A 553,650-nucleotide genomic window follows, 5' to 3' on the forward strand; every position below is an offset into this window, starting at 1 on the left:
GTTTATTTTAACACCATCTGGGAACCCTTTTTTCGATCATATAAGGGTGTATCAGAGATTCATTGATTATTTATACATCTTATTTGAAGGGAGGGAGCAAGCCGAACCCTTTATTCTATGGATGAATCAATTGGATGATAATATTAAGTTCACTGCACAATCTGACATCAATTGCATTAGTTTTTTAGATATAGTGACCTATCACACTGAGAACAATACGATTAGGGGTGAGACCCTTCAAAAAGATCACGGACAGAAATTCATATTTGGATTACAGGTCCTTTCACCCCCGTCATCTTAGACAAAACATCCCATTTGGGCAAATGCTAAGACTAAAAAGAAATTCTACAGCTGTGTCAGATTTCAAGAGAGAAAGTCGAGGATTAGAGAGAGCTTTTTTGGATAGGGATACCCACTGGATGTAATTAAAAGAGCTGAGCAGAGAGTGGAACAGACTTCTAGAAAGGGATTGTTTCATTCAGAGAGGAAACCAGTTGAGGAAAATATTCATTGTTCCCTGGAATACACGCCACTGGCATATGACATCAGATGGATTGTTAATAGACATTGGCACCTGGTCTCGAACATTGCGGGATGTGACAAACCGCCTAGGATTGGATTTAGGCGCACTAGAAATCTGAAGGATTTGCTAGTCCATACGAGGCACACGAGTATGGAGGGAACCAGTAATTTACCAAGAGGGCACTTCGCTTGTGGCCATTGCCGGGTGTGCCCCTTGGTGTGGCAAGGTCATGACATACTGGCAGGGGAAAATTCCATAAAGATACGTTTGTCTCATTATTCTACTTGTCAGACAGAATCCGTAGTATACCTGATAAGTTGCACTTGCAACAAATTGTACGTGGGCAGTACCACCCGGCCAGTACGTACTCGAATATTGGAACATCTATCGAGAATCAGGAATAGAGTCATGGAGGCACCTCTCACTGAACATTTTCTTAATCATCATAAAAACAAGACTGAACTTAAATTTACTGTTTTGTTTGTATCTCCAAGAGATTCCCAGTTCTCTAAACAGAGGGACCTTCTCAGACAGGAAGCTGAATGAATTCACAGATTGGGGTCCTTGCATCCAAGGGGTTTGAATTCGGACTTGAATTTATCTTGTTTTGTGTAAACTGTATGAAAGCCTGTGGGGTATTCTGGTAACAACTGTGTGTATTTGTGTATGGTACTGTTGCTTTAAATTTGATGTAACAATCATCTCTGTTGGAGCAAAACTATCACTTTAAAATTGTGTTGGCTACTATGTATTTAAGGTACTGTTGGGTGTGGTGGTTATACTGACCATCCTGAAGTGTGCTGAAAAGTATGCATGACAGACTGTTTTTGGTGATTCTTTGGTGAGTCATTGATTTCTCTGTTTACCAAGTGTGTTATTTTGTAACAATGAAATGGGAACAGTAATGTTTGTATTTTGAAAATATGTTTATTCGCAGAAAAGTGTTTCTATGGTGGAGTAACATCTGGCCCCTGAGGAAGTGGATAGAACACGAAACAAGCCGACTTTGCCAGCCGCTTGTAGGGCGGGGGGACCCCTTTGGGGGACCCATTACATCTTTTTGGTTCCACCAACCTGCAAAAGATGAGAAAACATACTTCAATAAGGATTTATCAAGGGTCACTACAACTGAATATACATACCTTTGATTGCTGGTTCCATCTGGTCAGTGGAGGACAGTTTTTGGCAAATTGTTTCCCTTTCTGGATACAGAGAATCAATTCCGGAAGTGGATATTTGTCAATATCTTCAGCGTCTTAGTGAAGTTTACACAGAACTTAGAGACTCTGCCTTGGAGGATGCTGTAGAATGAGCTGTTTGTTCTTCACATATGGTGAACTGAGCACTGATAGTGTTTATATTTATTCATCTACACTCGTGAATGCAATTGATAAAAATTTTGTATTTATATATATAATTTCTAGGTGATTGACTTTTCCTTCCCCATGTATTTTTTGTGTTTTGGCACTGTTGTCACTGGGGATAGCCTCTTTTGTTTTGCTGCATCATCCAGAGCCAGGCTGTGCTTTAAAAAAAGTTTCCATCTCTGGCTCTGTCATCTTCTCCCTTCTCTGCCTTGACTAGCTCAGGTGACCCATGAACAGACACTAAGGTTAGAGACATGAGGTAATGAGGAATCCACTGAAGAGACTTGCCCACTGGCAGGGACCTCATGGTCATTCATGCAGTAGAGAAGGCAGAAAGTCTAGATGGAAGCTCAGCTTAGACAGTGGATTATGTGGCTGCCCATTTGGAGCCCCTCCTTGCCCTTGAGTCATTAGAAAATCAAGCTCCACTATGAGGCTTCACAGGATACTGGACAGGGTCCTGCCATAAGTACCAGCAGAGTGTAGGCCACTGCTGCAGCTGCACGCACTATCTCCTGTAAACAGCCTCAGATTCGCTGGAGATGGATGGATCTGTGTTTCCTATGGCCTCCCTACTGTTTGAGGACTTTGGCCTGCTCTGGACCTCTTGGTACAATCAAGATAGACTGGATCTACAGGGAGCTTGGTTATCAGAAAAAAGGAGTGAGTACACTGGCGAAACGTCAGGAACTACAATGCCAAGACCACGGCTATACAGCCCGGAAAATCCACAACAACCATCATTCTCCAGCCATGAAAGCCTTCGACAATACAAAATCTATATTTTCAGTGGCTATGAGAACCATTATCTTTCAAAAATCAAACATTTGGTTGCATGTATGACATTTTAATTTCCCCTGCAAAAAAGATTATTACTTTATGTCATAAGTTATCATTGCAACATCTCTTGCCTAAAGGGTTCCCATAGTTACAGGTGCTGTTTTTGATTCCATAATGTAACACAACTGGCATTTACTGCACATTCAGAACCTCTAATTGATTTTTTACATTGAGAGGAAAAACAACTGCTCTAGCAATGTGTGCAAGTCACAAGGACAGAGCTTTTCAGATCAGTGTGATGCAAGTGTACATGGTACTTTAGTAGTCTTTATCGAAACGGCAAATAAATATGAGCTTATGAGAAAATCGTAAGATAATCTTATCAGCTGATGGCAGAGTTTCCAAAAGATAGCTATTGATGCAGTAGTTGTGCAGCTGAAATTGTTACCTGACAGACTCCGCAATGTATGCTGCCATTGTCAATTAGTTGTTCAAAAGCATTTGGTTAGTGGAAAGAACATCAAGTAGGAAAGCAATTGAGAGAAAAGGGAACTCTGGTTTGGTGTGATGGAAAATGCAAAGGGCAAAAAGGCAAAATTCAGAAATATATTTTGAAAACCATCTCTCAAGCAGAGAGATCCTCAAGAAGCAAGCGGTGTTGGAGTGGAGGAGATTTATATTTGATCACGGATTTGTGTTTGTTTTTGACTGGGGAAATATGCTGTATTCTAAAGTATTTTTAAATAAAAACATACTTCTGTTGTACTAATCTAAAGGAAAAATTAGATGATATAGGAGTAGGACATATATGTCAGGATGTGGTCCATACTGGTTTTCTATCTTGTACATAACGTTATTTCAAGGTCCTGTAATGTCCAGTCCTCTGGAATGGCTTGCCAGAGTTGGTATGTAGAGTGTTTCACTTCAGGAAGGTGTCTAAGAGTCAAACTATGCATGAAGGCAACCACGGAGATTTTAAAAAGGCTCACTAACACCTCTGAAATTTTCTCTTTTGAGATGTGTGAATTTCTATTTGTTTATCCCACATTCACATAGTTGTTTCCCGTGATAGCAAACTTTATCATCAACTTCTATCATGAAGGCAGGAAAAGGATCCCATCCACAAAGGAAGTCAGGGTTTCTGCATACTCTTGCTGACTCTCTAGGTTTGCTAGGATATATTAGTCTGACTCTGCGAAAACCCAAAATGGCCTGATAGGAACTAAACGTATTTATTGCCCTTGGAATATTGAGAGTTGATGAACAACAGTTTTAGAGGGAAGGGAAAAAAATGGAGTGAGATGGGATAATCGACCTGCTCAAGCCTCTGAGAGCTTGAAGTTTCCTAGAAAGGAAGACTTTGGGTTGGGGGGACAACAAAATTCTTAACTGTTGTCTTCCCTTCCCTTGTGATTCCTTGTGATCCCCCAGCTTCCAGTAATTAATAATCTCAAAAATGCCTACATTTTATAGGGTTTTCATGTTGCTTTTATGGTGCCCAACACTGCCTTGGAAAATGCCAGGAGATTTAGCAGTCGATACCTGGGGAGGTTGGAGTTGAGGAGGATATGATATCGTTTCTAGGTGATGCTGTAGGCCAGTGGTACTCTTTTTGGACCATGGAGAGCCACTTTTGCAACTCCCATCAACCACAAGAGCCACATTACTGTATGCCCTGTGCGCTACCCCAAACATGCACAAACAATAATTTATACTACAACCCTTTTAATTAACAGAGGGCCTCTAAGCATCTAGAGTTATCTTTCCCCACTATGGGGAGGGTTTTTTAAAAAGGGCTAGCATTCAATAGTGGTAGGCCACATTCCACCACATATTCAGCTCAAATACAAAACTCTTACACCTGTACAGCCTTGATATAATTGCCATGGACAAGTTCTATTGCATTTTTTAAAATAAAAGTTTTACCTTGGGCCCATAAGTATGTATGTGCCATCAAGTCATGACTGACTTATGGAGACCCAGCAAGGGCATTCAGGGCAAGAGAGAGGCAGGGGTTTGTGTCGTCCTATGTAGAGCCTTCCTTGGTAGTTCCCCATCCAAGTACCAAACCTGTTTAGCTTGTGAGAATCTGTGAGATCGGGCTAATACCATACCATTCTACATCCCCATCTTGGGCTCATAGTAATGATAAAATTATTCCAAATTCTAAAGAAATTGCTTACTTTCCTGGAACATGGGGCATATGCCATGGGGAACAATGCCCAGAAGTATAATGGTTGGTATGCCAAAGAGCCACATGTAACTCTGAGGCAACTAAGCTTCAATGATGTATCTACCTCCTCTAGTCTCTGTGGTCTTTACTATAGAAACTACAAGAAATTCTTAGACTGTCAATCTGTGGAAGCCATTTTTCTCCTGCTCCTCAATACCATGGGGGGGCAGAAAATTGGGGCTGGGTGTAGGTAATTCTGTGTCCTGGGCAGGTAAATATGAGATTTTGTTGTCTTACAAAATCCAGAATCTGAAGTATTTGTTGGAAAAATATATATGTTGCTTCTCCAGAGAGGAAGCTCACAAAATAAAATAATAACATAAAATAACCAAAATGCAAACATAAAGTTAGTTATTGTAGATTTTCTGCACTGTATGGCCGTGGTCTTGGCATTGTAGTTCCTGACGTTTTGCCAGCAGCTGTGACTGGCATCTTCAGGAATTCTCTCAGGGTCAATGTGTGAGGAAAATGTTAGCAGGTAATTTATATCTACTCAAGAAGATGGGTTTGGGCTGGGTCATCCTGTAAGAGTTTCCCAGGTTTTGGCATGCTAATGGGGGGAAGCTACATTGTATCCTGAGGAACTTCTTTTGCATATGGATTGGTGCTTGATATGCTAATCTTATCTGTAGGGCTATTGTAAGATGTCGGGTATTTTGTTAGTCTGGTATTTTTCAGGACTGGAAACCATGCCCTATTCATTCTTAAACTCTCTTCTTTCCTGTTGAAATTGTGCTTATGCTTATGAATTTCAATGGCTTCCCTGTGCAATCTGACAAAGTAGTTGGATGTGTTGTCCAGTATTTTAGTGTCCTGGAATAAGATACTGTGTCCTGTTTGAGTTAGGCTATGTTCAGCCACTGCTGATTTTTCAGATTGGCCAAGTCTGCAATGTCTTTCATGTTCTTTTATTCTTGTCCGGATGCTACACTGTGTGGTCCTGATGTAAACTTGTCCACAGCTGCACGGTATGCGGTATACTCCTGCAGAGGTGAAGGGATCTTTACTGTCCTTTGCTGATAGTAGCATCTGTTGTATTTTTCTGGTGGTCTGAATACTGTTTGTAGGTTGTGCTTTTTCATAAGTTTTCCCATCTGATCAGTGATTCCTTTGATATATGGCAAAAACACTTTTCCTGTGGGAGACTATTTTTCCTTAGTTTTTTTATTTATCCTTGGTTTAATCGCTCTTCTGATTTCATTTCTGGAGTAGCCATTTGCTTGAAGTGCGTGGTTCAGTTGATTAATTTCCTTGTTGGGAACGTGCGGTTCACATATCCGCCTTGCATGGTCTACTAATGTTTTTATTATGCCTCTTTTCTTTCAAGAGTGGTGATTGGAGTTTTTGAGTAAGTACCAATCCGTATGAGTTGGTTTCCTGTAGACCTTGTGACCTAATTGAAAATTTTCTTTGCGTATGACCAAGGTATCGAGAAATGAGAGTTTACCCTCGCTTTCTTTTTCCGTGGTGAATTGCATGGATATTGTTGAGGTGGTTTAAAAACTCCATCAATTCTTCCTCACCATGGCTCCATAAAGGTATCATCCACAAACCAGAACCAGACTGTAGGTTTGTGGGGTGCTGATCTAAAGCTGTTTTTTCAAAATGTTCCATGCAGAAGTTAGCTATAAGCAGGCTGAGAGGGCTTCCCATGGCTCTGAAGATGCCAGTCACAGCTGCTGGCAAAACATCAGGAACTACAATGCCAAGACCACGGCCATACAGCCCAGAAAATCTACAACTAACGTTCTCCGGCCATGAAAGCCTTCAACAATATATGCAAACATAAACATTATTATTCAACTGTAATGGTTTATTTCAGCTATGGTTTGTATGAAACCAGTCTTTAATTTTTAGACAATAGGGTGGATCCAATGCTCTGTTTCTGTGGATGCAAGGCACAAGAGTAGGATTTTAGGGACATTTGGAGTTGTGGTGGGAGGTGGGACACATGAAAGTCATGCTGTATGTATGAAAGTCCTTCCTTCTGGAGAATAGGATCCACCCCACCTCAAAAAACTGTCAGAGATCTAGCAAGAAATATAGACAGGCTGTTGCTGGCTTTGACTAAAAATATAGAAGCTTCTGCATGCCAGAGATGGCCTGGTACCAGAAGATACCTCTACAGATTGCACAAAGAATAAAGGATCCCAGATCAAAGGGGCATAGAGCTGAATAAAGAATGAGATTTCAGAAGAATGTAAATTTAAGTATTTTGTAAACAATGGGATCTACCCATCAATAATTAAATGAAATGCACAGTTATATCTTGAAACCGGGAGCAAGGAGCACTTGAATGTAATGAGACTAACCTTGCTGAGACAAAGGGATGGTACAATATGAAAGATGAAGTTACTACTTTTAGGCTAATAGATAATTATATATGTATTTCCTCTGGACAAGTGCAAAAAGCAGAGCCGTGGCAAACCCCAGAAATAACAGAGCTAGGTACCATAGCCTATAGAGTCATCACCATTATATCTGATGAGCAATTATATGTATGAGAAAATTGTAATTGCTAGTTCTGATATTCATAGCTATGATTGGAAGTAGCAACAATGTATTAACAAAACATTTCTATGATTTTAGCAGACACGTGTTCATAGATGATCTTGTATGTTGTTCCATAACTACATCTGATGAGCAATAATGATGGTGAGAGATGTTCTATGGGACTGTGACTGGTCTCAGTTGCACTGTCCTTTCATACACTGCCAATAGGAGCCCTATTCAGTCTTCCATGAGTTGCATCAGCGCGCAAGCTGGAGCATAAAAAACATTGGCTTATGAAGGCCAGCATGGTGTATAGCTAGCAGAGGGTAGTGCAGTGTTCTCCAGCCTTTCCAGAGCTGGGACCGACTGAGTTGCAAGCACGTGACAGCAGGTTATATGACATCAGTCATGTGACAGGAAGATGGAACAAAGTTATGACATTACCGCGGGCGGGGGACAGACAAGGAGAGCCAGGGACAGGAAGCACAAGCTAGACACCTAGAGGTGTACTGCAGTGAGGAAGAAGCCAATGCTCAGACCTATGGAGTAATTTTCATGCTGCCTCTTTCAGTGTATGGGCAAAGAGGCAGGAAGCCTAACTATGCATGTTCATTAGCAGCATGTTCTTCCCACAGCAGGCTTTACAGGAGTTTGTGACTAGAGGTGGGCACGATCCAAAAAAAAAATACCGATCAAGCTGATCATGGATCAGCGCCGGCGGCGATCCCGAATTAATGATCCACACCAATCATCTCCCATTTCTGATCCATGGATCGTGGATCGTGGAGGCAAAAGCGGAGGGGCGCCCCGCTGTTCTCAGCGATACAGGAACGGTGGCTGATGCCGGCGGCATCTGTGTTGCTGGCGCCTGAGTGTCTGGCTTCCCGATCCGAGCATGATCGCCCCAATCAAGCCCCGATCCAGCCCCCCTCCCAACCGCTGGATCATTGGCTGTGCCTGAGCACGATCCGCTGGGTCCCGATCGCACGATTGCCATTATCGTGGGGGTTTTTCGATCGTAATGCGTATCGTGCCCATCTCTATTTGTAACCCAGCAGATGGGACTCTGTGGTTTAAGATTGCTAGTGTAGTGCTTGGAGTGTTGGACTAGGATCTGGGAGTCCTGGGTTCAAATCACCACACTGCCACGAGGCTTGCTTGGGCCTATCACACACTCTCAAACTAATCAACCTCACAGGTTTGTTGTGAGGCTATACTGGCAAAGAGAGAACCATATATACCACTCTGTATTCCTTGGAAGAAAGGCAAGATGACAATGTACTCAGTTTTCTGCAGGGAGTTTTTGCTGCGGTCAGCTTTTTAACTGCATTGTGCCCCCCTCCCAGTGGGAGTTGTTGCTCTCCCATTTTTCCCCAAGTTTTTCCCAACTTTTTTTGAAACCACTGCAAAACTGATATGAGAAAGCACAGGAAAGACTTGACAAAAACCTTACACAAACTCAAGTTTAGTTGGAGGAAAACCCCAACCCATATCATGTTAAACATGTGACTGGAAGCTTACCTTTAAAAATGGGGTGGGGATGTAAATCATTTGCCGTGTGCATACAGAGACAGGAAGTGATTCTTCATCCCCTCCTTCCTGCCCCAAGCCCTTTAATTAATGAAGAAGGGCTGTGGGAGGAGGGCTATTTGCCTTATTTCCTGGTTCCACATGTCTGCTCAGGTTAGGGTTGCCAAATAGCCCTCCCAAAAATACTGAACAGGGGGGCCTGGAATTTATTCTTCTTTCTTTTTCAAGAAACCACTCCTGGGCCCAGTGTGATAACATCACTGAAAAGTGGCATCATTGCTGGCATGTAGAAGACCCAGTGGGCATTGTCCCAGTGCGCTGAAAGGCCAGATGTGCTAGCTGGCCACTTCCTGGATGCGCAGTGGGGAGGCCCAGTGGGCTGGCCGGCTGCTTCCTGTATGCACATGGAGACAGGAGGCCAGTCAGCTGCTTAGTCTGTCCTGTATTTTAATTCCCTTTCTCCCTGACAGTAAGGGGAAAAAATGAACTGTCCAGGAGACATTTGGACACCTGGCAATCCTAGCACTGGCATGATTAGATGATACAAGAAGATCCTTGGCAGATGTGTGGAGCTGTCACTAATACAACATTACTGTCAGTAATGCAAGTAGCTTTCCCCCATGTCCCTTCTCTGATAGTTAAAGGGTACAAAGTGGAAAGGAGGGGATGAAGAGGCACCTCCTGCTTCCACTCACGCACAAAAGATTATTTGTGCCCCCCCCATTTTAAAGGTAAGCTTCCAGTCACACATTAAACACAAGGTGGCTTGTGGTTTCCCCCCACCAAAATTCAAGTTTATGTAACCTGTAAAGAGGTCCCCAGCAACGACTAGCAAATGATACTGGGCCAGGGGCGGGGGAGGAGGACAATTCCATTAGGACTCCAAAGGCAACAAAAACTCAATGTGGAAAAGCCCAGGGTCAAAGAAGGTCCAGAGATGTGTTGTACATTTAAAAATCTGTAATTACGTCAAGATATATTTGGTCAGATGGCAAATTATTTTGGGATGTATGTCATAATATGTTCTTGTCAGTTTTCTGTCTATTTTCATTGGATATTTAGGATTATGATACAGAACTAACATTTGTCTTGAAGTTTCTGTAGTTATATAGGGGGAAGCAGTGAACATCAAGATCTCAGTAAAATTACCAATCTGCCAAACTCGAGCATTTATTTCTGAATTTTAAGAGTGTGAAAAGACTGGTATGGGAGAACAAGACAAAATGTTCCTTTGGAGAACAGCTAATCCTTAGATCAAAGAAGAGAGCAAATAAACTACAGTGAACAGTGCAATTTTCTCTTTATTCATTAAATTATCATTTCTATATAAACATTAGGACAGAAGTTCATGCATGAAATTGGGATCAAAGGATATCATATGTGTGCATATCACAACAAAACAGAGTAATGTGTCTTTAAAAAGAAAGAGCATATACTATTGGTATAGGAGGAAATACAGGTGGATAACTACAGGCGTAATAGTCTTCTTCTCACCTTTGGGGGGAAAAACAGTGTCAGAAAATCGACTAAGTACTTACAGTGATCTAGCATTACCAGTGAAGGAAATGACAAGAGAGCACCAGGAAGATGCTGTCTGGAAGCTCATATTATAAAAAATGGAAGAAATCCATTCCTAGAGGAAACAACACAACTATTCATGTTCTACATCAAAGGGGAGAAATTCAAAATGCTGGGGGAGGTGCTGTTACAAATGCCACCATGTCTCAGCCATTAAAGGTTACTAGCAACCACAGCCTGAACAAAACTCCAAACCACACGCACACCAACGAGCCAGAAACCACAAGAGAAGGTTAATCAGATTCCAAAACTAAGCTGAAAGTCGATCAAATCTCCTTATGGGATGAAAAATTTCAACGAAACAGTGTTAAAATGCTGGGTATGTTTAGTATTCTTATATTGTGCATCTTTTATTAGTTTTAAAGTACTACAATAAAATATACTTTTCTGTGTGTATTAAGAATATAAAAATACAGGTTCTTTCCCCCTCCTTGCTGCATTGCCTCTGGTGGCAATACATACCATTTATACCAATAGATACATTTAATAATTCAATACATTCCAAAATGTTGCAAATACTAAAAATATTTATTTTTTCAATGCAACAGCATTAGCCATCAGTTTATTATACAGTTTATTATAATATCCAAGTATGGAAAGCTGGTGTTTCCTCATTAATTCTTATTAGCCCTCCTCCCCATTTGTGTGTTCATATATAAATATTTTATATTAAGTTGTAGCGCAAATACTGTTTCAGTGTTTGAAATATTTTAAAGCTTTAAAGTTTGGAATGTTTTAATATTTGCCACATTGGGGACTCTGAGTTGGATGACGGGCAGCATAGAAATGTTTCAAATAAATCAATTCTTTCATCTTGTAAAGAGAAGTCCTAATTTTATGCTTGCTTGAACATATTTCCTATGCTGTTTCTGAGCCATGCTTTCCTGCAAAGCTACTATATGTCGGTGCCTCCTATGATAGCCTCAGCATCTGCCTCAAAGATGACATCAGCCCAAGCCCAGCAGAGATTATGGCCATTTCCACACGTACCGGCATAGCGCTAAGCTCTCGCAATGAGGGCGTCTTCCTAGCACGATTTCTGACGTCATCGCACCATGATCCTGTTTTCGTGGCGTGATGACATCAGAAATCACTCCAGGAAGACGCCCTCATTGCGAGAGTTTAGCACGATGCTGGGACATGTGGAAACAGCCTATGTCAGGCTCCAATGATTGTCACTTTTTTAAATGAAGAATTTCAGGGCATTTTCAGTTGCACGCTTTTATACATATCTTGCCAGCATGTGCTTCCCTCCCATGCCATTTCAGATCAGAAAAATGGTGCACAGAGAAGGCAGAAGCACCTCCCCACCATACCACGGTGGCAAAAATGCAAACTGGGCTCCACAATGCTCCTAAAAGCACAAAATAGAGGCACATCTCTAGGGTGAACCCAGGGGCAGCATCTTGTCTAGTTTGTCTTTAAGACTCTGGGGGGCTGCTGCCAGTAAAGAAGACAATATTGATCTTGATGAACCAGTGGTCTGATTCACTATAACACCACTTCATGGAGACACCTGAGACACTGTCATTGTACTGTGTGGGGGGGGGCTGTGAAAACTAATTGGAGGAGTTCAGGGAGACATGAGCTGCAGTGGGCTTGGAGGGTGGTAGTGGTAATGAGGGGCTGGAGACTTGTGAGGAGGAGGCCTTGCATCGTCCCTGCCTTTGCCCCCCCCCCGGTACCATTCCCTGTTACACTTTCCCTCTCTTCCACATAACTCCTCTCTCTTACTCTTTATTTACACCAACCAACCCTTTCCTGTTGTTCCTTACCTGTTGCTTCCCAGCCAGGCCTGCCATAGTGGTCGCAGTGGTGGCAGTCAGGCCTGGGAAAGGCAAGGCCTGCTCCCATCCCCCTGAACCTCCTTAGCTGCTGGCTTTTTGGAGCAGCCGAGTCAGGTAAGTGTGTCACTTCCTACATATCTATTTTTTTTTACTACAGATGAGTTGTTTGGAGCACCCTATCACCATGCAATTCCTGTGGGGCCATTTGGTTGGGCGCGGGGGGGGGGGGCAGGTCCTCCACTTGCCTGGCCTGCTAGTCCTCCTGCTCTCTTGGCTGCTGGAATAACAACCTGCCATGCACGTGTGCAGAGTGAGGTAAGTGGTTTTGCAGGGATTTAAAGCTCCCAAGGTGTTTTTATTGGGTTTCAATTTTTCCACAAACCCAGGGGAAGGCGATTTTGCAAGTCTGCAGAACTATCTTTTGTCCTCATATGGCTCCAATCCACAGTTTTAAGAATCTGCTTGTGGCGGATTAGTATATATAAATGATAACTGGCTTTTTGTCCTACTTGCCAGTTTTTATGTTCCATGATGTGCAAGAAAAAGAGACATACGCCTAAAGGTTAAAGCCAACCATCTATCCTTGCAGGCAGGCAGGCAGGCAGGCAGGCAGGCAGGCAGGCAGGCAGGCAGGCAGGCAGGCAGGCAGGCAGGCAGACAGACAGACAGACAGACAGACAGACAGATAGATAGATAGATAGATAGATAGATAGATAGATAGATAGATAGATAGATAGATAGATAGATAGATAGATAGATAGATAAGCCCTATCAAGTTTTTAACCATGATAAACTTCCATGTTTGGAAGCAGTATCCTCCAAGTTACTAGATGCTGTGAACAAACAGGGACTGGCCATATCTATCATTCCTGTGGCCATTCTATAGTCCATAGTCCCTCTCTCTTTACCAATGCATCTCTTTGAAACCATTTCCTTACAGTACAGCCCTCTTATCTGTGTAAAAAAGCCCTCCTGAATAATTCAGTTTTGCACAGTTTGCCGAAAACCAGGAAGGCGGGAGCCCCACAACCTCACCCATAAGGTGGGGGCCACAACAGAGAATGTGTGTCTATGGGCAGCTGTTGATTTTGCCCATTTGCAGGGTGGCACTTGCAGAAGGCCCTGTTCAGATGAGCGAAGCTGCCACGGCAGAGCATAGGAGGAAAGGCAGTCCTGTAGATAAGAAGGACCAAGTCCACAAATGTTTTGTATGTGATAGTGAAAACCTTGAATTGAGCCCAGCAGCGAATAGATAGTCAATGGAGTGACTGCAGAATGAGAGTAATATGCATGTTCCGACTAGCTCCTAATAATAATTGAGCTGTGGCATTCTGCTCCGAATGGAATCACCTTGTTGAATTTGAGGGGAAACAGTAGTCTTGTCTTGATGTTACTGTGTGTGGATCCAGGTGTATTCCAACTGTGTCAAGGTGGGAGGCCATTTTCCAGGTTAGTCGGAATTGGGGAAAGGCCTTTTTTGCAGCTTCATTACCTTACTTCTCTAGCAGCAGTGCTGGATTCAGCATAACCCCAGGCTCTTAAGTAAGTCTGCAAGGGTCAACTGAACCCCATCGGAAGTGGGAGCACAGTGTCCTTCAAGATCTCCACCTTCCCGACCAGGATCACTTCCATCTTGACTGGGTTCAGTTTGAGGTTAGACTGACAGTTACACATATGCTGTCCTGAGAATCTCATGGGAATGGATGGGGAAATAAGCTTTATGATACAGAATTTGCAACGTTTCTGCAAAAAAATGATGTTTTATATTTATAGGAAACATGGTCCCAGGAGTCTAAACCTTCCAGTTCTTCAGGGGTATTGCTTCTTTGCCATCCCAAAAGTTAAAATGTGTGCCTGAGGACAAAGCAATGGGAAATTAGTAATGGTCTCTTTTGACCTAAAGGCTGATATACAGATTCTGAACAGCAGGTCTCAGGATTTTATGAAGGTATGCTGATTCAAAGTTGATAGCTAGGTTATTTGTGTGTGTGTATGTTAATATCTATGTACAACCTAATATTTCTAAAACATTGAATCTATTGCTCGATTTTTCAGATGGAATTTTTCTCAGCAATCTGCACAGTACCAAACCTAGTAGATGGAATTCAAGGCAAAGAAGAATCAGGCAATCTGCTTGCTTACATGCTTGTTTTGCTCAGGCATAGATGACTGTGGTCTCTAAGGCTCTGTATCGAGAAGTAAGGATGGCAGGGACAGAAATATTTCAGCACCCCTCGGTAATCTCCTGAGGCAGAAGTTCCTACATTGTGTATGACTGGTTCTGTTCACAGGCACTCAGTCATGAAGTTCAGAATTATTTATTTATTTACTTATTTCATATATACACCACCTTTCTCCTCAATGGGGATCCAAAGCAGTTCACATTGTTCTCCTCTACTCCATATTAACCTTACAAAAACACTGTGAGTTAGGCTGAGAGTGTGTGACTGGCTCAAAATCACCCACGAAGCTTCCATGGCACAGTGTGGAACCAAGGTTTCCCAGATCCTAGACCAACACTCTAACCATTATGCATCACTGGCTCTCTTTAGAGGGAATTCTATACACACACATGCGCACACACACATTTGCAGATTAAATCTGTATGTCAACTTGATTGTTTACTGACTCCTTTCAGTTCTCCAAAAGCAATGGTAAACTTTTTTAAAAATCACTTGGTTTCACTGCCTTACGTCCCATATATCACAGACACCTAATTAAAGCAATAGAATAAGGTTTAAAGCAATATTGTTTAGAAATATTTTGAGTGTTTGAAAAATAATGCTTTGTTTATTGCTTTTATGCTATACACTAACAAACTAGTTTTCCAAAACGTTCCATTCTTAATTTAGCTTTTTCTCCCCATCAGTCAGTGTGAGGGCAGACAAGTGTGTACATGTGGATGCCCAGAATGCATTTCAACCAGTGAAACAAACAATGGGCAGGACAGTGGGTTCAGTTGAACAGGATGAGTTCCAAGATCACTGGAAGACAAGTTGTTGTGAGCCCAGAAAGCAGGGTCTGATTCAGAGATTATCTTGTTACACATGGCAAGACTGCAAGAACTCATTCACAGTAAGTAGAAGGACTGGAACATTAATGGCTTGTTTGCCGCAACTGCTAAAATATTTTTGACATAGTTGCTGTGATAATATTGGCTTAGATCCAAACTTTGTTTTCTGCTTGTGGAAGAACAATCCGGCCCACGGAGGAGAGGAGATTTTTGTTAATTCTACCCTCATATTGCTGGTCCCTCCAACGCACTCATTGTGCACAAAGAGGCATTGACTGGCAATTTTGGAGACACCCTACTACAAGTTAAATGGTTGGAAAAAATATTTAATGCCTTTATCCTTTTATGCATATATAAAAACTGACTTCAGACCTAACTCATTGTGTTGTGATGTGAAATTATATAAAAGTCTGTGTTTGGCCCTTAATCTGTGAATAATTTACACATACATTCAGACCATAAAGACCTGATTTCCTGAGAAAATGTGTCTACCAGTCTCTGAGTTTCATGCCCGAGACACTGGATCAAATTCCTTTAGTTGTGAAGGCAAATAAATTAAAACCCCACACAGAACCCTAGCCAAGCTGTTTAAAATTAGCAAGGCATGTGGAATAGCTTTCCTTTGCCTTGCGTTTATGAGATGGGAATGGAACTCTGTGCTGTGTGTAAGGCCTGTCCCACAGAAGAGAGGCAGGCACTTCCAAAAATGGGCATAAGCTGCTCTGCAGGCAGTTTAGGGATTTCCCTTGACTCCCTGGGGCAACCAAACCAGAATCTTGACAGAGATCTGTAAGGTATACCAATTTGAAAAAGGAGGGCTTATTTCTAGTAAGTTATTACTTAGTTTTTAACAGTGTTAAAAAAATACAAAGCAGGCTGGAATTAGTGCCTCTCCGCCCTTGCGGTTAAGATGTAAACACGATTTTTGTTTAAACAATATTGCTTTGAATATATTACCCTGCGGCTACAAGATAACTAAGATAAATCTAGATTACTGTTTATAGGAATGTTTCAAGATTTCTCCCCCCTCTGCAGCTCACAGCAAACAAACTTGACCCTTAGCATACTTATTCAGAAGCAGCTAAACTAGCGGGCCCCACTTCCATGCAAATGTTTCTGCACTGAACTAGAAACATACAAAAGCTACAGACTCTGCACAGAGCCCTGTAAATGCTTTGTCTTTCCAAGTGACAGAATTTTGGGAAGGCAGAGCTCAGCAATAGAGTTTTAGATTTTCAATCAAGTTCAGACTTTATCTTGTTACAAAGATCTCAAAAAGTGTATCTGTGAAAGAGCTCTTCCTAAAACATTGTAGAACTGCTGCCAGTCAGAATAGAAAATAGTGGTCTAGGTGGATCAGTCTAGGTGGATCAATAGTCTGACTTAGTATAAAGTTTATATCCTGTGAAAGTCATTTTAAAAATGGTTAAAGAACTGTGACACTCTGTCTGTGTGTTTGTACCATCAAGTTGCAATTGACTTACAGCAACCTCAGAAAGGGGCTGTCAAAACAAGTGAGAAGCAGAGGTGGTTTGCTGGTGCCTTCCTCTGCAGCATCTTCCTTTGTGGTTACCCATCCAAGAACTGACCATGCTGCCTTCCCTCCCTGTGATACTTTAAGAAGTAATACATTTATGATGATATAAGCTTTAATGCACAGAGAGCCAGTTTGGTGTAGTGGTTAAGAGCGGCAGGACTCTAATCTGAAGAACTGGGTTTGATTCCCCACTCCTTCGCTTGAAGCCAGCTGAGTGACCTTGGATTAATCAGAGGTCTCTCAGAGCTCTCTCAGTCCCACCCAGCTCACAGGGTGATGGTCGAGAGGATACTAATAATTTACTTTGTAGCCACTCTTGAGTGTGGCATTAAGTAGTCCTGTAGGGCAGTATATAAATAGAATGTTGTTGTTTTTGTTTTCAAGTATATCCATGATAGGTGCACATTGCTAATTTAGAAACAATTTGTTAGGACTCAGCTGCAACAATGGGTTTCTTCTCACTCTTAAAGGTTTAGCTTACTAAGGGCCAAGCTACACATGACGAATGACACTTGAACAGCAAGTGTATCTCTCCCTGTTCACTTGCCCTCCACTCAATCCACTTGCCGTTCAAGTGTCATTCGTCATGTGTAGCTTGGCCCCAAGACTCAGGTGATGCTGTTGTCAAAGTTAACTATGCCTTTCTTATAGGAATATGAGTTTTTCACAGGTTAACTTGCAGGTTAACTGACCTAGGCTTGCCAACCTCCAGGTGAAACCTGAAGATCTCCCAGAATTACAACTGATTTCCAGAAGACAAAGATCAGTTCTCCTGGAGAAAATGGCTGCTTTGGACTTTATGGCATTACATCCCACTAAGCATTACATCCCAGGCTCCACCCCTAAAATTCCAGGAGTTTCCCAGTACTGAGTTGGCAATCCTATTGCCATCACCAGAACCATTCCATGAGAATAGGAATTCTGAAAAAAATGTTCACACTGTGGTTAGTAGCTTCTTGTAGCCCTGGCAATACCCTAGTTCCTCCAGGGATTCCAACTGGATAAAGATGTTAGTGGACGTGTTGAAATCACAGATGTGAAAAACCCTATAGAGGAAGTCACAGGTCCAAATTTTGCATCCCAAATAAGAAGATATATTAAAGAAAATACAATTAATAAGCACATTACAAAAAAAAATACCTACTACATCTCTAGAGCTGGCAGAATTTATATGGAACCTGAGAGTTGCACCTCTGAGAACATTCCTGCAAGTGTGAGATGGCTAGGATAATCTAAAATTGATTGTTATTCAGGGAGTCTTGTTGCCGTACACGTATTCTAAGTTTATAGAACATTTTGACTTGGGATTATACAAGAAGGCATCTGAAGTCTTACAGCAGGGACTGGAAATGACAGTGTCTGGTCATTTATAACCCTCTTATTCTAGGATTGTTTTTAAAACCCTTATAATCTATTCTGCCTACTTCAGAATAGATTATATCTTCAGACAGGGGTCTTTAACAGACTTTTGATCTGCTGTGTTTTGCATTAAAACAGATGAATATTAATCACAATAACAACTACTTAAGTGAAATACCAAGGAACAAATATTTACATAGCTACGTATATTTCAGGCTACAAGCAGCATATCTTCCACTCTAAGATTATAAACTGTGACGTTGCTAATAGCCTCTTTTCCTCAGTGAAGCCCGGTGAATGATCATCACAGAAATTCCTTTCCCTTTGAACTGGTACCCATCTATTTTAAGACCAGGTATTGTTGTTAATTTGAAAAAGGTGGGGGTTGCTGACAGAGGCAGTTTGTTTAACTGACTGGAGGTTTATTTATTGTGAACAGGAATAAAGAAAAGCTGCTGTCGACAGGATCTGGCTAACAAAGCAAATGTTAGTCTTGTCCCCGGTGGGTCCCATTGTCACAAATGGAGTTTTGGAATTTGTTTTGATTTTTCCAGAATGTCCTCAGGTTTGTTTCTAAGATAAAATTCCCAGTCTGCACGTCCCCTTACCTTGCTTCTGAGATTGACTATGCATACCCTATTATTAAACACATTGGGAGAAAGCATGACGACTCTTTCATCCATTATCCGTGCATACGGATACCCTATTTACCTAAAAGATAGAGTAAATTTTTGTCTGAGGAGTACAGCCAAGACAAATAGGGGGTTATCTTAAATTTGCAGAGAAGTTTGGTATGGTATGTATGTATGGTAATAAAACAACTTTTTGCGTATAACCTTTTCGGGGGGGGTGTCATCTTCCTTTGAGTAAATATGGTATTCAGCATTCCACCGCCAAATCATTGAACACTGAGGTGAAGCAGTGAAACACAGTGTGTTCAAATGAAATCTTTACAACTTTGAATTGCAGTAAATATTGAATGAAAACACACAGTGTAATGAACTTTGCTTTACTGAATAGAACATATCCAAAAGTTTATTTAAAAGTTTATTTTTACATAGTTATCCACATTCCACTTCAACATGAGCCCCCACCTTTTCCCATATAGGTTATCAGGTTCCATTTCTTGCACAACTTGAGACTGTTCAGAGATACTTTTTTTTTTGCTGTGATAAACTTTCTGAGCTGTTTTACTGTATGCAAAACTCTATTATGTCATGTGACCCTATTTGGAAGCTATACTTATTCCAAGTTGTAAAAGTTGTGTGTGGACTCTCTGCACTTCTGTTGAAAAGCATTGTGTTTAAGATGATCCCAGAAGATCATCTTTGAGTGTGGAGTTTGGTCTGTGAGGATTGTTTCACATATTCCCATGAGCATTTGATGTTGTATTCCTCAAATTTTGAACACACCCTAAGTGACTCATAGCTAAACGTATGAACTGCCTCCGTTCAAAAATATTATTATTGGAATGATGTCTATCATATTTTTATTCTGCCCTTCCACCAAAAGGCACCATAGCTCTCCCTTTCTCTTCTATTCTCACATCAACTCAGTGAGTGAGGGCCAAGCTACACATGACGAATGACACTTGAACGGCAAGTGTATTTCTCCCTGTTCACTTGCCCTCCACTCAATCCACTTGCTGTTCAAGTGTCATTCGTCATGTGTAGCTTGGCCCTGAGGCTAGACTGAGAGCAACTGATTGGCCCAAGTCCACCCAGAAAGATTCATGGAGGAGTGGGGAATTTGAACTTGAGCCTCCGAAATACTAGCCTGACACTCTAAATGCTACATTACACAAGCTATTGTTACATAGATGTACTACGTCACCAAACATTTCTATTATCCTGTGATGATGAATGTGCATGTGCAAACTCACTCTAAGGGCCACATCACAAGTTTTTGTGTTCAGAGTCACATACTCAGTACAAAAACTGCATAGAGCGCATTAAGTATACAGGGCAAATGCCCCAAAACACTGTTCTGAAGCCAAAATTGCAAAATTGTTCTAAAAAGCACTACCATATAAACAATGTTTGTATTGGTGCATGTATATATTATTTTGTGCAGTTTTCTCAGATACATAAAAATTGAGGTCCTTGCTCATAAGTATTTTGGGAGGGAGAGTAATGGATAGGCACAATTCAAATTCAATATGATTGGCCTATACATGAATCTGGTCATCAGAGTGCAAACATAATGTGAGAAATGGCCCCAAGTCCTATTGATTGAAGTGGAACAAGTTTCCAGTAAGTGTCTTTTGAATTGGAACTGGAGTCTCCAGAAATGATTTCTCTGATGTGGGCTGTAAAAGAACCACAAGAAGCTTATTTTTTTCATTCTCATGAAATTGTCAGAATGCTTTCCTATTATTAGTGAGCCATCAGCCATGCTGAAGGTTGCAAATCAGCCAGTAAAGTTGTGTTCTGGCAGGTAACCAGCATCAAATCTAAAAATGCAGATTTTTTTTTAATGTTTATTCTTTATTATGTCCCAAACCTACAAGTTCTATTGATACCATGGTACATTCTACCAGAGTTCACCTACAACTAACCAGATACTGCCCAGCTTTTCCCATATCTGAACAGATTTCATCTGTTACCCAAAATATACTCATCAGATATTAGCCAATGACTTGTCATAATCTGTCAGAATAATCCATACCTCTTGCACATTAAAAAATCCCCTGCCCATTAAATCAATTGTTTGACACACATGTGAAGAGATGGGTTTCTATGCCCAAACACTCATACTATCTGCTATAGGGATTCTAGAGCACCTGCCAGCTCAGCTCTTTCCTGGCCATGGGGCATGAGCAGGGAACTGCCCCTTTGGTGGGTTGTTCAGCCACCTAAAGGGACCCAACTTTTTTTCTTAGGCTGGCCTTCCCCCTCTTCCACTGAGCCCTCCAAGCTTCTCCCACTCAGCATGGACCCCCTTACCCCACGACTCAGCTTTCAATCCCCTGCTCAGCTGCTGATGGCTGACCATAGCAAGGCAGGGAGGTGCAAGACTTAGCCCATGGGAAGTTGTGGCACTTGAGTGCATCATGTGCACCAGCTGAACATGATACAGCATCATCTGCTGTATACAGATCTAGAGCATCTCCTCTTTACCCTGGCCTTTTATGACCTTCGAGCAGCCATTAACAGTCCTGCTTAATAGGGTCTTCAACAGTACTTATTCTTGGACCCATGGCTTATTTTCTGCTCTGTGTTTCCAGTTTACTTTCTCCCTTAATCTGATGCCTTCCGTTCAGCTGTTGCTGTTTTTGAATTCAAATACAGCTGATAAGCTCAGGCAGTGGGAGAGGGTCTGACGGCAACTTGAACATAAGCAGATCTGGAATTTCATAACATGCAGTCAAAGGGATTTAAGAGAAAATAGACACACAGCGCTAAATCTCTCCACTTGGAAAAGTGTCAATGCAGTGAGAACTGAGTAAGTGGAAGGCTGCCTTTTGCTTTCCAACCATATTTGTTCATTTGTTTTTTGGCCATGATCCTTTGCACAGGACTGGTTTACATATCCCTGACTCTGGCAACGGCTGAACTCAAGCAAAAGGAAAACAGTTTTTAAAAGCTGTTTCCTACATTCAGATGAGAAGATGTTTAGAAAGCTAAAATACAGTCACCTTACTATATTTCAGTGTTCCTGCATTTGCCTTGTGAAATATGTTGACCTGTGAATTTGTTGTCATTTGAATGGTACTCCAGGAAGATTATCACTTGCGGAAGGAATTATCAAAAATTCCAGACTGAGTAATTTGTACTTGTTTTGGAATTTCAGGAAGAATATAGAACAGGAAAAAATATTTCTGTAGGAAGTTAGATAATGTTAATTCTGGATAGTTTGCTTTTTAAATCCAAAAGTTGGATTTCAGGCAGTGCCGATAGCTGTTTTGCATGTACAAAATATTTCGCAAATGCAAATCCATCTATGTCATTCCCCAGCATACCATTCTGCAGTTACAGTTATTCAGATAAGAGAAACATGGAATATCTCTAAAGAAATAAATTAGGCTTCTGTGTTCCACCCCTCTAATTTTTCCCAAGATAGAAAAAAAATACCCAGTGGCAATTTGCACTCAAAGAACAAAAGAAGAATGATCATGTAGCAGCAAACTGGGATGCTTACTTGGTTTAAACTAGCCTTCCTCAAAAGCAGAGCTGCTCATCAGCAAGGACCCCATCACACAGGAGGCAGGGCCGTGTGTACACATGCATAGATCCATGGGTAAGGAAGGCTCCATTCTATTGCTCGCAGCTCAGCCTTTCCTAGACAGCTATCTACAGCTGATGAAGAACTGCAGCAAATTATCAGGATAGGAAGGACCCCATTTCAGTCCTTTCCGCTTGCATAATTAGACAGGAGTAAATCGACAGGTGATCTGATTTAATACTCCATTATGTCTCCAACACACATCCAATGATTTAGTCCTGCCAGGAGGTCGAGCAGCACCAGTTTTTCTTTCTTTTCTGGGACACAGCTGGTCCAGACCTGCCTACTTTTTGGACATTACTTCAAAATATTTCTGCAAAGAGAAGGTTCAAATTACCACGTGTTGTTGCTAAAGATAACTTTGCTACTTAGAATTGGAGACATTGACAGCAGGAAGTAGATAAGAAGTGAAGGACTAAGTTGAAGAGACAAGGCTAAACCATACAAGATGAACATTTGCCAAAGTCTATCCTTTTAAAAAAAATAATTGAAACTGAGCAGCTGTCAGGGCTTCTCTCAGCCAGATACAATTGGCATCAATAATACAGAATCCTCAAAACATCCTGGAATTGTGCCTCCTCTGTGGACCAGGATCTTCTACCCTGTGAATCAAACTAATTGCATATACAGGATCCAGGCATTATTTTATCTACCCACCAGGTGCCTACAGCGCCTTTACTCTATTCCATCCTATGTTACTTCTCCTGCCTTTCATCTTCATATCTATTTCCAGACTGGAGCCATAATAGTCAGGAATAAAGATGGGCATGAACAACAATAGGAACTAAAAAAAGCCACGAACAGCCCAATCAGCTGTTCGCAAACAAGCTGTTTGTGAGGACCCCTTCTAAATGAACAGGTAGTCGTTGCAAGCCTCGTTCGTTGCTGTTCGTTGCTGTTCGTCAAGCCAGACAATCTGGCACCTGCAATCAATTCCCTTGGCAACCAGAGGCCGGGACTACCTGAACTCTGTCTGAACTCCTGCTGTTGCCCTGGAACCCCCAATCTAAGCCCAATTTAGCTTGATTGGCAGGTCTTCCTTTCAAGTGTGAAGCTCCAAATTTGTTACAAGGAAGCAAAGAGCAGGGGGGAGGGGGGCTCCCAGCTCTGGTTTTGCAGACAGTGAGGGAGAGACTGTTGCTGTTGGCATTTTGAGAGAGAGACAAGGAGAGTGCATTGGAGCTTGAATTTTCTTTGTGTGTGGTGGGATAGGGATCTACCTCTTCAAGTTCCAGGGCTGCTGCCAGGCTCTGAGCCAAGCTATTATTTATTACTGGTACCTTTCCTGCTGCCTGCTCAGGTAAGGTTTCTGGGAGTGGTGTGGTAGGGATCTACCCCTTCAGGTTCCAGGGCTGCTGCTAGGCTCTGGGGCCAAGCTATTATTTTTTATTGGTATATTTCCTGCTGTCTGCTCAGGTAGGGTTTCTGGGAGTGGCGTGATAGGGCTCTTGATGGTTGGAGGAGAGCCTGCTGGCCCGCATGAACAATGAACAATGAACATGTTTGTGAACAAGTCATGTTCGTCAACGTTCGTTGTTCATTGTTCGTGGATGGCAACGAACAACGAACACCATGTTGGGGGTTTTTCCTGTTTGTGCCCATGTCTAGTAAGGAATTCAGAATCTCATTCCTCCCTCTTGGGCATTCTAGGCAGCAACAATTCACTTTGGAGGAATATTGGGCCATGTGTGTTTATAGCGTTATTACCATCAGATAGTAAGAGCCCCATACCACAGAGTGGTAAGCTGCAGTACTGTAGCCCAAGCTCTGCTCACAACCTGAGTTTGATCCTGGTGGAAGCCGGGTTCAGGTAGCTGGCTCAAGGTTGACTCAGCCTTCCATCCTTCTGAGGTCAATAAAATGAGTACCCAGTTTCCTGGGGATAAAGTGTTGATGACTGAGGAAGGCAATGGCAAACCACCCCATACAAAGTCTGCCAAGAAAATGTGATATGATGTCCCCCCATGGGTCAGTAATGACTCGGTGCTTGCACACCTTTACCTTTTATCATCAGATGGAAAATCATCCACCTACCCAGTTCTTGTTTTTGGGGGTCCAGCCATCTCCACCCTCAGTTTGACAAACAATATGTTAATGTGAAGATGAATATCAAGGAGAGACTTAAGTATACCTGACCACAGTGATTCATACTTGTTAATAGTAAACCACCTCTGTTATACACCCCCATTCCATATACCTAGAAACTCATAGATATACACTTGGATGGATCAATTGACTAAAGGCAGAAGTAAACATTACCTCATTTAGTGCTGGAAAGACATTTGACTAACTTCTGACTTTCATACTCACAAAAGGAGAAATCAATTTTTTCCTTTGCTTTGTCTCAACAGTTTGGTGCATACTTGAAAACTTCTTTTGTATTGAACACCATCTAAATGAATTAATTTAGTCTGCAGAACATACTGTTTTCTATTTTAAGACTAAGATCGCAAACATTGGACTTCACCTCCATCACATATTTTCTCTTCCCCATGTTTTTTTTTTGTTTGAATAGCGAGCTTGTTATTAAAAGAGGTAATGATTTCATTGGGGCAACCATATTGGCACATTGCAGCAAAAATAAACAATTTTTCAGCACCTTAAAGAGTAGCTAGTTTTTTATTCCCATTTAAGCTGTGAAGGACTACAGACCATTAGATGTGTGTTGGTAGAACTGATACGCTTAAGTTTAAAAGTCAGCCTGATGAGCGATTACTTTTATATCTTTCATCTGACCAGAATCCTTATATTGCTAGTCAAGTTTAGGTATTTCCTAGCCACTATGAGGCTTCGTGATTTGATTGTGAATCATTTTGGATAATTTCTTTTTTCCTTTTTAAAAAAGTATTTCTAATACTATTTTATAAACCTTTCAAAACTCATGCACTGCTGAAATCATTAATTAGTTTTGCAGGCTAAGAAATCAAATCCCTTTTTGTTTAAATACATATTATTCTGCACAGAGAGTACAGCCTGAAAAGGTCAATGATATCATAAAGAGGTTAAAAAATAATAATAAACCCTTGACAGGGGTGGATTCCTTGCCAAGCTTTATAAAAAAAGTTCAGATGTGAGCTGATCTCTTTTAATAATAAACAACAGAATGTTATTCCCAATACATGCCAGAATAATTGATAGAATATTATCATTGGGTCTCCTTGAACTAGGATACAAGTAGGGTTCCCAGGTCGGTGCAGGAGATTCCCTGCTCCCAGTCCTCTCTGCCTCTTACCTGCCCAGTGGTGGGAAAAAGGTACACAGAAGGGGAATGTAATTCCTGGCACAACAATGAAGGCTCCATAGTAAGTTTCCCCCATATGCGCCCCACACAACCCCCAGGATGGGCCCCAGGGGACCTGACAACCCTAGATAAAAGTATTTTTACATCTGTTAGGGCTCAACTAACTATGGCACATTTTTTAAAATCTATTAATAGCAGCTGTGAGGGTCCCAATTCAGACTGGGGTTATGGCACAAGGGAGGAGGACCTGCCTCTTTCCCCTAGCCATTTTCAGTTTAACTTGTACTCCCTGACTGCAGTTGTGCTTTTAGGTATGCTGCTTGCTGTGTAGGGGAAAAAACTGAGCAGAAAAATATCTTGAAGAAATTTATGTGAGTGGAAAAGAAAGCCTGTAAGATTGAGGAAGACCATCTGCTCATCTCTGTCCTCCCCTGTGTTTGAGGCTCTGTAAGGATCTTTGCCTAGCAGTCTGTTGCTACCACTAGGGAAAGTGACCCTGTTGAGGCTGAGCAGAGCTGGTTGCCCAGCCCTGGCCTCCCCGTGTCCTTGGAGGCACTGAAAAAACTCAGCTGTGGGAGAAAGGACTGAGGGCCCCTTTAGATTATACTTTTCTGCACAGGCATACGCTGATTTTAATGTGCTTCCTACAGTCACTCAGCAGCTGCAGGGAACTGCTTGGAGTTTTTTTGTTTTTTTAAAAAGGAGAGCCCAAATGAGCCAGGAATGGCACTGCAGAAGGAGGAAAGGCTCCTGCCCTCCCCTAACACAGTTTTCTCACATGAAAACCATGGGGGGGGGGTTATTTTGCTCATTCTGCAGCTCCACGTGGAAAATTTGGGTATAGATTCTCCATTTTGAGCAGCATAATCAGCAATGTAATTCCCCTTGTCCAGTTTACACGAGATAACTGTGTTGGGGGGACGATTGGAGCCTTTCCTCCCCCATGGCATCATCACCAGCCTGTTTGGGTTTTCTTTATTTTTAAGGAGCAGTTCCCTGTGTCTGCTGTGTGACTTCAGGGAGCACGTTAAAACGAGTGCAGGTAATTGCAGAAAAGTATGCCCGAGAAGTGCCCTGTGATGCCTCACATGAGAGATGCTGCTTCAGTGTTCTGTCATGTCTGTTTAGAGTGACTGCTGTTGTACACTGGCTTGGGTACTGCTTCGTGAGAGAAAACCAAGGTAGGGTAAACAAGTTTGAAAATAAAATAAAAAATAATAATATCTTGGTAGTGGTAAAAGTATCTGCTTAGCTTCCAAGATCTGATGAGGTCCTGTTGCTAATATATAACTGGGTGTATACAAATGTGGGGTTTTTTCCATTTTGTTTTTATTTTTTTCATTTCAACAATTTCTTTCTTTTTGTTTCATTCATTACTGCATTAATTTGTTTTTGGTTTTGTTTCCCATATCCTATAGGTTTCAACGGAAACATATTTTTGGCTGTAATCTCTTTGCTTTCCATCCAAGCTGGATGACATTTCCAGAGTTTGTATTCCTCATCCAACAGATTTCACTTGCCAAATTTGAAAGAACTATGAGAACGGTATTAAAGGTCTCAGTAGGTGAATGCAAAACATGTTACCAGCTGCAGTACTTTCATTTTCTACCTACCTAAAGAACCTTACCTACCAAATTTCGGAAAGATAGTAAAAAGCGTTTCAGGTTTACAGACAATTAAATCCCCCCATGGCAGATCAATGAAAAGCATAAAATCATAGGGTTGGAAGGGATGTCCAGGATCATCTAGTCCAACCCCCTGCACAGTGCAGAAAATTCACAACTACCTCCTTTTCCCCTGCACACACCCAGTGACCCTTGCTCCATGCTAAGAAGATAGCAAAACACTGTCAGGATCCCTAGCCAAAGTGGCCTGGAGAAAATTCCTTCCTGACCCCAAAGTGGCAATTGGCATTGTCCTGGGCATGTAAAGGGGCCACAAGAACTAAGCATTGATGTAGCCCATTCTGCCCTCCCTCTCATGAGCTGCCTAGGTTCACAGAATCAGCATTACTGTCAGATGGCCATCTAGCCTCTGCTTAAAAACCTCCACAGAAGGACAGCCCACCACCTCCTGAGGAAGTCTGTTAACTGTCAGGAAGTTCTTTCTAATGTTTAGCTGAAAAGTCTTTTGATTTAATTTCAACCCATTGGTTCTGGCCCAACCTTCCAGGGCAATGGAAAACAACTCCATGCCATCCTTTATATGACAGCCCTTCAAGTATTTGGTTATCATATGACCTCTCAGTCGTCTCCTCTCCAGGCTGAACATACCAAGCTCCTTCAACTTTTCCTCATAGGACTTGGTCTCCAGACCTCTCACATCTTCATTGCTCTCCTCTGGACTCGCTCCAGCTTGTCTATATCCTTCTTTAGTTGTGGTGCCCAAAACTGAACGCAATACTCTAGGTGAGGTCTAACCAGAGCAGAGTAGAGTGATACCATCACTTCGCATGATCTGGACACTATACTTCTGTTGATACAGCCTAAAATCGCATTTGCCTTTTTAGCTACCACATCACACTGCTGACTCATGTTCAGTGTATGGTCTACTAAGACCCCTAGATCCTTTTTGCACATACTACTGCCAAGGCAAGTCTCTCCATTCCTATAACTATGCATTTAATTTTTCCTACCTAAATGGAGAACTTTACATTTATCTCTGTTGAAATTCATTTTATTTGTTTTAGCCCAGTTTTCCAGGCTGTCAAGATCATCCTGTATCCTGACTCTGTCTTCTACCATATTTGCTACCCCTCCCAATTTAGTATCATCTGCAAATTTAATAAGCATTCCTTGACGGGCTTCGGGATTCCTTGGAGGCGATTATAAACCTGTCCTTGAGCTCTGGGGTTTTTCCCAAGGCGCTGAAGGAAGCTGTGGTACGGCCTCTTCTGAAGAAATCATCATTAGATCCTGCTGACCTGCTCAATTACCGACCAGTTTCCAACCTTCCGTTTTTGGGGAAGGTGATTGAGCGGGCGGCAGAGAAGCAACTGCAGAATTTCCTGAAGGAGACCTCAGCCCTAGACCCCTTCCAGTCTGGTTTCCGCCCGGGACATGGGGTCGAGACATTGTTGGTCGCCCTCACAGACGATCTCCACAGACATCTGGATCAGGGCGGATCAGCACTGCTGATTTTGCTGGATCTGTCAGCAGCGTTTGATATGGTCGATCATGAGCTTTTGACCCACCGCCTTGCCAATGTGGGGATTCAGGGGACAGCACTGCAGTGGCTGGTCTCCTTTCTCCATGATCGGGGACAGAGGGTGGCACTCGGGGAGAGGGTGTCATCTCGTAGGCCACTGGTTTGTGGTGTGCCACAGGGAGCGATACTCTCTCCATTATTATTTAATATCTATATGCGCCCCCTCACCCAGCTGGTGCGGAGTTTCGGGCTTGGGTGTCACGAATACACGGATGACACCCAGCTTTATCTGTTGTTGGACGGGCAGCCTGGATTGGCTCCTGATGCCCTGGAGCGTGCTTTTGAGGCTGTGGCTGGTTGGTTGAGACAAAGTCGGCTGAAATTGAATCCCACGAAGATGGAGGTCCTGTATGTGGGTCGTGGGGAGATGGCTTTGGGACCTCGGCTTCCTGCACTTGATGGGGCAGCACTTACACTGGCCCCGAGGGTTAGGAGCCTGGGGGTGATTCTGGATTCCTCCTTGAAGATGGAGGACCAGATCACTGCAGTTGCCAGGTCTTCCTTTTATTATCTTCGTCAGGCCAGGCAGCTTGCCCCTTATTTGTCTCCCCGTGACATGACTACAGTGGTCCAAGCAATGGTCACCTCTAGGTTGGATTGCTGTAACGCGCTCTACGCTGGGCTTCCCATGGGCCTGATCCGGCGGTTACAGCTGGTACAGAATGCAGCAGCACGGGTCATTGCTGGAGCACCGGTGTGGGAGCATATTACACCAGTGCTACGCCAGCTGCATTGGCTGCCAGTGGAGTACCGAATCAGGTTCAAGGTTTTGGTGTTAACCTACAAAGCCCTACGCGGACTGGGACCGACGTATCTGAGGGACCGTCTCTCACCATATGAGCCCCGGAGGACTCTCCGTTCTGGTGGAAAACATCTTTTAAGTGTCCCTGGCCCTAGGGAGGCCCGCCTGGCGTCGACCAGGGCCAGGGCCTTTTCAGTCCTGGCCCCGACCTGGTGGAATGCTCTGTCTTGTGAGACAAGGGCCCGGCAAGATTTGCTTGCATTTCGCCGGGCCTGTAAGACAGAGCTATTCCACCAGGCATATGGCTAACACCGGGCAGTGCCCGCCCCCCCCCGTGAAGGGGGGGGTTAAACCATCACCCCTATGCAAACACAGAGGCATGTATGAACCACTATGCAGCATGAATTGTTATATTTAATGTTTTTAAATGTTTTTAAATGTATTATTTAATGTTTTTAAATGTTTTTAAACATGTTTGTATTTGTTATCCGCCCTGAGCCTGCGAAAGCGGGGAGGGCGGAATATAAATGTAATAAATTAAATTAAATTAAATTCTATTCCTTCATCCAAATCATTTATAAAAATATTGAACAGAACAGGTCCCAGGACTGATCCCTGAGGCACTCCACTTGTCACTCTTCTCCAAGAGGACGAGGAACCATTAACAAGCACTCTGTGGGTGTGATATGTCAACGAATTACAGATCCACCTAACAATAATAGGATCCAAACCACATTTTACCAACTTGTCAACAAGGATATTATGTGGAACTTTATCAAAAACCTTACTGAAATTGAGATACACTGTGTCTACAGCTTCTCCTGATCCAGCAAGGTAGTAACTTTCTCATTAAAAAAGGTTAGTTTGACATGACTTGTTCTTGAGAAACCCATGCTGGCTCTTAATAATCACAGCCATCCTTTCTAAATGCTCAAGGACTGACTGGTTGATGATTTGTTCTAAAACATTTCCAGGTATAGACATCAAGCTGACAGGTTGGTAGTTACCCGAATCCTCCTTTTTCCCCTTTTTGAAAATGGGGACAATATTTGCTAGCCTCCAATCTTCTGGCACCTCACCTGTTATCCAAGAATTCTCAAAAAAGATGGATAGAGGCTCAGAAATTACATCTGTGACTTCTTTCAGCACCCTTGGGTGGAATTCATCTGGCCCTGAGGATTTAATTTAATTTTAAAAACCTAGGTTTTTATGTACTACCCTATGCCAATCTTAGGTTTTTACTCCCTTCCTCCATCTTGTGTTCTGTTATTGCCATGTTTAGCACCATTTCCCTCACAGGAGAAGACTGAGGAAAAGAAGAAATTGAGCAGTTCTGCCCTCTTTTCATTGCCTGTTACAATTTCACTTCCCTGTTCCTACAATGAGCCTACCATGTCCTTGCTCTTTTTCTTTGAACATAAGCAAAGAACCTTTTTTTTGTTATTTTTAGCATCTCTTGCTAGCCTAAGCTCATACTGAGCTTTAGCTTCTCTAACACTTTCCCTACAAGCATTGGTTATATGTTAATATCCATCCTTGTTTACAAGGCCCTCCTTCCATTTCCTGAATGAGTCTTTTTTATTTCTCAACTCCATAGAAAGCTATTTATGGAGCCACCCTGGCTTTTTTTGGGCTCCTCCCACTTTTCCTTCTCATAGGAATCATTTGTGATTGTGCCTTTCTTAAAACTCCCTCACTTCTTGAACTCCCTTCTCCTTAAGCATTTCTGATCATGGGATTCTACCCAGCATAACTTTCAGTTTGTTAAAATTTGCTTTCCTGAAGTCCAACCTCTATGTCTGACTACGTACAGCTTTTCCCTTCCCCAAAAGTGTAAATTCCAAAATTACATGGTCACTGCTACCCAGGGTGCCCACTACTTTCACCTCGTCAACCAGTTCTTCCCTGTTGGTCTATTTATGTCATAGTCCCCTTCCTGTATTAGGACTTCAAGTTCTTCCTGCTTGTTTCCCATACTCTGTGCATTACAGACATTGGAAACTATGAGTTATATTCCAGGAGGTTTTCATTTCTGTGCTTACCTGTGAGTTAATGTTTCCTAGCATATGTTCCACCCGCCACAAATCTTCAGTGTTCTCATCTCCACTTACAGGCTTTGAATTTTTATCTCTCTCCCCCATAGGATTTAGTTTAAAGCCCTCCTTATCAGGTTTGCAAGACTCTTACCAAACACATTTTTTCCTAATCTTGTGAGGTGCAAAACACTTCTTGATAGAAGAGCTTCATCTCGAAAGTGTAAGCCATGATCCAAAAAACCAAACCTTTCCTGATGACACCCTGTACGTAGCCAGTCATTTATTTGCAGTATTCTTCTTTCCCTTCCTAAACCATGACCTTCAACAAGAAGAACTTGTTAAATAGTGGGTTCAGACACTGAGTGATTCAACAAGCTATTTATTCTATCAGAACATCAGTGAAAACCTAGGAGGCAAGCCGCACATATATACACAACTTTCATTTCCAAACCACGCCCCAACTATCTTAACATCCAATGAGAATATGCAGAACAGGAACCCTTCATTTGCATCAACTATATACATTATAACTTATTTACAGCTCAGTGATTGGTCTTTATCATGCCACCCTGATTGGCTGCTACCAGCAAAACACAACCAATGACAGTGGAGGATTCAGTACCCTTGTTTGAGCTAGAAGCTTGACCGATACATAATAGAACTGATGAAAACACAACCTGTGCTCCCAGGTCCTTCATTTTTTTACCCAGAGCAACATAATCACTTTTAATATGTTTTGGACTATGCAGGCAATATCATTTGTTCCCACATGGGTCAGCAAGAAGAGATAATAATCTGTGGGCTTGATGAGTCTTCCTACTCTTTCTGTCACATTCTGGATACCTCTTGAGACAACAAGTCTGGTCAGCACACTTTACCCTCTACTCCTCTCCATAGGGAACCCTCAATTACTAGCACATACCTTCTCCTGTATTGGAGAGTGGAAGCTCGAGTCCTCTCATCCACAGGTACCCGAGAAATTTCCTTCAAGGTTCGAGGACGCTGGAGGAGTAGCCCTTAATCCAGTGGTCCAGAATCAATATCTCTGGGGAGATCCTGGAACCGATTGCTTAGCATCAGAGGCTTAGAAAGTCTCCTTATTTTCCTCCTCCTGTGGGTTACTTTCTTCCATGCACTCAACTCCTGTATTGAACCCGGATCTTGCTCTTCTTCATATGCTATAGGTACACTCCAATGTCATGTGGAAATATAGATGTGTGTTTATTATTGTGGATTTCACCGGCATTTATACCTGCAATCCACTAGAGAGTATGAGGAAATGAATTGCTATTATACAGCAAGGTTTCAGCTCGATTCCAATTACAAACAATGCAGACAGAGTGAGCTCAAACCTTCCAAGTCCAACACTGTACCACACTATACCATGTTGTTGCTCCCTGACCATATCAGGAGTCTTTTTTTTAGACTGAAGCATTTGACTGTAAATTTGTTTTTTGGCTGGCATTTGTGGGAGTGTGGAAGCGGCCCTAAGCTAGTGAAACACTTTAGATATCTAAACTTTAGTTTCACTTTAGTGAAACACTTCACTATCTAAACTCCCCTCTGTCTGGAAATCAGGGGGTGGGGCCACCAGCCATATGATCATTTTCTCCGAGGGCAACCCACTGAATTCCACCACCTCTTTTCCCAGAAAAAAAGCCGTGGGTAAGACTAAGTTCTCTATAGAAAAATTCTTAACATATGCTGTAGCATATTGATTAAGCGGTCAGGAGAAGGATCGGCACTCTGTTGATCAGAATCCCTCTAGAGCCGTCAGCTCAGCAGGTAGCCGTAGGCAAGCCACTCCCCACAGTCCCAGCTCTCCAGCTGAATTGTGGAGATAATAATAGAACTGACTTTGTTCACTGCTCTGAGTGGGGCACTAATCAGTCTAGAAGGGCGATATATAAGCATAAGTTATTATTATTATATAGAAAAGTAGATGTCAGGAAATGGAGTTTTTCTAGCTTAACTTCTCTGTGTTAGATTTGACCTTGCAAGGTGTTTTGTTTGAAGCAATCAACCCCACATTTTCATTTTGAAGTGGTAAGTCCAGGAAGTTTTACCACCTTGTGTGCTATTTATGCAAACTACCTCATGGGTTTGATTCCCCACTCCTCCTCTTGAAGCCAGCTGGGTGACCTTGGGTGAGTCACAGCTCTTTCAAAGCTCTCTCAGCCCCACCCACTTCACAGGGTGATTGTTGTGAGGATAATCATAACACACTTTGTAGACCACTCTGAGTGGGTGTTAAGTTGTTCAGAAGAGCAGTATACAAATCAAATATTATTATTATTTCTGGATTTCTGTTCTACTGGTGGGTGGGGGAGCAGAATAACATTGCATTTATCACATTGTTGGAAACTACAGATGACCGCCTGCCCAGGCATTAAGCTTGTACGCAGGTAACCTTCTTTGTATCCCAGTAATCTGTAATCCCCTCCCCCACAGTTCAAGCAAGATGAGTAAGAACAATCTAGCCTTGAGGAGAAAAATGAAGAATGTTCCAAAGGAACAGCTGCATTTGGCCAACTGCCGGTCTTTCAAGAAAGAGCAAATACTATGCTAACATATGTTCACAAGAACACTGAGTATTACGAAGATGTTTTCAAGTGTCATAATGAACAAATGAGCCAGGAATAATAGAGGTTAGATAAACTGCCTTGTTGAAAAGTTGACTTTCTCTTCATATTCTGCTACAGTAAAATGAGAGAACCCAAATGACGAAGCATGAGAGCCACAAGGACAGAACATGTTAAAAAGGTGACTTAAGAGTTTGGCTCCTAGAAAAGTTAATGCATAAGGCAGGGAAACCAGGGGAGCAATGGTTCAATTTAATGCTATACAACCTCTCTCCAGTCTCATTCCAGACAGTTAAAATAGCAACCAGATGTCATACTTAACCTTACCAAATGAATATATATTACAAAAAAGTATCATAGAATAAGTGAAAGATAGAACATTAGAAAGCCAGGTATGTGTGCGGTGCATGTATGACTACTTACGTGCTGGGCAGAAGTCATGGATGTATGCTCTGTGGAATGAGTTCCACACTCTTGGAGAATATTCACTTAAAGCTAAGGGCCAACAAAATAAAATAGTGGGAGATCCATGCTCAAACATCCTTGGGTTTGTAAAAGCAGCCATGAGGAGGCACTTTCAAGTCAGGGCCAGTAGAGCAGGGGGCTTACACTTTTGCCTTTGATGCTTTCCCACTGCTGTTAAACCCATTTCAATCCCAGGAAGTGGAAACTTTTTAAATGTGACAACTGTTAAATGCATAGAACAAGAAGCATTGCTGAGGATAAATCAGCTTGGCTTCAACAAAAAGTTGTCTTGTCTTGGCTTACCAACCTTTTAAAATTCTTTAAATGCCAACAAATAGATGGAGGTGAACTAGTAAACATTATGTACCTGGATTTCCAAATAGAGCATGAAAGAGTTCCTTATCTAAGGTTCCCAAGTAATACTCATGGTATAAGAGAAATCATCCTCTTATGAATTAGTAACTGTTTGTTTATTTCTTTGTTTGTTTGTTTTCAATTTATATACCGCCCTCCCCACATTTCCAGCAGGCTCAGGGTGGATTACAGACACATACAATTAAAATATAAAAAACAATTATTATAAATTAGTAACCATAAAAACATCCAAAATTACTACACAAGTTAAAATATATATAAACATGAACATAGCAGCACAACTAACCAGCCTAAATCATCTCCAGAGCATCTTTGTAGTAAAAGGATGATTTAAATGGGGCATATTTGTGGTGGGGAGGGCCCAATCCACCATCAACCGGCCAGGGGGGCTCCGCCTAGCACCGCCCGTATGCCTGGTGGAACAGCTGTGTCTTGCAGGCCCAGAGAAAGGATAACAAGTTTAGAGAAGAAGAACATCAGTAAGCTTAAGAATAATGTCATAAATTTTAACTAAATACCTTCTCTTTTAACTTTAATTCTCTTTTTAATTTTAAGCCTTAAGATAAAACCAATTATGAAGGTAGAAGATTATGTGGTGCCTGTCTAGTGTATTGCATAGTGTCACACTGAGCAGAAGTTATGGGGAGAGGGGATGTGGTGCAATGAGCTCTTGGGTCTCAGGGATCAAGATTGTTCCCATGATGATGAGGAGGAAACTGACATGGAGAAGGCCGGGGTGTAAACAGATTTGTAGATGAAACCCTCAGGGACATCCCACTTTCATCCTGACATCTCTGCTGAAGTTGTCAGGGCAGGAACACGTCATCTGAAGGAAAAGAGAAATGATCCTTTAGAGCAGTGTTTCCCAAAGTTGTCTGGACCGTGACCCATCTAAAAAAAATTTCAAAGTTCGGGACCCACCTAATACAATAACCATATATAACGCACCCGTGCCTAACATGAAGAAAAAAAAAAGCAGCGTTATATTGCTGCTGCAGCATTTTCTCGTTAATACATATCGTAACTATGTGAAGGACTGTTCAATTAAGAAAAAAAGAAAAACATCCAGTTATAATTGAAATTTTTACTTACTAAACATAAGATGTGATATTTCAATGAGAAGGATGTATTTGTTTCCTATTTCTTGCCATTACAGCTTTAGCGTCGACTTCGATTTTAGTCACTTTTAATCGCAATGAATTCGTTACATCCAATTTATTTCGGTATTTAGTTTTAATATGAACCATGGCTGAAAATCCCACTTCACATAAGTATGAGGTAGTGAAGGGGAGGAGGACTTTCATGGCTTCATCAAACAGGCAGGGATAGGTGTCAGCAACTGAAAGCCAGAATTTCGTTAATTGATTGCGATTAAAAGTGTTTTTCAGCGATGTATCTTCTGATAAATCAATCAGTTCTTCACTTGCTTTTGTTGACATTACAGTTGGTATGTTGTCTTGAAACGGGTTACAAATCCAGCTCATCGTGTCAAACTTTTTTATCTCTTCCCCGAAGTAGGTGTCAAAGTTATTTTTCAACTCTGTTAAATGAGTGGAAATTGCAGACACTACATTGATATCTGGCTGCACTTCGTTTTCTATAATGAAAGTTTCAGATGTTTCAAAACAATCATACTTGCCTTCCTCGATACATCTCTTCCACAACATAAGTTTTTTCATGAACGCTCAAATTTTATCTTGAACTGCAAAAATGTTGGATCTGTCTGATCCTTGCAGGTACAAATTGAGTTCATTTAACTTTGAGAAAATATCCGCCATGTATGTGAGCTTGAGGATGAATTCTTCGTCCAGTAGAGATTCAAGATATTCATTTTTTCCTTCCAGGTAAACTGTAACTTCATTGCGTAATTCCACTAATCTTGTCAGTACTTTCCCTCTGGATAACCAACGTACCTCTGTATGCAGAAGAAGAGATTTATGGAGACTACCCATCTCTTCGCACAGCTTTTGAAATAAACGTGTTTGTAAGGGTCTTGTTTTAATATAATTTACAATTTTCACAGCGGTATTTAATACTGTTTTTAAATCATCAGGCAACAATTTTGAAACCAGTGCTTCTCTATGAAGGCTACAGTGTGTCCACGTTCAAGAACCCTCGTTCAAGAACCCTCGTGACCACACTGCTATTTTTGCCGCACATAGCTCGAGCTCCGTCAGAGCATATGCTGACACAGTTCTTCCAATCCAACCCTTTTTCTTTTGTATAAGAATCAATTTCTTTGAAAATTTAGTCGGCCGTTCCACGAATAATTGGTTTGCAGAACAAGATGTCTTCATGCATGTTGTTTTGCCATATATAACGCACGAAAACAAGTAACTGAGATAGGCTTTGCACATCGGTAGACTCATCCAGTTGTAGTGTAAAATATTTACTACCAACTACTCTATGGATTAACTCATCCTCTGCCCATTCGGACATCTCGTCAATTCTTCGTGCAACAGTATTATTGGAAAGTGGTATATGTTCGATTTCCTTTACTTCTTTTTCTCCAAACATCACTCCAACAGCATCTTTAATCGATGGCAACACTAAATTCTCTCCAATGGTATGTGGTTTACCTGCTCAGGTGATTCTTAAGCTAATAAGATATGAGGCATAAGTAGCATTTTCATTAATATTTATGAAATGTGAAACAATATTCTTTGAAGATTTCATATCCAATAATTTTCTTTGAAAAAAATCCACGGGCTTATTTTTTAAATGGGAATGTTTCATTTCTATATGATGTGTCAACTTACTTGGACGCATACTTTCATTCGCCAATATTTCGCAGCAAATAACGCATTGAGGGCATGGATCCACCATAACTTGATTCCACGTGACTCCTAGTTTCAAGTATTCGACATCATATTTTCTCACAACTTTTCGACGTTTTGTTTCATGTGAACTCGTAGAGGGAGCTAGTAGGTCAGGTTCAGTGTCACTTTTGTCATCCGAAATAATGTCTTCTATTTTTTCATTGCTCTGTACACAATCCGCTGCTGGTGGCATACTTTTTGCTATCCGTTTCAACCACTTGTCCATTATTTAGTTTTAAGAAGATAATACACACACAATATGCGACGATGAATACTACAGTGACGACTGACGCTCGGGCTCGCGAGTCGCCTTCGGCCGCCCCGCCCCGGCCCCATGCCCATGACGAACGATCACACTCCGCACCACGCCGCGAGAAATTAAATTATTAGTAACCGTTCAGCTGCTGGCCAAACAACACGGCCCGGCCAACATGTTGTGACTGTCACCCTATCAGTTTCAGGGCCCACCCAATATCCACTCACGACCCACCAGTGGGTCCCGACCCATACTTTGGGAAACAGCGCTTTAGAGGTATCCCATTCTTCAGGCCATCTAGGCAAACAGAACTTAGGAGTGGTTGAAGCAGTTAGAATGGAAAACTGTAGCAAGGAATGTAGAGACTGAGGTAGGAACCATACTTCAGGGAGGAAGCAAACCTGAAGATCCAAAGGGGTGGGGACTGGTGGTGATGAGTGGGGGTTGCCCTGGATCAGGCAGAGGGAAGAGAGACAAAGCAAGAGAGAGCTTACATGGGAGAAGGTCTGCATGACATGCACTTGAGCAGGGAACTAGAGGGGTGATCAAGCTAGACAGACATGGCAAAGAGAGAGAAGGCAAAGGACAGCTTTTGTGGGGAACGGAGGGAATGTCTTTGAACTAGACATGGGCACAAACCGGGGGGAAAACAAACCATGTGGTTCATGGTTCATTCAGTTTCATGGAACACAAACCACGAACTTTGCCAAACTTGTGCCAGTTCGCGAACTGGTTCACGGTTCGAGGTTCGAAGGAGCCCAGAATGGGCCCCTTCATGCTCACAGCCAAAATAAACAAGACCTTCCCAATGTCCAATACCCACCAAATTTGCAGGAGAGTTAGTCCTCACTGTACACTAAAGACCCCCCCCCAAGTTTCAGAGAGACTGAACCCCGGGAAAGGCATGATCCATGGGATCCCCCCTTTCCTATCATTTTCTCTTCACGGTAGCAAAAACTGGAGCGTCCGCTGGCAGCTACTTTGAGGGGCTACAAACTGACCTTCCCAATGTCCAATACCCACCAAATTTGTAGGGGTCATAGTCCTCACTGTCCTCTAAATACCCCCAAGTTTCAGAGAGATTGAACCTCGGGAAGGGCATGATCCATGGGATCCCCCTTTCCTGTCATTTTCTCTTCACTGTAGCAAAAACTGGAGTGTTTGCTGGCAGCTACTTTGAGGGGCTGGGCCTTTTCTTGGCTGAATAGGCCAGAATGAGAGCTCTCTAGTTGACAGGAACAGCTGCCAATCAAGCATGGAGGCCTCAGATTGGGGGCAACCAAAAGACTGCCACCGTTGCCTGGACGATGCATTGAATGGCGCTAAAGTCTTTTTTTTTTTTCAAAAAAAAAAAAAAAGAATGGCGCTAAAGTGTCTGGCTTCCCGAACTGGCAACAGAACACTAGGAAAATGTCCCATAAAAACATGGCCCTATGGAATGTGTGTTTCTTTGACTACGAACCAGTAGTTCTGTCTGGAATTTTGTTCCGTGGTTCGTTTCATGCCCATCTCTACTTTGAACCTTTGTGTGCTCAAAAAGAATCCTCCTCACCAAATGATCCCAGTTTGCTGTCCTGCAGTGTCTCTCGGCATGTGCACAAGGAGAGGTAAAAGGTGTGGTGATCATGCTGTCTATGCATGTGCACTCACATCAGGTCCTTCACAAAAAAGCTGCAAAAATGGCAGTTCCCTAGAGGCTCAAGTTCCCACAGGCTCTTTTTAGCCCATCTGAGGGTTGCGACTCATGGGCTGGATTCTGTGTAAAAATTCTGTTAAATAGAAGAGATTTTCATAAATTCCCTTTCCAGCTTCAGACCTGCAGCCCCCCATGCTGTTCCTGTGGGGAAGCTGTCTCCACAGGAGCAGCATTTCTGGGCCATTTGGGGATGCAGCTGGAGGGAGAGGTGAGGAAATCCCTGTCTGCTAACAGGAATCATTTCTGTCAGTGGAGTTTTACAAAGCTGCTGCACTGGAGAACCTTTATGACTAAATGATAGAACAATTTCTTTGGGAAAGCCTCACTCATCTTCATGTCAGATTTGTTTATTCTAGCAATGGGGGTGGGGTGAAGTTAGCTAAAACCAGAAAAGGAGGCTCTGGAGAGTCAGAGGCTTTTATCCCTTACCTATAAACTGCTGACTATCCCTAAACAATGCCACCGTTGAAATTCAGGCAATTGGAGCTGGGTGGATTTTAATATTCAAAGCAGTCGAAGTGATTTGTGGTAACGGGCAAATAGGCAAGGACGAAATCCTTTTCTGAGATTCTTTGCCTGTGTAAATAAGCAGGACTTGACTTTATTTGAAGTAACATCCACAAACAAACACCAGCCATCTTCATGATAATATACGAGACTCAGAACTCATACTATGATTCCTATTTCCTCTTCCATTTGTTTCCTATTTTTTTAAAATCTAAATTTTCCCAGATATCTCTGCTTTTATTTTTTTTGAGATTTTATTTTATGATATCTGTAGTCATGGTCACTTTTAAACTCTACTTAGGTTAAGGCAACTTTGAGATTTTTCATGAAACTGCCACTGTCCAATTAACATCCATCTGAATATCTTCCAAAATCAATCTTTTTGATATTTCAGTGTATTTTGTGATAGAACATGGTATGAATTCTGTCACCACAATTGCCATAACATGGGCTGTTGAAAGACATGGTTCAAAATATTTAATTTTGTTTTTAAATGCTACAATGCTTTAAATGTTGCTTCGAAAATGGAATAGCATATGATTAATGAAATGCTCTGAAAAGTGCTTTGAACTCGTATATAAAATATCTTGCACAAAAGTATGTGTTGGTTATGGTATACAGATAGTCAACAACATTTCTAACAAATGTTTAAAAACAGAAAACCTATTAATGTTTTTAAAAATAAATTGAAAAGCTTGAGATGCACAGCATAACCTAGTAATCCTTCAGTGAGCTCAGAGCAAGATACATGATTCTCCCTGCCTCCATGTTATCCTCACAACAACCCTAGTGAAGCTAAGAGCCAGACTACAAGTGACGCCTGATACAGGTTGGACACTTGTCAGCTTCGCTCAAGTTTTGATGGGAAATGTAGACAGCTTGGTGGAATGTTGGACAAGTGACAGTTGAAAAGTCCATTGGACAGCAGTCGGAGAGTCAAGCTGCAAGACTAGGACACCTACATTTCCCGTGAAAAGTTGAGGGAAGCTGACAAGTGTCCAACCTGTGTCAGGTGTCACTTGTAGCTTGGCTCTAAGAGGAGGTGGTTATACCCAGGTCTGCCACAAGAACTTTCAATCCTATATGAGGCCCAAGCTACACGTGACGAATGACACTTGAAGGGCAAGTGTATTCCTCCCTGTTGGACCTGAGTTGCATGTTCCTCTTCGGAACTCAACTGCCAGGTGCCTGGAGCCAAATCTGGATCATGATGACTGAGTGCAGGGAGATTGGGTTTAAGTTTCCCTTCCATTTTCCTGACTTGAAACAGCTCCAGGTGACGCTCTTTTCAGGGGGGGGAGGGGTGGATCCATGCATGCCAATGGGGTATATACAGATTTCCCCATACATTTGAAAATGGATCTCCTTCTGGGAATGTGTATATTGTGCTTTTGAAAGGCTAAAATTGATTGTTATTTATACCTATCTCCTGTCTCCAAATGGTAATTTTGGATACAAACAAGTCCTGATATTAAGAAGCTGCATCAAGTTTCCTTTCTAGAAACATTTTATATTTAGGCTGTTTCCACACACCCTTAGAGGTGTGGTTCGCCTTGGAACTGTGGCAGCTTTTCACCAAGCATGCACATGTTGTCATTTGCCAGCCATCTGCATATTGGGGTTTTCTGTGTATTTACCAGGACCATAATTGCTTTGATGTTTTCTTTTGTTGCAGGTTTCCGTTGTTGTTGTTGTTTTTTGCATGTTCTGGCATATGAATTTGAAGCATTTCTGAAGAAACCTCCTATTCTTTCTCAATCTCTGCCCAGTTCTTCCCCCAAAGCTCTTCCCCTTCCTTCTTCACATTTCTGTTCAGCCACAGAAGCCTGCTTGCAACAGTAGCTGCATATAGGGTTGCCAGGCCCCCACAATCTCCCGGTGGGGCGGACAGGGGCCTGGCACTTACCTTTGGGGAGAGGGGATGCGCATGCACTCCATGCGCACACGTGCCCCCACAGGCACGATGATGTCACTTTGGGGTGATGTCATCATGTGGCTGGGCGCTGCAGAATGCACCCAAAATGGGCCGTTCTGCCGCAGATCAGGCTCAGTTTTGAGGTGCTGTGGAGCGCAGGAGTGTTTCTGTGCTCCGTAGCACCTCAAAACAGGCCCAATCCATGGCAGAACGGGCCCGTTTTGTGCGCTGCAGAGCACAGAAGCGTTCCTGCACTTCACAGCTGCTGAAAACAGGCCTGATTTGCCGCAGATCGGGCCTGTTTTGAGTGCTGCGCAGAGACCCCGATCCGAGCCAAAACGGCCCGATCCCAGTGGCTGTGGTGCATGGGAGCGCGCCGCGAGGCAGAGGAGCATGCAAGGAATGTGAGCGCACCCCCACTGTTCAGGTAAGTGGGAGTGGGGTGTGGGGAGCGGGGGCAGGGGTGGGAGATCCCGTGCCCCCACCAGGGGTCTGGGATCCCTAGCTGCATGAGATTGCACATGTGCAAAGAAGAAGAAAAAATTTAAAGGGGTATGGGCGCTTTTAGTCTATGATGACCAAAGTGCCCAACCTCTCCTCCATAACTTTTTTTTGGGGGGAGGGGGGACTGTTTAGAGGTTTTGCTGCAATCTCACAACCAAAGGTAAGCACTTGTGGGTACTGCATGTGGAGGATGAGTTGTTGGGACAATGAAGCAAAACACAGACCTAAACCAGGGAAAAGGTGGGAACAATGGGCTGTGTGGAAACAGCCTTAATCAATAAAGAGAGATCAAGATATTTTATTTATTAGAAGATAAGAAGCAAAAAAAATGTTTGGGTGGGTTGCAAAGTAGCACATTACATCATGCCCTTGAAAGAGCAATCATAAAACCACTTCACAACAAAAATACCTTCCTCTGGCTGGTAAAAAATGTCCAGTCTTAATAGAAAAGAAGCCCTGTGCTTCTTTTGGCAATTCATTTGGCAATTTGTCCTTGAGAGCAATGAGTAACAAAACTTTGGCCTTAGATTCTGATTGAACATACAGGCCAGTTGGTGTACAGTCAGATTTTCTTGCATGGAAGTCCTATTCCTCACCCCAGTGCCCCATCATAATTTCTCCTTGGACTTGTTATTGCTTTTCTGCAGAGCAAGTTCAGAATCCATATACATGACAGAGGATAAAAATACATGTGCTAATTGCAGTCCACTGCGGAGAAGTTAGAGAAGAGGGATTCTCGCTCTGCCCAGCCTCTCATTTAATCTCATCTGGATTTATAATTCTATAAACCAGCAAGGAAGTCCTAACAAAGAATGCACAGTGACTATCCTTGAGGAAATAAACTGGATACCAATGTTGCTATTTACAAAATTAGGTAACTAAGTAATAAAATTAAAGATAGCACAACAAAATAACATATTTTCATCTCATGGAAATGACGTATCTAGACAGGATTTCTTAGCTTGCTATTCATTGTCATGCATTTAAAATAGTAATAAATTTACCGAAATATGTTCCCCACTGGGTTTTTCAAATGGAAAATATCAGGATCAAAGCAATAAGCCAGAAGTCGAAAAATTACAAGCAGAATGACAGTTTAGAAGATGAGAAAGATTTGAGGTGCAATCTAGACCAGCATCAATTTGACCTCAGAGACAATGGGGGGGGGGGGAAGGTAGCACAAGAGGGGCCAGTGATCATTACAGACACCAGTTAATATATTGGCAATGTGTTATCATGTGAGTAATTTTACATATAAACATTCAATATGTCTATACTTGACTGTAGGTGAACAGGGTTAAATAGACTGGCAGTACATAGGATTACATTTAAAAAGATCTCAAAGGCTCTTTCTTCTGCTGCAATATATACAATTAGCTGTTGCTTTAGTATTTTAACAATTTTACTACTCCTAGCAATATGATTCCCTTATAGTATGTATTATTTTTATATAGTGCCTTTTATTTACTGTTTCTTTGTAGCACATGTCTGATCAGGAATTGCAACAAATAAAACATTGAATTGAACTGAAAATTAGATCAAAACATCTAATTACAAGTGAAGTCTGGACAGGCTTGATGCAAAAATTCAGATAAAGGCTTCTATGTGTCTTCAAGGGTATTAGCAAGTTGCTTTCAACCGATCTTCTCTAATTTTAAACTAATGATATCACTGAGACTGTGGTTATCTCTTAATGATATTCTATTCTCATAATAAGCCATAAATCATCTCCTTTGATATGGATAAGAAGATAACAGGAAGCATCTGAGAGAATAACAGATGAACAAGTGCAAGATGACATTAAAAGAACTGTAGATACAGAATATGGATTATAGATTTCCTCGGGCATTAAGAATGCATTCTTTTTATCACTAACCAGAAGGCAAATACCAGTTTGCAGAAGATGCAAATTTACTAAAGGATAATTTCTGCTACTCCAGCCAAGATGTACTTTTGAAAGGAAAAGAAGGCAAACAGGAAGAGATCTTTGAGGGTAACAGATGAACTAGTATAAGATGACATTAACACGTTGTACATATGAATATGTATTATATTCATTTCTCCCCCTCAGCCATCTGGCGCTGCCCTTGCATGCAAGCATTCCTGTTTGTCTTTATTGTAGGGAGAGAGTCCCATGTTGAGGAGGGGCTGTAGTATAGTGGGCAAGAACATAAGCTATGAGTTGGAAGTCCCGGGTTCAAATTTTGGCTTAGATGTAAACTACTAGATGGCCTTAAACAAACCACTGTCATTTGCCTCAGCCATACCCCTATTATAGGAATTATTACCGGTATATTTTACAGATTTGTTGTTGGTATCGGTGATGTCACCACAGTTTGTAATTACATGATTCAAAATATAATGCTAGGCTGGGTTATGAAATGAGTGATGTTTCCCCCTAAAAGTTCTTTGACTTAAATCCTGATGATGTTCCATCAACATTCAGCAAACTAAATACCTCAACCCGAGCCACATGTGCAAAAGATCTGAATATTAAGCACCTTATTCTCAAATAAACTCCATTTGATTACCATGAAGTATGTGAACAGGGTACCCAGCTAAGAACTTAATTTGGTATCTTCCTTATCTGGATCAATTTTCCTGATTATTGTATGTGCCTGTTGTCTCCCAACCTATTATAAAACCCATACGTGTTCCTGGTGAGTTTGTTTTGACAAGAAAGCAGGGTTGAATTTCCACGCAGCCCTCTATTACAGGTGCTGCTGGAAATTATGAATCCTAGGAAACAACACAACAAAGCGTGGAAACATCTGTATGCAAGCACCGGTATTCCAAGATTTCAGTAGGGCTGTAGAAGAATTTCACACATATAGAAGTTCACTGCTAGTAGTGTACTGCTAGTCACCTTTTTTATAACCTGACTTCAGGTGATTGATCACTCTCTTGTTATGCTGATAACTCAGTCTGATTGGCTGAATGTTATAAATTAGGAGAGAAAAGCTCTAGGCTACAGGGATTCAACAGTTAGGAATTTCAACAGTTTGTTTTAAAAGAAAGCGCTTTACTGTCAGTGTGGGATTTTCTGTTCAGTCTTAATTACTTGCTGTCAACCGCATATGCATATTATTTGCAGGTTAATTTACAATCTGCAAACAAATGTATACATTATATGCATTTTATATATCAGGAGACATTACAGTCATGCGAGAAAGCACTGAATGCTGAAAGTGCAGATATAAAATGGGAACAAAGAGTAATTGGGTTATTTTATTTGACTAAAATATGGTGAAACAGGGAAGAATTTAGATGTCTTGTACATAGAAAAATCCTAAAAGGACTAGATAGGCAAAAAAAAAAGCAGGGTTGAGCTTCCGTAGCTGAGAGAAGACTCCCAGAAAACATATTATTTCCCAAATGCTCACTGAGAAAGCTTGCAGTTACCAAGGTGTTTCCAAATCTATATCAAGAGAGTTCATCTATCACATCTGAGATAATGTGTACATGTTCATCCCCTTAGGAGAAGTGCTATAGAAATAATGAGTATCATTGCTCTTTCCAGTCTCCCATCTACTGCCCAGAATGCAAGAATTTGGAAATGAGGACTAGCAGGATAGATTAAATTAAAAAGCAGAATTAGTAATCATGGATTTCATTGAGAAGGACATTTTTTAGGGTACACCTGTACTACTTTTAAGTACAATCTCTTGCACACATGCTAACTGAATGAGAAGGGTCTGTGCAGGCTGGTTTATTTTTTCACTTCCTTTTGGGAAAGAAAAAGAGAACTGAAAAACAAGCCAGCCTGCACAGACCCTTCTCATTCAAAGGGCCTCTCCAGTGAATTTTGCCATTCGAGTTAGAGGACCATCCTGACTGAATGGATATGTGTTTCTGTGCTTATGTTTTTATGTATTTATGAGTTTATACTATGTTTTATTTGATTACTTTAAATATAGTGTGTGTGTGTGTTTAACATTTAAAATGTTTTAATATTAATTGCCTTTGGAGCGCAGAATTGAGTGGAATGGTGGCATAGAAATGTTTAAAATAAAATAAATCAATATCCAGTATTATTCAGCCTGATCATCAAATACAATGCTGTGCAATATCACACTGAAAGAAGCTATAAAATGATGAGAACAACGCTGGCTGCAGAAAAGTTTTGACAGTATGCAGAAGTTGGTGACCTTCTGAGCAGTAGGTCACCTACTGCTGTGACCCAGTACTGCTGACCCAGTACTGGTCTGCTATTCTCTTCCTAGAAGTCCAAAGAAGTGCCACCGATACCATTGGCCACCCAATATGCACTGCTATCTTTCTGATTTAAGAAAAATGTAAAAAATACCTTCTTTAGTCAGGAAATCTGCCCATATAAAATACTTTGTTCAGGCCTAATACTAGAGCACTAAAACAGTAACAAGGAGAGCTACTTTAAAATAAACCACAAACGTGATATTTGTATAAGAATTACCTGCCAATAGGAAGAAGCTGTACATATGAAATGCCTGGTGGCAAAACATGGAATTTGTGGCTAAATATATAGTACAGCTATCATATCTGATACCTGTTTCCTGTAGCATAATTAGTCTCAAATAAAAACTCAGTATACATGGTAAAAAAATGACTATATCTGTTCAATATCAAAAAAATCAATTGACTCTAAACCCTCCACAAGTCAAAGATTATTGCTTTCATTTCGGTTATCTTTTGCTCCCTAACCCAAACAGGCGTCTTTGTGTCTAAGAGGGTTTCCAGTTTTTTACATGGAAGAAGCTGATTCCCCTTGCTGGAAGTACACAGATCTCCTTCTTCTGTAGAAATGAATAAGGAATCCGTGCCTCCTTGATAAATCCCTGAATTAAAATCTATCCCAAAAAGTCCAGAAGTGCCAAAAATCAATTGAAGTCAATAGGAGTTTTGTGTACAACTAACAGTACAATTCTAAGCAGAATTACTATGTTTCAATAGGCTTAGACTCTTCGTATAATTGCACTGTGTTTAAATCCCATTGATTTTTGGCTTCGTTAAACTTTTCTAGATTCCACTCAAGCCATCTAAAATCACTTGCACACTTTTAACATAGGCTCCAATTAGAACTTAAATAGAACTTCAATAAATTGAATCAATTTTCATCAAGAATATTATGTCCTAATTATAATTGTATCATTCACCTTTCAATTTAGTGAAGATATTAAAAGTAGTCCTTGGAGAGGATGGGGCAAATTACATGAACAAGCATTGCACTCTAAAAGAAGCCATTGCTTTAGAGGGCAAATTAAAAAATAATAAATGCATCAAATTAGTATTTGAGTTTACATCAGAAATTTTGTTTCCTTCTAGGCTATTATCAGTAAACATACAAAGGGCTTAATTTTAGTCAAGAATTCAGGTTAAAAGCTGGCATCTGACTGGAAAACCTTTCTCCCCAAACAGAAATGAGTTCTTTCATTTTCCAGATACCATTTCCTTGATATTGTCATTATTTATTTGTCTGTTTTAAAGATTTATTCAATCAGCTTCTCTCCCAGGAGGCTGGTTAAAACAAAGCTGTTTCTGGTGCAACTGGTATTTAGCTTTCTGGGAGAAAACAGGCAAGCAAGCTCTCTGGGGCAGCTGCGCTTTCTCTGGCTGATGGCTGGGATCAGGTTGGTCTTTCCCTAAGATCAAGAGCTGAAGCTGGGTATTGAAAACAGGCTCTGAGGCCAAAATGAACTATAAGTCATGCTAGATCCAGGGTTTAATGTTATATTTCAGAAATAGTCCTGATAGTATTTTCTGAGAGCCAGTGTGGTGCAGTGGTTATGGTGATGGGCAAGGACCAAGGAGGCTGCGGGGCAAATCCACCCTTGCCATGACATTTTTTAGGTGACCTTGAGTCAGTCACTCTCTCTCAGCCCACCTTTCCTCACACAGTTGTTGTAAGCAGGGGTCATTTCGTAGAAAAAGAGCTGGAGGAACTCATTAGCATATGCCATGCCCCTTGACACCACCGGAAATGTGTCATTAGCACAACTGATTTGCATATGTCACACCCCCTGACATCACCTATCTTGGCTGCTTTGGACCCAATCCTGGCCATTCAGGGCTGAAATTGAGTCCAAAATGGCAAAAAGGGGCTGAAAATGGCCAAAAAGGGGCCCAAAAAGGTCAGGATCGGGCCGCTGCTGAGCGGGAGAGTGATCCACCACCCATCAGAGGCCCGATCTGGGCTGTTTCAGCCCCAATCCAGGCCAAAACAGGCCCCAAATGGCCGAGAGTCGGGTGGGCAGGGCCACTTGACATGTGACCTCTTTGGGGAACTGCCAAAACTGCGTACCTGCACATTCGCACTCGAAATGAGCCCTGGCTGTAAGGACAAAACGGAGGAGGAGAGATCCATGTATGCCACTCTAGGCTCCTTTGAGGATGGGCAGAATAACAACACAGCAAATAAATAAAATATTGAAGTAAATAAATATTCCCTTAAATGTTAATTTGTATAGGAAGCAGTAATATACTGTGTGTCTAGTCCTTTTGCTTACCTATCTCTCTAAGGGGGTGGGAGGATCTACATTCTTCTCAATCTAAAACGTGTGTGATTGTTTTCTCAATTGCTTTGTATCTCACTCATTTGAATACCCTTGAGAATGCAGAGCACTGCCCCTTAGTTTCATTATATGAATGAACACAAAACTATTTTCTAACCTGTACCCCTTATGCCTGCAGTTATTCCACAGGCTTTCAGAAACCTTGAGGAAAGGTATAACTGAAGGCCGCCATGAACTGTCAAAAGAACGCATTATTCATCTGCCAGGGTTATGCAAATATTCTTTCACATTCGTTATTTTCTGATGAATACAAAGCAAGTTTGTGAATGTTTTATTTGTGCTAAAGCTCAAGATTTTATGCTTTTGAGCACTGTGTGAAGCTCAAACTGTGAAAACTGCGTGAAGCTCAAACATAAACAGCTCCTTGACTTTGCAACATAATTTTTTATCTAGTATTTTAACTTTCATGCTCTGATTTATTTTATTTTATTTTTTAAAATGCTGACTGGCCAGAAACATGGCTGACATCCAAAGTAAACTCTACTGAAGTCCACTCTTAGATAAGGAAGTACTACAGTTATCTGTCTTATCTTTCCATCCAGGATGAATATTCACAGCACTCCTTTGCCCAAAGAGTGGGAGCTAATGTGTGATGGAAAGTAAATATGTAAATAAAACAGTCAATTTAAGGGAAAAAACCCTCTACTGTATTCAGTTCACACTTAGCAAAGAACATAATTTCAGGTAAGGAACAGGTATAAAGTAAGGTTAAAGATGTATTTTGGAAGTATCCTAAGATTATAACATATTGGACACTATCACTTTAAAGACAGAACTGGGTGTGATTTATTCATTTACTTACCAAAGGGTGAACCAGAGGCAGGAAAGGACACTTGCTGGGGTAAGAAGCAGCCCCAAGTGGTGCCCCCCCCAGCCCTGGGTCTCCCTACCTAATTCCCCTGGAAGGAGAGAGGAAGAGGCAGGCAGACAGCAGGCTCTTTCCCTCTGGGTTCATGGAGGCCTGGAGCATGGTACCTCACCCAGCCTGCCTTTGCCTGCCTCACCCTACCACTGCTGAGGAGGAGAGGGAAGAAAAGTAGGCAGGTGCCAGCTCCACTGCTCTACCTCCCTCTGGCTTCCTGGAGACTCAGGTCACAGCGGTGCCCCTGTCCTCCCCCCCCCCTTTTTTTTAATAAAGAATTTTATTTAAAAGAAAAGAAAGTATAGTCAAGTAAGTGCATAGTAAAAAGATCATACAGATTCTAGATTAGGCATTAAATTGAGACTTATACAATGTTATACAAACAATAAGTATGTAAACAATACGTCTGTAATACTTTTGGGAGTTAAACAAACAATACTTTGAGCTAATAAAAAAGAACATTGCATATTTGAGTTCCCTTAGCCTAAATACATAACATTTCTCCTTCCCTATCCTTCCCTCCCTCCCTCTGAGCTTCTGTATCAATTAATTATACCTAAATAATCATTAAGATCCTTCCTTTTTTTACAGAATTCAGTTAACAGTCTATTATGGTAGTCGATTTGGCCATTGAAGCATTTTCACGAATCTTATCTCTCCACTCTGGAAGACCTGGACAGGCATCAGTTTTCTATTTTGCTGCAAATAGTACTTTCGCTGCCATCACTATATAACGGGAGAGATCTCCTTGTTCTTTTCTCACATTAATTGGTAAAATATTTAAGAGCATACTTTTTGGATTTAGTTCAAATCTGAGTTTGAGAATCTTTTCCATCTGTTCATGTATCTTTATCCAATATTTTCATGATTCCTTACAAGTCCATCACATATGGTAAAATGTTGCATCCAAATTCTGAGATTTCCAACAATGTCCACTGTAGCCCTTACTGATTCTCGCAATGTCTTTGGGAGTAATGTACATTAGATGGCTGGTCTGCCTTTCCATGACCCGCTCTACCCCCACAAAGGAGGACCAGAGGAACAGCAGGCCCAACACACTCCCTCCACCTGGCTTTGCAGCAGCTTAGCACTTACATCACACTTGGACTAAGGCAAGAGCATGTGTGCTGGGGGGGGGGCAAGAAGTATGCCACTAGCTGCTGGCCTAGAATGCCAAAAGCCCTGGGCTAGACCTGCATATTATTAGCTGCCACTGGCAAACGCATACAACAGGAGGATGTCATTACATGGAGTAAGTGGCCATGACATGTTAGTGGAGAAAGAGGGAATACCAAACATAGGAATTCATTTGAGGGAAGTAACCCCCTACCACACATAAGGGTTGTCCTGCCCTTAGATGAAGCTATTGTCCTACAGTGCAGAGGGGTTGAGGACTGTTGTTTCAAAACAGTAGAGTCCGGTAGCATCTTTAAGACCAGGGCTTTTTTTCAGCTGGAATGCGGTGGAACGAAGTTCTGGAACCTCTTGAAAATGGTCACATGGCTGGTGGCCCCGCCCCCTGATCTCCAGACAGAGGGGAGTTTAGATTGTCCTTCACGCTGCTCTGCCGCTGTTCAATCTAAACTCCCCTCTGTCTGGAGATCAGGGGGCGTGGCCACCAGCCATGTGACCATTTTCTCGGAGGGCAACCCACTGAGTTCCACCACCTCTTTTCCCAGAAAAAAAGCCCTGTTTAAGACTAACCAACTTTATTGTAGCATAAGCTTTTGAGAACCACAGCTATCTTCATCAGATGCTTTGTTTCAAGAAATCCACTGTATTTCATTTAGATTGCTTAATTTAGTTGACACTGATGAGAGATGAGAGCAATTAGCATCTTCTTTTTAAAAAAGCATCGGACTGCACACTACAAGACTGTGCACACTAACACATGTTGAGGTTTTCTATTATGCTGGGTTTGCCTCAGTTGCAGGGTGCATCAATAAATTAAGGCTTCCCTAAAACATTGTTTCTAGTGAACAAGAGTTGATACAAAAGCTTGCATTATTTAAAAGCAATGACATTTCTGATACGAAGCAACCACAGCACAAAAATGTGATTCAGCACAGAGGCCAGAAACTGTTGTTCCTTCTATTTCGGGAGATAACGTCAAGAGTATTTTTAGCTCACTGAAGTTCATTTTGCAATAGGTTTCTGAAACAAATATAATCAACTGTATAACAATCAAAGATTTAAAAAATTGAAAACAATACAAATGAAACAATACTTTCCTGTATCAAAAACCTGTGCCGCACAAAAGTTGCCTACAGAAAAAGACTTGTTAGAATTCATGATGAGAGCATTTCTCCCTGCCCATAACTCTAGAACTCAAGAATACTGAATGAAGTTGTTGGGCAATGGATTCAGGAGGAACAAAGGAAAACGCTCCTTTACTCCTCAAGTAATTACATTGTGGGATTCACTGCCCACAAGAGGACGTGATGACGGTCCTGAGCATAGACCATCTAGAAGGGGGTGTGTGCAAAAAAGCTAAAATTAAAAATAAAAATAAAAAAAAGCATTCTTGGCACAAGGGGGTAATTATAAAAAGAATTATTCTTTGTGATACAGGATGCACTCCAGAAGCAAAAAGGATAACAGAGCCTTCTGACAAAGGGAGCTCTGACTCTCAAAAGCTCATACCCTGGAAATTTTGTTGGTCTTTAAAGTGCTACTGAACCCATATCTTGCTCTTCTACTGCAGACCAACACAGCTATCCATTTGAAATGCCCTTCAAAGTGAGCCATCCTGCCAAAGAGTTCCATGCCTGAATTGTCAGCAGTTATGCATTTTATAAAATTCAGACTTTTTGATCTTATGTTTTGTAATCTTATTTATTCCTACCTCCAGTTGCTTTTGATGGATGAATGATTAGGTGTACTTGGCTTGTTTTTTATCTCTCCCCCCACCCGCCCCCAGTTTTTATAAGTCCAGTTTCTGTACAATAAAAGTACTCTGTGGAGGAGATAGGCATTTTAATGACATGTCAGTGAATATATCCACAGACAAGAGACATCTGACTCTTTTGTATTCATACATCTTCAACGGATAATTTGCATGTGATAGTTTTGCATGTGATTGTTTGGGGCTGTCTGTAAATAGAGTTTCTCCAAGGAGAAAGTGGACAACTGAAGGACGATTGAGATACAGGGACCTGAACTGCACACAGTATTCCAAATGAGGCTGCGCCTTAGCTTTATGCAAGGGCCTTACCATACTGGCCATTTTCAGTTCCTTTCCTAATAATTTCTAGCATGGAGTTTTGTCTCTTTCATGCTGCCACTTACTGGGTCAACATTTTCATGAGGCTTTCCACTACAACCCCCAAACTCTTTCAGTCTCAGTCTCAGCCAATTCAGACCTTCGGGTTTTCTGTATTTTTTTCCTTCTTGGTTCTAGCCTCATACTGTTTTGATTCATCCTCTGATTTCTGCATGCGTTTTTTTGCTTTTAGTTTTCGCTTCATTTTTTTTTGTTTTTCCCCAGGTTTTTTTCTGGTTCTTTTGAGACCACTTTTACCCTGGCCTCCACTCCCTAGCTCTTGGCCTGGGCTGGGATCTCTAACTTGGACTGTGGGGAGGGGAAATTAGGTAAAGGAGGTAGAGCTGCTCCTCTTTTAGGTTTCCCTGTGCAAAGACTTCCCCATGTATTTATTTTAGATTTTTTTTAAAAAAAACAGCCCTTATATCAATATAACATAATAAATATAGGCAAAAATTAAAAGGAGGTATGACTGTGACATCACCAATGATGCACTTTCACTTGAAAATCCTTTAAAAAACCAACTCTGCAACTGTAAAAATGCAAAGAGAGGGCAGATGTGCACAAGAACCATACCCAAACTGATTTCAGTGCTTGGGAATCGACGTCTGAAAAAATCAGGAATAAGTTGAATGTGCAGAAAAGCATCCCCATCAGCACATCTAAAATTAGGATTTTTTTCTTGTTCCAGTATGCATAACCTTACACTTACCATGCCAAGCTTCATTTGCCACCTTGTTTTCCACTATTCTATTAAGAGAGATCCATCTGTAGCTCTTTGTAATCCACCTTGGTTTTCACCATCCGGAATCATTCGGTATCATCTGCAAAATTGGCTACTATACTGTTCACCCCCCAATTCCAAATCCTTTACAAACAAATTAAATAGCACCAGTCCCAATACCCCACTTCTCACTTCCCTCCATTGTGAAAAATGTCCATTTATAAACATACTCAATGCTTCCTGACATGTAACCAACCTTTATTTGCTTATTTACACTATTTGTAGTTTGCCTTTTTGTCGTAATGTGTACAAGCAGCCTCTAGGGGACAGTTTTCTGCTTTGCCATCTTGCAGGTTGCCACCTGCCTAATCTCAGAAGGTAGGAGAACTGGAAGCAGGGCCTCTGAAGATGAACACAGTGGTCAGGCAGGTTCATAACAGAGTAGGTGGTCCTTCATCTATGTTGGTCACAACCCATATACGGCTTTAAATGTCAGCACTAGCACCTTGAATTGCACCCAGAAACAAATTGGGAGCCAGTGTAGATGAGGCAAGACTGGAGTGATATGTTCCCTGCGACCCATTCCAGTCAACACCCTGGTTGCAGTATTCTGTACCAACTGAAGTTTCTGAACACTTTTCAAGGGCAACCCCATGTAATGTGCATTGCAGTAATCTAACCTAGATGTAACCTGGGCATGTACCACAGTGGCCAGATCTTTTCTACCCATGAAAGGTCACAGCTGACTAAATAGTCAAAGCTGGTAAAAGTCACCCCTGGACACAGTTGCTACCTGCTTATCCAGCAATAGGCCTTGATCTAAGAGCACCCCAAAATTACAAACCTGTTTCTTCAAGCAGAGCACAACCCCATCCAGAACAGGTGACACTTTAAACCGTTCCATTAACCAGTAGCACTTCCATCTTGTCGAAATTAAGTTGTAGTTAAATTGTAGCACACATCCACTCCAAGTCTGCCTCCAGGCACCAGTTCAGCATTTCTATAGTCTCCCTGGGACCAGCTGGGAGTGTAAGAGAGAGCTGAGTGTCATCTTCATATTGGTGACAACCCAGCCCAAGTTTCCAGATGACTAGTGAGTGGATCTTTGACTCTCAAAAACGTAACCTAGGAAATCTTGTTCATCTTTAAGATGCTACTTGGACTCAACTCTTGCTCTCCTTGTGAGTAGGAAGAATTAGCATCAAGCAGGAGGTTATGCAAAAAGGGTGACAAACAGGATACTTCACCAATTGTTATCGGATCCCCACCCCAAGGAAACTAATGAGATGGGTTCTTCAAAAACAAAAGTAATTTTTATTTAAAGGGGAAAACTCACACATACAAGAAGTAACTCACAAGCACATAAGGTTCCTAGGAAAACAGTGGTGAAAACTGGAAACGATTTCAAGGGGGGTTGGGGCAATAATTACCTATCAGGAGAGCAGAGTCATCCATGGGAGAAGAGGGCTTCAAACAGCCAGCATTCTTGACTAGGAGAAGCTCAGAGAGGGATACTCTGAGGGTACAGCGCTCAGATCCAAAGAAGCGTGCACAATTTGAATGGGGCAAAGCCCAGGTTCTTATAGGGCAAATCAGCCCCCGGAACTGGAGAGCACTTTTGCCATTAAGACAAAAGATCTTAAAGATCACCTCCTGGGAATAACAAAGGTCTGAGTACCTTTGATTGGTGCTACCGGGGTGTGGGTGTCATGGCCCAGTCGGAGAGTGAGGTCTCCTCTGGAGGAGAGGAGCCTTGTGTAGCCAGCCAGGACTCCTCAGGAGAAGAGGAGCCCTGTGTAGCCAGCCCTAGCCCTGATTCAGCAGAAGCCAGCAATCAGGAGCAACAGCTGCTGGCTGATCAGAGCTTGCAGCCAGCAGCTGAGACACCAGCACCCTCTAGCTCCAATACCACAGGGGAAGCTCAGCCAGGGACTTCTACAGGTGCAGCGCAGCCAAGAGCCTCCACCCCCCCAGGTTCACCCACGCCCAAGGAACGCCGCAGGCAGCACCAGAGACTGCAACTGCAGGAGAGACGGCACAGTGCTCGTCTCTTGAGCCAATGCCAGCTGCTGGAGAGTGACGATGAGTAGCGTCAGGATGGAGCCCCAGCAGCTGGCTGAAAACCATGCCTGGCTATAAGAGCCAGTCTGGAGGAACTGCTGGGCGTGGAAGCAATGTGTTTAGTGCCTGCAACCACTCTGTGTTCTGTGAACCTTGCCCGTGCCTGCTTTTGGACCTGACGCTATCGGTGACTGATCTTGCTCTGTGCCTGACCTCGCTCTTGGACTCTGGACTCACTCCTGGCTTTATCTCATGCTCTGACCACCGGTTTGACTTGGCTTTTGCTCTTGGAACTCCCCTTTGACTTTGGCCTTAAGGTTTGGACTTGAACCACCCTGCTTGGGCTAGGCCAGCCCATGACAGAGACAAAGAAATCAGCTTGGGTGCTCCTGGTGCCTCACAAAGAAACAGCAATTAATTGAATGTTCCAAGAGCTTGGCTAATGAATTTAGAGTTTTGACTAGATATTCCCTGGAAGAATTTAAAACTTATCAGAGCTGACTGACGGCCCTCGATTGCAGGGTAGGGCGTAACCAATGAGAAGAGGGGAGTTTGGAATGTTCAGGGTGGTGATTCACAAGCACCTTTATTGTCAAAGATAGCACATTCTGCAGTGTGGGGAGGCAGGAGCTAATCACGCCCAGTCATTCGGCTTGCATTCACATTCCATTCATGACTTATTCTCCCAGATGGGATCTGGCAACACTTTGCTCAGCCGGCTGGTTTGCTAATGCAAATTAAGGTGCATTAGATTCCACTGGTTTATGATTTTTATATCACAAGCAGCTCTTAAAATGGTGGAGGCCAGGCTGACTGCTCACAGCTCATCTACTGCAGAACTTAAAGGTCTTTCACCTTCTGAATGACTCTCTGCCTAAAACCACCGAGAATGTAGCAATGTTTCTCTATATGGCTATAAAATTCCATCAGGAGTGGTTCCAGAAGCAACTTTGTTTTTCTCTTTCCTGTATTGTGTACATTGTGCCAACTACTACTGCAGACTAACACAACTACCCACCTGAAACTATGAGTTCTAATACTGTCTCCAGTTCTACCTTCTCCCAAGGGAAACCTCAAAGGTTTCCCAAGAGCAACCTATTTACTTTTCTATTTACAGCATTTTAGCATGCTATAAAGGCCTGTTGAAGTATCTATTACAAGTATCACTGTTCCTTAAAAGAAGTGTTGGGTGGCACACATAGTTCCCTCCTAACCATTTCATCCTCACAACAACCCTATAAGGTTGAGAAAGAAGGAGAGGGATTCACTGGGCCAAGGCCACTCAGGGCCAAGCTACAAATGACACTTGAACGGCAAGTGTATTTCTCCCTGTTCACTTGCCCTCCACTCAATCCACTTGCCAGGCAAGTGTCTTTCGTCATGTGTAGCTTGGCCCTTAGTGCGCTTAATGACTGAATAGGGATTTGAAGGGAGCATGTCTCACTCCCAGTCCAACATTCTAATAACTGTACCATGTTGGCATTCTTGTCAGTTTTCCAACAGTACCTACCTATGCTGGCTGTTTCAAAAGGACAGAACAGATGTGCAGACAGACTAACTGACTTGTAAATGTAGAATATTATATAGATGATGCTCTGGAAAATGTAACTCTTCACTTGTGAATGTATAGGTGTACATTAAATCTGCTGATTTTCTGTTCATAATGGTGAACATCTTACCACATTTTCAGGGCAGTTTAAAAAAAAAACCGACACTATTTTTTAAAACCTTGGTCACTTGGCTAAGAAAAGATACAGAAATCTCTTGAAAAGTAGTTGATGAACCATAATATCCTATGTCAAACACTTCCATTATTAGCTTTTCTTTTCAAAAAGGTGAGATAGGAAAACTTTATTAGCTTTGGGAAAAGAGGGGGAAAATAGGCCACCTCTTAATCACTGTTATGTTCTGTTTCCAAGGAGAGTGCTAACATTTCTCAGGTTTAAGTTTTCAAAGTTTGTTAAAAAGTGAAAATAAAGGACAAAAGTTGTCAAATATGTCTCAATGAAATGTGTCCATAATGTACGTATTGAAGCGTCCATCATAAACATATTTACCAAGAGATAAGCCCCACTGAACTCAATGGGACTTTCTTCTAAAACATGTCTAGAATTGGTCTATAATGTTCTTACTTTTATCTGTTCCATGCCAATATACAATTTAGTAGACATAGCTAACAAGCACTTTGTTAGCTATGTCCACATGAACATGATATGTCCATATGAAAACAAACAGCAATCAAGAAAGAAACTGGGATATATTTTAAAGTAATTATTAGACATGTCTGAGCCTTTCATAACTGAATACGTTTGACATGTATTTTTTATCTGGCTTTTGGTACCAAAATATGAAGCATCTTCATAAAAAGTGGCCCTTGGTTTTAAAGGTCACTGAGGTTTAGTCCACACAAAATAAAACAGTAGAAGTTTGAAGAGATAGAATGGATTGTACTGCTTCAGACTGTAGGTGAGGAGGTAACAGCTTTAAAGTTTCTCCATGTAAAAACATCCTACAAATAGAATATTAGCACATCAGGGAGAATAATGTGCAGCATAGTCTTTCAAATACTGTGATAGTTTTTCACTTAGAAGGAATTATTAATGTAGGAGAACTTTGAAAAATATAACTTCTCTCCTTGCAGTTTGAAGCAGTACAGTCCATTATCTCAGCACCAGGGGCAGTTTTAGTTATTCCAGGGCCCTGGGCAAAAGTTCAGGATGAGTCCTCACAATTGCTGCAACCTAGGGTTCCTGTTCCCCCAGTGAGGACAGGAGATCCCCCACTCCCAGCCTCCTTTCCCTGCCACCTCTCACCTGGCTGGTAGGGGGGGGGGCGCACAGGAACAGGCCCAGGGTACACTGCAGCGAACTCCCAAGAGCTCCAGAACACTTCCTCATCACATCAGGCATAATGTTATTCCCGGCACAATGTGGAAGTGACAGGTTGTGCATGGGCCAGACTTAATAAAAATCGGCCCCCAATCAAGTATTTGGAGCTGGTTTTTATTAAATTGGGCCCACGCACAACCTGTCACTTCAGCATTGTGCCAGGAATAACATCATTCCTGGTGTGACGAGGAAGTGCTCTGGAGCGCATATGTGTGATCGGCTCGGCATCTCCTGCTTTCAACTCTCAGGGACTTGGCAACCCTATTGCCCCCCAACCCCCACTAGCCTCCCTCCCACTGGGGCCATCCCCTCACAGACTGGTCCTGCAAAGGAGGACATGGCAACCATAGGTCTGTTCTGCAAGATAGGGGTATAGCTATCTCTAGCTTAAAGGACAAAGACAAATTCAAATAGAAATAACTGTACTGGAAATATATATCTTAAACACAATATTAAGTCAAAGCACAATATTAGGTTCTTCCCCTGACCATTTTTTCAGGACAAAGGAAAACTGTATTTTCCCATCTGGTTTTTGGTATCAGTTAATAAGATCTGAATTGTTCAGGGACTGATTTCTTTTTTCCGCTGTTTCCTGATTTTTGTCAATTGTAACATTACCCTTTGATAGTGATTTTATGCTGCTTTTATATTTTGACATAATGTTATATTATTTTATATGCTGTGACCAGCTTTGAAGGTTAATGAAGGTCAAAATTGGTGTAGATATTTTGCAAAAGCAAATCAATAAAAACATCAAGCAGACCCTTGCCAATGGCCAAACTGGAAATCTCTTTGCACACAGATTTGGAACTAGATTGCTATTAGTAATGTAACATGAATCGTTCTTTGTCTGTGTATGGACCTCATCACAAAGTCAATCGGTCCTATGGTAATTCTTCCTTCCTTTCCTATGAGAAGGTAAGGTAAACATTCTGCCCTGAATCACAGCCCTTCCTCAGCTGAAACATTACAGAAATTGAGTGGTATGTTTTCTGTGATGGATGGGTGTTTTTAGAAAAATGCACCTTCTATTTCAGCTCATCTCTAACATACATGGTGAAAAGTCATTTTTTTCTAATATTCATTTCCTAATTACTATTCAATCCCTCGATATTAACAAGATTTAGCTAATTAGCTACTAGCAGTGCAGTTATCCCTCAGCAATGTGAAGGTTTTACTATTTTTGTCTGTCTCTCAGTGGTTTTCCCCCCCGCCCTCTTTTTTTGTTCCTAAGGGATTAAGGTCGTAGGGCACATATTTGTTCACTAGAATTCTGACATCATTTTTTCCATTACTTGGTTTAGAGGGAGGAGTCGTGAGTTTGATGTTTACTTTCTGAGCGTATTTAAATGGAAATAAATCAGAAATAGCTATGCTGCTTCTTGTTTGTAATACAATTGCTTAGGTTTTCAAAATCTGTCCCAAAAATTCATTCTTTTTTATTCTGATCTCTTTTGTAAGCACAATGAAATTAAATGTAGTCCTGATTTATCCAAATTGCTATCAGAAACAGTTTTAATATATAAAGAAAATTAACGTTAACAAAAATGCCATTAATACCAAGTCATCATTTAGTTCCAAGAGGCAACAGGCAGAGCTTTAAGCTAAACCATGCATGGTTATAATATAAACAGCAGTATCCAGACGTGTTAAGAGAACAGTTCCAATAATGCTGCCTGGGGCCATTAAATGTGACAGCCTGTTTGCAAGAAAGCAGTCTGAACATAAGCCTGTGGCTGACCCCTCAAAACTACGACATTGGTTTACTAGCGAGAATGCAAAATTTCTCAAAATTTTAAAAGACTCCAATACAAGGAAAAATATTGAGATTTCAGTTTCATTCAGGAGTTCCAGGCTGATCTGATTTTCCCTTCATTGACGGGAATTGAAAAGAATGGATTCCAGATTCTATCCTACAGCTTGCCTTTGGACACATTTGCAAAGTAACTCCATAATACTTGCCCAACCCCTCCATAAATGCAAAGATATCACATCAGGAAGCCCCTCACCCTTTTTTGGCATTAATAAATATATAGCACTGTTGAGCAACAGGCTGTATTCCATGTTCCATATGCAGAGCCAAATCCAAATTTGTCTTTTAGGCAGCCACAAGTTCCTGATGACTATATTATCCAATGCAAACTGCATTTTATTTGCTATATACTTTTGTGGCACAGAGGTGCCAGCACAGGCCAGAGGAGGCCCAGACTACTAGGCTGCAGACAGCAGCTGTTCCAGGACAGTGTGGGGCACCTCCTGGAATGGCAGTAGCAGCATGATGGCCCCAGCAGGAATGAGGCTCAACCACTCACAGGAAATCCTTCTGTAACTATTGGAATAAAAGCCATTCAGCATGACTGTACACTGGTATGTGTGTTTGTGCTATTTTCCCCTTTACATTAGAAGCAGACTGTTTATTTGTGTGATGCCTTTATCCTCCTTTTCCTGTGCCCTTTCTCTCTCTCCCTCTCTCCTCCTGGTCTTTCAAGCAAGCTCTCCTGTGCAAGCTCACCAGAGGAACACCCATACTCCCACTTATGTGCAGACAGAATAGCTAACTAACTAAAGGGGGTCCCTCTGATATGCAAACTGTAAAGCTCAAGACAACTCGGAGGTAGTAATATTACTGCAATATGAAATATGAATTATGTTAAATTTAATAAAGTGCTAAGTGCAACCGTGTTGTGTCACAATCAATTAAAGCAATATCATAAATATTTCATATACCACATCTCATGAACAACATTCAAAAATGGTTAAGATACACAGAGCTAGCAGCAATATAGTCGTCTATGTAATTCATACAATGTCTACTCAGACAGTAGTTCATACAGTGTCTATACAGGCAGTAGTACAACCGGTGAAGAGTCCATAGTACATATGAAGAGGCAATGACGATGGAAGGCAACCTGGAACTGGAACTCTTATTTCGAGGACCATCATGAGTCAGTTGAATAGAGAATGACCTTGAGCTGAATCTCACACCAAGAACAGCCCTACGGGTCTAAGCTAGCAATTTCCAATCCGTTTCATGCTGGAACTTCCTCATGGGCACAGAGAACTCCAGGCCCTACTTTTAGGTTGGCAAACCTTCTGGTCAGGCTTGAGAAACCAACCCACAGCAGAGGCATAGTTCAGCACCCCCACTAAGGCTTTAAAGTAGGTGAGTGAATAAAGTATAAAGGTCTTGTACAAATATCTTGGGACTAAAGATGGGCACGAACCGGAAAAAAATGAATCATGTGGTTCATGTTTCGTCAAATTTCATGAACCACAAACCACGAATTTTCATGAACCTGCCCCTGGTTTGCAAACCGGTTCGTTTGGTTCATGAAAACGTCGCAGCCAAGTCAGAAAATCGTCACTTCTGGGTCAGCAGAAGGTCACTTCCAGGTCAGCAGAAGGTCTGCAGGAAGTCCATCCCCTGTTGCCTAGGAAACAGATTGATTGGCAACAGGCTGTCTGCAGTGACGAACCAAAAAACGAACCAAACAAACCAGCCTAAAAGTTCGTGACAGTTTGTCAGAAATGGGATCTGACGAACTGTGGTTCACGAACCATGAACCGGCCTGGTTCGTGCTTAATTTTGCGTCGTAATTCGTGCCCATCTCTACTTGGGACCTCTTTCCTGGCAATAAAGTGAGTCAGACCTCAGTTAGCCTCCAGTCTTTGCTGGAACAGTCTCTTTTGTTTGGTTGAACCCAGTCTTAGTGATTCTGCCCATGCTTGGTAGACTGTGGAGACCACCCTGTGGACCTCAGCCTAGATTAGAACACTATGCTGTGGGGGCTTGGCTTGATCAGACCACTTAGTTGACTTGGTTGAAAGCCTGTGCATGAAATATAAATCTTGTGTTGAATAAGAGACAGGCTAAGCTTTTCTGTTCCTCTGTGAGAAAATAACCATGGTCAAAGGGCAAAAGAGGTGAGGAGGAGGGAACACACCAGCATCTCCATCTTTTCCCTTTTCCTGCCACTAGGAGAAAAGCCCAACGCCTTGTCTTCCAGTTCACTCGGTTTCTCTTGCTCCATTTTAGCCTTGCGCCTTATATAGAACTGTCCTCATAAACCACTTTTGACACTCAACCCAGAATCTAAGAACCACTGCCCTACCACAGGGAGGGGAGCATGTCTCCTGTCCTTCCGTTTCCATTTTCCTACCATGATCTTACCACATTTCCTGTAGTCTCATCAACACTTTCACAGGCAAATAGGACAGTTATCAGTGCTGTTCATCAAGGACTTGAGGAGTTCATTTCTGCAGCCCACACTTGTAGTTCTGCTCTATGTACAATAGGTAAAGAATAATTTTGCATCAAAACTTTAAATGCTTTAATTGTTTTAAATATTTTAATTGTTGCTTATATGCCTTCATATGTTTTTAGGCCTTGTTTATAATGATGTGCTGCTGCTGTTGTTTTAAAATGTGATTTTATTATATGTTTTAATTTGTAAGCTGCCTTAGTGACCCTATGAGGGTAAAAAGGCAGGATATAAATGTTGTTAAATCAATAAAATCCGGATAGCATATAGCTCTTGAATTTCTCCCCAACTCCTCTCCTCATCAAGGAACAATGCATAAATAAATCTATCATGGAAATCTGGAACGGATTATAAATATTTCTGTGTTGATTGTGAGGTTTATGTTGTCAATTATAAACTCCCTTTTAAATTATAAAATGTTATACAAACGTCAGCTTCACTAAGAAAAGTTTATAATTGTCAGCTCTGATTCTCAGGCTCTGAATGGAAATTCATATCATTTGGATTTGCCAGTGGAAGTTTCTACTGCCTTCAATTCAGCAGCAACTGTACTTGGCAGAAATGGAAATGCTTACAGCTCTGAAAAAAGGAATAGAAAGATGATATATGTTGAACAACAAAGTTTCCATTCCATTTCATGCACACCTACACACACAGATACCGTGTTAAATTTTTAACAGCAAAATCAAGTAATAGAAATTATGCTGAAAGTCTTGTGTATTGCTAGTACTTTGATGCTGGGGCCATCTATAAGACTCAGCGCTGTAGACTGCTTCTGCTCGAGGCAATCTCAGGCTTTTTTTAATGGATAGGTACCAATAAATATTTCGGATACACAAATAAACCTGAGAATGTGTTGGCCTCTGTACAAGATGACGGGCAAAGAACATGAAATATTCTGTGTGGGGAAGCCAGTGCATTGTTAATTGGGGAGTGGAGGTGGGGGTGGGGTGGAGGTGGTTTGCATCTGTGACAGCTGTGACAGGAGTGGGCTGAGAGTAGCAACGATTTAAAATATATGTAGAACTTGAAGGTAAAGGATAGCACTTGGAACTGTTGTGGTTTGACAGCAGAACAGAGAAATATTTATTTCTCTATTAATTTCCCCTAGTTTATTTGCTTGGAAACCGTAAAAACAAACAGGGCAAGCAACCTAAACCTCATTCCGAAGTGTGAAAAAAACTTACACAAATTAGATAAGGGCTGCCCTCCCTAAGCCAAATTCCAATCCTAAATCTATAGGATATGCAGCACACTTTGTACATTTGATAACGTAAGCTCTGGCTCAGAAAAGCTTATGCTGGAATAACTTTTATTAGCCTTTAAGGTTCTATTGGACTCCTGCCAAATTCCAAGGTACTATGGAGCAGTAACATGTCCCCAAACAAAATCTATGTCTGTGGTGGCAGAAAGTGTGTTTCGTAACACCCGGAGCTTGTTTCAAACATTAATCATTATAGCATTTTCTACTCCAAGCACATATCTGTCCATTCTGAGGTAAATATAGTCCAGTGATGCCCAGTATTCATGCTAACCTACAGACACTGTAATGCTTGGTGGAGGTGCTTTTAGCTCAGTCCTACATTATCTGCTTTGCATGCAGAAGGTCCCATGTTCAATCCCTGTCACCTCCCCTTAAAAGAGTCATGTTATAGGTGAGAGTCCAGTAGCACCTTTAAGCCTAACCAACTTTATTGTAGCATTCACGAACCAAGAGAGCTGTGGTTCTTGAAAGCTTATGCTACAATAAAGTTGGTTAGTCTTAAAGGTGCTACTGGACTCTTTACTATTTTGCAACTACAGACTAACACGGCTAACTCCTCTGGATTTATGTTATAGGTGAGACTCTAGAGAGCTGTTGCCAGTCTGAATAGATAATACTAACCTTGATAGATCAAGTGTCTGATTTGGTGTAAGGCAGCTTCGTGGGTTCACTTCACTTAAATACTTTCCTGGTTCTTTTCCTTTGCAAAAATAATAGGACATTTCTTAACCCAATTTATTACTTTGACTGAGACAAAAAGCATTCCAGAGTCAAAATCAATAGCCTTGAGGCATTGTTTCAGTCCCCAGTTACTTTTCTGTTTACAGAAAGAAAACTCTAAGAGATAAGTGGCTGTCCTTTGGGAACATTGATTAGTTTAGTATTATCCAGGTGACAAAGTCCTAAAAGGATCAAGTTGTTGAGCCGTTTTCCTAGGCATTCTGCCATTAAAAGGTGTAACTTTTTATCCCAGAGTTTAAGCAATTTAGATTTATTCATACCTTGGGGAGTAAATGAGTATAAAACTGATATACACAAAACTGCTGATCCAGTGTTTTCAAAAGATAAATTAACTATTAGCATTAGAAGAGAAGACCAAAGGTTACTATGGACCAGACACATGATTATCAAGAACATGGGCATTGCTAGCTAGGGTAGGTATAGCAACAAGAATCACACACTTCACAGGAATCAGTAGCAACTGTTTACTTAGATCTAATAGGTTATATTAATATTTGCTTTTTCGTATGTGGTGATTTTTGTTTTCTCTCTTAATCCTCTAGATTTGAAAACTGAGAAGAGGGAGATTTCAGTGATCTACAAAGGAGGCAGTAATGATTCAGATCAATTATGCAACTGCTTTCCATTACCTTTGTATATTGTATTTCAAAGACAATGGCTGGGATTTTCCAGTAGCTAAGGTAGCCCTCTACAACTGCTCAGTTACATAATAAATAAGATAAATACATGGAGGAGCATGGCTACACGATTTCAAAGCTGGACTTAGGGTGGGGTGATAGTATTTCCATGTTCGTATGAAACTTACCGTAAGAAATGCCTTCCAGCCTAGAATTCACCCCTGTTCACAAGTGGGTGCCTGGCTGTAAACTCATTGCTGGTAGAAAGAAGTGGGAGGGGGGGGGTCAGGGAATCAGCCATTAAGCCCCAAACACAAAGTACTTTAATGCTTTCAGATGCTAATGGTGGTGGTGGAAAGTGCCATCAAATCATAGCTGTCTTATATAAGCCTCTACAGGGTTTTCCTAGGCAAGAGACTAACAGAGGTGGTTAGCCATTGCCTGCCTCTGCAACCCTGGTCTTCGTTGGAGATCTCCTATCCAATTACTAACCAAGGCCAACCCTGATTAATTTCTGAGATCTGATGAGATTAGGCTTGCCTGTGCTATCCAGGTCAGGGCACAAATGCTGATAGCTCTGACCAAAGTAGAATGATAGGTTTACCATCTCGCACCATGGTAGAATGTCACACCTCAGGGGACAGACGTGGACAGCCAAATAGCTTGATAGTTTTCTGTCAGGAAGACCAGAACAACACCAAAGCAAGGGTGGACTCTCAAAGGGGAGATTATAAATTCCCAGGACATGGAAAAGCTGGCAACCATCTTGAGCAGCTCTTCTAACTTGCTCTTCTCCTTGGATGGTCACAAGCCATGAAGGACTAAACCTTTACCTAGGAACTCTATCATAGCTATGTGGCAAGAGAAAATCCAGCTCTGATGGACATTTAAAGGCTGCAATTGCATGAAATATTAGCCTATCCAAATTAGACATAGTTTATTATAAGTACCCAGTATAGGATAAATGGAATGCATGTTTTCACCTTTCCTTTGTAAAAAATCCCTGGAGTATATCAACAATCTGAGTTGAGTGTTTGGGGAAGACACATTAGATTAGATTAGACACATGTAGGTTTTTTTTTACAGTGCCACAGAAGAACTGCTATATTGAAATGAGGAACTATGTGTGTTTGATCTTATAAACCCGTTGAGGAAGACTGTCAAAATGCATCAGAAACATTTAAAATATATCTTGGAGGGGCGGAGAGGAATTTCATATTTATAACATTTCTTCTCACCTTCTTCAGCTTTGCCTGTGCCTTCATTTCCATTTTGAAGCATTCTTTGCAGACCTGCAGCTCTCCCCTCATGCTGTTTCTGAGGGTCCTCTGAGGGTCCTCTGTCCCCAAAAGCTGCATTTTGGTTACAATGGGATGGGGGAGGAGAGAAAATCCCATTCTGCTGACATTAGTGGAAATTACAGCTGGATACAGCCCCTTTTCTCCCATATTTCTTCTTTCTCCAGGTCCATGTCTTTATTATTTCCTTAGGTCCCTATAGCTACTGTTTTCTTTTCCCTGCTTCCATTAGCTCTATCTACGTAGATGTTCTAAGTGGGGAGAACAAAAACACTGAGGTGGGGAAAAGAAAAAAATGGGAGCATAGCAACAAGCTTTGCCCTCATCTCATGTACACTTTTCCCCATGATTGAGAACCCTGCTTTTGCAGGATTCCAATTGAGTGAAGCCATATGTACAGACATGGGTACATGAATAGGTTCTGTACATATATTCCTACAAACATGCAGAATTAGAGCATGTTGTCACAGTCTCACTCCCAAAGGCACATGCGTTCATTCTCCTCACTTGGAAAGTTAAAAGGGCTTTTGTCCCTAATTAACTTCTCTCTCTTTATCTGTAGCTTCTTTTGAATTTATGCACTGTGAGGTTTTTTTTCCAGAGTTCCTCTTTTCTTTTCTAACTTGTTCCTCAAGAAAATTTCTCCACCTACTCCTTCCTTCTGATTTTCTTCCTTTGGCCATGGCCTAGTCTATACCCTTTCTTTAGTCTCTTCATTTCTGAATAGTCTTTAGCTTCCTATGTCCTGTGACCTGCTTACAAATCCTCAGATAATTTCTATGTGAAATTTTAGCCCCAGCCAAGATGACAACTTTCAGTTCCTTCACAGAAACTAGACTGGACTCTGCTTTGATTCCAGAGTAACTGAACATTCAAAACTACCTTAGCCAAATAATACCAGAGGCTTCACTGCTGCTACTGGAATACAATATTGTCAGAGACTCAAAGTAAATAGTTAAATAGCTTTTAATATTAGACAAGAAAATCTACAGTGAGCCAAATCCTGGAAAGAGAGAGAGAGAGTCCCTTTGGAAGAAAATAGGTTCACTTTGATTAAGGTGAGAAGAAAAGGTAAGGTGCCAGTAGAAAAAGCCAATTCGTGCAGGAAACAATTTGACAGAAGGAGTGTCAGATATCAACTTTTGTGTTTACCTTTCCTGTTAAAATTATTTGAGCTAGCCAATATATGAAAAACAGAAGGAGTTGCCAGAGGGTGATTCACTGAACAGTAAATATAAAAGAGCAAATATCAAAATTCATAGGATAGGTTTAAATTCATAGGACAAGCAAAAAAGAGACTAATAAATTATCACATAGAGACATTTGAAATGTAAATACAATGCAAAGTAGAGCCTGGAAAATGAATTTACATTAATCCTGACATTCTTAAGAGAAAGGCAAAGTAGTTGTCCATTAAGAAAACAAATAGCAAGCTTCTGCAGACAATGAAAATATATTGGCATATTAAACACAATAAAGATATTTGCCCGTTGTGGATCTATAAGCACACAACCCATAGACATGGCAGGAAAGAATCTTGGAAACTACTTCTTCCTAATGTTAAACTGTGTGCTTAGAGGGGAGAAGAGGAGTCAATAAATTCAAGCCAATAGAAAATGTTAGGTAGCCAAGGAAGTGTGGGGAAACTTGAGTTTTGTTTGATGAAAATCCAACCTACCTCATGTTTAATGTGTGTCTGGAACTTTACATCTCCTGTGTGTGTGTGGAGGCAGGAGAGAGTCTTCATCCCCTCCTTTCCACCCTGCATGCTTTAACTAGCAGAGAAAAACTGTGGACTGCAAGGGCTGTTTGCCTTATTCCTTGGTTCCACATACTTGCCCAGGCATAATTAGACGATAGGGGAAGATCCGTGGCAGATGTTTGGAACTATCCATATTGCAAATAGCTCTTTTGAGCTAATTAATGGGCACAGGATGGAAGGAAGGGCTGAAGAGGTACCTCCAGCCTCTGCAAATGCACAGGAGATATGCAACACCCACCCTTATTTTAAAAGTAAGCTTCCAGTCTCATGTTAAATACAAGGTGGTTTGGAGTTTTTCCCAAACCAAACTCAAGCCAGATTCATGCACACCATTAATTCTGATGGACCTACAAACACTTACGACATCCTTATGACCATTTGAAGAGGGCCTATATGTGCTAGATGGAATCCTGTTCAAAAGTACCAGATTGGTGGTTCCTAACTCTCTAAAGGAATAGATGCTTAATCGGGTGCATGAAGGACATTAGGCATGGAGAAATGCAAGCAGGGTGCTCAGAGCATCTTATATTGGCCAAACATGAATTCAGACATAGAAAAACTTATCCAGAAGTGTACAACATGTCAAAAATTCAAAGACTACCACCAAAAGTAACCCATACTGTTGATTCCAAATACCTGTGAACCATGGTCTAAACTGGCATTGATTTGTTCTTTTATGATGGACAAAACTATGTATTGTTTGTGGATTACTATTCCCATTTTCCAGAGATTGCATTGTTACACAACACTACTGCAAGCCATGTTATTTCATGTCTCAAATCCATTTTTGCAAGACATAGTGTACCTACTGTAGTCATGTCTGATAATGTGCCCCAGTTTGAGTTTTTGGCACATTACTTTAAGCCCCAGATATCCACAGTCTAACAGGCTGGTGGGAGAATGGTTTTAAAATTATCAAAAGAATGCTTACGAAAGCAGTGGATTCAAACACAGATCCTTATTTAGCTTTGCTAAATTATAGGGTTACACCTTTGAAAATGAGGGTATCTCTTGCTGAACAGTTGTTTGGGAGAAAACTGAGAACCAGATTGAATGATTATATGGACACACATTTTAAGCACAAAGATTTGGTAAATGTATTGAAAAATACAGAGAAAGCCGGACAGAAACTCTTATGACAGAAGTTCGTGTGACCTTAAACCTTTGCAGCTATAAGACAGTGTGCATATAGAAAGTGGCAAAATATGGTCTCGAAAGACTGTGGTCACTTGTGAAATAGCTCTTTGGTGACAACTGATGATGTTGAGCAAGTCTACAGGAGAAACAGGAGGAGAGATCTACAACTGATTCCTAAAGAGGAGGAGAAAAAAGAATTGGCTGCAGATACAGCAAGATTTGAATCAGAGAAGCTTGGCAGTGATCAGGCACATCAGATAACAGACATGGACAGAAATGACCAAAAGAAAGCAGAGGCTGTAATGCTGGTAATGCTCCGTAGATCTACAAGGCTGTGGAAGTCAACCTAGAGACTAATAGAGAATTGTTGAGTGATATATTATTTTCTTTTGTGGAAGGAAAAGATGTGAGGACACCGTGATTTTAAGTGGGTAGTGCTTAACAGGTGCTACATATCCCAGAGAGCTTTGCAAAATGAGCAGAGAAATCTGGTTGAAGTAGCAAGTTACTTGTTCTCTCTCTAGTTAATAAAAGTTAATCTTACATTACATACATATAAATAAAAGTTCATTTTACGTTACATGCATATAAATAAAATTACTATAAAATGCATTTTACCTAAAATGTAAACATTAAACAACATTAAAACCAAATGGTTTCTAGCAGCTTATAAGACAACAATCTATATCAGGTGTTTACTCTCCTGGTTACCACATTTGCCCTTATTTTCCTAGCAGCCAGGGCGTAGAGAGCCATCCTATTCGAAATAAAAGAGTCTGTATCTGAAAGTATAAAATTTAGTTTATCAAAGTCAGACAGAAGATGGAGACCAGATAAAATATTCATGAGAAATTTTCCCCTTGGTTCCTGGTATAAGGGGCAGTTTAAAACATAGTGTGGTAAGTCCTCAATTATGGTTTCACAGATACATATACGCTGATCAATGGGGTTTTTTTGGAATTGCCCAAGTAGCATCTCAGTTGGCATAGACTGGAAGCGTAATGACTTAATGCTACCCTAAGCTTATAGACTGTGATATCAGTCAGATAACGTGGTCTAGTATGGTCTTTTTTGATGTTTTTATACCATGGAGCAAATGTTGTTTTACTGATTAAAAATTGTCAATTAGGGCATCCTATTTGTATACCCATTCCCTTAAGTCAACATTGCTTCCTGAAGGTTGGAGTAATTTATCTGAGATGATATATCGAGTAGAGATGGGCATGAACAGAAAAAAAATGAACATGATGTTTGTTGTTCGTTGCCATCCACGAACAGGGACTCATGAACAACCACGAACATGGCCCTGTTCACAAACATGTTCGTGGTTGGCTGTTCGTGGGGACCAGCAGGCTCTCCTCCAGCCATCATCCAAGTTTGGTCAAGATCCCTACTGCACCACTCCTAGAAACCTGACCTGAACAGGCACCAGGAAAGGCACCAATAATACAATAGATGTAGCTAGTTCTGCAAAGTAGCAAGGGGAGGTGGTGACTTCACATGGTGGGTTTTGGAGGGTGCCAGTCTCTGTCCCACCACCACATTCCTGCCCCACTGCCATCACATCTCTGCTCTTCTTGCCAGTGTTCCAAGAGCTCGAACAACTAAGAATCCTTCACTTTTGGTTCTCTAACAGTGAAATCCTAAGGAGAGTTACTCCAGTTTAAGCCCATTGAAATCACTGGGCCTTAGGATTTCACTGCAAGGATCTTTAATGACAGCATGGTAAGCAATACATGCCAAATGAGGTTTCCTGAAGTCTCATGAAGTTCAAAAGTTCAGTAAATCCCATTGAACACATGTAATTTATTGTGCTCTCATTCAAGATGTACAGGGAACTGAGGGATGGTCTGTTGGCTCATGGATGGTGTCAAGAGCACAGGAAGAAAGTGAGATGGGTGAATGGTGATGATGAGGGCAGGGGGATGTGACAGGTTAGGGGAAATGAGATGAGAAAGCAACCACAGGCTTTGTAGAGCCTCCCTTGGAGCCATAGGTCTACAGAATGCAAAGATTACAACTGCATGTTTAAATTAGAGATGGGCACGAACAGAAAAAAAACTGAACGTGATGTTCGTTGCCATCCACGAACAGGGACTCATGAACAACCACGAACATGGCCCTGTTCATGAATATGTTCATGGTTGGCTGTTTGTAGGGGCCAGCAGACTCTCCTCCAGCCATCATCCAAGTTTGGTCAAGATCTCTGCTGCACCACTCCCAGAAACCTGACCTGAGCAGGCACCAGGAAAGGCACCAATAATAAATAATAGCTTGGCCTCATAATCTGGCAGCAGCCCTAGAACCTGAGGGTGGGTAGATCCCTACCGCACCACTCCCAGAAACCCTACCTGAGCAGGAAGCAGGAAAGGTACCAATAATAAATAATAGCTTGGCCCAGAGCATGGTAGCAGCCCTGGAACTTGAAGAGGTAGATCCCTATCCCACCACACACAAAGAAAATTCACGCTCCAATGCACTCTCGCTATCAAACTGCCAACAGCAACTGTCTCTCCCTCTCCACTGTCTGCAAAGTCGGAGCTGGGAGCCCCCCTCCCCCCTGCTCTTTGCTCCCTTGTAACAAATTTGGAGCTCCACACTTGAAAGGAAGACCTGCCTATCAAGCTAAATTGGGCTTAGATTTGGGTTTCCAGGGCAACAGCAGGAGTTCAGACAGAGTTCAGACAATCCCTGCCTAAATTGCCAAGGGAATTGCTTACAGGTGCCAGACTGTCTAGCTTGATGAACAGCAATGAACAAGGCTTGCAACGACCACCTGTTCATTTAGAATGGGGCCTCACAAACAGCTTGTTCGCGAACAGCAGATTGGGTTGTTCGTGGCTTTTTTTTGTTCGTATTGCTGTTTGTGCTTATCTCTAATATTGAGATGCAATGCCATTAAGGAAGGCCGACTGGGTTTTATCCTTGTTTTGCAGCTGGTGATAGCTCAAATAACTCAAATTACTGAAGGAACCCGGGTCCATTCATTGGTATTTTTTCTGCAATTTGAGAATCGCTAAGTGGACACGTGCTCTGATCGAAGTAATACGGAATGCTAAAGGGCTCACTTTTGCACCAATGTCAGAAAGTCCGAAGGTAAGGATTCTTAATCAGTGGATGAGTTTCAGAGGCCCAGTAAGGCAGATCAGCTTTGGGTCTACCCTTTCTCCTCTGCTATGCTGCACTATGAAATCTTGAAGGAAGAGGGCCGGATCAGACCCAGAGGCCATTCTGTCATCTGAACAAAAATCACTGCACTGAGTGGCAAATAACTTATTCTATATTACAGAAACACAAAAAGAAGAAATGCTTTGTGAGTGGCTTATTCCTTAACCTGCAGCTGCATTGAATATTTTTCAGTTTTGATTTTTGAGTACAGATCAGCTACGTTAGTTTTCCAGCCGTCCCGTCACCTAAATACCATTTTGATTTTGTGAATATTTACTTTTTTAATCTTATTAATCACAGTAGTTTCCTGTAGCTTCCTGTTCTAGCCCTTTCCTAGATTAGTTACGTTTAAGATCTCAATAAGGAACCACAGAGCTTGAGCAGCAAGACATTTTTAAAATGGATCAGAGACCATCAGATATGGCTATGTGATCATATTGAGTGCAAGCAGGGCTTTTTTTCAGGGGGAACACAGGGGAATGGAGTTCTGGAACCTCTTGAAAATGGTCACATGGCTGGTGGCCCCGCCCCCTGATCTCCAGACAGAGGAGTTTAGATTGATCAAACTCCCCACTGTCTGGAGATCAGGGGCGGGGCCACCAGCCATGTGACCATTTTCAAGTGGGCAACCCACTGAGTTCCACCACCTCTTTTCCCAGAAAAAAAGCCCTGAGTGCAACTGAAAGTAGCATAAATAAGTAAATGACGATTTTCACAAAGGACATCAAGACTGGTGAAGAACTCTTTCTGACATTGCTTCTTTGTGAAAAACCTATGAGTAGCTTTGGCTCCACTCTAGCTTATCCTGGCTCCATTTGAGAAAAATAATGGTTGTTTGCTGAAATTACATTCTTATAGTTACAGTTATGAAGGCTAGGTCTAGCAACAGCTGCTAGTCATAGTGACTAAAGGGAACCTCTGAATCCCAGTGCCAGAAAGCAATTTCAAGGGAAGGCCTCAGTTTTTGGTTCTCCATAGCAACTGGTTGGTCACTGTGTGGGACATAGAGTTGCCAGCTCTAGGTTGGGAAGTACCTGGAGATTGGGGGGGTGGAGCCTGGGGAGGGTGGGGTTTGTGAAGGGGAGGGGCTTCTGCAGGGTATAATACCATAGAGACCATCCTCCAAAGCAGCCATTTTCTCCAGGGGAACTGATCTCTGTCACCTGGAGATCAGTTGTAATTCCAGGAGATCTCCAGCCACCACATGGAGGCTAGCATCCCTAGACATGATGCTGGACTAGATGGACGACTGGTCCGATCCGGCAAAGCCATGCTTATGTTCTTAAATCAGTTTATATTTAGGAATGAGACAAAAGGGCTCTAAATTTTAGATTTCTGTTGCATGTCAAATCCTCCTTTTTCCTTGGAAAATTGTAATCCATTTTGCAAACTGTGCTACTTTTCATTCATGCGCACCATATGAGAGTACTGTAATATACCATTCAAATTGGTTTATGCACAGTGGTTAAGTGGTTTGGCTGCGAATCAGCACTTGGTTTGAATCCCACTACTGCCATGAGCTCAGTAGGTGGCACTCTGTCTCAGCCCCAGCTCCTCAGCTGTATTGTGGGGATAATAATAACACTAGCTTGTTCACCGCTCTGGGTGGGGCACTAATCTGTCTAGAAGAGCAGTATATAAGCACAGTTATTATTATTATTATCATGTGTCGCTGTTTAATCGTATTCTATTTGCTATATGATATCTGTCCAGAAACAGCCTATGGTAGTATCTTTGTAAAAGTGTTGTAAAAGGCAAGTTCCAAACATTCAGGTTTTTTTTTTCATATTTCCTGATTGTTTGGAGAAACCCTTACCTACACATGTATAGCTCTTCAAATGATCAGGCACCATGTAAAAGAAATGTTCCCAACCTGAGGAGAGAATACCCTCATATATAATGTTACTTGTAAGTAGGTGGTGGGGCCTGTTGACAGTTTCCTGCATGTTTACCCCTCCATACATGTTTAATCTCCATGGTCTGAAGGTCTGAAAGGCATAAAGTTTACCAGCACTAAAAAGTAACCAGTTTCTCACTAGAGAGCAAATGAAATGGCAACAAAAGGTTCTTGCTGTGTACTCTATGTGGCTATAGTTTTATTGCACAAGCATGAAATTTGGAAGCAAAAGTTTTTTTGAGAGCAGAATAAGCAAGTGGACAAATGAAAATTATGTATTAAGTGTATTTTGAAGAAGAAATCCAGAAGAAAAAAACCCAGGTTCCCATGGTATACAATCTATGCTTATATTTGACCCAAGACTGTATACTTTCTAAAATGGTTTTGCAGTGGTTTTGATCTAATAACACCAAAAATTCAGTGAAAACAGAGGGCAGAAAAATGGGGAAATGATTAATGCATCCATTTATTTCCAGATGAGCTTTCAGGACTGATATTGTATCCCATTGACTAACCCAAATAATAGCAGGGTCCATATGATGGCTTGGATCTACAGTGGCAGGTGACAAATCGTTCTTCGGAGATCTTAATGGGTTCTGTAGGCTCTAGGTATATGTAATACTTGGTTCCCAGAATGGTCTAAGAGAGAATAGGAGTTTATTAATAACTAGCTAAAAAAGAGGTTAGGGCCAGGACATATCTGAGAAAGTGAGCAATGACTCATGAAAGTTCATATTGAAATAAATATTAGTCTTTAAGGAACTACTGAACTTTTGTTTTATAGGACCAGGACTGCAAGTCAAATCTTGGTTTGGGATTACCCCATTTCCCCAAATGGAAGGCCCCCCCAAATGTTTCCTTTATCTCAGACTTGGAACTGTGTTTCTTTATCTCCCATCATCAACCATCTCCTGATGTTTTTTGGGGGAAACTTGGCAACATATTGTACAATCCCTTGCAACATTGGGACTGCTTTCAGAAGAATTCCCAGACCCAAGTCAAACTACTACACCTCATTGGTTCTCATATTTTTAAATGCTACAGTTTGGATTTCTTCATAATTCCCTGGCTATTCTCAGATGTGTGTTAACAGATAATTCCCATGTGAAGTCAAGGTGGGATATATCCAAGACGACAAAGTTGGAACTAAAGTAGGGGAAGACATCTGTGCCTGTGGATTTTCTTTTCTCTTTAACAAGATAATTTGTATTAGATGAAGTTTCAAAGCCATCTTCATCCCTACACAAAACACATTATAATAATCCAATCTGGATGTCATCAAGGCATGTAGAACAGTGGCTAGGTCACCTTTTTCCAGGAACGGCCACAGCTGCCACACCAGCCTAAACTGACAAGATGTACTCCCAGCCACCTCTGCTGTCTGTCTGCCTGGAGTCAGAGTCCTGGAGCCAGAGAAGAGTTAATGTACACCTACTGCTTTTTTTTCTTAGCGGTTCTGCCATGAACGGAAGCACACATTGTAAGAGTTCTGTCATTAGAGAGGACAGAGATTTGTGTGGTTCAGAGTGTAGAAAGTGCTGAAGCAGTATTTAGACTGTGCCGTTATAAATCAAGAGCAATTGGAGTTATTTGTTTCATGGTATATTTTTAATGAGTGGCTAGAGTACACAGAATCTCTTGGGTAGAGATCTTTTACATCACCTACTACCCAATCCTTTAAATGGAGATGCTAGAAATTGAACCTCAGACCTTCTGCATAGAAAGCAGATACTTTACGGCTGAGCCAGGGCCCTGGACCAAAGGCTTGTTCTTTGCAAGATGAAAAATGCCACGAGCAAATAATCTGGAGGTCTACCTGTGGCTGACTAACCTAATTATGGCTAGGTGTTTAGGAGCATCCTGCAGGCATTTTTGCTTTTCCATATCTTCCCTTTCAGCATAGTCATGAAGATCCAGTCATATGTTTTGAGGGTCCCCGGGCACAGACTGCTCAGGGAACCCATTCCTCTCCTCTGCCCATCACCAGCCCCCCTCCTTACACCTCCCTTCTTGCATTCCTACCACCCCCTCTTCACCTGCCTGTGCACTCTTCCCCTTCCTTCTCTCAGCCCCTCCCACTGCCCATACTCACATCATAGGCAGTGGGTGGTGTGTGCAGCTGGGAGTATCTCCACTGTAATTGTCCAGAGCACTACTTGCACCACCCGCATATCCTTCCTTGGTGGTGTTGGGCAGCCAGGAACATAGGAAGTGGAATGCTTGCAAGCAAGCGGGCAAGAGAAGGGCGTGCAGACAGATAGCAGAAGAGGTATGTGGATGGGGGTCATTGGCAGTGTGCCCTGGAAGAAACCCTGGCTGATGTCCCACCTCAGGGTATACTGATGCAACCCTACAGTCATACTCCTTTCACTTTCTCTTTCAGAGCTACTTATGGTTAGCTTACATCTGCCCTGATGTCAGTGGTAAATATAGGTTGTTAGATCTGTCGTTTGCAACCTCACCTCTAAAATGTGGTTGCAAACTATGGTTTGGCAAAATAACTATAGCTATCACTAACATAAATGCAGAGGTAATGCTAATCATAATAAGATCTGACATTGAAAGGAGGGATACCTATAGAAGAACGGAGGAGTCAAAGAGTCTGCACTGCATCTCTAATAGTCTAATCATGCTTAGGCAACAGAGAAGCATTATTTTTGCACCAGAGTCACTGCCGAAAGCCAGCAACTTACAAAAGAAGCAGATACACCCCAATTCCCTGTTTAGGGAGGCATTTTTTTCTCATTGACTAGAGCACATGATTTCCAGGTTCTGCCAGCTGTGTTATCAAAGGTTTGTATTGCTACCGTGCTTTGAAAACATCAAACAACTAGTTGTGTGATAACTTTGCTTGCATAAACGAGTTTCTGCCTACCTAGAAACCAAAGACAGGTGTGTGCACTTGCAGTTCTGCTGAAGTATGGTGAAATCAGCATACAATATCTTCTAAATCCAATGGAGATAAATGTATCCTGGATATGCCAATGCATAGCAACTGCAGGATAATCTAACAGGGTTGGCTTTTGCAACATGACTACAGCAATATTTCCATGCTAGAGAGCCTTCAACAAACAGAGTGTTTGGAGAGAGTTCTTGGCTTCTTTACAAGGGTAGGTATGTATGTCAAGTCAGTTGCAATGCAAAGGTCAGAAATGAGGGCAACAGATTAACACTTCATTGTGATGCTTCTTTCTTTCTCCAGGGTCAGTTCACCACTCAAATAACCCTTTGGGGTAACTGTAGCACCTTGGACTGTGGTGTATTCCATTAAGCTTTTTAAAATGCCTATGGCTTGTTTTTATGGCTTGTTTTATTACTAAAATTCTTACGTTTTATTTTTATGAATGTATTGTATTGTTTTTACTTTGGCAGCCATTTCAAGCAGTGACATATACATTTTCTCAATAAATATAATCCCCTGAGGGTGCCAACAATCTTGCTCCCAGGTGGTGTAGAAGGAAGTGAGGGTGTGGTTTCTGCCCATTGACTCCCCCGAGCCCTGTGGTACTGCTTCCTGGGTCAAGTGTCTCTGGAATGCTCCTCTGGGCTGCACCCACAGTAAAAGACTTTGAGCCGGCCGTGTCCTCAGCACAACTTTTCTGCAATCGCACCTCAAAGATTCCAAGTGGAAAACAGATGTGGAGAATTTTCTTTTTAAACAAAGTCAAACACTGGTGCATTGCGGCCTGTAACAAATCTGACTGAGGAAAGCCAAAGTCCCACTTTATCTTGTCTAACTCTAAACCCAGGCTAAACTGGCTTGCCCCAGTACATGCTTCTAGTTATCACCTGAGAATCAGTTTTTATCGTACAGTTTCAGAATTCAGCCAAACAACCTGTTTTGTGTAACAAGCAACAGTTTTCAATATACACATTTATTCAAAACTATTATAAAAATTGCTTTTCATCGTTAAGCAACAAAACAAAACAAGTTAATGATTTGTGGAAAAACTAGAGATGTAAGGCCAAGTTTCATTCCTATCATATTTTTCCCACTGCAGAAGCATTCTAAAGAAGGAGAAGAAGAGTTCTTGCTGGTCTTATGACGTATTCTGTGCAGTCCTCATGCAGTTTCTAGTCCAGGAGCAAGAGAACGAGAGAGAGAGAGAGAGAGAGAGAGAGAGAGAGAGAGAGAGAGAGAGAGAGAATGCTGTTTGTCAGTTTTACAAATTTCTAAAGTAGTCCTGAGGATGATTTAAAATTATAACAGACAGTTTCCTCCAGAGAACAAATATTGTATGGTGCAAGATGTCTGCCTGCCTTTCCAGCCCTTGGCAAGACAGGGCATAATAGAGTCTTTAGTTAGCCTATAATGGATGATGGGAGCAAATGGGATGTCTGAAGCATTTATTGACTGATTAGAAGACAAACAAATGTATTGCTCTGGTCTAGAAATGGCCTTTTCAGCTTCTGGAGGAATCATAATAAACCAACAGAATTTGAGTCACAGGCAGAAAGAATACTAGAAACTTGGTTTTACAGGACCCGTTTCTTTCCAAAAAAGATAAGCTGGGCATTGGAAAGGAAGCAAGCACCCTATCCCATTGCAGAGGATTTTAATGAGTGGCTTTTTAGCAGTTTGTTAATTTTAACCATTTGGGGGCTATTTTACGACTTACCTTTTCCCCTTTGTTTTATGATTACTTTGTACAATAGCTTTAAGCAGGTTCTCTGGAATGATGTTATATACATTTTCTAAATAAATAAAACAATAGGGCCATTGCTCTTTAATTAAAAAAATGTGCTTATATACAGCTCTTCTAGACAGATTAGTGCCTCACCCAGAGTGGTAAGCAAGTTAGTGTTATTATTATCCCCACAATACAGCTGGGGAGCTGGAGCTGAGAGGAGTTACCCAAGACCACCTACTGAACTTATGGCAATATTGGGATTCGAACCAGTAGAGTGCTGATTTAGCAGCTGAACTACTCAACCACTGTGCTAAAGCAGCTCTCCATCTGTTTCTGCTAGTTAAAAGGAAGCTTGAAAAAGATGGAACCTTCAGTTAAAAGCTTGGGTAAAAAGAAATGTTTTGGCCTGGACAGTCATGTAGGTGCCAAGCCAAAACATTGGTTGATTTCAGTGACTTCAGGTAAGCCAGAATTAGGGTTGAGCCAAATCGAGAGGGAATGTTTCACAAAAAATGAAAAACGAGCTCCCCTTTACTGATCAATTGAGAGATTTACTAAGGGAGAGAAAACGTCTGCATAACACTCCCTTTGGAATCCCATTCTTTTCATTAGTTCTCACTCCACAAATCATCATTTCCATACCTACCCACAGGGGCTTCCGGTATGGTAAAAAAGTCTCTTTGCATTCCTCATGGATACTGGTTTTTTTCTGTTTAGAATGATCATTCTTTCCATTCAGCAAAAAAAGTAAAGCTGTCATGAAGCCAGTACGATTTGCCTATATGCTGAAGTCACCAAGGGCAAATGAAACTAATGCAAAGTAAGGGAACCCTTTACTTCCCTTTGATGCGCAGATATTTCATGCCTATCTTTATGGTTGGCATTTTGGTTTATTGATTGATCATCAGCCAGCACTTCACATTTTGGGACCAATAAAGAATATTCATATGATGCTGCCTTATAGCAAGTAAGACTATTGTCCCCTCTAGCTCTGTATTGTATGTCTGGCATCAGCTTCAGTCAGGGAAAGTTTTTCCTGAAATCCTTTGACTGGAGATGCCAGGGGCTGAACCTAGGATATTTTGAATGCAAAGCAAATGCTCTACCAGTAAGCCACTCCCTGCTCCTCTTCTCTTTGGCAGCAGCTCATATGTAGTGGTGTACATTGTTAGTTTATTCCTGTATCATTCGGCACTAGAAGAAGATTTGATATAATGGTGCTGAATTACACATTGCCCTAGGCTGGGGTTGCCAGGGAAATTCCTGGAGATTTGGGGGGGGGGTGGAGCCTGAAGAAGGTGGGGTTGGGGAGGTGAGGGGCCTCAGTGGGGTATAATTCCATAGAGTTCACCCTTCAAAGCAGCCATTTTCTCCAGGGAAACTAATCCCTGTTGCCTGGAGATCAATTGTAATTCTGGGAGCTCTCCAGTTATCACCTGGAGGCTGGCAACCCTCCCCTAGTCACAGATCTCACACTATCAAAGTCACTTAATATCAGTACTTTTTTTCTTAAAAAAGAGGTGCCAATACTGTGATGCTCTTCCCTCTCAGCCCAAGTCCCAAATGCCTAAGAGGTGGAAGAACTTCCTAAAGATGTTTGGAATTCTGTTTCCCCTGAAAAATAAAAGCCCTGCTTAATATGAATTTTTAAATCTTAAATTAATGGGGAAGCTATTCATCATAATACTAGTATCAAGAGAGAAAACAACAATACACAAACACACCAGTGGCCACCTAAAACCCACAGAACTGCAAGAGGAAGTTACATGATACCAGTGTCATGTGATTGGAAGAAGTGGGTCTAGCTTTATGACTTTACCAAGTCCAGGACTGTGGGCAGCAGCAGACCACTAAAACACTAAACACTAAAATAAGGTATTTTGACTCTACAGAAGACCCCAAGAGAGTTGAAAAGATGAAATAAAAGCCAAGAGGTGATGTACTATACCGAAGAGTTAAAAAGAAATTATCTTCACTGCCAAGAGAGCTCACCTCTCTGTTCTGTTGTGCCTCTCATCAGAGGCATTTTACATCAATTTTTTAATCTCAATTTTTGGATTTTTTTATAAATGTCAGCTGCCTTTGAATTTTTTTAGAAAGGCTGGATATAAATATTTTACTAATAAATAAATTAACTGCCATATGTTTTTAAAATGTCCATTATTTGTTTGGTTTAGGTCACCCATGTTTATGCCATTTATTTGCTTGCCATTGTGTGAAGCAACTTCAGTATTTCCTGAACATGTTACTCAACTTTTCTGCTTGAACAGATATGCTTAGGTCTAAACATGCAAAAATAATGTGGCTCATTTCTCTTGCATTAAGTGCTATGTTTTATGGATAAGCTAATTCTCAGTAACCCACTCTGTAATGAAAGGTGTTCCATCCATACTTCTTATAGCTACTCCTGAGAACTAGCAAGGATATTCATTCACTGAAAGCATTTGAACTCATTACTTAGTATAAAAAACTAAACTGGCAGCGCCCCATGAATTGGACATAAAGGCTACCAGATCAAACTTTAAATAACTGGGAACATTTGAAATTACGAAGGGTCCAGTAGCACCTTTAAGACTAACCAACTTTATTGTAGCATAAGCTTTCAAGAATCACAGTTCTCTTCGTCAGATGCACAGTTTCAAGAACTGTGATTCTCGAAAGCTTATGCTACAATAAAGTTGGTTAGTCTTAAAGGTGCTACTGGATTCTTTTTGATTTTGCTACTACAGACTAACACGGCTAACTCCTCTGCATCTTTGAAATTATGGGGTTTGATTTGGAAATATGAACACAAGTCCTCCATTGTATTCTATTAGACTAAGATTTTCTGGGTTAAAGTAATAGATTTGGTTCAGATAAAAAGGAAAACCGTGGTTTATTTTAACTAAAGCTAAGGTAAAACCAGGATTCATCTTGCAAACAATGGCTCAACTCCTGGTTTGCCTTGACAGATACTGGCTTCATTGCTTCTAACCTTTTCCACACCTCCCTGGCAGAGACCCAGCTGATATACTTGGCCAGTTTTGTGGAAAAGGCAGCATTGGCAATTAGCCTGGATTGAGGCAAGCTGTCTTTATTCATATGACATATGAAAATGTTAGTTGATACTAATTGTGATTAATAAACCAACTTCATACATAGTTTCAGATTCCTGTCTGATGGAATTCCCAGATTCCTGCTGGGAGTTCCCGATCACCCACCCTATCCTTCACCCTGCTCATTAGCCATGCTGGTGACCTCTTGGACTTTGTACTGACTTTCCTAACCTGTGGGATACATTCTAACTGAGCCTCTGGTATTGAGGTTTCTGAGATATTTGAACCTCTTGACTGTTCCTTTCAACTCCCTTTTTACCAGATTCTTTATTTTAGAGAAGTTTCCTCTTTTGAAGTCAAATATGAACATGTTGGAGTTACTTGGTACTTTCCCACATATATATAAATTAAATTTGATGCCATTGTGGTCACTGTTACCAATTGGTTCTACCACATCCATATCTCATGCTATATCTCACACTATAATCACTGATGATTAAGTATCTCTGATCGATGCTGTGACCTGCTGATCTAGGGGACAGTCATTAGGGTATTCAGAAAATTTACCTCTTTGGTATGACTGGAATATGCATTTATCCAGTCAATATTAGGATAGTTAAAGTCACCCATTATTACAACTTCCTCTCTTTTGGATACCTCTCTGATTTCATTCTCCATCTCAAGATCACCTTGAACATTTTGGTCAGAGGGCCAATAGCCTGTTCCCAGTACAAAATTACTATTGGGGCCCAGCATTGTCCCCTACAGCGATTTTGTGGAGTCAGCTCTTTTAAAGGATTCTAGTTAGTTAGACACTATGCCCTTCTAGATATACATAGCAGCACCCCTTCCATTCAACAACATCCATTCCATTTCTATTTTATATTATATATGTACATTGTTGTTACGTTACGTTACGTTACGTTATGTTTCAATCCATTATGTAGGAGTGGCCTCTACCCTTTCTCTGAGCTAGGCATTTCCCATTCCTGAAGCCGATCTCTGTTCTCGAGTTGCCAATCACAAAGGTGAATCAAATGAAGTATAATTAAATCAAATTGTCAAGAAAATCAACCTTCTCCATTGTATTGTCGAAGGCATTGACTCCATTGACTGATAGCCCAATCAGGCCAATTTAACAATTTAATAGGCATAGCACAAAATGCTCGTAGAATACTTGTTGAAAGGAAGGTTTTTTTAATCTGAAGAACTACCAATTAGCCTCCACAAAAGAGAAAGAACCCATCTTCCAAAGCAATAAGGAGGTGAGTAATTAAGTGTGGGGACTTTGCAGCAAAGAGGATAGCATGCAAAACCCCTTACGTTTTGTCTTCACTCCCAAATTAACACCTCCCTAGGAGCCTTTAAACACATTCACTATGTGCAATTTTTTTTTAAAAAGTGAGATGCAATTTATAAGGAGATGGTATAGAAAAACATTTACAGTGCAGTCCCTAAGCAGAATTACAATGGGAATGCAGTCCTTAGCAGAAAAATTAATTGGCTTAGAAGGGTGGAACTCTGCTTAGGATTGTATTGTTAGAGATACATATAATCATAGCTTTATATGAAAGACTGTGCAGCCCCAATAAACTTGCAGTGAAAGAACAGAAAACATCCAACTCTCCACCACCTTACAACATGAGAGGTTAGAGCATACGAAGTGGGAATTAATCTGTAAGATGCACTTGGGAACATGCCTTGGGCAAAGGTCTGGTGAATGCAGGCACAATGAGAGTTCTGTGCTGCTGGCTGAAAGACAAACCTCATAGCTGGCTCTGATTTCTGTAGCTGTTTCCCTTAAGCTAACTGCTTTACTGAGCTATGTGACCTGTGACATTTATTGAAAAGGTAAGAAAATTCCAAGGAAACCAAGAAGGAAATCCCTATGAAATATGTCAGTTTAAGCAGTTATCGTATGGACTGCCCAATATACATAAGTCAGTTTCATCAACAGCTGAGTTGAAAACCTAACGACATCAGAACCTGAGAACATCAATGAACTCATCCCTAAAGGCCATAATAAGTCTTTCAGTACAGTTAACCATCACACTGGATTTAAGATTTCAGTGTGATACATTCCCATTTTTAGCCACTACTAAACAGCCTCCATGAAAGCTACTCTGTGAAATCATCAAAGATTTAAAAAAAGATAATGAAAGTAGTGTCAAACATGATTATGCTGGAACTGTACAATCAGTAAGAGAGTGTTTATTTTATTATCTCCTTAAAATGGGTTGGATGTTTTTTCCCCCTTTTGATGAGGAGTTATTTCCCAAATGCTTCTCTTTGAATCAGAGGCCAGCTGCACTGCAGCAACATTTTAACATTAGCAGCTCAATATGTTCCTGTGAAAATATGCAGGAAACACAGTTTGCAAAAGGGTGAAGATAAAAGACAAGGGCCACTGTTTGTTTCTTCACTGTAACTTTTCAGTGCTATGCTACTGAAGACTGAAATGGTGGTGTTTTAAAAAACAGAACGGGACTGTAATGATGCAAAGCACCTTACAATGGAACATGCTATCCTATTTGTCCTGTAATTCTACATAATAATAAAATACAATATAAAAATAATACAATCATTTCTATGAAAGCGCTGGAATTAATTTGAAAGACTGAAGGGTTGATGGTTTTGAATCAGATTAATTATTCATCACAAGATTTCTTAAGAATACTAAATAGAGACACAGAGTTATGATGAAAGCAATACCTTTGGAATATTCTCCTTTTTATGTACTAGTTCTATGACTGAATGGCTGTAACTGCCTTATACTGCAGGAGCATCTAATGAGATCTATGTAACTTTCAGATGTTTGTCAGTATAATCCTAAGAAGAGCTATTCTAGCCCAGGGGTCTCTAACCTTTCTGAGCCTGTGGGTGGGCACTTTTGGAATTCTCACACAAGATCGTGGGTTCAACCACAAAATGTCTGCTGCAAGAGGTGAAGCCAACCACAAAATAGCTGCCACAAGAGACAGAATCATCCACAAAATGTCATGTAGTGAGATCATGCATAATTCTAACTATACCACTTCCACATTTCAGGCAGAAGCTTTAATAGAATGCCTTTTAAAATAAACACGTTTAAAAATATTTCCTTGCATACAGCTTATCTTCAGTCATCCAGTGAATACGGCAGCTGCTGCTGAAACAACTTTTTAAAAATCTGCACAGCCAATCAGAAGTCCTGCTGGGCAAAAGCCCCACCTGGCCCTGCCTGCTTTCTAAAAACACCTGGCAGGCGCCAGGAAATGTATCAATGAGCATCATGGCACCCACAGTCACCATGTTGAACCCTGTTCTAGCCCATTAAAATCAATTGCTTTGGTGTAACTCTGCACTGTGTATTCCTTATCTGCCACTTGTTAGGAATGGGGATGAATGGATGCTCCTTGCTTCATTTCTTACAACTTTCCCAGCATTTTCAGTTTCTGTTTTTGTGATCTGTTCATATTATATATACATATTGTGTTTATATATACTGTATAAATACAAGGTACATCATTTATTTAGTATAATATATGTATAATTTTAGCACTGATTTATTGGCACACAAATAATGTTGAAAAATGCATAATTTTAATGGGGAAATTCAGTATGAGCAAACAGATTTGTGTTTGATTTGCACATGGTAGGATAAATCAAAATGGAGATTTCAGCTTAAAATAGAAGGGACGAAAACTTATCCCTAGGTAAGAATGTTTTCTGTGTCACAGACGGCATTTTAACATTAATATTCCACACAACCTTATTCTCACTGTCTTACCCAGAGGCTAGTCACTTTAAACACAGCAGTGATGTTAAATTTTCTAGGAAGCAGAATTCAGTTCTCACACCACCTCATATCAGTTGGCCTGCCTGCCTGCCTGCCTTCCTTCCATATAAAGACACCCTCCAAAGTGCTGTATGGCTTTTTGCTACACTGATGTAGTATAATTAACAGTGTAAAAGCACGGCCAAACCTGTAGGCTACTATTTGATGGTCTTGGGTTCTGCTGTGGTTTACTAAAGCTCCTTTCCCTAGCTAAGTGGTTAATTTCCCAGTCTTCACAGGTATTTCTTCCCCTCTCCTTATAGATAAAGCTCTGTCTTCGTTTTCAAAAAGCAAGAGTGGGACAAAGCAAAGTGTAAATTCAATCCTACTGTTCTACAATCCATTATCTAATTAGGGATGTCTAGTAATCAATATATTAATCAGCATCCGGGCTAAACAACATCTGTTCATTACTGATCATAGTTTATATGAATAAAATTATTTCCAGCTTGCCAGAGTGGTCAAGACTTGAGCCTTCCTGTCTGATGGTTGTTCTGGCACTTTGCTGTCTGGTTTGATTTCCTGGACAGTATGAAGGGCTGGGGCAGCAAGAGGAAAGAGTGACTCAGCATCAGCAGAAACACATATGAATGTGCTAGGGATGCTAAGAACTGGATCACCAGGACTGGAGTTTTTATGCTCAGTCATTCCACTTTCTGCCAATCATTGCACCAACTCACTGTTTTCAGGAACACTTTCTGATTCTATAGAAACAGGGGTCCTGCGTGCTTCAGCTATTGTGTGCCCTGGGACTATACACAGGCTAAGCAGACAGGCTTTTCTTGCACATGCTGTAAGGCAGTGAAGGGGCATGGCAGGAGGCACAGAGGCTTTGATTCTACCCTTCCAGTAGGAAAGCAACGCCATCCAGCCCACATGGCTTCAGGAGGCAAAGTGAAATACTTTGCTTGAACTAGCTGGTGGGCACGCAGGGATGCTGCACAGGAGAAGGATACAGGCAGGAGCCCAGACTTTACCCCCTCTATGATACCTTCCAGATAGACTAAGGAGGGAGTGGGAGCAGTAGAGGTTTAAGGCGTCACCTCATAACAGTAAACAAACACAGCAAGGTCAAAGATATGATAGCCATGATGAGGAAGGATAGGATGGCCTCTTTGTGTGACCCCCTGATTCGGAGCTGAGTTTCTAAATGTTTAAGTAGACATACCTTTTTTGTGACAAAAATTCCCTATTCAGCTGCTATAAAAACAGTTAGCTCCTCCTGTTTGCATGTACAAAATGCAAAAAAATGGAGGAGGAAAGGCCTGTTTTTATACAAAACTGTAATTTGCAGGATAAATTTATACTTCTCACCTAGGTTCAAACCTCCTTTGGACAAGGCAATTGTGCTGTAGGGCTAGACAAGAAAGATGACCGTGAAATTTTAAAACATCACCACACAGGCCAGCAGTCAAAACAGTTAGCAGCCATTGCTAAGCAAAGCTCAGGAAGAAATTTAGTGTGACCTCCTTTATGGACGGATACTTTGGGGCTCACATGCACATTTATTATTTAACATCTCACAGCACATTAAATGCGCTTTTAAGGTACAGGGTATGGAAATGATAGCTCTAGATGAGGAAGCCCACTTGATCTTTTCAAAATAATCACTTCTCTCTTTGGATAACTGCCACTTCTTTTGCAAGATGAAATGTATAGATCAACCACTATAGTTTTCTTCCAGGGCCAATACATAGAAACATAGAGCTGGAAGGGCCCCCCAAGGGTCATCTACTCCAATCTTTTGCACAATTCAGGAAATTCACAGCTACCTCCCCCCACTCTGTCACTGACTGCTGCTTTGTGCCCTAGGGAAGGCAAAAAACCTCCAGGATCCCTGGCCAATTTGGCCTGGAGGAAAATTCCTTTCTGACCCCAAAATGGCAATGGACAATACCCTGGGCTTATAAGAAATGGCTGCGGGAGCCTAGCATCAGCTCGTCCCTTCATGCCCTCCCTCTCCCGATCAGTGTATACTGATGCTGAGTCATAGAATCATCCTTGCTGTCAGGTGGCCATCTAGCTTCTTCTTAAATACCTTCAAGGAAGAAGAACCCACTATCTCCCAGGAATCCTGTTCCACTGAGGAATTGCTCTGTCAGGAAGTTTTTCCTAATTTTAGCCCCAAACTCTTTTGCCTTAATTTTAACCTGTTGTTTCCAGTCTGGCCCTCTGAGGCAACAGAAAACAACTCCTCTCCATCCTCTATCTGACAGCCCTTCAAATACCTTAAGGCAGCTATCATTTCACCTCTAAGTTGCCTCCTCTCTAGCTAAACATACCCAGTTCCTTCAACCTTTCCTCATAGGTCTTGGTCTCCTGACCCCTCACCATCTTTGTTGCCCTCCTTTGGACATGTTCCAACTTGTCAACATCCTTCTTAAACTGTGGTGCCCAAAATGGGACACAGTACTCCAAGTGAGGTCTAACTAGAGGAAAGTAAAGCAATACCACCTGGGCACTATACTTCTGTTGATGCAGCCTAAAATCACACTGCTGACATTTCCCTTCAATAACTAGTTCAAGAATTGAATGTGGATTCTCCATGGGTTTGCATCCCGAGCATCCTTACCTGGGAGACCAATGAAGACAATAGGATTTATTTCCAGTTAATCAATGGGATTTATTAAATAACTGGATTTATTTCCAGTTAATCAAGTTTAGGAATGGGGTGCCGTTTCCTTTTAATTTCAGCTTGTGATCTTATAACGGACCCAGCAAGCTTCCATAATTTCCACTGGCACACGAAAATATATGTACAGTTAATTATTTAATTAGTTAATATATAGTCAATTAGTCCCTGAATATTCACAGTGTCTGCAGTCATGTAATCCGTTCCTTGCTGAGCCGACAGAAAAGCGGATGTCTTAACTGTGGGCTCTGGAGGCAGTTTACTGGGTGTCCCAGCAGAATCTTCGTTTTCTAGCGTCGCAGACTTGAAAATGCTACGGCCAAACCACAACCTGTAACAATCATTGTTCTTTGTTTTTTGGGTGTGTGTGTGTGTGTAGATCTAACCGAGATGGAGGGAACCCTCGCCTCACACCTCTGTTCTAGAGGTTGTCTCCCAGTCCGGAATAAACCGAGGTAAGGGGAGGGGACACCGTTGTAGTGGGCTCTCGTCCGCACGAACCCAGCGCCGAAATCAAGACGCGGTAGGCAAGTGGCGCCTCAAGGACCAACGCCTTTATCTTTGCTAACTTTGGTGGCTAGTTTGCTTTTTGCTGCGCCAGCCTCCCGCTCTTCCGAGATCCTGCAAACTTCGGACTGCGCTCCCGGCCCCAAGCGCGCAGAGACGCGACTCTCTGCGGGCCCCCTCGGCTGGCTGGCTGCTTCGCTCGCCTCCCAGGGAGCGGCGTTGCCCTTTTAAGACGAACCGTGTCGGGCTCGTGACGTCAGGGGAGTGCAGAGCCCTAGTCGCCGCCACGGCCGCCTCTCTTCTGTTATTGCAGCCAGAAGCTGGGAAGCGCGCCGGATCTGCGAGGGGTGGGGGCGCTGCCGCCTGCATCGCCCCTTTCCCGGGGTGCCCCAGCAAGGAAGAGCGCCGCAGCCGCTCCCCCTTCTCCGTCCCTTCCCGCTGCAGAGATTTGATTTGCCATGTCCGGGGATCGGTCAGGAACGGCCGCCAGCAGCCGCGGCAGCAGCAGCAGGAGGAGGAACTTTGCAGGCAGGAACCGAATGGCTGCGAAGGGAGAAATCTAAGAGCAAAGTCTCTTCCCAGCCTGCCCAGGGCGAAGGCAGCGAGCGAGCGAGCCCAGGCGGGGAGCCGGCCCCCATGAGGCCAGGGGCTCGGCTCTGATGCGTCCCGCGTCCCTGCCCCGGCGGGAGGACTACGAGCGTGTCCTTCCTTCCCCCGGGGCGCCGCCAGCCGCCAAGCGTGTGTGAGCGGGCGCCAAAAGCAGCAGCAGCAGCGGCGGCGGCCCCGGAGGACTCCCCCAGCGGGGCTCTGAACTCCCCCTGACCCGGGACTCCCCGGCCAGCCGAGCGCGCCCTTGGCGCATTTTATGCCGTGTTGGGGGAAGCGCAGGGAGCGCGCGCCTCTTCTGCTTCGGAAGGAACTCCCCGGGGCCGAGATCATGGCGGGGAAGGGGGCTGCCGCCAGCACCGCGGTCTTGTTCGTGACAGCCAACGTGGGATCCCTCTTTGATGATGTAAGGAGCGCGGCTGGGGAGCGGAGTCCGGGTCTGGGGGGGTCGCACTCGCCCTGCGGATCCTGGCTGCCCCGGTGCGTGCCTCGGCGGGTGCCTGTGCCGCGCATCCCTGGCGGAGCGCTTGGGAAACGGGGAGCGCCCCTGCCGACTTCCTCGGTGCGCGTCGGGGAGAGGAGGGCTGGGCCGGGGCCGAGGTGGGTGGTGGGCTGCGCCTGGTCCTAGCGCGAGGCCGTTCCTCGCGGCTCCCTTGGCCGGGAGAGGCTCCCCGGTTCCGCCGCTGCCCGGGAGAGCCGGCGCGTGCCTGCCGGCCCTGGGGCTCGTCGCCAGCGGCGCCTTGGCGCGTCAGACGGGGATTCCCTTTGGGCGGCCCCGCGCCACCGGCCCAGGAGGTGAAGGCGCTCCACCTCCAAGAGCTCACCTAGGGCGGCCCCTCTGCCCTGCCTGCGGCTTCAGGAAGCCGGCCCACGCCCAGCCCCAGGGGGCATCGTAGCCCGCCCCGCTTTTGCGGAGAGTCCAGCGCCAGGGATGGTGCGCTTGAGCGGGGGGGGGGGTCGTCGCAGGGTCTCTCCCCTGCCCTTCGTTCCCACTTTGTCCGTAGGCAGAGGTTTTCTCGCTGTGTAGTCAAGGTGTCCATGTACTTAACTAGAGGACAGCAAGGCGACAGACTGCTTATTCGGTTTGCCAGGAGACTTCCCTAGGGCTGGTTGCCCTCAGGCACGTCTCTTGGAAGAATTGCATGTCTGAACAGGGATGTAAGGCTGCAGCGATTCCCGTGATGATGTGATCTGGAGAGAATTTTGCTGCGTTCAGGAGCGTTGCTGTTGCCCAGGATGTACATGGTGTTTCTCTAAGACCTGCTTAGCGCAAGCATGTACATTTCTTGATTTTGGTACATATGGGCATTGTGTGTTTGATGACAGGTGGCCGGCAGTGTTAGCTGGTTCCCTTGAAAAGCGTTTTGTTTAAGGTGGTGTAAGGAGGTAACTTTCATGTGTAAGTCCTTTTTTGATGCTCTACTAATCAAGGGAGCATGTACCTGTGAACCAGTCCACCCTATATAGTGAGTATGCCCCAGAATGTGTTAAAGAGTCCAGTAGCATCTTTAAGACTAACCAACTTTATTGCAGCATAAGCTTTTGAAAACCACAGTTCTCTTACATCTGATGAAGAGAGCTGTGGTTCTCAAAACCTTATGCAGCAGTAAAGTTGGTTAGTCTTAAAGATGCTACTGGACTCTTTACTATTTAGTGACTGCAGACTAACATGGTTAACTCATTTGGATCTATGACCAAGAACGTATTGTGTGGACTACCTTTTACTGGGGGATTCCCTGTCTTGTTAGGACTGACTAGCTTGTGTTTGAATATTTGGGGCACCAGAGATGTTGTGCTCACATGTTGCGTAAATATATATAGGCAATGTAAATGAAAAATGTGCATTTTGAATTACTGGGAAATGTTTATTCCCAGCATATTTGCATGCTTTGTATCTTGAAAAAGTTTTATGGGAGTGATAAAATTAAAAATGTCTTGATCTATCAGCTCAAGCATAGGCTTAAATGGTACTTTTGTTGTTAGTTGAAAATAGTTAAACACACACACAGTTTTTAGGGACGTATTTCAAATACAAGAGTCCAGAACTAAAAAGGAGGGAGAGAAGGAAAGGTGTATGTGGGGGCATAAATGTTCTTGATTTGGTAGGTTAATTAGCATTTGATGGCTCCTGCTTTTTTAATACGGAATTTGTAATATATGGCACAATCCTAAGGATGCTTTCCTGGGAGTAAGTCCAGTTAAATAGACCTGCCTAGGCTTCTGGGTAAATCTGCATAGCATGACACTAATAGTTTGTCCTGTCTAATCTTTGTAGCAATTTTGTTTTTGTTGAGGACAGCTGGGGCCAAAATCTCTGTCACTGGTGATGGGCGGGGTGGGGGAGGGGGGAATCAGTGCCTCCTACATGTTAGCAGTATTCGTATTTTTCGTTGCACAATGTGAACTCACAAAATATGAACGTTCCTCTGTACAATTGTTGAAATTCATGTTGGGCAAAGTACTGTTTGCATGACTCCGTATCATGCAAACACTACTATTCTGAAAATTAAGTGTGATGATAAAATATGGGTAAAATCTATATAGCTTCAAGAGTGAACCCCCATTTAAATTGCATTGTACATACCAATGCGCTTCTTGAAAATGTCCTGATACTGTGAGCTTCTGCTGAAGCTGGACTGTGCTGCTCATTTCACATGTTCTGCAGTAGCCTGACTAAATTGAGTCCTAGTCAGTGGAATATGGCTGTCTTGCCTGATCCTGCACATGTTCACTGAGAAGTCTCATTTGGTTCAATATAGTTTACAGGTGAGTAAAATGTATGTAGGATTGCAGTTTTCATTCTTAAATGACATTTTTCTCAGTTGAATTTAAGTTGTAGGATTAAGGTTTTTTTTTATGGTAAATACTTGTAATGAAAATATACTTTTAAAAAAAAATTAGGGACCTTAAACTTTTAGGATATTTTTGCTTTATTCCTAAAGTGCTCCTGTACTTCTGATACCAGGCATAATGGTTAGTATATTGGGCTAGGATTGGAGAAACCTGAGTTCGAATTCCCATTCAGCCATGAAGCTCACTGGATGACCTGGGGTGACCTTTGTGATGGGATGAGCTTTGGGATGTAGTCATGGTCTGTGGTAGAACATCTGCATGCAAAAGTTTCAGTTTCTTTACTTCATTTATACCCTGCCTTTATTCCCACTAGGGACCCACAGTGGTTCACGTTATTCTCCTCTCCTCCATTTTTATTCTCACAACAACCTTGTGAGGTAGTTTAGCCTGAGAGTGTGTGACTGGCTCAAGGTCACCCAGCAAGCTTCCATGGTAGAGTGGGGATTTGAACCTGCATCTCCCAGATCCTAGTCTGTAACCACTACACCCCACTGGCTGAATCCCCAGCATCTCCAGGATCAGGTCGCAAACAGATCAGGTAGTATCTGATGTGAAAGACTTCTGCAGAGGCAGGTTAGCCATTTAAGTCAAGGGAGGGCATGTCGCTCAGTGGCAGAGCATCTGCTTTGTTTGTTGAAGGTTCCAGAGTCAGTTCCTGACACCTCCAGTGAAAAGGATCAGGTAGAAAGTGATAGACCTCTGCCTGAGATCCAGAGTTGCTGCCAGTCTTGGTAGAAGGTATGGACGGACCTTAGTAGACTAAGAGTCTTATTCAGTATAAGGCACTTTGATGTGTGTACAGCCTAAATCTACTTCACAGGTTTGTTGTGATGATGATGGAAGGCAGAATCACGTATGGTGCCATTAACTCCTTGGAGGAAGGGAGGGATAAAATGTGATCTCTCGATAGAGCAGAAAATCGGCTACAAACCACAACTCGTTGCCTGCTGTGTTAGTCTGTTAAAATTGTGGGGCTGCTTTGCTAAGGTTCATAGCCTGCTGCAAAATCCCATGATTCATCGCAATAGTATAGACACACTGTACTGACTCCCTACACACCTTTTTCTCAAGCTGTCATGAAGTTCACTATAGGTTCAGTCAGACATTTCAAATGCTCTAGGGTCAGAAAAAAAGAAAGTTCCATTACCTCTATTTTTGTAGGGGAGAAAATAAAATGCTACTATAGAATATTCCTTTAAGCCACCCCTTAAACATTAAGAGTGTAAGAAGAACCCTGTTGGATCAGACCAAGGATCCAGCGTCTCTTTTTCAACAACAGCCAACCAGATGTAGGGTTGCAAGCCTCCAAGTGATGGCTGGAGATCTCCTGAGATTGCAACTTCTCTCCAGGTTGTAGAGATCAGTTGCCCTGGAGAAAATGGCTGCTTTGGAGGGTGGGCTCCATGGCATTCTACCCTGCTGAGGATCCTTCCCCTCTCTAAATCCCACCCTTTCCAGGCTCAACCAGGAAGTTTCAACCTGGAGCTGGCAGGCCTAGCCAGATGTCTTCAGGAAGCCTAAAAGTAGGGCATACAGTCAACAGCTCCCCCATGGTTGCCAACTCTGGATTGTGAAGTTCCTGGAGATTTGGGGAGGAGCCTGGGGAAGGTGGGGTTTGAGGAGCGAAGGGACCTCAGTGGGGATAATGCCATATCGCCCGACCTCCAAAGCTGCCATTTTCTCCAGGGGAATTGGTCTCTGTTGTTTGGAGATCAGTTATAACTCTGGGAGACCCCCCCCCTCAGGTCCCACCAGAAGGGTGGCCACGCTGCCCCCAGTGCCTGTTATTCAGAAGTATACTGTCTTGGATCCCAGAAGTTCCATTTAGCAGTTGTGACTAATAGTCATTGATAGCTCTCTCCTCTGTGAATTTAGTAACTCTTTAAAAGCCATCTGAACTAGTGGCCATTACCACATCCTGTGGCAATATAGTTTACGTTATCACTTACATATCCATCGTGTGAAACAGTACTTCCTTTTACCTGTTTGGAACCTCCTGCCGCTCAGTTGTATGCTATGTCTTTTTTTTATGCCCAAATCTATTCTCTGTAAATATTAGTAATATATTTTGCTGATAGGAATAGTGTTGTTGATTGGCCTGCCTGCTACGTTGGCATCAGAGGCTGTGCTCTCACTACCTGAAATGAGATGGGCAGTGGTGATCAGTGACGGGGCCTTTACTGTGCTGAGAAATGCCCATCCCACAGCTATTTGCCTGGCACCTGGTTTTTAAAAACATGTATTTAATTTTATTTTTTTAAAAACAATTGTATCCCACCTTTCTGCCCATTGAGGACCCTCATGGTGAAAATTTGGCTGTCTTCTCAATAATTTTGTTCTTTTGTTTTTGCAATTTGTGTTTGGCCTGGACTTTCCCTTAATTATAATTTAATTTTGTTTTCCCTGCCTGCTTGATGTTAATTTGCTGTGCTTCTGTGCTGCTGTTTTTATCACATCTGCTTTTACTGATCTTTCTTTGATTTTATTTTTTGTATTCTATTTTTATGCCTCTTTGGGTACATCTTGTGGAGAGGTGGATAAGAAATAAATAAATAGAAAAAGACTTATGGCTAAACTTGTTATCTCTTGGTATTTCTAAAAAGAAATAGTTCTGGGCTGCAATCCTCAGAGCACTTTCCTAGGCATAAGCCCCATTGAATGACATGACAATTATTTCTGAGTAGATTTGCTTAGGATTGCTCCCTTGGTTAGAGGACATAGGAGCACCCCAATATAGTGAAAATTAAGTAGCAAGCAATTTAAATACAACATAAACACTTGCTGCTTAACTTTCACTATATTAGGGAACCTCTGTGTTCTCCAACCAATTTCTTTTCTTGTTAGAAAATCCAAGGAGATTTACAGTGCAATCCTATGCAGAGTTACACCGGTCTAAGCCCATTGAAGTCAATGGCCTTAGACTGGAGTAACTCTCCATAGGATTGCACTGTAAGTTCTGGCTAACTTGTCCTTTTGATTGCAGTGTGGCTGTCAGTTTTTGGAATGGGACCAAGATACTTTAACAACCTGCTTTATATCACACAGTTCTGAAACAGCTGATATGTTGATGGTGGTATAAAAATGCAGTGTGTTCTGCGAGTAGATGTATGGGCCATAACTTGTAAAGTCACAATGCAATCAGTGGGAATGGAAAGGTACATAGCTTTGTGCTGAGTTTCAGTTTTTCTGCCCCCCCCCCCCCCCCCCGCTTTCATGTAAAACCATGCAAGTTTTTACATGATTGGATCCAGGTACATCATAGAAGGCCTGAGGTTCAGCAGATTTGTTTCTTACAGATCACTGAGGAATTATAACTGTGAACAAGACCCGGCAAAGATAAGTCTTGTTAAGTCCATTTGCTTTCAGCAGAATCCTGATTTGGATGGTCCAGGCTAGACTGATCTTGCCAGATTTCAGAAGCTAAGCTGAGTTGGCTCTGGTTAATTCTTGGATGAGAGACCACCAGGGAGGTCCAGGGTCGCTTTGCAGAGGCAGGCAATGGCAAACCACCTTTGTTTGTGGGGTTACCATAAGTCACTGTAACTTGATGACGCTTCACACACACACACGCACACACGCACACACACACACACGCACACAAAACTTGCTAAACACAAGGTGACTATATCCAGACTGAATGACTAACCTTTGTTCATTTATGTCTTGTATGAATGCATGTTGTTGCTGAGCTCATGCGCTCCCCTCCACGTGATTTAAACTTCTTGGTTTGGGATGTCTTTAATCAAGCATTGGGTTCTAAACCATGGTTGAAGCCCAGTTTAGAATTCTTGTTTGTGGGGACATAATAAACTCCGTTTGTCAAGGCTCTTATGTTTAGATGTTACAGCAAATTGGAGCTTGATTGCTGCTTTCCAAAACTGGAGATTTTAATTGCGCTTTGTGGGCAAGGGGAGGAATGAGTGCCTGGATATGTTCATGTCCATCATAGACAGAGGGGATGTCATGATATCAAGATGTGGTTGCCATTCTAGTAGTTGTCCTTTAGACTGGTTCCTTTATTTATTGATAGTTAGGCTTTAAATTATGAATAGCCATTTAGCAGATAAAAGTGAGGGGACTAAGGTCCTTCTTTAAATATAGGACTAAGGTCCTTGTCTAAAGCCTAGCTTTCACTGATTTTTTTTTGGAGTCATCCACTTCAGACTGCAGGTGAGGGCTTACATGAATCTGTGCTTCTTGATTTTTTAAAAAGCCCTAATGTAGAAAGGTAACATGTAGATTATAAAGCTAGTCTTGGAACCCTTCTCCATGATACCTAGTTTTCTATAGGGAGCAGTTTTGGATAAAGTTGAATTATGTGGAACCTCCTGCGTGCCCCCCCCCCCCCGAAGTCTGAAACAGTATAGCCCGGACACTGGTTTTCCGACTCTGTAACACTTACACCGAGGATGTACTTATTTATTTTAGATATTTATACCTTACTTTTCTCCCCAGTGGGAACCCAGAGTGGCTTACAGCATAAATCTACCAACCTCCATCTTATCCTCATAACCACCTTGTGAGACTGATGACTGGCTCACCGTCATCCGGTGAGCTTCCACAGCTGATTAGGTCTGTCATCTCCTAGTCCAATGTACCGTGCTAGCCTTTCGTGATACCCGGGATAAAAACTCATTTTGTTGGGGTGCCTCTTTGAGAATGGAATTGGGGGTTTCTGACAAAGGCCCGACATCTCAAAATAAATTCTCCAACACCTTTTCTAATTTATATCCTATGAATTCAGAGAACGTCATGCCCAGATCCTAGATATTCAGTGCATGGTTCCAAAGGAAATAGCCCTGATGACAAAGTGAAATATGACTGGTTTGTGAGTGTTTAGCTTCTTTAGTGGTGCCTGTAAATTGTCTAGAAAGTCTCATTGCTTGAGAACATACTGTTCCCATCATTATCTGGAAGCCTGGTAATTCCTGGTTTGCCGAACCCAATCAGAATGCTTCTAAAACACAGTCCCTGCTGGCTGTTCTTATGTGTCACTCCTCAGTGGCTCTTTGGTAATTCATAATTCCATAGTAGTGATTTAGAACCACTTTGTTCTCCCTAGTTGTGCAACCTGCATGTTGCACTAGAATTAGAGAGAACATGCTGTTTTGTTTTGTTTTCCTTCTAGCATACTAGTGGCCCTGCCCACTTGGAGTTAGCTCTTGTGGGTTGGAGGTAGTAATCTTGGCTCTCCCTATCTGAGGTGATTGAATTGACTTCTGATTTACTGACCAACTTGCGAATAACTTAAATCAGTTTCTAACATGAAAGTGTTTGTAGAAATCAGAGTCTTGGTGATTTCTGTTCACAGGGAAATTAGGCTGGGTCTGCAGGGAATGATAGAATGGATTATATCACTGTTGGGGAGGGATTGCATTTTTCAAAGTTTCCATGCATTAATAATATGTTGTAAGAAGGGCTAGGCTAGAAATACTATTATTTGCTGGAATCTTTATATGGGGAGAATTACATATTTGGACACCTCCCCCCACACACCTGTAGTCTGAAATGGTAGAGCTCATTTTATCTCTAATGCTGTTGCATATGTCCGTTTGACCTGAGTTCAGTCAGAGTTGGTGAAAACGTTTATGGTTGCTACTTACCTTTCCTTTTGCTTTTGAATATCATGGAAGCAGTGCCTGCTGTGAGAGGCAATGATTTCTAAGGTTGTAATCCTATATGTACTTACATGGGAGTAAATTCTGTTTAATTCAACGAGGTTTACTTCTGAGTAAGCATACATTGCATTGGGTTGCAGATCTCTTAGCAAGGCTTGTACAGATGAAAAAATGTTTTTTTATAGACGTGTTCATTTGATGAATTGTATAGCCCCCGAAGAGGATATTATCTCTGTCTTTGCAAATGCAAAGACGTTACTATAAGTTCAGGATGGGGAAAGACTGAGTGCTATTTTTTTTCAAGTGTTTTTTTTGAAAGTTTGTTGCTGTTGGAAGCCAGGCTGGAAATTGAGCGGTCAAAAATCTGGAGTTGGGACAATAATTAAAAAAAACTGTTTTATGAAGTGAGATATGGTTTGGTTTTTAGTCTTAAACTCTGGGGTTTGACATTTATAAACTAGCAGATGGTTGTCTTATTTGTTTCTTGCTACGTGGAGAGGAAGAAAAGGAGCTCTTGTATGTTTGACCCTGAGAGGATGTTAAATGATTACACTTACAAATGAGGGACTCCTGTTGGTGGACACAAACTAATAATTTACTATAATCTTAAAATGTAACCTGTGTAATATTTATTATAACGGTTAATCCAGAAGATGGTGGCTGTTTTTGTTGTGGTTTATCTCTGTTGATGATGCTTCCAGGTTCCAAAATTGTGATCTCTGGAATGAAAATTGTGCCTATTTGCATACATTTGGATGTTTGTAAAGTCAACAGCTGTTAATCTGTGCTAACTAAACTAACACAATTAAAGCAGGATTTGTAGCCTTGTAGTCGTTCTTTCTCATATACACGAGAGAGAATGAAAATTTGAGCCAGCCAGCTATTTGCATCTCTGTTCTGTGTGATTCTTCCATTGTTCATTAGCCCGGCAGGGATCTTATTGGCTTATGCAAGACTTTACATAGGACAGGGATGGGAAAATTTGCTCAAATCCATCATATTCACTGTATTCTGCTGAGAGGGTGTTTCCAACTAAAAGTCCAGGATCGTGTGTTTACATTCATCTTCTGGCCTTCATGTGTTTTGCAAATGTTTTGCTGTTTGAGCCCAAATGGCACATGCATATACAACACTTCCTCTCTGAAGGCTCTTCCTGAACGGTTACACGGCTTCCACACAGCCTAAATAAATTTCAACCGGTTAATGGCTGTCTCTGATTTGATGTTAGAAGGCAGTGAATTTAGTTTTGCCATTGCTCTGCCCACTTAGTCAGAGAGTGCTATAGTGCCCAGATAGTCTTGCGTTGAAGAATGTCAATTTTAGCCAAGAGGAATATGATTTTAGTGTTGTTGGGATGAGCCCTTTTTGCTCCTAAGGTATTTTGCTACTTCAGAAATGAGAATAATTTCTTTTTCTTCTTAATTAAACCAAAGAATTGTATCCTTTTTTCCCTCCGCTCTATTTTTAACTTGCTTTTTAATGATCTTGAAAAGCAGTTCTGACCATTAACAGTCATTAATGAAAGAGAGATTCTTTCATATGTAATATGATTTCCAGAGGGCGGTTCTTCCTTTGAAAATTTATCAAACAATTTACTCCAGAATGACCTTAGAGTGTTTCCATTGTCTTCAGAAAAACGGCTCCAGAAAAAGTAGCTTCAAGGTTTCCAGAACTGGAAAACACATTTTTGTAGCTATGTAAATACAGTTCTTCTGCTATCCTTTCTTGGGATGATGCTCCTTAAGTAGAAATACTGCTTGTTTTTTATCAGCTGGTGCTGTTGCTGAGAGTGAAAACTTGAATTGTTTATGGCCATTTCTGCAGCGCTTATCTGCCCTAGATTCAATATTGTTGGGAAACAGATTTTTTTCCTGTTTCCCTACAGAATTCTGGTGCATTTATTCACCCGCTGGGACTTTCCCAGCTTTTCTCTGGTCTTTCTGAAACCTGTTGTGCTCCGAAGTTTTGGGAAAGATCATAGTAAAACTTGGGTGGCTGCTGTGTGTATGTGTGTGGGGGGGTGAGATCTGGATTTCCTCACATATATTACAATTGTTCTCCCTGACCCTGTATCCATGGCAGCCCCCCCCAGTAGCTTTTTTATTTTTTAATATATCGGTACTGTAATATCATTATATTGATACACCATTGCAAGTATAAGTGTAACAGGTTCTCTGAATTCTTAACATTCATTATTTTAAAAGATTGTATCTATAACCTTCCCTTGTGGAGATATAAGAGGAAAGGCATATCTTCTCAGCTGAAGGGGCTAGAGACTTTTTAAAAAAATGAAAACTGGGAATTTGCAGAACCTGTTATTATTACAATGGTATATTGATAATAATAGGTACATTGATATAAGAATATTCTATTGCTGATTTTAAAGTAAATTCCAAAAACCCCGTGGCCCTAGGGAGGGGGTGTCCACTTCTGGGGGACTGGGACAAAGAAACTGCAGGGAAACCTGCCATGTGGAAGCCATATTGCCAGTGTGCTTTATTTGCAGCTGTACCAGCAAAGCCTTACAAGCCAGTCCCTGTGGAGAAACCACCTGTGTTTGTGCCATTGCTGTTTTTTTTTCTTTTGTGATTTTTTTCCTGGTTACACAGTTTACGTCTTGGGAAAGCTTTATATGGTTTTTTTTACTACAACGCTTCTGCATATATTCAAAATGCACTAAGAATACTTACTTCTGATTATTTGTCCCCTCACTCCACCCCAATTTCATTCTTTACTAATTTTGTGAGGCAGTTTTACTTCATCAAATACGAGTGAGATCCACGAGCACTAGAGTTGCCAACAACCTACAGGAAAAAATGTTCTGTTCCTTAATAGAGGCTTAATGTGCAAAAATAGACTGCTGAAGCTTTTATGGCATGGAGTTAAATAACATAACCTAGTAAATAACATCTCATTAAGCCTCTGTTAAAGGGACAATACTTTTTTTCTCCAGGCTGTTGGCAACCCTAGTGAGTACTGGAAGGGCAACTCTTTAAACAGTTGTAGCCAAAATCTACAGCACACAGTGTCCTTTGTAAGCCATATTAGGACATTGCTCTAGGGAGATGGGATGTTCAGGACTTACAAAGTAGGGAGATAAAGAGACCATTTAGTTAGAACTGACATTTTAACAATGGAGCTCCATTTTGTAACCTTATTACAATTGATTTATTATTTACATTTCTACCCTGCCTTTTTTCCAGAGCTCAGGAAAGTGTATGTTGTTTTCTTTTCATTTATCCTCACAGCAACCTTGCAAGGTAGTTAAGTAGCAAAAAGGTGATTTGCCCAGTAAGCTTCATGGCTGAGCAGGGAATTGAGCACAGGCCTGCTTAAATGTCGCTCTACTCTTTAAACTACATACTTTTACATAAAACAGTCATTTTCCACTCCTGCCTCCAATATACATAGTCTAAGATTAAGGTCTTTTTTCCTATAGGAGGTCATGAATATATTTCACACAAGCTTTCCTATTCTGGTATATGGCAATATTTGCTTCATTTCTATATTACCTTTAATAATTCTTCCCATGGTGTGAATATATCTTTCTGCTCTCCTTCTGAGTTTCAAAATATTTTAAAAGGAATGGTTCTTTAGAAATTTCTATCATATTCCTAGCTGGGTTGAGCGGAACAAGAAACATTGGCCAAATGGAGGAACAAACTCATTGGAGTGTTCTCTTGGAGTGTGTGGTTCCTGCATCTGGAGACAATGGAGCCATAAACTCTACCCCAGTATATCATTGGGCTTCTGAGCCGTTCCATTTTGATCTTTTTTAATGTTAGAGGGAAGAGATGGGGAAATCAAGCCTTTATCAGCATAGAGGATTCTTTTTATTTTGACCTTTATACTGTGCTTTTCTCTCAAATGGGGGCCCAAAGTGGCTTACATTATCCTCCTTTCTTTCATTTTATCCTTACAACCACCCTGTGAAATAGGTTGAGAGATTGATTAGTTTCGGGTCACTCAGCAAGCTTCCATGGTGGAGTGGGGGTTTGAACCTGGGTCTTCCAGATCCAAGTCTAACACCACGTAAACCATGCCGATTCCTTACTCACTTGAAGGAGAAAATCCGTGCTCCTTTGATTTTCTGATCCTGGAACTTCTTTACTGGTCTCCTATGGCATCCTTGGCTTCTCAAGCTAGTCTGTTTGTGTACCTGGTCATGGATCACAAGTCTTGGCATTACTATATGCATACATCTTGCCAGCTAAATGGTTGAGCATATCCGTGTCTGTGTACATTTTCTCAGCTGACATGCATGGAAGGATCACCCTGTCAGGCAACGTTTGGGGAGCACATAGAACAGGGTGCGATAGTCTCTTTTTTTTTTGAAAAATTTTTATTGGGTTAGGATCAATTATTTTCACATTACAATCAATTCTCCCATTTTCCGATTTCTAACCCCCTCCCTTTCCCCCCCTTTTTGTTGACTTCCAACAGTTTTCCAACCCTTTGTCCCATTTCCCTTACTCCTTTTAAATTCCTCTATCTAACAAATGTATATTCTCCCTCTATTCTAAGCAATACTTCTTTAACTATTTTTAAAACTCTGTACCCTAACTATAAGTTCTTATTTCCATATTGGACAAACAATTTATCCCATTTTTCATAGTTCAAATTTCAAATATTTCAATAGATCATAAACCATATAAATCATACATTCATATAAATCAAACAATTTGACTTATACTCTATGTGTTACTCATTCTATCTTCTTCTTTCTGTTTCAGTTATATTTAATTACATTAGTATTTCTATTCCCCTTCAATAGTAGATCTATATTACTGTCATTATATAATCAATCAACTTAACTCATATATATCTTCAGATACACATATTCAATTTGGTACATTATACAAATCTTACCAGAAAGAAAATATTATTAGTTAATCGGTCCTTATAGTTAACCCTTATGGTTAGTTATTTTCTATCGATATTCTATTTGTTAATCTATATATATATATATATGGGGTGCGATAGTCTCTAATGTCATTTGGATGTAATATATTTTGTTAATTATATTCTGGCTGACTCAGTCTTTGTTATTGATAGTCTAAGAATAGTATTAGCAAAACCAAATGCCTAGGTGACAGTTAGTTATATAAGGAAAAAGGAGTTCAGAATTCTTCATCTGGTTCTGAGATCAGTTTTTAGGACTTTTAAACTGTGCTTGTATGTTAAGGAGACGCTGCTACTCATCAGCTGTACCACATGGGCTGTCAGTGTAAGGAAAACTGTACGATGCACATTTTCATTCTGCATTTTATAACACTGAATTGGTTAGTAGGTCTCCATACTGAAATATTAATGCTTCCACTTAGCTCATTGGCTGTGGCCCAGTGGATGCTTAGGTGTTCAGAAGAGGAAGTAGGTAAATGCTTGCCTTCTCTTTGTTTTTTATAAGAAGTGCGTTCAGGTAAACCTGCAAGAAAATTTACAGATTTAAAGAAAAAGAGTCCAGTAGCACCTTTAAGACTAACCAATTTTATTTTAGCATAAGCTTTCGAGAATCAAGTGCTACTGGACTCTTTTTGATTTTGCTACCACAGACTAACACGGCTAACTTCTCTGCATCTATGACCAAAGAAAAAGAGGCATCTTTCTTCTGAGCACAGAAATTTGGAACACAAGTGCGAGGAGGAGGGCTAGGGAAAACGAACTTAAGTGGAATTGTTTGCCAAGCAAGGCCCTGTTTGCCTTCGACAAGCTGCTGTCCCTGAATTGCAGTCACACATCTGTGAAATGGGAACAATAGTGATCTTCGTCATATGGGCGTGGGGAAGGCAAATACAATAAAGTTTTGCTGCAGATGTGCAGAGTTATATACACCATACTTTTAAAACATACTCAACTGTCTAGTAATGCTGCGTTCTTGAACGTGTGAAGCTGCAATTTCAAGTTCGGTACTGTCTGCTCTGACTGGCAGAGTTCCTCCAGAGTCTCGAGCAAAGGTCTTTCACAGCACCTCCTACCTGATCCCTTGAACTGGAGGTGCTTGGAGTTGAACATGGGTCCTTTGGCCTGCCAGTCAGATACTACTGAGCCACTGTCCCTTCCTCTTCTGAGATCTTCTCAGCTTTTCTACAAATTTATCACTTTTCTGTATTTTATTCCAGTCCGTTTATTCTTGGTTTGTAAATTAAACACTATTTTAAATAAGTGTTGTTTAAGTTTACAAATAAGAAGATTATTGTACACATCTCAACTGCCCCTAATACTTGTTTGTATTATGGTTTAGATGCAATTACCTCGAAACACTTTTTAATGAATAACGGGATGCGTTTCAGGGCAGTGTCCATGTGTGGTCAGTGTTCATCAGGTTAGGCAATACCTAACCTGATGAACAGTGTAGATTCATGCCCAGAATGTGATTATTTTAACATCTTGCTTGATCCGGACACCAGAACTGCACTTCCTTCCTGAAAGCTGAAATTGATGTGAGGATTTTAGAAAAGTGACACTGTAAATTACAGACCGTTGGCCAGGCTCCCTGTGCAGTTCAGCAATCCATTTCCGTCATAAAATTATGGACAACTCAAAGGCAGGGCATTCCTTCCACAAATGTTGTCTTTTAATAAAAATGCACGAGCGTTTCACTATTGCTACATTTAAAACAAAGAGAGACAGATTTTTCCCTTCAGCTACCACCACTAAGTTGTGTTTTGTTAAAATACATTCACATCGTTTCTTAAAAATGTGTAACCAGACGAATACTTCATACTTCCTTTCGGTCTTTTATTTCTCTTCCTTGTTTTGTTGTGTGGTCTCTACACCTCCCAAAGCTTTTGTGCTCCTGATATATTTTTTAAATAATATAAGATCCTTCCCCCCCCCCTTACACATGCATCTTTCTGCTTGCAGGGAGAACTTTTTGGCTGTTCAACAGCTGCACAGGAACTTGAGGCCAAACTGAAGTGGGCAACAGTCCATCCTGATGACATTCTTAGCAAGGAGAGGTCAAAGTGAACTGTAAATTTTGCAAAGAAAATCGTAGTGGTGAAAAAAATCTGGGAGCTTTCAAAAGTTTATCTGGGCTGATTCTGATATCTTAAAAAACAACAGCAGCTTGATGTGATAGATCCCAAATTGCCCCCTTGGAGGAATTCACGTGGAGACCATAACTTAGGACATGGGCCTTGGATGAGTACAAGTGGCAATTTCTGCTTTTGTGACAGTATGTATTTAGGCCCTTTGTTCCTGGGAATCACTTTTGGGTAGCTGCAGTTGAATCCATGGAAGGCCCTAAGTCACCAGTTACATTTTGTTACATTATGTACATGAATGCTCTTTGAGTGACAGCTTGGCACATCATATGGAGAAGTTTTTTGGATGTCTGTGCTGGCCCTTAATGTGTGAAGATATATGTGGACAAAAGAGACTTAATTTAAAAAAGAATCCTGGCAGTTGTTTGTGTTTCTTCTGTTTTACCTTGTTTGGTATATAAAACATATTTCATCTTACATGGCAGTTGTTTACAACAAATCTGAAAAAGAATTTAAAGAGTGTATTGATTTCTTCTCTCCCTCCCCTTTAAAATCCAGTGAACTCAATGAGCCAAAAGATGCTAGTACTCTGATTTGCTTGATTACCCAACCTTTTCATGTAGCTTGTGGTCATGTTATGCAAACTAACTATCAAGTTACTTTCATTCCATTTCTTCCAGGGTGTTCTTAGCTATTTGGATACATGAAAAGTGTGCTGTGTAAAGAAATGTGGGGCATAAGTACTGGGATGTACTAGAGAGATTCTGGTCATTTCTTCTGATTAACCATAATAATGCGTTGGCAATCTGTCTAGATCCCAGTTGAACAGGATATTTATGTACATTTAATGCTTGCATGTAAAAAAAAAAAACTAGACAATTCTGTTTTCTGTGTCTTGTGTTTGGCTTTGAGTAAGTGGATATTCAACATTAGAGGTGGGCACGATCCAAAAAAAATTACCGATCAAGCTGATCGGGGATCAGCGCCGGCGATGACCCCAAATCACCAATCCACACCAGTCATCTCCCGTTTCCGATCCGTGGATTGGGGAGGCCAAAGCGGAGGGGCGCCCTGCTGTTCCCAGCTATGTGGGAAGGTGGGTGGTGGCGGCGACCGCCGGGTCCGGCGGGCACGGGAAGGAGACGACGAGCCACCTCCCCTCAGGGAGGGGACGTTCACACACACACACACACACACACACACACACACACACACACACACACACACACACACACACACACACACACACACACACACTTACTTAGAGCAGGGGGGAGTTTGTAACACGGCGACGAGCTGCCTCCCCTCAGGGAGGGGACGTTCACACACACTTAGAGCAGAGGGGGGAAAAGTTTTTAACCTGGCGACGAGCCGCCTCCCCTCAGGGAGGGGACATTCTCTCTCACACACACACACACAGAACAGGGGGGGGGGGAGTTTTTAACCCGTCCCTGCCTCTCCAAATAGAGAGAGAGAGACACCCCGTCAACATGTTTCAGCCAGCTTTTAAAAAAAACCAGGGACAGAATCCTCCATTCCTCCCCACCTGATTTTAAAAGCAAGCAGCCAGTCTTCCAAAAGCATATTTTAAACACACACACAGAGCCGTGAATGAGGTTTTCCCACAAAATACAGTGTTTTAAAAGCAGGTTAAAAACAGAGAGTGACAGACAGAAAAACAGCCATTCCTCCTACAAAGCCCATTTTTTAAAAAAGCAAAACAACGTTTGGAGTGCCCATGGCTACAGAACACCCCCTTCCCCCTCCCTCCCCTGACTGTCTTCCAACTGGTGAGTGCGTTGCTGCTCTGTGGTTGGAAGGAAGCCCTGCTGATCAAAGCAAGCTGGGCTTCCATTTGGGTTTCCAGGGTGACAGAAGGAGGGCAAACTCAGCTCAGGCATTCCCCTGGCTCCGTTGCCAGGGGAATAGATTACTGGCGCCAGAGTGACTGGATCTCCGATCAGATACCGATCGCCCCCGCTCAAACCCCAATGAAGCTCCCCCCCCCCGAACACTGAATCGGTCACCGTGGACGGCATCAATCTGCTGGGTTCTGATCGTGCGAATGCCATTATCGTGGGTATTTTTCTATCGTAATGCCGATCGTGCCCATCTCTGTTCAACATCCACTGTACGGGCAGCAAAAAATGTCCTTCAGTATGGATGGACACTTATGCTACTCTGCTGTGGAAGTTTGCGGTCAACTTGGTGCAAGTCATATTCTTTCAGCATAACCTATCTGTTGTGAGATAAAATAGTGGAGAGGAGATTAATAGAAGCTACTTTGTGCCACCATTGAGGAGAAATGTGGAGTGTAAATGTAAGTAATAACACATCATACAATATATAATGATTTTTCTCTGTTTCCCGTCCTTGCCAAAGAAGATGAGCAAGTGAAAGATGGGCAAATCTTGTTCCCACAATTCACTCTGAACATTGGTACCTTTTTGAAATTGGGATCGGATTTTTTTTAATGGTTTGCATAATGATAATGGGCAATTCTTGTACTACAGGAAGAAATTGTCTATGGTATTCATGATGTAGCATGTGACGGTTACTATTTATTTATCTAAAACATTTTTATGCCTCCTGTCCATAGGCAAACATTTGAACATTAAGGCAGCATTTAAAATAATATATAAAATAATTCAGTAAAAATATATACGTGCACAACGCCCAGGTTGATGTAGTAGTTAAGAGCGGCAGGACTCTAATATGAAGAACCAGATGTAATTCCCCACTCCTCCACTTGAAGCCAGCTGGGTGACCTTGGGTCACTCACAGCTCTTCCAGAGCTCTCTCAGCCCCACCTACCTCACAGGGAGATTGTTGTAGGAATAATAATAGCACACTTTGTAAACTGCTCTGAGTGTGGCATTGTTCTGAAGGGTGGTATATTTTGTTGTTACTATTGTTATTATTATGTGTTAGACTTTAAAGTACTACCAGTACAATCCTAAGTAGAGTTACACCCTTCTAAGCCTATTGATTTTAATCCTAAACTGTTTAGGATTGCAGCATGCATCACTTTGGGAACTATAGATGAAATACTAGTTCGTACATTCATGTTCACTGGGTGATAGTTCCTAACATCCAGTGATGACTGCACATGTAAATAGGTCATCACAAGGGTGGCCATTTTTTACCAGCTTCTTTTCAACAACTTGATATGTACGTATTAGCATATTCGTCTGATTTTTATATACTAAGTCGCTATTATGAGAATAGGAGAAAGTCATTCTGGTTTCTTTCTGTTGGCACCCCTTGTTATTGTCTCCTCGTTCCACAAATGTAAGACTCTTCAGTGGAGTCATCTGTTCGGAATCAAGTGATGAGTGAAGCCCAAGACTCAGCTCAGAGGTTCAGAAATGGGAATGGTCAAGGTCCCCATGTCATACTCTCTGTGTGCTGAAAATAGTAGGGGTTGGAACAAGACTGAAAGAAAGCCAGTGTGGTATAGTGGCTAGAGTGACAGACTAGGATCTGGGATACCCAGGTTCAAATCTCCACTCTGTGGGAAGTGGCAACCTCCCCCCCCCACACAGTGATCGCCTGCCACTGGCAGGCAACCTGGAAAACATGCACTGGGCGAGCTCCCAGGAGGTGTGATGATATCACTTTCTGAAGATAGCATGCTCCCATGCTTTGCTGGGGTCAATTTTAGCTCCAAACAGGCCAGAATTAGCCACACGGGAACATACCCATGCCTGGCATGATGATGTCACTTCCCAGAAATGATGTCATCAGACCTCTACAGGAGTGCATGCGTGTTTTGTATGCATGTGACGAGGCCTCAGATGGTAAGTCCTGAGTCCCCCACCTCCCACTAGGGAGCGACAGGGACTTGGGAACCCAACCACTCTGCCATGGAAGATTGCTGGGTGACCTTGGGCTAGTCACACCCTCTCAGCCTAACCTGCATCACAGGGTTTGTTGTGAGGGAAAAGACGAAGGAGAGGAGAATGATGTAAGCCACTTTGGTTCCCCTTTGGAAAGAATGGTGGGATATAAATGTTAAGTAATTTTTTAAAAGGGGCAACTTCCACCATTGCCTTCTTCCTGCTGCAAACCTTTCTTCATGTTGTTCCTCAGGGTCCTCTGTCCTCAAGGAGCTGCATTTCATTGAGATCTATTGGCTGCTGTGGGAGAGGGGAGGCAGGAAAAATTCATTCTTTTATTTGACAATTTGAACTAGCAGATCTTTCAGATTTTGTTCCTTGTGAAAATTGTCATTTCATAAATGAAATACTGATACAGTCACACTTATCTTTGTGAGCTGGAAGCAATTTGCAGTGCAATGGTAAGTAAAATTGCACCCTTCTAAGCCCATTGAGTTTGGTGGATTTGGAAGAGCGTAACTCTGTTTAGGATTGTACTGAAATCCCATTTCCTCCCCTCCCATGACCCTTACAAACCTGTTCTTCTATTTTGATGCAGCAAGCTGCCTAATTTTAGAGATCTAGCAATCCCCATGGGAACTGCAGTTCTAATTTTCCCATAGGAACATCTGGCAAAGTAAACTTCACTTTGTGTTAGGAATGTGTCCAGGGAGTCTGAATGCTGTTATCTCTGCTGGGTTTTGTTTTGCTTCCCTCTTTCCCTACCCATAATGTGAACTAATGAACCATGAAATAATCAACTATGATTTGATTTTGTATTTAAGTCACGTCAGAATGACTTCATGTGCTGATTCCAAGCAGGACTTTATTTCTGTAATTCATCCACGCCTTGGTTTCTGTTTTGTTTTCGCCTTTGCATTGTGGTTGTTATTAGCTGCATGCTTTTTAATGAAATTCAACAGTGACTCAATTTTGTCATTATTGCTAATTGAAAAGTTGGCAAAAAATGTCCGAGTTACAACAGTTTGAAGCAATCTGGGTAACAGAGGTGTAGCATTTAATTGTTGATAATGAATTTTTGCTTTCAAAATATACATTAGTACAAATGAAAAGTAGAGACAAATGGTTCATCATGTTAGATGGAATACCTTCCAATTCTCCAGTTTAATACTCTCTTCCATTTTTATAAACACTTGGTTGCTAGGAAACAGGTTGTAAGAAGAGGAGCTGGGCCTGAAAGGTAGAAGAGTATAAACATGCCCCTGATACCACACTTCTGATGTACTTGGCTTGTTGCATCATGTACTAAACGCTTTTGTTAGCCAGAGAATTGTGAAACATAACAGAATGTTAGTGTTTTCTGTTTATTCACACTTGCCAGCTATGAGCTTTAGGGGTGGGGTCTGCTGCGGCGTTCCTTGAATAACCTTTCTGGTCATTTCTGCCTCTATCATTGCCAAATCCTGAAGCTAGTGTCTCCAATTTAAAGGAGTCTTACTTCTGTCAAGAATAGCTTGCTTTTCATTTCCAAGAACTCTCTGGCTTCTTTTCTTCTTTTGTGAAGCTTTGTCTGAATAGAACACACACACATCCACACCTCTCATGAATCTTCTTCCCCACACATTTACTGGTCAGATGTGATGGAAGTCAGAAACAATTTTGATTTTTCCCTCTTGCTTTTTTCTCTTCTCATTGCAGTGCCCTTCTCAAGCAAACACTTGAGTGTACAGGCCAAAAACAGTATGTCGTTGTCCACTTTGAAGAAAGTGCTAAGGAAGCACGAAAAGCTTATATTTTTGTTATTGTTGGCAAAGCCCCCAAAGGTTTTTTTCAATTTTCAAATTTTTATTTAGTTATGCTTCGTAAACAGTTACAATTTTTAGAGAAAGTTATTATACATTGATATCAAATACATTTTCTATTACAAATATTAACTATGGTTTTCATACCATAATAACAATAAGTTTTCTTACAAGTGAATGTTTTATCTTTAGATTTCAAATAAAGGTTAATATATTGTCGAAGGCTTTCACGGCCGGAGAACGATGGTTGTTGTGGGTTTTCCGGGCTGTATTGCCATGGTCTTGGCATTGTAGTTCCTGACGTTTCGCCAGCAGCTGTGGCTGGCATCTTCAGAGGTGTAGCACCAAAAGACAGAGGTTAATATACTTATATGATATCCTAAAACCTGACATTACTTTTGAGAATTCTTTATATAAACATATAAATGATTGTATTACATATAAATATAAACATAAATGATTGTATTACATTTTTGCTAATAACCAGATAATGGTCGAATCCACATTCACCCATTACCTGCATGTTTATCGGATATCTTCCGTTTGCCTCCAATCCGTGATTTTTTCCTCTTCGTTCACATCCCTGCTTCCAATCCGTCTTTCTTGCGCGTCCCTCCGGTCACATGGCCGCTCAAAAACCGCTTTTTTGGGCGGGACCTTTTTTTCCCCGCCCATTTTTTTAAAAAAATTTTGAGCGCACTTTTCCGTTATTTCGATCTTGCCTTATAAAGAAACATCATTGAAGATAATGATGCCTCTCTTTCCCCCACTGACAGCACTGATGGCTCTCTCCCATTTCTTTTTTGGAAATTTGGAAGCATGTGGGAAGCTTTCGTGGGCATTTCCTATGCAGGACAGTTCAGTGCCTGAATTTTACTGAAGTTTCACTTCCTTGGAGTGTCATTATTTCGATATTTCATAATTTCGATATTACAGTAATATAAAATGAAAAAATAAAAAACAGTTAAAAAGGAAGTTTCGCGAGTCCGTTCTGAGAATGGATTCACCCCAAAATGATTTTTCAAACTACCAGATTTGATTCAGAAACAGCATAATCAATAAATCCAATGCTATGAAGTCAAAAACAGTCTTTGCAGACTACGGAGCACTTGCAAGTTGAATCAGCCAATAGGAACTCTCAGAACGGCCGGAGAGACAGGAAGGGGGGTGGTTTTTAAAAAAAACGCGTAAATTGCGCATTGGCCCGTTCACGGCCACCGTGAAACTCCCGTTGAAAACCTGTGACCACATATTCGGGAGAAATGCGAATGAAATGCGTCTGTTTAATGAGGTAATGTGACCGGCACTCGGGATTGCGTGGGGAATGCGGGGAACATGCGACTTAGAATGAGTAATGTGGATTCGACCAATATTTAAAATAGGTTCTTTTGTAGTAATGATTAAATAGGTATTATTATAAAGTCAAATCTTTTGTGGATCGAATACAGATAATATAAAAGAAAAAACAACAGTGATTTTGTAACCATTATTATGATCCTTATAAACCTTGCTAGAATAACCCCCTTTCCTCCCCCCTCCCTCTCTTAACTCCATCCCCTCTTACTTACTGATCAATACACTATAAACTAGATTAAATTGAGTTGCATACTAAATAGTTCTCTATAGCCCAAGAGTAACACCCTATGGACTATTTGGTATTTCTTATACCAACTTGAAGAACTGTAAAAATAATGGGGGGCTCTACCCCCCCCCCCCATGCCTCTTTTCTTGTACCAGATTTATACATTATACCGTCATAACATTTTACAGGTTATTTTAGTTTATTCTCAACTTGGATTTTAACATCCCAGTTTATTTTTTCCTTTCTTGCTAGATATGTCTCGCTGGGGTCTTGCCTTCCTTGTAAGGTGATAAGGGAATAGGCATTTTTCTTTCCTGTGAGATTCTGTTGCAAGTCGGAAAAGTCTCAATGCCAAGGTCCTGCAATAATAGCCCTCCAGTTTCCTGATCTGTAACTTGGTAGATGGTGTCTTGTATTTTTACTTGAAGATTCGTATAGTTTGTCCATTTATATTTTATTTGAGCTTTTTTCAATGCTTCCGTTGTAGATCTAAGTTCTTGTCTTTTTTAAAAAACAGTGGATGGTAAGTCAGTGAGTATTTGGATATGTGCCCCTTTATACGGAATTGAGCCTTTATTTCTTTCTGTTTCCAGGATTTTACTTCTTGTTTTCCAGTCAGGAAGCGTAGCTAAAATGTCTCTGGGCTTTTTATTTTTTGGTCTATTTTGTGCTCCCAAGCGAAAAAGATTGGTGATCATTGGGGTTGCTCCCTTTTCAAGCTGCAAGTTCTTTACCAGCCATGACTCTAAAAAGGAAGGCAGATCCGCATTTACAGTTGTTTGCTCGTCAAAGTTTCTGAATTTAAGGTTAGATCTTTTTTTGTTGAAATCTTCATTTGTAGAATTCTTTCTTGAAGTTGTTTATTCTCCCGTTGTAACACAGCTATTTCAGACCCCAGCGACATGCTTAGTATCAGTGCTTGGTTAGTCTTTGATGCTACTTTGCCTAAAGCCGTTTTTATTTCTGTTAATTGTTCTTTAAATGGTTGGAGTGAAGCAGAGATTTATCCATTATTTTTTGTTCCATATGGGCAAATAATTTAACAAGCATCGGATTGTCAAAGATAGGTAAGTTAATCTTACCCCTGCTGTTTTCAGCCATCATTTTGGTTGTCGCACTTTCTTTCTCCGCTGCTTGCTGTGAGGCTGGAAAGAAGTCTTGAAGCTTTTTAGAGACACTTACCTTTGTTTTTTTCTTCTCTGTGTTTTGTTTACGCATATTCTTCTCCTTTTTTGCTTTTGGTTTCTGTTAAGATGATATAATTTGAGGCTTTAGGGTAGGGAGGGATGGAGCTGACATTCCACGCGTCCTTCTCCCTCAGAGCCGGCGCCACGCCCCCCAGCCCCTAAAGTTGAGTTCCAGGGGCTTTTAACACTTTTCCCACATGGAATTGCATTCCACTGATCCTTTGGGAAACCTTCAGTATGAGCAGTAGGAAACACCATCTGTCCACTTCCAGTGACCTGAGTACCATCCCTCTTAGGGCTGCCCTCACAGTAAGGCCACTTGGCCAGAAATATAGGAATGGCTCAAACATCTTTAATGGGTGCTTTAACACAAAAGCTCTTTGCTTGCCTGTCTGTCTCTCCACCAACCGTATAATTTCTTGCATGATTGTTTATCTCTGTTGTGCATTTGTCCTGCTCTCTCAAGTATTCTTTTTCTTAACAAGGAAAGATTCTAATATTGAGGCTTTAATGTGCAAACATTTATTTGTCCACCAGAAAATATAAACATGTCTTCCACAGGTCACATATATTTGTTTCTCTATGAAATTATGTTTACCAACCAGGCTTAGCAACCTAAACAGGTTAGTTATAACCAGTGGACAAAATCTACCTTGGCTTCTTTCCTTGCCACACATTTGTGTCCCTACCACCACCCAGCCATCAAAATATTATATTGAACACAATCTAGATAGTATGTGTAGGTGCTCCAGGTTTTGCACACTCAAAGGAGCCACTTTTTTGGGTGGAAGGTATTTTTTCTGAAGAGACAGATCAAATAAAGGTGACAATAGACCATGTCCTAAGGCTGACAGTTAACAAGTGACATGTCATTTGAGTCTGAATGGCACACATCTGAGTGGTCTTAAAGAACAAAAATATGAAATATGAAATTGCTGCTCTCCTTGCAGAAATAGGAAAATAGTGAATGTAACACCCAGGGCTGGATTTAGGGTTGCCGGCACCCGGTGCAACCCTTGTTTGGCCATCCGCACGCGTGCGCTCCTGGCGCTGCATGACGATGTCACTTCCGTGATGTCATCACGCAGGGTGGAGCATGCCACCCGCGCAGCAAGCCGGGTGCCCCGGCATGCTGTGGAGTTGGCGGAGGCAGTGCGGGGGGCTGGGAAGCTGCTTGCGCCATTTGCCTGCCCTGCAGGACAGGGGGCGGCCGGCTGCCTCCTGTCCTGCAGGGCAGGTGAATGGTGCAGGCAGCCTCCCAGCCCCCCATGCTGCCTTTTGCTTGCCCCACAGGACAGGGGGTGCGTGGCAAGCCAGCCACCCCCGGTTTTGCGAGGTAGGCAAAAGGCAGCATGGGGGGCTGGGAGGCCACCTGTGCTACCGCCTGTACGCTCCCGGCAACTGGCAGCTGCGCCCGGCACCCCCTCCTTGACGGTGCTGGGGGCAGACAACCCCCCCTGCCCCCCTTGATCCAGCCCTGGTAACACCATTTTTAAAAAAGGAATTCACGGTGTTTGTCAGGGTCTGGGATGGGAGTGAGGAGAAGACATCAGAAAAGTATAGGTCAATCAGTTAGCCCAGTAGCCGCTCCAGGTAAATTAGTGGAAAGTGTTACTGGACAAGTGAGAAACCACAGCACTGGTATATCCGTCAGTAGTAGTGCTTTTGTTGAGTCCTTCAGGAACATTGGAGATAATTAACAGGGCAGTAGTGTGGGGGGAGGAATCTCAGAAATTGTACCTTTTTTTTTCTTTCCCACACTTGGAAACCTTCCCCAGAAGGCAGAAGCAAGCAAGGCAAAAAGTCAGTGCAACCAGCTCTTGTTGAGGAAAGAAGAATGCTTTTGTCTGCAGCAGCAACCTCACCAGTAACCTTGGAAGCTGCTTGGAGGAGCTTTGATCGGTGGAGCCTCTAGATATGTTCAGTATACAAAACCCTTTGTATCTTTTTTTTTTTAAAAAAAATACCAGCCTTTTTACTGTCTCCTGTGGCGCGTACCCCTGCCCCTGGTCCAGCGCTCCTCCAGTGCCTTAGTGCCTTGAGGCAGCTGCCGGGCCGGCCTCAATGGGCGGGCCGGTCCTGCGCATGCGCACGCATGTGCGCGCGCGCGCGCACACACACACACACACACTCTCATAAGTATATATGAATAAAATTCTTCAGGAGACCCACAAAATGGATGTAGAGCTATGTACTGTGGTCTAGTACCTACTGTACCAGGGTCAGGCTTTCAGCTGTAGTGGGGTGAAAGATTGAAGCTCCAGAGGGGGTCCGAAATACCTGAAAGCCTAGGGCCTGGGATAATATGGTCCTGCAGAATGGCCAAAATGCTAGTATGAAGGCTAAGATTAAGGGGGCGGGGGTGAGAGAAGGAACCATGGATACTTGAAGAGACAATTTTACTGTTGTGTGGGTTTTTTTTCAAGAAAGGAACAGGAAGAACAGTAGTAAGTGATGGCTCTTGACACAGGAAGAGTAGTGTGGTCTGAGGGAAAATGCCTTCAGTGTGATAGCAGCAAACAAGCAGGCTGCATGTGGCCCATGGGCCACAGGTTGGGGACCCCTGTTCTGAGAGGTTTGGAAAACAGGGAAGCATCTCATTGTTTTCCAAAGTTCTTCAAGGCTAAACTCAAGGAAAAAAGATTTCTTCTCCCTTCACCAGACCACAGACAAAGGTTTAGAAGTATCTCTCTCTGATTCTGTGTCTGACAGAGGTTTAGAAAGTAGCCAAGATGTCTCAAAGGTCAAGAAATGATGAGGGCCTTGATCTCCACTCTGTGTATTATAACAACAACAACAACAACATTCAATTTATATACCGCCCTTCAGGACAACTTAATGCCCACTCAGAGCGGTTTACAAAGTATGTTATTATTATCCCCACAATAATCACCCTGTGAGGTGGGTGGGGCTGAGAGAGCTCCAGAGAGCTGTGACTAGCCCAAGGTCACCCAGCTGGCTTCAAGTGGAGGAGTGGGGAATCAAACCCGGCTCTCCAGATTAGAGTCCCGCGCTCTTAACCACTACACCAAACTGGCTCTCATCTCTCATCTCATCTCTTATCTATCCGTGTATCATCTTCCATCTATATCAGTGACATTTGGTGGCTCAGGAGCCATCGAAGGGCAAAGTGGACACGGTCATTATCTGGTAGTGTTTGTGATTGGCAGGTGGTTCTCAGCTTAAAACTGCAAGTTGTGGAGAGACTGGATGACAGGTAAACTTTAGGCCTGCCTGCGCTATGGACTTTATTCCAGGGATGAAAGTAAAGTCCTCTCCCTCTCCCCGGCAGTCTCTGTGCTTTTGTCCAAGCACTGGGGCAACTGCCAGAAGAAGAGTAACTTGATTGTGGAGAAGAGAGAGAAAATTGCCATAACAGCTATCCAAGAAAAGAGCAGGCTGGCTATAATGTTGCATTGTGGTTTTGCTCCCTTTCCTCCACAACTAGTTCATCCTCCTCGGGGCACCTTGGCAATCTCACTGTCCCCTAAGCTACTGTGCCTCATGCTGAGGAGGGAACAAGAACATGGAGAGGAAAGTCCTCCCCTCCCCTCCAGATGAGACTTACCAGGCTGCCTAGGGACATCGGGGACATCGACCATTCCCATTTCTGAACCTCTGAGCTGAGTCTTGGGCTTCACTCATCACTTGATTCCCGACAGATGACTCCACTGAAGAGTCTTGCATTTGTGGAACGAGGAGACAATAACAAGGGGTGCCAACAGAAAGAAACCAGAATGACTTTCTCCTATTCTCATAGTAGCACTGGAAAACTACCCTGACCTGGCAAAGACCCACTGAAAAACTACCTAGTCACATTAAACATTTCACTCAAAAGCCCCAGATCTGAAATCGCCATGAAAATTTTCGATGTACGCCCCTAATTTTGTCCTAGGTGAGAATTTTCAAATTCCCAAACCTGGCCAATTAATCTTATACTCCTCTCCACATTTCTAGGGACTTTGTTGTTACCTGAGATTGAAGTGGTTTGGTAGAAGATGTTTGATGTGCAACGTTATATATATATTAGAAGAAATATTCTTTCTTTATTCAGAAATTTGGCAACATTCAAAAATTTGGAATTAAGCCGAATATACAGTTATGAGGTGGGTTTTTAAAAAATACTTAAGTGAGCTGTCTTCTGGGTCTTCTCCTGTGAGTAATAAGAATTGAAATGTTCTTAGAGCACTCAAGGGTTAATGGTTTTAGTAAAAAACAGTTAATATTCTGAAGGATTAATTGCATAAATACAGACTCCCCCCTCCAGTGGTTAGCTTCTAAATATTTATTACATTTAACGTTAGGTGACAGTGTTTATATGGATAACACATGGGGATTACTTACAGATGGACAGAGAGATCATTGACAAAAGACATGTGTTCAGTTTAAACAAATTGCAGTGGTGTAATAAATATTATTTTATAGAATTGGCCCATTTCAGCTGAGAAATGTTCAAGTGGCCATGTGCCATTTTATAAAATGTGTTTAGAACTTGTGACACATAAAATGATTCTTACACTGACAATTTTTTTAATACTCATTTTTAAAAACATTTATTGAAGTAAAATGTTAAATGAAAGTGAAGCAATGCCAGTTATAAATAAGGCTTTTGTTTTTAACAGATTTAATTGCTATGTTTCCATATAAATATACTGTGCTGTCACTACATACATTTTTTAAAAAGAGTACTGGGAATGATTGTACTAAAGAGCAGTCAGGATTTTTTTACATCAAAAGATTCAGTGTCCAGATTTCAGTTAACCATCTTCCTTAACAAGAATTTTATAATGGTTGACTAAATAATGAAAGAGAAATACAACCACACACACAACCCATGGACCTTGGATTCTGTCTGAACTTCAGCCCAGTGCAAGGAGGGGGGTGATTTTTGCTGATCCCCCCCCCATGGAAGAACCCCAATTCACTTTCAAAGCTATTCCTGGGAGTCCTCTGTATCCCAGGAGCAGCATTTCTGGATGTTTTTGGGGCTGCTATGGGAGAGATGAATTGGTAAAAATGCCCTCTTCTTCCTTGTGCCCCTTGAAATCTTCATGGAATCTATGCCATGATCTATTCTTGTTTCACTCCTTACAGTGCATAGCTGAAAGGATCTTTTCTCACAAAGAAGCATTGAATTTTTATTTGTTTGAATTGTCCAGGGCTGGGCATTGGTGTGGTATACACTGACGCAAAATCAGATATGAGCCATCATTTCTGACCTTTCGGGATATCTGCTCTTTGCTTAAGGAATGGCAGCTACAGCTATTCTCTCTATTTCTCTTGAGACAAATAATTGCTCTAGAGATAGCCAGTTCTGTGTTTGTTTTGATGTGGGAGAGCACCCTTCAAAAATGAGTGGTTTTGTTGCAAGCAGTGATGCAGAAGAAGATTTTCCAGTGTTTATTCCTTTGATTGTTTTCAGTCTGTTATTTTCCAGTGAATTTTTCTGCTGTTTTCTAAACAAATTAATCTGGTTCTGGAAGATTTGGACTGTGAATGCAGATGTGATAGCTCATTTTACTTCAGATCAAAGTGTGTTCCCCATGGGGTTGTGAATATCTATTCTGAAGTTCTGTTCTAATTGTATTCATAATCTGTATTACAAGGGGACCAATTAAGGAACCAATATCATCCCTAGTGTATTTCTTTTGAGACCGTAAGAATTCACTGAAAATGAACTGGTAATGTATCGCCTTGGTAAGTTAATCGAATAAAGCTACTGAGCTTTTGGACTATCTAGCCTGCTATTTAGAGAGCTCAACCTTGCTATTTAGGGAGCTCAACCTATCAATTTAATTTCTTGTGTAACTTCAGACAATGAATGTAATAAGGAAAATTTTAACAACAAAAAATAAAGGATTGAGTACTCTAGAAAACCTCTGTACCAAATACGTAAACAAAAAGGACCATCAACATGAATGTAACCCCCCCCCCAAATATGTATTTACAATGTACAAAAATTCTCATGTGCCATGTGACAACTTTGCCTCCCCCTTGCCGAGTCTAAACTCAGAAGGGCAAGGTTTCAGTGCCTGAAACCCAAGGGAGCTTTTCCTAAACCTGGCAAAGCTACCAGAAAACCTTTCCTGACTCATTCACAAATAAATACTGCTGTTCAGAAATACAGAAATCTATATTAATTAACAATTAAGCAAAAGCCTGTACAATTTTAGCAGATCATTTAGCATTAGAAACAATAAAGCCAGTTGTCTAGATAATGATGATTCTTCCCCCTACTCCAACTTAAACCACTTAAATGGTACTAGAGGCATTTTTAAATTTAAAAAATAACAAAATACTTTATTTAACATAGATGGAAAGGTCAGGTAAAACCAGAGTTGAAAATTTCTGAGGTAGCTTAATATAGATAACTCTGAGGTAAAATCAGTACACGCACAGACTTAAGGTCTAATGTTTCAGACTAATGAGAGTTTGTTCAACTCTTCACAGTTACTTAAATATTTATGTTGAAAGGCTTTTGTTCCAGTGTTTTCCCAAACACTCCAATATACTTTGAGTATTCTCTTACTCTTTTTGGTTTCCAAAAGGCTGGTACCCTCTTTCCAGTACCCAAACCTGTTCTCTTGGAATACCAGTCATCGTCTTGAGTTTTAAACTGACCCTTAAGGTCTCCAAAGGCAGTTTCTAACCACACCAGACCAGAGATCTTTTCACTCTTCAGAGCTAGCTTGACTGAGTAGGGAAATTCTCCTCTCAGTGGGAGGTCTTCCCCCTTTCTTTGGCCCAAATGGGAGTCTGCACCTACTTCCCAAACTTCCTTGCCAACTTTCCCCCAGTTCTCCCGTCTGTGTTAAACTCTTCTCAGTCGGGGCTGAATCTCGAAACTGTCAGTACTCAAATCCTCTCAGCTGCGGCTGAAATCAAACTCCCTTCTCCTCAGCATCCAGTTCAGAAGTCTGTCTCTGTTCAGCTTATGCTACCCAATCTGATTCCTTGGAGTAGCCTGTCACTTAAGGCCCTCTGTTTCTGTGAAGAATTAGCCTTTCACACTTCTAAGCTTTTAAAAAGTGCAGCCCATCACAATAGCAGTCAGTACTTGGAGCTTAGTTGGTAGTTCATATAGTAGTTAATTGAGCAGTATCGTAAGTAGAGGTGGGCAGGGACAGGGGAAAAAACGAACATGATGTTTGTTGTTCATTGCCATCCATGAACATGGATTCACAAACATTGATGGACATGACATGTTCACGAACATGTTCATAGCTGGAGATTCGTGGGAGCCAGAATGGCCCCCGTGGGACTTAGCTGATCTTGAGCCAGGGGAAAAGAGAGTCCATGGGTCTCCCCCTTTCATGTCATTTCTCTTCACAGTGGCAAAAACTGGACTGTCTGCTGGAAGCTACTTTGAGGGGTTACAAATGTACCTTCCCAATGTCCAATACCCACTAAATTTGCAGGGGACATAGTCCTTACTGTCCTCCAAAGACCCCCCAAGTTTCAGAGAGATTGTACCCCAGGAAAGGCATGATCCATGTATCCCGCCCCCTTTGCTGTCATTTTCTGTTCACAGTGGCAAAAACAACTGCCTGTTGGAAGGCAGCTACTTTGAGGGGTTACAAACTGACCTTCCCAATGTCCAATACCCACCAAATTTGCAGGGGACATAGTCCTCACTGTCCACTGAAGACCCCCCAAGTTTCAGAGAGATTGCACCATGGGAAAGCCACAATCCCTTTCCTATTATTTTCTTTTCACAGTGGCAAAAACTGAACTGTCTGCTGAAAGAAGTTACAAGCCAGAAGGAAAGCCAGGAGTTCAGACAGAGTTCAGACAGTTTATGCCTATGTTGCCAGGGGAATTGATTGAAAGGTGCCAGACTATCTGGCTTTACGAACAGCTGACAAATGCCACGAAGAGGGCTTGGAACGAACACATGTTCGCCAGGGAATGGGGCCTCATGAGCAGCTTGCTCACGAACAGCGGATTGGGTTGTTCGTGGCTTTTTTTTGTGTTCATATTGCTGTTTGTGCCCACCTCTAATCAGAAGTACAAAGGCCAGTCAGACATAGCAATTGGTAGAGATGTAGGCGGTGCCCCATAGAACAATAGATGAAAAGATCCATAGGCCAAAAAGTACAAACTAACTCCTGCTTAATTGCAGGTTTTAACTTGCTCTAACACATGATTTGTGTTAACCAATGGAACAACTTGTTTTAGGGAATTTTCTAGAACTTCCATGTCACTATTTCTTTCTTTTCCCTCCTGCCTCTGAAATCAATTAACATTGTTCTCCTAGATGTACAACCTGGAGGAGATAACAAAGAGTAAGAGCATTTCAGACTAGGTGCACCTCATCAAAAGAACTGAGCACTTAGTTCTCAAGTTAACCCTTTGATGGAATAGGGCTGTACTGCATTACATGCTGTTACATAGATAAATATAAAACTCATGATCATTAACAAATATATATCAGTATGAAAAGTTTCTCAATATAAATAGTTTCTGCTACAAGTTCTCCAGACTCAAAACTTGTTTTAAATTTATTATTATTGTTGTTGCTGCTGCTGCTGCTGTTGTTTCTGTTGTTGTTATTTATTTATTTATTAAATTTATAGTCCGCCCTCCATGTGGATGGGCTCAGGGCGGATTACAACATACAGATGAAAACACATTGATAAAACGGTACATGAAATAATGATAAAAGCCAGATTTAACAGCATAAAAACAAACTCTGCACTATGTTCTGACTCTGCACTATGTCTCAGGTTCACTTCACCCTTCCCTGCCAAGGACAAGGGAAGAGAGGGGTGGGGACGTGAGTTGGTGCGAGATTAGCCACCCACATGGGGCAGATGACTCAATATCGCCCCCACATATATAAATTATCTGTGACATTACCCCAGATGAGTCTGGAGGAGTTAGAAAAGTCAGAAAATAAGATTTTAGGGTGTAAATGTGAGTTTTTCTCCCCTCTCCCCACAAGATTTATGAGGTTACTAAAAAGATGCAGCTGCTGTCTTATAATTGTCATGATTATAAAGTAAACATTCAGCTTTTTATTTATTAATTAATGAGATGATCATCTGTTAACAAGCCTTAAAGTCTGAAGAAGGATTTGAAGGGTTCAAAATGACCTTTGACAGTTAGGGAAATGAGGGAACTCATAGCAGAGACAATTTGTATTGAGATGCATTTCATATCCTAAGATAAAAGGGCACTGTGGAACACTGCCTCTGGAGCGCACCGCTGGCGGCGGTGGGTTGGGGAAGTCTGCCCAGCCCTCTGCCGCAGGGCTTCGTAGCCCAGCTGGAGGAGGGAGGAGGAGGGCGGCGGCGGCGCGGGGAGAAGTACCCGCCACCCTCTGTCCTCGCTGGAGCCGAGCCATGCCGCTTTCAGCAGAGCTGGGGCAACGGGGCAGGGGCGAAGCGCCCGCCACCCTCCAGGCCCTGCCGCAGCTGGGCCGCACTGCTCTCCGTGGAGCCGGGGGGATGGGGCAGGGGAAAGAAGCGCCCGCCGCCCTGCAAGCCATGCTGGAGCCGGGCTCTGCCACTCTCAGCGGAGCTGGGGCGACGGGAGCGGCACGGCCCAGCTGTGGCGGGGCTCGCAGAGCAGTGGGCGCTTCATCCCCGGGCTCCCGGCTCTGGCCAGCAGGAGGAGGAGGAGGCGGAGGAGGAGGGCGGCACGCCTGCAAGTACTGCGAGGTGGGGGTGAAGCGCCGACTGCCCTCTGATCTCTGCTGCAGCTGGGCTGCACTGCTCTCCACGGAGCCGGGAGGATGGGGTGGGGGGAAGAAGCGCCTGCAGCCCTGCGAGCCCTTCCGCACTGATTTTGGTGGAGCCTGGGCGACCCAGCTCTGACGGGACTCACAGGGCAGCAGGCGCTTCATCCCCCCGCCCCGTTGCCGCAGCTTCACCCAGCAGGAGGAAGAGGAGGAGGGTGGCATGCCTGCAAGCACCGGTGAAGCCAGGGCAGGAATGAAGCACCAACCGCTCTCTGAGCCCCACTGAAGCTGGGCGCGCCACTCTTCGTGGAGCCGGGGGAGGCGGGAGGGCAAAGCGCCTGCCGCCCTGTGAGCCCTTTCGGAGCTGCCATGCGCCCTTCTAGCGGGGATCACAGGGTGGTGGGTACTTTACCCCCTGCCCTGTTGCCCTGGTTCTGCTGAGAGCAGCAAGGCGTGGCCTGGGCTCACAGGGCAGGGATCTCAGCTCTCCCCAGACCCCCTTGCCTTCCTACCTGCCATCTCTCCCCAGTCCCCTCCTGCCTCTCTGCTCTCCCTAGACGCCCCCTTGCCCCCTACCTGCCATCCCTCCCCAGACCCCTTCTGCCTCTCAGCCCTCTCCAGACCCCCCTTGCTCCCTACCTGCCATCCCTCCCCAGATCCCTCCTGCCTCTCAGCCCTATCCAGACCCCCTTGCCCCCTATCTGCCATCCCTCCCCAGATCCCTCCTGCCTGCCAGCCCTACCCAGACCCCCTGCCGCCAGCCCTACGCAGACCCAGCTTTCTAGAGCCCGTTGTATTTATTTGCACAACGGGCTTTGTTTCTAGTGGATATATATTTGTTGATAATCAACTTGGTATCAATGTGAGGGTACATGAGGATTTTTGAAGATTGTGGGAAAATATTTGGGATTTTTATGCTCATGTTGGGGTCCTTTCAGTGTATGTATTTGATATTTAGATAAGGAAAATATTTACAACATACCCATAGTGGTGTTGTACTTGAGGAAAATCTGTTGCAGGAATTAGTGTTGAATCCAAACTAAACTTTCTGTTAATGGAGACATGGAACTTTCCTGCCTTCCCTTTGCTACTGCAATATACTAATTTGCTCAAAATGCTACTCCTGGGTAGGGTTTCCAGCTCCCCCAGGGGGGGTGGGGGATTCCCCACTCCCAGCCTCTGCCCCCCCCCACTGCTACTCACTTAGCCAGTGGGGGTGGGGGGAAGCCCTGCGGAACTGGCCCGGGAGGCAAAAGAACCTGTTGGGCTAGTGTGCAGCAAGTGTGCTCCCACCAGCCGTAACAATGTTACTTCTTTAAGTGATATCATCGCACCCGGTGGTAGACATGTTCCCAGGGGTCATTTCATAGAAAAAGAGCTGTAGGAACTCATTAACATAACTCATTGGCATGTCCCACGCCCCTTGACATCTCCAGAAGTGTGTCGTTAGCATACCTGATTTGCATATGCCACACCCCCTGACATCACCTATCCTGGCTGTTTTGGACCCAGTCCTGGCCATTCAAGGCTGAAATTGGGCCTTGAATGGCAAAAAGAGGCTGAAAATGGCTGAAAAGGGACCCAAAATGGTCAGGATTGGGCTGCCGCTGAGTGGGAGAGTGATCTACCACACGTCAGAGGCCCAATCCGGGCAGTTTCAGCCCCAGTCCAGGCCGCAATGGGCCCAAATGGCCAAGAGTCAGGTGGGTGGGGCCACCTGACATGTGACCTCTTTGGAGAACTGCCAGAACTGTGTTCCTGTGCGTTCCCCCTCAAAACGAGCCCTGCATGTTCCTATGCTTCACAGAGGCCCAATTGACCCCTGTGAAGCACAGGTTGGAGCCTAGGGAGGGCAAGGATTGTGGAGGAGAGGGACCTTAGCTGCCATCTTCCAAGGCAGCCATTTTCTCCAGGGGAATTGATCTCCAGAGTCTGGAGATAAGTTGTTATTCAGAGAGATTTCCAAGACTCACCTGTAATTTGGGAACCCTACCACTTTACAGCATTGGCGTCTGCACTGTGAGAGCAGTGATTCCACAGAGTATATGATAGAAGCAGTCTGAAAAGACTAAAGGTTGGTTGAATCCACCAAAGCTGTGAATGAGGAATTAACATTACATGCCTCAACGACTGTTTATGGATTCAAGTCCTTAAAACTTTGTCTCTTTGCTACTGCTTAAGCTATTATTTTGTTTTACAAATTACTTTCCTAAAGCATTTTGAGTTTATGATCCACAGTGTGTGTATTATTTTTACATTTGGCTTGTATTTTGTACTAAACATAGCTAAGTAAAGGTAAGCTGTAGTTTTATATCTGGTCTATATAAGTTCAGTGCTGTGTATCTGGATGTACTGCATAAAAATACCACCAAGAGTATTGTTTGGGAATACATATTTTGTATATTGATGGGCACTGACTCCCTGGAAGTCTCTTGTAAGCTGTTGGAAAAAATTGCAGCTAATTTTATTTCCCTGGTTATGGGCATTAACTCCCCTCTCCCTGGACAGTCAGATTTTTTCTTCTTTTTTGAATTCCAAACTCTTCCCCCCACCCTTTCTCTGTGGTTATTTAAGGGCCTCACACAGTTTGTTTTCAAGGCAGAAATGTAATGGTTTCACTGGATTTTTTAATTTGATGAAACAGATTTCAGCAGTGTTGGTACTAAGAAGCTACAGAAAAACACACAAAGAACACAGTGTAGAAAGGATGCCATGGACTTCTGCAGTAGATCCTCTCTTAATTTCATTGGTATTTCTGGAGAGTGTCCTGCAATCCTGTTGAAACAAATGAAATGATACACAGTGGGAAAAAAGTAGGGCTGCGCTCAGTGTAGATAAACTGGATACTTTTTCATATTGACATGCTGTTGATAAATATATTGGAATATATAGCTGTCTTGTGTTGAGTTCATCTTGTCTAGCAGGTACAACATTGTGTATTTTGCTGACAGAAGTCATCCACGATTTGGGCAATGGTCTTTTCCAGTCTTCCTGCCAGAGATGCTTGTCAAATAGGGTTGCCAGGACCTAGACCTGGCACTTAGCTTCACTCACGCACACTTCCGACAGGCGTACTTATGGAAGTGACATCATGAAGCTGGTGGTGGGCATGCTCCTGCCCTACACAGTGACATCATCACACCCATCGGGAGCGTGCCTGCTGTGTGCTGGCCTGGGAGGTTTTTTTCCCTCCTGGGCCCATTCCCAGGGGCCTTCCCCCCCACCAGCCAGGTGAGTGGTGACGAGGGGCAGAAGCCAACTGGCAGCCTGATTGTCAAAGGATATGATAATAATAAAAAAAAGATGTTTATATACTTTTAAAAATGATATCCCACCTTTCCATTTTGTATATGGTAATCGTGAATGTCATTCCAGCTATCACAGCTGGGGTGGAGAATTCAGCAAGCAAAGTCATAGAATTTCCACCCATACGAGCAGCCAAGCTCTGTTGCCAAAGCAGGCCTCTACTGCCAGATCATTCATCCTGCCCTGTTGTTGCAGTCCTCCAGTTTGGATGGCAGTTCAATTCCTTTACTTTCCTCCTTCCACTTGATTCCTTCTTCAGTCCGGGACACCCTTCTCTGCCTACTCCTCCAACAAGTCTCTCAGTCATTGCAAAGAGTTCTCCCCCCTGCACTCATTTCTGCATCTTTTGCACCTTAACTAAGGAATTCAGATGCTGTTCATTGGCCTTTGGGCCCTGATACTGAAAACAGATGCCTACTGTACTGTGTCCTGGCAAAATTAAGCCTAGTTTTGTGGCATGGATGAATTGGAGTGTGAATTGGGAGAGGGTAGGGGGGGAAACTGATTTTGTAAAGAACTGCTGAAAGGCAGCTGGGGATAGACCAGGGCAGAATTTTGGGTGCAGGGAGAATGTCGATGCTGTCCTAAATACGTTTGCTTAAAAATAAATTTTGTCTCCCCATAGTTTAGAACAGTAGCCTGTGTTTTGTAAATTACGTGCAGTATTGTTGGATTTCCCTACCAAGAAGTGCAAGAGCTAAGGCCTATGAAGGAGCCATTAAATCCTCATGGAGAGGGCCAGAGTACGTGGCTTGCTCAGTGGAAAGCCAAAGGCATTCAGAGGAGTTATTGGTTTATTTCATTTGGCCAGTTACTCATTACCAATCACAGCCACCCATGTGAAACCATGACTCTCTAGCTGCCCTCTGATGTTCTCATTGCTGGGACTTAATATGTTATGTGTATTGTAATCTGAGGGTAGGTAAAGCATCTTTTTACTTGTGAGTAGTTATTAACCTTTATGTCTGGGAAAGTGAGACATTTCTTTTTATGTCACCTCTCCAGAGTCCTGCTCAAAGCAGGTTACAATTAAACTATCAGAAGAAAAATATACGCTTAAACATTTAAAACAAGCTTAGGGACATAAACAGCATAAAACTATCCATAAAACAGAATCAGAACATAAACAGCTGGAAAAATAAACCCTATAATTAAAAGCTTGATAGAAATTAGTATTTTGGCCTGGCATGTAAAAGACAGGTAGATGCCAGGTGAGCTTCATGAAGGAAGACATTTTAAAGGTAAGGTTCCCCCTGAGAAAATGCCCTGTTTCTAGCCGCCACTTATATCTCATAAATGGGATAGTCCTTCCATCACTTTGACAGACCGATCATCTGTGAATGGCTTGTAATGTTCATTGGTAGAGTAGAGATAAAAAATTCTGATCCTATGTAATAACTTCCTAGAACAGGCAAAAGTCTTGATGCGAGTTTAGAGGCTCCCATTATTTTTAGCAGACTGTGCCAGCTCAGCTGTCCAAAAGTGAAGGCATCCCATAGAGAAAATATAAGAACTTTTCAGTCATTTAGATTATTTGCATTCTTCAAAGTTTATGATCTGTAAAACTGTTTAGAAGTCAGCTGTTCTTTCCAAATGTATATCCTTTGGGTTTTCTGAAAGGTTCTGGTAATCCCCCGCTCCCTCATTCTACTTTAAGGACAGATCTTCCAATTAAGTTCTTGAGTGTGAAACTGGCATCGGGCTCCTTAATGGTATAAACTGGTTGTTAACATTTTTTTAAAAAATGTTATTCCACATGTTTTAGAGTCACTTTAACCCCTAGAGATAAGTAAATGAAGAACTATAAGCAGCCATGCACAGGTTGCATGTTCATTTGCCTGATACCTTCAAAACCTAGCTTCAGTATGGTGAAGACTTCACATTGCATTGTTAACATTCAAGCAGAATTCCCTGAACACTGTTGTATTTTTCAGGCTGTTGTTCCTGGTCCAAAGGCCACTGCGGTTTCCACAGTCAAATCAGATCAAATCAATTACCTTTATTGGCATTAGAAATAATAATAGTCTACAATCAGAGTCAGGGATAGGCAGAAACATAAACAAGCAATTAATAGCTGTTAATAATAAAATTAATAAACATTCAGCAATCAGGTGCAGCTGTATGCTTGGATTTAACTTTATAAACTTCTGCTAGAAATTTTGCAACACTTAAAGTAACACAAGGGTTACGATCTTCTAAAAGGTAAACTAAAATTCTTCCTTTAATAAAATTATTATCCTGAAGGTGTTCAGTTAAAAATTGTTTGCGTAACAGGCCAAAAAGAGGGCATTCTAGAATAATGTGGGACAGTGAGTCGAAGACTCCTAATTCACAAGGACATATCCTGTTTTGAAGGCGTACTTGCCTAAACCTGCCAGAGAGCACCATTGATGGAAAGGCGTTTAAACGTGCTAAGGTAAATATTTGGCGCTGAGATGGGATGTCCAGAGCTGAGAGATAGTGTGGCATCATTCCTTGCCTTTGGTATATGCCTAAGTTGGCTGCAGAACAGACAGGGGGATGCGGGAGGAACATCTCTTGGAGTTCATGTTCCATACGACTTAGTACATAGGAGTAGGGAGTCCAATGCAATGCCAAGCTTTTGCAGTTTGAGAGTAAATATAGAGAACCATATGGTACTATACCTGTCTCTCATCAAATGAGATAGCAACCTGTCATGTTCAGATCTAAAGTGAATTTTTATCCAGTACTTGAAAGCCATGATCTAGGCCTTAGTTTCCAAGAGGTGAAGACCCAACTCTGCACATATAGATATATAAGGGACACAATTAGGGACACCCAAAATCTGTCGAAAGAAAGTTGATTGTACACCCTCTACACAGGGCTTAAAGGCTTTGACCCACAGTGGGATTTCATATAGCAGCTGGGGAAGGATTTTTGTATTATACATTTTCAGAGCTGCTGGGACAAACTGGTTGCCTCCTAAAAAGAAGAACTTTTTGGTTTGCGCCAGTGAGCATCGCACTAAGTTTATAGGTTTCCACAGTATGAAACTGTGACTGTATCAAAGCAGATTTTTGGTAGTAGCTACGTTATGTATGACTGAATTTAATCAAGAGGCTGACTCTATATAGAATATTATTCAACTTTTTGCTACCTTAATGTTAAGCAAGTACCGATGAAAACAGTCTAGACTTGATTGTTCCTATCCTGTAAAATTCAAATGTAAATAGTTATGTTTATTGTATCATATATGTTAATAAAAGAAATTTAACCTTAAAAAAAAGAGGCTGATTCTGCTGTTGAGCAGCACTTAACATTGGATTTCAGTGCTGATTATTCATCCTGTGCAGCCATCTAATTCTGTTCTCTAGAGACCATTTCGAAGGCCAAAAGTCTGCAGATGCCTTTAAAGTCTTGGCTCTGGTCTTCTGCCGTTGCATTACTATCTTGGCCTTACTTTTAGATGTAGTGCCAGAATGTCAAACGTTTAGCACTCAAAGACAGAAACACTTAAGTGGTAGAACAAAGTCCATTTTTTTAAAAGAAAAATACGATGTATCATGTAGTGGCTCTCAAATTGTCATGTACAGGACTGTTTGATGGATTTGAATGGCAGCTTCATTCCAAATTTAGGTAGTGTCCCCTCTCCTCCCTGCAATTAAAATACGGATGAGATCCATGCAGAGAACAGTTTTATCAATAGAAACAATTGTTTTGTACTGGCAGCTTGGCAAGTATCAAATTGGATAATGACTGGAAACTCCAAATGGTGGAATAGCCTGTCTTTGCTGCCACAGCAAGTTAATAGCCAAAATGTGAACAGGAATCCTGCCTTCTGGTGACTGATTTTTTTGTATGGAGATGATGTGGGCACATGATGTAGCAAACTTGCAGAAGCTAAGCAGGTCTGGGTCAGCATTAGTGGGAGCTTTGGAGGGGGGGCATGTTAACTGGCATTACTCCAATGTCACAACATCACTTCTGGTGCAACCCCCCCCCATTTTACCATAGAGTTTCAGTGAATCAGAACAATGCCAGTCTCTCCCCCAATTCCCCTCCGCCACCCTACCAAGTACCCCTGTACCATCTTGAAAGGAAGGAAAAAAGTGACATATGAATATAAAAATAAATAATAGAGCCAGCAACATAAATGTTCTTAATCTTCCATCTTAATCTGTTTAATTATGCAATTGTTCCATACCATGCCATGCCTTCTTTTTCAAGGAAGAAATTACTCCTGTGCAGCTCTGGCATAAAAGGGGAAGGTGAGCTGAATGACCAGCCACGTTGAAGTTGGAAGGGTGGCAGTGTTTCTTTGATCTGCTCCTGCTTATGTTGGTAGCTTGATATGGAAAGACTGTGGCCCAGCGTTTATTGAGCTTGGTATGATAACAAGTTGCTTTTATGACTCCCTAGCAAGTTTTGCATTGTTATCTTTATAGATTTTATAGAATCTTCTTTAAATGTTAGAAGGCCGAAAGGATTGTTCATCATTTCTCTAATGCCTTTTGTCATGCATTTTAGAAATCTAGAGGCACTTAATTATACAAAGATCACATGTCTCGTAGCCAAGAAAATGACTGTCATGTGCATCCATAAACATTTATCCACAATGAATGAAGATTATGTTGTCAAATTAGCTTTCTATCATGCCTCGTTCTTTCCTTTTAAAACATACAACTGTTCTCAAAAGTGTGTTCTGGAAGAGTTGGCAGCCAAACAGTCCTCGCATTGAGCCTCCATAAGTTATTTTTTGCTGTGGGTGTATTTGTAAAATGTCAAATGTTAAAGCCTCTTTCAGAATTATTTGGATTGGTCTGAGATCAAGTTTAATACAAAACTAGCTGCAAAAAATATTCCTGCTACCCCTATGAAAGATGTAGAAAGAATTAAGGAATAATGGTTGTTGGGGGGTTTTCCGGGCTGTCTTGCCGTGGTCTTGGCATTGTAGTTCCTGACGTTTCGCCAGCAGCTGTGGCTGGCATCTTCAGAGGTGTAGCACCAAAAGACAGAGATCTCTCAGTGTCACAGTGTGGAAGTAGATACAAATGACCTACATCTTTTCCACACTGTGACACTGAGAGATCTCTGTCTTTTGGTGCTACACCTCTGAAGATGCCAGCCACAGCTGCTGGCGAAACGTCAGGAACTACAATGCCAAGACCACGGCAAGACAGCCCGGAAAACCCCCAACAACCATCGTTCTCCGGCCGTGAAAGCCTTCGACAATACATCAATTAAGGAATATTTTGACATTTGTAACTTCCTTTTAAATAAAGTCAGCTTACCAATAAACAACTGTATCTATTCTTCTTTTTCCTACAGCATTTCCTAGTGGCAGATAAAGAGCCATTAACTAAATATAAGCATTGTTTTAAGGAAAGAGGGAAAAAAGATTTTTGTTTTTCAGTGACATATTATTATTAAGCTGGGGGTATGTTTTAAATTTAGAACTTACCTAAGAAGACAAAAATCAGGGACCCAATTTGGGGGGGGAGGGGGAATCTACTATTTGCTATTGAAACAGTAGATTTAACTATAGTTGGGAAATTTTCCTAAACAGGAAAAGAGTGATTTCAGTAGAGTTTTAAACATCACTTTGTGAAATGCACTTCCTTGTAGAAGACAGAAATATAGTTACTACCTCATTAAAAACAGGATATCTCTTAATAGCTGCGTTTAAATATACATAATTTTCCTTTTCTCTTGTTTCCACTTCCAGCAAAAAGAGAAGAACTATATGTTTGGGCTGTGTTGAAGATTTGGAGCACAATACAGTCAAACTGAGTGCTTTTAAGTCCCATTTCAGTGGTACTTAAACTTGAATAAGACCTCAGCCTTGACTGAAATGAGAATTTGGGTTACAGTTTTGACACTCTGTTGGGTGATTTGTGAGATGTACAATGTGCTTGCAGTGCAAATTGATGCAGGACATGGTCACAGACAAGCACTGCATATGTGCCCTGTGAGAAGCTCTGTACCTGGAAGGGCATGGTTTTTCCACGCATCACCACAGCATTCTGTTTAAAGAGGAAACACTTTTTGTCATTCCTCTTGTTCAACCAAAGAAGGAGGAAAGAAAGTATTTCTCTTTAGCAGTTAGACTGAGTAGGAGTCTATCTTGGTAAGTTTAGCTACGTTTCAGTACAGATGATTTAGAACTACAGCTGAGGGACAAAGACAGAGCAAGTCACCTTTGAAGAGAGTAGCAAAGATTTCCTTTGCTTCAGTGACCAGAAAGGAACGTCAACTGGGATAACTCTGGCTGCTGCAGCATTTGAAGCTCTCAGGGAAAGTAGCATTTGTCCTGAGCCCACAGAACCAACAGCAATTGGCGTTTTGTTACTAGAGCCCCCTCAAACATTGCTTGAGTGATGTGATTGATGGCCAAGGCAAGAAGCCCAGCTGCACATTAGAACAACAACAAAAATCAGTTATGCTGATGCTATACCTAACACTGTCAAGTGTGGGCAGTAAGTGGACTTCAGAAAAATGTTTTTGTTATGCAGGCATATGTGGTGGGGTAGGGTGACATAGAGAGACTTTTTATATTTATATAATATATAATAGTTATAGTTTATAACTATTGCTAAGCTTGTATTCCCCTAAACCCTAGAAATGTAATTTTCAAGCTTGATGATGTTCCCTATTTAAAACTGTCTAGGTTTACCAAGTTGTACGCAAAGGAAAAATGCATATGAAAAAATATTTCAATATCCTATGCGAAACAATGAGAACATGAAATATAAAGTTCTTTAAAAGTGTGCATGACTCCCATAAGGGTGAAACATATCAGGCTGAACTCAAAGGCACTTTGCTGCTTGTGGAAAGCATTATTTGCTCACAGAAGGGCTGTTTTGCAATGTGTACCATAGCCTTGCCCAAAAAAGTGCAACAAAATCCAAAGATGGTTAATACATGATGTGGTGCAACCCCTTGCACAGGTAGAAGCATGATGGCAGCTACAGAACCTCTTGATTCCAATATCACACACATTCTTGTGCGCATGTTTGTGGAACAGCACTAGTGGCTATTTAATGGTATTTTTTTTTTACTTCTTGTTTTAATTTGTCCCTAGTCATCTCCAGTGCTAAGAAAGGTGGGACCAAAATATTTTTAATAACAGAGGGTTTACAAATGAGATAAGTAAAGCCTTGGGCTGCTGATGCCTTGAAGTGCAGGCTTGCATGACAGAAGTAGTCTTCTGTGTAAAACAAATAGTAAATCATAATAGTGGAATGGAGCCAACTAGGGCATTAGTTCTAAACATAGAATACCAAGAGAGATACTTATCTACGTAAAGTTTAATCCAGCATATTTGAATTTAGTGAATAAATATAAGTGTCAAAATTTAAGAGAAACTCAAGAGGAAAGTAAGAAAACGGAACAATGGGTTGGATCCTGTGACTTGCAAGTACTTTCTCATGGTATCTCATTGGAATGAATCTTCTTTGCCTTCCCTTTCCTAGTACGCCCATTGTCATGCTTTTAGAACTGATAGCCAACATGCCACACTGCATGGGGTAATCAGGTATAATCTGACCCATTTATGCCAGCAGCCTGTTGCACAGGAGAGGTGGGCAATGTGGCCCAGTTCGTTCCTTGCTGTACCCTCCGACATGTGTATGGCCCACAAGGCATCTCTGATCTCCAGCACTGGCTTTTCCGAAGTCATAGTGAGCTGTTGGGAGAAGAAGAACAAGGTGGGTAGGTGGGGACTTCACTTATTTCTTTTCTTCATAGGATAGAATCCTGTGTGCTCCATAAGAAGGTTGATGATTCTGGAGTTCTGGACAAAAGTCACTGCTACCCTCTCCTGGCCCACTGCTGCCAGGGTCAAAAGATGCAGCCCTTGCCCCATGTGAGGCAAATGGGTGCTGTCACTGGAAACTGGCTGTCCAAGTCCCAGATGGACTAGGCACAAGCAACTGTGGCTGAGCTGGCTGCCCAAGCCCTGGGTGGGGTGGTTGCTATGAGCAGGTGACCTGAGCCCCAGACAGGATGAATGTGAATGGTGGTGGTGGGAGCTGGCTCTTGTTTTCTTTTCCCTCCTTTCTTGGAGAGGTGGGGCCATGGGCAGTGAGGATTACACATGTGAGCTGCCCCTGTTTCCCATTGGCTAAGTCCATTCTCCAGGAAGGTTGTGTATAGTATTTGCTTTCCTTTCTATTTAAATTATACTATGATGTATTTCCTGCCAAAGCCTGTAATGGGTGACAGGACTGGAAAACAATTTTGGATTTCCAGGAGGCAATTTCTAAGGGCCAAGCTACACATGACGAATGACACTTGAACAGCAAGTGTATTTCTCCCTGTTCACTTGCCCTCCACTCAATCCACTTGCCGTTCAAGTGTCATTCGTCATGTGTAGCTTGGCCCTGAATGTAAAGTGACTAAACGTATCTAGGTTGGAAACAATTACAAATTCCTAGCTCCCAGCATCAAATGTTTATGCTCCTAAATGACCAGGTGCTTCAGATTTCTCTGACTTGGTAAGGAGGGAAATCTGAGCCATTCCTGTTTCTTGAAATGTAGACAGGTACGTAGCTACGGAGGTTCATCTCATTTTCCTTCCACTTTGACCAGCTCTTGTTATATCACTTTAATTTCTTTTAATTTTAGCTTTAGCTTTAGCACTGTAGCAGTGTGATATGAATAAAAGAAGCTGACACCGATAGCTGTGTCGAGATTTGTTTTATGTGGCGTGGGAGTTCAGAGCTCCGAAGTTAACAGGCACAAGCGGATCACACTGAGGCTGGTTTTTAAGAGGCTGCATTAGGTGGCTATTCATTGAGCTCTAGTAGCCGGGCTATTAATGTTATGTTTGGCTGTGAGAAGGGTGTACTTTTTGGGGTAGACGAATAAATAGGCTCTGCTAATAATAAGCAGGAGTGCGGTAAAATAATTCTGTAATATATAGTTGTGCATTGGAGATAAATACATTGAGAATGAGTATTATAAGCTTGCCAGATCAAAGTTCTAAAACAAATCAGATGTTTTCTCTGCCGGTGTGTGTGTGTCTGTGTGCGTGTGTGTGTGTGTCACTGTATGTCAGAGCTGCAGAGCAGTGAATTGAGAGGCATGCACTGTGTTTTGGATTCTTTAAAATCTGAAAATAATGTTCCTTTTTTAAAAGTATATTTGTTGTGGGAATAATAATGGCATATGTATTGTCAAAGGCTTTCACGGCCGGAGAACGATGGTTGTTGTGGGTTTTCCGGGCTGTATTGCTGTGGTCTTGGCATTGTAGTTCCTGACGTTTCGCCAGCAGCTGTGGCTGGCATCTTCAGAGGTGTAGCACCAAAAGACAGAGATCTCTCAGTGTCACAGTAATGGCATACTTTGTAAACCACTCTGAGTGGACATTAAGTTGTCCTGAAGAGCGGTATATAAATCGAATGCTGTTGTTGTTATTATTATAATATATCTGCTTGGTGCTCTTTCACATAGAATTTAAATGCTTGAGGCCTAGCGTGAATGGGGAATGGTGTTAGTGGGGAAGCAGTAGGGGGAACAGCTGTGTGGCCTTTACATATGCAAACTCCTGGTTCTGAAATGGGTTTTAAGACTGTGTAGATACAGATGCAATCTTGGGACAAAGTCTTGGAGAAGGAATGTGATCTAGTGCTTAGAATATTGGACTGGGATGTAGGAGATCCAGATTAAAATCCACACTCTGCTGTGGAAGCTTGCTGGGTAACTGTGGGCCAAACACAGCCTAACCTACCTCACAGCATTGTTGTGAGGATCAAATGGAGAAGAAGAAAAGTGTCTAAGCTGTTTGATAGGGTTGCCAGCCCCCCTTATTCTCACAGTGGGATGGGGGGAGGTGGCACTTAGCTTATTGATTCCCTCACACAGCGCGACAACGTCATTTCCTGGAGTGACATCATTGGGCAGGCCCCGGGAACGCTCCCAGGCTTTGCACCAGGCGGATTTGGGTCCCAAATCAGCCCAGAGCAAGGTGTGGGAGTGCTCCTGGGGCCTGCGCAATGATGCCATTCCTGGGAGTGACATTGTCACACTGCACAGGGAGCTCATCTGGGAGGCCTGTTCCTCCACCTTTTCTTCCTACTGGCCAGGTGAGTGGTGGCAGGGGGCAGAGGATGGGAGCAGGGGATCCTCCTACTCCCACCAGGGGAGCTGGCAACCCTACTGTTTGGGGTCTTCACTGGGGAGGAAAGCAGGGTGTAGTTGAAGTAAATAAATAAAATAAACATTTTGGTGGAACTATGAAAGAAGGGAAAACAGGAAGAAGCCATTTTTAATTGAATTGGATTTGATTTTTATTGAACATAGGGAAATAGGAATAAAAAAACAAGACAGGAAGGCAGGTTTAAAAGCAATGCAGTAAGCATGATATGTGAGGAATGTAGTATGAATTGAGTAACACTGTAATCCTACGGAGAATTACTCCAGTCTAAGAGCATTGAAATCAGCAACCTTAAATGGTAACTCTGCACAGGATTGCACTATAAATCATACAGACTAGAGACTGAGCAGATCAACAAGGAATTGATTCCTTGGGGATGCTGTCTGTTAAGCTAGATATGGTCACCCATGGTTAGTTCAAACAAAGACTCCCGATGGATGTATGAAGGTCTCTCTAAAAAGCAGAAGATAGGGGCGGGGGGGAGTGCTGTGGGTATGTGTGAGAGAAAAGAAGACTGGGCAAGAGAGGGGAACAAGCAAAAAGTTGAGAATGGGGTTTTGAAGTATAGCCAAGCGAGGCTAGGAGGAGGGGGGAGGGAAGTGCTACAAAGCCCTGGAGCTTCAGGGGGAAGGAAGAGAAAGCAAAAAGTGAGGGTCCTCGCTGGAGCAGGGTTCCAAGTGAGTGAAGGATTTTAATGTGGGGGGGGGATCCCATGGAGTCATAAGTCTATGATTAAGGGATGTGACAGTTTCTCATATAGACCTGGCTATCTCATCATGAAATGGCTTTTTATTGCCTTTATTTTCTCTGATTTGATTCAAGATGGTGTCTCCCATACTTACGGTTTCATAGGCCCTAGGAGTATATAGGGTTTTGGGGTGAGGTGGTTACAGTTTGGTGTTTCCATACTGAGTTGTGTGTCTGAGTATGAGGTTGCAATTTTGTGTTTCCAAGTTCAGGGGCGTGGGAGTACCAGTAGGGATGTGCCTGTTAGACTTATTTTAGAGCCAACTTCAGAATCTGTACAGTTTAGTGCCCAAGACTAGAAAACAGAAAACAAACGCTTGCTCTTTTCTATGAAATATACTATTTGGTCTGTGCAGGTCTATGACTTTGGCACCGTTACAGCGACAGCCTTTGGGATTTCATGTTCACTGCAGTTTTCCAGCAAAGCATGCACCATCTGACATAGTATATAATTATTTTGTTTAGCTTTTTAAAATGTCTAGTATTTCCTTCCTGGACAGGCTATATTTAGTGATCAAATCTACTTGCTGCTGCATGGAAGTAAACACTGTTGTCTTTTCCATTGTAAGGAAACATCTTTCTATAGGGATAAGAGTGAATGCAGAGTAGGATTTCCTGGGGAAATTGATACTCCCTGTAACCAGACAGTTGCTTTGAACTTAATGGCAAGAGAGAGAAAATATTTTTCTTGAAACACACAAGTCATTTTGGGATTTTAAGCTCAGCGCTATTCTATGTACACTTTGGAAGGGTAGTTTAAAACTGTAACATAGTGCTTGAAAAGATGTAGCAAAATAAGATCCAGATGCCGTGTTCTGTAGGGCCACCTACCCATGACTGTTATTGTCAATGGCTGAACAGTAAGTAGGGTTGCCAGGCCGAGCCTCAAAAGCAACAGGAGGGTGGTGGGTAGCGGGAGAAAAATAAATAAAAATAAATCACTGGCCTAGTTGTTGCTGTGTCACTTCCAGAATACAACACAGAAGTGGTGCTGGGTGGCTCTAGGAATTACAGAGCTCTATGGTAAACCTCTGTGGTTTTACCATAGAGTTTTCAGCAGTTCCTAGTGCTACCATTGTCATTTCGGGCTATACCGTGGAAGTGATGTGCCAGTGACTAAGCCAGGGCCTTATTTTTATTTATATTTCTCCTTCCCCTCTTCGAAGCAGCGGTGGGTAAGAAAGAAAATTACCTGGAGATTTCCCATCATAATTGGGCAAATGGTAAGCCTAACAGTGAGCATAAATGCTTTTGATCCTGCCAGCTCTTCAGCCCCACCGCCATGTTGTTTAAAATTCCTGAGTGAGCATCGCCCTCTCAGTGTTTAAAGGGGCTATGATACATAAGCATGGCAGATCCTATATTGTTGTTGATAAACAAAGTTGTGCACCTGACATTTCTTTGTGTTTGCATTCTTCTTCAAGGACAATTATTATCTTCTTTGTAAAAAGAGGTCTCCATTACTTTGGGGGTGTGTGTGCCTAACCTGGCACCTTATATAAAAGGAGCAATAATTATTTACCAGTCTGCTAGCTTTTATAGTTCTATGGAATGCTCAATGCTGACCACAGAAATGCATTTTACAAACACTGGCAGGGGCTATGGTTATCTTGATTGATCTCTTTAGCAGTTGTTCCATCCTATCAACACTGCTTTCGGTTTTGTTTTGGTGTGGGGAAAGAGGCAAAGAAAGTATGAGAGGAGTTTTATCTTAGTTTAGATGGGGTAATACTGTTTGTACTTGAAAGGAAGACAATCTTAAATGTCTGTCTTTCTCTCTCTCTTACACACACACAGAGTGGAAGTGTTGTTATTAGACAAAACTGTAACTGTGAATTTGAATGGCATATGTATGAAAACTGAAATCTTGCATTTGAGTAAATACTATAACACTTCATATTGAAGGTTCTTTTCTTGGAACTACTTGGTGCTTAGGAAAAATTGACCTTAAAAATTGTTAGGGTTCTTAAAGGAGAATATTAATGAAAAATTAAATCTTCTGACATGAAGTATATTTTGAGTTTGAATTTCAACTTTTAATTTGAAATATTAAATACCCAAAGTATATTTTTCAGTACACTACAATAGCTGGGTAAAGGCATAACTCTTTTGATTTCTAACCAAGGTCAGTTTGGAAACAGAATATAGGGTCAAGTTCTTGCACCCCTGATAGGTATAACCTGACAAGAGGACTAGTCCACTTAGCTGAGATTAAGAGGGAAGGATAGTTAAACAGCTCCCTCAGAAGAATAGTTTCTTCTATATCCTTATATTCCCACTTTACTGCTTGACCTATGGAGAATTCTTCCTCAGCATCTTCACTTCCTGGTATTAAATGCAGCTCTGCAGACCACCTATGTTCCTGGGCTCTCCAAGCATTCTTGGTTGATAAACCTGGAGGCCCGGCATCATCAACAATAACAAAATGTCCCTGTTGTCATGACAACCAAGTCACAGCTCTCTTAAACTTCTGGTCTAGCAGTAGGATTGCCAGGTCCCCTGGGGGTGAAAGTGGGAAATGGAAGGTTGGGGGGGGGCATGCTCTGTGGGGCTCTGGAGTGCCTCGTATCTCACCAGAAATATCATTCCCAGCACGATGCAGAAGTAACGGGTTGCACTAAGGGCCACTTGAGTAGAAATTGACCCCAAATACTAAATTTGGAGCTGTGTTTTACTCAGTTGGCCCCTGGCACGACATGACGTGAAGGTGCTTTGGGAAGCATGGAAGCACGCTTTTCCTCAACTGCCCTGTTCCCACCCATCCCCCACTGGCCAGGTGAGAGCTTGCTGGGGGGGGGGGGCGCAGAGTCTTTGGGCAGAGGATCCCTTGGCAAGCTTATCTAGCAATGATGTGTGTTTGCAGCCCAATAGCCAATTTTTTTCTTGTGTTGATGTGGCTCATCTCTATGAACAGTGACCTTGGCTGACACCATGTTGCTCTATAATACATCTGCTTTGGTCATTGAACATTTACATCTGTGGTAATCTTAACCAGGATTAATAACACTGTGTTTCCTGTAGTTCCTGTGCTATCGTCTTTGGATGTTTATATCTGTGGTAACCTTAAGCAAGTTTATGTTAACCAGAGTCTCTCTTTAAAAAGGGTTGCCAAACAACTTCAAACACTTATTATGCAAGAAACCTGGATTAGTATTAACTATGGTTAAAGTTGGTACAGATGTGTAACTAATGTTAAAATTGTTGGGTTGATAGTATCAGTGAAGAAAACACCTCATTTTCTTGATTATTGTCAGAAGAAACTGCGAAAGTGCAAATAAGATGGACTGTAACTCTAAGCAAAAATTAATTCCTTTGAAATTAATATGGCATTTGTCAAAATATGTGTATGCTTGTCTTAAGCTTTTAAATCTCATAAATTCAATCTTCTGCCTTTTGTCTTGTTCATGGACTGAGCTTCCTGTCTGTTGTTAAAATACAAGATGACCTTTGAAAATGTGTAGAAGCATACTATACTTACTTCTTAGTGTGAAACCTGGGAATCCTTACAGAAGTGTTTTACACAGATAGGGCTGCACATACCCTGTTTTCCAAAACAAATCTTGTATCTGTTAAGTTGGTAGGTTTTAAATGTTATTCTCTCTCAAGGTGTGTTCCTTTCCTTTCTGCATATCTTCCTTATCTCTGCAGTTTCGTCTTTCTGTGCTTTAGGCGTGGTTTGTTTCTTTTACATCTTTGAATGTTGGCTCCTGGCTGTACTTGTTCTATTTCATGTTCTTTTTTTGCTTAAATTTCTGTTCACTTTCACATCCTTGGCTTACATTAATAGCAAACTTCATTACTTCTTGCCAGTCTATGTCTTCTCAATGCCCACTGCAAGAAACTGTCCTTAGGACAAGATTATCCTTGTCTGGTATAATACAGATAGTGCTTCGCACTTAAACCTGTTTCTTTGTCCACCAAGCCTAACTGATTGAGATAAAGCAGAAATGGTGAAAGTGGTTGAATGCATATACATATAACTCCAGGACTGGGCTCTATTTTATATACTAGTAGCCAAATGGCCCTGATTTGAGGATACTTGAATCTGAAGATTGGAGTCATTAATGGACATGACAGATCTTCCTATACATCTGCCCCAGTTTTGCAGAAAAATCTGAATTCTAAAAAAAGCCAGCAACATCAGGGTTTTTTTAAAAAACCCAAATGATAAAAGCCTGTGGCTTTAACTACATGCCTTCAGTGGCTGTTGCTAGTCAACCATAACAGTTTAGTCAGTATTTCAGGCTTGGTTTCTGTGAGTTAAAGACAGGGGAAGGGGACATGGCCATTTCCAAGGCTGTTTTGGCCATTAAGGAAGGGCTCATTAGAGCCAGGCCCAGAAGCAACCACAGGGGGACTTGATACCACATGATCTGCATGACTCATCTAGGCCTGGCTGCTTGCTACTGTTCAAAAGCAATGAAAGCAAACAGTGTGTCATTTTCTACTTTCCCTAATCTTTCTCTCTGACGCTTCCCATCCCATTGGCAAGAGAACAACATTTCTGGGGTCTCTTTTCTCAATTATCTGCACAAATTTGTGCTAACGTGAGCTGGTGGTTTCCCAGTGTGTGCATGGGGGGGACGATGACAAATTGAAGTATAAATTTGTTGTGCCAACTGAATCAGCTGTTCCTCTCCTGCTGGTTTTCTACCGAACTTTTAAGTCTTGTGAAGAGCGTTTCTCCCTAACACAGACTCACAGAGGATGCAGGCCACAAGGTGACCTCACTTCATTCACCCTGGAAGTCCAGAGTTGGGAAATCAAAGAGCAGCATGTTGGATCGATATTTGGAGAACGTTATAGCTTTTTAAGCATATGTGTGTAGCCTGCCGTTCAGGCCCTATGTTTTAAATTTGAATACTGTATAATAAAATACTTATTTTGAATATATTTAAAGGTTTGTAGCTTGACTCTTGTAGTGTCTACGTCCTGTGTCTGGGTCCCGGAAGGAGGCCATAGCACTCTGAAGTGTATGCATCAAAGGAATGAGCAGACCCAGGGTCACTGTGTCAGATGAGATCGTGACAGTGAATTCCAGGAAGGGCCTCAGGACCTCCATTGTCCGGGAGATGGTGAGCCAGTCTCTTGAGAGCGACACCATGAGGGCAATGCTCCAGCATGCCTGTTTTGCCAGCCTTTGGTGCATTTGTTGAGCTGCTTTCTTGTTGCGTGAGAAGTGACTCATGAGTCACCGGCATTTCTAGAGGAGAGACTGGAACTCACGCGTTGCTGGGTCCTCAGAGGATCTCAGACCAAGTGCAGCATTCACCAGGAGATGACGTTTGTGGGCTGCACAGTAAGTGCACTTGAGGCCCACTCATTCTTCTGCTGCCTTCATGTTTGTGCCGCCATCAGTCATCATGTATCCTAAGTTTTGTACCAAACTGAATGTCTGAAGATATAGATGGGTCAAATTGATTGACTACGTGAGGAGAGATATATAGAACTATTATAAAAAGATAGAATGAGTAATATATATAGAGAATAAGTCAAATTGTTTGATATAAACGAATGTATGATCTATATGGTTTATGATATATAGAAATACCTGAAATTGAAAAATTGGGATAAATTGTTTATCTAAGATGGAAACAAAGGCTTACAGTTTGGGCATATAATGTTAAAAATAGTTAAGGATGTACTGCTTAGAATAATGGAGAATATATATTTGTTTTAGATAGAGGAAGCTAATAAAAGTAAGGGAAAGGGGACAAAGGGTTGGAAAGCTGTTGGAAGTCAACAAAAAGGGGGGGGGGAAAGGGAGGGGGTTAGAGATGAAAAAATTGGGGAAAATTGAATGTAAATGTGGAAATAATGGATTCTAACCCAATAAAAATTTTTCAAAAAAAAAAAAAGTCATCATGTATCCTGTGATGATGCTCGCCTCACCTACCTAGTCTACTAATTCCCTCTCAGTGGCAACAGTGATGTTCTGTGCTATGTGACCTTGTCGAGAATCTCAGCGTGAAGCAAAGCCTTGCAGTAGCTGGCCTGGTGGTCTCCCATGACCTGAAGGTCATCAGGTTGCCACCAGTGCGCAGTAAGCAAGAGGTATGCATGCTGTGACAGAGAGTAGGTCCAGATGTCTGATAATGAAGTGCACGGTTCTCTTAGTGGCATGAGACAGCGGTGCCTTCGTGTGCTCCTTGGCAGCCCTGTAAAGAAAAATCACCACAGTCCTGCTCAGTGTAGTGCAAGCAGAGGTCATGTACCACAGATAGGCTACTTGGAACTGCCCTGGGAAGCTGAAGTCTGTCTATGAAAGGCTGCCTGTCTATGACGATCATCTCAGTGATCTTCTGAACCTAGATGCAGTCTAAATCCTCCCTCTTGGCACACTAGTGCCACACACAGCAAAGATCTCCAGCAGAGATGCTTGGCATCCCTTCACCACAGGACACCTGCTTAGGAAAGGAACAGCCAGCTGTGGTTACCGAAGTTTACCAAATTAACTCGAATTAATTTGGTAAACTTCAGTTTGAGAATACCAAATCTGGTCCAGTATTCCCTTTTGAGTTTGGTAATACCAAATTTCATCAAATCAAGCGGAATTCGGTATTTTAAAGGGATTACTGAACCTGAATCGCATGTACTCTGCACTACATCCCAAGCCACTCGTAAGGATGCCCAGATCTTTTGGAGTAGCTTTATAGGAGGCTGCAGCAGAGATGGAGGAACTTTTAAAGTATGTGTAAATATGTATGACATCTTCTACAGTGATACATGCCGGGTTTATGGAGAGATGGAAAGAAAGAGAATGTTATTCAGATACATTCTGAGCACAACATTGGACTTGAAAAAAGCCAAGTCATTTTCCAGTTTTGCGAAATAGCTCAGATTTTCTGAGCCCAATTTCAATTCAAACTGGGTGGGGAGAAGAAGCCCATCTCTAATAATTTATGATGAACATATTATTAAGATGCTAAATTTTCAACACTTCTCTCTTGTTGGTTCAAATTCAAATATTATATTAAATTTTCAATCTATATTTGAAAATGTCTTTCACTAATAAACTCTAGTCCCTTCTACACTCTGTCTTGCTGTGCTACTGTTTTACTATATCTTTTTGAAAGTTTTTCATATCATAACATAATTTTGTCATGTATTAATGAGTCTGATTAAATAGATTTTTCCATTATGCCTCTCGCATTCGTGACGAATAGCTTTTTAATGCTGGCTATTTCTGTATCATCCCATTTTTATCAGCAACTGCTTTTTCTGCCAGTAACTTAGAGATACATTGTAATTTTCCATTGCTAATAAATGGTTTCAGTTTTTTCTTTACGTTACTGCTCTTGGACAGGAACCTTATTTGCCTGTAGAATTCAGGAGAAACTTGTGAAAATACTAATTTAGAAGCTAGAACACAGGTGTTGTTCACAGAAAAAAAAGTTGATGATAAAAATGGTTGTTAGTGTTTTATTGCTACTTTCTCTGTTGAATTCTATTGTGTAATTTCACCAGGGTCCCAGACCTTTGGCTTTTTTCCTTTAGAGATATCATTATAGACTTATTCTGCTGCACATATAACAAGCTCAAATTCTGATCCTATAATTTACATTGTTGGGAGGACACAAAAGCATAGTTTTGTTACGTGCTTCTCTAATGAGTTAGGGACCATAGACTTCATCACTATATTGCCTTACATAGTACATATTAAATATGTACTCCTATATACCACCAGTGCTCTGTGTTGTCTAATGTTTGTTCTAGAATTGATTATGTTCTGCTTCAGTATTTTTCTACTCTGTATTGAATTCTTGCTAATACTGTGTCTTTTAAACTTGTATCTATTTACCCATGGCATTGTTTATGGAAATGCCGTTGATATTTGTCGCGCCGTGGGACACCCCCTGGCGGTAGTGACGACGGGTCCGGGCGGGGCGGCCCCGGTGGGTCCGTCCTGGGCGCCCCGGCGGCGCCGGCGGGTCCCCGGCTGGCGGAGGCTCCTTCCCAGGCGGCCTCAGACACGTGGGCAGCCCGTATCTGAACCGGGGGAGACCGGTCAGCACTTGGCTCCACCCAGGCCAGCTGCGCCTTAGCTCTCAGGGCAGCCTGGCCTCCTTCAGCTACATCAGCCACGTTTCAACTGGCAACCTCCTCCTCGGCCCGCCTCCAGAGCCTCCTTAAATCCCTTTTCCCCTCAGCTTCACCCCCGCTCCCAAGTGCTTCCACCCAACGTCATCCCCACCACCTGGGCCACCTGCGGCCACGCCCACTGCACCCACCTCCCCCTGCCCCATTGGGGGGTAGCTTGCGGGGTTGTTCCGCCTCCCTCCTGCCCCACTGGCCTATTGCCCACCTCCCCTGCAGTGGACAGCTGCCCCAGCCACTGCCGGCGCTGTCTGGAAGGCCCAGCTGTCTCCTGGATGGCCCTCCCGTCCCGGGCAAGCCGGCCCCTTTCTCCTCCCTGCAGCCTCTGGCTGCCGCCTGGGCCAGCCTGGTGCACCTGCACCGGCATCTGGTGGCCGGATGCAGCCCCGCCTGGCCCGCCGCAGCCTCCCCTCGTGTTGGGGCCTCTTTGTCGCTGCCGGCCGGCCGGCTGCGCTCCTCGGCCTCTTCCTCGGCTGCTGGTCGCCCTGGCCCATGGAGGGAGAGGGGAGTTCATCTACACGAGGAAGGAAAGAAAAGTGTGAGCCCAAAGGGGATAAGAAGGGAGCTTGCAAGCCCTTTATCCTAATCATAGTTAGGATATCCATTGGGCCTATGTGCACCTGACCTGTGGTGGATATACATAGCTCATTTGAGGTGAAATCTTTTACTTTAAGTGGAGACGTTCTCTACATCAACTGTCTCCTTCATTTTTTTTGTCTTTGTACAGGACAACCTACATTCAAAGACATGATGCTGGCAGGTGTTGTTAGTTCATGTTTTATTTCTTTGATTCTGCTCTTTAATTCAGTTGTTTTCTATTCCCTTTCTGTAGCAATCTCCCTCTTTCATCTAGTTTGGTTGTTATTTATTCTGTTTCAAAATATGATTCTTGATATTTCTTCTGTGTTATAACACTTTTTTTCTCCTTTTCTGTGTACCTTGCTGCTCAGACCAATTAACTTTTTTCATGGTGCTATAATTATTTAAATTAAAAATCCTCACGATTCACCTGTTTAAATTTACAGAGCAAGCTTGTGTTGTCAGTTAACAGTTAAGCTGTAACTAACCTACTACTGAGATAAGCGATGCTGCATTTGGTTTCTTCCTAAAGAACCTTGCTGGATCGGAAAAAGGCCCAGCAGTCTTTCCAAGATCCCCAGCAACCTGTAGGCAGGCACTGGGGGACCTAGCGGTTCTCCCGGAGGTCAAGAACTGCTTCCTACTATTTGTCGGATACGTTATTTGCCAATCCTATCTAACTCTACATCATGCTGTGATCATTTACCAGATTAGTATCAGATGATGTTGAGCTTCTGCTTTTAGCAAAGAAATTGCCAAATCTCTCTGCTGCCCAGCTAAATTCACCAAAAGAGAGTACCATCTGCTTCCTGCATGTATAAGGGAGCAAAGGTCATTGGATTTATGTTCAGGGGACTTTGTGAGTATGAAGTAGTGTTTAGAAGGATTCAAATTCTGATGGATAAATAATAACAACTTGGCTCCCCAGGATTTACATCAGGGTAAAGTAGTTTTTGAGAATGTTTTAAACCCAAAATTAATTTTTTTTTCTGTTAGTGTCATATCGCATAGAGATGTTCATAGCAGAACAGTATATTATGCAGTGATCTAAACCATTGTTGAAGTTTTCATCTGGAATACATTAACCCGGGTAGTGATGTGAATGCTTTGAATTAGCCCTCAAGATGAAACACTTTTAGCCTTGAACTATTGACACAAACAGCTTCAAGTCTGAATAAACTAGTTTTGAAAATACTTTGGGAAGTGTTGCTAGTACCAAAATTGTTCCTATTAAAGTATGTTTTACCTGTGTAGACCCTCCATCTTTTTCACTCGAAGAATATTTTTTATGGACAAGATTTTTAACTTGCCTTTCTCTAACAAAAAGACTTAAGAAATGTCTTCAGTCTCTTAGTATACATTAACCAGAGATATTGCAAACATTTGTAAGTAACTTCCTTTATGTAGCAAGTTTTAAAAACCATTAAAGTGTTGGTTAGTAAATCTCCTCATCTGTTTTAGCAGGCTGTTCTATCCCTTTGATCTGGTTGTAGATCTCTATTTTTATTCTCTCTAGAACCATTTTTGTCAGGTACATGAATGTTGGGAAAGATATACTCATTTTTATAAGTTGTTTTCAGCAGTTTACCAGCTCATGTGGTAGCCGTGTGTTTTGCAAACTTCCTGCATTATGTTCCTGTCCAATTTTGTAGGCAAAGTGTTAGAAACGGACTCCAATTAAAACAAAAATCTTTGCATAAAATGAGCTGGCTTTGGTGGAACTGAATTCCAGGAAAAAAGGTCAAAATGGTGTTTAATTGGAGAGAGCTGTGATGAACTGTGCATGTATCTTGTTATTTTACGAGAGATTCCACTTGCTTTCAGAGTTTAAAAAAGAATCCAGCAAGAGGAATAAGAGCCAAGCTACAAGAGACGAATTACATGAGGAGGAGCATGTGAAGGGAGTCGCAGTGTTAGCCGGAAAGCTGAGTTTTAAAAGAGATCGGAAGGCTTTGTCTATTTCCTTTCTTTACAAAGCCAGGGAGTTTGCCTCTCAGAAGGTTTATTCATTTCTTCTTCCCCTCTTAGAAGGGGAGGTGAAACTGGCAGAGCTTTCTAGAGGCAAAGAGGAAATGGACAAACCCTCTGAGCTGTCTTCTGCTGACTCTGTAGAGGGAAATTGACAAAGCCTTCCGATCACTTTTAAAACTCAGCTTCCCAGCTAACATTGCAACTCCATGTGCTCCTCCTTGTGTAATTCATCTCTTGTAGCTTGGCTCTAAGAATGGAGTGAGAAAGACTGGTAAGTAAATATAAAACAAAAAATGAAGAAGCTAACCCTAGGATCCAGAGACCTTCTGTTGATCATATAAAGCCTGACTGAAACATGGTGGTCAGGGCAAGAGCACTTTCCATTGCTGTTTTTTATTTGTCTTGGCTAGGGTCATATTGTGAGAGAAACAAAGGAACTTGGTCAGCCACCATTGGTGATGTTTTCATTTCTTCCATGGATATAGAGCAATGTGGTGTTGTGGTTCCTGTATTGGACTAGAACTGGGAGACCCAAGTTCACACCTCTACTTTACCATGAAGCTCACTACGGGATCTGGGGCCAGTTACTCTTTTTTAACATAACCTACCCTGTAGGATTGTTATGAAGATAAAAATAGGGAAGGGTGAACCATATGCATCACTCCATGGAGGAAGAGTGGGGAAAATGTAACAGATGATGTATGTGTGTCTGTATATAAATTGTCCTCCTTTGTGCAAGGCTGGACAAGTAGCTAAAATCCATCCTTATCTTTAGATAAGCATTTGCATGCAGGAAATAAAAATATTCTACCACATGGAGAGAATTAAATGCCAAAATTGGAAAATGAGATTAGAAGATGATTCTGAACTAGGAAGGGTGGAGAATTTACTTGGTAAGATCCCAGTGTCTCTGCTTGGGCAAAGTGACATTATCAACTTCATTTGCTGATGTTAGAACTCAAATCTGATTTCTCAGGAGCTGTAGCCGGGATCTTGCTGGTGAATTTTCCACCAGAGTCCTAGTCAGCTTCATTTCTTCGCAGAGATGAAGTGAGAAGTGACCCTTGCCTCAACAGTGGGATTGCTGGAAATCACTCAACGACCTTTTAGAACAGACAAAATCCATGTAAAATGTATATAGATTAAACATTTTAATTCTCAATTGCTGTTCCACGATATTGTCTTCCTGCTGCCATCTGGTGAGCAAATTCAGTGAAGACACCTGGTGATTTTTTTTTTGTTTCAAAATTAGTTTAGATTCTTTTAGTTGTGTTTACATCTTGCAGCATGACTAATAACCTGTATAGAGTTGTAAGGTCATTAGTAAATAACTAAATATTACTTTTAGGTAGTGATGAAGTCAATTTTTTTGACATTGCAGTTGAGAATTTTATAGAATGGTTACAGTGAAGGTGTGGATAGAAGCTAAAAATTGCTATATCCACCATTATAAATCTGTGGTACTCAAGAATTTTATAAAGATTCATCAACCCCCATCTCATTTCAGCTCTCTACTTCAATCTTTGTTAGTGTGTCTCAATGAGACCCTTCTTTTTTCATGAGGCATTGGCGCTCTTCAACTATCTCACAAAGAGTAGGCCCTTTGTGACCTCGGGCAATTTTAGTTTCTCTCAGTTCTCTGCCTGCAAAATGTAGTTAGAATGGTCAGCTTTATTTAAGTATATCCTGCTTTTCACCCTGAGTGGCCTACAAGAAAAATAAAGAAAGAAGCCAATGCCACAAACAAACAAATAAAACAAATACATCTGAGGGCAGCCCTGGATTCATTGAGTGGCTTGGTTTAAGTTAGAGGCTGCAAGCTACCTGGCTGAGAGGGAAAGGACCAATCGCCCTTTGGCTTTTGCCCCTCAGCTCACTGCCAAGCTTTTTCAGGCCCCTGAAACAGGAAGGAGGAAAGCTGCCCTCAGCAAAGATGTTACTTAGCTGGCAAAGAGGTTGCCCTTCTTACTATTTTCCTTCCTTCCTGCTAAGGAGTGTCTGGCCACTCTAAGCTTTATAAAGTACCTGAGATAAGCAGGGAGTTTTTGGGGTGCATGTGCTTGACTGCTGTGGTCTTTCTATGCTTTACTACTGCTGCCCACTGTAAGGTTGGTTCTGTTGGGTTTCTCTGGTTCTGCTGGGCTTTGTTGGTTCTTTTTGCATTGGGAGGCTGTTGCTCACTGGTCACTCTTGTGTTTTTGACTGAGGTTTCTCTGCCCTGGAGAAAGCATTGGATTTCCACTCCTACGTAGGAAACAAAGGGGGCACCATTTTCATGGGCCTGTAGAATTGGAGCTCTTGAGCCAATCTACTTGAAACTTGGGTGTGTGTGTGTGTGTGTGTGTGTGTGTGTGTGTGTGTGTGTGTCTTTAGTCGACAGGCAGCAGCCGGTCTGCAGCAATATTGGTGTAATTTCCATGAAAAACAGCCATGCTAGGCCCCAAGAAAGATTAATTTTGGAATCCAGAAAAATCCAGATCTGAATACCAAACCAGTGTGAGAGGGCCCAAATATAGAGGAATACTGATATTTATGACCTTTTTGGTATCCAAATCTGAAAACTTCCTTCTAGCTTTCTACTGCCAGAAGCCAGTGTAGTAGAAGTACTGGCAGAAACAGTGATCTAGCCAGCTTTCCACTAGCGGAAGCAAATCACTTTCCCTTTCACCTTTGGCAACACTGCATAACCTCCAGGAAAGCTGACCTTCGCAACCTCAGTCAGGATAACTTCTCTCCCTTCCACCAGCAGAATGTCAGCTGGCATACAGCCCACTGTTCTGCTTCACACCATGCACATATGGCGATGGGCAAGACTGAATATTTTGAGCTACAAATTGTAGTATCAATTATAAATGTCTTGGAAAAGTGACAAGTGCTAGAAGCCAGAGTAGGAAGGAAAGCTAATATTATTTTTAATATCCCTTTAAAATAAGAAGCATGTGCTTTGCATAATGCCCTAAAATGTTTATTCACTTGTCTGTGCGCTTTGGAGAATACTTCTTAATGTCAGTCACAATCATTCTTCTTGTATCTAGAATTCATAGGTTATTGTTGTTTCCACTCATCTCATTCATACATAGTTTATCAACAAGTACAGAGTAATGTTAGAGTTTGTACTCTAGAGTAGACTTGTTTGAGGAATATAGCATTTGGGGCCAATTCTTAATGAATTGGTATTGGTGTGAAGTGCGTGTGTTCACGATATCATTTCCTGAAGTGACATCATTGTGATGAGGGATATGAAGTTAAGTGCTGCACTTCCCTCTGCCACCTTCCAGTTCTCTTGCAACCCTACTAGCGTCACCCTACCCAGAGATGCCTGTCTCCTGAACTTCTAGCTCCAGTCTGCTTGCACTTTGCTGCTACACCTGTGCATGTTGAAAACAGAACAGCTGTAATTTGGCACTAAGAAAGTTCTATACCATCCCTGTTCCCACTTAATAATTGCCCAAGTTTTCACCCGATGGGTGCCATTGGGCATTAATTTAAGAGGTTAATTTGAAGGCTTTGTTAGGAGACAAAGGACCTTGGAGTCTTCCCTCCTCATCCCGAACTGATGGGGCCTTTGTTACCTTTTTGATCTTAATAAAAAGGAAAAGGAGGATGATTTTCTTATGCAGGATCATATGATTTCCTCCCCGAAGTGATGTTTGGTGGGGTCTGGCTGGTGTAAAGAAATGATCCACCCCTGGGGTGGATGTTGGCAGTCCTGTTCTCACTTTGCAGTTTTAATTGCCTTTGGAAAAATGCGGTTCATGATCACCTTTTCAGTATTTCAGACAATAGTGGGGAATGTGTGCTTTTAAATTTTTAGTGGCTAAGGAACCTGTATCCATATTTAAACTGCCTGGATTTTCTGCATAATATTCTGGAATGCAATTCTGCATAATTTTGCAATCACTGAACAAAAAGAAACTATCTCTAAATCAATGGTTGGAGATGTGAACTGGGTATCTTCTCTCCCTTTCTCTTCATAGGTAATGGTGGAATTATTTGGCATCTATAAAACAGCTTCCATAAAGTATTTTATAATGTAGTTAGCTCTTTTCATAACACTGATGACTGACTGCCTTGTTCATAAATTTATTTTTGGAGTACTCTGGTGTTCTTCACTTTTTCCTGTGCACATAGCTTTAAAAGATTGACTCAACCATAAGCCGCTCCTTGATTTGGTTGTACAGCAGAGACTTGTTAATCTGTATTCCAGTCACTAAAAATCTACTTCTTGTTTCTGTTACAAGCTCAGTCTGATATATTCATTCCTTTTTAAAAAACTAAACTTCTTGTGATGACTGGAGAACTTTTTTTAATTGAAAATGTCCCAAACTGACCCTGTCATCTTCTGTTTAGTTTTCAATTGCAGTATGATGCTGAAATATTAGACCATCAATCTTTTCTTGAAATTTGGCCTTGGCAATATAAAACTGTATTTGTAGTCACAGCGAAAGCATTAAATTGGAAGTCCACACCCTAAAATAATACATTGTTTTCTTCTGATTTGGATGATAATGTGTTGATCATTATTTCCCCTAATGTGTGGGCTATTCGAAATTAATGTCCTGCAGTGTTTTGGTGTATCCATTGCAAAGTATTCTACTTTCTGCATAGCAAGGTTCCCCCAACTTTTTTTTTTTTTTTTTTGCAAAATGCTCTGGAAGCAAATAGGAATGCCAGCGGCAATTTTACACCAGCCTTCCAAACACAACATTATGAATGTGAACGGGAGTGGGAACAAACGTGCTGGCTCTGCCTGCATGTGATCTTAAGTTCATCATCACAGCCCCTATATGTGTAGGAAATATAGATGAAATAAGCTGCCTCCCTATGGCTGGGAACATTGCTTTTTTGAGTGTGCAGGCTCCGTGCTCAAAAGCTCGCTATTGTTCTAGATGGGAGGCGGGGCCTGCACATTTGTATGGTGTACTTGCTCCTCCTCTACATGTTTTGATTTTGACACACATAATTCCTGCAGAGTGTAGAGAGCTACTGAGAGCCAAGCTTCAAGTGACGCCTGACACAGGTTGGACACTTGTCAGCTTCCCTCAAGTTTTGATGGGAAATGTAGGCGTCCTGGTCTTGCAGCTTGGCTCTCCATTTAATTGAAGTTTAAAGAGCGGCAGTCTATGGGAGGGAGAACATGCGGTCAGGAGGGGAGTGCATGCTTCGGGCTCTCACTGGGTGCCCCCCTTCCCTTCCGCTGGGTGTGTGGAGGGGTTTCTGTAGACTTCAATTAAATGGAGAGCCAAGCTGCAAGACCAGGACGCCTGCATTTCCCATCAAAACTTGAGGGAAGCTGACAAGTGTCCAAGCTGTGTCAGGCGTCACTTGTAGCTTGGCTCTGAGTCAGACTATCAGTCCATTGAGCTCAGTATTGTTTACTGTGACTGGCAACAGCACTGTAGGGCTTCTTGCAGAGTAAGATCTTTCCTAACTCCTACTACCTGAGAGGGCCCTTTTTAAATAGAGAAGGGAGATGCCACAAGGTGAACATGCAAAGCACTTAACAATGGCTCCTTTCTGTAGTTTGATATCCCCATAGCCACCCATAGCTAGCTACATTGTATGTGCCTTTCCAAGAACTCCAATCATTTGCCCAAACCCTTCTCTGTCTATGCTTGCCCACTCTCAGAAATAAAGTGGGTAGTTACAATAGAGACAATCTTTTTGGCTCCTCTCTTGTGGAATATTCTCCCTAGGGTTGCCAAATCCATGTTAGGAAATTTCTGAAAATTTAGGGGTGGACCCTATGAAGGGCAAGATTTGAGGAGGGGAGGAATCTCACCAAGTATAATGCAATAGAGTCCACCACCCACAGCAGCTATTTTCTCCAGGGGAATTGATCTCTTTTGTTTGGAGAGAAGCTGTAATTCCAGGAAATCTCCAGGTTCTACCTGGATATTGGTAACCCTAACTCTCATCCTGAATTGCCTGTCTGACAACAGATCCCCTTATTTTCCAGTCCCAGGCAAAATAATTTTTATTTATGAGGGATCCCCCTCCCCTCCAATTCCTGTTTCCAAAGTAATAGTTACTCTGTTTTCTGGCTGTGTTCATTAAGCTCCCCCCTCCCTTTGCATGTAGTTAGGTTCTGTTAATACTGAGGATTGATTATTTTTAGGATGTTTTATATTTGTTGTGTTTATCCCATTTGCCACCAAAGAAGACTCTGGCATGTACATTCGTAAAATTAATAAAATATGGTACGTTTCAGTAGTCATTTTTTAAATAGTAAGGATCTGTAGTTGCGTAAGCTCAGCTGCAGTAATAGCTGTGCTACTTTCCAGTCCTCAAATACTTTTGCAAGCCCAATTAGCCTCTGTGACATTTTTAATAGCATTTTATGAGAACACATGGTAAAGCCAAAAAATGTCTGGCAAGAAAAAGGTCAGATCTTTGTATATATTTTTGTGTGACTTGTGGCTGGGAGATATATACCGTGATCCACAAACCATTTAAGGCAGGATGCTGGGGATGATTTTGGATGGACTTGCAATTATAGTGGCTTTAAATGTATGTTGGTAAAAGTTTCGTTTATGAACATGAGCGTAGAGTAAAAGCTCAAAATTAGTAAAAGGAAATAGCAAAAAAGGATCGCTGGATTAAAGGGTGATTGGTTTGGAACAACAATTAAAAGCAAGCCGGAAGGAAGGAACCCTTATGTAATGGCAGTGCAATCTTCCATATTTTTACCTGGGAGTAAGACCAATTGAATATAGTGGGACTTATTTATGAATAAACCTTCATAGGACTGTGCTACAACTGTGTAAACATGCCCCTTCCCAATTATATATGGGGCATAGACGAGAGGTTCCCAACCTTTTTGATATGGTGACCCACAAGTCCAAATTTACTATGTGTTGTGACCCATCCAGGGCAGGCTCAAGAGACTTAGAGCGGAACTACAAGTGACAAAAGGCACAGGTTGGACACTTGTCAGCTTCCCTCAAGTTTTGATGGGAAATGTAGGCATCCTGGTCTTGCAGCTTGGCTCTCTGACTGCTGTCCAATGGACTTTTCAACTGTCACTTGTCCAACATTCCGCCAAGCTGCCTACATTTCCCATCAAAACTTGAGGGAAGCTGACAAGTGTCCAACCTGTGCCTTTTGTCACTTGTAGTTCTGCTCTGAGAAGGTACTGACGGGGGAGGATGGTTGAGGAGATGCCGAAAGATGGTAGATGTCAGCAAAGAGGTAGGTGGCAAGTGGCTTAGTGAAGCACACCTCCCACAGCAGGTAGAGGGCAATGAGGTACTGCAGGCTGCTTGCGCAAGAGGTTGGGCTTCTGAAGAGCAACTTGAAGACACAATGTACAATCACATATATCTCTTTCTCCCCTCCTCTTGCTTTTTTATGCACTGAACAACTCCTACCTACTCTCTAGCCTTTTGTCCACTTCTTCCAGCTACTATTGTAAAGTGTTACTAGTTGCCAGACAGCTCCCCCCCCCGCCCCATTATTGTTGCAAAGGGGAAGGGCAAGGCAAGAATGTGAGATGCTGGAAAGGAAGAAGAGGAGAAGGGTGCAAAGGGCAGGAAGTGTCATTAGGGATGGCTGGCTTGCAACCCGCTTTCAGAGGCTTCACGACCCACTTTTCGGTTTCAGACCACAGGTTGAGAAACGCTAGCACAGAAGACTTGTAGAAATTCTATTTAAGTCTTTGCAGGTTATAACCATGCACGTTACTACTGAATATAAAATTGTCATATTTGTACTTGGAAGGAAGAGCAAAGACTTCAGCTGTAGCATAGTGAGAGCTGCTGTAGCATAGTGGTTAAGTGGCTGGGCTCTAAGCCAGCACTCTGCTCGTTTGACTCCAACTACTACCATGAACTCTGCAGGTGGCCTTGAGTAAGCCACTCCTCTCTACCCCAGCTCCACACTTGTATTGTGGGAATAATAATAACACTATGTTCACCACTCTGAGGGTGGCACTAATCTGTCCAGAAGAGCAGTATATAAGCACACATTGTTGTTGTTGTTGTTGTTGTTGTTGTTGTTGTTGTTGTTGTTGTTGTTGTTGTTGTTATTCAGGGCAGCATTTGGTGTTAATCCATACAGCAAACCTGTGCGGCTGCTCTTCCGTCAGAGCCCAACACTCCAACTAGTACAGTCTATCAGGTTTTAGTAAAATAATAGCTTATTGAAATACTTGAGGGAAGACTTTGAAATGCTGATTGTCAGAAGTAAAAAAATTAAATGTATAAAGTTGCCTTGTAAAGTCAGATGATAGTCTTTCTAGCTCAGCATTGCCTGTTGGGACTGGCCGCTGTTTTCCAGGGTCTCAGGGAGAAAAAAGGTTTTCTTAATGTCTGTTACCCCAGGCTGCCGTAACTGGAGATGCCGGGGATTGAACCTTTTGCATGCAAAGCTTTTGCTCTACCACCGAAGCACAGCCCCTTCAACTGTTTCTGTTGTGTGTTGCATTTAGTGTGATGGTAGAACGTGCTGTCAAAGTATAGCCAATTTATGACAATCCAACTGGGTTTATCAAGATAAGAGACTAACAGAGGTGGTTTGCCATTGCCTGCCTCTGCATAATGTTCCTCGTCTTCCTTGGAGGTCTCCCATCCAATTACTATCCAAGGCCGACCCTGCTTAGCTGCTGAGATCTGACGAAATTGGGCTTTCCTGGGCTATCTAAGTCACAGTGTATTAAATATGTGTGGACACACACAAATTGTTGCTTGAAGTATTGTCATATGAATGTGTGCACACGAGCATGTGTACTGAAGTCAGTTGCTCTTCTTAGCTGAATGCGGACATTTGTCTTGAGGTTGTTCTTTTTGATCTTGTTGTATAGCACTCTAATTTATTGTATTTTATTTTCCAGCCAGAAAATTTGCAGAAGAATTGGCTTCGAGAATTTTATCAGGTACTGTAAGAATTATTTTATATTGTATTTTAAAAGGTTCCAGTTTTGCCATAGTTGGTATTTTAAAAAATCTTACCAGAAGTAATAAAAAATGCTGCTGTTCTGAACAGGTTTGCCAGGAAGTAAGAGTCCTAGAAATCAATGGGAGTTTCTTCTCAATAAGTATGTTTATGATCAGGCTGGCCAGTGATCTGTCCTGTCACTCCCTTCCATGAAGGGACCTCAGGACAGTGTGCATGATTCTGGCCTTCTCTGTTTGTTTACAGAACAACAACTCTACGCGGTAGGTTAGTCTGTAACGTAATGAATGGCCCATAAAGCACATTGATCTTTATGGCTAAGTAGGAATTTAAGACCAGTTCTCTCAGTCCTGGTTCAACACTAGTGGTGGTAAGATGTTGGCCTTTTAACAGGCTATTCCTGAGGTGGCCTGCTCCAATACTCAAATGTTTGTGTGTATGTACAGTTTGTGTTTGGAGTAGAACAAATTAACATGCTGCATATATAATAACAACTGTGCTTATATACCACTTCTCTGGATAAATTAGGGCCCCCTCAGAGCGACGAACAAGTATTATCCCTACAGTTCTGCTAGGGCTGAGAGGAATGACTTGCCCAAGGCCACCTGCAGAGTTCATGACAGTAGTGGGATTTGAACCACCTGCGTGCTGAATCACAACCCAATCACTTAACCACCATACTACACCAGCTTTTATGTCTATGTTTGTATGTATATGCGTATAATGTACTGATAAACTATAATGTATTGATAAATAGTCTAAATAGTCTATTTGTATTGATAAACTATAATGTATTGATAAATAGTATAAATAATCTTCATATGCATATATGGGATTTTAATTTGTACTATACTTTATCATGCTTATATTTACAAGAACTGAATATGTGAAGCTGCATTATACTGTCAGACCATTGATATATCAAATTTAGAATTGTCTACACTGACTAGCAGTGGCTGTCCAGAGTCTCAAATATTACCTTATCCTTTTCACTAGAGATGCTGGGAATTGAACATGGGACTTTCTGTATGCACAGCGGACACACTGCCATTGAACTATAGCCCCCATGCTCTTTTATGGGCTGGGCATTTTTATTGCTTTTAAGGAGGGGGATTGAGATGGATAGAAGGCATGTTTAAGGATGTTTGATTGGGTGGGGATTTGAACAGAGACTGTCCAAACCTACTGTGCAGTGGACTGCATGTGCTGCCTGATTATTGTCATGTTTACTCAGAAGTTAGCTTCATTTAGTTCAATGGGATTTCTTACCTTGTAAAAATGCATAGGATTGCTAGCTGACTTGGCATTTCTTATGTCTGTCCTGCCCTTCAAACAATGTCCAGATGACGAACCCTGTGAATGCTGTTAATCCATGGGGAATATTCTGAAGAGTATATAAACTGCTCCAAAAAGCAGATGTTCTTGAATGCCAGTGACAAAGCTTACATTTTGCACTTCCTCCTGTGAGAAATGATTTGCATGCTCAAGGAATAATATGAGAGACTACAGCATATCGTTTCCCATGTATAGTTGGAATCTTGTCAGTCCTTCCTATTGGCAATATTTGACAAAAAGAGAGAGAGATAAATGTAGAATTTTTCCTTTGGATCCCTTTGGAGGCACTTAAGTAAAGAAATATTCAGAATCCTCATTTTTCTATTAACCAAGGTGACTGCCACCTCAATCCCGAACGCAATGTTTTGATAGAATATTCACTGCTTCCAAAAGCTTGTATTTCTGAGTACAGTTGTGGATGGTAGAACTGCAGGGTTCTTCCTTTCTTTTGCCATCCAAATAAAGTTATCATAATGGGTTGGAAACAGACTAAATTCTCTACTGGTCGACATGCCAAAAATAATAGATAAAATAAAGGAATTTGGAGACTTGGCTGGATTTTATGTGAATAAAAAGAAGTTGAAGATATTGTGTAAGAATATGACAAAGCAAAAATAGCAAGAACTAATGGAGATAACGGATTGTGAGGTAACCAATAAAGTGAAGTATCTAGGTATTGAGCTGACTGCGAAAAACATAGACTTATTTAAAAATAATTATGAGAAACTGTGGCTACAAATAGAAAGAGATTTGATAAAATGGAATAAATTAAACTTGTCATGGTTGGGAAGAATAGCAGCAATCAAGATGAATGTGTTACCACGTGTGATGTTTTTGTTGCAAACAATCCCAATTATCAAACAATTTGATAAATGGCAAAGGAAAATCTCAGACTTCGTGTGGGCAGGCAAGAAACCCCGTGTGAAAATGAAAGTATTATAAGATTCGAAAGAAAGAGGTGGACTGCAACTGCCAAACATAAGATTATACTACGAAGCAATATGTTTGGTATGGTTAAAAGATTGGATAATGTTAAAAGACCGTAAATTGCTGACTTTGGAGGGACATAAAAAACTGTTTGGATGGCATGCATATCTGTGGTATGACAAAGTAAAAGTGGACTCTATGTTTTTGCATCATTATATTAGAAGAAGCCTTTTCACAATCTGAAAGAAATACAAGGACTATATGGAAGATGGTATCCCCTCATGGGTGGTACCATACGAAGTAATAGATCCGAGAGCTGTTTATAATGAACAACAATGCTTAACCTATAAAGAGATAACAATAATGGAACATAAAAGGTTAAAAATAAAAACGCAAGAAGAGTTATCTCCTCATTATGGATGGTTTCAATATAGGCAAATCAGAGATCTTTACAACTCGGACTGTTTAAAAGGAGGAATAAGATTGGAAAAGTCGGAATTAGAAGAAGTGATTTTACAAGAAGGTAAAAAAGAAATCTCGAAAATTTATAAAATACTTCTAAAATGGCACACGGAAGATGAAACAGTTAAAGTCCAGATGGTGAAATGGGCAATAAATTTTCATAAAGAAATAACAATGGAAGCTTGGGAGCATTTGTGGAAAAATACACTGAAGATTTCAATTTGTACAAATATTAAAGAGAATGTATATAAAATGATGTACAGGTGGTATCTAACACCAAAGAAAATTGCGCGTGGAAATACTAATATGTCAGATAGATGCTGGAAATGTAAAAAGCATGAAGGATCATTATACCATATGTGGTGGACTTGTGAGGTAGCTAAGCAATACTGGGGAGATATAATTAAAGTAATTAATGAGGTTTTGCAAACCCAAATAAATAAGAACCCAGAATTGCTGCTACTGAATTTGGGAATGGAAGATGTTCCAATGCAGTACAGAACATTGTTATTTTACATGACTACAGCAGCAAGACTTATATACGCAGAAATGGAAAGTACAAGAAATACCAACTACAGAAGATTGGATTTACAAATTGCTGTACATGGCTGAGATGGATAAAATGACAAGAAAACTCAAAGACCTTGATCCAGGAGAATATATTGTAGACTGGGGGAAATTGAAACAATATCTAGAAAAAAAATGGGATGTGAAAGGAGGACTGTGGCAGTTTGAGAACTATTAATTTGTGATTTCTTAAATAGAAGAGAGAAGTAACTTTACCACTAATGGGAAAATTTAGCTATTAATTAACCTAAGCTAGTATTACTATTAAGTGACTTTATCAAAAATATACAGTTTAAATAGTGATGTAGAGAATGGATATATTAGTGGATTTGATAGAGTATATATAAGAGAATTTGAATAAGCTTAGAGTAAGAGATATAATACACATATGATTTAGAAGAATTTAATGGAAAATAAGTTAAGTAATAAGATAGGTTAAGGGTTGGAAAGCTGTTGGAAGTCTATAAGGAGGGGGGAGGGAAAGGGTGGGGGTTGAAATAAATTAGGTATGATGGGGAATGTATGTAATAACTACGTACTCACCAATAAATTTTTTTTATAAAAAAAAAATTTCTACTGGTCGAGTGGAACTTTCCTGCTTCCTTCTTCCCCTTGTAGCCCATTGATGAAATGCTGCTCCTGCAGACCCTGAGGAATGACATGGTGGTATGCAGCAGGGAGGGGGAATCAGCAGCAGTCGCTAGTTTAGTTTGGATCTAGCCCAATGTGCTTAAATGATCAGGCTGTGTTGTTAACAGTTATTTGGATTCCCAAGGTATAGGATCCCAGACACATGATAACTCAGGGCATAACTAGACGTTCCAGCATTCATGGACCATTTTACAGCTGAACTTGGGACCATTTAAAATGTTATGAGGGACTCTCCTCCCCTCTCCCACCAGTACCTCTGGTGCTTAAAAATGTGGTGATGAGATTAGAATGCCTGGTCCCACTGCACTGTGGGCCTGATCAAGATTAGGCTCCCTGGTATTTTAAAATGGCCTAAATTCAGCTGAAAATGGTGTTGTTATCCAGGAATTGAACCCATGAATGCCATAACATCTAGTTGTGCCCTCTGAAGTGAATTACACTGACTTCAATGGAATTTGCTCTTTAGTAAGGAAAGAGTAAATTTATTGTGTACAATGAATTTACACATGAGTGACTATGTATAGTCCACTGTCAATCTTCTTGATATTCTTCACCTAACATATATTTACTAGAGTAAATACAATATTTTTGACACAGAGCTGGGCTTCAGTTTTTAATTTCTTACACAAGGCTAGATGTATTTAATTCAGTAGGATTTTTTTAAAAAAATAAGAGCAAGAGACAAAGTGGTTTTTGGCATTGCCTGCCACTGCAATCCTAGTCTTCTTTGGAGGTCTCCCATCCAATTAACTAACCAAGGCTGACCCTGCTTAGCTTCTGAGATCTGATGAGGTTAGGCTCACTTGGGCTGTCCAGGTCCAGGTAACCACTGCACTACACATGTTAAAACAGAGTAGCTAGAAGATTCTAAAATAAACATCACACTTACTGGAAAGTGGTATAATATATTGATAGAAAAAATAAGGACTTTTTAAAAGGAGTGGGGGGGTCTAAACAGAGTAAAAAAATAGATGAAAAGTCAGGCCTTATTGAATTTCAGTGCCACCCTAAGCAAGTCTACCAGAACTCTACCCAAGTCTACCAAATGGGGCTTACTCCCAAGAAGATGTTCTTAGGCCTAAATGTTAAATGTGGTTGCAGGGTGAGCAGTTTTAAGATTTAGTGCTGAATTTGTATGCAAGTCACGTTGAACTGAATGAAGCTTGTACTGGTGTTGTAATTGAGGGGACTCAAACTAGGCACTGTGGTGGCAGATCCATGTTCCAATGCCTGGGTCTACTCCAGATGCATACAAAGAGGGGCTGAGAGTCCGGGTTTTTCTATAGAGTCAAAAGAGTATGCAGAGGGGGGTGAGGAGTGCAGAGGGTAAGGCAATAAGAGACAGGGATTTTCTTGGTGCTGGCATCTCACCTTTGGAATGCCCTCCCCCTTGAGACTTGCCTGGTACCTTCAGTACTTTCCCTTAGGCACCGCAGCCAAACTAGTGGGTTCCCTCTTTTGCCGTTATTTTATTTTATGGTCTGCTCCTAGCTGAGGACAGTTTTATCAATATCATTTTAGATTGTTCTATTTTATGTGCTTTTATTCCCTGATTTCTGCTTGTAGATGGTCTTTATAAATACATTTTTTTATTATCGAATTGGATTGTTTTATTGATACAGCTTTATTGTTGTGATTTGTTTATGACTGCTTGGTTATGTTTTATTCTTGTGAGCTGTCTGTTGAGGCAGAAAACAAATTTTCTAAATAAGTAAATAAACACCGCTCTGTCAGACCTTATTCTTCCCATTCAAGCTCTGATGCTAGTTCAGCTGAGGGAAAAGTGCTTTGAGTGGGAGGAGACGTGGAACAGGAAGCTGCTGGCAGTGGGGAGTTCAGCTTCCTTCATCCATTTGATCCCAACACTGCATATAATTAGGGGAGGTTTGAATAAACTGGGTTTGTTCCTGTCACCTTAGAGCCAGTTTAAATGCTTAGAAGTAGCAGATTGTATCTCTCCAGAATACATTTGGGTAGGATTACTTGTTTTCAAGTGACCCCATATCAAATACTTTTGCAGTTTCTTCCCTCCTCCTTGTTGCACCACTTGAATCTCCCTTCTCATCTTGGCAAAGAGTCCAGTAGCACCTTAAAGACTAACCAACTTTACTGTAGCTTTCGAGAACCACAGTTCTCTTCCTCAGATGCATCTGAAGAAATTCTTTTTGTCATGGATCTGACAAAGAGAACTGTTCTCTTCATCATGCATCTGACAAAGAGAACTGTGGTTCTCGAAAGCTACAGTAAAGTTGGTTAGTCTTAAAGGTGCTACTGGACTCTTTGCCATTTTGCTACTACAGACTAACATGGCTAAGTCCTCTGGATCTACTTCTCATCTTATGCTTTTTTTTGCAAAGCTCTGGCTTTGATTTTCTTTCCTCCTTGTCATTCTATCTTTTTACAGAAAGTTGCTTAGAGGTGGAGCACCTTTCCTTCACCTCCTCCACTTCGTCATGAGAAAAAATAAATCAGCTATCACATTAGCCGTGTACGCATGTACAGGGCAAACTTGAATGGAAGGGAAGCAGGAAGTAACATGCTGGCTCCACCCACTTCTGTGCTTTCAGTGCACATAAGCATGGCATCTGCGAGTTCTATCTGAACTGGAATTATTGGGAATAAATCATGCTATGGGTAGGGAGGAGCCTGCAAACTTGCTCCCACCCCCACATGTGCAGTTGATTTTCCAGTATTGTGTCCTGTGTGCAGTGCTACTGTCTTCGTGGCATCAGGAAGAAAGAGTCTTGGTCCTTCTAGAACATGAAAGGATCAACTTACCTTTCAGGGAGAAAGTGCAACTAAAGTATACTGAGAAAAAAAGTTGTTTTATTATTTCCTAAAAGGTCTGTTGCGTGGTAAATTTCTATTCTAAATGGAGATGGGAGGATCAAGTGTTCCTATATTATGCATGCCTGCTGTTGGACATGTACCACAAGTCAATAAAAAGGAGCTGGAAAATGATTATAGATAGTGTGTTTTGAGAAGTTAAAATAGAGCTAAACCACAAACCACGATTTTTTTCCATCCCCTCTGAAGAGTCTGATTTGCCTGTGTAGTTGTGTCAACATAATTTTCATAACCTCTGTCAACTGAAAGTTAAGCTGTCCTTCTGTAAGTAGTGCAAATGCCCTCTGAAAAAGAGGAAGAGTTCTTTGTGGTATTCTCATGCTTTTCTCGAAAGTGTAATCTTTGATGTCTTTGACTCAAACTTTTTTTTTCAAAAAACCATGCTGACAAATTGTTTCAACATTAAGTAATAAGAAAGTTGAGGTCTTGCTTTTGCTTTTACTGTTTTGAACAGTTAGGCAAATTAAGATATTTTGTGGAAATTACAGTAGCCCTTTTCAGCTATTCAGGCTCCATTTTAAAAAGAAATTTAAGAAGACTGCGAGAAGTTTCCCATTGGTGGAGCCTTGCTGTGGTGGAAAAAGTGTGCTCTGCCAGCAGAATCTCCTTACACTAGTAGTGGAAGGCTGAACCATTAGCAGTATAGAATCCTTGGATCCTAACCTATAATTAATTCATTTTAACATTTTAATTATGGGTTGCCTTACAATAATTGCAAACCTGTCTCTGGATACCTAGCCATACCTGATGGGAATTTTTGTCTACTTAGCAAGCCCCAAACCACTGTGCTGCCTTCATTGTGGTCTTATTTGTAAGTCTTGCGCATAGTCACAGATCCTGCGCTGCACTGATAATGGTTGTGGACAGGAGCCCCATGTTTATTTCCCATGTTGGCATCGGTTCTCCTCGGGGGCTGGCAGTACTGGTGTAGGAGGTAGCCACATAGCTCACTCATTTCTATTTATACTTGCCTGCAGTGCAATCTGTCCTCTGACTGTTCAGAAGAGGCTCCCAAGTCACATCGGTAATATCGGGCCTTGGAACTGATCTGGTCATCTGACTTTTCAGCTTATGGTGGCTGCTTGAAATTCCTGTGCATGAGTGCTCACTGCTTGTGGTCAACTGTCACTTTGCCTCTGTTGGATGTTTTGCAAGCCACAAAAAGCGCTGTTTCAGTTATGCTGTCATGTCAAAAAGTGATCAGGGTGGTGGCTGCATGTTACCACCTGGCCATGGCCAGGGGAGCTAATATGCAGAACAAATGAAACCTAACTGCTGGCATTGCAATGCAAAAGAAGGGTGGTACTCCCACTTATGGTGGGAGTGTCCAAAGGTTATAGATTTTTGGGAAAAGGTACAGGGGAAAATAGCATTGGTATGTAAGGTCAACCTTAATATAGATGTAGATCTATTATTCATGGGTGTATTGGGAAACATTAGAATTGAGAAACAAAACCAGGATATTTTCAAAGCAATGTTATTAGCTGCACATGCAGTGATTGCATACGGTTGGAAGGAGAAGTTAAAATGGACCTTAGAAAGATGGAATGATTACTTGTATGAATATATTCAATCAGATATGTTGGAATGTTTAAAAAAAGATAAGGCATGGGATGGAAAAATGGAGGAGATAAAAGAGAAATGGACTGCATATTTTCAATGGGTATATAATGGAGAAGCCAATACAACTATATTTGGAAAATTGGAAAAAATGTGCTCATGGCTTAAAATTTAATTTGTAGTTATAGGATGGCCATCATGTGGGGGGGGGGAGGGTTACAAAAGGGGTAAAAGATGTATCATAGGAGAACTGTGACTGTATTGAAATGTAATAATATGTGATGCATTAATTAAAAAATAAAAAAAGGGAGCTAATATGCAGAACAAGTGGCTTTCATGACCAAATGAACTTTCCCACTTCCTACTCTTACAGTGAAATCCTAAACTGGCTTAGAGTAACTCTGCTTAGGATTTCACTATTAGTCTGTTTAAGGGCTGTTTATCCCAGCAATTGATTCGCAGATTCACTTTGTTGAGTTCCCTGCTTGACAGACAGAATGAAAGTGGAGCCAGAGTATGCTACCTTATCTCCGGTATTACTGAGAGCCACAGATTTCCCCTGGGCCATCCTCTGTACCACTCAGATCAAGTTGAATCATGATGTGAAAGCAAATCACATGGCTTTCCTAGGACTATAGAGCCCCCAGGGCAAACTGGTTCCCTGGTATTTTGCTGCCTAGTCCCTGTCCTCTTGGCAGCCTTTTCTGTTTCCAGGGTGAAGTTTTCCCACTTCATGTTGCATCTTTTTCAGATGGCTCTTTCTGAAGAGCTGAAGTGTCAGAGTAGAAGTAGAGGAATGGTAGTAATCTTGGACCCAGATTGTGAGGGCATGTGACACCATGCACACATCTACTAGAGCAATTGCAACCCAAGATGCTTTTTGTCAGTGTGCGGAGCTGGTAGGACATGAAGAGCTGTGTGTCTCCTACAAGGATCCCCTTTCCTTGCTGAAGACAATTTGGAGCAATTTAGGTGCAAGATGACCAAGCTCCCTTCCCTCTGTTAAAATCTCAAATAGCTATAGTCTCCTGGTTTCATATTTGTAGGGATTAGAGTCCACTTCACCCATAGTGGTTAAGAGCAGCAGGACTCTAATCTGGAGGACCGGGTTTAATTCTCCACTCTTCTGCTTGAAGCCAGCTGGGTGACCTTGGGTCAGTCACAGCTCTCTCAGAGCTCTCTTAGCAATCACCCACCTCACAGGGTGATTGTCATGAGGATAATAATAACACACTTTGTAAACCACTCTGAGTGGGAGTGAAGTTGTCCTGAAGGGTAGTATATAAATCAAATGTTATTGTTACTGTTGTTGTTAGTTATTGTTATTATAAACATCCATTTAAAACAGCAGAGAAATTTAACCACATTTTAGCTGATCTGTGTTACAGGATTCATGTAAGGAATATTGAGGTATTGTATGGAAATGCTTTGAAGTGTTAGGTAGGTTGGAAAAAAGGGGAAACATTTCTCTGTTTCATGGATGTTATGACTACTGTGAGCTAAGTGATCTTGTGTAGGCACAGTATATAAGAATTTATGTCTTTCTATCTCTTTCCTGTGCCTCCCAATGAAAAGTGGAGATTTTGTACCTTTTAATTCCCTGTATATTATTCTTTTTTCTGTCAGAGCTCCTATCCTGGCAACTGATTTGTGAGGCCTGCAGGCCCAGTGATGCTGACATTGAAGAGCAGGGGTCCCAAGGCTCTTTTACTTGGGACAGTTTATTTTCTTCATGAATTTTTGTGCCTGCTAGAAATAGAACCCCGCCCCCCCAACTAGATATGACTTTCATTATGTACAGAGAGTCAATTAAATTGGGGACAATGTGAAAACAAAGAGCATCAAGAACACATAGAGGAATTTGACTATTTACAGAGAGGGGTGAATAAATTATAGAGAAGCTGTTCAATCTGTGTAGCAAGTAGTAGGATACAGCCTCTTCTGTACTGTACTTTTAAATAAATGCAGCTGATTCACATAGTTCTTGCTATATAAAGATCAGTTAGGAAACTAATCTATAGTGTGCACAGTGCCTGTAACAAAACAAGCTTGATGATCTAAGTATTTTCCAGAGCAGTCAGCTAATGTTTTTATGAGATAACATATGTGATTTGTTCATTTTTTTTGGAAGGTGTGTGTGAAAATTAATAACTTATTTTTTAAACAGTCTTTTAAAATAGCACATTGAACACAGTTTCGCCAACAAAGGCTTCAAGTTTGAACTTTTCATAATTTTTGACTTGATGTGTTTAATAATCATCATGCAATCTCCCAAAAATAAGAACGGAGGGCACTATTTCCTTGTTCCAGTTTTCAAAACGGTTTTCTGCCGGTCTTCCCTTCTGCTAGCATTGTTCCTTTCGTTTTCATGCTGGTTTTAGTCTTGTGTATATGTTTCTGTGGTATTTTCTGTTTTGGTTTCTCTGCTTTTCTCCCGTAGCATTTCAAGGTTGGATAGTTATTACATGTGAGGACGGTACAGTAAGAGAAAGGGAGAGTTGGAGTCTGACCTGAGGGAAATCTGTGAATACCATGTAAAAAGACAGGAATTTGGGGGGCCCTCAGCAACGATCACTGCTTCGCTTGGTCCCCCCCCCACTCACTTTCCTCTCATTCTCCTCCCCCCTCCAACACAGAGAGCAGCCACTGGCAAGACTGCAAAGCAACACTCTACCTTCATGCCGCATGGCAGGTAGTTGGTCTCTGCTATTGTTGCTTTCTCATGTGGCTGTGGGGTGGCAAGGGAAAGAGAAAGAAGGCTGAGTGAGGCCTGGCCCCACCCTTACGCTGCCATCCAAGGGGAGGAGGGAGGGAAGAAAAGAACAAACTCCCCACAGGTGCTCTCTGGGACTGGGGGCGGGGGGACCTCCCAGTCTGCCACTTGCTTCATCAGACTTGGATGCAAGGGGAGACAGGTAAAGATGGAAGGAGGGGGCCAAAATCGAATGTTGTTGTTGTTAATTGGCAACGGTCCAGCACTGCTGCCCTAGATGATTGCCTAAGGTCACCTTGTAGATGGGCTGGCCTTGAATTCTAAGCAGAATTGCACCCTTCTAAGTCCATTAAAGTCAACTCTATTTAGGATTGCACCAATATTATCCCATGCATAGTTGCCATGAACAACCACCTACATGCTCATGGTGTCCCAGAATGACATATCTCTAATGTATGATTTTTCTTGGGAATTTCTGCTTTCTGAACTCTGTCCCCTACATCCCAATATCCTTAGTGGCCAACTTCGTTCTTCAGGTTCTAGTCCAACACTGTAATCACTACACTATATTGTTTCTCATTTAAAGTGCTAATGGTATGATTTGAAAAGATTAAATGCCTGCTGATTCCCTTCAGGTGTAGCTGTCCTGGTGGCGTGCTTGAAAAGTAGTTAGTTCTTTCATATCGACTATCTTCCTAATAGTGGCATGTCTCTGGCAGACAGAAGGCAGAAGAGTTAATCTAATTAGACCCTCCAAAGACTTTTCAGCCTGCTCTTGCATATTGTGTGCTTGCATGTGGGAGACTGCATAGCGCATGGTTGCATGTTTGTCACTTGTGCAGATGGATAGCTCTCATACAAGAAAATAGCCACTTCCCTAATCACCTGTGACAACTGAACACATGAAGCCGTTTTATACTGAGTCAGACCATTTGTCTATCATTGTCAGTATTGTCTATTTTGACTGGCAGCTGCCCTCCAGGATCTCAGGTGGAAGTTTTACCCAGAAGTTACTTACTAGCAGATGTTTTCTTAACTGGAGATGCCACGGATTGATCCTTCCTGGCACCTTCTGCCTCCCCTTCTCACAATAATTAAGAGTTATCTGTGGACGACCAGGTAGGGGAAAAAAATTTGTAGTAATTTTATAATTCCCCTTTCAGGATGCGAATGTGTCACAAATGACCCGCATCAAGATCTGTTGACATGCAGGCTAATTTTAAAAAATAGTGTTCCAGTTGCAGAGACATTTGTGAAATGGCTTTAAAGTGAAGTGGTTTGAAGATTTCAACTAAAGTGAACTGGCTGTCGCCCAAATGGCTCGCGATAACACATTGGTGGAAGTAAGTTGATGTGAACATGATAATCGACTTCCCGATATCATTTTGTATTTTCATTAGCATTTCTTTTTTTTTTCTGCAGGAGAAATTTATTGCTGGTTTGGTTTGGTTGAGATGGTCTTGTTCTGCTCCCAGGAATAGTTTAAGTACTAAAATGATTTGTAGAGTATGCAAGTATGCCCATTGTCCACAGATGTGACAATGTCAAGAGGAGAGGAAACTAGTAGAGCAGTCATGCTTAGCCAGAAGCTAAGTAACAATGACCTATCAGCAAGATGAAAGGAAAAGCCTAGGAAGGAAGCACTGAACAAGAGAGAGAAACGGAGGATACAGGAAGATGCAGGTGGGGATGGTTGTTAAGCAGGATATCTTAAAGAGGCTTTTGCCACCCAGGGGGCAGAAAGAGGAGGTAGATTGCAGATTTGCAGTGGTTTCTGGGAGTCAGAGCCTACTATAGATGCACATATAATGGAAATGGCCTGTTATTTCCTCCTTGAGCACTAATCTTTTGTAGGATGTAAGGTATACTGTGGAATAACATATGCTATGGCCTGTTGATTTTATTTGGCCTGGTTTTCTGGATGGAATAAGAATCTATACTTCCCCCTATTTTACTGACTGTTATTATGTATGTGTTTTCATACTATTGTCTGCCCTCATGCTTGCGCTTTGTAAAAATCCTTATAAATTTGTAAATTAAGGGAGAATTGCCCATAGTATGAACTTCTGCTCTATTCCAGATATATTTACTATTCAGTGAAAACATGGTCTTGTTTAAGACTATAAAAGTATATCCTATATCCTCATGTTTTCCCCAGCAGCATTATAGAATGTGGATCAGGATTAGGTCTGATCCTTAAAATAGAAACTAGGGTTTTCCAAAAAAGAAGTCATAAAATGTTGATTCAATAAAAAGGCTGCAATTTCAGGAAGGTATGGATATTACTGGTTCCTAATTAAATATAACCAGATATATTTTCTTTTATTTAAAGTGTACTTAACCTACCTTTCACCAGAGGTAACTCAAGATAGTTTACAAAATTGTTTAAAAACACAACATTGCATAGACAATAAAAAACCAATAAATGCCACGCTCTAAAACACAAGATCAGTTAAACAAATCAACATAATATGCATATTCTGGCTGGCTCCTAGTAAATGAGCTGCCACATTCTTTGCCAGCTGTGTTTCCCAGATTGTGTTCAAGGGCAGCCTCACATAATGTGTGTTACATTAGCCCAGCCTTGAGGTTAGTACGGTATGGATCAGTGTGGGCCAGTCAGCGGAATCCAAATAGGTGGCTGTGATGGACTCAGCTTCTAATGCTGAGATTTAGGGGTGTGCACTTTGGGTTTCTGATTAGGAAAAAATGCCCTAATCAGACCTGATCTGTAAAGATTTGGGTTTTCCAAATGCTTGCCCCAATTCGGAACAGCCTAATCAAATCTTCCCGAAGCAGATGAAGTTTAAAGGGCCTTCTGGGCATGCTGGAGTTTAAAGGGAAAAACACTCCCTGCACTGTTTGCAAATGGCGCGGGGAGCCTTCTACCTTTTAAGCTCTCCCTCCCTCCTTCCAGCCAGCTTGAAAGGGGGAGAATTTAAAGAGCAGAAGGCTCCCGCGCCATTTGCGAATGGCGTGCGGAGCCTTCTACCCTTTAAGCTCCCTCCAGCCCGGTGGAAAGAGGGAGAGCTTAAAGGGTAGAAGGCTCTCTGTGCCATTTGCGAACGCCGCATGAAGTCTTCTACCCTTTAAGCTCTTCCCCCCTCCCTCCAGTCGGCTGGAAAGGGGGAGAGCTTAAAGAGTAGAAGGCTCTCTGTGCCATTTGCAAACGGCGCGTAGAGCCTTCTACCCTTTAAGCTCTCCCCCCTCCCTGCAGCCATCAGCAAATGAGGTGGAAGAGGCCCTTCCTGCCCCTCAAATGGCTGTTGCTGTGGCCATTTGAGGGGCAAGAAGGGCCTTTTTGGCCTCCTGTGTTGCCGTGCGGGCCTGCAGGGTGGCGGAGAAGGCCAGAGCCACTGCTGCTGGGCCACGGCCTCTACCACTGCAGCAGCAGAGCCAAGGTAAGTGGAGGGGCTGGGGGTGGAGGTTGTGGGGTTTGGTATGTTTAAAGGGCACTGTTGCTTGCAAGTGTCAGGAAAGTGTTGCCGCTTTGGGTTTTGGGTATTTATAAATGTTTTTCCTGCTTTGGGTAAACTCGAAGCAGGAAACCCGAATATTTTTGGAGTGCACACCCCTACTGAGATTGCTAGAGAGTGAAGAGGGGATGATTGACAGGTTTCCGTCCCTCCCTTTGGGGCTAGCCTGAAATGGCAGTTGGTGATAGAATGTTGAGGGGTTGACAGTTGGAGGAAACTGACGAGTGAGCGGGGGAGTTAGATTCTGGCTTCTGACCAGAGAGGGTCAGCCAGGGTGTCCTCTGTGTGAGGAAGTAATGTTTATGAAGCACTTTTAGTCCTTGGACGAAAGGGGGGAAAACCAGCACTAACTCTTGCATAGACTTAAGAGATCTGGGCGTTATAGTGGGCCAAGGAAGTGGGTAGAGAGGAGTCTCCCCTTCACCCACAGGAACAGGGTTGTAGCTCACTCACTCTACGCTGGGCTACCCCTGGGCCTGATCCGGAAACTACAACTGGTCCATAATGCGGCGGCGCGGGTCCTGACTGGTATACCTTACCAGTCACACATCACACCTGTCCTGCGCCAGCTGCACTGGCTTCCGGTTGAATTCTGAATCAGGTTCAAAGTGTTGGTTCTTACCTTTAAAGCCCTGAGCGGGTTGGGACCGGCATATCTTCAGGACCGCCTCTCCCTGTATGTTCCCCAGAGATCGCTTCGATCAGCGAATAAATATTTACTTGTGGTCCCCGGCCCTAAGGAAGCCCGCCTCGCTTCAACCAGGGCCAGGGCCTTTTCAGTCCTGGCCCCAGCCTGGTGGAATGCTCTGTCAATGGAAACCCGGGCCCAGCGGGACATATTATCGTTCCGCCGGGCCTGTAAGACAGAGCTGTTCTGCCAGGCGTTCGGTGATTGAAGGGGGCGGTGCCATGTTGGCCTCCCACCTTTGGGGTGGGGGAGGGTCTCCCCACCACTGCACTTTGTTAATTTGTTTTATTGTTTGTATATTGATTTTAGTTCTTGTGCTTTAAGTTGTCTAATGTCAATCCTAGAAGTGATTATGTTCTGTTTCAGTATTTTCTTCTACTTTGTATTGGACTCTTGCTAACGCTATGTCTTTTAAAACTTGTATCTATTTACCCTAAGGCATTGTTTATGGAAGTGTCCTTGATACTGTATTGAAATGTACTGATTGTACTAATCTCATACTGTGAAATCCGCCTTGAGTCTCACTGAGAAAAGCAGACAATAAATAAATAAATAAATTCCAAACTTTTAGCAGATCATTCTAAAGACAATTTTGCTTCATCAGAATTTGGAAGTGTTATGCTCTCCAGGGTTTCAGTCTTTCCAAAGATCATCATTTCTGTCTTTCTGTCCAGATAAGATGCTCTTTGGAAAGCATGTTCATCCTCAACCTCTTGACCATGTACTAGTTTGGCCTTATATCTTAAGGGTTCTTCATAATGCTCTTGTCTTGAGTATGGCTCCATTAATTAAGGAACCAGAATGTCACTTCAGTTACACTGCATCTGAATCCTTGTGCAAAATTGTTCTGAGAGAAAGGAAGCGGGTTCATGCCTCCAAGCAGTCAACATTCTCCACAGGCAGCTTTTGTATCAATTGCTTCAGTAGCCGCCCGGAGAAGAAGCAGTAGCTTCAGTTTAAACATAGCATAGTTGTCAGGCACTTTCACACAAAGACATTGCCCCGTTTTGAAGTGGATTCAGTCCCAAATGTTGTAAAAGCGAAGTGGAATTGTTTCGTCTTCGGGCAGGCTCTTTAAACTGCACGCACAGTGTAGTTGGATTAGATTTTTAATTTCAGGTGGTGTCACTTTTCCTGCAGTGCCTTTTGTTTCCCTCTCTCTCAGTTAAAAACGAAAACATAGAAATGGGTGGTAAAAATAAAACGGCTTATTAAGAACGCTGACGTACATTTTTGCAAAATGGCAGTGCGATGGGCCCTGCAGCACCCGACTCCCCGCATGATGAGATCTGCCTCATAGTTAGTGTTGGACTAGGACCTGGGAGACCGAGGTCTGAATCCTCACTCTGCCATGAAAACTCACTGGGTGATCTCGGGCCAGTCACTCTTTTTCAGCCTAATTACCTCAAGGAGAAAAACAGGGCGTAAATACCTAAATACATAAAGTTTACAGGAAGGAACTTCTTTAAAGCATATTGATCTAATGAACCTACCTTCCTTCCTTAGAAATATTTATACTATGCTGTTCCCTTTTCAAACATCAAACTTACTTACAAATAAATAAAATCCAGTTCATAAAGACTGGAAATTTAAGATACAATTTTACAATGAAATAAAATTATTTTCCATTAAATTATTAGAGGTTATCTTGCAAATTTGATAAATACAACTTATCCAAGAATTAAAGTAGACACTTTGCTGGAATGGAACACATCACTTACGTGGTATGGAAGCTGATCAGTTTTGCAATGTTTTAAATTAGTGTGATGCAACCTTTATATTCTTTGAGTTTAGCTGATCCAGTTTGTATATTCTTCTCATGCTAAAGATATGTGTGATGGTATTACTTCAGTTCCAGTGGAAAGCACGGGCTTAAGGTTCCTATTGTTGTATAATGGGCGGGGTGTGGAGGGGGAGGGTGGGAGAGCTCAGGTTTTATCTTACTTGGGACTACAGCCAAGCCTTATGTGTGACATCATGGAAACTTGTGGTATCCTGTGTGTGTAGTGTAGAAAGAAAATATGTATGTTGGCCACAGAGCCCTGTTTTCTTGCTGGCTTCAGCTTCTACAATACAAGTCAGAATGACATTGCATGCTATTTCTAACAGTCAGTAGTATAAGTGTGGCCTAATAAGCTATTTCTTCAGAAATAGCTCTGGAGGACTTCTTAAAACATGGGCTTTTAAAGACAAAGTTGCTGTTGAAGAAGAGTCTTAGAAAACGGGTATCTCTGCAAGCCAATTTCTAACCCCCCCACCCTTCACGTGAATTACTTGCACTGACTTCTGAACATGTTGACCCATTTGCTCCAGTCTAGTGAGGGCCAGTCCATGTATAGGAACAGATAGTTCATTTTGCTCCTTCCTCCCAAATATGGACAAGAGGAAGAGGGGAGAGAGAGAGGATTCCTCTGCATTCGGCTGCTTTGATTTCATGCTATTCTGTGCTTTCAAAGAAAGGGTATTCCTGTTCCTTCTCTCTTGGGGTGTATAAGAGAGGATACAGTTTCTTCCTTTCCTCCTTCCTGCTGGTCAACTGTTTGGCTGGGAAAAAAGATGGGGTTTCTGTATGTAAGACAAGTGTCCTTAATAAGGGTCCGGTGGGAGTGGGGGATCCCCTGCTTCCACCCTTTGTCCCCCACCACCACTTACCTGGCAGTGGGGAGGAAAGACAGAGGAACAAGGCTCCTGGGCATGCTCCCAGGGTGGCACCGTGATGTAACTTCCCGGGAGTGATGTCATCACACTGCCCCAAGAGCCCTCCTGCACTTTACAGTGAACTAATTCCCAAATTGGCCCACTGCAATGTGCATTCATGCCCCTGTGCTTGAGCAATGGCGTCACTTCCCAGAGCATCATCACGCTGCCCTGGGAGTGCGCCTGGGAAACCCATCCCTGCACCTTTCCCAGAAGTGAGAAGGACACCCAGGACGGCATGAAGGTGAGCGCCGGGTCCCCCCACTTCTGCCAGCAGGGAAGGGGACTTGGCAACCCTAGTCCTTAGTCCTTAATCACCTTTTGCTTACTATTTGAGCCAGTAAAAAAAATGTAGGCCAGCCCCCCCCCCCCATTTCTCCAGCATAAAGTAGTCATGAAGTAAAGTAATTAATTGCTTGGATATTAATTCAGGACAACAACCAGTAGTGTAAATATCTGCCAGAAGCTGTGTGCATACATATCCTTCTTTCAGAAAGGACAATGACAGTGTAACTAAGCAGTATTACTGCTGGAGTTTGCTTCTTGGAATGTGGAACAGTGGCCTAGTTTTCTTGCCTCTTATCTGCAGTGGTCTTGCTAAGGAAATATGGGGTTCTTTTTAAAATCAATAACATTTTCTTGTGTATCTTTTGCATTCATATCATCAATTTGACTGATCCAGTTGAGTAATCTGACAGGAGTTCTTTTCCTGCTGATTTGATGTACTATTATAGTACTGAGGCTTTATGTTGGCATGGTATTAGGGCTGCCAGGTTCCCTGGCGAAGGCGGCACTCCTTTGCTATCACTTTCTTCCCCCTGCCACCACTCACTTGACTGGTGGGGGGAAAGGCAAAGGTGGGAAAGGCAAGGGCAGGGGAACAGGCCTCCCAGGCATGCTTCTGGTGCGATGACTTCACTCCCGGAAGTGACATCATTGTACTACACTAGGAGCGTGTGCCCACTTTGCATGCAAGCGGGCATCAATAAGGTAATGCCACACTCCCTGGGCCTTAAGGAAGATAAATTGAACTGAGACCATGGGACAGCATTCATTTCAGAGGGCAGTTGTCTGAACTGGACACCTGATTTGGATTTGAGAGCAAGTTGGAACCCTCCAAATAGTACCTGGTGCCTCCAGGAAGTAGTACTTCCCCAACTAAACCTGTACCATAAACAGGGCCTAGTGGACTGTGCACTGAAGTAGGGTCTGGTGAGTCAGAAGACAGGGCCCACCAAAAAGTTTTGTTCATGTAAGGCATCTGGGCCTCTACTACATGTACTTCTAAGTCCACCAGTTACCAATGGTACTGACCTCGTATGCTATGAGGCAAACACAGATCAGTACAATCTAGACTATAGTTGTGTCTCAGTCAAGTAGCAGGAAAGATCTTACATACAAAGCAGATATTGCAGGAGAGTGAACCATGTGAGTGACATTTGTTTTCCTCTGCTAATGTGCTGGCATTGGAGCCTTAACCCTACCTGTTACAATACAGTTGCCATTTTAACAGAAAGAAAATGCATGTCAAATCAAAGTGCATTGATATTTACTGAGGGAATATTTTGGTCTTTCATATGGTGGAGCAGAACATAGTGCAAACTAACTGAGTGCTCGAAGCTGCTCTCTCCTTGAACAGCTTTGCCCCCTCCCTCCTTATTCATCAATAGCTTGCAAATGTGGGAATTCTGATTTTGAGCACATCATGATACCGCTAATAACTTTCTCCTTCTTTACTTTGATCTCCTTTCTTCATTTTTTAATATTATACTAAATTCCATGTTTTTAAGAAAAAAATATCTTCCAAATGTTGCTGCTAATCATGGTTATTTATTTTTATCCATGTAACAATAGATAGTAATTATTAAAAAAAGACTTCCCAGTTTTCAATTTTCACTGTGATTAACTTCAATTAAAATTTAGTAAAGTGACAGCAAACTAAGGATTACAATGCTTAAAAGTAGTTCATTCCACAGAAGTATATTCTGTTTTATTTAGACTTTCATTTTTATTGGTTCACCACCGTTGTCAGTTTGCAAAATTAATTAGTATCCTGTCAACTAATAACTGCAGCAATGATTGTGTTTTAAGGAAGCACTAAGTCAGTTTTCTGCTGTTAGACATGCTTTATCTATCTGATTACCTCCCCCCACCCCAGCAAAAACATAATTGCTTGTGCTTTCTTGGTGGTATTAAGCTGATTACAGTATCCCTTAAAATGTGTAAGACACAAGATTTAGAGACCACTTCATGGCTTATATGAGTGAAAGAATCAAGAACAAGGGAGAGATGCCAAGTCTATGTGAAGAGGGAGAACAAATTGTCTGAACAAAGTTGGAGATATTCACTCTTGGTGGTAGGGTGCAGAGAAGCACTTAATATAAATGTGGGAAGTATGGTTCTCTGAATTCATATGCAAGCTGTCCTCATGCATCTTTAAAACTAGGAATGTCATTTGAAAAAAATTACTCTCTTAAAGCAACATTGTATGACGGCCTTCAGTGAAAGAGGATTGACATTTACAGGGGACCATGAATATGCAACTGTTGTAAGATGTCTGAGAAAATATGCTGTTATGGGGACAATGAGACCCCTCACACATGGCTTGCCATTCAGGCAAGTAAAGGCTGGGAGTCTACCACACGCCACTATAGCAGGCAGAGAGCTCTGACCCAAATCCTCATAGATCCCCCCCATTACAGCCCCCCCCCTCCAGGTGCCTGTCTGGCTCCACCAGACAGGCACCTGGTTCCCTATATGTACCTCCCTTCACCCAGCTACAGCCTAGGGCTGTTGGGGAAAAGGGAACTTGGAGGTTACTTTCCCTATGTATACACTACCATCATTTAAACTAGGTGTGTGGGTATGGAGTTAAACGGAGAATGTTTCAAAGTATCAGAACAGGTTTGTTATCAGTTCTCCCTCTCTGCTACCTTCACTCAGCATAGTAAAAACCCTTCTCTCTTAGCAGCTCCCAAGAACCTCTTTTTCCCTCCAAGGGACACTAACTCTCATTGACCCAACATTCTGCCCACTCCTATTGGCTGTCTGCCAGGAGAAGTGGAGCTGGAGATACTCCTGTCTGTCACAGCTGTGATCTTGGAAGTCATTAGGTCAGATCTCGTCCAAGCCACCAATGTACTGAGTGAGGATGGGCAAAGCTTGCTTTTTTTCTTTTGAAATGCTAATAACTGAGCAGGGGAGCTGGTGTCAAACTGCAAAGTCAAGTGACAGGCAAAATTATATCTGCATATCAGGGTGGGATAACAGACTTTCAAAACCACAAATATTAACACGCAACTTGGGGCTGCTCAGTCAAAGCAGGGAAACTGAATTAATAGAGTGGCCCGTACTAACCATAGGTTAACCATAGGTTCATTAAACATGGCTGTATGTTATGCCTGAACTGAGCCACAGACTGCTATAAGTATTTGAGAGGCTTGTGCACTAAGTATGCATGCCAAAAGCACAAATCCATTTGATTAAAGAGTGAAGTGACTGCCCTAATGGACATCATTGCTATGGTATTTATTAAGTACAAAAAAGTAACCACAACAAATACTTTTAAAACGCACGTAAATCTAAATATATCCAGAAAGTCTCTCTTGCCCTTATTGAAATTTTAAGTGGCAAACATGGATACAGTTGAACCAGTTAGATGACTCAAATCATTAATGTAAATGTTCACATTCATTAATTGTTAATAGGTACTATTATTTCTTCATTATATTAAATATGTTTTATTTATTACACTGATTGAATGACTATTGAGGCTTTTTTCACTGTTTTTTTTTCAGAGTTTCCATGGAAAGTTAATGGAAAGCCTATCTTTCTACTGTAATGTTGAGAAATGTCAAAGTAATATTACTTCTGTCCAGTTTAACAATGAGTTCAATATTTTTTTAAAATTCAAGGTATTTTTAGAAATGACACTTCAGATTTGTAGCTTTGCATTTTATCAAATCATGGGATAGCCTCATTGTTTAGAGACAGGATGCCTCTGGAAGTGAGTTGACAAATAATGGGGAGGTGGGGAGACTGCTGTTTTTGTATGCAGCTTGTGGACTTCCTGGAAACATCTGGCTGGCCTCTGTTGGAAACAGGGTAGTGATCCAGCAAGGTTTTTTTAAATACTCTTGAACACCCCTGTATTTTGTTCTATTTTTGTAATAGACATCAGAATGCTTATTATTTATTTCATTTATACCGCACATTCTTCCCCGTGGAGACCTACAGTGGTGTGCTTTGTTCTTCTTTTCTCCATTTAATCCTTACAACAACTGTATGAGATAGGTTAGGCTGAGAGTATGTGACTGCCAAGCTTCCATAGCAGAGTGGGGATTCGAACCTGGGTCTCCTAGATCCTGGTCTGTCACTCTAACCTTTGCACCACACTGGCTCCAGATGTATGTGTGATTTTTTTAGGAAGTGTGAGACTTAAAAGAGCCAGTTTATAAGTGTCTTGTGATGAACTGAGGCAAGGGCTGTTGACTTGGGAGCAACATTTTAAGTTTCATTGAGGAGGAGCAAAGATATTTGGGCTGGGGGAGTAGTTGCAGGAAAACCAAAGACTTATTCTTTGATAGTTTCAAAATTGGTGCCCCAAAGTGCCATCAAGTCATAGCTTACTTGTGGCGACCCCTGTTAGGGGTTTCAAGGCAAGAGACTAACAGGTAATTTATCATTGCCTTCCTCTGCAATCCTGATGTTCTTTGGAGGTCTCCCATTAAATTTCTAACAAAGGCCAACCCAACGTGCTGTGCTGTCCAGATCATGGAAATTTCAGGATTAAGTTGCCAAAAATAAAAGGCACATTTAAGAGCATTTGTGGCCATTAAAAGAGTCTCTTTTCTTCTTGTTTTAGCTGTGTGGGACTGTGTGGAAAAACCATGATGAGTTCCTATTTAGTTAGAAGAATGTTTGACAATATAGTCCTAGAGTCACATTTCTAAGCCAATAGACTCTGCTGCAGATTGTACTGCAAATGGCTGACCTATAATATGGACAGGGCTCAGTTACTTGGGTCTTCCCCACAGAATTACTAGCATAACATATTAACAAGCTGGAGATCCACAAAGATTTGATAGGGGCATCTCATTTCCTCCTCCCTCTCTGTTTCTTCTTTCCCCTTCCCTGAAAGCCTCTATAACTTCTCCCTTTTTCCTGTTTCCTTTTCTCCTTCCCAACTACCAGCCAACCTACCTTTATCTTCAGCTTTCCCTCATTCCCTGGCAGCCTCTACCAGGGATACTGTGGCCCAGTTGCACAGTGATGGCTGCCCTCCCCCCCAGTTGTACAGTAGGGAACCCACAAGGACTTGCAGGGGTACCTCACTTTCCCCTGTATCTCCTCCCCCCACTATTTCCTATTTCCTTCTTCCTGGCAACCATGACATTCTTACCTTTCTCTGCTCCCTTCTGTCCTTCCCATCCTCCAACAAACGTACCTTGTGTCTAACCTGTCTTTTGTTTGGTGTAGTGGTTAAGAGTGGCAGGACTCTAATTTGGAGAACCAGGTTTGATTCCCCATTACTCTGCATGAAGCCAGCTGGGTGATCTTGGGTCAGTCACAGCTCTCTTAGAGCCCCCTCAGCCCCACCCACCTCACAGGGCGATAGTTGTGAGGATAATGCTCTGAGTGGATATTAAGTTGTCCTGAAAGGTGGTATATAAATGGAATGTTGTTATTATTATTTACTATATTTATAACTCATCTTTCTTCAAATTGTGAACCCAAAGCAGATTACATCATTTTCTTCCATTTTATCCTCACAACAATCCTGTGAGGTAGGTAAGCCGGGTCCAAGGTGACCCAGCAAGCTTCCATAACAAACTTGGGATTTGAACCTGGGTCTCCCAGATCCTAGTGTCAAACTAACCACTACACCACACTGGTTTTTTTTGGGATAGCTGCTGTTGAACAGTAGCAAGCAGCTAGGCTTAGGTGAGTCATGCAAGTTGGATGGTAGCAAGTTGTCTGGTGGTTGCTGGTGGGTCTGGCCCCAATGAGTTCTCCCTCAAAGGCCAAAACAGCTCTCAAAAGCGTCCTGTCCCCTCCCCTCAGCCATTTATTGATAGAAACCAAGACTGGCATATTGTTGTGGTAGCCTAGCAGTTTCCACAGAGGGCATTTGTTTCTTCTACCAACCAGGGACTTTTCTCAGATTTTCTCAGATTTCTGTTTTATCTGTTCATGGCTTCTATGTCCATATTTAAGCATCTACAGATCTGGCCACAGTGAGAATTGGATAGATAGATTGATAATAATATTTGAGCCTCCCTGACTGACTTACTCACATGGGTATCAAAATCATCAAAATCATAGTACTTGCCCAGCAGCTGAAATTTAAATCCTGTTTACTAGACAATCAGTAACCCATCTGATTACTAGAAAAGTTTACAAATGGGTTGTATTGACATCCCTCCTTTAGATCTTAGAACATAAAATTAACCTCACCATAGGATCAGCATGCCAGCCGCGCATACAGTGTTAGGGAGTCACTGGCAACCAGCAGGAGTCTGAGGGGCATGGGGATTTGGGGGCACCATTGGGTGACAGCATGATGTCACTTCTAGGAAAGCTGGGATGTAAAATGTCACACCCCTCTAGGAATCTCCAGAAACCTCAGAGTTTCTGTCAGTTCTTAGAGGTGTGAAATCACTCCCAACTTTTTCATGTAAGTGATATAATACTGTCAGTTGATGCCATTTTAAAATCATTTTTTTCTCCTGCCAGCTTCTGGAATGCCAGTGGGCCACAGGATCTGGGGGTGAGACGTCTCTCACCATCAGTGGGTATATGGCAACTCTAGATGGAATGGAGGGGTTCTCGGTTCCTGAATTTGAATTGGCCTTGGATAGGCAGAATGAGGCTTTCTTCTACCAGCCAGAAATGTGCTTTTCTAACACTAGTATAAATAATTAGAGGAAAATGCAGAAACACTTGTGGGAACATCCTAAATTTAAACAACTATGACACTGAGCTCATGTTGCTAGTCTTTTTAAAGAGCTAAATCTTCAACTTTCTGTATTTAATTATAATGTGTAACATAATTGCCAGGAATAGTGCTCATCAGGTGTACCCCACTAAGCAGTGGTGAAGTCAGTGGGCATTTGTGGTTGGGGCTTAGGTTTCCTTGCTTACTGTGTGCACTTTTATTTCTAAAATATTACACGTGTTTAAAACATATATTGAAGGCCATTCAGGGTGTGCCATTTATTTCTAGAAAGGAAGGAGATTGATGTGTGAAATAGTACATATTCATTGCGGCACATGTTAAGATATTCTGGAAGCACTGAACCTAATGTTAAGAAGAGGGACCTCTGTCATTTTTGTATGTTGTGTTTTGTCATATACTAGAAATATATAACTGCGATGTGTTTTTCTTTTCTTTTAATGTGGCTTGTGTGGAAACTTTATCCATTTCTAGTGAATTATAATCCTGTATTGTAACTGTATTGTAACCAGATGTGCAGAGGAATAGTCGGTGACGTTTGTGGCCAAACCACCCACTGGGAAAGCTATGAATATTTCTCCAAGGCTAAGGATGTAGCTGTTGCAAAGCTGTGCAAAAAATATTATGCATTATCTCTGTATTAATGGTGTTCGTAGCATTTGAATTCTTATCCAGATGATCTTGCATTGCAAAATATACTTCTTTTACACCCCAATCCTGGGACTGTTTTCCTGGAAGCAAATTCCATTGGACTAAGATGCTTTAGAACAGGGCATCATACTGATATTTCACATGCTTTATCTTTTAAAGCTTACAGTCATAGAGGAACCTTAGAATAACACAAATATAATTACGTGGAGGTGATAGAGTTGCTATATCAGTATTTCAAGGGAGAGGTGGGCTGGATGAAGATGAACTAACTGAAGCTTAATCCAGACAAGATCGAAGTGCTGTCATGGAGTGTGAAATTCCACCAGTTTTGGCTGTTGTACTCTTCCTAGTTTTCTTTTTTGATTCTGTTCCTTGATCCAGGTTTGCAGCCTTCATTCCTTGTAGCCAGGAATGCAGTTACTGGCTTATGCTGGTACTTCCTGGATACTTCCTAGAGAAGTCTGAGGGCCAAGCTACAAGTGACAAATGACACTTGAACAGCAAGTGGATTGAGTGGAGGGCAAGTGAACAGGGAGGAACACACTTGCCGTTCAAGTGTCATTCGTCATTTGTAGTTTGGCCCTGACTTGGCCACAGTTATACATGCCCTGGTGACCTCCAAATTAGATAATAATAATGTGCTGTACATGGAGCTGCTTTTGAAATGTTCTCAGATTTTTCAGTGTGTTCAAGATGTGACTGCTCAGTTACTGTCTTGAGTGACCCAGTGAGGTAAATTTGGCTCCAACTGCATTAGAACAACTGCAACCAATTTTGTTCCAACTGCTACCAGTTCATTTCTGGATTCAAGTACAGGAGCTGGGTTTGACCTTTAAAATCATAAATAGTTTGCGCACAGGAGACCTTAAGAACCAGCTTCTCAAGCACAAATTAAGCTTAGTGGAGCTATTCCTGACAGAACCTTCTCAGAGGTGACACTAGGAATATAGAATGTCCTTTCCCTCTGAGGAATACTTAGCCCCTTTTCTTATAATGTTTGAGGTCAAAACCCTACTTTTTCTGCAAGCATTTGGCAAAGATGAATCAAGAACAGAGGTGAGCATGAACTGAAATACGAACCAAAGTTCGTTATGAACCAGGCCGGTTTGTGGGAGCTCAGTTCTCACAAACCGCAATGAATTTTAGCCCAGTTGTTTTGGTTCGTCACTGCAGACAGCCTGACACCGGTCAGTTTCCTAGGCAATAGGGGGATGGGCTCGCTGCAGACTTCTGCTGGCCCGGAAGTGACGTTTTCACGAACCGAACGAACTGGGGTAAGTTCGTGAAAGTTCGTGGTTCGTGAAATGTGACGAACCACAAATCACATGGTTCAGAATTTTCCCGGTTTGTGCCTATCTCTAATTGAGAATTGCTAGGTGACTGTGGTTGATCTTTTTATGTGGAAGAGATATTTTGATGAGTTTCTTTTTGGTTTCTGTAGGCCAATAGTGTATTTTAATATTTAGTAACTTATAGTTATTGTGTTAGCCATGATTTTATTCTTGCCATTTTTTGGTAAGATGCTTTGGTGCACATGATGCTAAAAAGTGTCTTATAAATATACTAAAATAAATGGATGATAAAATGTAATATTCTATATATGTGCTTAAGTCTCCCTTCTTACATACATTAGAGAAATACATTTCAAGTAATTTTTATGTTAAAGACAGCTTGAACAAATGAAAGGGTAGCTCAAGATCTTGCAACCAGAAGGTAAAAAGCAAACACAACTTCCCCCATCCTCCAATTTCTTAAAGCTTTAATTTTTGTGCCAGTTTTGGTACATGTTTTGGCACCTTCTCTCAGTTGGCTGTCATAATGGGAAGGACCCCATCTGGTTCCTAGAACAAATGGACAATTTGTTCATTTCTACAGATACTTCCATATGGGCAAATACCAGTTGCTTTGCTATTCTTTAGAACCTTTAGAAAGCAGTAAAGAAGGTGGAGAAGTCCTCAGCTGTTTTGCCTGCTTTGCCTTTGTTCTGTATGTCTGGTGAGCACAGGTAGGCTGGAATTCTAAAAATGTTCTCCAAGAAGTAAGCCTCATTGACTAGAATGGGACTTTTGAATAAACTTCCTGAGGATTGCTCTCTCAGCCACTCACCAGCCTCTTATATCATACCTTAAATTTGCAGACAGAAAAATTTCCTCGTTATGGTCCTCACGTAGGGCCAGTTTCATGTGTGACAGTTCCCGAAACCTGAATGAAGTGGAGTTAAAAAATCTGGTAGCATAAAATGCCCTCTATCTCACTGGTAGCCAGTCTCGTCATATGTGCCTAAATATGAGATTGTGCTGCTGAAGAGAATATTACAAGGCATATCCAGGGCCCTGTCCCAAGGTGTAGCTTTATCTCTGACCTGCTGAGCCAAGAAATAGGCCAGGCAATATTGCTGACCCTCTTGCTGCTGCCTGGTATGCCTTTTACCTCACCTGCTTGTGGCACCTGTTCTCATCTAAGGCATCCCATAGGAAGCAGCTTCATTGCTCGCTCTTAACCATCATAAAACAGTGCTCCCTGCGCTCTTGTTACCCAATGTATTGTCAATTCCAAAAGCTATATTGGCACAAAAGTCATTTAATCTTCTGTCTGTCTCATTTCTTTCTTAGATTGGCATGCGTATGTGAGTGATATCTCTCTAGTTTGCAGTGTGTTGATCACAGCTTTTGAAATTCTGCATTCTCTGTTACATATTATGGAGGAAAGGTTGTAGTGTGTACTAGCATTCCACAGAAATGCTCACAGGAGAAGTTGGCAGAAAAGATCTTTCTTCATTTCCCTCTTTCCTTCAGCAGCCTGCTGCTTGTTCTGAAAACCTTCTTAGGGAATCAGGTGACCCTCGTGGACAAAATGTGCCACAGGGGGTGGGGGGTGGGGCTGCAGTGAAGAGGGGGAAATTGAATCAAACTGTTTCTTCTGAGGAAGACTTACATCCAGCCATTTTACCAAATTTCCCACTCCTCAGTGCAGCCCTCTGTATGTGGTGTATTTTGTTCCGAAGGGTTCTCTGATCCTCATGTCATATTTTTGGGACAAGCAACAGGCTGCTCAGAGAAGGCAAGGAAAGACTGTTCTGCCAGCTACTTTGACAAGCTTTTCCACTAAGGCTTAATTCATGGTCTTGGTGGCATTAAAAATACAAACATTTATTTAGTAATTTTCCAAAATTTACACCCCATCTTTTTGCCCTCATGAACATATTGAACAATGGATTGCCATATAACTCAGAGTCAATTCATCCCTTTTGTTCTCTGCTTATGAAGATCAGTCCTGTGACTGTATCATACAAAATGTAGTGGTGTGTGATCCAGGTTGGGAACTAGCAAAAAAGCTGGATTTATGCCGATCTAGCATAATCTGGCTACTCCAGTTCCCCAGGATGAACCCTGGATCTGATCTGGGCAGCCAGACTCTGCTGGGCCAAATTGTCTGACCATAGGGAGCCACTGCAGGCAGCCCAGCAGAGCCAAGCAGCTTGGAGTGAGAAGGCCGTGGCATAAATGGAGTCATGTGAATGGAGCCAAGTTTCACACCACTCTCCTGCAGTGGTGGTGGTGGGAGGTGGGGGGAGAGGGCAGCAGACAGAGTGGATTCCCATCCCATTCTGCCCCACTTCCACACCTGAGCTCCAAAAGAGCCTTTTAAGATGCTGGTTTCTCTGGTTCAGTTTTGGGATTCTCTGATTCAACATTGGAATTCTCAGGTTTGACATTGGTTTCCTTTCTGCAATATGGTTCTATTGGGCTTTGTTAATTAATGTTGAAGGGAGTTAATGTTGAACCAGAGAACCTCAAGCAAAAGGAGGAGTTAAAAAGCTTTGGAAATGTTTCCTCCATAGGAAACAATGGAGAGTGACTGGGGACAGGTTTTTCAGGGTTCCGTAGAATTGGACCTTGGGGTCCAATCCTCCTGAAATTTGGGGGGGGGGGTCAGGACAGTGGACAGTCAGGAGTAGGCTCCCTGAAAATGTGTTCGAGTTTCCTTAAAAAATGCCCTCATCCTCTCTGACAGTTCCCCCTTAGTGAATAATGGCTGGTTAAATCCAGGATTCTCTAATTTGGTCAGAGAATCTGACCTAGGTTCCAGGGATATCAGATTTTTTTATTTCTAAAATCTGGATCCGGATTACCTGGATTTTATTTTTTTGTGCACACTTCTAACAAAAGGTATAAATACATGCAGCTTGATTTCCCATGTTGGAACGATAGCTCCTTCATAGATCACTTTTCCCCACATTGAGACTATATTTGTGTCAGAAAATGTAACCTGAAAAGCAAGTCATATCACAGTGCCCCAAAAGGCCAGGCTTGTTTGTTTGATACATAATGCATTCTCACATTATGTATTTGAAGTCTTTAAACATTGAACTTACTTATAGGAATAACTGTATGACTGGAAATTTTGTCCTTTTGACTCTTTATTTGGAGAAAATTAATTTTTAGTGCTCTTGCTTCATTTGCATGTTATTTTCAGAACTTTGCTAATACTTTACTTTATTTTCCAGGTTGTACATACACACAAGCCACACTTCATGGCACTACACTGTCAAGAGTTTGGTGGGAAAAACTATGAAGCCTCCATGTCACATGTGGACAAGTTTGTTAAGTAAGTAATGAGGAAAGTGAATGTAAAAAAGTGATTTATGGTTTTTTTATAGAAGTACAAAAATACCTTCTAAAAAGAAATATTAGCTATTTTATCTCTTCAATTACTGTTGCTGCCATTCATGTCATTGATAAAGCATATCAAATGTTGGGCTTTTTGGCTTTTATTTATGTATTTATTTTTAATAGTGTTTTAATTCTGCTTCCAATATGGCTGACTACAAACAAGAAACAAAACCTTGTATTATGTGGATTTTCTTGTTCTGGATTTTGCGTGGGCCAATATAGCTGTTTACACTTAAAAAAAAAACTACAGACAAGCCACTTCAAATGCATCTTTCCTCATTTGTTAAGAGTGACACATATTGGCCAAGAGTTGTAGAATGTTCAGGTTTGTTATATACATAAGTGTCAAGCTTTGATGTACAGATCTTGAATATGTCTTAGAGTTTTATGTTTGTTTTTCACTGTCTGCTTTTCTGTCTTGGAATTTATAAAAGACAAAGTAGTTTACTGTGTAGTAGACATAGACTGGAGTATGATTGCACTGCATAGGATTGTGCTGTTAGTTTTCATGTGGAGGAAGAGAAAATAGAAGCCCCGATTATCAACCTCAATACAAACACTTCTGACTTTTAGATGACGAGATAAGGATATTTCAGAGCATTTCCTGTCTCTTACAGTCTATGGTATTATAGATGGTGCTGCTATTAATGGAGAGAGAAGGGTTTGATGTATTGTCGAAGGCTTTCACGGCCGGAGAACGATGGTTGTTGTGGGTTTTCCGGGCTGTATTGCCGTGGTCTTGGCATTGTAGTTCCTGACGTTTCGCCAGCAGCTGTGGCTGGCATCTTCAGAGGTGTAGCACCAAAAGACTCTAGAGACCCCCTCACCTCTGCAGGAGTATACTGTATACCCTGCAGCTGTGGACAAGTTTACATCGGGACCACAAAGCGTAGCATCCAGACAAGAATAAAAGAACATGAAAGACACTGCAGACTTGGACAACCTGAAAAATCAGCAGTGGCTGAACATAGCCTAACTCAAACAGGGCACAGTATCTTATTCCAGGACACCAAAATACTGGACAACACTTCCAACTACTTTGTCAGACTGCACAGGGAAGCCATTGAAATTCACAAGCATAAGCAAAACTTCAACAGGAAAGAAGAAACCTTAAGAATGAACAGAGCATGGTTTCCAGTTCTGAAAAACACCAGGTTAACAAAACACTCTATACCCGACAATAGCCCTGCAGAGAAGATTAGCACATCAAGCACCAATCCATATGCAAAAGAACCTCCTCAGGATACAGTGAAGCCTCCCTCCATTAGCATTCCACACCCTGGGAAACTCTTACAGGATGACTCAGCTCAACCCCACCCCTCCTGAGTAGATATAAATGACCTGCCAACATCTTTTCCACACTGTGACACTGAGAGATCTCTGTCTTTTGGTGCTACACCTCTGAAGATGCCAGCCACAGCTGCTGGCGAAACGTCAGGAACTACAATGCCAAGACCACGGCAATACAGCCCAGAAAACCCACAACAACCAGAGAAGGGTTTATTGAAGGAAAGTTTCAGGTTTGTCAAGTTCTGTAATATTCAGAAGTTCCTCTTTTATATCTTAAACTTTCTTGTAAATTATGTGCTCCTAGTATTGTGGACCTGATGCAACAATAATAGTAGGTGAGGGCAGGGGAGGAGTTAACCCAGGAGAATTGTTTCTTGTCTCCTTCCCCCAAGTCACATGTTGATACAACAGAGGGGAAAAACGGTTTCAGTTTAAAGCATTACTCAACAGAATATGTCATTTTCTTCTATCACTGCATCTTGAGCCTAAGGAAGAAAGATCAGATGGTGCAAACCTCCCTGTCTCTATAATACATGCTTAGAATTAGGCAGAAATTAAAACCAACATGTTAACAAAATGCTGATTTGTAAGCATTTGGTTATTGTTCGATTTCTACCTCTGTTTCTATGGCAGAAGAATAATTTATGCTATTATTTAGCACTTAGCAGAATGTATACACTTATTTAGCACTTAGCAGAATGTATACATACACATACATACACATATGTATATGTGTAACTTCTTTGTTGCCTTGTATTTCTGTTAAGACATTGAGTCCTTTAGTTAGAATTTTTATCTGGTTTATGCTTGCCATATTTTTAACTTACCTTGCTCATTGATATTCCCTCTGTATAACCCAACTTGTCCCATCTCCATTGCCCTTCTAAGTCTGTTGAAATAAGATTTAGAAGGAGATAAATCTGTTTAGGATTACAAAATAAGAGCATAATCCCAAGGTTAGCCAGTCCAGTAAAGATATCTAACCCAGCAATACTAATCAATCAGGTAGTCCTGAAGAATTCTGTAAGGTAGTAGTCAATGTACGGCAGGTTGATAATTTCTACTGCAACATCAATACAACTTCCATTTCTTATAAGTATAGTATTTCAAATTCATCAATTCCCCTGTCATTTCAGATCCCCCAACTTCTCCTCCATGCTGTTCCTAATGGTCCCCTAAGAACAGGAACAGCATTTAATTTTAGGGAGTTCATTGGGCTGCCTTGGGGGCAGGGCGGGAAAACTGTTTTGTGAACAGAAGTGGCTTCTCTGAGGGGAAAAACTACGTTTGAATCCAAACCTATGTTCTTATTCAAATGGATAATTTGGGCAACACTGAAAATATTTGTTGAGAGCCATCCTGTGAATTTGACACTAGATTAAGATTGGAACCCGCACCTGTCCGGTGTGACATCACCCAGTGGCACAGTTGAGAAGCTTTGAAAGGAAACGTTGAATCTCATGCAGCATAAATTACCTAAAGAACCTGGGGAAAGAACATTTCATAAGAATGTTATTTTTCTGTGATTGGGTAACATTTGTAGTGTGTCTTCAATATTGTGCATATGTGTGTGTGTGAGAGAGTGTATGTGTGAGGGGTGCAGTTCATACTGATTGCTCTGTTTTTGATGGAGGAGAGTATTTGAAGTAGGGTTACCATCCTCCAGGTGGGGCCTTGAGTTTTCCTGAATTACTACTGATCTCCAGACTCTGGGGATAAGTTCTCCTGAACGAAATGGCAGCTTTGGGGATAGCATCACACCCCTGTTTAGCTCCCTGTTTAAACTCTATCCTCCTCAGGCTCCAGGAATTTCCCAATTCAGAGTTGGCAGTCTTAGTGTGAGCCAAACCTCTGTCCCCATAGCACTATCTCCCTTGGCGCCATACTTCTGGTGTTGATAACTTGGATGTTTCTGCTGAATAGGAAGTTTAATATGTCACTGCTGCTGGCACTCACATATCTTGCTCATGCTGACTTCTCTGTATTATACATATTCTTGAACATGAGTGGATCTTCACCCTGTTAATTCCTTGTTGTTGAACAGCAGTGAAAAATATTTAACTTTGTGATCAGAGAAAATTGGGTTTTGCAGACCTTTTGTTTGTGTAGTCAATAAGCCATTGCTTGAATTATTTGATGTATTTCTCCCCCTCTTATTCATACAGGGTCATTTATACTCACATTTTCACCACATAAGCTCATGTAAAAGAATTTGTAGCGCCTTTTGTGTGTAAAGTAGTGAAGGAGTGCCCTCTAGTGACTTTAACAGAGAACTAGTTGATGCCTTTTTGTTGCTTTATTAAATTATGGAATGGGTGGGGGGGAGACAACTTGCTTCGGTTAAATGTTTTTTTTCTTCTGAAATGCAGTGCAGAGTTAGAATGATTTTGAAGTTTTCGTGTATTAATAAATATGCACTTGCATATTTAATGGCAGGAAAAAGATACTTACTGTGCATCCCTTTGTATCTTTCAGAGAATTGCTATCAAGTGATGCAATGAAAGAATACAACAGAGCCCGGGTTTATCTGGATGAAAACTACAAGTCACAGGAACATTTCACGGTACAATATCTTCTGCATCTTCATACTCAGTTCATGTAGGCAAAGTGTTAGTTTTTCATCTTCAAATGTAGCTTGCCCGAGAGCCATTGATGGTAGAGAGGATTATATCTGTAGTAAATGTATTACAATCACTGATTTGTACATTGACTTAGGACAATGTGTACCATGAAATTAAACGGTAAGGTAACCCCACAGTGAAGGCAGCTGTTTGCTGTGGTAGCATTTTACAAGGGAAAACAACATCTGTTAAATATAACTTCAAACCAGTGAAAGGTAAGTGTCCACAATTTCTGTGTCTAAAGAAGAGCCCAAACCCTGGTGGTAGAAGCAAAGTCAATGGCTGCATTCAGACGTCGCAAACAAGCCATGGTTTGTTCATGATGAGAACAAGCCAAGAAGTCCTCTGACTGTCATGCTCCCTTCCCTACCTTCCTTCTCTTGTATGCTGCAGAGAATCAAAACATCCTTGTTTAGAACTAACTTGAAGTTTGCTTATGGTTGATTAAAAAAAACCTTTTAGTTGAAGAACTAAAGTGAGAAAGCAGCACTAATTTTACTGAGATCGGATAGAACTGGGATTGTGTGGTTGGCAGAGGAAGTGGATAGTAAAAAGAGACTCCCCTTCAGCCAAAAGAACAGGATTGTGTCTTTAGTGGAAGAATAATTCCTGCCCAGTGTCTGGAAAGAGGGTTTGGACTCTGAGGAGTACCCTGGACCTGCAGTAAAAGGAAAAGTGTTACATGTATGCCTGCATACCTGCCATTGTGTTTTGCATTTTGTGCTGATCATAAATGTTTGCTACAGTTGTATTCTGTATCGTTCATCCGAGAGTGTGTAAATTGCTAACATAAACTGTACTCTGCTAGTGGGGGTTGTCTGTTATCTACTGAAGTTATTTACTTTCACTTTACAGTAAGTGTCCTTGGATGCAAGCTGTGGGCAGCGAGCAATGTATCTTTTCTCAGAGACTGGAATGATTTCATTCTGTACTATGTCTAGCCTAAACTATTAAATTCCCATGTAACTCTTTGGGGTTTTCGTATCAGAATGTCAACGGACCCAAAGGGCAGGAAGTTTCCCTATAATTAGTAGTGCCCTGTTTTGAATAGCCACTTCTGCCAAGTGTGAACACCTTGAACTGTATGGATCTCTAATAAAGTTGCTTGAACTGGAACACCTGTGTGTTAACTGTAGAAAACTTGAGGGACCTAACTGTCAGGGACTGACAAGTGTGCTGTGTAAAAGTCTGTATACCTAAGCTATGAAGTTAATTCAACAAAGGAACTTTGCTATAAGAAACTTAAGTCTGAAAACACCAACCTCTCACATCTAAGTAGTATAAATATTTGAAACTAAGCTTGAAGAAGACTATTGTGCCTCATGAGAGTGAAGTATTCTGATCAACAAACAGAATTTTCTTCAGCTTTCCTTTGCCTGCCTATTTATATACCAACCCTGTCTGTTGAATAAGTCTGTTATCCTTTTGAACCTTACTTAGCCTCTAGTGCTATTTCATTTTAAGGGAAGTGTGGGTCTCTGCTTTTCCTCTACTTAAACTTGGGCTGGGTAATAATCCAACTCTATATACATACTGAAAGCATGAGACAACAGGAACTCCAAGTTGCATCCAAATACAAGCTACCAAAGGCTTCTCAGCCCCAGTAAACAACTTTGTCAGTTTTGGAGGGAAAACCTACCTCACAACGTGGGGGAAAGAGCAGGTTTGGCCAGCACAGTACAGGCCAAGGCCTTCAGGCACATTGTACCACCAATGTTGAGATACAGGTTCAAAAACCAGTAGATTGAGACCTGATAGTGAAGTGGCAGAGATCAGAGCCTGCGCAATAATTCTAACTTACTTTCTCTATGCCTTTGTTGTACCACTATCCTTCTCATCATGGCCTTGATTTTCTTCTTTCCTTGATTCCATTATCCATTGCCTTTAGTTTAAGATCATTAAATCTTTGTGAGGTGTGTTGCAAGAGGAGGCAGTGGCCATTTGAGGGGCAGGAAGGCCATTTTTGGCCTCCTGCGGGCCTGAGCAGTGGCAGCGGAAGCTGAAAACGGCCTTCCCGCCCCTCTAATGGCCACTGCGGCAGCCATTGGAGAGGCGGGAAGGCTGTTTTCAGCCTCCTCCGTTGCTCTGCGGGCCCACACTGCAGTGGAAGAGGTCAAAAACAGCCTTCTCGCCCCTCACGGGAGAAGGGGGAGGATGCCACGGGCCCGCAGGGCAGCTGAGCAAGGTAAGTGTGGGGCTGGGGGTGGGGTTTGGGCTGTTTAAAGGGCCCTACCACTTAAAAGCAGCAGGTCCCTTTAAACTATCAGCTGGCAGGCAGTGGGCGGATTCCACCCACCTGCCAGCTGATAGTTTAAAGGGACTTGCCCCTTGTAAGGCAGGAAAGGGCCCTTTAAACTGTCAAATGCCCCTTTCCTTGCTGCTGCTAAGTGGCCGGAAAGGGGCATTTAAACCCCACAAACCACAAACTGGTTCGTAAATTTGCCCCAGTTCGTACCACTTTGTGGTTCCTGGTTCGTGAAAACCCACGGACCTCATGGTTCAGGTTTTTTTGTGGTTTGTGCCCATCTCTAGAGGTAAAGTGTGCCCCTGCCCAGCACAGCACCACCTTTCCCCAAGGAGTTACCATGAATATGTAGCTACCCAAGATTCTTAAGTGTGCTGTCAGGGAGTGTGTGTGACTGCTCCTCTTAAACCCAGGGGTGAGGATAGGCAGCTACAGAAGCAAAAAAGAAAGAAAAAAAGCAAACCTTCAGTGTGTTGGAATGAAGCAAGAGCAAGGCAGCAGGAAGGCTGAAGGAAAGACAGGCACACTCTCAGCTCTCCAACCAATGTGCTGTCTAACTAATAACCTCAGCATTTTTACTTGCACAAATGCCCGCTGACATCAGAACCAGGACTGCTAAAGTGCAATTCACATCCCAGCCAAAGAGGCTTCTAGCTTGTAGCCAGGCCTTCTTCCTTGATTGCAACTTGATTTTCTAAAAGAACCCGGACTTCTCCCCTCCCTCACACCAGCTGAGTGGGGTTTTTTAAACAATTATTTTTCATTTTCTTAATAGTAAATAACAAATATAAATTTTTTAACATTGAGTTTAACAATTATATTAGATTTTTGTTCTTTTGATGGTATATTGCTGGTGTCCGTTTTCATTTATACATATTTGGTAGGTTAGCTCAGTCTGTATGTCCATTTGGATGGAATTTGGTAGATAGATTGATGTAGTGTCTTCTTCCCTGAGTTATTACTTAACAGAACCTGTGTTGTCTGAGTTAGATTATACATCTTTGAGAGTTTACAATAGTTTATACAGCTTATAAACGGTGTAATTTCACCAGCAATAAGTTTGTCCATTTTATACTAGGCTTATATATAAACAGAACAGAAAGAAAAAAGAAAAAAAGAAACATTATTCCCCCTTATCCCCCCACCCACGCAGTAAAACTATATTTTTTTTATTATTTAAATTGTCCCCCCCCCCCTTTACCCCTTCTCAGAAAATAAATTTGAATAAAATTAAAAGTAGAATTTACAGGTAGAAAATTACATTTCTCTCTTTCCTAGTTCCGTTATATAACAAAATATTAAGCTTATAACTTGACTATACAAAAAGAATTAGTACTGTAAATAGATTGTTATATACATACTGTAATTTGATAATTGTTTAGCAATGCAAATTGGAGAGTAAGGAGGGAATTATAGCTACAGTTAGTTGGCTTAAATTTCCACATTAACAGTTGTCAGGAAATAAGGTTTTCTCTCTAATAATTTGAGAAATATATAAATGTTGGTGTTTTATGAGATGGAACTATAACAGAAAGGTATTTTTCTTTGCCTTTTTAGAGAAGTATAGAGAATACCAAACCAAAATATACAACCCTCTATAACCTGAAGGGAACAATTCCACACAGGTTATCGGTAAATATACCAGTCAGCAAACGTATTATTTATTAGAGAGCTTTTCAAGGGATCTCCTTCCCCTTCCTTTCTCCAAACCCCCAATATGAATTCCAATAATATCTGCATATAGTTAGCTATAAATCCTCTTATTTCACTTTTCATTGGTTTTTGTAATATTTTATGGATTATGCCTAACAGGGATCTTGCTCCTTTTGTGTGTGGTAGGGGGGAATTCCATCTTCCTTTTTGGAGATAATTTGTCAAATTCCATTGGGATAGAATGGCAAGTAGATGTCAGTAATTTAGCTAGTGTGGGGTCAGGAGGGGAAATCCTCAGTTGACTTATCAGGCTTCCCTCCACGGCCATTTTCTCCACACTTCTTTCCTCTTCGCCCTGAGGGCTCTGCTTGCGTTGTAATAGAAAAATGTCTTGAAGGTTTTTTCGCTGGTTTTATGTTTATCCTTCTTCGTTCAAACAGGGCCAGATCGAGGGGGCAGGGGAGGTAGTCTGCCCCGGTGCTGCCAAAGAGGGGGCACTGGGCGCAGCTGCCAGCCGCTGGGAGCGCGCCGGCTGCAGCACGGGTGGCTGAGCAGCCACCCACACCATTCGCCTGCCTAGGAGGACAGAGAGCATGCGGCAAACTGGCCACCCCCTCAGCCGGGCAGGTGAATGGCAAGTAGAGCTGGAGGCCGCCTGCACCACTCGCCTGCCTGGCTGAGGGGGAGGCCGGCTTGCCACGTGCTCCCTGTCCTCCTGGGCAGGCAAATGGTGCGGGCGGCCACTCAGCCGCCCGCACTGCAGCCGTCGCACTCCCGGTGGCTGGCAGCTTGCCATGCACTCCCTGACCTGCTGGACAAGAGAGTGCCACAGAGGGCTGTGCCATTCGCCTGCCCTGCAGGACAGGGAGCGCGTGGCAAGCAGGTGCCAGGAACCCATGATCCAGCCCTGCGTTCAAATTCATGTTTGCCCATTTTGTGGTTGCTTCAAAGGAAGCATAGCTCTTGTTTTAAGGGTTTTAGGTACATGGAGGGTTGGAGTCTTCTCCTTAGGCATCCGTTCTTCTATGCACCGATGCCATGCCCCCCCCCTCCCCAGTGTTTCAACACTATGGCTAGGCACTAGGGCCAGCACAGCCAAGAGGCTTACTACTGACTGCTGGCTGCTCAAATGGGGATGGGGGGGGGGAAGGGGATGGAACATCCTCCTTCTCTGGGGTGCCTCCTTGGATGGGTCGGGAAGGGAAAGAAGATAACGCTAGCAAAGCACCTGGCAAAGGCTTCACCTGCTCATGTTGCAGTCCCAGCAACTTGATCCCCTATCAAGCTCTGGCTGCAAAAGAGGGCAAGCTGCACCCCAGCATCCTCAGCAAGGAGCTCCGGTACCTAGTCCTGAGCAGAAAGGTCTCCTAAGCAAGACTCAGACCTGGACAAGGGGAATGGAAGCTCAATGGATGAGCAAAGAGCAACAGCCTCGAAAGAGTGAAGGGTGTTGGGAAAGGGCAGCTTCTCCACTATTCCTGTTTCAGATTCCCTCTGGGATTATTTCACTTATTGGAAGGAGAGGAAAAACAAGATCCCACAAGAGGCACCCTTAAAGGCAAGCATCCTTTTGCCTGCCTTCTTTGCAGATGGAGCTGCCAGTCAGATTCTGCTTGAAGCAACAGTGGCAGGAGAATCTTTCTTTCTTTCTTTCTTTCTTTCTTTCTTTCTTTCTTTCTTTCTTTCTTTCTTTCTTTCTTTCTTTCTTTCTTTCTTTCTTTCTTTCTTTCTTTCTTTCTTTCTTTCTTTCTTTCTTTCTTTCTTTCTTTCTTTCTTTCTTTCTTTCTTTCTTTCTTTCTTTCTTTCTTTCTTTCTTTCTCTTTGTCCCAAAGCTGTTCAAGGAGAAAAGAAGGGAAGCTGGAAGGCTGGGATTCAAGGTGCTTGAACTCCAAGCACATACACACACATAGAGGGTTTTTTCCCCTTGTGGAACCCCTGATGATGTCCTGCAGAACTGTAGGATTCCACTGAACGGTGGTTGGGAAACACTACTCCAGGGTGTTTTTTACATGACTTACTACTAGTTTTTTTTTTAAACCTGGAGATGCCAGGGGTTGATCCTGACACTTACCATGTCTAGATCCAATGCTGTATCACTGACCCACAGCCCCTCCCCCAAGTAGGCCCTTTCAGGATTTCTTAATCCCTGTTGGCTGTGTCTTCATCAGTTTTCCACTTTTCTCCCATTTGTTTATCTTTCTTGCGATCCAAAAGTGAGCTAAATTGCTTGCTGCTTCAGTGGGCAGTTCTTGGAACCATCACAGAGGGAAAATGAGATACGGTACAGAGTCATCATCATTTATCCAGACTCTACAGTATATCTGAAATTGGATGTTACAGAACATAGATAAATCTACTGCATCAGGCAAAGGAGAAATTATATGATTGTTAGTATGTTAATACTAGGGAGGCAAGTGAGAAACCATTTTGTTAAGGCAAATGTAAGCTATCTTTGGAGAAGAAGATACTGAAACTTACAATCTTAGGGTGTTTTTATTGGTTATTTGTCAGCCGTGTTCTATTTCTGACACTGATTTTTAACAAATGATTTCTCCTTTCTTTGTACTCCGTTCGCACTCCCTCATATTTCCTCCGTCTCCATTTGCACAAGCTCATCAGCTATTGAATCTTCGTGTCATCTTCTCCTATGCCCATCTGCATGCCTTCTGCCAGACTACACCCTTTAGCTTGAAAGAACCTGTCTTCATGGTTTAAGCCACTTTCTTCTCCATTTTAAAAACTCTTCAGGACCCATTTTTTGAGCCACACTTTTTTGTACCACTTTAAGTTTTCACCTTGCTTGAGCCACTGCTGGGATCTGGCTCTCAACCATTTATTTGATGTTCTGTGACTACTTCTGTTTTTTTTTTGTCAATTTTAGTGCAGCAAAGCAGAGGCTTAATTAGTCATTAATTTTCTTGAGGAAATGGGCAAGTTACCATATTGGTTGCCACAGTACTCTTTCTTTAGTAGAGGGGGAAAAGCAACCGAGATGAGCCTCAAGTGATGTGCTATAGGAACAGAAACACTGCAGTGATATCAGGAGCGAGGAGGCAAGCCTGACAGGTGCAAATGGGAGAAGAGAAGTGGAGGGGATAAAAGAGGTATGTGTGAGTGTGTGACATGAGCTGGGCATTCAAGAGTTATACTCATTAATAGACGCTAGGCAAAATGATCTTCAGTGGATCAAAGCTAACAAAGTTTTATTCAAGAATGGAGTCATTTGTCCTTGTGCCACTTTTCATTGAACAATCTCAAAAAATGCTTTCGGACATTAAAGGTCTAGAGGTTAATTTCTTTTAAACATCTTCAGAAATGAGAACAAGGGGGAAAGACTATTAAAGGAGATAAAAGCCAAAATAACCCAGTGTTCTGTAGTACCCTTCCACCATGGTTATTTTTTTTAAAAATGTGAATTTTAAAAATCTGTACTTTTATTGCACTGACTTATTGGGCCAAGTTCTTAGTTGATTAACTATGAGTTTTAACTAATCAATTCAAACTGCATAGATTTTTAATTAACAGGGTTTTTTTTTTAAAAAAAGCCCTCTATTAAAAAGTCAACTTCCCAGTTAACAAGGGGGGCACCTTTTAAATCAATTGACAGATGTTAATTGATTGATTAATCAATTAACTATTACAGGGATGCTTCTTAAAGATAATTAGTTGAATGCCAAAGTGAGGTTCTGCTGAATATTTTCTAATTTGATATTCATTTCACAAAGAGCGCATTTGCCAGTAGAACGATTATAAAAAAAGTTCGCTGTGATGATACCGTTCAGCATTCTTCTTTTGCCCTAGCAGCACACACACACACCCCAGTCTGCTGTGCAACTTGCTATTCAATTTGTTTGGTAACCCATGGTAGGTCTGTTAGCACCCCTGACCTCATCACATTAGATACAGAATTATGATGTCATCAACAAAATCATGTGGGCTACAACCAATGCTGTTAAGCAGCTCAGCCCAGTTATTCAGCAAATAAGGTTAATGGTTGTGAGGACAAGAAGGAATGGAAGAATATTTTTGAAACAACATGAATGACAAGGGCTGAAATACTTAAGTTTAAATATAAAATAAATTTTGAATTAGGTTACAACAAAGCTTTTTGAAGTATGAAAAAGGGAAGGAAAGTACTCCATGTTCCCACTGTGATAAATTTTAGTACTTTGAGCTAATGTGACCCTTTACAAGGGGATAGTAACTGTTCTAAAACATAGGATAACATTATTAAATGCAGAACATTATTTTGCCTTAAAATTATGTTCTCATTATTACAAAAGTGGTAAAGTTAATTTTTGTTAGATTAATGAGATTTGAACACTATTTTCCGTCAGACCTGGCTCAAATAATTGGTCATTAATTGAAAAAGGAAATTGAATTGAATTTAACTTGCACATAAATCCTAAGAGGGTTATTAATAGGTCTCAGAAAATATCAGCTTGTTCCCAGAAATGAATGGAGCATTCTGGTTCTTGTGAGCATATTAACTGTGGCAGTTAGGAGTTTTGCTAAATAACATAAAATGATTTAGGAAGACCGACATAATTGAATTTAGTACTGAGGGAATTCAAATACCTGATTAGCTCTGAGAAACCATTTTTTCTCTTTAAGAGAGAAAAGGTTCTTTCTTCCCCCTTCCCCCATCTCCAGGGCAGAATTTCATATTCTCACCAGGAGGTGGAGCTAAGGGATTAGCTTTTACACAATATTAACCTCTCAATAATACTGAGCATAGAAACTATTGCAGAGGTTATCTATTGATGGGCTTTTTAAAATTTTGGGAATGGCACTCAAAGGAGAAAAAATGCTACAATCTGGTTTTGAAATTTGAATACCCTGCAGCGTATTTATGGGAACACAGGCCTTTGAAATTTCAGTTACCTGTCAAATATGGGATATAAACTTAAAAATAAGTGTTCTCCCTAGTGTAGTATGAGCTTGTACATGGTCACCAGAGGCAAGTTGCATGACCAGGTAGGTCAATTAGAAGATGTGTGAGATATTCTTGTGGACCAGTAAATACTGGTGGATCAGTAAAAACTGGTATAGCTTAATGACTTGAGAAGAGTTATCTGAAAGGCTGTGGGATAGATAATTGGGTTTTCATATGAAAGCCTAGTTTTAAATTCTCGAATGCCATCACATTTTTATCCCTCCCCCCAGCAAAATAAAAATCTCTGGACTGTCATTATTGGAAAGCCTCATTCTTATTAGTTACTTGACTCTTGCTCAGGTCCACCAATCAGTCAGATTTAAAGAATCCAAATATGTTCATAATGTACTAAAATTGTTTGTGGCAGAGATTATTTAAAGTCCTTCACAAACTGGGACCTCCTTCTAAAAAGACTGTCACTCCTCGTATGAATTCCTGTGCCATCTTGGGCAGGCCTGAGAGAACTGTACAGTTTTGCTCAGGCAAGGATGCAACTACATCAGATGCAAAGGCATGGTGGTCTTTTTAGTTTTTCTGAGGAGGTACAAAGGCCTCCCTTCATGTAAGGCCTCTGTGTTCCAGAAAGCATTTTTGTCTTGATTGGATATTCTAGATTGGATATTCTGATTGGATTGTGTTGTACTGTTGATTTATGTGGACTTTATGGTTGTATATTTTAAAAAGATACTGTGATCCATCCCAGACTTCTGGAAGACATGGAGTACAAGGTGGTAAATAAGCAAAAGTTTTAATTGAATAAATAAAACCCCCAAACCATTTGATATCTTCACTTTCACAAATCAGAGTTGCATTGAGTGAATTCAACATACCCACCCTTCCTTAACTTTTTATTGCGACTTTATTTTAAGATATTTGAATAGGAATGCTTAGCTAATTTAGCAAATAAAAAGAAATCATCACAGAAGATAGAAACAATCAGGTCTTTCTGCTTCTGGAATCTTAACAGATGAGGGAATCAGATAAAGTGTATTGAATTAATCCCTGGAAAAGGGTATAAAATACTGACTTTAAATTTGATCTAAAGTTTTAATAAAGGAAAATAATTTTTCTTAGTAAATGGAAGCACATATTGATATGGCTCAGCAAAATGTTTTGGTTGATTTAAAGCTTTGCTATAATACTTGCTTTTAGTCAATGGGATACTTTGATACTAAACAGTCAGCGTTCTATATAAAGCTAGCTGGAAAAGGTTAGAAAGAAGTAAAACCATATTCCATTGCTTTTTCATTCTTTATTTCTTATCTCTTCTCTTCTTTGCTTAACGTAAAACAAGTATATTGCACATGATGTTTGTTTGTTGATTTTCTAATAGAGGTACTGTTAAATCTCTAGGCATTGTTTACTGATAGAGCAGCTCAAAGGGAGAAGAAATCAAAGGATATTGTAGAACTGGTAACATGGGCAGAGGTGGGTCTGTATTTAGTCTCTTTTATGAATAGCTTTAAAAGTAAACTCCATAGCTGCAATTCTAAGCATACCTCGTTTGAAGTAAATCTCATCAAAATTAATAGTGCTATTTTCTAAGGAAGTGTATTAAAGATTGGGCTGCAACTAATTGCCCCTTTCTGTCATTGTTTTGTTGGCATTATTTGAAGAACTGCATCCATGATTGCTAAAATATGGTGATATACAGTAATGTAATTGACCTTAGGAATCTAGAACTGGAAAAGGGAAGTTTAAAGATATAGAAGAGCTTCATAGATCAGGTTAGTTTGGGTTATTTTATTGCATACAAAATGGGCTGTTGAATATGCTTTGAAGACTTTTTATTGTAGAATCATGTTCTCTGCAGTTGTCGCTGGAATTATATTTCTGATTGATTGTGATGGTTGCAACAGACTGCAACTATTCTCAAATAAATGATATTGATAGATAATAATTATTGTTCTTAGTTGTCCTTCCATAAGAAAATACTCTAATCTTCACGTGGGCTCATTTCAGGCTGCATTTTTAATGACTTGACAGAGGTAGTAGATAATAATTCATTGAAAACACAGTATTACATTTGGGAAAATGTCTAGGCAAAATGACCACTGCAAAACTATTGGGAAATGCTTAAATAATATTGATAATCCTATCTCTTATATCACATTTTTATTCTGCCCTTTCTCTAAGGCTCCTATGTAATTCCCTCTCTAGGTTAGGCTAAAAGGTTGGGTCCAAGATCACACAGGAAGATACATGGCTGAGTAGAGATTTGAATTCAGGTTTTCCGGATCTTAGTAGTAACATTTTCTAACCATTACATCAGGGTTCCCCAGTGTGGCACCCATGGGTGCCACAGCACTTGCAGGCACTTGCCCAGGTGCTTGTCCTGCTTCAGAAAAGTAGGCGGGGTCATTGTGAAGGCAAAATAAGTTACTCCATGCAAATAAAGAGTCTTTTCATGTTGCATTTCTCTTTCTGTATATGTATTGTCCCTCAATCTTCAGTATATGGTATCCCCCCCTTCACCCCCTGATCTTCCCCCTTTTATCCATTGGTTATTACTGTCTTCTTCTTCTTCCGGATGGGTCTGTCATCTTTGGGCTTCTTCTGTCTGTGTATACCTGGCTCCTCCTCCTGTTGCAGCTGCTTTGTAGTGGTGCCTGCTACCCAGCCTCAAAATTCTAAAGATGTCCACAGACAGACTGGGGACCCATGCACTACATCATGTTTTACCATAAATTTTCCAAATTTATTTAAAATAAATTTTCCATACTTAAGTCAGTCCTATTATGTTCGTGAAGAGGCAGACTTTTTGTAGAAGAGATGATGATGGCTGTCAGATACTTCACAGTCATTTTTGGTGTGTCTTTGTATTGATTGACTTGGAGTGAATACTGATCTCTTCTTTCTCTCCCATCCAATCAGTGTAGTGCAGATACCTCTGTTTCCTCCCTTAGAATTTACAGCAGGTGGATTCAGAGAAGCAGGTTACTCACATGGGATCTATGAAAACCTTGCTTGAAAACGAATGGATGCATATACGTAACTGCGGTTGATATTTCTCAGTAAAATTCTGTTACTTCAACACTGTAGAATTAAAATAGCAAATATGAATGACAGTCTCAATAATTGGAAGACTACTTTTGAAAATTTATATAGTCTGATGCTCCCCCTCTCCAGTCCCCGTGCATTAATTTGATGGATCAGGGTATACCATTGCATATTGTTTAATACACTGTTATGTATCATTGCACGCTGCACAGTCCCAACATCTGCATGTTATTTGAGAACACATGAACAGATCGGAAGTTCCGTTTCTTGTGCCAGTGCTAACTTGTATGCCATAACTAAAAGGCAAAAGGAATTCTTAGAGGCTGGAGCTTAAAAATGAAGTCTGTATTGCACAGGGCCCACTGAATGTTTTTAATTATTATAAAAAGACCAGCACCAAGATCATTATCACATATCAATTGCTGCTGGTCCTCCCTTCCCTTCATGCTTTCCTGAAGAAATTTTACCAGCCTGCTGTTTTAGGCAGAAAGTCTTTGGAAGTATTAGAAAATTCCATTGTGTGATTAGATAAAAATTAGTAAGAGGATTAAGCACGATCATTCTGCCAAGGATGCAGTTCACTATGCTCTGCGTCTATGTAATGTCCATTCATTTCAGTGAGACTTCCACACAGCAACTGATGGCATTTTCAGAGTTTGTTTATATAACTTGGCAATGATTAAAGTAGGAGAAGAGCCTTTTGAAGGGAATATATTATACTCGATGAAGTGCTCGTCTTGGAGCAGAGCTGTCTCTCAAAACTATATCAGATGGTAAAATTTGAAAATAATTGCTTGCAAAATAATGAAATGTGTGCAACGAAATTGCTAATGCATTTGCCAGTAGACATTCAGTTAATTCATAAATAAGAGCAGCGTGAGTCACTAGAGAAATAGCATGAACTCTATTTAGTGATACGAACTGATGGGTATATTGAAGTTTGTGAATATTGCTATAATGAAGTACTGATGGCAGAAAAGAAAGCAGTGCTTCATTTTGAAAGCTCTTATTATATGAATATAATGAGAGAGAGAGAGAGTATATCTGTGCAATAATGAGAGAGAGAGAGAGAGAGAGAGAGAGAGAGTTTGGAACGACAACTTGTTTTCTTGTGCATAGATTTCTAATGGAAACCATGATTATTGAGTATATTTTCAAAATGGTTAATTAAAATTAAATTACTTTGCAGTAAGCCAGTCTTTAAAATAAAGAGCAATTGGGAAAACTTTCTAATATCTTGTAGGCTACTTAACTAGCATTTAACTCAGTTAATGAAGTTATTTACAGATTTATTTGTGTAGATCTAAAGCCTGTCTTATTTCTCAGTCCTCAGGGCAAGTAATAACATTTGTACAAAAAGAGCAGTTGTAAAACAGCATTTATTTTAAAAAAAACAGATGAAGCATACTAAATTGTCTGTTTTTTGGGGGGTGGGGATCAGTTTGGCATTGCATGCCTGTCCAAGATGAAGAGATCCAAGATGAAGAGGTATGATTACAGAATTGTGTCCTTCTATACCATGGTTCCATGCAGGTATAAGGGCCCCTTGTGAGGTTGAGAGATCAGGAGCTACCTGTGGGAATGCACCTTCCTCTGCCACTTTCCTTAGCACATATATGTAAATTAAGGTTCAGTTCCCATGACACAAATATGATGGGCATGAAATTGGGTTATTTGTCCTCCCTCCCTCATCCCTCCTCCCCTTTCAAAATGTACCAAACATAGGATTGCCAGATCAGGGTTGGGAAATACATGAAGATTTTGGGAGTGGGGAATGGAGAGGGCAGGGTTTGTGGAAGGGCTGCCGCTCGGCAGGTTATAATGCCATAGACTCCACCCTCCAAAGTTCTCCAGGGGGAACTGGTCTCTATAGTCTGAAGTCTCCAGGGCCCTCCTGGAGTTTGGCAACCCTAAGCAAACATTGGTTCTTCAGCTAACTCGAGTGAGTTGTGATGTTCCAAAGTGAGAATTTCTCCTTTAATCAGGATCCTTCACCAGGATTAATTTGTAATTAAGAATACTGGTGGTTCAGGAAAAAACTAATACCAGGTTATTAAGGAAGTTGGATTTGGTTAAAACTTCCATCTTCACTTTGGACACACTACAGAAAGGGAAGGAGAGGGGAGTGAATGCGAAAACCCAGCAATTTGTGCCCATCACAACCAAGCTCCAGTACAGCAAACAGCCTCCAGTTTGTGACAGCTGAATTGAGCCCAACACTGACCATAGCTGTGCCCTACACTAGCCAGGTTTCTGTTTAACCCGGATATGAATCAATTAATTAACACCAGTCTTAGCCATTCTTATTGCTAACCAAAGTTTGATGACTCCAAAAGTTTTTTTTCCAAATCCTTAGTGCCTTTTAGGAATGCTATGGGAGTTGCTTTTTATCCTCTGGTGCTTCACTTTAAAGGGTTGCCACCACATCAGCCAGTTTTGATTGCTATCCTTGATTTGTAATGGCAAATGGCTCTCAGCCTTTGGAAATGGCTATCTGACAGCCACTTTACCTAATATTTTGGAATGGGATTGTACTGTTTGGGAGCAGCCAACAAGTGGGCCTTAATGCACCATATATATTCTTGGCACACATAAAATGGATCACAACTTCTGGTTGTCAACTTAGCTCTACACTCACCTGCTTGATAAACATCTTGCTTTTGCTACTTTCTGGAACTGCTAAACAAGATGGATTATCAAGTACACAGAAAGCCATAATCTATGGCTGATGGGCTGCATTTGGCTTGGTGGATCCTGAAATGTAAAGGTTTTTCATTAATTATGCTATGTGCCAATATACAAAGCATCCGAGATGAGGGGGAAGAAATTTTCCTCGCAGAATAAGAACATAAGATAACCTTATTTGATTAGACAAGTGGTCCATCCAATCCAGATGGTGGCTAACCAACAAACAAGGTATAGAGGCCAAGTTCTTCTTCTGATGTTGTCTTACAGCATTGGTATTCAGATGCAGAGGTGTGCACCAATTTTTTTTAAATCGAATTTTTTTTGCAGCATATGAGAAAAAATTGGAATTCTCTAATTCAACTTGGGTATTTCCAAAAAAATACAACCAGTGTTTTCTATGGGAAAATCATTCTGGGGGCTATCTGGTGGGCTGTGGGGGTGTCATTTTCAACCAAACTTCACTAAATTTGGAGGGAATTCACTCTGGATTGTCCTCTAAAGATCCCCAAATTTCAGGAAGATTGGACCCTGGGAGCCAATTCTATGGTCCGCTGAACAAGGCGCCCTCAACCACTCCATTGTTTCCCAAATGCAAGTAACAGAAGCAAACTGAAGCAAGAAAATGCTTGTGGTTGGGAACTGCTTGGTTCTGTTATGTGGTGTTTCCCCACTGACTGGCTGCTGAGAATGACACTGCTTCTGTTGGGCTAAGTTTCAACAGTGTTGCTTGCTTCAGTTTTGTTTGGGTGGAATGGATATGATTCTCTGATGTGGTATAGATCCCCTTCTTTTACTTTGATTCCTGGGATATTCCATTCCTGTGCTTCAGTTTGGTTCTGTTGGACTTTATCTTGGATGAGCTTAACTTGCACTTGGGAGTGTGCCTTGGCTATAACAGCCTTGCTCAGTGTGTTTCAGCAATGGGTGTCAGCTTTGACTTTTTTCCTCATAGGAAACAATGGAGTGGATAGGGGCAGCTTGTTCAGGGGCTCATAGAATTGGCCCCCGAGGACCAATCTTACTGAAATGGGGGAAGTCTTTAAAGGGCAGTCAGGAGTATGTCCCCTGAAAAATGCCACCACCAGCTCCCTGGATAGCCCCCATATATTTTCCCCTGTATGGAATAATGGAGAGTGGGCATGGGCACTTTCTTTGGGGGCTCATAAAATTGGGCCACAGGGTCCAATCTTCATGAAACTTGTGGAGTCTATAGAGGATAGACAGGAGTAGGTCCCTTCAAAATGTAGTGAACTTTGGTTGAAAACTGATCCCTCCATTCCACTGGATAGCTCCCAGAGTGATTTTCCCACAGAAAACAATGGCCGAATTTTACCTAATTTTTTCTAAAAAATTGGTAAAAAATCAGAACACCTGGCTTTTGATTTAAAATACCTAGATTTTACTGAATCAGCCAAAATTGGGTATTTAATCCGAATTCCAAAGCAAATTGCATACCTCTATTCAGACATTTACCACCTCTGAATGTGGAGGATAGTTTGGATTGCTAGGTCCCTATATCCTCATGGCAGGAAGGGGGATACCTGGCCCTTACCTTGTCCCTTGTGCATGTTTTTTATCACGTGTGTAAAGTGTGCACGCACTCCACTTCTCAGCAGCTTTGCGCAGGGCAAATTCAGCCTGTTGGGGGCAAAATTTGGCCTCAGCAAAGCATAGGAGCATGCTTGCAGCTGGCATGATGACATCACTTCAGAAGTGACATCATCACACTCCACCAGGAGCCTGCCTGATGTACACTTTCCCGGGTTCCCTGCCACTGACAGGCAATCTTCAGGGGGCTTGCCACCTCCTGCTGATTGCCTGTGATTGGTGGGCAATGGGGCAAACCCCCAGGAGATGGCCTACCACTGGTGGGCTACTGGGAAGCTTAAGGATAGTTCAGTCACCCCTGCCAGTGGTCCTCATGACGTCCAATGGCAGTGAATTCCACAACTTAATTCTTGTTAAAATAAAAAAGTACTTCCGTTTTCCCTCCTGCATCTGTTACCCATCAACTTCCTCGAGTGCTTCTACTTTGTCAGATAAGAATCTAGATCATAGTCAGTACTTATATTTGACCATGTCCATGTCCATGTGAACAAATAAATGTATACATGTTATGCAAATTAAATGTGATTAGTAGAAAAAGGAATTATTGAGAACTTAAAAAAAATTTCTAACATCCATGTCTCATATAGTTTAAAAGACAATAAATAGTACCATTTCCATTGTCATCCAAAGTGTGGCAAAGGTTTGCACATCCTGCCACAAAACTTCTGAAAAGGGAGGGGGGGGGATAAAAAGATCAGGAAATTAACTTCTGTCTAATTTCTTTTAACAGACAAGATCATTTCTTGCTCTTCGAAGGTTGTATTAAAATGTCAGAAATACTTATTTGTTCCTTTGTTAAATTTAACTATGGTTGCAATGTACGAATTCAAACTAGACCCCTTTTGACACGGACAAAATGTTTCCACTTAGTTGTAAAGGACTTTCCAAGTGTATATTGATCAGTGTTCTCCAACAGCACAGAAATAATGTGTCTAATTTAACTGACCACGTGGAGGAGTATAGGAAAAGCATTACTTATCCTCTGAAAGGCTTAGAACATCAATAGGAGGACATAACATTAATGACTTTCCTATACTCCAGCTTCAAAAATGGCTAAATGAGGAAGAAATTACGCATTTATTTTCCTATAATTTCACCAGTTGTCTTGTTTTACTGCACTACCAAGGCATTAAGAGTGAAATGTCACACGAGGACTTCTTTCCTGACAATTTGTCTGACGTGCAAACTATGCAGCCAAAAGAGAGAGAGAGAGAGAGAGAGAGAGAGAGAGAGAGAGAGAGAGAGAGAGCAACAACAACAACAAAAAGAGTTAAAGCCAGAAAAAGGGGAAAGGTTAAGAAGACTTGACCTGCTCTGGTTAAGCCGCCTGGCCCTTCTAGCCAAATACCAGCAACCTTGATGACTGTACAGGTTGTCGGGTAGAGGTTTCTTCTGCAGGGTCATAGACGAACCATGCCTCGTGGCAACAAAGTATGGCCTCTGACACTAAGTATGGAATTAGACAAGATCCAGGCCATGCTGTTGCTACTGAAACCCCACTTCAGGTTTTCTGTCCTCTCCCTGCAAACCAAATGTATAGTGAAGTGTCATTGTATTGTGCGTCCCTCTGCTTTCACCTTCACTCCACATTATTAGCTTCTGCCTCCATAACTGGGAGGGCACATGGAAATGTGTCAGACATGGTAATGATGTCAAATATTTGCATCCTAGGGGGGATAAGTTGCAAGGTTCCTGCTTTGGACAACTGTTTTCTTACCTGTGTCATATCTACTTTTGTGTTCCAAGGCCCTCCCTTTCTCCATTTGTGTATAAACTTTTTCAGTAACCTGTCAGTGACCTACTCAGTCTGAAGATTAAACATTCTTTTTTACACAGAATTTTCTGATTTAAAAAAATCTCTCCTCTCTTCTTTGCCTTACTACAGAGTTAATTACTCTTGCTAGATTGGTGGAAAATATTCCTAGTCTCAGATAAAAGTGGAGTACTTAGTATCTCCCAAGTGCAGGCCTGTGAACCCCTTTCAATGTTTATGGGACCTTTCGAATCTCACACAGTGACCAGTCTTCTTTAGACCAGCCTTCTTTTCTCGGTCATCAAGTCACATATCATGGAACATACAAACTATACCAGTTTACAGCATTTGAACTGGAAATGTATTTCATTGATATAGACAAAGAGAAATACAAGCACACAAAAGAAATAAAAAGATAAACATAATTTAAACCTGAACTGTGGATCTATATTGTGGTAAGTTTTCAGAGCCACCTCTAAGACATGGAAGACTAGCAAGCTAGCAAAACAGCATACACACGTATTAAAATGAGAAAACAGCATTTCCCTCAAAAAATGTGGTCTGAGTTACCCCCTTACTCTAATAGCAAAATAATGTTTTTTCAAAAGGTTATCCTTGGAGGCAGGATTTTACTTTGCAACTTGCAGGTTTGGCTACACCTTAACTTTGAAGCTGTCCCTTCCATATTTTTTGTTAATTACTAAAGGTTTGTGAGGATGAAAGGATTAATAGTTAAGGAGCAATTGTCAAATGGCTGGGCACATCAGCATGGAAGAAAGCATATTCTGAAGAGCATATGAGATCCTTCCGGACATGTTCCCTCCCTCCCCAATATTTTCTTGATATGTAATTGTTCATGTAGTTCTCTTGGTAATTGGGAGGGGGCAGGGTTTTTAATACATAGAAGGTTATCAGATTGTATCCAGTGTCTGTTGTGGTCCAGAGTGCTTTTGCCCAGCTTCGCTTGGTGTGTCAGCTATGCCTGGCTCAGCCAGATGTAGTCACAGTGATCCTTGCATTACTTATATCTAGATTGAATGATTGTGATGCACTCTGCTTGTGGCTACTTTTGAATAGTGTTTGGAAGCTGCACTTAGTGCAGAATTCTGTGGCTAGATGGCTGGTTGGGCCCAGCTATCAGGAGCATATGACCCTGATATTACAGTAATTACACTGGCTAGTGATTCACTCCTGAGCCCAATTCAAAGTGTTGGTTTTGACCTTTAAAGCCCTAGATGGCTTGGGACTGGGGTATCTGAAGGACTGTCTTCTCCGATATGTTCCTACCCAGGAATTAAAATCACAGGGAGGGGCCCTCAACTGAAGAAGTTCACCTGGTGGGTACACATGAGAGGACCTTTTCGGTGGCAGTCCCATGACTGAGGAAGGCATCTCCAGGGAGTGCACCTGGCCCCCTCACTGTTGATCTTCAAGAGGCAACAAAGACTTTAAAAAAAAATAGGACTACTTTTAATTAACTTTGTTTTTATGTTTATTGGCAGTCCTAAACTATGCTTTTAAACTTTTTTATTTTATGATTATTTCATTTATATTGTTTTTGTAAGGAAGATAGAGCGCTAATAAATGTTTTAAAGAAATAAAAATAAATAATAATAACTACTTTTATATACCCCACTCAGAGCAGTGAACAAACTCAGTGTTATTAATCCCTCCCCCCACTCCAAAAAGATGGGGAGCTGGGACTGAGAGGCTTACCTAAGGCCATCTGCTGAGCTCATGGCAGTAGTGAGATTCAAACCAGCAGAGTGCTGATTCGCAGCCCAACCGCTTATGGTATCTCAGTGTACAGCATATCTCTACTTTCTTATTACAGTTTCTGCCTACGCTTTCAGTGTCTTCTTGAGGTCTCTTCCATTGTAATTACTTTTGCATAGTTCTATATATTTTGAATGTGTTTCTCAGGTAGGTGTTATAAATACTTAGGAACTAATGTCTGGTGTCATTTTCCTAAAGACTCATTATTTTTACACTCATCAGGTCTGCATTTAACAAGATCAAAATAGTGTTATTTATTCTTGAACTCATTAAAAAGAATTACATGACTGTTTCAGCAGAATGTGCCCACATTTATGGGTATCTTATCAGGACATGGTTATTTTATCTGCTGTTGGTAAGGTTCTTAATACTGGAGTAATGTAGACTTCCAGACATGAACATAAAGGTGACATTTCACTGAATGTGAATTACTAGTTTGGATGGTTCTCCTCAGGTTCTCTTGGACCTTCTAGGATATAAGTGGGTGTCTCTTTCCATTTCCTAGCTGCCCCCATGCCCTCTCTCCTTTTCCTGCTTCCTTCTCTTTCCCATCCACCTTTGCCTGGCCCTCTGTCTTCAGCTTTCCTTCGTCCACCCAGGTAGCCTTTCCCCTGTGACCCAGTTGTGTGGTGCTGGCTAAGCGAGACTCAGATGTGTGGTGGGGAACCTGCAAGGACTTGCATAGGGTAATTCACTTTTCCCTGTATCCTCTTCTCTACCATGTTTCCTCTTTCCTTCTGTCAGCCTCCATATGCTCTCCTTTCCCTATTCCCTTCTCTTCTTCAAAACCACTAAACAACTTACTTTTTATCTACTCCCATCTTTATATTATGTATTTACTTCATGTATATACCACCTTTCTCCACAATGGGGACTCAAAGCAGCTTGTATCATTCTTGTCGCCCCTATATTATCCTCAAACCAAACCTGAGAGGTAGGTGAGGCTGAGAGTGTGTGATTGGCTCAAAGTCACCCAGTGAGCTTCTCCAGCTGAGTGGCAGTTTGAACCAGATCCTACCTTGAAATTTTAACTGCTACACTGGCTTTTGGGGTGGTGTGTGTGTCTCTGTGTGTGTGTGTGTGGCTGCTGTCAAGCTAGCAAGCAGCTGGGCCTGGGTGAGACATGCAAGTCTTGTGATAGCAAGTGCCCCATGGTTGCTTCTGGCCTGAATGAATCCTTACTTAACAACAGAAACCAAGCCTGGAATACTGACGGAACTGTTATTGGTGCCTAGCAACAACTGCTGAGGGCATCTTTTTCTTAAAGCTATAGGTGCTTCTTTTATTGTTTTTTCTTTAACCCCCTAAAGTTCTTTTTAGAGATTTCAGATTTTTCTGAAAACCTGAGGCATTTATCAGGTGTGTAGAAAGATCTGTCTTGTCCATTTATGGCTCCAATCTCCAAATTTAGGTATTCACAGATTAGGGCCACTTGATGATTAGTATATAAGGTATTTATACCTATGCAACTTGATGGGTACAATATCTCTGGCCTAGAAGAATGGCTATGGGCTCTTTACATAATGGCATTTAGGTATTCTTTTATGCTTTAGCAAAATAGTATAATGGTATTTATAACTGCCCTTTCCCTTAATCTTTAGATATCACATAGATTAGTGACTAGGATAGCTACCCAAACATAAATGTTGTGTCTCCTTATTCCAGAGGGAAGCAAAATTCTTAGTTCATGCTAACCTTGTATTTCTTCACGATATCCCCTGATGTTTTGTTAATTTTTGTGCTTGCAATTCCGCACACCTAAATCCCATACTGAGATACACATGCACGTAGACTATGACTGTAAGGTTATATGAATGTCTTCTTTTGACACCCCACTTTTCAAAGTGAGCTACAGTCTAATCCCTTAGTTAATATGGTGCATGAAAACAGATGATACACTGATGAGTTTTGTGTATGTGTAGGGATTTTTAGCGTGTGATAGAAACAAAACGTAGAGATAATAAGAATTATAAAGTTTCATAATCCTAAGGACAGTTTTATGTTTTTATGTCTCGTGAATGCAATATTTAAGACCCTACTTTATATGAAAATAGGAAACATAAAAGAAATTAGATTTTTTCATTGCATTACTCTGAAGATCCAACTGAGACTAGTGATCTCAGGTATCTCAATTTTTGTATAAGCAAGTTTAAATAACCCTAAAGAGACTTGACAAAACCTTCTGCAAATTTAGTACTTCCAAAGCATCTCGAATCACACGCTGAACAAGTTAGATATCCACATTCACTTTTGAAAACTTACAATTCTTTTATGTAGTATTTTTTTATGATTTTGCCCATTTTGTAAGAAATATGCCGTTGGGTTTATATAGTTGAGAATATTGGGGGGGGGGGGGGTTGTTTCAGTTTGAAACATCTAAAAGCAAGGGTCTGTATTTTGTGGCAGAGATGCATTTGAATACTTCCAATTAGATTTGCAAGAGAACTGAGAAGTTGAAGCATGAATCTTCTCTTTTTCTTTATGAATCCTGTCCCCTTTAGATATCTCTGCTCTCCTAGTATTAACATTATTCTTTGCAGTGAATGCAAGTTCTGGGTTATCATCGAAGCCCAAAAAGTCCTTCCATTATTTCTGCAAGTCTATCATACTGAATAAAAAAACATTAATATTCATACCTTTTTCATGACTGCATATTATAAGTCCAGTCTACCTTAATTATTATTCTGTTTTGAGAAAAAATAGTTGTAAAGACAAATGTCAGGTGCAGGTCCATTATCAAAAATCCAAAGGAACAATATGGCAACACTGTTATTAGAACCTGCTAAAATGTCACAGAATAGTGAGCAACCTTTTGAGTTAATCAGAATTGTTTATGAGTATATATGTTAAGCAAGAAAACAAAAAAAACAGAAATGTTAAAACATCACTAGTTGCCAAAAGCAACCATGACTTGAAATCTTTTTTTGCACTCATCACAGTCCAGCTAGATAAATCTGCATTACATTTTCTCAGCTCAGTCTTAAACACTAATAAAAACTGCAGACTACTGTTTTCCAACATACCCAACAGTTTCCTTTTTTAAATAATTTGTTCTTTAACATCTAGCCTGATGTTCTGGTAAGGTCAAAACCTTGCTCATTACTTTGTGATGCTTAAGTTCGTCCTAATAACAATATTTTTGCTTTTGGAATTACTCAAGACAGAGGCCCAGAGCCTAGGGAAAAAATTAAGTAATTTGGAGTGAGTGACACTTCATTTGTATACAAACTGATACATGTACCTTGTTTCGAGTACTAAAGTGAAGGCTCACGTGAAGAATTGTGAAGGCTTTATTTTGGTTGTTTCAGCAAAATATTCTGCAGTGGTATCACAGAGAAAATGATAAATGAATGCATTATAATTTCAAGTGTTTCTGTGAGTTATGTTTTGTGACTTTCAGGATAATGCCCTCATCTCGAGGAAGGACATTATTTGAAACTAAGTATAATTGAAACCAATAGGACTGGCTTTCTGCTTAGCAAAGTCACAGGTAGGGGGCTCTCTGCATCTGTTTCATGCAGGATATGTAGAAATGTAAGTTTCAAACTTGGAGAGGTTGCTTTTGTGGATAATGGAGAGTATTTTTGAAAAAAAAGTTTTTGTGAGGTTTTTTGTTATCTATTAATAAATAAAGAAATAACAGATGCCTTTTACATATTAATTTCCATGTACCTTGGGAAGAAAGCAGTATTAACTCTGAATTTTCATTAGAATCAAGTAGCATGAGAAAATAGGTGAAATCAGGTATATGGGGATGTATGCCTTTATTTAGGGACATTGTCACAGGTTTTCCTCAACATACTCCTGAAAAGAAAGTTGTATTAGTCTGTTGTAGCAAACATAAAACAGAAGTCTTGTGGTACCTTGAAGACTAATCAGTTTTTATTTTAACATAAGCTTTTGTTTTGGTATTTTTGTGATTAAATTTTTAATTTTACATAATTGTATTACACTCTGCATTTTCATGGCTGCTTGGCCCTGCAAGTTCCAACGTTTTTTCTTTGTAAACAAGTGTGTGTGCGTGTGCGTGTGTGTGTGTGTGTGTGCACATGCACGCCTAATGAGAATCCACCACATGCATTCAACAAACTGGGCTCTAGTCCTCATAAGCTGATGCTACAATAAAAAGCGTCAGTGTTTGTTGTGTGTTTGTTTATAGCCTGCTTTTCTCACTGAGACCCAAGGCGGATAACACAGTGCAAGTCAACAGATAGTACCCAGTAGAATAATCAACAATCCTGGTCCCTTTACCAAGGTATCTTTCTGAGTCTTTTCTTGCAGTACAGGCCTGTTACCTGAATAAAAAAGATCTCCTGAATAATGCATTTTTGCATAGTTTATGGAAAGCCAGGAGAGTGGGAGCTTTCCTGACCCCCTCAGGTATGACATTCTATAAAGTGGGGGCTACTACAGAGAAAGCAGGTGTACAGACTGCTGTAGGTTTTGCCAAGCTGCAGGGTAGTATTTGCAGAAGGTGCTGTTCAGATGGGCAAAGTTGTCATGGAGGAGCATAGGGGGAGAAGCAGACCTGCAGATATGAGGGGCCAAAGCCATTAAGGCCTTTGTATGTGATAGTCAAAATTGGATGTGCTGCAAAAACCCCCACCAGTATTATTTAATAATATCAACAACAACAACATTCGATTTATATACTGCCCTTCAGGATGACTTAACACCCACCCAGAGCAGTTTAACAAAGTGTGTCATTATTATCCCCGCAACAAAACACCCTGTGAGGTGGGTGGGGCTGAGAGAGCTAAAAGCTGTGACTGACCCAAGGTTACCCAGCTGGCTTCAAGTGGAGGAGTGGGAAATCAAACCCGGTTCTCCAGATTAGAGTCCTGCACTCTTAACCACTACACCAAACTGGCTCTTTGTATTTGGATACAGGTATCCAGGATACCATAAAGATTTAGTATTCCATATATATCTGGATCTTTAATTTGGAATCCCAAATATTTTCAGCCCATGATTCCATATGGAGAAACCAATCTAGGGTGCTGAGGGGTGGCATGTTTCAAGCAAACTCCACCAAATTTGCAAGGATACTTCCTCTCTGTTAAAGACCCCCCCCACCAAGTTTCAGGAAGATTGGATCCAGTTCTATGAGTGCCCCAGCTACTCTCCATTGTCTCCTATAGGGGAAACATTCCCAAGGCTTTCTAGGCAAAGAAACGTTACACAATGAGGCAACCCCTGGCCAAAAGCCACTTCTCAATGCAAGTCCCAGTGCAAGCTGAAACAACAAAGCCCAATAGAACCAAAATGAAGCAAGGGATGCAACATCACACCAGAGAATCCCACCAGAACCAATGTTAAAACAGAGAATCCCACTAGAACCAAACTGAAGCAAGAAAGGACACTGTTGCAAGCCCAACAGAACCAACAACTAACATCAAACAATTACCAGACAAGCCTGGGAAGAAGGGAGAAACCTCACTCACTCACTCACTCTTCCACTCCCCCTACCTTCTGCCTCACTCCCCCCTCCTCTGAGAAAAAAAAGCCAGGGAAGGCCTTGGAGAGTTGACAGGGTGAGGAGAAAAGAGCTTTCAGGAGTAGCCAGCCAGCCAGCTTTAAAAAGCCTGTAACTGCATTTCCTGGGTAAACCCGAATATATATGGGTTTATCCAACAATGTATTCGGTATCCTGAATATATTTGGATACTGTAGCGTTATTTAGTATACCCAGATAATGCTAAATCAGCATAAATTTGGATATACATTTGGTATACAAATACTGAATTGCGCATCCATAGTCAAAATCTTGGATTGAGCCCAGTCATTGATGGATAATCAGTAGGATACTGCAGAACAGGATTAATATGCATGCTCCATCTAGTTCCTGATAGTAAATGTTCCACGTAATCAGTGGTTCGAATGTCCCTTAGCCAATTCCAAGAAGAGACAGACGCAGAGTCCTGTGAATGAAGCAAGTCTACTACGTTTATTAAACGTGGAGGAGCATCAGTTACACAGAGAGTTAAAGGTTCCCTCGTGTCCAATGCTCATCAAAGTTACAATAGCTGTGCAAAGCATTTTATACCCTTTAGTTCATTACGATGTTGGGGGTCCTATTGGCTCAAACATAATTGTGACCCCCCCCCATTGGTCTATGTAGGTGACCACCTCCAAGGATCCAGTGGTCCCCTCTTGGAAGAATAATTCTGGTCAGCAACACAATTACAATATTTCCCAATTAGCATTACTTATCACATTAGTGCATTTTTTCTCTCTTTATGGAACATCTCTTTCCTCTCTCTCACTTTCCCATTCATAGACTTACTATTATTTCCTTCTCCCTGGACAGTGTAACATTTTGCCAAGGGCGTCTTAGTGTTGTTTCAGCAACCTGGAACTTTACAGTTAGAGATTGTTCCTTTGGGTACCGTGGGAGGGGAGCACTCTCCCCTCCTTAAGAATGTGGTTGAAGCTGCGTTAAGCACCCCATTTCTATTGCTTGGGGCTCCTCATAGCCTTGAAAAGTTCTGCTAATCTAATTAACTTGAAGCAAGCTTATTTCTTTCAATGGAGTGGTTTATCACCCACTCCTCTTTCCAGTCCAAGGTTTAGCAAGTATCCTTTTTCTATCTAAGAGTAACTATTCATCTCCTCTCATTTGCAGCTGGCTTTTCTTGTCTGTTCTGTTCTTTTCTATTGCTACATTCGGCGATGAACAGTTCAGAAAGAGATTTTTCCTTATCAACCTATAAGTGTAGCATAGCGCATGGTGATTACAGGTGCATCTACCGTGCAGCAAGCTTCATTAATGAGCATGTATTGTAACCTGGGGTATTCTTTTACTGTACTACAAACAACAGGTGCTTCACAGTGATTGGCCTCAGTATTCACAGCACCTAGCATGCATTCATGTGTCTTTTGCTTAACTTGTTTGCTTCAGTGTTCATTCTTTGCATAATGCAGTAAAAATACTATAATGGCACCTGAGAGTAAAGTTGCATAGTAATAGTAAAGGCACATAGAATATTCTGTTCATTAAAATCACTTCCATCATAAATGAGATGTGTTGTTCTGCACCAGCTGAGGTCTCCAAGTTGACTTTGAGGGAAGACCTATGTAGATTGCATTACAGTAGTCTAGTCTTAAAGTTACTGTTGTGTGAATCTCGGTGGCCAGCTTATCAAGGTAGGGGACCATCTTCAAGGCAAGTCTTAGTTGAGAAGGCCTTTTTTGCAGTTGCATTAACTTGCTTCTCTAGCAGCTGTGTTGGATCCACCGTAACCCCTAGGCTCTTAACCAAGTCAGCCAGGGTGAACTGAACCCCATCAAGGGCAGGAAGCACAACTTCCTTCAAGATTTCTTCCTTCCCAACCAGAATCACATTTGTTTTATCTGGGTTCAATTTCAATTTGTTTCTTTTCAGCCATTTGACTACAGCTGTCCAACAGTGACTGAGGACCTCTACTGCATCACTTGGGGATCTAGATAGCAAGATATAGAGCTGGGTATCATCTGCATATTGATGACATCCAGTTCCATAGCTACGAATGATTTCTCCTAAAGACTACATAGAGATGGAATAAAATTGCTCCTTGTGGAACCCTGCAGGATAATTCTCACACTGAAGATAGCTGGTAGATTAAGTTAAATCAGTACAAGATATATCCCCCCTTCTGTCTCTAAATGCCTCAACAGGATGACATGGTCTACTACATCAAAGGCTGCAGCTAGATCCAAGAGTAGCAACAAAGATGCATGGCCTTTGTCTATATTCAGGTGGAGATCATCAACTGAAGCCACATGAGCCATCTCCATCCCATAGCCCAGCCAAAACCAGATTGTAAAGGGTCCAGAGCACAAGAGCTATCCAGGAAGAACTGGAGTTGGTAAGCTACTGGTCTTTTAGTCACTTTTCCCAGAAAGGGCAGATTACACACTGTGGTACAATTGGCTACATCATTTTGTCTAGAGATGGTTTTTTAAGTAGCAGGTGGATGACCAAATCTTTGAGTGGCCGAGGAAAAGAGCCTTGAGTTAGTGACTGAGTTAGTTAGACATCAAGGGCTCATTTATGTAGCCTTTACAAGACTTTAGCAGCCAGGATGGCCGAGGATCCAGTCCAAGAGGAGTGGCCTTCACAGATGCCAGGATTCTGTCAATATCCATCACTGTAACTGGGTCAAAATAGTTCAGGAGCAGACTGGACAGTATGTTAAGCATTTCCTCTGCCTCACCTATATGGTGGCACAACAGTCCCGTTTATTTTTCTTCTATGTAGCGTTTAGTAGAATTACTACTATCAGATGCTTGTATTTGGGAACACGATCAAAGAGATGGTAGATGGGTTATGATCCGTGATCCTGCTAATGTGAGTAACTGAGCAATCGCTCACAGATTCTTCTGACTCCTCCACTCATAACTTCTCAGCTGTAGCTCACAAGTACTAACCCTCAGGCGGCCCCACCCTCCCATTTAGCCGGTGCCTGCCGCAAGCCCTATAGGGATTGAACAAGGATGGAGCCTCGTCCCGTTTGTCTCTTCCCTTCCCAGCTTGACTCCCAGGGCAGAGCCAGAGAGTGCCTCCAGCTGTTGCCCTCTGTCTAGCTGGAGAACAGAGCAGAGCCAAGTGATGGGGCCCGGCCTGATCTGTGCAGCCTGAACCCGCTGGGATCCCCTCAGCCCCAGAGAGTGGAGGGGAGGAGGTAGCACCTCAGCTGCTGCCATGGTGAAGGTGTCATTTAACATGGCCTTGACACAGAGGGAGGCAGACAAGAAGGATGACAAGGGGAAGGAGGGCGGAGAGCTGGGCCAGGTGCTCATCATGCCTGCCGATGGCCAGATGAGGAGGAGGAGGAGGCTGTTGCAGTGCTGAAGGAGGCTGGTTGAGCTTTGCTGTTAACAATGCCTCCTTTTCAAGGCCTCTTCCAAAGTGGCTTTTACAATCTGAAATGCAGACTCAGCCAAGAACCGGATCTGGCTGTCCTGTCTTGGCAAACCAAGCGTCTCTATCTAAAATTAAATCAGTGGACACTGTTGGGGGTTTATTTTAGCACAGTCGCTTTGGGGCTGGCTCCAGCTTGGCTCTTCTTCTTTTTTCAAGCTGCTTTCTTCTCTTCAGGCTCACAGCCCTTCTTTACTCCCCACCCCAAACCTGGATCTGAAACTAAAGTGAGCCTCCAGGGGCAGCTGTGCCTGATTTGCCTTCTGTCTTGCAGCAGAAACCGAGGGAAGGCCTCTTTGTTCACAGGGGAGTCTGTAGGTGCAGAATTAAACAGGAAACCTTAAAGATTTTGCAGGGTTTGAGTCCAGTGGCACCTTAGAGACCAACAAGATTTTCAGGATATGATCTTTCCAGAATCAAAACACTCTTCTTCAGATACAAAGAAAAAGGGAACTTTGATTCTCAAAAGCTTATACCCTGAAAATATTGTTGGTCTCTAAGGTGCTACTGGACTCTGATCCTACTATTCTCCTGCAGACCAAGACGGCTACCAAACTGAAACTCTTTTGGTGCCGCAAAGTCTCCTTTTTCACTTTGTCCAAAATCAGTGTTCACTGGCCAATTCTAGAGGTTTAGGTTTTGATCCTCTTCATTTTAACTGACTTGCAACCTGCTGACAGGCCAAGTTTTAGGTATCCTAATGACGATAGATAAAAGCATTCTGGAGGTATTTCCTCCTGTCATTCTGACTTCTTAAAAATGTGTTGTTTTTTTGTTTGTGAGCCACCTCAAGCATATGAATACAAGTGGTACATACATATTCTAAAGAAAAATCAAAGCTTACAGTTCTGTATTTGCACGTCCCGTCCCTCTGAGATGCAACACTGTCCAGATCTTGTTTATTTGCCCCAGAAAACTGGCAAATGGACTTCAAGCTATTGAAGTTGCATACACCAAGTTACTAAGGCTCCAGGTTTGCCGTTCCTTGAGCTTCTGTCTAAAATGAAAGGGGTAGATGAACCACATTTTCTTTGTGACATGGAGAAAAATAGAAGTCTATGAGAGAGATACTGCATTTGGACAGCTTTTATGTGTTTTGTAATTGTCTAACGCACAATTGTTCCCAATGTTGTATGGTTTTAGAGTTCCGGCTGTTTGTATAGGGTAATGGCTAACTGCCTGAGCTGAGAAATTCACAGTCAGAATCTCACCTGAACCACAAGAAAGCCAGTTAGTGTGAATGTAAAACAAAAGTCCAGTGGCGCCTTAAAGACTAACTTGTTTTCAGAATGAGCTTTTGTGAGCCACTGCTCACTTCTTCAGATGTGGAAATCAAACGTAGAATTCTTCTTATGGGGCAGGCTGGGGGGGGGGCAGGGATTAAGATCAAGGATGAATTCTGTCATGAGTCTTTAAAGTGCAGATTCATTATGTGGGGGGAAAACCATGAGAATGATTCTCAGGTTGATTTCCATACATATCTGAAGAAGTCAGCACTGACTCATAAAAGCTCATCTCTAAGGTGCTGCTGGGTGTGTGCTTTATTTTGCAACAACGGACTAATACAGCTACTCCTTTGCAATCAGCATGAACATATCTATTTTTATATAGAAGTATACTCTGATTTTTGTGGCCCTTTCACTCAATAGGACCAGATGGTCTTGGAGAACTGGTTTTTATTATTAATGTTTTGATTGTAATCAAAATGTATTGCATGGTTTTTATTTTTGGATTCTACAGAGGCTAGAAATCAATGGGCTTAGACTGGAGTTACTTTGTACAGGATTATACTGTAAATCTCTCCGCCTACCTGCTGCAATCCTGTTGGAACAGAGAAGGCTAACATGTGCCCAGGATGGGATGCAGACCCTAGCACATGTTCACAGATATATTTATATTTGTATGTCATATAGCTGGGAAGGAGCAGTATTAATAACTTTACTTGCAGAGTAATTTAGTTTGATATTTAGAAACCATGTATGAATGACTGCTTGCATAGCAGTTTCTAAGTGAGAAACGATACAAATTAAAGTAGTTTGTAGTGTATGTTTGGGAGCTGATACAGCTGGGCTTTCCAGTAGTCTGGAAGACTATTGTGAACTCGAGGAGTTAGTGGTGTGCCACAGTTCCTCCCTCTTGTGCCCAGAATGCCTTGTAGGCCAGGGCTGAACATTCTGTTTAGGCAATGTAAGATGTTTTTCTTTCATAAAAACATGTTTTCCACCTTACTGTCCACCTTATTGGATCATAAAGTCCTGTCATTGTATTGAGGAGTAAGATGTTACGAGTTAGACCATGCACCTGGTACAGGGGGCCTTTTAGGACATTTGCCAGGTACTGTTTATCAGTTGGCCTTAAATATGCCCCTTCTCTCCAAGGTCAACTAGGGGAAACAAGTACACAGCTGCAGCCAGCCAGCTTTTATATAAGCTCAGAGAACCTGTACACAGCAGAACTTCAGCTGAACTGCAGGGCAGTGCTATGCAACCCACCAGAACCAGGAGTTCGCCCATTGTCATTTCTTTGGCTTCCCAACAGCAGTATAGGAGCATGAGCATACTCTCTGTTCTGTACTTGTTTATTTATGTAAACTTCTCTAGATTACTTTAATAAATATCTTTTCCTTCAACACTTTTGTTTATTGTCACCAAATCTAAAAGAATCATTACTCCTTTGCAACACAGTATGCAGTGCAAAATTCAGTGTCCACATTGAAATGAATAGAAAGTGGAGGCAGAAGAGACATGGTCAGATCGTTTTAAAAATGAAAAAGTGGAGTTCTATGAGCCAAATGGCACTCTTTAGCTCTTCCATGACCCCCAGTTTTGAACTCTTCTTGGCTTAGGGGAGCATGTCATGTAGTTTATATTCAAGTTTTGATTTTTAAAAGGGAATAAATGTGCAAGCTAGGTCTCAGCCCTACCAGGCATTTGTGTGCAAGCTCAAGCTTATGTATCATTTGTGCAATGGGGGGCAAGGGATGGCTTCTTTGACCACCATGCGAAAATCCCCAGTAAGGGACTAAGAGTCACACGAGATGAGCAAAAGCCCCCTCTGATGTATCTGATTCTGCACCAGTCTGCATTACAAGAGAGGTACCAAAACTGGTATACTATTGAGAACATGCTGGTTTTATTTGTGCGAGGAGAAAGAGAATGTTTTCTTTCCCTTTTATATGGAAGTGCATTCAAATATTTGATTCCCTGCCTTCGGCATGAAACCGTAAGCCTTGCAAAACAGATACATTACTTCTGCTCATCTGTTTTAGCTCCTCTTTATAAATCACTACATAATGTAGCTAAATTCTGGTTAGCGTTAACTTAGCCTCCAAAGAAATGCACCCTCTTTCCTGACTCTGGAAGGAAGCAGCACATGCGGCAGTGAAGATGTCAGGGCAAGTGATCCACTGACTGAGTTCATAACTCTCCCACCTGCCTCCTCAACCCCAGCAGTTGCAATCGATAGAGCCACTGGAGCCTGTGAGTGATGCTGCCTTGTGGCAGAAGATCCCATCCTCCACTCGGACGCCTTTGCCTCCATCACATTCTGCTTTCTCAATAAGATTTTGAGAAATGTATGAAAAATTAATTATGACTTTACAGATGTTATCTAGTAAAAGGGAGGCTAAAAAAAGAATGGATGCATTCGTGATGAGGGACAGCATCTGTTTTATGAAACAGATTGTCTTCCTTCCCTTGTCTCCCCCCCCCCTCCCCAGCCTTACTAGTCTTATGCCGGGTAAAAGACAGGCCTGATAAAGTGAGAGGAAACAAGATTGGTTTTCTAAGGGCACTAGGCCCTTCATGATCAGCTAAATCATAGGCTGTCTCACTCCCTGGCTGGGTAATGACCTGCTCCCTGCGCCGTGGCACCTGCACCCCCCTGTGGGACATTATGATGTGCACCTAGGCAACTGCAGGGGGCTGCACTGAAGGTGAAACTGTCATATCGATCTTTTTAGCTCTAAAATATGAGCCACTTTACTCCGCTCCCTGATGCTGTGATGTGAAAAATAATAACTCGGATCCAAATTAAAAATATTGATCTCTGGAAGGTGTTGAAAGTAAATAAACACCTTCCGAAGTTTTCGGGTCAGCCGAGAAATGGTATTCAGCAATAAATGTGTCGGCGTGTCAGAATCCAGGGTTCTTGATCTGTTTTTCCTATTGAATTGATTTTTCATTATTTACTTCCTAAAAGTGTTGGAATTTGGTCCTCCTCTGCTAAATCCCAGCGTTCAGGCAAATTATTTCTTTGGGGCTTCTGAGGTGCTCCTAATCCACTCGCTCATTGATTGATTGATTTTTGACTCAATAAACTTGCATTACCCTTGCTTTATTTAAGACTTCCATCATAATTTTTTGTACATTTAGGCTTGACTTTTTTATTTCCCTCTAACAGATGAGCTGACATTGGTCTATCAAACATGTGGGAAAACAATTGCCACAAGGTTAATTTTATTGCTAGCTGCATGCATTTTAAGTAGGTGCCAGGTATTTTCCACTACTGGCTGATAAATTGCCACTGAACCACTAAAGCTTAAGAATGAAGAGAATGCTGTATCTACTACAGCAACAAAAATCCACTTATATAAGTGCATAGCCGGGCAAAAAAAAGTATCATTTTATTTTAGTAGTGTATTTATTTTCCACTTTTTATGGGCAAGAGGGGGGGAAATCCACGCCTTTTGCGATAAACCACTTAACTGTAATGCTATTGATGCCTTAATGTCTCACTGGAATTGATATGGTAGTGTACTATTATTAATAGTTGCAACAGAGTTCTGCCGTTTGTTCGAGTAGGTATTTTACTAACAAGTTCGTTTATTTTCACATTGAACATATGTTCTGCAATCTACGCAACGGGCTTTTGGAGAATTCAGAACTGACATGCTTGATATAGGAGTGATTTTAGCATGATTTTCATGGAAGTGGGAAACTTGCTTTGAAATTAATTATTCTGTTGATTAAAAGAATGATCAGAGCTAGATTCTTACTGCAAATCTGTTCAGGCACAGGTTCTAGGAAAAAAACAGAATAGTTGACAAATTTTGATACATAAATTTTGATACATAAATGGAAAATGATACATAAATTAAAAATCTAGTCTGCTAGTAAAGAGTGCGTTTACTGGTAGCATATAGTGTCATCAAAATATTTCTGTTGACCTGGAGGGAACTGAATTCTGAAATCCATTAAAAAACCCTCTCAAATCTGGGTTGTAAATGATGAATTACAAAAGCCAGACAAACACTTTTAGGAAGTAAATAATGGAAAATCAATTCAAAAGGAAAAACAGATCAAGAACCCTGGATTCTGACACGCCGACACATTTAGTGTAGAATTTTGTGTGAAGTTTCAAAACATCCTTATTATGGAATTCATAAAGTGAGAAACCAGAGCAATTTGTGAGTTATTTACATAATCTAGTTTATTGATTGCCTCTTATTATGCAGTTGTTCATGAAGGAAATGTCTGTATGTGGTATAACATAATTTAAGCCCAGGAATGGTTCAGCATAGTGGTTGCTAAACCATGTTTTTGATCTGTAAGATAATTGACTGCAGGCCATGTGTGATGGTGATAGAGAATGCTGTCAAGTCATAGCTGACATGGCAATCCCTGGTGGGGTGTTCGTGGCAAGAGACTAACAGAGGCAGTTTGCCATTGCTTACCTCTGCACCTGTTGTCTTTGTTGGAGGTCTCCCATCCAATTACTAGCCAAGGTTGATCCTGCTTAGCTTCTGAGATCTGACGAGATCAGGCTTGTTTGGGCTATCCAAGTTAGGGTGCAGGCCATGGTTACTTAGCCCCTTTTTCTAGGACAAACTTAGCCATCCTATTTTATGCTTTTTATGCCTCAGGGAACAGACCTCATAATTTCTGTGTAGTGTTTTTGTGGAGGCCAAGGTCACTGCATTTGAAAGTACAAAATAAATTCTTGTTAGACTGCCTTTCTGTGCCCCTCAAAACATTGTAAAGAGCAATGAGAACAGTGAAACACACATCAAATAATATGAATGTTGAGAATGTTGATCTGGAAAGCTGCATCTTGCTTTTGATTTTCTTTTGTATTAGTGGTTTTCATAATTGATAACTTGATAAAGTAGGCTTACCAGGTCCCTCTGTACTATCGGTGGGAGGTGAGCCCCCTGGCACTGACCTTCTTGGTGGTTTGGTCATGTGTGTGTGCCCCAGGCCTGTGCCATGATGTCACTTCTGGGAAGTGACATCATCACACAAGCTGTGGCTGCCCCCTGGAGCACTCCCACGCTCCGCAGCCTGGAACAGGCCACTGCCACATGAGGGAACACTCCCCCACCCAGCAGCAGCCCGATCCTGGCCATTTTGGGCCCAAATTTGCTAGGATCGTGCCCAAATCGGCCTGGAATGGGCTGTTGCCATGCGGGGGAGCACTCCTCTGCCCAGCAGCAGCACAATCCTGGCCATTTTGGGCTGAAACGAGCCCAAAACTGCCAGGCTCAGGCCTGAATCAGCCTGGAATGGGCCGCTGCCAGGCAGGGGAGTGTTCCACCGTGTGGCAGTGTCCTGTTTCAGCCCAAGTCAGACCCGATCCTGGCTGTTTTGGGCCTGTTTTGGCCAGCAATAGTGTGCAGTTGCCACGCAGGGGCAGGGTGTGGAGGGTGGGAGCGGGGGATCCCCCAGTGGAGGACTGGCAACCCTCTGATAAAGTGATCCAAGTACTGAACAGAGCCTAGCTCTTTATATATGAATAGTGTTTATTAATTGTTTTTATTTGGGCGTAATTAAAAAGCTAACTCTGTGTTGTGACCTCTGTTCAGAACCCAAAGAGCTAGTTCTGATGTACCAAAGAGAATTTTAAATCTTTTTTTAAAACCAGTCTCATGCCATGTCTTATAATGCTTTTGAAAGTCCCTTGAATTTTGGAGGCTGTTTCAGTAACATAAGCCTCAAAGTTGCCAAGTTGCTTGGAACTATTTATTTGGCTGGTTGTTTAGGTCCTGGTACGTCCACTGTAATTTTTGCAATTTCTGAATGTATTCTTTGTTGGAAGCATGTTTAGCACTTTAGGGGGGGGGGCTTTATTATGTTCACTCCAGGAAGATAGCCAGTCCTTCAGTTCAAATGTCACAAAAAAAAACCCTTGATGTACATATTCTGACAGATAAATGATTGCTTGTAGAGAAACGTGCTGAAAAACAAAATAGCCCCCTCTAACCTGGAGAACCTTTAACTTAGCATTGAGAAATAATAACCCAAGGTAATATAATGTATTCTAATTGTGTTAAAACATTGATTGGAGATGTTTTCTTTTAAAAGTTATGAAATTTTATGTTTGTTTTCTGATATCTTCCTCGGGGGTGACATAACACGGTTGCACCACATTGCCCCTCCATGTCCCCATCTCCCCCAGTATACAATATATGTAAGTATCTTCATAGGTTTGCCTTAATAAAAGTAACTTGGGATTGTGATTTATATAACAACTAGCAAACTGTTTCCATGGTGTTTCCTGGTCATTCTTGGAGCGAGTTCTGTGTAGTCAAGGCTAATAAACCTAAGTGGAAAGTGATCATCTTGTTAACATTTCTTTTAACAAATCATGTCATGGTTAAGGTACTGAATTTGTGGAGAATTTTTCTTCTTACATAGCAAGGCTTCAAGGCATTCTCAGGATGTTTTGTTTTTCTTTGTCAATCACTTGTCACTTTACAAACAGTAAAAAAAAACCCCCACAAAATAGTAAAAATATTTAAGTGACACAATGAAAAAAGCCTGGCCGGGTTGTATTTTGGACGCACCGTATATTAGGAAACCGACAAGAATGACTGAATGTCATGTCATAACACTGTACAAGGGAAACAAATATTATATAAGAAATGTATTGGAGAATAAACCGGGGGTGGGGGGAGTTTGCAGTGTGTTTAGAGAGTGCCAGGCTTGTTAGCGCTTCTGACCAAAAAACACAGAAGCATTACACTTCAGCACTAGTTCTGTTTTGAATCTAGCCTTGTCAGGAAGCTTTCTCCACTTTCTATGCAACATTCACTGTTAGTTTCTGTTCCAATGGGTTCTCTACACCCGTCCTATTTGGTATCTCCAAGGAAGTTTACTTCTGTCATTTCTAGAAGTTTCTGATTTATAGTGACTTTGATTATAACATTTGCAATGCCCCTCGGTAATTATTGTGTATTATGTTTTGAACTCCATTGTTTGAATGAAGTGGATTTCCAATTTTTGAGTGAAAACAGTTAAATATAGAACATGTGAATAATTTACAATAAAATCTTAAGCAGTTACTCCAGTCTAAGCCCATTGATTTCAGTGAGTTTAGACTGGAGTAACGCTTACTAGGATTGTACTATTAATCTTGGAGGGCTGGATTCAAGTCCCCATTCAGCTTCAGATTCCCTTGGTGGCCTTAAGTCATGGCATTTTCTGCTGTTTTTGGTTACTCATGAGTTTAGTGTTGTCCTGGCTCACAAACATTTTCCTTCTGTTTGCACACTAAAAGTGCCTTATATGTGCCACATTAAAAGCGTACAATGAAAGGCTTCTGCTCGCTGACTTTGTGACAGTATCAGGAACATAGGCCATTGGAAGAGGATAGGCAGCATGAGAACAGAGAGAGCAAGCTACAAGTGCAGAGGGATAGCTTTCTGGGCTTCTTCCATGGATGTATCTAACAGGCCATAGAACAAGCTCTGATCCATTGTGTTCCTATTCTGTATTCACCTAAAGTTTCCTTCTCTAAGCAGTGGTACACAAGATAGGGAACTGGGGCCTGCCCCACAGAGTTTCTAATTCAAGCCCTATGGTGCTCAACATACCTTGAGGCGCTGTCTGCTGAAATCTTCCTATTTACCAGTCATCTGTTTGCATCCGTATAACCATTCTGTGTAAGTCTCTATATTATAGCTGTTTACCATTGATTTAATACCAACTGTATGCTTGGGTCCGTACTGTACCAAAGTTTCTTTTCTCATTCAAAATTGCACCTGCACTATGCCCCATTCTAAAACATGTCATATTGAAGAGAAAAATTGATGAGGTAAGCTTTAATATGAAGTACATTGTTTGAAAGTGCTCCCATGTGAAATTCATGCTCCATGATAAAATCTTGGTCCCCTGGTCTTCTCTCTGAGATGGCAAGATTTTAATATCTTCATGTGGTGGACATTTGCAAGCAACATTAGATGCAACATTTTTGTGCTGCAGGTAATGCTGCATCTTCTGCATTGCAAATAGTGGGCAAAGCTATGCCTTCAAACGGGAACACTGGAGCTATTTTGACACTTTTTTGGATCATGCAAAGGCCATCCAGGGCTGGGTTGCAAACTATTAAACTGGTCTCTCTAATTGTCCCTTTAATACCAGTTCACTCTGCAGTTATCACATGATGATATTGAACTTCATTTATGTAATGATAGACAGAAAGAAGTACTTGACTCATATACCAGCAGTCCCCAACCTCTTGGATATGATGATCCTCCAGTCCAAATTTACTTGGTATGTTGATCAATTTTTTACAAGCAGAGCATTCATAAATCAATGAAACTTCAAAAGCCTGGGACTAACTTTGAAAGACCTTGTGGCCCTCTTTGGGGTTGGGACCCAAGGTCAGGAAACTCAGTCACAGAGTAACTCATAGAATCCATGGCTGCTGTTTTCGTTGGCTTGGTTATTTATTTTATTTAACAAAGTCTATATCCTGCCTTTCTGCTTTCATAAAGGCCACAAAAACAGCTAACAAATTAAAATATACATTTTAAAATCACAAATTAAAATCACTTTATAATACATTCTAACATCACATTATAAAGATTCTTAGGATAAGAATGTGTCCCTGGGGTCAAAGATCAAGATAATTCATACTATGATATTCCCTGTTACTATTATGGATGTGAAAGCCGGACAATGAGTAAAGCTGGCAGGAAGAAACTGATTCATTTGAAATGTGGTACTGGGGAAGAGTTCTGTGAATACCATGGATGGCCAGAAAGACAAATAAGTAGGTTCCAAATCAAATCAAGCCTGAATTCTCCCTGGAAGCTAAAATGACAAAATGGAGGCTATTATACTTCAGTCACACCATGAGAAGACAAAACTTACTGGTAAAGACTGTAATACTAGGAAAGGTGGAAAGCAGTAGGAAAAGAGAAAGACCCCAAAAAAAGACAGCTTGGCTCAATAAAGGAAGCCACAGCCTCCAGTTTGCAAGATCTGAGCAAGGCTGTTAATAATAGGGTGTTTTGGAAGTCATTAGTTCATAGAGTCGCCTTAAGTCGGAATTGACTTGACTGTACATAACACACACATACACACAATAATAATAATAACAACGTTTGATTTATATACCACCCTCCACAACTTAACGTCCACTGAGAGCAGTTTACAAAGTGTGTTGTTATTATCCTCACAACAATCATCCTGTGAGCTGGGTGAGGCTGAGCGAGCTCTGAAAGAGCTGGGACTAGAAGTGGGCACAAACCGGGGAAAAACAAACCGTGCCGTTTGTAGTTCATGGAGTTTCACAAACCCCGAATTTTCATGAACTTGCTCCAGTTTGCGAACCAGTTCGTGGTTTGTAGCGGCACAGAAAGGGGCATTTAAGCCCCTGGATCAGCTGCTTGTTGGGGATCTCCCCAACAAGCAGCTGATCCGAGCCAGTGGGGGGGTTAAATGCCCTTTCTATGTCGCTGCGAAGCAGCGCGGAAAGGGGCATTTAAACACCCGGATCAGCTGCTTGTTGAGGAGATCCCCGACAAGCAGCTGATCATTTAAAAAGCGGGGCTTGGCTGCCCGGCCAGGAGCTCCCAGCCAGCCATCTAAGCTCCACCCGCTGTTTAAATGGACATTTCCCCGTTGCTTGGAGCGGTGGGGAAATGGCCATTTAAAGAGCGGGTGGAGCTTGGCTAGCCAGCCAAGAACTCCTGGCCGGGCAGCCAAGCCCTGCTGTTTGTATAGTCATTTCCCTGCTGCTCCGAGCGGCAGGGAAATGGTCATTTAAAGAGCAGGTAGGGCTTGGCTGGCCTGCCAGGAACTCCTTCCCGGGCAGCCAAACCCCACTGTTTAAATGATCAGCTGCTTGTCGGGGAGATCTCCAACAAGCAGCTGATCCAGGAGTTTAAATGCCCCTTTTTGTGCCACTTCGCAGCATCAGGGAAACAGGCATTTTAAGCCCCCACCCGTTTGGATCAGTTGCTTGTCGGGGATCTCCCAGACAAGCAGCTGATCGTGGGTTTAAATGTCCCTTTTCGTGCTGCTTTGCAGTGGCATGGAAAAGGGCATTGGGGTTTAACACAAACCACGAACCAGTTTGTGGAAGTTCATGGAAAATGAGCTTCCACAAACCGCTGGTTTGCGAAGCATGAACCGACCCGGTTCATGACGAACTTTAGTTCATATTCTGGTTCGTGCCCATCTCTAGCTGTGACTGATTCAAGGTCACTCAGCTGGCTTCAAGTGGAGGAGTGGGAAATCAAACCCAGTTTTCCAGATTAGAGTCCTGCTGCTCTTAACCACTACACCAAACATAGACAAAATCATTTATTTATTTATTTGATAAGTGAATCGAGATGGCTTACAAAATTAAATAAATACAAGTACAATGCATACACACAAATGTATCCCCAATATAAACTTCAAGCGGTTAATAAACTCCAAGGACTTCCCAAATTGGTGATGGTTCTACTAGCTCATCTCTCATGGGGCTACATGCTAAGAGCCAAAGATCAAAAGAGGAGTGACAAATGCTCAGCCCAGAATTTATTCAACTGGCTTTCATGTTCCCAAGCCCCTCCTTCTTCATGCCCCACCCAGGATTTAAATAGTTTTTTAAAGCAGATAAGACAAATTCGTGGAGGATAAGGTCATCAGTGGCTATCAGCCATAATGTCTAAATGGAACCTCTTTCTTTAGAAGCAGTAACCGTTTGAATACCAGTGCTGGAAGTCTTTGGAGGATGAGGCAGCTTTGGTCTCGTCTCAACCCTATCTGTAGGCCATTTAGGGCATCTGGTTGATAATGCTGTGAAACAGTATACTGAAATAGATTTATCATTGGTTGGCTCAGCTACTCTTATGTTCTCTTAAGAGGGGACTATACCATCTCTCCTTCTGTGTATGAATTGGCCCTTAAAGAAGGAGGAATAAATGGATTGATAAATAGATCAGGAAAGACTGGTCTAATGGAACAGAGTAATTGTTTATAAGGGATTTACCCATTCATCTCTTAGATTAAGAACATGACACAAATCAGTACAGCGAGCCCAAGTAAGGTATAAGCCATTCATTTGCAATAAATTTTAACAGCTTATCTAGAAATGTTTGGTGATGGCTGTTTTCATGCAATTGATATAAAACTAAAGAGCCATCCATGTCTCACATGGGGCATTTTTTCCAAATTCCAGTAGCAAAGATTTACATTTTAAAATCCCTAATGAATAATCTGCCAAGGTAAATATTTGTAATGTGATCCGTCTCTTCTTGAAGTGGCGAAGTTCCATGATAATTAATAAGCTTTACTAAGCAAATGCAGGCTAAACATGCACGTGATGAATAGGGCTATTGTACATTGAGAAACTATTAGCTTACTGGTCCATATGGTCTGATGTCCATTAACATGACCTATTAACAATGCAGAGCAGAAAGAGCTATAATTAATTTTGCAAAGCTTTTAGATAATGTGAACAAAAGGGAAGTATTCTGCTACTCTTCTCTGTAATTAATTTTAATTCTTGGATTTTTGCTGTTTTATTTAAAGGAAATTTCATGTTAAAGGCATTTTTTAAAAAACACTATTGAGATCATATTTTAAGTCATCTATCTCAATTCTGTTTGCTGAGAAATATGTTAATATGTAAAAAGAAAATATATAGTTTTGAGGGACAGCCCTCTTTTTATCTGTAGAGCTTATTGTGAGGATATGCCTATTAGTTGAATTAGTTGCTCATATTCTGAGTTTTAAAAAATTAATCACTAGTTATCAGACTACTTCTTAAAGTAAGTGCTTTCTTTAAAAAAAATTAAATGGAGACAACTGAGAAGATTTTCAAAAGCTTGTGTAACAGTTGCCTGTTTTTTGATAGACGTGCAATGAGTGGCAGTACATTTTGCTGGTATTTCTTGTCCTTGAAAATCTTGTCTATCAAACAATCTCACCTGGCATTTTAATGATTTCATTTATAGAAGCATCATTTAACTCTTATGCGTTTGTGTCCTTTCCACAGCATTCATAGCAAGTATTTCTACAACACTTGGAGCAGATTTAGAGTGACACTCAGTTGCTTTGCATTTTCTCTGCCACTGGCCAAACATAAATTATGTAGTATTTGTTTTGACACTGGCTTTTAGAAGAATTGAGTGCCAAAGTAATTACAGAATAGTCAAGAATGTGTATTAGTCAACTGATGATTTTCTTTTCATTAAGAAAAAGAAAGGCTATGTTTGGTTTCAGTTTGCAGAAATGAAAAAGAAATAGTTACAATGCACCAAACACTCATCCTCTATAGACTCCTTCAAAACAAATGGCAGTTCAGCACAGAGTGCTTAGGGTCCTGTCCTCATAATTTTTGCAGCAGAGCAGACCCTCTTAAGCTTTTAATGACTGCCAGCAAAAGTGTGTAATTGCTGATATGAGAAAGGAATGCATTTTAATGGGGAAATTGAGGACTAGCCAGCATAAATTCATGCAAACACTATTGCAAACAGCATGTAGCTTGCTATTTGCAACTCATTGAAATAAATGTGTTGCTAGTACGGATATCTGGAAAATGGCTAAAAGAGAATTGTGGCATCTTAAAGACTAAGGGTGGAACTGAGTGTTCTATGACACCAGGTGGCAGAATTGAAATTGAAAACCAAATAAACTGCTGAAGCACAGTGCTTCAGATATCTCATTCCCATCTTTCATTCCGTCCCTGAAAACATGTGCATGGATTGATCAGGTGCTCAACTTCAGAAAATTACATTGTCAACATCCATGCCAAATTTCATTCTCATATCTCAGTGGTGAATGGAGACCCTGTGTTAAGGTTGATTCAATATCTTTCCTGGCCCTGCTGAAAAGGGTGAAAGTTGAGCTGGTTTTTATTTTAAATGTAGAATTTCCTCCTGAACATGTTCACCAACATTGAAACTATCGACAAAGAAAACAGAATGCTGAATGGGCTACTTAAACCAAAAGCCTTACAGTGCTTGCCAGCATCTTGAACATTGATGCAAGGAGGTGTTTTGCACAGTATGTTTCTCCACAACTGCCCCATATCATTGGGAAAAGAACACCATGCTGGAACAAACATCTATGCAGTTATAAAACCTTCTATTGCAAAATGTACGTTTCATAAATCTGTTATATTATTGTTGTCTTTTAGAACGTCCAAAAATAACCATCATACACCAAACTACAATTTCTACCCACAAAGTTAACAAATAGCTGTGGACTGTCAGTCATATACTTGCATTATACACTTCTAGGCCAGATTTCAAAATTTTCAAAGAAATAGAACATAGCGGTCATGGAAGATTTCAGTTACCGTGATACCTGTTGGAAGTCAAACTCTGCTAAAAATGAAAGGTCTAATAAATTCCTGACTTGTCTTGTTGACAACTTCATCTTCGAGAAGGGAACAAGGAGGTCTCCTATCATCAACAGGGAAGAACTGGCTGATGAGGTGAAAGTAGAAGGCACTCTGGGCTTTAGTGACCATGTAATTTTGTAATTTAAGAACTTGAGTAAGAGGAAAGCTGAACATAGTCATATATGTTCGAATTTAAAAGAGCTAATTTTAATAAGCTAAAAGTTATGATGGGCACAATCACAAACTATTCCAATGAGAAGGAAAAATGGAAGAAACCTAAAGAGGCCAGGGTATGAAATCTAAAACAAAACAAAAAACAAGAGGATTCATTACCCCCAGTGATCAAAGGGGTACCTGTAGCTTTAAGAAATAGATGCCGTCAGTGGCCATTGCTAGGCAACCGTGGCAGTATTCAAGCCTTGGATTCTGTCAGTAAAAGGCAGGGGGGGCAGGGCTGGCAGGGTGGCTCCATAAACAGCTATCTGAAGATCTGAAAATTTAAAAAGACACATTTAGGAAATGGAAGGAGGGCCAGAGTATTGGTGGCGGGAAAATGTTGTCATCTTCAAGAAAGGGAAAAAGGAAGATCCAGGTAACGACCAACCTGTCAGCTTGATTACCATATTTGAATAGATTTTAGAAAAAAATCATCAGCCAGTTCTTGAGCATTTAGAAAAGATGACTGTGATTATTAAGAGCCAGCATGGGTTCCTCAGGACCAAGTCATGTCAGACTAACCTTATCTCCTTTTTTGAGAGAGTTACTACTTTGTTGGATCAGAGGAATGTTGTGGACATAGTTTATCTTGATTTCAGTAAGGCTTTTGATAAGGTTCCACATGATGCTGCCAAGTTGGTAAAATGCGGATTGGATGCTGCTACTGTTAGGTGGATTTGTAACGTGTTGACAGATCACACCCAAAGAGTTCTTGTAAGTGGTTCTTCATGCTCTTGGAGATAAGTAACAATTGGAGGGCCTCAAGGATCTGTCCAGGGCCCTGTGTTGTTCAACGCCTTTCTAAATGACGAATAGAGGGGATGTCCATTAAATTCACAGATGATTGGGAGGGGTAGCAAATACAGATGAAGCAGAATCAAAATTTATGATGATCTTGATAGGCTTTAGAACTGGGCTAACTGCTCTAATTTAACTTCATTTGGAATACTGTGTTGAGTTTTGTGCACCACAGTTTAAGAAGGATGCTGACAAGCTGGAACATGTCCAAGGGAGGGCAGCAAAGATGGTGAGGGGTCTGGAGACCAAGTCTTATGAGGAAAGGTTGAAGGAACTGGGTATGTTTAACCTGGAGAGGAGGCAGCTGAGAGGTGATATGATAGCCCTTTTCCAGTATTTCAATGGCTGTCACATAGAAGATGGAGCAGAGTTGTTTTCTGTTGCCCCACAGGGTTGGACCAGAATGAGTGGGTTAAAATGAAGAGAAAGTATTTTTAGTTAAATGTTAGGAAGAACTTCCTGACAGAATGGTTCCTCAGTGGAACAGGCTTCTTCGGGAGGTGGTGGGCTATCATTCCTTGGAGGTTTTTAAACAGAGGCTAGATAGCCATCTGACAGCAATGCTGGTTCTATGAATTAATATTAATTTAGATAGATTGTGAGAGGATTGTGAGAGGAATGGCAGGTAGGGATGGTTCTTTTTTATATGGCCAAGCTAATGCCAATTACTGCTTTGGGGTCAGGAAGGAATTTTCCTCTTGGCCAGATTGGCGAGGAATCCTGAAGGGTTTTTGCCTTCCTCTGGGCATAGAGCAGGGGTCACTGGGGGAGTGGGAGAGAGGTAGCTGTGAATTTCCAGCTCTATGTATCTATGTTTCTGTGTCTGCCACTGGCAAATAAAATGCTCATTGTATTGACATCAGGACATGTTACAGAGGAGAGGATTGTTCAACACTGGGCAGCCATTTGGGTAGAGTGAACTACGGCCTGTCAGCAACTTCTATCCCTACTGCCACTTCTGCTATATTGTCTCATCTTCTCCAAGGAGTAGAGATGGGCATGAACCAAAAAGAACCAAAGTTTGTGATGAACTGGGTTGGTTTGTGGTTCGCAAACCAGCGGTTCATCAGACTCCATTTCTGACGAACCGCCACGAACTTTAGGCTGGTTCGTTTGGTTCATTTTTTGGTTCATCACTGCATACAGCCTGGCACCGATCAATCAGTTTCCCAGGCAACAGGGGATGGACTTCCAGCAGACCTTCTGCTGGCCCGGAAGTGACCATTTGCTGACCTGGAAATGACGTTTTAACGAACCAAACAAACCGGTTTGCGAACTGGGGTAGGTTCGTGAACGTTCATGGTTCGTGAAATGTGACAGACCATGAACTGCGCGGTTCATTTTTTTTCTGGTTCGTGCCCATCTCTACCAAGGGGGATTCTGCATCCTCTCCAACTACAGCAGAGAGCACAAGGGTATTGCTTAACAACAACAACTTGTATCAACTTTTTTTTCCCTCACAAGGTGAAGAAAACGAAAGATGGAGAGTGAAGGTTGGATCAGTGAATAAAAAATACCCTGTTATGTTAGCTCCTTTCTTGCTTGAATGTTTGTTCCTTTCTTCCTCCCATGTCCTGAGCCTTTTAAACTTCCTCAGAGGCTCCTTTCTGGTTTAGTTTAGGAGTAACAGAGCTTTAAGTAAGTGTAAGAGGAAGCTGTCTCTCCCTGCATTTGTGCAGTTGTTTTTTCTTTCTCCTTTCTATCCTTCTAACAATTTGAAAGTGTGCAGAGAAAGAGTGGCACCAGTCCTGCCACTGATTTGGTAGCCTGGAGACTGGCATTGCTCAGTGAAACAGATTTGCCTAGAAAGTCAGCAGTTGTCAGTGCTTACCCTACCATTTTCAGAACCAAATCGTATTACAACTCCATTCTGTATATATGTCAGAAAAAATATAAGTAAAATTGTCCACCAGAATGGGTGAAGGACAGCACAAGTATATATACTTTATAAGAACCACCCTATGCAGATGAATATTTCTCATATTTTCCTTGCATTTATCATTCAAAATTTTGGGTTCTAATATTTTTTGTTTCTTAAAATATCAATGTTGTTCTAAATAGTCTTGTGTGAAGTATTGCTTTTGTGGCTTTGAAGTTCTCATTTCTTCTGTGTGGGTTCAACTTTTCAGCTACAGTCAGAATAGAAATACACAGTGAACACGAGCACATAAAGTTTAAGGCATTTTTTAAAAATATTATCAGACTCCCCCCTTGAAATAAAAAATGTCTAGCATCTGCCTGGGGTTTGGTCTAGAAAGGCCAGCATGTAGAAGAGGCCAAGATTTCCTCTGAACTTAGTTGAGTTTTATAGATCTATTTATGAGATCCAGTAATGTAATGATGTAATTGTACTTGTCTAATAAATGTTGCTGTACAAGCAAAGGACAGCAAACATTTTCATTGTTACTGAAATCTTTTAAATGGTAGGTAGTCCGAGCTCAGAGCTGAGGCTATTTAATAAAGGCTGGCTATTCAGCCAACAATCGCAATTATTTAAAGGGTTTTCAAAAGGAAAAGAACAAATCAAATAAAACAATTACTGTTGTATCTCATTCTGAAGTTAAGTGTATTTTTATGTGGGTCTTGTTTAGTGTCTCCTCCCAGTTTTCATCCATTATCACAATAATTGAGTTTGTAGCTGGAATTAAATTTATCAAATTGTGTTATCCTCTTTTGAAATTGGATAGGTATCCTGGCAGTAGGAGCTAGAAGTTAATCTGCTTTGCTAAAGCCTCCAGTGGCACAGTGGCAACAGGATTGAGAAGGCTCAAACATTCTCCTGTCACCCAGGACACGATGTAATTTCTCCTCAATCCCTTGTGCAAATAATGACATTTGAATCGAGCATTAACAGGCTTAATTACTTTAAAATTGTCATTTTAATTTACACTGATATAGTATTGATCATACAAGCAGAGATTAAGCTGTTCACTGGAGCAGATGATGGGGAATTAAACATTAAAGGGTCCTCGTGGGGCTGAGAGGGCCATCCAGAGTGTGCCAGAAGAGGAATGATATTTTTCCGTAATGAACTGGCAGTATGCGGGGACATGAATCTTTGGCCTACTGGAAAAAGGGAAATAATGGGGTTTGGGAAGCATTTGCAGGCTATTCATTCGCTGCCATGCACCAATTCTCCAGTGATTCATCCACCTCACCAACATTTATTTATCTAGCAAATCCAAGAGTTATGACCTTTTGCTAAGTACATTTAATATAAGAGTCAGAAAAATATTTCAGGCGTAAATTGTTAAAATAAATATTATTGTTCTTATTTCTGCATAATATCAAATGTTACTTAATCCTACAAAGATAAGTACACCAGCTTGCTACACTTAAGAGGATCATTAAGACTTGATGAAAAACAGCGCAGGAACAGATAGACAGTGGGCATCTCAGACCCAAACGAGATCCAGGCCCATGGAGCTTTTCATCACTTTAAGAAGTAACGATGAAGGCACATGTTTTTGTTTCCTCCAGAAGTAAAGAAAGGAAAGTAACTTTTTAAATACATAATTATACACACACACACATTATCCCTGAAACAGCAATGAGAGCGAGGGATAAAGTAACTAGAAATAAAGATTTTTATTCCTTCAGAATTCAAATATTTCCCCCCTTAATTTTAAAAATCTATTTGACTGATATTAAGAGATATTCTGGTATTATCTTCATAACTGTTTAATACATTAAAGTTGATGCTCCTGTTGATGCCCTGGTTGACCTCTGGAATGAAAAGACCTGGATGGTTGGCATGATCACTCTCAGTTTTCCTCGCTTATGTGTTAGCCTCTTGGTTTACTGAGGGGCTGCAGGTGATAAAAAGATAAGGGAGATGGCTAGAACAACAGTGGAGGAATACTTGGGACAAATCCAATAAGACACAGGCAAAATCTCATTTTGAAATATACTCTGTGGTGGTGATGGTAGCAAAGAAACAACACTTTTCCATCACCATTGCATCTGCACAGTGTAGGCCAGTGGGTCTGTTCTTCAGGAAAAGGTGAGATGTGGCCTGGAGGAAGTGGTGGACTGCTCAGTGGCTCACTGTGCCCATTTTGCTCAGCACTTTGCACATGAAATCTTTCATATCCATTCCAACTTAGACTCTACATTAGCAGTGACAGGACCAGATGGTGCCAGAATCCCAACATGTCCAGTTGTTTGGGATACTTTTCACTTTATTCAGTCTGAGGATGTGGATGGGATGTTTGGAGATGTGAGGCCTACAATCGTGTCCCATTGTAGTGTACCTGAACTCTGGAGGAGAAGGGGCAGAACATGGGTATAGCCTTAAAAATGCCAGCAGCTCTGTATTGGGGAAGATGGAAGCACCCTGGAGATCAGTAAGGAGGAGCAGGAGCAGATGGGAAGAAAGACAACCAGGGCCAGTTCCCAGGAGATTAAAACCTACTCAAGGGCAAAGGTCTCATTGAGTGAAAAGACCTACTCAGGAGTAGGCCCAGGGCAGCAGGAACTGGGTGGGTTCAGGAGAAGGAGGATTAAAGGGCACAGCTGAAGAAAGTAAAGAGGAAGTGCCTGGCTGTGGCTACTTCGTCCAGCAAGGCTTCTGATTGGCCATCAGAGTTTCAATTGGCTGTGCCATTTTTTTTTAAATTGCTTTGACAGTACAAGGATCCACTCTGTAACTGAAAGAAAGATGCTGCAGCCATTGTATGGCTACCTCCGCCTCCTACAGCAGCCATTTTCTGGCTGCACCCACTGTGCTGTGTCAGATTCTAAAGGTGCCCACAGGCTCAAAAAGGTTGGGGACCCCAACCTAGCCCAACTGGCCTGCAAAAGCAACATGTTGCTTTTGAAATCCATGTTGGTACTGAGTTGTATTTTACTGGTTTTATTTGTTGTAATTTATCTATGATTGTAACCCGCCCTGAGCCTGCTTGTGGGGAGGGCGGGCTAAAAATCCAATCAATCAATCAGTCAGTCAGTCAATCAACACATGTCATCTACAAGCCTGTGGCTATGCTAAGGCCTGATTCTGTTCCCTTTGGAAATTTATGCATAACTTATTTGCATGATTTCTTCTGCTTCTGCCACTCATGCTTCCTCATCTTGCATGTCTTCTTTAATTTTATCTCTTATATATGCTTCTCTGGTGCCTGTGATGTCACTATTCAGGGGCTTGATTTGCCAGTTTCTAACAATTATCAGTGTGACAGAAAGTATATTAAAGTGAAAATGCCAGAGTTAAAAACAGTTGACATGCCAGAAGAACACCTGGTTCTATGATGAACAGTAGCACTGCTTGAGAACAAAAATTTCCTCTATGAAAACATCAGCTGCTTCTTAAATAGAAGATGTAAAGCTGATTGGGGCAGGATTTCAAAGTCATATTTTCTACCTGAACCATCCGTCTGGGGTATCATAAAAATGTCATTGTGTGAGGAAAGAAATGAAAATATATGGAATATATTAATATATGAATCATATTTATAGCTTATGTTTTATAGAATTTACTTTGAAATATACAGAAACAGACCTGATGTAATCAATATCCATATTATATACTTTGTTGTATCATTTTAATGTATTGAGTGGATATAATAACAGACATGCATTATTTATATTACTTCCAGTGGAGTTTTTTTGTTGTATGTTGTTCTTACACCTTGTGTAGATACTTTCTAGAACCTTCTTAGAGTATTCTACTGGCCTGAGGCCGAAGGCATTCCCTGTAAATTATATGTCTTATGAAAATATTTATGAGTACATTCTTTGTATTCCCAGGCTGCAATGTTGCCCATAGTTCAGCTGCTTAAATCTTACTGGCTGGGACTCAAAGAGCTGTTCTGGGTTTACCTAAGAGGTTGGCCATAGCCAGTAGAATCTTTGACTTCTTTCAATGGCAAACTCCCATGCAATAGAAAGGCATTTTTAAAAACGAGGGTGTGCTGCATCATATGGAAGAGTTTTTTTTTAAAACTCAAACTCATGGGCCCCGTTGGCCCAAGGAACGAACAGTCCAGTTCTTTGTATCCCAGCCACTGACTTCAGTTAAACCAACCCAACCATGCATAGGATTGTAGCTGGAGAGATTAGATCAGTGATACTCATTGGCTCAGGAGCCACATGTGGCTCTTTAACATGCCACCTGTACCTCTTCTGAGCACCATTCCGTAATGTAGGACCTGCCTCATGTTTCAGGAAAGGGAGCAAGGCCTGTGCTAGAGAAACCAGTGGTTAGCAGGTGACTCCAACCTTGAAGCAGCTGCTATCAGAGGAATGGTTAAGCTGCAAGTCTCCCTGAAGTGCAGGCCTAATGCCAAGGATGGGAGGAAATGTGGCTCTTTGGGGTGATGGCAAGTGCGAATGTGGCCCCCCTGAGCTGTGGAGAGAGTACCACTGGATTAGGTGGTTTGCCTTGGTAGCTTTCCACTTTTCATTTTATTAGTTTGACAGTATTATTGTGATCATCACTAAGGTGTTCTAGGTGCTATGCAGAGAAAGTACATGTTTTATAACTGAACAGTTAGATTTTCAAGGCAGTGTACTGGAAATTCAGCTCTGTATAATGGTAGACTGTCAGACCTTAACTGGATTCTTTAAGTCCCATTTTGCCATGAAAGCTTGCTGGATGTCCTCGGGCCAGTCACGTTCTCTCCCAATAAACAGTTGTTCTGAAAATAAACTGGAAGAGGGGAGGTCCATGTATGCTGCACTGAGCTCTTTGAAGGAAAGGCAGGAGAAAAAAATCTAATAGATCACTTGATTGGTTCATTTGAAACAAATATTTATTGTTTCTGTGATTGTTGTTGACTGTTTTTCCATAAATTAATCAGCATATGCAAATAAGCGTATTTGTTAATCTATTATATATTAATATTTTATTGTTGTACTCATCTGTTTGCAAAAATGAAAAAAAAATCCATAATATGGTTCTTACTCCATTTGCCTCCTGCTCAAGTACATAAGGAATCCTACATTTTATATATTCCATAGAAGATTACTCTTCATAAGGTAGCTGGTATGATGATGAGGCAGTTTATCTTCTATTGTTCTGTATTCTAGTATATATATATATATATGGACACAGAAATAGACATATGAAATATAATTAAATGACAAGAAGCTTTTATTTGTCATAGGAAGACAAAGCATCCAACCAGATCATTTGACTTGAAACATGTAATTAGCGAAGCCCTTGTGGATTGCTTGTTTTATCATTTGCAATATACCAAAAGATTTATTGTAGTAATGTATCTTTTCAATTTGATTAATAGAATTGTTTTGTCCATTTGATTAATATGTCATTTCAGACCCAGAATAATCCGATTAAACTGGATTGTCATACCCCCTTTTGATTTGTTACATGTTTTATCCATGCAAGGACTTATCAAATGCCTTAGCTATCCTATTGGGTCTTTAAATTTGTTATGTATTTAACTCACGATCTTTTTTTTAAAAAAAATTACAAAATGTCTATTTCATTAGGAGCATGTCTTTTTCTAAACTGATTTTCCACTGGTATATAACAGACCATTTCTTCTTTATCAACATTTTCCTGGCAAATCCGCATAAACTAAATTTACAAGCAAGCAGATGTGCAGTAAATTAAAAGCTATCAGAAGTCCTTACTATAAAGGGCCAATAATAATAGTAATAAATATGAAATTGGACTGTTAGTTCTGGTGTGAATATCTTCATTGATATACTTTAATTCAGCTTGTTAGATGAATGTAGTAATTTAGTTAAGATCAAAAGATTTAAACTGAATAACATTTTGTAGTCATAAGCTTAGTATCCATCAGCTGCTATTACTGATATCCTATAACCTTAACTTATTTTATTTTAATTTAACCTTTTAATGTCTTCATTGAAGAAATGCAATTTGACACACAAATACACATTTCATTTTTTCTTGTTTCTCCTATGGGGCATCAGAAGTGGTATAAATATGCAAATGGAACTGAACTAGTTTTTTTCCAGCAAGGCCCTCTGTCAGGATTCTGGCACTGAGACCTCAGTATATACCATTTTCAGGGATCTAAATATTTTGTCTGGCCTTAACCTTTCAACAAGATGAGAGAGGTTTTGACTCACATATTGTATTGAGCTTTGGAGACATTCAGAAGTAGGAAGGATCTCGCTGAGTTATTCTGAAGCCCACTATGAAGTCTAGAACAAGCTTTCCACTCTTATTTAGAGTTTCCAGCTTCAGAGAAGAACAGGGTCGGGTTGTTCTTGCCATTATGTTGGGCTTTGGAAGCACTCGGAAGCCAAATGGGAGATGGGCCCCTGCCTATCTATCATTTCGTGCTGAAACATTTGCTTACCCCATTTAAATATAGGATAGCCTCTGGTAATCCTGTCAGAAGACCTGTCCCATACTTAGATCAAGAGCCAACATCTTGTTCAGATCAGTCTATTCTTCTTTGAGTTGTTGAGTCTGGATAATTAAGATGACCAGGTTGTCAAATAAAGTAAGTTACCAAATCATCAGTTTTCTGTAGCATAGTAGGATCTTTCGAGGTGTGCAAAACAGAAGAAATGAGCCAAAATACACCTAGAAATCACTGGTTTGCCTCATTAAAGCAGCTTCCAGAATGGTGAAAGAAATTCAGGAAATGAAGCTGTAACAACACCCCTCCCCCCAAGTCCATGTGTTTCGGTTTGGTTCTTACCACACACAGTGGCACAGGCAGGCAGGCGCTGGGCCGGCAGCAGCAGGTGGCAGCATTTTTTGTAGCTGCAACAAATCATCCAACAGATCCCAAGGGGAGAGACTGAGCCCTAGTGTAGTGTATTTCTGTTGCCATGAAGGGGAATGTACACATTGCACATGAATGCATTTTGTCTTTGGTGCATCCTGGGCAATGGCATTGACATTGGCATTGGCCTTGCGTGGCTCATCCTCATAGGAATTGATTTGCAAAAGGCTTGCTTTGTAGTAGGGAGAGGAGCAGCTTTTTCGCACAATGCAGGGAAAGGGCGGCAAGCAACCAATGGACAACATCCTTGTGGGTGTGCATATTCATGCAGGTTTGAGGAGGGAGAGGTCTCCTCCAGCCTCTGAGTCCCAGCTGCCACAAAGGCGCATGTTATGCAGATTAAGATGAGAATTGGAAATAATAAAGAAGTATTAATGGACAGCTGTACTGAGGAAGACCCAAGCATGTGGACCAGGTGGCTGCCCATTCAGTGGTCCTTCACTTAGGTGCCACCGCTGTAACTAAAGAAGTCCTCCAAAGATAATGGGAGGAGGACCAGGAGGAACTTCACTCTGCCCAGAAAGACTTCTGTCTTTTCTGGGCTCTTCTGGTTAAAGCTGTTAACCTGTGGTAAATGATGTGGCGATAGCAGGTGCTGTGCACAGTCACACAGGCACACCTAAGTCTTTCCAGGTCAGGATTCCATGTGGAAGCACTGATCTGCTAAGAAGGGGGGGGGCTTCCTTTTCTTTACTGAGATAGTGCCTTTGGCTTCAGTTTAACTTCTTCATCCTTCAACTCTGAGTTAACAGTTTTAGTCAGAAAAGGGAGGCAGGGTGACCTGTCTGGTCTCCCATCTTTATTGGTAAAAAATAGAGAAAAGAAAGAAGGTCATCCTGTCCCCTTTACAAAATCAAATGAACCACCTGTCCCCTTGCTCCCAATCTCACTGTGGTGGACTGTTTTAGGAAGGAGAGGAATCATTGGTGTAGGAGGCTATGCATGAAACATAACACTGACTCCCGTGTTGATGGCAAGGCAGCATCCCCAAACATTTCTCTGCCATACATTTTGGGTATGGCATGAAACAACATCAAGGTCAAGAGAGATGGAGGGCCAAATGCAAAGAATCATGGTAATGTGGTATGCAATATCTACTCTGGTCAAAAACACAGTAATTTCTGAAGAACAACATACACTCAGAGACAGAGGACATCAAATTAAGTGCCAGTTTCAGCAGGTCTCTTCACTGTGACATCAGGTCCACTGTGACAAGAAATCTGATGCTGAGATGAAGGCCTTTGTTGGGAACACTTTGCTCTTATCTTGAAGCATAGGAAAAGCTATACAAGGCTCTTTCTGGGCTTTTTGGTTCTGGAGCTCAGAGCTGAGGATGGAGCTTGGTCAGATCCACCTGCATTGACTCTGGCAAGTGGCTCCTCCAGAACATTGAAAGGAAGGAATCGCCCCTCATTGTGGGAATGAAACTATAAAACTCAGGGAAACATGGCATCAACAGGCAACAGCAGGACACAAAGGTGATTTGTTGGCACTGTCATAAAGAAAGGATTTTTTTTTTAAAAAAATGACTGTGCTGTGCTGGTTGGCAATGGAGTGCCCTCCTGCTTAGGGGCTGGCCTGCCTTCACTTTGCCAGCTTCCTGCCATTATGTGCACCTGCCAACACCTACCTTTGGGGTCCATCCCTACAATACAGCCCTCCCATTTGAGTAAAAAGCCTTTTTAAATAGTTCGGTTTTGCATCATTTGTGAAAAGCCAGGAGGGTGGGGGCTCTCCTGACCTCCTCAGGCAGGTCATTCCACAGGATAGGGGCCACCACAGAGAAAGCCTGTATATGGGCTGCTGTGAACAATATCAGTGCTCATCAAGATTTTTAAAATGTATAATTATCTTTTATGTGTATGTTGTGAGTCCCTTGAGTGCTTTGTGTGCTTTTTTCCTTTTCTCTAAAAAATCATATTATTTTGCGCACCTAGTGAGTCCCCAAAATATGCAAAGACCCCCTTTTTCTTTGTGGGTGAACTGAATTTGCTGCTATCATTATCAGCACAGGGACCAGACACCTTACCATTAAATACAATTATTTTTTAATGTCCTTGCTTTTACTTGGGTCTACCTGACATTTGGCCCAGAACCAAAAGTAAAAATTCTTCACACAGCTGAAATGGAAGTGCTATTCCTCCACCCAATCCTAGGAAACATTGAATATGTCTTAACAGTTCAAGTGCTATTCATGTTTACTTGGAAGCAAGCCCCATTAAATTCAATAGGAGTTACTCGCAAAGCATTAAGCATAGATTTACAGCATAAGTCAGATGGAAAACATCCATTTCAGCCCTTTACATTGATACTAAAGTAGGGGTGTGCACTTTGGGTTTCTGAAGCTTCGGGTTTCTGAAGTGAGGGGCAAGCTCCCCCTCACTTCCTTATGCTCTGAATCTTTACAGAGCATACCGAAGCAAGCTAAATACCAGAATCCCGAAGTGGCAATTCTGGTAATTCCGGATTTTCCCGCCGCTTCAGGTAAACCCGAAGCGGGAAACCCGAATTTTTTTGGGGGGTGCACACCCCTATACTAAAGAATTTCACATCAAGCTTTTTATAATATGTTATTAAAGTATGATCATTTTAATGGTATATTGTGATATGCATGATTGATTAAGAAATCAGATCAAAAAACTCAGCTTTTAAAAAGAACTTATGTATGACAATCCATACTATGTTTAGTAACACAAGAACTATTGGAACCAGAACTTTGGAAAGTTCTGTACATGGGAGAAAGCCTAGATGATTTCTTCAGTAAAGAGCATGAATGAACAGGCTTGCTAGAATGTAAACCTTGTGATTTAGCTTTCTGTCCACCTGGGTCAAAGTTGGAGGCTTCTAGAGTATTTGAATCATTGAACTTTAAAACTGCATTCATCACAGCTTCCATACTGATATAAATTTCCTCCCATTAAGTCAATAAGGCTTGGTTGCATCAGACAGCAGTCTGTCAAGAAACAGAGATTAATGGTTGTCATAAAAGTGATGTAAATAGACAACTTGCTTGATTTACATGTACTATTTTGTCATCCTTTTAAAAAAAAAGAAAGGAACTGCAATGCAGATTGTTGGTTTTTTATGCTTCATTAATTTTATCTTAACATTTTCTTAGAAATGAATTTTATCGGTTGAAACGTTTGAAGCATTTTCACTAAAAGCTATATGTCTCCCATGGTGCCTTCTATTTTTGTTTCAGAATCTCCTTTTTTAAAACTTTTTTTTATTATCATCCATAGCTGGGATTGTACTATTTTATTTATTTTATTTTGTTTGTTTGTTTACCTTATTTATAGCCCACACATGGCATATGTTCTGCCTTAGAATAAAATAAAATCTAAGTTCAGAAAGAAATATAGTCAGTATGAGGAAAAAAACGAATTATAAACCCCGTTATTTTATACACCACAGTTACATTTAAATGCATAAGGGCTACATTTAAATTCATAAGTATTAAAAATACTTAAGTAGAATAGCTGCAATTATACAACAACTATTAATTTTAAGACATGTATACTTGTTTTCTTGATTGTATTGTGGGTGCTATGTGGTTTTGCTTGCATGAGGCATTATTATTGATGGAGACTCTGCTTCCTGCTGAGTCATTGGAAGAGATAGCACTTTAGTTGCAACTTGCTGCTTGGTACTTATAGTGGCATAGTGGGGAGAAAACCCCTCTGATCTCCATGGCAAGTTACAGTTCATAACTCTCATGATGTGTTTGTTTTATTAGAATATTACACCCTACTTCAGCCCCATGGTGCAGAGTGGTAAGCTGCAGTACTGCAGCCCAAGCTCTGCTCACGACCTGAGTTCGATCCTGGCATAAGCCAGGTTCAAGTAGCCAGCTCAAGGTTGACTCAGCCTTCCATCCTTCCGAGGTCGGTAAAATGAGTACCCAGTTTCCTGGGGGTAAAGTGTAGATGACTGGGGAAGGCAATGGCAAACCACCTCGTAACAAAAAGTCTGCCAAGAAAAAGTCGTGATGCGATGTCCCCCCCATGGGTCAGCAATGACTCAGTGTTTGCACAGGGGACTACCTTTACTTCTCCAAATGCATTTGCTCAAAAAGTGGCTTAGAAAACAAGACAACTGCCATGGACAAGTTTTCACGTGGCAGCCATTTCATGTGCATTGAGACTTAGCCACTTTTGAACATCTACAATAGTGTCTTTCAGACTGTAGGAGGCATGAGAAAGGAGATAGAAGGTGCAAACAAGTCTACACAGCTTAGTGGTAACAGACCCGTGAACAATGTACGTTCATGATGCTAAAAACAGCAATGAAGTCCCAATAGGTTTGCCAGATTGCCTTGACAACCCTTGGGAGGATGCGTGGCGGGGGGGGGGGGGTGTTGCAGCACCTACCAAGTTATCCCCTGAGTGTTTGTGTTTCTGTGCCCCATTGCAATGATGTCACTTCTGGAAGTGGCATCATTGCCTGGGAGCAGAAGCACACACACTTCTCACACCAGGATCCCACATGATGATGTCATTTCTAGAAGTGGCATCATTGTGATGGGGTGCAAAGGTGCACATATTTGCCTGGGATGCATGATGGTGGCAGGTGATCACTGGGCATCTTGCCACCTCCTGTCAATCACCAACAATCAATGGGCAGAGGGGAAAACCGCTGGGAGTTTGTCTACCACTGGCAGGCACTTGGTAACTCTGTGTCCCAGGTACCTGACTGCTGTAGGATCAGGGCCAAAAATGTTAAGTTTTTTAATGAGTTGGGTTCTGGTTTCTCCAGACTTGCTTTTCCCTCAGAGCGGAACTACAAGTGACAAAAGGCACAGATTGGACACTTGTCAGCTTCCCTCAAGTTTTGATGGGAAATGTAGGCAGCTTGGCGGAATGTTGGACAAGTGACAGTTGAAAAGTCCATTGGACAGCAGTCAGAGAGCCAAGCTGCAAGACTAGGATGCCTACATTTCCCATCAAAACTTGAGGGAAGCTGACAAGTGTCCAAACTGTGCCTTTTGTCACTTGTAGTTCCGGTCTTAGTCACAAGCAGATGTGGGGAAAGTTTCTTTTAAGACCTGCAGAAGCCTGTTTTGGAGCAGCAGTTCAAAAGTTATGCAAATAACTTCCCACCCAGGGCCATTTTGGCTCAAGAAAAAGGCATGGGGGGAAAGAGCCCCTTCTCCCCCTCATGCTGTTGTTCTGACCCAGGTTGGGTTCCTGCAGGCTTTAAAATCAACTTTCCCTACAGCAGCTGTGTGACTATGGGAAAAGCAAATCAGGTTGGGAAATCCAGACCCAACTCATTTAAAAATGTATTGTGTAGTTTGGCCCTGAGCCTAGAGCAGTCAGGGACCTGGGACATCACTGCTGTCTTTTAGCACTATGATCATTCATTGTTTATAGGCCTGTTACCACTAAGGCATACAGACAGGAACATGGGCCTTAGTCATTAGAAAATGTATTGTGTACTTTGGCTCTCAGTAATCCCCGGCTGAAGGTAACCTAGCATGGGGAAAGAGGCAGTGGAGGAAGAACGTGGAAAAAGACTGTAGGCTGCAAGCAAATATACTCAAAACAACATTGATGTTAGGATTTATTAAGGATGGGGAGGCCACAATTTTGTAACGATTCAGACACACTGGCTTAAATCTATTGGCTCCTTTTACACAACTTCCACTTTATGCAGAGAAATGAAGGACATATGTGTCACTGTAAGGCCAAGTGCCAAGAAGAGAATGTAAATGAGGTGAAATCTAGATTAGGGCCCATTTTTAACAGGTCCGTGTCAGTGGGGAACAATTTACAGCATAGCCTTAAATAAGAAGACTCAGTGTAGTTCTGGTTTTCTGTAAGAAATCAGAAGATAAAGATCAAGGAAGGAATGTCATGTTTATATCCTCAATAGTTATTCAGAAACAGGCTGAACAAACTTAAAGAAAAACAGGCCACCAGGTTGGTATTCTTTATTTGGTTTCTTGTGAACTTACAGTTTTTTATTCCTTTATTTCCTTTGCCAAGATAGCCGCGGCTGCATCTTCTAATCTGTAACTGTGAACTAGTTTAAAGCAATACCAGCTATTTATATCAGGGCATATGTTACCAGAACTGCTTTTTACAATGGGGAAATTAGCTTCGCAGTCTGGAACTAAAGTTAGTGCGGATCTAACCAACGTTTACGGAGGTCCCGATTCCAGACACTCTAGTGACAAAGAGGCAGACTACAAATAGTTTCAATAAACACGTGTATTTACTAATAGTGTGGCGTAAGCCTGAACTTGCACATACATACAAGAAAACACACAAGGACTAGGAAATGCAGAGTAGGAAATATAGAGACGGTCGCATTTGCAGGTACCCAACGATGATAAGGGAAATACTCACAATCCTGAAGCGGAGCAGAGACACGACAGCGAGGTGGTCCAATGCCAGCAATGGATCCACGGACAGACAGCAAGGGGGGTCTGGGCAGGAATGGCGTACGCACCATGCGGTCTGAGGGACCAGCTTAAATACCCCAAAACGTACCCTGGGGCTGGTGCTGTATTTGGTGGTTCTCACAAATTAAAACAAAGGCTACTGAATGGCTTGGATGGGCCACTTTAGGAATCTGATTGTGTTAAGTGACAACTCAGGAAGAGGGGACAAAAGAGAAGGGGGAAATCCGAGTGGGCTGAATGGATGTTCCAACGGACAGGGCTTGTCCTGATGTCATCAACTCTGGAATGCGGAGGTTTCTTTGAGATGCATTCTCTAAGTGCTTGGGATGGTCGGCACTTAGCTTCTTCTCCGGGGCGGCTCCTAAGATATGCAGAGCGGGGCGAGGTTCTCTTGCTGCGGACGTGGTGTATCCGCTTCTCCTAAATGGCTTCCCAAGGCAGTCTTTTCCTCTTGGTCTTCTGGCTGCCTAAGAACATGGTCGCCGGCTGGGCATGGCAGTGGCTGGTTAGCAGGTTGCCCGGTAGCGAGGGCAAGCTCGGGGACCGGTCCGCGGGAGCTCCAGGCGGGAACTGACCAGGGAGCGCCTAGCCAGGCTCGCTGGAGGTTTCCCCGGCAGGCGCCCGGCTGCTAGCAGCGGCTTGGGCCCAGATGAGGCAGGCTTCCATGGAGGCAGGGGGAACAGCATGTAAAACACAGTCCATAGCAGGGAACAGGCACGGGCCGTGGCAGATGGCAATGCAGGCACGGGGCACACTTGTAATAAAGTCCAAACACACACTGGGAGGTCCAGATATAGGTCTGGGCAGGGTTGCCCAGGAAGAAAGTCCTTTGTGGAGTTATCCAGACATGGAGTCAGGCAACTAACACAGTCTATTGCAGCAGCTAGGTAATCAACAAGCAGGCAGGAAACTGACACGTGTATTAGAGCACACACGTGCAGGGCAATCTTGGTGTACCAGTAAAGCAGCAATGCAGGAAACTTTAACACAGTCCATGACAGGCCTTAAAGCAGGAGAGGGGGCCTACTTGGCAACACACAAATGTAATGTTCTCTTGTGCAATGGAAATTTCGTGGTGGAAAAAATTAAAACACTTCTTCCGTTTGGAAACTCAAGAATGATGGTCCAGGCTGTGCAAGTAGGGTATGGACTGTAGCTCTCTGGAAGAGCATCTGCTTAGCGCATGTCAGGTCCTGAGTTCAATCCCCAGCATCTTCATTAAAAAGAATCAGGTAGTGGGTGATGTGAAAGACCTCTACCTGAGACCCTGGAGAGCAGCTGCCAGTGAGAGAAGACAAAACTGATCTTGTTAGACCAATGATCTGACTTAGTATAAAGCAGTTTGGAGAGTCTGCAAGGCTTTGATTCAAGTACTTCACACCAATCTGTTGTTTATTGCAATACTTTTCCCAATGGTGATGCCCCAAAGTGATTCACGCTGTTGGCAAAGGAACTTACTGTATAATCTAGTTTCATATCTGGCATAGGGATTTACCTACCATACAGTCACGTTACAGTGTAATGGTATCCCGGCTGGAAGAAAGATGTATCATTACTTTAATATTTGAAGTAAAACCCTGATCTCATTATGTGTTCTGAGCAGAACAAAGCCACTGTGATCTAAGGTGCATCAACCCAGTACCTATCTTTTAGTTCTTTCCCTACAGAAAAATATGTCTCCTCAACTAGCTTCTCCTCTATTTGACTGTGGCCAATCCCACCCACTAGATACAGAGAACTGGCTCTAAAAACAAATGTTCCTTCCCTCACTGTGCATAACTCAGAAGAACACTGAGGACAACAGAAGATGGTTTTATTTGTGAGAAAGGTCTAATTACCAAACACTGTGTTTAGTGCTGGGTTATTCTAAATTGTGGTTTTAATTAGGAGATGTTTTAAATATGAATATTGTTGTTTTGTGGGTTTTCTTTTTATAAACAAATGTTAGTCACTTCTGGATGTCAAAAGGACAAGCGATAAATACTTTAAATATATAAATAATGACATGTTCTGGTCTGACTCTCTTGGTCCTAGTTGACACCAATGTGTTAAGAGTGTATTTGTTAAAGATATAGTGTGACGGACAGGACTGGCTCCAGCTCTGCCTCTCCTGAGTGACAGCTAGTGGAATGCTGGGCCAATGAGAGCTGGTGTCCGCTAGAGGGAGAGAAGGTTTTTGGAGGGAACAAAGGAGTATTAATACTCATAAATGGCTGCTTGTTTCCATGGTTGAGCAGTGGACTATACATGGGTCAGTCTCTCAGTGTTCCTCCTCCTCTTCCCTCAAGTGCATTAAAAAAAATTCAACAGTATACAGAATGCTCTAAAATAAAAGGGAGCCATTTTTATTGTTCTAATATTCATTCTAAAAAACTATTACTTAAAACAGATTTTAAAAATGTAAATGGTGTTTGGCATTGTGTATTGCATATCTTCAGCCCCCGCTTTCTAAATTAGAATAAAGATGAGGAGTGGCAGTATATCTGCTTCTAAACAAACAAAACGCAGGCACATGGCAAACTGCACCTGAACCCAAGATTAATCAGGGATATAATCAAGGGATTCTAGAAAGGGGTAATTACTTAATGTTGTCTATTTTTTGGTCCAGGCTCCCTTCAGCCAAGCCAGAGAAATTACAGACAAGTACAAAGTGAATGCAGGCAGGGGAAGTGTGGGCTGAAATCAGCTTGTGGACAATAGCTAAAGCAGAGTATAGCCTTGAGCTTGTAGCCTTCTAGACAATGGAAATAAGCAGCAGTTTTCCAGGTGAGAGTCATGTGCACCTAGGTTTGTCTGCATGATATCTCCCTCCACCAAGCATCATGGAAAGAAGTCATGGGTAAGGCAAGCAAACCATCTATACAAATAGTGATTTCCTCAGTGGGGAGTTGAGAAAAAGTTGTGTTTGTTGAGATCTGTGACACAGCTGAGATTCTAAACTGTAAGAGGAGCAAGCTTTAGATCAACTAGCACCTTAAAGACCAACTATATTTCCAGGTATGAGTTTTTGAGAGTCAGAGCTCTGGGAGCTCTTATACTACAGACTAACATGGCTACCCACCTTAAACTGTAAGAATTTAATTTATGGATTTCACTGTCACAAGCTGTAGTGATAGCTGTTGGCTTAGGCAGCTTTTACAGAGATTTAGACAGATTTATGTAGAATAGGTTTATCAATGGCTATTAGCTGTGATCGCTGAAGAAAACCTCCATGTTTAGGGGCAGCGAAACTCCAGCAAGCGAGGGCTGCTTGGAGGCTTCCTGGAGGCATTTGGCACTGTAGGAAGCAGTTTGTTGGACTAAATGGACCTGTAGGTCTGCTCAGAGTTTTTCTTAAACTTAAGATTTACAATATTGTTGCAGAGATATTTCAGTGGTCCCCACATCTCCCTTCTCTGCAAGTATTCTCCTCTATCTCACTCCCTTTACTTCTGTTTTTTTTTCCTGATACACACACACTCTTATCTTTGAGCTGCTCAGCTCTGCTGGACAGATGTCCAGGAAGAGGCATGGGGGGGCAGAGGGCCAGTCCTCTCTGGGTTGGGGTGATTTGTTTACCTTTAGAGGTGGGCTCTTGCCTATCCCCAAGGCAAAGGAAGCTGTTCTGGTGGCAGCATAATAAAGTAATGGGGCTGACTGGAGCAGGCAGCCGCCCAACTAGCTATCAGAGGCAGGCAAGCCAAGCCAAGCCAAGCCAAGGGAAAATGAGACGTACACCCCCTCCACACATACACAGGCATGCACATGGATGCTTTGAGTCTCCAGAAAAGTTGCAGGATGCCTGCTGAGCCACAAAGCAGGACCTCATCAAGCATCCCAGAGGCATAAGTCTGGTGAAGAAGATTCTGTGGTTTTAGGGAAGCTTCCTCAACTGCCCCTCATCTTCTCTGGTTGTGGCTACTGGGCAGCAGCTCAGTGTCTCATTGAGGCATCCAGGAAGGGGGAGCTGAGCCGGGAGGTAGCTGCCTGCAAGCAGCAATTCATGGCTGGACAAACTGAGAGCCATTCTGGCGTGGAGAGGGGCTACCAGGTGGTGTTCAATGAGGCTCTCAGAAGCCAAGCCAGGAGGTGGCTGCCTGCAAAGGGTAGCTCCTGGCTGGACAAGCCAAGAGGCTCCTTGGCATGAAGGGGGGCCTGCCAGGCAACGCTCAGTGAGGCTCTCAGAAGCCAAGCCGGGAGGTGGCTGCCTGCAAAGGGTAGCTCCTGGCTGGGCAAGCCAAGAGGCTCCTTGGCATGCAGTAGGGCTGCCAGGCAGCACTCAGTGAGGCCCGCAGGAGCCAAGCAGGGAAGCGGCTTCCTGTGAGTGGCACAGCAGCAGCACAGGCCAACCAAAAGCCTCTGGTGGGGGGCTGTTGGGCAGTAGCTGGACAAGGCACCAAGGTCAAGAGGAGTAGAAGGTGAGCTAGGAGACAGCTGCATAAGTACAAAGTCCAATCAGGGCTGGCTGGGCTAGCTAAGGCCTTAAGTACATTGTGAGAGAAGATGGAACCCACCTCTCTCCTATCTCTCCTCACAACACGCCATGAGCAGCAGCACGTACAGCTACTTTTAAGGAGAGTGTGACGCTCTGTACTGCTTCTAGTCTCTAGTGTTTTTACCATAGAGACTAGGAGGGAGAAGCAGCACAGAGCGTCACCGCCATTTTCTCCCTCTTATGCAAAATCAAGTAGTGGACAGAGTGAGCTTTCTCTAGTGGGCACCTGGGAACTCTGTTGTTAAGGTTCACATAAATGTTTTGTTTTTCAAATGCATGTAATGGTGAGTATTAAGATATTTTAAATGTCTCATAATCCCTGCTCTCTCTTATTCTTAATGTATGTTTGGTTTTTCCTGTTATTCAGAATAACTGAAAGAACATCGATTATGTTACATTTAAAATATCTTAGTACTTACAATAACAAAAATGCCTGCCACAAATAAATGAATGTGTCCTTTCTTCAAATACATTTTATATTAACTAAGAGCTGGAATGCATGAGATACTAGATGTATTTCTGAGTAAAAAAGATAATAACGAAAAATGTGAATTAAATTATCAGAAAAATAAAAAGGAAATATTAATGCACTTTTAATTACGTTGCAAATTTACTACACAATCTAATCAACATGAAATATTATTGATTGGCTTTTTATGCACAGTGCTGTAGTATAGGGCTTCATTTTTCATAATTAAAAGTCAAATCGAGAGCACTGTAGTATTTTTATTAGCAGCATGTTTATCTAATTTATAATTTGCAAAATTTAGTCTTCAGTGAAAATGTACTTTTAATTGTATACATATTGCCTGCCTATTGAGCTGAAATATATACAGATAAAAACCAAAACTTAAACGAATATACTGTATCCTTTATGGTATGGTATACCATGGGAATGTTGGATTATTTGTGCTTAATTGATCTTTATTACTATGCAGGAGAGAGGGGGCATATCTTTTAAATATTGCCGTATGGAAAAACTTCTAAATTTAATTATATGTGCCTTTTCTTTTGTGGAATTAATATAGTGTTTCACAGCAGCAACCATCAGGTCATCGTCCCTCAGACCTAGGGATGTCATTCCCCCAACCCAGGGTGGGAGATCCCCTGCTCCCACCTTCCCACCTTGCCTGGCCAGTGGGAGGGCGTTCCCCAGGGCTCACCTCCTTGGGTGGCGTGCTGTGCCCCCATTTCAAGCCATAGCAGGCCCATTGGGGGCTGAATTGTACCCTGTGGTGTGGCGATTCAGCGATTACAGTGTGGGTCAAAGGGCGCCCAGGGTGCCCTTTGACCTACATGATGACATCACTCCCGGAAGTGACATCATCATGCCAGCCAGGAGCTCATGAGAAGGAACCACCATGGAAGAGCTAGGTAGGAACCAGCATCTCAGTCTCCCGCCAGGGGAGCAAAGGGACCTGGCAACCCTACTCAGACCATGGAAAAAGGCAGAGGGCTACCTTTCTCCCTGATACGCGTTTTATTACTGTCAGGGAAATTACTACGAGGCAACTATATTGTTCTGTAAAATTCCTATAAATAATGAGGTTTGGGTTTTTAAAAAATATAATCCTCTCTGTCCCCCCCCCACACCTACTATGAAGTAGTATAGCATTCTGCTACTACTTTTTTCTCATCCCATTGTGTATAATTGATCTTATACAGAACCACAGAATACAGGCTGAGCTCTTACATTATTTTGGCATCATAGGAAATACTGTGCCATTGCTTCTTCCCATGCCATCCGATTGTATGAGAAGCTATAGCCCATACTGTAGCAGCTCCCTATATCAACCCCCCCCCCAAAACCTCAGTAATAGAATTATTGAAGGACTATCTGAAAACGCTCATCATCAGCATTTGATGGAAAGTCAGTAAAGATGGGACGAAGTGAACTTTCATTAGGAGGAAATTCCAGAGGCATAGCTCCACTACAGAGAAGGCCCTTGTCCTGGTCTCTGTGGGCAGGCAGAGTATAAGCTTATCTGGAGTAAGGTTTCAGGTTTGGCTGGCTAGGCTTTGGAGCTTGTACCTAGTGAACTGGGTTGATCCAGCAATGCAGCCTTTTCATGCCTCAGCCTCAATAGGCTGGGAATTGATCTGGCTTTGGCAACATCCCTCTCAGAGGGCGAGATCCCAGAGACTGCCATTTCCCCACTGCTGCCTTCCCCTGTGTGGCCTCTGTGGAAAGACAGAAGGCTTCTTCAGATCTATCCGGGAATGACAATTGTTTGGAATTGACTCCACACCGTAGATACCATTGGTTCCATTACTCTCCATATGGTTCCCCATACCATTGCTGTGCCTATGGGTTTGAAGGGTCTCGCTTCCTCATTACCATGATAATATAGACAAGAAATCTCTCTTTGCCTAACCAGAATGTAAGTCCTTCCTAAGAGTTTTAGGGGATCTATACCCTCCAGCATCCCGGCCGATTCCCCAGTTTAGTCTCTCTTTGGTTCTCGCTGCACTCATTCATAAAGCTTTTGAGCCCCTAGCTACCTTCTCCTTGAAGGTTCTGACAGCCAAAACAACCTTTCTGGTGGCTATAACCTTGGCTAGGAGGGTGAGTGAATTGCAAGCCCTGAGATATGACCCTCCTTTCATTAAGATGTTTGCAGATAAGATTGTCCTCCATCTGAACCTCCCCTTTCTGCCAAAAGTCATCTCTGCTTTTCACTTAAACCAGGGCATTGTCTTACCTGAATTTTCCCCTACACCTTCAACTGATGCAGAGACTTTTACGCACATTTGATGTTAAACATGCTTTGTGCTTCTACTTGGACAGGACAGCTCCTTTCCTAAAGAACTCTAATCTGTTTATCTCATTTAAAGGGCCCCAAAAAGGTCCGGCAGACCATTTTAAATTGGATAGTTTGGCTCATTAAGGATTGTTACCTTCAATCTAAACAACCATGTCCATTGCAAGTTACAGTACATTGTATAAGGGTGCAATCCACGTCATCAGCCTCTAATTTCTGTACTCCTGTAGTAGAAGGTGGGCCACCTGGTCTACGCTGTCCACATTCATCAAGCATTATGCCATTGACGTAGACTCAAGAAGAGCCACAGCTGTCGGCAAGGCAGTCCTGAAGTGTCTTTTCTATTAAAAAGCATCATGGCCACCTCCTGGGTAAGTTAGCTCACTAATCTCCCATGTGGGACTGCACAGAAGACATTACAATGAAAACAAGGTTGCACTTACAGGTAAGTGCACTGTTGTTCATCGAGTGTTCGGTGCTGGCAAACATCCCTCCCTTCTTCCCCACCATGTACTCTTTATTATTAGTTTTCTGTCTGTAGCAGCATCTTAGAGAAATGAGGGAGGGAGGCACACCTCGGGGAAAAGCACACGAAAAGGCTAGTCGACCATCTCGCGCCTTTAGGAGCTTTAGAACATCCCATGGCTGGCATGTGCATGTGCATTTCCTATGTGTGCCTGCACAGAAGAACACGCAATAAACAACAGTTACAGAAGTGCAACCCTGTTTTGTCTATCTCCTTTTCCCATTCTAGTCTATTTAATCTTGCATCATCAAATCTTCACCATGACCCTGCAGCAGTATTGTCTACCCATAAACACATCACATTCTCTCACACACAAGATAAACTCAAGCACATGTTCTAGTAAACTTTTACAACCACTTGCATACGACTATAGTGGTACCTTTCAGGATCTGGAAACACTGAACCAACTTTCACCTGGAAACTGGACAACAAAGATCAACCACAAATAGCCTCATTGGAACCACAGTTTCATAGCCACTATTACATAAATACTAAATACCGACATCCAAATCAATTTTACAATCCTCCATTACTCCAAATGAAAAAGCAAACAGTGAGGCGTTTGGGCTGAACCCAAGGACAATATTGTAAGAGCATGAACAGACATTTCGTTACTAAATTCAACCTGAACATAAGGCCTGTAAAGGTTATTTTAAAACTTTTATACTATCTTTTTGTATGCTAACAACATAGGATAACTGACAATAAATGAGGGATTACTTTTCTTGCCTATTGCCTAGAAGACAAAATGCAGTATTAAGTCGACTATAAGCCAGTAGGGATTCTCTTGTTGAAATACTTGGATTATTTGTTGATGGAGTTGGTCAATAAATAATTATAGAGACATTAAAAGGGGGGAAGAGCTTGATTGTTTACATTTATATTCTGTGATGATTTTGAGTGGAGTTCTTCATAGCCTGTGCATTATACTGAAACACTAATGAACATTTAAGTAGTATATTAGAATTACACTATTTGATTTTTGAAAAATGGGTTTAGCTACAAAGCCATTTTCCAAGCCTTCATTATTTATTCATAGTATTTAGTAAAGTTGTATCGCTAGATGATAGATGTCTTTTGTCTTATAGTTGAAAAATTGTTCTCTTATTTTCTGTTTAGAAAATGAACCCTTGCAGAGCTTAACATATTACTCAGATCTTGTAAGAAAATGAAGTTAAAATATGGAGCAGATGGCAGGGTCCACTACCGTGTGTTTTATTCCTGTGTATTTTATTGCCATTCATACTTGTTGCACACCAAATGGAACTCTAGGTATACTCAGTGGCTTGCTTGTGTGTCCAGAGTTTTTAAAAAAAAATTAGAAAAAGATTTAATACAAGAAATGATAAAATCATAAAATACAAACAAGAAAGGGATTAAAATTAAACCATAAAACAAATGATCAAAACAACTCTTGGCAAATTGTTAAAAACCCAAGAATTACAATAAACAAGCATTTAAACTTTGTTGCATTGCGGGGGGGGGATTACTTCTTTGGCATTTAAAACATCTAAAACTGGTTTCCATATTTCATCATATTGTGTGTCCAGTGGATTTTTTTAAAACTTTGAATGGCAGGCCACCATGCTTTATCAAAAACTGCTTTTAAAACTTCCCTTGGTTTTGAAACTCCCTTTTGCCCTGTGGTATGGGAGAGAATTGTGAACTCCTCTTTGACAAATATGTTTCTAAAGCTCCCTTTAAAGAGCAACCTAAACAGGTGTACTGAGTCAGAATCCTACTCAGGTCTGTTCAATGACACAGCCAGGAAAGTGTTCTTTGTATTGCACTGTAAGCGGTACCATCTTTTTAGATTCAGGCCCCAGCGGTTTTAAGTACAGGGCAGCCTCCCTGGGCTGTGTTGGGCCATGTTGAGCCCCATGCTGTCATTCAGGAAGTGAGGGCCAGGGCTATCATTTGTTGCTGCCCTGGCTGACAGTGCTGTCTGCACTTTTGCCCTCTGGTTACCAGACTGTATTGCATCCTCCTCCATACCTTTTTTGCAGATGTGGAAGTGGGGACTGGATGAACAGTGGGAGCCCCTTTCCTGTAGTACGATCAGCTCTCAGGCACCCTCTGCCCTACTGAGGGTTGGCAGATCCTTTGTTATGACACCTCTCTACAGTGACTGAAGAGGTGGGGAGGCAATCAGTTGGGCAGTGGGGGGAGCTCTGGCCACTTTCTAAAGCTGCTGCATTGCACCACTGCAAGAGAGGCAGACACCAGCAGGAGGGACCAGGAGAGGACAAGAGGCAACAGGTGAGGCTGTGTTCACCTCAGCAGACAAAGCAGCTGAGCAGTGGGGGGCGGGATCTGAAGGCAACTGTAATTAGCAGGGGAAGGGAACAAGCTCTTGCCTGAGTGGAGAGTTGCTCACGCCTTCACCATAGGAAAAGAAGGGAGCGACTTTGCCTCCTCCCTCCCCACTTTGATTTTTTTTCTTTGATCCATACTACAAAACCCTCTGTGTTCCTCCCCCCACATGGATGATATTAACACGACATCACTGTAATAAGTGAAAGTAATCACAAATGAGCAAAAGACTGCCTTCTGTAAAATGGTACTTGCAGTGCTGCAAATATCTTTGCTTAGCCTTGCACCTCATCTGTTGAGCCCAGGAACTCTTGGTTGAAATGTCTACTCATGTTTAAGGGCTGTAGGATCCTGGGAAGAACCACGTGCTATCTCTTTCAGGCACACGTCCCATTCAGTCAAGCACTTACTTGCATCTTTCTTAGAAAAAGCAGAATTCTATTTTTACATAAGGACATATTGGAAAAATTTAAAGGAAGAATTGACTATTTTAGAATAAATAAATACTACAAAGGATGTCAATCCAATAACAAGCCAGCAAAGCTTATGTAAGCCAGCAAAGCTTATGTAAGAGGAACACTGATGGCAATAGCATCCAAAAAGAAGAAAGTTAAGTCTGAAGTAAAAGCCAATTTAAGCTAAAAATTGAAAAAAAATGGAACAGGGGATGGAACACAAAAGAACAAGGGATAAAGGAAAATGGGAAGAAGTTAAGCTGCTAAAGAATCAATTAGACTTATTAGAGGCAGAAAAAAATCAGAAAAAATGAAATATTTAAAGCAGACATTTTGAAGCCACAAGTAAACCTGGAAAATACTTGGCATATTGTCTGAGAAAAGAGAGAGAGAAAAGTAGGATACTGGGAATCAGGGAAGGCAATCAAGTAACCTATAGAGAGCAAGAAATGAAAGATTAAATTAGATCTTTTCTCCAATCTCTATAAAGAAGAATCAACAATAGATAGAGAAATATTTACAGGAAACCCCAATTAAAGAATTCACAACTGAGCATAGAAATATCCTAAATCAAGCAATAACAATACAAGAGATAAATTCTGCAATCAAAAAGCTGAAGGCTGCAAAAGCCCTAGGTCTGGATGGATTCATGGCCATTTATTACAAATCCTTTGAGGATATATTGGCTGTACCTTTGCAAAAAGTGCTGAACGAGATACAAAGCAAGAAGATTTTACCATGGACCTGGCAAGACGGTAATATAACTTTAATGCATAAAGAGGGAAACGATCCATTAATACCACAATCATATAGGCCATTCTCTTTACTAAATGTGGATTACAAGATATTTACAGCAATAATGGCTGAAATGTTAAGAAAATACATTTCAGAAGTAATTCATGAAGACCAAACAGGCTTTGTCCTGAAGAGGTATATGAAAGATAACATTAGATATCTCCTCAGTGCAATTGAATATTCAAGAAGAAAAGGCGAAAAAACTGCATTTGTGTTTTTGGATGCTGAAAAAGCATTTGATAATGTTTCTTGGAAGTTTCTTATGAAAGCATTGCAAAGAATGAATTGTGGGGATGAGTTTCTGAATTGGATCCAAAGTATTTCACTAATCAGCAAGCTGCAATTTTAATAAACGGTTTGTTTACGAAGAAAATTGAAATAACAAAAGGAACACATCAGGGATGCCCAATATCACCATTATTGTTTATTATTGTGCTGGAAATTTTGGCAATGAGAATCAGACAAGGCAGTTGAATTGCTAGAATAAAGGAGGGGAAAGAGATATATAAGATGGAAAGCTATGCAGATGATGTGGTCATATCAGTGACGAATCCGTATACTTCCCTGATACATGTAATGGAACAAATATCAATATTTGGACAGTATTCTGGATACAAATTGAATAAAAAGAAAACAAAGATAATGCTACTTTAAACGACGACAGAGGAACATAAAAAGATTGGAAAGATAACGGACCATGCCATTACTACAAAGCCGATAAAATATTTAGGGATAAACGTATCATCACAAAATGAGAATCTCAATAAAACTAATTGCCAAAAAGTTTAGATAAGTATTATTGAAGATTTGCAGAGATTTGCAGGGAAAAATTAAATATTTCATGGCTAGGAAGAATCTCAGCTGTCAAAAAGAATATTTTACCTGAATTGAACTTTTTATTTCAAATGATTCCAATTTACATAGAACAAAAGATTCTCAGCAAGTGGCAGAAAGTAATAAATGACTTTATATGGAAAGGAAAGAAATCGAGGATAAGATTTAAAATATTACAGGAAGATAAAAACTGAGGAGGAATGGCAGTACTGAATATCAAACTCTATTACCAAGCAACAGTGTTAGTTTGGATAACAGATTGGATTATAAATCCAAGCAGCAAACAGATCAAATTGGAGACAGTGGACGCTAAAGAAGGCATCCACAATTATTTATGGATCAAGAAATCATGGAAATCTATTCAGAATGGGACCCATATTATAAGGGATGGATTGCTTAAAATATGGTTTCAATGTAGAAACAGATTGAGTCCACTAATCTCCCCACTGATGTTGCCAATTAATTCTCACTACGATGCGGCCATGAGAAATAGAATTGATCAGCTCGGCTATGAATCAACGATAGATAAAATAATGAATAGAAAACTTTGGAGAAACTATCCTGATGAATGTATGGGAAAATTTATGGACTACGGACAAAATTTACAGATTATCAGTTATTGAGAGAGAATTGGTATAAACTGTTCTTTAGATGGTATACTATCCCCAAAGACATTGCGAAAATTAATAAGGGTTACAGCGGATACTGTTGGAAATGTCAAAGCATGGATGCAACATTTTATCATATGTGATGGACCTGTAAGAAAACGCAAAAATTGGATTAAGACATATGAAGAGATGCAGAAGATTCTCAAACTTAGATTTGAATTAAATCTGAAAAATATGCTCTTAAATATCCTACCAACTAATGTTAGAGAAGAACAGGGAGATCCTTTCTGTTACATGGTAACAGCAGCAAGAGTATGATTTACAGCAAAATGGAAAACAGATATCTATCCTGATGTGTTAGAGTGGAGAGATAAGATTCATAAATATGCATCAATGGCTAAATTCACTACCTAGCTACATAACAGGCTGATAGCCGAATTTTGAGAAAAATTGAAGGATTTCTTTGACTACTTAGATAGAAATTAACTTTAATTAAGGCAACTTAGTATAAAGACAAGAATTTAAAGAAAAAAGCTGATATTGTAGTTTGTAGAGGTGAAACTAACCAAGGAGAGGGAAGGAGAACTAGTATGCAACTATGTTAAGATATATCAAATTTTGAATGTATTCTTTTATTAATTTAATGTACGTCTAAGTGTAGTGCTTGTAGAAGTCTTAAAACAATTTTATATGTACCGTTTATATAAGATTGTATAAGTCTCAATGATTTCCAATCTAGTATTTGTATAATATTTTATTATTCACTTTCTATTTTCACATATTCTTTTAAAAATAAAAATTTTATTGTAAAAAAACCCAAAACAAACTATTTACTGAATTTTTTCTAGAATCCCACTGTTTCTCCATGGAGCTTGGGATGCTGTACAGTTCTCCCGTCCTCCATTTTATCCTTACAGCAACCCTGTGAGGTGGGGCGGTTTAAGAAAATTACTGGTTCATGATCACCCACTAAGTGTCATGGCATCCTGAGATCTGAACCTAGGTCTTCCTGAGTCAAGTCCAATGCTCTTATATTCTGTGAGTGTGTGTTTGTGGTAATGTGTGCCGTAGTTAGCAGTGTTAAGGGGCCCAGTGAATATCCATTTTAAAATGTTGAATATACAAGGCTTTAGGAATATAAAAACACTTTTAAATATTTAAAGGTGACATATTCTCTTGAAGGGAGAATATGGTCAGGATTATATCAATAAATCTTAACGGTCAAACTCTAAGGTCTTGTTTATGAAATGTACAACCATTCTGACAGAGTCAGACATAACTGCAGTAAACTTCTCTAATCAGTGTGAGGTGATACTGCAGCGAAGGGATCTCATATGTTCAAAATTACATTCATGAGCTCTCCTTGTAACTGCCACTGGTACTCACAGAGTTCTTGCGCAATGGCTTTTGTGTGCAATCGATTGGGATAGCTGTTTTTCAGAAGGCTATAGTGTGTTAAACCTTGGTATGCACAGCATTAGTGTATCCTAGTCCCACAATTTTCTTGGCACTGCTGAAATTCTGTGCAGGGTGATACAAATCCCAAGGTACTTTGGTGTAAGAAAAGCAAGTGAATTAGCCCCAGCATCTATTTTGCCAGTTCGTGCAATGGCGGTCAAAAAACCCTTCTTAACACTGGTAAGTCGAATAACAAATGAAAGTCCAGAAGATACATTTTTTTCTGTACTAATTTCCTGAAATATAAAAGACTTCATCCCTCACTGTTGTCACCTCTGGAGCTGCAGTGTTAGCAAGGTCACTCTTAGGGAGCATGTGGTAGCTATATGGTAGTGGGTGCTGGCGCTGCCCTGATTGCTACCCTACTCACAGGCCCCAGTGATTCGGGGGGGGGGGAATCCTTATCTTCTGCCCAGGGATCACCCCTGGACCCAGGCCATGCTTTCTGCACTCACTCTTTTAGGCACCTTCACCTTAGACACTCTTCATACTTTCTTGGATCGTGCATGTACTTTTTACTTCTATACGCCCTTTCCCTGTTCCTACCTTGGCTCCCAGCTGCTGCACTTTCTACAAATTTGTCCACTGATGCCATCTCTGTCCCCAATGTTTTCATCTTCAGTCTGAGCTAATTTGAGCTGTAACAATTAGGGATTGCACAACGCTGCTTCTACAACCCTCCTTTTTTGTAATGTGGAGTCACCATGTTTCACTGTAAGCCTTGGTATAGTCCTATTGCCAGTGCAACATACAAGATCATTTGCGCACCACCACATAACACTGATATCCTTCACACTCCACTTTGTAGGGTCTTATGCTTCCAGTTTAATAAACACTATCCTAAATATTCTGTTGAAAAATGCAATGAAAATGCCAATGTTATTGTTATGATCAGTAGGGGGCAGATCTTGAATTTCTATTTCAGTTATCTGACAAAGAGTACTCTGATAATTTGTAAAATTCTCAGGGCTGATGTCCTTGCAAGAAGCCATTTCTTTACTGCAAACCTTTGTCCTTTCTTAAAAGGCTGCCTTGTTACTTCATAGTTCATCTTTGTTATAGCAATTTTTTAAAAAATTAACAGGTTTATTAATCCGGCTGAATTTATTATAGCCAAACATGAGATATTATTAAGTTGCTATTGTACAAAGCATTTTGCCTCACTGTCAGAATGACTTGTCCTCTGCTTTGGCAGACAGAGAAACATTCATTTTGCTTCCTAATTAGAAGAGCTGCAACCAGAAGCTATGACAGAGTTCAGCTCCTCAATGTACAGCGTGCCAGGTTCCATAGCGCAGGCTTTATAAAATTCTCCTTAATTCAGGAACAGAATATCATTAACTTTGTAAGTAGATGAATACAATGGACAAGCAATTTAATTAACTTCTAACATTGAACATTGGATGGGAGACAAAATGAAATTATGCACATATTTCTCATGCAGGCAGTCAACCTTGAAAGGGGCTTGATTGTGGTGGGTCAGACAGGGGGGACAGCTCTGTCCAATTATTTCATGTTTAGGCCTAGAATATGAAATTTGAAATTTGGTACTTTGTAAATCTATCATCTCTTATTTTGAGGCAGCTTACAAAGATTCCTGAAGATACAAAACAGCATCCAGTGACTGTGACATGCTAAATACAGCCTTTTACCACATGTTACCCTGCCCATTGAGAGCTGACCTGGATAATACTAAATGAAATGGGCAATAATGTCTTCTCAACAAATTGAATTTGCCATCATTGAGTCTATTATGGAAGACGAGATTCATGAAATGCTAAATTGATTTAAAGCCTAGTGGTATTCAAATTATAATTGTTTAAAGTCAACTCATCACAGTAAATATGGCTCAGATTAAATTTTGCACAGAACAACAATACTCTTTTTAAAAATAAAAGATAGCAAATTATTTAGCTTTTGAAGATAAGTATTAGGTCCAAAATTCCATTTCCTAAAAGTCCATTCTTTGGCAGGAAAAGCTGAAAACTGTATGGATGTTTGAGCAACTGAGATGAGACTCCCCAATATTTCTGTTTCCTGATTGTAAAGGAAAAGCAGGATATAAGCACAAATTAACTAGCTTTAAAACAAGGATAAGTTCAAAAGTAGCAGAGATTTTTCATCTTCCATGTGAACATAGGGAGATCCCTCGTTTCTGCTCATTCCCTCTCTAACTGCATTTTCTTGTGTCATATTCCATGCAATTTATGAAGGTCCCTTCATCTCTCAGGACATGAGGAGGGGCTACAGTAGAAAAGACGAGATGGAAAAGGCTCAGTCCATGAACAGAGTTCTGTTCTTAGAATCCAGTTTTGAGCTGCTACCTTTTAACCAGCCCTTTTCCTTTTCCTTTTACAGCATTGTAAATAGCCACTTGCCTGATAGCCTGGGTTGAGTAAGTCCAAATTTGATTTATTGTATATAGCCATTGGCTGTTACAAGTTTACAATGCCCTCAACACTGAAGGATACAGATTATATACAGACAATAGATCAGCAGATATACAAAAGATAGGATATAGAACCGGAGATCAGTTTTAAAATATAACTACAAATTCAGTATAATAGGGATAATAGAAAGAACAATTATCTAGGAAATCTCCCTTCACATTGCCACCTTGGAGCGTATATTCTTTGCAGCATGGGCAAATAATGTAACTCTATAGGACACATATTCATCTGTGTCAGATAACAAGCATGAGATTTTCTCCCCATCTTGGCATGACCTTAGTCTGGATAAAATTCCTGGGAGCCACAGATACATAGGCATAGAGCCTTTGGAATTTGATTAAAGCGACCCTTCAAAAGTGCCATTGGCATTCATTGGAATTGTAAAGAAGTGAAGGTCACTCTGAGTTGGGGATATTAACTAGGTAGGGAGTTCTAGTATTGTCCAGTTTTAATTAGTTTAAACCATGGAGCTGCTTTGGATTTTAACATTGAGGAACGAGCTAGCTGGGCATCGAAGTCATATATCCAGTTTCTGAGTTGGGAGTTATCAGTTGATGTTCCTAGAAGATTGTCTGGAATGCAATATCTTGCGAGTATGATATTCAGAAAAGCAAGACGTTGCAGATCTTTAGATAACAAGTTAAAAGATTGATGACTAAGGGGATTAGATGTTCAATTTTCTACTCTTTTCCAGTATCTAAGGATTCTTAAATGGGCCCAAGCCTTGAAGGAAGGAATACCAGTTTCAGCTGTCATCAGAGCAACTGGTGGAGACCCCTTGGGGGATGCTAGAATATGCCTTAAGAATTGATTCAGGACTACTTCAGGACTAGCCAAGTTGACAACATTCCATCCCCAGAGTTCAACTCCATAGAGGAGATGGGGTATAATCTTACTGTTACATAGTTTCAGAACAGAATCTATGAAGGGTCCACCTTTAGAATAATAAAAACTCAAAATAGACTCGACCATTCTTAATGCTGACGATTTGACCGATGCCACATGGTCGGACCAATTTAGAGTCCCTCTGAATGTGAATCCAAGATATTTAAAAGAATTACATTAATTGGATTACCCAATATACTCCAGGAAGAAATTTTTGCCCTTTTCCTAAAAACCATTACTTTAGATTTGTCGAAATTGATAGTAAGAGCTTCTTCTTTACAATAAACTCCTGAGGTGAGTAAGAATCTCTTCTAAGCAATCAGAAAATAGGGATTTAAAAAACTAGGAGAGAATCCATTTTTTTCTCTTTTTTATTTTATTTTATTTTCAATTTATTAATCTATAAATAATTTATTGAATGGATGTGAACATATGTATGACAATATGAATGTATGTGAAGCATCCTTTATACTTAATCAGACTTTTAGCTCAATCTTTTTAGCAACTCTCCAGGGCGTGTCAGGCACAGAAAATTCTTTTCTAATGTCTGACACCCAAGATCCTTAAACTGTGAATGCTGAGGATTAAACCTGAGCCCCTCTATCTGCAAAGCATGTGTTATTCCCTGCACTAAAGCCCTGCATTCTGCAGGTTTTTTAAAGACTTAGTGTGAGGAGATGGGCTGGTGGTAACGGCATGAAGGGAAGGGCCATCCAAAGATCTGTGGCTAGGAGGTGTTGAGCAAAAGTGTAGCTCATCTGCCTCCTTGGAGATGAGGCCACCAGAGGGTGTGCCAAGTTCACCACCCACTCCTGCAGTGGCCTCAGACTGAGAGAGGAGGGGGCTGAATATTCAACCTGGTCCAGCTCCTCTTATTAGGACGCTCCAGTTGTAGCTCCCAGACCCTTCCTTAAGGAGGGGACATTTTGGGGCCTCCACTTGGGTTCTAACATGGACTTAGGGCTAGAAAATAGATTCTATGCCCTGCTGAAAATAAGCTAACAGCAGTGACTTGTTAAGCAGCAGCCATGCCAAGGACAAGGTGGTGATTCGTTAAGCAGCAATGGAATGCACACCTGCTCCCCCCTAAAGCCCACCCCAGGCTGATTAAATCAGAGGGCGATTCTCCCCAAGGACTTTGGAGTCTCCTCCATGAATAATTTGCCCCTAATGAACGACCCAGTTCTCCAAGACAATAAGCAATGGACTGACCTCCCAGCTACTTCCTCGCCTTCTGTTAACAACTATACAGAAAGATTTCATGTTATTCACCCGGTCTTAGGTGTTTCTCAGGACCTCCCCCAGGAAGAATTTTTAACTTCTATGCAAATCAGAAAAACTCCCTTTTTCTACTGGACTCTTGCTCCTTTTTTCAATATTAGCTTTCCTCTGCCCCACTTTAAACCTGGGTGATTCTCCAGAATTAGGTTTTCTGATAGTCTTAATGCAGGACAGGATTTAGCAGGTACTCAACCTTATCACAGATCCATCCTCTTCCCAGAGACAGCCATCTGTCACTTCTAGTCTGTTGTTCTCTTACCATTGCCCCATTTTATGACCAGCACATTCCAGATCATGAACATCTGTACTATAAGTATAGCCCACAAATTCCCAATACTTTGCAGCAGTTTTTCCAGCTACTATCCGATGTGGCGCAGGTTTCTTAGGGACACGAGCTGGTCTCTGTCTCTATGCTCCTTTCTTCTGCTCTCCACATCAGCACTCTACAGGATTCCCACTTTCTGCAGGACAGGTTGTGTACTTGCTTTGCCCCTCCCCTGCTTTCATTGTTTAGGTGTTAAGGTTAGCCTGATCCAGGTGAGCCTGATCTCATCAGATCTTAGAAGCTAAGCAGAGTTGGCCTTGGTTAGTAATTGGATGGGAAACCTCCAACGAAGACCAGGATTGCAGAGGCAGGCAATGGCAAACCACCTCTGTAGTCTCTTGCCATGAAAACCCCACCAGCGGTTGCCATAAATCAGCTTGAGGGCACTCTCCACCACCACCCCTCTCTGATTTGAAGATCTGCCCAGATTTGAGACCCTTGTATACATAGGCAGGATCCCATAATTTGCCCAGCTACATGTGTCTGTACAACACATTGAAAAGAGGGATGCTCCAGTAGTTGAGGCACAGTCATGTGTAGACTGTTTGGGTAACACCTTCACCCTCCTGCCCTTATCTCTGAGCTAGCTCTGTGGAGAAGGGAGTAGGCCCAACCATGTCCTCCTTGGCTGTGGGCTGGAGGAGCTTAAATAGCTCCTCATAGTCCCTTCAAATTCGTCCCTCTTCCTCTAGTTCATGGGGAATCAGCCAATCCTGGGTGTTACCACTAAGCTTCCCAGTTGCTCATTGGTGGCAAGCAATCTCCCAGGAGCAATCGGTGGGAGGTGGTAAGTTTCCCAGAGATCACCCTCCATCAGCAGGCAACCCAGGAAAGTGTGCACCGGGTGTGCTTCTAGTGGAGCGCGATGACGGCACTTCCTGAACTGACATCATCACACCGCCCACAGGCATGCTCCCACACTTTGCTGGGCCAATTTTGGCCCCATATGGGCTGAATTTGCCATGCACAGAGTGCAGGAGCACACTCATGGCTAGCATGATGGCATCACTTCCTGGAAGTGGTGTCATCATGAGAGCACCAGGAGCACGTACACACAAAACCAGAGAGGCATAAGGCATGAGATAAGTGCAGTCCCCCCCCCTCAATCCAGGAGGGTATAAGGATCCTAGTTACCCCAATAACTCTAGTTACCTCCCAACCCTGGAAAAGGCTTGGGAATAATCTGCTCCTCCCTTGTGGCCAACTTTGCTCTGTCTTTGTCCCTAGCTTGACCTCTAATAGACCACCGTTGAGCTGTGGAGAGATGCATTAGTTTCTTGCCTGTAGGATTTAGAGCCACAGCTTTGCCAGCTGGCTACCCACTTCTGCCATTCTGAGGAAGCCCAGCACCATAGCTGCACTGACCAGCAACATTGCTTCAGGAGCTGTAAGCAAGCCCCGTGACTTCTTGTTCCCACTGAGGGGCTGTGGTCTGCCCTGCTGCTTCATCCTTGGGGTGGTTGTGGGACCAGAGCTAGAGCCCCCCTCTGGCTCCTGAGACTTGGCATTGTTGTTGTATCCAAACATCTGTCGGTGATTTGTTGTGTCCAAATATCTGTTGATGATTTGGGGAGGGAGTCCGTCTTATTCTGTAAGATCAGAATAGGACATGGAGGCAGACTGGTGGCTGGTTGCCTTGATGTCTTTGCTACAGCCACCCAGGCACTTAAAGTATGCCCCAGAACAAAGCTGATTCTTAACAGATTGAGGCTGGCTGTTTAGAATTTGCAAACCTGCTTAGAGTATACGCATCTGTCACTTAGTATTTGGAACCTACCTTGAAACTTCTGAAAAATATTAAATTAGTGTTGATTAACATATATAGAGGGAGAATTATATGAAACTGAACAGACTGTCTCATCTTCCTGATTCTATGTGATGCCATAATATTCTTTTACATTGCAATCTTACAGAATAAACTTTGATGGCAATATATTTGCTGGGACAGCTACTTGTTAAAGAGCTAATGCAAACACTTTGGTGGGATTTTTTAAAGTTGCACATGCCTGCATATCAAATAGTCATGCCCTGATGTGAAAACAAAAGCAATAGCAGTTTAATTCTGTGTACTTTGGCTGATAAGGCTAATGCAGGAAATGATAAATTGCAGGACACCTAATTTGTTCTCTGATAAAAAGTGACAGATTATTTTTTAATGAGTTGATTTATGTACACAGTCAGTTTTTCCCTCTTGGAAAAGACATTCACCCCATTCTAGGGTTCCAGTATCACTTTCATTGAGGGCATAGGATTGCTAACAGAGCAGTCCTAAGCAGAGTTACTCACTTCTAGGTCCTTTGAAGTCAGTGGGCTTAGAAGGGAGTAACTCTGCTTAGGATTTCACTGTAAGAAACTTCTACTCTTTCCTAGCTTCCTTGGGAATCTACTCACTGATCTCCAAGTCCTGTGGCTGCTTCAGCATCATTATGCTGATTGACCGGTGGGAGATGGCCTCGTTCAGCCTGAAGTTTGGTAGTTCCCCATTATGCTGTAATGGTATTGTGTTTGTTGAACTGATGCAGCTGAAGGGTATGGATCTGCATCTTCATATACTTCAAATGATAAAAAAAACCCTGAGTGTATTCTATTTGCATCTCAATGAAGCTGTTAAGAAGCACAACAGAGCCAGGTCCCTAAATTAGATTTTAAAACAGGCTATATCTAATAATGATGGTACGCTTGTATCATTCCCAGTACTTTACAATACAAAAGACCCACACACACACTTTTTTCCTAACCCTTAGAAGAATGCTTTTATGTAAAAATGTTGTCATCCTGTCTGGAATTATTGCAGCTTCTCATTTGCTGCTGCTCCTCAGACTGAAATATGGCAGCTAATATACTACATTTTCCTAATGGAAATATAAGTGCTCATGACAGTCAGGTTTACATAATACATAAAAAAACCCTTTTAATTGTTTTTAGCCAAACAGGCAGGTAATCAATATTATCAGACGTGACAAACATACTGGTGACGTGCACTGTAGTCAAAGGGACTGGCAAGAGATAAGGACTTCCTGTCAGCAGTGACCTATGCTAATTAATATTCAGATGCTGTCATTTTCTGTGACAAATGGATTTCTTGAGCTACATTGATACAGTAGGTTAAACATAAAAAAGTTAGGTTGAACTTTGACTTTAAATATTCATTAGAGCTAATTATGGATTTTATGACTACATGAATTACACTTTCTGAGTCATCATTGGCAATTTATTTTACATTTATTTAAAGCACTCTTCATAATTGCAATATTAGCTTTAAGCACATTCAATGAGGTAATGCAGCAAATGTTTATTTTATGCAGTAATTATTTAAATGTTTTGTTCCAAGCACTTCCCTGTAGTTAAATTTGCACGAGTGAAATGACCCATTTCTCAGCATGTAATTAAAAATTAAATAGGCACATTGTTCAGTACCACTTTAGAAATAGCTTCATTTTTCTTACAGTGCCATTTTCAGATAGCAAGAGACATTGCTGGTATCGCCATTGCTAGGTTATATTTTGCATGAAAGAATAAGATGTTTACCATACTTTTCAAGCGGTCTGAAACATGAGCAACGTGAGTTCTGTGAATATGATTTGCATTCACAGAATATTTCATATGCTCCCCAAAATTCTTTGATGAATTATATTTTTCCTAAAAACGTTTATTGGCATAGTCACAGACACTCCAGCTGTGTGGTATGGATTGCCCCATTATATTCACTGGCATCATCTGTTAAAATGAAATGATATCCTGCTCTGAATGACTCTAGTCAGGCCTGATTCATACACAGGCTTGCCCTTAAGCCTTAAGCATCTAGTTACAGTTGATATAGTTTTATGTATCAAGCCATTTTAACTCCTAGCAATAACGTTTTAGGTTTGTCACTGGGTATATTAAACAAGTAAATAGTATTACAGAATCTCTGCTTCCATTCTGAGCCTTTATTAAAACATAATTATTCAAGATTCTAAATATTGGCTAAATGAACAGAAAACCATACCATCCATCTTAACTGCATAGATGAATTACATGAGTACCTAAAATTTCCTACCCCCAAAATAAGCAGATCACAAGCAAGGAGCAGTTGTAGAAAGAGGCTCTTGATCACTTAAGCTGCTCATTTCTATAGGTTTTTAGCATCATATCCTAACAGTAGCTAACTGTCCCGCTTAATAAGCATTCACATTCTTGGCTAACTAATTATCTTAATTTCAAATACCATACAAGGTTATCTAATATCTATACCTGAAATGTCTTATTTTTCTCTTAAAACAGTCCATATAAAACTAATGATTACAAGTTTCTCATACATATGAATATCTTTTTGGCCCTCAACCAATACACCCATCCGTGAATCATATCTTCATTTCTGTGAAGCTGGATATTCTTACCATTCTCAGATGCTTCTTTGCACTTGAGCCTCAACAAATAATATCTATTGATCTGGGTTTTCTAATCTACACAAGGCCATATAATTATGTTACCACTTTGTCTCTTGCCCCCTCTCCAAGATTGTTCTGTTATGGACCTCTAGACTCCCTTCAGGTCATGTTTAGCTGACTGTTCCTGCATGCAGAGACATCTTCTATGACCTTCTTTGTCAAATCCAGCAAATGTTCCCCTGTGTTATTGCTATATCCGTGACAGTGCTTTTGAAAATGCCAGAACTTGTGGGAGCATCCAGGGTTTTTTGTGTCTAAGGAATCACTGAATTGCTGACATTATATATTGGGGGAAATAAGATAAATAAGAAAAATAGTTCAGCAGAATGGAATTCTTTTCTGTCATAAAAGCCCACATTTTATATATTTCATGAAACATGTTTGTTTTTAATTTTAACCTGCCATCCATCCTAGAAGTGCCTGTAAAATCTTTATACTTACTTATAAATACATATAAATAAGTGGTTTTAGGACTGAGATATCAGACTAGCTAAGAGGTGTGTTGCTGATGAGAAAATAACTGTAGTATATGGGTTGGATCCAGAGTTTTAATTACACTGACCGTGGAAACTTCCTCTGATGCAGGGAGCCTCCCTCCAGTTTCCTTACTCCCCCCACCCCCAATCTGTTTTACCATGGTAAAGAGTGAATAGCTGAGCCAGAAAATCCTGTTGTTATTTAAACATATAATTTCCCCTGATCTTAAATAGTCAGGGGTCTCAAAAATGAATACCAAAGGCAAGGACAAAGTACTTCCTTCCCTTGGTGCCTGCTAGTACTTCCCGTGGTGCCTGCCAAGATTTTCAGAAAGTAAGTAAGGTAGAGCTTGTTATTGGTTGTCCTCATTAAAATTAAAGAGTTTTCCACCAGAAGATCAGGACTAGTTTTTCTTACTCAGTATGTGGTTCTATTCCCCTTCAGACATTTCTTCTTCCCAGGATGTGTCATGAGGATAGTATTCTCTTTGTCTCCGCATCCTATGGAAGCCATGTAGGGTTTGGCTCCACCTCCTATAGCAGCAATTTTGGGGTCATGCTCACCAGGCCTCTCAAAATTCCAAAGGTACCCAAAGGCTCAAAAGGGTTGGGGACCCCTGCTCTAGGAATTGCTCCAAATCTCTGTGGTCTTTACCACAGAGATTGGGTGAACTAGAACATCATGGATGTTGTAATGGCACTTCCTAGGAGGGTTGCAAGGCCTCCTGCTGTGCCAGACCTCCCACCAGCAGCTTGCTTTGCCCCCCACCAATCTGAGCCTGTGCACCAAGCTCTTTAGATGAAAGATGAGAGAAAAATATACCAGACAGATTAAATCCTGAACTGAACACTATATTATGCTCTTGGAGGAGTTAAGTGTAGAACAGACAGTTCTTAGCATATGAATTTTATCTATGTGAAGGAGAGAAGCAAGAACAAATCAATCTCTACAAGAAGACCATCAAGAGCATTAAGAATTATCTTTTATTCCTAGGAAGTTAAAGGCTGAAGTATCACTGGACTATAACCAGGAGGCAGCATCTTCTTTTTATTAATTGCTAATGAAATTATATTAAGGTATAATCAAGAATTGGACTTTTTATTTTGTGCAGCATTTTTTTCATTCTGTCAACCTGTCCTCCTTTCAGAATCGTTAACCTTGAGTCCTCTGTGAGAATGTCTGCTTGTGTTTCTTATTTCTCTGCTCCGTGTATAAACGCACACTTAATAAAAAAAAAACTGGAGCAGGCTCCCTGGGTCACAAGAAAGTGTACTCATCAATTAAAAGTGCGACAGTGTTTTCCGTTGGATGAACTAATATGTCAAGGAGATGGGCAAGACCTCATGTTTGAGCTTTTGACAAATCAGCAAATGTTTAATTTCTAGATGTGCAGCTTCTCATAAATAATGCAGTAGTCAGTGAGCCAAAACTCAGCTCTGCCGGAAGGGAGTGTCTGCCTTCTTGCTACTGAGCTTAGAAATAAGCAAAAATAAAATAAAATACTCCTTTTGGTTAAGACTATTGGTTCTTGTATTGATTTGGTGGTTTTGTTTTTAAACATTTGCTTGGGCAGTGCAAACCTAAGCCTCACCTCTTTGCCATCTTATGGGCGCCCAAGGAACCCTGGCACTGCTCATTCCCTCCCAAAGGACTTTTGCAAGCACACAACACTGGCATGGTAAGCTTGGCCAGGCACAGCCAGGAGAGAATGCTTCCTAGTTGTCCTGGCAACGCCAACAGAACCCATCAACAGAACCCAGTGGACAGTGCCGTGAGTGGCATGGAAAGGGGCATGTTTGTCGTTGCACAGGGCAGAAAGACCCTGTAATCAGGCTAGCCACACCCCAACAGGGCTCCCACCCATCCACTTGCCTAACTGTCTTTTGCTGAATGTAGCATCTGTTGTATTTTTCTGGTGGGTCTGAATACTGTTTGTAAGCTGTACTTTTTCATAAGCTTTGCCATCTGATCAGTGATTCCTTTGATATATGGCAAAAACACTTTTTCTGTGGGAGACTGTTTTTCCTTAGTTATTTGATTTATCCTTGGTTTACTCGCTCTTCTGATTTCATTTCTGGAGTAGCCATTTGCTTGAAGTGCGTGGTTTAGATGATTAATTTCCTCTTTGAGAAAGTGCGGTTCACATATCTGTCTTGCACGATCTACTAATGTTTTTATTATGCCTCTTTTCTGTCAGGGGTGGTGATTGGAGTTTTTGTGTAAGTACCGATCCGTGTGAGTTGGTTTCCTGTAGACCTTGTGACCTAACTGAAAGTTTGCTTTGCGGATGACCAAGGTATCTAGAAATGGAAGTTTACCCTTGGTTTCCTTCTCCATGGTGAATTGTATGTTCCGGTGGAATTATATGTTCAGCAAAAGACAGTAGAGACCCCCTCACCTCTGCAGGAGTATACCTTATACCCTGCAGCTGTGGACAAGTTTACATCGGGACCACAAAGCGTAGCATCCAGACAAGAATAAAAGAACATGAAAGACACTGCAGACTTGGCCATCCTGAAAAATCAGCAGTGGCTGAACATAGTCTAACTCAAACAGGACACAGTATCCTATTCCAGGACACTAAAATACTGGACAACACTTCCAACTACTTCATCAGACTGCACAGGGAAGCCATTGAAATTCACAAGCACAAGCAAAACTTCAACAGGAAAGAAGAGACTTTAAGAATGAATAGAACATGGTTTCAAGTCCTGAAAAACACCAGGCTAACAAAACACTCTATACCCGACAATAGCCCTGCAGAGAAGATTAGCGCATCAAGCACCAATCCATATGCTAAAGAACTTCTTCAGGATACAGTGAAGCCTCCCTCCGTTAGCATTCCACACCCTGGGAAACTCTTACAGGATGACTCAGCTGAACCCCACCCCTCCTGAGTAGATATAAATGACCTGCCAACATCTTTTCCACACTGTGACACTGAGAGATCTCTGTCTTTTGGTGCTATACCTCTGAAGATGCCAGCCACAGCTGCTGGCGAAACGTCAGGAACTACAATGACAAGACCACGGCTATACAGCCCGGAAAATCCACAACAACCATCGTTCTCTGGCTGTGAAAGCCTTCGACAATAAGTTGTTACTGTTGTTATGTCCCCCGCCCCTCCCCAGATGTGCTGTGTGCACATTGATTTCTAAAAATCTGTGTTTTTCTGGCTTTGTTATCTGTGGTGAGACTAAGGGCAGCAGCACTATAGAAAACACTGTTGTTATGTCCCCGCTTCCCAGATGTGCAGTGTGCACTTGCAACATTAATTTCTAAAAATCTGTGTTTTGCTGGCTTTGTTCCCGGTGATGAGAGGACACTAATCTGTTTAGAAAGGTGCTATAGAAACACACTGCTAAAGAAGTCTGCATTGTTATCAATTTTGCTATCAATTGTGGCAATGATTATAATTTAAGATAGTCTAAAATGATGCATTGGCAGAATGTTGGACAAGTAACAGTTGAAAAGTCCATTGGACAGCAGTCAGAGCCAAGCTGCAAGACCAGGACGCCTACATTTCCCATCAAAACTTGAGGGAAGCTGACAAGTGTCCAACTAGTATCAGGCGTCACTTGTAGTTTGGCTCTTAAGAGGTGACAGTTCTGGGCTGGGTGGTCTGTATCACTATAAAGTATTTTATGATGTTCATTTCAATTTTAAAATCTGGATCTGATTGGAGGTTTTCAGCTGATAAGTTTCTGCACAATGGAAAGCTTTTTGAGGCTTTCTAAAATCTGTACATATCTGCTTGCAATAAAAAGTTAATATGTTACAACCATGCATATCAGGAGCCCAGCTTGGAAGCTGTATGCTCATAGAAAATACAAGTATTTCCATGTTCACAGAAAATGGTGAGCATGTGTGTTGGGAGAATTGTGGCTAGCACATGCTCCTGTTAGTACACATGGTTGTAAAATCTGAAAAAAACTAGTTTCTTGAAGAAAGAGAACAAAAAAGTGTTGTCAGTAATTGATAAGAGTTTAAACTGAGGCACAACCAAGACTTTGAATACTATAACAAGAACAGGACCGGGGGGGGGGGGTGTTCTAAAGATGTGCAGAGTACATTTCTACTCACCAGTGAATAACTGCAGCCAGCACCCATTGACCCATTGAAAACCAGTACTGTGTAGTGGTTGAAGCATCAGACTAGGAACTGGGACACGAGTTCAAATTCCCACTCTGCCATGGAAGCTTGCTGGGTGACCTTGAGCCTGTCACACACTCTCAGCTTAACCTTCCTCACAATGTTGTTGTGAGAATAAAGTGGAGGAAAGAAGGTGAATCAAAACTGATTTGGGTCCCCTTTGGGAGAGAAGATTGGGTATAAATCAATAAAATAAATAAATCTAAGATTATTTTAGCCATTGTCCATGAACTGGCCAACTAAAAAGTCCTTATCAGAGTTATAGAATCATGTATTATACAGAGTAAAGTTGTAAAATTTCTGGAAATTTTAAAACATGTAAAATAAATACTTTTTTAAAAGGGGGGGATTGTAGGGGGGAATTTAAGTATGTTCCATACTTACTTGCTTTAAGAATGTAAAATGAAATATTTATAACTTGGCATATAACATTGTAGCATTTAGCACATTTTCCGCATTTAAAAGTTAAAAATGCCTTTGTTTTTTATAAGTAAAATTGCAAATGAGTGGACTGGGGCTATGGCTCAGTGGCAGAGCATCTGCTTTGTGTGCAAAAGGTCACAGATTCAATCCCTGACAGGATGTAAAGGATCAGTTAGCAAGTGATGTGAAAGGCCTCTGCCGAAGACCCTGGGGAGCCATAGCATGTCAGAGAAGAAAGTGTTAACCTTGATAGACCAGTAGTCTGACTTGGTGTAAGGCTGTCACGTGTTAAAATACATCAGAGAATTGCAGACTGCTCCACATGTACTACCTTAGCACATGTTTCTTCCATCTGAGAGGTAAAGATCTTGCAAGATCACAGTCTGTATTATGGCAGTGCCTAGTAAACTCATGATACAACTATATATTTTTGAAAAGTAAGGAGCAGCTAGGGGGAGTAAAAGATTGGGGGGGGGCAGGGGCAGGGGGTGGTAGAAGGAGGAGCCAGAGCAGCAGGGAGATGAGGGAGAAGGAGGCAATGATAGGAGGAGAGGGAGGAAAAGGTAGCAACAGGAGGGGGGGGAGCTGGGATATCCCCTCCCCTCAAGTCTTCATGTGTCCCTGTCTTGTCATTATCTAATTCTATATATTGTCACAGGGCTTTTTTTCAGCCACAATGTGGTGGAATGGCATTCCAGCATGTCTTGAAAATGGTCATGTGGCCGGTGGCCTCACCCCCAATCTCCAGACAAAGATCAGTTCCTTGAAAAAAAAGCCTACTTTGTCCGATGCCAGAGGGACGAGGGAATCCCCACGCCTCTCTCACACCAGGTGAAGGAAGCACCTTGCTCCTTGCTCCAGCAAGGTGGGGAAGCAGTGTGGAGGGTGATTTAAACTTCAACTCCCCCCCGCCTTGTTCCAGCTGACTGACAGAGTCTGCCAGTCAGCTGGAGCAAGGAGGGAGTTTAGATCACTCTCCATGCCACTCGCAAGTGACATGGAGGGCAATTTAAACTTTAACCCCCCCCCCTTTGCGCCAGTCAGCTGGAGCAAGGGGGGAGTTTAAATCAGGAGTGGTGCAGAGGGTAATTTAAACTCCCTCCCCTTGCAGGAGTGCTCCCAGAGGTAGCTGCACTCTGCATGATGATGTCACTTCCCGGAAAAAAGACTCTTACATTCAAATCTTATTATGGATTCTGAATAAGTAAAACTTTGTCATAAAAAAAAAAATTCACCCATTCCTAAACAGAAAATGTTTTTCAATTTATTGAATTCATGAGATTTTTTTTCAGTGCTTTCCAAATGTTGTATGTTCTTTGGAAAAACTGAGAAAAAGTCTTTGGAAAAAACAAGGGTAGGCCAAATTTTCCTGTGCATTTTTCTTAGGCCTTCACATCTCTAGTACAAGAGCAGGATGGCAATTTACAAAGCCATTTTGCATTCCATTGTATTCTGGCTTGTTTTGTTTCTGGTTTTAATACTGTTTTTGTTGTTGTAGTTTTATTATATTTTATACTGTTTTTACCTTGTTAGCTGCTTTGAGCAGGGTTCTAGAGAGGTAGCATATACATTTTCTAAGCTAAGAATAAATACATGATTTTGAAGGATAATATTCCCTTTAAACATCAAAGGAAATTAAGAATTAATTTATTGAATTCACCTTTAAACTTAGTTCAAGTATAAAGTTTTTGATTGCTATCTATTTAAATTGTACCAATTTGTTTTGTTTCAGGCACTGGGAAGCTTTTACTTTCTCCATGAATCCTTGAAAAACATTTACCAATTTGACTTTAAAGGTAAGTGTAAGCATAAAAAGTCGGTAGATGTCAAGGCTTAAGATTGCTTGGTTCTCTTCTTGTTGGCATAGTTTCTTCTTGGCCATTTTACCTTTTTCAGATGGTAGACATGGAGTCCCAGCTGTCTGATGGATTTACTGGCATGAAACTGTGTTTGCAAATACATTTGTTGCATTCATGCATGAAGTATCTTAGACGTACACCTAAAAATGTATGGAAAGGCCTGAAAATAGATGCATTAGGGTCAAACTACCATGGAATTATACATATATGAAGCTGCCTTCATATATTGGTCATCGTGGTCAGTATTGTCGATTCAAACTAGCAGTGCTCTCCAGGGTCTCAGACAGAGAGAGGTCTTTCACATCACCACTACCAGATCCTTGGAGGTTCCAGGGATTGAACTTGGGACCTTCTGCATGTCCAGAAATGAATGCATTTCTGGTACTTATCTTTTTTCCTACTGAGGTTAAAAGGAGATGAAGAGTTCAAAAAAAGGAAGAAACAAAAACATGTTACTTCTTGTTACAGTGATGGCAGTGGCTTGGCTAATGGAGGATTTCCATTAGCACACAAAGAGACAATTTCCCCCTCCTGCTGCTGACTTCTGATAACTTCCATGCTGTCCCTGTGGATTCAGTGTCCCCCAGAGTAGCATGGAGGTACATTTTGGGCTGGAGGGGGAGGAATGTAAGTTGCACTCTGATGATGAAAATATTTTCTGTCTGAAGAAATTACCAGTAGACCCAAGCCTATATTCAGAATAAGCTGACGAGGATTCAGCATTCCAAGCCAACTTTATGTATTACTGTATCATACAATTAATACTTACATTTCAATCACATTTGCTCTGACTGAACATACAATCCAAGATTCATTTTTCGTACCTTTTGTGTACTCTTTGGCTATTTAACTACATATTCTTTTTCTCATGTTAATTAGAAGATTTAAATTATGTTTTTTACACTGTATAAAAGACGTTAGATCATGTTAAAAGTATTTTTGGTTGTGAGAGACACCTACAAATTTCAATACAAAATCACATAAGCTTCATTTAGCTTATCAAGAAAGGTCACTTTATTCTCCATCTTTGCACTACATTTATATGAAACATCATTGAAACGGTGAGTGAAATAATTGTCTCAGTTTTTCACTTCCATTATTCTCATTCTCACCCAAGATAGATTGCCCCCTTTCTTGTAATTGAGGGTATGGAGGTCTTACTTATGTGAAGGATTTGAATAGCAGTGTTCTGAGTACTGCATTTCAAGGTTTAACGGTCATAAATCCTTCTAGTCATCATCTTTTGGATGTTCAAGTAAAATCCAAGTCTTAATGTCAAATACTCTTCATAGTATATTTTATTCCTGAAAGAGACCACCAATGTAAATTGCAGCACTGATAGGGAAATTTTTAATGAGCGATTAACTTGTCTGTCTACCTGAACACTAAGCAATAATGTGCTTATTCTTAATCAAATAAACTGTGGAAGTACAATATATATACACTAAGGTCTGGTGCTAAATCTACATTTTGCACCCAATAGCCCTCACCATCGAACACTTTTTAAAAGTCTGTATATTATAAATGCGATGTATGTCTAGATCACACAAATTCTTAATCAGCATTCGCTCCCATCCAGACTAATGAATACCCCACATATTTCAGCACTAAAAAAAAAAATTCCTCAGGCAGCTTCCAGATTCCTGAAAGAAATGCTAAAAATTTTACAATAAAAATACTGAAAAATACCACAAAATGGAAGCAGTAAAACAATCTATCAGGAGTCATAAAACATGAACCAAATGCAGGCAGCATCAAAACATTTCTTTAAGGCCATTTTTTCAAAGCCAGTAGCTACCAGGAAACTAATAAAAAGCCATTTCTACTAAGGGAGTGGGAAAAGAGGAGGGCAAAGCAACTGAAGGAGCAATTCTAAGCAAATCTGCTCAGAGTAAGTGCCATATTGTCTATGACACATGTTTCCACATAGTTCCTAAAATTCAAAATTGAACAGATTTGGTGGCAGATAAACAGTTGTAGGGGAGGAAGTTCTGGAACTGGGTCACTAGAACAGAAAATGCTTCCCGAAGTTGTTCCATCTTCCTTTACACTAACTGTTAAACTGAGAAAAGGAGATGAGCAAGGCACTACACCACACTAAGCTAAATTTAGTGAACTAAAGAAGTAAAATTAAAGCAACCACCTTCATGTCTGTTGCTGTAAGTATATTCCTCCTTTGTAATTTCTGTATAGTTTAACATGCTATGTTTAAATATGCTTATGCTTGGTTTTTAGCTCTTTTTTCAGACTTCTGCATGTTGTCATATTTCTGATACCCACACCCTATTTGTCTTACACTGTGTAATCCTCTTGGAGTCTTAGTGAGGAAAATCAAAAAGAGTCCAGTAGCACCTTTAAGACTAACCAATTTTATTTTAGCATAAGCTTTCGAGAATCAAGTTCTCTTCGTCAGATGCCAGGCATCTGACGAAGAGAACATGATTCTCGAAAGCTTATGCTAAAATAAAATTGGTTAGTCTTAAAGGTGCTACTGGACTCTTTTTGATTTTGCTACCACAGACTAACACGGCTAACTTCTCTGCATTAGTGAGGAAAGTGAGTTTTTCATAAAAGCATTGGCACATATATCTTAGGGTCCACCAGAAAAAGAATGCCCACAAATGTAAAAAGATAAGGAGTTACTCAGATATGAAGATGCAGTGGAGGAAGAAGTGGAAGCAAAGAACCTGAGACAGATAGGGAGTTAAAACCTAAAGGATTTGTACATAGAGGCACCAAACTGAAAGGAGGAGTGTGCCCTTCTTATCCTAATTCCTTTCCCGAGTACCCAGGGATGCTACACTCTGGTGCCTTTGGCTAGATTAAGGCTGGGAATGGAAGGTGTAGAGTAAACATGCTAAAAATCAGTGTCGTAAACTGGGAAGAGAGTGCAGTACATATCCTAAGTATAGCACATCTGAGGCATGTGTGCATCTGGTATGTACCATTTTTTGCATTGTTGTATAAGAATTTTGTTGTGACAGCAGTTTATCCCAAAACGATATAAGTAGAAAATAAGAGGTTTTTTTACATGGAAAGTTCTTACAACATGAGCTTCAACTATATTTCTATTTCTGTTGAGCAGAACTGCTTAACTTTGTTGTTATTAATTGCCAGTGTCATTAAACCTGTTTTATTATTATTCCCTTGTATGTACTAAACCTTGTTCCCCAATGATAATGATGTGCGTGCATAAATATAATGACATTTACTTTACTAAAGTGTTCTTATTTCTTCCTAGCTAAGAAGTACAAAAAAGTTACGGGAAAAGAAATCTACTCAGATACATTAGAAAGTACACCTATGCTGGAAAAAGAAAAGTTTCCACAGGATTATTTCCCTGAGGTATGTTTAGACAAGCAGATTCCAGAGCCCTGCAAAGGGCTTGATTCTGGTACCTTTTTTGCAAATGTAACCAAGCTGGAGTAATTCAGAGTTGTGTGACCTGATCTGGATGGCCCAGGCTAGTCCAATCTTGTCAAATTTCAAAAGCTAAGCAGGGATGGCTCTGGTTAAAATTTGGATGGAAGAGACTACCAAGGAAGTCTAGGATTGCTACACAGAAGCAAGCAATGGCAAACCATCTCTGACATCTCTTGCTTTGAAAACCTTAAGGAATTGCCATACATTGGCTGTGACTTGACAGCACTTTCCACCACCACCAAACGAGTTGTAATCTCTTCAATGGATTGTTTGAGGCCTAACTTTTGATTCTCACTCTTTTCTCTAAGAATTACAGTTTTCTTCAGGCATGATTGCTAGTACACCCATTGTCAGTCAGGTGACCCAATATTTGAAACAATGAAACTTGTTAAATGAAACTTGTCAGGAATCACACAGTGGTTTAGGGCCACTGCCTCTTTGCAACCTCAGGATCCCCAGAAGGAGTACAAACCGTTCTGGAAAGGGAAGGACAGGATAAGGGTTAATATTGGTTAATATTAAACTGGAGGAGAGGAGTGTGGAAATACTGGCCAAATTGAAACTGTTCACAAATGAATGATGTTCATGATGTAAAAACCAGGAAGAACTTGGTATGGAGAAGGGTGGTAGAGGTGAGGGTTTAGCAAGAGAAGGCAGGAAATTAGTGAGGACTAGTTTATTTTGGAGGTGGTTGACCTGAAAAGAAAGCTGTGACCATTCAACACAGGGAGGTGGAGAAAGGCAAGATGCTGCTGAGGTTAGATGAGCTCAGGTCAGACTTCTTCCTCACTCCTAGAAGGTTTGGAGTTAGTTTCCTGTTTTGGTTTTATCAGAAATAAAGTGGTGTCCTGTGGCACTTTAAAGACTTTTTATTCTAGCATTAGCTTTCATAACCAAGGGCCCATTGATGAAATTACTCCTTAACGTGCCAGATGACTCCATTTTGGCAACAGACTAACATGGCTATCCCTCAGGAGTTATTATATCAACATCTTCTGACCCTTTGAAAAAAAATTAGCTTCAACTGTGCTTCTATCTGTGCTTCTATTCATTTCAAGTAATAAGCTTTCATGACTTTGATTCTTGATTCTGTGGGAGGGTCCATGGCTCAAAGGTAGAGCTTATCCTTAACAGGAAGAAGGCCCCAGGTTTAGTCCCTGGAATCTCCAGTTAAACAAAAGGAGCAGGTACTGGTGAAGTGAAAGACTTCGACCTGAGATCCTGGAGAGCCACTGCCAGTCAGAGTAGAAAATACTGACCATTACATAGCAAAGTCTGACTCAGTATCAGGCAGCTTCACGTATTCATGTGTCCGCCTCTTTGGACAATGATTTTTGGCTAAAAAGCAGGAAGAAATATAAACAATGAAGTGCACAGATGAGAAAGCACCGTTTATTTTGCTTTGCGGATTTTGTGATTAGTCCTTGTCTGATGTTTAAAGTTATATACTTGATTTTTCTTCGTTCAAAAAACAGATTTCAAGCTTATAAAGCACATGCACAACTCCATGAAGTTCATCATTATTAATCCCCTTAAACCTTTCTGTAATGCTAACCCTAAATCTCTATATTAACGTACTTTGCACTGCTTAAATGTTTGTGATTAAATGAACAATGGTCAGTAGTTATATCAACAGCGGTACTTTTGCTTGCTGAGTCACCGAAATTTACATTGGCTTGGTTTTGTGCATTTAAACTAGAGTTTTATTGTAACATTTATATTCTTTTTGGGGAGGGGGGAGTCACCCTTACTTTAAGACTGATTTCTTTTCTTTTTATTACTGCCGCTTAAGGATGATCTAAAAGTAATTACAATGATTGAGGCATAATGCAATTCAAAATAATTACAGCTCACTGCATATAAAAGTAACAAAACTTTCTGTACTGATTTATGTGGCCTCTTGGCTGGGCATGAATCTCAAATGATGCCTTTGGGAGCAACACTCCAGATAATGTTAGGTCATTTTTAAAAAGTAGATTTGTGTAGTCTATCAGGGCTGAGTAATTCCCCCCCCCCTTCCATAGTGAGAAATTGGTTGTTATCATAGATCACCGATACTGCTCAAAGCTCTTGTGAAAGATGAATTAATTTCACTAATGCTTTAATGCAAACCTTTCATGCGGAAGGCTGTATGGTGATAACCTTACTGCAGGCTCTCCTTTCTCAATGATGATTTATGCTGTCTTTTAGTAGATGAAACTGCCTGTATTCACAATCCGTCTGCTGGCTAAAGGAATCTTATTAACAGGAAATCTGGGGAGAGACTTAATAATGTAAAAGGTGAAAGATGTTGCACTTCTTCCTTGGGACGCTGAGTTGCTGTATTCTAAAATCAAGATAACATGCTATTGGAAATTACAGATAATCTTGAACTGCTTTGATATTTGACTTACAGAAAGGTTTCTTGCTTCTGAGAAGGATTGCTACTTGGAAGAGCACACTCAGAAGCAGCAGTCGCACAGAATTATGAGCCTGGAATGGCATGGTCGGACCTTCACTCCTCTTAAGTTTGTTATGAACAAGGGCCAAATCCAGCATACAAACACATAAACACACACATAGGTTGGGCCTGATTTGTAATGGCCATACTTCTGTGTTCTCAAATGTACTCTTTGAGGTTGGGAGAGGATAGAGATTGCAGTGCTGGAAGCTCAAAGCATTTATTGCCTCAGCAACATTTTTCAGTTCTTCCCTGCTCAATGCATTAAGTCAAGAAAAATAGAAAACTAAGAGTTCCCAGCAGCAATGGACTCCTCGAGACAATGGACTGAGTCAGGATGCAATGAAAATTACAATTCCCAGAGCAGTAGAGACTTGAGAGCATCCACTGAGTCCAGAAATCTGGAAAATTTTAGAATTGACACCTCTACGGTCAGCCGTCTTCACTACCAGCTTCCCTTTCCTTCCCTGTTACAAGATACATTTGGGGTAAAAAGGGGAGCCAGTGATAATAGACTAGCTGATAACAGCACTGAGCCAGGGGAAGCTCTTTTTCAAAACTCGTGGTCTTTCCGAGCTTTCTCCAAGAGTTCCTCCAGAAAGCTTGGAAAGTCAGAACTAATTAGGCAGTGAAGTGGAGGCAGTTTGCCATCATTAATGGGGAAAAAATGTATCTGTTCTCCACAAAAGGCAAGAGATCATTTTGCAAAAGGACTCATAAGTTTCCCTCTGGACCTAGCAAAATCTGCGTTGTATTTCAACCAACATAAGAGCAAGACTGGAATTCAGAAGTGTGGCTTTGGTCCTATTTGTTATAAAACTTCTTAAATATGAATTAGATTTTTTGTAGAGTCACATTTTCTCCTTTTGCGCTAAACATACAATCCAAACAAATGCATATACATGTACCAATTAAGAAAATTTGACTTATAAGGAGATCAATTTGGGAAAATTTAAACAAAAGGGGGGATATATAGAAAAGGTTAAGTAATTATATTAGTAAGACTACAAGTATATTGTTTGTAATGATGTACGTATTGTACAGAAAACTCAAAATGTTTCAATATATATTTTCTTTTTTCTTTTTTTTTCTTTTACTATTTTTTCCCTTTAATGAGACTTTAATCCTTTCATTAAAATAAAAAAAAAATTATCACACACACAAAATAAATCCCACAAGTGCAAAAGAATAATTTGCTCTATTTGGCTAATTAGTAAAAGAATTATAATTGCACCCTAGCTTAAAACTGATCAGACTGAGAGTATTTTGTTGTTTTTCTTTCAGAGAAGCATAGTCACAGACACACTGGTAACTAGGCTTGCGATCCTCCCACCCAGCGTAAGGGAATCCTTGCCCCCTCTTGCTCCCCCCCCCGCCTCACTCACCTGAGGCGCAGGAATGGATAGAAGTGCATGCATGTGCTCCTGCGCTCCCACTTTGCAGAGGAATCCTGGTTCGCGTTGAAACTGAGGTGAGTGAAAACTGCCCCTCCGGAGGCAGTTTTCACCTAGCTCATCTTCAATGCACACACACACACTGCTGCTCCTTCCTTCCTTCCTTCCTTCCTTCCTTCCTTCCTTCCTTCCTTCCTTCCTTCCTTCCTTCCTTCCTTCCTTCCTTCCTTCCTTCCTTCCTTCCTTCCTCATATTGGAAAAGTAGCTTTCCCTCCTTCATCACACTCATTTTCCAGTGGGGTGAAGGAAGGAGTTGTGGTGCGTGCATTCAGGGCCGGTGCCAGAGGTTCTGGCGCCCGCGGCGGCATGCGCGTACACTCTGCGCGCGCGCACGCCACAGACTGCGTGATGACATCATCGCAGACGTCATCACGCACCGCAGGGGGGCTGGGCAGCTCGTGGAGCGCCGAGCACAGAAGCTGCAAGCTGCTCCGTGCGCCGCCCCAGCAACAGCTCACGGCTTCTGAGCCTGGCTGGGGCAGAGGAGCGCGCAGCGGAGCTGGCATGGCTGGCTGCAGCTGCTGCTGCAGCCAGCCAGCCAGCTCCGTGTCGCCACTGCCACCGCCACGCACCCCAGCTGGGCGCACAAGCCGCGAGCCGCTGCTGGGGCGGCACCCGGAGGCTGTGCTCGGCTGGGGTGTGTGGTGGCGGCGGCAGCGGCGGCAGCACGGAGCTGGCTGGCTGCCTGCAGCAGTAGCTGCAGCCCAGTCATGCCAGCTTCGCTGTGCGTGCCTCTGCCCCCGACACCCCCTCCAGCGCCCCTCCCATGCCCGCGCCCGAGGCCACCGCCTACCTGGCCTCCATGGGCGCGCCGGCCCTGCGTGCATTTGCTGAAGATGAGCTGAATGAAAACTGCCTCCAAAGGGACAGTTTTCACTGGCCTTCATTTCAACACTCACCAGACTCCTCTGTGAAGGGGGAGCATGGTAGAGTGCGCACTCTATGTGTGTGCACAACAGGTTAGTACCCTACTGCCCTCAGGCCCCATTTGGGCCCTGGGACCGCTGGCAACCCTACAGGTAGCTAATATGAAATGTATAAAGGATGTGCCACTGTGGCATCTGGAGTGGCAAGTCCAGATTTAATCCTGTATCCCTCTTCCCACACTATTTTCTCTTTCCTCACTTCTTTACAAACCCATATCAGCTTTTCCCTCTTTTTTCTCTCCTTCCAAACCACCAACCAACCTACCTTTTATCTGCCCTCCAGCTTTACTTGTATTTATTGTTTCATTTACTTCATCTATATCCTGCCATTCTCCTCTATTTTATCCTCACAACAATCCGGTGAGGTAAATTAGACTGACAGTATATGACTGGCCTAACATCACCCTGTGAGCTTCCACAGCAGAGTGGGAATTAGAACTTGTATCTCCCAGATCCTAGTCTGAAACTCTAACCACTACATAACACTGGCTTTTATGGGGTGGCTGCTGTTGAACAGTAGCAAGCCATTATTCCTGCGAGAGTCATGCAAGTCATGTGTTAGCAAGTTATATGGTGGTTGCTGCCAGGCCTGGCCCCAATGAATCGTCTTTCAAAGGCCAAAACCGCCCTGGAAAGAGCCCTACCCCCTCCCGCTGCCCTTTAATGACAGAAACCAAGGCTTCAACTGGCAATACTGTTGTGGTTGCCTATCGATCACTGAGGGAATTCATTTCTTAAAACTACAGGCATTGCTTCTATTATTGGAGGAGGTGGCAAACCCCACATTTTTTAGCTTTCATATTTTTATGTAAATGTGGGGCATTTTTCAGGTTTGTAAGAAAATCTGTCTTGTCTGTTCATGGCTTCAATCTCTGGATTTAAATATCCACAGATTAGGCCATGTTGAGGATTAGCTATCTTGATGGCTTTTAGAAGTAGAATCAGAACAGAAGACTACTGTAGCTGTATCTTTGTCACCTTGTAAATTGCACCCCAATTCATCAGTCAATCACCCACCTTTATCACAAAATTTCTACATTTGAACTGTGTTTTAAGGACTTGGAATTAGGCTGCCATCATTCTCCATTCTAGATGGGGTTTATTCTCTTGCTTGAATGAGTAATTGCCAGTTCATTGTTTTAAATTGATTTCACTCCTTTTAGTCAAATGATGAAGGAAGGAGTTGGGTTGTATGTTATCAAGTATGGTTTGAGTGCATTTCATATCGGTTGTGGGAATACTGATCACGTTAACATTGTCTGAACATCATTTCCCCGAAATGGATTTGGGTGGTTTCATGCTGCTTGTTCTGGAGAGTTCTGAATGGTCAGAGGCATGTATTTTGGAACTACGCAGGCAAAGAAAAATAATTGATATGTTGCACTGTGATTTAAAAGTCACAGTTAAGAGTAGATAGTTATTTTCTTGTTCTGTTTCATAATTATTATATGGGATGTGCTGACCCATCTTCTACTCCATTTGTCTTCTCTCTCTCTCTCTCTCTCTCTCTCTCTCTCTCTCTCTCTCTCTCTCTCTCTCTCTCTCTCTCTCTCTCTCTCCCTCCCCCCCCCCCCCACAAACACACACAGAGACAACTTTCCAGGGGCAAAAGGCCACCAAAATGCTATGCCGTGAATCATAGGACCCGCATGGACAAAAGCCATGTAGGGTAAGGGCTGCAGGGTGGGGGGGAATTAGACAAGAACGAGTAGAAAAGCTGGTAGGATCCATCCCTCTATAAAAGAAGAACATAGAGAATGTAACACTTTTAGTGCTGATTCAGAAATATTTTTTAACCTCTACAGTTTTTTTGTTTGTTTGTTGTCTGCTGTCCTCGCTGAAACTCAAGGGACATTACATTGCAACCCCAGCCGGAAGGAAGAGACAGATACAGGCTTGGAATAAAGGGCTGTTTATTAAATGACCATAAAGGTAATGCACGGCAAGAGCTAACTAAGCGGTACAGGTCAAGCCCTGGGGTCAACTCCGGACCTCCGCCTTGACCTGTCTGGGCGAGCCCCACGCCCCCGGGTGTAGGCCATCCTTTGAATGGCTGCAACCCGGGCTGCCAGGACATGGATCCCCATTGAAGCACCTGTTACGCCCCAGCCGCAAAGCATGAGGGGAGGCCTTGTATTGAGGATCCCCGCAGGTTTCTGCCAGCGTACGGTAGCTGCAAGCAGGCATACCGCCCTTAATGGCAGCCCTGTCCCCATTCAAGGGGAAGCCCCACAGGGTGCTCACCAGCCCGCACCCTGTTCCCAAAATCTCCTGCCAACTACTAACTAAACAGCACAACCCAACAATAACTCAGAACACTGCCATTAGTGCAAGGTAGGCAAAAAAAACCCTTCCCAAAAGCCAATCAGGGAAAAGAGGGGAAAAATTCCTACCTGGCTCTGGACCCAGCAGCCGGCCTATTCCTGCACTAAAATCAGGGTGAGGTGGGTGGGCCGAGCACTCGAAGAGACTGCAGCCGGGAAGAGAGGAGCTGCCTGAATCAGGCTCTTGGCTCCGCCCCCCAGCTAAGCCCAGGATGCCTGGGAAGGGAGCCTGTCTCCTTTCCTCCAGGGCGGGGCCGCAAAGGATGGCTCCCAGCTTGAGCTGCATTCTGCTGCTGCTGGGAGAGCCGCATAATGTAAGTCAGTACAATCATTAGGATGAGGTGGTGGTAGAGAGCCCTCAAGTTAGCCCTCAAGTCATAGCTAACTTATGGCAACCCCCTGGCAAGGTTTTCATGGCAAGAGACTGACAGAGGAGGTTTGCTATTGCCTGCCTCTGCAATCCTGGTTTTCTTTGGAGGTCTCCCATCCAATTGCTAACCAAGCCTGACCCTGTTTACCTTCTGAGATCTGATGAAATCAGGCTCACCTGGGCTATCCAGGTAAGGGCAGTAGGATGAGACATTTAATAAGCAACATAATAAGATTAGGATAATAGAAATCTGAATAAGGCATAATTATTAAACATGACATATTAATGCAAAAAATGGAATTACATAAGTAGAAATATAATGGCATGAGAGCAAAGCAAAAACATACAGCCACAGATAATACTGTCTGTAGCAGAGTCCACTCCACAGTCCTTCTCCATCTATCAAAAATCCTCCTGAATTGTTCTGTCATAATGCAGCCCTATCATCATTCTCAACCTGGCCAAATCTGAGGATACTTAAATCTGGAGGTTGAAACTGTGAACAGACTAGACAGATCTTTCAGATTTCTAAAAATCTGAAAACTAAAATAATAATAATAAATAGAATAATCCCAAAATGATAGAGGAGTGCCTGTAGTTTTAAGAAACTGATACTGTCAGCGGCCATTTTATCAACATTCCAGGCTTTGTTTCAGTAAAAGGCGGCAGGAGAGCACTTTCTGGGGCTGTTTTTGCATTTGAGGGAGAACTCACTGGGACCATGTCCAGCAGCAACCACCAGGCCACATGTTATCACCCAACATGCATGACTCACCCAGGATATTGTGCCAGTTACACATTCTTAGCCCAACTTACCTCAAAGGCAGGGGCAGATTGGTGATTAAGAGCACCAGGGCCAAAGGAAATCCCCTCCCCCCCCCACACACACACATGTGACAGAAGGGCTGATCTAGACCATCCTAAGCTCCTCACAAGACAGGGGAGATGGTGCACAGCCCACTGAAGTGAGGCTGGAGAAGTGGCTTCTGACCTGCCTGAACCCTGCACAAGGTAAGGCAGAGAGGTGGTGCCAGGCTTGGTCCACCTGAACCCTGCTCAAGGTGAGGTAAGGCCAGGGAGGTGGCTGTGGTGCCTGGCTTAGCCCACCTGTGTTCCTCATGAGGCAATGAAGGATGCAGCACCTGGCTTATTCCACCCAAGCCCAGCAGAAACCAACCATATATTTAGGCATACTGCGTCTTTCTTCCTCCCTCATTCCCTCTGCCTCCAGGAGGAAGGGTCAGGGTCAGACAAACTGCCTCTTCTGCCTTTGAGGGACGGGGCCAGGATGGGCTGGGGGATTGGCCCTTTCCCAGGACTTTCCACTTTCAGACTACTCCTGCTCATAGGGTTGTTCTGAGGATAAAATGGAGGAGAGGAGAATAATATAAGCTGGAGAAATGTGAGGTATAAGTGAACTAATAATTAATATAGTTGAAGATGGAAGGGCAGATACAATAGAAGAAGTAGGGAAAGGTGAGGTTATGTGGATTGCCAGGAGGAGGGAAAGAGGAAATAGTGTGGAGAAGGGGATACAGAGGAAAATGACGTGCCCCTTGCAAGTCTTTGCGGGTTCCCCACTGTGCCAATGGGCCTGGCCCAGCAGCCAGTACGGGGCAACTGGACCTGGTCTTGAAGCCTGCACCGTGCAACTGTGCAGTAGTTTTTCTGGGTAGATTGTCAGGGGAAGGGAAGGAGGGAAAGCTGAAGACGAGGGAGAAAGCAGGAAAAGAGGAGAGACGATGGGAACTTTGAGGGATGAGGAAGAGCAAACAGCAGGGAGAGGGAAGTGAGATGACGGCCCCCTCCCCAAATCCTCATGGGTTCCCATGTTCCTTTATAAAAATGTCTTCTTGAACAGTTCTATTTTTCATAGTGTGTGGAAAGCCAAAAGTGTGGGAGTGAAATACCACTTTGGGTGTTGAGCTTTCATTAAATGAATGTCACCTGACCTGTAGGTCAGGTATTGATTACCTCATAGCATTTTTAACACTTTGAGAAAATTAGTTCTGTAACTTTCCTTGCTTGATTTCAATCAGTCAGTCATGCATGATGTGGTTATTTTACTGCTCTGTATCCTACACTACTCAGCAAAGTCCTAAGGCATTCTTCAACTTAAGTGGCTGGCTGAAGAGCCACTGGAATTGAGGGAAGACTCTTTAAGCTGGACAAAGGCTTCAGACAGTGAAGTGGGAGGATATAGACCATTGTATTGTGAAAAAGCACTTTGAGCACTTTTTATTGAAAAAGGGTTATAAGTGTAAATTATTTCATTTGTTTGATCATGTTTTTGTTCTGTGTAGTGATAAGATATCAAGAAGATACAAATCCTAAAAGGTGAGAGGATTGTACTTGGATGGCATAGTACCCGACTGTAATGCTTTGAGGAATCTTGTTAGGCTCCTGGCATCTGTGAGGGCCACTACTTGTATACTGGCTCCTTGGCCATCTTGGCTGTTAACATCAAGTAAGGACCATGTAAACCAGCCCTTGTGATCAGTCACTAACTCAGGGCTCCTTCTGTTAGCCACTTAAACAGGCAGTTATCCAGCTGCTAATAAAAAAAAAAAATCCCAATTATCATCCAATCTCCGCTGGCCTGAAAAAAGGGGTGTATAAAATCTTAACCCTCCCTGTGAAGGCTGTCCACCATCCTGTTTTAATTGTGTTGTTTTTAATGTACATGAATTTTTAATTGTATTTTTAATATGTTGTTATCTGCCCTGAGCCCGCTCGCGGGGAGGGCAGAATAGAAATCTTAAATAAATAAATAATCTGCCCTTTCTGGTCAAAGTGATTGAGAAAGCAGTAGCTGATCAACTCCAGGTCTTCTTGGATAACTCTAGTGCTTTGAACCCTTTTCAGTCTGGATTCAGGCTAGGCTATGGGCAGGAGATGGCTTTAGTAACTTTAGTGGATGATCTCCATCTGAAGATAGACAAAGGCCGTGTTTCATTATTGCTCCTCCTGGATCTATCCACAGCCTTTGATACAGTAGACCATGCCATCTTGTTGAGGCGTTTGGAGGCAGAAGTGGATAGCAAAGGATGTGCCTTGGTTAGGTTTAAATCATTTCTCATGGAATGGACTTAAAGGGTCACTGTTGAGACCAGCTACCTCCGGAGTGGGAATTATCTTGCAGGGTTCCACAAGTCTCAATCTTATCCCCCATGTTATTCAACCTCTGTGTAAAGCCTATATGAGAATGCACTCATAGCTGTGGAATTGGATGCCATCAATATGTAGATGACACCCAGCTGTGTTTCACTATCCAATGTATCGCAGGATACAGTAGAAATCTTGGGTCGCTGCCTGACAGCTGTGATCAAATGGCTGAAAGCTAACAAGCTAATAGCCATAGCTAAACTCAGCTTTAGCTGGGTTTAGCTAACTGTCCCTGCTCCCCCTCCCATTTTTTTCCCCACCACCCAAATGAACAATGGTAGGAAGGGCCAGTCAGTGGCAGGAGATCCACTGCCCAAAGCAGAAACCTGTCAACCCTACTAGCCACTGAGTATTTCTTCGGGCACTCGGGGTGAAATTACTTGTTAATTGGAAAGTACATAGATAGTTGCTATATTCACCACCTTTTGAAACACAGTTGCTGCATCTTCAATACTGAACTAGTCTCCAGGAAGATTAGCAAAAGATGTTGAAATTGCGAAGATAATAAACAGTAATTTCAGGTATTCTCCCAAACCCTGGTTTTATCCAGAAAACCATTAAGTACAATAGGATGGTTTCTGAGTGTAAGATGCAGTTATTGATTTTCAGAAAATAAAACCCTGTATGCCTTCTTTTCTAGTAGATTAATAGAACCGGTTATTTTTTTAAATATTTTTGTTTATTCTTTTTATTTAATTTGTGATTATCTTTTTATGTTGTGAAACTATTAATGTATTTTACTGGTGACTTTGTGTTAGGCATCTTACGAAGCCTCCTTGAACCTGACTGATTGGGCAGGATACATTTTTAGATAAATACACCCTAAGTAGCCTCCCAAGATTCTTACTTAACTCCCACTGGAGTAAAAATGTGACCACCACAAATGGGAGGACAAAAAGAATCCTTGGTCTATTCCAAGTGTATGAGAGCTTATCATGAGTTGATTGGTTAGTGGAACATAGCTTGTTTTAATAGATGGAATGTCACACCATAGGTCTCTTAGCAGTTGAGTTCACAGTTTCAGAGTGTAGTCGTGTGTACAACGTTGCCAGGGAGGACACTTGTTTAAGATTAGCAGCCCTTTAGGTGTGACTGTAGGCTGCCGTGTCACAACCTATCTATGACCAAGAGTTTTTTCTTTCATTTAAGAATAATTAATTTCCAGTTGCTGCTAAAATTTATTTATTTATTTATTTTATTCGATTTATACCCCGCCCTTCCCACAAATGGGCTCAGGGCGGCTAAAATAATCAAAACATATAAGAAACAATTTAAAATATTTAGGAGCCTAAAAAGAAGTATTAAGTTTTTAGCTTCACTTCCATATTTTATGCTTGTTTTTGTCCACAGGCTTTATTTATGTATTTATATCCTTCATTCCCATCCATCTGGATCTGCAAGTCTTAATGTAAATAGAACAACCATGCAGTAAAACACATGTTAACACTAAAAACCCAGTGCCATAGTCATAGTAGCCATGCAAGAGAAAGATGTAGGGCCAATTAACAGGTATGTGAACAAGTTATTTCAACCGGAATGCCCTGTTAAATAATCATCTGATTATACCCCTTAAAAAAGAAGCCAGGCAAACCTGTTTTGGAAGGAAGTTTCAAAGTTTGAGCTTCACTACTGAGAAGAATGCCCTGTCCCTCGTAGCCACCAGCCATGTATTGGATGGCAGGAGAATACAAGCATGGCCTCCACACATAATCTGAAGGAATGGATCGGTTCACACGAGAAGGGCAGTACTCAAGATGAGCTCATCCTAGACTGTTTACAAGAGTAAAGGTCAAATTCAACACTTTGAAATGGGCTCAGAAACAAACTGGTAACTGAAGAAGCTGACTTTAAAATTAGAGTAATACATTCTGTGGGGCCTCCTCCATACACTCTAGTTGCCTCATTCTGAACCAGATGCAATTTCCAAGAAAGACAGCCTGATGTAGAGTATGTTACAGCCTTGGATGTCACAATGGTATGAGTGACTTGACATCTTAAACCCGAAAAGGGCACAGCTGGTAAAAGATAGCCCTGGCCACAACCACTACTTGAATATCAAGAGGCAGTGCTGGATGCAGCAGAACCACCATGCTGCAAACCTGGTTGCACCAAACCGCAGATCTTAAGATAGCCTTATCCAGAATTTCTTGCAGATATTTAAAGTTTAGGAGACAAGGTAGAAATTTAGAAACTCAGGATCCATTGCTGTTATATTAATGTCATTTATTTGAATGAGTCTTATTATAGCACACTATTCAATAAGGACAGCTCAGCAGACTTTAGGACTCAGCTAGAAGAGACAGTGATTTTTTTTCAAATATCGTTACTTTTCTTTAAAAGGAGCTGTGGGGGATACTCAACTTGTATCAGGGCTGGACCATGTATGGTTTAACCTTTTAAACCTTTCCCTCCTGCCCTGTGGCTAATAGCAGTGCAGGAAGAACATGATATTTCTTGGGGAAATGGCATGAGGGGAAAAGATTCCCTACCAGCAGTGTGGCTCTAGTTAAAATCACCTCCTCCTAAAACTGCTTCTAAAGAAAATTTAAAATGTCTGGAAATCTGATCACAGACTTGTTGCATCTAATTGTGCCTTGAATCACTGTTAATCGTTTGAAGGTGATTGTAAGGGATATTGTTCTGAGGTCTCAATGGTTCAGTGGGATCCCCCCCACACACACACACACAAAATATCTGCCCCTAGAATTGTTACTGGGTTCAATTCAAAGTTTGGGTATCACATACAAAGTCCTCCACGGCCTTGGTTACTCATGTCTGCAGGAACACCTCTCTCCCTATGCTCTGCCATGACACCTTCAGTCATTTGAACAGGGCCTTCTACAGGTGCCACACTGTAAATAGGCAAAATCTACGTTTGCCCATATATATGTGTTCTCTGTGATGGCCCCCATCTAGGGTTGCCAGGTTTCCTCAACCTCCTGGTGGAAGGTTGGAAGCCTGGAACTTACCTTGAGGTGATCCTCTTCGTGCATGCTCCCAGCCCATGTGATGACATCACTTCTGAGAAGTGACATCATCATGTGGGCTGGAAGCTTCTTGGGAACACTCCCGCATTCCACAAGGGGCCAAATAAGGAGGGAGTTCCCTCCTCCCCTCTCCCATTAGGTAAAAATAGGCGGTGGGCCCACAGTGGCCCAATTTGGGCCAGAATCAGGCCAGATTCAACCTAGTTCAGGCCAAAACGGGCCTCAGTCGGGCCACTGTGGTGCACAGGCATGCACCCTGGGAGGCACCCCTTCACTGGCCATGTAAGTGGGGGTGGAGGATAGGGGCAGGGGGCAGGGGATCCCACGCCAGGGGCAGGGGACTGGCAACCCTACCCTCATCTTATGGAATGACCTGCCTGAAGAGGTCAGGAAAGCTCCCACTCTTCTAGCTTTCCACAAACTAAGCAAAACAAAATTATTCAGGAGTTCTTCAGTACACAGATAATAGGACTGTGCTTTAAGAAACAGCTTAGAGAATTCTTTGATAAAGAGAGGGACTATAGACTAAACTACTACACGCTGTTGGTTACTGTCATTTATTATATTATGTCAAATTGCTTATGTTTTGATTCAACATTGTTTCAACTTTATATCAGATTTTTGCTTGTTTTCAAATGTCTGCAATCGATATCCTACTGTATTGTTTGTTTAATGCCCCAGCTGTTGATTGTATTGCCCTACACTGCGTAATCCGCCTTAAGTCTCAGTAAGAAAGGTGGACTATAAATGACATAAATAAAATAAAATAGTGTCAGCTAATATAAAAGTCTCATAGATATCAGTGGGCCAGAACAAAACATTATGTGGCAATACTGGTTTTACAGCTTGGGATTTGGTTGATAATGCTCTTATTAGAATGGAGGGGAATATTTGTGGTAAATAATTGTTGATAGAGGAGTATTTAATCCTTCATACACCCTCCATTGTTCTGCCCTAGGCTGTTTTTTAACCTCATTCTTCCCTTAGTACAGCTCCATAACCAGAAATATGCCTGGTTGGGAAAAACTAGCGAGGGGCATAAAATTTGAGGAGCAGAGTCACTTTCTTACATGCTGAATCTTCTCTACAAGTTTTTCCCCCTGCTTCTTTTACCTACCTTGGCAGCTGGAAGCATGCAGTTGACAAGATAATATGGTGCATTTACTTGCTGTATCATGCCTAGTGTATTTTTCTTCTGCTATTCTCAAGGAAAATATTTAAATAATATTTTGTGCAAATGATTTGTCTGTATCAGTAGTATGATATCCATCTGTATTTTCATATATTTATATTGATTCTTGTATTTCTTTTCAGTGTAAGTGGTCCAGAAAAGGCTTCATAAGAACAAGGTGGTGTATTGCTGATTGGTATGTAATGTGAAATTTATTTCACAATGCTGTGTGGCATTCTGAATTGCACAGACATTAAATTGTGAAAAAGAGTCTATAAGTTTTAAAGTTTAGTTGTTGTAGAGACAGTATGTCATGCAACAACTTGGGCAGAATTGCAAGTCACTTGCTTTTGCATTACAAATTTGTTTTGAAAAGAGTATAGTATAGAAAGTTTGGATTTTAGAGTTTGGATTAGTTCTCAGTATGTGTGTGTGATGTGCCGTCAAGTCATCTCCGACCTATGGCAGTCCTATGAATGAAAGACCTCCAAAACATTCTATCTCTAACAGACCTACTCAGATCCTGCAAACTGGAGGACGTGGCTTCTTTTATTGAGTCAAGCCATAGATAATTTTTTTTTCTGGTAAGGCACAAGGTGTACAAATTGTTGCATTTTAAAATTGGGTCAATAGCAATATATAATAAAATAAATGAATCTCTCTTTGGGCAATGGATATTGAATTTGTCATTTATAGGTTTAGAGTTTGAAAATGTTGATTTATCTGTGTTATAATTGCATATAGGAATGCTTAAAATCTGAGACTGTGCGTATTTACTCAGATATAAGTCCCACTATGTTCAATAGGACTTACTCCCAGGTAAGTATTTGTAGGGCTGCAGCACTAAATATCTTTTTCACATCTGGATTCTATTTCTTTTAAGTGTTTCTGCCTTTTCCCCTGTCAGCTTAAGGCAGTGATATTCATTCCACGCATCACCGAAAGCCACATTCTGCTTAGGATTCCACTGCTGGGTTACTTCTTTCTTCATGTTACTTTTTAAAGGAAACACCTTTTGTCATGGATGCATTAGTACTTCTTTTTACAACTTGATTGTTTATTTCCAAATACACTTTGATACTCTGTTGGTGTTTGTGAAACTGTAATGTTAAATGACCAGGAGTTTTAAAAGATCATAATTATAGCAAATGTTATCAGAGCTCTATGACTGCAAAGCAGGTATAAAGTGAAATACAAGTGGATCCAAGTTCATTTCAATTATTTTATTAAATACTTTACAGGAGTTAATAATGGAGTCGACGATGACTCGGTTGTTGCTCAGTAAGCCTGAACACTTCCTTTCTTCCTATTTGTCCTTACTTTATTCTGAGCCAATCTTTTCTTCCTTTTGTCATAGTGCCTTTGACTTGGTAAACATTCATCTTTTCCATGATGCTTCCAATTTAGTTGCTTGGGAAACAAGCCCGTCGGTTTACTCAGGAATAAGGAATAAGGCCCTTGGTTATGTACTTGACAGGTAGGTAGTTGACTGTATTAGCTTCTTTTATCCCCGTGTTTTTTTTTTAATTATGTTCTGGATTTAAATATATATAGTTGTTGTCAAAAATGAATGTGGCTTCTACGAGTGAAAATGCAGAAAATAAATAATTAACACAAAAGTCAAACAAATGAGTGAAGACATTAAAACTACAAGCTGTAGAAGCTCTTAAGATCACATCTAGGGCTGCCAAGTCCACTGTCACGGCAGGGGGTCCCCACCCCAGCTCACTGCCCCTCACCTGGCTGGCAGGGGTGGAGGGAGAGAAACCAGTAACCAGTGAGCAGAGGCAGGGCCATAGCATGCTGTATGCAGGCTCCTTGTACCTGATGACGTCACTTCAGGTTTAAACCAGAAGCTACAATGCCTCACCAAAACAGTGAAAATGCTGTGTTTTGGTCCTGTGGAGCCTCTATGCAGTGTACTTTGGCTTGCATCTGCTCATCAGGAGAGGAGAATTAGCACCCTCCGCCCCCCCCCCCATCCCACTACTTTTCATTCAGGGTCCTGGCAACCCTAATCACATTTAATACATAAACCAACTGATAGGACAGATCTTGTACTCTTTCTTGAAAGTCGATGACTTGAAACAATTGAGGAAAAGCAAGTTAGTCTGTGGAAGGAAAATCAAGCATAAACAGGCACACCTGCAATCCATAAACAGTGGAAAGCAATGGAAATCCCACTGACTATAAAAGAAACACTTTCAAATAAATCATTCATTGTTGTTGATCAGCAGCCTCTAATCTGAATGATATCCTTGTTATGTTGCACTGGTACCAGCTTAATCCCCTTGCAAAGAGTGGCTTACTGGCTTGGTTCCAAAGTTGCCCTTCTGCATTTGGAAGGCGCCTTGCACACTATCGTGTACAAGTGGAACACTTGTGCAAAAATGTATGATATGATCGTGCTGTGATACATACCAGTGTCTGTGTGTCTTGACTTATTTATTATTTATATATTTTATTTGACTTATATCCTGCCCTCCCCACGAATGGGCTCAGGGCAGCTCACTTCATAATTAAAACACAATAAATTAATAGTCAACTTTAAAAACAGATTTAAAAACTTATATTAAAATACTCTGGCGCCATTATACATAGGCTACTTTGGATACTAATAAAAGACCTGCATAGAGCTGTGGGTAAAATGCATAGCTGAGGGCAGTCATAGAAGAGGTAGCGATCTTAGATAGGATAAGGGGGGGCAGCTGCTGGTCCTCAACCAAAGGCCTGGCGGGACGTCTCCATTTTACAGGCCCTGCGGAACTGTAATAGGTCCCGCAGGGCCTGGATCTCCAGCAGAAGAGTGTTCCACCAGGCTGGGGCCAGGGCAGAAAAAGCCCTGGCCCTGGTGGAGGCCAGCTGGATGTCCCTCGGGCTGGGGACCACCAAGAGTTGTTTATCTGCAGAGTGTAGCACCCTGCAAGGGACGTAATGGGAGAGGCAGTCCTGCAGGTATGCCAGTCCCAGTCCATGGAGGGCTGGGACCAGACTTGGCAAACCCTTACTTTTCTTCCAAAACTTTCATTCTGGTATGTTTAGTGCTAAGTGAAAAAGTAATGTTTTGCCATTGCTGAAGTCTCTCTGCTTTTCCACATTCACTTTTCTGTGCTCAGAATTACTGCTATTGACCTGCTGGGAGGCTACCCCTAAGCTGTTGGGAGAAAAGTGATGGATTTTTAAATATTTTATAGGATGTTTTATGGATCTTGGTTTGCTTGTTTGAGTCAACTGGGTAGAAATCTTTGAGGTGCTGTCTTGGTATGTGTGTCCCCTACCCCTTGATGGGGGGCGGGGGAAGAGCTACTAATGATTGTTTTCCTCCAAAATCCTGAAGCTTTTCCTAACTACTAGTGCTGCAACAAATAATTTTTTAAAATGCAGACAGAATAGTCAGTCTTGCATAGCTCTAATTTTTTTAAGTTGAATTTTTGTGGTCCACCATTGTTTATCTAATTTATAAAAGAAGAATGCATACTCTGGAACTCTTAGCACAACTGATCTATGTTAAGTTATACTGAACCTACATTGTTGTTAAGGAACACAAAAGTGCCTTTCTGGGTCAGAGCAAAGTCCATTTAATTCAGCATTCCTTGCAACAGTCCCAGAAACCAGCAGGCATTAGGTGACCTGCCAGAAATTAGCCGATGGCACAAGACTAGAATGTGATCTACCTTCAGTCCACCCCTTTTCTAGTGAGTGTCATGTTAACAGGCTATTAAACCAATTGGGTGGGGCTATTTTATGTGCACTTGTTAATATTTTTCAAAGAGAAAACATAATTTTTCAATTTAGGATTTCTTCCACCCCTTTTGTTTTTATTGTTATAAAGAGCTTGTGTATTATTTATTATTTTCTGTCTGCTTCCTTTGGGGGCTTTTGGATGCCTCTACAATGCCCTGGCAAGGGTAAGGAAATTGTCTGGCTGCAATAGTGTTAACTGTGGGTCAAAGATGTCATGGTGGTATATCATTAAAATGTGACATTGCCAAACCCAGAGCTAGCTCTCCTGCCTTTTTAGAAAAGAAAACCCTCAATTTTCGCTGGCACTACCACTGAGGGTTCGCATTCACATAGATTGTTCATTTTGAGAGAGCAGCCAGCCGCAGATCCGGACCTCCGTAGTGAAATGATGGGCTGCCCAGCACAAAAGGGGAGTTCTGTAAGAGCAGTGAATAATGGGAAACTCCTTTCATCAGCACTGCTAACCTTTTGGCAGCCACCAGCAAACTCTATTCTAATCTGCTGATTGGGGAGGACAATACACTGAAGCTCACTTTGAATGAATGCTACCACCAACAGTGCCCCCATTCAGAAGGTTTTGGGAACCATCTTGGACCATTGTCTGCCATCACCCCTTCAGACAGTAGGAAAAGGGAAAGTGAGAGCATCTATAGGAAAGAAAGTACTTCTTTTCTTGGCTTTTAATCTCCCTTTAAAGCTTCACAGATCTACGTTTCCAGCTGAGCTACAGGAGCAATGCGGTGCCAGATAAACATAGAAGAGAGAGGTTTCAAGCCGGGCCTTTAAATCCCCTTATCTGCATGCCCTAATAATGCAGATTTAGTGCTGTTAAAACCAGAGGCTGATAAGTCTTTTCCTCTAAAGCCTTTAAACTGCTAAAGAGCATTTAACAGCAATGCAGTTCAAACTATGAGAACAATACTCAGAAGGAAAAGAGTTTAATGAGCTAAACCTTCACTGAATGAAACTGAAACATCTTTTCACAGTTGATTTAAGTCGCTGTGGGAGTAACTGAAACAGTCCTGTCTGCTGGATGCATCCTGGCCAGCCAGGGTGAACACCAGTTAATTACAGCCGTTTATGCAAAATTGAAGTGACCGTCATAGACCACTTTCCATCTTAATTATTTACCAAAAAACCAAAATTGACTTTTCCTGTTCTTACAGAACAGAATAAATGAAGATAAGTATGATTAAGAGTTTTACTTGCAAAAATAAATTTGCACATCCTGTAGTTGCTTGTTTTGTACCTGAATCATTGTCAATAGTTAAATCTTCGGCAGGGTTTTGAAAATATTAACATTAATATGGTGCTAAAGAGAATGACATTCCTCCCTCCCCCCTCCCTGCAGCAGGCGTGTATAATTGTTTTGTTACTTAATAGTTATTGATATGGATACATGTAGCATATTTTAGCTTAAAAGTAGTTTAAACAATTTATTAATAATGATTGCTGTAATTTCCCCCGAACTTCCTTCTGCAGAACATTTGTGATGTCTTTGTCCTTATCATTCTCATATTTGCATCCTATTATCTACAGACATTTGAGAAATAAGTGACTGTATAGCTCTGGAAATAGAAGGCACTTGCTTTAAATCATTACGCATCTTTTTTCCTGATGATTCTCAAACCCTCCTTACAGAATGTTGGACTGTTTTGAACGGGGTCTGTAGTCGGGGTGGTGGAGGTGGGAATTCCTTTGAGCAACCAAGACATTTTTATCAGAGTGAGAACTGAAGGTCTAGAGCCTATGTGAGCATTCACTCAGCATTCTAATAAGAACCAGGGCGATGGAAGATTATTTCAGTGGGGTACTTGTGTCAGTCTGTTTTAGCAAAAAAATAAAACAAAAACAAAAGTTCAGTGGCACCTTAAAGATGAACAGTATTTTTTCCAGTGTGAGCTTTTGTGAGACTGAGCTCACTTCTCTAGAAACAATAGGAGAAATACTGTATTTGAAGACGTGAGCTCAGTCTCACAAAAGCTTGTGCTGGAGTCCATGTTGTTAGTCTTTAAGGTGCCACTGGACTTACTGTTTCGTTTTGGTGAAAGATTAGCCAGATGTTTCTCTTGTTGTGCCAATCTCTGAAACATCCTGAAGTTATCCAGAGTGGATAATTTTTTTCCCTTCGAAAGTGACAGAGCTCTTCTGTTTTCTCTTTGAAATGTAGCTGGGCCTAGTTGAACTGAAACACTTTTTACATTACAACTGTGAAATCTTGGCATAAAGCCCCCCTTTGTGACCTTCATTATTTTCTCACAAATATAGTCCATTGTCACATAGCTGAAGTTAATTTGATCAACATTGGGACATTTAACTTTTATGTCCAGTCAAAGGAGCTGTTTCATGCTCATTTTGGGTATTCAAAAGAAATGATTGCCAGAAAAATAATGTTACTATTAACAATTCAAAGCAATTAGTTTCCCAGGGTGAAGCGATGTGATGCACAGGCTCCACACAGCAATGCTTTGTCATTTTATGGATGCTCATCAGTCAACTGTCACATTTTCTCAAAGACCCCTCCAATCTAAATGTTTCTCTTTGGGCTTTTCCCAGAACTAGCAGCTGAATGAGCAGAAGAAAAGCCACTTCGTTTCTAGGCAGAGGCAAACCTTGTGTTAAAGATCTGGGTCATTTAAGAAATGCAAGGAGTTGGAGTGTTTGTAAACACTTCTTTATTCTCATTATATATAAGATTCTTTTTTTTTTTAAAGCAGAAAATCCTGACTTAGGCCGTTTCTCCTGACAGGAATTTTATGAAAACATAAGCCAAAGCCTTTTAGCCTCTAGCCAGGCACTGACTCTTTCAGCTTACATTACCATTTTAAGCAATCCACTTTTCATCACGTTGAATAGGATGACTATTTTTAATTAAACTCATTAGGCCCAACTGATTAACATTTATCCTTTCTACCTTGTTCCTGTTCCTTTACAGGAGAGTTGCAAGCATGGTAAGGGGGGGAGTAGTACAATACCTTCAAAATATGTCTGCTGAAATGAATTCTTTATTAAAATATTTATGCTCTGGCTTTTGATCCAAGAATCCACACAAAATTTATTTATAAAAGTGTTCAGTATAAGTGTGATAGGTACAACAGTGAAAATTGCCCCAGCAACACAGAAGCCAATGAGAGAGTCTCTGAACCAACCAGTAGGAGCTATGAGCTAGGGGGCAGGATGCAGTTAAGATTTTGACAGCTGGAGTGTAAGCAAGCTGAAGGTTGGTGGTTGGTAGTAAGACCAGAGAATTTGAAAAAGGGTTCACCTAACAAGAAACTGGGATAAGAATAAAATCCTGGAATTGGAACTGCCCTTTGACTCTCTGAGAAGAACTGTTTAAATACTGTCAGCCCACTTCTCTATCTTTACTGTTTATATTTACCTCTGTTTTTGTTTGTTTTTTCTTAAATGAACTTTTTTCTTCTAAGTTCTTCTTAAATGAACTTTTTAAACCATTTTTTCCTAATCAATTTACCTCATCCTCAATTATAGATGTAGGTGAGCGGGTTTATACCCAGACCCAGCTTCTGTCTCTTTAATCCTTAATTCCTGATGGGAATTCTTCAGTGTAGTGGGGAAAGCAGGGATGTGACGGAAAACCCTCAGAGGTCCATTGTAGCCCCAGAAAACCATTACACTGTTTAAAACAGTATTACTAATTTTAAATACAATGTAGTATTGAAGCAGCAGATGCCCCATAAGTATCACAAAAACTGTAAATTCAGCACTCCAAACATGCTGGAACCATCTTTGCCTGAAGCCTAACTGCCACCAGGGACAGAGACTAACTGCCCTAAGAGAGAGAGTTCCACAGTCCTATTATCCTTGTTAAAGAAGATCCATGTAGTTAGGCAACACACTGTGTTGCTTATTTTATTCTGTACTTATCACCAATTATGTTGTTGCTTTACATATGAATGCCAGATGATTTATTTCTCTTTTGTCATTTACCAGCACAACTTTATAGATGCTTGATATTACTAGCCAGAGAATAATACGTGTTTATTATTCATGTGATATGGATCAATTGAGCACAATCCTTTTGTTGGAGTTGTATATCCCCCTTCATATCAAATAATGTTTACACAACACTCCTGCAGAAAGAATGGTGAATCCATGCTAGTCCAGTCCAAGGCACCTTCCCCTAATGCAAGGCAGAAAAGCCTTTTCTATCATAGAAAGGCTATGTGCCTTCCTCTTTGTGAGGAAAATAACATTGCTAGTGAAATGGATTTGTGGACTACAGTTTTAAGAATATCGTGACTAACAACATGTGCAAAGCATGGTAAAAGAATCTTCAACGTGAGTTTGTAATGGAGTGCAAAAGTGAAAGCCCCAAGACAACCCTGTTCATACTTTTAAAAGAGCTTGTAAGTTTTTAGAAAAATTAGAAATAATTTGAAAGACCTCTCACTATTAGAAAATATTTTAAAAGTATTTTTTCCTAATAAAGGCTGTTTGTTTCAGTTTTAAGCTACTACTAGATTTTTAGAATTGAAAATGAAACATTTTCTCTCATTCCTATATAGATTCTAAATTTCCATTTCACCTTTGGTTGGATTCAGTGAAGTGTGAGTAGACTGCTCGTGTTGGTATGGATTTTTTTCACCTTTCCATTCCTCCAGGAACTCCCTGAGACCCCTGAAAAGTTGATACTGTTGGTCATAGTATCCCAGCTTGGGGGCTGCGGTGAACTAGAGAAAATGGCAAAGCTGCTCCCACCTCACATTTGAACCAACAGAATCACAGAGGAAAATGAGAACAATTTCACCCAGTTGCCCCTCCTCATTGTAGCCTCCCAAGTATGTTGCTTTTTTCCACATGGGGCTAGAGTCTCTAGAATCACCTTTTCCAGCAGTGGTGGATGAAGACAGAAGATGAACAAAAAATCCATCATGAGCACCACTGCTGTACTTGTATTTCAAAGAATCCAGCCCAGTATTATTTTAAAACTGAAAAAAAACCCAGACCTCTGGGTATTTTTGTTGAAACAAGCCTGGTGAATCTCTTGAGTTTGTTTCTTGTTATTTCAGTTTGAATAGCTAATAAGTGGTTCCTACGAAACAGCACCATGTGCAAGAGCAAATCTATGGCTTAACACAGCAGTTGATGTTCTAGTCATGGGATTGTTGTGAGATAATTGCTTCCCTAAAAGTCAGTAAAGAGCAAATTTAGATCTATAGGTTCAACACGCATTCTAATGCGGGGAAACAATTCACACTTGTAGCATATTCTCATATTGCACTGAGAATCAAACTATGTTTTTGAGTAGCAGAATTGGCAAGTACTTATATCATTATACATATCTAACATTGCATTAGGTGAATGTCAGTGTCAGATAAGATCATGGTTTTGTCAATAGAAGGGAAATACTGTTCAGGCTAAAGACAGTCAGTTTTCGAGCTCTAAAAATTGATTTCTATAGCTTTTCTTGTAATCTTTTCTCTGAATTACATATATATATTATTGATGTGCCATTTGTTGCAATCTTAATATTTGCTGACATAATAATTAATTAAAAATGCAGCATTTTTGTTAAAGTGGCACTATATTGAAATTAAAAGTGAATGCACATGTTAGTTAAACGGTTCTGGCAAATACCCTGAGTATTAAAATGATTGCCTAAGCCTCTTGACAACACCTTTCATCTTGTTGTTTGCTGCTTGACCTTTTGAAATGTTTTGGTATTATTAATAGGTTTTAGCTATTACATCAAAAAGGAAGAGGTTCAAAAATATGATAAAGTTAAGCTTTTTAATGTCAGTATTGCAACATTTCAAACATGCAACTGAAAGCACTTACATTAAGCCACTTTCACTGCTGCCAATTAATTTTTCTTTTAAAAAAGGATTATTTCTAGACAATTTCCTATTCTGTGGGCCTTATCAAAGGATACAGAATTGTACAAGACAGCATCTGTTGCTATAAGTGGTCCTTAAACCCTCCAGCACTTTGGCCAGAGCTAGACACTACCGAAGCTGCATGGCTGCCACTGAAAATAGCAATTCTGCATCTCTGATCTCCTTAATGCTCTCCAGTAATGAGAAGAAATGTGTTACTCCAGTCTAAGCCCATTGAAGGCAGTGTTACTCCAGTCTAAGCACATTGAAAAGCAGAGGGCTTAGACTGGAGTAACTCTGCTTAGGTTTGCACCAATAATGACATTGCACTATGAGTTTCCCCATCCATACTTCACTGCCTCAATTTCGGTTGCTGTGGAAGTGTGTTGCCATACAATCAACTTACTTTAAACTCTTTGTTAAAGAGAGATCTCATGATCTCTATACCCTAGAATAGCTCAGAAGCATAGTGTGGATCCATTCACCAACCTTTCTGATCTTGCTATGTGATCAGTAGGGAGAAACACCCATTTAATAGTTCATCAATAATTTGACTACATTTTTGTTATTGCTACTGATGGAGATCTGAAGAGCTGCTTATATTCATGAAAGCAGATTGCCCAAGGTAGCAGAGTTTATCAGTGCGATGGAGCTGATGTTGTATAGTGGTTAGGGTGTTAGACTAGGAACTGGGAGACCCAGGTTTAAATCCTCAGTCTACCATGAAGCTCTGCATGACCATGGGCCAGTCACTCTATCTCAGCCTGCTTTACTGGATTGCTGTGAAAACAAAATGGAGAAGAGAGAACACATACACCACCTGCATTCCTTGAAGGGCAGATAGAATAAAAATCTACTGGATAGTTTTGATTCCTCACTCTCCCATGCTATATCCATAACTGATTTTCAAACTGCCTTCAGTTTCAAGAGCAATTTGTTGTTTGCAGGAGTTTTTGTTGTAAGTTTGCTATTTTGAGAGGGGAGTGGAATCTAAAAATTCCTTTGGACCCAAACAGCTAGTTTTTCGGTTCCTTATCCTCTCAAATACATATCTACAAAACAACCAATATCAATAAAATAATGAAAATGTAGCATAGCTGTAAAACATTTGCCATTGCAAATGTTGTGCAAAAGAGAGAAAAATATTGTGAAGGGTCACCAGTGATTGGGCCAACAAAGCTTCACAAGGGAGGCGGGACTCTGCTCCGTACTTGGTTCCCCAGTGGAAAAAACTCTCCCTCTGGTAGTGGCCAGCCAGTTTTCCAAAGGTGTCAGCAGCATGCAGAACAGGGCTTCCCCCAGAAGATTTTCAAGAAGGTTCATATGGAGGGAAATGCTCCTTTTAAGTATTTAACAATGTTTCTTCTATCTATACTTAACAACACCATACCTCTTAACTCATTGCAAACCTTCCATTTCTAGTATGAGCTTTGTTCATCAGAAACATTTTAATAAACACACTTTATATAAAGCAAGCATAAAATGCAAAATCTTCTGTCCAGTAACCTTTCTGTGACCTTCACTCTGATACCACATTGGCAGCCCTTTTCTTTTTGCTGTGAAGAGTGGGAATTCAGTATCCTCTATATATGCAAACTCCCGTATTGTTTCTAACTCCAAACTGCTTTCTAAACTTCTCAGTGAGAGTGCAACATGTGAAAAGATCATTCAGCCTTCCATGCTGAGACCTAGTGCAGCATATATATTTATATATTTGCCAGTTCAGTTTGAAATAGGCTGAGTTCAAAGATCAATTTTATTTTATGTATGGAAAATAAAGGTATTTTTAATCCCCAAATGACCACAAAAGTAATGCAGTTAGACCATGATAATGTTTGATCGCCATGTCACAGTAATTCTTGTTTTAAAAGCCGTTTAATGACTATGTTATGTGTTTGCCATGCCATTTTATAATGTTCAAGTAGCTTTTCCTGTCAGCTGCCTTACTGAAATGTTCAGATTTAACAGGCAAGGTGGCACCCTCAAAATGTTAAAAACTCAATTTAACCACATTTTGAGAAATTTTAAAAAATGTGTTCAATACTATTTCTAGTTCACTGCAAATTCTGTTATTTGAATTTCATACCAAACATTATTTCTTGTTATACAAAAGGGTTTTTAAAATAACTTTTTCATTATTAATATAGATTACTCTTCTGTGACATTTTACATCATTACATACTAGGTACATAAGTTGTGAGGAATGTCAGTGCCTAGAAAAGTAGGAAAATAAACTTGAAAGGGGTACATCTATTATTAATTCTCAAGATTCTGGTATGATTAAAAAGGTGCTTGCCTTTTTATCTAAGGAAGAAACCATTTGGAGGTCAAACATTATTTAATGTTTGACCTCCAAATGTTTTTCCCCCTAAATATGTGACAATACTTTTCCTTTTCACTCTTTCCATTCATCATGTTTGGCCAGTGGTTGGGATTTTTTTGTTTGTTTCATTATTCTTTTTTTTTCCTTCAGAAAAAGTGGGGGAAGGACCCTCCTTTCAGTGGTGTCAAGCTAGGATGAATCGGCCAGGGGAAGCATGTTTATAGACTGTGTGAAGAACTTTGTCTTTGTGTGGGAATGTTGGTGACAGTGTTACTGTTTGCCTGAATGAACTGCGATGACGTGGCTAATAAGGTATCCTGCTGAGTGCCACAGCAGGCCTTTCTCAGACCTCCCACTTAATTCTATTCAGCTCCAGCCCAGTGTGGCTAATTTTTCCCATTCCCTCAATTCTTTCAAGCCCCCTGACAAACAGAAAAGTCAACTTTTCACACCGAAGGCGAGATAAGTGCTTTAGGAAATAATCTTGTAAACAGAATGTTACCTTCTGACCTGCAGCTGATACCTTGACTTGGGACAAAACACGCCAGGCTATTGCATTAGACATGGCTATTAAAGGAATAATGCAGCTGATCCTCCTTACAAAGTGCCCTGAGAAATGGTTTAGCCAGATCACTGTGCCTCTTGTCACACTGAATCACGTTCAGAAGCTCCCAACTCTCTCTCACACACACTGAATAGCTGATATTTAGCTCCAGTTCCCCCACCCTCAAATCCTGTCCATCGTAGTAGCAGTATGTGGGGGATAAGTGCTGAAAATACATTAAAGTGAATTATATTTCTCCTTGTCTTATTTTCACTTGGAATACTGAATGATCATGATGGCATAAAATCCACATTGTGGAGCCCAGAAAAATCACAGAGATTTTAATCACCTTGGTGCAGATTTTGTATAGTCTTCACTGAGTATGCTTTGATTTCTTTAAAGAATATATTTCACTTTAGCCTCTGAAGAAATTGGTTATAACCTATAAAAGCTTTTACTATATTAAACCTGCATCCTAATATGGCTTCCAAAACATATTAAAGAACAGTTATTAATGATCTTTATGATATTCTTTTGAAGATCTGTACCTTCATTTTATGAATAATATAAAATAACAAAATACTGTATAGCAAGCTGTCCCACACCTAAGCATGGAGGCACCAAGCCACCCCAGGTTTGGGCACAGTGGCAGCAAGCCAGGCCTGGGCACAGCAGCAGTGAGCCTCCCCACACTCGGGCATGGTAGCAGACCATCACCAAGAGCCACAAACCAGTTGAGAAACAGGGAAATCTCTGCACTGAGCCTGCAGGGAGGTAAAGTAGGGCGGCCTGATGGTGAGCGGGAGAGGAAGGAAGCCCCTTGTATCCTCAGTTTAAAGGTAAAGGTAGTCCCCTGTGAAAGCACCGAATCATTACTGACCCATGGGGGGACGTCCCGTGGCGCAGAGTGGTAAGCTGCTGTACTGCAGCCCAAGCTCTGCTCATGACTTGAGTTCGATCCTGGCGGAAGCCGGGTTCAAATAACCAGCTCAGGGTTGACTCAGCCTTGCATCCTTCTGAGGTTGGTAAAATGAGTATGCAGTTTCCTGAGCGTAAAGTATAGATGACTGGGGAAGGCAGTGGCAAACCACCCCGTAAAAAGTCTGCCAAGAAAATGCCGTGATGCAATGTCTCCCCATCCTCAGTTTACTGCCAGTTTAAAATAAATAGAAACACACCCCCAAACATGATAGAGTATATTTCCCTTTTCAACAGTCATGGTTAATGAAATCCAAGTAACTTGACAAACTGTAACAAATACCAAAGATGTGGCTGAATAGTAGAGGAACGCTTAATAAAGGAGATACAATCGGAAGTTATTTTTCTCTCATGGAAACAAAGACCAGCAACCAGAGGAGATGCCATGCCTGGAAAAGTATGAAAGTATCTTGGGAAGTATAATATAAGAATTTGGGGACTACAGGGAAGTGGGTTTCAGAACCCCACTCTGAATACCTCATTGGACAGTCAGTATTTCTATCTAATCTGCCTTACAAGAATGATTAATGTGGCATTTTACCACAGATAGTGCTCTGAAAGGAAGGGTTCAAATGCAATGGATGCAATGTTTTTTTAAATAAAAAGCATCCATATGTTTGAAAGGTATCCGGTTTTGTTCGATAAGAGCAATAATTTACGTTTTTTGATTTATTCTGTCAATAGCATCAGCATACTCCACATTCCAAGCAGTTTTTGATTACTCATCTTTTCAATTAAAGATTATCACTTTCCTCTGTTTTCTTTGTCCTAATTATTGTTATATTCATGGTCATGGGTTAAAGTCTACCACCATGTTTATTTTTTATTTATGTTGTTTATTTAAGTCCCCAGTTTTCTCCCTAATATAACTCCTGGTGGTAGCAATCTACGCAGAGGATGTAAGAAGAAGAGAGTTAAAGGCAAAATCTAAGTACATGACAGAAAGGAGGTCATAACAGGCTCCAACTGAAATGTCTATGTAGATTTCAAGGGCATCCCCATATAAGAATATTACAGTTGTATTTAATTTCTTTATTTATACCACAATTTTCTCTCCAATGAGGACCCAAGGTGGATTACATAATTGTCCTCTCCTCTACCATGTGAGGTAGGTTAGGCCGAATGTGTGTAACTGGCCCAAAGTCACCAGCAAGCTTCCATGGCAGTGTGGAAATTCAAACCTGGTTCTCTGAGATACTAGTTTGACAATTTAACAACTACACCATGCTGGCTCTCCAGTAGAGTTCAAAAGTTGCAGAAGCATAGATCTGTGTAGCAAGTTTAGACAACTCTAGAAGAGAGGAGAGCCTACAAACCCAAATAATTAAAAAAGGTTTGCTTATGAACAGTTCCATCTTCTTGTTCATAAAGTAAGGATGAGTCCATGAGAAACCCCCCCCCCCCCAGGCTCTTTACCTGATCAGATACCGAAATCCCAACCCCATCTGTCACCAGCAAATCAAAATATTGGAATTCCTCACTACAGATAGCTGCTGTTAGATGCTTAGTAAAACTTGGAGCTGGTTGTCATTAGCATACTGAAGACATTTAACCCAGAAACTACAAATGAACCCACTCAGTGCCTTCATATAAACACTAAACAACCCTGGTGACAGCATTGACCCTTTTGTACCCCCATATAATCCATCCCAGAAAGCTGACGTGGCATTTGGTGAGACTTGTCTGCTTCCTGTAACGCAATAACGGGCTGAAACCACTGGAGAGCCACTCCTGAAATTCCAATCAGGTATTTTAAACAATTCAAAAGAATGGAATAATCAAATATATTAAAACCGATGGGAAAGATGTAACTGAATCAACATGGAAAAATTTCCCTTATTGGTCTGTAGATCTATGTCATCTACTAGGCATACTAATATAGTAGAGCCAGATTGAAAAAGGTCAATGAAGAATGTATTCAGAAGATTAAAAAATGCCTGAAGTTACTCTGTTGCTACAAGATTGATCCTCTTATCCAAGAACAGAAGATTAGGGACTGACAGAAGCTGTCCAGATCATCTTCCTTCCAGGTACGAAGTGTAGGTTTGGTTTTTTGGCAAGTATCACTGCTTCTTTAAATACCCATGGGAAATCACCCTCATCCAGAGCAGTGTTAAAAAACCTGGCCAGTGAACCTCTAAGCTTTTCTTGGTTGGACTTAACCAGCCAAGACAACAGAGGCTGTAACTTGCAAGTGGTGGCCTACACCACAAACACCCTGTCAACATCAGTAAGAGTGAGTACCCTGAAATGATCCAAACAACTGGATAACTGTAGTCAGCTATCCAATGGACCAGCTGAAGTATTTTATGCAGGTGGAGGAGCAGCTGCAGAGCTTCCTGAAGGAGACCTCGGCCCTGGATACCTTCCAGTCCAGCTTCCGCCCGGGCCATGGGACCGAGACACTGCTGGTCACTCTCACGGACGATCTTCGCAGACACCTGAATCAAGGTGGATTGGCGCTGCTGATTTTACTAGATATCTCATCAACATTCGATATGGTCAATTATGACCTTTTGACCCACCGCCTCACCGATATGGGAATACAGGGGACCACACTACAGTGGCTTGTCTCCTTTCTCCATGGTCGGGGACAGAGGCTGGCTTCGGGGAGGAGTTGCCATCCCACCATCCACTAGTATGTGGTGTACCGCAGGGGGCAATACTCTCCCCGCTATTGTTCAACATCTGTATGTGCCCCCTCACCCAGCTGGTGCAAAGTTTCGGGCTTGGGTGTCATCAGTACGCTGATGACACCCAGCTATATCTGTTAACGGACGGCCAGCTTGGATCGTCCCCAGATGCCCTGGAGCATGCCTTTGAAGCCATGGCTGGATAGCTGCAGCAGAGTCAGCTGAAGTTAAACCCTTTGAAGATGGAGATCCTGTACTTGAGTCACTGGAACATGAATTCAGGATTCCGGCTCCCTGTACTCGATGGGGCAGTGCTTACACTGGCCCCGGGAGTTAGGAGCCTGGGGGTGATTCTGGATGTCTCCTTGAAAATGGAGGCCCAGATCATGGCGGTTGCCAGGTCATTGTTTTTCCATCTTGGACAGACCAGGCAACTCACCCCCTATCTCTCAACTTGCGACTCAGTGGTCCAGGCAATGGTCACCTCTAGGCTAGACTACTGTAATGCTCTCTACGCAGGGCTTCCCTTGAACCTGATCCGGTGGTTGCAACTGGTCCAAAATGCGGCGGTGCAAGTCATCACCAGAGTGCCTTGCACTGCACACATAACACTGGCATTACGCCAGGTGCATTGGTTACGGGTGCAGTACTGGATCAGATTCAAGGTTCTGGTACTAACTTATAAAGCCCTATGCGGACTGGGACCGGCATATCTACAGGACCGCTTCTCCTCATATGAGCCTCAGAGGATGCTTCGATCCAGTGATAAACAGCTGTTACTGGTCCCTGGCCCCAGGGAGACCCATTTAGCGTTGACCAGAGCCAGGGCCTTTTCGATCCTGGCTCCAACCTGGTGGAATGCTCTGTCTAAAGAGATCAGGGCCCGACCAGATTTGCTATCCTTCCACCGGGCCTGTAAGATGGAGCTGTTGCACCAGGCATATGGTCAACGCCCTGGGCCTCCCTGCCAGCCACCTAAAGATAGCTGTGCCCCTACAAAGGGTATCTACCACCTAGTCTTTGCCATATATTCTTAGAGGTGGTTGGGTGGTGGTTGCTGGAGAAATCTGCTGCTATATGTCTTTTAAAATCTGCTGCTGTATTGCTTGTTGTGCATTTTTTTAAACATTTAAGGAGTTGTATTGGTTTTTAAAGGTACATATATTTTATATTATTGTATAAATTGTAATCTGCCCTGAGCCTGCTGTTGCAGGGAGGGCGGAATATAAATCGAGTTAAATAAATAAATAAAATGCCAAAGGAAACTGAGATTTGGAACTGGAACAGAAAGGAATACTCAATGCCTTTAAAGCAGATCTATCCTACCAACTTACATTTATTTTTGGGTCATCCGGTGGGTATCAATGCCCTGATGAGGGCATTTGTAAATAAATAATCATGGTTATTAGGCTGAGTCTCTGGATAGACTTGAATTGAAAGTTTTAATGGTCTTTGGAACAGTGGGGGTTGAAAGGCGGTGCAATACAGCCACAAACACACAATAATTAAAAATACTTAGGAATGGCTTGCTAAGCCATGACCTCCATTACACTACTTTGGATAAATTGGAACATTGCAGAATGTACAAAGGTTTGATGGATGGATGTCTTAATTTTTTTTTTTATGTAACAGCTTATGAATGTGAATCATTGGAAATTAATGATTCTGTCAAGAGGAAAATAGAAGCCTTGTTACATGATGCTACCCAGAAGTCTTGTGTATCTCCAGGACAAATGGAGGGTGAATACTTCAGCAGTATAATAACAGGCAACATAAGTGTCTTTGCTGGCTAAAAAGAATTACTATCAGCTCATGTACTTGAGTCTAGTCAAATAGAGAAAATTACAGAAATCAGATCTTGAAAATTATGATGGAGCAAATTATGGTTGTAGTCCAGAGATCATGGTGACTCTTAGATGGAAATGTGGCAAATCTCAGCAATATCAGCAGAAGCATACAGAAAACTCTAAGTAGAAGAGTTCTTTTTTTAAAAAGCTACAATCTTATAAATTCACAGACTCGTTCTTTCCAGAAAATGCAGAAAAGGTGGTGGAAGACTTCATAACAGCACCATCTGTGTCTGTGGCACTCTACTTTCCATTTTCTAAAATAAAATGTTAGCTTATCTACTCAGGAGGATGGGTGCATTGGCCCTATCATTCTTCTTCAGTTACTGTACCATAAGCAGTGGCTTGGATGGTAGTATCAAGAATGGATGAGCTAGAACCAAAGTCCATGTAGAATGTATTACAGCTTTGTCTTACTTGCCAAAAGAACCTGTTTATTATGGAATGGAAACAGAAAGATTGCAACTGGTGTACACCACTCAAGTAACCCTTTCAGGGCCATTTCTTGGGTGTTCATTGCCTCCTTATTTTCCAGTATGTATGTAGCTCTTGAATGCCTCTCTTGAGGCCATCTCCTGTATATTTATTTTTCGTATGAAGGAAGGTGCACTGTACTGAATCAGAGCATTGGTCCAGTGCTGTCTGTTCTGATTAGCTCTCCAAGGCCTAGCAGGGTCCTTTCCAGTGCTCCTATTAGCGTTAAATCTGGGACCTTCTCTAATGTGTTGTCTGTCACTGTGCTCTAACCCTTCCCAGCTAGGTGGGGGCTCCATGTTTATTAAAGGGTATCAGCTGTACCCTCCCCTGCTGCTGGAATCCTTTATCCTTGATCAGCCATAGTAGTGCAGTAAAAATAGGTTGTAAGTCTTGTCGTTTCGTTTTTGATAATGTGATATAGACATCAAACAAGAACTGTGTGAAATACCTCTAGATCCTCCCACTGAGAAGCATTAAATTAATGCTGGTGACATGGCTTGGCTGCATTCTTTTTTACACCATTGAAATTTATCACTCCATTGGGTGATTAATTGCAACCTTTTATAGGAAATTTTGATTCATGGCATGTTCAAAAGGAAATTGTAATGCAGGATTACAATAAAGCAACTTCTAAAGCTCTCTAGTCTTCTTAGAAAAAAATTCACTTCTGCATATATTTAATATTTGATGAGCTATAAAGATTTATAGTTGTTAACTGCTAAAATCTAGAGGAGTGCATTTTTTTTTTCATAAGCTGTTCATTCTGGCCCATTCATCTCTCTGAGATCACTCAAAGCATCGCTGCAGAATGAATTAGGCACCCTATTCTGGTCTTCCCCCCTACTTCAAAAAAACTACTTGATGAAAATTCATTCATTAACCAGCTGACCAGATCCCTACATTGCTTTCCAACCTGTGCGATTGTTTACCGTTGCACGTGAAAAATTTCCTGTGAGCAAAATAATTTATTTCACTGGGGCTCTTACCGTTGCTGAAAATTGTTACAAAACTGTTACAGAAGCAATCTTTTAGTTACCCCATAATTGCAGAATGTTACTGATAGAGGACCCAAAAGAAACATTTGTAAATCTCTAACAAATGTACCCACCAGTTTGAGGTTCACTGCTCTACGGAATGTTCTCAGAAGGTTTGCAGTATTCATTTAGAGGGGTGTGTGTGTGTGTGTGTGTTCACTCATTAGCCTTTTTATTATCTGTACATTTTTATTAGTTCAAAATAATGAAATTCAGTCAAATGAACATTTATTTGGGTGTGTATCGAACCAATATATTTAGGGTTGCCAGCTCCAGGTTGGAGATTTGATAGTGTGGAGCCTGCAAAGGGCAGGGTTTGGGGAGGGGAGGGACCTCAGCAGAGTATAATGCCATATAGCCCAACCTCCAAAGCAGCCATTTTCAGGGGAACTGATCTCTGTAGCCCAATTACTTATTCAAACCATTCAGACAATACAATTGTATTTTATTTTAATGTTTATTAAGATATTTATCTCACCTTTGTCAGTGTAAACTATATTAAGACTACTAGTTATCTGTCAGTAGAAAAAAGTAGTCACATATTCTTCCCCCTGATCAGGTTTCTGTTTTGGATGGGTCAAGCTGATGAGAAGTTCAGCCTTTGTGGTCAGCCTTTTTTTTTTTTTTGGCTAAAAGACTACCAAAGCAGAAATGCACTGACCTTGTATACATGGTCATCGTTCTGCTCTAGCTGTGTCAGTGAAATGTCTCCAGAATGGTGTCAGGCATGTATCCAGAGATATCTCAGAGAACTTTGCTCTCTTGTGTACAGTGTGCATGTTGAGTCAATCATGGAGGTACTTTTCCCACCACCATAATTGGAAGGTTTTGATTTAAAGGTTTGTACCTTGTGAAGTTCTAACCTCATTACAGTTAAATTCTAGGTCAAATGCTGTTAAGATTATTTCCTTTCACAAACAGCTAGGCTTATTGTACTTAATATTTTTCTTATATGCCTTTTCAGAATTATAGATCAGCGGTTTGAAAGAGTTTCCTATTTTGTCTTTGGTGATTTCAACTTTCGACTGGATGCAAAGTCAGTGGTAGAGGTAGGATCTTTTTTCTTTACATCTGAGGTTTAAAAAGTGCTTAAGAAATGTTTCCAAATTTGTATTCAGCTTGCAGCAAAAATAACAAGCAGTGATAATGATCAAAGGAATGAGACATTGCCCATGATCAAGTTGATTATAGTCTTGTTCAATCTGGGTGCTTTCTATTACTATTACAGTAACACAAATCTGGTTAGACTTGCAGCTTCTTGCAGCTGAGGCAGGATACAGGACAGAATATAAGTGGTCTGAATTTGTACCAATGGCAAATATGTCTTTTTGGAAAGTCCATGCTGTGATATCAGAGAAAAATTACTATTCTTTGTTGCCTATAAGCTACCTTGAGAGCCTGAATTGTCTGGTTTTGAATTAGAAAAATCTTTCCAATAAATAAAATAGCATCCATAAAGTGCTGTCCAGTGGAGATATTCTGAGCAGTGAATAACCTGATAAACCTGGGCTGCCTATGCAAGATGCATCATCTGCTTGAACACATCACTGCATCTTCATGATGTGAGAATGTGGGTTGGACCTCGACAGCGGGGATGTGTGAGAGGACATTCCGACGGGGAGTTGGAGGGGGGGCTAATGGCAATGTCAGGCAAGCCCCCCCCCCCGAATGGCTGTGTCAAGAGTAGTTTTCTGGGCAACTGCCTCTGGGGGAGGCAGGGGCTGCAGCCACTGCCCCCTCCCCTGCCAAGCCTCACCTGAAGATGCTAGCGTTCAGGTGAGGGGGCAGCAGGCACAAATCAGCGAGCTGGGTTAGCTGCTGCCTCATCTCCTTCTTACCCGTAAGTGCTCCCTTGTTTCTTACTGAGCTGAAACTTCAGAGTCAGGTAACCTGCAAGGAGACTTCAGTGGTTAGCCAGACATTCTGGACTTTGTCCTTCTTCCAAGTTTTCCCGCTACCCCCCCCCCAATGAACTCAGGGCCTGCCACCATGCGTTCCTGCGGCAGGAGGCTGACGGGCAGAGCCTCTGACTGGGTGCACACCTACCTACGGTCATGAGCAGCACAGTGCAGCTGAAGGTTTTGTAGGGTGCATAAGCAGGTGATTGGGTTCAGGGAGGGGGGCTCACCCACCCCGGAAGCACATGCAGATTGGCCCCCATTGTAGTTCCCATCCTATGCTCCTTCGGGCTGCAGGGGTAGGGCTGGGCACCAGGAGAGGGGCTCAAGTTTTCCCATTCAATGGACACCTATGGGCTACGCCTCTTTTTTTCGTGGCATAACTTTCCATCACTGCAGGGGGCATTCCTGGGCCTGGAGAGGCTTTGGAAGCGGACTAACTCGCGGCCCACCCACCCCCCCTTCAGCGCCAGTGCGGGAACTTGCGCCGCACTTACACCTCTGCCCGGCCGCCAAGCAGCAACCCATCTGCAGTAGTGCGCCTCGGACAGGCGCAGGCGGAGAGGGATTTACTTTGACGTAAGAGCCATTTATGCCTGTTCAAGCCTTAGTTCTCTCCCTATGCACTTTCCACCACTCCTCTTAGGATTGAACTGCCCGTTTAGGTTAAATGTCATAGAAGTAGCCAGCTCCCAACATAACATTTTTTCAATCTCTCATGCAAAATAATCAGTGCAAATTCAAGCCCTTAGTCCAAAATATTTTTGCATGGCATTTTCCCTAATCACTTTGCTGAGAAGTTTCATTTCATAGTTCAGGTGTGAAATTATTGTTGTTTAAAAAGAGGCAATCCTCTTTTTTTGGTCTTCTCCTTGCAATGAATTGCAGACAGCAAGTGAATTGCACAACAAATGGGAACATCTAATAATAACCTTCCCCTATCTTGATGTGGCCATTTTCATTTCCAGAGTGCTTTATGAACATTAATTAAAGTTTGCTACATTCATACATCTAAGGTTAGAGACAAAGTGCAATTTACACATGAATCAAAATTTTTGCCCATCAACTTCACAAGCTATGAAGAAATATTGCAAATCCTTTACAATGCCTTTAACCAAAATTAGTGTATATCACCTTGCTTTGTGATATGGAACCGCTTTGAGAACGATCCTATTATGGTAATAGACAAGATGAGACAAGAGTTGTCAAGATGTCGTGGAGTCATAGATGGAAAGTTTTCTACAGATGTTCTTTCAAATACTGAGCCTTCGGTGAAATGCTCTGTTTATAAGAACAGAGGTGCTGTATATGAGATGGGGACTTTTCATCTCAGGATTCCTTCTGCCTTCAGATGCATGCACGTGCGTGACTGAGAACCACATGGATAATCAAGGCTTTCTCACAGTGACTTTCCCATAATAAAGAATGGCACCACAAATTGGTCTTTGATACCTAGGGTCTCTTCCTGTGCCACTATATGCATCAGTGCAGTCTAATAGCTAGCCTTCAACCAGGGAAAACTGGTTCAAAATTCCTGCTCAGCCATGAAGCATGTTGGGTACTGGTGACTCAGACACTCTCTCATGCCACCTCACAAAGTCGGTGCAAGGATAAAGGGGTGAGATGAAGACTCACCCTGCGGCTGCGCGCAGCCTCGGCAGGGAGTCTTAGTTTGCCGCCCCGCCCGGTGGAAAGGAGGCAGGCTCCCTTCCTTCCCGGGCATCCGGGGCATGGGCCAGGGGGCGGAGCCAAGGGCCATTGTTCGGCGGCTCCGTCTTCCCCTGGCCGCAGTTGGGAAATAGCTCGGCCCACCCACCTCTCCCTGTTTTAGTGCAGGATTAGCTGGCTGCTGTTCCAGAGCCGGGTAGGAATTTTTTACCTTTTTTCCCAGTTTGGCTGCGGGAAAGGAAGGTTTTTTCGCCTACCTTGCACTAATGGCAGTGTTTGAGGCATTTGAGGTGGTGCCGTTGGGGTTTTGGTGTCATTGGCAGGAGATTTTGGGAATAGGGTGCGGGCTGGTGAGCACCCTGTGGCACTTCCCCGTGAGTGGGGACAGGGCTGCCATTAAGGGCGGTATGCATGGTTGCGGCTACCATACGCTGGCAGAAACCTGCGGGGATCCTCAATACAAGGCCTCCCCTCATGCCTTGCGGCTGGGGCGTAACAGGTGCTTCAATGGGGATCCATGGCCTGGCAGCCCGGGTTGCAGCCATTCAAAGGATGGCCTACACCCGGGGGCGTGGGGCTCGCCCAGACAGGTCAAGGCGGAGGTCCGGAGTTGACCCCAGGGCTTGACCTGTACTGCTTAGTTGGCCCTTGCCTTGTTTATGTTATGGTCATTTAATAAACGCCCCTTTAATTCCAAGCCTGTGTCTGTCTCTTCCTTCCGGCTGGGGTGGCAAGTAGAGAACCAGGGATGTTACCTTGTTCTTTGTGTGGAATACACACGAATTAAAATATTACTCATAGCATACCTTGTATTACAGTGCCATCCTAAGCAGAGTGACCCCTTTCGGAGGCCATTGGAGTCAATAGGCTTGGAAGGGTATAGCTCTGCTTTACATGGCTCAGTCAGTAGTCAGTCTGTCATGTGCTCTGCTACCTTTCTAGGTCAATCTGTGGCAAAGCTATTTTCCTGGGGCTGACTCCCATGCTACAGTGATAACATGGAAGAAGAGTGCTGCGGAGTATGATTGAGTAACACTCCTGTGTTTGTGAGGGAGCACAGGCAAGCAGCTTTGCAGTGATAAATGTGTTAAACCAGCCCTTACTCCGCTCATGGATCCCCGTATGGGCTATCCCATGGTCTGAAGTCTGAGATATATTTTTCAGTATAATAGTGCCCATCTCTATCACTTCCTCTGCTGACTTCTTCAGAAACTAAACATTATTTTAGCTAGTAGGCAGTGCCAAGATTCAGCCATTGAACACCAAGTACGTGTAACTAAATTTGAGACATTTTCCTTCTTCATCACTTTCTCTCATCCATTTTAGACAGTGATTCTGCAGGAGATGGCACAGCCAAATATTTAGGAACTACAGCAGCCTCCAAGTGCTGGATTTGATGCATTAAATTGTTAAAACTGCCTACCTAAATAGCAGCACAAGGCAGTATATTTCCAAAAGACATTCTCAGCAGAGCTACTGGAAGAAGAGATATATGGGTTGTTTCAAAAATAGATTTTCTATGTTCATATAGAGTGACATAAATCAGGTGGCACATTATTGGCCCTATTAAATTATAATTAAGAAGCAATAAATCATTGACATGATTTATTTAACATTGGGGGGAGGAATTACTTCAAAGCATCAGCAAATCTTCATTACAAAATTCTGTTTAAATGATCTAGGAAAGATCCGAGAGAGGGGGGGGGCAGATAATTCTGGAATCTAGAAATGCAGGTGTAGGTTAACAAGTGTGTCTTATGCTGAACTAAAATTGAGCCAGAATAACGAAAAATGACAGTGCCTGAACAGTTCTGATTACTTTTTACCATCTTCTGTTTGTCTTTCATTTTCCTTCTCCTCCTCCTAAAACAGATCTTGGGTTTCTCCTCCTCTCTGATCAGGAACCATTATATCACAAAAGATCTGATGTTGGATGGGATAGGCCTGCACCCCTTTGACACTTGCTTGGGTGGAGATTTAAGTACTGGCCAAGATGTGGTGGCTTTGCAAAACAGAGAAAGCAGGAGCTGTTTGATTTGTTTGCTTTACTGTTTTAAACTTTCAGCTCTTTCCTGCAGGCAGCAGCAGAAGCTGCAGATGGAGTTTAAAATGCCAAACAGCAAATCAAATCCTGTTATTCTCACTGAGGGTCAGTGGCAAATACTTGATGCAGTTTAGACTGATGTGGAAATCATTTTCTTGGGGAGGGGGTACCCTTTGTAATGTAAACATCTGCCAGATTGTTAGTTTTAATGGCCACTGTGTCACTGTAGAAATAAGCGACCAAAGTTTAACTTGCAGCTAAAAGCTTTCTGGTAAATCACCAGTCTACCCTAACTACATTAACAGACTAAAGAATAAACATCGCTTCATTGCTTTGCTACCCTGCACACCTAATCAATGGCTGGATCCTCTAGCTCACTGTTAATTGGTATCTACTCTGTCACAGTTCAGATAATGTAGATGGAGGCTTTAGCTCATTATTCTTTTAATCATAGCTGTGTTCCAGCTGTATTTGTTCTAGCAGGGCATAGCAGCTTTCCTTGTTTGTACCAGTTTATGGATTAAGGGAGGAATCTCACATGCACTACTAGAATACAGCCTTCATTCAGTTCAATGAGGTTCCAACACAAACTCTGTAACATTTGGTAGATGGCTCCCACTATCACTATTGATAGTTTAGAGGGCAGATTTCATACGTCTCTTTTTAGGTGTTAATTTTATTGCTGCAAGAAACTAACATAGCTACTTTGCCATAACGCTTGAATTTGATCCTGTGACATAATCTCCTTTTATTTTGAATATTCACTTTATTTAAACTTAAGTGAAACATTGTGGGTCACATTGATCACACCGTGGTGTGTATGCCACAGAAATATTATCTCAAGGATCTTTCCTAAGAGCCATTACAGATGCAGGAAGAAACCCTGTTTCTCCCTCTCTATAGTTTAACTCCTCATTTGTAGGGTAGCCGTTCCCAAGTAGTGGAAGGGAGTCTAGTGGAATGCACAGCTTCTGGGGAACTTTTTTAAAAGGTTTTGTACAGATGGAGGGAAGAGACCGAAGGGAGGGGCAGGTTAAAGGGCTGCATGATAAAAACAGGGAAGGGCAATGGAATAATGCTTATATTGTGCTTATATACCACTCTTCTAGACAGATTAGGGCCCCCACTCAGAGCGGTGAACAAAGCAGTGCTATATAATACCCTAAACAGAGCTGGGGAGCTGGGGCTGAGAGGAGTGGCTTACTCAAGGCCACCTGCTGAGGTCATGGCAGTAGCAGGAGTTGAACTAGCAGAGTGCTCATTCACAGACCAACCACTGGGTTACAGCAGCTCTCATGCAAAACAGGAACTTTTGCCACTGATCACATTCAGGACATACTCACATGCTCAGAAAGTCTATAAACCTCTCTCCAATTGCATAACTTGGTGAGGGGGGGGGTCACATTTTCTAAGCAACACATGCTTGCAGTTTAATTGCTCGGAAAATACAGAGTTCCATACGGTAGAAACTGGTTGTGTGTCACTCTGGAGCTTTAAAAAAAATATCTGGAGAGTCCCTAGGTGGTGCTAAATGGTTTAAATATCTACTTGGGAGGGTCTCTGCCCTGAAATAACACTTTTAAAATAGCTTTTCATTACTATTAAAGTTCTGCTACTTTTGTTATAACTGAACTGTAGATGCCAGCTGAGAGATCTAGGTATGTCCTTTATACCATAGGCAAAGATTGACAGATGTTTTGTAGGAAGCCAGTTTTAAAAAAAAAATGGAATGGGTGTATGAAATGCACTTTCTCCATTTCACCAAGGAATGGCTTCTGATTTGTAAGTCAGAGAGAGAGAGAGAGAGAGAGAGAGAGAGAGAGACTGCAGTGTATCTCTGTCTCTTCATACCTGCTCTAGTAGACCACACAGAGTTTTTCATATTTTGTATTTTGATCCTTTCTTGTGGTGACTGGTCAAGCAAAAGAAGGGACTAGTTTGCAGCGCTAGCCACCTGATTTTTAAAATAGTTCCTACAGTAAATTTGGTAGTGGAATTAGTCCTATAAATCATTCCTTCCCCCTTAATTCATATGGATGTATGGAAGTGTTAGTGGAAGGGTCACAACCCCTGTCTGTAAATCTGTAAGGCTGCCTACACATTGGTGTCCAGTGCTGGCCGTCATTTTGTGCTTTTAACATGCAGGATGCCCTTTTGCCTGCATTTGTTAGAGCAGATGTCCTTGATTGATTTGCCTGGCATGAGGGAGGATTTTGACCTGTAGGGGGTTGGCCTTTCTTTCTATAGTCCTTCAAGCAACGAAGCAGGGACTTTTCCCGTGCAGTGGGCAGGTCTCCTCTCTTAGGAATTGCTAATCAGGTTTTTTGCATGATCTTTCTCTGTAGCGTGTGTGCTCAGGTTAACTCCTTGTCCTACAGATGGAGACAGGACATTCTTTTTACTTGCCTTCTCAGCGTTAATTTCAAATTTGCTTTTAGGAAGACAACAGGATATTGTTTGCTTTCTTAAACGTGGTCTCAACATTCTTCAGCCCCAATTACGCAAACAAAAGCTACACCAGTTTGTTTAAACCCCGATTTGTATCGCCAAAGAAAACTAATATAAGAATTGCAAAACCTTCTTCTTCATATTCAGTCACATACCACAGCCTTCAACTGTCTTTGTTCCCAAGGCAGTTAACAACATATTAAAATAACATAATAACATGGTTATGATAGTAAACAATGAAACATCAAAACATTAAAACAGCATAGAGTTAAAAATATATTACAACAATTTACCCAATCCCTTAAAATTAACAGTTCAAAATAAAACTTATCAGTTACATAAAAACCAATGACAAAATCAATTTAAAAAATCAAGCAAAGTCACTAAAAGCAGTGGTTTAAAATCAACATGTTAAGGCAGGAAGTGGGAGGGGACTCACCTAAATCCACAAATAAATCCAGTGAAAATATTGTATGAGTTGCTATCGTTGAGACAATTTTATAGTGTCACTGTGATATAGTGATTAGAGCTGTGTTTCCCAAGTAGGGTTCCATGGAAAACTGGGGTTCCACAGGACATTGCTGGGAATTCTGCAAGACACTGCAGAGTACTGACAATACAAATCACAATAATTTAGCAGTAATTGAATTGCGCTCCCGCCATCAACTTTTTCTGGCCTGTAAATATTTTCATAAATTGATTTAGGAGTTCCTCCATGGGAAGAAAAGGCTGGAAAACCCTGGGTTAGAATATAAGACTGAGAGATTCAAGTTAGAATTCCAAGTCTCCTATGGAAGCTTGCTGGGTGATTTGGGGCCAGTCACACAGTCTAACCTACTTTACAGGGTTGTTACTATGAGGATAAAATGGCGGAGGGGAGAATGTTGTAAGCCACTTTGAGTCTCAGTTGGGGAGTAAAGTAGGGTATAAATGAAGTAAAAAAAATATCCTTTAAATATCAAGTATCCACTTCTGAGTAAGTTGGTACTTGCTCCTGCTAAAGTTCACTGCATTTGAAGTCCTTTCTGGTTTTGCTTCTTTTCAATGCCAGTAATGTTCAGAAAAACAGTTGGTTAAAAATGTAAAGGTGGTATTTTAAAATTATGTTATAATCTGAAGTTACAGTTGAAGAATAGCATCATTTTGTTTTTCCAGAGACAATAGCTTAGCTTAGGTTATGACAAATAGTGTGGTATTATATCTTGACGGGGAATCAGAGAACTGGTAAAGCTGCCTAAGCAGGGGCTTGGACGTATCCTGTAAGCACTTTGACTTTTTTCTGTCCTTTGACTGGCAGACTCCCTATATAATGTCACCAAGTGTATGTAGGGAATCCAGTAACTTACTTATTTTATTTGCTTCATTCATATACTGCTGTTAATCCTGATGGGGGCGCACAGCAACTTACATCATTCTCCTCGCATCTGTTTTATCCTCACAACAACTCTGTAAGGTAGGTTAGGGTGAGATTGTATGATGGCTCAGGGCCTCCCAGATTCTAGTCTGATGCGGTTAACTACTACACCACATGGTTTCTCTGGCTTAGTGAAATGGCAGAAATTGGTATGATAAATCATTTTCACTTTTAGGACACTGGATACATTTGACTCCAATTAGTAATTTTGGAATATAAAATAACAATTTTCGGATAAAATTAACTCTGAAACAGTGCCAGTATTTATATTTGTTCAAGGCTATACACAAATTAGGTTTATAATAAAAGTCATAATTATTTGCACTAGCTGATTTCTTTTTTTATGAGGCAGTGCATTAAATTAGTATGAACCTTATCATTCTTAGAATTGGATTCTGACAAAAACATTTTTCCTTAACATGCTGACTTTCTATGTTTTATGGGACACATGCAGTTCAAACATGCAGGTCATTTATTTCTGAATGAAGCCCAAGAAGGGCTATTTCTGTGCATAAAAGTTAGCTCTGGGTAATTTTTCGTGGGTAACATGCATGGTAAGTTTGCAGAGAGCGTTGGCAGTGGCCAGAGGGAGCTGAGGGAGCTATGCTCCAGCTTTTGCTGCTCAGTGCCTCCACTTGTTCCTGGGTCCTGGGCAGCAGAGGGGCAAGTCAGAAGCACCGCCTGGATGGATGGATGGATGGATGGATGGATGGATGGATGGATGGATGGATGGATGGATGGATGGATGGATGGATGGTGGGGGATGGATGCCATCCAGCACGATCTCCAGCCCTGCCATGAGTGGCCAGTACCAAGAGGAGAGCTGCACTGAGTGGGCAAACTGCAAAAATAAATTGCCAACTTTGCTCTCCTCCTATTTTATTGAAAGTATTCTGGGCAGGAGGAGCCCCTGCAAGATGAGGCTGCTGGGGCAGCTTCCAGCCTTGCAGAGCATGCCGGCAGCAACCAGAGGGAACCAAGCGGACTATGCTCAGTCCTAGGGAGGCAGTACAGCATGCACGGTGTTCGCTCAGTCCTGAGCAGGAGCTGGTGGCTGGAGCTGCCACAACAAGTGCTCCTGGCTGGGAGGAGGAGAGAGTGGTGGGCACCACCACCGCATGGCAAGGTGGGCATGTGGGGGGCTGGCTGTTGGCTTTCTGGGCTGCCCTCCTCAAAATGATCCTCGACTTCAACAGCACCAGCAGAGCAGTGGTAGGGATTCTCTCCTTCTTCCCGGTAAAGAATCACATTGAGCAGCCGTTCTTTTTAACTACACTTCCCATGGAAACTTGCAGGAAACCAACCCATGAAGAACATGTATCAGTTGTCTCGTGTAGTTTCCCTCTATGTAGTCTGAAGGTCAGTTGTAATTCTGGAAGAACTTCAGACTGTAGGAATGTTTATATCCCATTAGTACGCCAAATGATGTGACTACCTCTAGTGTCTTCTCTCACTCCATTAAAGTCATTAAAGTAAGCATGGGATAAGCCTCAAATGGACAGCAATTGGGAAGAGAGAAATGGAGCATTAGCCAACAAGCAGAAAGACTTGGGGAAACACTTTAAGGAACTCTGTGAAATGATGCTCCAGCTTCCAGTTCATTCAGTGGCAGAGAATGGGCTTGTCTACTCCCAACATCTGGTAATGACACAACATCTGTTAACTCTCCTGAAGAAATTGGTAGCCTCTGGGATCCCATATTCTTCTTCATCTCCATCTTCCTGTTTCCCTGGAAGGAAATCTCTTTAGTCCTTCCTTTATCCTTGCTTTTGGTCCCATGAGCTGTTCTGTTGCCCTGTATCAATTCAGGATTTAATTTGTATTGATTTGTAGATACCATTCCAAATGACTTTAGATACTAGATACTTATATTGAATGCTCAGTTTGCATCAGCATCAGTGTAAATAAATGAATGATAATTTAATTCTGTATTATTCAAAAACTACACAATGGGCAAATCTGAAAAAAAGTTACAGAATCCTTTCTTTTTTTTAGTAAAGCATTTTGTTGCGTGCAATGCCAATCAACATGTGATGGATAGGCTTACCCAGCTACGAGCTGATTGAAGATATCATTAATATCATTTCTAAAGCCACAACATTTAATCCATTAAAGAACTTCCAAAAGACAAAAAAAGCTCTGATTAACCAAGTGCCATTGTAGAAGTTTCTCTCTTCCACCATCCTTCTCTTCTAAGTTAACACCTATCATTCTTCCCCTCTCCACTGAGGTACAGGATGAGAAAGAGTTAATTATTGGCAAATGAACCTGGCAATGTTTTATGTGTCAGTGCCATTGCTGGCCCTCACCTCACCTTTTGGTGTGCTTAGCAAGGAAAAAGGCAGTTCATCATTACCAAGACTAGGGTGGGTATGGTGTGTGTGTGGAGCAGCCACTGTCCTGCTTATGGGCCATTTGGTTGACTATTGTGGAAAACCATATGCTGGAGTAGACAGTCCTTTGGTTTGATCCGGCAGATGTACTCCTACGTTCTTATACAAAGACATCATAGCAAGCACCACTGAGCACACTAAAAGGCTGCAGTTCTGCAGGTTTTCTTGGGAGTAAACTCCACCAAAAGATGGGGGACTGACTTTCAGAGAAGCCTTATCCAGAGAAGATATTCCATTTTCTGCAGAATTATTGGTTTTACATGTATGTAAATGTATCCAGAACTATGCAAATTTAATCCCTTCATAGTACAATCTGAAGAACATTACCTGGCGCTGTAGAGCTCCTAAATTTTGTTAATTGAAAAGTCTCTAATTGGGTAGCAGCCTAATAATTTAACTTATCTGTAGGCCTACGCATACAAACAAACATTTCTTCTTGTTTTTTGCCTTTAGCCCTTTTCACTTTGCAACTGTAACTGCCTTAAACTATAATGCTGGTGAGTCTCCAATCCTAGAAAGATGCCGTCTCTGTTATGCTTGAGCCAGCACAAATTATTACTGAAGGAAAGATAGATAGGTAGACATGCTCTGTTTCCCACAGTTTTTGATTAAATCTGGTTGGTATCATGTTTCATATAGTCAACAATTCAATATTATTTATCCTTCAGCAATTTGATAGATTGACATCACTGTGATTTTTTTTATATGCAAAACCAGAACAAACTATTATATCAATATTCTAATTTATTTCCATGGTAATTCAATAAAATAATATGTTGCTAAGCATCATAGCTGAAAATTTCATTTTAATCTGTAAATGAAAAATATCATCCAGTATTACTGCACTTCAAAGATTAAGTAATCTGTCTTATTAATACTTTTTCGGTATTGTTAATGCTTGTGATCCAACTATGGCAAATTGAAGCAAGGCATGTACTTTATGAAGTCTTTCACTACTATAAGCAGGTACCAGACTCAGGTACCTGAAGAAGGATTGCTAGTTCTCAGAGAGGAACCCCTTAGATTCAAGCAACTTAAATCTATAATGAACATAGAGAGCTCCATCCACTGGAGAGAGTCCTACATGGTATGATGTGTATTGACAGAGGTGAGACTTGAAATATGATGCTGTAAGAGTTGAACTTCTCTATAGAACTATGGAGCTCCTAGAAATCCAAACATGGATTCATACAAGAGTGGTTCACATGGTAAAGGTTACGTATGTACACTTGTCAGGCTCTGCCAAGGGCGCCAACCGGTGAGACGCCAGCCTGCCCGACTGCCGCCCTAAACGACCTTCAGGGATGTCAGGTTCTGCCCAGGGTGCTGCCCGGTGAGATGCCGGCCTGCCTGACCTCCACCTTAAGGGGCCTTCAGGGATGTCAGTTTCTGCCAAGGGCACTGCCTGGTGAGCTGCCGGCCTGCCTGACCTATGCCTTGAAGGACCTTCAGGGAATATCCTGCTCTGTGGAAGGAGCGGGGGTATACCTCACCCTCACACCCTCTCAGTCCACTCGCAGGTCCCCTCAACCTGACCTTGTCCAGGCAGCCTTCCATGACAGCTTCCCCCATCCAGCTGTTGGCCTTACTCCTCCTCCTCTTCATCTTCCCTCCTCCACCTCCCCACCCCCCCCCCCAAGACTACATTTCTCTGTGTAACTGTTTGTATATCTGTTGAATATGTGTTGGGGAGCTGTAGCCAGTCACTTTCCCTATGAAACTAAGGGGATCATAGTTTGGAAAAGATGATGACTTATAGATGTTCATGGCAGAGGTTTGTAATATTCTATATGTTGTAGAGAAAGATAAAAGAAATATTTTCTCCAGCTTGTATAATATTAATACTTACTGTAATCAAATAAAGTTGGTGGGTAGTAGATTCAAAATAGGTAAAAGAAGACTTTAAAAGAAGGCTAAACAGTCATGGAACATAGATTTAGCAATAGCTGATCACTACTGAAACAGGATACTGGAACAGATGGACCTTCAGGGCATAACTAGACAAAATAGCATTTCTGGGTGCAACTGGAATGTGAGGTCACCACCACGTTAGAGCCAAACATGGGCTATTTAAAAATGTTGCAAGGGAGCAATCATTATTGGGCCTGCTATACAGCGGGAACAGACAATCTTGCCCTCCTCCCCTCTGCTTGCCTTTCAGGTGCCAAAACAGCTGCTCCCCTGCAGCTTTTTCGACACTTTAAAAGGTGCAGGCAAGAACAAGAGTGCCTGGTCCTGCTTGCTGTGAGCCCTCATTAGGGCTGCCATTCCCCCGCCCGGGGTAAGGGATCCCCTGCTCCCACCCTTCCACCCTATGCCCATTTACTTGACCAGCGGGGGCATGCTCCTTGAGGTGCCCCGCGGGTGGTGTGGTGCGCCCCCAAGTGGTGCGGTGTGCCCCCATGCCCATAGCAGCCTGATTCAAGCCAAAACACACTCCGCAATGGGCCTATTTTCAGTTGAACCGTGCACAGCTACAGGGCCGGATCTACGGTTGCCTGCGCCCAAGGCAACCCTAGCCCAACCCTTTGCGCACACAGCACACGCACACTCCTAGCGCTGCATGATGATGTCATTTTGGTGACATCATCACGCAGGGCAGAACTGTGGAGGCAGCGTGCGGGGCTGAGAAGCTGCCTGCGCCATTCGCCTCTTCGCAGGATAGGGTGGCCAGCTGCCCCCTGTCCTGCAGGGCAGGCAAAAGGCAGCGTGGCCGCCTGCACCATTCGCCCCTGTCCTGCGGGGCAGGCGAATGGTGTGGGTGGCCTCGCAGCCCCCCGCGCTGCCTTTCGCCTGCCCCGCAAGACAGGGGGTGGCTGGCTTGCCACGAATAGCGAATGGCGCAGGCAGCCACGGTGCCTTTGTCCTGCGGGGCAGGTGAAAGGCAGCGCGGGGGGCTGCGAGGCTGCCCGCACTGCTGCCCGTGCGCTCCTGGCAGCTGCAAGGCTGCCCGTGCGCTCCTGGGGGGCTGCGAGGCTGCGCACGTGCACCTGGCAGCTGGCAGCTGCTCCCAACGTCCCCTCCTTGGCGGCGCCAAGGGCAGACTACCCCCCCTGGCCCCCCTCGATCCAGCCATGCGCAACTATGTAGGTGCCAAGCTCCCGCTGGGGGAGTCAAGAGAGACCTGGCAACCCTAGCCCTCATAGTATTTTTAAATGGCCCACGTTCAGCTCTAAAATGACAACAGTATCCCTGGGTTGGACCTGGGGATGCCATAACATCTAGTTGTGCCTCCAGACTGATGCAGCAAAATTATTGTCTTCTTGCCACATGTGCACGCAATGGAATAGGCACTTGAAGCCATTGCAAACCTGAGTGTGTACACTTTTAATCATTTCTACAGCAGCTACTTGTCCCTGTTGATGTTCTATATTTGGTATTAGTTCTTCATGTTGAGGAAAAGGCCACTTTTTTAAAAAAAAAGTATTGGTTCTTAATTTTGGTTTACACTTGAGTACATGTAGTGAGGAATCACGCAGCCCCACTGTGGAAATCTTATGAAATCTTCAACACATTGCAAAAAGGTCCCCACTTTTTACAAAAAAGGAAATTAATATTGACGACTCAGTCTATTTTGAAGGGAGGGGAAACCACATGAATTCAACAAGGAAACTTCTAGTCCATTTTTAAGGAGTTTTGCTGAGACTTAGTAGACTGGTGCCCAGCACAAGTGTCATAAAAACTTTTGTCGCATACTTCTGGAGCAGAAGTATTTTCTGAGATTTGTTTGTAGCATCCAGTGTGGAACAATTTGTGGTAAACAGAGAATTGATTACATTTGACCCCCATTCAAATAGCCTTTCACACTGAACAAAAGGCACAGCCTGTGGATAGTAACGTTGTCACTGACTCTCCTGTGGTGGTCTCTCTTGCAACAGAAACAGTAAATTTATGGACACATGGCCAGTACTTGTGGTCAACCAGGCCAAAATTACTTACATCCATTTAACCATTGACAAGTCGTTGAAAAAGAGTTCTTCTATTAAAATTTTCCCTGTGGGAAAATGCCTGTTTCATTTATTCCCTACAGCTATATTATGACAGTTGGCAGTGCCTTCCATTTTAGTTTTTGTGTGATTTTTTTCTACAGGGAAATTAAATGCCTCCCTTTTCCTTTGTTTTTCTCTTTGTTGTGCGTAGGCTTGCCGGGCTCGGCTTGGCAACCGGCGAGAGACTGGGTAGGGCAGGAATATGGGGGTGGGGACATCATGACGTCAGTTCTGAAAACTTAGAAGTGGCATCATTCTTCTCTAGGAATCGCCAGAAAGTCAATAGGACAGCTTTAGAATTGTTGACGACTTCTAGAGAAGACTGCCATTATCAACAGCAATTTTTTAAAAAAGAAACGTTCTTTTGCTGGCCACTTTTCACCTTAAATATTGCCACTATGTAGAATATGGTAGAACTCTCTTGAATGAAACTATTCTTGTGTAATAAATTACTCCTCAGCTTGATCTGAGTCAGGAGTAGGGGGATGTAACCCTTCTCCCCTCATGCCATTTTCCCTACAGATTTGTTATTATTATTTTATTTATTTGATTTGATTTATACCCCACCCTCCCCACAAATGGGCTCAGGGCGGTTAACAACATTCATAAAACACAGTGAATCAATCATAAAATCAATAATCTTTAAAAAATCATTAAAATAGTCTAGGCACAGGCTATATAAATAAATATTTGGGAGTCTGTATATGGGCATAACAGATGGCCGAGGGCAGACCCAGAAAAAGTGGCAGTCTTAGGTGGAAGAAGGACACCCGCTGGCACTCAGCCAAAGGCCCGGCAGAACATCTCCGTTTTACAGGCCCTGCGGAACTGTAACAGGTCCCACAGGGCCCGGATCTCCAACGGCAGAAAAGGCCCTGGCCCTGGTTGAGGCCAGACGGATGTCCTTCAGGCCAGGGGCCACCAGGAGTTGCTTGTCTGCAGAGCACAACGCCCTGCAGGGGACATAATGGAAGAGGCGGTCCTGCAGATATGCAGGTCCCAGTCCGTGAAGATCCTGTGGGGGGAGGCTATATCTACATCTTCCCACCCTGGATAGTAGCTCATCTGAAGGTAGGAAGGGGGGCATTTGCAGCCCTTCCCACGCCATGAGCAGTTGCCCACATCTGATACAGGCCCACTTACTAATTACAACATTGTTAGTGGATTGCATGAAATTTTCCTCCCAGGCAGAGATTCACATCATGATTCTTCTGTACAAAATAAAAATAAAATATTCCTCTGAAAAAAAATAATCTAGTCATAGAAAATTAGGTGTCAGGGCAAATGACTCTTTTGTTGCTGCCAGAATGTTAGCTGGAATTGGTTAAGGGAATCATAGCACTTCAATCTTGTTCCCTCTACACTGGCTCCCAATTTGCTTCCGGGCTCAAATCCAGGTGCTGGTATTAATCTTGATATGACTTGCGGGCCAGCATACTGGGACTATCTTCTCCCATACCCGTCCATTTAAGTTATCTTCAGATGCCCTGCTTTGAGTGTGTCCACCATCTGAGGCTAGATGGTTCGCAAACTGAGAAAGGGCCTTCTTGATTGTAGCACCAGAATGTCAGAACCCCCTCCCCAGGAAAACTGATCCGTCTCCTTGTGTTATTATCTTCTGCTAATATTCAGTTAAAAAGCAGACTTGTGCTTCCATCCAAAAGGGAAATGCTGTTCAGATGAGCAGACATGGGCAAACTTCAACTAAAAGTTTCCAGTAATAACACCTCTCCCACCTTTTGACCTCAGAGTAAAAGTTGATGGATCTTCATTCTCATTTTTATCTGATGAAATGAGCTTTGACTCTGGAACATTTTGTTGTTCTTTAAGATGCTAATGGTCTCAGATTGTACTTGTGGTAATTCAACAACTGATAACAGGCAACAGACTTGGCAAGCCTACTGGGGCTATAGTCTTGTGTTTCAAACAGCAGCCCTTATATTTCAAAGCATGCTGTTTTGCGAATACTAGCAGGGAGAGACTTTCAAAAGAATGGGAGGAGAGTTTGTTATGAAGGGGGAAAGTATTAAAAGTGGTGCTGTTGATGTGCAGACTTTTGGGTGTGCTTATCAGGCTCATATGCTTTAGGGTTAGGGATCCCTCCTCCAGTGGGGGTGGGGGATCCCCCACTTTCACCCTCTGCTCCCACCTCCACTTACCTGGCCAGTGGGCAAGGAAGGCATGAGAACAGGCCTCCCAGGCGTGCTCCTGGGGCGGTGCAATGATGTCACTCCCAGGAGTAATGTCATCACACCACCCTGAGAGTGCTCCTGCGCTGTGCAGTGGGCCGATTTTGCAAAATGTGTGCTGTGAAATGTGTGCATGCCCCCCCATGATGATGTCACTTCCCAGAAGTGACATCATTGCACTGGTGCAAGAGTCATAGCACTGGTGCAGGTGGCAAAAAGGTAAGTGCCACTAGGAGGCTAGGGGGACCTGGTAACCCTATTTAGGGATGCCAACCCTACCCCAGTGGGGCAGGGGATGCCCCACCCCCAGCTACCACCCCCTGCCACAACTCAGCTGGCCAGCAGTGGGGAGAAGGTGTAGGGAGGTTGACAGCAGCTTACAGAAAAATGGTACATGCACACTCTGCAGGATCCCAATGAATTCTCTTACAGTTAAAACTGGAAGCAACAGAGTGGGGCTGATTCTTTAGGAATCAGCCCAAAATATAGTGAAAACATGCACGCAAGAAGAGAAGTGGGGTGCCCCCTGTCAGGAGCTCCCCCCCTTTTTTTTAAGGTAGGGGGACCTGGCAGCCCTGGCATGCTTACAGGAATCAAGTTTTGAGTTTAGCAGATTGGTCTGCAATGTACTGCCTTCGGCTTTGACTTCTCCTGCTTAAAAGATCTGATCCTTATTAACAGGTGGCTCAACTGAATGTGATCAGCCATTGAGAAAGCTCAGTGTACAACCAGCGTATGGGGCTGGATGCTGGCTCTTTGATCTTAGCTCCTTAACCATTTTTAACTACAGTAGTATAGTATTGAGCTGCTGGTTAATGTAACTCCTGATCAGTAGTATAAATAACACCACAAGTATGTGAACCACCTCTAGTTAAACACTTGTATGGACTAAAATGCACTCAGCTTTGGTTGGATTCTTTCAGCCAAAGCTAGTAGTAGTTGCTTGTATTTGTTTAGTATTTAGTTATAAATGCACATGTCAAATTATTGACAAAAAAGTGATTGAAGCAATTTACAGTTAATTTACACAAATTCCACATTAAAGCACACAATAAAATATATCTCATTTCCTAATCCAAACTGGAGACAAGATGCAGAGCTATAATAAAACAGCAGCAGAATTAAGTACACTTAGCCAAAGAATTCCATCCCTTCAAAGGTATACCTCTCTTCTGCCCATAACTTAATAGATCTCAGTTCAGAAAAAAAATGGAATGTGTGCAGCAGTTCTACCATGGTGTAAGTAAGGGTTCAGCAAACACGTATGAGAGTGATGCTTCCTGAAGTCACAGGAACCCTGCCATGTAAAGGTACTTATCAACTCCTTTAATAATAGTAGTAGCTATAATGAATTCAGCAGATGCAAGATTGTCATGGCACTTACAGCAAAGGCTGAGCACCAGTTATATCACTATATGCCACTAGTGTTATAGCATTTCTAGCATTAACCTCTGTAAGGAGAGTATCCATGAACAATGCCTTTGGTTATTTCCAGTGGTTAGAGTTGCCAACCTCCAAGTGGGTTCTAGAGATTTCCTGGAACTGATCCAGGAAACCGATCCCCTGGAGAAAATAACAGCTCTGGGTGTATACTCTATGGCATTATTATCCCCCTCCCGAGGTCGTTTGCCTCCTCAAATTGCACCCTCCCTAGGCTCCACCTCTCAGATCTCCAGGAATTTCCCAACCCAGAGCTGGCAATGGTAGTCATTTCTAGAGCCAGAACCAGTGGGTCATAGTGATTCAAGCATCTGACTAGGGGAGGTCAAGACTCAATTTCCTGATCAGTCCCACAGCTTGTCCTTAGGCAAGCCATTCTCTTTTAACCTAACCTACTTCATAGTACTGTTACAAAGATAAAATGGAATAGGAGAGAACTATGTATGTTGCCCTGAGCCCCTTAGTAGGTGATAAACATAAGAGATGGTAGTACTCTTATGACTCTGCATTTTGTAAGATGGCCAGTCTCTTGACTTACTCTCCTGAATTCATAAGCTTTATCAATGAATTAAAAATTAGCCATGCCCTTTCCTTTCCTTTCCAGCAGCAGCATTTTGTGGTTATCATGGGGCATTCAATACAAATACGCTTAAACACTGTGTGGATCTTCACCACAAGTCTTTCAAATGTCAGTGATATACTTTGGCTTCATCATGCGATGGTAACATTTTGGTATGGACTAAACTACCTTGTAAATGGAGGTCAGTCTTGTAAACACAGCCATGTGTGTAATTAAAATGTAATAAAGGTTTATTAAATTAAAATGCATAAACTTCAGCTCAGCTAAGGATGGTTTTATTAATGAAGGCAAATTACATCTGTCCATCTGAGGCACCTGCTAAATGTTCAATATAAATTACTGTCATGGACGTTGTGATGAGTTTCATATTGTAGCCAAGCATATAAAAGGCATCCAGATTGCTTTCCCAAGGGACTATTTATTTAGCTAACAGGATATTTATTGGAATTATTTATTTTATGGTAATGGAAAATAGCATGTCGGGTGAAAATCACATTAAGTATTGAGAGGGTTTTAAAAAATTTTATTCCTTCCTTCTGTCCTTTGGTTGGCAAGTTACAAATATTGAACCCATATCCACAAAAAGTATATTATCAAAACAGAATTCCAACTATCCACCGAGTTCTAGGAGTTTTTTTTTAAAAAAAACTAAATCAAGAAGGTGTGTAAAGCTGCACTCAGCTATCTTCTGCTGTGTGGGGTTTTTTTTTTTACACCTTCAGTTCCATGCTGATGCTCTCACACTTACTGGCAAGATTCATTGGAGGTTAATTAAATCCATCTTCAAAACAACGAGGGGCCAATGAGCCATATCCTCTTGCAATAGTAAATTAAATGATGCAATTGTTTCTATCTCTATCACGGAAGGGCTGGTGAGAGGGAGGGCTGGTCTGAATGGATTGTTCTTCAGCTACTTCCATTGGGGCTCTAGAGGGACCCAGTAGCATGTGGTCATAAACCTGCTTTTAATTTGTGGCTACAGGAAAAGATGACACAGTTATCGGCAGGCATGTGGGTTTCGCTCGGCACTGTGATGTGAACGATGACACCATTTAGGAAATAAAAAGGAGCAGGTTTCCCAGCAGGAAATAATTTGCAGCTCCTCCCCTGCTTCAGATGCAAATGAACACAAACCAGGGCTACAGAGCAGAACAGAATAAGATGATATTCTTGATCAACTTTTTGGCACCGTTTGTAGCCATAATTAAAAATGTACACAAATTAAACACAATTACTGCATGCTTTCTAATAGGGATGAGCGTCATTAAACTAATTAATAATGCAGCTGATGTGCTCTGTGCTGCTGCAATTGTTCCAAGTGTATGTTTTATGCCTTGCATGGCAGCAAGTGGCAGCTGGGGACTCAGCTGGCACAGGGTGACAAAGAGTGAGAGCAGTACCAGTAGCTCTCGTCTCTGCACAGTCCGGGTATCACTGGCTGCTGCCACACCTGCCATTCATCACCTCAGTGACAGTGATAGTGATAGATAGCTTTTTGGAAGCTCTTTCGTCCTGTGTTACTGTGGTTGGGTTTTTTTAATGATTATCATTAGTTGCCATTTACTGTCAAAGATCTACATATATTCCTATCTGGCCTTATTTGAAGGCGAGTAGAGAGTTTGTAAAGGCAGATTTTGAAATGCGACAAGGGCTGCATCAAAAATGTCATGAGGAAAATATCAGTAAAGTGAAGTAAACAAAATCAACCTCCCCCACCCCTTAACAAAATATACAAACCACATTCTTCAGGGTGGCATGTTTTAGGATGAGGGTGTACAGAATTTCTCTTCTAAATAATGCTCAGTTAGCTTGGGAATTCTTGTGCTTTGATCCTAAATGCTGTATATAGAGGTATGCTATACTGAAATTTATGAAACTAGCTTCCGAGTAAAAATGGTTATGACTGTGATTTGAATGTTTGGCACAGACTGCTGTGAGGTCTATGAAAGCTTTTTTATGATAACCCAGCACTCAGTTCCTTGATTGTAGAACATTGTTATCTTTTCAATCGACTGTTTAACAAAAGGTGGAAAGCTGGAACTGAAAACTCTTTGATAGCAGATGTATCTGTCATAATGGCTTCATGCATTCTGGCAAATGCTTACTTGTGATATCAGCCAATTAATCAGCATCTACCATTGCAACATGGTAGCTGCTTCTTGTGCTAGAATCTAGGGGCAGATTAGCCGTTAAGGCCACCAGGAAAGTGGGCAGGAAATGCCGCCGTTGTGCACTGGCAGCCCCCATAAAGAGGGAGTGGGAGCTTCTGCTGCTGCTGCTGCTGCAAGCCTGCAGCCCCCTCCCCCCCACAAAGTGGGTGCAAACTTGGCAGCATCCACCACAACAGTGAGATGGCAGCCCGTGTGAGTGGAGTGGGAGCTGCTGCTGCTGCAACCTGGCACTTCCCCCTCACAAGGCAGATAAACACAAGATGAGTGAAGCCACGTTTAGATAGTACTGCTATGATCTGGGATCCATCCATGGACCTTTAACTTCCTAACATTCAGTCTTTATAGACCCCCAAACTTTACTTCTTCCAGCATGCCTCTCCTGGTTCTAGTATAGTTACACTGAGAAAGGTTCTATTTGGTTTCCTTGGTTTGGACACCATTATGACTAGTGAGGTTTCTGAGGAAAATTTAAAACTGCAGAGGGTGGCTGATGAATTTTGGATAGGTGGGGCTGTAGTGAGGGTGCTTACATATTAAGTGTGTGCTCTTCGTTTGCACACGTAACACAAACTACTGCAGTACACCCATGCATTTTTCTTTTGAATCTTTTCTTTCTCCACCCAGTGAATAATCGCTACCATCCAACTCTCAATTCACAAACTCAGTAGCTGCATTAGGACTCTCTTGAATTTTTCAGGCAGAAAACAGCCTCTGTGTATGCATATCCTTCTTTACTTGTTATTAGTCAGAACCGTGTTTCAAGAAGAAGAACAAAACTTTTTTTAAGAAAAAAGTTTTGCTTCATTTACAACTCACTTACTCCCCAACAGGGACCCAAAGTAGCTTTATTCTCATTTCTTCCATTTTATCCTCACAACAACCATATGAAGTAGGTAAGACATAGGGAGAGTGACTGGTAAGATTGCCAGGTCCTCTGGAGCCTAAACTGAGGGATGAGGGAGTCATCGGGGTGGTGCCCAAGGGGGGAAATTACTTTGTATCATTCCCAGCTCAACAAGGAAGTGAAAGTCCCCGTGCATGGTTAATTCGATAATTAGAATGATAATTTGATATCATTCCTGAAGCAACAAGGAAGAGCTCTGGAGCGCACTCGGGTGCTCCTGAGCCCATTCCCTGCACTCCCCCCCCCCCACTAGCCGGGGGGGAGTGGCTGGGAGCGGGGAATCCCCCACTCCCACTGGGGACTGGTAACCCTAGTGACTGGCCCAAGGTCATCCACAAAGCCTTCATGGCAGAGCGGGGATTTGAACCTGGGTCTCCCAGATCCTAGTCCAACACTTTAACCAGTACACTACAGTAAAGTTACTGAAGAATAGGAGTAAGAAACCATAGATGTCTACTATAGTTTGTTGAATAACAAAATTTGTTTTCCCCTTATTACTTACGTAGAACTAGTCACATTTCTCATTAGAACTTCATATTAGGCTGTGTCAGTTTTTTATGTAATGCCTGATGTATGACAGTTCCTAGTCTGAATCTGTGAGAAAAATTTGCAGTCTTCATAGGGTAAGTGGGAAGCACCCCTTGACCCTGTTGACCCAATATGGCAGTGTAAGTACAGTGAAGGAGTGACAATCTGAGAAGAGCTGCTACTTCAAGATGAGCCTATCTAAAACATGAAGGCACACATAATTCTATCAAAACTTGTAGTGTTCCACATAAAATATTTTTCTGTACTGGAGACTTCCGGTTTGGGATTCATGGAGGTCTAACGCAGCTCCATTTGTGGAGCTGACCGGATTGCCGTTTTAACCGGCCGGAGGGGTGAAAATAACCCGCGGCCGACTGCTCTCAGGCGGGGAGCAGGCAAAGAACGCTCAAGACCCTAGGGTGAGTTAGATCTCGGACGAGGGGGGGCTCTACACAAGGAGTCTCCCCCCCGATCCTTGAGGTCCCACCTTGCGACGGGTCGGCTATAATCTCTGCGGCAATTTTGGGGCCAATTCGGCTGGCATAAGACCTACATACCCAAGCTTCGATCGGGGAGGGAAGTCGAGAGGAGAATTTAAGATCGAAACAGCGATTACAACCCGAGAAAGCTGGAGAGAAGGTAAAGATCGCTATCTCTTGAAACGGGACAGATTGACAAAAACAGAGAGGAAAGAAAGTAGACTTTTAAACTGCAACAGACTAGCGAAAAGGAGGTGAAGACTCGGCAGGAGTTGTATTTTAAAAGAGACTAAGTTTAAAGAAGTTATTACAAAATTCGGACTATTGTTTTGAATACCTGTGGTTTTGGAGCTGTGGGAAAAAGACACCATCGCGAGACCTGCTGTGGGAAGACGGGAGACAGGAAGTGCGTAACAACAATAGAGTGGCTGGAGGGAAGCGGCCCTTGCCAAAGGACAGGAAGTGGGGAATCGCCATCTTTGAAAGTGGAAGGGTCGTGGCTTCAGCGGAAGAGGAAGTAGGCCATCTTGGATTATAATAACATAGAGAAACCATAGAGAAAAGACGCCCGACATTTTGGATATAAAAAATTAATTTTGGCAAAGATTGGGACATTTAAAAAAAAGGAAAATGTTTAATTATACGCCACGGAGCTGAGGAAGAGAGCAGATTCGTGGGAGCGAGCTAAAGCAAGCCCCACGATGTCGAAAAAAGAGTGGCAATCGGCAATAGAAAACTTGGACAAAAAACTTATAGACATGATGAAAGAACTTAAGGACACGAAATTGGAGCTTATTAAAGAGGTCAAGGAAGTTACACAGACAGTAAAGTCGGAGCTGTCAGAAGTGAAAAAAGGTGTGGAAACGATTAGCAGTGAATTACAAGGAACGCAGCAGAGAGTTAAAACAGTAGAAGACGCGATGGAGAATTTAATAGACACGCAACAAACAGAGATGAGGCTGGTGAAGGGGAGGATGTCAGTTGCAGAAACTAAACACATGGAGAAGCAGCTTCGTTTTCGCGGTCTGCCAGAAGTGGAAGGGAAGTCAGCGCAAGAACAGATGACTGAGGTGTTGGCTGATTACCTGGGGAAGGAGGAGGAGGAAATTGTGGCTATCCTAGATGTGGCGTATCGTGTGAACTCGAGAATTGCAACCCAGAGGAAACTACCAAGGGATGTGATTGTGCAGTTTACAACTAGAAATATGAAAGAGAGGATTGTGACTAAACAATTTCAAGATCCATTGGAGATTGATGGCAAGACGATTATTATAATGAAGGAACTGCCCAGATCAGTGTTATTGGACAGGAAAAAATATAGAGTGCTAATTCAGACTTTGAAGGACATGAATATCAGATACAGATGGGAGTTACCGGAAGGAGTGTCCTTTGAGTTTGGAGGGGCAAAAAAACGCATCAGATCTGAGCGGGAGATGGAGAGATTTATCAAGGACAATGAAAAAGACTTACCAACAAAACCATGAATATGGAGTGTAAAGTATTATCTTGGAATGTAAATGGACTAAACTCACCGAATAAGAGAAAAAATATTTTTCATTGGCTACTAAAACAAAAATGTGATATTGTTTGTTTGCAGGAGACCCACATTAGAAAACAGGATGTAAAATATTTAAAATCTGGAAAATTGGGCAAAGAATTTGTAGCGGCTTCCAACAAGAAAAAAAGAGGAGTGGTGTTGTATATAAAAGAGGAGCTGCAGCCAAAATTTATTATGAGAGATGTGGAAGCTAGATTTGTAGCAGTGGAATGTAATTGGAACTTAAAGAGAGTGTTGGTAGTCGGACTTTATGCACCTAACGGTGCAAAGGAAAGCTTCTTTGAGGACTTAAGGAAGCACCTAGACGATCTTGTATATGACCAGATAATTCTTGCTGGAGATTTCAATGGAGTGACAGATTTGGAATTAGACAAAAAGACTACAAAAGCACAAAAGAAAAGAGGACTATTGCCAAAGCTTTTTTTTGAGTTGATTCAACAAGAGACTCTCGAAGACGTATGGAGGAGAGAATATCCTAAAACCAAACAGTTTACTTTTTATTCTGCAAGGCATCTTACATTATCAAGAATTGATATGATCTGGGCCTCAAAGGACTTAGCGCTATGGACTAAGGAGGTAGAAATAATGCCGATGGTAGGCTCAGATCACAACCCAATTATGTGGAAATTTGGAAAAAGGAGAAAAAGGAAAGCCTGGAGAATAAATGAGGACCTGTTACAGGAAAGTGAGAATATGGAAACACTGAGAAGAGAGACTAAGTTTTTTATACAATACAACGTGAATAAAGAAGTACCAACCAGTAAAGTTTGGGACGCGTACAAGGCGGTTGTAAGGGGCATACTAATGGACTTAAATGGTAGAGCAAGGAAAAAGAAAGAGGAGAAAAGACAAGAGATTGAGGAGAAAATAAAGGCCAAAGAAGTACAGTTAAAAAAGAGACCAGGGAAAAAGAAAATACATCAGGAAATCAAAATTCTTCAAGAACAGTTAACAGCAATGAGTAACAAAGAATTGGAGTGGAACCTTAAAAGACTGAATCAAAAAGCTTTTGAGGGTGCTAATAAACCTGGGAAATATTTGGCATGGCAATTAAAGAAGAAAAGGGAAAAGAAAATAATAAATAAAATTTGTGAAGAAAACAAAACGTATTTGGAGCAGACTACCATTAGCAGAGCCTTTTATAAATTTTACGCTAAGCTGTATAATAAAAAAGAAGTAAACAAAGAATCAATAGCATCATATTTGGAGAAAACCAAACTTCCAGAGATCTCGGAAGCTTGGAGAAATAAGCTGAACAGTGAAGTAACTGATGAGGAAATAAATATGGCAATACAATCCGCAAATCTAGGAAAGGCGCCAGGGCCAGATGGACTTACGGCTAAATTTTATAAGACAATGGCCAATGAACTGGCACCATTCCTGAAAGAGGTGATGAATGGAGTTTTTAGGGATCAAAGAATTCCAGACACTTGGAGCGAAGCGAATATATCATTGATCCCAAAAGAGGGCCAAGATCTGACTAGCGTGAAAAATTATAGGCCTATATCACTACTCAATAATGACTATAAAATTTTTGCGAAGATATTGGCGGAGAGATTGAAGGGGTGGCTCTCGGAAGTCATAGAGGAGGAACAAGCAGGCTTTTTGCCAGACAGACAAATAAGAGACAACTTAAGGACAGTGATCAATGCTATTGAATACTACGACAAGCGTTGTGACAAAGAGGTTGGTTTCTTCTTTGTAGACGCTGAAAAAGCGTTTGACAATTTAAACTGGGACTTTATGTTTGCCACTATGGAAAAGCTACAACTGGGAGAAAGATTCGTCAGAGCAATCAAGGAAATCTATAGAGACCAGACTGCAGCAATTGTAGTGAATGATGAATTGACCAAAAAATTGACGATTAGTAAAGGAACAAGACAAGGTTGCCCGTTATCTCCATTGTTGTTCATTTTAGTATTGGAGATTCTGATGATACAAATTCGACAAGATGAGGAAATACGAGGAATAAAAATAAAGGACTATTCATATAAGGTCAGAGCATTTGCAGACGACATAATGTTAATTGTAGAAGACCCACTGGAGAACATGCCAAAAGTGATAGACAAGATCAAGGAGTTTGGAGATTTGGCAGGTTTCTTCATTAACAAAAAGAAGTCAAAGATATTATGCAAAAACATGACCAAGCAGAAACAACAATTGTTAATGGAAACAACGGATTGTGAAGTAACTAGTAAGGTGAAATACTTGGGAGTTGAGCTGACTGCAAAAAATATAGATTTGTTCAAGAATAATTATGAAAAATTATGGACTCAGATAGAGAGAGACTTGATCAAATGGAATAGATTGAACCTGTCATGGTTGGGCAGGATTGCAGCAGTTAAGATGAATGTGTTACCAAGAGTAATGTTTTTGTTACAGACAATACCAATCATCAGAGACTCTAAACAATTTGAAAAATGGCAGAGGAAAATATCAGATTTTGTTTGGGCAGGCAAGAAGCCTCGAGTGAAAGTAAAAGTTTTACAAGATGCAAAGGAGAGAGGCGGAATGCAACTGCCCAATCTGAGACTTTACCATGATGCAATCTGCCTAGTTTGGCTAAAAGAGTGGATGACATTAAAGAATAAGAAACTATTAGCCCTAGAGGGATATAAAAAAATTTTTGGATGGCACGCATACCTATGGCATGACAAAGTAAAGGTCAACTCGATGTTCCTGCATCATTTTGTAAGGAGAAGTCTATTTACAATCTGGAAGAAGTATAGAACTTACCTACAAGAAGGAACCCCCTTGTGGGTGGTTCCATATGAGGTGATAGATCCGAGAGCTGTGGATAATGAACAACAATGTTTAACGTACAAAGAAATAACTAAGATTGAAGTATCTAAACTTAGAATAAAGACGCAAGAGGAACTATCACCTAACTATGATTGGTTTCAGTATAGACAGATTAGAGACTTATACAACTCAGACTTTGCAAAAGGGGGCATACGAACAGAGAACTCGGAACTAGAGCAGACCCTTCTTAAAGAAGACAAGAAAAGAATATCCAAGGTATACCAAGTATTGCTGAAATGGTATACTGAGGATGAGATAGTTAAAACACAGATGGTGAAATGGGCTATAAATTTCAATAAAGAAATAACAATGGAGGCATGGGAATACTTGTGGAAAACTACAATGAAGACAACGACATGTATCAATATTAAAGAGAACATTTTCAAAATGATCTATCGTTGGTACATGACACCAAAGAAGATTGCGCTAGGGAATTTGAATACTTCTAATAAATGCTGGAAATGTAAGAAACATGAGGGCTCCCTCTATCATATGTGGTGGTCGTGTGAGGTAGCTAGGCAGTTCTGGGGGGAAATAATAAGAGAAATGAGTGAAATTTTACAGTTTCAAATAAATAAGAACCCAGAACTCCTGCTGCTAAACTTGGGAATGGAGGGAATTCCAGCTCATCATAGGACGTTGATTTTTTATATGACTGCAGCAGCTAGACTTTTGTATGCACAGAAATGGAAAGTACAAGAAGTACCAACTATTGAAGATTGGATCTACAAATTGCTGTATATGGCTGAAATGGACAAGATGACAAGAAAACTGAGAGATCTGGACTCAGGGCAGTTCAACACAGACTGGGAGAAGCTGAAACAATACCTGGAGAAGAAATGGGAGGTGGGAGGAAAACTGTGGCAGTTTGAGAACTACTGAAATATAATAAAAGTATAAAAGAGAGGGGTGACTTTACCGGGGGAGGAAGAGAAATGTGAATTTATAAGCAGTTAGATTAATTGATTGAGATATATATAGATATGTATAGGTCAACTGATAGAGAATAATTAATGATAAGGTTTAAACATGAGGATTGACTAACTAACAATATTTTCTTTCTTTGACAAGATTTATATGCACCAAACAGAATGTATAGAAGAGTTAAATTGATTGAGTATCTGAGGAGTTATATAGAATTACCATAAAAAGTTGAAATGAGTAATATATAGAGAATAAATCAAATTGTTTGATTTAAATGTGGGAAATTTTTATGGTTTATATATTTTTATAGGTTTATATAGAACTATTCAAAACTGGAAAATGGGATAAATTGTTTATCTAAAGACGTATAGTTTGGGTGTATAATAATTAAAGGAGTTAATGATGCACTGCTTAATATAATGGAGAATGTATATCTGTTTTAGACAGAGGAATTTAATAGAAGTAAGGGAAAAGGGACAGAGGGTGGGAAAGCTGTTGGAAGTCAACAAAAGGGGGGGAAAGGGAGGGGGTTAGAAACGAAAAATTAGGGGAAAATTGATTGTAATGTAAAAATAAAAATGTTCTAACCCAATAAAAAATTTTTCAAAAAAAAAAAAATATTTTTCTGTACTGCTAAACAACAGCCCCTTGTTTTCAAATGTGTACAAATGTTTAAGGCCTTTACAATTTTTTTTTTTTACAAATTCGTTTTAGTTCCAACTTGGTTCTATCCTCTATTGCTCCTCAGCTGCTATAAATTTTATATAATTTCTTTTTTTAATTGCCTGATTTCACTGTTGCATACCTATCCATCAGTAAGTTATTGAACTGTCCTTTCCAGTAAAGAAAAATTATGGATTTTGTCCACCTTCACCAGTAAAACAGCTTTTTGGAAGGAAACTGTAGAGACAAAAGATCATGCTGGCACATAACACCATAATTCAGACCTTCAGATAAAAATATCTTGCAGTCTTATCCTTTTAATGGTGTTTCTTTTTCTTTTTCTAAAAACTCCTGTTCATTCAGAATATTCTGTGCTCAGCTATGTAATGAGATTGCCCCGTTAAGCAAAACAGGCCCTGTCTGAGGGTGGCTTTTTTGCACTAACCTAGGAACTGGAATGTAGACAGAGCTCAGAACAATTATATGGTGACTTGGATGTTTCCTCACTTCGGGGGCGGGGGGGGAGGGGCAGATGGATAGCAGAATTCAAGTAATAAATGGGCAGACAAAGATTCATCTTCCATTTTTTGATCAATACAGCTGCAGGGTGGAGGGAGGATTTCATGTTGCCTGTAAACGTTGTGCCTTCTGGGTACCTCATCACTTCCCAGAAGTGCACTTATGAATATGCTTTATGTGTTTGTCACTGTAGTCTTGGGTGAGACTTTTTTCCTCCAACCCCACAGGGCATCCTCTTTGGGCAATGCTTGTACCTTTTCTCCCAATTAGTTTATATATCTTGTGTTAAATGCTTAAAGGGATTGGTTTTTCTTTCTTTTTTAATGTAATTCATTTGCACCCCACCTTTCTCCCAAATGGAGACCTAAAGTCGCTTACGTAATTCTCCTCTCCTCCATTTTATCCTCACAAAAAGGTCGGTTAGGCCGAGAGTATATGAGTAGCCCATGGTCATCCAGCAACTTCCACAGCAGAGTGCTTATTTGAAACTGGTTCTCCCAGATCCTAGTTCAACACTCTAACACTACACCGTGCTGGCTTTTTCATTTGTGGCAATTGCTTTAACCACACTGGAAGTAGGGGAAAAGGAAAAGATTGTCTGTCTGCAGCATCCAGAAATACCTGCAATAGAATGTTGGTAGTACAAAAACAACCTTTCAGATAGGATTCCAAAAGTTAAAATAATATGCACTTCCCTTCTTGGAGACCAAGATGAAACCCATTACTACGTACGTTTTTCAACCTGTGGCACAATGTAGAGTTAAGTTTTCATAGTTCTCCATCCTTCCTTGATACTGAAGAAACAGACATGTCTGCTCTGGTCCCCTAGGTTGGGTTTGGAGTTTCAAAGACCTTTGAATCACTGAATCATAATACAGCAAGTAAAAAACAGAAAATAGGAATGTAATTGAAAAGATTACCAGTAGCTCCAGATTAATTGGAGCAGAATGTATTTTTTTCTCTTATTATAAAACTTTCTTTACCTTTTTTTGCTCTTCTTGAAATATGTTACAGTAAAGAGAAAAAACCACATATGTAACTGATACAGGGAAATCTACATGATTATGTTTTGATAAACCTAGGAATGTGTTGGCACTGTAAACTGAAGCTGGATTGGAAAGCTGTTAATGAGTTAAAGACTGACGCTTGCAAGCAGAGATTATAGGATCTTAATCACATGTTGTTTATCAGATCAACAGTTAACAATTTAGAACAGCATTGTTCCAAGAAAAAGAAGATTTGTTTCACATACTGACATAAACATCTCCTCATAGTAGTGGCTTTTCATTTACTGCATTGCAATGTACCATAAACTTAAAAGCACAACAGATTCTTTGTGCATCTCAATAATGTTTGTACAGAGTGATGTCAGTCAATTTTTGACCTATACAGTCTCTGGTATTATTTGCAACAATTGGCAATAAGTTTTTCTTTTACCCTTCCAGTTGGCTGAGAGCCAGCCAATACAATTCTTGAAAATAATCACTTTCTTTTATAGTGCCTTCCTATAGGAAATACAAGCTAATGACCCCCTTGGAATCATTAAGTTTCCTTTTGTTGGTCTTTCCTTGCTTATCTTTTTAATATTTCCTAATAGTTATTACTGGCCTGTACATGGTACCTTGTACGTTTCAGAGGCAGGCAATGGCAAACCAGCTTTGTTAGTTTCTTGTCATGATAACCCCACCTGGTGTCTCCATAGGTCAGCTATGACTTGATGGCACTCTTCACCAACACTTGTACGTTTAGAAAATTATCTCAGCAAGCCTAGCCCCCTTTTTCTGTGATCCCATTTCACTCTTTCATGTAGGTTCTACATGTAGTAGGTGGAGAAATGAGTGTGGGACTGTTCTTTAGTTTCCCTTCACTACGTGTAGAGTGTGACACAGAGTTGGATACACAGATCCATCAGTAGAAGGCACTGATGATCATCACTTTCCCCTGCTTTCTTCTCCCCCAACCAGCCATTTCTGACCTTGATAAAGTTGAATAATAGCCATGTGAGTCGATAGGCTACATTGAGGAAGGAGAAGGGGGCAAAACCATTCTTCCTGCCACTGTCTACTGATGGGCAGAGTGATTCCACCCCTTCTTTGCAGCAGTTCACTACTCATATGATTCCATGTGGGTCCTATGATCCCAAGAATCAACTTTCCCAGGGTCAGAATTAGCTGCTGGATGGGGAAAAGAGGAAAAGAAGATTCACAGACCTTGGATTTCTGGATGCAGTCCATAAAATTGAGTGTACTTGCATACATCCATACGCAAAATCAGTTCATCATTTTGTAGTGGATAAATTGAAAGTTCATAGCATCTGGCTGTACATAAACTGTGCATACGTATGTACATAAATCCAGAACAGACCATCGCATTTATAATCTCTTTCAATAGGTGTAATGTTAATGAAAATTCCATGGTTATCATAATAGTGACACTTTTAGTCTACTCTGTGTGTGTGTGATATTTACACTTCAAAATCATTCTGAAAATAAAAGGGCAAATTAGAGTTAACAGTTAAAACTCTGGTTGCGCAATAATGGGATACAGGATGCTGGCCTAAGAAGCCCTTCATTCTCAACTTCTTGATGGCACAAATAAGGGGGAAAGCTAGCAGACTGCTTCTGAGAGGTGAACTGCCTGAGACGTTATGTGGCACAGCTCTTCCAGGACCATTTTAGACTAAATGTGGTGTACATGATTGAATGTTTAACTATACAAAAATAATCTTTGCATACAGAAAACTAGTTTTACAGCAAGCTGAGAGATTGCTAAATTCAAATCTCATGTCAGCCATGTACTTACTAGGTGATCTTAAACAAGCTGTTGTATCTCTTCTTCATCTTCTGTATACAATATGAGATAATAAATGGTGACCTACTCTTGCAGAAATATTGTAAGGATTTCTGAGATGATGTATGTGTAGCATTTTAAGTATTCCAAAAATGCTATGTAAAGTACTGCTTTCCTTGAAAAGCTGTTCAATGAAGAAACTTGTCTTAAAATATAAAGAACCTATAAGGTGACTTATTTTATACTTCTTTTCCTTTACTAATTGTCTACACAATATAGTACAAGAGTACATAGTGTGATGACCTGGGGTATGCCTTTTCATTGTATTCCAGTGGGAACCACTATTTGTAGCCTTCCTGGCTTTTTTGTATGCAGTTTTAAAAAGAACTCCTGTGGCATGACATGGGAATATTAAACCACTGCCTGTGTTTTTTGTATGCAATTTTCAAAGCATTTGTGCATTATCATCCTTGTCATCTTTGGAGTAAAGTCAGTTTATGTAATCATACCGCTATTCTAAACAGATGCCTTTGAACTTCTAAAGTCATAAGCATCTTATCAGGAGTTATTTATAACAGTCTACTAGACTAGAATGAAAGTACCTGCTTCTTCATTGATACCTAACTAATATTACAATGTGACAGGCACTTGCATAAAATAAATTCTAGATGATAATTTCTATATAACAATCTATAAAATAACTGAAGAACTTCAACGAATTGGAACTAACAAGCCCACTCTGTGTAAAGGAGTCAGCAGTGTCTCCATATTTCTGGTGAGAAATGTTTTCAGACATTGTCACTTTGGTGCAAGAAACCCAACCACAACAGCATATGCCTGTGGTTTCCATTTTCCATAGCTGTGATGTGAAGGTATGTCTCAGGGACATTTCGGTCAGAGCTGTGTAAATCCACAGGGAACGTGCAGGCACACATTCGGCAGATCTTATACCTTCTGTGAAAACAACACTGAAAAAATAACCTTAAAGGAAGAACACAGTGGAGATTTGTCATTGACCTAACCAGTTAGCTTAAAGATAATGTGTAGCTGGCAGAAAATGTTTTCTGAAGCAGATCTCATTAAAAGTAGAAGGAGAGAAATGTTTCCAGCTTCCCCCCCCCCTTTTTACATTGAACAAAGTTAATCTGTTTCCCCCAAAGTAATCTTTGTAGTGCATGCATACTGCTTTTGAGGCTACTTAAAGTGGGCATGTATTCTGACAAAATGCTTATTTTATCTCTTTGCTCTGTTGATCGTTTTTGCAGTACCCATAAGAAAATATATGTAAATGTCTAAGAGTTCAAGTGAGGGCTGCCCATAGCAGGCTTTAAGTTATGCACCTTCTTTGTGCTAATTTTTCAAGGACTCCCCCCCCCTCAATGAATACATGAATTTTGTGCACTGAAGCATAGTGCTGGGCCTTTTGGATAGCGGGCTCTGCAAGAAAGAGGAAGAGAGGTTTAATCACAAAAGCAGAAACTTCACTTGGAAAAGTAATTCTGCACTTTGTCCCATTCGTAAATGGTGCATATCGCCTTTTGTGAAACAGAACCCATGGGTTGATTCATGATGATGGCGCTTCATAGATTCTTCACATGGGCCTTTTTTGAGCCCAAAATAATGCACATGAAAAGTAAAAAGGGTCTGGACATAATTCGGACCAAACAGCTCGTATTAGGTCTTTTTTCCAATCAAGATTCCCTGAGCATAACCTTTTCTGTTAGTGCTTTAAGCCTCTTTTCAGAAATAAGAGCTTTAGTTCCCATTTCAGGACTAAACAGAGCAGTTTCAATAAATTAAAGTACATTCGGAGGAACTGAGGGAGGGACCTGTCATTGAAGTGAAATTGATTCTATAATACATGTAAAAAGGCAATATCAGACTTGTGAAATATACACTGGAATTAAAGGAATCCCTTTCTTGGAATTCAGAATATGGTTTGTTTTTTTTAAGTGAGGAAGAAAACATTTCATTGAAATTCATGGTGGCAACTTGCTTTTATTTGAAAGATTTATTTGTTGAATCCCATCTAGTTTCACCTAGTCTTTTGTTGCGAATTCTTCTTTCCATTGTCTTTAAGGTCTATTTCTTTTACAAGCCCTTTCCTTTCAGCTTGCTCAGGAGTTGGGTCTTGCAAACATCTGTTTGTGGCTAAAAATCAGGCCAGGCCCAGCCTGTAACTTGCCTGACCCCCCCCCTCTCGCTCTTGCTCTCGCTCTCTCTACCCTGCTTTTGTTTCCACAGACTATTGTTTCCAATTTCATGCTATCAGAGAAGCTGCATGTTTTCCTGCGTGAAGTTGTCAGAGAGATAAAAGCTCAGGAGCAGGGTCACATTTAGAGGGATGGGCATGAAAAATTGGTAAAATGTATCTTGAAGCCCACCCACCATACTGTTGCTAGGAGCAGTTCTGAAATAGGGAGTAATAATATTATGCTAAAATTGCACACATGCTTTGCAGTGGGAAAGAAAAAAGTAAGGAAGAGAGATTCTAGTGAGGACAAATTCCAGCAATTCTTGGCTTGATCTGAGTTCATTTAGGAAAACTGTAACCGTGTCCTCATGATGGTGCATTATTCCAATAGACTTTTAGGGGGGGAAATGCTTGTCCATTTCACTGTTATTAGAAAAAGAATAACAGACTGGCAGTAGATCCATCAAGACATGATACTAAGACAGGACTGCAATTAACCAGCTCTAGTAATCCCATCTTGAGGGCCGCTTGCAGCTCAGATAGCAGAGACTAAATAAATAACTAATAGTATTGCAATATTTTTAACGAGAAGACCTTCATAATTAAAGTAAAAGGAGATACACTTCAGTGCAGAAGGGCTGGTCCTGTAGTCTGTCTGTTGCTGTTCTGATCAGGTAATAGTAGTATTATTAGTATTAGAAAGTGTCCTTGACACTGTATGGAAATGTCCTGACACTGTATGGAAATATCTTTGATACTGATTGTACTAATTTCACACTATGTAATCCCCTTGAGTCTCAGTGAGAAAGGCGGACTATAGATTACATACATACATACATATTTTACAGTGTATTTCTGCAATGTTACTTTTTATAAGTGTTGAAAGCATTTTGCATTCAATATCTCAGTAAAGGACAATCCCCATAAGGTAAGTCAGTATTATAACCACCATATTGTAGTTGGGATCAATCTACTTGTTACATTATGGAAAGAACTTTCACAACCCAGTTCTAATAATGCTGGCACATCACCATGGCTGGCACTGCAAGTCAGTATCCTATGGCTGCTCTGCAGAGGACAGAAAAGTAAACCAGAAGAGCTCATGACAAGATGCAAACAGCATAGCAGTTGCATCGACATCCATAGTAATCTCATCTGCACTTACGAGTTACAGCACAGCATTCCAATGAAAGAGCTGGGACATGTAGTTATAGAAGCAGCCAACCAGCATGTACTGGCATGGCTGTGCCCCTCTGATGTCAGCCCACAGCCCACAACACCACAAGAGAGGGAACAGAGAGAACACAGCTGCTCTACTCTGCACGGAGGACCAGGGCATGAGTAGAAGGAGCCCTCAAACACATACCAGGGAGCTCCACAAATCAAGTTCAAGTCCCTTCCTGGAACAGTATTATGTTTTTCCAGGTGCACACAGTGCATCCGCATCACCCATATGTCTCTACAGACTCACGTATCTCTGATCCTGGAAGAGGCAACCTCAAGAGAATGCCTGCAACTGTTCATTGTTAGAGGGTTTGGGTCTTGGGGGAAATGTGACCAAGGAACACCACCCTCTTACCACTCTAGAGAACTGTAGGCCACAGTAAAAAAGCACACAATTGCAACAAGCAGGAGCTTTGCTTGCAAGAAGACAAAATACACCAGTTAGCCAGGAATAGGCTGATCAGTAACTAGGAGCAGCCAGGCTAGAACGCCCATCGTGCATACTCTGAAGCAGTCCTTTAACCACTCGCCCAACTGGGCACTCAGGAACAAGACACAGGATAAAGTATTAGGCACCCCCCACCCCCAGCAAGCAGGCATATAGAGAAGAGCAGGGAACATAGTAGAAAAAGAGACTACCCAGTGGAATGGGGCAGTATAACATTGCCAGGACAGTATAACATTGTTCAAGACAGTATAACATTGTTCAAGGCAGTCTGGGTAGAATCTCAAGCACAGCTGAGATTCTGCCATATCAAGGGATGGGTTGCTCATGCTGACTGGCTGCCCCAGACAGCCATCTTTTTGACCAGCAGGCCCCCATGCACCGTCTCCCTGCTGCGCTCACAGAGGTTACTGCCACCTTCAGCTCCCATTCACCCCAGCAAAATTTGCACAGTAGTCCTTCATCCATGCATGCTGCCTACTTTATGAGACCCTTCACCTCCCCCTTGGAAGAGCACACCCATGTACACTTTGGACACACATCCCCTCCCTCAGTTCCCAATGTGAGCTGCATCTGAAGATAGCATAGATCAGTAACAAGCAGGAAGTGGGAACCAATCCCTGTCTATCACACCCATTGCTGTACCTGAAATCCACCTAATTCATGAACAGCAGCTGGAATAATGAAAGCATGTCAAGTTGGGGTTGCCAGTTCTGTTGTTCCAGCAAGGCTTCTGTGTCTTTGCAAGGTGCAATGACAGACTGAAGTACCACAGGTAGAACTATTACTGCATGCCCATGAGAGGGACAACTGTCCTGGTCACATGATGGTCTGTCATGAAGTGGTACAGAAGCTAAGCTAGTATAGAAAACTGGTAACTCCACAGCAGAACAGCTGGAGGCACACTGGTCACTGCATTCATTGTTCATGTAGTCCGCTCGGTAGATGGATGGCACTGTATAGGGAACCATGTCCTTCCTGACCTGTCCCCCTGGGACAGCTGCCTGCAATGATTCCAGAACAATCCAAGGACAGGAATGAGTGATGTTCTGCAGTAACAACAAAGAGGAAGCAGACTCCAAAGACCTCTTTCTAGGTTCACAGCTCCCCCCACCCTGCCATGGAGCGGGTTTCCACATGGTGGGCTGCCCTGTTTGGGTGACCTAGTGTAACCATTGAGAAAGCACTTCCCTATCCCTTGTAGAGACTTGTGGTGGAACTGGGTCTGCACTTTCTGATAGAGTCTGATAGGGGAATAAACATAACAGATGTATGGTCAGCAGGTACCACAGATTAGATTGGAATGGCTGGTAGTTACGCTAGCCAGTGGCTTTGTTTCCCATGTCCCTCACTTGCAGGGGTGGGGGTGACAGCAGGATGGTATCATGCTAACAGCACTGTACTGATATGCCACCATATCTGATATCCCCTTTGTACTCTGCACATACTTATTGCTGTGGGAGGCAGGGTTATTGAAACAGTGCACAGCATATATTTTAGGGGGGAGAAGCACTTGCAGCAATCACAGTTTGAGGTAGGAACTCTGCCGCCTTCGTTTATCTTTGTGGGATGCATTGTCCTTGCACCCAAAGTTAGGAAGAGCAAGGTTTCTCCTTTGGTGTCTGACTCCTGAAATAGAGTTCCTGGAGTGGACTGTGCAGAATCATATTAGAAATTTGCTACAATGCTTGACTATTCTCAGTGTTCCCTTGTTGATTAAAGTATCCCTGCTTTTTGGAATACCAAAGTCTCCCATGTGTGTGTTCTAAGGGTGGTCGACCTGAGGCCAGCGAGTATACCCAGCGCCACACACCCTGTCTTCTGAGCGATGGATTTCATTACTGGATTTATATACTGCTTTGTAGGGTCATTATTAGCTACAGTCTGAGGGCCAAACTACAAGTGACGCCTGACACTAGTTGGACACTTGTCAGCTTCCCTCAAGTTTTGATGGGAAATGTAGGCGTCCTGGTCTTGCAGCTTGGCTCTCCGACTGCTGTCCAATTGACTTTTCAACTGTCACTTGTCCAACATTCCGCCAAGCTGCCTACATTTCCCATCAAAACTCGAGGGAAGCTGACAAGTGTCCAACTAATGTCAGGTGTCACTTGTAGTTTGGCCCTTAGTTGATGTTCTAAGCTCACCAGTGCTGGGTGGAGGCACTTGCTTTTTTCACTCGTATTGGCCTCTGTGGGATGTTGTAAAAATATGCGTGGTTTTTTGGTGCCACGATATTGCATCAGAGGCATGCCTGGGGCTAGAGAGGCTTAGGAAGCCAACTAAGGGTTTTCTTGCATGGATTTTTTTCCATCGGTTCTGGCCCCATCTGGCTTTGATTCATCCCCTGGTTTTTTGCATCATTTTTATTTTTTTGCTTTTAATTTTTGGTTCATTTTTAAAAATTTCCCCCCAGGTTTTTCGAGCTCTTTTGACTCCACTTTTACCTCAGTCTTTTCTGGAAGCTGATTTTGAGTCCATTTTTTTCCCCTGTGCATAAACAATCTATCTTTCTTTCTTACTTGCTTGCTTGCTTGCTTTCTATTGTTAATTTTGTATCACTATATTGACTTAGCATTGTAAAAATCTGTCCGGCAGGTTCTCTGAATTCAAAGCTTTCATTTTTTAAAAAAAGTAAGTAGCCCTTTCCATCGTGGAGATATGCCTTTTTCTTATATCTTTGAAAGGGAAGGGGCTAGAGACTTTAGAAAAATAAAAACTGAGAATCCAGAGAACTTGCTGCATCTTTTATTACAATGGTAGGTCAATCTATGTAAATCACACTGCCACTGCTGCTCTGGGATCCATCCTAACAGAGGTCAGTTTGCCTTGTTGGTGCTGGCCTCAGCCTCCTGGCTCTGGGTCAGCCCAGGCAAGGGTCCCCAGTTTGAATGAAGGGTCAACTTAAGTGTGGGTGGCAGAGCTGCTCCCATTTTAGGCTTCTCCATGCAAAGATTTCTCCGTGTGTCAATTCAATCTTTTTAAAAAATTAAGCCCTTATATCAATCTATCAGTAGAAGCATGCATAAAAAGGGGAGTGCTGTGACATCTCTGATGATGCCACTGATGGTAACAGCACCCTCACGTGAAAATCCTGATTATCTAAGGCACATGCAAAACAAAATAAACTTGCTCCAGAACTATAAAAATGCAAAGGGAGGGCAGACATTTGGAAGAACCGAACCCAATCTGATTCCAATGCTTGGAGATTGACAGCTAAGAGCTAAAATACAAGAGACGAATTACATGAGGACTGTCATGTGATGGGAGTCGCAATGTTAGCTGGGAAGCCGAGTTTTAAAAGACAAATCGGAAGGCTCTGTCAATTCCCCCTCTCTACAGAGCAGCAAAGGTCACTCTCCAGAGGGTTTGTTTATTTCCTCCGTGCCTCCTAGAAGGGGAGGTGACACTGACAGAGCCTTCAGGGAGGCATAGAGGAAATAAACAAACCCTCTGAGGGGCACCTTCTTTCCCCGAAGCCCAGTCTCCCTGAAACTTGGGGAGTCATGAGAGGAGGGTTAGGAGAGGGCCCCCTGTAAATTTGGGATTATTAGGGAAGAAAATGCCTCCCCAGGCCCCTGGATAGACAGGAACGGCATTTCCCATTGGAAACAATGGCCGAATCTTCCCTAATAATCCTGAATCTGTTTAAATACCTGAACCCAAAGCAGCTTACCACATCAGTATTCGAGTTTTCCCGAATTTTTTCCACTTCACACTACTAGGGGTGCACACCGTATGCTGTGACTGTACACTGATATTTCCCTCTCAGTTGAGTTTATTATACAGGATTGTTGTGAGGATAAAATGGAGAAGGAAACTATGTAGACTGCCCTGAGCTCCTTGGAGGAAGGTTGGGATAAAAATGTACTAAATAATGCTGTTAGATAATTTATACAGTTTTAAGCTCTAAGTTGTTAGTTGCCCTGAGTTCCTTTGTAGGAAAATAGGATATAAATCTAATACATAAAATAAACCCTACACCACACTGGCTTTTAAAAGGGAGTTAGATAGATGCATGGAGGAGCAGTCCCTCAGTGGCTACTAGCCATGGTGAATAAAGGGAACCTCCATATCCAGAGGCAGTAAACTAACACTTGGAGGCAACATCAAGAGAAGACCTTGGCCTCTATGCCCCTTCGATGGTCTTGCAGGGCAACTGGTTAGCTACTGTGTGAAAAGGGATGCTGGATATGGTTGCCAGGTCTCACACAATGGTGGGAAACCTCCCACTGCAAGCCCAGACTGCCCACCGTGGAGTGAGATAAAAGCGGAAGAAAAATAGCCGTAGCACTCTGTGATTTTCCCTCCTAATCTCTATGATAACCATAATGACTGAGACAGCGTTGCCCTCACCTTGAAAGTGGCTGGGTTTACTAAATGAATTTATTCTTTACAGAGCAGCAGAGGATCTCTTATCCTATACATATAAATCTAGAATAAATAGGATACAGTATTAGTATTGGTTCTCAATTTATTTATGTATTTATTTATTTATATCCCCCTCCCCCATTCCTTCCAGTGGAGACTCAGAGCAGCAGACAGCATCCCCTTCTCCACCATTTTACCCTGTGAGGTAGGTGTGTGACTAGCCCAAGATCACACAGCAAGCTTCCAAGGCAGATGAGAATTCAAACATGGCTCTCCCAGGTTCTACTCAAACACTCTAACCATTGTGCCACACTGTAAGGGCTCTTATTTCTTTTAAGAGTACATAGACTAAGAGCTACGAAGTGCTGGTTGCGAACAAAGGAGGAAAGAGAACACCCAGTTTTTGCATTCCCAGGTTCCTTTATCTTCATTGTGGAGCCAAGAAAACCAGAAACACTCCAAGTGGCTCTGTACAGTGTATTCAAGAAACTAAGAAGCAAGAGAACATCTAACATGTTTGCTCAAAGAACATGTTATTAGCTATTTCAATAAGTGTGGCTCTCCTCTTCCTCTTCATATTGGCTCCTGAAAAGATTTTTTCTCTCTTGCTTTGTTCACAGATGTCTTTTCAATGTAACAAGCCTCCCAAGGTAGTGTTAAGTGTGCGCATATAATAGGAGATGGTAGACTTGTAGGAGAGCATGACTTCTCATTTGCCAAATACTTTAAGGAATGTTAGGACCTGTCTGTAGAAGACCTTTACAGATGAGTGGCTGGACTGCATCAATTTCATGCTGATGATGTGAGGAAAGAAAGAGTGCACAGTGTCTCCAGGTGTTGACACTACCAACAATCCATGCACATGGCCAGGAGCAATTGGGTCTCTCGCCTCAAAACGATGTTGTGGGCGAAGGACAAACGGCAGTAAAGTTATCTGCCACAAAAGAGCCAACCCCCCCATCTGAACCATCCACCTTGGTTCCAGGGCTCCACACTCAGGATCCAACTAGATACTGCTCCCTAGTTCTGATGGTTTCTCCAACTGCGAGCGGTGGCCGAACTGCGGCTCAGGAGCCACATGTGGCTCTTCTAGACATATTGTGCAGCTCCCAGAGGTCTCTGAATATCGCCGTGGCCATACATTTTATTTTAGTTTAGTTTATTTCCCCCCATTCCCTCCCTTTCCTCCTTTCTTTCCATGTCTTCCCCTACCTCCCTTAACTTCTTTCTTTCCATGTCTTTCCCTCCCGTTTCCTTTTTTCCTTCCTTCTTTCTCTCCATATCTTTCATATTTTCAGTAAAAATGTTGGGGTTGTCAGGTCTGACTCAGAAAATATCTGGGGACTTTAGGAGTGAAGCCTAGCAAGGATATGACGTCACTTTTGTGATGTCACTTCGAAGTCAAAGGTCAGGTGATGGCTCTTCCCAAGCTCCAGCCCTTCCAATGATGGCTCTTCCAGTACACTACACCAAAACCCCACCCCTTCCTGTGATGTCACTTTCAGGCCACTCCCCCAAACCCACCTCCTCATCTGAAGTCACTTCAATGCATCGTATCTTGTGGCTCTCAAACGTCTGATGTTTATTCTATGAGGCTCTTACATTAAGCAAGTTTGGCCACCTCCTACAGCACCAAGTGATCTTTCACCCAACCATCCTCTGGCTTGCTCACCCGAATGCAAAAAGCATTGTTCCCCAGTTCTGGTTCACCTGGAACACATTGCTCACTCCTCCCTGCCAAAAAGATCAAAAGTAAAACCAAGCACCTGAAACAATTGGCATCATCTGACTTACACCGTAAGCATGGTTGTTCTATGTTCTATGAGAGCCAGTTTGGTGTAGTGGTTAAGAGCACGGGACTCTAATCTGGAGAGCCGGGTTTGATTCCCCACTCCTCCACGAAGCCAGCTGGGTGATCTTTGGCCAGTCACAGTTCTCTGGAGCTCTCTCAGCCCCACCCACCTCACAGGGTGATTGTTGTGGGGTAATAATAACACTTTGTAAACAGCTCTGAGTGGGCATTAAGTTGTCCTGAAGGGCGGTATATAAATCGAATGTTGTTGTTGTTGTTGTTGTTGTTATGTTTTTGACCCCTTCTGTTGTCATAAAGGAAGATGTAATAATAACACTTCCAACTCCCTCACCTCTTTGCACCCAGTCTATGCATCAGGGTGATGAAGGTTACACTGCTGCTGATGATTTCCCAGCCCAACCACTGCAGGGCCTACCGAGTTCTCCTCAGCTCCCACCTGTTTCACTATGGACCCCACACCAGTTTCAACAACAATCCATTAGACCTTTGCAAAATTGGTTGGTGATCAGTTTTGCTGGTTGGTGGTCCAAGATCAAAAATTTACTCCAGAGGTGTCCATTTGGTATTTATTACCCTGACATTTCTATCACTACAGATGTTTCATTGCTGTTCTGGGGAGCTCGTTATGGAAACTCCTAGATTCAGGGTACTTGGTCACCTTTGGAATCGAAACTGCATATTAACATGTTGGAATTTAGGGTGATCAGTTAGTTCCTTGCTTCTTTTACAGCTTTATTGCACAACAAGAGAGTCCTCTTGAACAACACTATGGCCCTTTGCTACCTGAACAAAAAAGGGGGAACAGCATTGCTAACACTCGTCACCAGGGCAACATCATTCTGGGAATGGGCAATACTGAACAATGTACTTCCACAAGCCATACACTTAACAGGCACAGAAATCAGCAAAGCAGATAACATCAGCTGAGTTTTTTACACTCATCACGAGTGGACTCTCAATAATAAATACATTCTGCCCATTTTTCACTGTTGAGTTTTCCATTCTATAGACCTTTTTGCATCAGCCTCAACACCAAGGCCAGGTCCTTTTGCTCCCTATCTGGTGCCAACCCCCAACTCACTGGGGGATTCATTTTGAATGCATTTCATGGGTTCAGGGCCTCTTATATGCCCCCCATGCCATTATTCACCAAGGTCCTTTGTAGAATCCATCATTATCAGAGTCATTGCATTCTAGTCACTACTTTCTGGCCCTGTCAAGAGTGGTTCCTCACCTTATGGGCCGTGTCCTTGGGTCTCTATCTGCACCTACCTACAGCTCCAGACCTTCTACACAGGGGCCATGTCTGGCATCACAACATAGCCACACTCAAACTGACTACATGACTACTGAACCCTCCAGGTCATCCATCTCTCAGGAAGTGACCCAGATCATGTTAAATGTGTGTTAGTCCTCCACACGCATTTCTTAGGGTTGCAAATGGAATCCTTTTAGTACTTGGTTGGAGCCCATAGAGCTTTCCCCTTTCTCCTGCCCCTTGGCCCTTTTTGATTATTTGCTATTGCTGCAGAGACAAAGTCTCTCTGTTTCCTTCCTTAAGGTCCACCTAGCATCAGTATCAGTCTTTTACAAATGAGTGGATGGCAAGGCTGTTTTTTCACACCAAATTTCTTAGCAGTTTCTCAAGGGTATACTCAATGTGGGATAAAAGGAAGAGGCATGGAAAGAGGAGCCGTTTGTTGAAAAAGCTAAAGTCTTTATCTATAGCAGTAAATTGAATATGTCAATAAACAAGTTAAATCATACATACAACAAATAGCTAGCTAGTAGGTAACAAAAGTAACAAAGCTGTACAGTAGCAAGGCTGTGCGTCTGCGTCTCATGGGGTTTGCTGGTAATTAACCCTTTTGTAGTTTCTGAACAGGATTGACTCTAAGCCAAGGTTATACTTCCAGGTTAGTTCTCACAGGATCAAAACAAATGTATTAACCCTATAATGACCAGAATTTAGATCTTGCCAACTCCCAACACTCAATTCCTTTCCTCTGAAAACACCTCAGTTCCTCAGTAGAGTTTAGCCTTCGTTCTCGCCAAGCTCATGCTATTGCCCTTTGATCCCATGGCTTCTTGTCTTGCAGCGACCAGGGGGCCCTCGTGGTCGCTGCAGCTTCTGATAAGACTTCTGAGGGGAGAGGATTGACAGCCCTCCAGGTCAACCCCACCATTTACTAATTTTTTCCCTGAGAAAGTTGTATTGTACACCAACCTTGAATTCTTGCAATTTACAACAAAAGGTTATTTTGCCTGTATTTCCCCCTAATCCAACACCTGATTCAGAGCATACTCTCCTACACAAATTGGATGTTAGGAGAGCTTTATTGTATTATTTGCACAGAGCAAAGAGAACTAAGGAAGATGGGGGCATCCTGCCTAACAACCCACTTTTTCAGTGGGAAAAGGTCTGCTCGTGTGCTATAAAGTCAGAGATCCCCCTTGCAGATTTTCTCTCCACTGCCAACTTGAATCTGCAAAGTCCCAATGTGTGCCTGCACGGAAGACACTCAGTGAACAGCAGTTACAGGGAAGTGCAACCCTGTCTTCTAAATAAATTCATAAATAAAACATAGTATGACTTTCTTTGGAAGCAATGCCCCTCCAAGCACTTCTCCCCTTACATGTTCTGCCCTCAGAGCAACTAACCCAGTATGACTAAATCAATCAGGCAATGAAATTAAATAAATAAATAAATAAATAAAATCCACAATATTCAAAAACAGTAAGATCAAAAGATGGAAGTTCTTCTTTTCCTGTTTCTGGCTGCCTTATAGAATAGGAAAGCCTTTGTAGACACCTGGAAGTAAAGAAGTGAGGGTGCAAGATGGGCTTCTTGGGGTTAGGAGGGAAGAGTTCCAGACACTGGTGCACTGGCTGAAAATGTCTTGCTCCTTCTGCCCATTTCTTACATCATCTGAATGGCACATAGGGCATGATATTGACTAAGCTCACAGATTGGTTTATTTGGACAGAAGTATTTCCTAGACAGGGCTTTAAACTGGAAATAAACTGGAAGCTAGAGCTTGAGCAATATGTGCCCCGTGATGGAGCTCTCCTCCTCTTGCCTCAGCGTTCTGTACCAATTGCAGTTTCCATGTACAGTATATTGCAATAGTCTAATCTGGATGTGTGACAGGCTGCACTTCTTAAAAGCTTAGAAGATCTGTACAAACAGTTGAAAGACGGTGGAGGGTTAATTCTTCACAGAAACAGCCTTGAATGACCGGCTACTCCAAAGAATCTGATTGAGTAGCATGAAAGCCTTCTGAACTAGGTACTGGGGGGGAATCTGATTTCATCCCTAGCTGAGAGTACTGACAGTTTCAAGATTCAGCTCTGACTGAGAGCAGTTTAACACACACAGGAGAACTGTCTGTGTTTGGGAAGTAGGCGCAGATTCCCATTTCGGCCAAAGAAAGGGAGTAGATCTTCTACTGAGAGGAGAATTTCCCTACCCAATGGAGTTAGCTCTGAAGAGTGAAGAGATCCTTAGTCTGGTGTGGTTAGAGGCCTTTGGAGGCCTTAGGAGACCTTAAGAGTCAGTTAAAACTCAAGATGAGGACTGGTGTTTCAAGAGAAGGGGTTTGGGTACTGGAAAGAGGATACCAGCCTTCTGGAAACAAAAAAGAATAAGAGAATATTCAAAGAAAGTGTGCTAGAGTGTTTGGGAAAACTCTGGAACAAAAGATTTAAGTATGAAGAGTTTAAGAAGCTCTCATTAGTCTGAAACATTAAACCTTAAGTCTGTGCATGTGCTGATTTATCTCAGAGTTTTCTATATTGACTTATCTCAGAAATTCTCAACCCTGATTTTACCTGACCTTTCCCATCTATATTAAATAAAGTATTTTGTTAATTTTGAATTTAAAAATGCCTCTAGTGCTGTTTAAATCAAAACGAGGGGACATCATACTTACTAGGGCATGTGTAACTCTCAGTTCATCCACAGCTCATTCTCCTCAGGAAATGATATAGTCGGTGACCCAGCCCAAACTGGAGAAATGCCCTCTAGTAGGTTAGGCACCCCAGAGCAGTGTTGGATCAGTGGACCTTCCTGAGCTGTTTAGGACTGCAAATATCATAATAAATAAATTAAAATTAAAATAATTGCAGAATGACTGCTCCTGTTTGGTTACGGGGTTGTTCTCCCATGCTTCATGCTAGCTTGAGAGCCAGTGTGGTGTAGTGGCTAGAGTGACGGACCCAGGTTTGATTCCCCACTCTTCCATGGAAGCTTGCTGGGTGACCTTAGACCAGTCACACACACTCAGCCTAATCTACCTCATGAGGCTGTTATGAGGACAAAATGGAGGAGAAGAGAATGATGTAAGCCGCTTTAGCTCCCCACTGGGGAAGAAAGTTGTGATATAAATTAAGTAAAATAAAATAAAATGCTACAACATTTCAAAAGTAAAAAGATGGCAGTAGAGGGGAAAGAGAGAGAATGAAATGAAAGGGTCTAGGAAGGGCAGTCAAGTGTCTGTAAAGTTCAAAGACATTATGACATTAAAAACAAGAATTGGGAATAATTTTTTATGAGGGATTTTGACTTAGGGATTCATTTTAATATTCTGGTTAGCATTATCTGTTCTTTTTCTATACTGGAATAAAAATAACCAGAATGTTAACTGGGAAATCCCTAGGGGTGGCATTTTGATGTCCCAAACAAACCATTTCCTCTCCATGCAGGAACAAATTGAATCTCAAAGGTGCTAGCGCACTTTTAACTTTATTGGTAGCACTGCAAGTCTGGGAGGCAATGACAGCATGTGCTATTTCTGTCCACCTCTTACCACACTGCTACTGGCTGGAAGATGGCAAAGACTGAATCTGGAACCTTCTGCATGCAAAGTAGGCAGTCTACCACTGAGTCACGCCCCATCAGTGATTGACCCAGGGTTCCCAGACTCATGTATAGACTTTTAGTAATATGTGTACATGTATGCTTATCATCCATGTGTTTGCTGCAGGAAACACCAATATACGTCCAGCAAATATTTGCACTGTTCTGTAATATATGGATGGGGACGGGGAGAGCTGAAGTTTTCAGCCCTAGTTTTCCTCCCACTTTAACTCTTGGCGTTACTCTCGGCTTAGTTTTCACAATATAGATTATTAATTAACTTAAGTACTAGCTTTAGATTTTGCCATATAGACAACCCGATAAGCTTTTGTTTTGTTTGTTTTTTGTTTTGAACACCCAGAATATTGTTTGGATTTTTATCTGGAGCGGCAGAATTTAATTGAAAGTACATCTTAAAACGCATTACAATATCCTCCTTGCTTTCTCAGTGAAAATAACAGAAATAAAGAAGAAGTTATTAGAGACTTCGTTCCTTGCAGAGTAGCGGGGGTGGGCTGGGGGAAGCTTTCTGTATGTTAAACAGTCTTGTGGACATCTGGCACGATTGGTTTTAATCTGCTGGCTAAAAAGTCAGGATTAAATCTTGCTTTACACCTCTTTGTACTGCAGTCAGTAAAGTGACAGAGCTGCTCTGAAACAATGACACTACTTATTCCACCCAATATGCCATGTGGTAGATCACCCCCCCCCTCCTTTTTCAGCACCACTTCTCCGTAAAGACAATGAAGCATCTGGTGGGCTTTTCCTGTGTCCAAGATATTTTTTGTCAGTAATTTCACTCAGCCGGTCTGCTTAGTTCTCCCCTGGTGCTACTTTTTGAGACAGGGTGTGCCAAACCCAGTGGTAAGAGGTCAAGAGGGTAAAGTGATGAATTTTTATGTGCCTGTTCCTTGTGTTTCTGCTCAGTCACGATTCTTTGCACACTGTGCTGCTTCTGAAAGGGAGCCACAGTGGGCAATTTGTCCTCCTGGCCTGGAGAGAATGGGGAAGCAGATGAGTTAAAACAGCATGTATGACTTAGAACAGAAGAGCACGCAAATGTGTTCCTACAGTGGAACAGAACGCTTCTGTCAGTGCTCAACATTGGAGATGCTCTGAGATTTGTGGCTTCTTGGCGTCTGATCAAGAGATAAATGCTTTTAACAGCCCTTAATGATATAGAGGAAAGAATCACACTTCACTGGCTGTTAGTGTTAAAATGCAGATCAGTGGTACTTCTTAATCTAGATGACGTGGTTTCCCTGAACTGCTTTCCATTCTTTGTTTCAAGCTAGCAGTATCAGTATTGTGTTTTCCTTCTTGTTTTCATCACTGAGATACTTTGACTCTGTTACCTATCAAACTGTGGAAAACTGCTTCTTCGTTTGAAGAGATGTTGTGTTCCCATCCCACACAAAAGTATAATCTCCAAGTCTGAGGAATTGTATGTGCATTGCATTTATGCTTTGCATTTCTTATCAAGATATTAACTGGTGAATCCTGTTTGGGGCTATGGGAGCTAAAACTGGAATCTGGGTTTGCTTTAGCAATCTAAGTACAGAATTTATGTAGATGGCAAATACCTTGAGATAACACTAGAAGGAAAGAGAGCAAAGTGTAATCTTCCAAAACATTACATGCAGTGCCAGCAGCAGCCTCGAGCACTGACCCGGATTGGGGGCGCACGCCACGGTGCTGGCAGTGGCAGCACTGGTTACTGAACGGGAGGACTGGGAAGCTGCTCCCGTGTGCTGCCCCGGCCGCTTGCCATACCTGGCCCACAGGTGCCCGGCCAGGAGCGCATGCTGGCAGCGGCAGCACTGGGCAACTGTGCAGGCAGCCTCCCAGCCCTCCCACTCAGTTACCCTGTGCTGCCACCGCCACCACTACCAGCACACAGCTGCAGGCCAGCCAGGCGTGGCAGGCGACTGGGGTGGTGTGGGGCAACTGAGCAGGAGGGCTGTGCGCCGTCCCAGCTGCCTGCCTTGCCAGTGGGGCAGCTGGCTTGCAGCGGCACATGCTGCATGATGACGTCACACATAGTGACATCATCACACAGTGCGGGTGCGCATGCAACACCCCTGAAGCTACCCCAGGTGCAGGTATCTGGCCTCAGGCACCAGAAAACCTGGCACCGGCTCTGATTACATTTCAGAACTTTAGATATGAAGATACTCCTTTGGTAATCTTTAGCCCACCCATAGCCTTCAGCAATACCTAGCTCACCTTTGCTTCTTAACCCATAACAGTAACAGTGTGGGTGTGTGCAGAGGTACATATTCTTGTGAGCTTACAATAAAAGCATACTCATCGCATTTTGTTTAGGTACGTAGTCTTCTCTTCCATGTGGAGTTCTCAATAAAATGGTTTTGTGTGCGCTTTTCTTATGCTTGTGTCAAGACTGTTTCTAAGGGTGGATATCATGTACTTTCTTTTTCATTATAGGAGAATTATATTTTGAAGCAAACTTGGAACATTACATTTATTATGAACATTTCTCAAATACTTTTCACTGTACAACAAATATACAGTTCTGCATTTATTCTTGCACTGGCCCTAGTGGAAGGCAAGGTTCAGAAAATCCCAGTGAACTTCACAGTTTTCATGCCTTGGCTTTCTATTTCCAGACCAAGTACTATATCCTCTGCACTGTACTGAGATACTGGATCCTATATGCCACAGAATTTGCAGAAATAACTTTTGCCACTGCCCCCTTCCCACTGCATCCCACTGCCAAGTTGTGAAGACTCTCAGGAACCATGTGGATTGTAGTGCAAGGAAAGGCAATAGAAATCAGCAAAAATTGCCTTTTCCAACACTCACTTCTATTATGGAAGAGTTCTCACAAGGGTAGGGGGAAGAGAGGAATTTCTGCCGAGTACCTAGCCCCACATCTCATCCCTTGCTGTTCCCAAGTGTCCCCAGACTTCCAGAAGCAGCTTTTCAGAGTACAAAGTTAGTTGCAGTGGGAACAGGAAAGCAGCAAAATTTCCTTCTGTCAGCTCACTCTGTTCACAGTTCACCAACCCATTTCTTACAGTGGCAGTTTACAAGTGACATTCTTTCTGTGAGTGGTACTCTATTCTTTCAAATCTCTAGAATTTCTCCTCGACCTGGTTTGTGTATTATTGCCCTTAGATCAATAAAGAAGCCGTAGAAAGTGATTTCATTTAGCACAACCCCTTCCCTGTTATGGGGTCCTATAAATGATTCCCTTCTGTTATGGGATCTATAAATGATACTTAATACAAAAATTGGTTGCTCAAAAGAGGATTGAGAGTATCATGTCATTCTGAACGACATTTGAGTTAGTGGTTTCATACAGACTTGACCTCATCTGATGCTTGGTTCTCACTGAAGCAGTAAACCTGTGTCCAGGTGGTACTACTTAATATAGTAGGTGTCGGGTCTCCTGTCTCATGTTACTTATTACAGATTTTGTGCTAAACTATACGTCTGTGTGACACCTTTTGATCATTATTAGAAGTCTGAAGTGGTGTAGCTTAGGTATAGGTTTACCAGCTCACTGAGAACTTGTATGAAATAATATTCAGTAGATCTCTGTCAGAGAAGTACCCCACAGATTGGTTTGCAATTATATTGCAGTTGCAGCTTTGTATAGAGCATGCTATTGTATAAAACGTGTGACGGCTTTGCAAGATTTCCAGTTAGTAGATCTGCATTCTCATGAATGAGGCAAACACATACTACCTAACTATGAACTACTCATCATTGGTTAGAAAGACCAAAGTGTTTTCATTGGCTGACAGGTTCATCATATATGAACTACCACATGGACTAAATAAAAAAGCAAGACAGCCAGGTCAAGTGGGGAGAGCGGGTGAGAGCGGGGAGTGATATAGATTTGCCAAACACCAGTTAGGGTATGGAGTTCTCCTGGAATTACAACCAATCTCCCAACTGCAGAAATCAGTTCCCCTGGAGAAAATGGCAGCTTTGGATAATAGACTATATGACATCACATCTCTGCTGAGCTCCCTGCCCTCCCCAAACTCCACTCTTCCCAGGCTCTGCCCCCAAATCTCCAGGAACTTCCAGACCCAGAACTGGCAATCCTAGGGGGGTGCGTGTGAAAGAATGTCAAGTGAAAACTAATTCAAGGAGACCAAATGAAGAGAAAATAGAGGCATGTGCAGTCAAGACACTAACACATTTTTCATCTGTTCAGATACTTAGGTCCTTTATTTGCCTCCCTTAAAATAATAAGCTTTAGAAATGTCTGCTATGTACATTTGTGACCTGTGTGACTAGGTTACCCAGTTGCTTCTAATAGTAATAAGCAGTACTAACACAGTCTAGTGCTATATGACTGATATTTGTACCGATGATATTGTACCAACGATTTATAAATTGTATTGATCCCTCTACATCTATATTACTTGTAAATAAAATTAAATATCATAAATTTAAGTATAGAAAGAGCATTTCAGTTGGTAGCAAAAAGAAAGGCAGCAAAATAAACAAAGCAACAAAATAAATGTAAGTTATATATTTGAAAAGAGAAATACTAGAATTGTACATTGTACTTTATTTATTTGTGTTATTTATAGTCCACTTTTCTTACTGAGAATCAAGACGAATTACATAGTCAAGTCAATACAATCAACTGCTGGGACATTCAGTAAACAATGCAGTAGAGTATGGATTGCAGAAATTTGAAAACAAGCATGAAATAAAGACAAGAAACGCAGCTGAAACAAAACATAATTTAACATGACGTATTAAGCAATGGGGAAACTACTCAGTAGGAGCATATCTATATCAACAGACAGTATCCAGTAGCATAGTCTACTCTGCAATCTTCGTCCCTTTACCAAAGTCTCTCTCTGAGGCATTTGTTACAGTGTAACCTAAGTATATGAACCCTCGTGAATAATTCAGTGTTGCATAGTTTGCAGAAAGGCGAGAGAGGGGGAGCTTTCCTAACCTCTTCAAGCTATTCCATAAGGTCGGGGCCACCACAGAGAATGTGCGCGTATGGACAGATGTTGATTTTGCACATTTCCGAGTGGTATCTGCAGAAGGCCCTGTTCTGATGAATGGCAGAACACAAGAAGATAATAATAAAAATAAGGGGTTAGCTCTGAAGAGCTATGCGTGGTGCTCTGCTGATGTAACAAACCGTCCCCCACCCCCCGCTCCTTCCTACTGCAGGCTCCAGTGCTTCTGATATGTCACTTGTGCGGGTCCCCTGGGAATGACAGGAGATTCACCTTGAGGATTCAACTTTAGCATGCAAGGCAGAATAGCATGTGTGCATACGCCGGAGACCCCAGTGATGCATGTCCAGTTGAAAATCAGAAGTGATGGGATATCAGCAGGGCCAAATCACCCCAAACATAGCAAAAAAAGCTATTTTTGATCCTGATTTGCCCCCTCTGAGACCTCGTCACTTCTGATTTTCTACTGGAAGTGATGTCATTGGGGCCTTCAGAGTACGTGCACATGCGAGGATTCCAGATCAGGCCCCCATGCCTGCAACACAAGCACCCATCCCCTGCTTGGGAAATAAAGTGGGTTGGCAACTGTACTTCTGTGATATTAGGCTCCCTGAAGCCTAATAAAGTGCCACTGGATTCAAATCCTGTTGATAAAGAAGGCCAGAGATTTCAAGGAGGCCAGACATAACTTCCTGAAAGGAGGGCTAATCTAAGTAAGTGGGCATGTCTATGCCTAAATAAAACCAGTTAGAAAAACAAAATCAAATGGATTGTTCTCCTGTCTTAGCTGAGTGGGGGCAAGAATTATATTTTTATCTCACTCTTCCTTCTACATCTTGGAGCAACTTTTGTGAGGTTCCCAGTGGTATCTCATTTGAGCACTGATTATCTGCTTCAGCACTGTGTAGACATTATCAGGTGTTTACAGTCCATATATTGAATCACAATTTTCTCAGAAAATACTCCTTTGGGGGCATTATGTGTAACCGCATGTACAGGAAGAAGGTACAACATGCCTCCTGATACACGCAAGCACTATTTTGTCCAAAAGGGGCAACGTTTGAATTTTCAGCCTCAGTATATGCAAACTTAAACTCTTATTCTGGTATATGTGTTCCAAAGCCAGAATATTGTTGCCCCTTTCAGGCAGCAGGTTGTTCTTATTGGGAGGAGCATATGTATCACATTCTTCCCACACTTACAATCCATCATAATACCTGGAAAGGGTTAATTTAATATGTGCTTGCCATGGTATGGTAGATCACTTCCTTTTAGGGCAGCCAGCCTCCAGATGGTGGCTGGAGATCTCCCAGAATTACAACTGATCTCCAGCCAACAGAGATCAGTTCCCCTGGAGAAAACGTCTGCTTTGAAGGGTGGACTGCATGGCATTATACCCTGCTGAAGCTCCCCCCCTCCCCAAACCCTGCCCTCTCCTGGCTCCATCTCCAAAATCTCCAGGAATTTCCCAACCTGGAGCTGGCAACCCTGCTTCCTTTGGTGAAAAATTCCTGTGGGAAATATAGTAGTTGGCTATTCATATTCTACTTGAATTAGCTTTTCCTTAGAACTATTCTAGGGAATTGGTGCAAATTGTCTTCTGTCATCATACACTGGAAAAATTATTTGTACACCTCACACATATACTTATACTTGCAAAGCCTAAATGTGAATTTCTGTTACTTTAATTTCACCTCTTAAAAACTGCTTCCAAGTAGCAAGAAGAGTATATGGCAGCTCTGATCAGACACCACTGTCCCTCTCTGCAAACTTCTGGGGATGGTGAGATGAGGAGGAAATCTCTGGCTTGTGAATTTTCCCTTGTTCAATGGCATACAATGTAATACCTACATTTGAACATGGGCTACCCCGTCCCAACTTTCCACTTGTTTGGACAGTTTCAGCAGTTAGGGAGGATTCGTCATATGATTTGAACTGCACTCAAAATGTTTAACTCAGGGTACAGCTCTGAACTTTCTGTATCATACTCTTTAAATGCATCTTTCAACAAACAGAAAAAATAATACATGTGAGTTATGTTTTAAAGATCGTGGCTATATTCATCATTTTGTTTCCTCCTTTTCAAGACTATACTTCTTCATTCCTTATTTTTCCCATGCAATGTAAAGATCACGCACGCACCAACTTCTTTGCAAAGGCAGAAATGGCAGTTTTCTATAGGAAAGGCAATTGTCTTCAATTAAACGAAAAACCCTGGTATTCTGATTTTCCCTATGTCTCACTTTTTTTCAAAAGGCACTTTTCGAGATAATGTAGAAAACTGTGAAAAGGGCCATGTGTTTTTGTAGCATTTTAATTTTTCTTCCCTTTTAAACAGCAACAAAAAATCCCTTCAATAAGCAGGCTTGCCTAAAAAGACACATGTTTCCGAAAGTTTTCTGCTTGGGTGACTACGACTTTGTAGAAACTGAAAGGAATTGGGGTGGGGAGAAGGAATGTTCCAGATTGTATAAGAAATGAACCTTTGCCCAATCACTTTGTGTTTGTGAAGTAAGGTAGCTTTCCATCTCTGTGAAATTTGAAAGCAATAAAGTATTTGGGCCCTTTCTCTTTATTGGTCCTCAAGAGTCTATCAGATTTTTTATTATTATTTCAGAAGAGGCCTGAAATTGTGAGATATAAAGCAGCTCCAGGCAGAGTGGGGGGTGGGGAATTTTCCCAACCAGATGCCTTTAAGAGACAGAAATCATGAATTTCTTGAATTGCGACCACTCTGGGGGTGACTACAATGACTTTTCGACAGTGACAGTAACTCGGCCTTGTCTTTTCGAACCTTCTTTCGCCCATTCACTCCGGAAAGCTGCTTAAACGCACTTAAGCGCATTAGCATTTGGATGCTCGGGGACCATATTGACCCTCATTTGGAAAGTTTAAATGAGTGAAAGATGGAGCGATTTGTTAGGGCTTTAGAAAACCAGCTTTAGAGAGCGGCGGGTTTTCCGCTTTGGTTTGTTCGGGTGCTTGTTCTAATCTGGTGCGCTGTTTAAAGGCGACCAGACTGATTTGTGACACATGAGTCCAAAGGGCTATTTTGGGGGGCTTGACCTGATTAGCTAATTTGTGCTTTGAATTTCAATGGTTGGTATCAGAAGGGAGTGCACTTTGGGAATGGCTTGCTGGTGGATTACCTCACTGGTAACTGCATACAGACACAGATGGCAAAATGTTAATTACTTGTCAAAAGAGACAAAATAGGATCCGAAGCAAATTGTGAGGATGTGTGGAAAAAGTGGTTACTTTGGGGTTAAGTAAAAGAAAATGAAAAACCACAGCCATCTTGAGGGCTTGGTGTACCACCCTGTTCTTCTCACTTTGGGCCCTTTCTCTTTATTGGTCCTCAAGAGTCTATCAGATTTTTTATTATTATTTCAGAAGAGGCCTGAAATTGTGAGATATAAAGCAGCTCCAGGCAGAGTGGGGGGTGGGGAATTTTCCCAACCAGATGCCTTTAAGAGACAGAAATCATGAATTTCTTGAATTGCGACCACTCTGGGGGTGACTACAATGACTTTTCGACAGTGACAGTAACTCGGCCTTGTCTTTTCGAACCTTCTTTCGCCCATTCACTCCGGAAAGCTGCTTAAACGCACTTAAGCGCATTAGCATTTGGATGCTCGGGGACCATATTGACCCTCATTTGGAAAGTTTAAATGAGTGAAAGATGGAGCGATTTGTTAGGGCTTTAGAAAACCAGCTTTAGAGAGCGGCGGGTTTTCCGCTTTGGTTTGTTCGGGTGCTTGTTCTAATCTGGTGCGCTGTTTAAAGGCGACCAGACTGATTTGTGACACATGAGTCCAAAGGGCTATTTTGGGGGGCTTGACCTGATTAGCTAATTTGTGCTTTGAATTTCAATGGTTGGTATCAGAAGGGAGTGCACTTTGGGAATGGCTTGCTGGTGGATTACCTCACTGGTAACTGCATACAGACACAGATGGCAAAATGTTAATTACTTGTCAAAAGAGACAAAATAGGATCCGAAGCAAATTGTGAGGATGTGTGGAAAAAGTGGTTACTTTGGGGTTAAGTAAAAGAAAATGAAAAACCACAGCCATCTTGAGGGCTTGGTGTACCACCCTGTTCTTCTCACTATCTATCTATCTGTCTGTCTGTCTATCTATCTATCTATCTATCTATCTATCTATCTATCTATCATCATCATCATCATCATCATCATCATCATCACTTCCTGTATTCTTGAAAACAGCCCTTTTAACTATGAAAAGGGCCTGTTGTAAATGGCTGGCCTTGTTCATTTGAGAGATTACTTTTTGAAAAATTAGTCTGTAAGATTTTTCATTGACTAGTAATACTTAATTGTAAGATCATATTCCAGATAGTAAAGATTCAAGTCTGAAAAGGATTTGTATCAACCAAATTGTTTTATTGTTGTTTTGGAGGTGGTGGTAGGGAGTAAATCATTGGCTTATTTTAATAGTTGTACAATCAAAATCAGAGTGAGTGAGTGAGTGAGTGAGTGAGTGAGTGAGTGAGTGAGTGAGTGAGTGAGTGAGTGAGTGAGTGAGTGTGTGTGTATGTGTGTGTAGTCATGTAATTTCTGTGTCCCAGTACCTATCTAGTAAGTAGGGAAAACTCCCTAGATACACTTCCCGTAAATGTGATCTGACTTGAATTTTTGCAGTCTGCAGTTTGATTTTACCCAGAGCTAAAGGAATATAGAAGGATGTCTTTTATTTTCTTATAAGTGAATTGAAATTGGGTATCAATAATTTCATTTTAATTTATAATTTTGATCAGCATGAAAGAAGTAGAATATATTTTTAAAGAACTATTTTTCTTCTTTTCTTCCCTCTATGTGTGCTGCTTTTTTATCAGACACTTTGTGCAAGGGCTACCATGCAGACTGTCCGGTCCGCTGACACTAACGAAATAGTCAAGCTAATATTCCGCGAATCTGATAATGATCGAAAGGTACGTAACCATCTGCAATCTATGTCATGAACATTACCACAAATGGAGATTTATCAGCCTTTCAGATTCCAAAGAACAAAAAACAGTTCATTTCAATGGAATAATGTTAATGGTCAGTTTGTATTTCTAAAATGTACTTTATGAAAACTTCATCCTGTAATGAATGTAGAGAAAAATATAGGACTCATTTTCAAACTGAGGAGGTAAAAGGATCCCCCTCTCCAAATAACCCTAGATTATCCATCTGTACTACCAATAATTGGTTGAACTCACAGCAGTCGTCCCTTGGGAGGCCTTCACAGTTCACTGCAGCCACCACTTTGAGCATTTGGAGTCACCCCCACTAGAGTGCATGGGGAAGCTCTCTTAGATCTGGAAGCCTGCTGAAGTCACAGGAACTGATGAAACGACACCATCGGGTAAAACCTCACAGGGCAATTGTCCACTAGAGAGTCAGAGATGCTTTAGGCTGATCCTGCACTGGGCAGGGGGTTGGACTAGATGGTCTGTATGGCCCCTTCCAACTCTATGATTCTATGACACATAGTTTGTGTTTCTCTGATGAATCTGCTAAGAGTTTCAGATGGTTAAGATGGTTTCAGATTCATCTGTAATGGATAGAGGAATGTGAGATATACATCTCTGTCTGTTATGTCTTCCCTCTCACCCTGCCTGCTTTTTGAAATGTGAAAGCAAGGAACTCACCATTGGCAAATTTACTTATTCATAATATTTATATCCAGCTTTATTTCCTTGGACTCATGATGGTTGAAAGTGCAACTACAAGGCCTCTTCCACACAGACGATTTGATCCTCTCTTGTTGAGTGTTCACTCCTCGAGGATCAGATTTATTTTGGCCCCCAACCTTTCTCTATGCCACTTTTAATCCTGCTGTGAGTGCTATCTTTTTTGTCAGCCCCACCATGAAATAAAGAGAATTACGTGGTGAGGTGTGGATGTCATTGTTAGCGTCACTGTCAGTGTCACCAGTGCCATCACATCAGCACCACTGCTTTTTTAATGGTTGCATATGCCCAATTGTGTTATTATTTTATGATGTTACAAAGTTATAACAACCAGAGTCACCCAGCACTAAGGCATTACCAGTAAGGGGGGGGGGGGACAAAAAAGAAAGGAAAACAAAAGGAAACCCAACATGGCGTGCATGAAGTGTTGGTGCAGAAAGGAAAATTCCACACGATTGAAAAAGCTGACAAAACTGCATTGAGAAAAACATTAGGAAATAAACGCGAGCAGAAAATTTGAAGAAAACTCTTGAAAACACTGCACTGAAAGCTGAAGGAGTGAAGTACACAGAATTCAGAAGAAAAACTGAAGCAGAATGTGACCAGACCCAGCAGAAATTGCCCATGTGGAAAAGGCCTAGATTACAAGGATAGAATACATAAAAGTCTCTTAACAGATAAAACAATGCAAACATTAAAATACATACACACTGAAAAATGACACGGTGCTGAGTCAAATTAAATACATTCCTTAAATTTGGGTTACTAGTTTAACATGGTCATGGTCCCCTCAAACATCAAATCTTCAGGGTTTCACCCTCAGGATTTGGTCTCTGAGAGAAGCATCACCATATTAAACTAAGATGGGTAGCCATTTTAGTCTGTAGCAACACAAAAGATCAAGAGTCCCGTAGTTCCTATAAGACTAACAAAATGAGCTTTCATGAGTCACAGCTCACTTCTGTCTGAAGAAGTGAGCTGTGACTCATGAAAGCTCATACTCTACCACTAATTTTTTTAGTCTTATAGGTGCTACTGGACTCTTGCATATTAAACTAGACATTCAGATTTAGAAAAATGTTTTTCTTTTGTAACTCTCGGGTTATTTTCTCACCATTATTTGTACAGTTTAGTTGGAATGAGAACTGTAAACTTCAAGCAATTATATATCCATTTTAGTTAATTTGAATTAGCAGCAGCTCTTAGTAGTTAATCAGCCATGGCTGCAGATTGCTTTTGACATTACTTTTGAACTACACGGTATGAAGGATATGAAGACCAGGGGCTAAATGGAAGGTACATGATTGCAAAGTAGTTTGTGGGTGGGAGGAAGAGGCTGGAAAGGAAGGTCTGAGAAGCAACTCCAGCACTGAAAAGAAAGAACTCAGCAGAGGTTTACAGGCAAGAATGTCAACATGGGTAATTTTACCAATGGCAAGGATAGCAAGAAAGGACAGAGTAAATAAATAAACAAATTCAAAGTGCAGCAAATAAACATGGTAATCAGATGTCTTTCAGATGTGCTCAAAGTACTTTGAGTTAGGAGCAGAGAAATTAGTGCTCATACTCCTTAGACAAAGAGTGCCCAGGTGGTACCATTCTATCCATAGGTCTCTCTTAGCTGGGTCCCCCCTGGAGAAGATGTTATTCCTAAGACCTACACTTACACTTACTGAGTTGGTAAACCTGTGTCTTGACTGTTCTACTTTAGACTGCAGATGGATGCTGCTCCATACAAAAATATATGGAGTAATTAAATAAAAGGGATAAAAGCTGTAGCTTCCCCTAGGAATAGGCCTGAGGCTTCCAAGTTACTTAGAATAGATGCAGTGACAATAGGCTCGTCAGATCTCCCTGGCAACCAGTGGAGGGTTGGGAAGGCCCATTGGTGACATCATTACATCACCAGCAATGCACTGACATCATTTCTGGGTACATGGGGAATGACGTCAGCACATCAGGACACAGCCAACACTGCCCTCCATTTCCTGCTGTTTTGTCTCCTGCTGGCCAGCTGAACAGTAGTGAGAAGCATCCGCTGTCAGCAGGGGACCCCCCACACATTTAGAGGAAGAGTAATGCGAGATCCATCCCTAGGCATCTTAGAATTGTATTGTCAGAGCTTATAAAGTCTTTTAAACAAAAGAAAACAGAGAGATCTAGAAATGCAAGTTGAAAGAACTAACATTATTTCCACATAAAAACTGTGTTAATCTTGGAGGTTTTTGTTAATGTCTGTTTTTAAACCCTGCTTCATTTTTCTAGGTTATGTTACAGTTAGAAAAGAAGCTCTTTGACTATTTTAATCAAGATGTTTTTAGAGATAACAATGGCACTGCGGTAAGTTTTCTGCTGTAACACTTCATTTTATAGATGTAGTGGTCAAGTCTTCGAAATCTGGGGTTTCACACCAGTGCTGGCCTGCTGAGTATGTTTAGGATAGCAAATCCATTCACATTGATTTTCATCAGACATGTTCTGGGAGTTTCCCACTGTGAATTTAATTCCCAGGCCCATATTGCCCCTTTTCAGGTGGAGAACACTGTGTGAGCAGAAGAGGCTGAAACCTTCCTCCTGTACCTTTTTCTCAACATGAAATGGCCCTAGGGACATACTGTTTGCCCACTGGGGAAACTGATGGCTGCCAGCAAGTTTCCCCAACAAGTCATGTGCCAGCTCCTCAGAGGTATTTCAGCACAAGGGAAATATTTAAGCATCTGTTCCTCACACACCTTGATCCTAATCTGTATTGGACCCATATGTACATGGAGATTAAATTTCCAGCATGGAACTACAGGTGTACATGTCTGATCCAAAATCCTTGCAGCGGTCATGTGTCTGCCACATGAACTTTATAAGTGTGTGAATTTTCCCCTCAATGAATGGTGGGTGGTTCAGGGTTGATCGTTTTTATTTATGTCATTCATTTATAGTCCGCCTTTCTCACTGAGACTCCAGGCGGATTACACAGTATGAGATTAGTACAATCAGTATAAAGGACATTTCAATACAGTATCAAGGACATTTCATAAACAATACCATAGAGTAAATAGATACAAGTTATTATAGTATTAGCAAGAATCCAATACAGAGTAGAAAAAATACTGAAGCAGAACATAATCAATTCTAGAACTAACATTAGACAACATGGAGCACTGCTGGTACATAGGAATACATATTTAAAGCAGCGGATAATATGTAAGGCAATATAGTGATGAAGTCTATGGTCCCTAACTCATTAGCGAAGCATCTGAGACCCCTTCCCTACAATACAGCCCTCCCATTTGAGTAAAAAATTTCCCTTTTATATGCCAATACAAATGCACAAGTTTAAAACTAACCTGCTTCTTGTTAAGTTTGACCACATGTATAATTCTGTGCTTGTCTCTTAAAATATCTGATGCTGTTCAGGACACAGCCGAGTATTTTAAAAGGCCAGTCGCCAAACTTTACGCTTGCTTTCCTTTCAGACTTGGGAAAAAGTGCATAAGATAAACTGAGAACTGGATCTCAGAGTCCTTGGATTTGTGCTATATATTAATTTCTTTTTCTCTTGAAGAATGATTTTTTTCAGTACAACATAAAACTGATGAAACGTCCATCCAAACGATCAGATACTCAGAATAGTGTGACAATTTCAAAATGGGTAGCTTTGTTAGTCTGTAGCAGTAGAAAAGAGCAAGAGTCCAGTAGCACCTAAAAGACTAACAAAATGTGTGGTAAGGTATGAGCTTTTGTGAGTCACAGCTCACTTCTTCAGATTCAGCTGAAGAACCCTACCACAAATTTTGTTAGTCTTATAGGTGCTACTGGACTCTTGCTCTTTTCTACAGTTTCAAAATGGACTCTCATTTCAACTCAGACTGTCTTTTTAGACCTGCACTCACAAACCTATAGCACCCTTCTGAGATGTTCAAAACATTAACACCTTTCATGGGATGTCTATCTTAAATATATATTTTTAAATACAACTTAATGGAACACCGAAAGCAATTCATATAATATAGGTGATGAGGGAAATGCTGATATATTTTCAATCTTTAACTGCTGTAGCACAGTAGTTAAGTGGTTTGGCTGTGAATTAGCACTCTACTGGTTCGAATCCCACTAGTGCCATGAGTTCAGTAGGTGGCTTGGGTAAGCCACTCCTCTCAGCCCCAGCTCCCCAGCTGCATTGAGGATAATAATAACACTAACTTGTTCACCGCTCTGGGTGAGGCACTAATCTGTCTAGAAGAGCGGTATAAGTGCAGCTGTTGTTGTTAAATACTGTCAGTTTTTAACAGTTGCATTTTTTGATCTTCTGATATCTTGGTTTGGAAACAATACGTGATTCTCATTTCAGTTCTTTTCTGCCTGTTCTTAAGGGGCCAACAAATTATTTCAGTCTTTTCCTTACATTAAAAGCTTTGTTAGATTTTGCTCAGGATTAACTGAGATTTAAACCCTTTTTGGATTTAAGTGCAGAATTAACTTTTTCTGTTTTGCAGCCATTGTTTTGAAAGAAAAAAATCAAATGGATAAAAATATTTAATTCTAATTTACATAAACACAGGATCACTGATAGCGCAAGCCTAAGAATGCTTTCCTATGAATAAACCTTACTGAATACACCTGAAAAGGATTTTGATTAGGCTTCTTTAAGATTGTTCTCCAAGTCTCAAAAATGCTTCTTACTGAAATTCGTTTGAAGCTGTTTTAAAAGTAGCATGAAAAGAACATGGGGGGGGGGGAAGGTGTGGAATTGCTATGGCTTAAATGTTTGATAAACATTGCAGAGGCAATTGTTAGGTCAGCTCATCATTCCACGAAACTTCAGATGGAATACAAGTTTGCTCTGAAATTCAGCCAGATCCCAATGTTATTTTTTTATGCTTTTCCCAGTTTGATTGATAAGTCATTCAAGGAAAGCAGCATATATTTTTTTGCATTTTTTGTATAAAGCATTACAGTACAATCATAGATCAATGGTCTTAGAAAGCTATAAATCTGTCTAGGATTGCATTGCTTGTCTAGTGGAATCATAGCTCAATCCCATGTAAAAAATAATTGTCGCCAGCAATTAAAGGAGAACCCTAATCTCAGTGGAAAAACACAAAAAGGTTTTCTATGTTTACAAATTGGTCTTGTAATGCTCATGGCCCCCAACTTCATCTGGTATAAATTAGCAATGCTCCATTGTAGGCCACCGGCCTCAATAGTATTGATGTTTAGGGCAGTAAATCTGACTAAATAAAGAGATCTACTGCACAAACTAATTCCTTAGAAAATCAGGTATTGGTAGTAGCATGTATTTATTGCAGTTTTTTATCAGTATGAAGACAAGGACACCTGTTATCACTTAAGAATGAAATTCTCCTTGTCTGTTGCAATCACTTCATGAAGTGTGAAAATGATCATATTGTAGAATGTTTATGTGACTTCTTCATCTCGACCTTGCAGCAATAAGAGAAGATGCTCTGTTCTTACACAGCATCAGGGCCACATCATACTTTAAGATTATTTTGCATGCACGTATGATACACACAATTACATTTTGAAGCAGCTACACATAGATAGGGTTGCCAACTGTCAGGGTGAGGGAATGTTCCTTCCCTTTAACAGAGGTTTAGTGGGGTGTTATTTAGCTCCATGCCATAAAAAGCCTCAGCCGCTCATTTGCACACCTTAAGCCTCTGTTAAACGCTTGTCCAGGCCTGTTGACAAACCCTACATATAAAGCTTAATTTATGACACAGTTGGCCAGGACTCAGCCCAACATCTGTTTTCAGTGCCAGGGCTCAGTGTTAGAACATAAAGTACCGTGAACAGGTGCACATTTCCTTCATCATGAAGGAAATCCCTGTTTCTCTATCCTCATGTAAAACTCCCCTCCTCCCTCCCTTCCTGTTGTTTGTGCTGAGAAACGGAGAGAATCTGCATGCATGTGAGACGACTCTCCCTTCCTGCTGTATGGGGTAGCATGTCACCACTCCAGCTGTGCCCTTTGTTTCTCTACCTGTAGCTTGAGGAACAGATTGGGGCTACATGTGTGCATGTGCCTCACACACACCCTCATTCCTGGCCAGCTAATTGTCTATAGTCTACTCAAGAGTTTCTGGTCTGTGTGCAGAATGAGCAGCCAGGTGCATACATGAGATATTCAACCAAAAACTTGAGATCTTCAAAAGAAAAGGATCTTTATTTACTAAAGTACAATCTCAGTTCACTAGAGCACAAGGCGTTGGAAAACTACATCAAAGCACTACATTGTATTATAGAACTAAGAAAGGAAAATAAAACCTATGAGGCAACCTAAGTTGTAACATCACTGGTGTTACCATGGCATTCCCTTTGCTGGAATGGACTCAAGCCCACTGGAGCCTTGAAAAACTGATGCTGGTCCGGACATACTTCCCTCATTTGTTCCCTGGCTTGCATATTTATAACCCTTCTTGTCCCAGCAGGGAGGGTTTCTCTTTATCCTGTCATGAGACTGGGAATGGATCCCACGTGTACCTTTTCTCTGATCAAATTAAGGTGCTCATCCCAAACCTGTATGGCCCATCTCAGGATATCTTGCCCCTTCCTGGCATGTTTTTTTCCATCCTACCTATTTGTATCCATAAAAGAAACTCATCTCTTCCAAGCCTGCATTCCGAAAAGGTTCATTACTTCTTTTGCCTAAGAAAGAATGTTTTCCCCAAGATCAGGGTCCCCCTGAGTGTTAATCAATGAATACTGCATCTCTTTATCACAACACTGTGATTGGACAGGGCTGTCTAGAGCACCATACAACTTGTGATGAAAAATATGTGCATACCTACTTCAAAAGTGGCAGATGTACATATCTGGGAAGGAAAGAGTGAAAAAATACAGGGAAGATGTTTATTGCTCCTTACCAGGCCAGTTCCATCTCTCCAGTTCACTTCAGAAAAGTTTGACTAAGAGTAGGCATAATAGGCTGTTTATTGGCTTGGATCTAACCAACCCTCAGTGGAAGGTGCTGGTGGATACAGATTTACCTCTCCTCCCAGTTGTCCCTTTCAACCTCCGTGAAGTTGATTCCTGAAGCCATGCCATGTCAGTCAGAAGATTTCAGTGAAGCAGGGGAAGGGAGTGAAATTACCCCTCTTGTGTCAGTGAAGCGGCTCTCTTTCTGATAAAGAAAGCAGGAGATATTTCGCCCCATTTCTCCTCCTTATTGCCATCCCTGACCTGCATGTCTTTTTGTCTGCTCTGGTGCTGAAATTCTAGAAATTATGTTCCCAGGGGTCAAAGAGACTGCTGAGGAAAGCAGAATTCCATGAACCTTCTGTTGATAATAACTGTACTTATGTACTGCTTCTAGACAGATTGATGCCCCATTCAGAGTGGTAAAAAAGTCAGTGTTATTATTATCCCCACAATATAGCTAGGGAGCTGGGGCTGAGAGGAGTGGCTTACCCAAGGCCACCTGCTGAGCTCATGGCAGTAGTTTCAGGTGGGTAGCTGTGTTGATCTGTAGTAGAAAAGGTCCAGTAGCACAAAGACCCACTAGATTTCCAGGCTAGGAGCTTTCAAGAGTCAGAGCTCCCTTCATCAGATAATAGTGGGATTCAAACCAGCAGAGTGCTGATTTGCAGCCCAACAACTTTACCACTATGCTACAGCAGCTCCAACATCTAAACCATTATCATGAGGCATAACATACCTCATTGCTCACCACCTACAAATCACAGATGTAGAACCATTGCAGGATAAAGGACAAAATGTTAATTCAAGACTGTTTAGAATCCCCTCCATTCAACTTGGAGGGGACTCCCATTCCTTCAGCAAGAAGTTCAGCTTATCCTTTCAAGGTCTTATAGTACTTTGGCGTGCAGGGATCTGTTCATGTACCAAAGGGATCATAGAGTGATAGTCACCACTCTTGCAACTGAGCTTCTGTTAAATAACCTCCTGCCACTGAGATCTTCAAACAGTAGGACCATATAGCCTATCTGGAGTTGACTTATTAGGACACAATCCTTCCTATTATATTTGAGAACACGTATAAGCACACATACCTAGAGCAGTGGAATATGAGTATCTAGGGACTCGTCGACCTAGAGTTTATAGTCTGTGCTAAATATACGAGTAAATAAAAAAAGAAACATTGTTGGCCCACATATATACATATATTCCCTCTGTATAGTGAGAGTGAGAGATTCATAGGAATTATGTAAAAGCTATACATTAGCTCCCTTTTTAACACAGTGCTCTCTCACTAGAAATACCAATATGCATTAATAAATAAGAAAAATTTCACCCTTTCCTTTTTTGATGTAGCGTATGTGTATTTCTGTTTGTTTTTTAAAGCTTCTTGAAATATTACAATTGTATTTGTGCAGCGTATCAGTACATTTTTTTTAATGCCGAAGGTAATCATTCCTATTTATGGCAGTCCTTGGCATGCTAGTAGCATTTCAAGCATTGGTTGGGTTAATTCCCCATGCATGCCTCTTCACGTGTTTGCTTGCAAAGAAGCATACAGACAGGCCACTTTAGAACATTATATTTCAAAATCTGAAGCCATTTCATTCACGCACTGGGAAGCAGGAAATCTTCCAGATCAAGAAGGGAAGAAAAAGATAAACGATATAATGAGCCATTGGAGATAATCTAATCTTCATGGTCTAGTTAAACACGCAACACCATGATCACTAAAAACAAACTACCTATCTAAAAGGATAAATGTCCCTGGGCCAAATTCAACCCAAAAAATCCATCGCATCCTTCATCACCCACCAGCCTTGTACCAGCCTGACAGAAATTTAATTCAAGCTGGCTCCTGAAAATAATTATTGTATTTTAAGAGTAGTAATCATTGGTCGGGACATGATTGAATGTGTCCATGCCTATTGACTTTTTCTATGATTTATAGCTTTGTTTAGTCGATATTCCCATCGAAATTGTATAATTAATTATAAGTGGGGCTGTCAGGTCTGCAGGATGGAGTGCCCTGATGAGTATTTGGGAAGATTAAATTTTCCTTAGCTATACCGATGCAAGGCTTGGGAATTTTCACAGCAATATGGCTGTTGGATAGAGATGTTTTCTTATGTGTTTAGCAACTGCTTTAGCTCAAGATCCATTGATTTTTTTTTCCGGAGCCACTCTTTTTTTTATCAGTTTGGTGCTTCTGCAGCAACAGTGGAATTTGTGCAGATGTGACAACACCTGACAAATATTTATTATCAACAGGCTACTTTATCATTGTCCATACACTGTTATCTCCTCTTTTTTACATTGTAATCTAAGAGAAAAATGCTCAAGAAAGATGTTGGAATGGTTAGTACGCTTGTGAAAAATCGAAAACATATGCAGATGACTTGTTCAATAGAAGTACTGTACACTTTCTGTTCAAGGTTGCATTTTCCTAACTGCTACTGCCCCTATATATATATATATATTTGTCTCAGAGTAATGCTTATTATACTCAGCTTAAAGCCCAATGGTATTCCATTCCTTCCAAAGCTTACTACAGCCAAGAACTCTAGTCTTACACACATTTATCTAGAAGTAATTTCTAAGTAAATGCATTTAGGGCAGTTTGAAAGCTGTATTAATATATTTGTATCCAATCCAAATTGCCTGTGAAGACCAGAAGTAAATCTGATGTTCACGGTTAAATAATATTGTTTATTATTAAAATATGTTGGAAATTCTGACGGGCACTACAATGTACATCTTATTTCCACAAAAGAAAGAAAGAGAGATGAACGACGGCAAACTTGCCCTAATATTTATCCTTTCTGAATTTCTAATACACTTCTAAAATATTAGTGAGGTGAAAAGGCTTAGAGCTATTCTTTAATCTATAATAGAACTTTATATACTGGATGCAACATTCTGTGCTCTGAGTGAGAGTTCCTAATTAGAAGCATTTATATGCTACACAATTGAGGGTCAACTGGAACTGATTTTACTTCCCAAAAAAGAGGAAGAGTCAGGGTGGAAGGTTTGCAGTCACTAAAAGAGTTACATAGTCTCCCCACTTTGATAGAAATTTCACAAGATACCAAAAAAAGAGACCAACCTGGAACAAACCAATAACTAGAAACAAAAGGCAGCCCCCCCCCCGTGTCGGGGCTACTAAATCATTAAACCACAATCAATCAAAGCTAATATCCCAAAACAATTAGAAGTTTCTAGATATATTTTATGAATTTTTATGATATTCTTCAAAAGGGCACATTCCCTACTGACAGACATATACCATGTTGGTATACCTTTTGAAGATTGGACAATCAGGACTGAGTGAGTTAAATATAGGATGAAATCTTTGCACTTGACAACATTGACATGCGAAATGAGTCACTTCTGCTAGCATCTCGTTGGGCAGGGATCTTGGTGTTATGCTCCAAGCACTTCATCTGTGATCCTACCTGAGAAGATAAGAAATACATGATATAGCTATACCCAAAGTTTGAATTTTGATGACTGGGTTCATACTTACCTTCTGCTATTACAGTCTTTTGAAGAACAACTTGCTTTGGTGTACCGGCAACACAAAAGAGGACGTTGATTGGTATCAGTGACATTACTATTCTTGCAACTATTACGAATTTATTCTTGCTATATTTATTGAAATGATGTCTTTTAAATATTTATTGTGAGAATCTTGTCATATGACTTGGAATATCTGATTTTAGAATTTGTCGGAGCACTTTGCACTTTCTTCATTACACTGTTTAAATATCATGAAAATCCATAAAATATTTCTAGAAATTTCTAATTGTTTTGGGATATTAGCTTTGATTGAGTGTGGTTTAACTATTTAGTAGCCCTAGTAGGGGAGATCCCCTTCTGTTTCTAGTCAGAAATTGCACAAGAGGCTGACTTTTGCATACATATAAGTTCTATCACTCAATAATTCATTTCTTGATGACTTGTTGCTAAGTTTGGAAACAAACAAAACCTTTCAGAATCATTGTGTTTGAAGAAGTGTGGAGAAACCCAAGTTCTGTGGCAGTTCTACAACTGCAAGACATCACCTGTTGATACCGTCACTGAGTAATGAACATGCATGTATGCAGGGTTTTTTTCTGGGAAAAGAGGTGGTGGAACTCTCTATTATCATATGTGCGTGCACGACACGCATGCCCGCTCCCATAAATGCATGATGATGTCACTCCCGGAAGTGACGTCACTCCTAGATGTGACACCAGTTCCTGGAAGTGACGCCGCTTCCCCGGAATGGAACCCAGCACAATGCATTATGACGATAAATTCCACAGAGTGAAATTCCTAATCCAATGAACATTGAATTTTCAAATTTTCTGGGAAGGTTTTGCTTTACTGGAGCAAATCAAAATTAGATACTCAACTTTAGCTGCATTAGATCTACACTTAGTTTAAAATGGCTTTTTTTTTGTTGCCTGCCAACTCTACCTTACCAATGGCTAAACTGTTGTGATGTTGTGAAATGCTCATAAATATTCCAGTGTCCCAGACAAACAATATTCATAAAAACTTCCTTAACACCCTATGTCCACTGCAATTTCAGTGATGTTAATCAGCTGAGGGTGGGGAGAACCATTTGAGTTACAGTTATTAAGACATAAGAACACCTATGTGCTGATGAATATATTGATGAAAGCCTTCTGTGACTTGGACACAGCTATCCCTTCCTAGCATAAAACTGGAATAACCATAACTGATATTTTAACTAATATAACTGATACTTTAACTAATACAAATAACCATAACTGATATATTTAACTAACACAGAACCAATCTGCATTCAAAAGCCGTGGGAACCATAACAATGTCAACTTCAGTCAACAAAAGAATAAAAGCAACACACACACACACATGCATGCACAGCCCTACTCACCCCCTGAAAAGAAAGCAGAATGAACTCAAAGCAGCACACAAACGCACAGCTCCCATCCCCCATGAAAAGAAAGCAGAATGAACTCAAAACAGCACACATACATACACAGCCCCACCCACCCTCAAATGAAAATAAAACAAAATGAACTCAGAGCAGCACACACATACACAGAAACCCCTGAATGAAATGAAAGCAGAATGAACTCAAAGCAGCTTAGCCTCCTCTGGAGAGCGAGCCCCAGCACCTCTGCTTGCACTTGCTCTCGCTCTCTCTCACTCAGAGAGGAATGAAAAGAAAGCAGAATGAACTCAAAAGCAGCTTAGCCTCCTCTGGAGAGCCAGCCCCATCACTTCTGCTCGCTCCCACTCGTGCGCGCGCGCGCGCACTCACACTCTCTCACTCACTCTCACTCAGTCTTGCACGCACGGACACGGACGCGCACGCACGGACACAGAGAAATGAAAAGAAAGCAGAATGAACTCAAAGCAGCACACACACACACACACAGCCCCACCCCCCACCCCACCTCCCCAATGAAAATAAAACAGAATGAACTCAAAGCAGCACACACATACACAGAAACCCCTGAATGAATGCAGAACGAACTCAAAGCAGCTTAGCCCTCCTCTGCAGAGCCCACACTGGGCCCCAGCTCACTAACTCTCTCACTCACTCACTCACTCACTAAGGAATGAAAAAAAGCAGAATGAACTCAAAGCAGCTAAGCCTCCTCTGCAGAGCCCACAGGGCTGAAGAAGGAAGGAATCATTTGGGCAGATTCTAGAGCTGCTGGAACACTGTTCCGGAGTGTTCCTCCTCAAAAAAAGCCCTGCATGTATGTGGTCCATGCTGAGTCCTGAAGTGCTGATTAAACCTCTGTAGGATCCACATGCAAAACAGGAGCCAATTGGCATTATTAGTCAGTATTACAGATTTTAAAGCGTTTTTACTGAACTACTGTAAAAGCTTTTCTGGCATCATTTGTCCGGGGTCTGAGGCACAGCCCCCGGACTCGCTGGGAGGAAGCAATGGAAGGCAGCCAGGAGACAGCTTTCCAGCTGCCCTGGCCGGCAAACAAGGCCAGAACCTGCCTGTACCAGAGGGAAGGGGCAAAGTTCCAAAGCCTCAGAGGACTAGAAGGGGCAAGGGGAGGCCAGCTAGCCCCACCCTTCAGGGGGAGGCCAGGGGGCTAGGCAGAGCAGAGGGAGGGGGCAAAGGCAGTAGGAATAGGGACCCAGCAGCTGCCCAAACAGAGCTTTTACCTGATGATAAGGAGAAGCAGCCTCAACAGCTCAGAGCCGTGCCCAAGCCTATGCACCAGCTAGAAGGCAATAACCTGGCTCAGGGAATGCCAGGAGCAAAGCAACCCCAGGTGGAGCTGCCACAGGCATTCTGGGGGAGGAGCTGGGCAGCCAGCCAAGGGGCCACAGCTGGGCCTGCCTTCAGCAATCAGCTTAGCCAGAGAGGTTTGGCAGCCAGACAACAAGGCACAGCTGTTGCAGGCCAATGCAGCCAGATCAGCTACCCCAGCTGCAATGGCTTGAGGCAGCCCAGGACACTGCTGGAAGGAGGGCGGGGCAGGGAGAGAAAGCCCTATAAAGGATGGCTCGGAAGAGCACGGGGGTGGTGGATTGAGTAGGAGTGAAGTGGAGCAGAGGCAAGGAGGAAAGTTGCTGGAGGAGGAGATGGTGGCGATCAAAGGGGATGAGTGGCACACGTTGAGCAGGCCGGTGAGTGGACTGAGAGGGAGTCTGGGTGAGGTATACTGCCCCTCCTTCCACAGAGCAGGGTCCTGCAGCATCCCTGGCACCCCTTTGACCTCAAGACTGGTCTGTCTGGTGCCCCACCCAGCGGCAGCAGCTGTGAGCCCTGACATCATTGTCACTGAAGTTCCATGCTTCAGCCTGCTACTGTGGAAGGGTCCAAGTAGTTTGGCCATACTTAAGCATTTCAAGTCTGCACACATGCACAAGTAGCCTACAAGGAAATCTATTTCAGTAGCTTAGGAGTCACATGTGCTTTTGACATGCCATCTATGGCTCTTCTGAGCACTGTTCCCCAACATGGCACCCACCACTTTTTAGAAAACAGAATAAGGCTGCCCTGGCCGGCAAAGCCCCCCTGCCCAGTGGGGCTTGGTTCCCACCTTGCTACTAAAAGATGGGTGATCTGTGAGGATCCCTGAGCTGCAGACCTTGTGTTAGAGATGGAATGTAAAGGCCTCTCCAACAACTCCTTAACCTCCTCTTGTCCTCATCTGAATGACTGGGTGGCTTTTAACATAGGTAAGTGTTTATTTTTTAACATTCTTATCTAATCAAGAATTCTGGATAATTTGAAAGCTTACAACACTAACTGGCAATGCCTTCCCCTCACTTAGGGTAACCAGCCCTCCAGTGGAAGCAAGGTATTCCCCACTCCCAGCCTCCACCCCAGCACCTCTCACCTGGCTGGTGAGGGAAAGGCATGGAAACAGGCCAAGAAATCCCTGAAGTGCACTCGCACATACTCCAGAATGCTTCTACCATGCACTGGGAACGGTGTCATTCGTCCCCATTTCAGCGTCACACCAGGGGCCGATTTGACAAAAATCAGCCCCAGATGCTAAATTGGGGGCTAACTTTTATCAAATTGGCCCCTGGCGTGACCCGTCTCTTCTGTATCGTACCAGGAATGACATCATTCCCAGTGTGACATGGAAGCATTCCGGAGCATGTGGCTGATGCTCCTGTCACACACACAGCACAAACCCTCTGTCCCCTACTTTGAGTCCTGGGGGATCTGACAACCCTACACTCACTCATGATACACAAGGGTTGGTTTAGCTTCAACAGTGGTTTGGTAAAGTGGCGCACAGGACATAGAGTAATAATGGGGATTTTGGTGGATGGTAATTGCAAATGTGGCTCTCTCAGAGTGGTGGAGTGAATATTACTGCATTAGGGAATCAGAAAAGTGATGCTGTGAAACCATGTCCTCTGTTCTTGTTGAATATCAGCTGCTGTACTTCTTTGATTCACTTTTCTTAGTCCAGGGAGCATGCCTGCACGGAGCCTAATGTGAACTCTAATTTACATAGAGAGCACCTCCGTATGTACACCTCCTCTTTTCTGCAGTGGAGAGGATAGTATTAGGTGCTTATCTCTGAATTTACAGAACTGCCTTCTCCATTGAGGTGAACAGAGAAGATGCTACTGTTGTGGATCACAACTCACTGACTGGAAGACTGGAGATATAGATATAGATTATTTATTTATTTATAATCCGCTCTTCCCGCAAGTGGGCTCAGAGTGGAGTACAAAATTTCAAATACATAAGAATAAAACATGTAGCAAATAAAATACAACATATTAAAACATCTTAAAAGCAGCGCACATATTGCACAATCCTAACTCTGATCAATTAGGGCCGGTGGGACCAGCAGGAGGTTGGTTGGGTGGTTCACCTGCCTCAACCACCATCTCCGTCAGGCTTATGATAGGCCCAAGTTTCCACAGACAAAGAGTTCCACCAAGTTGGTGCCAGAGCCAAAAAAAAGCTCTGGCTCTGGTTGAAGCAAGGCAAACCTCCTTGGGGCTGAGGATCACCAGCAGATGTTTATCTGCTGAGCGGAGCACCCTTGAGGGAGTATAGGGTAAGAGGCAGTCCCGCAGGGTTGTTTAGCCAGTGCTTGAAAGTAACACTTTCAGTATCTTTCCTAAATGTTTGAAACCATTTCTATGCACCTTCTCTTCAACTGATTTCTATTATGAAGTTACTCATATTATAAGGAAAGATTACAGTTACAGTTACAAGTATAAGGAAAGATTACAGTTGCTACTGATTTGTACAGAAACACCTGCCCATTCAGCATCCATTTAAATATATAGCAGCAATGAAATGTTTTTATTGACTATTAGAGAGAAGTTATTTTTATACTGTCAAACCAGAATCTTAGAATAAGAAAATACGATCTGCTTATTTCTTGTGTGCACGTATTTCCTGTATAGAACTTAGAACTAGAGATGGGCACGAACCAAAATACGAACCAAATTTTGTCATGAACCTAGCCGGATCATGGTTCGCGAACCAGTGGTTTGTCAGATCCCATTTCTGACGAACCACCATGAACTTTAGGGCAGTTCATTTGGTTCATCTTTTGGTTCATCACTGCAGACAGCCTGGTGCCAGTCAATCAGTTTCCTAGGCAACGAGGGGTTGGGCTTTCTGCAGACTTTCTGCTGACCCAGAAATGACCTTCTGCTGACCCAGAAGTGGTGATTTGCTGACCTGGAAGTGACATTTTCACGAACCAGCTCACGAACTGGGGCAAATTCATGAAGTTCATGGTTCGTGAAACGTCACGAACCACATGGTTCATTTTTTTCTGGTTTTTTCTCTCCTTAGAGCTATAGGCAGGAAAAATCATGCCATGTCTATTTTATGTCAATATATTGCTCTATAATAAGAAATTAAGGTGTAACCCTCCCCCCCAAAATCCCTTAGAGTTTGGTCCTTCATTCTCTAAACATTGTTGTATACCTTAACATCAGTCAGATCAAACTGATTAACTCGTGTCTGACTGGTAAAACTCTTGATAATTAGCCGGCCTTATGAAAAGGACTATGTTCCTGAATCTCTTCCTATATTCCTCAGTCTTTTTCCCAAGCTCAGGGTGCTTCCAACCCATAAACCATTTTTACAGAATTCTAAATGCTTTAACAGGATTTGAAAGTGCTTCAGGCAAGTAATTGGGAGTCTAATCAACTAAGTAAACATTACAAAGTTTTAACTTGTTTCATCCTGTTCTTTAGGTTGCTGGGCAGGATCATAAAGGCAATAGAATTGTTTATGTGGTTTGCAAGAGTCATATTTTAGGAAAGGGAAAATCAACATGGTGCTACTTTTCTTCTGCATGTTTTCTTTTAAGTATCCTTTAACTCTGTATGCTCGGTTTCCACAAACTTCCAGCTCAAAAATCAAATGAAGGATTTGGGGAATAGAGTGATGTACGCATCCAGTATACACATTACATTGTATGAAGATGACCATTGTATGAAGATGACACTGTTCATATTGAGTTTGCAAAATAATAACTGTGCAGACCAGCTGATTGTTACATGTAGATCTGTGAACGCCTAATGGCTGAACTACTGTGATATCACATATGTACCGAAAAGCATAGGGATGACATAGGAATAAGAAAGATGTAGCCCAGCCCTTGACTTTGGTTAGGTTGCTATAATGTTACAAAATTAGCTTATTGAAAACTTCACATAGACCTAAGATTAGAAGGGTGATATGGGAAAGGGCTATCCACGTAAAAGCTGACCACGTAAAGCCATTCATATTTCCTGGTGACTGTCATTAGAATATAACTTAGTTTAGTTCTGATTTGGAGAGAGCTGCTTAATATATGTTAATACCATGAATCTTTTGGATTTGAAGGGATGGCCAATTTTAAAATAAGCCTTCTTGCCCTTCTATACAGGCTTTCACATGGATTTACTTTGTCTCAAGCAAAGGAGTCAAAATATATTATCGAGTTTTAACAAAGAGTTCCTGCATCATATGCTAACAGATTGTTTCCCTGCAATCTCCAGTTGCCCTGATTATTATGATATTTGCATACTGAAAACAAAAGACAAAATAGTGCACATAATGTGATCAATGTCATACATCAATATAAAATTTAAAATAATCTGATACCTAAGTTTTTAAAAGTTTAAGATTAAAAAATAGCAAAAACTGAATAAAAAAACAATAATACCCTACAAAATAAAGAAGGAAAAATTATTTAAAAAATTCTAGCAAATAAAAGTCCTTTAGGAAGCTTTGATGAGCATGTGTGTGAATGGGTGCACATGAAGGTTAAAGAACTGGCATCACTGAAAATGTATTAATCAACAGACAAGATATAGCACAATGCACTCTTCCCAATGGCCTTAGCTCTGACCCTTTTAAAGATAATGGGAATACTGTCCACTAGGAACTAGATTAGGACAATCAAATGCATTTCATCAGGGTTTGACTTGAACCCTGATCCCAGAGGTGAAAAGGCAGAGGTTTATCCACTAAGCCATCCAGTCCCTGTCCAGATAAAATCTTGAATATGATGTATAAGAACTAAATTAAGATAAGGGGAAAGATCTGGTTGCTTTGCATCACAGATGCTGGGGCTTTTAGAGCTGCTTTGGGAGGATACTGTTTTATATAATTTAGTTAAGAAAACTCTCAGGCATCCAACCAGTATTTCTATGACTGTAGCTCTGTTTTTTTCTATGATGTATGGTATGACATATTTGTCAATAACAGAAAAAATGTGGTAAAAATATAGAACAAGTACGAGTCTTAGACTATTGGAGGAACTGTTTCCTGGCCTAAAGTTTCCAATCTCTATTTCCTCTCATATAGCTTCTTTGGATTTGACAAATTCCCTCTCTTCAAGTTTTTTTCCCCTGGGTGTACACTCCATTTCACTTGTATTTGGTAAACAGGCACAGGCTAAGCTCTGCCTTAGCCACTGGCTTTGGTGCTCAGCGAAGCCACAGAACAAGGCTAGAGAAGGTAGCTGTAGAAATGGAGAAGGGTAGGGTTTGATGAGAGGGAAAGGACAGTGGGGCCTAGATATCATAGATGTGAAGACAAAAGGAGAGCTGAAGGGGTTACAGTTAGAAGAAGCAATGGAGTCTCATTAAAAGGGTTTTGTGAAGAATAAAGAGAGGAGGAAGATCTGAAGTAAGAAAAATCAGAGCTGAAAGACAGATTCTGAAGGGCAGAGCCCTGCCACCAGCAACATAGTTGAAACTGCTGTATCACATATCAAAAACGGCAACAAGATTGTAACATCAATTTACCACCAAAAGAATGGGAAAAAATCTGGGTTTCAAGGCTAATTAAATCACAAGTTATAAGCACTAACTTACAAACATATAAGAGTATTCATCGCTGGTACCTCACACCATTAAAACTATCGAGGATAACATCCAAAATCTCTCCTCTTTGTTGGAAGAACTGTGGTAGAATAGGTTCATTCACCCACTGCTGGGGACAATACCCACATATTGTGGAATTTTGGGAAAAGATATTAAAATAAATATTCAAACGTGAGCTCATTTTTTTGGATATGTGGCAAAATCTTACAATACCACAAATAAGACAAGATTTAATTACATTACTTTTAGTTGCAGCCAAAACAGCCATCGCATCATGCTGGAAATCGCCATGCCCACCTAATTTAAATATGTGGTTCAATAAAGTATGGGAACACATGGCCACAGAAGAATTACAGAAAGAATCCAGCAATCTTTGCAGTACCCAAAGGCAACAAATTTTGCAGAAAATGGCAACCATTTATTGACTATCTTTCTAACAACGAACCAAATTCGGTAACAATACTTTATCAAAAATTCTTAATTATGTACTCTTGAAAATGAGACAATGAAATTGGCAGTGTATTGAACATGGCTTTATTTTCAAGTTTAAAATTGCTCTTAACTCACGATGTTAAGTAAACAGAAATGTTATCACAAAATAATAATAATATACATACTGTAATCAGGGCCGGATCAACAGGGGGCAGGGGAGGTAGTCTGCCCCTGGCACCACCAAACAGGGGGCGCCGGGTGCAGCTGCCAGCCCCGGAAGTGCGCGGGTGGCAGGACAGAGGGTGCGTGGCAAGTGTGCCCCCTGTCCTGCAGGGCAGGCGAAAGGCAGCACAGGTGGCTGGGAGGCCGCCCCCGCCAGTCGCCTGCCCCACAGGACAGGGGATGCACGGCAAGCCAGCTGCGCAGCCACCCGCGCTGCCTTTTGCCTGCCCCGCAGGATGGGGCGGCCGGCGTGTCACAAGCCCCTGTCCTGCAGGACAGGCAAATAGCATGGGCAGCCTCCCAGCCACTCGTGCTGCCGCCGCCAGCTCCACGGTGCACCGGGACAGCCAGCTTGCTGTGAGGTGGCACGCACTGCTCTATGTGATGACGTCACAGACGTGACATCATCACGCAGTGCTGGGAGCATGCATGCGCTCGCGCAAGTGGCCGGTCTTTAGTTGCCCTGGGCGCCGGCAACCATAGATCCAGCCCTGACTGTAATGCAGTTTGAACTCTCCGTTGATGATGGTTATAGCCTTTAATATGTTATACATAATTTTGTATTTCTACTGTATACCATTTTCATTCAAATACAAGTTTTTTGGGGGGGGGAGAAGAAACTGCTGTATCACATCACAGAATATTCCATGGGGAAGCTATAGGGCCTAAATGAGAAGAAGCTGTGTAAAAATGGGTGTTGAGAGACAAGATGAATATCAGATGCATCCTGCACACCCTTACATGGAAATACCACAGTCAAGAGTGAAATTAGGTTTACTGAATGCCAAATATTAAGGGAGAACTGGTACAGAATGTTTTTAGATGGTACATTGCTCCTAAAGATACAGCAAAAACAAATAAAGACTATAATAAGAAGTTTTGGAAATGTCAGAATGCAGATGCAACATTTTATCACATGTGGCAGACATGCAAGAAAGCAAGAAAATATTGGATAGAAATACATGAAGAAATGCAAACGATATTAAAATTCAAGTTCCTGATGGATCTCAAAAATAAGCTATTAAATATTTTACCAAGTAAAATTGCAAAAATACGCAGTGAACTAGTTTATGGTGGCAGCAGCAAGAGTAATATTTGCAACAAAATGGAAAGCGCTGTAGTGCCCAGACTCAGAGGAATGGGAGAATAAATTAAATGAGTATGCAACCATAGCAAAATTAACTTCTTTTATACATAATGGGCCAACTTTAGAATTTCAAGATAAATGGAAAGCTTTCTTTAATTATATAGCTGATTAAGAACAAAATTAAATTAATAAAGAATGATAGAAGGAAAGAGTTAGATAATATATGTTTATAATAAAAACGTTATTAGTTGATAAAAATGTTATTAGTTAAGAAGACAGATGGTAAAGATAGAGTAAGATATTTAAATAGAAGTGAAATATCAAGAGTAGGTTTAAAGAAGTTCCATGTAAATGTATGTAGTTTTTATTTTATCATCGTGTATAATGTATGTTTGCATGTTTGGAAATTGAAATAAAATATATATAAAGCAAGAGTGAGCTGATACTTTAGCATTAGTTTTAGTTCACCCACACACACACATGGTGCTGCCCACTAGAAGAATGCCTGCTCACATTTTCTGATGGTTAACATCAATAGGGAAAAATTGAGCATGGATCTGTTTGGGAGAATGCCTTTCACTCTTCAGTGTACTATTTGTGTGCTAGGTAGAAGAGTTATTCCAAAGTTCTTGTACTTCTTCCCTCTCACGCTGACTTCATGTAGAAGGTGATGTTTGAACAAGGAAATTCTTCTGTGGTTCTTTGAGTGCAAGATATTTTCTAACTCTGGATATTGAGTGTATTAGAGAAAGAGATTTTAATACCCAGTATTAAAAGACTCCTTGTTAAAATATGTAGTTGAATTGTGTGTGTGGACAGGGGAGCAAGCAAGAGAAAAAGGAGGCACATAAACCACTCTCAGCCTGATCAGATGCAGAGGTGGAGGAAGGGAAGTAACATCTGGACGGGCCCATTGGGTGATTCCTACCAGTTATATTTCCATACATTGACATTAAAAAGGAGCCATTGTACTCAGTCACTGTGACACTTGACGGCTTCCAAGGGAAAGGGGCATGTTTTGTTCGTTCTTTGTTTGAGGGCATTAATTAATTTAAGTTTACAAGGATGGATGAAATACTGATCCCTAGATATTTCCTTTCTATTATGATTTGGAATAATAGAAATACATATTTCTGTGTAGTATACCATAACATCTGTGTACTATACTAGAACAACTCTCTGGCATGCCTTCCAACTATTTTAATTCTCTATGGTCATTTTTTGTAAGATCATCTCTTCTTGTTGATGCCTTTTTTCCCTTCCTGAAACTTCATTTCCCTTCCGCAGCTGTGAATTCTCTGGTGGTTGCTGGAGATGGATTTGATAAATGCTGCTAATATCACCTCCTGATCTAACAATGCTCTGACTTTGGTCTGTAGGTCTTGATGAGTAATTGCTGTTGTTCTACTCCAATGACTGAATTAAGTTGCCCTGTTATAAAGGGTTCATACGTGTGTGATTTTAGCCAAGGCAGCTTATACTATTGTCCCTATGGACTTGGATCCTTTTTTTCAGGGTACGTATTTTGCTTTGAGACTTAAGCGAGCAATATCTGCCCTTCTTGTTTAGCTATTCTATGTTCATTCTTCAACCATTTGAAATGTCAGGTGGTTAATTTCAAATGTAAATGGAATCATTTGATATATTTATATTCCAGGCAAATACCCTAGCAAACCCACAGCTTGTCCTTCGTTCATGGTAGTGGACAGTTTTTTTCTGTAATAGGTCTTCTGTTCCTCAAACAATAATAATGTTGCAGAGTCAACTAAGAGAGGAGAGACTAACTAATGCATCTGTGTACTAACATGAGCCATCATAGTCCAGGCCAGTGGTTGTTAAACTGTGTTGTGCTCAAAACTGTTGTTCTTATAAGCTTGTCCTTTATTGACCACCACATATTCTTATTTAGGAGATTTTTATAACTCTTTGTTGATATTGCTCAAAGCAGCTTCTATAAATGCAAATTTGCAAAGCTTTGAAACTAGCAAGAATCTAATACAGATTTGAAGAAATTCTAAAACACAGCATAAGCAATCCTGACATGTTAAGCAACATATAAACTATCCAGTAAGATCATACTTATCACAATAGACAATACATAATAGTAAAGTCTATAGTCCCTATGCATCTGAGACCACTTCCTTATAGTACAGCCCTCCTATTTGAGTCTTGAATAATTCAGTTTTGCATAGTCTGTGGAAAACCAGGACTGTGGGAGCTTTCCTGACCTCTTCAGATGGGCTATTCCATATGGTAGGGGCCACCACAGAGAATGCAGCTATTGATTTTGCCCATGTGCACGGCGGCAACCACAGAAGGCCTTGTTCAGATGAGCAAAACTGTCATGGTGGAACATAGATACAGAAGAAGTCGCATAGATAAGGTGGCTAGCCAATACTTTGAATGAAGCCTGGTAACTGATATGTAGCCAGTGGAGTAGCTGCAGAAAGGGAATAATATCCATGCTCCTCCTGGCTTCCAATAGAAAATGAGCTGCAGCATTCTGCACCAACTGGAGTCTCTGCTTTAACTTAAAGGGGAGACGTATATTCAGTGCATTCACAGTAGTCAAGTATCGATGTTACCATGCCATGGATCCAGATAGCCAGAATGACATCTAATTCCATAGCTACAATGAGTTCTCCTACACATGAGTTCTCCTTTACATAGAGATTGAATAATATGGGGGATACGATTATGCACTGTGGAACTCCGCAAGATAATTCCCACTCTAAAGACAGCTAGTTTCCAGCACCAACCCTTTGAGTCTGTTCTGTGAGAAACAATTTAAATCAGTCCAGGGCACACCCCCTGATACTCACTTCAGCCTCCAGATGTCTCAACAAGATGGCATGGTCTATTGTATCAAAGACTAAGGACAGATCCAGGAGAAGAAACAAAGAAACTTGGCCTTTGTCTGTATTCAGGCAGAGATCATCTACTAAAGCCACCAGGGCTATCTCTTTCCCACAGCCTGGCCTGAATCCAAACTGAAAAGGATCCAAAGCACTGGTAAATATATGTGAATATGGGAACTTATAAGGACTTGTGGTCGCATCTCATTTTCCCCACACTATTTATTCTTTCCCTCCTTGTGGCAGCCCCTATATCCTCACCTTTCCCTGCTTCCTTTTCTCCTTCCCACTCATCAACCTTCCCAGCGCCCTAGTATCCAGACTTATTTATTAAATTTATATTCTGCTTTTCTCCTCAATGGGGACCCAAAGCAGCTTAAACTTCTTCTCTTCTCCTAAGGAGCCAGTTTGGTATAGTGGTTAAGAGTGCCAAATATAACTAGAGCATGGGACTCTAATCTGGAGAGCCAGGTTTGATTCCCCACTCCTCCACGAAGCCAGCTGGGTGACCTTGGGTGAGTCACAGTTCTCTGGAACTCTCTCAGCCCCATCCACCTCACAGGGTGATTGTTGTGGGGTAATAATAACACTTTATAAACCGCTCTGAGTGGGCATTAAGTTGTCCTGAAGGGCGGTATATAAATCGAATGTTGTTGTTGTTGTTGTTGTTGTTGTTGTTGTTGTTGTTGTTGTTGTTGTTGTTGTTGTTGTTGTTAACCTCCATTTTATCTTCACAACAGCCCTGTCAGGTAAGTTACACAGAGAGTGAGTTAGGGTTGCCAGCCTCCAGGTGGGGCCTGGAAATCCCCCAGAATTACAACTGATCTCTAGGCCACAGAGATCTGTTCCCCGGAGAAAATGGCTGCTTTGGAGGATGAACTCTATGGCATTATACCTAGATGAGATCCCCCCCTCCCCAAACCCTGCCCTCCCTAGGCTCCACCCCCAAAATCTCCAGATATTTCCCAAGCTAGAGCTGGCAACCCTAGAATGAGTGCCTGGCCTAATATCAACCAATCATGACAGAGTAGGGTTTTGAACCTGGGCCTCCTATATCCCAGTATGACGATCTTACCACCACATCACACTGGTGTTCTTGCAGCAGATACTGTCAGATAGTAGTGAGTCACTAAGTGGTTGCCTCATGCAAGTCATGTGGTAGTGAGTATTTTGGTGATTGCCACAGGCTTGGCCCCAAAAAGTCCTCCCTTCAGGGTGGGAGGGTGGGGAGCATGGGTAGTCTCTGAGGCCAAAGCAGCCTTGAAAAGTGCCCTGCCCCTTTCCTATGGCTTTTACTGACAGAAGAAGGCTGTCAGTCTGACAACATTGTGGTTGCCTAGCAACCTGGCCTGGAGACCAGTTGTAATTCCAGTAGATCTCCAACCACTACCTGGAGGCTGGCAACCCTAATATCATGTAGTCGGGTGGTAGCAAGTTGTCTGGTGGTTGCTACCAGGCCTAGCCCTGAGACCTCCCTCAAAGGTCAAAGCACCTCTCCCTAACTTTTGCTGACAAAAATAAAAGTTTGAAGACTGGCAGTACTTGGTGGCTGACTAGTCATGGAGGTTATCTGTTTCTTAAAGCTACAGGTGCTGTTTCTATTATTTGGGAGCAGGGGTTCACTCTCCTTTTTTGAAAAAAGATTTCAGATTTTTCAACAAACCTGTTTTTCAGACTTGTAGAAAGATCTGTCCTGGCTGTTCATGCATCCAGTCTCCGGATTTAAGTACCCACAGATATAGCCACATTGAGAATTGGTGGTGGAGAGTACTGATGTGGCAATCCCTGCTGGAGTTTTCAAGGCAAGAGGCTAACAGAGGTGGTTTGCCATTGCCTGCCTCTGCATAGTGACTCTTGCCTTCCTTGGAGGTCTTCCATCCAATTACTAATCAAGGCTGACCCTGCTTAGCTTCTGAGATTTGCTGAGACTGTGGGCCAAGCTACACATGACGAATGACACTTGAACGGCAAGTGTATTTCTCCCTGTTCACTTGCCCTCCACTCAATCCACTTGCCGTTCAAGTGTCATTCGTCATGTGTAGCTTGGCCCTGAGCTTGCCTGGGTTATCCAGGTCAGGGCACAGTGAAAATTAGACATAGTGATATAAAACCAAACAACCCTTTAAAATTAGTCCAGAGTCATAAAAACCGCATAAAACTATCCATAGAACAGACCTCAGACCAGAAGCATGGATCACCATGGTCAGATCTTATCTTTACATGAAGAATGGTTAAATGGCTTACACATTAAGCCTCAACTGTTTTATTTGTTCTTTGTAGCCCTGATGCAATGAATCTACATCTGAAAGTTTAGTGATGCCCTTAGAATCCCTAGTCAATGGCATAGCATATATGATTGAAGTCATAGAATTGGATCCAATCAGCTTTTTCAGTAGTCATAAAGAGATGAGAGGGTCTCCTTGGAATATAAAAAAAGGTATGCTGGGGATTATTGGACAAAAGGCCACTTGAAACAGAAGCTGTAATAAGGAGGGACATCAATGAGATGCTGGCTGGAACTCATGCAGCCCTTTTTAGAAGAGAATTTACTTCTTATCATCTAAGATGTTTGCCATTTGAGCTTTAAAGATGACTGCCACACAGTGTTCTGTGTTTGTAAATGCATTTTAAAAGGTCTTGAGACTAAGCGAGCAGTGCACACCTGACATCCAGGCCTGTGATGATCACACTTTTCTTTGAATCACGAGAGTCCGTGCATGCTCATGAAACAAGACTTTGCCGCACCTAGGATGGTGAACTAACAACCGTTGTTGTAAAGGAATTCATTGTCATGAAGGAAATCAGTTCTTGGCACTGGTACCACAGGAGTCCTAATTCCATGTAAGTGCCAAGCCACAGCATTTTACAGGAGCAAGGCACTAGCCCTCAAATCTAAAGGAACATAAATAACATTGATTGGAACATGAAAGTATTGTGTGCCTTTGCTTCATGTTCAAATGACATCACTTTAAAATTCCTAATCCATTTCCACAAGTTACCCTAGTGCCATCGGCCCGTTATAACACCTGTATGGACAGTTTATTAAGAATGGTTTTACGAGTAGATTCAATTGAACAATATATTGATTTTCACTTGAAAGCCATTTACTATTAGTACAATAGAAATATTGTACCCTCCAGTGGCAAGTATCGTGCAATATATAAACCTGTATTGTTAGTGGTAAAGTAAAGCAATTATTTTCCCATGGTAAGGTAACATATAACTAACTTTTAAAAATTGTTTCATAATATATATTGTCTATAGATGCCTGGTGCTGGTATGCTGTGTCAAGCCTGGTGCTTGTTTTACTAACTGCTACACACCAAGCTGACATTTTCACTAAACTGCGGAACACAAAGATCTCTTTTCCTAGTTTGCCAGTCCAAGCCCCATTAGCATATAAGTAAAGCTGGGATGTGTTTTTCAGTTATGCTCCATCCTATGTGTATCACTATGCATTAGTTATATTGAATCTTGTTTGCCATTTTGTTGTCCATTCATCAGTGGTGGACAGATCTTTTTGGAGATTAACAGTCCATTTGGATTAACAGCATTCTGAATAACTTCATGTCATCCTCAGTTTGGCTACCTCCCTGTTCATTCCCTGACCTTTTGAGGAATAAATGAATCTGCCTTATACAATGTCTGTATTAACTCAGGTTTGACCATTGGTTCATCTAGTTCAGTATGGTCTACGTGGATTGGCTGCATCTTTCCAGAGTCTCAGGCAGTGGAAGGCCTTTCCCAACACATGCAGTCTGAGATCCTTTAACTAGAAAATGCCAGAGGCTGAACCTGGGATGTTTTCTGTGAAAAGCAGGGAATTACAGCCCCTCTCCTTAAAGAGCTATTCTTTGTTTTTTCTTGCAGGAATGTTAGGTCCCCATTTGAGTAAGTGGTGGAAGTACCAAGGGGGGAAAATGCCATTATATAGTGCCCTTCCAGCTACTGGCACTCAGAGCCCCTGGCAAAGCAGTGTGATGTGGGTCTTTTCATACAGCCCTGTAAAAACGTTGCTGCTCCTTAAGAACCTGGGAGGCTCCAACAGCTGCCAGCACAATCATGTCCCTGTTATCTGTCATCTGTGTCACGGCAATATCAATAGCTTATCTGCAATACACAACTTGTAACTAAACAAGAAACCACCCACAGTACATAAAAATGTCAGAAATGTCTGCGGCTGTTACTGGGAAGTAGTTGGAAGCTCAGTGTCTAATAATTTTTAGCACTATAGGCCTTGGCCCTCCTGTCAGTTCTGGAATATTGCAATAAAAGAATCCAACAAACTGCATGTTCACATTGTAGATATTTTGAATTCATCTAGCCGAACAATGCAGCCATTTAACTTCCTTCAGCCTGTGGAATTTTCAATGAGTATTTTTACCATTGTGTTCTATGAAGCATTGTTCGTTTATTCTTTCTTTTGTATTTTTATATTTTACAAGTAACCCTGCGTTCTCTAAATGTCCTTTTGTCTGGTTGTTTAGATAATTGTTTTAATGTAATGCTTCAAAATTACATGTTTGAAAATATTGCAGTATTTAGGATTTTTTAAAATTACTTGGGAAAGTATTCACAATTACAAGGCTGGGTTGAAAGTACTTTGTGTATATGTTGGAGTTTCTATATGCAGCCTTTAAACACAGAATTGTAGTTTATGTATTGAGTAACCCCTGTTCACCTGCTAGTCTATATAGATGTCAGTGGGACAGTGCACAGTACATAGTAGTATAAGCAGGTAACTCCCAAGGACTTGCAGGGGGGATCTAATTTTCCTTTCCCGCACTGTTTCTTCTTTCCCTTCTCCTGGCAACCCGCATATCCTCACCTTTCCCTGCTGCTTTAGCTTCTTTCCACCAATCAGCCAAAATACATTTATCTCTCTCCTCCCCCCATCTTCAGCTTTCCCTCCTTTCTTCTCTAGGAAAACTGTGGCGCAGTTGCATAGTGCTGGCTACGGGTCTAGTTGCACAGTGGGGAACCTGCAAGGACTGAAGGGGGACACCTCACTTTTCCCTGTACCCCCCTGCACTATTTTCTTCTTCCTTCCTCCTGGTACCCTCATTTTTCCCTGCTCCCTTTTCTCCTTTCTATCCACCAACCAAGCTACCTTTTATCTGCCCCATCTTTAGCTATATTTATTATTTATTTACTTTATTTATACCCCACCTTTGTCCACAAGAGAACCCAAAGCACCTTACATCATTCTCCTTTCCTCTTTTTTATCCTCACAACAACCCTGTCTCAGACATTAGTCTGAGAATTTGTAACTGGCCCAAGGGCAGCTTGTGAGCTTTCAGGATTCAAACTTGGGTCTTTCAGATTCTAGTCCAAAGCTCTAACCACTGTACACAACACTGGTTTGTGTGGTCTGGCTGCTGTGGAACAGTAGATAGTAACTGGGCCTAGGTGAGTCATGCAAGTCATATGATAACAAGTCACCCTAGCAACCTCCAAAAATGCCACTGATGGTATTTATTTCATAAAGCTACAAGCGCTGCTTCTATTATGCGGGGGAGAGGAAGGGTGACAGAAAGGTCTGTCTTGCCTGTTCATAGCTCCAGTCTCCAGATTTAAGTATCTACTCATTTGGTCATGTTGCGAATTGATGGGAATCACATCTCATATTTATAATGAAGAGACCCTTGACCACTTTAGGTCCAATTGGTCTGATGTCACAAGGAGGCTTGCCCAATTAGAATGAAGCACTGTTTAGGAAGAATAGTGAAATTCTCAATTCCAAGACCCACAAGCAACAAGTCTTTACTTATGCCTTAGGCCAGTGGTTCCCAACCTTTTTGAGCCTGTGAACACTCGGAATTTTGCAAAGTGGTAGGAGGCATCCCCACAGAATGGCTGCTGGGGAGCCAGAGGCTAATCAAAAAATGTTGGGCAGTTCCAAGCCAAGCATCCTCCAATGGTGCAAGTAGCTGTTTCCAACTGAGTGTTCCCTGCAGACACAGGGATGGTGCCTCCTGGGCTCTTCTGGAGCACCTTCTGTTCCAGTGAGGTGGAATAAAGCCAGTATTCACTCTTTGCTTTGGGATAGAGATTACATGGATGCCAGAAAACACACTGGTGGGCACCATGGTGCCCAGAGGCACCATACTGGGGACCACTGCCTAGAGGCATCTTGTTGGGAACTACTTCCATAGGCTTTTGAATAACACCTCATGGGAACAAATTGGTTGTGCACACAAGCCTTTAAAAAGAAAGAGAGTAATTATTGCTGCTTGTGAATATAGTTATCTTGCATTAAGATTTTCGTGGTATGCTTATGTTTGTACTTAAAACTTAAATAAGGTAGCTCAGAATATGTGGTTCTGGTAAATACAACATTCTCTTCAAACTGGCTTATAAGAAAATGGGAATGATGCTTATGTTCTCACATGTGTAAGAGCCAAAAATGCCCATAGATGGTTGAGGCACTGCTGTCCAAGATTGAAGGCAAAGTGGGTGGGCCAAAGGGAGGTAAGCTAATCAGTTGTGCAGGTGGTTCAGGTAGCTGCTTTTCACACAGATAATTAATGTGTACAAGTAGCTGCTAATTGCACATTTCAGGAATGATTTATGGCAGAGCGGAGGGGAAAGAAGAACACAATCTAATTTCATTCGGAACCTCTGCCATTCATACAATGGTATCAGCCAGCTGTGAGTTGGGACATGATTAATGAACAGCAAGTAAACATGTAAGCTATATAAGGAGTGCTGGTTTTGATGGCATGCTTGTCAAAAGTGAAAGTAGTGCTTCAGCTGTGGGTCGGAAGCGCTACAGATTTATTTGCTCGTCAGACTCAACACCAGTTGTGGTTCCAACATGTGGCTGTTTATACCTATTAGGATGGCTCTTGGTTTAAAATGTAAACTACTAGCATTGACTTTTATGGAAAGTTTGTGCTTTTGAACAAAAGGTTAGACTGTACATTTTTTTGTGGAAGTCTACAGGGAAATGGGTTTTGTCTGAGGACTCAACTATTTATTCATTAAATTCTGTTTAAAGTCTGACTATGATGTTATTTCTTGATTGCTACTCAGGGACTCTGTTCTGTATGTGTGTGTGTGCGTACACACAAACACATCTCTCCATTCTATATGTATCTCTTGTTTTATTCTGTAGCCTACACTGCCCCAAAAATATTTGAATAGGAATATTGCATATATTCTGTGGATAAAGTGATCTGTCTCTGCATCCTTGTGCTTATCGTAGAAAATTCAAGAGAGCAAGTCCTATGCTTGCATTGTATGTGTGCTGTAATTTTTTTCACAAGCCTAAAGACAGGAAAAAATAATATATTCACTTGAGTATATCTTGTCAGTTTATTAGTATCTTGCTATATATTTACATTTCAAATGGCTAATCTGTCACCTTAGAAAATATAATTAATGCATTTTCAAGATCTGAACTAATCTTGAAAAGACAAAGATCAACAGTTGTGTAACAGCAAATTTACAATTTCTCAGAAAATTCCTAAGAGGTGTATATATTTTTTTTAATGTTTGGGTTTTGCAATGCTTCTCTAGCCTCTTATTGCGTGCATCCTAGAAATAAACACATTCACAATATCTCCCTAATAAAGTTTCAGTCTCACCAAGCAAAATAATTTTTCTTCTTTATTTTTATTTAAAATTTCTAAAATAATTCCATTAAATGCCAAATAAATGCATTGCATACCAAAATAATAAAATCACAAGATAATATTATGTAGCATGATGATCAAAATCTTGAAATACATCACAATACAAGTACTGGAAACTTATTTAATTATTACTGTAGCTTTGAATAATTTAAATTTATTTTAATTCTGTTCTTTTTTTCCCCATTAGCTCTTGGAATTTGACAAAGAGCTGTCAGTCTTTAAGGACAAATTATATGAACTGGACATTTCATTTCCTCCCAGGTAAGATATGTATACAGTGGTTTATTTAATTACTATCCTTGCTCTAAGCAAACTTAGAAGTCTAGTTAATTTCGTTTAGGAGCAGAACACAAGTAATTGTAATGTTACTCTAATTGGAGATGTTAAAAGAAGTACCACAGTCCCAAGATTTTAGAATTTAAGTATGACTGTTTCACAAATGGGGCCAGAATGTATATGTAACAAATTCATATACTTTCTTATTATTACCATTATTATCATTATTCTTTCTGTAACTTTGCTTACTAGTACACAGTCTGCTTCTTGTTATGAAAAATGCACAAATTCTCATATTTTATACTCAACATGCAGGACTATAATATCTGTTTTCCTACGGTAAAGCTTGCTGTTATCAACCAGCTTAAAACAATATGTTCCTGTTCAAATTCAAATAGGTTTCCTATTAAGAAATTGAATAACAGAAATGAATTTTGCCAAATCCTGAAGAGTGACTGCTGGAACAATAGCAAAAATAATAAGAAAAGGGAAGCGATTGGAGAAATTCTATTCACCAGTCAGAGTTCAGAGCTAACTAGGTGGATGCAATATTCAGGACTAGAATAGTATTTCAGTTTTAACACTAGTAGGATTAGCCTGAAATTGTCAGAACACCCATGTCACCTTAAACACCTACTGCCAACACATTTCTATCACCTAAAGTAACCTGTGGCAGAAAATGCCAACAACTGCGGCCTCTGGGGTCATTTTACTTTTCACTCATTGTCTGAAGGCTGGAAATGGTCTGATTAATTGGCACAATCTAGCAGTAAAAACATAGTTTGGTAGCCTGTATATGTGTCATAGTAGTACCTGTGTACTGGAGCGGTTAGAGTGTCAGTTTAGGCTCTGGAAGATCAAGGTTCAGATCCCTCCTCTGACCTGAAGTTCACTGTTACTTCTGGATACAACCCAGAATTGACAGTGTAGCTCTAGGAATTGTGTAAACCCTATGGAGAAATCATAGAGTTTTACTATAGAGTTGTAGCGATTCCTACAACTACCCATTGTCACTTCTGGGTTGTACTGGAAAGTGATGTAGTGATGTTGCTGTTGTCACATCCCCTGCACATCCCACCCCTCACTTTCCTACAGTTTACCAGGCTCAGCCTGGCAATACCAAGAGGAGAATAATACATGTTGCCTTTGGTTCTTTACAGAAAGAGTAATAAAAATGTATACATAAATGGCTATAAATAGGTCTGTTTACATATGATATCAAAACTCCAAAAGAGAGATGCAGTATTGTTGTGGAATCTTTTAACTCTTAACAACTTGGAAATATTCTTGACATGACTAAAAAGTGTTGGGGGCCACATGATGTTCACAGACTGCGGGCTGACCTTTCCTGCATCAGGATAAGTAACTCTTAGCATTAGTTTTTATTGCATCTTGGTACAGCACTTCCCCTAATGAATAGATTTGATACTCACTAATATTAATATGACTTGACTTCTGTGGAAATTAGGAAGTTAACAAATTTCACACTTCTTTTCCTATCTGTTTTGTTTGTTTATTCTTTATTTTGGAGAAGGATACTTTAAAATTCAGTATTTTGTGTATTCTAACATAAATAGGTCCAATAATGAACAGTCTTACAGATTACTTTGCCTTCTTCCAATTTGAAATAGGCCTTTAATTAACCCTAAGCGTCTCCCCTTCACAGGAGGCCTCCTACTCTTCCTGACTCAAAACATGAACATGTAGACACATATCACTCAATCCCTTTGTCCTCCCATATATTTAACTCTCCTTCTTCCAAAACTGCTTATCACTGTATCTCTGCCACTTTACTTTATCTGTATCAAACCACAATGGACATCTCACATCCCTGTGAGCCCCCCCTCTCTCTATTCTTCTCCTTGTATTAAGAACCTCTGCCTTCCCTGTCCCATGCTAGCTTCCAACACGCATAAAGCCCCATTCTCATCATCTATCTTGGAGTGAAATAACCATATTAGTTTCTCTTTCTCTATAAATTTGTTAATTGTGAGCACTCTTCGAAATACCGTTTAAAAATGATAATCTGAAAAATCAGATTCCATTGAAGGAAATCGCATGTATATAACATCCCAAGGGACAGAGTTTTCGTTGTTCAGAAATATCTGCTGGAGATTTTTTTGTCAGTATGTTATCCGCTTGTTTGGAGAATTCTGGTAGGAAAACACACAGACACACAATGGAATTTTTCCAAACAACTTATTCTTAGTAATCTTAAACATGTCAGTATTGACTGGTTTGTAGAAGCCCTTTTAAGATTCTTTGAAGGAGAAATACTTACAGTTAGTTTGGGCAGAGCTTACAATATGGACAATATGAACAATCCCTAGAAATTATGAAGAGACAGGTACTCTGGGTTGGATCTCAGTGTGCCCTTGCATAAGTAGAATACATCTTTGCTCATCCAGACAGGCTTTAATTCCCTTGGGTTCCCACTTGAGCCTCCCCCCACCTCCCTGGTCGTATTGCTGGCAAAAATTTTTCTTGGAGGCTCCCCAACAGGACCAGCTTTGGGGATGATACATGAGATTATCAAAGGCAGGACAACACAGGAGACATCTATTCTGCTGTCAAAGGTCTGCTCACGGTTCTTTGGGTCCAGACCCATCCTACTATATAAAAGGCAAGCCATATTGGTGATGACACACTTTTTATCCCCACAAAGGCGCACTCTGGCCTGCACGAGGATAAAGAGTCGTCACCAATACGACTTGCTTAGGAAGGGGCAGAGAGGGCTGGCACACCCCTCCCAAAGCTCCACAGCAGCCGCGGGAAGGCCTGGCACAGCCTGGTGCTACACTCAGTGTTCCAGCAAGGAGGGCCGCGCTCCTGTGTCAGCCTTCTCTGTTGCTCCAGCAGCCTCCTCGGGATCTCCGGAGAGCTGTGCCACCGCAGCTGCCAAGACACTGGGAAGGCCTGCCACGCTGGCCCAGCCCTCAGCACACCCTGAGCAGGCTGGGATGTAGCAATGGGCCATAGAGTGCTGTTGCACTCCGCACTGGCCTGATTTCAGCCCGCTTGAGGCCGAACCAGGCTGGTGCAAAGCACAGGAATGCTGCTGGGGTGGCACATGCCCTCACAAGGCCCCGCTACAGCCTGTTGTATAGTTGCTAGCATTTTTATACTTGTTACGTCTTCAGGGGAAAGGAAACTCTTTAATGATCTATATTGTGAAAAATCCAGTGTTGGGTAGATTTTAGAATAAATGTTAGAAGGCCAAGAAATTAGAAGCAAAATACCCTTTACACTCAGAAGAAATGCTACTACTAAGGGATTCCATGCATAAGAACAACAACAGGATGGCCACAAATACCACAAACAAAAGATTCTTTAGTAGACAGAAAAAAGGAAACTGAACACTTGTGATGTGAGGCTTATGTGCTTAATAGATTAACATTTGAATGTAAAAAGAGAATCTGTAAACCACTTCAAAGACCATATTAAAACACAAATTTCAAATTTGCTTTAGTTAGCAAGCTGGTGTTATCATTAGCAAATATTTAATTATAAAAACTGAAGAAGAAACTAAGTATCCCAAACTTGCATATTGCAGTTTCTTTGTGTAATCATGGCTTTATTAAAGATACTGTGCTTTTGTTTTATGTTCTTTGATCTTCTGAAACAGTGGGGATAATCTTCTGAGAACTTATTTTCTTGCAAACATAATTGAAACGTTATACTTAACAATAATACTCAATTTAAAAAATAAAGTTGCAGATAACCTTGTAAAATAGCTGCAGTTCAGAAATGGAAGATCATTAATGCAACCCCGTAAGTATAACCTCCCTCCCCATACTTCAGTGAGAATTTGTCAGATTGTACCCCTTCACTTTGCTAAATAAATAAATAAATAAAAACATGATACACTTGTGGAGCGACTATCACAAATCCTTCTTAATAAACAGACAAAAAGTCTTACCTGCAGAGTATCCTTTGCTTTTGTAGTACCAGTATGAAGACACCTGTCTATGAACCAAAAACCATATAAAACCCATTATGTAAAGTCATTCTCCAAAATCCCTCTCTCTCCTAAAGACCCTCCAGGTTTTAAGGGGATTCAACAAAGGGGTCTGTTTTCACAGTAACCCCAATTATCCTGCTCTGCATTGTTTCTTATGGGGGGAAATGCCATGCTTAAAAACTTCAATCTAATCTATCAAAATAACCTCCAGTTCCCCTCACAAGAGCACTCCACAGACTCCACCAGGAAACAATGAATAAGCACAGATAATGGAAACAGAAAAATCCCCCCCCCCAAAAGTCAAATATCACACCAACAGAACACATCAACCTCCAAAAGCACCAAACCGTTACAAAAAAATCCAAACCCTAAACCAAAGCAGACAGCAAAAAAAACACACCCCTAAATTAAACCAAGTAAAAGTTGGGAAATAACCAAGTAAATGGGGAAAAAAAGGTACGAGATTTCACCACCACCACCCCTGCTAGGGCAGATGCTAATAAGGAAAATAAAACATTACATACAGAGCCATAGATTTAAAAATGCTCCCCACCGCTCTAAAACTCCAAACCTCAGCACTAAAATACAAAAAATAGAAGGTCTTGCTAACAACAGTCAAACAATGAACTAGTAACAGACCTACAAATCCAGGAATGTTCAGACAGTCCTGAAGAAGCTCCCATGTCATCTCAGCACAGTGCAGCAGCAACCGGAAGGCACAGTTACCTCCCATTTCACAGAAGTTCCTGCAAAGCCAAAACAACTCAGGAAAATGGCTGGCTCTGGCTTAGCCAAGGAGGCCTTGTTCTTCCAAGCTTCTCCAAGGCTCTGTTGTAGGGTTGCCACCCAGTGGCTAGCAACCAGTGGGAGTCTGGGGGAGCAGGGATATTGGAGGGTGCCATCAAGCGATGATTGGGAGACCTCCCACCAGTGGCCCTACCACCACTCCAAGCATTGACAGGAGAAAAAATTTCTAAAAGACTATGTCGTCTGCACCACTATGTCATTTCTATGGAAAACCTGGAAGTGGCATAGTGGCATAGCTGACATCATGACTCCAAGTCCCCCCTCCCCCGCCCTCCTGCTGGTTTAGTGACATCACTTCTAGAGTTCTGGCCTAGTGATATCACATAACAGCATCACCTAGATGCTTTTTTTTTTTTTAATTCCTCCTGCTGGCTGCCAGAGTGCCAGTGGGCAACAGAAGCTGGGGGCAGGATTGCTCAGGGAGTTCTGTTCTGACCAAGTCCAGAGCTTTTGGGGGGTTGCTGTGTTCTTTGTGAGGGTCTTTGTTTTGGGGATAGTTTCCCTGTTTCTAAATAACATTGCATTGGAGGAAGCATGATATGTTTCCTCATAGAAACAATAGGAACCAAGATGACTGGGGAAACTGTGTTCAGGGATTCATAAAATTGAACCCCTTTGTCTGATTCCCTTCCAACATGTAGAAGAGTCTTTAGGATAGAGGGAGAACCCTGCAATTTTGGTGCTATTTTCTCTACAAACCCCTCCCCGGAAAGATCCCCTTTAGTGGTCTGTAAAGTCCAGCCCCTTTGTCCTTTTTCCCCTTCAGTCTTGGGAGGTGGTATTTATGAGAGAGGAAGGTCTTGGTTCGCTGCAAATTTGGTGCCATTTGCTCTAAAAAAAAAGTTCCAGACCCCCCCCCCCGAACGATCTCCCATATAAAACTATGGACTCCTAAAGCCAGAAACCCCCAAACTCCACAAAAATAAAGCCAAACTTAAAAATTCAGGATAATGATATTGTCTCCTTCAATTCCCAAGCTAAATTTTATCTTTTTTTTTTTTTTTTTACAAAATGCACACCCCTACTTAGTGGGTTTTTGACCCTGACTCTGGGCAAGGGCTTGGGACTCTGTAACTACTTCCCAACCAAAGAAATGAAACTTCAAACCAAAAATAGAAGAGACAATATGGGAATTACATCATACCTTAAAATGATCTGGTTTCTTCTTAACTGTGATCGCAGATTTATTCTGTGATGGTGCAGAAAGAGGTTAATGACTGCAAATTGACAGTTTCAATTCATTTTGCCTTAGTATTAGTGTAAAGAAAATATTTAAGTATAGTCCATTTCTCCATATGCTCAAACCAATACAGTAAAAGAACAGATTAAAACATTTAAAATAAAACAGCTCAAAACTGAAAAACAGTTAATTGATTCCATATGAATACCCAAACATTATGAGATCTTAGGGTGAATTTCAGTGTCTGTAACTTAAGGGTTACTGTTTAGACTTGGATTTTGCTTAAAAGTTAAATACTGGTATTTTACTTGCAAGAATAACAAGTCATCTTTCTCAATCATTTTTTCTTCTTATGGCTCCATTCTGTAGAGACAATTTGTAGAATTCTCATTAAATTTTTTCTTCATAGGTTCACTTTTCAGTTTCAAAAGAAGAGTGTCATAGCTTACAAAATGTAACATCCAGCCACATGTCAAAATGTTATCTAAATACTCCATCACATATCCAGATTTCTTACAGTCTCAGATGAGCACAAAAGTGAATGCATTACCAAAAATGTTACATTAAAAAAATTACATAAACTATATTAAAATAAGCAAATAGCATGCATTACATTGATACAGAGGTAAGATAGACTCTAGCAGCTACACAGAATCTGGGCACTTTGTCTGTGATCCAAGGCTCATGGTCCAAGAGGAGAAAGAAAATACATGATTCCTCTAATCCACCTGGAATTTTTTGGAGAATAGGAGTAATGAAATCATGTCTAAGGTCACAATAAAAAGGGCAATACAATAAAATATATCCAACAGTTTCAACTTCATGACATGTGCAAAGGGCATATACGTTCCCGGTACAGAACACTATGATATCTTCCTTCCAAGAATGCAGAGGGTAGGACATTAAAATTGGGCTAAAGTAAAAACTTCCCTAAAATTGGGAAATAGTAGATTGGCCAGATAATCAGAAGGCTCAAACTTCTTGTATCTGAAGAAATGAAAATGATGTAATTCATTATCCCAAATCCTTTGCTTAATTATGGATTGCCTTTTGAGTATTCAAGAGCTATTAAAATACTAGAAGAACACTCAAACACCAGTAATTTCTCTGAAAGGAGTCTTTTCCATTTTGACCGAACGAAAAGCGCCTGTTAATGTCAAAGGCGCATGTCCCACAGGAGGGGGATGGGGGGAATTAACCAGTAATTAATCCTGTATATCCAAGCACGGGCTTCAACGTAGCACCTAGGAAATGTGTGTTTAAAAAAATTAAGTGTGTGTTAATTAGTGTGTGTTAAAAAAAATGTTTTTACTGTGCTCTGAATTCCTGGTGGTTATAAACCAACCCCTTTGAATTTCCTTGAAATTGCTGCATACTCCGTGTGAGAATTCAGGGGAAATAGTACAGCACCTACTTTCATCTGGGAGTCTTCTCTAGGTTTATACCGCTAAGCAGCTATTACAAGTATAATTTTTAAAATATACTTCTAGAACAGTGAATTTTGACAGCAGTCATATGCCCTCTGGTGCCAACGTACACATATTGGGGGCATTCAAAACCTTGAAGGAATTCAGGATTTTGAGGCAACTCTTTCTCCCCACTTGCAATGACTTCTGACAGCAAGTAAAGAAGAGTTGTTTTATATCGCTCACCTTGCTCTGAGGATAAAATTCCAGGTCATAGATTTCTTCCATGGACTCTAAAAAGAGGCATACGGTAAATGGGGATAAAGCCTTACAATTAAGAGTTGGATGATGGCCATTAGGCACAAGGGTCTTCTTGAGCGTATGCTCAAGATCTGTGTATCTTATGCCTATTCCATAAATACAGAAATAAAATTTCCCAGTTTGTAGTGGGGTTTTATGTCCTAATTTTTTACTAGTTTACTTACTATGAGCCAGATCATCACCACCATCTTCCCAAGGTCATCTCTCATCTCTTTGAGCTGCCCATTCACCTGTAGTGCCGACCCTTTGTTTTTCAGTGGCAGCTCCAGCATTCCCTACCCCCTGTCATGGACAGTAGGAAAGGCAGCATATAAATGTCTTAATTAATAAATACAGTGGGAAAGGCAGCCTAATAAATAAACTGGTAAGGCATTCAGTGATAATGTTTTGTATAGGGAGGGTAATAGTGGGTTGAGGGTTTAGAAACCCCGCTGATCTATTCTGCCATTTTTTTTATATAGAACTTCACACAGATCTCATTGTCCTGTCTTTAAAGTTTTATAGCTTCTTGGATAAATGGCATCTTTACAGCAATTGCAGTACAGGTTTCCTGTGATCCTCCCCTCCTTACAAGAATGCCAAAACAATGGCTTTAAGTCAGAATGCTTTAAAAAAAATTCCCAGTCATTCAATTCAGAAAAATAGCATGCAAAAGTCCTCACAATTTAAAACACAGAAGAAAGTTGCATTTTCCCTTCCCTGTGTTTAGGCCTGAAGAATGCAATACAAGCTGTAAATTCATATCACTTACTCTCAAAATGTCATCAGTCAGGTCAGGCCTGACAACTTTGAACACTGCACACCCTTGTGATGAATTTGGCTTTCCCGTGTTAGTGCTGGTCCTGGAGGCAGGGAGGCCTGACACCGCCATGATGAAGTGCCAGCAGTCTGACAAGAAGAGTGAAGATGACTTGTTTAGGTACAGGAGGCAGTAAATACACGGGGACCAGAATAATAATTTTTTAAAAAATGGAAGGTGTGTCTGGACTTTCTTGGGGAGAATAGAAAAAGAGAGTTCTGTTTCCAGGTTCCTGACAAATTCCAGTCAGAGATTCCTTTTCATTTTGTTTAGAAATTTGTTTTGGCTGGAGACTAATTGACAACATGTTTAATACCTTTTTAAAGCTTCAGGGTATTGGGGGGATAGTATTTACTGTAACCATTGATAATACTGCAGGACATGCAACACATGTATAAGACATGCGTTATCCAGTCAGTGTTAAACACTATTAAGATCTGTTGGTCGCAACAGAAAAAATAAGCATGTGCTTAACTCTATCCCGTAAAAACCAATGGCACTTAACTTTGGATGGATGGTGCCCAATTGCTTTACAAGTGGGTTAGCAGTTCTGAGTAATAAATTGTAAAATGGTAGGAACTGATAATTTTTCAAAATTAGCAAAATGCCATCAATATGACAGGCAGGCAAGGTGGGAGTCAAAGTGGGAGTCCTTGACATGATTCACACAGGAAGACACAGGAGTGATATGGGAAGGAGGAGATCCTCAGGCTGATATGCTCCATTCCCCTCTTCTCCTCCCATCCTTCTCCAATGTACAGCTAGGAAATTAAATGCTTCTGATTTCACAGCAAACCATTGTTTTTGTTGTTGCTGCTGTGTTTTCATGTGTGAACCATATCTCTATGTTACAACACCAATATATCTGCTCAGTACGCCTCCGTTCAGAGGGAAAGACTGGTTTTAAAATGGTATGGATTTTGATATATTTTGCTAAGAAAGATTTTAAGAAAAATCGTTTCTTCTCTCTGCATAAAATCCTTGCTATAATAAATGCTATACTAATGAATGGCAATCTTGTACGGACATGTTCTCCATTTTCAGAAATAGCTGATACCTGCGGTAAATCCCTCCAAAACGGTGCTAATACTGCAATATGTATTTTTTCAAGTGATACCATTATTTATTGCATATTTGTATAGATTTGTCTCCCCCAATACAAAAGTGATTATTTTTACTATATTTCCCTGTCTTTACAATTGATGCTAATACTGTAACTGACATGTTTAGCTCTCATAACAGAGAGGGAAATTATTAGTAAAAATTTATTAACTGGAGTTAGGAATGGGTTGTGTAGTTGGATGTCAGTTCTTACTGAACGATGAATTTTAATAGTAGCATTTGAGGAGGAAGGAAATACAGATACATAACCTGCATTTTTTTCTCCCTCTCCCACAATACTAGAACTCGGGGACACCCAATGAAGTTGATGGGCAGTACTTCTTTAATGGGAAATACTTCTTTAATTAATTAAATTGTGGGACTCACTACTAGGGCTGCCAGTCCCTCAGTGGGGGCAGGAATCCCTGCTTGTAGCCTCTGCCCCCACACTGCCACTCACCTGGCCAGCAGAGGGAAAAGTCCCCAGGGAATGGGGCCCAGGAGGGGCCCAGGGGCAAAAAACCTCCCAGGGCAGTGCACAGTGGGCATGCTCTCCATGGGTGCAATGAAATCACTTCTAGTAGTGATGTCATTGCACCCAGCAGCAGGCAGGCTCCTGACATTCGCAGGGAAACTTTTGGCCCCTGCAAAGGTCGAGAACATGCCTGTTGCCAAGCGCAATGATGTCACTCCTGGAAGTGACATCATTGCACCATGCCAGGATCACATGCACACGAGGGCTCTACAAAGGTGAGTGCTGGATCCCCCCTCCCACCAGGATAGTAATGGAACTTGGCAACCCTCCTCACTCCTGGTGAACATAGTGATGGCCACTAGCATGGACAATTTTCAGAGTCTAGTAGACAGATTCATTAAGGATTTTATGTGTGTATATATATTTTTTCTACCCAAATAGGTTCCTAAGGTGGCAAACATTTAAAAAAATTAAAACAACATTTTAAATAGTATAAAAATAATTCAATAAAAACACACAAACAAACAGCACCAAGAACAGGGAGGAGGGCCAATAGTGGTTATTGTGGGCATGCCAAATGAAACAAAAAATGCTTCACCCACTGGTGGAAGACAGTGATATGGGAAGGGATCTCAGATGAAATATCCTTCTTCAGTGGTTACTCGCTTAAGGGAACTTCAGTTTGGAGACTTAAAACTTCTGAATACTGGTGCTAGAATGCAACGTCAAGTGAAGGCCTTGGCCTACATGCCTTATTTGTGGCTCACGAGAGCGACAGGTTGTGTGAAACAGTACGCTGTACTAAAAGAGACACCTACTCTGATATAGCAGAGCACCTCTTACGTTTTTAGGTAGTATGGTGATATAAACATATTATTGTGATTCTCAATGAGAACTAAAAAATGTTTTTTCCTGTGCTCATGTCATTTTTGTTTGTTATTTAAATTTAAGCAAAGCTGTTGGATATTTGTTTCTAAGTTCCTAAAAAAGTTCAGTTACTGTGACAGAAAAATAGGAAGGCTCTTCTCTTGTAATGCAATATTTGCCAAGTCTAGCCAGACACAACTGTGATATGCAGCTGTCTCTTCACTGTTTGGTAACAAACCAAAAGCTGATACCCTTCTCAGGAAGTTAACACACACCTAGTGTACTGCACAAATCTGTGAAACTATTGAGAAGGTAACTTGGTTGTGGCAGCTTTCTTAAGTTAATGGCCCATTGAACAAAATAATTGCTGTAAAGTACACCGTAAAAATTTTTAAAAAACAACAATGTCAGACAGTTGAATCAGCCAGCAAATTCTGAATTATTTTTCAGAATCGTTCTTTTTATTTCAGGTTGTGTGTGAAGTAGGGTTGCCTGATCCTCATACCCTCCCACTGGGAGGGGGAACCCAGCACTCTTTTTTTTTCCTTTGCTCATGCATATACTCCCAAGCCAATTTGGGCCACAAATAGGCCCGATTCAGGCCATTTGGGACCCAAACTGGCCCTTGAAAGCATGGGAGTACTCCCAGTGCAATGACACCCCTCCCAGGAGTGACATTGTCATGCCACCCCAGGAGTATGCCCAGAAGGCTTGTCATCCTGCCTCCCCCCCCCCCCCCGCCGGCCAAGTGAGTGGTGGCAGAGGGTGGAGGGTGGAAGGAGGTAATCCCCCACCCCCACTGAGGGAATGGCAACCCTAAGTAACATTTCTTGTGGAACCAAACTTGGCAAAACAATATGCAGTAAAGAAAGGGGGGAAATGTGCTTCTCAAATATAGTTTTGGTTACTTTAAAAGTGAAAACAGGTGAAACTAAAATCAAGGACATAGCTATCTCTTGAAATCACTAGGTCTTGAAAGTGCTTAGTTTTTGACCATGTTGCTGATGTATGGGGCAAGTTCTATGGTTTCTGAAAGTACTATTATTTGAAAATAATTCTATTTCATTTTAAAAAATGCTTTATATATTCACTTTTGACTCCCATAGAAGCCATGCTTTTTATATTAATTCTTTTTTACTCTGTAGCACAGTAATTTGAAACTAGATGTAATTGGTAACTGTCTCCTCAACAGTTCTTTATCTATTGTCATTAATATGCAAGTATAATTACTTTAAATTAGCACACAGAGAGCATCCTGAGGTCATTAGTATATACCAAAATACCTGTAAAAGCACCAAAATAACTCCTGAACTTCCAAAGATTTCATGTTCTAGGAGAACATGTGTGATTATTTAAACTTTGCTTGGGAAACACCATTGCTGTTTTATAACATGAAGGTTGCCTTGCCAACTATTTGATGGTACAGGAAATATTCATATGACTCAAGATGAACCTTCACATCCAATGCAACTATTATTTTATTCCCAACTAATCTTAAACTTTTGAATTTACACAAACATATAAAGCCTAAATTTAGGTACACTGAGGAGTTCCTTCAAAATGCACCTTTTAAAAGATTGCCAATGTATAATTGATAAATTGAAAACAGATTTGTAAATCAAATATATATGCTAGTCAATGAGGCTATTTAACTAAATGTATATACATGAAAAACAAAGATTTAGAATTGCTTGTGAGCATTCCCTTGTTTTAGGAAGCAATGGGACAAATGCCTTTCATTTCACTACTTATGCCCATTCCACATGGGGTGTCAACTTTCTGGCAAGCTCTTCCACAATTACTCATTATTGCAAAGCACATAGTTCTTGTTTTATATCTCAAGATACACAATGCCTCTTATTAACAAAAAAGGGGGGGGAGAGAATATACCGCAAGGGGAACAGAGAAGTAAAGAGCAAAAGTAAAGAACAGAGCACGTAAAGTAGCAATGGGGCTTCCATATGGCATGCTTTCCTGCAGTGTCCCAGTCCCAATTAGTCCCTCAGAAGTACCAACCCTCCCCCGCCCCCCAGGCCACTATGATTTTTGTAGTTTTTTTAAAAAAAAATAAGCGCTAGAACATTGTTATATCAATATATTATTATAACAACAAGCATAACAGGTTCATTGAATTCCCAGGTTTAATTTTTAACAAAGTACGTTTCTAGCAAAGATGTGACTTTTTCCTTATACTTCCACAAGGGAAGGGGTTAGAGACTTACTTTTTCCTTCTATATTGCACATGTCCTTATATCTCCACAAGGGAAGGGGTTAGAAATTTATTTTTAGTACTGTTTTTTTAAAAAAATAATAATACCCCCCACCCCCCATTTGGAGACAGGGTTAAGGAAAATGACTACATATAGGCCCTGAAATCTGGATTTTCCCTTTCACACAGCAGCCATCCAGGCTTTACTTCAGCCTTTCCCAAAACTTCAGAGCAGATTTGAGAAAAATCAAAGAAAAGCCAGGGAAATCAAGGTACATGAACACATTCGAAAGCTGTGAGGAAGCAGAGAAAAAACCTGCTTCCCAAAAGCACTGAACTTGGTGCAGCTAACCCATGCAGAAATGGCCCAGGTTTATTGGGCATCTGGTTGCACCATGTGAAATATGCACAGAACTTACTTTGGGGAGGTCCATGGTTAAACTTTCTGAAATTTTTAATGATAAGTGCCCCATTTGGATTGGGGGTTGAGTTTCCATTCTCTCCTTCCCCTGTAGCTAATATCAGCCCTGATAGAGGGAAAAACACCTCTATTTTATCTGTCTTCTTTACTTTCTCAAGCTAATAGCAGCTTACATAAGATGGTTTGTTTCAACAAAATGGTCAGGGGGCAAATAGGATGCAAACTCCCGCCTCCCCCCTTTCCCCCACATACTTCTTCAGAATCACAGCCTGGATCCAAATCAGGTCTCCCCCAGTTACTTTTTAACATTAAAGAAATAGATGAGCAGATTCAGTAATACTTCTCCCATGTAAACAGCACTTCAGCTCAGAACATCTCCTAACACTCTTGTCTGGCAGCAGAAATATAAAACTTTGTTTTTTACTGTGCACCTTGAGATCCCAGAGTTCAATGTTAAATCATTATAGACGTCAACTGATATCCCCTTTTGCCTTTGTACACAAAGTGGCATTAATTGGTATAGAAGTTGGACAAACCATTTCTCTAGCCATTTCCTGTTGCCTCAATGTTTGTATATCTATTGCACTGGGCAGGGAGGCGGGGCTGGGGGGTAGCCATTCCCTTGTGGCTAGTTATTAGGGAGTGAACTGACTCAGCTTGCCTAACACTTGAAAAGTCATCTCTCTGGCATTGCCCTAAATTCTTGTTTTCCAGAAATCCTTATGGAGATACATTCATTTTAAGCATGCTCAGTGTTTTTCTACTATATTAGTGATGATGGGCTGTCTCCTGTGTTTTTAAACCGAGTAGGTTCTATCAGTTGCTTGACACCCTGACATTAAGCAAACAGCAAGCTCAGTTTGTGCTGGAAATAGGTCTTTGGTAGACTGTAATCACTAGGAGAAGGGGGTAGGTGTGAAAAACGAAATAAGGGCATTGTGGTTAGCCATGATACAGGTGGGCAATTGTTAACTTTATCACCTCTCTCCATTAATTATTATAATTATTCTTGTAACTGTTGTATGGCAAAGATAGGAACTGACTTACCAGGGGTTCACACCCACGTACAAGGTTTGCTTTGAGATAAGTGTGCATGCACAGTAATCTTGTGTATTAATCATTCTCTTAAAGTGACCTGTTCTTGTTTGTCATTGCATTAGGCTGTCATGTAATTTACTGGTTAGACATGTGTTCATGTCTCAGATATCCTCTCCTCTCTGTGATTTTTTTCTCTTCCCCTTCAGCAGACCCTGTGTGCTGCTGACAGTTTCTTACCTCTAGACAAGAATGACAGGTCAAATCTCATTCGTAGCTGTGAGGTTTTTCTTCTGAATTTCTGTCCAGCTTCTAGTAACATATTCCTCCAAGATGCGGCTTAATCTACAACTCTTGCTTATTTTCCTACCTTTGATTTTCAACTATGGCCTCCCCTCCCCCACAAGGAGTTTGGCAAGAACTCCCCCCTCCCCCCTTCATCTGCACTGCATTGAGTAATGCAAAGCAAGGTCATTTGGAAATACAGCAACTTGTCCTTCCGCTCCTTAGTAGACTGAAATGCTTTTCCCTTTCTCAGGGGAATGTTTTTATTCTCATTTGTTGCTATCACTCTAGCATAGGGCTAAACAACAGATATTTACTTCTTCCTTGATGGTAACCAAAACACTTTCCTCTTTGCTTCTCAGGGTCCGGCTACACATTATGTACAACGTTCATGGATGTTTACTTTAATTTTAAATAGCAGTGGGGGAGTTGCATTGAGGTTGGGGTAGAGATTAACCTTTCTCCTTCTACCTCTGTTTTCCCAATAGAAATCAAGGGCTCAACCCACTATTAGAAGGGGGAAAGGGGGGAAAGGCTGGTATCCATATGGTTACTGTACTTTTTCCCCACTGGGACTAATAGCAACTGGGGGATTAAAATAACAACAACGACAACATTCAATTTATATATCGCCCTTCAGGAAAGCTTAATGTCACACTCAGAGCGGTTTACAACGTGTCTTATTATTAAGGAGAATTATGGAAAGAAATCATTAAAACCTCAGTGTTGCATTCTCAGTCCAAATCTCCCCCTACCACAGCTGCTTTTTAATGTTAAAGTAAATTTTGGGAGGGAGAGGGAAAGGTGGCATGGTGTAGCCCGATCTTGTCAGGACTCAGAAGCTGAGCAGTATTGGTACTTAGAGGGGGACCTCCAAGGAAGACTCTGTGGAGGACGGCAGTGGCAATCTGTCTCTGATTCTCACTTGCCTTGAAATTCTCTTGTGCTGGGGTCACCATAAGTTGGTTGCGACTTGATGACGCATACATACATAAATGTTGGGAGATCTCCCACGTGACATGGGAGATGCCTAGAACCTAGAGAAAAGGTGAGGTATAGAGCCAACCTCCAGGTAGGGCCTGGAAGTCTCCTGGAATTATAACTTATCTCCCGACTACAGAGATCAGTTCCCCTGGAGAAAACTGCTGCTTTGGAGGGTGAACTCTGTGGCATTATACCCCACTGAGATTCATCCCCTCCCAAAATCCTGCCCTCTCCAAGCTTCACCCCCAAATCTCCAGGTATTTTCCAACCTGGAATTGACAGCCCTAAGTATAAACATCTTAATTAATAAATAATAAAAAGTTATTTGACCTGCACTTATATTTTCTCAGGTTTCCAGACTATAAAAACTCAGCTGGTCTGCACGTGATCTTATCTGTGCCACAGCCAGTTCCCTATGGTGGCAGTTGTAATGCCCAGTACTGATAACCACAGTGCTCTTTCCTAAAATGTAGAGACTTCTCTTGCCACTTTTTCTTGTATGTCCCTTAGGATGTACAGTTGGTGAGAAAACTCTCTGTACCATAAAAAAAAAAGTCTTGTGGTAACCTGCTGTAGATATCACAACAGAGAGGTAGGAAACTGGTGATAAGGGCTGAAGCATGGTTAAGATAATGGGTTGGATTTAGACTAAATTTTCCATTAGTGAATACAAACTTTCCAGCCTCTTCCTCACACACACACACACACACACACACACACACACACCAGAACCCATTGATCTCCACAAAATGTTGCTCCTAGGGGACAGGTAACCCAGAGGAAAGACATTGGGGGCAGGGGGTATCTGTAGCAGGAAGATGAATCAGTAAAAATTGCTAGTTTCTTTTGGATCCAGCCCAATATGTAAACTGGACTTGTCCAGTCTTACCACAATGCTGGATTGGTAGATTCCTAGTGGACAAAGGCAAATAACCTAGTTACTGTTAGTAACCTAGTTACTGTGTTGGTATACTTACAGTTATTGGAGGCCTTAATAATTTGCCTTAATTGAATCACATGTCTTGGCCAGTATAGTTAGTCTCTTACAGAATCGTCCTATAAAGCAAATCAGACCAGGCTGAACTATGGAGATCATAGTTTTAAGTTGCATTGTGTATTTCTTGCATGTATTTGATTACAGCCATATAACTCTTCACTGAAATAAGGTCCATTATCTGTTGCCTTCTTTCTACAGTATTGGCATGGCCATACCAATTTCTATTCTTCCCATGTCATCCTCACACATTTTAAATGGCTAAATATACTATAAGAGGACCCAGAAAGACATTATTGACATTAAAATTCATTGAGTTTGACATTATCACCCAGACAATTCATGGGTTAGCGACGGATATGTTTTATAATCAATAAGAACAGATTTTATGCACTGAGGACACAACTGGGAGAGAGTAACCTTTTATTTTGCAATGAAGTAAAAGATACTGTTTGCCTTTGGAAGCATTCCATTACATTCATGATGCCAAAGCAACTAATGTAATAAAACCTCATTGTGAAAGAACCTCACACACTGTTATTTCTTGCAATGTAATAAAAATGTGTACAAATTGAGTTGACTAACCCATGGAATATATGTCCTATGTGAACCTATAAAAGCTACTTGCAAAAATTACATTGTGTATGATGTTAACCTTTTTTGCATTGAGTATTACAGTGTTATGAAGGAACTGTTTGCCCTTTTACCCTTTGTTTGGTTGATACACACACATCTCTTTTATTGTGACCTTTGACTCTGATTGTTAGTTCGGTCACCATGGAGTTATTCTAGAATTTGCAAGCTGCAGCTGCTTAACACATTGTACTTCAACTCCTATGTTTGCAGGCCTTGTTTACCTTCCTGATTTTGCTTAAATGAGAAACACATCATGACCAGTTAGCTAACAGAGCATCAGAAAGGGTTATTAGTGTTTTACTACATGTGAAGTGGCTAATTTAATCCTGATAACAACATATGCTCTAGCTGGACCTCAGCTACCTGATGCATAGGATGTGCACATGAGGAAGGCTAATTATTTATGATCATTTGCCAAATGGAAATGTCTTTAATGAACTACATTGATTGTGCCTACAGAATATGAATCTCTGTTTTGCTTTCGGGCAACTGTAGAAATGGTAAATTAATTAGTGCTCTAATCTGTGGGATATATCTAGTGGGAGTCTAGCATATTGCTTGAGCAGCCAGCTATACTGCATCTTTAAAAGCTTTTTCACGTTGGCTGGTTGATCATTTTTGATGAAGTATTAATAAGCAAGCTGACTCTCATAAAGCACAGTAAGGACCTGGCTAATTAAGAACATACAACACTGGGCTTGATAGTTTATGTCTGTGAGCTGTCTAGGATACAAATACTGTGAGACAGGGACTCTTGAGAACCCAGAACTCCCTGTTTAAACCTGCCGGCTGCAAGTCTGTCCCTGCACCGTGTGTAGAAGCGCAGAGGAAGGAAGGGCTAGAGGTTAGTTTTTGCTTCACGGGAGGGGAAGTAGAGGGAAGACGGCCCCCTGTTTTTCTCTTATTTTTACTAGTAAAAAAATCTGTCCATTCTCCCTTTCTGACTAAAACCGTTAACCTAGAGATGAATGAAAAGGAAAAAAAGAGAAATCACCAGAAGACAAGCAGAAAGGGAAAAAAATCTGACCAGATCAGTCCTTCTATGTGGAATACTGATCTGGAAAGACTTGGGGTGTGCGTGTGCAAGTGTGAAATGCACGCCTGCTACCTCCCCATCATTTAATGCTGGGTTAATTTATTTTTATTTATTTATATTTCAATTTATATACCGCCCATCCCCAGGGGCTCTGGGCGGTGAACAGTTAAAATAGATAAAAACAAGAACTAAAATCAATATACAAACAATAAAACAAATTAACAAAGTGCAGTGGTGGGGAGAACTCTCCCCCACCCCAAAAGGTGGGAGGCCGACATGGCACCGCCCCCTTCAATCACCGAATGCCTGGCGGAACAGCTCTGTCTTACAGGCCCGGCAGAACGATAATATGTCCCGCTGGGCCCGGGTTTCCATTGACAGAGCGTTCCACCAGGCTGAGGCCAGGACTGAAGAGGCCCTGGCCCTGGTTGAAGCGAGGCGGGCTTCCTTAGGGCCGGGGACCACAAGTAAATATTTATTCGCTGATCGAAGCGATCTCTGGGGAACGTACAGGGAGAGGCGGTCCCGAAGATATGCCGGTCCCAACCCACTCAGGGCTTTAAAGGTAGGAACCAACACTTTGAACCTGATTCGGAATTCAACCGGAAGCCAGTGCAGCTGGCGCAGGACAGGTGTGATGTGTGACTGGTAAGGTATACCAGTCAGGACCCATGCCGCCGCATTCTGGACCAGTTGTAGTTTCCGGATCAGGCCCAGGGGTAGCCCAGCGTAGAGTGAGTTACAGTAATCTAGCCTGGAGGTGACCGTTGCATGGATCACTGTAGCCAGGTCCTGGGGCGTCAGGTAGGGGGCAAGTTGCCTGATCTGACGAAGATGGAAAAATGCAGACTTGGCAACTGCCATGACCTGGGCCTCCATCGATAGGGAGGCATCCAGGAGCACACCCAGACTCTTTAATCTGGGTTAATCAGATTAAGAAAAGCCTCAAAAGCCTGAACACTTTCTGGGCCGGATGAAATTCCTCCCGGTGCTCCTTGAAGCACTGTCTTTGGAGGACTTCTTTAGTACACCTGGCTGTGCGTGTAATTTCTGCTCATTTTTTCTGTTATGCACACCCCTATGTATTAAACACATCAGATTTTTTAAAAAGTAAAACACACAATGGTTGAAGTTATACTCAATTATGTATGCATAAATCCTACCCAAAGCAGCTTATTCATACAAAACTGGCCATGGAGTTTTAGTTAATGGGTGACAGTCGTCCTTTACTAAAGTCAACAGCAAAGTTTTCATGGATTTAAATTGGGCTGGTTTAAATTTTTGGCCAGAATCCAAACTTCAAGAGACAGTGATGTGCGCACAAAGATCAAGAATCCCCAAAGCATACGCAGATGATTCCCCAGCAAAGAGTTCCCCAGTTCTGAAGGCTCTGGAATGCTCTGTCTGTTGAAGTAAGGAGGTATTGATCTCGACTCGTCCTTTATAAGGGATGTAAAATTTCATTTCAGTTTGAAATTTGCTGAGTTCTTTGTCATGTTCAGAAGTTATTTTATTAGCTGCATTAATCTAACTGCGCTTGTATTTTTTGTAAGCCACTCTGAGCATCCTGGGGAAAAAAATGTAGAAATATTTTCAATAAATAACTGAAAAAATGGGGTCATTGCTAGAGTTAAAAACTCATCTCATGCTCTTGAAAATCTTGAAAATCTAGAGTTAGCAATATCAGGGCTTTGGTCATCCGGATTATACTAATTGGGGAGAAAAAATGGTTTATTTGTGGCCCCAGAATAAAAGCTTACTTCTTAGACAATCACCTCTAGTTCATTATGATGTAGGAGTTGCATTAGACTCGCAGCCCTGAAAGGAACAAGATTTCAGGAAGCATTTGAGGTTAGAGTAGGAGGGGAGAAATGGGAAAATCAGCCTCTGTGAACTGAAGTCCTTGCACCCATAGAAACAGCTAGACTTGATCCAGTCTACTTATAACTGAATTATGTTGACTCATTTCTTTGGCTTTTTTGTCAGCATGACTAGAGCTTCCTGGAGGAGTTTATCTATTAAAACTTTTTTTCTGTAATATGAAAAATAGGATTCTAAATCTAATAGTTTCATAACATCCATATTCTTTGGAAATATTGCACACAGGTTTTCTTATGCTAGGGTAAAATCCTATTTTATAAACAAGTGTTATCAGCAAGCTCTGTGGCTTGGATCCAGTGAGTCATGAGTAGAGATGGGCACGAACAGGGGAAAAAAAACATACATTGTTCGTTGCCATCCACGAACAGGGATTCATGAACATCGATGGACATGACATGTTCACGAACATGTTTGTAGTTGGAGGTTCGTGGGAGCCAGAACGGCCCCCTTGGGACTTAGCTGAACTTGAGCCGGGGAAAAGAGAGTCCATGGGTCTCCCCCTTTCATGTCATTTCTCTTCACAGTGGCAAAAACTGGACTGTCTGCTGGAAGCTACTTTGAGGGGTTACAAACTGACCTTCCCAATGTCCAATACCTACCAAATTTGCAGGGGACATAGTGCTCACTGTCCTCTGAAGACCCCCCAAGTTTCAGAGAGATTGCACCTGGGAAAGGCATGATCCATGGGTCTCCCCCTTTCATGTCATTTTCTGTTTATAGTGGCAAAAACTGGACTGTCTGCTGGAAGCTACTTTGAGGGGTTACAAACTGACCTTCCCAATGTCCAATACCCACCAAATTTGCAGGGACCATAGTCCTCACTGTCCTCTGAAGACCCCCCAAGTTTCAGAGAGATTGCACCCTGGAAAGGCATGATCCATGGGTCTCCCCCTTTCATGTCATTTTCTGTTTATAGTGGCAAAAACTGGACTGTCTGCTGGAAGCTACTTTGAGGGGTTACAAGCCAGAAGGAAAGCCAGAAGTAGTTCAGACAGTCCATGCCTATGTTGCCAGGGGAATGGCGCCAGACTGTCTGGCTTTACGAATGGCTGACAAACGCCACAAAGAGGGCTTGAAACGAACATATGTTCGCCGGGAACGGGGCCTCACAAACAGCTTGCTCGCGAACAGCGGATTGGGCTGTTGGTGGCTTTTTTTTGTTCGTATTGCTGTTCGTGCCCATCTCTAGTCATGAGTAGAGCTTGTGGGTCCTGCCTTTCCTCCCTCTCCATTTCTGCTGTCATCCCATGTGTCCCCAGAAAGCTACTCACAAAGGTCAGGACAGGAGATCCTCAGAAACAACGTGGGATATAACATACAAGGCTGCAATGTGAAAGGGGAATAGGGAAAGATCGCCCCCCTCCCATGCCCTATTTGCATGAGCAGATGTCCATTCCTCTCGTGCAAGAGCACATTTGGATACAAGCCTATAGAAAGCTCCAGTAGTTTGTACTGACTTCAGCAGCTACTTAGTGCAAATGCACCAGAATGCTGAATTTCACATATGGTGTTTGACAGAAATATATGAACCCTCAAACCTCTGTGATTATGTCTGAGACATATTTCTATGCATTCCAGTGCAATAAAAGCAAAAGCAGTTGGATATCTATTAGGAAAACTCTTATTCTGTTAGGAGCCTCCCTCCTGAAGGCAGGCATATTTTATGAGAGGTTAAATTTGATTTTATGGCCAACTTCACTTGTGCGCTAACAGTTGCCTTCTGTTTTATGATGTCAGAAGACTAAGAAGAGATTAATTCACCATTTTGTAGAAAGATGCTCAGGCTCTTTGGACTACAACAGTGGCTACAACATCATTAGTCAAATAATATTGATTAGATGTATTTTCTAAATTCCAAATAAAGTTCCATTGAACTTTAAACTTGGTTGGCAGTAATAATAGAACTATCCACTCAACGTAAATGTACATAGGCCAAGAATCAAAATGCTTCAGCTGTGACTGTAGAGTAACCAGCCTAACCCAAGGTTTAACCATTTGCAGTTTCCATTATAAATTTCTAGTTTCCATTTACTTAAAATGCTGGGCATTATTCTCCTCCATCTTGCTGAATAGGGAACTGCAATGAAACTTTAAAATGGAGAAGGGACAGAAAACCTAGAAACTTGCCCTAGGTTACCAAGAAATGCTGTGAGGCATACAGCTTCCAGAATCTCAGGCAAGCCATTCAGTATAAATTCTTCATATTGCATCATCCCAGTCCTTGGTTAATTGTCTTGCTGGAAGTGGCAAAATTGAAAAGGGATCCTTCTGGCTAGGAAGGATTTTATTCTGTATCTTGTATACTGAATACACATATTGTGATATACATATTATGATTTTATTGCATATATTGTGTACTGAATAGTACTTCATAGGAACAGAAGGAGCCCTGCTGGATCAGACCAGTGGTCCATCTTAGTCTGTCATCTGTTTCACAGCTAGGGTTGCCAGCTCCAGACTGGAAAATTCCTGGAGATTGGGGAGGGGATGGAGCCTGAAGAGGGCGTTGGGGGAGGGGAGGGACTTCAGTGGGGTATAATGCCATATAGTCTCTCCTCCAAAGCAGCCATTTTCTTCAATGGAACTGATCTCTGTGGCCTGTTGAAATTCTGAAATATCTCCAGCCACCACCTGTTTCACACAATGGCCAACCGGATGCCCAGAGGGGCCAGCAAATGTTATCTTGTAGTAGTGGTTTTCAGAGCTTTACTGCTTCTGAATACGTGCCCTCTACTCACCATAGCTAGTTGCCACTGATGAACCTCTGCTCCATAAATCTAACCACTTTTTAAAGCCATCTATGCTTATGGTCATCGCTACATCCTTTAGCACTGAATTCCACAATTTAATTACTTGTTGAATAAAGAAGTATTTCCTTTTTTCTGTCCTGAACCTATTGCCCATCAACTTTACTGGATGCCCCTGAGTTCTAGTATTATGGGAGAGTGAGAAAAAGCTCCCCCTATCCACTTTCTCCACTCCATGCAAAATTTTATAAACTTCTATTGTACCTCCTTTAGCCATCTTTTTTTTCTAAACTAAAAATCCTACTTTTCAGCCTTTCCATATAAGAAAGGATTCTAATATCACGACAATCTATTTCAGTTAAACTGGCACTTTCTTAGATTTGGATACAAACTACTGGGCTGTGCTCATTCAGAATTCTTACTGCCTTGGCACTGTGTGAGGAATACTAGAAGTCTTTGGTGTGTATACATGGATAAAGGAATGTAACAGGACCTTAGGGAGAATGAGTGTATGGCGGAGAGCAGTTTCCTACCACATTTGCCGCACTGCCAATGAAATCTAATCTGTTGCAAGAAACCATGTTACTTGTTCCTTCTCTCCTAGTAGCTCTCTGCATTGAAGGGCTTACAGTTAGGGAATCTGTGCAACATTTAAAGAATCTGCACTTTTGCTGTAGCAGCCAATTAAAGGGACTTCCATTGTGCCATCTTGGTGCACAATAGTGTTGCAAAGAAAAGAATGAAAGACAAGGGATCCTAGACACTAGAGACAGATGAGAGAAGTTGAGTGCTAATGAACCAGAAGCTAAATGTATCTCAGCAATTGTTGCCTGAGATCTGTTGGCTAAGGCATTGAGAGTTATGCAATGGAAAGACACTCGGGTGGAGACAGCTGGAGATTTTGGCTGCAGAAATGAGCATTTTGTATACTGGCATTTTTATTCTGTCCCAACATTTCACAGATGGTCACAAGGACATTTCTGGATGTACCAGTGGAGGGATGTTGGTGTTGGTATATCCATGGGCAAAATCAGACTAGAAGTACACCATGAACAGAAAGCAGTTTCATGACACCATAAATGTGACTCACAAGAAATTCCCACTTTCTGAACTGAACCTGCATAAAAAGAAATGCATTTCATTGCTAATTTCAGCCAGAATAAGATGCAATGAGAATTTGTTTAAAAATATGTCTGGCTCCAGAATAATGTTAAAACATTTGAATCATGGCAGTAAAAAATAGAAGAAGAAGAAGCATAAAATCATCCCATTCATTTTGCCACAAGAGATGCCTTTCTCATGCCTAATTGTTGAAGGAAGAGGTCTGTTGACATACTTAAATAGCTTCCTTCTGGGAATACCCTTACCAGTGAGCAGGACCAGCCTGGTAGGCAGAGTCCTTAGCTCTGACTACTGACATGAGTCACAATTTTCAGAGCAGAGCTAGTACAAAATGGAAGGTCTCAACCTCCCTCAAAAATCCCCCCCTTTTTTTTGAGAAAGGCGGGTGTATTTTTAAGCATTCACTTTGAGAACTGGCATGTGCAAAGTTACAAGAACAGAAACTCTCTGAACGTGTGCAGTATGTATTTCTAAGTGAATGCAGCCAAGGGGCATATTGGTTAGAGTATCAGAGTAGGATCTAGGAAACCCAGGTTCAAATCCACAGGAACTTGCCAGGTGACCTTGGGCTAGTCATACACTCTCAGCCTAAATTGTGTCATAGGGTAGTTATGTGGATAAAATGGAGAAGAAGAGAAACAATGTGTGCTGCTTTGAGTCCCAGTTGGGGAAAATGGTGGAGGATAATGAAATAAATAAAATAAATTCAAAACTCGCAATACCTGGGATTAGGAACTGAAGGACCACATCAGAAGTGTAATATCATGGAGGAAAGGCTTCCATCCCAGTATGTAAGGCTAGGCAGGGAGAGGATGGTACCACACTACCTGGGCTCAGTAGATCAACAGTGCCAAACGTAGTTTCTGCCCACGTCCGGACTGGAACCTTAAAAGCATCCCACAACTGGAACTGTTCCAAGGTAACAACTTCTGCCAGATATCAGCGAAAAAACTGGCTATTCTTGGCAAATTGGGACTACTAAAGAGCATGCTTTTATTTACTTTTCAAGTTGCCTCAATGCTGGGCAGAAGATATAGGGATGGGGTAGCAGGACCTAGCAGTCTGGGATCTGGCCGGGCAGTACCATGTGAATAGCGCACATGGAACACCTATGACCAACACTCACTTCCTCCTTTCATTTGTGAATGTGAGGAATTTGTTTTTATTTGGCATTTTAACTATTTTAATAGATTTAATACTAACATTTTTATAGTTTGTTCATTATTACCTGTCTTGGGTTTTGACTATTTTCAGAGAAAGGCAAGGAGATAAAAACCCAGTCATGATATTCAACCACCACATCCATCTTAAACAGCTGTAGGGCTTGCTTGGTTTCTCTTTACTGTGTTTTGTAAAAGTGACTGTGAGTTCCTTAAAGAAAATGTACCAAAAAAATAGCATACGGGAGGCTGCTAGTATGACATACTGCAGGACTTACTGTTAACCATATGTGCTGTCCTGTCCATGAAATCCCAGAAAGTTAATACTGTGAAAAAGGTGAAGCATATAGAATATGATTGATTTGTACAACTTCTCTAAATAAAAGAGTAGTCTTTGTTATGTCAGGTTCATGCACAACTTAAAGGGAGAAAGCTACATTAATAGGCTGCCTGCTAAAGTCGGCCTTTAAATTGCAGACAAAGAGCTTCTGCTAGCAAGAATATGACATCATCAAATCCTCCTACGGACACTCAGAAATAAGCTGTACTTCTGTATGGCAGTGAAGCAGCAAATTGAATTCTCATAATATGTTTTGAAAATGAGTCTTGTTAGGTTTGATGAGGTGGAAAAGGTACTGAGTTCACTGGTTTGTTCCAATACATTCAGTACACTTTAGTTGGCTGTTTGCCATGGCTAATCTTTTTAATGGCAGTGTAGCTTGTAAACCCATTTGGTAGAGAGCTATGCATCTCAGTTTTATAATATCACACCAAGTAGGGTGGTAAATAAGTTTCTCTTCAAGCATGAAAGCATTTTCTGTTTCAATCCCACAAATCTTATTTTAAAACTCCTCAACTTGAAAGCCCGCAATAATTCCTTTTTGAAATCTACAATAAGCAAAATGGATTTCAACCCACTTTTATATTTATGTACTTATTGTTTTTGTTTTCCAAAATGCATCCCTCCTGCATTTGCTAATAAATAATAAAAAAGTTTTTTCCCCCAGACCAAAACCCAAAGACTTATCGGAATTATGCTACACACTCTCCATCTGGCTGCTCATCTCTGAATAGAGTTAATGGAAATGTCCTTCATCAGCATAAGCACCAGTGAAATGCATAGGGGCAGTATTGGAATAAAACTACTTTTTCCACTGCAGCGCTGTTTTTTTTGTTTCTTGTTCTGTAGTTGGTGCTGCCGCCTTCTTGGGTTTCATCATCATAAGCCATTTCCCTTAATAACCAAAACAGATTAAAAACATATGTAAATTACTCAAAGTAAGTTCTTTTCCCCTATGTGTCTGCCTCAGTTTTCTCCACCTAAGGGCCAAAGCTACTTTGGGTCACAAAATTAATCTTAGATAGCTGGCCCCCTCACAAAACATGTTACCCATGCACTTCATGATGTCTGGAAGCATTTGCTGTTTGGGAGAAACATAAAGTGGGATACTAGAACTGTTCTACACATCTGCCCATTTTTGAGCTTGAAACTTTGATTTCAAAATGCACTTCTCCCATTTCCTGCCATTTTCCCCACTCCAAATTTAACCCTAGACAGGGCATACTGGGTTGAATCTGTCCACCTTTTCCACTGGTGCAAGATGGGAAATGGGCCAGTTTTGCCCTCCAGAAATTCTGGATCATGGGACCTGTGTGGATAAAAAGGCACATGAGACAGGGCTGCAGTGAAGAGGAGGATCTTGCACCGGTGGAAAACCTGATATGATCCAACCCACTGTTAGGTAGTATAAGTATTGCAAGTAATTTGGCCCACAGCATGGATGAAATTGTCAAAGAGTTGTCTGAGACCTATCAAGTCGCCACTCACATTTATCAAGTTAAAAAAATTCTCTCAGCAAGTCCATATTAGCTATTACCCTAGGAACTCAATAGTTTATAATCTCAGTTAAACTAGAGTCTTAATGATGGCTTCATTCGCGAGTATTTCCTTGTATACGGCTGCCCTGCTTATTTGTGTTAGAATATAGGGTCTGCAGAATCGAATGTGCTTGCATAAGTTCTTGTGGACCAGGGTAAATTGTCACCTGCAAAAGCTTCCATTACAAGAAATCTGTTTGTGTTTAAAGTCCCACTAGACTCTTTTGTTTTGTTGTAACACTCTTATCACCATCTTTTTGGAATCTCTTTATTTGGTTATTTTTTGTCCTCATTCTTTGTTGCATTATCTGATAATGATAAACTACCTAGAAACTTAAAAATAGAGCTGTCACTACTTTAATCACATGGCAAGAAAGAAATATTCCCTATCCCAGGTACAGGGAACTTTTAGCGTATTAGTAGTCTAACATTCTCTACCATGTTATCTAACAGAAAACAAAATGATCTCTTGCCAGAGGGCCAGCTTTGGAGTTACATAGTTCAGATCAAGAATTCTGCTTTCCACATCTCCACCCCCTCCCCTTTTTACTTGTTACTTTTTTGCCTGTCTGCAACTAAGTGGATAAACCTACTTCTGCCCATGATTACTAGCAGAGAATTCTGCCATACCATGTATAATGTCAGGCCATAGAATGCAAATCAGCCTGGGTCTCCATAGCCAATAATTTAGCACTACAACAGAAAAATCAGAAATGTATACTACAGCATTGCTGCTGAACAGGAATTGATAAAAGCAGGCGTCCTGAAAAGCATAAACATCATTCCATCCACATCAATACATGGATTCCACCAGGACACCCTCATGGCCAACGTACCATCTCTAGAGTTGTTATCTACATAATGGAAGGTGGGGACCAGCATGAGCCTGAGATCTGATATGTGTGTATTACTGGGACTAGTAGTGAAATTAGTAGTGAATCTAATCTCTAAAAAAAGAACCATGTATATGTGTTCTTCATTTATACATTACAGAAAGCACATACAGCGTTAGAACCATGCTAGAAATGTAAACTGTGAATGTGGCATATGCATCATTCAGGCATGCTCAAGAGGGATTCATGACGGGTTATTGAGTGTATGCTGAGTGGGAAATCCAAATGACATAATGTGTGTGGGTGTGAGAAGGAGAGAAACGTGTGTAAAGTGAAATGAAAAGCACCCATTATTAGATGAGTTAGTTGGAGCTCAGCCTTCACTTGGAACACAGCCTCCTTCCTGCCTGAGAGTCAAGAGTTGTAGGTATGCAATGGAGATGCCAGGACAATGCTTTCTTCCCTTGTTCCTCTTTCTGTCCCTCATCTTCCACCTCCCTTACATTTTGCTCTCATACTAAGCCACAGCTCTTTCACTCAAGTCTCCCTTTGTAGAATGAATGGAGAGCGTACCTCACAAAAAAAAGCGGCCTGCACTGCATACAGCACAGCCCTTTTCCCCTTGCTGTTCCTGCTGAAGTTTCATCAAGCACAGCACAAGAGATGACTTGTGTAATGTGCAGTGCAGCAAGCAAGAGATCTGTTGTTCACTCAGGTCCTTATTCTGAGAAGTGCTGAGTACTACCTCTTGTTGAAATTAAAAGGAGAAGAATGGGATGTTAAATCCACCCAGGAGCAAGCTGAGCCACTCATCTTGGACCTGGGGTGTGGTAATGATGATAATAAGAATAAGCTCACCCAGTGGTCTATTGCCATTATCATAACTGCAGCCTGAATCTGAGAGCTAAGCTACAAGAGATGAATTTCTCGAGGAGAAGCACGTGAAGGAAGTCGCAATGTTAGCTGAGAAGCTGAGTTTTAAAAGAGATCCGAAGGCTCTGTCAGTTTCCCCTCTCTACAGAGCCAGCAAAGTTCTCCTCAGAGGATTTGTTAATTTCCTCTTTGCCTCCTGAAGGCTCACAGCCAGTTTCACCTCCCCTTCTAGGAGGCAAAGAGGAAATTAACAAACCCTCTGAGCAGCAGTCTCCCTGGCTCTGAAGAGAGGGGAAACTGACAAAGCCTTCCAATCACTTTTAAAACTCAGCTTCTCAGCTAACATTGCGACTCCCTTCACGTGCTCCTCCTCGTGTAATTCATCTCTTGTAGCTTGGCTCTCAGTCAAGCAGATCCTGCAGTGTTACCTGGGCAGTGACCCACCAAAAACTTTCCCAGTAAGTTCATGGGCCAATTCCATCTGTGGGCCATTTTATATATTCTTGATGTTCCTTGATAAACTTGCAGGATCAAACCTTATATATGAGTAGTGATGGGTAAAAAATTACCTTTAGATAGTAATCAACTTTATATTGTAATCTTGTACAGCATGGAGCAATTTTCAGAAGTCTATAAATAACAATGACAACCTACAGTTTTAAGGGGGGAAACTGAATTTAATAAAATTAATAACTGACAAATCCTCCTTGCGATTATTTTAAATTGTTTTATTTCTCACAGATGTTACATTTCCTTTTTTTTTTTATTCCCCCAGCTATCCATATAGTGAAGATTGTAGCCAGGGAATGCAGTACATGAACACGAGATGTCCAGCTTGGTGTGACAGGATCTTGATGTCACATTCTGCCAAAGAGCTGATTCTAAAGGTAAGAACAGCCTTAAAATTGAAATAGGAGGAATCCAGAAAGCTAGTACAGAATCTGATGGCAGATCGTTCCTTTTTTTAAAAAAAGTTTCTGTACCTCATAGTTTAGGAGGAGAAATAGGAGTCTACTAAAATATAAGAAACTGAAGAGTGTCTTATGAAATTTCTGGTCATCTTTAGTAAAGACAACTATCCAGAGTTACTCAAATCTAAATATGTTGGTTTCAGTAGACTTAGACTGGAGTAACCCTACATATACTTGCACTGTATATTATCGCAACATTCTTTCACATTGTTCCAACATACACATTTCTGTTTCCCTAGCCACCAGTTAACATGCTAAAGCTCCTTTTTTCAAACAAAATAAATTGTGAAACATAATTTTCACGCACATGAGTTTGAGAGTTTTGTTTTTTGTAAATTTCTGGACTCTGGGACTTTTATTAAAACATCCCAGAGCTATTTTAGATTAGTCAATATATAAATCTAATAAAACACAGCTGGGTCACACCTGGATGTCTGTGTGGGGAAGGGATTTTCACCATTTTCCCCCTCCTGTGGTAGCCCAAAGCTATCCCTGAAATGCTGTTCCTGGGGAACAGGGGACCTCAGGGGGAAATCAGAGATCTCCCGCAAGAAAAAGAGACCTGCTGAAATCTAGGTGGGATCCAAGACAGTTACTTACTTTAAGTACTTTTTTACTTACTTTTCTAAAGTAACCATAGAGACAGAGCTTAAAAGTTTTAAAGGCAGCATCTTTTATTCTCTATATGTATTTGGGGGTACATTCATATGATATGTCAAGGTTTTACCTTTACCTGTCTTTGAAATATGTTCTGAAAGTGGACTGGGAGGTGGTGAGTCACCCTCTGGTCATGTTTTGGAACAAAACCAGTCCAGCACACAAAAACGGCACAGAAAATGTCAGTTCAGGCTGACTTCAGTACGGTCGTATAAGGGGAAGTCAGGGCACTCCACTCAGTGGTAGGGTGCTTGATTTTTCTGTAGAAAGTCCCTTTTCAGTCCCCAGCCTTTCCAGATCAAAAGATCCAGTTGTGGATGATGTCAGACAGCCAGTGTAGTATAGTGGCTAGAGTGATGGACTAGGATCTGGCCAATCCAGGTTTGATTTTCTGCTTCGCCATGGAAGCTTACTTAACCTATCTCACAGAGTTGTTATGAGGAAAAAATGGAGGAGAGGAGAATGATGTAAGCTGCTTTGGGTCCCCACTGAAGAGAAAGGCAGTGTATAAATGAAATAAACAATTTTAAAAAATAAAATATCTGGGGCCCTGTAGAGCTGCTGCCAGAATAGACAATATTAAACAATGTTATGACTCCGAGTAAAGCAGCCTGATGTGTTCATGATGTTACCACTTGGATTGGAGAACTAAATAAACAAATTGTCCAAGTTACCCAACTCTTCTTACTGCACTTCAGAATTGAATAATACCTACATTACAAATCCATTAACACTATACTAGGAGGATTCAGGTTGTATGCCAAGTTTGAAACCTTTCCCATCCATACAGGTCTTAATTCTACCCAATCTGGTAATCTAACCATGTTGTATAGCAGCACTATCATAATCTCCACTGTAATTCAAATTTCTCTCCCACATCAAGGGGTTTCCTGGAAAATACTTCTGAAAAGCAAGACATCACTGCCAATTTACATTTGAAAATTAAGACTCAAGATCTTCTAAAACAAAGTTTCCATGAAATAGATCTAGACAAGCAGGAACTCACCAGGACTTTAGGGAGTATCTCATTTCCCTCTCCCCCACTATTTTCTCCACTATTTCCTTTTTCCTTTCCTTTAAAGCCCTCATAACCTCTCTCCTTTTCCTCCCCTCTTCTCCCCTTCCCACCCACAACTAAATCTATCTTTACTTCCTCCTTCCCCCCACTGTCTTCAGTGTTTCCTACCCCTGGCAGCCTCTACCAAGGTTAACCAGAGCCTAGTTGAGCAGAGACAGTCATCAGGCCTGGCCCAGATGCACAGTGGGGAACCCACAAGGACTTGCAGAGGCACCTCACTTCCCCGTCTCCTCCTCCCTATACTATTTCCTCTTCTCCTGACAATTCCCATACCCTCACCTTTCCCTGCTTCCTTCTATCCTTCCCACCCACTCACCTTTTATCTTCAGCTGTACTCCAACTTTCTCCACAATGGGGACTCAAAGCAGCTTACATCATTCTCCTCTTCACCCTGGAAAGGGGCCCCATGCTCCCAAAGGAGGAAGAGATGAAATGGCAGTCTGCCTGACCCTACACCACTCTTCCAAAGGAAAGAGGGAGAAGTGGTGCCTCTTTCCGTACCGCATTCAGGGCCTGGGTGGGCTAAGTGCTGCTTCCCTCACCTCAGGTGGGCCAGAACCCACTTCATTTTTTTAAAAAAAAATTAATTTCAGATTTTTCTGTAAACCTGTGGCATGTTTCACATTTGCAGAAAAATCTGTTTTGTCCGTTAGCAATTCCAGTCTCCAGATTTAAGTATAATCAGATTTGGCCAGATTGAGAATTAGATATATTGATGATAATTTAATCAGAACCATTAGTAATTTTTAATTACTCATTCATTTCCTTTCAAAATTTATTTTCCTTCTTCCCTTTATTTTTAAAGTTAATAATAAAGCACCCTAATCTTCAGCCTGTTTCGTAGTTTACCAGAAGTGGCATGACAGCTGTTCTGGAATGGCTGCTGCCACTCCATTGATGTACAAAGGAAACAAATCACATGAGCCACACAGATGCCACTGTTCCTTCTCATGCCAAAGTGGACAACACGGGTTTGGGGAAGCAACAGTGATGATGATCTCCCCCGCATCATCTGCTTCCTTCATGTATTGCCAATGCGAACTTCTCTCTCTCCCTCTGTGATGTTTTTGACAACTCTGTTCTTTTCATCTGGGCCCGTGTTTTAGACTGCCCTAGTCCACTGTTGCCACTGCATTGTTGTCACTGCAGCTCTATACAGTGAAAGAAACTTACTTATTAAACAGTGCTTCTGTTTGAAGCTATGCTGCCTCCTTATTCTGATGCCTAGCGTTAAGGACGTAACATACACCAAAATTTACTACTGCTGCTGTTGAGTGACCTGGGTCTTTGTTCATACTCACACTTTCTCCTTCCTCAGCAGTATTTAGAGCATGTTGTTTAGTTACAATCAAAATACAACTACAGGTGCTAGTTTAGTCCATTGGGCAGAGAGTAACTTGCATTTGGCAAGCACACAGTACCCATTTACAGGGGAATTATTTGTTTGTTTGTTTGTTTGTTTGTTTACTTACTTCATTTATATACCACCTTTTTCTTCAACGGGGACCGAAAGCAGCTTACATCATTCTTTTCTCATTTTATCCTTACCACAATCCTGTGAGGTATATTAGGCTGAGAGTGTGTGATGCACCAATGTCTCCTGACAGGTTCCCATGGCAGAGTGGGAGATTCAAACCTGGAACTCTCAGATCCTAATCTGACTCTCTAACCACTACACCACACTGTCAGAATTGTGTGGTGCTAAATAGAAGCCAGATTATTTTCTGGCAGAGACCCTGTTGCTTTAGTAGCTGTAGGGCAAGAAGAACATAAAGCTTTTCTCCCCATCTCCCCATCGTTACAGAGACGTTTCATCTGCTAAACTCCCACAAGGATGGGCAGCTGTTGAAATTTCTGTCAATATAAAAGTTGGCAGCCCTGTATCTTGGCCTCTTTTTCCCATCTATAAAATGGGAATACACACCCGCAGTAATTTACAGGGGGTAAACAAATGTGTAGAGTGCTACATAAAAGTAAAAGTCAGAGACTAACTTTAGCCAGCAGATTTGGGCTCCTTTGTTTGTAGAACAGCAAGGGCTTTTAGCTGTGCCCAAATTAGCACACAGACCCACATGCCAGGCTCCCTGCACTACGCCTTGCAGATTGCACAGACATGGGGCTGTAAACAGCTTTAGCACCACCTCATCTATCATGCCATGGTCGGTTACCTCCCCAGCATGTTATTTTATGCTTGCTGAGCCCTAACACACCAAAGGTTGCCCGCTGTGCGGGAGTCACAGAGCTGCCTGAGAGCATGGCATAATGAATGCTCAGCTGAGTGGAGCGTGTTTCTGTTCGTGCACTGCTGTAATTTGTTTATCTGTCTAAAGATTATGCACTTGAAAATCTACAATTTGATGCTGCCTTTGTAAATTATCAAGTCGCTTTTGATGAATGTATCTCCACTTCCACTGGCAGTGGCATTATGAGCTTGAAATATTGGAAAGTGTTCATGCATACAATACAGAAGGTTAAACTTTTTCATATGTGTCTTTCTGTATGTATGTATATAGATAGATAGATGGATAGATAAACCTAGATACATTGCTAGGCAAGCATGCTAGAAAGCAAATATGACCTTAAGCTTTCTTACTGCATTAAAGATAATTCAGTTTTAACTTTATAGTCCCAAATGCGGCTGTTTATATAGAAAGTTCTTGCCCAGTCAAACTTGACTGATTACAGATGAGGAAAAGCTTGACTGTTTTTCATCTGAAATAAATGAGGACAGGAAACTATATGTGAGTGCAGCTGGCATTTGTGAGCTTGTATGAAGATCTGGGGGAGATGGGTGTGGGTTCCAGATTTAATTATCGTGCGGCTTGAGAAATTGCAAGTCAGAGTCCCCCCCTCTCTCTTAAGTGATTGCTTTAGCAGGGTCATTATGCCAGATAAACAAAACAGACGGTCAGCTGTGGTCAATGTTGTGTTGATTTCATTATTTGTTTGAAGAGGGAAAGAAAAGGGAAATCAAGTGTGAGCATAGAAAGGGGTAAAAATAATTTACTGGGCTGCGGGGGAGACAAAAAAAAATAGATCACCCAGTGCTTCATTTGAGGTGGGAGTAAAAATCCAAAATCCCATCTAAGTCAGTGACAAAACTCCCCATCTGTTTTCATGGTTCTTTCCAACCTTCATTTCAAAGCTGACTTGAAAACACTGTGGGCTCTGCTGAAATCAAGGGGACTTTTATTTCCAAATATTTTTAATTGAGAGAGGAAGACTTTTCTATCAGTAACATCTTGAAGCATGTTTTCCCCATATCCTTTGTTAGCTCACACTTCTTGGCCTTTTCACTTTCTGTGCAGCAGCAGAGCCTAATGAGATCTAAACCAACCGGTAGATATCAAATCTGGTAATAGGGTTAAGACTGAAAGCATTAATCACCAGATCAGGATGACTAATCGATTAAGGCATTTAATCGTGGATTTAAAAATATGAGCTTAAACACTGAGGAGACTGACAAAGTGTTTCCAGCCTACAGAGCACCACTGAAAATGGCCCAAGTACATCTGTCAACATAAGCACTGTACTGAGAGCACCTTAGATTCAAATGGCATTGAATGAAATGAAATGTCCTGCAGCAGAAACATGTTAGGGGCAAGGCACTCGCTGTAGCGTGCTCCGGAGCAAGCTCCCCAACATGTAATTCCCACTGAGTGCCCTGGGAACTGTTTCCAAGGCAGTATGCCTAAAATGGCAGCTTTAAGCTAATTTAAGACAAACCACCACCCTTCATTAAAATCAGGGGGTGGGAATCACCTACGCTACCACAGTGGCATTTATTGTAATTGGTTAATTAACGGGGCAGTGAACACCAAGCTAGTTAATTGATTAGTTATTTTAATCAGTTGACACTCCTTTCTGCTCCGCCCCACCCCCACCCCCCATAGAGCATTTATTAATGGCTGCACGCTAGCTTGAATAAGTGCTTCCCAGGACCAGTATTATTTAGCCAAATTTAACCATTTCTGGAGCCTCGTGGGGAAAAGTTAAACATATGTTCAACTCCTACACTGAAATAAGGGATCGTTGCTATGTTTGAGTTTGGATGGCACCGTGGAAGTATATTGGTTGGGAGGGGCAAATAATAGAAATTGTCTGCCATGCAATGAAGATCTTCTCGGTCCTTGAGAATCTATGAAAAACTTTCTGCTGAAGATTTTTGGAAAATTTTGCGACTGCAATTTAGAAGAGATCAGGCCCCTCCCTTCCTTTATTAACATTAAGAAAGGCAAGTGTCTTAAGCTGCAGTTCTGTGCACACTTACCTAGGCATAAACACAGTGAGATCTACCTCAGAGTAGGCATGCCTAGGGGTGCCCTGTTAAACTCCTAGATAAGTATGCAGCCTGTTCCTGGTTTAAGATGCTGTACATTTTAACAAATACATAAAACTAGCTACTCATCTACCTGGTCCCCCCCTTTTTATGGTTAAAGTAATATTTAACTGAAATAATAATGCCTGCCTCTAAATTCCTTTCCTTGTGCAAGAGCTCTTGATCTGAACGGAATTTTTCTCAGACAGAGCTCTGTGTATGGGGGCGCCCTCCCCTTCCTCCACAGTTGTTCTCCTTGTGGAGAATCCATTTACATACCTGGGACTTTGGTCTTGGCACCAGCCTTTGAAAAGACAACTCCGAACTGACCAGAGGCTTGTTTTTATGTTCCCACCTAGTCTGAAAACGATGAGAAGCAAGTGGTATATGACCATATTGGACCAAACGTCTGCATGGGGGACCACAAGGTAACCTCGTTCAGCATGTGTGTGTGTGTGCGCGCGTGGGGGGGGGGCTTGAGACTCGCAAGAAACCAAGACGAGGGTCGTTACTTTGGAGTAAGTCCCATTGTACAAAGTAGGACTGCCTTGTGCAGAAATAAGCACAAGGATTTGGGGAGGGGAGTTGAATGCCTGGGGGGGGGGGGGACCCGAAACGCGCGTGTAGGCAGCGCGTTTATGTGGGGAACGTCAGTTTCTGGGAAGTTTTCTGCGAAGCGAGAAGGGCTTGCAGGCGAGGGCAGATCTCCGTGACTGGGGCGGGGGACCAGGCGGGGAAAGGCCAGCGCGCCGCTGCGCTTCCGAGTTCTCCGCGGGGCGAGGGGGGGGGGGGGGACCCGCGTTTTCTCTGGCCGGTCCAGGGCGTGTGACCTGCCAGGCATGAAAGGCAAGGGCCCTGCCCGGTGAGGAGCGCTGCTGCTGCTGGGAAGGAAGCGCCGGCGCCCCCGCCCCCTCGAGATTAAGCGCCCTCGGCCGTGAGTGGAGTCGTCTGCAGTCCCGTGGCGGGGGGGGGGGTGCGAGCGGGGGGTCCGGTTTTGCTCGAGGGAAAGCCCCCCGCCGGGTCTTGTGCGGGCGGCAGGGGGGGCGTTTCAGAGGGGCACTCAGTGATGTGCGTGGGAAGGCGCTGGGCGGCCTCTCGGAGCTTGAAACGAGAGGCGGGGGGCTGGGACGGCTCAGCAGCCTGCCTGAGGGCTTCTTGCCCGCCCCGGCGGCCGTCCTGCCCGCGCTCGAGCCCGCGGAGACTTGCTGGCGAGTCCAGGTGGCGAGGCTGCCCTGCCCTCCGGGCGGGATCGTTCGAGGCTCCACGCCTTGGAACAGCCTGGCCCGCGGACAGCTTCCAGAAGTGACGCTTGTGCCTTCCCGGTGACTCTCTCCTCTGCTTCCTTTGCAGCCCGTGTTTCTGTCCTTTCGAATAGCCGCTGGGGCAGGTAAACCTATTGCCAATGTGCACAAGTGTTGTGTCGTGCAGTGATGTGGTGGTAAATATCACATTAGAACTTTTCTTACCTTTTCCTCCCTTCCCGACACGTTGTTTCTCCCCGACTCCTTTCTCCCTCTCCCCATATTTTCGTGGGGGGGGGGGTAGACTTTCTTTAAAATAAACAATCAGCAATCCAACAAAATGCCCGTCACTTCTGCAACAGGAAAAAGATGCCTCCGAAATGAGAAGGTCTTTCGGGAAAGCTCCTTGTAGCAAAGAAGAGGAGGAGGAGGAGGAGGAGGAGGAGGAGGAGGAAGGCCTGGCATCGCCTAAATCGAGACATTGCTCCTTCCAGTCCTGTGTGCCACCTTATTATCATTTTTACTAGAATTGTCATTACTGTTTTGTGATGTTGATCATACACTATCTTCTGGCGTCTGGACTTTAGTCCCCGGAGAAAAAAAGAACTCTCATACCTCACCGTGTTGTATATTCCTGTGACATCAAATGTGGAATTTTATTTTTATATGGAGATGCATATTCTATGCCCCAATCCGCGGCCAAAGAGAAAAAAAATTCTCTGCTGGCAGCGACGTTCTATGTTTTAAACTTCACTGTGCTTTTTTTTAAAGTTTGTCAATGTGAAATTATATGTAATGTTCAACATTAAGACAGTTTCCTTCGCCCTTCTCTGGCTTAATGCCGGATGGGGATTTTGTATATTGCCTTGTATAGAAAGTCCTAATGTATTGTTGTTAACCAAGATTTATGGTTCTTGTAACTGGGGGTGGGGGTTAAGTTTAGCGGGTTGAAGAATTTTATTTTTTGTCATTTTTATAGACTTTTCGTTTTCTCATGTTATTTACTATACTGCCATGTTCCATGGTTTTGAATCACACACACAGCAGCAGCTGCTTTCTATACATACGTGTATATATTTATATATTTCTATGTGAGTGTGTATAGATGATATATATACACAGATATAGATATAATTTATAATTATAAACGGTTTGTCCATCCTGCTTACAAAAAATAGCCTTTTCCAGAATAGCCGGCTGTGTACACTTTGAGTGGTAGTAAATTCCATTGACTTCAATAGGTCTAAACTTCCAGAACAATCGGGTTAGGATCTCCCTGTAGAAACACTGTGGTTCATTCCCTCTCCCCTTTGAATTAAAAGCCATGGCAGCCAGATCCTAACCACGTTTAGGCGGAAAGATTGCCCCCCCCCAAAAATCTGTCGGATTTAACGGCCAGATGATTAATGCGTGCTTGCTTACTCGGAAGTGAATGGGTCGAGGCTGCTAGTGGCTATTTTCTAGGCAGCAAGTCGTCATTGTCCGCAGTGGTCTTTACTACTACCGTGCGGAAGATCAAGCTGGGTGCATGCTGAAGATCGTAGACTTTCAGGATAGGGGTCCAATTTGGAGTGAAACGCGAACGGACCCATGGGACTGACGCCCTTCCTTTTGGGGAGCCGGGTATCCCGAGTGCCAGATCAGCCAACGGGTCTCCCACCCCCACCCCCACCCCCACTCCCACCCCAGTTTGTAAATGTCGATCCAGGACCAGGACCCTTCTCCTTCCGCCAGTTGTAGTCATGTATTTAAGCAGCAAATTCTGGTGCCAAGTATTCGCTAAACACCGTAAGAACACGGGAGGAAGCCGCGGAGCCCCGCGCCCACGTAGCAACTGTTGACTTTTTAGCTTTTTAGAGGAAGGAAGGGACTAAGTGGGATCTCTCCCTCCCTTTAAATATATGTATCTATTCCTCTGGCCTCTTCTGTTTGTTTCCTCCCACTTCCAAGTGCAGCATTAAAAGGTGATTAAGGAGTCTGCTGATGAAACACAAGCGGGGGAGAAGGGCTTATGGATTTCAGTTAGAACACTACCGAGTTCCGGGACTTGGCGAGGGTGTGAGATCGGGGCTGCCTTTGGGTGTAAATCTCTCCTGCATATGGGGGAGGGGAAGGGAAGGGGGGCTGAAAAGCGCCCTCCCCTTTGCTGGGTTTGCCCCGCAGATCCCCTCCTCCAGGCCGGAGTCAAAGACGCGCCGAAGGGCAGAGCCACGTGGGGTTTGGGGCGAGAGGCTGCATTTCGTGTGCTCGCGTGGAAAGGAGCGCTCTGGTTCTCAAGCAATAAAACTGATCATGGTGAAAACGGCTGGCTGGCGCTTGGTGTTGTTCTTCCTATTTCCTTGGGGAAAACAGCGTTTCTCTGGCCTCGGTGGCATGCAAGATAAGCGGGCAAACAGGGAAGAGGCCGGAGGAAAGTCTCACGGGAGAAGTGCCGGCCCTGCGGAGCCCTGATGGGGAGGGGGGCTTGCTTGTATAACGCGTGTCAGACACAGTCTTCTTTCTCACCGCTGCACAGGTTGCAGGGCTAAACAGGATCTGTCGTTAAAAAGGAGACCTCAGGCAAAGCCAGGGAGACAAATTAATGGAATGAGGGAAGAGAAAAGAGCACAGCCCAAGGAGAAGGGGGAAGCAGGAACTTCTAGATCATCCTCTTGTTTTCCTCCTTCATTGCCCATCTGCAATCTACTAAGCACATTACAGTGAAATATCTGCTTACTTCCAATTTACCTTACAGTTTTATAAAGTGGTGTTCAGAAATCATTCCTTTAAATAATAAAAATACAAACAACCACCTGTGATCTTTCCTACGCTTGCACAGGAATAAGTACCACTGAACTCAGTGAAGCATACTTCGGAGCAAGCACATTTAACATCAAATCACAGGTCAGGCTGGTTTCCACAAAGGAGCATGTATCTACTTGCTGATTAGAAGCATGTGTAAATACAAATCCCAGACAGAGCTTGGCCCTTCGCACGTTTACTACAAATAATTTCCACTGATTTTTAGCCCAGAGAAGTGTGCATGGGATTGCATCCCCCTTTCAGAGAGGAAAACAAAATTTCAATCCTAAACATGGGGAGAGGTAAGAAATCTCACCGAGATCCAGTAGATTTTGATAGGTGTGCACCTGGAATACAAGTTGCCTTAGATAATTGTTTCATCTTAACAGGATTGTTAGCTGCCTACTTTAAAAAAAAACTTTGAAAAACTATTTTTAAATACTGTTTGAAGTTGGAAAGCCTAAAAAGTAACACTGATAAACTGATTTTATTACAATCCTCCACCACCCAACAAGTTTAAGAGTTTATATAATACATTTCAGTGGCCCTGAGGTCTTTAGGATCCGATTAGTTCAACTATTTAGACTTGGGTTCTTGGGCCTGTAATTCCTTTAGAAGGAAAAATCCCTGTGCATTAGGCACTGAGAGGCCCTGGGGAATTCTGAGCCTTAGAAGGCAGCTGCAGGTTGCATTTCACCAATTGTGTTGCCTAGAAGAAAACCTCACCACTGCCATCAAATGATAATGGCTTCTAGGGGAAATAAAAACTTTTCCAAGCATCTGGCTGCTACAAACACCCTATAGAACATAGTTGCTCTTTTTTTGTTTGCAGGACAGCAATGTCAGTCCAGTTTTTTGGAGCCAATGGGAATGTTAATATTTTTACAGAAAACTCAAGTTGGTGGTGCCTATTTCATTGGGAGGAGGTGGTTAAGCAATGAGCCAGGCCTACACAATCAAGGGATGAAGCCAAATGTGGCCCGCCATCAATGCACAATGGCCTACCAAGGGTTGGATACGCTTGATTTTGCTGCAGAGACAAGTGGGTTGTCACCTACATGGCAGTGCTTGTGGACAGTTCTGTCTCAGGGTTACGACTTGTGTGGGCCAGCATTAAGAAAAAGTCACTTAGAGAAACTCATCCGAGTAAGAGGATTCTTTCAGAATATATCGGTGTGAAATCAAGAACTATGCTGGAATTTAGCAGGATCTAGATTTGACAGTCTGAGATCCCAGGAAGGTTCTGTTACAGCTTTACCAGTAGTGAAGAAGAGAGCATTTTTCTCACTTTTCTTCTAGAAGGCGGGGGGGGGGGGGAGACTGTGCTTGGTAATGTCCCCAATACTCTTCCAACTCTTCAGTGAATCTATTGCTTTAGAGGAATGTAGATAGCAGAACTGCACCCAAGACAGTCCAATCTTTAGGCTGCAAGAGGTAAAATGTGTTTTGTATGTTTCACTATTTGGGTATCATCAAATGCTTTATTATTAATTTAGAAGGCCCAATATCCACTTTAAAATATAAGAACAACCATTAAAATAAAATTCATATATGGTAATACAGCCATCCAAACAACAAAGTGACTAGACTGAAGCTAATAAAACCAAAAAAAATCAGATTAAGCGCATTATAATGCAAAAGCATATCTTAATAGCCTGATTAAATGGGCCAAAATCTCTAATTTGTCAGAACTCAGAAAGCAGCTGATTCCATAATCTAGGAGCCACAATAAAGAAGGACTGATTTACAATGGTCAGCAGTCCAATAAATGCTACAGCCATTATAAGGTTCTCTAAACTGGCGCTTAATGAACCCTTGCAGGATACTCCCTTGGGTATCTGCACCCACTGTAAAGAGCTTTAAAGGTAACAACAAGCATTCTGAATTTAGTTCAAACAGCTGGCTTCCAATGGAACAGACATGGTGTTCTTCTCTATGTACACATTGAGGCTGATGTGTTGCAGCGTCTGAATCTTCAAAAGGCAGCTTAGGCATGTACCACAGTGGCCAAGTCCCTCTTTTTCAGGCAGTGTAGTTGACTAGTCAAAGGGGAAAATATGAGTTACTGACCGCCCAGCTCTGCCTGACCATTCAGGAGAGACACTTAGGGGCATGGTTCATCATTTAATGATCCTAACATCTGCTATAAACTTGCATGGATGAAAAAACCAGCAAATAATTCATTTTACCCTCCCTCCTGATGCTTTACAAAGTCAAGCACATTCATCTACTAGTGATCATATGAAGAGGAATCAAGTGTGACCCAACTTGTTACTTAAAATAAGCCCTATTAAAGCCAATCAAGTGAACTTCCAAACAGGAAAGATGGCAAGCAGGAAAAAATTCAGAAAGAGATGGGCATGGGTATGCATCTGATGCATCTTAAAGATCCAGTTGATCTTTAAGGTGCTACTAGACTCCAATCTTGCTCTTGGTTGGAGCAGTTAGTGCTAAAATCAGGCTTTGGATAGGGGAGCAGGGGGAGGACTGTATGAATTGTGATGGCCCAAGGCTTACTTTGGGAGGCAGAGCTTTTAAAGTTGGATTTGCCAGTAAGGATCCAAAAGCAGCCTTCGGTGAACCAAAGAATTTATTACGCTCAACCTCCTACAAAGCTGTTGTTTGTGGAGCCTGATCCTGAACATGTTTATTTGAAAGACTAAGCTCCACTGAATTTAGTGAGATTTCTTCCCCGACAGGTGTGCGTAGGAATACCGAAGGTTAGTTTTGGGTAACTTCCATTGAAAATAGTGAAACCTACTTCCAGTAAGCATGAGCAGGATTGGGCTGCACAACCTTGTCCCACTGGTTCGTAAGAGAATTTCCAGTTGCAGCTAAAGCACCTAATAACCCCGACCTTGATATTTACTCAAAAGTAAGTCCCCTTGGTTCAGCGTGTGCCCAGTAACACTGCGACCCCGATTCACGAGCCACTTAGCAATGAATATCGTTGAAACGGTCTCAAAATCCCCGTTAATTTGCAAGGCTCGAGATCAACAGCCTTCAGTTTCATTAACATCCCCAGAATTCAGACTCGTGGTGGTTATTGCTTTGTAAATCGGTGAAAGTCAATTTTGACCCTCTAACAGCTCGGTCCTTGCGGTCTATGACCTGGCCATTTGCTGAGCGTTCAGCAGGTTCCGATTTCTTCCATCGCCCCATTTTCACGCAAGGAAAAGCGGCACTTGCTCTCTGACTTAAATGGCTCAAGAGCTCGGCCAAAGAGACTCGTCGTTGCCTTCCTCGGGAGCCGGATAAAAATCTTAACCCGGCGGAAAAGTCGCCGCGCGCTGAACCAAATCAGTCCTGCTCTGGTCTAAGGTGCCTCCCGCGAGGCTCGGTCGTCACCGTACGAGCGTTTATTGCCGCTCTGCCTCGGAAAGCCACGAGAGGGTGAGACAGTATTTTGCGGCCGGTGGTCCAGTTCGCTTCTTCTTAATCCCCCAAATAGTTGGAACAGCCCATTTAAGCAGTAAAGGTCGTTCGGCCTGCTCCAACAGGGGAGAAAGAGGGACTTCCGGATGAATGGGGGGATTCTTTCGCTTCCCCGGAAGACCTACGACTGACAAACTTTCCGGAAGGGGACCTTCCCTGCAGTTCTCCTTCCCTAGAGGAGAATTCCAGAGGGGTAGCCGCGTGGGCCTATTGTAGCAAAACAAAAGTTCAGTGACATCTTAAAGACTAACTTTATTTATTCCAACATGAGCTTTTTTGAGTCAGATGCAGGGAAGTTTTAGAACCCCCCCCCACACACACACACACAAACACACACACATGAATAAAAAAAATGAAAGCAGTGCTTTGGTCCTTCAATTTTGTGGATCTCTCCTTGGGCTGCACTTTATTTCCAGTTGCTACCCCTTTGGGTAACATAGTAAAACTGTTTTCATGGAGATTAGGCTGGATCAAAGCTAATTTAGAAAAGAAATGGAAAGAAGGGAAGTTGTGTAGTTGCAAAGATTTATGTCTGCATTGCAAACTTAATTGAGCACTCCATTTAAGTTAAAATTGTTAATTTTAATCCCGTGCTAGTGGACATAGTTTCCCACCTCCCATTTATTTCCAGAACAACTGTAAAAAAAAATTAACTGACCAAGGTCACCCAATGAATTTTAAGGTAATGTGGGGGTTATCATTATTAGTTTATTTGTATCCCACCTTTCTTCCCAGTGGGAACTCAAGGTGGCTTACATAATTCTCCATTTTATTTCCACAGCAACCCTGTGAGGTAGTTTAGGCTGAGAGTATGAGAGTGGCCAAGGTCACTCAGCAATTTTTCATGGCAGACAGGAGATTCGAACCTGGTCCCATATCCTAGTCTAAGACTCTAACCACTACACTACACTGTATCCTAAGTCTCCCATGTCCTAGTCTTGAAGATATAAAAAGGTTATAAAATCATGTGCAGAATGCCTTTTTCTGGCATCTAAGCTTTGGTGGGGGCTCCATACGTAACTATGGGCAGCTTCCACCAATACTGTGTGATGATGCACCATTGAAGATGCATTAGTACACTGTCCATTTGAACAATGTCTTGTTGTGATAGTGCTTCCAGATCAGAGGGAATGTTTCCAGAAATGACTCACTCACATACACACACACACTGGGTGGGGCTGTATTATTCATAAGGCAGACTAGGCCAAAGCTTAGGGGCCCTACAGGGACTAGGGGCCCTACAGGGACTAGGGGACCCATCAATTTTTTTGCTGAGACCCACCCCCACATAAATTACAATTAATTGATTCTCTTATATAACCTCTATTAATGAGCTCATTAACTGCTTCCTTATTGAAGTGAAACAAATTGTCTCATATTAAAACAATTATCCATAAATTATATATTTTTAATAAATAATAAACATTTTATTCACTTCAAAATATTACAGTATTGAACAATTCTATCCCCCACCCCCCAAAGTGCTTTCCTGGAGAGTTCTACTCGTGCAATAAAAATATTTTTTAAATTGTGAATAGAGTTCTTCAGGAGATCCTCAAAATGGATATAGAGCTATGTACTGTGGTCTAGTACCTACCATACCAGGGTCAGGCTGTCAGCCGTAGTGGGGTGAAAGATTGAAGTGCAGGGGGGAGTACCTGAAAGCCTAGGGCCCCCCCCCATGTTTTAACACAGCTCTGGACCTCCCCCCCCCCTCCCCATGGTTCTCACTGTAGGAATTAAACCTCAGGAAAACAGTTCTAAGACCTAGCATTATTTATTTATTTTATTGTGTTTATACCCTGCCTTTTACCCCAAAAGAGACTCAAAGCAGCTGAAATGTATAAATGAAAGCCATTTTCACAGGCAACATAATTTTAGTCTTGAATCTCTTGTGTACATTGTCAAGTTGAGAGACAACACGGAAGAGAACTGTTTTCAACTGCCCAGTGAGGAGTTTCTCATTGCATCAGGAGAAGAGTGCTCTCGTCCACACAAGCCTATAATGGAACAAAAGGCAACTTGTCTCTAAGGTGCCACTAAATCCATATTCTCCTCACAGTTGGGTGGTCTTGCTTGTGTGTTTACAACTCTGACATATTTTTTTTCCCCAATCTTGGTTGGGGAGCTGATGGCTCCAGAAGCTCAAAAGAGATCTAAATTCATGAGTTGAGAAAAAAGGTCTTCAACTTATTCAAGAACTTAACACCAAACTTTAGCTACAAGTGGCAGGCACACACATTTAAATTCAAAACTGCAGAGTGACCTGCAAGTCAGCCAACCTTCACTTAAACACACCTACAAGGCTGAGAAAAGGCTTGGTGGCCCTTGATAGGATGCCTACATCATAAGTGGTCAAACACAGAGTATGGGGACTATTGACAAAGGGGCAAGTTTCTCCACATGCCCCGTTCAGGTGGCATGCCAGTATTCTTTTTCATCTAAAGTTCTGGCCAACTCACTGACTGTGCACACTGAGTGCCTGTTGTTATAAACAGGCCTGTTTATTTTATTTACATCCTTTATACAATGCATGCAAAAGGCACAAACCTGCTTACCTCTCAAGTTGTATTGATAAAATCACTATAATTAATATACAGCCATTTACAAATTAATATACCAAGAGTGGGTCTTGAAATCTGCTAAACAGCTTCCCCTCTCTACTGAAATGTCTTTGTATGCATGCACACATTAAAAGGGAAAAAACCTCGAACCTATTTAGTTTCGTGTATCTTTATTTCTTCTGTTACTGTTGTCCTCAATGGGATTTTCTGCCTCAGATGCTTAGCTCCAATGGCCCTTCCACTGCTGCAGCCATTGACCAATGCCGGTCCTCCTGGCCCCTTTCTTTCCAACTCTTTCTCTTCTCTCACATTATTCATGCGCACATGAATTAGAGGTGCAACATTTAATCAGTTAATCAACTACAAAGGTTGATTAACTCAATTATCCTAGCAGCTTACAATATCGGTATTAGTACATTTTTTTTACATAACCTGTAGCCAGCAAGTGTTCTTTTAAGAGATATCTACTCTTTCACACCAGGTGCATTCTTTTTCTTTTTTAAAAAAGTATGCTCTTTACTTCAGTACTGCTTTTACCCATAGGAAAATTAATGTGATTTTAACTGAGTAGCTAATACTTTAGGAAAGGAATCCAGTTAAAGTGCCTGAAAGTTATGCAGCAAGCTAGACTTACACTCACCCTTTATAACACAAGTTTCACTTGCAAACAGCAGTTATGCAAGGCTGCAGAAGCAATGATGGCATCAAAGATTCATGGGTGCCATAGCAATTTTCAAGTCACTTATGAAAAGGCCCCACATTCTCAGTACGGAGGCTTCCAATACCTGCTGGAGCAAAAAGTACAATGGGGGGCTGGGACTCACCCATCTAGATTTCAGTTTTAAGTATTTGCAAACTTCTATTTAGAGGACTCTTGTACAACTGTGAGAGGATCCAGGTAAAGCTTTTCCTAGCGATGAGAGTGGGCAGAGCTTTTCCTAAGGCCCAATTAAGACCTCTCATACAGAGCACAGAAGAAACACTGCTTTGGTGCAGCCACATTGACAGCCCTGCTTTGGGGCAGGAATTCAAAATACATAGTGGCTAAAAAAAAGAAGCTGTCACATTCATACAAACCACCATGAAGCAGCATCTTCAATGTTGTTGCACCAGATAATGTCTTCCAAGGGGGCAGCCTTAGTGATTCTGGGGCCCTGGGCAAAAGTTAAAGATGAAGTCCCAGAATCGCCATTACCCCACCACCGGCCCCTCTTTGGGGCCAAGCAAGGGGTGTCTTTCAGCCGAGGTGGGTGGGGCCACTGCTGCCACTAGAAACCAGCTGCCCAAGCCCCAGAGGGGTCAGGGGCAAGTGGTGCCCGGAGCCTGCTCTTCTTCCTTTCCCCCTCCTTGAGGGAGGTCCTGTGGGAGACTGGGCCCCCCAAAGTGCAGGGCCCAGGGCAGATGCCCCTGTTGCCCATTGGCTAAAATTGGATCTGCTCCTTCCACACATTTGCAGCGGTGGTGATGGTGGGGAGTCAAAGTTTCTGCCCCGGGTCTCAGTGCTTGAAATGTCTTCCCACATGAGAGTTTTCAAGCCTCTTACTTGAGTTCTTTCCCTCCCCGTGATGTTCACAAACTCAGCGTGAAGAAGTGTTTAAGCTGACAAGTTCATCTTCTTACTCTGCCTTGGAGCTTGCTGGGTGACTTTGGACCGGTCATTCTTTCTCAACCTAAACTACCTGTTGCTGTGGGGATAAAAAGGAGGAAAGGAGAACACTGTTCTGAGCCACTTTGTCCCCACTGGGGAGAAAAGCAGGGAATAAATAGGCAAGCCAGCTGTCTGGTTTCCACTGAAATCAATGGTGAAATTGTCATTGCTCACCCTTGCATCAAAAATGCAGCCTTTCTTGAAAATTTGCTCAGCAGATATCAGTGAGACCAGCTTCTGAGTGTATGTCTTCAAAGCCACAGGTCTCAATATTACTGTCCTGTTCAAGGCAAATCTCACCTCCGCAGGCCTTCTTCCTCAGTGATGCTCTGTCCTTTGCCGAGGCAAGTCGGGATCTTTTCCTTCTGAAGGCAGAGAAGCTGACCCAACTGCAAATCCTCCACTTGAAAAAATCCCCCCCTCCCAAGTATCCAGGGGGTGACTCAGCAAACGCCACAAATGAAGGAAGTAGAGGAAAGAGATCATTGCTCCCCATACAAAGTCTGATATTGTGCAAAAGAGAAGCTTGTTAAATAATTTATTGATTTATACAAAGTCTTTCCAACCAGAAGAGTTTGAAGCCAATTGAAAATCAAGTTTTGCAGTTCTCTCTCCCTTTAAACACAAGTCAAAGAAAAAGGGAGATCAGTGAAGCCATCCAAATCCAAAATAAAAGAGGATGAAAGAAAACTGCCTTTTTTTTACATTAGAAATATACATCACAAAAAATCTGTAATTTTCTATATACAAAGTGGCTGAGCAGGAGTTCGCCACCCATATACAAAACCAGTAACAAAACCTTGATTGTTAGGAGCAGGAAGGAGAGGGGGTAACAATTAAAAGGTACCTTTCCTAAATGCAAACAACTCCACCCCATTCTAAGCTCATTTGCTTCAAAGAAAGATTCATTTATTTCAATGGATCTTTCTTCCAAACAAACATGCTCAGATCAAGGTATGGCTGAGAAGCTCTGGCAAAAACTCAGAACTGAAGCCTGTAAATCAGCAAGTCACAGAAGCAAAAATTAAGACTCGCTTGTTGGAAACCAAAGTCCCATTGAACCCTCCCAGAGGTGTTTCCCAGCACTGCCTGATCCTACGGTGGGGAAACAGCGGAAGAGTGAGCATGCGCAGCTCGCTCCCAAGTAGGAACTGCCTTCACTTGTAGCCCACCCAATGGGGCGAGTCCCGCTGCTCCTGGAGCTTCCCCCTCCCCCAGCCAGACCCCCGGCCTTGGTTTCGCCCAAAGCGCTTCTTTACCATCCTAAAAGCCTTGGCACTCCTATCCAGTCACTCCGAAGCTACTTCTGCAGAGGAATTAGGCTGAGGGTCACAGCCCAAGCGAGCAGCAGAGGGGGTTTCCTTGGAGCTTCCAAGAGAAGTTTGTTTTAGGAAAGATGGAGCTGGGGGGCAGCCAGGGTTGTCAGCTCTGGGTTGGGAAATTCCTGGAGATTTTTGTTGGAGGAGCCTGGGGGGACGGGGTTTGGGGAGGGGCTGGAGTTCAGCAGATTATAAGGGTGCAGAGCCCACCCTCTAAAGCGGCCATTTCCTCCAGGGAAACTGAGCTCCATGGCCTGGAGATCAGCTGTGATTCCGGGAGATCTGCAGGCCCCACCTGGAGGTTGACAGCCCATGGTGCAGCCCAGGTGGGGGAGGATTTAACCCCTTTTCAAAGTTGGAAAGCGTTTCTCCCTCCCACTCCCCTGTGCCAGAGAGACCCGAAGCTGCGTCCCGGTGGTGAGAAGGGGCGGCCCTTCCTGGCCGAAACGGATCCTGTAAAAATCCCTATACAGAGGCGGCTTCCCCGACGGGGCGGGCCGGACACGAGGCGCGGCTGCGGCGGGCGGGCCGGGGGCGGCGGGCGGGCGCGGGCGCCCCTGCTTGGCCGGCGGGGGGGGCGGCGGCGGGCCGCAGTCAGGAGGGCTCCGAGGCGTTGCTGCAGGGGCTGAGCAGGGCCAGCGGGGCGCCGGCGGCCGCCTTGTGCTTCTTGAGGAGCCGCGTGATCTTCTCGTCGTCCGAGTTGGGGTCCAGCGGCTTGTTGTACTCGTCGTCGTCCTCGTTCTCCGAGCTCTCCTTCAGCTTCTCCGTCTCCGAGTCGTGCTTCTTCTTGGCCGAGGCCATCTCGGCGGCGTGCCGCTTCCGCCACTTGGTCCGCCGGTTCTGGAACCACACCTGCGGGGCAGAGCACACAGCGGCCGTCACACGAGCCCAGGCGGGGCCGGAGCCGGAGCCGGGCGGCAGCCACCGAGCAGCCCGCCCGGGCCGCGCTCCAAGCCGCGCGCGATCGCGTCAAGAACATTCGCTTCAGGGCCGCCAGGTCTCTGCTGCCCGCAGAAGCTCTGCCCGCGAATTGGGCCGGCCAGAAAAGGGAATTACGACGCCCTTATCCGGAGGGGACGCACCGGCAGGGCGCCCCCAGGGAGAGTTACTCCAGCCTCAGTCCATCGGCGTAGACCGGAGTAACTCGCCAGAGACCTGCACTGAGAATGCCCTTCGGTAAGGGGGTTCCGAGAGCAGGGCTGGGGCTCCAGGCCGAGATGCCCCAAACCTCGCTTCAGTTGTGAGCAGAATTCGTGCGCAAAGCAGATCCGTTTGAAGCGGCCGAGATTCGGGCCTGGGGGGGGGGGGGGTGGCGGTGCTGAGAAATCCAATATAAACCCTTTGAAGTCACTCCTATTGGGGGGAGCCCGGGTCCCCGAAGGTCGCCAGCACCACTGAAATCTGTGGGGCGCGTCCGCGGAAAATGTAACCGCAAATGCACTTCCAACCCTAGAGATCCTGGGTGTGTGCAGAAGGCAGCTGACTGACCCACGGTCCCGATCCCATACGCGTTTACTCAGAAGCAAGCCTCATTTCTTTCGGTTGGATTGAATTGCAAAGCTAATACCCATCCCGCCTACGTTTGCTCGGGTCAATGACACACTTCCGTAGCACTTTCTGCCTAACAATTTGTACTGGAGGAGATTTTTAGCAAGGATGCTTAAAATCCCCGGCCTGATTTCAGCAAAAGCAGCTCCTAACCGAGTGGTCCAAACAGTGGCTGGACTCCCCTCAACTCTTTGGCACGGACCTCCTCCGATCCCTTAACTGGGACTTCTCCACCTAACACCCTCGCATCTCTTTGACTGGAGGGGCATCTCCTGACATTCCAAGCCTGCTCCCAAACGGATCCCTGCCTGGTCCACACACAGGTCCTTCCTTTACACCATCTCATTCCCCGCGCAGGGGTCACACAGCTCCCCTAAATCCAGCCACTGGGAGATTAGTTAGACCTGCTTTAAACAACTCGGCTGCAGGTTTATTCTAAAGGAAGTTTCATTGGTTTCAAGAGCTCTTCTTTGGGGGGGGGGGGGTAAATAAATTTAGGACAGCTCAATTAGAAAACAAATCGTCACTGAACCGGCTTCAGACCGAAGCCGTGGAAGAAGGGATTGCCAGAATTTTAACCTTAGGGATCTCACAGCCCCCATTCCCACCTGTACCTTCCCGGTTTAAGGAGGGAAATTTTTTGCGACTACAGCTTAAAGATCAACATAATGTGGAAATGTCCCACTGAAATCTGTTGGTCATGTCCGAATACCAAGTGATGCTGAGTTCAGAGTTTAAATGCAATTGCATTGTGGAGGAACAACATCGTGGTGTAGCCTTTGTAGGGAAAAAAGGGGAGGTTACTGAGTCCTCCTGAGTCCTCTCTCCATTAGGCACGGGATGGTACAGAAAGCAAATTCTTAGGCTCCCAAAAGGGCAGCCGCCCAGGCCGAAAGACACAGCCTTCCTGGAGGCTACTGCAGTTGTAACAGAAGAAATGGCAACATCTGAAGGGCTGAGCTCCCCTTCTCACCAAACAAACTCTGGAAAGGAGTGGTCCCAAATCAGCTGTTCATATATAGGGCAGTGGGACACGATCCAGTTAAACCCTTGGGAAATGCAACTAAACCCGAAGGCCTGGCTTGTGCCAAGGTAATTTTTTAAAAAGTGTCCTCATCATCTGTTTGGGGCTGTAAAATATTCTGCTGCTACCCATATTCTTCTGCAACTCAACAACTGAGATTTCTTGTAAAAATATACCATCTGATGGAGGCTGTAAAACTCTCTCCCGGTTTCAATTAAAAACAAAACAAAGTTTACTCATTTCACATTCTGAAAGCCTCCTAAATGCAATCAGAAAATTTGACAGAGGCACACTGGATCTAAAATGTAAGAAAGATTTTGCGGGTGGAAAATATTTTGGATGGATAATTCTGGACTCTTTTTTTTTCTTGAAATAAGTTTTCGTTTTAAAATGTTCTGCCTCTTTATAAGGGGAAGTAAAAAAACACACAAAAAGGCTGGTAAATAGGAAATCTTCCTTCAGAAGTCCAAGAAAGAGAGGCTATTCATGCAGGCTACAACCCTAAGGATGCTTTTGAAAAAGTCAGTTCTGCTGAATTTCTCTGTAAATTTATTTGGGATAATTTAAGCCCCAAGATTCCAGGAATCCTAAATACATTTCGGGAAATGTTTTGAGGACGGCATTCATTTGCATGCAAGCCCACTTAGGATCGCGGGTTCTGGGGTTTAGGCAAAGGGATTCGGACTAAACTTCTTAACCTGTTAGAACCGGAAATTTGGGTCATGGCTTTTGAAACCAAAGAGCGGGCGGATTTCTTAGGCCCGGTTCCTGAACACATTCATTCGTTTCTGATAGAACTGAGCTCCGAGCAAAGCCGCAAGGCTTCACAGCAGTCATGCAACCCACTCTTAGGCAAGCTTACTCAGGAGTAACTTCCATTTTGTACAATGGTGCTTACTCTCAGGCAAGTTTCCACAAGACTGCAGCCTTCCTTGGGAGAACCACCCCCCCTCCCGCATTCACCGAGATTTACTTCTAAGTAAACGGGCGCACCACCCGGCTGCGAAACCCGCGGGGACGAGGGGACCAGCCTGAACCTGCCGGGGCGTTCGGGGCCCGAGACAGACGCTGCGGTGGCGGCTCTTGCGCCTGGCCGGGGAGGCTTTCCGCATCCAGCCAGCGCCCGGGCGCGCCTTACCTTGACTTGACTCTCCGTCATGCCCAGCGAGTAGGCAAGGCGGGCTCTCTCCGGCCCGGCCAAGTACTTTGTCTGCTCGAAGGTCTTTTCCAGCGCGAAGATCTGCTGCCCCGAAAAAGTGGGCCGGGAGTGCTTCTTCTTGCCGTCTTTATCCAAAACCATCCCGGCCTGGGCTGCAAGGCGGAGAGGACAGACAGCGCCGTCAAGAGCCCGGCCCGCTTCCAGCTCGCCCCGCGCCTGCCTCCCCCCGGCACAAGGGCCGCCGGCGGAGAACTCGCCGCGCTTGTCGCGGAGCCGGCAGCCTGTTGCCGCGCCAGCCAGCCAGCCGCCTCCGAGAGCAGCCCGGAGGAGGCGACCAGACCAGGCCGGCCGGAGCCCTCCAGGCCAAGCGGCCCAGCAGAGCGCCTTGCCGGGCACTTCCGGGCTCGGGGCCTGTCCGCGGCCGCCCCGTTCTCCTTCCCCATCGGGGCGCCGGCAGGTACTGCGCACCCGCCTCCCAAGGTCGGCGCCGCGTCCAGCGAGGCGCCTCCAGCCCCGGGCCGCTGCAGCCCGCAGCCTCCCGCCCGCTTCCCGAGAACAGCGCGGCTTCCCCAAGGCGGCCCACCAGCCAGTCTGGCTCTCGCTCCCCGTGTCGCTCGAGTGCGAGTCACTCGCTGCCTTTTCCCCCGCCGGAGCTCAGCCGGGACGCTCGCTGAGCAACCGGCGGCTCTCTGAGCATGTGCAGAAAGCTGTCGCCCCCGCCGTCCTAATGGCGTCCGGGCCGGGCCCTGTAGGCGCTGCCCGCACGTCCCTTCGGGGGAAGAGCCGACGCGAGCCTTTGAGCGCCCAGACAGACCCCGAAGGTCCCCCGGCCGGTTCCCAGGCGGCCCGTCCGCTCCTCTCCCCGCTCCCGCCCGCGCCGCGCACCAGAGCCTTACCGGGGCAGGCGAGCCGCGGGTCCCTCCAGGGCGCCCCCTGCATAACTCCGGGCCAGAAAATGGGCGGCCGGCCGGGCAGCTCGGCCAGGGGCTTGGGGTACCTGGAGACGGCGGCCGGGTTGAAATACATCCCCGCGGCGGCGGCCGTGGCCAGTCCGTTCAGGCGGGGCAGGCCGGAGAGGAGGCTGCTGGCGGCGCCGGCCACGGGCCTGCCCAGGATGTCGCTGATGCCGTGCGGCGTGCCCAGCGGGAGCTGCGCGTTGAGGCCGCCCAGGGCCGGCGCCTTGAAGCCGGCCGGGTTCTGCAGGGCGTAGGGGAAGAGCGACGTCTTCATCTCGGCCATGTTGTGCAGCGCGGCCAGCGGCGTACTGCTCAGCACGAAGGCGCCCTGGCGGTTAGCCTCCATCTGCCCTACGGCTAGCATTGGGGCGCATCAAGGACGCGGCCGGCAGGCAGGCAGGCAGGCAGGCGGCGGCGGGCCGGGAGCCCGAGCGAGCGAAGGGCAGAGCGGAGCCCCCGGCCGCCCCCCAAGCTCCGCGGCCACCAGAGGAACGGCGCCGCCCGCGCCTCGCAGCCCTTCGCGCAAAAGTCACAAAGTTTTCCGGCGGTGATCGCGGGCCCGGCTTGCTTGCGGCCACACGGGCGGGAAGTTTTCGGCGGAAAGGCGTGGCGGCCGGCGGAGGGTGGGGAGGCGAAGAACTCTCGCTGCGCTCCGACTTCTCTGGGCGACGTCACCTGTCGGTGGCTTTGAACTTTCCCCCTCCCAGGGTGGAAATCCTCTCGCAAAGTGGGGGGAGGAGGGAGCGCCGCCGCAGGGTCTCGTTTCCCCTTCCAAACTTTCCCCCCCGGCGTAATTTTTGGCGGTTCGAGGCAGAGTTCCCCTCCCGGCGCAATTGATTCAGCGCTGGAGTCCCGACTCGGACAAGATGCTCTGATAACCTCGCAGCCACCTGCCAGGAGCGCCTCCGGATTGGGCGAGTTTTCTTCCGAGGCCCCCGCAACTGGCCAATCGCTGGGCGCTCCGGGCTCCCGCTTTGCATCCACGTCACCGCGGGAGGAGGAGGGAGGCGCAAAAAGAGCGACGCTAAATGAAGGTTCTATTATAAAGTCAAGGTACTTTAAATGGCTGTAAATTTACCCACTGATTTATCTTGCAAACGACTAAATAAATCCCGTTGAATGGGAGTTTAGTTAGGCTTAAGCTTTTTTTTAGGGAAAAAATATTGTAGCACATATTTTATGGCATCGGAATCATGCAGATCAGCAAGGAACCTTTTCGAGAAATCTGCCAAAGCCATTCCATTCTTTAGTTGCCCCCCCCCTCCGCCACTACACACACACACACAAAAACATGGAGGAAAAGCAGAACTTTAAACAAAATAATCGACACTAGAGCGGACGGAATCTTCTCCTTCTTCTTCTATATTAATTCAGCCCTTCCCTCCTTCTCCTCCTTTTCCCCAGATGAATCTGTTCTGTCACTCCGGCGCTCAGTTATAGGTTTCGGGCGCCGGAGAATTGCTACTAAATGGGTGACGTTCCAGTCTTTTAGCTCTATTATGTCTGCGATGTAGACGATTATCTCTTTGGCTCTTGTGTGTCTTTATTGCCTGAACTCCCTTCTGATGCTTATCAGTCTTATCTCGCCCAAGACCCTAAAAGGCAGAACAGGCAGACCTTTGTCCCTATTGATTACATCGAGAGCTCTTGTCACCAAGCCGGCCTTCTCTCTCTCCCCCTCTCTGACTTTACTCGAGAGAGTCGCAAGGTGGTCGGCGAGGTGCGATTCAGGCCAACAATCCGCTTGCCCGGCCCGAGTCTTTCATTTTGCTGCGAGCGAGGTCTTCCTACCCCTTTCTGCGAATTTATTTTCAGTTGGGGAAGGTAGTGTGGAAATCTATTCGTAAGAGCAGCCACGAGTGGTTAAAAAGCCCCGGACAACTTTTCTAATTTATCTGTTAAAGAGAGGAAATGCTTCGGTTTGAGGCGGAAAAAAGCAGTTTTTCAACCACTAAGTCTGTTCTTCGTCGACGCTCAGAATTTCCTCTACACGAGCCCTGAGACATATCGCTGTTTTACAATAATTAACAATATGCCCTTAAAATGAAGAGAAGTCGAACCGCAATGATCCACACACAAATGAAAAGAATTTAGGATTTTGAAGCCCAAAATGATGATGGGAAAAGGTGTTAACAAAGGGCTTGGGGGAAATTGTTCTGTGGGTCTTTCTTGTTAGTGCAAACCGTGAGGGGGTTTGGACGTTTTATTTGTAAGCATTACAATTAATCCAGGGAAATCAAGCACGATTTTTAGTGAAAAGGTACCTCCGCCCCCCCAAAGAAAGGGGATGAATCAAGCCGCGGTGAAGAAAGGGTTGTGGGGAAAGGGAGGCACGGAAACTTCATCGTCCAGACGAGGGGGGAGCACATGGGAGCGTGTTTTGCCCTTCTTCTTCTCCCCCGTGTAAATTCCACCCACCCTCACTTCGGCCACGGGACTACAAACCGGGCCTCCCCGATTCTAAAGCAGGCTCGCCTGTCAGTGTGGTTTCAGTGGTCCCAGAGAAGGTGCGGAAGATGCCCCCAAACCCAACAAAACCCACATTTTAGTCTTTATTATGCGCAACCGAATGACACACTGAAGAAACGCCAGTGTCGGGACCTGCTCAGTTGCTGTCCATGTTCTGCTTAACATATATATTTGTGTTTTCTCGAGGAGGTGAGAGCCATATCAGACCTATACACGTGTACTAAAAGATCCGTGCACTTTGCTCTTATTTTCAAACAAGTTGACCGGGGCCTCCTACCCACTGGGGGTTTTGAAATCTCATTTCTTTGAGACTGAAGGAAGTGTCTGCAGGACTGCCGCTCTGGAAACCTTTGTTTTAAAGTTGATGTTTGATTTTCAAAAAGAGCATTTTATTTTATTTTATTTTTTGCGCCGAAGGGAAACTGCTTGACCTCAACAGGAATCAAAAATTACGAATCGGTCAGGCCTTGTTTGAAGAGCCCGTGCCCGGTTTCCGAAGCCCCTCGTTTAAGAAGGCTCCACCTGCCCCGTTGGCTTCCAGCGGTCCGGTGGCCCAGTCGGTTCCCAGCGCCGGCCCGTTCGTCCGAAATCTCCTGTGGCCGGCGCCTCCACCCTCGAGGCAAACGGGATCTCGTCGACTCCTTCGAAATCGTTTCGGACGTTCGCCTCAGATGCTCTTTCGGGTTCGGGGGCTCAAGCCGCGAAGCGCCAGGACCTGAGGGCCGTCGCCCTTGGGGCTCGGAGCTTCCTCGGCCGGGCACGGATTTCCAGCGCCCGGGCAGCCCAAGCCATTCCGAGCAATAGGGGCGCGGCTCCCCTTTACGCCGATGCAAGCGATGGGCGAAGGACTACCCCGGTCCCGGGAGCCTGTCCGGGGCCTGTTTTGCGGACTTGCGAACTCCGCTGACTCCGAAGCGAGCCTCTCTTTCGCAGGGGGACGTCTGAAGAAAGGCTCGGCTGCTCGGAGGGCGGCCCGCTCTCCCGCAGGGCTGTTGGGGTTAGTTGTCGCTCTGCTTGGGCCACTCTTACAAGGCCCACCTAACTCTATACTCAGTTCTTGGGCACTTCGGAAATAAGAATACGAAACGGGAATAATACACAAGGATGGTCTTTTTAAAAAGAAACTCGTAAGTGGCTTAGGGAAACGTCTCGAGAAGAAAATACGGAAGACAAACCTCGAGAACAAGTTAGGAGAGCTTCATTTTAATGTTTTTCCTTGGAGTTCCAAACGCTTGGCTTGGATGGTCCTTCCTCTTCCCGGCAAGGTGTGCCGAGGAGGGGAAAGGCCCTTTCCTAGTTTCAGGCTTTGGGCCCAACTCTGGCAGAGGCCGGCCTTTACTTTCTCGTCCTCTCTCCTTCCCCCGGTGCCAGTGGGAGTTGGCCGTTCTCCCGCGATGCAATCGGAGGCTTTCCTCTCCCCCTGCCCAGGGAAGGGGCAGCGCCTGTGCGTTCTTCACCTACTGCGGTTGGGAGGCCAGGAAGACGCAGGTTCAAACCCTGCGTGCCCACGGGTTGAGTAGCAGAAACGGCACAGGGCCAGGCGGTCCAGTCCGAAGCCAGTGGGGGCTCTTCTGCAAAAGGGCTTGGCTGGGGGAGGGAGGGCAGGAAAAGTTCGGCGGATACTTACTCGGGGGCCTGGGCCATTTCAACCAGCAATTATTTGAACTGCGGGGGGAGGGGGGAATTAGCTGCCCCAGAACGGAGGACAGCTTTTAACTCTCTTATTAGCAGTCCTGGAGGATCTCTGCCCTCCCGCGGTGGGATGGGGCTCTCCAAGCCTTCCACTCGTCCTTCCCTCGAAGGGTGTAGAAAACGATTCGCGGCGGACGAGTTGCCCGTGCGCGTTCACGCACCCCCCAGTCATTGCACTGGAGATTTAGGCCGCTTTGGGCCCCGCACCTCTTGGGGTTTTCTTCCGAATTCCGGACGATTCACTCCCGGTTTCAACGCGGCGTTTCAAGGGTTCTCTCTCCGCGCGCAGAAAACGAGCAGGCAGAAAACTCAGAAGAGAACCCTTGAAAAGCCTCCTTGAAATCGGAAGGGGGAGTTAATGGTCCGGCATTCGGGGGAAAAAACCCAACCCGTGAGGTGTGGGGCCAAAAGCGGCCCAAATCGCCCGTGCGAAACGTCAAGGCGGGCTTGTCAGCGAAGCTTTCCTGGCCCTGAGAAAGAGCGCGGAGCAGAAGCGAACCTGGCTTTTGCGGGGGGGGGGGGTGAACCCGGGTTATTGCTTGGGAGGGGCGCCCGGGCTTGCATCCCTGCTGGGCGAAGGAGGGGCCGGGCTGGGGGGGGGGTGTCCTGGGCGTCCGACGAAATGAGCCGCCCGCCGAGGACTGATGTCTTGCTTGACATACACATACGCGGTGTGAAGGTGGCCTTGGCCCCGGGGGCTAGTGGACGGGGGGGGGGGGGCTGCGGCAGTCTGTTCTGCTATCCAGTTGAGGCAAACTTGGCATTTGGAAGGTGCCCGGTCCACTGGGCCTGTTCTCGCTTCTTCCCGCCGCCAGTCCCCCCAGCATTCCCCCTTTTGACGGCCTCACCAAAGCATATTTATTCTAAAAAAGTTTTCTTTTGTTATTTTGCTTGTAAGAGACCATGGTCAAACAGAATGGAAACACTGAGCAGCCATGCCAGCCGGCCACTTAGGCAAGTCAATAAAAGGGGAGGGGGGATACTAAATCACAAAGAATAAAATATAAAGAAACAATCAAATGATTTTATGTTCTTTTTATTTTGGCCTCCCCCAGTGGGTTTGACTGGAAGTAATCCCAGATTCACCTCAGCCTCTGGCAATAATGATGATAACAAGGTGGGCTGGATTCTGCCAGCATTTAGTTAAGGACAGAGGGAAGGGCCTCTTTTGACCCCCCCCCCCCACTACACTGTGGTTCACAGGACTTAGGTGGACAAAAGTCATGCAGCAGAGGGGAGCATAAAACTGAGGGGGAAGCTTCCAAAACAACCACAATGAAACTGTGGTGTGGTTGTTAAGAGTGCTACTCTAGGATCTGGTAGAGCCAGATTAAAATCCCTGCTGTGCTATGGAAGCTACTCTCAGCCTAATCTCCCTCACGGAGTTGTCCTGAGGATAAAACCACTTTGGTCTCCACTGGGGAGAAGGCAGGGTATAAATGAAGCAAATAAATAATAAACAATGCGCTGAAACCTTCCTATTATTTATTTACTTGGCATGTATATGCTGCCTCTTCTGAGATTTATAAAATTGTAAGAAACATACCATCTAAAAATAGTCAGCAGCCTAAATTGATATCCTTTCCTTTTCTTTCATGTTCCTTTGATCCAATGATCTTGAATAGTGGATAAGGAGACTTCATTTCTTCAAGGAAAATATACTTGGCCGCAGCCAACATAGTCCTTGGGTCTCTATCCACCAGCAGATAAGAAACTATATTACCTTTTAATATGGTTGAAGATAATTTAGTTAAAATAGAGGCAATTCATAATTTGGAATACAAACTATAATGAGGGCACTCCAATATCATATGGGACATGGGTGTCAAACTTTTCCAAATCATATTGGCAGAGCCTATCCAAATTAAGGCAAATTACAGTATCTCCCAAATAGGACGGCTGAGGGGGCAGCGTTCAGGCGTGCGAGCGTGAATGCTCTCCTGTAGCGAGGAACTGTTAGGTATTTAGTATAGGCTGGAATGGTTGGAAGCGGAAGAATGCCGAAAAACTGGGTTTTTCTAATTAGACATAGTAAATTCTCCAAACCAAGGATATAATTTTCTTGGCTTTAAAGAAGACATAGTTGATCTTAAGTTCTTCATGTTTACAATAATTTGAAAAATGACTTAGGAGTCTTCTCAGTCCAACTTGAGTGTAGGACATAAGGATAGAGTCATCTGTATAGCGGAGCAGAGTTAGTGCCTTTGAGGATGAATGTGGAAGGTGGAATTCTGCTGAAGGAAGGGCTAAAATGATATTCAAAAACCCAGACCTCACTCTAGAAGTGGACTATGAAAACAGCTTTAAAAATGTACTCAATGCTTCAGAGATAAATGTTGCACCAGGCCAGCTCCAAAGGAGAGGAGGTTGCAAAGGTGGGGTGCCACCACTGAAAAAGCCCTGTCTTTGGTCACCATCCACCTCACTTCTGCAGGGCTTGCAAAAAGGATCTTAATGGGTGGATTGGACAGTATGGGAGGAAACAGTCCTATCTAATCCAGATCAACACATCCTTTTATTCTCCCATTTTTTTAAATTTAGAAGGTGAAAGTATTTAGGGAGTGAATTGATTCTAAGGAGACACCAGGAACTACTTCTAGCTGTGGGTTCCCAAGTGAGTAACCTAGTCAGGGAACAAGAACAGCAAAGTGTAGGGTATTCTAGGATACAGAGGGAAGAGGTTTGCAGCCAGCCAGATCCACAGTTTAGTTAAGTGAGATGTGGCTATCAAGCACTTACTCCAGGGAGGGAGGGAGACTTTGCAGTTCAAGCCAACCAATGAAGCATTTCCCAAACTATGATTCTTGATTCTTGGAGCTGAAGGCCTGAGGGATGTGCGGTGGGGATTGCATTGAACCAAGAGGAATGGCTAGGAGGTGTGCCAGATCTGCCAAGGAAGATGTGGCTTAAAGCAGTAGGCCAGAGCCAGTCAAATACCACCACTTCATGGTTAGGTTTTTGCACCTAAGGAGCCAGAGTGAGCTTCCTCTGCCGCCTCTTGAGACACCAGCAGGTGGACTTATTACAGGGGTTTTGCTGTAGTGGTGAGGGCTCTGTAATGCCAAACAGCTGACTGGAAAGTGCTCATGACATCAATAGAACAAGATCATTAGAAACTCCTCCCCAGTCTTCCCATGCATTTTTGAATACCCCAATTCAATATACACTGGAACCAGGGAAGATAAGAGCTAGGGGAACCCATGAGGGAAGTCCCACTAAAGTCATAGAGCAATGGAGATATGGTTGCTGTCTCTTGACCTAACGTACCTCACAAGGTTAGAGACCCAGCATGGTGTGGCAGTTAGTGTGTCGGACTAGGGTTTGGGAGACCCAGGTTCAAATCCCTGCTCTGCCATGGAAGCTCATTGGCTGACCTTGGGCCAGTCACACACACTCAGCCTAACCTACCTCACAGCATTTCCTGCAAGGAAAAAATAAGAGAGAAATGATGTAAGCTGCTTTGGGTCCCCGTTGGAGAGAAAGGCCAGGTATAAATGCAGTAAAATATAAACAAATAAATAAATGCATAAAACAAAGGTTAATGTGCAGACCAAATGGTGTATATTGCCTGAGAGCCAGGCATACCAACCTGGGCTTCACTGCAGGCAGGGGAAAATAAATATCTAATAAAAGTTTTTTCCCTTTTTGAAGGGAAAAACCTGTAGAAGCCAGGTGTTCCTTCTCATGCCCCCCAAATCATGGCAGTTCTGAGACCGACATTCTCTTCCAGTGGTTAAAATCTTGGCTGTGGAGTGCCATCAACACACATGTCACTTCGGACTTCCGGTTTGGGATTCATGGAGGTCTAACGCAGCTCCACTTGCGGAGCTGACCGGACTGCCGTTTTAACCGGCCGGTGGGGTGAAAATAGCCCGCGGCCGACTGCTCTCAGGCGGGGAGCAGGCAAAGAACGCTCAAGACCCTAGGGTGAGTTAGATCTCGGACGAGGGGGGGCTCTACACAACGGGTCCCCTCCCGATCCTTGAGGTCCCACCTTGCGACGGGTCGGCTATAATCTCTGCGGCAGTTTTGGGGCCAATTCGGCTGGCACAAGACCTACATACCCAAGCTTCGATTGGGGGAAGAAGCTGAGAGGAGAACTTAAAATCGAAACAGCGATTACAACCCGAGAAAAGTGAAGAGAAGGTAAAGATCATTATCTTCTGATACGGGACAGATTGATAAAAACAGAGAGGAAAAAAAGTAGATTTTTAAACTGCAACAGACTAGCGAAAAGGAGGGGAAGACTCGGCAGGAATTGTATTTGAAAAGAGACTAAGTTTAAAGAAGTTATTAAAGAAATCGGACTATTGTTTTGAATACCTGTGGGTTTGGAGCTGTGAGAAAAAGACACCATCGCGAGATCTGCTGTGGGAAGACGGGAGACAGGAAGTGCGTAATAACAATAGAGCGGCTGGAGAGAAGCGGCCCTTGCTGGAGGGCAGGAAGTAGGGAATCGCCATTTTTGAAAGGGGAAGGGTCGCGGCTTCAGCGGAAAAGGAAGTAGGCCATCTTGGATTACAAAATCATAGAGAAACCATAGAGAAAAGACGCCCGACATTTTGGACTCTTTAAAATTTAATTTTTGCAAGAAGACCGGGACATTTAAAACAGAAAAACGTTAAATTTTACGCCACGGAGTTAAGGAAGAGAGCGGATTCGTGGGAGCGAGCTAAAGCAAGCCCCACGATGTCAAAAAAAGAGTGGCAATCGGCAATAGAAAACCTGGATAAAAACCTGGACAAAAAACTTTTAGATATGATTAAAGAACTCAAGGACACAAAATTGGAGCTGATAAAAGAGGTTAAAGAGGTTACACAGACAGTAAAATCGGAGCTGTCAGAAGTGAAAAAAGGTATGGAAACAATACGAAGTGAATTACAAGGAACGCAGCAGAGAGTTAAAACAGTAGAAGACGCGATGGAGAATTTAGCAGACACGCAACAAACAGAGATGAGATTGGTGAAGGGGAGAATGTCAGTTGCAGAAACTAAACATATGGAGAAGCAGCTACGTTTTCGTGGCTTGCCAGAAGCGGAAGGAAAGTCAGCGCAAGAACAGATGACTGAGGTGTTGGCTGAATACCTGGGGAAGGAGGAGGAGGAAGTTGTGGCTATCCTAGATGTGGCATACCGTGTGAATTCGAGAATAGCAACCCAAAGGAAACTACCAAGAGATGTGATTGTGCAGTTTACAACACGAAATATGAAAGAGAGGATTGTGACAAAACAGTTTCAAGATCCATTGGAGATTGATGGCAAGATGATCATTATAATGAAGGAACTGCCCAGATCAGTGTTATTGGACCGGAAAAAATATAAAGTGCTAATTCAGATTTTGAAGGACATGAAAATCAGGTACAGATGGGAGTTACCGGAAGGAGTGTCCTTTGAGTTTGGAGGGGCCTACGACTGGTTCCAGTATAGACAGATCAGAAACTTATATTATTCGGACTCTGTAAAGGGAGGTATACGAATAGAGAACTCGGAACTAGAGCAGACCCTTCTTAAAGAAGATAAGAAAAGAATATCCAAGGTATACCAAGTACTGTTGAAGTGGTATACCGAGGATGAGATAGTTAAAACACAAATGGTGAAATGGGCTATAAACTTTAATAAAGAAATAACAATGGAGGCATGGGAATACTTGTGGAAAACTACAATGAAGACAACGACATGTACTAATATCAAAGAGAACATCTACAAAATGATCTATCGTTGGTACATGACACCAAAGAAGATTGCGCTAGGGAATTCGAATACTTCTAATAAATGCTGGAAATGTAAGAAGCATGAGGGCTCCCTCTATCATATGTGGTGGTCGTGTGAGGTAGCTAGGCAGTACTGGGGGGAAATAATAAGAGAAATGAGTGAAATTTTACAATTTCAAATTAATAAGAACCCAGAACTCCTGCTACTGAACTTGGGAATGGAGGGAATTCCAGCCATCATAGGACGTTGATATTTTATATGACGGCAGCAGCTAGACTTTTGTATGCGCAAAAATGGAAAGTACAAGAAGTGCCAACTGTTGAAGATTGGATTTACAAATTGCTGTATATGGCTGAAATGGATAAGATGACAAGAAAACTGAGAGATCTGGACTCAGGGCAGTTCAACACAGACTGGGAGAAGCTGAAACAACACCTGGAGAAGAAATGGGAGGTGGGAGGAAAACTGTGGCAGTTTGAGAACTACTGAAGCACTGAAGTAGAGGGGGGAGACTTTACCGGGGGGAGAAGAGATAAATGCGAATTAATAAGCAGTCAGATTAATAGATTGATATATATATAGATATATACAGGTTAACAAACAGAACATAGATAGAAAATAATTAACTATAAGGATTAAATATAAGGATTGATTAACTAACAATATTTTCTTTCTTTTTGGTAAGTTTTGTACCAAACTGAATGTCTGAAGATATAGATGAGTCAAATTGATTGACTACGTGATGAGAGATATATAGAATTATTACAAAAAGATAGAATGAGTAATATATAGAGAATAAGTCAAATTGTTTGATATAAATGAATGTACGATCTATATGGTTTATGATATACAGAAATATTTGAAATTGAAAAATGGGATAAATTGTTTATCTAAGATGGAAACAAAGACTTACAGTTTGGGCATACAATGTTAAAAATAGTTAAGGATGTACTGCTTAGAATAACGGAGAATATATATTTGTTTTAGATAGAGGAAGCTAATAAAAGTAAGGGAAAGGGGACAAAGGGTTGGAAAGCTGTTGGAAGTCAACAAAAAGGGGGGAAAGGGAGGGGGTTAGAGATGAAAAAATTGGGGAAAACTGAATGTAAATGTAAAAATAATGGATTCTAACCCAATAAAAAAATTTTCAAAAAAAAAAACACACACATGTCACTTCAGTGCCACATAAACAAGCCATCCCTGAAGCTGCCCCATTACAGGAGGAAAAAGAGGATATTTCTATATATAGTTTATGCCAGTAAAGCACATCCGGGGGGGGGGAGGGGGGGAGACTTTTGCCTGATAAGAACCAAAACTGTGTCATTCCCATTGAAATCAGCAGAACCAACATTTGAGCCCGCTGCATTGAATTACAGGGTTCGGGGGCTTCAATTGTGCAGGGGAATAACTTTGTCTTTTAACCATTTATGTAAGACTGTCCTGCCCTTTAAAGTCATGCCAATTATAATTTTTTTTTTAAAAAAAGAAGTCATAGTTGTAGTAGGTCTGTCAACCAATTTAAGATTTTTCAATAGGTTGTCTTTTAGCTGATTAATCAATTAATCAATGACATTTAAATTAATTTACACATTGCTCAGTTCTGATGAAGGTGCCTTTTGGAGGATCCTGAGAGAAGGTGAGAGTGTGAAAGAAATTACAGTTTAGCAAATAGAAGCTACCACTCCAAGCTTAGAGGAAGGACAGTTTGCCTCTAGAGTGGTCTGCTCATCAAATTTTAGACCCCAGAATATTCCTAATACACTAATACCAGAGTAAACTATAGCTCTAAAAAAAAAAAGTTTAAGGCCAGTCATGACCATGGAAGACTCTTGTTTAAACAAGGAACTACTGTTGGTTTTGTTTGTTTGGGTTATTTTTATCCTGCTTTTCTTACAAGGAGCTCGAGGAAGTGTACATGGATGTCTCTCAATTTTATCCTCACTAGAAAGCTGCAAGGAAATTCATGCAGTTAAGCTTGTATTCCATCAAATATAATGCAAGAGGGAGGGATCCAGAGAGTTTTGGAAGGCCAGCAGCTTGGCTATCTCACAGGCTTTGCATATTTGCATCCAAGAACTCTGCATTTCTATCCAGGATTCAGGCTTTAGTTGTTTAGTGCCTTGTTCAAAGCAAGCAGCTTTTTAAAAATGTTTTTTTGACAAGTTAGAAAAACATTCTTAGAAATGTCCTCAGCAAGCTAAGAAATTCTCTCAGGAGCAAAAGGACCTTCCATCTTGCTTTGGCCAGGGGCTTTTACAGTTAACTTTAAGAGCAAGAGCACACCTTGATCCTTGCTGCTAGCCCGAGCACATAGACCCCAACCCATTCCTCTGTCTTGCCTCCCTATAGCTGCAGATGACTGCAGGTCCAGATTAACCTCCAGGAGGCAAGGTAAATCCTGCACTGGATTTGCCCAATTTAGCCTCATTTCTGAGGCCCTTACAGGTAACAAAGAGGTGAGCCGAGATGGCCCAAAGAATAATGGATGAATAATGGGTATGTGACTGGGGGATGGGCAACTAGCAGGACATCCTCTTGGAATTTGCCCTTTTTGAAAGAGCCAGAAAGATGAGGCATTTGTGGATGGATGGACTGCATTTATTTAAAAATAGGGCTCAGGGCATAGGGACCACTGAGAACATTTGGGTGCATTTGTGTTTACCTCCTCAAACTGCAGTCGTTTTTTCCAGCTGTAAAGGGTCTCTCCTCTGTGGTGCTGGGATGGCACAAACCTCAGGTAGGTTTAGGAGGTGTGTTCTGTTTGACAGCTGTGACCACCCATGGGCCAAGACTCAGAACTCCTCACCTTGCCATGGTCAGGGAGCTGTTAAGTGGCTGTGAAGCTGCAGTGGTTCAGCTCCCCCTGCTTCTGCCTGCCTGTGAATTGCTTCCACTTGCCATCCATCTGCACGGTTGGTCGCTGAGCTACAGTAGCAGGTCTGAGAGGGAGGGGGGGGGAGATTAAGACTCTCATTAGGAGACCAGATGCATGCCTGAAGTGCTGCCAATTGCACTGTGCTGCTGTTGCAAGGAGTGTCCTGAAGAACAGGGTTGGGCCCTTCATGGCCAGTGGGACAGCCTGTTGAGGAGTCAGCTCCCTGCTCATGGCTGGTGGGCAGAGCTGGGGGCCAAGCTTGTGTTTTTTGATTGTCCATTCTGTTGTGCCCATATTGCCAGTACTCCTGCATTACATGCGGTGAAATATACATTGAAAGATTCCCCTTGTAAGACTTCCCCTTTGTAATCTGGATCTGTGTCATTTGCCTCTTATTTATGTCTAGATAGAGCAAGCAGATCCTGCCAACTTATTGGATCCGGCCATCTTGTTTACTCATTCTCATTTCATTCTTCTTATAGCAGTCTCTGTCTCACTCTGTCCAAGCAGACCTCATGATACCCTGCATAGCCTTTATGGGTGAACAAAGGGGACACCTCCTCCCTTTGTCACCAGAGGAAAGTTGGTTGGATCCCATCCAATTGGTGGAATTGCCTTCCTTCTAATAGCAATGGCGGTGGCCCACAGTTGAATTCACCACACCTGCTAGGATGAAAGTATTTTATTGCTGAAGCTACTAGTAGAGTAAGTGGCTTCTGATGGAGACAGTGGGCTCAAACATATCCTGAATTTCTCAGATGATGAGCTAGGGCTCAAACCCTCCTGGAAATTATATTGTTTGTCTTGGCAGACTTTGACTCTAGTCCCAAAGAGAAACGATTCGTTGGAGTTACTCCGTAGAGGAGTAAATGGACTCTGCACATACTTAAATGCACTTTTATTATGATGCTCCAGGACTTAGCAATGGCACTGAAAATAAGTTCTGAAGCTGATGAATCAGGCCAGATCCTATGTTGAGGCATCTAGAAGTTACACATTTGTCTGAAAACGGTCATAAACAAGCTGGGGACCTGTAAGGCTCGGAGGCGAACAGAAATCTCACCTGCTGTGCTAATCCCCACTGACCTCTTTTGCCAGTCCTTTCCCCCTCCCCAGTCCGCTCTTCACCCTCCCCCCCTTTCCCATTGTTACTCCAGCCCCCTTTTTTCCTCCATGGCAGTGGCAATTTTTTCTCCTATCACTGCTTGCCCCTCCCCTTGCCTTTCTCTCTCTCCCAACTGTCCAGCTTCCAGACCCCTGAGCAGCTGGGCTGTGGGAAGGGGAAAGAAGGTAGGCTTGGAGCAGAAAGCATGTCCTGGGCTTTGTGTTTCCAGCCTCTTGCCACCATCAGCCCTCTGGTGGGGTGTGTGGTTGGAACATGCTTTCCCTTCCACCTCCCCATCATCAGGCTAACAGCAATGGCAAGAAACTTGGAGAAAGTCATGAGGGGAGAGGAAATCTCAGCCCCTTCTGGTGCCAGCTTCCTCCTGCTACTTCTTTCTTCATTCCCCATGTTCTTTTTCTCTCTCTTTCACCCACTTGCCTCTCTCTCTTGTTGATGACATCTTGTTGATGACTTCATTGATGACACTACCTTACTCCGTCACTCACTTCCCCCCCCCCAATGCTTCTCATTTTTCCTCCTGTAAGTTTGAATTTGGGGATTTCCTAAGACCCTTCACATTTATCACCATCATCACCATCACCATCATCAAACCTGAGAATTCCCTCAGGTTTGTGGGGGGGGGGTATCTGATCATGGCCCCATCATGCTGATTTTTTCCCCCTTCATCTTGGCTATTGTTCAGAATTAGACATATCGATGTAATGTGGGAATTGAATTATCTCCATATCTTGTAACAGATTTATGAAGGTTCTGCCCCTGAAACGGTCCAAATCCCCAACACTACATTCTGGAAAACAATTCAGGATAAACTTGTCTTAAAGTAAATAAATAGATTTTTGCGCATGGCTAACGCGATGATAAACCTCCCAGGAAATCGTGTCTAGGAAATTAATTGGCTTGAGAGTCTGAGGCTGATTTCCCCTCAGTTTTGTGATTACTTTCAGGAAGGAAGCCACAGACAGTTACAACTTAAGCCTCCGTTCATATATAGGTGTGAGAGAGGAGACTATCCCATAGGGTGGCATGTAGGCTTTGCAGACTGCAGTGTTCCTAAGCTTTGAGAGTAGAAATATAAACCTGTACAAATTTTGCTTTTTGCTTGATAACATTCATTTTGAAAATCTGCTAGAACATTGTGAATGTGTTCTGGGCTGGTAAAGTTGAGTTCTTATCTAGTATGGATATGTTTCATTATTTACACGAGGCCTGTTTTGACTAATGTATGAGTGGGCGCATGAGCTTTTATGTTTTTCAAGAGTTAAGTTGCAACTGCTGCTGGTACTTAGTTACAACTTACGCAGGAATTGTGGTTTAAACGCTACTTATTGTAAACAACCAGTTCTATGTATCCTTTCTCTTGAAAGCTAGTAAGTCAACAAAATCTCTAATGACCAAGAGAATGAAGTTTATTCCAAACACGACAGAGATATTCATAGTGGATCAATTGGCTCGGGAATAAATAAACAGGTGACTTTGGATGAGGTCACACACCATCATGGAGGAGCAGTTTTGCAGCTTGGGAGTACTCCAGGGTCTGGTATTGTTTGATACTCAAGAGACAGTTATAACCACATCATGCTGCCACAGGTCCCTTCCTTAGAAGACCTTGCCTCTACCATGCATCCCTCCCTCAGTTATTTTTAGATAAGATGATTATCACACACCCTACATGGCGTTCCTTTGAAGACTGTCATAAAACTTCAATTAGTCTAGAATGTAACTGTTCCATGGTTTATTCTACTGGTCCCCCAAAAGCTGCAGTGTTTGTCATTTTGTACCTGGACAGATTTCAAGGCACTGGGCTTGGCATTTAAAGCTCTCTGTGACCTGGACTCTGGATATTAGAAGAAAGGTCATCGCAGATATTCCTTCCCATGAATGAAGTTCATTGTCAGATGCTGCTACCTTATATGGGGGGGAGAGGAGCTGTGGTTCTGTGGCAGAGCATCTGCCCGGCATGCCGAAAGTCCCAGGTTCCACCCCCTCATATTTCCATTTAAAACAATCAGATAGTAGCCAATGTGGAAGACTTCTCAGACCATGAAGAGGTGCTGCCAGTCAGAGAAGACAGTACTTACCTTGATAGACCAATAGTCTGACTTAGTATAAGGCATCTTCATGTGTTTGTGATGGGCAGCAACTCAGATCAGATCCTTCTGTGTTCGCTCTGTACCTTTGGAAGCCCCTGTCCAGAGAGAGTTGCCTTGCCAGACTCTCAGATGACGGTGTTTTATTCCACAGGGCATTTTGCTTCCTGCTTTGTCTTGATATGCCAAGTTGCCAAGTTAAGGTAATACCTCTCTTTCTGTAGAGCAAATATCCTTTCCTCGCTCCCAGGATGCATATCATACACAGTTGTGTGTACAAGCAGCAAAACAGGCCCCTGGAAGGAACAGCTGGTCTGCGTGTATCTCCCAGATTTGTCTGCCCTCCCCCTCTTCTTGGTCAGATCATGAGAGCTCCCAAGGAGACTTGCAGCTCAAAGAAAATGTTCTTAACCACATTGCCATTCCAGTCAGCTAAGCAGAGGTTTGTAGACAAGATTCTTTCCCTGTCACAAGTCATGGTAGATATTCTGAGAATATTCCAGAGACTTCTGGTTTGATCCTAATCTGATTCTTGGGCTTTTTCTATATATTGGATTTCTCAAGAATGGTAGCACCAAACATAAAAGTAATAGTAAGTACCTCATTGAAAGGAAGCCTGAATCATAATAAAACAATGGCACCCAGATAGGGCTGCCTCTATCATAAGACCAACTGAGGTTGTCACCTCAGGTGGTGGATTTGGGGGACAGCAGCAACCTCCCATCATGCCAACCTCTTGCCAACCTCTCATATTCTTCACTTGTCTTCTCTTCCTTCTTTGCCTCCTTGCCTCTCCCATCTTACTGTCCCCATATGTGCCTCCCCAATGTCTCATGAGATTAATTCCTTAAACAACCAAAATTATGGCTATCTCTGGCAAACTCAAACTACAGATGGGCACGAACCAGAAAAAAAACAAACCATGCGGTTCGTGGTTCATCATATTTCACGTTTCACGAACCACAAACTTTCACAAACCTGCCCCAGTTCGCAAACCGTTCGTGAAAACGTCACGTCCGGGCCAGTAAATCACCATGTCCGGGTCAGCAGAAGGTCTGCAGAAAGCCAACCCCCCTGTTGCCTAGGAAACTGATTGATTGGCACCAGGCTGTCTGCAGTGACGAACCAAAAAATGAACCAAACGAACTGCTCTAAAGTTCATGGAGGTTTGTCAGAAACGGGCTCTGACGAACTGCTGGTTCGTGAACTACGAATCAGCCTGGTTCATAATGAACTTTGGTTCATATTTTGGTTCGTGCCCATCTCTAACTTGAACATGTGTAGCTCACTATGCTGTTTTTACGGAGAGTATGACGGATCGGATGTGGGGGCTCCTTGGCAGCAGGAGTGGAGGTGGAGGGATAAAGCAATGGTGGAGGTAGCTGTGAATAGCCTCCACAGGCAACATGTAATGATAGCATCCTTTGTATTTTACATGAAGAAACACAATTGGTGTTTCTTGGGATTCTGAACCTAGTCTTCATGACAATGGAATGAGAAACTTCATTCTTGTCTCTCCCCTGCTACTAATATTCTTACTGGAAGCTTCCTTTTAAAACTAGTCTGTGACACCTCCTCTTGGGTTTCTCTGCAAGTCTTGTTGGTTTGTAGATAATTTATCCCTGTCATCAGCAACACTTGCTAGTCATTAATTGAGCATTTGTCCTGTTCATTAACTTGCTTGCAATTTAATATCCCCAAGTTTTTTTGGAAAGAAATATACAACTCTTCTCTTAGAAGTTCCCCTGGGCTGTTCAAAACAACTTAACAAGGTTCCTTGCATGGCTGCTTTTGGCTGTTTTCTCACGAGGTGGAGATTTTGTGTTATGCCAGGCTTCTTGAATGAAAGCTCACTGATATTTCATGTGAGAACCCAGAACCCTCTTACTTATTTACTAGACTGTGAGCATAAGATTGCATCTCTAGAGTGTAACTACATGGATTACATGGCAAAGGATATGAGTTGGGTTCAAATGAAGTCCTATTGACCTCAGCAGAATTTACTTCCAAGTAATGTGCATAGGATTCTATTGTTAAGACATGAAACTAGATAGAAAACAATACCCAAACTCTAATTCCATTTTGTTCTGGGCTGTAGTTCAGAAGGCAGCTCAAGTCAGAATATCATTCCGATTTCTACTGGGTATATTTATTTTTCAGCTCTATCCATGCTTTTATTGATTTTAACTATGTTGTTAATTTATTTGTATATTACAAGCCACATTGGATTATTCATTTATTTACTTCATTTATACCCTGCCTTTCTCTGCAATGTGGACAAAAAGTGACTTACATCATTCTTCTCGCCTCCATTTTATCCTCACAACAACCCTGTGAGGTAGATTAGGCTGAGAGAGTGTGGCTGGCCCAAGGTCACCCGGTGAGCTTCCATGGCAGAACAGGGATTCAAATCAGCGTCCCCCAGTTCCTAGTCTGACACTGTAACCGCTACATCACCACCAGCTCTATATTATTTATAGAAAGGTGGGATACAAATATTTCAAATACCTATATTTTACCACAGTAATTCTGTTTGTTATCCTGTATGCTTTGTGGGAATAGGTGAAAGAGACCATAGAGGCACAATCTTTGGTCTGAGTTTAAAACAGGGCCAGTTCACCAGTCCCCAGTATAGTAATGCCATCCAGTATTTAAGTTATAAAGAAAATTTGAAGTAAGCAGGTCTTTCAAAGTGTAATGTTTTTCACTGAAGAGTTGTACAAAAACTCTCTGACTAATGAACATCTGCCTTTCTGTGCTGCTTGGGAAACCTACATAGAAACATTTGGAGTTATATGAATATATATTATTAATTTTCCATTTGATTATAGTTTCATGCATATGACATTCTGAAATCGACAAAGTTAATGGCAACCTATAGAACTTCTTGGTGTTCTTGAACGACTTTACAGCAATTTATATTCACATGGAATGGTTAGAGAGCCTATGATACAGCCACCATCTGAAGCTCTGCAGGGTCTGGTGTCTAGATAACATACTTGATTGCCATGGGAGGATTGGCAGCTTAATTTATGAGGCAAGTTTCCAGTAGATCACTGCCTTGGAGTTCCACTGGTAACCTGGAACAGCAGAGCCCAGCCTCAGCAGCCCTGCCAGTGCCCACGTGCTGCCTTGTCTTGGCCCACTACCACTTGCCCATTGTCAGCATCGCTGGCTGGATCTGGGCTGAATGGCCCCAGCAGAGCTGCAGGGGCCACTCAGCTTGGTTTGTCCCCAGGCCATTTTCACTTCCCATTTCTGCCTATGTTGTTTATCCAGGATCTCTACCGATTATAATTGTTTTACATTTTTTTAAAATACAAGATTTTAAAAAAATTGTCTGTAGACAATGCTGCCCAAATGACCCAAGCATTCACGAGGAGTTGGGACTGTCAGAGCCCCTTTGGCTTCCAGCCACTGGTGGAATGGAAGGAAAGGAGGGGATGGAAGTGGCTGATGCTCCTTGTCATGCCAACCCTTGCTGCCACCCAAGGCAAACTCCTAAGGCAGTGGCAGCACTTCTGGGGCTAGGCATTTGCCCAGCCAGTGACCATGCGGGAGAAAGCAATGAGCATGGCTGATGCCCATCATTCTCCTCCCTGTCACATGGAACAAAAATGCAGTAGATGGATAACAAAATCAATAACGTTTCTGAAGTTTTACTAACAGGCATTTCTTCTTTATATCTCCACTTCAGCATTAGGGTTGCCAGCGGGCCTGAAGAAAAATGTCCTGTCTTTTTAGAATCCAAAAGCTACACAAGACCTAAGGGAGCCTCCCAGTTCAACAGGAACCAGCACAAAATTGCCGACGGGATGCTGCGAAGCAACTTTTTCCAATACCCGTTTCGTATTTCTTCCTCCTGGGCAGTCGTCTGGTGAATCTCGAAGCCACCTGCGCTTATACAGCCATGCAATCAATAAAGGTCCAGATACAGATCTGGGTATTGGAACGGGTATTGGAAAAAGTTGCTTCGCAGCATCCCGTCGGCAATTATGCCCATTGGCTTTATTATTCCCTATATGGGATTGGACTGGTGACTACTCTAGATCCCTACCTGGCTGCGCTATCATGCAAATTTATGTATTAACTCATGTGAGCTTCAAAAGTTCTTGTATTTAGAAAGGCATCGATACAGTTTATAAAATCTATAGTGTGTATTGTATTATAATGGTTGTATGAATTTCCTATTGTATTGTTATTTATTGCACTTGAGCACTTTGCACTTATGAACAATATAAATTGATTTTGTATATATTCCCCTCCCAGTTGTGTTTTTTGTGCTTTTTAGAATCCAAAGCTTTCTACATTTGCTTTTGCATAATTACAATCTTGTTTCTCAGTAGTAAATCATGCTCTTTGAAGTGATCACTCAAATTTTTGGAGATCGTTGCTCATATACTCTTGCAAACACAGGCCAGGTAGTTACCAAAAATGCAACCAACAGAGAATGTAAGAAGCCTTTAAGACATTGTTTTTATATTTAAGGTAGGACCATTTATATAAAGTAAACATAATTTAAAGTTCAAGTTCAGATACATATATTGTCTTTTTATAGCAAAAATTCTTTGAAACTGCTGAGTTTTGCAAATCTGTAAATTCTTTTTCTCTTAAGGCATTGCATTCCAGCAATTATATAGCCTTGTCCAACTCTGAAGAGCAAAGAAAATGCAGAATCAATAAAACAGAGCAAGTGATGCCCTCTTGTGGATACCTTGATTAACTGTAGAAATGTCTTTTAGTGTGGAATATTTTGCTAAATGGTTTGCTGCTTTTGCTTGATGGTCACCCTCCAGATAATACAGCTCAAGGCCTGTAGTTTACTGGAGGATGTTTGGTCCCACTGACATTGGTGCAACTTCTACTGTCCCGTGTATTTCTATCAATGTTAGGAATGAGGGCAGGCTGTTGATCAGCATCGGTAGCAAAAGCAACAGGTGATCACGCAGATGTGTGATAGACAAAGCCTCACAGGGTGGATATCCTGCCATGCACCTATTAAAGGCATATGAGCTGCTTTTAGCAAACATGTTTAAATGCAATATAGTGATGCTTGTGACTCATGGGGAGTATTTTATTCATTTATTTAGATATTTATGCCCTGCTCTTCTTCCCTGTGATGGCTCAAAGCAGCTTGCAATATCATCTGTCCCTTCTCCATTTATCTTCATAACAGCAACCCTGAAAAGTAGGTATGCTGAGAGTCCAAGGTCACTCAGTGAGCAGGGTGTGGATTCAAACCTGGGCCTCGCAGACTGTAGTCTGACACTATAACCACTACATCATGCGCATGTGGCTCCTACCGGGCCACAACTGTAATGGGAAACTGTTCTGACTCCCCCCAGTGCTCTTCAAAGAGACCGTAGTTCAGTATCAGCACACTCATTTTGCATTCACAAACATTCCATTAAAACAAGTTCAGACAGTAACATTTGTATCCCATATGTGAATCTTAAATCTGTAATTAAAACTGGCCTGTCTCTTTTGGCTAGGAAAGAAATATATTTTGTTATTCAGAAGCCAGTGTTTTGGGGGTTTCAGCCCACATGCATCAGTTAGCTAATAGCTCTGCCATTCAAAACCTGTCTGGCTTGAGCTGGTGATGCTTCCTAAAATGTAAGTCCCATTGGCTTCAGAGGGGCATACTCACAAAAGGTGCGTAGGATTGTGGCTTTCACGGCTGTTCAGGTGTGAAGGTGAAATAGCTTGCCTTTGTTGTTGTCTCCAGGTAAGCAGCTCCTGAAGTACATAGCTTGAATGGAAAGGTGCTTTGGCCCTTGAGCCCAATCACTCTCTGTCACTTCACGCTCCGGTTCCTGAATGGGCTTCATTTTTCAGAAGGGTGCTTGCTTTTCTGGGCATGCTGTTTTGGGTCTTTCTGGCCCTCCATCGCTACTTCGCTTAAGCAAAGTCTGACAGATGAAAATTAACTCCTGGGCACCAAGCTTTGTTATTCCACAGCTAGAGCTTTCGGCCTCCTTGCCTCCTCCTTGTTTCCATCCTTGAATAAGGATTCAGATTTGCTTCTCAAAAGCGCTGTTCTTACTTCGCTGAGGGCTGAGCAGATGGGATCCTTTGCTCTGATAAAGATCCCACATGTGCTTGAGGACAAGAAAGGAAGGGCCTCTGTTTCCTTTAGGATGGGTGGGAGAAGGTCTTGCATTTGTGGGAGCATCAACCATTTGAGACACCTCTGTTTTTAACAAGAAACGGATCTGTTTACCAAACTCTCTGGAAGATCCAGGCAAAACTGAGTGATGCAACTGATATTAAAACACTTATTCCTGCTTACCATTTAATTATTCATGTAGTACATTTTATAGTCTACTCTTCTGATTTAAAAGGACTTAAAAAAAAAAAAAGGTCTAGCCCCTCCTGTATTTTTCTGCAGAAAAAGCAGCAAGTGCTTCTTTCTGAAAGTAGTATGTATTGTGTCAATGTACGGTGCTGTAAACTGCCATGAAATATACAACAACATGCAACATGATGCTTCTCCTAATTTGAGAAGAGGGTCTACATTAAAAGAGCAATGCTAAGCAGGACTATTCAGCTGGGCTTATTCCCAGAAAAGTATTCTTATGCGTTCATAATTCATCTTCCCGCCATGCATTTCTTTGAGGGGAGCCTGATCAAAGAAAACAACAGATTGGGAGTGGCTACTGCAGCTTTCAGATAGTAGCTAGCCAACGCAAGTTTTTTTTAGAGAATGACATATGCCTTTCTCACTGTTCAGATAACTTGAGTATTTATGAGAGTTTTGCCTGTGGGGCATCTTCCATTTCTGTAGCTGAGCTTTTGCTGAAGGAAAAACAGTCCTCCATTGTCATATGTCTGAAAGTCGAGCTTCTGTACATCATTTATTATCTTTTCCTCCACAACATTCTGTCCAACCTTCAGCACTACTATTTTCAATTGAAGCTACACATTGAACTGGAATAACATCTGTGCATTGACTGAATTTTGAATGGCCATAATATTCTCTTCTACATTTCCCCACAAAATTGTTTTGGGATCGGAGAGACTTTAGTTCTTACTTAGCCCTGGATTCATTAGTCTGAACCCTTTCTGTAAAATGGGGGTGACAATAGACAGGACTGTTGTGCAGATATGGTTGTAAGCCACCCTGAGGAGTGAGGGAGTTATGCATATTGGGCTCTTACCATTGGAATACAGTTAGCAACTGAGAGCTGGCCCAGCTAGGGAGTGCCCCCTTCACAATGGAAAGTTTTATACCAGGCATATTGAATCAATGTGGCTGATATGCCCAGGGGAGTGGCTGCGGCTCAGTGGCGGAGGATTTGCTTGGCATGCAAAAAGTCCTGGAGAGCTGCTGCCAGTCTAAACAGAACAATGCTGGCCTTGATGGACCAGAGGTCTGGCTCAGTATAAGGCAGGTTCGTGTGTGTGTTCACAATATTCATGCTCCTACCTTCTACTTCAAATGGGGAGCTGGTGCCTAGCAGGATTACGGGCAGTGACAGTCCAAAGCAGTTATTGCTGCGGAAAGCTACCATCTGCACCAGGCCTTACAGTCCTCAGGGAAGTGCATCATCTCACCTAATGACCACCTTGTCTTTGAAGCCTACACCCCAGGGCTGGTGCTAAAATGGATCACTTAACCTTGTCCCTCTGACTATATAATGCTCCCTTTGGGCTGTAAGAGGCTGCATTGTTGCTCATGTCAGCCAGAGGAGGCTGCACAATTTCTAGCCCACCAAGTTGAGCTCATCTCACCAACCACCTCTGGTGACCCAGCAGGGCTTCAGTGTTTTGTGGGGTGGTTTTGCTTTCATTGCCCAGCTAGGATTGCAGAAAGTTTTTATCGTTTTCTTGTGGCTGGTAAACAGTTTGGTAGTCTCAAGTTGCACAGACATTGGTTAAGACAAGTGCTTGCCTAGGTCGAATCAGGACAAATGAGTTTGTATTCCAAATATCTCTCCTTCTTCTAATGAGAGAAAGTGACAAGGCAAAAAACAAAACAAAACAAAAACCTCTTAAGATTCATCTCAGAGTCCTTTTTGTAATCAGGTGAAGAATAGTTTGTCCTCATTTTAATTAGGCTGATGTGCTTTGCAGCAGGTCATTAGTGCTTTAAAGAGGTTTCGTTCTCGCTGATAAACTATAGCGGGGGCTTTGGGAACAAATTGCCAATAAATAGAGAGCTTGCTTATAGGATCTATTGATTCTCACTTGCTGAACCACAGCGAGGTGCTTTGTTAGTCTTCTGGAATGTGCAAACAAAGTAAAAAGAACCATAATTAACGAGCCTTCTATCGAAAAGGATACTTGAGGTCGCTCATCTGCCAAGAGTATACTCCACTGGGGACTCCCAAAGCAAGCTGCATTAACAGTTGTGCAGAAGTTCTGAATGGATTGCAGTACAGAGCAGAAGCCATGTGGAGCACTGAGGGAGGGTGCCATCACTGCCCTTACTCTATGGTAAGCGTCTTCATCTTATGCTTCTTCTCTTTCATTGTTAACCTTGCACTAATGTGACAACTAGAATATACCACTACTTTATGTAATTTTTTTTAAAATGGTAACATTCAGACTGATGAAAAGTTCTTGCAAACTTGAAAGCTTGCACACTGCTTTGTGTCATTTTGGTTGGTCCTAATGGGAGGCAATACATTTTGTTCTTGTTTTTGAATTAGAAGGTCAATGTGGTATAATAGTTAAGAATGTCAGACTTTCACCACAGAGACCTAGACTCAGATATCTGCCTGGCCACTAGGTGATTCCGAGCAGGTCACCATCCCACCACCCAATATACCAGGCAAGATTGTTGTGAAGATGGAACAGGATCACTCCATTGTGCTATAACCTCTGATAAACAGATACATCGACCCTTTCCTTAGTAATCAGTGGTCTGTTCAACAAATCCTGGGGGTACATGTAGGTTGCCTTTTTGAAGAGTATAGATAGCTGAGTGAAATTGCAGATAATGCTATTGAGTTCAATGGGCTTAGACTGTAGTAACTCTGTTTAGGATTGTACTGAAAAAGATAGAAAAAGAGAGTTCTTAGCAGGATTACCTGAACTAGTGGTTGTGGAAATTCTTATTTGTATATTGCATGACATTGTACATTACTCGTTGTGAATCTTCATTTCCTCTTTCTCACGTAATTCTCTAAAAGCTTCATGCGGACAGCATTCTGTTTCCAGAATCGTACTGAGGATTACAGATAGAACTAGATTTACTAGATTTCTGTCAGTCACAGTGCCCCAGTGCTATTCCAAAGATAAGAGTTAGTAAGAATTCTTGGCCAGTATCTGAGTCTTCCAATGCCTAGTCAAAATAAATTCTTGCCATCATCAATAAATTTTGCACCAGTTCCTTATGAATAACTGGAACTATTTCAATGCAATTAAGTAAAAAAATGTCCTGATTTTATAAAAGAATAACATTCCAAATTTCATAAATAACTTTAGAAAGAATGGCTGCTTAAAGGTTATTATACTTTGCAAATGGTAAAATTAACTGTTGCAACATTTTGGAAATATAAGGTATGAAGAAGAAAGCTGGAAACCTTTGATTAGCTATTTAAATTTAGTAGTAGAGTGACACATAAACCAGTGTGGTCTACTATTTAGAATGAATGTATGCCAGCTGACTTTCAAACTGAATATTGTTTTGTACAAATATAATTTATATAATGACATTACAATGGATTAGATAAAGTCAATAATAAAAATGAGACTCTAAAGTTAGTAAGAATTAGATTTGCTCCACAAGAGGGCCCCATTGTATAATATCTCTTTGACTGTAGTTCGTAATTAGAACAGGAAAAGAAAGTGGCCTGTTTATACATCCCCGATTAACAAAGTGAAGGTCAACCCTGCTTATTCTTCCTGTAGTAAGTAGAGCCATTGTCCCTAGTGATCCGGGCAAAGGGAGGTGGATTTCTTTCAGAAGCAATGCTAAGAACGCTTGCTCGTTTACCTTTGTACACTGGAACATGACAAGTGTGATGTAACTAGCTTTTCTAATTCAAACAATGATCTCTAGTAATGTGGCCATTATCTAATGGGCAGTTTTCTATGACCAGAACACTTCTCCCTACACTCCACACATTTGTGCCAGGGGCAAACTAGATGTTATGCTGGCCACGGGTAGGACCCATGGGTGCCAATCAGAGTGAATTTGATTTAAATCGAATCAATTAAGACTAGATTTAAATCATGGCTTTCTACATAAAGACTCATTCTTTTCTGCATAAAGACTCCTCACACTTAGCTTCTTGTGCAGATCTGTTCTACTCCCAACAATCATCTATTCATTGAATTTTATGAAACTTAGCACTTTAGAGGTAAAGGGTTGGTTCTGTGTACAAAGATTTGCAAAGGAATAATGGGATTAAGGTCTCTTTCTCAACTGTGTATGTTTATTTTATAACCTTTTTGCTGTGAGGAAGAGACGTGATCTCTGCAGACACAAATTCACAGTTTTGAGAATTGTAAAACCAAGCATCTGTGATAATATCTTCTAGATAGAAAAATTACCCAATAATCTTACAGAAACCTCTGAAAGAGCATGACATTGTGAATGGATTAATGGTGTAGTGGTTAAGAGCGTGGGACTCTAATCTGGAGAACTCGGTTTGATTCCCCACTCCTCCACTTGAAGCCAGCTGGGTGACCTTGGGTCAGTCACGGCTCTCTGGAGCTCTCTCAGCCCCACCCACCTCACAGGGTGTTTTGTTGTGGGGATAATAATGGCATACTTTGTAAATCGCTCTGGGTGGGCATTAAGTTGTCCTGAAGGGTGGTATATAAATCGAATATAAATCGAATGTTGTTGTTGTTGTTGCTATTATTATTATAGATGATGATGATACAACTCCTGGTGGCACAAAGAGGACATCCTGGTTATTTTTACATGCAAATGCCCTCCACTAGTTATCTAATTATAGTGCACATTCTTGAAGATGGAGCGAATCATGGTGTCACACCTTATGCAATCTCAGTGATATAAAAACAGGGATCTGGGGGTACACACCCTCATGCCTTTTGCAGGCATCTGTTGTCTAATGATCTTATTGCACATCCATGCCAACTCACTGTAAAATGATAATGGATCCATCATTTGGTGGTGCTGCAGTGATGCCAAACCCAAACCTGGTGAACGGGTCCCTATGGATCTTCACAATTATTACATGTGGGTGTGTCTAATCACATGGTACACTCATGGCTTAGCTCTTTATTATGAAAATCAAGGTTCCAAACCTTGTGCTGGTATTTCAGTGACAGAAAACACAATGTTTTTGGCACAGATCTGCATACACATCAATGCAGATTTTAAACACATGTGACATCCAGGTGCTTCATTTTGATAGTATTTATTGGCCAAATGAAACAAGGCCTTGGTTTAACATTCCACTTCTCTGTTTGCAATGTAATCTCTTTTGAATGCTGAGAATTAAACTTTGGTACACATATTCAAGACAACATTCCCAAATTCAAGATGAAATCACAGCTTGATTAATTTTCAAGATAGCCAGCGTATATGCCAATAAAGGCTAACTTGACTTGACTTGACTTGATAGCCAGCCCAGGAAGCATGTAAAACAGATTGCAAGTTAACTGAAATCAAAGATAGCAGAATCAAAGTAGGTATGCCTACTGAGGATAATATTCAGTGTTTCAAGGCTGAACCCCAGCTTGATCCCTCCACACACCCATTTTCAGGGAGATCACGAAAGACATGAGCAAATGATTGGAAACCTATCTCTGAGAATTTGACCATCTGATTAGGCAAAATAAATGAAATTGATCTAAAGAGACAAGTGGAGAGACGCAACACTTCTATGCTTGAAGTCAGATCAGTTGTGAGCAATTTGCTTCAAAATCCTTTGCCAATTAATGAGACCAGGTAGCAAATATTGACAGATTACAGTGCTATCCTTTGCAGTGTTAGTAGAAAAGGATGGTTGCAAGAATTTCTTTCCCCCACAAACACTCTGCCAGATAGCTCTAAATAGACATAATAGTGAGACAAAAGAAAGACCTTTCTGCTAGCAACATTGCCCATGATATACAAATGGGTTCTAAGCTGAGTTTTGTAGATTTCAGTTCACATTTGCCACTGGTTGCACTCTAAACATCTGCTATGCCATTTCCTTGTGATACGCTCCCCCACTGTTGCATACCCAGGTTCTGCTGAGACTTTATCATGTCCGTGGTCCATGACAGCCATTCATTCTGACATTCCATGAAACAAGAGACAGAAAAGCTCATAAGGTCAGCTGGGAAATCCTCCAAAGCATTCAGGAAACCAGTATGATCCATTTTGTTCTGCATGTAGGACAGCCCAACAGCTCTGTGGCAGTCATGGAGAATCTGCACATTGACATAGTTTAGGTCCTTTTACAGAAGGACTCTCAACCCAAAAGGAATAGTAGGCTAAATGCATGTCTTACCTTTCATTTTCACAGGGAAAGAACAATTTATAGCACAGCTCTTCAAAAACTGGACCTACAGAGATTTATTCCTACTCTCACTCATTTAATAACTCAGAAGATGAGTCATCTCTCTTGTATCTAAAAAAGACTTTTATTTTGTGACCAAAACTTGAATCTCATGTTTGAAATATCCCTCATGAATTGAACGGGACTGAAAGGCACAAGGAAGTACAAATCCACACCATTCAGGTTCCCTGGATCTATTTAAAATATAATAAAAGCCCACAGAAAAAAAATGATCTGTTGAGCAGAAAGAAACATCAGCATGAAGAATTTGCCTGCCTCTGTAATTAACTGGAATCACAAATTGTCTAAGAACTTGTAATAAAGGCCCACAAAACAATTTAATTAATATAATTAATCCCAGCCAAAAGTTAATCACACTGACAATAAAGCATTAGACCTTTTTTGGCACTAACATAAAGCATGGCTGGTATGGAATACCTAGTTGTAATGTAGCATTCATCAGAAAACGAGGAAGAAAAATTAAAACCAGACATTATTATTATCTGCTTCTGTAAAGTTCTCTAAAAGGAATGTTTAAAGCCATGTTTAACTGTTGAAAAAGAGTTGACTCAGAATGCCTGGACACTGTGTATGTGTGTGTCATTTTTCTCTTTACATTAGAAGCAAACTGTGTATTTTTGTGATGATTCTCTTTGTCTGATCTGGAAGCTTCTGACTCCTTCTCCTCTTTCTGTGCCTCTGTTCTCTCTCTCCTGTTGGTCTTACCAGAAGCAAGATGCTTCTGCAGAGCTTTTCTGTGCAAGTTTGCACGAGGCACACCATACTCCCACTCACTTGCAGCTAGATTAGCTGGCCACTTATAGTAGGCAATAGTGTTTTTTAGATTGTGTTTCTATGTTTCTTCTGCTACTAAAAAAATACAAGTGAATGTGAATCAACTTCAATAAAAGTAAGTTTTATCTGTTGCAGCATACTAGCTTGGAAAGCATTTTACTATCCTTTCCTGACATGCAGCTCTTCATTAAGTCACTGTACTGAATCTCTATAGCATACTGAGTATGCTATAGAGCCTATTCAATAACCTATGAAGCAGCAGCAAAGAAATGTTACTTCTCTGCTACTATTGCACCAGCTATTTCACTATCATTCTAGTTGTTCACAATAATGCAGCATCTGCTGACTCCTAAATCTGAGCCTTTATTGTGTCAGGAACAGATAATTAGCTCTGATACATTTGCAAATGTAATTTTGCTGATAGAATATCGAGAATATGTTCTGGTCTGGATATTGTTTGTAACATAGGCTTTACAGAAGAAATACCATCTGGTTTACTTATGGACCATTTTGCCCCAGTTTCTGTGATGGTTGTTGACAAGATCCTGGGATCTGTGAAGGCCACCACTTGTGCCCTGGATTGTTGCTTATCCTTGCTGCTAAAATCATGTAAGGACCACATCAATGAGCCCGCAATGTCTATTTATCATAAATCAATCACTGACTTAAGGCATCTTCCTTTAGCTGCTCAAAGAGGTGGTTATCTGTCCACTACTAAAAAAAAAATCCTAAAGCAACATGCTGTGACCAGTTATTGCTCAGTCTCTAATTTACCTTAATGGGCAAAGCGATTGAGATAGTAGTAGCAGGCCAACTCCAGATCTTAAATAGCTCATCTGCTCTGGACTCTTTTCAGTCTGGATTCAAGCCAGGATATGGGACAGAAATGGCACTGCAAGCTTTAATTGATGACTTCCATCTGAGTGTAGACAAAGTTATAGACAATGTTTTTGTTGCTCCTATTGGTCATATTGACAGTCTTTGACATAGTGGACCATGCCATCTTGTTGAGGTTCTTGAAGGCAGAATTTGTTATTAGGGCAGATGCATTAAATTGGTGCAATCATTTCTCATGGATCAGACTCAAAAGGTTGTCACTGGAGACCAGTTACCATCAGAGTAGCACCTATCCTGTGGGGTCCCACAGGGCACAATCCAATCCCCCATGCCTTCAAACCTCTGCGTAAAGCCTTTAGGACAAATCATTCATAGGTTTGGAGTTGGTTGTCATCAATATGCTGAAGACAATAAATACACAGCTTTATATATCCTTATCCAAATCTCCTGGCGATGTGGTAGGTGTCCTGAATTGCCGCCTGACTGCTGTAGTTAGTTGGCTAAGAGTGAACTAATTGAAACGAAACCCTAAAAAGACTGAGGTTATGCTGGTTGGGAAAGCAGAGATCCTGAAGGATATTGTGCTATTCACTTATGATAGAGTTCGGCTAATGCTTGCCGACTCAGTTATGCTCCACCGGCAGACCTGATAGTTAGTCTGAAGATGGTTAGGATTGTTCTCATTATCTTGTTCTGGATTTCCCTATGAGTATGTATGTGTGCCAGACCTTATGCAAAAAATAATATTAGTCTGATAAGATCAAGCAAGTGGAAAGTGTCCCTTTCACAGAATTACCTCAACAAACATAATCCTATAATTAAGATCTTAAGATGCTACTAAGTATTTGATACCATTAAAAAAATCCTACCAAGAACTGTGAAAGACTTCATACTGTCTACATTAACATTTAACAACTGCATTTATTTGTAGGATTGTAACAACATAGAAGTATTTGAGTTAATCTTTTTCGAATATTTGTACCATATTATTAGTGTTGGTTTCGGCGACAGCTAGTGAAGCATTTCGTTAGTTAAAATTGCAACTCCTGGCGATCACTAGGAGGAGGTGGTGGAATGGGAGAGGAGACTTCAGTCAACACTGTGTGGCTGCTGATTGGCTAGCTATACTGAGGAATATGGATTTGAAGAAAGGGATTTTATATACCATTTCTGTGCCTTTCAGTATTATATATACCAGTATTATATATACCATTTCAGAATTATATGCCTTGCACCTTTTCTATGCTCAGGAGCCATTGTAGTATTTGTAATGCAACCTGCAATAATATGACACTTGAAATAAGAAGATCAAAGAAGAATGTATGTTAAAACATGTTAAAACTCTGTAAGAACTGAGGGCTAAACAATATATTGCTTGTAGAGAGGCACCTGTAGAAATGTCACACAAATACTTTTTGAAGAAACTGAGTAATGTAGTAAGCTAGGTCAGCCACCTGTGGCATTATCTCTTTCAAGGCTGCAAAAAGGGGAGAGAGTGCAGAAGTGGGGGAACATTCCTTTCTATCCACGGACCTCAGTTATCTGAAGGCCCCCCCCCCGGCTGCCAAGATGAGACTTCACGGCGCTGTCGAAGGTAACATTAGCAAAAGGGAGGTGGGCAGGAGGAGGCAGGTGTCCTTCCAAGGGGAACAAGCACAAGGACAAGATAAGGAGCTGCAAATCTTGGAATTCCCCCAATTAAGTAGCTGACCTAAACTTGCTCTTCCAATCAAATTAACCCTAGATACCTGTGTCAAAGACTGCAAGCCAATAAGATAACAAATATTAGAATATTGTGATATTATTATAATTAACCTGAGGGTATAAATTGCTTTGCACTTCTGTTGTAGCTTTGATGAGCTTTGGACACAAGGAGACCACCCACTCCTGTGTAAAAGGGCTCCTCCATTGTTTAAATTAAACAATCATATATTGCTTCATTCTACAGGACTCCGTGGTGTGTGTATCTCTTATTGTGATTGGCGAGAGGGACACCTAAGGCACAAGTTTGTGCATAACAATACTGGCATGAGTGATGTCAGCAAGTGTGGCTAGCCAGTCAGCAACTATTTGGTTGCTTAGCGCTCAGTGATACGTGCCCTGCTTCCAACAGTTGCCAATAAGGATGAGAAGTCCTGAGCCCTCTCAGTTGCCCCTCAGAGTTGTTCCTATCAATGAACCATTTCACCCTCTGCCATTATCTGGCCTGCAATAATTCAGTATTTTAGGTGATCTCAGATGGACTCATCTGATAAAAGATCTGTCTGGGCCTGAGTTACAAACCCTCATCTCACTCTTGGGCTGACCTTCCTCTACCCTGAGGTGAAATGTCTCCTCTCTAAGCCTATGAAGCTGAATACTGGGCAGGGAAGCCTTTAGTAGTGAGGTGGATGTTTAGCTTCAACTTTCTTTCTTGTCCCACTCTTAGGAACATATAAGTGGAATGGTTACCCAGCCAAGTCCAAGTAGGGGAATGATCAGGGGTTTGCGCTTCCCATAAACAGAAACTGGCACACAAGGCTTGGGGAGATTCAAAGTGTAACAGAAGGTTTATTTACAAGTAGGGTCAAATCCACATTACTCATTCTAAGTCACATGTTCCCCGCATTTCCCACGCAATCCCGAGTGCCGGTCACATTACCTCATTAAACAGACGCATTTCATTTGCATTTCTCCCTAATATGTGGTCACAGGTTTTCAACGGGAGTTTCGCAGTGGCCATGAACGGGCCAATGCGCAATTTACATGGTTTTTTTAAAAACCACCCCCCTTCCTATCTCTCCAGCAGTTCCGAGAGTTCCTATTGGCTGATTCAACGTGCAAGTGCTCCGTAGTCTGCAAAAGACTGTTTTTGACTTCATAGCATTGGATTTATTGATTATGCTGTTTCTGAATCAAATCTGGTAGTTTGAAAAATCATTTTGGGGTGAATCCATCCTCAGAACGGACTCATGAAACTTCCTTTTTAACTGTTTTTTATTTTTTTATTTTATATTACTGTAATATCGAAATTACGAAATATCGAAATAATGACACTCCAAGGAAGTGAAACTTCAGTAAAATTCAGGCACTGAACTGTCCTGCATAGGAAATGCCCACGAAAGCTTCCCACATGCTTCCAAATTTCCAAAAAAGAAACGGGAGAGAGCCATCAGTGCTGTCAGTGGGGGAAAGAGAGGCATCATTATCTTCAATGATGTTTCTTTATAAGGCAAGATTGAAATAACGGAAAAGTGCGCTAAAAAAAAATGGGCGGGAAAAAAAGGTCCTGCCCAAAAAAGTGGTTTTCGCGCGGCCGTGTGACCGGAGGAACGCGTGAGAAAGACGGATTGGAAGCAGGAATGTGAACGAAGAGGAAAAAATCACGGATTGGAGGCAAATGGAAGATATCCGATAAATATGCGGGTAATGGGTGAATGTGGATTTGACCTAGGTAATGTAAGAAGACGGGTAGGTGGTTGTTTGAACTGAAGTAATGGAAAGGTTTTTGTACAGAAACTTCACTGGTGTGAGGCACAAAACACTTGGTATGATTCTAAGTTGCTGGCTTCTTTGAGAGATGTTGATGTTGTTAAAGATGTTAAAGTGAGTTCTTTCAGAGGTTGGCACTGCTTCACAAAAGCTCCACTTTTAACATACAGACACAGCACTCCCTCCTCTCCAGACCGTAGGGTACTCCACTGAGTCAAACCCTTTCAAGATACTGGGCAGGCACTATAGTTATGAGCTATAACTCTGTTCCTGATACTAAAGGGGAGACTCCGTTCTACCCACTTCCTTGGCCCACTATAATTCCCAGTTCTCTTGAGTCTATGCAAGATTTAGTACTGCCTTTCCCACTTTAGTCCAAGGACTAAAAGTGCTTCAGGATTTTACTTTTAAGGGAACTCCTTCCTTTCCTTCCTTCTACAGAGGACTCTCTGGCTGACCCTCTCAGAAGCCAGACTCCAACTCCCCTCACTCTTTTGTTTACTCCAGCTGTCCACTCCTCAACATTCCATCCCCAACTGCCATTTCAGGCTAGCCTCAAAGGGCGGGGGGCATGTCAATCATCCTCTTTACTGTCAGGCAATCTCAGCATTTGAAGCTGAGTCCAACACAACTTGTGATGTTTCACACCTGTGAGTTAATTCACGTTGTGGTTGTCACTGAGAAATGAGCATGCATATGTGAATGTCAAGATTTCAGCTATGGTTGAGGCTTATGGATAATTTTTGCTTCTACATGGCAGGAACCATACCAGTCTTCTGCCTTGTGGCACATGAAGGCAGAGTTGAAAAACAACTGTTTTATGGATCCATCCCTGCCTGGAAACACTGATTTTTTATCGATGCTTCTAAGACTGAATTTTCTGGCCATATAATGGATGTTGACTATAATAGTTTCCATTTCTGCTTCAGCTGAAATCAGAGCTTTGTATAAAAGATGCTGCAAATGGAGGAGCTTTGAACCTACCCAAAATGATTCAGTTTATTACTATGAGTATGCCAGCAGTATAAAATGTAAAGGGCAGTATATACATTGTGATGCTCAGGTTCTGTTTTTTCCTACTGTTATGCACTCTTACCAAGTTCCTGCCACAGCTAGCCCTTCTCTATCTGTGGGAGGCCACATTCTTTTTTTCCTGAACAAAGCCTAACATGCAATTGTCCATAAAATATGATTATAGTAGGATTCAAAGGAGTAATTTTAGTCATCCCAAGTAGTTCTTTTCTATAGAAGGCCTTTGGGAGGGAGCAATACAGTGAGCACATTTTGTTTAACTTTGCAAACTCTTTCAGTGCATCACATATATTGCAAAGTTGATCATATATATGAAAATGAATGCAGCATCAATCGCTAGGCTTGTAGTTTATATATCAGATTTAGAGCATGTTTTTGGCTTTCAGTGTCTGTTGCCTGATAGCACAATGTTAGATGTGTATGTTGATTTAGATAAGGGAAAAATGATTTTTAAAAATGGCAAAATAAAAGCTGTTTCACTAGCAGACAAATTGCAAAAAGCACAATCCTGGCAAAACAAACAAGCCATCAAAGACCGACATCAAATTCCTATGTCAGCGATCCACTGAAGGCCTAGCAAAGATATGAACGCAACTTCAGAGAGTGGCACCATGCGCAACCGGAATGCTGATCGGCAAACAAGGAGACAATTAGCAAATGGGGACAAGGTTTGCTTTATGACAAAGAGCCAAAAATGTTTGATACACAGTAAATTTGTCATCTTTCATAAATAATTCAATTACACCTAACTATTAAGACAGTCTGGTTGCTGTAACACAAAATCAAGCTGTATTACTGTGCAACCTAGACAGGGCTTTTTTTCTGGTAAAATAGGTGGTGGAACTCAGTGGGTTGCCGTCAGAGAAAATGGTGACATGGCTGGTGGCCCCGCCCCCTGATCTCCAGACAGAGGGGAGTTTAGATTGCCCTCTGTGCCGCCAAGAGCGGAGCCATGTGACCATTTTCAAGAGGTTCCGGAACTCCGTTCCCCCACATTCCCCCTGAAAAAAAGCCCTGAACCTAAAGAATATTAATGTTCAGCAATTTACTTTGTATACAAGCGACAATTTTGGACTCTTGGTTTTTTTTGTGAAATCAGTGCAGACTTGTTAGTGTGGGGTGTGTGTGTGTGTGAAGAACCTGTTGCCCCAATTAACCCTCATCTTACCAACCTCAACCTGTTGCTGTAAGGGGACCAGGCTTGTCCTTAGGTGAGAAATCTTTGGCCTCCTATTGGACCATAAGAATCATCCTCATGCTTCTCTGAGTTTTTAAAAAGGACAACTGACAAAATGGGCCCCCAGATTAGGCCCAGTAATAGCATGGGGAGGGGTCACTACTGAAACTACATGGAAGGCTAAACACTCTTTTGCTTCCACAGCTTTGGTTAAAATCAGGGCTGTGTACAGCTGTTATTTGACTTTAAAGGACTAATAATGACCTGCGTCACATTTAGCATGTTGCGCCATCATTTCCCTGAACAAAACTCTGAGGGTGATCTTGGGAAAGAGAAAGAAAGCAGCGAGGCAGCTGAAAGACAAGATGGTGAAGTCATGCATCTTCACCACTGTCTTCTCATTGATTAGGTAAATGTGCATTCAGATCATGACAAATAGACAACATTTCTAGACATGACTATGCCTGGTCATGGAGCTCATTAGGTGAAACATAATAGAACAAGTATGCTTGAAAGATACTGTGCTGAGACAGTGGTACTGCAAAAGTTTAGCATTGCAGTTCAAGTTATATCATTGTAACTGACTCAGCGTTCATGTGTGAGTGTGAAGTGCCATCAAGTCACAGCTGACGTAGGCATCACTATAGGATTTTCAAGGGTCGAGACAAACAGAGGTGATTTGCCATTGCCTGCCTCTGTGCAGCGACTCTGGGCTTCCTTAGTGGTCTCTCATCCAAGTACTGACCAGGGCCAATTCTGCTTAGCCATGTATTTCCTCAAGGGACTAATTATCTTCAGGGCTGGCGCGTCCATTGAGACCAGGTAGGCAGTGGACTCAGGGTGCGGGGTGCCGGAGGGAGTGCTGGAGGAGGCGCACCATGGAGCTGCAACCTCCTAGCCCTCCCATCCCGTCCTGCACCACTGCCACCACCAGCACACGCCCCTGGCTGGGCGCAGCAGCTGCGGGCAGGCGTCTGTGGCAGTGCAGGGCAACCGAGCGGGAGAGCTTGGAGGCCACCTGCGCGCCGTCCCAGCTGCCCGCTGCAGCAATTGGGCTGGCAGTGCGCGTGCACCCGTGCACACCCATGGTGACATCACACGTGATGTGTGTGCAGGTGCGCACACGTGGGTGCCCAGCCCGCCAGCTGGCTACGGGCACTGAAAACCCTGGCGCCGCTGCTGATTATCTTACAGTGCAATCCTACACAGATGTATACCCTTCAAAGTTCATTCAAATCAATTGGTTTAAGAGAGTGTAACTCTTCTTAGGATTGTACTGTTTATGTACCAGTTATGATGACAAGTTTGATTTTGTCTGTATTCCAGCTTCTTGTAGAAGACACCAACAACTCATGCTGTGGGAAGCACTAAACATCTTTTGCTCTCCTTGAAATAAATAGAAATGTATGATGCTACACATTTCATGGGGCAGCACTCAAGGCCTTGCATGATTAGACCACTTTGGAGGACATTTTTATGGGGATGTGCTTTTGCTTTCCTGGCTTTTTTTCTCTCTTTAGCATTTAATTGTAAAATGTTTGAAGTGACATGCTTCTGTGATCCTCTTCATGCAAAGAGCAGTGTAAATAACTCTATAAGTAAACTGGGAAAATGTGATTTATTGCTGCTGGATGAAGTGTGCACAAGGCAAACATTTGGGGGAAAGTGATTTTTATTTGCTAAAACTCCCTAATCTCACTAAAGAAGATGCCTTCTTGTATCAGTATATACTATTGTTCATACAGATACTTTTCTTCTGAACAGATTGGCTCTGCCTATACGGAATACTTTTTGGAAGGCAAACAAGCAGTTTGACAGAGCAAATCACACATTTGTTTTCTTCATACAAGTTGTTCCAATTGTGCTCAGGTAGTAATTTCATAGGGACAACATAACCCATCAACCTACGCATTATGGATATGCTCACCGCGCACCCCTATTGTCACAGCAACTGGAATTGTACAGTTCTGGTAATGGGAATTGATGCTGCTGTCTATAGCCCTCCTTGCTCACTTTGTGCTCATGCAAGTGCAGACCCAGGAAAGGTCTTGTGGAGAACAATAAAGGCCAGTTATGAAACTAAGGGCATTCAGGAATTCACCTATCGGCATGGCCTCACAACCTCTTCTATTAAAAAGAAAAGCAGGAGCCCCCAACATGTTGTCTGTGGGCATCATGGCTCTCACAATCCACAGTTCACGATTAGAGGTGGGCACGAACAGGAAAAAAAACGAACACGATGTTTGTTGTTCATTGCCATCCACGAACAGGGAATCACCAACAACCAAGAACATGACCCTGTTCACAAACATGTTCATGGTTGGGAGGGAGGAGGGAAACTTGGAAGGGAAGAAAGTTCCCTGCACCATTTGCAAATGGTGTGCGGAACCTCCCTCCCTTTAAAGTTTCCCTCCTTCCAGCCGGCTAGAGGGAGGGGAGACTCTGAAGGGAAGAAGGTTCCCCAAACGCGTGAGGAACCTCCTTCTCTTCAAAGTCTCCCTCCTTCCAGCTGGCTAGAGGGAGGGGGGGGGGAGACTCTGAAGGGAAGAAGGTTCCCCATGCCATTTGCAACCGGCGTGGGGAACCTCCTTCCTTCACAGTCTCCCTTCTTTCAGCTAGCTGGAGGGAGGGAGACTTTGTCAAGAAACCCCTGACAAGCAGCTGAGTCGGAGATGAAGTGCCCCCCTCCCTGCTGCTGTGCAGCAGCAGGGAGAAGGGCATTTCACCCCGGCAGGCTGTACTTAGCTGCTTGTCAGGGTTTTCCCTGACAAGTGGCTGAGTTGGGGGGTGAAGTGCCCCTGGGCTTAGACTGGGGTTTCCAGGGCAAGAGGAGTTCAGACAGAGTTCAGAAAGTCCCTGCCTACTGTTGCCAAGGGAATTGATTGAAAGGCACCAGACTGTCTAGCTTGATGAATGGCTGATGAACACCAAGAACAGGGCTTGGAACAAACACATGTTCATTGGGAATGGGGACTGACAAACAGCTTGCTCACAAACAGCTGATCGGGCTGTTTGTGGCTTTTTAAAAATCGTATTGCTGTTCGTGCCTACCTCTATTCATGATAAGCACTGTAATGAGGGCATTCCAATATCATATGGGACAAAAAGTCGACTTTTTCCAAGTCACATCAACAAAGTCTATCCAAGTAAGGTATATTACAGTATCTCCCACATAAAACTGCTGAAGGGGCAGCATTCAGACATGTGAGCATAAATGCTCTGCGATAGCGAGGAACTGTTAGGAGTTAATGTAGGCTGGGATTGTTGGTTATGGAAGAATGCCAAAGTATGCTCAGAGAACATACTCTCTAAGCACATATAACTGAACTAGAGTAATCTAGATCTTTTATTAATTTCTTCATAATTATTAAAAATTGACTTTTCCCAAGTCTCAGTATATCATCCTTTACTAAATCGAGACTAAATAGTTTCTTTATTTCTAGCATCCAATGGGAATAGAATTGGTCTCGATTTAGCTCATAGACCATCCTTCTTTGTGGAGAAGACTTTTAGCCTATGTTTGAACGCATGCAGCCATACTTCAGCATCAATGGAGCCCTGACCCAGTTCTAATCTTAAAGCTATCCCAGCTATAAATTTTGGGGTTCCTGTGATAAATTGCAGAAAATGGCAAAGTGGATAATCTAAGTTCTCATTTACTTGTAGAATCCATACTGAAACTCAATAAAGGAGTTGCGGAATTATTTTCATATTAAATACATGCAGACCTCCTGGGGTGTATTTGCCTCCCTTGGGGAAAAAAAGTGATTAATTGCTGATTCCGAAGGGTTAAGTTCATTTATTACAAATTTAAAATGAGATTGCCAGTTAAGGTGGGAGTCAAAGAACATTTCCAGGTATGGAAACTTGGAGACTTGTTCTAAATGAACACTGTCAATTCTCCAGACTAAGGGGGTAATTTTCTTAGCTTTGGAGAAGACCATAACCGTTGATTTTCAATGGTTGATCTCTCAAGTTCTTCATCTTTACAGTATTTTGAAAACTGATTTAAAAGCCTTCTTAATCCAACCTGTGTATGGGACCAAAGAATGGCATCGTCGGCATAGATGAGTTAAGTTAATGTCTTTGAGGATAAATGTGGAGGATGGAGTTCTGCTGAGGAAAGGGCTATTGCAAGGTCATTCAAATACAAATTAAAAAATAAAGGTGCTAAGAGACAACCTGCTTCACTCCTCTATTAAGGCAAATACACACCATAAGTTTTCCCTTTTCTCCACAGCGAACTTGGATCACACAAAAGGCATAGAGATTTTTTATTAGCCGAAAGAATTTTTTATCCATTGAAGTGCATTTCAATTTTCCCCATAGCCTGCTCCTAGGTATAGTGTCAAAAACTCTCCTTAGATCTATGAATGTGACATACAGTTTACTTCAAGGTGGGGAGGTGTATTTTTTTTATTAAATGGGATAACATCAAACAATGGTCTTAGGGTACAAAGCCATTCCTAAAGCCAATTTGTTCCCACCCAAGAATATTGTTATGGTAATTCATTTCTCTAGGGAAATCCAAATCTTGATTTGCAGAGGCAAGCTATAACATAAGCCCCAGTCACTCCCCCGGAGTGAGGCAGAATTTCCCTCCAAAATGATCACGATTACTTGCTGTGGCTGTTCAGCCTCTCATAGAATGTCCCTGAGCATAATTTGAAGTTCCTTTTGTCCCATACTTTAAAACATATATATTTATGGCTCAGCCAGTTTGGTGTAGTGGTTAAGAGAACAGGACTCTAATCAGGAGAGCCGGGCTTGATTCCCCACTCCTCCACTTGAAGCCAGATGGGTGACCTTGGGCTAGTCACAGTTCTCTGGAGCTCTCTCAGCCCCATCCACCTCACAGGGTGTTTTGTTGTGGAGATCATGATAACATGATCCCCACAACTTTGTAAACCGCTCTGAGTGAGTGTTAAGTCATCTTGAAGGGCTATATATAAATCTATCATCATCATCATCATCATCATCATCATCATTATTATTATTATATCCCAGCCTAAATATTTGGTAGGTAAGAAGCAAGAGCCAATGTCTTCTTTAAGTGAAATGGCACTAGAGGCTGAGTAAAGTTAAAAAGGAAACACTAGGTTTATTAAACAGACAGGGTTGGTATATGGGTAGGCAGGGAAAGAAAAGCTGAGGTGAATTTGTAGAACAGAACACTTCACAAGCATTAAGCACAATAATCTTAAAGCTTAGTTTCAGTAATTACAGATCTTAAAAGTGAGAGGTTGATAGTTTCAGACTTAGGTTACTTTAACAAGGTTTTTTCATAGATTTCACTTTATAGCTTAGGTGTTCTGACTTCACTCTTCACCCTTTACATCAGACACAGGGTCCTTCTCAGAGCCACCCCCCCCCCCTTTTTAGAGGCAGGAATTATTCTTCTCCAAAATACATAGCCCTAATCACTTGGCTGAAGGGGAGTCTCCTTTCACTACCCACTTCCTCTGCCAACACCCCCCCCCAGTTCTATCTTGTTTGTGTAAACTAGTACTGGCTTTCATGTTTAAGGTCTTTAACTAAAAGTCTTCTTTAAACCTAAAGCTGTCCCAGTTAGGGCAAACTTTCTCTTTCCTCACACAGAGGGTTGCTAGACTGACCCTCCTTGTTAGACTCCAAACTTTAACTCCTCCAACAATTCTGTTAGCACAGATTTTTACCTTCTTACTGGCCAATCACAGAGAGGGGGGAGGAGCCTGTCAATCATTCTCCCTTCAGGCAGTATTTTAACCCTTTGTCTTCCATTGCACTTAGTAAACCTTTCTTTTAAAAGCGCATTCCATCACACAAGCATTGACTGTCTGGAGAAAGAGATTAATTCCAATGAGGTTGCCATATTAGTCTGTTGTAGAAAATTTAAATTGGAAGGCAGTGGCACCTTAAAGATTCACATTTGTTCCAGCATAAATTTTCATGAGATAAGGCTCACTTTGTCAGATGTGTCCATACAAAACAGTCAAATGTATACTAGAATTCAAACAATGAAAAAGGAGGACAATTACAGGTAGAGACCACTCCCCAGTTTTCCCCATTTCTGTTGTTTGGACAGACACTTTAGTGTCAGTCTTTAAATTACAACTGGGCTCATGTTTAATTCCAGAGCAAGAGTTGTTCATAAGTAGCTCAAAACTTGCTTTATCTTCCAGTTTACCCTAGTTCTAAATTTTATTTTTCTTCATCACAAAGATAGTGGTGCAATTAATGCTTTTCATTTGTGACCTCTGTTGTTTCCTGACTGATAAAGTTAATTTGCAAGTGAGCATGAGGACTGGTGTGGTGACACATGAAAGTACCTTATCAGATAATTTGGTTTAGCAGATTTGGCTTGTTATTGAGGGGACATATGTCTGTGTCCAGACTGAAAGAACATTTTCCTTTTATGAGGAAATGGCCTTTTTAACCAGCTGAAATCTATGGCTTGCAGAAGATTCAGATATATAATTGTAGTAGCAATAGTTTATTGTTTATAATACTGAGTTGATGTTACATCATGCACTCTCCTGACAGAATATGAGTCTCCTCAGGTGCAGGGTTCTAGGAGATTTGAAGTTTGGGACTAAAGAGTAGCTGTGTTGGACTGGACTGGTGGTCCATCTGTTCCAGCATTCTGTTTTTTTACAGCAGCCAACTATATGACTAAAAATCTGTGGCTTCCCAGCTGTTTTTCAGCCTGCATATGAACTAGGGTTACCAGGTCCCTGGGGCCCCAACCTGGGGGTCATGGGGGGACAAGTGTGGGGGGAACTTACCTTGCACGCTCATGAAGGTCTTGTGGGTGATTTTTATCAAATTATCCCCTCATGGGGCCTTCATTTCCTTGTCACACTGGAAATGACATAATTCCCCATGTGACAGTCCTCTGGAGCACGCAGGAGTGAGCTGTAGAGCTCTTAGGCCAGTTCACATCTCCCCTCCCCATCAGACAGGCAAGTGGTGTGTGTGTGTGGGGGGGGGTCACAGCTGGGAGTGGGATATCCCCCACCCCAAGCAGGGAAATGGGATCCCTAATATGAACAAGTCTTCACCTTGCAACATTGAAGGTGTTAATGTGGAGGGGGGGTTTAAACCATCGCCCCTATGCAAACACAGAGGCATGTATGAACTACTATGCAGTATGAACTGTAATATTTAATGTTTTTAAATGTTTTTAATGTATTATTTAATGCTTTTAAATGTTTTTAATGGTTGGGTGGTGTTTGTGTTTGTTGTCCGCCCTGAGCCTGCGAAAGCGGGGAGGGTGGAATATAAATATAATAAATTAAATTAAATTAAATTAATGTCCTTGTAGCCATTGCTTTGTACAAATCCTTCAGTTGGCCAAGTTCATAGTGGCTCTGGTGATGCCTAAAAAGGTAATTTTTCATTCCTGAGTGGGAAAACAAAGGTAATTTTTCATTCCTGAGTGGGAAAACAAATACCTCTGCTTTACTAATAGTGGTGTGCTGCATTAATCTGTCTTTTAAAATGATCTATGATATTGTATTTAAAGCTGCCAGGTCCCCTGGTGTGGGCAAGTAATCCCCCACTCCCAGCTTCTACCCCCCCCCCCCCCCGCTGCCACTCATCTGGCTAGCAGGGGGGAAAGGCCCTGAGGAATGGACCTGGGAAGCAAAAACCCTCCCAGGCCAGCACCAGCTGCGATGGCCTTACTTCCTTAAAACTGGCCCCTGTGAAAGGTGGGAGCATACCATCCACCGGGCACAATGACATCACTTTCAGAAGTGATGTCAATGTTCCTGCCGGTAGCACAAACATGCTTCATGCACCAAAAGGAGAACAGAAAAGTAAGTGCCAGGTCAACCACCCCTCCCACCAGGAGAGTAAGGGGACTTGGCAACCCTAATTGTATTCCCACTATTGTGTTATGTAAGCAGCTTTGGCTGTATGAAGAGGAGGACATTGTTAAAATAAATATATAAGTATGTGCTATGCAGACTGCAGCATTTCTTGACCATGGAACCTATCAAGGCCTATAGACCTCTAAGCACAGAAATACCACCAACCCACATGGTTCAATAACACATTTCATTATTTGAGTAAGATTAAGATTTTGCCTCATATTTTTCCAAGTCTTAAAAAGAGGAAGCAGTATGTTCTGTCATCCACTGAACTCCAAAGCACAATTATGCAAATAATCATTTTTGAAATAAGAGATTTTGTGGAATACGAGAAACCTTTTCTTACAGTAGTTTCCCTTAACCCAGCTAATATTATTTGCGTGGATGTACTTTTTGATAGTAGGTTTTAATCCTGGATTTTAATAATTTGTGAATTTTTAACCATTCTGTGGTTTTATCTTTTTTAAAATTTTATAAACTACCTCAAACAGATTGTCTGTAGAGACAGGATAGAAATTTTCTAAAAACATCCATACTACTGATTTCACAGTATTACATGACCGTATTGTTTTGTTTACCTCCAACAGAATTATTTTCTCTCCCTTACCTCATTATAGACTACATAACTATAAATATTGCCATCTCTAACACTTTAATATAGCTTTTAATTCTGAGATTAGGTGATGATAGAATATTTTTGTACTAATAATAATTTTTCTCAGATTTCTAGCTGCTTACATTTCTTAAGTGTAATATTTTTGCAACCCTATCAAAATCAAAATATTTGAATATCCCTATATTGCTTTGATGGTTTGTAAGTATTGTTGAAACACAGCTACTGGGTATTTTCTTTAAAGAGAGAGAGAGACAGACAGACAGACAGACAGACAGAGACAGAGACAGAGACAGAGATTTCTACAAAGCATCTATGTCCTTATGGCTTCAAAGAATATATTTTTCAGTCTATGGTAAGGAATATGTTATATACTATCAAAGGTTAATGGATTTTTTGCTTAATCTCATCACCTTTCTCAAATTTTTCCCTCAGGATTTAATTTTAGCTACTTTAAGTTAAATTAATGACATTCTTACGTTACTGCTGCTATAATTTTTAAAAGACCTCATATGACATGTATTAGCTCTTAATTAAGTACTGTGGTCAGCAGGTTTTTATGCTAATGAGGGATTTTCATGATTCTCATTCTAAAATGATGGCATTAGAACTTGCCCTCTGTTCCAGCATCACAATACATCTGAGAGTCTATTCTAAATGAAAAGAAGAGAGCATGAAATGTTTGAGCAACCAGTATTCTTCACCAGGCACTAACTGGGTATAAGGGACCCTCCACCTTACCTCTGAATTCTGAGTGCGCTGATCACAGCCACTCCAACAATCAGGCAGGCAGGCAGGCAGTCCCTTCTTTTGGAGAGACTGAAAGCTCTTCCTTTTCCAAAGACCAGGCTTTCCAATTTCATGGTTTGTTTGTGGGCTGTACCCGTGCACAAGACATGAATTCCAGACTCAGCTTAATAAAAGAGAAGTTTATTAGTTAAGGAGTATCTCCAAAAGCATGAACCACTCAGGCAACAAACATTAAAACAAGAAATCCTTACTGTTGCTATGTATTAAAACTGCTTATCTAAAACTTGAGAACTAGCAACCTAAGTATCTCTAAGTGGTTTCCGTTGTTCTGTATCTCATCTATCCATCAGAATGCCAGCCCTCTTTCATGCCTAGTTGGTTCAGCCTGAGAAGGACATGCTGAGGTGATAGCATAGCATGCTGCTTTCAGCTTCTCTCTGGCATACTTGCATCATGATGAAAACTAGATGAGGGATGAAGGAACTGAGGGAACTGAGAAGTCATCTTTTCAGGTCTCAGTGAATCACCTGGCAACTCAAGAACCAATCCGGGCTGAGTTGTTAATTGGCATTTCAGCTGTGTGAAAAGCTAGGAAGTTAACACAGAGTTCTCTGAGAGCAGTCTCTCCAAGGTTGAATCTCTGGGAACTTATAGACTACTCCCAGGGCTGGATCGAGGGGGGCAGGGGGGTAGTCTTCCCCCAGCACCACCAGGGAGGGGGCACCGGGAGCAGCTGGCAGCAGCGGGGAGCGTGCAGGCGGCAGTGCGGGCAGCCTCACAGCCTCCAGCGCTGTCTTTCGCCTGCCCTGCAGGACAGGGGGCGGCCAGCTTGCCACATGTCCCATGTCCTGCAGGGCAGGCAAAAGGCAGCGTGGCTGCCCGTGCCATTTGTCTGCCCCACAGGACAGGGGGTGCCCGGGCGCCCCCTGTCCTGCGGGGCAGGCGAATGGCGCAGGCGTCCTCGCAGCCCCCTGCACTGCCTTTTGCCTGCCCTGCAGGACAGGGCACACGTGGCAAGCCGGCCGCCCCCTGTCCTGCAGGGCAGGCGAAAGGCAGTGCGGGGGGGGGGGCTGAGAGGCAGCCCGTGCCATTCGCCTGCGGGGAGGTGAATGGCGCAGGCAGCTTCCCATCCCCACATGCTGCCTCTGCTGCTCTGCCCTGTGTGATGACGTCACCAAAATGACATCATCACTCAGCGATGGGAGCGCACGCGTGCAAGCAGTCAGACTAGGGTTGCCCTGGGCACCGGCAACCCTAGATCCAGCCCTGACGACTCCACAGATGTTTCCAGTCAGCTCTGCAAGCACATTTCTGAGCTAGACCACAAACCATAAGACTCCTGAACCTAAGTTCAGCCATTTTCTCTCAGAGACCTAGGGCGAAGCTACAAGTGACGAATGACACTTGAACGGCAAGTGTATTTCTCCCTGTTCACTTGCTCTCCACTCAATCCACTTGCTGTTCAAGTGTCATTCGTCACTTGTAGCTTGGCCCCTAGTCTCAGGTTAGCAACTTCCTGACACTGGGATTAGAAGACAAAGCAAAAATAAACATTGCTGTATTCTATACAGGATGATTTCATTTCACATAATTTGGGTCACTTTTGCAAGTGTTCTTAACAAATCAGCATTGTTGTACAATAAAATCTCAGTTAAGGATGTAGTTAGTGGCTAGGGTTTTCAACTGACAGTGGGATGAGGTCACGCCCCCTACTCCATATACGGCAGGGAGGACCCCATTAGTGGCATGATGAAGGCCACAGGAGGGTCACACACAGTCCTCTGGTCTCTAGACATCATCGGTGCTGCCCAGACACCCTCATTTAAATTTATTTTCAATCAGACATTGGAGTCCATTTCCAAATGAATATTCACAGTCTGGGAAAAAAACTCTGAATCCTGAGGTATTCTAGAATTTGATGGTATCTCTGAGTTGTAGGAAACATTTGGAACGGCTGGGGAAATATTATTTCTTAGGAGAGAGAATCTTCCATAGGTAATACTTCACCTTCAGAAATCGATTTCAGAGAGATTACTTAAAGTGTAAAATAATGACTGTATTGAAAGAAAAGGGATGGAATCTGGCCTTTTGAGTGTTCTCTTGATGATTATAACTACTTGAAGATGAGAAACATTAAAAAATGTTCAAAACCGTTTTGTAAAAGTGAATTTCTGGAGGTAATGATTACAAAAAACTCCCAAACCCACACTGTACTGTTGCCATACAATATGGTCCTGTTTAAAACACTGTCAGTAGTTGTTTCAACAACCTGTGGCTATTTTGTGTCCCTCCAGTAATAGTACCATCATTGGTGCTTGTGCCTCCTTTTATACCTGCTCAGGTATTCATTGTGGTGATAATGCTGCCAGGTCAGCTGTCCCTCCAGCAGACCTAACACAAAGGAGCCCCCACTCTGTTCTGCTTGCAGAGCTAAGACGCCCGAGGAGGAAACCTGCCCTGCATACTTATTCCAAAGGAAGAGACTGCTTTTTCTTTTTAATTCTGGAAAGCAGGCAGAGATTCCTGCCTGAGCTTTCTCTCTGGGGAGAGCCCAGGACCATTTCTACATTGCACCAATCTGTTACTGAAGAATCTCCCAGAGATTCTCCCAGCTGCTCCTTTCCTTTGACTGGTGTGGATATAGTATTAGCTGCAAAGAGAGAAGAGAAAGAAGACTAGGTTGTTTTTCAGAGACTCACCTGCCTGGACTTTCCCACTGCAACTGCCAGGCAGCTTTCCTCTCAGAACTTTATTTTGCTTGATTTATTTCAGTCACAGGAGTGTAGAGGGGTGCTTTTTAAAGCTCATGATATAGCTGTGAAATCCCATTCGAAGGCGAAGAACACCGTTGATGGAGATGTGTTAATCCTTTCTAATACACCTGGGTTTTTCTATGGTGAGATTCAGAAATGGATGGATTGGGGAGAGAATCTGAAAACGAGTCCTTGATTGTATGTCCCTCAGCAAGTTCCTTACCCCAGGACCCGTTCCTGCATCCCATGGACTTCATTGAGCCCTGGAATTTTCACCTTATTTCTGCCTTGATGTTTTTGGTGACTTTCCTGTCTCTGTCTGAAAATTTTGCTGTCATCCTGGTGACTGTGAAATTCAAACAGCTGAGACAGCCAGTCAACTATGTCATAGTGAACTTATCTGTGGCTGATTTCCTTGTCTCTTTGATAGGAGGAACCATCAGTTTTTTAACCAATATGAAGGGCTATTTTTATATGGGCCGCTGGGCATGTGTGCTGGAAGGATTTGCAGTGACTTTCTTTGGTAAGCTGAAAGTTTTTATGTATATATAGGACTTTTTGTGGTGGTACTCACTGGTTCTAAGTACTCGTTCCTTTTTGAGGGCCTCTTTCAAGTTTGGAGGGGGTGGAATTGATGAAAATTGGTGCAACCTTTTATTTGAGTACTGGTACTTTTATGTGTGTGTGTGTGTGTGAGTGTATACATTGCACACACATACATTCACACAACTGCATGTTCTTAGCAACCCTAAAGTGACCCTGGCAAATTGCATTCATGTCTTGTACTTATAGAGAGCTAGGGAGCAAAGGAGACCTCTGTGTGTAATTGCTGCAACGTTATCATGCCACAGAGTTGGTACGTCCTCGCTGTCACTGACTTTGCCCTATTAATTATATACAGTAGCACTGGGAAGCAGCATGCTGCGTTTGAGCTGACAAATGAAAACACATGCAGCAGGCCAACATTTGTAACACAGGTTTGTTTATACAGGTTTGCTTATAGAGATTTATCTCCTTTAAAATACTGGAAGGGAGGCCAGTGTGTTACAGAATGCAGGCTGCTTGGAAAGAATAAGGTATGCTTTGGTAGTAAATCTTTTATAACTTGAAGCCTTAATGTTGAAAAATGAAAAATAATGGTGTGGCAACAGGGCTATTGACCAATGAAAGTGTTCTTAGTTGATTAACTACAGCTGTTCATTCAGTTAATTGGTCAATTACTTTGCATCTAATTCCCCCCCAAAGCAGCTCCTGCAATCTACTTGATCTCAGTAATCTTCATATTATACAAGTGCACTTGTACCTAATTTTTCCATCAATAAGAGTTTATTCCAATATGAAAAGTAGTAGTAAATCACGCTTCCTCTATACTATTCACGCAGCTAGAATGCAATTATGATACTCTAGCTATCTGGGCTTTGTTTCTGTGCTTTGTATACTTGATGTGTCTCACATTTTGCCTAGGGAAATTGGGGTTTAGGTTGTCTCATGTGAACAATGACTCACATTTTATTTTCACAGCATATGAACTTGCCTTCTTTCATAACACAAAATTGCTTTATCAAGCCCACTACTAAACTACGTTATGAGTGTCCCCGCTGAAAATGACATCCTTTTGTTGAGAATTCCCCTTTCCCAGCTGAGCAGTTACGATCATCTGAACTTGTGTTCACCACCACCACCACCACCACCACCAGAGGCAGCCAATAACTTGCAATGGGGTAGGGATAACAACAAGAACAACAACACTTGTATATTGCTTTTCTAGATAGATTATGCCCCACTCAAAGCAGTGAGCAAAGTTAGTGTTATTATTATCCCCACAATACAGCTGGGGAGCTGGGCTGAGAGGAGTGGCTTACCAAGGCCACCTGCTGAGCTCATGGCAGTAGTGGGATTCAAACCATTAGAGTGTTTATTTGCTTAATCACTATGTGGTAGTGTCAGGACACAGGCTATATTTTACTACATGGTACTAGAAAAGAAAGGAGGAGAACATGATATGAGGGTGTCATTTTCAGAAGAAGCCTTGCATTTCTCATAAAGGTGTTCTTCTACCCAGTATATGTAGAAAGTGCTATGGGTGAAATCTCATCCAGTGTGGGCACAGATAATGCAGCACTGAAACAGTGTACTGTTATATTTTTAAAAACATCAACCATTTGAAAGTCTTGTCAGAGACAAGTAGTTCATTGGACTGAAGCAGTAAGACTGTTGCTATGATCTGACTATATTGTTATATTCTTTTGGCTGGTACAAGTTCATGGTGAATTGGCTATTTCTTTTATTACAATTTTATTGCACTCAACCATCAAGGAGCTCATGGTGGAGTGCACATGCCTTCATTTTATCCTTAATACAATGCTATGAAGGAAATTGGGCAGAGAGATGCTGACTGGCCCACAAACACTCAAGGGGTTTCAAGGCTGAATAGGGATTTGAACTTAGTTCTCCATGGGCAAAGTCCAACACTCTATCCACTATACTATGCTCTTTTCCTAATAAGACATATTTTCTTTACAGGAATTGTTGCTCTCTGGTCACTAGCTTTGCTTGCATTTGAGCGATACTTTGTGATTTGCCGCCCCTTGGGAAATATGCGCCTCCAGGGGAAGCATGCAGCTCTAGGCATAGCCTTTGTGTGGGTATTCTCCTTTATTTGGACCATTCCTCCTACAATGGGGTGGAGCAGCTACACTACTAGCAAGATTGGCACAACCTGTGAACCCAATTGGTAAGACCGCTCTGGAATGTAATATTTCTTTTGGATCAGCTTTAATCAAAGTATACAGTCCAATGTATTTTGTTTTTATAGGTATTCTGGGGACTACAACGACCACACTTTCATCATTACATTCTTCACCACCTGTTTCATATTGCCATTGTTGGTGATTTTGGTATCCTATGGAAAATTAATGCGGAAACTTAAAAAGGTGGGTGCAAACGATCATAAGAAACATGAAATCACAGTGAATCTTCATGTCAGAAGCCTTTTGTTAAAGAAACACGTTTTAGGCAAAGCATGATTCCAAATGATGGTTGTTGGGGGTTTTCCGGGCTGTCTTGCCGTGGTCTTGGCATTGTAGTTCCTGACGTTTCGCCAGCAGCTGTGGCTGGCATCTTCAGAGGTGTAGCACCAAAAGACAGAGATCTCTCAGACACTGAGAGATCTCTGTCTTTTGGTGCTACACCTCTGAAGATGCCAGCCACAGCTGCTGGCGAAACGTCAGGAACTACAATGCCAAGACCACGGCAAGACAGCCCGGAAAACCCCCAACAACCATCGTTCTCCGGCCGTGAAAGCCTTCGACAATTCATGATTCCAAACTTTGTGATTAGCTGTTGTGCTGACACTGGTGAAGATTTCTAGATCGCTTGCACGTTTCATGATGAGCACTGATGCATACAGTAGTACAACCAATACAATGTCATCAGACAATTAGATGTGCAATCAACCTTCATTTTTCTATCGATCAGTCCTATAGCCCTGATGATGTCACACAGGACATCATTCCTCTTTAAACAAGCACATTCTGTTGTGCGAAGTTTCATCCCCCCGCAAAGCATTGACACAGTTGCAGGCTTGACTTTAGGAGCCATGACAGAGCGGAGGGAGAGGGGTCAGGGGTCAGGGCCCAAAAGTCCAACCACTGGAGGCTCCCAGATGCTTTCAGTTTTTCTTTGCAGCCTTCAACTTTCCATAAGTCCTATTTTTTGTAACTAGAATGCTTTAAGAAAATCTTATTTTCTGTATAAGAACACGAGAGCATTAATGCCGGATCAGACCACTGGTCCATCTACTCCAGCATTCTGTTTCCAACAGTGGCCACTCAGATGCCACAGGGAAGCTCACCAGCAGGGACCATAGACAACAGCTCTCACCTACGGACTGGTCCACAGAATATGACCGAGGTATTCCACCTCTGAAGCTGGAGAATCCATTAGGTTATCCCAGCGAACATCCAATGATAGACCTATCCACAAGTCTGTCAAATCCCCTTTTATAGTTACCTAATGAATGGTCATAGTCAGATATTGTGGCAGCGAGTTTCAGAGATCAATCCCTTGTTTTATGAAGCAGTTCTTTCTTATCTAGTATAGAATCTGTGTCAGTCAGTGACGCTTAAGTTCTAGTATGATGGAGAAAGAGGGTCTCTCTCTTTTTCTTTGCCTTTCTCCACAGTGCGAACTCAAAGCAGTTTACATTTTTCTCCTTCATTTTATCCTCACAACAACCCTGTGAAGTAGGTTAGGCTGAGGACACATGACTGGCTCAAGGTCACCCAGCAAGCTTCCATGGCAGAGCAGGGATTTGAACTGGGGTCTCCTAGTCAGACACTCTAACCACTACACATGCTGGCTACCCAATCCCTCTCTATCACGTGTAATGGTGTATACCTCTATCTTGTCTCTCTCCTTCCACTTTTTTATGAAATAAAATAAATCCAGATTCTATAGCCTTCCCTCAAGGGTGGTGAGAAGAGCTTAAAAAGTGAACGTCTCCTGCTGGAACAGCTTGCATAATTTTTGAGTCATGCACCTCTTGAAATAAGTCAAGCATACTTTATTTCTGGCTACCATGGTGGGGCCACAATGTCTGGCACTAGTGGCCACATGATCAACCCCACCATCTGGCAACTTTGTTGGCACTGACCTGTGCAAGGAGAAGTGCTGGCTTGTGTGGGTCCTCTAGAACTCCAAGATGGGGGTCCTCTTTAAGGCGGTTAAGGATGGCTTCCTCAACATCAGTGTGAAGATAGCAGGAGACAAGAGAATCTACAAAGTAGACAGAGATGTGGAGAATACACTATTTTTGCTCACATGCTGAAGTTTTGCTTCAGCAACCAGATATCCACCATGATTCCAAAGATAGTGAGTTTACTACTGAAAGGTCCAAAAGGAAAAGATCTGGAGATAGAAAATGAGGCCAAATCCAGGAAACAAAGCATTGTGGTTGTCAATATTATGTATCAAACTTGAATGAGGAATCATGGTGTAGCAGGCTATCTTGTTCCCAAGAATTGAGACCAGACAGAATCTTCAGGAAGGAATGATGTTTATTGCCGGCAGAGCTCAGTGTGGCTATCACCACAAAGAACTGAGCTCCAGTATAAGTAAGCAACCTCTCTGATATAGCACAGCTTACAGTTACGTCACAGAAGGTGGTCATTCACTAGCTAACGGTTATAATTTGTTTATCATTATCTAGCTCCATCATCAAGATCATTGCCCCAGACATGACCTTTCCTTAGTGCAGCATAAATTCAGACATATTCTCATAAATCATCAGTCTTGTCTTTTAAGCAGTCTATTCTGAGATACACAATGCTGTAACTTCCTCTTTTCCCGAGCTACAAGCTTCCTGTTTCAACAGTATCTAGCTGAGTCAGCTTGTCAGCTGTATTTTATACTGAAGAAAGATTTACCTAATCCTTCTAAATGTTAGTTAATCAGAACAGTATTATAACACTTATTAGTTAATAAAACAATTTCCTCGGTCCTAAAACAACTTCCTTGGTCTACATAAATTCAATTAGCTAAGAATAACAGACAGTGTTAAATTTAAGCAAGAGACAAGCTGTTTGAAGCAAGCTGAAAGTGATTAGAGAGACCATTGTTCATAACTATTGGCTATGTGTTAAATTTACCAATTTCCTCGGCTACATTTCCCCCCTTTTCGGCCTTGATAGCGAAGCAGAAGAGGCCGAACAATAACAGTATATCTTCCCTCTAGGGTCAATACGCCTCCTCCTCTTCATCAGGTCCTGAGGACTCTAAGCTGCGCATTTTAAGTAAGCGCACCCTTTCTGGGGACAGTGTCAGTAATTGGGCCGCAGGTGGGGCTCCCTTACTGGGCAGAGGCGACACTGGAGTTGCTAACATTGTCAATTTTTGAAACAGTAGACTGTATTAAGCAAATAATGCATGAAATATAACAAGGAAGAAATATAATTTCAGTTAGAGCACACCCCCACTAAGAGCAAAGCCTTTTCTACCAGCTTTCCCTTAAGATAACACACACCAGCAAGATACTTATGATGACATTGATCAGAAATTAAGTCTGGATATAATGTTAGGATGCCTCTCTTGTGGTGGCATCTCCTGGAGTGGGAGAGCAGGAGGAGTAGACAGGAAACAACGAGGACAAGGTGTATTATTATAATGCTGACAGCCACAGTCAGGACAAACTATTTCTTGGATACCTGTCCTAAACTTATAGAAGCAATAGAAAAGGAAAACAAAACACAGGAAAAGTGCACAACCAGTAAAAGTATAGGAGAAAACACGAAAAAACATTAACTGTTACTGTAGTCCACCGATGATCAAAGCTTCAGCTGTGGGTAGACTAGCCAGCCCAGGAGTGGCTAGACCAGAGCTTCTTCAGAACCTGAACAGCCTTCTGGAGTGCTCAGGTACCAGGCCCCGGAACTGTTGCCTGTGAATCTCAGCCTTTTCCGGTAGGCTGAGATCCAGAGGGTAGCTTCTTCAGTCAGAGACGGAGGGCATCGTCTGGACAGATCTCTGAAACTCAAGGCGTGGCAGCAGGTTTAATATTAGTCCAATGAACTCAAGCTGCAATGCCTTTTACCTTTACAGCAGTGGGAGTTGCTAACAGGACAGTGTATGGGCCCTTCTATTTAGGTCCCATTAGAATTACTTGCCAGTCCTTTACCCAAATCTCATCTTTTGGCTGAAACTTATGGACTGGATTAAACACTGGCAAAGGCTATTGTTTTCCTACATACTTTTGAATTTTCTGCAAAGTTTTGCCCAGGGACACAACTTGTTCCCTGAGTCACAGATCTCTCAACTGACAAGGGTTTCCTGTAACACCTTGTAAATAGGAGGTGGCCTACCAAACATTAACTCAAATGGGGACATTTTCAAATAACTGCTGGCAGACCCCACCGTCTTACAATTTTCTTTAAGAGACACCGAACTACCTCTTTGGCCTTTTCAGTTTTACAAGGAAATGCTTTTACTTACCCAAAATATGAGTCAACAAACACTAACAAGTATCGGAATACTTGGTACCGTGGCAATTCAGTAAAATCTACAACTAGTGACTGAAATGGCAGAGACCCCGGGGGTTGGAACTCAGGAGGTGGACCTGGTCCTTGTCGGGGGTTGTTTCTGGCACACACGACACAACTTCTGGAAACAGCTGCACACAGTCCATGTAGTTTATATACAAATCCTTGTTTAGTAACTCTGCTATTGCTGACTTTCCATAATGAGTGGCTTCATGGACAGCTTTTACTACCGCATGAGCAATTGATTCTGGCCCAAAGAGTCTTCTATCTGGAAACTGAAGCCAGCCATCACATCTCTGGGTATTCTGAGGACTAGCCTAGTCTTCCTCCTCATGGGAATACTTTGGAGTCCAATCAGACATCTGGACTTGGAAGAGAGGGCACTGAAGACTCAACGACTGTAAATACTCTTCCCTGGCAGCCGCCTTAGCTGCTTCATCTGCCCGACGGTTCCCTTTTACCACTGGGCTCAGTGGCTTCTGGTGGGCACGGCAGTGCATAACAGCCACTTTCAGTGGGGCATTTACGGCTTGGAGCAGTTGCAAAATCTCAGGTCCATTTTTAATTCCTCTCCCTGAAGCAGTAATGAGGCCCTTTTCTTTATACAAAGCTCCATGGGCATGCAGGGTCAGAAATGCATATTTAGAGTCAGTCCAAATATTAACTTTCAATTCCTCAGCTAGCTGAAGGGCTCTGGTTAACGCAATAAGTTCAGTTTTCTGAGCAGAGGTATTAGGTGGCAAGGGTTTAGCTTTTATATTCTTAGTCCAAGTTACTACTGCATACCCTGCCTTTTTAACCCCATTTTCGACAAAGCTGCTGCCGTCAGTAAAATAATCAATATCTGGGTTTGGCATGGGACATTAGTCAGGTCCTTTCGGCTACAGTAAACTTCATCAGTGGTTCGGAGACAATCAAGGGTTGGGCTCTCCTCATCTACTGGCAGTAAGGATGCTGAGTTGAGAGCACTAATTACAGTTAGCTTCACTTGTGGGTTTTCAGCAATCCCTGATACGTGGTTATGCATACATTTGTGAACGAATCTCTTCCCTGTAGTCCATCAGGGCGAGCACAGAATGTGGGACTTTAACACAGACCTTCTGTCCCAAAGTCAGCTTCTGCGAATCTTTGACTAGCTCTGCTGTGGCTGCTACTGCACGGAGACAAGCTGGCCAGCCTTTTGCTACAGCATCCAACTGCTTAGACAGGTATGCTACTGGCCTCTCCCAATTTCCCAGATGCTGGGTTAATACTCCAGCTGCTGTGCCATTCCTCTTATGCACAGAAGAGCAAAAAGGCTTCATAAGGTCTGGCAGACCCAGGGCAGGGGCTTCCAGCAACTGTCCTTTAAGAGTCTGGAATGCTTGCTTCTGCTCTTTTCCCCACAGAAAAAGGATCCCGTTCTCCCCCCTTTGTAGCTTCATAAAGGGGCTTTGCTGTTTCTGCAAAGTTGGGAATCCAAATTTGGCAATACCCTGCAGACCCCAGAAATTCTCGCACTCGCCTTCTGGAGGAGGGCTCTGGAATGGAGCAGACTGCTTCCTTGCATTCATGGCCCAGGGGCCTGATTCCTTCTGATGTATCAAATCCCAAATATTTTACTTGGGGCTGACAGAGCTGTGCTTTCTTCTGTGACACTTTGTAGCCAGCTTTGTATATCACCTTTAGCAACTTCTGGGTAGCCTCATAACAAATCCCCTTACAATGATTGTTTTATCTGTCACTGGGACTACTGGCTGAGTTACTACTGAACGTTCAGCTTCAGTGTCCACTAAGAAAGAAATATTTTGGCTTCCCATGCAAATTTTAACCATGGGCTCCTGGGGGCCAAGATTGTAGGTGCTCAGTCTGGCCTATGCCTCCCATTCTTCGTCCCATTCAGAGTTTATTTGCCACCCATATTTGTTCTCTCTTAATGCTGCTTCCATGGCTGGTCCTCATCTTTTATACATTCCATCTCGGACTTCCCCTTGGCTCTGGGGGTCCCATCTCGTCCTCTTCTATCATCTCATCCTCTTCCACATCCCCTGATACTCTGTAGCCTCTCTTTGCACTCATCTTTCCAGTGCCCTCTTTTAAAACACCACGCACATGTTTCAAAATCTAGGGGCTGCTTGCCTCCTCTTCTCTCTCTCAGGGTACCCCCCATACGTCCCCTTCCAGGGGGTACTGTCCCTCTTGGGGCTGCTGGGCCGGTGCTACAGCCAGCAATTCTGCCTTCTTTTTCATTTTCCTATCAGTCTCTCTTTGTGCTTCCTGTTCACAATTAGAAAAAACTTTATGGGCAATTTCAAGCAGCTGCTCTATATTCATTCCCACGAACCCTTCTTGCTTCTGTATTTTCCTTCTAATGTCCCCTGCTGCTTGGGTGACAAAAGTGTTCAAAACCATTCTCCTATTTTCTTCTGCTTCTGGGACATAGGGAGTGTATTGACGGTAGGTCTGGTAGACCCTTTCTAGAAAAGCACCAGGAGGCTCATTTGGTCCTTGTTGACACTCTTGTATTTTTCTCATATCAGTTGCCTTTTTCCCTGCAGCCTTTATTCCTTGCATCAGGGCTTGCTGGTACCTGGTTAGTTTAGCCATGCCTCCCTCTTTTTCTAGCTCTGGGATATCTTTATACTCATCTTCTGCCTCTGCATCTTCTTTCCGTGTCTGAGATCTGGTTTTGGCAGGGATAGCATTGGAGGGGTTTCTTGGTCCACCCACAGATCCCCCTACTTGCTCTTTTACAGGCCCTTCCACTCTCTCTCCTCCTCTAGGCAGTGAGGGAGCATATGGTGGTGGGGGCACCTCTTCTTCTTGGGTTTGTTTAACAGGTTTAGCCTTTGGCTGGAGTCTAGCTTCTAGAGGGGCAGTGGGGCAGGCAGTATCTCGCTTTGCTGGCACCACCGGGTAGATGCCTCCCTTTGGTGGTCGCCTTCTTGACTGTGGATTCATCCTCCTTCCTTTCCCTAGGGCCATAAGCTGCACCTCCTTCTTCCTAGCCCGGTACCCCGGCCAGTTCTTTACCCAGGGAGGGGGATTCAAACAAGTATCAAACCATGACTGTGCATATATAATCTGATCATCATGATACTTAAGAATAAAGAGATAAACATTTAGGGCAGTTGTTTCATCAAATGTCACTTCCTTTGGCCAGCCTAAATCAAATGTAGGCCACTCTAAAGTACAGAAAATTTCCAACAGATCAGGGGTTGGATTCTCCCCTGACTGGACCCATCCTCTATACACCTCCTGGAAATGTTTCAACATCAATTCCAGGGGGGTATTTTCTGGGGATGAGCATGAACCACCCATTATCAACACAGAGCCCAGACAAGACAAGACAGACTAGGGAGAACAAATAACAGCAAGAAACAGTAGGGGGTCTGTTTCTCAGGGGTCCCTACGCAAACGCTTCTCGTCTTTGACGACCTGACGAAGTCGCCCAGCCAGGAACTGCGTCTCAGAGATTCAATACACCGATCGCCCTAGGGCGTTCCACTCGTGTCATTCACACGACAAGTTTCCAACCCAGTACCTACAGCAACAGCGGGTTCGGAAGAGTCCCACCGACTCCCCTACTTGGGCCGTGCTAGGGGGTGATCAAGCCCCTCTTCGTTTCAAAAGGAAACGGTAACCCCAGTTACTCCATACTTACTTGTCCTGGGACTTCCCTGGATCACTCGTTCCTGATTCCGTCACCGGGTCGTTGACGCCCCAGTGGCGCACCGCTGACACCCGAGGAAGGCAGGGCCTGCTCCTGAAAAACTCAGGGGGCGCCCACAGGTCCACTACCAGTCTGGAACCAGCGGCCACGGACTGGGGGTCAAGGGGGCACCCCAATGGTCCCCTCAATCCCGGAAGAACGAGCCCCCAAAATGTAGCAGGCTATCTTGTTCCCAAGAATTGAGACCAGACAGAATCTTCAGGAAGGAATGATGTTTATTGCCGGCAGAGCTCAGTGTGGCTATCACCACAAAGAACTGAGCTCCAGTATAAGGAAGCAACCTCTCTGATATAGCACAGCTTACAGTTACGTCACAGAAGGTGGTCATTCACTAGCTAACGGTTATAATTTGTTTATCATTATCTAGCTCCATCATCAAGATCATTGCCCCAGACATGACCTTTCCTTAGTGCAGCATAAATTCAGACATATTCTCATAAATCATCAGTCTTGTCTTTTAAGCAGTCTATTCTGAGATACACAATGCTGTAACTTCCTCTTTTCCCGAGCTACAAGCTTCCTGTTTCAACAGTATCTAGCTGAGTCAGCTTGTCAGCTGTATTTTATACTGAAGAAAGATTTACCTAATCCTTCTAAATGTTAGTTAATCAGAACAGTATTATAACACTTATTAGTTAATAAAACAATTTCCTCGGTCCTAAAACAACTTCCTTGGTCTACATAAATTCAATTAGCTAAGAATAACAGACAGTGTTAAATTTAAGCAAGAGACAAGCTGTTTGAAGCAAGCTGAAAGTGATTAGAGAGACCATTGTTCATAACTATTGGCTATGTGTTAAATTTACCAATTTCCTCGGCTACAATGGCCCTCTCTTGATTGTTTGAATCTATTGTTGTTGGTATATTATCAGTGCATCTGAAAGCCACTTTACATGTATGACTGAAAAGTTGTGCATAAGTGTTTTCAATAAATAAAAATCTGCTACCCTACAAATGCTGGGTATCAGCCTACATACATGCAGCATGAACATAAATAGTCTCTGTTTGCCCAGAATCACTCAATGCATAGAGGCTGGGAGTGGAGCCTGTCAGTAAGAGCCCCATTTCCTTTCATCTGTGCATTGTCTACAAATTTTCAGAACATCTCAATAGGACTTGCCTTGAGATGAAGCAGGCCATGAGGCTCCTATTCAAATTAGAAGAAAAAACCACTTCAAAGAAAAATCTCTGAAATATCTCGGCATATCTTTTATTCACTATCTTGCTGTCTGAGTGCTATGTAATTCTGAAAATCCAGGAAGATCTGTGACAAGGTAAATTTTTTTACTCATCCTGACTAGACATGGGTACGAACAGCATTACGAACAGAAAAAACCCACGAACAGCCTAATCTGCTGTTCTTGAAAAAGCTGTTTGTGAGGCCCCATCCTAAACAAACAGGAGGTCTTTGCAAGCCTAGGTCCTTGCCTTCAGCAGCCCTTCATAAAGTCAGACAGTCTGGCACCTGCAATCAATCCCCTTGGCAACCAGAGGGAGGGAGGGACTGAACTCTGTCTGAACTCCTTCTAGCTTTCCTTCTGGCTGTAACCCTTCAAAGTACTTCCAGCAGAGAGTCCTGTTTTTGCCATTGTGAAAAGAAAATGACAGCCAATGGGGAGACCCACAGACCATGCCTTTCCCGGGGTGCAGTCTCTCTGAAACTTGGGGGGTCATCAGAGGACAGTGAGGACTATGTCCCCTGCAAATTTGGTGGGTATTGGACATTGAGAAGGTCACTTTTGTAACCCCTCAAACTAGCTGCCTGCAGACACTGCTGGTTTTGCCAGGACAGGGCCCTTTAAACTATCAGCTGGCAGGCGGAAGGGGAGAATCCCCCCCTGCCCCCTGCCAGGTGATAGTTTAAAGGGATCTTTAAAGGGCCAGGTAAGTGGATTGGAGGGGAGGGGGGCTAAGTGGGGGTTTGGGGGTGGGGGTGGTTCTGGCCTCCACAAACAATGAACAACGAACATGTCTGGGAACAGTTCATGTTCATCCATGTTCGTTGTTCGTTGTTCGTGGATGGCAACAAATGACAAACAGGGTGTTCGGATTTTTTTCCCATTCGTGCCCATGTGTAATCCTGACAGAAGAAAGGGAAGGTGAGATCCATCCATAGCAAACACAGAGCAGAAATAGCAAGTTCCTGTTTTTGCCTTAGGTCAGTCTTGCTGAAAGCCGTGTAAATACTTATCTACTAAGGCTGTAGCTGCAGATGAGTGGGGAACTTGGCAGGGTCTTTGGTCTTCTTTAGGGTAATTGTGACTTGACAGATGAATGCTGAGTAAGTATCATTACTTTGCTGGTGGTCTTGATCAGGTCTCTCTTTATTCCCCCCCCCCAAGGTTTCAGACACTCAGGGCAGATTAGGTTCTACAAGAAAGCCGGAAAGACAAGTTACTCGGATGGTTGTTATTATGATCCTTGCGTTTTTAATCTGCTGGTCTCCGTATGCTGCCTTTTCCATCCTAGTCACTGCCTGGCCGTCTATTGAACTGGATGCTCGTCTTGCTGCCATCCCAGCTTTCTTTTCCAAAACAGCAACAGTGTATAATCCAATTATCTATGTTTTTATGAACAATCAGGTAGTGTATGCCTCTTGTTTGGGTATTTAAATTGAATCAATTGTGTTTGGGGCTTTCACATTTTAATTACTTGTTTTTATCTGCGTATGGCCCCATAATTAATTTATAATTGTCTTTTATTCCACTTGTCATTTCCATTATAGATTCTGGATGCAATCCAAATCATATTTACTCCAGAGTAGACTGATTAAAGTCAGTTTCAGCATTTCAAGCTAAGGGGGCCAGAGATTGCAGTATACATTGACAGAAACCATAAAAAAATGTTATTTAATCAGTCCTCTACGGGAGGCACTCACTTAACAGATGAGATGGCTTAACCAATTAAAAATGTTAGCAGTCTTAAATTTCCATTTATGGGCCTAAATACACAGTGGTCTCTTTGAGGAGGCCACTGAAATATGCTTATGTGTGGAAGCAGCTCAACACGATGGCTGGATGGTAACTTAAGCCCTGCTTACCATATGGAATATCTACTTTGCATGAAGAGCCTTCATACCAATAGCAGGAACACCTCATGGAAATATTTTTCAGCTTTCTCCTTCTCCACCTAATGGCATAATAATAAGCATGACTCTTTGGTGCTTATTGATATTAACCAACAATACTGCAATAGGCCTATAATGCAAAATAAAAGGCAGTACTTTGTTTGTTCAACAAAACTCTGACCTGTATCCTACCACTCTGCTCAGCAATGTTTGAATCCTTTCTCCAGCCTAAAGAGTCTTTCTCCATCTTAAGTGGCTCTTCCTCCAGCAGAACACACACTTAACTTAGAGAAGAAGGCTCCTTAGGGAAAAGGTTTCGAACTTTGTGTAGCAGCACAGTGGAAGAATACAGGATTTTGTCAACGAAGCAAGTCACACTGTTTGATTTGGAACACTCTGACTTCCTGATGAGTGAGTGTGAAATTCAGTTCCTTAAAGGGAGGAGAAGCAGCTCTGCATATCCTCAAGGGTTCTCTCAGAGCCAAGCTACAAGTGACGCCTTACACAGGTTGGACACTTGTCAGCTTCCCTCAAGTTTTGATGGGAAATGTAGGCATCCTGGTCTTGCAGGTGTAATGGAGAGCCAAGCTGCAAGACCAGGATGCCTACATTTCCCACCAAAACTTGAGGTAAGCTGACAAGTGTCCAACCTGTGTAAGGCATCACTTGTAGCTTGGCTTTCATTTATTCATTCCCATGTTCTAGGACTGAATAACAGGTTCTGGAGTACAGTGCTGAAGAGACCTGCTTCAAATTGAGCTCTTCATGATATTATAATAAGTCAAGTCTTTTACAGTGTTCAGAATAAGCAGGATACTTTTATCTCAGGATTCCTTCTTGATACCATAAATAAGTGTATATTTTAATCATAATATCTGGACATCGAATTTCTGTTCAGCCAACAGAATTTCTGTTATGAATTTGTCTAATCCCTCTTTAAAGCAATGGAAGCTCTCAGCTTTGGGTTAGCTGGAACGGGGGGGGGGGAGTTTTTTTAAAGTTTAAATTGCCCTTGGAGAAGATGGTCACATGGCCGGTGGCCCTGCCCCCTGATCTCCAGACAGAGGGGAGTTTAGATTGCCCTACGTGCCGCTGGAGTGGCACGGAGGGCAATCTAAACTCCCCTCTGTCTGGAGATCAGGAGGCGGGGCCACCGGCCATGTGACCATTTTCAAGAGGTGCCGGAACTCCGTTCCACCACATTCCAGCTGAAAAAAAGCCCTGATAATATGTATAGAAATTAGAGTTGCTGTAGGTTATCAAAGCGATAGTGTCAATTTACGTGATGATACAACCACAAGGTTTTTAATACAAAGAGGTATAGAAATATGTCATCTTTGGAATTGCATTAATCACTTTGGCTCTTTCACTTATAGTTCCGGAGATGTCTAATCCAGCTGTTCCAATGCAGTAACCAAGATATTATGGTTTCCAATGTGAATCCAGTTTCAGATAGAGTGACACTGAGCCACAACAGAAATTGTGGAGAGATGCCCACCTTAGGAGCACAACTTACTGTCTTCAGCCAGAGAAGTGCAGAGGAACACAGCAGTTGCCGTTCTTTTGCCCAGCTGGCCATTTCAGAAAGCAAAGTTTGTCCAATGTGAATGCAAAAGTGCATCAAGTGGCTCAAAATCAGAACATTTCATTGTCAGAATTCATTTGTGCAAGGTGGTGGCCAGTAAAAATACCAAATAAAGAAAATGCTCTGTAGTTACCGAATTAAACATTTATCCTCACTTGGGTTTTGCGCAATGGTTTCTAATGAGCAGGCATTAATTTTATATGGCCTGGTAGAATGGAAGAACAAGTTATGTGAATATGTGTCAATTGCAAAATTCACATTATATATACACAATAGACCTATCCAAGAATTCCAGGAAAAACAAAATATTTTTTGATTATCTAGCTGAAAACTAAGAATAATTAAGAACAACTATTATTAAATATGATGGTTGACAGAAATATATTTAAATAGAAGTAGAGAATTATGGGCAAGTTCTATATAGGTATATGATTTAATTAATGACCATTTGATTTAATGGGTAGTAGTTTCATTATGTTTCTCTCATGTAAGATTTAGATGTTGTGTTTAGATTAATATATGATCGAGATGGTTATTGACAATGACTGTAAAAATATTATTTGGATGACTATATGATGTAGTTATGTTTTTTGTGTATATGTTTGAGTTTATTGTCTGAAATAAATGAAAAACTTTTTTTAAAAAAACCAATAATAATGCCAGAAAGCATCAAGCATTTTGACAAGATGTTGTCTTCTTATTTCAAGATAGAGGACTCCAGCAGAGTCCGTGTTAAGGCAGATTATGTTATGCCTCAGGAGTCATTTTGGACTGCCATTCACTTTGTTCTAAGTGCTATGTGTGAGTTTGGGGGCAAAGAGACAAGCTGGGCTGTGGACACTTCCTGTCCTCTGGCTTCCTGCTTGCCTGTCCTGTCTTCCCCAAAGAAGAAAACCAAAGGAATTCTATTCCTGCTGCAGACCTGACTGGATGAATCACTTTCTGCTCTCCTCATCTTGTCTTCTTTTGTGAGGAGAGATAAGAAAGAGAAGGCCTGTTTTCTTCTCTCATACTTTCCATCCTTCATATTCTGCTGGGTGGGAAAGAAGAAGTGAGAGTTCGGAGAAGGGATTGAACTGTTTGTGTTTTGCTTTGCCTTATAACGTTCTGCATCTGTTAGGAATCTGAATATTCAAATCCCCTGTTATCAATTTAAATAAAGCAATCTTCTGCATCATTGACTCAAATATACACAGCTTGCTATGATAGGTGGGGAGAGGTATAAGACTAGGCTGTCGAACTGAGGGTCATGTGGCACATTATGAGGAGCAAGATCTGGGTCCAATAGCTATTGCGCCCAGATCTTACTCTTTGACTGCAGAACAACAGAGCTACCCACATAAAACTATTTTCATGCTTTGTGCAGGTCAATGGATATACATGGTGTCCATAATATGGGCCAATCTTCCTCTCCATAGATCTTTTCTCCCGTGGAGTATTTCCATGGTTGTACATGGTAGTGACTTATTTTGATGTAGAAACTCTTGGCACAATGTGGCTAGCTTATTCACTGAAAAGCTCTTATGTATTATGACTGCTTTTATGGAGCTTAAGAATGTGTTTCCAGCAACTTCTATAGGAGGCTTAATATAAGAATAATGAGACACAGTTACGATCTGATCCAAACAGACACTTTGGGAACTTACTTTCAATCTGTCTTCAATATTGCAGTGTAGTATAAGTGAACTGTATCCTCCAATTCTAATTTAATAGGGGTGTGCAGTGTTTCAGTTCTGAGGGGTTCCGGAATAATTCCATTTCATCACTGGTTTGTCTCGGATTGGCTGGTGCTGGCTTGGAACTGATTCATTTGGTTTTTTCATTTTCATGAGTTTTGGCCCATTGTGCATGCATTAACTGTGGATGCGCACACACGTTATTCTTTTCAAGGGATGGAAGGAGGCCCTGGGGTAGCTCTTTTTGCATGTAACGGCACCAAAATTGCACAGAACACAGACTTCCCTCTAAACCATCGACCCACTGAGTCTGAGAGCAGAGTTCTGTGTTTATGAACCCTGAGGAATGCTTGAGGAAGGCATGCATCAAGGCAAATGTTGAGCTGTGCATGCATGCCTGCACTGTCCTTTTCAAAGAGAGGGAGTTGGGGAAACAAGACTGTATTTCCGCTTAATCAAAAACCACATTGTCCAAAATCCCTTGATCCAGTGAGTTTCTCCGCAAGAACATGAAAACTCACACAACAATGGACCCCAAAGAAGGCGAGTGCTGGCGGGCACACACAGCAGAAAACTTACTAGCAACGCAGTGCTGGCATGGCATGCCAGCATGGCCTGCAAAGTGGAAAGTGCTCCACTGGCAAACAGCACAGCACAGCAAAGTTTTTTAAAAATTGCTTCTTTACGTTGTGTTTCCCTGTGCCTTGCAGTTTCATTTCAGTGATGAGAGGTGACTCTTCTTCACCTCAATCTACTTTGCAGCAGCCCAGGACTCCCTGTTTAAATCTGCCAGCCATTGGCCTGTCCTTGCACTGTGCCTAAAAGCGCTCAGAAAGAGAGGGCTTGATGTCAGTTTTTCCCTCATGGAAAGAGAAGTAGAGGGAGGATGGCCCTATTTCCCCCTGGTTTTTACTAGTAAAAATGGGAGACTGGATGGGTTACCGCCAGTCTCCCTTTCTGACTAAAACTGTTAACTCAGCGTTAACTAAAGAAGATGACAAAATGGCTGGAAGAACTCAAGTCTCCTTGCTGTGCCAAAAACTAAACAATCTGACCAGATCGGTACTTCCTAATGAAATACTGGAAAGACTTGGATCTGGAAAGACTTGCGTGTGCGAGTGTACAAGCCTGCTACCTCTTCTTCATTTAACACAGGCTACCAGTTTTAGTCAAAGAGGCACAAAAAGCTTGCCAGAAGGTTTTCTTAGCAAGATAAAATTCTTTCTGGTTCTTCTTGACCCGCTATCTTTTGAGGACTTCTTCAGTCACAGTGAGTGGCCCTGGGGCATCAGGGCACCTAAGCACATGACAGCAGCAGCAGAGGTGTCTACCAACTCCACAAGCCTGGGACCTCCTGGCTCTCCTTTAATAATTGCCTTTTATTTCCCGTTTTCACCCTATCTGCAGAACACAAGCCTTTGCAGCAACTGGAGGCTCAGACGCTGAAGCAGATCCCTCCCTCCTCAAACCCACACATGTGTGCACTGGGCTGGCCTTTCCTTGCATTGTGTGTAAAAATGCACAAAAAGGGGTGGCCTTGGCAATGTGGGTGCTGATTGCACCATGCTGTCTGCTGCTCCCCGTCCTGGTGCAAAGCCAACCTTTGATCCCTACAAGCCTCTCAATGCCAATGCTATTGCCAAGGAAGTGCTAAAGAAAAAAATGCACTCATCTGCACCACGCACATCCTCTTCCCACCAAAGGAGTTAACACTAAGGACTCCTTCTCTCCCCTTTGGATCCAATTGGTTGCATGATGAGTGCAGACAGACTTGCTGTTAAGGAAAACAAAATGCTGCTGAACACTAGTCCTCAATTACCTGGCCTGCCTGGGCAGCCTCTGCATGGTTAGAACTGAAAAGAAACACACAAACGTTTTGGTGGTGGGGGGGGGACATTTCCCAGATTTGGTTCAGCATTCCAGAAGCTGCGTTAATGAGTCGAACCAGTGAGTTCTTCTGTGTGTAATTTTGGCTCATTTTTCCTGTTACGCACACCCTTACAAATGTCGTGCTCCAATAGAAGTATTTACAAAAAAATTCTCTTAACGATACCTCGCCACCCAAAGTGGGGTTTCCAGACCCTGGTTCAATCGTGGTGCCTGTTGCTTTTCCAGCTCCAGAGGATCCAGGGGAGTTATTTAACAACCACAACTCCCTCTGTAGTGCTGCCATTGTTCATTCTCTGGTAGTATTACTGAATAATTGTTTCTCTTTAATCAACACAGGGCCTATGTCCCCCCCCTTTAAAATATTTGAGAGAGATCATTTAGACAGCTGTTTTCATGTTCTTCTAGCATTTATTCTGCTTGGAAGTCATAATTTCATCAGGTTAGGTGGCACAGCCAGCTGCCCCCATAGCTCAGCAGGTTGCTGTCAGCAATTGTCAAAAATAAGAACATCACCTGGCTATTCTGCAATGTCATGATGCTTTGGTGAAAATACAGAGGCCACAAACAACCTTTCTATTCCAGCCTTTAACATATATATGTCCAGGTTTCTTTTTAACTCTAGAATAATTTCTTTAACTGCATGAAACTAAACAGTGGACATGAACACACTCAAAGACAAATTTAGCTTAACAAAACCATGTATAATTTCAGTTGCATGCAACCTTTCAAAAATATTAAATGTCCCCTTTGTTAATAGTTGCCCCTTGCTTTTCTACCATGAATTCAAGGTTAAATGGAAAGTCAGCTATGATGGTGAATCACGTTAAGACTGAACTGCTACATCATTGACAAAGGTTACAGCCTCCAGAGTTGTTTGAGAGAGCACATAGGGTTGCTAATGTTTGGCTGGCAACTCCTGGAAGCATTGGGGGTGGGGGAGTGGAGACTGCAGAAACTGGTGCCATGCAACAGCCTAGGAATTGCCTGAATCTCTGTGGTCAAACATAGAGATTTGGGAAATTCCTGGAGTGTCATGTCATGCCATGGCTTCACTTCTGGGTACAAGTGGAAGTGTTGTCACAGCTACAGTTAACGTTGGTTCCTTACTTTTGCTCCTGTTGATCCATTAAGCAGCAATGGGAGCCCAGGGGCTGGGGGCTGGTGTACCCCTCCCCCCAATGCCCCATGAACTTATATAATTGATGTACAATTTTAAATAGGTACTTTACAATGCCTACAAGCCCCATGACACAGAGTGGTAAGCTGCAGTACTGCAGCCCAAGCTCTGCTCACGACCTGAGTTTGATCTTGGCGGAAGCCGGGTTCAGGTAGCCAGCTGAAGGTTGACCCAGCCTTCCATCCTTCCGAGGTCGGTAAAATGAGTACCCAGTTTCCTGGGGGTAAAGTGTAGATGACTGGGGAAGGCAATGGCAAACCACCCCGTAAAAAGTCTGCCGAGAAAGCATCGTGTTGTGAAGTCCCCCGTGAGTCAGTAATGACTCGGTGCTTGCACCTTTACCTACCTACTCAATGCCTGAAGTATCAAAGATGAAGTTTCTATACAAGATCACTGATGTTTAGCCACAGCTTCACATGAAGCTGTAAGATAAAATGAGATTTCAGTCTAGCTTAAAATTTAACGATAATAACAGGAGGAACCATCACAACAAAAATTTACTTAGTTCAATTAACATGAAGCTGAGGGAGCCCTCTTGTGGCTAACTGAACACATAACAATACACGGTTTCACTAATGTTATTTATTTTGCCAATTTATTAGGTCAGCTATTACACAAACTTAGCGAATTTTTAAAAGAAAGAAAACATTCAAACCACTTCACACAAGCTATCAAACACCATAACTTTCTGATATTTTATAACCCTTGAGATATATGAATTATACGTCTTTGTGGCTCAGTTTCATTTTGCCATTGGGAACCCAAATTCAGTTCAATAATAAATCATCTGGTACATTTGAGCTTAAACTTTAATGTTAGATAACCTGAAACCTACTTGAATATTTTGAAATGAGAATCTTAATTAAAGTCCTAATACAATTTCATCAGATTTTAATGAATGATAAAAACCATGAATTATCTACAAAGATGCAGCCCAAGTGAACTACCAAATAAGAAAATGGAATTGAGGAATACATGCTAGGTTTATTGAGAATAGTTGACAATAATATCAACAAGCAAAGTTGTTACTGAAGACTTGCAGGGCCTTTTCTTTGGCAGTAAAAGAAGAGGAAGGAACTTGGCAGAGTGGTATCCATCTGATGGTCCTAGGCAGGGCTTTTTTCTGGGAAAAGAGGTGGTGGAACTCAGTGGGTTGCCCTGGGAGAAAATGGTCACATGGCCAGTGGCCCCACCCCCTGATCTCCAGACAAGAGGGGAGTTTAGATTGCCATCGGGCAATCTAAACTCCCCTCTGTCTGGAGATCAGGGGGCGGGGCCACCAGCCATGTGACCATTTTCAAGAGGTTCCGGAACTCTGTTCCAGTGCGTTCCAGCTGAAAAAAAGCCCTGGTCCTAGAACATTAGGTGGCCAATACACAAAATGGTGAAACACAAATGCTTGTTAGCTTAATATCTATGCAGATAATTTCTGTAGATAGGGAACTGTCAACGTCCTAGAGCTTCTCCAAATGATAGCAAGTAACCAATCAGTTTAAAAAGAGAAGTTGCTTATTTCCTAATTCAGATAGACACCAGTTATTCTTTCTATCACAAGTCAGAATCCTGTTCATCTTGTGGGGACCTCATCCATTTATCGCTCTGATTTCAAGACAATTAATGTAAATTGCTAACTGGGATCTCCGACCTATAGGGAACATATTTCCTTTGTGTACAGACAACTTTACAGGTTGACAATTTGCTTCTAGACCCAGTTCAAAGTTCCTTATAGCCCTAAATGACTTGAGTCTGACACACACGACAGATTGCCTGCTTCTGTATGGCCCTCCCCAACAATTATGTACATCATCTTAAATTATTTTCCAGTTTTACTAACATCATGATCACATTACCCTCTGCTTTCTGCCTTTTAAGGGGCCCATGCATTCAGTTCGCTGTGAGACAAACTTTTGTTTTATATTTTCAGTTGGAGGCTTCCATTTTTCCTTCTTCTTTTCAGAAGACCAGAGATGCAACCTGTTACCAGACTTATCTATTGAAGGCCCTCTGGCATTCAACACAGGATATGTTGGTGTTTATGATCAGAGATCCAGGCATATCTATGGTAAATTTAATAAAGGATAAGAAGCCTTTTAATGCCCTTTCTGGATATAAAATGAATAGAGAGAAATCAGACCTTTGGGGAATTCATATCCAGGAACTGCACAAGGAAGAGCTTGTCTCTGTGACAGATTCTAAGTGAAAATGTGAAATGTTTTAAGTATCCGGTGATCTTAGTCTCAGGTTCAGTGGAATCAATAATGGAAAATAATTTAAACCTATTGATTTAGTAACCGATCTACAAAACAGAACACAATTTAAAATGTGTGTGGATATGGATAATTGTTATGATCGAAATGAAGGTCCTTCCCAGATTCTTATTTTTGTTCCTTCTGCTGCTGTATTTGGTCTGTTAAGGTCTTGAAGACACTTCAACCAGTTGTGATGAAATGTATTTGGAATTACTAACCACCTTGTATTAAAGTTAAGATAAAGCAGCAGAAAGTTGAAGATGGGGGACTTGATATACTACTGTGAAGCAGTATTGGTGGGAATGGTTTGGTGGTTTAGGTTAACATCTCACGACTGCTTTTGGGCAGTAGAACAGGAAAGGTTTGTTCTTATGTGATGACCTCATGACCTGTTTTGATCAGGCATCTGACGAAGAGAACTTGATTCTCGAAAGCTTATGCTACAATAAAATTGGTTAGTCTTAAAGGTGCTACTGGACTCTTTTTGATTTTGCTCAGGCATATGGTATGCCATTCACACCTATCCAGGATGGAGAAAAGGGACATTTCAGCAGTTATTGTTTATGTGCTTACATGTTTTATTGTTTTAAATAATTTTTAATATACTTGTATTTTAAACACAATTTTTAATGTTCTGAGATGTTTTAATGTTTGAAATGTTCGATGCCTTGGGGACCCTGTACTGAGTGGAGAGGTGATATAGAAATATTTTTAACAATAACAGCAGCAACAGCAGCAGCAACAATAACAACAAATCTTAGTTAGGAAGGATGTTATTGGAATGACAGTTAAAGAAAGCAACAAAAATAAAACAGAAACAATACTATAGCTAAAGTTCACAGTTGGAAATTAGCATAGAGTTCCTCCTTCCCCATCCAAGACTGCCAATAGCTAGGATAGTCCTAAAATTCAATTGACTCTATTATCAGTTTGTATTCATGATGTGACTAAGGGTTTAATCACCTTTCAAATCTTTTGTTAGCCTGATTTCTAAGAGGATTTTTGAAAGGTAGCTCAGCTTTCACATTTAATTGCTTAAGTTATATTCAGACATATGGAGTATGTGCCAGAGAAGAACAGGAGTGAGCAAAACTTTTATGTGTAACCATTTGAGCAGAATGGTCTCTCAGTAAGTGCTATTACATGATTTATTGCAACAAAATGTCTTGGTTATTGAAATGAATGAAAACACAATATATTTATTTTTACTTGCTGAAGACTGTGCTCCTTGTGCCATGGAGAAAGCGCTCCTATATGGAGATGACCTTTCGTATCAACAGTAGCATATATCCAACTATCTGTGAACATTACAGAGCAGGAGTGTCCTGCTACTCTCTCCTGGTACAACACCATGAACCACCTGAAAATTTGTTCCTGTGAGTCAGCAGGTCCACCTAGTGGGCAAAGTGGAAGTCTATACTGGGAATGGGGGGTGGGTGGGAATCAGCAGAAATTGCCAATTTCTCTTTCATCAGAGGAACTATGTGGTTGAGTACATACTGATAGTACTAAGAGTCACAAATTCTGTTGAGTTATTAAATGGTTTCAATGAAAGAGGTGTGTCACCTGGCAGAAAAGGTAATAAAAAATCTCATGGGTTCACAAAACATTTTGTGACATTATGTACATTTTGCTAAATTAGCATCCTAGAACTAAAACCTCTTTCTGCTTCACAATTGGTTATCTCATTTTAATGATGACGCCTAGACAAACCAACTGACCTTCTTATAAATCTTCTGTGACATTAGAGGATAATTACTTTGTGTTTTTCTTTGGAGAACATGTCAGTGGTAATCCATCACATTGCTTGTTTACAAGGGAAACCGTACTCTTATTTTGTCAGAACCAGACAATTGTTATTCGTGCTATGCCACACCTTCATGTTTGTGCCAAGTTTTTCTTTCAGATTCCTTTTGGGGGGAAGTTATCTGGGACTCAGGCTGACCAGAAAAATGTTGAGAGAGGAAGCATCAGTGTGTTGTGCTTCCTCTTCCCATGCTTGCATGCCTCATCTGGAAGGTCTCTGAAACAAAAGAATGTACTTTTTAAAATCCAGTCCTTCCCTCTATACAATCAAATGAGCCAAGATCTATTTAGTGCACTTTCATACTGGCGATATTGCCTGGTGACATGAGGAATAAGTACACCTGCATGATCATCATCCATGACATTTTAGGCCATTTCCACAGGTACTTAGAGAAAATATCTGGGAAGCATCTGGAGGTAGGGGAAACGGGGGAGATATCCCTCACAATTTACTGGGCACTTCAAAATAGAGAAAAATATGGCTGACTGTGTACCCAAGACTTTGTGTCTCTGAGGAGGGAACTAGAGCCTTCTTGATTTCCACTACTGGTATAATGCATACAGAAGAAAAATCTCCTTTTGTGGTATCAAAGCCTCAGCTTTACTTGCTGTAGTCTCCTGTTGAAATGCACAGGGTTAAAGGTGATTCCAAGCTTCTTAATTGTACAATATCTCACAAATATTGAGGCTGTCAGGCTTTCGCATGGGTGCAGCTACGCTGGGCACCAGCACACCTGAGCTTCAGCTCCTGGGCATGGTCAGGGATGGCACAGGTTCCTGCTCTGTGGGAGGAGGGGATATATATCACCCTCACTCTCTCTCAACCACTTGCTGGACCACTCTACCTGCCAAATCCTACGCAGCCTCAGCTCCGTGCCTCTAAGCCTTGTCCTTCTCTCCTCCTCTCTGCTCACATTCTCTCCTAAACTCTCCACTACTTCACCACTCTCCTCCTCTCTACCACCACTCCTACAAAACCCACCACAACCTCTCTACTGAGCCTGCATTTATAGGGCTTCTTCCCACTTCCCTTCCTCTCAGGCTCCCTCCTATCCCTGGGCAGCCTCCCAGCCCTGGGCAGATCACCTGTGATGCCCTCCAGCTGGGGATGACATCAGGTGTTCCCTCTCTCATCCTAGTCTCTCCCTGCTCTCCTATTCTTTCTTGCAGGGTGGGGCTAGATGTGGCCCAGCTGGGGATGCCCTCAGGTGTTCCTCCTCTTGTTCCTCCCTGTTCTCCTATCCTTTCCTGCAGGATGGGGTTGGCAGGGCCTTTCCAGGCAATGTAGCTAGGATGCCTCCACCTCTGTTCCCAGGGTGCCATCCTGACTGGCTCCCTGGGGTGGATGTCGCTGCTGGTTCCACCTGTGGTGTGGGTGGGGGCTCCTCTGGCCTGGTGTTGGTGTCCCAGGTAGGTGTGTGTGCTTCTTGTCCTTCAGGGCTTGGCTGGGGGGGGCATGCACCTGGACAGCTGCCCCGGCTGGCTCCTTTCCCCCTGCATACTCTGCTGGCTGGAGCTGAGTCACCTCCTCTGTGCCCGCAGCCGGGGAGCCATCGGTCCTCAGGTAGGGGGTCTGTGGCCAGTCCGGGGTGCTTGGGGTGCTTGGCCCTGGACAGAGGCATCTTCCTTTCATGCCTTTTCTACAGGAATGGAAAATCTTATATATCTGTTACATCCTTTCTTACTAGAGCTAAAAAAGAGGGATAGCCGTCTAGGCCCATTGACTCTAGTTGACTTAGAAGGGTATGACTCTGCTTAGGCTTGCCCTTTCATGTGTAGTGTACTAACTTTTTAAAGGGCACACACAGTGATGTTCTCAGTCTTTGATTCACAACTCCAAAGTCTTTTGGAAGTGTTTATTTGGAATATTCTTGGCTGCCTGGTTAAATTGATGGAGAGGATAGATTTTTAATGATGGGCCTTTGAATTTGCTCTGAATTTTAAAACATGTGACTATGCATCAATGCTATTGTTTTTAGACTATGCAAATAAAAATCTAAAATGCAAAGGAAAATTTACCCTCATTGTAAATTCTTCAATTCAACAACATTTCTCAATTATCAGAAAATAAAGCCACCTTCAAACAGTGTGATGTCAGTGTTGCCTGTTCTGGTTTGGTACCATTTGTGCTCTCTACAAAATGGAAGCTTCACTGACAGTGAAGCCTCAAGCTAGTCACAAAGAGTTAAAATCTATGAGAGAATTTCAGAGCTCCTTGGTAATTTGGCACATCAGTTTCCTAACAGTTATTACGAAACTGCATCAAGATATTAATGTAGTCATCTCTCTTTAGTCTCAATGAATTGCAATAAAAATGTCAAACAGTTAGATTATATATGCCATTGCAGCCTTATTTGATTGAGTAGAGCTGCAGGCCACATCCCTTGAATCATCCTGATGAATCGGAAAGGCATGTACAACTCCATCGGTAATTTATTTCAGTAGGTGATGCCATTTACTTTCTCATTGCCAGTAATATTGCCTATGAAACCAAAGAATTTTTATCCTATAGATACATTCAGCCCACATAAGAGCTGATGTCCTTCAGTGCAAACAAAGCAGATTAACATACAAGGGCAAAAATCCATCCATTTTTAATTTTCATTTACTAGGCCAGCTGATGGGTGGTGGTGGGAAATAACCAGATTGACATATCTTACATAGTTCCTCTTATTATAACATCTGGAACAGGTCTTCCTCATTGATCAGGTGACAATTAGATTTGCTAGGTCCCTCCTGGCAACTTTTGCGAGAGGAGTAGATGGGTGATGATGAGAACTTACTGGCATTACCAGCACACGAGTGTTTGTGCCCACTCAATTTCCCGGATACGGGCATTACTTCCAGTTGTTACCAGAACTGCTCTTTATTATAATGGGGAATTAGCTGTAGCAGTCTGTAACTATTAATATTAAGCGAGGATCATAACCTATGTATACGGAGGTCCCGATCCCAGACACTCTAGTGAAAAAGAGGCAGACAAGGAGTAAGGTCCAAACACGTGTATTGAGTGTAGCGTAAGCCTAGCTTGCACAATCATACAAGGAACACACAAGGTCTAAGAAATACAGAGTAGGAAATACAGAGACGTTCGCATTAGCGGGTTCCCAACGATGGTAAGGGAAATACTCACAATCCTGGAGCGAAGCAGAGACACAACAGCGAGGGGGGTGGCCCAATGCCAGCACTGGGACCACAGACGGACAGCAAGGAGGTCTGGATAGGGAATGGCCGAGGCACCGAGTGGTCTGGGAGACCAGCTTAAATACCCCAAAACGTACCCTGGGGCTGGTGCTGTACTTGGTGGTTCTCACAGATTGAAACAAAGGTTCTAATGGGCTACTGAATGGCTTGGATGGGCCACTTTAGTAATCAGATTGTGATAAGTGACACCTCAGGAAGAGGGGACAAAAGAGGGAGGGGGAAATCCGAGTGGGCTGAAAGGATGTTCCAGCGGACAGGGCTTGTCCTGATGTCATCAGCTTTGGAATGCGGAGGTTTCTTTGAGATGCATTCTTTAAGTGCTTGGGATGGTCGGCACTTAGTTCCTTCTCCGGGGCGGCTCCTAAGATATGCAGAGCGGGGCGAGGGGCTCTCGCTGCGGACGTGGTGTGCCCGCTTCGCCGAAATGGCTTCTCAAAGCAGTCTTCTTCCCAGGGTCTTCTGGCTGCCTAAGAACATGGATGCCGGCTGGGCATAGCTGGGGCTGGATAGCAGGCTGCCCGGTAGCGAGGGCAAGCTCGGCAACCGGCTCGCGGGAGGCTCCAGGCGGGAACTGACCAGGGAGCGCCTAGCCAGGCTCGCTGGAGGTTTCCCCGGCAGGCGCCCAGCTGCTAGCAGCGGCTTGGGCCCATATGAGGCAGGCTTCCATGGAGGCAGCGGGAACAACACTTTAAAACACAGTCCAAAGCAGGGAACAGGCACGGTCCGTGGCAGATGGCAGTGCAGGCACGGGGCACACTTGTAACACAGTCCAAACGCACACTGGGAAGTCCAGATATAGGTCTGGGCAGGGCTGCCCAGGAAAAGAGTTCTTTGTGCAGTTATCCAAACATGGAGTCAGGGAACTACACAGTCTATTGTAGCAGCAAGGCAATTGACACGCAGGCAGGAAACTGACACGTGTATTAACACACACACGTGCAAAGCAATCTTTGTGTAGCAATAAAACAGTAATGCAGGAAACTTTAACACAGTTCATAGCAGGCCTTAAAGCAGGGGAGGGGGCCTACTTGGCAACACAGTGCGACCCCAGAGCAACAGCATTTCACCAGGGCCAATTCTTTAATATTCAGCCCCAAACACAGCAAAAACCCTGTGTTTTGGGCCAAGAGTTAAAGAATTGGCCCTGCTGTGACACCATTGCTTCCAGGTCATGCTGGAAGTGACATCATCAGCCAGGGATGTATGTCCATTTCCCAGCCTGCCTCCGCCAACCAATCAGCTGGTGATCAACAGGCAGAGGCATAAATTGCCGGCAGTGTGTCCATTATAAGTGGGCCCCTGGCAAGGCTAGTGACAATAAAGGCCAAAACAGACAGACAAGTCTCCATTCATCTTTAAAAGCCAACCTGCAAGTATGGAGTTTGGATCAAGCTGCATAGGGAGAGAGGGGGGGGGGTTGAGCCTTCAACCTCCATTCAGTTTCACTCATCAAAAATGTCTCTCACCAGCATCCTTAGTTTTTCAAATGAAAAAAGAAAAGTTTGATTTAAAAACATGTTTTTCTCTTTAAAGTGCATGGGCTGGGCCACAGTTACAATGAGCAAAATCATGTGAAGATTGAAGAGTTAAATCTGCTGTCCTCTTCCTGTGTGGCCCCAGTCTGAATTAGGGCTACATGGATTGCCTGAAAAAATAAATGGAGATCTGCATTTCCCCCCATGCCTGTTTTGGCCTATGTACAGTCATAACTCCTCATTTAAAATAGTAAATAACTCATTTTGTTTACAATAAAATATTTTTATATTTTTTCCAGTTGGGAGGCAATGAGATTTATATTTTTGTTGCTTTTTTAGATTTACCCAATAATTTGAAATATCTCAAGGGACATTAAAGAAGATGATGGGAGGTGAAAGTCTTGATTCTTCTTCATTTTTTTAAGGGAATGTATTTCTGCAGCCCACTAGGAGTCTCGTTTTTGTTCTCACCTTGCAATCTTCTGCCTAATTGTCATATTACTAACACAACAGTGGTTGTGTGCCTTAACGGATACAGTATAGAACTAGAATCCTGAGAGGCTTGGGTTCAAACTCCTGCTTCTACCATGGAAGCTTGCTGGGTGACCTTGGGCCCATCACATAGTCTCAGCCTGACCTACCTCACAGGGTCATTGTTGTAGGGAAATGGAGGAGGAGAGAACAATGTTCTAAACCACCTTGATCCTCAACTGGGGAGAAAAAAGCGGGATAAAAATAAATAAACAATTTGCACGTAAATAAGAATTTCATTTTTTCATTTTTCCATGTGCTCCCAAACCTCAGATCTGAGCAGCAATCTAGAAAGATGGAAAAAGCACAGCTCAGGCAAGTCGTACATTACATTAGTGCTAAAAAAAGTTTGCAGTGGGATTTTGCAAAACTGCCCATGCACAAAGATGCTGCCAATTCAAACCACTCACCAGCCGCTACTGTTGCTAGGGTCTAAGTAGATGAACACAAAGACCGATAGGATTATATTAAAACACAGCATTTACTTATGACTAATTTGAATGATTTGTCTATGTAAACAATTGCCTGATGAGTGGTGCCTCCGTCCCGCGAAGACAGGAGAAGCAGCGTATAACCCAATTGCGCTGCATGAGAATGTGCATTCGCAACTAGACAATTGTGCTCTACGGCATTGGTTGGGGAAAAATACACTGAAGCAACCTTCTGAATAGTCACAAACAGGTTGATGAACAGCCGAAATGATCATTGAACAATGGGTTTCTTGTTTGGGGTCAACAAATAAGACATGAGCCAATCTGTTAAGTTTTCTTCACCATACTAAGCTCGTTTCTTGTGTATGACACGTTTTGAACATCATGGTTTTCTTGGAAAAGTACCCTTCACACAAAACCTGCTCTTATCCTTTAATATTACTACTAACATTCAATCATATCCCTTTCAACTTTTTAAAAAGGTTACATAAGTTTAAACACTGCAATTTTTTCTTCTGCTGAAATATATTATGAAATGCCATTACTGTTGTAAAAGCTAATTGATAATGTGATTTGTTATGTTGCTGAGACATAATTCAGCAAGTTATTTTAAAGCTTTTGATACATGAACAGCACTAACCGTTTCATATTTCTTGTGTGAATAGACAAAGCATCAGGTAAAAAAAATGCAGAGAAGCATATATGAAATATTTCTAGAAGCTTTTATTCTTGTTGTTTGGACTTGTGCCAATGGAAAGTGGAAAGCTCATATTTCTGCTAAAACGTGTTCTTTGGTCTATATTAATTTTTTTAAAGGATAAAGTATACATATATTTGGAAAAATTAAGAACGAATAGCCAATTGCAGTATAACAGTTGATCTTAAAAACAAGTTTAATATCTTTGAAATCAAGACTAATTACCAACATTTTAAAAACATATATACGTGTAAGCTGCATTTCTAACCATTTCCCCTTTATAATTCTTAAACATGCTTATTATTTTTCCTTCTATATTTGAGTCACCCTTTTTTCAAATCAGGATGATTACAGAATATCTTTTACAGAATACAGATTACAGAATATCTTTGCAAACAACTTCATTGATTTGAAATCAAGGTTAATTCTGATCTATATTTTGGAGCACCCTAATTTAGATTTTCATTTTCTGTAGATTTTACAACTTTCTTGTGGCTTCGATTAGAGAGATAATTTGAGGTGTCACTCTGCCCTTAAGCTCTCCCCAGTATTTACCATGATGTTGAAAACCTTTATTAATCAATACATTCTAGCTCAGGGGCATTGAATAAGTCAGCGGACTCCGGGCTAAACATTAGTGGACTAATCCAATGGAACACAACAGCAAAACAATTTTATTTCACTAGCAGACTCATTTTGTGCCATGTATATGAAGCAGAATCTTGACACCTCAACGTGGACATAGCAACATCTGACTGATTTAATCAATGTCCAGTTATTGCCAGCATAAATCTAGCACAAGCACTTCCTACGAAATGCTTAAAAATTGCAGATTTTCAAGGTGCTTCAAGTGCTCATCCTTAGGTATGCGCAAGGCTGCCATCATGTGGAGAAAATATGACATGAATTAACAGTATGTTGTTACAGGGGAAATTTTGTATTGATGAGCAAGATTTGTGCAGTTCATGGTTCAAAAATTCTTGAACAAGATGGTGAAGAGTATGAACGTTAACATGGTACTTCCTCTACTATGAATGAGCAGCTGCCCTCTCAGAAAAGGATTCAACGATTGTCCTTTGGCGCACACATGAAGAAAAAAGCAGGGCTTTGGGACAGGGATGTTGCTGAATTTCATGACCACTCTGGTTCAGTTTGAAAGGTCATGTTAAAAATGTTTTTTCCACACTTGGGACAAAACTGTGGTTGCCCTTTACCCCAGCAAGATTAATGAAATTTAGCAGTAATTTTTGCCATTAAAACGGATGCCATTTGTTGGGGGGGGGGAGCTGTTTCAGTTGAATATAAATGAGATATAAATAGCATTACATTTTTGGTGGCATTTTAGCCCACCGCTCTCATTGAAGGGACTGAAGGAAGGTTAAAATGTTATTTTAAAAATGTGTCTCAGAATAAGCCAGATAACAAGGAAAATCTGCAAATAGAACCATTAAAATGGATCCAAACAACCAGACAGCTATCTGTATACAATTTACTACCATGCAATGGCTATTAGCTAAACAGAACACAGAGGAATTGAGTGTACCTCTGGATATCAGATGCTGTGGATAAAAAGGGGAGGGATGTTGTTTTGCTTATATATTTCTGGGAATTGTATTTCTAGCTATTGCTAAAAACACCCCGTCAGACTTTATGGATCCTTGTTATGATTCATCAGGGTTTTTCTTATGTTCTTAACCTTTCCTCAAGAGGATTTGTGCTTCCAATAAAAATATTCCTGGACCGTTGTAGTAAATCATGCTGGTGACTCCACTAGTGAACATTTGGTAGCCCTCTCTCTTCTATGTGGACATATCTGGGAAATATGTGGATAGTTCATCCCTCAAGACTGATATTGTAAAATGGTATAAAAGTGGCATACAATATAAAAATGATGTTACAGAAACACACAGGAAAATTGCTAAAGAAAATAGGTGGGATCTTCCTGACCATGCACGCATATGCACGTACACACACAAATGTAAAAAGACCCAACAAAAATGCATATTTGTACATCTCTTCTTTGATAGAAGCCACAGTGAAACTTCTGCCCATTTTTGAATTTGGTAAGTATATCAAAACTTTTCCCCATGTTGTGGGACTGTGCATGGCTATGTATGATTTTGGTCCATAATTTTTCTTTTTTACTTCCATGCTACCAGTTTGCCCAGCTGTGGAACACCGGACGTCAGCTTCATTGTGTATTAGACAATTTCATTATTGTTTATCTGATGTATTAGGTGCGCTTTCCACTCTAACAATTCTGTACGAATAGAAATGCCATATATTTCTAAGTTTTCTCCCACTATGTTACCAGTTTCCAGGATTTTGTACTCAAGAAGTCAAGATTCCAAGACTGCAGCTTCCTGGATCTGGACATTACTCTTTATCAATGTTTTATGATAAAGTAGGGCTGTCAGACCATAAAGAAATTTTTGGTCTTTCTCATCCATCTTTTTGACAGAGGATGCTGACGTAGTTGCCGAGGCCAAAGCTTCTATTATACATGGGGACATTTTGGGGGGGAAACACTTTGGAAGATTAAACATTTTCATCAGTTGCATAAAGAAAATGAATATTTGTAAACAGCACATGAGCTCATGATTTCCTTGATGTTAGTGAGGCAAGATGTCCAGTCATTCTTACTGACTGCAGCACCTACTTTGGAAAAAATATTAACAGTCAGTTATAATGTGTGTAACTGGACAACAAATTAAAAATTTTGGACTCACCAAGTAGTCTTTGCTTAGAACAGAGATTATCAATCCACGTATTAATGTGCTATAAGTGGAGCCAAAACAAGTGATTAAGCATTACTAGATTAAAAATATTTAAAATTATTTAAACTTAACCACTCAGCTAAGTTAACTACCAATGAATCTACCACTTCATGCTCATCCGAACTGGGAGATTCTGGGAGCAAACCTAAGGATGTCTGCTTAAAAGTGAGTCCCATTTTATTCAATTGCACGTACTCCTTTGTAAACAGTCAGCCTGGCCTCCGCCATTTTAATAGCAGTTTTATATCTATGGCTGCTTGAGATATTAAAAATGTTCAGGCCTCTGGAGTTAAAATGGCTGCTGTGTGGCCACCAGAGAGCCTCTAGCAGTTGCTAAATCCTGCCCGGGAGAACATGGCATGCATGGAATGCTGCACAGGAATGCGGAGTGATTGAGAAGCGATTGGATTTACTATCCCTCCAGCCCCAAAGGTGCCCAGTGCAACAAAGGCCTCACAGAGTCATCCCCACTTAACACATTCCTTTCCCTTCTTCCGTGATGAGATCTCCTGTCCTTGATTGAGAAGCTAGTCAAATGGCATTCATAAGTATATACAGTCGTTCCTGGGACAGTGCATTCCCCACCTAAAGTCATTAACATAGCTCTGGTGGACTTCATTAGCAAACTATCCTCTTTTATGCAGTGCTAGAACTAGTTTTACATTTGTATTCACACGCCCCGGCAGCTACCCATCAAGGCAATCAAATCCCTTGTTAAACCCAGGAACTGACCGTTGTAGCCTTTGTTCTGACTACCAGGTGGGCTCTCCCACCTCAGGGCACATTTTACCTATAGAGTCCTGGCCCCATTCAAATCTTTCATGCTTCTAGATCCATAAGCGTTGTTCCCTTGAGGTTTGCCCAAGCTTCTTGTTCCCTTAAGCCAAGGACGCTGGCATTAGAAGCTACCCTCTTCTTCGTGGACTGGACCCCCTCTCCAGGATAGTAGATATATTTGCTCCCTTTCTCTATCCCCAATTTTTGGCTAAACTCCCTAGGTCTCTGTGTGCATGTGTATGATTATTTTTACCCTGTAATTGTGAGTGTATGTGCATGCCATCTTGTTCTTTAATCAAAGTTATTGTTTGACCTTAAGAACCAGACTTGTTTGCCATTTCGGGACCTGGTATACACCGGTGATAGATCCCAGAGTTGCCAGCCTCTTGCATAGCCATTCTCCTTGCTAGCTAAATCCCCCACAAATTATTTATTGCAAGGAGACCACTTCCAGTAACACCTTGTGTTCTTGAACCAGGTTGGTCACATCAGAACACCCTACAGATGTACATGTCATATATGGAAAGGGCTATATGAGTAATCCAGGCAGCCAGCTTGCCTTCCCACCAGCCCCACAAGGGTGATCAGCCCTTGCAAGGATGTGGAGACAGCCAGATCTTATTTTTCTTTTTGCAGAATGGATCCAGTGCCCACAAGGCATTAAAGGCTGTTTGAGTATAGAGTGCGTTGACTGCATAAGAAATAGCACAACAGCTAATGGCAGAGAACATACTCATTGCACATCCAGTTCTGCTCAAAAGGGCACACAGATAGAAGCCCAATTGTTCTTCTGAGATTTTACTTCAGGATCATCAAACATGGAATATAGAGCTCTGACCAAGAATCTGATTGAGAGGATGGCTTGCAATCCAAGATGTCAAATGCTGAAGTTGCAGAGAAACACCCCCTCCCATCCATCTCATCACCATCCTATCCCACAAACCCTCTCCTCTCAAATCCTCTCTTGGGCTATGCACTAGGTTAAATACCCTTGGTCCAATCCCTTCCCTCCCCTACCTGATCACTGATTTGTATCATCCCGGAGACAGGTCTGTCTCTCAGGGGCATTACTGAGGATGGTCCTGTTCCTGGAATTTCTCCTGTTTACAAGGCTCAACCTGCTGTCTTAGCTTTCAGCTTCCCTGGCATTGCCTGGTGCTGAAGATAGAGCTTATAGAAACCAAGTAGTCTCTACTCTAAATATGTCTATGGTCTCAAAGTCATGTATATGTGTAGCTAAAGGGCAGTGCATCTACAGTATTGGGACAAAATTTTTACACAGAAACACTAGAGGAAATCTTGACTAGGGCAAAAGCACTATAAGGGGCTCTTCTGTGGCTTGGTGCTTTATTTGAACTAACATCAGAGAGAGAGAGAGAAAGTCAGAATGGCTGCTTTCCTGCTCTCTGAGCAGGCCTTAAATCAGAATGATTATCCAGGATTGTCTCTAACTTACGGACTATGCACACGCATTGGAGTCCAGTCAGAATAGTTTCAGTCCAATGTATATATGTCTCCCTGAACTGATCTAGTGAACCAAAATATAGAAAGAAATGTAAGGAAGACAACATACTCAACCTGCAAGGTACTTTATTATCCAAACAAAGTACAAATTCAAAGACTACTATCTGAAAATAAAGTAAAGCAAAACATTCAGCAAACCATACTCTACTTGTCTTGAAGAGGAACAGTCCAGTATCTTAGTGTTCAATAGCAAGTGGAAGATGGTGGGAGAACTTCCTACAAAGAGGGACAGCTTGTATTATCCTTCTTACACACTTGAATTTACCTGGATGCTTAGGGGGAGAAATGGCTATTGGTCCAGAAGTATGGATCCATTTGGTGATTGGCAGGGCTCAGAGTGACAAGCCAGCACAGGGGAGAAAGGAGCCTTGGTCCTTCCCATAAGCAATTCCCACAAAGGCCAGGTAGAGGTAGTGGATACGAGAAGACCCTCTGAGGGTTGGAGGGCACCAGCTGTGTGGTATGTAAAAGGAAGAGACTTGGACTGCCACTGGTTAACTCCAGACACCCTAGAGGGCAAGTAGTGGCAGTGCTCACAGGTTAGTGGGGTTGTTCCACCACAACTGCATTTCCCCGAATTTGTTTATGCAAAGGCAGTTCCAAGTACCTTGGTTATTATTTTAGTAAAACCGACTATATTTGTGCAATGGTGTTTTGTCAACATCAATAAATGCTTTCCATGTTCTTCATGCAAGAGGCTTCAATCAGTGTACCGGGTTTATGGCTGTAACAGAGGCATCTCTCTGGTTGCAGATGGCATCAGTAGCCAAGATGTTGTGGGGCCCTCTCTAAAGCTTGATCTCACAGACCTGATGACTTGAAGTAAGAGAATATGCAGAAGATTCTTTCCTCTGCCTTTGGTTTTGTGTCGGCCAAAGGATCCTTATGGCCGTGCATCCGTACTGGTCTTTACTGGGAAGTATGATGTTGGGCAACATTCAAGAGAGTATTCTTAGGATTTCAGCTTCTATATTTCATTCTTTCCAGACTCTGAATATTCTGAACACACTTGAAATTGCCCTACCCTGAGTTAAATGATTAATCTATCAAGAGCAGTATTGCATATTGTGGTAGTGGCTATCTAGGTTCTCAGGTCTTTCAAACCACCTACTATCCGATCCTTTTAAATGGAGACAGTGGAGATTAAACCTGGAACTTTCTGAGTGGTGCAGAGCAGATGTTCTACCACTAAACCACAGCCCTACTTCCAAATGAGTGACATCATCTCGATGGAGTTGGAAAGCTGACAGACAAGTGGGAAAACTTAGAAGCATCATTATTGCCCATCCCAGAGCAGTGGTACCAACTGACTGGGCAAACAGGAAGGCATCAGAAGATAATACCAAAGGGCCAGTCCTTTGTTTCAAGGGGTTGCTCTTTGTTGTGTGAGCTGTTTGTAAGAAGGAGATGGCCATTTTTTTAAAAGTATGACAGCAGCAACTGAGGACTGCAAAAAGTAACACACCAGTCATAAAATGGAAGACTCTTTACTCTCCCACCAACTTTTGTCTTGCATCAAAATTCCAAGCAGGAGACAATTCAGCTCAGCATTGCCTCTAACACCCACATCTTTGGTCCAAACTGTTTTGTAGTATTATTATGATGCAAAAACATTCCACTGAGCTCCTTGTAAGGGTACTATACAAATACAACCATTCCTCCAATGAACTCAGGACAGTATACATGGGTTTTTTTTTATGTTTACAAAAATCCTGGAGGTGGATTACATCTAGACTGGGATTTGTTAAAACCTTCCAGATAGTTTTATTAGTAAATGAGGAATCTGAATCTGGGTTTCAAATGTTATTAAAGGGAAAGTGACGCTGCTGCATATAATTTCTCATATGTTTCTTTATAAACCTTTTCTGCCTGAAAAACCTGCTGCACTGATCAGTTATTGACGTATGATATAATCCAATTAAATCACAGTTAAAAATAGATTGATATAACAATTAGATGAAAACTAAACTCGATTGTTTCTTGTACAGAAATATGAACCGAGCACAAAAATGATTTGGGCTTATAATACCCTACATTCTAAATCCTTCAAGGTGCCCAACCCAGTTTGCAGGAAGCAGGAAAGCAGCAGAGATATTTTTAAAAAGCTGCCATAATACTATGCCCCAGCTGTAACCTTAAGGAGTGTCTTTGAGGAGATATACTTTAGGTCCTTTTGAGGTTGTTAACATAAGTTAATACTTTACCAGGCCAATCCAGTTTGCGTGAAGTGAAACATAAATGAATGTACAGATACTAGTGGTAGAAAGTGCTGTCAAGTCTCAGCCAACTCATGGCGACATCTCATGAGATTTTAAGGCAAGAGGTGTTCAGAGGTAGTCTGCCATTGCCTGCCTCCATGTAATGACTCTGGACTTCACCGATGATCTCTCATCGAAGTACTAAGCAGGGCTGATCCTGCTTAGCTTCGGAGATCTGATGAGATTGCATTAGCCTGGGCCATCCAGGTCAGAGTCATAGGGATGGAGGGGGTGAAATTAGACTTTTGTCCACAAAATAGTTTTTCCCCCAGCATAACCTTATAAATGGAAGAGGAGAATGATGTAAGCCACCTCGGATTCCCATTGGTGAGACAGGTGAGGTAAAAAGTAAACAAATAATAGCACTGAAGCATTTCACAATTAAAAGATTCAGGTCACTCATAACCACATAGTGTTCTAGCAGCCACTTGGAGAAAGGACATGAGCCAGTGGGGCACAACAGAAATCATTGTTATTGAAGAACACATAAAATCTGAATTTTGTCCAAGTTTGCAAAGACATTAGGATTTGGGAGGTACAAAGGAGGAGCCTTAAATTATTCGCAGCACAGCTTCTTGAGCTGTAAGGAAGTTTAAAGAGCAGCTTCAGAGTTTTTTTTTTTAAGTAGAAAATCTTGTAGCCAATCTTTTGAAGCACAGTCACAAATGTTCTCTTGGGACATGCAGATATTTTTAAAAACCCCACAGGTTATCAACCCATCAAATTCCTATAAATTCAATTAACTCAAATATGAAAATGAAATGAAAATAGAGAAACTATGCAAGCTTTCAAGCTAAATAACGTGAAGGGGGAAAGTCAGTTTGAGATGGTTATCTGATAAGCTGTGCTTGTGAAGAAAAAGAACATTTAGTTATGCCCTAAATGAACTGATTCTGCGGATGTCCTGCTTTTGTAGTATGTTGCTAGAAAACTTTCTATCAGGTTCTAATTAACTTTAGCCTAGCAGGGGACCAAGAATACTAAATTTCAGTGGAATATTAATGCCTTTAAAAGGGACACAAATAATTTATCTCTGGAAACAGGCATGTCTGGTTCACTGAGACATCTTTTCTAATTTGGGTGTGTGTGCAATAGTGTTTGGATCTTTGCATTTTCACTTAATGTTTCTACCAACTTTAGTAAACAGAAGTTAAAACAAAATGCAAGTTACTATACTCACATTCAATTGCATCAGAGATATCTGCTCATGTGAAGTTACATGTTGGAATTTCGGTGAACATACATGTGATCATAATGGCTTTATGTGACCAAAGGATTGCTAGGAGGATACTACAAAAATTGCTAACAGAACGGCCCCTTGGATACTCACCGTGAAGGGTCCTTCTCCTCTGAGGACAGGAGGACATCTTGGGTGATTCCCACCGTCCAATCGGGGAGGCAGGAAGTTAACAATCTTGCTTCCTCTTCCTCTAGTAGGTGGGATCACCCTCTGATCTCCAGTTCGGGTGAATCCCCTCAGCAGTATCGTTCACTCCCTCACTGAAGAAACATACTAAACTAGAAGATAGAACTTGAAACAGGTAAGTAACATTCAACGTGTAAGGAAAAACTCGTAGAAAACAGCATAAGGCAGTTACGAGAAACACTCATATACAGGAAAGAACAGTACGCTTCCCACTGTAGGCAGTCAGACTTGTGGGAGCAATACAATACAAGTAGAAACAGAAAAACATGGGCTGTCAGCGTGGGACGAAGAGCAATGGGAGGGCAAGATGTCCTCCTGTCCTCAAAGGAGAAGGACCCTTCACGGTGAGTATCCAAGGGGCCGTTCTCCCTCTGAGGCGGAGGACATCTTGGGTGCTCCCAAAGCAGTGCGTCAGGCATCGGGGGGGAATGCCTCTTCGTCTGTTAGCACATGTTGAAGCACTCTCCGCCCAAACGCTGCGTCAGCCGATGCGCTAGAATGTAAGCAATAGTGACGGATGAAGGAAGAGAGAGAGGACCACGTGGCGGCCTTGCATATCTTCTCCACGGACGCGTTCTTTCTCAGAGCCGTGTTGGTAGCCGCACTTCTGGTGGAATGCGCTGTAATGCCTTGCGGTGCATCCAGGCCAAGGGTCCTATAGGCTTCCTTTATGCACGACTTGATACTGTAGGCTATGGCCGCAGGAGACATGCGCTGTCCCTTCTTGGGATGGGAGACATTAATGAATAGAGACTCTGACCGTCTGAATTCCTCCGTCCGGACTAGATAGGCCTTGAGTGCTCTTCACACATCCAAAGTGTGCCATTCCCGTTCCTTTGGGTGCCCAGGATTAGGTGCAAAGGATGGCAGGCTGATCTCCTGCGAGCGATGGAAGACGGAATATGCTTTAGGCAGAAAAGTTGGATCCGTGCGTAATACCACCTTGTCTTTATGAAAGATGCACAGATCAGGGCGAGTAGACAGGGCGGCGAGCTCCGAGATCCTGCGCGCTGACGTAATCGCTACCAGGAAGATTGTCTTCAGCTTCAGCCATCTAATAGGAATGTCTCTGATAGGCTCGAAGGGAGCCTTAGTCAAGGCCGAAAGGACCACATTAAGCCTCCATGTGGGAAAATGATGAACCGTCGGGGGCTGTAGTAGCATAGCTCCTCTGAGGAATCTGTGAATTAACGGGTGAGAGGATAGGGAAGTGCCCTTCTCGTCCATCCAGATCGAGCCAATAGCCGCAACCTGTCTCTTTAGCGTTGCCGAGCTCAAGCCTCTATCTAGGCCTTCTTGAAGGAACCCTAGTACAGATTGTAAGGACAATTCTGCTCCTTGTTTTTTCTTCCGTTGGCACCATCTGTGGAACGCCTTCCACGTACAGTTGTAGATCCGCTTGGTAGAGTCCTTTCTAGACGCCATCAGGGTGTCCACTACCTGAAGAGGAAGGTCTAGGCCTAGGAAGCGGTTCCGTTCAGCTTCCATCCGGTTAGGGCCCACCACTCTGGTCGAGGATGCCAGATCGGGCCTTGCTGTAGTAGATCCGGCAGGATCGGCAGACGTAATGGAGGGGCGACTGACAATTGTTGAAGAGTGGAGAACCACGGTCTTCTCGGCCACCAGGGTGCTACCACAATGACTCTGGCACCCAGGTCCATGATTCTCCGAAGCAGTCGCGGAAGTACTGGTAGAGGGGGAAAAGCGTACAGGAGAGCCTCCGGCCAGGGAGCTGTGAGGGCATCTGCGTCCTCCGCCAGGGGATGGAAATACTTGGAGAAGAATCTCTGAACACGTCTGTTCATTGGAGTCGCGAACAGGTCCACCTCTGGACGGCCAAAACTCTCTATTAGGGTCTCGAAGACTTCCTTCTTGATGGACCACTCCCCTGGGTGCAGTGTTTCCCTGCTCAACCAGTCTGCATGAACATTCTGTACACCTCTGATATGTTCCGCTTGAATGGATGCCAGGTGACGTTCCGCCCAAGTCATGATCTTGATGGTTTCTTTCTGAAGACGTGATGATCTGGTTCCCCCTTGCTTGTTCAGATACGTCTTGGTCGCCACGTTGTCTGTCCGCACAAGAACGTGGGACTGGGCAATCCGGTCCTTGAAGTAGACTAGTGCCAGGTAGACAGCACGCATCTCCAGGACATTGATCGGGAGGTCTTTCTCCGATGGTGACCATATCCCTTGCGCGGGTCTGCCCTCCAGAGACGCCCCCCAGCCCTTGAGGCTGGCGTCCATAAATAACTGAATGTGTTGGTGGGATAGGAAGCTCTTGTCCTGGGCCAAGTTGACATCTCGGGTCCACCATCTCAGGCCCAGTCGAATCTCCAATGGAACGTGAACCCTGCAGTTCCTTTTCTGGGCGATTTGCCACTGAAAGGGGCGGAGGAAGATCTGTAATGGTTTGGCGTGGAACTTTCCCCAGTAAATTGCTTCTGAGTTGGCCACTAGAAGTCCCATCAGCTTGGATAGCTCCATCAACGGAGATGCTCTCTGCTTGATCACCTGTTGTGTCAGCTGTTTGGTCTTCAATCTCTTGGCTTCGGGTAGGAAGAAGCTCCCTTTGATGGTGTCTATGGTCAAGCCCAGGTGCTCCAACTGCTGCGATGGAATCAGGGAGCATTTCTGGCGGTTTATCATGAACCCATGGCTCTCGAGGAAGCGCAGGGCAAATCCCAGGTCCTTGATAGCGTCCTGCCTGGAGGCAGACCTCAGCAGGATATCGTCGAGGTATGGATGTACATGAATACCCCTCTCTCGCAACTTGACTATGGGAACCACCAGGAGTTTCGTGAACACTCGGGGTGCCGTGGCCAGACCAAAGGGAAGTGCTCTGAACTGGAAATGTTCTCCCTGGAAGTAAATCCTGAGGAACTTCCGATGAGAAGAAGAGATTGGCACGTGGAGATAAGCCTCCGTCAAGTCTATAGAAGTCAGAAATTCTCCCTCTCGCAGTACCTCCACAATTGATCTGAGAGTCTCCATCCTGAAGTGGCGCAGGAGGATATGCCTGTTGATGTACTTGAGATCGAGAATGGCCCGCCAATCTCCGTTCCGTTTGGGCACGGTGAAGAATATTGAATATACACCGCGACCTCTCTCTGGTGGTGGTACTGGCTCGATGGCCCGTATATCTAGGAGGTGCTGCACGGCTTGTAGTGTTATGGTGTTCTTGTGCGGGTCCTTCTTCGAGGGTGAGGGAACGAAGCGCTCCGGAGGAATGGAGGCGAATTCTATGGAGTAGCCATTGGAAACGATCTCTAAGGCCCAGGCATCCACCTCTGAGTCCACCCAGGCCTGTTGAAAGAGGAGCAGCCTGCCCCCCACCGAGGTCCCTTGATAGTCAGGGCTTCTGCCCCTTATCCTCCGACTCGTGCCTGTTTCCAC

At 42.1% G+C, this 553,650-nt stretch overlaps 3 protein-coding genes across 3 annotated transcripts; 2 read left to right on the plus strand and 1 right to left on the minus strand.

Annotated features, from left to right (window-relative positions):
* The first annotated feature begins 90,155 nt into the window (after nucleotides 1-90,155).
* INPP5A (inositol polyphosphate-5-phosphatase A) lies at nucleotides 90,156-448,195 on the plus strand. The gene is made up of 16 exons (XM_054983325.1): nucleotides 90,156-90,894; nucleotides 157,685-157,726; nucleotides 187,783-187,883; nucleotides 191,714-191,801; nucleotides 281,512-281,575; nucleotides 284,880-284,983; nucleotides 300,042-300,094; nucleotides 301,256-301,375; nucleotides 320,283-320,367; nucleotides 377,437-377,532; nucleotides 380,545-380,619; nucleotides 409,453-409,526; nucleotides 439,328-439,439; nucleotides 445,936-446,004; nucleotides 446,927-447,014; nucleotides 447,180-448,195. The coding sequence occupies exons 1-15, from the start codon at nucleotides 90,748-90,750 to the stop codon at nucleotides 447,005-447,007; spliced, it is 1,311 nt and encodes a 436-aa protein (XP_054839300.1). The 5' UTR covers nucleotides 90,156-90,747; the 3' UTR covers nucleotides 447,008-447,014; nucleotides 447,180-448,195.
* Nucleotides 448,196-459,158: 10,963 nt separating this feature from the next.
* On the minus strand, nucleotides 459,159-463,615 carry NKX6-2 (NK6 homeobox 2). Its single transcript, XM_054984107.1, has 3 exons — nucleotides 463,192-463,615; nucleotides 462,275-462,447; nucleotides 459,159-459,416 (listed from the first exon to the last, which is right to left on the minus strand). The coding sequence occupies exons 1-3, from the start codon at nucleotides 463,613-463,615 to the stop codon at nucleotides 459,159-459,161; spliced, it is 855 nt and encodes a 284-aa protein (XP_054840082.1).
* Nucleotides 463,616-511,115: 47,500 nt separating this feature from the next.
* On the plus strand, nucleotides 511,116-526,379 carry LOC129332201 (opsin-VA-like). Its single transcript, XM_054983135.1, has 5 exons — nucleotides 511,116-511,482; nucleotides 513,483-513,693; nucleotides 513,775-513,892; nucleotides 524,048-524,287; nucleotides 526,149-526,379. The coding sequence occupies exons 1-5, from the start codon at nucleotides 511,116-511,118 to the stop codon at nucleotides 526,377-526,379; spliced, it is 1,167 nt and encodes a 388-aa protein (XP_054839110.1).
* The last annotated feature ends 27,271 nt before the right edge of the window (nucleotides 526,380-553,650 follow it).

The sequence above is a fragment of the Eublepharis macularius genome, chromosome 6, assembly GCF_028583425.1.
Source record: "Eublepharis macularius isolate TG4126 chromosome 6, MPM_Emac_v1.0, whole genome shotgun sequence".
Classification (NCBI taxonomy): Eukaryota; Metazoa; Chordata; class Lepidosauria; order Squamata; family Eublepharidae; genus Eublepharis; species Eublepharis macularius.

Excerpts from the sequence above, each read along its gene's own strand:
- LOC129332201 (XM_054983135.1), top strand. The coding sequence starts at position 511,116 with ATGGATGGATTGGGGAGAGAATCTGAAAACGAGTCCTTGATTGTATGT. Across the intron at positions 511,483-513,482 it reads ATTTGCAGTGACTTTCTTTG|GAATTGTTGCTCTCTGGTCA; the intron begins GTAAGCTGAAAG and ends TTTTCTTTACAG. Across the intron at positions 513,694-513,774 it reads ACAACCTGTGAACCCAATTG|GTATTCTGGGGACTACAACG; the intron begins GTAAGACCGCTC and ends TTGTTTTTATAG.
- NKX6-2 (XM_054984107.1), bottom strand. The coding sequence starts at position 463,615 with ATGCTAGCCGTAGGGCAGATGGAGGCTAACCGCCAGGGCGCCTTCGTG. Across the intron at positions 462,448-463,191 it reads CCCGCGGCTCGCCTGCCCCG|CCCAGGCCGGGATGGTTTTG; the intron begins GTAAGGCTCTGG and ends TCCGCCTTGCAG. Across the intron at positions 459,417-462,274 it reads TGACGGAGAGTCAAGTCAAG|GTGTGGTTCCAGAACCGGCG; the intron begins GTAAGGCGCGCC and ends TCTGCCCCGCAG.
- INPP5A (XM_054983325.1), top strand. The coding sequence starts at position 90,748 with ATGCCGTGTTGGGGGAAGCGCAGGGAGCGCGCGCCTCTTCTGCTTCGG. Across the intron at positions 90,895-157,684 it reads TGGGATCCCTCTTTGATGAT|CCAGAAAATTTGCAGAAGAA; the intron begins GTAAGGAGCGCG and ends TTTATTTTCCAG. Across the intron at positions 301,376-320,282 it reads CTTGGTTATGTACTTGACAG|AATTATAGATCAGCGGTTTG; the intron begins GTAGGTAGTTGA and ends ATGCCTTTTCAG.